The sequence below is a fragment of the Cnephaeus nilssonii genome, assembly GCF_951640355.1.
Source record: "Cnephaeus nilssonii genome assembly, chromosome: 13".
Taxonomy (NCBI): domain Eukaryota; kingdom Metazoa; phylum Chordata; class Mammalia; order Chiroptera; family Vespertilionidae; genus Cnephaeus; species Cnephaeus nilssonii.
The window spans coordinates 71674506-72251221 of NC_137084.1; the positions used below are offsets into that span (position 1 = coordinate 71674506).

General features: G+C 39.3%; 2 protein-coding genes and 1 pseudogene across 3 annotated transcripts; 2 read left to right on the forward strand and 1 right to left on the reverse strand.

Annotated features, from left to right (window-relative positions):
- The first annotated feature begins 17626 nt into the window (after window positions 1–17626).
- GUCY1A2 (guanylate cyclase 1 soluble subunit alpha 2) lies at window positions 17627–329068 on the forward strand. The gene is made up of 8 exons (XM_079787360.1): window positions 17627–18352; window positions 53805–53866; window positions 62322–62443; window positions 105189–105904; window positions 214651–215136; window positions 237207–237350; window positions 295769–295923; window positions 315222–329068. Exons 1-8 carry the CDS (start codon window positions 18053–18055, stop codon window positions 315427–315429), a joined length of 2193 nt encoding a protein of 730 aa, XP_079643486.1. The 5' UTR covers window positions 17627–18052; the 3' UTR covers window positions 315430–329068.
- LOC307109275 (heterogeneous nuclear ribonucleoprotein A1-like) lies at window positions 167933–168836 on the reverse strand (annotated as a pseudogene). The gene has a single exon. The product of its transcript is annotated as a heterogeneous nuclear ribonucleoprotein A1-like (transcript).
- A 103360-nt stretch (window positions 329069–432428) lies between the features above and the next one.
- LOC307110391 (small ribosomal subunit protein uS5-like) lies at window positions 432429–433286 on the forward strand (the record flags this gene model as incomplete). The annotated part of the gene is made up of 1 exon (XM_079789508.1): window positions 432429–433286. One exon carries the CDS (start codon window positions 432429–432431, stop codon window positions 433284–433286), a length of 858 nt encoding a protein of 285 aa, XP_079645634.1.
- Between the last annotated feature and the right edge of the window lie 143430 nt (window positions 433287–576716).

Consider the following 576716-nt stretch of genomic DNA (forward strand, 5'->3'; position numbering starts at 1 on the left):
CATAATGGTAGCATGTTTAAATTATGATAGTCCAGAACCTCTTCTTGACCTCAGTCTTATGGGATCTTAAAATGCAGGTCATGCTCTATTATAGTACTTAAAAATAGTTATCAAAGACAGTCCATCTTCAAGAGTACTCTCATATTAAATATGCCATTTCTGGATGGGATATTCTGGTTCGAGACCTTTTAATCATAGCTGGAAAGGGGGTTTTATTTAGATCTTCTGATAGTAATATGAACACAATGCCTAGTAAAAGGGGAAGGTAGAATTTGTTGCTACTATAGGTAACCAAAACAGTTTGGCAAACTTTTATTGGTCATAGATATGATGGAGTTAGTATATTTAGATCTTGGCATTAAAAAATCTTGCATCACTGCGGTTACATTTAAAATTCAGCATTTTAAAACTTGGCAGCCAACTTTATAAAAAATAAAATTTTATTTTAAAATAATAATTTTAGGTTTATAGAAAACTCATGAAGATAATAAAGAGATCCCATATACCCCTCATCCAGATTTCCCTAATGTTAATCAACTTATATAAACATGGTGCATTTGTTAAAACTAGAAAATTAACATTGGTAAATTACTACCAACTCCTGAGATCTGTAAGAATTTCTTAGTCTTTTCTTGTTTTTCATGATCTTGATAGTTTTGAAGAGTCCTGGTCAAATATTTTTTTAGAAAGTTCCTCAATTGGCATTGCCTAATGCTTTTCACATGATTAGATTGGGGTTATGATTTGGGAGAGTCCTTCTCATTCCATCATATTAGGGCGACACAATATCAACATGGCTTATCATTGGTGATGTTACCAAGTTTCTCCATTGTGAGGTTACTATTTTTCCTGTTCATACTTTATTCTTTGGAAGTGGGAGGTTAAGTCCTGTCCACACTTGGCATGTGTGTGCCTTGGCATGGGGAAGGAGAGACTGGAGATTAAGCTCCATCTCTTGGAGGGAGGAGTAACTACATATATTTTTGGAATTTTTCTGTAAGAATAACTTGCATCTTATGTATTTATTTATTTGCTAATTTATTTGTATCAGGTATGGGCTTATGGATATTTATTTTATACTTTGGGTTATAGTCTAATAATACATTATTTTTCTTCAAATTCTTCCAACTTTGGTCTTTGGGAGCTCTCAAAGGAGTTCCAGTGTCCTTTTGACATACATACCCCCTATTTATTTATTTTCATTTTTATGCTCCTTTACTTTCTAACACATCTAGAAGATGCTCTAGACTCATATTTTCTCTGTACCAGTCCTAGAGTCAGCCATTTATCCAAGAATTCCTAGTTCCTTTTATTGGAAAACTGTGTTTTGAAACCAAAATCTGAGTACTGAGTGTGCTTATTGTTGGGGTGTCATTGCCTCTAAGCTCTCTCTAAACACAGAGCTATGAAATATGTGTATGCATACCAAAGATATATAGATTCTATCATCTATTTATCTATCTATCTATCTATCTATCTATCTATCTATCTATCTATCTATCATCATGTATCATGTCTTATATTAAACATACCACAGGGATTATCCTACACTTTCCCCTTATTTATTTGTAATTTCTTTTTCTGAGAGTAAGAAACTTAAATCCTATTTATCTAGCATTTATTCACTTACTTTTTCAATCCTAGTAAGTATATAAAGTACTTCCAGAATTGTTAATGGATGCTCCTATGAAAAACAAATTCGCTAACTAGCACACTGTGTACATGTACATTTTTTGGTTTTTAGTCTTACAAGTTTCGTCAAAACACCATCTTTCTAAGTTAATTACGTAAATTCCTCTTTCCCTTTCCACCTTTAATGAGGTTACATCATACATTTATAATACAAATGAATTCATCTGCCAATCAACTTTGTATAAAAAGGTATATTTTTCTCTCTGTTGCTATTCCTTTGTTTAGCACTGTAAGGTGTGATGGTCTATGGATACTCTTTAAATTTCAAAGAAATTTTAGTAGTCAAAGCACAGTTTTCAGGGGTAGACTAGCTGGGTCTGAATTGAGGACTGACTCATATAGTATTTAAAATTCTCTATGAAATCTGAGTGTTTTTTAAATAGAACAGAATTTTTATAGTGGCTTAGGAAATAAATTGGCATGAAATATAGAGCATACCAATATTATGAAAGTCAAAAGATATGATGGAAAATATCTACTCCATGCCAGATATTTCTCCTATAATGCTTCTTTTGGTAGACACAGGTGCTAAAGACTTGACAAATCATTGATAGGCCATCGTGCTAATTTTTCAACTGGCAGAATTATGTTTTGATATTTATTTCTTAGGACAGAATTTATTATTCTTTATCTCTCCTTCTTTCAAGATTTTAATCTGAAAAAGTACTGCCATAAGTACTTCTATCACAAGTACTACTTTCACTAATTATTCAGGCTACTCCTGTAATTGTTTGCCACATTTTATCATTTTTACACTTCCATATTTAACTACAGTCATGGATTTCTTTTTTTTTAAAAAAAAATTTCTTTATTGATTAAGGTATCACATATTTGTCCTCTTATGGATTTCTTAATGATGGGATATATCCTGAGAAATATGTTGTTAGGTGATGGTCATTAAGTGACCATCATCGACTGCAAGTACACAAATGTAGCTTACACACCTAGGTTACATGGCACAGCCTATTGCTCTAGGCTACAAACCTGTGCAGTATGTTACTATATCGAATACTGTAAGTAATTATGTAAGTATTTGTGTATCTAAACATATCTAAATGTAGAACAAACAGAGTAAATACACAGTTTAAAAGATAAAAACGGGTACACCTGCTATAGGACACTTACCATGGGGCACTTAAGGACTGGAAGTTGCTTTGGGTGAGTCAGTGAGTGAGTGGTGAGTGAATGTGAGGCCTAGGACATTGCTGTACCCTACGTAAACGGGTCACACAAGGCCTCCCCCTGTTTCTGACAGTGTCAGAAATAGAACATTGAACTATCAATGATGCTCTACAAACGGGGATGTGGGCTGGATTGATTAGGAATAATCAAAGAGCAACTGGCTGAGTAAGGCACAGATCACCACAATAGTGACTGTCAGGAGGGAGTGAAAGGTGGCCTGAGGATCAGTAGAAATAAGAAACCACGATGCAGAGATAAAGGAACATAGGGGGTTGTCATGGCGATGTGGTTTTGGCTGTTGCATGTTGGGGCAGTGGTCAGGTTAAGGAACTTGGTGGTAGTCATAAAAAAAGAGGGTGTGTAACATGGAAGTGGTGTAGTACTCAGGAATATATATTGTTAATCCTCACCAGAGGAGATTTTTTTCCATTGACTTTTTAGAGAATGGAAGGGATGGGGAGAGACAGAGAGAGAGAAACATTGATGTGAGAGACACATCGACTGGTTGCTTCCCACAGGTGCCCCAATTGGGACCAGGGATTGAGCCTGCAACCGAGGTAGGTGCCCTTGACCGGAATGCAACCCATGACCCTTCGGTTCACAGGCCTACGCTCTAACCACTGAGATAAACTGGCTAGGGCAGGATTCAATTTTTTTACTTTGGAAGTTTGTTTTTGGTTTTATTGACTCTATATGGCACAAAGGGCTCTCTCTGGCATTGAATTGGTGGAAGAAATAAAACTTATCTGTGCTTTACAGCATTATAACTTGAAAATATTTCCAAAGTACAGGGTCAGGCTGGCTCCACACCATCACAGAAAGCTTTTATTAAAGTGGCAGTGGCACTTAATGCCCGTTATTGTAGCTCTTGTGGACCTGTGTCTTTGTACAGGATCTTAAGTCCTCAACAAAGAATTTACATAATGTAAATTCTAGACCATCAGCTAGATCTGGGAGGGCTCTAGTGCCCTCTAAGTATGTAATGCTAGAGATATCTCCTCTTTTAAACAGGCCACTGGCTGACTGAGTGGGAGGTGATCTGTCAAAATTAAGGTCTTATGAGTGAGAGGGACTCTATTGCCAAGCCCCAAAGATATTGCTGCTGTCAGAGGGAAAAAAATCCTCCTGAACCACGTATCCTTACATTTCTTAGTGGAAGTTCATCTTCATTATAATCTTATGGAACCATCGTCATATATGTGGTCTGTTGTTGACGAAAACATTATGTGGAACATGACTGAATTTTTCTTTACCTAATTAGTACTGATATTTTCAACACTTAAATATCACCAGCCATAGCTATTTTTCTACTTTTCTTTAACCATCATCCTAGCTGGTTAAATCAGATACAGTCACTTAATCCTTATTCAATACTGCCACTTCTTTTTTTCTTCTCCTTTCATAGTTAATTTTGGGTATCTGAGGGTTGTACTCCTTACCAATTATTTTTTAAAATTTTACTGCTATGAACTTAACGTCTTTTCTATACATCTCTCTATATTGTACGGCTTTGTTCTTCTTCCTCCCCCCCCCCCGTCTTCTACAGATTCTTATTGTGCACATGTTCAAATTCCTCTAGTCTCCTATAGTATTTGACTGGATAACCAGGCCTTTATTTGTTGATTATCACTTGTTGGAGTAGTTGGGGGATATGCATTTATTTTATCTTATCTCCATGTGGAAATAAGGGTAGAGAATAAAACAGTATATACCTGATATCTCCCACTCATTGCAAACTGACTTCCAGTTGTCACTAAAACTATTCTCTTTAAGTTTCCCAAAGATTTCTAATTGCAAATTCTAAGAATATTTTCCATTACAAATGGTTATTATTGAACTACTTTGCCATGTTTAAATATTGAGTCCTACATTCTGAAAATTCTTTGGCAAGACATTCTTTTAATTCTTCCTAGTCCTTGTCATTCCATTCTCTCTCCCATCTGAAAGGTGTCCTTCTTAGATGTTGGTGTTGCTCAAGTATTTTTGTTTGCTTTTATTTTGACTACTAGAAGCAGGGAGGGGGGGTGTCCCTTAGCCCAGCCTGCACCCTCTCCCCTCGAAGGATGTCCGACTGCCCATTTAGACCTGATCCCAGTAAGATCGGGCCTAAACAGGCAGTCCGACATCCCTCTCACAATCCAGGACTGCTGGCTCCCAACTGCTCGCCTGCCTGCCTTCCTGATTGCCCCTAACTGCTTCTGCCTGCCAGCCTGATCACCCCCTAATCACTCCCCTGCCAGCCTGATTGCCCCTAATTGCCCTTCCCTGCAGGCCTGGTCCCTCCCAACTGCCCTTCCCTGAAAGCCCGGTCACCCCCAACTTCCCTCCTCTGCCGGCCTTGTCACCCCTAACTGCCCTCCCCTGCAGGCTTGATTGCCTCCAACTACCCTCCCTTGCAGGCCTGATCCTTCCCATCTGCCCTCTACTGCTGGCCATCTTGTGGTGGCCATCTTGTGTCCACATGGGGCAGCCATCTTTGACCACATGGGGGCAGCCATCTTGTGTGTTGGAGTGATGGTCAATTTGCATATTACTCTTTTATTAGATAGGATATCCTCTCTATGTATGTTTCCTGTTGCTGATGTAATAAATTACTACAAACTTAGTGGCTTAAAACAACACAAATTCATCCTTTTAGGGTTTTGGAGGTCAGTTGTTGCAAGATCAGTTTCACTGGACTAACGTGTTGCAAGGGCTGGAGGTGATGGGGAGAGGATATGTTTCTGGTATCTTCCAGCTTTTAGTAACTACCTGTTCTCATGTGCTTGGTCTCCTTCTCCATCTTCAAACACATCACTCATATCTCTGATTCTGTCATCACTTTCTCCTGCAACTCTGATTCCTCCTGCATTCTCCTTATAAGGACCTTGTGGTTACAATATCGCGTTTCCTCAATAATCCAGCATAATCTCTGTATCTCAATTCTTTTAATTTAACCACATACATAAATACCTTTTTGCCACATAAAGTAACATTCATAAATTCCAGGCATTAGGATCTGGAGATCATTATTCAGCCTGTGACACTCTTGTGATACTCCTTCATTCTTAAGTTTTGTTGAAAACCTAAATGGTCATGATTTCTGTATCTGCATCTCCTACCCAGCTTTCTCTCTTGCATTCAATATCCATGTGTCTAATGCTTGCTAGACATTTTCATCTGGATCTATTTCAAATTCCATTATGCGGCATAGACCTTATTGTCTTCACCGTACCATTTTCTCTTCCTGTGCTCTCTATATCAGTTAATGGTTTCCATAACTGAAACATGGGGTCACTTTGAAAAACCTCACCCCTCTCTCAGTTCCTATACTAAATCAGTCATAATGTTCTGTTAATTAACTTCCATATATTTATCTAATCTGTGCCATCTAGTGCATCTTTATTTCTTTTGCCAAATGGGATGATAGTATTTAATTCTTGTGAACCTATTACGTCAACTTCACAGATGGAATCAAATCATAGGGAGCTGAGGATCATGTACAACATAGAGATGGTTGGGATTTAAACATTGGCTCTAGCTTCTTCTACTGCCCTAGCTAACATCCTTGTACCTTTTCTGGGTTCCTCAGACAGCCGCCTAACCATTTTCCTTGAGAAAGTTTTGGCTCTTCAAGACTACTCTTCATGTCGCAGTCACATAATCCTTCTGATATACACGGCTCTCTGTGATCTGAGACCTGTCTACCTCTTATTACCATATTCTGCTGAGCCCTGCTTTAACTTCACACTCCAGCAATTTTGAACTCATATTTCTTGGTGTACTTATGTTGTTTTTCAATTTTGTGCCTTTATTCCTCCTGACCCACTACCTAGAATACTCTGCCTTTAACTCCCCTGTCTTCAAAGAACTACTTATTCTTTTAAAACTCAGCTTAGACATCTTCACTTCCAACAAGGTATGTACACTTCATTTTTTAAAACTCTATTGTTGAATCCTGGAAAATAAAGACTGTTTTATCCTCTTGTCTCTTCACAATACATCGTACAATGCCAAACACAAAGTATTACTCAATAAATGCTTGTTGAATGAAAGAATACATTAATGTATATGTTGGTTTTATTATATTTTCAATAAAATCAGAAATATTCTTTGTGTCTTCTTCATGGGTCTTTAGACAATAATGATAGTAGAGGCAATTACCAGGCTGAAGAAAAGCAAACGAAGTTATTTTTTTTGTCAATCCTCACCTGAGGATATTTTTCCATTGATTTTTTTCCCTAGAGAAAGTGGAAGGGAGGAAGAGAGAGTGGGAGGGGTGGGGAGAGAAAGAAAGAGAGAGAGAGAGAGAGAGAGAGAGAGAGAGAGAGAGAGAGAGAGAGAAATGTGAGAAAGACACATTGATTAGTTGTCTCCGACATGCACTTTCCTATCAACTGAGGCTGGGGATCAAACCTGCAACCCAGGTACATGCTCTTGACCAGGAATTGAACCTGAGCCTTTTTGGAGCATGGGCCAATGCTCTAACCATTGAGGAACACTGTCCAGGGTCTAATTCTATTTTTTATATGGATTTCTGTTTTAATAAAAATTGCTTTATACAAAATGAAAAATAAAATAAATCATGAAATTAATGTTTAATACAAAAAAGAATGATTCCATTACCCTTAAGAAAGTATTTTCTATTTTTCCTTGTTCAAAATAAGTAAGTTAAAGGCATAATGAAGAAAACATGTAAAGGACCTTTATTCATACATAAATTCCTCATACAATTAGTGATAGAAGTAAAATTCCTCATACTATTAGTGATAGAAGTAAAATTCCTTCTTGTTTGTATATGTATCAAATCAGGCATGAAAGTACCAATAACTTGTTCCAACTTGTCAATTTACTCCACAGCTATATGTCTATTTTGTATCTCACAAACTGGGTACTAAAAACTTTGAATAAAAAGGATTGGTTTTCTTTGTGAAAAGAACATGCAGCTTTGTTTGGAACAGTGGATCTTGCCACAATCTAATATCAACTTGTTATTGATTGCTGTATTCCAGTGAATTTGAGTGACAATATAGCTTTGCCAATACTTGCCAAACATTTGCTCATGTTTACTTAATTCTCAAATGTATAAAGGATATCACAATCTATTTTATACATTTACATTAGTTTTTAGTGATTAATATTGACTTCTTTTTAAATCTGGCCAGATTTTATAGAAATTATGTTATGCCATTTGTATAATGAGAATAAGGTATTGTCATGGACAATAGTTTGGTAAAGGCCAAGGGAGGGGGAGAGGGAGGTGAGTGGAGGTGGGCAAGGGGGGGAGAAGGGGGACATTTGCAATTGTGTCAACATTAAATTTTTTTCATTAAAAAATAAGTAAATAAACTGCAATAATAAAGCTTTACAAATATAAAAAAAGACTAAAGTATTATTTTTTGCTAACGGAAAACTACCAACAAAAAGCAAACAGTAAAAAGCAAAGGTGTTCATTTTTGAAATAGGACACCATGTAGAGCAGGGAACAACTAAGGAAGAAATGCTGCTACAATAATCGGAAATCAAGGACACTGAGAATCTATGACCTCATCAGCCTGGCGACAATTAACTTTATTATGGTTCATTACATAATCTGAAAATACAAGCATAATGTAAACCACGAAAAATGAAGAAGTGACAAGAAGAACTATGGGTAGAGAATAAGTTGCACATTTTCCCTCAGTGGCTCTAATGCTATTTGAGTTTTAAAAGTACTGTAGTTATCTTGTTAAAAATTTTTGGAAGTAATCAATTATGGTATTTGAATTGGGCATTTGCATCTATACTCTAACCAAATTATTTAAACTACACTTTGAGGAATTTAAAATTGCAAGTGGTGTGGCTACTGCCTTATAAAAATGGACAGTAACTATGGGAAATTTGGGACATGACTCTTGATTTCAAAACCTCTTTTATTTGTTTTCTCCTACAAAAGTAGTGAGCACTCTCAGGTGTGGTGTCTCTGAACAAAGATGCCATTTGTTAAAATGCTTAGTAATATAGTCATCTGTGCTTTCCCTAAGATGCTCTTCTTCATATTGTGCAGAGTTGGTGACCTCATCTAGCCATTGCTTCAATATCATTCCCATCTGGTCATTTCAGATACTGCCTGTCCATTCCTGTTGGCTGGTCTTAGTTGTAGGATTGTATTTATTGCTGGCCATTTGAGTCATCTTTTCAAATCTCAGTATCCACACAGCCAGGTCTCTCTCTCTATTCTCCTTGCCTCCTGGACCCCCTGGACCTGGCTGCCAGTGCTTTCAAAGTATATAATTGTTCTGGCTCCCTAACTGACGAGAAATTCCTGAGAGCCAAGCATTCTAGTTTGTGTGGATGAACATTCTCTTTTGATTATTGAAAACAAAAGGTAGCAAGCTCAAACATTTTCTCTGGTAGAAAGGGGCAGTGTATTGGATTTAATGTCAGAGCATAACATATTTGGTATGAGTCAAGGTGGGATGATTTTTCTTGACCAACCTTGATTAAAATCCTCTTCACTGAGTCAATCAAGTCACAGTCTTAGGACACCAAATGAAGGATTTTGGGGCCTCTTTATCAAGTACAAGAACACAACTGGCCCTAACATAGAAGTGGCACTTACTAGATCTTTTTTTTTTTTTTGGTCCCATTAAAAAATGGTTTCTGTAGAGAGTAGTTTTTCTTTGTATTTATTTATTAATGACTGATGTGCTTTGAAAATTGGCCATGTTAGGCCATAAGAAGGTGAAATAAAGAGGCTGATGTACTTTATTGACTTGGATTATATTCTTGGATAATATCATAGGTAGATAATATATAGCAAGTATGTTCCAAATTTGAGTGATATAAAAATGGTGTGTGTGTGTGTGTGTGTGTCCGCACACGCGTGCTATTATGTGTAGTGGGGGAGATCATGAACAGGTTACATACCTAAATTTTCATGGTATGCAATTTATTTCCTAAACAACTGAGGCAGTTGGACCAGCTAGTTTATGTTCCTGGGACTAATGGACTGTTATTGGATGGGTAGCTTCTTTTGATCTGTACAACACTCTATTCGTGTCACTTCTCAGGTCAAAAGTTAAAATGATTTTTTTCCCAATGACTGCCAGAGAAAGTCCATAGTAAGGCCTTTTACAATCTGGTCTTTATTTTCTTATTCTGATTTCTCATTATTCCTCAGCACAATCACATTCTCTGATTCAGATTGGATGGCATTCCCAGTATATCCAAACACAGCATACTCTCTCCCTTCTCCATGCCCAGTTCATTCGTTTCCATCCATTCACATTTTACTCATTCTTCAAAGACCAATTCCAGTCCCATTTTCCTAATAAGGAGATATCTGAAGTTCATCTATTTTTTTCTTAAAATATTATAATACTTATTTTCCATATGACATCTGATCTGGTACTATTTTGTAATGCTATTAAATTTCTGATATTATTTAATTTCTCTTATGGTTATTAGAGTGTAACTTTTTCAAAGGCCAGGACCATATCTGATCTTTATAATATCCACTTGTGCTTGGTTTAACACCAACCTTTCAGTCACACACATACGTGTTGAGATGAATGGATATGGATGAATTAAATTAGCCACGATGAGTATGTGTAACTGGATCAATAAAAATCTATTTTTACTACCTAAGAAAAGAACTCAAATGATATTTTCTACAAATAGTGAGCTAGACTTTTCTTCCCTCCCCAAGGGATAGCCTTTCTTAGAGACAGCCTTCTAAAATAGAACTATGAAATGAGATTTTGCCGTGCTAAGAGCCCTACCTGTGATTAACTATGTGCCAATGGACCATGGACAGGTTCCTCAATCTTTGGATGCCTTTGCTTCTCTATCAACAAAATGCAATAAAGTGCCTTCTTTTCCCTGCTTGAAAGTAGAAATCATAGGTAATAATGAGTCCTACCCTTGCCTTTCTTGTTATTTTCAAACAAAGAATAGTTATCAAGGTTTCAGGGTCAGTTTAAAAAAACACACATACAAAAATCTTTTAAAAATATTTCAGGAGGTACTATTGTTCTGCTAAACAATCAGCATATACAACCTTTGGTAAAAAGATTATATGTATAAGAAAGGTCAAGAGCAAATATTTTGTGTCTTTCTAAGTTATTTTGTTTCTTATTATATATTCAAAGCTCAGTTGGTAGATAATTAATGAATTGAAACTTTATACATTTGTAAACCACAGAACAATGTACTACACATAAGTCACACTTAAGGTAATATTCTGTACACAAATTTATTCTAACAGAAAAATGACAGTAAGATGCATAATTTTCATTTTACATTTGTAAGCTCTTATTGTCTATTTGCTCATGTAGAGTCTGTAATCAAGATAAAGGACAAGCATTTCTGAGAACCTGGGGAGAGCCGAGCAACCAGAGTCACAGTTCCCCAAATAATGCACCAGCCGCCCTGGTGCTGGAGTGACTGCACAGGAGGGATGGCTTAGAAATCTGAGGGAAACGCAGCATTACTGAGCATCGGTGGAAAACTGAGCGAATTCTTAGCATTCTTAGCAGTTTATAGCTTTAACATTCGATTGTGCTACGTTTTCAATTACTTCATACATTTGTGAAGGTGGGTATTGGGAAGTTATTACAATAAAAAGCAAGAGCTACAGGAAAATCAACGTGGAACAGGAAATGAAGGTGGCATGTCTCATTTCATCCCAAGGTTTGTGAAGCCGTGCAGTACCCAAACTTATTTAGTTAAAATTACTAATTAAACAATTTCAATTATTTAAGAATTAAATAAAATGCCATTTTCCACTTTACATGTGTTTTCAATTGCTACTAAGTTGTTAGGATATAAATAAATGCATATTAAATTATGTGGGCGCAACTACCACATACATAGAATTGTTAGGTATTTCTTTGGGCTAAGGGTGCTATTAAAAATTAGTTAGAAAACCTGAAAACCAAGAAAGTTTGGGAATTTTCTTCTCTGAGGTAAAAGTGCAAAGACCTTATCGGATGGAGCAGACACATGGGCAGTTTACGTCTGCACAACCTGCAGGGAAACAGAGTCCCTGTTGGGAGCTGGGTGTAGAGGATTTGGGCTTTGGAAGGACTGTCCACATAGATACATGCTGCTCATTGGGAAACAGGGAATCCTCTACTTATGTGGCCCCAGTAAGATCCTGTGCAAATTATAGAGATGGAGCATTTTCCTCTCAGTTTGCTGTGGAGGTACAGATGCCTGTCCATTTTTGTATACCAAAAGAGGACTTTGTGATCACTTTGCTCACTGTAAAGAGAACTGAGAGAAATGGGTAAACATATTTTATCTTGAAGGTTTCACATCTTTTGGTGGAGAAATGTATCAGATTTATTTTAGCACACACTTGTGTTTTTAAGCTTGAACTAATCTATTTATTGCTGAAGTCACTCATTTCAATATCCACATTGAAAGTTTTTCCAGAAGTGATTACAGCATGAGTATAAATTGTAATTTGTTTTTTTTTAATTTCTTACACAGAAAATTTTTCCTATTAATTATTTTAAGAGATGTGAGTACATTGCCACTTAATCATTATTAGGAACATTTGGTTAATGTTTATTTTATATCTAGTGACAAGGGTACAATATTTTATTCTTAATGTTAATACTTTTAAGAATTCTAATATTTATGTTAAAATTGAATTTCAAAAATAGATTATTTTAAAATAACGATTAAATAATAGATTGCATATTGGTGACAAATTGAAAATATTTAAGTAAATGTCTATTAACATTAACAAGGTTACATCAAGATACTTATCGATAATTCATGCTTATTATTGTTCACTGTCAAGCTTAATAAGTTGCAGACAGGAGGATATAATTCTTTTCTATAATATAATAAAGCAGACAGAAGAATTAGGTTATGAAAAGACAGGGAGAGGCTGAACATCTAACCAAATACAATTGAGTTGAAATTTTTCTTTTTTATCCATTTAATTCTGTGGGCCATGTTCATGGTAGCTTCATCTAAGCAAAAGACTTTAGGCAGCTATGGAAGGGATTTGCAGGGGAATTGCATTCTCAGAAAGGACAGGGAGAAAAAAGAGAAGCTGACCTTGCAATGTGCAAGGGGAAATTTTTCTAGACACAAGCTATGTCTGAAAGAAAATGGATAACTCCCCAAATAGAAAACTTATAACATATTGGGATTGGTGAGATCCTAGAGATTTTACCCAACCCTTTTAAATGAGAGGTGGGGGGTCTGTGCCCCAAAGAGGTTAGTAACTTGCTTTTGATCTCGTGGCCAGTTATTAGCAGAGCATCTCCTACAAAGTAGAGCTTATGCACAGACCAGGTATCTTCCAATGCCATTGTGCTCCAGGGAATAATTCCAATATGTTAATCGTGTGTGTAATATTTATTGGCCATGCAATAAACAGCTGACGTTCATTAATCAGCTGTGTTTTTTTTCTCCGTGTTTTAAGGACATTTGAGGACAATTACAAGAGGCAGGCAGGAAGCATGTTTCAAAGGAGATAACATGGACTTAGGAGTCAGGCCTGGAATTCTGACTAATATTTATCAGCTTCATGACCTTGGGGAAGACATTTTAGAACTCGGTGCAAGACTTTTCGTATTTGCAAAATTGGAAGAATACGACCTATTGTGGCAATGTAAATATTAAATGAAGCAACAAGTAAACAGGCCCTCGTCCATACTAGATTCCTCAACAAATTTTACTTTTACTTAAATAGATTTGGGAAGGCAAAGGTTTGGAAATAAATTGGAAAGCAAAGGGTTTGGGTGGGATGAAGTATTTAGGAAAATTATTCAAGGCTACGGTGGACCACATGACAGAACATTGCTGTTATTAGACACAGAAAGACAATACTGTGCACAGAGAAAGGCACAGCAATCTTCCCATTTAATCTGCACCTAATTCCTGAAAAAGAATCCTAAACTTCAAAAAAGTGTGTAGAGAGCTAATGGTGCTGAAGATAAAAAGGTTGGGAACAGTAGGCGGCGTCGATTTACAGGGTCTCTCCTCAGAGGAGGATGGGTTTCTGCAGCGAGAAGCCACTTATGGCCACTTAGTCAGGTAAGGAAGAGAGCACTGTCCGCAAAGGCACCAAAAGATGCTGACTGCTCTCCCTCTTTCTTGCGTTCTTGGATATGGTGGCCTCCGCACAAGGCAGTCCTCCACTAATTCACAAGTATCTTTCTCCTACAAAGTCTACCAAGTGTTGCATTGACTTTATTGTTTTTCTCTATTTCCTCCTTGCCCCTCCCAACTCTTGTTTTGATTAACAAGTCCCCGATCCCTTCAGGATGGTTTTGTGATGAAATATAACCATCGAATGATGAGTTGTAATATCTTCCCTGTGCCCCTTTATACACGAACACAAGAGTTGATTCTTCTCATTTTGATATTTTCCGTAATATTAAGTTTTCCCTACAAAATTATGCAAGAATATAAAGCACAGTATAACTACCCTTATTTGTTCACAATCTCTCACTGAGAAAGTATGTTTGCCCTCTTTTAAATGGAGAATGTGAGGAGGTGGGAGGCATAGAAAGATCTCCAGGAAACATGGACATAGGATTAACCTGCAGGGGAGGAGTAGGTGTTATGTGTGTTAATTTCTAGGTTAGGGATCCAGAAAAACTTGCCCTAGTTAAGAGATCACCAGCTATTATATTTCTTTAGAAGAACTTGCTTTAATGTCACATGTTCAGCTCCTGTGAGTCTCCAGGTTTATGCAAAGGTTGACTAGGAGGAGCGTTCCTCAGTCTCATGACATCAGGCAGGAACTCCACTCTAGGGGACGCTTATCAGATGTCGCAGGTTTTCCTGCTGGAGACTTAGGTGGATGGAAACAAATTAGGAAAGAGTGTGGAGCTCTGCGTTGTAAAGAATGTGGGGAGTGAGGACTGCTTGTAGTTTTTACTTGAATTTGACAGAGGTGAATTTTCCTTAACGACTTCTCTGGTTAAGGAAACTTAACTACTTCTCTGGTGAATTTTCCTTAACTACTTCTCTGAAAATCAAATTAAACAAGGCAAAGTAAGTGGCAAGAGTTTATAAATAGCAATGCTGTATGCGAAGGTAAGGCACACACAACCACCGATGTTTTATGTTTAAAGGGGGAACACTCACCATCACCATCATTATTAAGGTGGAGACACTATTCTCTTAAGGAGTCCTCCCCAATGCTTGATCAATCTGAAGTGAGTTCTCAGGTGCTCCCCCCCCCCCAACTTCACAAGCAAACCAAGTACATTCCTGCACTTCCCTTCCCAACAGGGGCCCGGGCTTTAAGGGATTTATTGAAGCACAATACATAGAGCAGAAATGGACTTGTGGGCAGGCATAGGCAAGTTTCTTTTTCTTCCATCCCAGCAGAAACTTCATTTTCCTAAAGTGTTTGGATTCCTTTTACTAGCTCTAAGGCTTACACATTTTTAAAAAAAAAATGGAGAAGAGGTTATTCCTATCGTCTCCCTTTAAAAATGTTAATTCAAATATGGAACACAGCGCTCTTCCTATCAAGAGCCTTTGACCCCGGCTCCTGAACAAAAACGCAAAGGAGGCCCTGGCAACCCTGAATGCAGATGATAGACCGTCTCTCGCTAGGCCTCCGTTTATTTATAGTCTAAAAATCAGTGGGAAAATCAGGATCAAAGGCAGGCTAATTCGTACAGAAAACTCTAGGACCACTTCTCGTGGCTGGATTCTATAAAGAGTCTTTGATTCAATTGGTTCACACGAGGCAAAAACGTCCGGTGGGTTCAGAGTTCGTTCTGGCAATAAACCTCCAGAGTAAACAGGAAGGCTCTGGGGGCCTCTTGCAAATTTTAGGAACAAATTGTACTCATTACTCAGCACTCAGTCATTTTGACTTCGAGACAAGAGTCAGAATGATTAGTAAAAGTTGGGGTTTTAAGTTCAATGTAAAGGCTATTTACCATAACCACACAGAACAGTGTGTGTGTGTGTGTGTGTGTGTGTGTGTGTGTGTGTGTATTAGCAGTTTTTAAAAATATATATTTTATTGATTTCAGAGAGGAAGGGAGAGGGAGAGAGAGATAGAAACATCAATGATGAGTGAGAATCATTGATCGTCTGCCTTCTGCACACCCCCTATTGGGGATCGAGTCCACAACCTGGGCATGTGCCCTTGACTGAAATTGAACCTGGGACCCTTCAGTCCACAGGCCAACACTCTACCCACGGAGCCAAACCAGCTAGGGCTGTATTAGTAGTTTTATTAAAAGAATGTGAAGGGCCTAATGCTATTTAGTACCCTTAATAGAAGCTGTAAAGTTGTATGACTATAAAGCACTTGACAATTACATCATCATTACTAAGACAAGAACTAAGCACTCCAACTTATGCCATGATCAATACTGCACAGCAAGAATTTGAGACAGTTTTCCCAAAGTTGGAATTGTGTACTTTTCAAAAGAACCATCCTTTGTATTTCAGAAAAAAAGGTCAGTGAAACAAGAATTGATGACTGTTCTTTACGATAAAAAGTATAATTGTGTCTGATTTCCAGTGGAAACAAAACAAAACAAAGACGCTTTGGCCTTGGTGTCATCAGGGAGCTAAAGCCTGAGTCCTGAACTTTTCTTTCCCGGGAAGGGAAAGGTGGGGAGGGTGCTCATCTGATTTGTTGCGGAGGGAAGCACAGCCTAGGTCCCCTCTTCCAGGACAATCATATCCGCTCCCTCCCATCCTCCACCCCCCCCCCCCCCCATGTCAGAACAAATCTGAGGCTTTTCTGGAGCCAAAGCCAGCGCAGTGGGGCCGGGTGCTTGGGGCGGCTGCTGGTTTGCAATGAAGCAGCTCCACCACAAACTCTCAGCAAGAGCTGTGCTCGCGCTGTGACGCTTCTCTCCTTGGGCTGGGAAAGCCTTTCTCCCACTCCCCTTAGCTTTCCGGGCAGCGACTGCAGCCAAGTGCAAACAGATCGAGTATTTGGCACAAAGAGGAGGGGGGCATGGGGTCACTCGCCGGGTTCCCGCCAGCCCGGTCCTAGGTGGTGGAGTCTGCAGAACTGTCCCCCAGCCCGGGACGCAGCTCGCGCGGCCGCAGGTGGCACGCGGAGCTGTCCAGCACCAGCGGGGAGCCGGGAGCCGGGAGCCGGGAGCCGGGAGCCCCGCGCGCCCAGCGGGCCGACGCTCCGCAGCCGCGCTCTCGGCCGAGCGGACGCCGTCCTCCTTCCGCGCCGCCCGCTCTGGGTTCGCTCCGAGCCGCGCGGCCCCCGGGGCGGCGAACCCTGTCCCCACGAGCTGCTTCGGCAGAATAGGCGCCAACACGTGGCCCCTTCCCTTCTCCTTTGTAAGCGTCTCCTCTAAAATGGGTGGGCTGGCCCGCTCGGCCTTTCCCCCGGCGCAGAACTTCCTAAATGAAGTCCAAGGAAGGCGGGAAAGGACAAATATGGACCGTCACCCCCCACTTGGCGCGCTCAGGCTTTCCCTAGGAGGATCCCCTCCTCGCAGCGCCCGCCGGACCCGCCTGCGCCCCAGCCGCCCCCTCCGCGGGCGAGGGGTAGGCGTTTGGGGTGAGGGCCTGTGGTCTGATCTGAACTAGGGTGCACTCCTCGGAGGAGCAGGCGGTGGGAGCGGGGAGGGCGCACGGAGGACGGCCACCGAGTGTCCTTGTTGCTCCCCAAACGTGGCGACAGGCGAGGCAGAGACTCCCAATGAGTAGGATGGCGACACGTGATCCAGGCGGAGGGAGGCTTGGGGGGTGGCGGATCAAGAGAGACGGAGGGGGGCGGGCTGCAAGGAGAGAGGCGGGAGGAGCGGGGAAGGGGGGCGAGCCGGGCGCGCGGGCGGTGGCAGCCTCTGCCTCCGGGACGCACGGGCCGCAGCCCTCCCCGCGAGCCGCGCCGCGCGGCCACACACTCGGGGCTCCCCGCGAGCCGGAGCGCGGCGCACGGCGATGCGCCGAGGCGGGCGCTGAGGCGGCGCCGCGCGAGCTGCAGCCGAGGCGGCGGCGGCCCCCCCAGCCCAGCCCAGCCCGGCGCCGCCGCCGAGCCCGGGCCCCAGCGAGCGGCGGCGCCCAAGTTCCCGCCATGAGCTGCGGGCTCCGCGGGCTCCGCGGCTCCGGAGGCTCCCTCCCGGCGGAGCGCGATCGCGGCGCCCCGCGGCCCCGACGCGCCTAACGCCGCCGCTCGCCGGTCCCGCTCCCGCCGCCGCCGCCGCCCGCGTCCCGGCCGCCGCCTCGGCCCCGCAGCGCCGCTCGCAGCATGTCTCGAAGGAAGATTTCGTCCGAGTCCTTCAGCTCCCTGGGCTCCGACTACCTGGAGACCAGCCCCGAGGAGGAGGGCGAGTGCCCCCTGTCCAGGCTCTGCTGGAACGGCAGCCGGAGTCCGCCCGGCCAGCCCGAGGCCAGCGCGGCCGCCGCCGCCGCCGCCGCCGCCACGGCTGCCTCCACCGCCGCCTCCGCCGCCGCCGCCGCCGCCGCCGGGGCCAGGAGGGCGCAGCGCCGGAGGCGGGTCAACCTGGACTCGCTGGGCGAGAGCATCAGCCGCCTGACGGCGCCCTCGGTGAGCCGGGCGCGGGGCCGGGCGTCGGGAGGGGACGGGGATCGGGAAAGTTGGCGCCGGGCGAGTCGGGCGTGCACAGAGCCCGACCGCTGGGGGGCGGCCCGGCCTCACCCCGCCGGCCTGGGGTTCCTGTGGCCCCGGGGGAGACCCCGACCCCTGGGCCCGGGGGCAAGGGGCGTTAGAGCGCGCCAAAGGAGTAAGACCTTACTCTGGGGTCTCGGGGCCTGCCCACCCACCCCAGCCTCTCCTCCTGACGGCCCAGGGCTCCTTCGCACCCACCTGTTTTCTTCCTCCCAAACTTTCCCAGGCACCGTGTCCGCAGATCCCATTCCCATGCCCTTCATCTCTGTTGCCCCCAAGGGGCGCCTGCCCCTTCCGGGAAACTCTTCCTCTCCCTTTTCCCACACTCTTGTTCTCAGCGTGACCTCCTCTGACATCTCTGAATTCCACAGGCTGTCTGCATTCTGGGACGCATCCCTTTTCTCCAGTCTTCAGGCACTGGCTGTCAGATACTTGTTGAGTTGCCTTCTGATGAAACAAACAAACAAACAAACAAACAAACAAAAAGAACCCCCCAAACCCCCTCTAATTTCTTTCCCTCCACCCCATAGACTTTTTTACTTATTCACTGAGCGTGATTAGCTCAACTCTCTTCTCTGGGCAACTCTGGTGTCTGGTTTTCTAAAGCTCCCTGGTATTTCTTGCACCTGTACATCCAACCTTCCCTCTGTTTTCCCCTGACTTCTCCAGGGCTTTTCCACTCATTTTCTCGTACCTTCCTTATATGAAGACCTTCGTAAAGATCTGTTGAGTGAGCACATGCCTTCCTAGCCCTCGGAACTGGTGCTCATTCCGGGATGACTGTATCAGCCGTTCCAGGTGTGCCAGACTCCCCTGGTTCCAGGCATCCTTCCAGAGCACTTCTGCCCATTCCTGCTCAGCCGTTTCAGCCACCCTTGACTTGGTCCATTTGCAGGAGTGCCAGACCTGTGTTTTTAGTCTTTCTGCCTGTGCGACCTCTGCTTCGAAGGAATCCACACGGTTGCAGACAGAATGGGGAAAAGATGCCGTGTCCCAGCCCCGTCCACCTTTCATTCCCACCCTGACCTTGGGTGCAAGGACTTCCACTCCCCACAGCACTGTTACCTACTCTTCCTTGAGACTTCTACTTCTCTGAAGTCTCCAAAACGAAACTGAACTTTGATCTTGTTCGGCTACTCTTGAGTCTCCTTGTGAAAATCCTCTTGCAGCTGATGGTCGTCCTGCAAATATCCCGGTGGCCCTGGCATTAATGGGGCCTGATCTTTTCTTTGAACCGTGACACTCCTCTTCGGTTATCTTCCTTTTCTTGTATGTTTTGCCTTCAGTTTACCTTCCGTCACCTCTCCCATGTTACTCAGTCATAATTGATAACATAGGAAACAAAACTCAAAATGGGTTGGCTGCTGCTTGCTGCTCTTTACTGCAAAGAAATCTCCCAGAAAGTGTAATTTTAGGAACTATTTGATGTTGTTGAACCTAAGTCTTTATTAAAGGAGCCCAGTAATCTTGTGCATCCGTAGGTTTGTGTAAATATCTACAGCAACATTTATGCAATATACTAAATCTTTAGTACAACAGATCCATATCTGAATACGATGATTTTACTAAAGACAATGATTCATTTTGGGGGAGTTTTTTAAAAAAATAATCTTGGAGTTTTCTTTTTACGTAAGAATCAGAATTTACAAATATGTAAAAAAGCAATGGTGGTGTCCCTGGTAATGCTAATTTAACCTGCATGAGGAGTAGATAAAAGAAACAGAACCCAGGTGGTTACTACCGGAACAAGGGGGAGGAAATTTTTACCTTTATAAGTAAAAATTTGAACGACACTGGCTTTTTGCTGGATAAAAAGAATGCACCCTAGTAATGGGTTTTAGGATAAGAAAATTGAAAATTATTGTGGTGATCTAATAAATGCAACAGCTATATGTACTTGCCATGCTGTAAATCTTCTCCATTTTGAAAGCTGAGACCATACTGGTGAACATAGCGTAAACATTTTCAACATCATAGTTTCTGTATAAATAAATCCCATTGGCTGACCATGTTGCCAACAGACTTAGTCACACGAATAAAACAGAGGTTATATTTTAAAGCAGTAACTTGCTTCTGTGGTTGCCAACCCCCCACCCTGTTTTCTGTTATTTGGTGAGCTAGAACATTGCTTCAAAAAGTTCTAGTAGATTCATTCCCCTGCATTGTGAGGATTCTAAACTTCTTCGAAAATACTTGAGGAGACAGTTTATGTCCTGCCTTTTATTTCTGGTTGTTTTGATTGTTATGAGCTGTCTTGCATTTGTCACAATATACTTCAGGAAAAACTGTGTTTTCTATGGAAGCTCTCTTCTCCTTAGTGGCTTCATCATGGAATGCTGTCCACTGGAGACTTATTACTCATTCATAATAATTTGCAAGTAGGAAAATGGAGTGATTTTAATAAATACTAGCATATTGTCAAGTAATGAAACTAGTTGTTTGATCAATGGGATATTCAAAGTCTGGTTTTTGATATTTTGAAAGTCATTTTTATATACATTGATGTTGGATTTAAAGATTATAGCACATTATACCAGTTTAAGAATAAAAGTAAATTGGATTGATGAAATTTATAAAAATTTTGGAATTTGGGAGACCTGATTTTCATTCCTTGTGCCTTGGACAACGAAACATTTTTATAGCGCCGTCCATATCATTTTAACTCCAGGATCCTTCTCATTTGTAAGGTATTATACTTAGGGTCCCCCCTTATTCTGGGATTATACAGAGACATATAATATATTACCAAGCTTTTGATAAACTGCCATAATGACATATAAAAGAAAAATAAGCACACATTATGAGTTTTAAATTTTTGAGGGAAGTAGATTACTTTCTTAAGTAGGAGCATCAGAGCCACATTTATTCCACCCAGTTATTAAGCGATATTGGAGGACCTACTGTGTGGCAAGTATTGTGCAAAGCACGGGCAACACAATAGCCAGGAGAAAAAAAAAATTCCCAGCCTTTGACCTCATGCGACTTCTTTAATTGAAGCCTGTATTTTAATGAAACTGCATTGAGGGAAGTCACAAGAACTCCAGTTGTCCTGGGGACGTCCAGGGTAAGGTGTATTTATCATCCACCTTGGGTAGTTTTGTTTACTGTGAATCTGTGGGGTGCAGCCATAACCATAAACACAACCCTAAAGTCCCGACTGCAGGTGCATACATCACTTGCTCTGTTATTTATCTTGAGGTAATTTACTTGGGAACACATGTGGAGAAACAGCTGGGGGTTATACGTCACGGGTGGATTTCGTAACCCATTTATTTCGGTTTTATTCTTATAAACGGGAGTTGCGGAGAACCCTGTCACTCTGACTTCGGTTTTGGGGTTGCTAGTGTCCGCTTGTCAGTGACCATATTGAGACCAGCTGGAGGGCGAGGCTTCCCTAGTTCTCTTGTCGGAGGACGACTGGCTGTTACAACATGGCAGGTGGCTTTGAAGACTTCAGAAGCTACAGGGCAGAATGGCAGGAAGAAAAGTGACAGGGCTGGAAGGATGGCAACGAAGGGGAGGAAAGCTACTGACATAGAGAATAGTCCGAGGAAATGAGAGAACAGCGAGCAAAGAGAAAACTGAAGGGAAGTCGGTTCAAGTAGCAAAAAAGGAAAAATGGTTTCACTATTTTTGGAAAAGTATTATATTGATACGAGCCTATGAAAAAGTGAAAGGACATAAAATACATATTTAGCCTGATATTGAACACTATTAGCTTTCTGACATGTGTAAACTTAAAAAAGCCTTGAGAGTGTGGGTGTAACTAGCATGTAAATAATGAAAAATATATGAAATATATTTGTGAGGTGGGATGTTTGATAACTTTTATCTTAATTGAAGTTTTAAAATCTGTGCTCAATTTAGCTCACAAAGTTTGAGTAACAGATTCGTCACAATTGGAAAGTTAGAGAAAATGCATTCCAGTAGTTTAGTGTTCTCACGTTTGTAAAAAATGGACACTGTAATATGAAATCAGAATTTAATGACCATTTGTTGCTTTCCCTACTGCATCCCTGATCCTGGAGCATGAAAGTGGCAGAGGTGAAAGAACAAGGCTCAGAGTTTGTCAGGGGTTTGAATAACTCCCTGCCCAGCCCCTTTCTAAACGTGAGCCCCTGCGAAAACCAACTCTTATCTTCTTAGAGCCTTGGTTTCCTATTTTGTGAAATAGGAATAATAACAATCTTGTAGATTTGTTGTGAACGAGGAGCAACGTTCTTTTAAAACTCCTCGAACTCAATACGTGACAGTTTTGGGCCGAGATCCATTACTTTCAACCAAATTTGAATGCCTCCAAATGATCTAAAAATGTCTTCTCTCTCAATAATTTACTTGCTAGTAATATTTGAAAGAGTTCGTAGGTTAACTGATGTCATGTACCTAAGAAAGAACAAAACGTAACAAGAAGGAGTTTATTTTGTTGGCATTGCCCCGTCAATCCATTACAAAATTAGAACTGGAGTCCCGTTTGGCTCCCTGGCTATGACTCCTATGTGTATGTAATCATTGCAGATTTGAACATTTCTGTCAAACTGCGGAGTGCTTTGTGACAATATGAAAACCACTTTTACAAGTTTTTAAGAATACGTACAAAGACATACATATTTAGTAGAATGTAGGTTATTTCACAACAAATTATTTTTAAATTAGAAAAAAAAATAGGTGAAAGAGAAGTTGATTATTTCATTTGCCTGAGAATGTCAAATGTTCTCCATCCATTGCATTCAAACTAATTTGTACACGTGTTCAAAGGTTTAGGCAATAAGATGCAGTAATTACCCAGCTAATGGCATTTATGTTTTGTGTACAGTGATCTAGTCTTGTTTGGCTACCAGCTCAATTGTTGGATCTTCATTTTAAAGGTACATTTTGACAATGGGAACATAACATCCACGATTATTAGTTAGTTCATAATTGATCTACCTTGAAGGACTCTGAGCTGTGTGGGAAGTGTGTTCGAGTGCTATTATGTCTTTTCCCCTCAGTATCATCATTGCTCTTTTCATTCACCTTTGCTTTGTCCTGTTGTTTCTGTCATATGGAACTTAAGGTCAAATTTAAAAAATACATATTTTATTGAATATGATAGTAAAATAAATGCATTATTTCCATATGTATTCATTCTTCACCCATGAGCTAGGGAGAAGGTAGAATGATGCCTTTTGGAACTTCACATACCTCTAGAAAGAAAAAGAAAGTGAAGTGCATAGGCAGGGAAAATATTTGCAAGGCCTTTCTGGTGACTAGGTTTTCTTTGTAGGCCCTTGCTTGTTACATGAGCCAGTGATGTAGCTCAAACTTTAAAGTTCCTATTTTTAAGTCCCGACTCTAACCTCAACACTGTTGATGGTTATGTCATACTAGAGGCCTGGTGCATGAAATTTGTGCCTGGGTAGGGTCCCTAGGCCTGGCTGGCGATCAGGGCCTATTGGGGCCTTCCAGCTAGCGGCCGGGTCCTCCCTCCCCTAGCTGCCGGCCGGGGCCATCCTTCGTTCCGCGCTGCCCCCTGGTGGTCAGCGCCCGTCATAGCAAGCCGTTGAACTCCCAAGGGGACAATTTGCATATTAGGCTTATATATATATATAGATAATTTAGAATAGTACCTAATGGATAGTCAATAAAATGCTTAGAATAGATGAATGTATGTTTTTGTTGACTCATCTTAATTACATTTTTTCTTTTATGTGTGACTAGAGACCCGGTGCATGAAATTCATGCACTGGGGCGGGGGTGTCCCTCAGCCCAGCCTGCACCCTTTCCAATCTGGGACCCCTCGGGGGATGTCCAACTGCCAGTTTAGGCCCCGGCCCAAACCAGCAGTCAGACATCCCTCTTACAATCTGGGAATGCTGGCTCCCAACCATTTACCTGCCTGCCTGCCTGATTGCCCCTAACCACTTCTGCCTGCCAGCCTGATCATCCCCTAACCATTCCCATGCCAGCCCAATTGACGCCTAACTGCTCCCCTGCTGGCCCGATGGCCCTCAACTGCCCTCCCCTGCTGGCCTGATCACCCACAACTGCCCTCCCCTGCCGGCCATCTTGTGGCCATATGTGGGCAGCCATCTTGTGTGAGGGCATGATGGTCAATTTGCATATTACCTCTTTATTATATAGAATAAATTCTGCCTGACTGATATGGCTCGATGGTTGAGCATCGATCCATGAACCAAGAGATCACAGCTCGATTCCAGCCAAGGGCACATTCCCGGGTTGCGGGCTTGATCCCAGTGTGGGGCGTGCAGGAGGCAGCCGATCAATGATTCTCTCTCATCATTGATGTTTCTATCTCTCCCTTCCCCTTCCTCTCTGAAATCAATAAAAAATTATTTTTAAAAAAGAATTCTAAATTCTGACAAATAGAATGAAGGAGATACTGTGGGTACAATGACGGGATAAGTAGAAAGGGGAACCTCCTTAGAGACAGCGGCTTGGGAAGGCCTATCTGAGGAGGTGACATTTGGATTGAGGCCTCGAGGAAGAGAGAAGGGGTGGGCACTCCCGTGAAAGCTGTGCTATGCATCCATTTTGTAGTGTTTCAAAGAGGTGTGTGACCTGCCAAGACCACATGGCACATGAGTGATGGGGCGGGTGTTTAAAACAAGGTCTGCTTGTGGCTTACGTAGGCATCAGCCTTCCTCCAGTATGGTCTTGCAGCCGAGGCCAACACCAGTCACATACCGGCTGACTGGCATGTCCACACTGGCCTGCCTCTGCCCAGGGCTTGGGACACAGCGGGTGGCAGAGGTGTCTGGGCACGTGCTAGGTGAGAAGGCACCCAGCACCTGCCCCACCCAGGCTCAGGCCGTCCAAGGACCTGCCTGACCACACCTCCTCCTCTCCCTGTCCAGGACCTGCGGGCAGAGCTGGATTCAAACCTCCACAAAGCCACTGCCCAGCTGTGTGACCTTGGACTTCACTGAACCTTCTCCTCATTTGCCGGAGGAGGATGCTGGTGTATGGGAAAGAGCAGAGCTGGGATTGGAACCCACAGCCTCTTGGCTCGGAAGCTCTAGTCTTTTTTTTTTTTTTTTTTTAATTGATTTTTTACAGAGAGGAAGGGAGAGGGATAGAGAGTTAGAAACATCAATGAGAGAGAAACATTGATCAGCTGCCTCATGCACTCCTCCTACTGGGGATGTGCCTGCAACCAAGGTACATGCCCTTGAATGGAATCGAACCCGGGACTCTTCAGTCTGCAGGCCGACGCTCTATCCACTGAGCCAAACCGGTTAGGGCGGAAGCCCTAGTCTTTCCACCGTGCCAGGTGGCGTGGCTTCTTGCATTGGGCCTCCCGAGGGGCTAGTTCAGTGTTCTTGGTCCTGTCTGTGCATCCATATCAGCCGGGATCTTGACAAACTTGGGGACCCACCCACAGAGATTCAGGTTCAATTGACCTGAGGTGGGGCCCAGGCACCGATTGATTTTAGAAGCTCCCCAGTTAAAGTAAATAAGTAAAAACAAAAGCTCCCCAGTTGATTCGAATAGGCTGCCAGGGTCGAGAATCATGGATTCGCCCCCTTCGTTTTATAAATGAGGAAACTGATGGCCAGAAATTCTGAGCGACTATTCCCAGCCCCAAGATTCCCCAGCCACTTGCAGCTGCAGCCGTGGTCTCTAAACTCCCCCTTCTGAGGGAAAGAACTGTAGTGCGGACATACACTGAGTGGCCAGATTATTATGATCTCTGAATGCATAATAATCTGGCCACTCAGTGTATATATACAGAATATATATATTAGAGTTGGGTCCGGCCAGCCTGGCCAGGGAGAGGGGACATGGGCGGTTGGCCGACCTGCCTGCTGGTCGAACTCCTGGTCGAGGGACAATTTGCATATTAGCCTTTTATTATATAGGATTTTTTTGTGTGCTCTATTTGGTTCTATCAGGCAATATATTTAGATTTAATATCCACTCTATGAGAGATACATTCAAGTATGCCAACCTGTTTGAATGTTCTTACACCTGCCATTTAAAGCAAACCTTCAGAATGCAGCTGTGCTAACAAGCAGAAGGGGTAGTATCCTCCTCCTGGTTTTCGTTAGGTGGCCCATTTGTATTTTAAGAAGTTAGGTACATGAAATGATTCCTTCAGTCTCCTTCAGTCTCCAGTCTGCTTATAGTGTCTGCACAATTCTCTCTCAAATGAGAGGGAAATGTTTGTCAGCAAGTGGGCTACTGTTGCCAAAAATGCATTGCTTGGAAATGGAATGACAGTCTTGCTCCTCAAAACTCACTTCAGGACAGAATCTGAAGATCTAGCATTATGTGCTGTAAGCTCAGAGCACCTCATAACATTGCAAAGTCCCGCTTAGAGTGATTTAGGAAGTAGAGGAACTGCAAATATCTCAGAAGGCTGGAGATTTGTGGGGTTGTGGTGGGGAGTTGAGAAAGAGTGAACATTCTTATGAAAACAACAGTGAGAAAATCACTTCCTAATACAGGTTGGATTTGAGACTTATTAAACAGTTCTTCATTTAAGTAGTGGTTATCAAACTTCAGGGAACATAAAAACACCTGAAGAAAATGGTTAGAATCAGATTCCTGGGTCCCTTAGCAGGTCTGGTTTGATAGCTCTGGGGATGGGGAAAAGGAGGGACTTGGACTTTATATTTTAAACAAAACCCCACCTGATAGCTAGGACCCCACAGCTGTGCCTCAAGGACTGGATTCCACACCTTCAGGATCACTGATCTAGATTCCAGTCTGCAGTGAGCTCTGCAGACTGATTCTTTTAGAAAGAATGATCCTGGACGCAACTCCTTTGAGGTGACTATATCCAGGTGAATTTTTGTATTAATAGGGGCAGAATAAAAGTGGTGACTTGGAGCTACATCCTGTGGTTGTGTCCTTTGTGTTCAAAATAATCGTGTTGGTGGTGTGGCAGAGGTGTTTGGGGTGTCATGGTTTGTGCTTTTAATTATTTGTGGACTCTGTGGCTGTTTTTCCTGAAGATGCTTTGTTAGCTCCCCTCAGTTTACATTCAAGGTCACATGCCATTGCTTAGCGTGCTAGGGCCCCTTTCTTCAAATAAACTATTCGAAAATGTGGAGGAGGGCAGAGGAGAAGGGAGAAGGGTTATCTTGAGGATCCTGTGAAGGTACCACCAGCCTTTGTGTTTTTCAGAGTGTTACCCATACAACATTTCTCAAATGCTCCATCTACTGGTTCATTTCGAAGCAATGACTTGTTCACATGCCTATAAAAATGTCTTTAAAAGGTGAAGGGAGAAAGAAACAGATCTGGATGCCAGGAAAATATTTTTTTTCCTAGAAAGGAAGCACTAGGGGGTTCGGATATTAGGTGAATAGAACTATCTATCAAACCTTACTAAAATAAATACCAGCTGCTCATCGCTACATCCTTAGCCAGTTAGTCTTCCTCTCATTCAGTGGACAAGTTGAACTCTCCAAATAAATGGTGAGCTAACGTTTGAAGGGTTTGCGTTTGGAACCGGTCTATCAGGAGAGAAGGCCATCTGTATGGAAGTCCTTGAAGTCCGCTTGACTCCTTTTCTGTTCACTCTATATTTGCTATGTGTGACTCTGCTGTGCCCAATAGAGTAATTAAAAATGTCAAAAACATGCTTACATTCCTTGTTGCTTTATGCCTATGCTTCTTCATGCATGAAATCTCTAATTTAATATTGGGGAAGAATGGTTTTTCTGACTAGTTTTGTGCACAAAACACACACACACACACACACACACACACACACACACACACAAACACACACACATTCTGTTTTCTCTCCCTGCAGTTTCTCCTATAGAGTACTGTAATTGCTCACATGTCTGTGTTAGGACTTGTGTTGTACTGTGATTTTGGTTTATTCTGCCTCCTTAAGCCAGATTTATGCATGTCTATATCTAGTAGAAAGTCTGATTTATAAAGGTACTCAATACATGCTTGTTAGGAGAATGAATAAATGAGTGAAAAAAATCCTTGTGTAGTTTGTGATGTATTAGTAATGCTTTGTAGGCTATGATGATTTTGTGCTGACATATTTAGTTGGTTATTTTAACTGTTCTATTTGTAGCTTTTTCTTAGACACAAATAAGAGTAAATATAGTTGTAAAATTATTTTTTAGAATGCTTTAGGTTTTGAAAATCCTCTCATGTTAGGTATTTTTTAAAATATATTTTTATTGATTTCAGACAGTAAGGAAAGGGAGAGAGATAGAAACATCAATGATGAGAGAGAATCATTGATTGGCTGCCTCCTACATGCCCCCCACTGGGGATCAAGCTTGCTACCCAGGCATGTGCCCTTGACCGGAATCGAACCTGGGACCCTTCAGTCAGCAGGCGGATGCTCTATCCACTGTTCTAAACTGGCTAGGGCTCATGTTGGGTATTTTATTGGAGCTTCACAATAATCTCTAGATTTTATGCCAGTCATCTCTAACTTTGGTAACCATGATTATCTTAAAATGCTTGCAGTCATAGTAACTATTTGGGGAAGCATATGTGCTGACACAGTGCATTCTAGCTCTTAAAGATCAGATGTGTATCTCTGGAAGATATGGAGATGGTATCTATACCATGCTGTTTTGTTCATTATTATTTCAATGCATAAGAAATCTTTGTTATCAAACATCATATTAAATAAGAATCTCAACAAACCAGTGCATCCACATATTTATCCTATAGTAATCATTATAGACATAATAATGGTGTTGGAGGGATGGAGCCCTTGGGAACAGTGATAAAATTAGAAATTGTTGCTTTAAGAAATGGGGAGGAATAGTGACCAGGAACAGGTAGAAGTATTATTGGGTATTTTTTTGAGGGCCCAACTGAGGTTGGAGATAATGAATTTGTAGCCTAATCTGAGAGGATGAGTATGACTTGGAGAGGTATAAAGTGATGAAGGTATTCATTGTATATTAAAAGGCCTATCTGTCAACTTGAACTTCAGGTGTTTGGGGGGAAATCAGTTGGAGCAGTGGGTTCTGTCTTGGGAAATAATGAGAGTGAATGTCAAATGAAATAGACTGTAATATTCAAAGGCATTTCTAGCCTTCCTGTGTTGCACACAGATCTGATATTAAGCTTATTTAATGTGTATCTGGGTCTTATTCTTTCACTATTCAGTTAATGCTCCTAGAATAGCTAATTGATTCCCTAGGCCACCCCCTTCCGCCAATCCAGAATTGATAACTGATAACTAGTTTTTGAGAAACTCAATGCTAATTTCTTGATTAGTATTTGCATTATGTTTTCAAAGTTAGAACTAAGCCTTGAAAAATTAAGGCTATTCAGTTATATCATTCAATGCATTATTTATGGTCCTTAGTTATTACACAATGAGTTTCCTTGGCTCAGATTTGATAGTACATTGCTTCTTGAACATAAAGGAGCCTATGGGATTCGATAATAGGTGGCTACCAAAAATTTTCCTATTGTATTGGAGAGCACAGCTGATATTTTCTTATCCAAAAAGGTAAAAAGTCGTTCTGGTTCATCAGACATTCTGGCAAAGTATACTATCTCACATGTGCAGTATCAGTTTGTGAGCAGATGAAATCCAATAAAATACACTTAAGAGTTAAACACTTTTCATTTTGTGAATCAGTCTTTGATCATCCCAAAGTCTGCTGTGTGTGTCAGTGATGCAGTGTCATTATTGTGAGTCTTAGCTATCACTGGGCTATAGGTGTGTGGACATCCTGGTAAGTGGAGTGTCTTAGATAATCAAATGCTAGATAACGGGCATTTTTTTTTTTCTACATAGAAACACTGAGGAACTACATGGTTCTTGTGGTCTGAAAGAGTTAATGTGCATACTTGATTACCAATACTCTACCAGGGAGTCTCTTAGGCAGAGGGAGGCAAATTAGGAATGGATTTTAACAAAAAGCTTAAAAAAAACTTTTAAAGATCTGTGCATTATCTGGTTAATGTGATTGCCTTGTTTTCTTGAAAAATACCTGTTAGAATGTGTGTGTGCATGCGCAGGACGGGGGCAGGTGCTGCAGTTCAATAAGTGCTGCATTCTGATTTTTGTTTTAATTTGACTTTGGGGAAATAACTTTCCAGTCTTTGTTTCCCCGTCTCTGAAATCATATATAATCATACTAATCTCTCACTCCTGGGTAAATATGTAATAAAATGTGAACAGTGAATCGGAGATATTGTGTTTACCGTTATTAATTTCTTCATTGTGCTGCTATGCTGATTCCTTGAGGAGTAAGGTCTTGGTTAAGATTCCTTTCCTCTCTACATTCTGGGAGAATAACGGGTTTTGGAGTCAGACACTAACTCCTGTGTTATCTTGTGCATTCTTGGAAAAGCCTCTCTGAGGCTCAGTTTTTTATCTATACAATGAAGGTAATAATTTATTGAATCATGAAGATTAAAAGTATACTGCATAGCACAGTATTTGGAATACAGTAAACAATTAATTTTGATGCCTTTTTTTGACCCCTTATAAGTTATCCTACAGATCTGTATATTGGTTATCACATCTCCTGATACCTTGTTTTCTCCAGCCACAGTCTTGGGGGGAACCTCCAAATATTTCCTTTCTTTATAGTTCTTGTTTAGCATTCTTGTGCTTTTCATGGAAAATATTTTCAACATTTTTGGGTGTGCAACATTTTAGGATTATAAAATCTCCCAGAAATTTCTTCCCAGAAATCTTAAAAACAGATGTGATCTTACTGGTTACTTATTTATCCACTCAGTCACTCCTCACATGCATTTATTCGGACAGCATTTATTTAGCAAATGAGGATTTACTAATTCACTCAATATATACCCCATATGCATTAAACACACACATAAAGTGGACATTCAAACAAAAATTTGATATGGTCCTTTTGGTTTTAAGAAACGTGAAATCACATTTTAAAAATTACCAAATAATGTGTCGAACGGCTATATCAACCCTCCCTCTGTCTCTCCCCCTCGTCCTATCTTGACCTTTCCTTACTTGGCTTGATGTGGAGGACATGTGGACAAAGGAAGAGCCTGTATAGAAAAAGACGAGTTGAAACTGTAATGATGATGATGATGATGATGAGGAGGAGGAGGAGGAGGAGGAGGTGAAGGAGGCTAAGAGTGTTGATTTATCATGTACCATGTACCAGGCAGGGTACCAAGGGCTCTAGACATGGTAGTCCATTAAATACACACAACAGTAATGCAGGAGTGATGCCTTTCCATGGTCTATGGCAGGCGTCCTCAAACTACGGCCCGCGGGCCACATGCGGGTGTTTTTGCCGTTTTGTTTTTTTACTTCAAAATAAGATATGTGCAGTGTGCATAGGAATTTGTTCATAGTTTTTTTTTTAAACTATAGTCCGGCCCTCCAACGGTCTGAGGGACAGTGAACTGGCCCCCTGTTTAAAAAGTTTGAGGACCCCTGGTCTATGGTGTCAAAAGCCTGTCTTTCTGACCTCACCTCCTGACGCTCTAACCTCCGCTCACAGTTCTACAGTACACTTCTTGCTCACTCCAGGCAAGTGTTCTCTTGCCTCAGGACTTTTGTCCTATTCTCCGTGTCAGAAATGCTCCCTTGTTCCAGTTTTCCATATGATTGGCCCTTTTGTGGCATTCCGATTCCGCCTCACACATTAGCTCTCCCCCACCAATCCTTCCCTCTCATATCACTGTTAATTTCCATCATCGCACTCACCATCAGAAGCTATCCATTTGCTTGCTTGCTTATGTATTACCTGTCCTCCCTCACTGTGATTTAAGCTCTGCACGAGCAGGACCTTGTCTCGGTTGCTCACAGTGGTCTTTGCAGTGCCTAGACTAGTCCTGGTTCGAGGTAGGTTCTTAATACATCTTTATCGACTGAATGAATGAGAGTCATTTTGAGAGAAGTCTTAGCACTTGGAAAAGAGGATAATTTAAAAAACACACACACACACAGGGCGGGAGAAGGAAAAAACAACAACATGTTAGGCAAGTACTATGGGCCCAGCATTTAAGTGTTTTTATAATATGTGTCACTGGACTTTCAGAGTAACTTTACGAGAGCGTCAGAGAAGTTGAGTAACTTGCCTATGATCACAGCTAAAGGTTGATAGAGATAAGATTATCATCTTGGTCTGTGTAGCTCCAATCTCTGTATTCCTTCCAGTGGAATTACAGGTTTCAAACCCCTGTGAGTGTGGTGGACATGGACGTGCCTAGATGCCCCTTTGGGAATGAATGAGTTCTTCACCTATCTGCTGGGAGTACTACCGGCTGTCACCCTCAACTGTCAGTCTCTTACATGTGTTGCCTGGACTGAAGGGAGCTGCCTTGCTCAAGGTCGTGCCCCATTCCAGTGACGGATCAACATGGGGATCTGAAGGCTTGACCGTAAGCAATGGTTCAGCCAACTGTAAAGTAGAGTTCCATGTCGGGTCAACTGAGGCCCTCACTGAGGCTGCATCTCAGGCAACTTCTCCCTCTTTCTGGTTCTGCTGCTTCTGTACTCTCTCACGGGCATGCATCCCAAGCGCACCTCCTAATAAGCTTTCTGCATGCTGATCTTTTCAGTCTGCTTCCCAGGGAAACCAAGTTGCTGGAGAGATTTTGAGAACCATCATGACATTAAGAAAAGTGCAGAAGGCAGCACCCAGAAGGTGGCATTTGGAAGAAATATAATGATAACCTTGAACTTGGAGTTTTTGAACTTAGGTGCAAATGGTCAGCTCCAGACTTGGAGCTCTCTGAGGGCTTGGTATTACTGGGTTGCTGGCCTCAGCTCCGTGCCCGTCACATGGCAGGCAGACGCTCATTAAATAGACTGCTGAAAATTTGGGACTGGAGTTGGGGTAAGAGCTTGCGGAAGTAATAGCTAATAGCTTGAAAATTGACAAGCTCTCGGAGTGAAGGAGAGAAAACTAAGAACAACAGAGAATCGAGAAGCAGTGCACATAGAGACCCAGAAGAACGCAGGTACCGGGATGCTTTTTGGTTTGTTTGTGGGGGTGGGAGGTGGCTGGAGAGCAGCTGGGGGCAAGGCCTGTAGTGGTTGACATTTGGGAAGTAGTGACAAGTTAAGGATGGCACTCTCCAGCCCAGCATGAATGAGGCTGCTGGTGGCCTCAGAAAAGCAATGCCAATTCTGCATCTGAGATAGGAAACTACTTAACAAGGTTCCAAGAGGATGTCTGTGACGAGTAAACAAAGGATATGACGGGCATACATTTCTCATCCAAGGTGTTTGGCAATAAAAGTAAAGAGAGCTATTTGGCAGGGCTTCTGAGGCCACATCCAAAATTGTTTGAGGGTGAGAGAGGAATGAAAAGAGTTGGAGATGGATGAAATAGGTGGGTGCCGGGAAAGGCTGAGGGGACACAGAGGCATTCTTTCACCCCCTTTCTCTGTACCTGGGGGAATGCCCTAGGCCAGTGGTCGGCAAACTCATTAGTCAACCGAGCTGAATATCAACAGTACAATGATTGAAATTTCTTTTGAGAGCCAAATTTTTTAAACTTAAACTTCTTCAAAATAGACTCGCCCAGACCGTGGTATTTTGTGGAAGAGCCACACTCCAGGGGCCAAAGAGCCGCAGTTTGCCGACCACGGCCCTAGGGCATAATAGGAGTATAGGGCAAAGGCAGCTGCCAGAGTTAGGTTTTTATTTACACCGAATTGATTATAGTCTTGTCTCTATTTTATTACTGTAACTCAGTGATTGGTCAGTAATTTTGATATCTCATGGTTGTGAAATTTAAATTGCCACGTTACTCACCATTCTCTCGGTTTTCCTCTATGGTAGCTGCACTGATGGTGGGAGGTCAAATGAGACCAGAAATGTCATTCATTTATCCTGCAAACATTTTATGTTCCCATTACAAAATGCACATTTTTCATTTGTATATTCCCCTGCAGATAGCTGTTAGATTGTCTCATCAGTCTGAAAACTTCAGATTTCCTCTTACCCGTCTACAGACAGGACTTCATAAATTGAACACCCTGTGGAGGGAACTGTTTCTGATTTGTGCTTTGTATTAGCTTACTCTCTTTCAGCTGGCAAGGCAATTTGAGATGTCTATTTTAAAGCCACGACTCCTGGCCTTACACTCCCCGTGTCCGGATGACTTTGTTTAGTGTTAGAGCCCTTTTGCACCGATGGGAAGGTCACTAATGGAAGGCGCTCCCGGGGCACTGGGGGTCAGGGGGCGAGGGCTGTACTTTGTGGTTCTGCGGAACCTATTTCACACAGTTGAGAGGTGGTGTGGAAGGTAAAATGAGGCCAAGCAGGACACACACAATCAAATGCAGCTTCTTGGCCCCCTCCCTTTCCTTTTCCCGGTAAATTTTACTTAATTTCATTAAGCAAGGATTTATGTCTATTCTATTTCCTGCCACTGGCAAGTCTACCAGTGCCTGGCACATAATAGTTGATCAATAATTATTAAGTGAATAAATTTAGAGTGGATATAAAGATATTTATTCTAACTATACTATACAGATAGTGTAAGAAACAGATAAGGTGATACATACAATTGCACTTCAGAAAAATAAAAGCAACAGTAGTAACGAAAACAAAATAGACAAAACAGAATCTTCAGATGTAAACAACCCATTATGTCCTATTATTTTTATTCCTTCGTCATATACATACTATCCGCCCACTGTGCACGCCTGACTTTACTGTGTACTGAGCCATGATGCAAGGTCTATGGAGCAGAAAACGGCTGTTGTCATGGGCAGGATTTAAAAACCAAGTGCTGGATTTTCCTTAAGTACTCTTGTAAGCAGCTGCACCAGTTAATTTACATTACATACTAGGAGGAAATAAGTTTTTCCTACATGGTCTAACAATATTTTTTAAAAATCCAACATTAGTTCATGAAACAGATATTCGTTGCTGGCCTTTTCTGTGCCAGGAATTTGAGATGTCCCAGTTATATGGGGAACATATGTATAGTCCCTCCCCTCCCCCATTTTTTTCTTATGATTTCTGTTGCAAACATTTTGGGAATGATATTCCAGAAAGATTTTTATCTTGCTTCTCACCTCTTTCTTGTTAAAATCTTCCCAAGAGAAAGCAAGAACTTTTGGAAGAAAAATTCACATTTTCCCAATAGCCAATTAGTGAGAAGCCTGTAATAACTCAGTGTTTCTGTAGACTTCAACAAACAAAAAACATATCTGTAGAAACGCTGTTGTTCAAATTCTTGAGTCTATCTTCCAAATTCATTTTTCCTTGTGCGATTGGTTTAATTTGTGTATGAGAGATATCTTGATTTTTTAATGTTGTCTTACTAAATACTTAATTTCCAACTGAAGGTATTTATGTGTTTTTTTTTTCAAGAATGAAAGGATGCAGGGGTGCTTACAAATTGTGTTTTTATAGTACTTATAGACACAAACCTGACTTTATCTTAATAGCATTTTGAAATCTATCATTGATTATATAGGGCAGAAGATAAATGATTCTGCCATTGGATTCTCAATCTTAAAATGCCATCTAATAGAAACCTGGAGTAGGCATAATTACTCTCATTGTTTCTCTTTTTAAAATTTGCCACAAGTAATGAAATTGTGTTTTACCTCTTTATAAAGAAATCTGCCTCCAAAGGCATTTGTTGTAAGGAGCGATAATAAGATGATTGTATTGTAAGGGAACAAAGACTGAGGGGAAGAGTGAATTTTAGCTACAGACTATTGTAATTCCATTTGAAGCGTCAGACAGATGTGAGGGAATTTCTAGCACAGAGCCTAGAGAAGAGAATTTTATTGTTTCCTCCTGATAAAAGATCAATAAAGCTTTGTTGACCTGACAGTGTTTGTAACCTATAAAGACTCTCTTTGTGTGTGTGTGTGTGTGTGTTGTTAATTTATTGCCATTATAAATCCGTTTAAAAGAAAATCAGTCTTTCCTTTTGTTCCGAATTAAATTCTTTTTCCAAAAGTGTGCTTGTGAAGCACTGCCCTAACTTTTCTGCAGAAGGGGAGTGGAGGGGATTCGTCCCTAGCTTGCAAGAGGCTACCTAGTGAGCTCTGTAATGGGAGGCTGCTCCCTGGCTCTTTAAGCATTTGGGCAGTTCTCTTCTGATCCAGCTGCATGCTTGGGCTGGGAGTTGGGAAAGATGTAGGAAATAAAAGACTAAATTAAATTGTGAGTGTAATTTTTCACTATCGGCCTAGCATTCTTGACTATTGGGAACAGTCTAGGTCTCAACTATTAATATAGTTAATATAGACATTAAATTATTTTGATTGTAGCAATGGGTTATATGATCATGATGACGATAATTGTGGAAATCAACAATTCCATTGGACATGTAATTGGAAAAAACATGGCCGATGTTTTACTACAGTTTACCCCCAAAGAGATGTAACATTTTTCAAAGAATACATATGAGTAAGTCACTTTCAAATATGGGCCTGCAAAAAAGTTACCATAGTTAAGCTATAAAATGAGTCTGCAAATATAAATTTAAAAATAATACCAGACCAATAACTTTGGCCATTAGATAAGGGATTTAGCTATTTTATGTGATTTATAAATCAAATCAAGATATAACTGCCTGGAAACATTTAAAAAACTTAACAAAGTTTATTTTCCTCTTCCAGAGTAACTAATAGAAGCGAAAGCAAAGGCATATAAAACATTTTATACTAGTTGAAACTTTGATATGTTATGGGTTAAGGTTGAGAAAACATTGCAAAGTGGGGGCATTTACTTTTGGTAGTACCTATTTTCAGTCTCTCCCTCTCCCTCTCTTAATTCCTATATCAAAGCCTCTTGCCATAAAAATCTGCTGAGTCTCTCTCATCAGACAAATTTGGACTGTGTACATTTTAAATACCTTATCCTGTTAAATTATTCATTGGAAAATACCTCCCTTGATGTTAAGTAACTTTGCAGGAGTTGAAATAAGTTTTTTTTTGGAGAAGATTGGGGTATGGATGGGGTGGAGATAGCTCTCTTGGTGCTCCTAAAATCAAGCCTGGTGTCTGGCCTCACAAGGCTCCGACATACATGGATAGTTTATGGAAGTGGTGATGTCTGGGTGCTTCTCAGGCAGCCATCTGGAGCTCTCTGCAGCTATAATAAATTAGCTAATGTTCTTGGACTGTAGGAATAACATAGATGTATTGGGAGATATAAACAAAATAATATACAGCACCTTTGACTATGTGGCATTATATTTATTATTAATTTTTTATCATAAACTATTTTCTGTGGTTCTACAGAACTGTTATTACGTCCTTAGGGTTCATCCTATATAATAATACCCTAACATGCAAATCGACCGAACAGCCGAAAGACCAGTCGCTAGAATACGCACTGACCACCAGGGGGCAGACCTTAATGCAGGAGCTGCCCCATGGTGGTCAATGCACTCCCACAGGGGGAGCGCCACTCAGCCAGAAGCTGGGCTCATGGCTGGTAAGTGCAGAGCCTCTCCCACCTCCACATAAGTGCTAAGGAGCAGCGAGTAGGCAGGTGGTAAGGAGCAAGGGGTCCAGAACTGCAAGGGGGTGCAGGCTGGGCTGAGGAAACCACCACCTCTCCCCCGCCCCCATCCAGTGCATGAATTTCATGCATCGGGCCTTTAGTTTTAAATAAGGCTCATAGGACTAAATGAGACTGATGTCCTTATGTTTTATAATGTTTGCAGATTCTAGAGATTTTGCTACTTATATGCATAATTCAGGAATTAATATGCGTTGTGCCACTTTTGGGTGCCCCTGTACTAGGTTTGCCTGGGAAATCCTAGTTAAGTGCCCTTATATATGCAAGAAAATGAAAATGCCTTTTAAAAATGGAAAAAAGATACTTGTTCCTAAGTCTCATGTCATTAAAATTCCCTGTTGTTTGGTGTGAATAGGTGTATCTGATTTCTGAGGGTCAACAGTTAACTGATAGTTATAAAACAGAGCAAGAAACTTAACACTGTGTAGTATTCGAGGTAGAATTTGAGAAAAATATATACTGTGCCAGAAATGTCCCCTCCTCTGTAGCAGCTGTTCCCAGTATCACTTCTTCCTCATGTCCTTTCACGTCCACTTTCCCCAGCCTCTAACTTTCCATTAGGCAACGAGACAAACAAATGGCCAAGAAATACTACAGAGGTAAACATTTGGTTCTGACGTGAGCAAGTTTTGATGTCTTTTGTCATATTTCTAATATGAACTCCACAACGATTCACATTGTAATGACCATTTCTTAAATGATGGATGGCTTATTTTGAGTAGTTTTTAGTGCAAGCAGATTTGAAGAGTATTTTGAAAAACGAGGGTCTTTCACCAACTATATTGTTTTTAACACTTGACAACATAAGGCATTTTTCTTCTTAACTTTCCTCACTTCAAGGCTGTGAAAAAAAGGATGTGCTGACCAGAAAAGCCACAGGCATTGAATGGTACCTGCTTGGAGTTTACCAAGCATGTTTTAAATACACATTATCCCACCCGGATTCACCCAGGAAATGCATGCTGTGGGCAGGAAAAGGATTAATTATAAACTCAACTCAAAGATAAAGAAACAAAAGCTCAGCGAGGAATGGTAACTTGCCCAAAGTCAAGAAGCTAGTAGCCATCTACATTTTGGAGCCTCGTTCTCCTGGTTCAGGTCCTAAGTTCTTTCTACTCTGACGTATCTCTCGACATGTCCATGAATTGTTGCATCCCAATATACAACATTGCTCAGGGTAGGTTCCCTATTACGCTTCCCCTGTGTTTCCATACTTTGTGACTTGCTAAGGGGTGGTAGCAATATCCTGTTGGTTTTTTTTATTTTTCTTGTTTTAAAAATTTTATCTTTATCGTAAAAAGTTTTACAGATGTTACCTTCTCCTCCCCCGTAAACCCCCTCCATCCCTCCTCCTGGTTTTCTTGAATTTTACCTCTTCTCACCAACTGTTTAGTTCCTGACTGTGCTATAAGTCCACACAACACAGACCTGTGTTAGGAATGACCAAGGTCTCTTTCTCCATCGGGCTCTGCCTCTGGGCTGACCTAGTTCGCCTTTCCACTCTCATGTTTCTATGCTCCAGGCTCCCATGATGGAGGTAGCTATGGCCAGATTGACACAAGCCATCATCACTGCCAACATCTGAGCTTATGCTGCAGCGTCTGGGAAGAGCAATGATGTTACTTGTACATAGTTTGCTTTCCGAATATGAAAGAAGTCATGATTATCATAGAATCAGTTACATGCATAAGGGTGTACAGTTCTCTTCATAGATTGTACTAGTATATAATTGTGCACACCCGTTCATACACATACCTAACATAAATTATTTAGTATTAGAAGAAATGAGGAAGTAATATAATAGTTATTGTTTAATGGATTAATACCTAGTTTAAGAGATGTGCTCAGAGTTAAGTGACAGAAAAGGTACGACTTTCCATGTCATGTAGCACTAGTAGTTTTCAGTGTAGGCAGATTTGAAGAGTATTTTGAAAAACCAGGGGCTGTCACCAACTGTATTGTTTTTGTGCTGAAAGAAGTGTGATTATCTGTACCTCAGCTCAGGAGAGGCGTGCAGCGTAAACACTGATGACGTGCAGTCGTTATCTGCCGAACATCTGCCTGGTAAGCACCTTTCATATTCGTTTGGATGATCCGATTGTAGTCAACACTCGATCTGATTATACTTAGACCCTCGTCGAGTTTTATCTTCTTTTTTTTTTTAAATTAACTTTTTAAAAATATATATATTTTATTGATTTTTCACAGAGAGAAAGGGAGAGGGATAGAGAGCTAGAAACATCGATGAGAGAGATACATCGACCAGCTGCCTCCTGCACACCCCCCACCGGGGATGTGCCCGCAACCAATGTACATGCCCTTGACCAGAATCGAACCTGGGATCTTTCAGTCCACAGACCGACGCTCTATACACTGAGCCAAACCGGTTTCGGCAGAGTTTTATCTTCTAAGAGAGGTTGAAACAGAGCTGGGCAGTATCTGAGACCCTTTAACTCCGAGTATTTGTGCTGGTCAAGGTCCTGAGGTTATCCGACTCTCAGTGACCCACTGGCTAAACACAGTGCCCACGGTTCTTTGGTTGGCATCTGATGACAATTTACTTATTTACATTGAGCAATAACTGTGAAATGAGGCTTATTACTCAAAGTCTGCACAGTTAGCACTTTCCTACCTGTTCAGCCTGCATGAGGAACCAAGTCATAATCAAAAGTTTGCTTTAATCCAGTTAAAGACAAAGCAAAGTGACTTTCATCCCAAATTCTTCAGTGCAGGGGAGGCCTTTCGCATGAGAGTTGGCACTCCACGTCTGTTTATAAGGCTCCCTTTTTAGTAGAGATGGTTGAAGAATTTTCCTTACTTTAGGAATAATCTTTCTCAATGTGACAGAGGGCCAGTATCCACCTGAACAGTACTAGATGTGATGTTTCCTAAACAATTCCCCTTCCTTCTCTTTCCTATGGGTGCTCTCTCTAACTGCACCCCCCACCCCTTTATCTCTTTTACGCTTGTTCCTTCTATTGCCCAGTGGCCACTTTGCTCAGAGCTGTATACCCCAGCTGGTGACTGGAGGTCATTCTCTATCACCCAGTTACAAATTATTGTTTAAGCAGCGTGTTTAGGGTTGACAAAACATTTCCCTGTTTTATGTGTTAATTGTATATTTTAACTGTCAGGCAGAAATATGACTTCCTTTATTTCTGGGCTCTGGTTAGGAAACACTTCACTGTTGCTCCCAACTACTGGAAACAGCAGGGGATTCTTTGGAAATGCTGGCGTGGAGGCTGCAAAGGTGTTTTAAAAGGCTAGAGATTATTTCTGACATGAAGGCTGTTGCTATCCTGTGTGGTTTTCCAGAGTCGAAAAGACACTAATTAGCTTTGCAGCATCTCATTGGCATCTTTGGGCTGTGAGGCAAGCCTGGCAACAGTCCTAAATGTTAGACATGGTCAGTTTAGTTCAATTTAACAATTTTTTGACTACCTCCTCATCAAGAGATTTCATTCCCCCCCCCCCCCCCCCCCGCCATAGGATTATCACATGACACATATTTGTATAATACTTTATAGTTTTATTTCATTTTGACCTTATAACAACCCTGATAAATAGTATGCTAGCAATTTATCGATTTTATCAGAAAAGAAATTGAGGTTCAGAAAAATAAGTGACTGCATCCAAAATCACACAATCTAGCCAAGATGGCTTCTTTTCAGCTGTAACCTTTTCTGCCTCTGTGGAGATAGAACAATGCATTTCTGTTCAGAGGAGCAGATTAAAAGCTTGGCCCTAGGAGGCCCTCAGACGTAGATAAGATACATCCATAGACTCGGACGCTTACCACGGAAGTGACTTTGGGCAAGTGTTTTAACTTCCCTGGGTTTCGTTTTCACATTTATAAAATTTGGGTAACACCTTCCTCTCTCATGGATATTTATGAAGATTAAGTGAGTTGCTGCACGTAACATGTTAGGCACAACTTAACATTGTTGACTGCTGCTACAGTGTTTAGTCCAGGAAGCTTACCTTATTTCACTCTGCCTACGGAGTCAGCCACACGCCACCTGTGAGGTTCTGTTTGGTTTAAGGGTTCAGGACTGGAGCCACGTCCCTTCAAATGTTTGACGTACAACATGACTCATTTTCCTGACACGGTGTCTAGAAGTGATACCACCTTGTCTCATAGGCAGTATTTGTAGTCAGACAACCTTGTGGCCAAGATGACCAGTGGAGCTGGTTTCTCCTGAAGTTCTCCTATTAAGAAGTTAATGATCATACTAGAGCTATTTAAACAGCAATGACAACATTGATAAATTGGGGAAAACAATTTTACAACATCATTTTCATATTTGTTAAAAAAAACAACACAACACAAAAGGAAGTAAGAGATTTCAGGTAGATAGCTGGAAGAATTTCCTAATAGTCACCAAAGTGCAGTGTTACCAACGTGGGCAGCAGAGATCGAAGTGTTGTTGGCGGTTCTTCCAGCTGAGGCAGACCACTTTGACCTTTCTGAATCTTGGCTTTTTCCTCTGTAAAATGTGGATTTGTGGGTAATGATACTTGAGACTCATGATGTTCATGAATATCTAATAAGTAAAGGGAAAGAGAGTGATTTGTAAACTCTGGATGTTTTACAAACTGAAAGTGGTGTTATTGTTTTCTGGAGTTCACTGAAAACATCAGGTATTCTTGGATGACTTATGTGAGCTCTTGCCTGAAGGTAGGTAAAGGATTAATAAATAATTAACTCTTGGATCTATTTCAGTTGAAGGAATGCATGTTTTCAGTTTAAATTAGTATTGATGGTATTAAATCTTAAATCAAATTCAATGGCTGTTTTTAGAAAGACATTAAAATAAAATTAGAAAGAAGAAAATACTTGGAAAGAAAACACATACTTTGTATAGAAATACTTAGTTACCATAGTGATTATACATTAAGTACATTCACTTACGATAAATAATTACAATGATAATAACCGTTGTGCTTTGCTAAATAGAACATACTTCTAATAAGACCAAGGTTATCAGTTTGAATTCCTCTTATGGGTCAATTAGCATGATGTCAGCCTTCCCCTAAGCTCTCATGAGGTCACTTAGATGTATACCCATGTTCATAAAGAGGAGATTAGATTGAAATTATGCAGATGTTCAACCAGTATGGTAGAAGAATTCTGTATTGTAATGCCTCTCTAGCTTTTATTTTTTTTTCTTGTAACACAGTTACTATTTTTGCCTTTCATAATTCATTACCTGGACTATTGATAGTGGCAGAAAAACGGCACCAGATGTTAACTTCAGTTCAGCAATCTTGGTACTTGAGTTCTGGCTAAGAAAGAATTCAGAGCCAAGACTCAAACTATAAGAGAAGGTTCATCTAGAAAGTCCCAGAGGTAGAAGAAGTGAGCCATAGAAGAAATGGGCTAAGAAACAAGTTACAGAGGCAAAAGAAGGGCATAGGAGAGAGAGTGAGAGGTATGTGCCTTGAAAGAGGAAAGATGGAGGAAAGGTTCTGGAAAGAGAAAGAGAAAGAGCATGCCCTGGGATGGGGAAAGGCTCAGACCTGCTCCAGAGAGAGACCAGCTGGGTCCTCCGTCCTGAGGGCTTTTATTTGAGGTCTCAGGGGGAGGATCTCAATAGAGTATTCATCAGCTTTCCAGGTGTGTCTCCTCAGGGTAATGGTCTCTATTGATCGGTTGGAATCATGGTAAGGGGTCATCAGTCAGTGCAGCTGGTCCTGATGTCAGCCATGGCATCCCTCTGTCCTGTTCTGCTGCTTTTCAGGTCCTGGAGCTGAAACACAGCTGAGACCTAGATGTCATGGCCAAGGCTTTCAGTTTTGCCTGTTGCTAGGCACCTGGGGCTCTCCACCCTGGTAACCCTTCGCACTGGCCCCTCCTCCCTAGTCTCAGGCCCATCTAACTGCCTACTACACTACCAGTTTTGTTTGGCAGAGTACTAGTGTCCATCCCTTGAAATGGCCTTCCAAGTTTCCTGAAAGGTGGTTTAATTACCAGTCTGTTCTGAGTGCTGAACTTTGCAATGCTTTACTTCAAAACAACCCTGAGAATACAAACTTCTTATGAGTATTTTTTAGATGGGAAAATGGAGGCATTCCTCCTCCCCGCCCCTCCTCCGCCCCCCTCAAATGTTCCTTACTCCCAGGTGAAGAGATTTGGGCTAATTTTATAAAAAGGTCAATAACACAGCTGGGTTTGAAATACAGAGGTCCTGACTCAAAGTTCTATATTTAATTTGCAGTCTGTTTTTTTTTTTTCTTCTTCTTCTTTTGGTTTATATGTAGTAAGTTTGTCCAGAGGCTGGGAAAATGAATGAACATATCTGGATATTTACCAAGATTAATGATTATTATAATTACATCTCTTTCAGAAGCAATTAATTTGGTTGTTTGAAGTGACTTATCATCTTTACTAGTTTTATTAATAATACCAATCATGTAATTTGATCCATTGGTGTCTAAGAGCTAGCCACAAAGACAGGGTGTCTGCCATTATAATTTTGATGACTTTAAATGATGGAATTTGGCATATCATGTTCTCATAAAAAAATGCTTTTATGTGGTGGAGAATGTGGAGATCTTTATCTTGAGGATTGAGGATGATGAGAAGGGTTCCTTGCCCTCCAATTTATCTCTCACAGAAAAGCCTATTTACCTAAATTCCACCATCAGTGGTTCAGACCATCTTACATAATGTAGAGAAGCTCATTCACACCATCATCTACCCTAAGGAGTGAGGATCGAGGGCTTGAGGAAATGGAGGCATGATTGCTCCTGAGTGTCATCTGAGTTCAGTGTACTAAGGGGATTTGAAATTTTGTTGAGGGGAATATTGAAAGAGAATATACAATAATGATTTGGGAGTTCACATGTGGCAGCGGGGATTCGACCTATCAGAATGCACCTTTAAATACACTTGCCGCTTAGAGGGTGGGAGAGAGGTGAGCCACAGGATGGGAGGAAGCTTCGAAAGGGAAGGTGGATACACATACAAGATAAGATTTACCCTACGGTTTTCTTAAGGTCATATGATTTGCCTATGTGCTCTTTGTTTTACAGGTTTGGTTTAAAGAACATTAAGTGTGTTCTCAAAAATAAACCCAGTTTGAATCCATGTGATTTTGTACTTTTATGTTGACACTAAAAAATGCTTTCTTATGGAAGACACATAATGTTTATGTGAATATCAAAAGAGTTAATATATGTAGCTAGAGGCCTAGTGCACGAAATTCGTGCACGGGGAAGGAGGTGGTGTATGTGTCCCTCAGCCCAGCCTGCACCCTCTCCAATCTGCAACCTCTCATGGAATGACTGACTGCCCATTTAAACGGGCAGTCTGACATCCCTCTCACAATCCAGGACTGCTGGCTCCAAACCACTCGCCTGCCTGCCTGCCTGATTGCCCCTAACCACTTCTGCCTGCCTGCCTGATCACCCCATAACCACTCCTCTGCCAGCCTGATCGATGACTAACTGCTCCCCTGCCAACCCGATTGCCCCTAATTGCCCTCCCCTGCCGGCCAGGTCACCCCTAACTGCCCTCCCCTGCCAGCCCGGTCACCCCCAACTGCCCTCCCCTGCAGGCCTGGTCCCCCCACAACTGCCTTCCCCTGCAGGCCTGGTCCCCCCCAACTGCCCTCCCCTGCAGGCCTGGTTGCCCCTAACTGCCCTTCCCTGCTAGCCCGGTCACCCCTAACTGCTCTCCCCTGCAGGCCTGGTCCCTCCCAACTGCTCTCCCCTGCTGGCCTGATTGCCCACAACTGCCCTCCCCTGCCAGCCATCTTGTGGAGGCCATCTTGTGTCCACATGGGGGTGGCCATCTTTGACCACATGGGGGCGGCCATCTTGTGTGTTGGAGTGACAGTCAATTTGCATATTACCCTTTTATTAGATAGGATGATTAGATAGAATGGGCATAAAGCACCGCCCCCTATCGAGTTAAGTACAACAATCACACTGGCTACTCTATTGTTATATACATGTCAGCACAAAATTGAATGCTGATGTCAGTGCACCAGAGTGAAGTAATTGGACATTTAAAAAATCCTATATACATACCACAAGCAACATAATTATTTGTTTATCAATAAATTCATATTGATTATAAGCCATTAGTGACAGTTAATAAATGGAACTGTGTTGAATTTAGCAGTTATGTGTGTACATCTCTCAGAAGCTTACCTCTCTTTCCTTTTTTTTTTTTAATTTTAGAGAGAGGGAGGGAGGGAGAGAGAGAGAGAAACATCGAATTTGCCCCAAACTCAGTACCAAAACTGAAACCTCTGATTGGGAAGCGAAACTGCCACATTTTGGTGTACAGGATGATATACCCCTGCCAGTGCAGAAGCTTTCTTCTCTTGATATTTGGATAAACTACTCTCATTAAGGCTGACTTATTCAGGGATGGTTTATGGAGTATTTCTCTTGATCATCATGTTTATAGTACCTAAAACCTGATATACATGAGAAGCAATCCGGACCCCCAGACTAGTTGAATTGGAAAACTTGGGAGTGGTGCTCAGGTATTGGTATGTTTCATAAGCTCCCCTGGTGACTTTATTTTTTATTTATTTATTTTTTAATATATTTTTATTGATTTTTCTACAGAGAGGAAGGGAGAGGGATAGAGAGTTAGAAACATCGATCAGCCGCCTCCTGCACACCCACTAACCGGGGATGTGCCCGCAACCAAGGCACATGCCCTTGACCGGAATCGAACCCGGGGCCCCTCAGTCCGCAGGCCAACGCTCCATCCACTGAGCCAAACCGGTCAGGGCCCCTGGTGACTTTAATGTGCAGAGAAATTGAATACCATTGGCTTAGGACATTAGTAATTAAATATATATCCATATCATTTAGTTTCTGACACTGAAATATAATTTTCTCATATTTAAGTAAATATAATAACATGGCTATTTATAGCTATTTCTTTAAAGGTACACCTATTGTTTCCATTAATTCCGTAGCTTATAAATATATGTTATAAAGCAGAAATGAATTTGTTTTTATTTTTTAAAATACATTTTTATTGATTTCAGAGATAAAGGGAGAGGGAGAGAGAGATAGAAACATCAATGATGAGAATCATTGATTGGCTGCTTCCTGCATGCTCCCCACTGGGGATCGAGCCCATAACCTGGGCATGTTCCCCTACTGGGAATCGAACTGAGAACTCTTAGTTCATGGGAGGATGCTCAATCCACTGAGCCACCACAGCTAGGCAATTTGTTTTTAAATTACCTGTGGGATTTTTGTTTGCTTATTTTTGGCAAGATGAAGTGTTGTGTTTATAAAAATGAATATGGAGACACAGAATATTAAAGGTGACAGGGACCCTCAATGCATCTAGTGGGAAGAAGACACACTTAAAGCCGTTTCAGATTTGCAGTTACTTAATCACTTACTAGTTGTGTGATCTTGGGGTATTCACTTAACCCAGTGGTCGGCAAACTGTGGCTCGCGAGCCACATGCGGCTCTTTGGCCCCTTGAGTGTGGCTCTTCTACAAAATACCACATGCGGGCGCACACGTACAGTGCGATTGAAACTGCGCAGAAGTCGGTTTTCGGCTCTCAAAAGAAATTTCAGTCGTTGTACTGTTGATATTTGGCTCTGTTGACTAATGAGTTTGCCGACCACCGACTTAACCAGTAGGAGCCTCACCTTCTTCATGTCTGTAAAATTTTGCTGAACGTGTACTTAGTACGATGACAACTGTGTTTCATGCTGTGTGCATACAACACACACACACACACACACACACACACACTCACACTCACATCTTGTCTCCCTGCCTCCTGCTCGATGGGTCCCCACACCATCTGGTGCAGATATCCAGAGCAGGGCCTGACTGTGTGGGAGCCTCTGCCTGAGCTGCAGGGCCAGCTGCTGGGAACTGCTTCCTCCCACTCCTCAGGGATCACTTCTCTGGCTCTGTTGGGACTGCTTCATGGCTGGCTGTTTGGATCCCATGACCTTTCCTGAGCATAACATTTAGTCTGTGGGGGTCAGTTACTGCTGGCCAACTAGTGTGAAGCTGTTGATGAGACCGGAAATGGAGATGGCTTCTTGTTGCCACAGTATGGAAGCTTTGGGGTTCCTTCGTTTTGAGCCCCAGACAATATGTGTGCAGGACGCAGATGGCTGCGTTCTCTTTCTAACTGTCTTCCTACCCCTTGCTGTTTTGTGTTGAGTGAGAGGCCACTATCTAAATCCTAGTTTGGGGGAAGCAGAGAAAAGTCACAGATCTGCTGGGTTTTCTTTTTCATAAGAACAATGGCTTTTGTCTCCCACTCTTGTTTCTCTGCTCTTCCAGCACATGGCCTTAAAATTATGAGGTCACACTGCTCTCTGGTCGCACATTCTTTGTGTTCCAGGAAGGGGGTTCATGGGTGGTTTCTTTATTAGTTGTACAGCATAAGGCCTGGGGTCCTGATCTTAGCTGTGGTGCTTCAGTGTTCTTCCCATTTATAGGCTTGGTTTTATGTCTATCCTCAATCTTAATTTTGAGAATTCTGCTTTTGTCACCCTCTCTCTGGCCTGATCTGAAAGTTTCACTGAAAATATTTTAAATTTGGCTGCCACTTTTCTATTCTTTCCCATTGTCTATTGGAATTGGCACCATTTTCTCATTGCTTGCAGGAATGGTGGGTCTGTTGGTTTTTTTAGGTGATGAGTATCTTGAAACATTACTTGTGGGGAGAGTGACGTCCATTGGATTATGAGACTTTCAGAGCAGGAGCCATGTTTTCTAGCCGATTACGGTGACAACCAGTATTTATTATGTACCCACTGTGCACCAGAGGCTTTGCTTTACGTATTTCAATTAATTCCCATACAAATAATGTATACATAAAAAAAATCAAATTTCAGAGAGCTTAAATAAATTGCCCTAGCTATTGAGTCACAGAGCTGGATTTTGAACTCAATTTGACCCTAAATTCTCTTTTCAAAATCATCTTTCTAAACTCCTTCTTGAAGAAAAGGAAAGGTACAGATGAGAAAAAAAGAATCTCACCCTTTAGAAAGTTGGATGGGACTGTGGAATAGAGAACAGGTATGGAGTTGCATTCTTAAGGAAAAGAATACTAGAAGGTCTGTAGATTTTCATAGCCCTTGATTTTCCCATTAAGCTACACTGATTTACATCACTGGCATACATAGACTCTTTTTTTTTTAAATTTAATAAATCTTTATTGTTCAGATTATTACAATTGTTCCTCTTTTCTCCCCCATAGCTCCCCTCCACTGGGTTCTCACCCCACCCTCTTCCCTTACTCCACCCCACTGTCCTCATCCATAGGTGTATGATTTTTGTCCAGTCTCTTCCCGCACCCCCCACATCCCTTTCCCCCCGAGAATTGTCAGTCCACTCCCTTTCTATGCCCTTGATTCTATTATATTCACCAGTTTATTCTGTTCATCAGATTTTTTTATTCACTTGATTTTTAGATTAACTTGTTGATAGATATGTATTTGTTGTTCATAATTTTTATCTTTACCTTTTTCTTCTTCTTCTTCTTTTTAAAGAATACCTTTCAGCATTTCATATAATACTGGTTTGGCGGTGATGAACTCCTTTAGCTTTTTCTTATCTGTGAAGCTCTTTATCTGACCTTCAATTCTGAATGATAGCTTTGCTGGGTAGAGTAATCTTGGTTGTAGGTTCTTGCTATTCATCACTTTGATTATTTCTTGCCACTTCCGCCTGACCTGCATAGTTTCTGTTGAGAAATCAGCTGACAGTCGTATGGGTGCTCCCTTACTGTTTTTCTCTTGCTGCTTTTAATATTCTCTCTTTGTCTTTTGCTCTTGGCATTTTAATTATGATGTGTCTTGGTGTGGTCCTCTTTGGATTCCTTTTGTTTGGGGTTCTCTGCATTTTCTGGACTTGTAAGTCTATTTCTTTCACTAGGTGGGGGTTGTTTTCAGTCATTATTTCTTCAAATAGGTTTTCAGTATCTTGCTTTCTCTCTTCTTCTGGCACCCCCATAATTCTGATGTTGGTACGCTTGAAGTTGTCCCAGAGGCTCCTTACACTATCTTTTTATTTTTGGATTCTTTTTTCTTTTTTCTTTTTCGGTTGAGTGTTTTTTGCTTCTTTGTAATTCAAATCTTTGACTTGATTCTTGCAATCCTCTAGTTTGCTGTTAGATCTCTGTATAATATTTTTTATTTCAGTCAGTGTATGCTTAATTTTTAGTTGGTCCTTTTTCATATCCTCGAGGGTCTCGCTAAATTTATCGGCCTTTTCTAGAAAATTCTTGAAAAACCTTATAACCGTGGTTTTGAACTCTATATCCAGTTGTTTGCTTTCCTCCATTTCTTTCATTTGTGATCTGTTTCTTTGTCTCCTCATTTTGGCTGCTTCCCTGAGTTGATAGAGTGGCTTTGTGTGCTAGGTGTCCTATAAGGCTTAGTGGCTTAGCCTCCCCAGTTACCTGAGGTGGACACTCTTGGTGCACCCCTTTGTCGGCTGTGTGCACAGTCTTGTTGTAGTTAAGCCTTGTTTGTTGTTGGTATCACTGGGAGGAATTGACCTCCAGACCATTTGGCTGTGAGGATCAGCTGTGTCTATGCTGGGAGAACTTCTGTGCTGGAGACACCCTGATGAGACAAGACTTGCAAAAGCCTCTGTGCTCAGCTTGGATGGGGCGGAGTCTCAGGGCAGAGCAGACAGCATTGGTTTCCCTTCAGCCCTGCCCTAATAGGCCCCTGGGTCTCAGTGTCCCTCAGTAATCACTGCAAGCACCTCTGAGAGAAGCTGCCCTCGAGTTCCACTCACTGCCAGACAATCCAGTTTCTCCCCGAATGAGTCTGGGTCCCCAGAGTCTTGCCCGGAACTGGAGTTCAGTGCAGTCAGGAGCTTTTGTCTCCCTCCCGCTTGAGAAAGTCAGCCGAGTACTCAGTTGCCCATCCTCTCCGTGCGCCTTGGTACCTCTGCCTTCTGCAGTTCCTCTGAGTCTCAGTGTGCTTTTCTCTTTCCTGACAGTCCAGTTTCACCCCGTATGAGTCTGGGTCCCCAGAGTCTCGCCTGGAACTACAGTTCAGTGCAGTTGGGAGCTTTTGTCTCCCTCCCGCTTGAGAAAGCCAGCTGCACACTCAGTTGCCAGGCCTCTCTGCACGCGCATCTCAGTACCTCTGCCTCCTTGCAGCTCCTCTTAGTCTCAGTGTGCTTTTCTCTTTCCTTCTCGTTGTAGAATTTCCACTCAGCCAGCCTTCCTGTGGTTCTGGATGATGTCCGTTTTGTCTTTTAGTTGTAGTTTTGAAATTGTTGTGCGAGGCAGCAGTTTAGGTGTTTACCTATGCCACCATCTTGGTTTCTCCACCGACTCTTTTTAAAAAATATATATATTTCTTTATTTACTTCAGAGAGGAAGGAAGAGTGAGAGAAATATAGAAACATCAATGATAAGAGAGAATCATTGATCGGCTGCCTCGTGCATGCCCCCTACTGGGGATTGAGCGCCCAACCTGGGCATGTGCCTTTGACTGGAATAGAACCTGGGACCCTTCGGTCCACAGGCTGACACTCTATCCACGGAGCCAAACATACATAGACTCTTAATAAATGGACCCTCTGACTGTCAAGGCAGAAGTCAGCCTATGGAAGGCCCACATGTGGGTCTTCACGTCATGCTTTTTTATTTAGATCAGAGAGACCCTGAGCTTATGTGAGGATGTCTGTCTCTCAATGATAACACCATGGGTTGAGCAATCAGGCAAACTCTGGAGAAGATTTCAGTGAATCCTCCGAGATTAGACACTCAGAGGAATCAGGTTTGTGCTGAAGTCATCCTAGCCTTGCTAAAGATCAGGGGCTACTCTGCAGTCGGCCTCCATGCTTGTAGCTTAGACCATCAGAGTGTGTCCACTGGCCTGGCAAGCAACAGGAAGCCCATAAACGCTCTAGCAAGTTGAAGCTCCATTCAGTGTGCTCAGAGAACGTTTTCCTTTTAATGTATTTAGGAACTATAAGTTTAACTCCTGCTGGGGAGTAAAAAGTAATTGCTTCACATAAGGAAAAAAAGTCAGCTCTTTAAAAGGCTTAACTCCTTTCACAAACATGCGCTTTTTAAAACTTGGGAAATTCCTGGTACTGGGACAAAAAAAAATGTCCTTTAGTAAAAATGAGGTCATTCTGGTCTTATCTGGCCCTGTGCACTCTCTGGTTCCTGCTTTCTGTTCCATGTTTTGGGACCAGAGGTTATTGGGAGGATAAATCCCCCTGTGGATATTAACTGCTTTTAGGGCATGTTGCCAAGAAAAAGTTATCTTAGCTCAGAAACTGCCAAACCAGTGCAAGAGGCCCAGCTCCCAGGGGTACTGAGCCAGTGACTGATAATGACTTGGCGAAGGTTGGCTGTGGGGTAGATTTTTAAAGCACGCTTTTCCTGTGCTCCAGGATTGCTGTGTCTGCTTCATCCTCCTTAGATTTCTCAGCAGCTCCATTGCTTCTTGGTTCAGGAATGATTTTTCTTTCCTAGACACATTTTATTTACTCTGCTTTGATTCTGTCCCGATGAGTAGAAACATCTGTGCCAGTCTGAGGCCTCATGTTCATCTTTTTTAACCTACTGTAAATGAAAAACAGCTGTTTAAAGAAGTTGCCCTGTATCTCTTTCTCTGAACACTCAGAGTCTGATTCCTCCTAAAATTAATTTCTGAATTGGCTTGGCAGGGGTGAAGATCGTGTGTGAGGCCTCTGATTTGCTCAGGGTAAGGGTTCTCCTAAGTGACAGCATAGAACATCTCAGTGGATGCTCTTGATTTAATTGAAGTTCATTTTTTTCCTAGCTTTCACACAGCCATTCCCTATGAAGGAGGATGTTGATGCTTGGAAGAGTGTTAGCGAGATAATTATATCTATCCTGGATGTTTTCACAACAAGGTGACCACGGAAGGGGTTCAAGTGGACCTTGACAACAACCTTCGAAGTCTCCTCTGAATTAAGGGTCATTGAGATGGCCACTTTGAAAGATTAGGGATGGGAAATAAGTTGATATTTCTGAACTGCTTCTTACCAGCACAGTGCTAGGTCCTTTCTGAGGTTACGCTTTTAGACTTGTCTAGGTTCTTGTAGTTTAGTTAGTGGGAGCCCACGAGGTCATCTAACTACCTTGCTGTCTCAACACCTTGAAGAGTCTGTGTCAGAGTCATGATATTCCCCTAAAATTCATCCATCGCTATAATCGATCATTATTTTGATAAACATTTGATAGCTTGTTTCTGCTTGATTGACTGCAACATTTTATTATTTTAAAATTTACTGTCTCGATACTGAAAATTTGGTTTTTATCTTAATTTCTTAATAAAAATCTATGTTCTAGGATCTTAGTGTCACTTTTATGGCTCCATGGGTCTGAAATTCCAAGTTTAGGCTCTGTTGCCTAAATAAGTCTAAGAATCATTTTTTGATCGGGGGCTTAAGAAACTCTATTTTCATCAGGCATGGAGAAGAGAGGATTATAAAATTTGGTCATGAGCTGTTTAGGTATTTGCTTCAGACCCCATTTCTTGCCCTGAGCACTTGTGGTCCCTCTAGGAGGCTCCAGAACCCATGCTTGGAATCTCTTGGATGGCAAGGAAGTCAGGCTTGCCCTGTGCATGACCCATGAATCTTCAGTACATCCCCTCCCACTGCCCCTGGGGCCCAGGTTTATTATAGGCAGCCAACGAGTGTTTTATTGATCTTAATAGCTGGTACAAAATAATTGGGAAAAATATGGCCAGGAAATGCTATTGTATTTGAAATTGGGAAATTCTGGGTAATTACAGAGTGCCTCATATTAGTTCCTGTGGGGAAAATACATGGCAAAAGGCATCATGGGTTAATATTATAAAGAAAAACCTCTTATGAGATAAATCAGAAGCTACATATCTGCCTATGATGCTCAGAATGGGAATGGCACTGATTTGCTGGTAATTTATTATTATTATTATTATTCTGTAGCCTCAGACGATTCAGCAAACTCTCAAGAGGACATTGCAGTATTATGAGCACCAAGTTATTGGGTAAGTAAAAATGGATGTTGGTCATTGCTGGGGCAAATTAAAGATAATTACTCAAACATAGCTGTTGAGCATGTAGTTTTCTGCCATCAGGTCAGCCTTATTTCATAGGGGTGTGCTCTCAGCGTGGAGGGTGGCTCATGCGGGGACTCTGGAATGACTGACTGCCTTAGGCTTACTTGTGTTTAATCCTTTTAAGTAAAATTCCCTTTGGTATTACTTTTTATTTTTTCTTCTTGTGCTTTTCTTCTTCTTTTTTTTGTTTTTATCTCATTTTCATCCATTTCATTTCATCTCATAATTTTGCCTTAGTAATGTGCTAAGATTTAATGGTACCAACTGAGATGCTTTAATCCTTCAGTAAAGTTTACTCAAAATCATTACAAGTTTAATACAGTTCAGTGAGAGGTATTATTTTAGCTAGAGTCACATGCCACATTTTTCTTTTTTATGCCCCATTTGTTGACATCATTGTGATATGGTGTAAAGTAAGACTTGAGGTCAAAAAACATTTTGGGGACGCATAGAACTTTTAAGTAACTATCTCTTTTGTAGAGGGTGATGATGATAATAATAACCAAAGCAAGGATTAGATGTCATTATTACATGAGATAATTTCAATGAAAGTATTTTGTAAATAGAAAGCTCCAAATGAATGAAAGGTATACCCTTTTTCCCCCTTCCTCTTATCCCCCTTCTTTGAAAAAAATTTTATCTTTATTGTTGAACGTATTACAAATGTCCCCTTTTTTCCCCCCATTAACTCCCTTCACCCTGCCTCCCACTCCCAGGCCTTCACCACACTCTTGTTTGTGTCCATGGGTTATACATATATGCATATAAGTTCTTTGGTTAATCACCACCCCTCCTCAATCTATTCCATGCTTCTCTGTCTCTGGATCTATTTTGTTCATCAATTTATTTTGTTCATTAGACTCCACATATGACCTTTGATTGGCTGTTGCAGAAAGCAATTGGCAAATACAAAATCCTAGATTTACTTTCCGATGCAATCTAGCTATTTAAATTAAATTCATTGGCATTAGGAAGACATATTTTTAATTCACCTTGTTAATATTCTCTATGTGCTACCATGATTTTTCTTTGTAAGTTTTTAAGAACTTTTGAGGAATTAAGATTCAAATCCTGATACCTCTTGACATGCTTTTGGAATCATTGAACATTTATGGTTACTAGTCATTGTCATGAGTCTCAAGGATATATATTTTTTTCTATTAAGGTGTTATATAATTTTTTTATAAAACAAAAGTGAAGAAAACTTAGTAGAAAAATAACAGTACCTAGTATGATGCCATATACTTGAAGTGCGTGATGATTATGTTGTCATTTCAAAGGGAATTGCTTTGAAACTTTGTCATATCAATCCTCAAGAGTGCCTCGCTAGGAAAAACACATTATTTAAACTCACAAGATGGCTTTTAGTTTGAGGCCATTAGGGATTTTAAATGGTTTAACCTAATGGAGATAAAGAATGTAAGAACGTCAAATTAATCTCTCTCCACACATTCTAAATAAAACTTAATTATTCTCATTGGATATGCTGCTTTCTAAGTATGGTGTTGGATTAAATTTGCCAGTATTCTTAGATCAGTTCCTGGTATATGGTAAGTACTACATATTTGCTCTTAGGTTTATTATCATCATTATTATTAATATTTTATGACAATATTAGTAATCAAATGCAAATTATTTTATGGAGTTATGAATGCCCTTTCTAATGTGAAATCCAATAATAACTGATGAAATAGTCCCATTTGTGAACTAAATTATGTCTTCTAGGCAAATTGGAATGGGAATCTTGTAAATTTGATCAAATAGATAACTAGACTATATTACCATGATCAGCCAAAAATTTATATTTTGTTTTTAAGATGGAGTTGTCTTTTATCTAAGTTACTGCCTCAACTCTCCCTTCTCTCCATCTGTGTAGAAATAGCCTGTGGTGGTTCTTTGTTTGTTGCCTAAATGGGCCTTTCTAGTTCTGTTTAATGCAGACACAGTATAATGAAAACAGACAGGGAATGTGACTCCAATATAAAGAGGTGTCCTGAAGTCCGACTGGTTCCAAATAGACCTGTTAGCATACTTCTTACTTGGGTGTTGGCTGCCTTCTGAGGACTTGACGTACCTTTGCTCACTGCCTGTATTTGTACTCATGCCAATGAAGACAAAAAGGACGAGTTGGCAGAATAGTGTTATATTTGCTTTTCTTGACTTTCTCCTTCCTTTCCTTCAGTCGCGGCTTCCATGTCCAAAGCCCTCCTTTGCCTTTTAGACTTCTTCTTTCCGCTTCCTTTCTCTTTTCAGTACTGAGAAAGGAGGGCATCTGTTACCACTAGCATTTGGATTTACATGTGTTCACACCAAGGTGTTGTTCCTCTTAAGAAAATACAAATGAAGGCTTTTTATCTCTAACTGTAAAAAGGAATGTTTTTTTAATTTTTCTTTTCTTTTTTAGTGAAAGGGATTTCAGGTAGCAAGTGCTGGCAAGTATTATTTTACATATTCCTGGGGAGGTTAGGGTGGGGAATAGATGCTTTTCCTAATCCCTGAAAGGGGGCTTTGCCTAAGGCTTGTCTTGAGGTAATTCAGCTTATAGGTGCCTTGGGGGTTGAGACGATGAATCCAGAGGGATTGCAGGGAGTAGGAGCTAGCCCTTCTCAGTTTCTTAATCCAGCCTCTAACCACTGACCTTCCCACCCTCCCTTTCCTCTCCTTTAAAGCTCTGCCCTTGGATCTGCTTTATTTATTAGAGCTCCAGGATTGCATGATTCTGCCTCTTGATGAATTCATATGCCAGTAGCCCATAGACATCCTCAGAGGCATTTTTAGTCTCCAAGACCTAGACTTGAATGCAGGGAGCAGCTGTTCAAAGGATCACACAGATGGAGGGTTGGGAGGGAGTAGAGGATGGAGGCAGTAAGAGAACCTCTCTGCAGCTCAGCAACTTTATCTTTAAACGTTTGTGCTGCTCCTTAACTTACCCATTCACTTGTTCATTTATTTATTCATAGACATCATTCAAGTTGGAAAATGAGCATTAAAATAATTTATTCATGCAATGTGATAAATCTCTTCCTCTCCATTGTCACCATCCTCTCTCACTGATGGTTCCCATCTAGTTTTTTGGTATCTACTCCTGTCCCTTAACACTATATTCTCACCACAGCCAAATGATTAAAAAATTAGGTCATACCATTTACTTTAGCCCAGTGGTTCTCAAGTGCTAACGGGTATCAGAATCACCTGTCAGACTTGCTGAAACTCAGATTGCTGGGCCCCGTCTCCACAGTTCCTGATCAGGTTGTCTGGGAGAGGCTCAAGAATTGGCATGCTTAAAATTTTTTTTTTTGAAATATAATTCAGATTTATTAATCACTTGTGTCTGAATAAAACATAAACACATACAAACACCCTACTTTGTTTTTGTCACACTGCCTTGTTTTTATTGTATTCACAGCATCAATTCATATATTTTTTTAGGTGAGATACTAATATGGAGGTCTTATTTATTATAACTCAGCCAAAGGAGTTGGCATGTCTAAATTCCCAGATTATGCTGATCCTGCAGGTCCAGGGATCACACTTTGAAATCCCGGCTTTGAACCATATCAAGACTGATCGGATAAAATCTGAATTCTTCCTGTGACCTGTCCTCTGTGAACCTCTCTGATTTCATCCCCTTCCACTCCCCCTATTTCACTCCACTCCAGCATTCCAACCACCTGTTGGTATCTCAACTATACCAAGCTCGCTCAACCTCCAGGCCTTTGCATGCACTGTTTCATTTTCCTGTAATGCTTTGTTCCCAGATGTTTGTGTAGATTATTCTTTTTATACATTTAGGTGTCTGTTTAAATATAATATCTTCCGAAGGACCTTCCCTGACCACCCAATCTAAAGTGGCCCTCCATCCCCTACCTCAGCCTCCAACTCTGATCATTCTTTATTGTTTTACTCTTCATTATTCCTTTTCATAGTGCTTATCATTAGCTTATATGATCTCACTTATTTTATTATTTGGTTATTTATCTTTTATATTTCTGTACCTTTGTAAATGCTTGGTACATAGCAGGGACTAACCATTTTGGGGGGGACAGTGAGGAAGTGTGAATAAATGAATAACTTGCACCCTAGGGGTATATACACAGATGTGTATATAATGGATAAAAGAGTGAATTATGCTTGGGAAGGGGGTGTAAAATGAAGGGTAGGAATAATCTCCAGGGCCCAATAGAATTCTAAAATTATAGTGCTAGTACCCAGGACCCTTTTCTTTATAGCTAAACTAGAGGTCCGGTGCACAAAATTCGTGCATAGGGGGGCAGGAGGGGAGTCCCTCAGCCCGGCCTGCACCCTCTTGCAATCCAGGACTGCTGGCTCCTAACTGCTCACCTGCCTGCTTTCCTGATCACCCCTAACCACTCTGCCTGCCTGCCTGCCTGATCGCCCCTAACCGCTCACCTGCCTGCCTAATCACCCCTACTACCTCTGCCTGCCTGCCTGATCACCCTTAACCACTTGCCTGCCTGCCTTATTGCCCCTAACCACTCGCCTGCCTGCCTGATGGCTCCTAACCGCCTCTGCCTGCCTGCTTGATCACCCCTAACTGCTTGCCTGCCTGCCTGATCGCCCCTAACCACCTCTGCCTTGGCCCCCCGCTGCTGCAGCTTCGTCTGGAAGGACATCCAGAATGACATCCGGAAGGACTTTTGGCTATCTGGTCTAATAAGCATATTACACTTTTATTATTATAGATTACATTGATTTATTTGCATAGTTTTCCATTAACGCTTAATGTTCTGCCACTGTGTGTCAAATTGATTTTATGATACCTTTTGATTACTGTATGAATTCTACACAAGCATGCTCACTTGGATAGCTTCTTGCTTGTGTAGCATAGTTGTCTTCTCCTCCCTCAACCTAGAATGAGAAAAGGGAGCATTGAGTGTACATGCTTGTGCTGCTTTAACTCAAGCCTCTAGGGAATGGACTAGGTTTTTGGGCAGTGTTGGGTGGAAAGACTACTGAGAAGAAAAAGGGGTAAGTAGGGGAGATACCAGGGTTCCCCTGGGAACAAAAAGGAAGTCAGGATGGAGGAAAATCTGCTTTACGATGACATTTGTGTCTGATGTCATTCTTGATGCTGTCTTCTGCCCTTCCTCCTCTCTGTGCATCCTTGTTGTGTAGTATAGAGCAGGGACTGAGAAAATGTGCTTCGGAAGCAGACATACCAGATACATTAGACTTAAAAGTCAGATTCTACCTTTGATCCTGGACGGATTACTTAACCACTCTGAGCCTCGATTTTCTTATTTTTAAAAGGGTAATAATTGCAGGGTTGGGGTAAAGTTTGAATAAAATATTAATGATAATAATGTGTTAAGTCATATAATCATATAAAGTAGTACAGTGCCTGGTACACAAGGATCATCAGTACATTTGTTGAATTATTACCACCATTAGTACCTGACTCCTATGCACCTCAATGTTCATGGATTGTCTTTCCCTTGGCCCTCCCGCTACATCCTTTCCCTGTCCTCCTTGAGCCTTCAAAGTTTGAAATCAGTTGTTTAGCATCAGGAGCTAAATATAAGCATGCCCCCTTCATGTTCTAGTTACCACTTTCTTCTTACAGAGTTTGGATTTTTTTTTTTAACCTAAATTTCTGCCTCTGGAATGCCTAACCCAACTACTGTCACTCATGTTTATACTGCATTACTTCTACTGGTCTGTAGCTCACAAAAGTGGGTTACTATGACAGTGTAGACAAAGCAGAGATTTCTTTAACACTATGATTGAAAAACACATAATAATCAATCTTTTGGAGTTTTTATGTTCATTCATTATATATTTTAACATGAAAGTATAAAGAAATATGCATTTAGAATGATGTCATTAACTTTCTTTTTTTTTGCCAGAATTAGCATCGTTGTGCTAATACCCTGGGTAGGACTGCTGCCAACCTCATATTGGCCCGGAATGCCATTTCCTATAGCCATCTAAAATTAAATTCTATTACTCCAGTCATCACTGTGGGCCCTGTGTTTGTTTTATACAGCCAACCTTCTGTTCTCTTTTTCTTTTGACAATTGGATGGGGATTAAGCTAGAATAATTTCAATAGAACATTAGAAGTAAAATTAGGAGTGGGTGAACTCTGATTATTCTGGAAACAAACTTCAATGGTATTACTTAGGTTTCCATGGTCAGATTTTTGTGGTTGTAGATTTTTTAAATCTAAAACACGATCTAGTGTTTTTATGTATTTACAAAAAATAACTATCTTATGGAATAAAAACAAGAAGTTAGATGAAAACTAATATCTATTGATTGCTCCCTGCGTGTGAGGCAATACATGGGGCACTTTACATCTGTTATTTTATTTAGTCCTAACTACCTATTTCATAGAATCATTGTACAGATGAATAAATCGGGGCTGTGACAAAAATATTTGAAAATGGTGGCACTTGATTTAAAAATTATACTTTCTTTGTCTCTGTTTAACACCCATGTTCCCCTTTCCACCTTTTATTGACTGAGTACTGCCTTCTAGAAACTATAGAAAGCATTTTGCCTGTTTTTTTGGAGTCAGATCTCAGTAAGGTGTACAACCATTAAACCATTTTACCTTTTCTCTCCAATCACGCCGAACATGTTAGCATGAGTCCCCTTCAATATTAGCTTGGGCACATCACTGTTTTCCAAGTACATTCAGGGAGTATAAAGTCCACTTCAGACCAATGAAATCTTTAATCTCATGTCCCATCTCACTCCTATATCCCTCTGTGCCTGGGCCAGGCTTGGCCTGAGGAACTCCCAAAGCAGTGATGTGGCTATTCACTCCGACACTCCAGGCCACCCCTTTCTAGGTCCCGTTCTCTTCCGATGGGTGGTGTCAGGCGAGAATGGACAGGAAAACCTCACTGGTTGTTGCAATAGTCCCTGCTTGGCTGTGATGTCCTCAGTGAGGTGCATGGATGGGCCCCGCTGTGCTTCAGAGGCCCCTGCCCTGGACCTGAGGCCTGCACGCCTCACTCAGTCTTGCTAGTGGGATTCCTGCCCCGGCCTGGAAAACAGTGGATGGAACATCAGGCTTGCCTCTCTTTGTGGCATCTCCTGAATCCATGGAAAGCTTTTTTTTTTTTTTTTTTGCCTTGCTGAATGGTAGGACTACAGGCTGTTCCCAGTTTGGCTCTCTTTCTTTTCCCTGTTGTAACTCTCTCCGGAAACTTCTTTCTCTACTCAGTGTGGCACAAAGGGATGGTCCAGAATTCCTCAGCAGATGTCCACTGAGGAGTGAGACATCCAAGCCCCAAACTCTCTCAGCAGCTGGGCTTTCGCAGGGAGCACCCCCCTGCTCTCCTTTCCTCATGGGGAGGAGGGGAAAACCATTAACAGGGCTCTCTTCCTAGGTCAGTGGCTCTTCTGAGGATTTCCTTTCCGTGTTTGCATATCTCTCCGCTCCTGTCAGATGGTGGTGGGTGACAGTGGCAGTGGCTCTTCAGTCATTTGGGAGGTTCTGGAACGTCTGGTCTTCTTGGCTTCTCTTTTGGAATGTGGGAGCTTTGGTGCCTTAGCTCTAAGTCAGAGCAGCTGGAGAAGTTCCAGTCAACATCTGGTTACAGCATTCTGCCATTCCGTCCGCACAGGAACCCTAGGGAGGAAAGTTAGACTAACAGAGATGAGGTTACTTGCCCCCAATCTCACAGACAGAAAATGGTAAAAGGGCACAAGACGTACGCAGTTTCAGTTATAAAATAAGTCACAGGGCTGCAATGTGCCGCATAGGGAATCTAGTCAATAACGGCGAAACAACCTTGGATGATGACAGATGGTGACCACTTTGTTACGTATATTAATGTTGAATAACCCTGTTGTATACCTGAAACTAATATAATATCACGTATTGGTTTTGTTAGTCCAAAAAGAAAATGGTGAGGCCGTGATTGAAATTCTGCCAGCCTCCAATTTGTTTGCTTATTATCCAAGCACCACGCTGTCTTCCTGACTGTCTGTGATAGAGGTTAAGACGTATTTGCTTTCAACACAGTTGGTGCCAATGCACCAAATTGGTGGTGTTAATTCTTTCTCTAGGCAAGTTCTGTATAGAAACGATTACCAGCAGCTATGAAACACTCACATAAGGAAACATTAGTTACATAAAGCTCATCTACCTTCTGGTTTTCCTCATTTATTATTTTTTTCCAAACATAGCTTCCTTATTACTGATTGTCTCCAGTTCCAGGTCCACTCTGCTAATGCTGATGTTAATGGTGGGTAATGTCATAAACTATGTCTTAAAGGTTCAGTTATTTTAAAACGTGATTATGCTGAGAGCATAGACCACGTGCATTGGTGCGTATGTATATGAGTGCATTCGCAGATGCAGATGCTTTGACATTTTTCTCCATATGCTGATTTTGTTTTCTTCTTAGTTACAGGGATGCAGAAAAGAATTTCCACAATATCTCTAACAGATGCTCCTATGCGGACCATTCCAGCAAAGAGGAAATCGAGGACATCTCGGGAATTCTTCAGTGCACTGCTAATATGCTCGGTATATTAACTATGTGTTTATATGGTTAAGAGAGAATGAATGAGGAGAACAGGAAAAGTAAAGGTGTAAATGTTTTATTTGCTACTAATGAAAAGTTCGGTAGGTTGAGGCTATGGCAGATTGAGACCTTGTCGTCAAGTGATTTAATTTCAATACTCCTGAAGATGCTTAAGTAGAAATTATATGTGGTATTTGCCTGGAGATAGAAAAACATTATAATAAAAATACATTCCAGGGAAACTTCTCTAAGTATGTTTACCCTCAGCTAAAATGGAGGCTCTTTCTGTCCTCTCAAAGCCCAGATGCTATTATTTCTGTTATGATTGCTCCATTGTTTCTGGGAGGCTCTGGTTGTGGCTGGAGGATAGGACATAGGTGCTCACAGTGGACTCAGAGGCAGTGAGGCAGGTCATCTCCTGAGGGCTGTGTGCCTTGTGTGGTAGTGTGTGTGTCCATCTTAAAGATACTAGTATTTATGACCGAGGCGCTATTTTTGGGTGCTCCCCAAATGACTAAGCAGTGCTGCTGTAAACTGTACTTAATCATGCACTCAGCATCAAGGTACCATAACGAACCATACTGTCACACTGTAATATGTGATATTCTTGGTGTGGGAGACCTATGTTGTATTATATGCAAAGTAGTTACCACAGCAGGAATACATCTTGCCCTAATGTCTTACAGAGGTTTTTTTAGTGAACAATAACCTCTTTCAAATCTTTTTGAATCCTCCTTTTTCCTTATGACTGAGAGGAATCCATGCAGTGGTGGCAGGGACAAGAAATCTTAGGGACTGACTCCAGGGGGAGCTCAGAATCACATTTCCCTCAGAGTCAGGAGATGGAGATTGGGGCAAAATTGTTTGCCCAATTTTTCTCTCCCTTTGGAGTAAGTGCTTTCCCTGGAGACTTCTGAGTCCCTTTCACAAACAGATCCCGGGTGACGTCACCCCAGATTTTTCTAAACATATCTGACTCCTAGAGGTAGATATGGCTTTTACACTCAAGCTGGGACTCCAGAATCCATGACTACATTTTCATCCTAGGTAACTTTGTAAACACAAAATATTACACTAAGAACATGGAGATTTTGTGAGGGGAGGCATATAGATGTGTATGCGGTTTGTCTGTAATAGCTCAATCTTAGTACAACTGTGGGAATGTTGTACCCCAAGTAAATCCTATTGTTGGAGCAGATGAAGGATGAGGATAAAGGAGGAGGGAGATGGGCATTAACCAGGAGCTGTTCACAGTTTTCTGATTTTGTATTTTCAAGGACTCTCCCATCATTAACATCTTTTTCTCTGGACACATTATGATTTTCAAGGGGTGGGTGAGATGATGCCCCACTAAGAAGGATGTATCAGAATCTTGGCTGAGGGATGATTAGTATTTTTTTAAAATATACTTTTATTGATTTCAGAGAGGAAGGGAGATGGAGAGATAGAAACATCAATGATGAGAGAGAATCATGGATCGGCTGCCTCCTGCACGTCCCCCAAATTGAGCCCGCAACCCAGGCATGTGCCCTTGACCGGAATCAAACCTGGGACCCTTCTGTCTGCAGGCAGATGCTCTATCCACTGAGCTAAACCAGCCAGGGCATAGTATTTTGGAAAGTTGCTCTTATCCATTTATAAACATTTCACATCTCATTTCCTTTTGCTCCCTACCTTGAGAATCAGTGGTTTAGAGAGAGTATGAGTTGTTCAAGATAATAAATATATAAGGAGTACTAATGGCATCTGAACCATGACTTGCAAGCAAGTGTGCACAAGTCCACAGAGAAACTCTAGGTCAGACAATTTGGCGTGGTAACCACCAGGTGACACTGTGGCCCAGAGCAGCTTAGTTGCCCTTCAACAGTAGCCATGAGGTGCAGGGTGAATAGTGAGTAGAAAGAACAACAGGTCGTGGGCTACCTGATGATATTAGGGAATGAGTAGATTTAAGCTAGGTACTTATAATTTAGAAGATGACTGTATATCAGGTTTGGGATTTCTGTAAATACTACATTTGTTCTAGAAAAGTAACACTTTCCCCCTCTACTTTCCCCCCACTTTCCCCCTCTAATCATGGGTTGTTCCTAAAATATAAAAGGTGCGATCTTGTAAAATTTAAATTTCTGAAGAGAAAAACTAAATGCCTGCCATGTCTTGACCAGATGCTGGCCTGGATCTAACAGGTAATTATGGGCCTATGAGGTAGCTGTTCTCTTTTGAATAATGTCCTTTCATAACTCTTGAAATATTGACTCTCTGAGGACAAAGATAACAGCTTTACTGGTCATATTCAATGAAAGCTTTGTGTTTTCCTCCCCATTTTGAAAAAAAAATGATTTGAGAGAGAGAAACAAAATATAAATATACTAGAGGCCCGGTGCACGAAATCATGCCCTGGAGGGGTCCCTTGGCCTGGCCGGCGATTGGGGCCCATCAGGGCATCTTGCCCAGTCCTGATCGGGGCCGGCCAGCGGGGGGCAGGGGGTGGCCATGGGAGGTTGGCCGGCCAGCCAGGGGGAGGGGCCATGGAGGTTGGCCGTGGGAGTGCACTGACCACCAGGGGGCTGATCCTACATTGTGCGTCTGCCCCTGGTGGTCAGTGTGCATCATAGCAACCAGTCTACTGGTTGAGTGGTCACTTAGGCTTTTATACATATAGATTATTTTGTTGTTCCACTTTGTTTATGCAGTCATTGGTTGCTTCTTATATGTGTCTGGGGATTGAACCCATAATTTAGCATATTGGGACAATGCTCTTACCAGCTGAGCCACCCAGCCAGGGCTCAATGAGACTTTTGTTTTTAACAAGTCATTGAACTATGATTTATTTTGGTTTGCTTAGATTTTATCTTTTTAAAAAATTACATTTAAATTCTCTTGTGTAATCATTTATGAGCATGCAAGAGTTGATTAACTCACTGGACAGAAAACCGCTACACAAGAAAGGAAATTGGTTTTTTTGAGGGTGGGAGTTTGGTATGGAGAAATAGTTTTAACCAGTTTAGGACAAATTTTGATGCTTGGAAACCTTCTTTGTGGATGCCAGCGGGCAGTTTTCCAACCCTATGATTTATATTCATTACCTTTGGGGAAAGTGGTTAGAACATTGGTGGGATTGGGAAATACATACTTTTCTCACCTTAACCTAGAAATGGTAGAGACTAGAAATGTGTTTGCTCACTCATTTCTATGTTATTTATATTTTACCTAATAAGGAAAAAGGCTTTAAAGTCATAGGTCAGAAAATATGATCAGAGTAGCAAATTTTACTCTTTTCAGAGGGTCCATCTCTATCGATTTACTATACTCCTGTAGATAGTTTGATTATTAATTGGCTCTTCAGGTTGGACTTTGAATCTAGTGGTTGGCATGGAATAAGAAAGAGGCGCCTGAAGAGAGGGAGTGAGCTTGCTACAGAAGGCCAGTGAGGCCTCTGTCCTGTGTTTGCTCAGTCCCGGCTTCCCCAGGACTCCCCGAAAAAGCGCATGCACATTACAGAGCAGTTCATGCCTGCTGCTAATGGGAAAGGACTTTTTCCAATCAGCAAGATTTTCACCATTTATTTCTCTTTTGTTGGCTTAGAAACCGGTTGTTGCTATTTCTGTCTCATCATTTACAAATTAGGGATATTAAGTACAGACTGCTCCCTGTCATCTATTTGCCTCATTTTGGTGCTCTGGCAGTCGCTGGGATAATGCAGTGTAGCAGTCTAATGAAGCTTTAAACTCTGGGAAAAGGCTGTACAAAGAACGATGGTTGTGAACCATGCCCTCCCTGATAAAGGCTTTTAGTGTTAAATTGATTGCTTTATTTGGTATATGTCTCTTGCATACCAAAATGATCTTCTAATTCTGGTTGTCTGAAAAATGTAAACCTTTCCCAGCCATAATCCACAAAGCCCATTTTTAGCTCCAGTTAAGTAGTAAAAATGTATGTACGTGCCTGTGAGTCGCAGCATTGAGCATTTTCTTGGGAAATGTAATGGTCGAGTGGTACCATGAAGCCTCTATGATAAAGCATGAAAGTGTCTATACCACGTGGTGCCACCTGGTCCTGTGGTGTGGACTTAGGTAATATGGTGGGGACAGAGCTAAGGGAGAAGGATGATAAAATGCACAGCTCCCTTTGCCATAATGTGATTTAAAATGATCAGGGGTGATGACTATTTCCGTTGTAATGCCATTAAAGGGGTGGTGGGTGTTTTGGTATATATGAGTTGGAGGAGATGGTGTAGGAAAAGGCATTCCACACTAGGATAGAAATGAGAGCTCTAGGTAATTTATTTGCTGATGACATGTAGCAAATTAAGGTTTGATATTTTAATAGGTATCAGTTATTTACTAAGTATTAACAAAGCATAGCCTTATACTGCCCTTGTTAAGTGTGTTTTCTCTCAAAATAATCAGGAAGGACGTGGATTGTGAGGGAGTGTTCATTCAAGTTGTCTGTTTCACAGGTCTTCTGTTAGAGTGGGGCTTTGTTGTCTCCAAAGACTTAGCATGTGTCAAGTCACAATCCAAGTAATGTTGTCAGGGGATTATTTGTTGGGAAGGCGAGGAGGAGGAGGAGGAGGAGGAGGAGATGACCATTGGGGCTTCTACCTCATAGTATTTTCCTGGCCTCAAGGACTCTGAAATACTATGAAATCGGAGCTCTCCACAAAGTACCACAGATTCTAGAACCATGAGCTGGTATGGAGCTTTACATTGATTGTTTTTTATAAGCAATAGTTTGTTGCTTACATGTTAACTTGTAGGTACTTTTTGGTTTTATTGTGATTTTGAATGTGCATCTAGAGCCTTTTAATTGGCCATAACACTGAAGCCTTACTTAGGGTTAAGATTACCTTGGGGTTTTCTTAGAATAACTCTTCATCATATAATTTTTTAGTAAGCTGGAATACGTTTAAAATACTTAGCATAGTTGATGTAATAACCATTTACTGGCTTTACAGATGAATTAAGATCGATAGCAATAAATAAATTCTGCTAGTATAGTTTTTGTTACTACAAGTTGGTAAGTGGTCATTTCTGCTTTCATTAAAAGTAGATAGGGTCCATAGTTTAATGAGATGAACTGGAGTTCAGGCGGTTGGAAGGCCCCTGATTTAGTAACCGATTTAATGACGGTGTTACAATACAGTGGTTTGGAGCCAAAAGGAGCCAGACTACTTGTGCTGAAAGCACAGCTCCACCGCTTATTAATTGTGTGAGCTGGAATGGGTTATGCAACCTTTCACATTTCATATTCCTAACCTGTGAAATGGGGATAATATAATTCCATACCTCCTAAAGTTGTTCGGAACATTAAATAATTTATATAAAGTATTTATATATAACGAAGCCTGATACATGACAATATTTCATAAGTGTTTGCTCTTATTATTGAATATTCACAGAAGAATGTTTACAGTATACCTGGGAGGTCAATATTGCTCAGTTTTTTTAGGTGAGGAAACTGATGCCGAGAGCCAGGAACTTGTTAAGTTCCTTTGTCAGTGATGACAAGCCGCAAAAAGCAGGAATTAAGCCCACGTCAGTCTGATACCAAACCCTGCCTTCTTTAAAATTTTTTTTTATTTTTTTATTGAGCACTACCCGATTCGTCTCAGTGGATAGAGAATCGGCCTTGGGACTGAAGGGTTAGAGTCCATTCAAGGGCATGTACCTCAGTGGCAGGCTAGATCCCTGCTGGATTGGGGTGCATGCAGGAGGAGGCAGCCAACCGATGTGTCTCTCTCACATCAATGTTTCTCTCTCTCTGTCTCTCCCCCTCTCTTAATCCCCTCTAAAAAATCAATGGAAAAGTATCCTCAGGTGAGGATTTAAAATAAGAAAAAATTTAAAAAAGTAAAAATTTTTAATTGATTGATTTTAGAGAGAAGATTGTTCCACTTATTTATGTATTCATTGATTCTTATATTTTCCCTGACTGGGGATCAAACCCACAACCTTGGCATGAAGGGATGACGCTTTAACCAATTGAACTACCTGGCCAGGGTAAACCCAGATTATTTTCACTACTTCATGCTACCTTCCAGAGTTGTTGGAATGTGATTGACTTTACATGACCACTCTAAAGCTAACTATACAAGTCTCTATTTCTCTCAATTATGATAATTGTCATGATATTGCATTTTACGTAGCTCATTACTATTTCAAATATAACTGGGAAACTTTTTGTATGTGAACTGTAGTAACAAAAATGTTTAAGACTGTATCTCATTGGTATTGAGAGTACAATTTCATTGTAATTTGGATCATTTTCAGTTTAGAGACAAGGGGCTTGTAGGAGGCACCCAATGGATGTTGCACTCACACATCAATGTTTCTCTCTCTCTCTCTTCCTCTTTCTTTCTTTAAAAAACCAATAAACAAACAAAACAAAAAAAAAGGAAAGAAAGAAAAAGAAAAGAAATGATCGAAGCGTATTCCAAAATGGCTGTACCATTCTCTTCTTCCTCTCCAGAAATTGGTACCATCAGATTTTGGATTTTAGTCATTCTAATAAATGCGTGTTTTCCCTTTTAATAAACAAAAATAGCACCTGCTATCACCTTAAAATTTCGATATATGCAAACTATAAGAATATTGTTTTTCTGTTTTCCATTCTGGGTGATTTTTCAAAATTTTATGACTGAATTTATACACTGCTTAAAAATTCATGGTCAGATTTTTAGCATAAATGATTCATGGTACTGATAAGTAGAATCTTTCTCTTTGATTTGGTAAAAAAATAAGTTCCCAGAATGGAGTTAGTCAGCATTAGACAGTGGGAAATAAAATCTCTTAGGAATATGGGTATCACTTCAAAGCGATATGACTTGTAATCCTATTTGTTGAAGATGTTTAAAGCATAAGACACCGTGAGCAGTCTTTGCTAATATCATTATTCTCTCCTAGCCCTCAGCTTGCCATGGTTTAATTTCTTTCAACACTATTGGTGGCCAGTAAGCCAACTCACTTAATGAAAACTCTCATAACAGGTTTCTCAAGGCTCTTAAAAATCTATTATTGCTCTTTTATCAGGAGATCATATCACTTCTTTTTAGTATCAGCAGAATTCCAGGGAAAATTATGTCTGACTTAGAAAAGAAGAAATGGAAGCACAGATAGGTCAAGCTGTCTGTGTCGGGTCACACCATTAGATGGTGGGGAAGGCAGGCAGACTGAATCTGACGGAAGGGTCTGCTGCATGACTCATTGAACCCTCGACCACTATTACTAAAGAACAGTTATTATCTTGTCTTTTTCTCTGAGTGAGAAAGAAGTTTATTCTTTCCTTACTATGTGAAATGATTGTGGGTCCATGTAATTTCACATGTCAAACTCATAGGTTGTTTCTGTTGCCATCTCATAAAATAAATTCATAGTGATTTGGCACATTTGCTTTTTAACTTAAATACTTTTTTTTGGTTTTTGAATCTTTTAGCTCAAGTGAACATACCACCTTTCTTCTCCCCTCACTTTTTTCTTTATATTTGATGACTGTTATTCATTAAATTAATCATTTCTTGCCTGTGGGTTTAATTTTTTTTGCTGCATAACTCTAATTTTGACTCAACTATACATTTTAATAATGTGCTATTTATAAGTCCTGCACATTAATGAAAATTTTAAGTAAGGTTACAGTTAAGTTCAAACATCCTAGGTTTTATGCTAGATGAGTTGTCATTCTTATTAGCCTTGAGTTCAGATGTCCAGTCAATTTAAAGTGTTTTTGACAGCATTTCTATCACAGTCTATTTAATTAATTTGGTGAGTAGAAATTTATGTTTTCCAATAAAGATGCTTTTCAACTTAAGGCTTTTATATATGGTACATTCCCTTTATTATCTCATTGGCAGTCTGTTTTTAAAAAGTAAATATATTGATCTTTTTTGATTTGTTTTTCATGAACCCCATATGAAATATTCCCATATGTTTTCTTTTCTATGCAGAGAGCTATGGACGGTTATGTATTGTGTATGATTTTTCTAGGTGTTTCAGAATTCTCCTTTCCTATTTTTATTACCAATAATAGTAGGTAGTTAGGTGTTCAGATATTGTATAATTGAGGCCAAATTTCTGATTGATTTCTGGCCTAACAACAGATAATGCCCACTTTTTTTTCCCCCTGTATTTCTACCAAGTCTGGTCTTAACTTTAAGATGAGAGATAGTAATTTTCTTGTGTGAAGAAAGAAGATGTAGATTTCAAAATACTCATCAGAATTTTTCCCTGTGATATCTGTGATTTTTATTGTATCTGTGTGGGCAGCTTGCACATTGCTGTCCACCACTGTTATGGTGCAGGTGGATGGCAGACAGAGAATGGTTGGGCCTAGAAGGATCAGGCTTCCCTTTCATAGAGAAGGGGAGTCAGAAGACCCAGCTGTGAGTCCCCACAGAAGAGGTAAATCATGCATGGTATGAGGGACAATTGCATTTGAAGTTAGGGGAGTGTTGGTAACAGATATGAAAAGAAACCCGTGGGACATATGTAGTAGTCATTTGAGGAAAAAACAAGATGTGAATTTCATAAGCAAGGATGCTGAAGTAATTTCTGACTCATACATACTGGCCAGGATTGAATCTTGTTCAGAGCTAGACAAAGAAAAGGAGAGGAAAAGCCAACTCTGAAAACATCAATTTTTATTTTAACATGGATGAATTTATGCTTTTGCTCTTCTAGAGAGATTTGTTTTGCATTATTGATTTGAATCTTAATCCCAGAAGAAATGATCTCTACTCCAGACCATAGAACAGTGGATTCCACTAGTGATTGTATAGTAGGATTGTTTAGAGACATTAAAACAAACAAACAAACCCACCAAAAAACAAAAAACCTAGGCCTGTAGACGCTACACTGAGTGGCCAGATTATTATGATCTCTGAACGTATAATAATCTGGCCACTCAGTGTATATATGTGTGTGTGTGTGTGTGTGTGTGTGTGTGTGTGTGTGTGTGTGTATGGCCCGGTGCAGGAATTCGTGCATGGGTGGGGTCGGGTCCGGCCAGCCTGGCCAGGGGGAGGGGACATGAGCAGTTGGCTGGCCTGCCTGCTGGTCGAACTCCTGGTCGAGGGGACCATTTGCGTATTAGCGTTTTATTATATAGGATATACACTGAGTGGCCAGATTATTATGCATTCAGAGATCATAATAATCTGGCCACTCAGTGTATATCTAGATATATGTCTAGATTGAGTAGCAGGAATTTTTGTTTTTAAGAATAAGCTTTCCAAATAATTGTGATATGACTTGTACATCCATGACCTGCCACCTAAACTCCTGCTAAAGAAGTTCTAGTTTAATTCCTAGGGAATTCGGTACCAAGTTACATTTATTGGAACTTGAGGTTCTAGAGCCTGAATTATTTGTCTTATTTCTCAGGAGGGTTGCTGCCTGTACATTACTCAGTTTTTATTTTTTTTTACTTATTCCACTTCTGTTCAGGACTTTTAGTTCTGCATCTGAATTCTAAACAGGAAGTGGGGCCCTGCTTCCATTCAAAGTCCTTTATCTTCCTGACACAGGCTAACACCTCCTGCTAGATACCCTGTGCTCTAGTCATGCTTTTTTTTTTTTTTCCTTTTTGGCCTTTCTTTATGTCTTTACTAAATCTTGATGCTGAGGACTCATGATTTAGACTGCCACCTTCTAAACCATACATTTATGATACCTTTTTTTCCTTTTTTCTGATTTTTCTCCTGTCTCTGCATAAGTGGGCATATCTAGTTCTGGGATGATCCCTCCCTTTTTCCATCCTATGTCATTAACTTTCACTGATTTGTGGTAGATTGTTCAACGAATGTTAGAAATAGTGAGTCACATGTAGTTTTAGTCCAATGCAGGCTTTTTTTCCTCTCCACTGTTAGGCCCAGAAATCCTATTAATCACCAGAGGACAAATTTAGCCTGGGGGTGGGGAGGGTAAAGTGAGCCTTAGAGTGAGTTTGCAGCTGCTGTGGGGAAGGGAAGTTTATACTTGCCTGTGAGCTTTCATAAAGCAGAGTTGTCGTAGGGTCTTTACAGAGGAAGTCAAGAGGGATTTCAGCCGACAACAGGCAGAGCAGTGGTAAATGATCCGCATTCTCATGAGTTACTGCACTGAGTGGTTAGTGCCCAGGAACATTTTGACTGAAAGCACCCCAGATTACCATCATTTTTCCATTTTTCATTCTGTTTCTCCAGATTTCATGTATTTCCTACAATATTCTGACACCTCTTTCACCTCTTCATTCACTTCTAGTACTTCGGACTGTTTTTCATTTACTTCTTTTTTTTTTGGTTTGTTTTCATACCTTTTATTTTTCATTATTTTGTTTCTCAATCCTGCATATGAATAAAAAGGAACAATGCAGACCTGCCAAACATTTAGAGGTTCACTTCTCTTAATTTGTCGTTATTTGCTTTCGTGCCATATTTGAGCTTAATTTTTTAGGTGGCAGGTTCAGTAATCAAGAGATTCTAACATGTTGCAAATCTTGAAAACTTCCTTAGTTCAAAGTTCTAAATGATTATTGGGGCTTTAGCTGGGCTAAATTTTATTGTTGAATTACTATAGGGAAAGGTTTATTAGTCCAGAGATGTGTGTAGAGAATGTTTGCCTTATCAAAGAAACACTTTTCAAGTATTTTATTCCATAAATACAAATATTTTTTAAGTATCTACTTTTTTAGGTACTGTTCTAGGGGTCAGCAGAGAGAAAAGCAGACAGAAAGTGGGAAGGCAGACAACAAAAAATCCACAGAGATAACAAAAATGTTAGCGTCAGAGTGATATGTACTATGAGGAAATGGAATGGAATGGAATACAAAAGAAAGTGGGAAGGGCTTAAATAATTATGTTAATGACTCATTTTTAATTCATTTAAGCAATTCTAATAGGATTTCTGCATGTATAGTGCTTACATTGTTTCAACGGTATTTCTGGATTCAAAACTTTAGGGATGAACTCTTTTTTACATGGCGTTCACCCGATATGGAGGAGGTTGATGAAAGTTCTGGTTTTCCCACGGATGTTTAAGGAGCAGTTGCCTTAAGAAGGAGGCAGTGATGGTGGGGTTGGACAAAGTCCTATTGTGTCAGTCCATTTCACAAATGTTTGTGGAGTACCCTGCGTGTACCAGGCCTGTGCTGGCGCCAGAGATTTGACAGTGGGTATGGCAGACGTGATCTCTGCTCTTCTGTCACTGTCAGCCTGGAAGCTCATGGGAAGGTCACAGGGCATGAGGAAGAGAACTTCTCTACCTAGCGGACAGAAGGGAAGGCTGCTTGTGTATGGCCACTGAAGACGGCCATCCTAAGAGGAGTGGGAGCACCACCCCTCATAAACCGAGAAGTTGGGGATTCAGACCTCTTTTATGCAGTGAGCGGGAAAAGAGCCTATCATAAGAAATATCTGCAAATCAAATGCATACGTAAGCTTTCTCTCTGTCTCCATATACACATACTACATATACATCTATATACATAAGTACATCAGTAGACACATATATACATATACACGGTGGGCAAAAGTAGGTTTACAGTAGTGAGTACATGAAACAGAGCTTATTCTTGTATTTTATGATCATAACCTGCATGCCTTTTTCCATGCGAACAACTGTAAACCTACTTTTGCTCACCCCTGTACACATACACATCTAGATATATAAAGAATACAGTGCTTTACTATTTATAAAAAGAAAACTTTCACATATATTATCTTGTACCTTTTTAAACTCTGTAGTTAACTGTTATTATCTCACTGTACAGATGAAACAATTAAGGCCCAAAGTGTGAGTTATTCAAGATCACTTTAGCTAATACATGATTGAGGATGGATTTGATTTTAGCTTTTCCAACTATAGAAAAGGAGGATAGTTCTTTTTACCATGTCGTATTTTTCTGTTTCTGAAAATAAATGGTAATTGTAACACATCTTCCATCCTTGTTTCTTAAAAAAAGTGTGTGTGTGTATGGTACCTGGTGGTTAGGGGCCATGTTTAATCCTTTGTAAACACAGCCACAAGGCGGAATTTCTGGAAGGGTAGGTACCCAAGAAAAATTGTTTGAAATACAAGAAACAGAACTATTCTAGAGGAAGGAAAACAAAAGACACAAGACAAACAAAGTGGATGACCCTTATTGGATCCTGGGCTATTGGGACAATCAGCAAAAGTTGAATGTAAACTGTGGGTTAGATAACAGCATCGTAATAATGTTAAATTTCCTCATCTTTATAATTGTACTGTGGGAATGTCAGGGAGCATTCTTATCCTCTGCAGGAACACACTGAAGCATTTAGGAGTAAAGGGGCGTGATTTCTACTATGCCCTCTCAAATTCTGTGTGTGTGTGCTTGTATGTGTGTGTGTGGGAGAGAGAGAAAGATTATTTGATTTTTATTTAATAAATATTTTTATTAATTTTTAGAGAGAGAAGAAGGGAGATGGAGAGAGAGAAACATCCTTGTGAGAGCAAAATATCCATCCACTGCCTCCTGCATGCCCCCTACCAGGCACTGAGCTTGCAACCTGAGCGTTTGCCCTGACCAGGAATCAAACTGGCAATCTTTCAGTGCCCAGGAAGACTCCCAACCAACTGAGGCACACTGGCCAGGGCGAGAGAGAGAGAGAGAGAGTATGTGTTTTTAAGTACTATTACTGCAACTTTCTTCTAAGTGTGAAGTTATTTCAAAGTAAAACATTTCTAAAAGTTGCTGAATAAAATTATATACTTAAGAAAGATCATAAATCCAAAGTGAATTTCTATTTCTACTTGGTTTTAGCCACATTAAAAAAAATCAAAACTAAACTAACAAACATAAATGAGTTTAAGAGCTTGTAGTCTATTTTTATACTTGTGTGTCTTTTGCTTTTTCTAATATAGTCCATGAGGGCACCAAATTCTATATAATCAGTGTTGATTGGAGTCCATATATGGAGTTTATTTTCCTCAAGTTTTGTGGTCTTACTTCTAATCTGATTTAGGGATATGTGCCTTGAAGATGAAATTAGAATAGTGTCTGTGAGCATAGTCCCGCCATGCTTTTCTAATATCACAGGGCATTGATATCTGAATAGACGACTAGTTCCCCTATGTTCCGGGTCACTTTACTCTTTCGCACATGAAAAAATGTTGTTCAAGAATGAGAGCACACATTTCAAGACAATAAAAAAGTAAAACAGCTTCCTGCTCTTATTGCTTAAGTTACCTATTTTCTTAATCCTATAGTGAGTGACATCTACACTACAACATCTTCCTTTCTTCTTGTAATCCTTTTATGTTATGGTGTTTCTGTATTTCCCAAATACTTTTCCTGAAATCAAAAGCCTCATCAATCACTGACATCATCTCTTCTGCCTGCTCTGATTTTTTTATTGCTTCCCTGACATTTTAAATACCCAGGGTAAATTATTTTTCACAGTCTGTCATCAGTCATTAGGTGATATTGCAGTGTGCTGTAAGAGTGTTTCTATATTTAGTAGCCGTGCTTTCTGCATCTCTGTATAGCAGTGTGTGCAGGTAGTTACATGGAATCTTCACCTGAAGCAGGGCACTACACCAAGTAGCTGTTTAATTTGTAAATTGAGCTAATGGGAGTTTAAAGTGAACCGTTCAGAAGATGATGGAAAACCATGTGACTGTAACTCTATTTCTTAAAATTATTACTACTGCCCAGATTTATAATTAATAATAGGTCAGAGCATCAAGCACATGCTAGATAATTCATGTCCCCTCTTGTTGGAACAGACAAAGTATCATTTAAGAAATGATCTTAATTTTAGACACACATTATCACATTCTTAAAACCTTAATTGTTGTATAGAAATAATGGGTTTTAAGTGAATTATCCTCAAATTTCAAACTTCAGTTTAGGATCATAAGCAAACATAAGAGGCAGTTAAATGTCATCTCAGGTTCGCTCTTTCAGGTCTTGTTAACTTCGCTGTCCCACCCCCTCAACCCCTGCAAACTCTGACATACACACTTTAATGCTGTCATGGGCCTCAGGATCCTGGTCATTTTGGGGAAAAAATCTTTAAAGGAAGGGATGAATCTAGTTGCTAATGGGAGGCAAAAATCCGAGTAATGATGGTATTCACAAACCAAGGTCTCTGCTTTTGCGATGTTTAAATGTTAGACAAATATGATGTTCTTATGGGATGTGATAAATCTTGGCTTTACCACTTAGGAGCTTGACTGTATTGGCTCATTCTTATCTTATTTATGTGAAGTCTTTGGCTAGATCTGATTAGTGAAACTGGGATGTTAGTAGTAAGCTTTACTGGAGTACATGATCTGAAGACAGCAGAATTCAAGTTTATTGACTCATCCTATATAATAAAAGGTTAATATGCAAATCGACTGAATGGTAGAACAACCGGTTGCTATGACATGCACTGACCACCAGGGGGACACTCAACGCAGGAGCTGCCTCCAGCCCACAGGCCCCAGGCCAGCCAAGGCTGGTGCCAGCGGGGGCCCCGATCACCCCTCCGGTCACCCCATAGACCAGCCCTGATTGCTGACCAAGCCTAGGGACCCTACTCATATATGAATTTTGTGCACCGAGCCTCTAGTTGTTTATAAAGAAGATTGCTCACACTGTGAGATTTGCACTTAGAACAAGGTTACTTACCATAGTCACAGGCTAAAAAAATAATCTCAAATGTCTATTTGCCTTCTAGGGCACCAGGCCAGCCGTTTCACTGTTAGTGGGATAGAAAAAACAAACTATGTTGACCTTTGACATCCTCCTGGAAGCTAGAAAGGAAATAGCAGCAATGTTCTGGCAAGGCTTGGGAATGGGCTGAGAAAAGCCAGCATTTAAAAAAAAAAAGTTAATTCGGACTCTTTTCTGGTCCACACCAAAGAAGTACTTTAAAAAGAATGTGGCATCTTTCATATTGTGTGAGTAACATCTTTTTCCTGTCAAGGACTGGAATTGGTTGACCTTTTGGGTAATGCATTATTGTTTGCTTTCAAATATTAAGAAAGATCTACCATATAACCTTTTGTTTTCTTTAGGAGTCAAAGAGTGGTGGGAAAGTGATAAAAGTTTATGGGAAAAGGAAGAGCTTCAAATTCAGACAGTTAAGTTTTAAATCTCTTTTAGGTCAGGTAGCCCTAAGCTTGCCTATTAAGATATGTACAAGAATGAAGTATTTGGTGCGGCTTCTTTTCTCCTGCGTCTGCACTCTTTCCTCCCTCTCCTCTCTAAGAGGCATGTCCTCCTCTTTGTTGCCTCTGCTTATGCCTGCCCAGTGGGGGTGCTCTGTTTTGGGGATCCCAGTGGAAGAAATGTAAGCGACAGGGCACAAGTTGGAATGAGCAATGTTTGCTCACAAGGCATGATTGAGACCAGCCTGATTTGAGAAATGATTCTTTAAAAAAAATAATTTTTAATTGATTTTAGAGAGAGATGAAGGGAGAGAAGAGAAACATCGATGTGAGAAATATCGATTGGTTGCCTCCTGTATGCACCCTGACCAGGGATTGAACCTACAACCTGCATTTGTGCCCTGACTGGGAATGGAACTGGCGACCTTTTGGTGCACGGGACAATACTCCAACCCACTGAACCACACTGGCCAGGGCCTTGAGAAATGATTCCTGCTGTGTCATTTTAAGAGAGGAGAACGGGAAAATACTCTTATTCCTGGATCTGCCACTGCTTTTCACTAGATGTACCACATCCAACTTAACGCCCTCCTTCCTCTTCTGCCCCAAATGTAAAGATGTGGATTTTCACTAATACCTTTTAGTCCTGGCACCCTCTCCGTAAATTTGTGGTGTGTGTTTTGGTATGATAACAACAAACTTTATTTATTCTGCTCTAGTTGATTCTGAGTGCTTTTATTAGCTATAACTTAATTTTATTCATCTGTAAGTCTTCCTCGTTAATCCCTCTGCTGGCTTCTACATACAAGAGGACCTGACACATGGTCACATGTGCTATCACTGGCGCCGTCACTTTGCTTTGGAGTGGGAACAATTTAAGAATTTAATGCCAAGGGCTTCTCACTATCCAGTCCATATTTTCTACATTATCTAACTTTCTACATTAACGAACACCCTTGAGTTTAAGTTAGAATTTAAAGCAACCTTAATATTCATTTATTCATTCATACATATACTCAACAAATATTTCTTTTACAAAGGGTCCTGACATTATGTAGGTTCTGAGTTTTTCAGCCACATATTAGTAGAATTATTTATAAAGTTAATTATAGACTATTCTGTTCTCTCCGGGCCTCTCAAACATCCTAATCTGAGTCTTGAGTCAAAGATACCATAATACATAAAATAATCTGTCCCAATTCCTTAGTATCCTGATAGTGTATCTTACTATTGGACCTATGTTTACAATAATCTATACAGCCTTAGTAGACTAAGGACCTTCATAGCTTTATCTTAGTAATGGCCCATACTTCAAATTTTTTTAAAAAGGAATAATTCAAAACAGGAAGAAGAAACATCAAATAATGGCTTGGTGTTTACTGAGTGCTCTTTATACTGCCAAAACATTGGCAACAACCAACAGTCCAACTATAAGGAAATGGTCAATTAAGACATGATAAATCTGCTTACAAGAACATTAAGCAGCTGTTTCAATGAGGAAATATTTATGATGTTGTCATAGCTCTGGTTCCCCAGGAAACACTCTGAGATTGAGATCTGTGCTCAGGAATGCTATTGGACAGTGTCCTCATGACCAATGACCCAACGAGGCGAACCCGTTAACTTTGAAGGCTTGAGACAGATCCTTTGTGGTTTGTAGCTCCACCTCTTGAGTTATCCTTTTCCACAAAAGGTAGCATGTGTTCACAGTTTAATTGTTTTACCAGACTGTTTCCCCTTGAGGATGTGAAGAAAGTAGAATGGGAGAGGGAGAAGTTGGACTGCTGTGCCACGCAGTCACAACAGTCTCAGCCGGTCTTCAGAATCGCCCCCACCAAGGCAAGGAAGCCTCATCTTTGTATTACAGCTCACCACCTCCCAATCTCACCATCTTTGGGTGAGGGAGGGAGGCTGCCTGGGGGAGGGGACAGGACATCGGGCCAGGCAGCTCTCTTCAGCTGAAGGCAATTTCCAGAGCAAGATGCAGCCTAGAGCTGACATCTTCATACACTCCCAGCATACACTAGAGATGAAATACTACACGAAAGCAAAAAGCCAACACAAAGTGTTTTTGTGTATATGACTGCATTATGAACCAACTGTGTAAAACGTGTGAGATTTACAAAAGCTAGGAGACACAAAAATAATGACAATACAGCCCCGGTCGGTGTGCTTAATGGTTAGAGTATCGGTCCACACACTGAGGGTCTTGGGTTCAATTTCTGGTCAAGGCCATATACCTCAATTGCAGATTTGCTTCCCATCCCTGTTTGGGATGTGTTAGGGAGGCAACCAGTCAATGTGTCTGTCTCACATGGATGTATCTCTCTTTCTCTCTCCCTCTCTTCCCCCTCTCTCTGAAAAGCAATGGAAAAAATATCCTCAGGTGAGGATTAACAATGACAACAACAACAGAAAATTAACAACAAAAAAATGGACACAATTGTTTTACAAAAGTGAAAGAATTCATAAGAACATAACCCTTTTACCAAATAAACCAGGAAGCCAGTGTCCCTTGCAATAATGGGAGAACTCAGGTGTATAGTGTCTCCTTCTCTCCCAATTTTAAAATGTTACTATTTTATTAATTCTTGCATGTCTTAGGCTTTCTCTTGTGTCCTATATGCATAATATGTCGGGGTTTGGTATGACAGACATAGCCTATGAGATATTAACACATGCAAATAGTGGCTGTACCTGAGATGCTAGCTTCAGCAATTCCTAGAATGGCCTCACCATGAAGCAAGAGGCAGGTGGTTATGCGTTCAATTCCTACATGTGCCATTGATACTTTTTTTCACAGTATTAAATTGCTTCCCTACCCAGCTTAACATAATTATCTATCTATCTATCTATCTATCTATCTATCTATCTATCTATCATCGACATACCTACCTATCTATCATCTATCTAATGTAGATATCTATGATCAGAGGAGCTTGGTGTGAAAAATGTGAATGAGCATGATAAATAAATAGGAGACTAGAAAATAGGATCTTGAAGTGTACTCTCTAGTGATGGGAATAAATACCGACATCTATTTTCCCAAGTTAGAACACATACACACAAGAGACTGAACCCCGGGCATAACCACATCTCACATGATCTCCTCTTAGCTGAAACAGATCTCCTAGAGCTCTACTGCTTTCTTGTTTCCTTCCAAATCACAATTTGTCCTAAATCACACGCACTGGCTGTCTACTTTCTAATGTACCCATGCTTTTTTTATATCTCTATAAAATTGTTCTTTAGAGCTGCCTTTAATGCATTTTGAATTAGTTCTTTGAAAATGTAAGATGAGAAGACAAAGGAGAACATGGAGCTATTTCCAGGAACTTTAAAGAATGTCCTGTGAGGAGAGCAGGTAGATTTGTTCAAATCACCATGGAGCATATAATACAATGAGCTGACTAAAGTTGTAGGAATAGGGCTTGCCTTGATGGAAGGGGGGAGGAACCATGTGATCACTAGAGGTGTCAGTATTGGAAGAGCCTCATCTCAGGTGGTGTGTAAGCGGGGCATGGATGACTGCCGATGAGGCCACTCTGGTTTCAGGGAAGTGGAGCTGAGTTACCAGTGAAGTTCCAGTGTGCTTGTGGACTTCATGTCTTGACATGTGAGATGCATTTCTCTCTTAAATAAACATGCAGTCACGTGCTGTCATCCTCCAGAAGTATGAAAGTATTCAGACGGATGCTTGTGAATGTTGTAAATGCCATCAGATGCTACTGAAATACCTACATCATGGACGCATGATGCTGCACTAATTTCTGTCACACATGAAGTCTGACGCTATTTGACTAATGAAACACATACAGGGGTGGGCAAAAGTAGGTTTACAGTTGTTTGTATGAAAAAAGACATGATTATTACAATAGCTTTATTAACTCAAAGGAGTGTCACAATGGCACGGTGGTACTCACTACTGTAAACCTACTTTTACCTACACCTATATTTTAGGTCTTTGGCCAAGTATTTATTACCTAATGCAATAAGAAAGTTTTACAAAATTTCAGATTTTCATCATTTTAATTTCTTTGCCACAACACAATTTTTATTCCAAAATGTAATCCTCTGTACAAATTGGATAGAGGCATAGCTCCCAAGACTGGGTTGGAGCAGTTGAGGAGTGGGAATCACAATTTAGCCACTATAAAAAGCGCAACAATTAAAGAGTCATTATCAGTGATTAACAGCTTTGAGTAAACCCTGAGGGTTCATCCCTGTGGAAATTATGCTCTCCTGCAGCCACTCTTGTGGCCTCCAATTTGAATAGGACTGGTCATCGACAGCAGAAGCCAGAATTCATTTGTTTATTTGCGTAGTAATTCCCTTCCCTCCCCGCTTATCTATCAGGTAAAAGACTGACAAAAGGTGCCTGTAAGAGAAACGCTGAGCCTACATCTCTGTAGGGGGACAGAAAGCCCGTGAGCCACGGCCATAGTTTCACACTGTGGCAGATTGCATTTCAGAGGCAGGGGCCAGGTGTGGGCACGGCTGAGGCGGGTGCACCTGCAGCCCCTCTTTGTAATTAGCTCCTATCTGTGCGTTCTTTGGGCTGTTGGCTTAGTGTCTTCCATAGCAACTTGCCAGGGTGCTGGGGAAGGAAGGCTGGGCAGTGTGATCAGCTCTTAGTCACCTGACGGGTAGCCAGCTTCTGACAGCAAGCACAGCTCAGAGCCCTGATCAAGCTGCCTGATTATACGTGTGCTGCTTGAGCCTGTCCATTGTTTTCCTGTTATTCCCTTTTTTAAATTGAATTTATTGGAGTGACATTGGTTAATAAAATTATATAGGTTTCAGTTGTATAATGCTATAATACACTGTCTGTATATTGTATTGTGTGTTCACCACCCTAAGTCAACTCTTCTTCCATCACCATTTACCCCCCTATACCCTTTTCTACCACCCTACCCCCCTTCCCCTCTGGTTATCACATTGTCTGAGGTTTTTTCTTTTTTGCTTAATCCCTTTATCTTTTTAAAAAAATGTATTTTTATTGATTTCAGAGAGGAGGGGAGAGGGAGAGAGAGGAAAAAAACAAACATCAATGATGAGAGAGAATCATGGATCAGCTGCCTCCTGCGTGTCCCACACTGGGGATGAAGCCTGAAACCCGTGCATGTGCCCTGACCGGAAATCAAACCGAACCATGGTCTCCTGGTTCATAGGTTGATGCTCAACCCCTGAGCCACGCTGGCCTGGCAATCCCTTTACCTTTTTAACCCAGCCCATACCACACTCCTTTCTTACAGCTGTCAGTCTGTCCTCTACCTCTGAGTCTGTTTCTATTTTGTTTGTTGGTTTATTTTGTTCATTAGATTTCACATATGAATAAAATCATATGTTACTTGTCTTTCTCTGACTGGCTTATTTCACTAGCATACTGCTCTCTAGGTCCATCCAGCTGTTACAAAGGGTGAGGTTACGGCTGAGTAATATCCCATTGTGTAAATGTACCACAGCTTTTTAAAAAATATATATGTATTCTTATTGATTTCAGAGAGAAAGGGAGAGAGAGATAGAAACATCAATGATGAAAGAGAATCATTGGTTGGTTGCCTCCTGCACGCCCCTCCTGGGGGTTGAGCCTGTAACCCAGCATGTGCCCTTGACCAGAATCGAACCTGGGACCCTTCAGTTCGCAGGCCGATGCTCTATCCACTGAGCCAAACCAGCTAGGCTGTACCACAGCTTTTTTATCCACTCATCTACTGATGGCACTTGGGTTGTTTCCCAATCTTGGCTATTGTAAATAACTCTGCTATGAACATAGGGGTACACATATTCTTTCGAATTAGTGTTTCAGGTTTCTTTGGATATCCCATGACGTGGAATCACTGTGTCACAAGGCAGTTAAATTTTTAATTTGTTGAGGCAACTCCATACTGCTTTTAATAGTGGGTGTACCAATCTGTATTCCCACCAACGGTGCACTAGGGTTCCCTTTTCTCCACATCCTCACCAACACTTTGTTGATTTATTGTTGATAGCCATTCTGAGGGTGTGAGGTGATATCTAATTGTGGTTTTATTTTGCATTTATCTGATGATTAGTGGACATTGAGCATCTTTTAATATGTATACTATTGGCCACTGAATGTCCTGTTTAGAGAAGTGTCTGTTCAGGTTCTTTGCCCATTTCTAAAATTGAGTTGTTTGTGTTTTGGTATTGACTTGTACAAGTTTTTGTTTTTAATAAATTTTGAATATTAACCCCTTATTAGATGTGTCAGTGATTATGTTCTCCCATTCAGTGGGTTGACTTTTCATTTTGTTGATGGTTTCCTTTGCTGTGCAAAAACTTTTTAGTTTGATGTAGTCCCATTTGTTTATTTTTTCTTTTGTTTCCCTTGTCCGAGGAGATATGTCAGAAATAATATTGCTATGAGAAATGTCTGAGATTTTACTGCCTATGTTTTCTTATAGTATTTTTATGGTTTTGAGTCTAACATTTAAGTCTCTAATCCATTTTGAGTTTATTTTTATGTATGGTATAAGCAGGTGGCCTAGATTCACTTTTTTTTTTGCATGAATTGTTCAAGTTTTCCAACAACGTTTATTGAAGAGACTATCTTGACTCCATTGTATGCTCTTGCCTCCTTTGTTAGATATTAATTGACCATAAAGGTGTGGGCTTATTTATGGGCTCTCTATTCTGTTCCATGATCTATGTCTGTTTTTATGCCACTATCATGATGACTGTGGCCTGTGATACAGTTTGATATCAGGTAATGTGATTTCTTAAGATTGCTGTGGATATTTGGAGTCTTTTGTGGTTCAATATAAATTGTTGAAATATTTGTTCTATTTCTGTGAAATAGGATATTGATATCTTGATAGGAATTGCATTGAATCTATAGATTGCTTTGGGTAGTATGGACATTTGAAGTATGTTAACACATTACCCACCAGTAGTTTTATTGCTAGCTTTACACAGTGGTCAGATAAGTTTCTATTCACTGAGTACAAAAAATGTTTTACAAAGTATCATACGTTAAAAAGATATTAGCTTGTAAGAACATGTAATAAATAACTTCATAATGCAATGGGTATTTAATTTCAAGGCATGCCTTTAACATTTATGTAAAACACTGTGTAATATGAAAACACGAGAATGCTTGTGACCCGCCTGCAATGTGTTAATTCTTCCTATCCATGAACATGGTATAGGCTTCCACTTATTTGTATTTTCTCCAGTTTCTTTCTTCAGCGTCTTATAATTTTTCAAGTATAGGTCTTTTACATCTTTGGTTAAATTTATTCCTAGGAGTTTTATTTTTTATATAATCATAAATGGGATTATTTTCTTAGTTTCCCTTTCTGATAGTGTATAAAAATGCAACTGATTTCTGAGTATTTATTTTGTATCCTGCTACTTTACTGAATTCATTTATCAGTTTTAGTAGTTTTTTGATGGAATCTTTAGGGTTCTCAAGTCTCTTTATTTCTTAGTTCTCACATCTGGCTATTTGTTGGCAAAGAAACAAGAATTCATCAAGTACTTAGCATTCACACCTACTAAATGTTATTTAGCACAATTTTCTCTGCATATATAAAAAGGCCTACCAGCAAATACTGAAGTGTACAAAAAGCAGCAATGGAAAACCTACACATATACGTACTATGTGAGTATATATATCTACATATTATATAATATACTAGAGACCCGGTGCACAAAATTCATGCACGGTGGGGGGCGGTGTCCCTCAGCCCAGCCTGCACCCTCTCCAATCTGGGACCCCTCGAGGGATGTCTGACTGCCCGTTTAGGCCCGATCCTACCAGGATCGGGCCTAAACGGGCAGTCGGACATCGCTTTCACAATCCAGGACTGCTGGCTCCCAACTGCTCACCTGCGTGCCTTCCTGATTGTCCTTAACCACTTCTGCCTGCCAGCCTGATCACCCCCTAACCACACCCCTATCAGCCTGATTGATGCCTAACTGCTCCCCTGCCAGCCTGTTTGCCCCTAACTGCCCTCCCCTGCAGTCCTGGTCACCCCTAACTGCCCTCCCCTGCAGGCCTGGTCACCCCCACTGCTCTCCCCTGCAGGCTTGGGTCCCCTCCAACTGCCCTTCCCTACAGGCTTGATTGCCCCCAACTGCCCTCCCTTGCAGGCCTGGTCCCTCCCAACTGCCCTCCCCTGCTGGCCTGATCGCCCACAACTGCCTTCCCTTGCAGGCCTGGTTTCTCCCCTGCTGGCCATCTTGTGGTGGCCATCTTATGTCCACATGGGGGCAGCCATCCTGTGTGTTGGAGTGAAAGTCAGTTTGGATATCACTCTTTTATTAGATAGGATAAAGGCCTAGTGCATGGGTGGGGCTGGCTGGTTTGCCCTGAAGGGTGTCCCTGATCAGGGTGGGGGTTCCATTGGGGCGTGGGGTGGCCTGGGCGAGGGGCCTGTGGTGGTTTGCAGGCTGGCCACGCCCCCTGGTGACCCAAGTGGAGGCCCTGGTATCTGGGATTTATTTATCTTCTATAATTGAAACTTTGTAGCCTTGAGCAGAGGCTAAGGCAGACCAGGGTGGGTGGAAAGTTTGGCTTCCTCTATTGCCGGGGAAACCCAAGCCTCCTGCTCACTCTGTGGCCACAGCTATTTTTGTTGGGATTTATTTATCTTCTTTAATTGAAACTTTGTAGCCTTGAGTGGAGTCCACAGCCTGCCAGGGTGTGCAGGAAGCTTGGCTTTCTCCATTGCCGGGGAAACCCAAGCCTTCTGCTCGTTCCGTGGCCGCAGCCATCTTAGTTGTGTTAATTTACATACTCGCTCCTGATTGGCTGATGGGCCTGGCTTGTGGGTGTAGCGGAGTGATGGTTAATTTGCATATTACTCTTTTATTAGATAGGATATCATATGATATATATATATATATATATATATATATATATATATATATACACACACGTATATATATATAATACATGGACATATGTTCAGACACACAGCTGTATTTATTTGTTCATTCATTAATTGATTTATTATTTTATCTATTCATTCAAAAAATTCACTGTGCCAGGTATTAGGGTGACAATTGTGGTCTTCATTTAGCTTCTCAAGTGTACCATGTTAATCTCTCTTTCAAGACCTTTGCATAATGTTCCTTTGGTCTGGAATGGTTTTCTTTCCTCTCCTGTCTCCTTGCTGCCTAGTTGACTTTTACCTATATTTCAGATATGTCACTTTTTAAAAGGACACCCTTTGATATAGTAGGTTACATTAGACCCCTATTACATGCTCTCATAGCATCCTCCACTGTATCATCACACTTGCCATGATGTGTTTTCGGACCAGTTGTGGGATTATGTGCACACTTACTGGATTTTCTATCTTTCACCTATCTCAGCACTGAGACTGATGCAGAGCAAGTGTTCTCATATTTTTTAAAATAAAAAAATGACTAAGTGGTGAACTTCTGTCTTCAAAGAGGCTGTGTCTGTTTGAGTGGGTGAGGAAGCCAGCGGCTATTGTCTGATAAATGCTAAGGTGGAAGTAATCACAAAATGCTTTGAAAGCCAAAAGAGCAGAGGCATCTATCTCAGTCTTGGAGTGTCAAGGAATGATCTGCATGAGTCTAAGCAGATAACTAGCTAAGTGGGGTAGGTGGGAGAACAGAATTCCATTAAAAACACACACACAACAGCAAAACTAGTATGTACAGAAGCCTGTAAGTGAAAGAGGTAGTTGAGCATGTTCAGAAAACTCCAAGTGGTTCATCATGGCTTGTGCAGAGATTTGAAGTGGGGAGACTGGGAGAGATGAGATGGGCCCACAAGCAAATGGTGTATCAAGCTCTGCTGAGCTTGGGCTTTTTTTTTTAGGGCAATGGATACTCATTAGAGGGCATTAAGCAGAGGAATTTATATGATAGGATTTAAGATTTTGAATGGGTGTGTAGAGAATGTTTTGCAGAGAGATTGGAAAGAAGATTAATTAGTTAGGAGGCTTTTGAAATAATTCTAGACTATTGATCATAATGGCCTAAAACAACAAAGTGGTATATGGTATAGAGAGAATAGCAGAATGTCACTGGAGTGCATCACACACACACATTTTTACTAAAATAAAATTATATTTTGTATATTGTTCTGACAGTTTTAACTTAGTTATATATCATAAAAAAGCAAATATATCTTTATGTCTTTTATTTGCCAGTTTTGGTTCAGGCATACATATACTCTCCTAGATTTTTCTAAACTATTTATTGTTCAGTTTTTGTTTTTTTTTTGTTTTTTACATTTTAAGCTTTTAATTGATCTGGAATTTTGTTGTTGTTGTGAGATAGGATTTAATTTTATTGTTTTCCAGATGGTTAGTTAGTGCCAGTTATTAAATAAACCATTCTTCCTCCATTGAATTAAAATACAAATTTGTGATATATTAAAACTTATATGCACAAATTTACTTGTTCTCTACTATGACTCAATAATCTTTGTTCATATGGAAATAAAATTTTAACTATATTGTGTTATATTTATTGTAATATCTGGTTCCTCCCTAGTAGTCTTCCTAATCAAACATTTGGGGATATTATTCTTACATGCAAATTTAAAATTACTGTACCGATAAGACTTGTTGAGACTATTAATTTTGGTAGAACTGATATTTTTACTAGAGGCCTGGTGCACAAAATTCCTGCACTGGGCAGGGGGGGGGTCCCTCAGCCTGGCCTGCACCCTCTGGCAGCCCGGGAGCCCTCAGGGGATGTCCACCTGCCAGCTTAGGCCAACTTCCTGGGGGATCGGGCCTAAGCTAGCACTCAGACAGCCCTCTCACAGTCTGGGGCTCTGGCAGTCTGGGGCCCCTCGCTCCTTACTGCCCACCTGCAGCGGAGGAGGGAGAGGCTCCTGCCACTGCCACTGCGCTTGCCAGCCATGAGCCCAGCTTCTGGCTAAGAAAGTGGGGGAGAGGAGTGCCGCTCAACCAGAAGCTGGGCTCACTGCTCCTTAGCCCTGGCCCTGCCCCCCTGCCCACTGGTCTTTCCTATCAGGGCCAGGCCAGCTGTGGGAGGGGCTGTGGGAGGTTGTGTTGCTGTGGTTGCACGCCCCGTCCAGCCTCTGTGGAGGCATTAGGACCACCCTGCCCCCTCTCCCGCTGCCTCTGTGGAAGGGGCAGTGCTGAAACCATGCCTGCGCTGCGCCTTTCCCTCCGATTCTGAGGAGGGAGCAGCCCTGGGACTGGGACCCGACCTGCGCCGCCTCCTCTTCTGCAGCCTCTGCGGATTGGGGGGCGCCGTGACCGCCATGGCTGGCCTGGCAGTGCAGGCTCACTGGCCCTGCCCTCTGCTCACTGGTCGTTCCTAAGGTCATTCTGCCATCTGTTCTAATGAGCATATTATCTCTTTATTATATAGGACTAGAAGCCCGGTGCACGAAATTCGTGCACGGCGGGGGGTTGTCCCTCAACCCAGCCTGTACCCTCTCCAATCTGGGACTCCTGGAGGGATATCCGACTGCCCGTTTAGGCCCGATCCCACCAGGATCGGGCCTAAACGGGCAGTCGGACATCCCTCTCACAATCCAGGACTGCTGGCTCCCAACTGCTTGCCTGCCTGCCTTCCTGATTGCCCCTAACCGCTTCTGCCTTCCAGCCTGATCACCCCCTAACCACTCCGCTGCCAGCCTGGTTGATGCTTAACTGCTCCCCTGCCAGCCTGTTTGCCCCCAACTTCCCTCCTCTGCCAGCCTGGTCACCCCTAACTGCCCTCCCCTGCAGGGTTGATCACCTCCAATTGCCCTCCCTTGCAAGCCTGGTCCCTCTCAACTGCCCTCCCTTGCAGGCCGGGTGCCTCCCAACTGCCCTCCCCTGCTGGCCATCTTGTAGTGGCCATCTTGTGTCCACATGGGGGCAGGATCTTTGACCACATGGGGGCAGCTATATTGTGTGTTGCAGTGATGATCAATCTGTATATTACTCTTTTATTAGATAAGATAGAGGCCTGGTGCACGGGTGGGGGCCAGCTGGTTTGCCCTGAAGGGTGTCCTGGATCAGGGTGGGGTTCTCTTGGGGCGTGGGGTGGCCTGAGCGAGGGGCCTGTGGTGGTTTGCAGGCCGGCCATGCCCCCTGGCAACCTAAGCGGAGGCCCTGGTATCTGGGATTTATTTTCCTTCTACAATTGAAACTTTGTAGCCTGGAGCAGAGCCAAGCCTGCTGTTCCCTCTGGGGCGGCAGCCATCTCTGTGGCAGTTAATTCACCTTCTACAGTTGAAACTTTGTTGCCTTAAGCGGGTGGGCCCGGCCAGGGTGTGCTTTAAAGCTTTGCTTCCCCTGTTGCCGCCGGCAACCCTGGCCTGCTCTCTCAAGCTCCATTCTGTTGCCATTTGTTTGAATTTGTTTACCTTCTATAATTGAAACTTTGTAGCTTGAGTGGAGGCTTAGGCCTGCAACGGCTATGGAAAGCTTGGCTTGCTCTGTTACCTGGGAAACCTTGCTCTCTGTGGCTGTAGCCATCTTGGTTTGGGTTAATTTGCATACTCGCCCTGATTGGCTGGTGGGCGTGGCTTGGCTGGTGGGCGTGGCTTATGTAGCGGAGTGATGGTTAATTTGCATATTACCATTTTATTAGAGAAGATTATATAGGACTAGAGGCCCAGTGCATGATTGAATCATGCACGTGTAGGGTCCCCTTTACGCTTTCGCTTTGGATTGTGGGGGAGCTGGGTGCCTGTCCGCTGGTGAACCAGGCCTTTCAGAAGCCTCCAGCTCGGCGGACAGGCACCCAGCTACCCTGCTTTTGATGGTCCGCGGCGGGACGTGAGCTCGCTGCCCCAGAGACCCCTTCTGTTCCGCAGCACAGCCATGGCGCAGATGCTGAGCTCACGCCGCCATTGGCGACGTGAGCACAGCGTCCTGCTGGCCCAATCAGCTACCCCGGCCACCCCGAGTCCCGCCCCCTGCATCTCCCTCTGGCCCAATCGTGGGCATAGCGGAGTGATGGTAATTTACATATTACCATTTTATTAGGTAGGATGATATAAGGTCTTTGCATCTTAAAATATGGAATTCTGTATATGGAATATTTTAAGATGCAATAAAATATGGAAATGTGTTCACTCTTCGTTTTCTGTGTTATGGTTTAATGGTTTTCTTAATTTATTATGTCTTACTTATTAAGTGTTTTGCTATGATTTTAAAGCTTTTGTTGCTATGTTGAATAGAATATTTCCCCATTTCTATCTCTCGACCTTTACTGCTAATATACAGAAAAGCTATTGAATCTACCTATATTTACCGGTTAATAATGCATTTTTTTCAATAGTTGGAGTTACACATATGTTGATATATATGTGATTTGGTATGTATGTTATTTTGTTGTATTGACAGCAAGCTTCAAAACTTCGTATGTCAAATTTGCTGAAGGTGTTAATATCATAGATATTTTTATGCTTAAAAATGTTGAATTTCGTGCCAAAAAAGAGCATTTGCAGGAAGTTTTAATCCATTACTTTATTTTGAAGAAAAGCGCTGCTGAAAGTTATTGTATACTTCAGGAAGCTTATGGTGAGCATGCTCCATCTCAAGATACTTGTGAATGCTGGTTTAAAAGTGATGATTTTGATGTGAAAGTCAAAGAAAGTTCCAGGTCAACTGAAAAAGTTTGAAGACCAATAATTACAAGTGTTATTGGATGAAGATGCGTGTCAAACTAAAAAACAACTTGCAGTAAGACTAAACGTTGCTCAGCAAACAATTTCCGATCATTTACAAGCAGTGGGAAAGATTTTAAAAGAAGGAAAATGGGTGCCACATCAACTGAGCGAAATACAAATGGAAAACCAAAAAGTCATCAGTAAAATGTTGCTTCAATGGCATGAAAGGAAGTCTTTTTTTAAAAAAACAATATATATTTCTTTATTGATTTCAGAGAGGGAGGGAGAAGGAGAGAGAGAGATAGAAACATCAATGATGAGAGAGAATCATCAATCAGCTGCCTCCTGCATGCCCCCTACTGGGGACCGAGCCCGCAACCCAGGCATGTGCCCTTGGCAGGAATCGAACCTGGGACCCTTCAGTCCGCAGGCTGACGCTCTATCCAAGGAAGTCTTTTTTTGCATGGAATTGTGACTGGCAATGAAAAGTGGATTTATTTTGAGAATCCCAAACGTACAAAATCATGGATTGATCCAGGTCAACCATCAACATTGACTGCAAGGCCAAATCGCTTTGGAAAGAAGACAATGCTCTGCATTTGGTGGGATCAGGAAGGTGTGGTGTACTATGAGCTTGTAAAACCAGGTGAAACCGTTAATGCTGATAGCTACGGAAAACAATAATCAATTTGAACCATGCTTTGATCATAAAATCACCAGAATGGGCCAAAAGACATGGCAAAGTAATTTTGCTTCATGATAACGCATCATCACACACTTCAAAACCAATTAAGGACACGTTAAAAGATCTTGCCTGGGAAGTATTAACCCACCCGCTGTATTCACCAGACCTTGCTCCTTCAGATTACCACTTGTTCTGATTGATGGCACACGCACTTTCTGAGCAGCACTTCAAAACATATGAAGAAGTGGAAAATTGGGTCTCTGAATGGTTTGCCTCAAAACAAGAAAAGTTCTGTTGGGACGGTATCCACAAATTACCTGAAAGATGGGGGAAATGTGTGGCTAGCGATGGACATTACTTTGAATATAGCACTTTTGATGTTTCTCTTGAAATTGCCATGTTTTCTTTGATTACAAAATCCTCATTATTAACCGGTACACCTAGTCATTCTTGGGTGAAAAAAGTATCCCACAGTACTCAGGGCTTGGCTTCATCTCCATTATGCCATGTTTCTCACTATTGAAATTTATATCCTACGTATATTTTAAAGCATACCTTAGCATATCTTCAAAATATACAGACTATAAACTTAAGCATTACAAATATTTTTGTGCCTGAAGCACTTAACTATGCTTTTAATAATACCTATTCCTTTGGGTATTCAAAAATTAATCTTAGATATATTAGAGAGTTTTTCCTATTACTATGCTTAGCAAATTCTTTGTTAGATCAAAACTATTAAAATCCTATCTTTTTGGTATCTGAATATGTATCTGTTATCTTAAGTATCCAATCAAATTTTAAAAACTATGAAGGACAATCAATTGTAGTTCACCTATATTTAGAAATAGGTATATGACATATGCCGTCTTCTTTTTTGGAGCTGGACAGCAATGCCACAAATACAGCCATAGGACGGGAATTCTATAGTAGAAAATCCCTGTTCAACTCTTCATAGATTAAGAGCAAAATTGATGAGGATTTTAATTTTCACTATTATCCTGAAACTACTACTTATTGAACTATAAAGTATTCTGAAACTACAAGGTTTTACCTCACCTCTCCAAGATTCAAATGAGACTATATTGACACATCAGATTCAGAACAGCTTCCTTTAAAATTACAATTTGTTAGTGGAATTTCTTTTTAACCTGTTCCCTTTGTATTTTATATAAATATATAATTATATAATATACTAGAAGCCTGGTGCACGAAATTCGTGCACGGCGGGGGGTTGTCCCTCAGCCCAGCCTGTACCCTCTCCAATCTGGGACTCCTGAAGGGATGTCCGACTGCCCGTTTAAATGGGCAGTCGGACATCCCTTTCACAATCCAGGTCTGCTGGCTCCCAACTGCTTGCCTGCCTGCCTTCCTGATTGCCCCTAACCGCTTCTGCCTGCCAGCCTGATCACCCCCTAACCACTCCGCTGTCAGCCTGGTTGATGCTTAACTGCTCCCCTGCCAGCCTGTTTGCCCCCAACTTCCCTCCTCTGCCAGCCTGGTCACCCCTAACTGCCCTCCCCTGCAGGGTTGATCGCCCCCAACTGCCCTCCCTTGCAGGCCTGGTCCCTCTCAACTGCCCTCCCTTGCAGGCCGAGTGCCTCCAAACTGCCCTCTCCTGCTGGCCATCTTGTGTCCACATGGGGGCAGGTTCTTTGACCACATGGGGGCAGCTATATTGTGTGTTGCAGTGATGATCAATCTGTATATTACTCTTTTATTAGATAGGATAGAGGCCTGGTGCACGGGTGGGGGCCAGCTGGTTTGCCCTGAAGGGTGTCCCAGATAAGGGTGGGGGTTCCCTTGGGGTGTGGGGCGGCCTGAGCGAGGGGCCTGTGGTGGTTTTCAGGCCGGCCATGCCTCCTGGCAACCCAAGGGGAGGCCCTGGTATCTGGAATTTATTTTCCTTCTACAATTGAAACTTTGTAGCCTGGGGCGGCAGCCATTTCTGGGGCGGCAGCCATTTCTGTGGCAGTTAATTCACCTTCTACAATTGAAACTTTGTAGCCTTAAGCGGGTGAGCCCGGCCAGGGTGTGCGGAAAGCTTTGCTTCCCCTGTTGCCGCCAGCAACCCTGGCCTGCTCTCTCAAGCTCCATTCTGCCGCCATTTGTTTGAATTTGTTTACCTTCTATAATTGAAATTTTGTAGCTTGAGTGGAGGCTTAGGCCTGCAACGGCTAGCCATCTTGGATTGGGGTTAATTTGCATACTCTCCCTGATTGGCTGGTGGGCGTGGCTTGGCTGGTGGGCGTGGCTTATGTAGCGGAGTGATGGTTAATTTGCATATTACCATTTTATTAGAGAGGTTAATATTTATTTATTCTTAAATCTCCTCTGGGAGGCAGAGACCAACTTCATACATTTCTTTGTAGATTGGCATAACACTAGAATAATATATATCAAAGGTAGTTGGCAAATGCCTAAAATATTTCTCGACAAATCCTGTATGCTGTCACTTATATGTGGAATCTGAAAACAAACAAACTCAGAAACAGAGAGTCGAGTAGTGGTTATCAAGGGCTGGGTAGCTGGGGGATATTGGGATATGTTGGTCGAAGGGTATAAACTTCTAGTCAGAAGATGAGTAAGTTCTGGGGATCTAAGGCAGGGCACTGTGATTATAGTTAGCAATAATGTATCAGACACTTGCAAGTTAAGAGAGTATATCTTAAATGTTCTCACCACAAAAACGAGATGGTAATTATGTGATGCGAGGAAGGTGTTTGCTAACACAGTGGTGATATCATTTTGCAATATATGAATATCACATTAACACATTGTACACCTTAAAGTCACACAGTGTTATATGTCAATCATATCTTCATAAAGGTGGAAAAAATAATTGTTTCTCTAACAAGATAACCATCTCCTTAAAATATTGAAATCTCTTCACAGGTTGAACTTGAGATATAGTTACATTACTTAGATATTAGATTGATGATGCTTAAGTAATTAATAAGAAATAATTATGAAGTGTCTACATCTCACAGAAGTGAGCTCCTTGGTTGAAGTTTAAGCAACTTGAAGGTACAGCTCTTTCTTTGCTATTTTCCCACGTTAGTGGAGTCTGATGCCCTTGTTGGATGATAAGTATGATCTCTGGACCAAAAAAAGACACTAATTTGCCTCTTTTATTAATAGATCTCCCCAGTTAGCACTGTCTCTTTGGTGCCATATCTCTCTATATTGACTTAGTTTTCAATGAAGTCAGTATTTCCATTTCCAAACACAGGTCAGATTTGTTACAAGTAATTTTAGCCTTCCCATAATGTTATGGATTCAGCTAAAAAAATTAGTATTTCAGTTTCTTTACTTTGCCATCTTGCTCCTCAAACCATTATACTACCCTCACCCCTCCACTAAAATTGCTCTGTCAAAGATCCCCAAAGTTCTGACAAATTCGATTTCCAGTTTTTTTGTTCTTATCTTATTTGATCTTGCTGTGGCATTTGATAACTGTCCCCTGCTTTTCATAAATACTTTCTGTTGACTTCAGTAGTACTTTAACTTTATATCCAGCCAATACTTATTGGCCACATATTAACTGTCACACAGAAAGCCAGGCATTGATGATATTACAATAAGCAAGACATACATTTTTCATCCCATGCAGATGTTTTACTCTTTTGATACTGTGCTTATCACACAAGATTTCATATTAGCCAGACTTCACTTTGAGACAGTATTATGCTACCTATGTTTGTGCAAACTTGGTCAAATTTCTTAACATTTCTCACTGTAAAATGAGGACAATTAAAACTATCTACTTGATAGGAATTTAAAACTATTAAATAAAGTGATCTATGGAAAATTTGGCACGTTGCTTGGGTACTTGTTTTTCCATTTTTACTGGGACAGCCTAGTTCAGTCTGTATAATCTTCTTTTAAGACATTGTAACATTCCTTTGGCTGCTGTCTTTGACTCTGGTCTTGGCAGCTGAGTCCATCTTTTCCATTGCTCATTAATTAACAACTCATTCTCCTCCACCCCAATACCCCACTCTCCCACCCCACCTCCATCCCTGCTCCCCAGCCATTATCCACTTACTACATGCCCTTACCTGACCATGCCAGGCTCTTCCACCTTTCTGGTTAATCCAAATTTCATTATTGTCTACTAAAGGCCCAGTGCATGACTTCGTGCATGGGTGGGGTCCCTCAGCCTGGCTAGCCCGGCAGGGCCGGCCACGGGGAGGGACCACGGGAGGTTAGCTGGCGGGTGGGGGGAGGGGAGGGGAGGGACCGAGGGAGGTTGGCCAGCTGCGGGGAGGGACCATGGGAGGTTGGCAGCAGGCTCTGATTGGGTGACCGGGGCCTGCCTGCTGCGGGGAGGGACCGCAGGAGGTTGACTGGCTGCTGGCTGTGGCAGGTTGGCTGTGGGAGTGCACTAACCACCAGGGGGAAGCTCCTGCATTGAGTGTCTGCCCCCTGGTGGTCAGTGTGCGTCATAGCGACGGGTCATTCCGGTCGTTCGGTTGTAACAGTCTTTTAGGCTTTTATATATATAGATCTGCATGTTCCTTTCTTGATGGCCTTTGAACAACCACTTTTTCTTCAAGTTTCCCCTCAAACATTATCTCCCTGAGGAAAGAGTCAGATACTCTTTTTATTTAAACTCCTTACTGGAAGACATGTTTTTTATTGACGAGAGAGAGAGAGAGAGAGAGAGAGAGAGAGAGAGAGAGGCAGGCATTGATGTGAGAGAGAAACATCTATCAGTTGCCACCCATAAATGCCCTGTGACTAGGGATTGAACCCGCAACCTGGGTATGTGCCTTGATGGATTGAACCTGCCATCTTTCTGTGTACGGGATGATGCTCCAAACAACTGAACAACACTGGCCAGGGCCAGACATTCTTTTTGATATCACTCCATAGGTACTCAAGTATGACACTGCTATAGCCCACTCACACTGTAATTTAATTATCTGTAGGGGCCCATGTGAGAAAAGAATGCACATAATATCTTGGTATCCTTAGATGTGGCACAACTGTAGCTTTAAAGACTTGATTTTAGTTATTCAACAAATACTTGGATGAATGTTTAGTTTCTATGAATGAAGTCTTAGTCTCCATCTGCCAGGCATTATGCTGGTGACAGGTATGCAGACATCAATGGGATAAGGTCCTTGACCTCAAAAAGTGTGCAGTGGGAAGTCAGATGGATAGCAGATGAGGGACAAATTTTCATGTCATGAATGAACAGACTGTTTCATTTACAGTTGAAGGATATCAGAAGTTAGGCTATTCATTTTTTTTAAAGAGGTAGATTAACAGTAACTTAAAATTCTGACTTCTAACTTGTTAATAAAAGCAGTTTTGTTATAAGTTTGCCTCTTGAGGAAGTGTTTTCTTACAGACCTAAATGTCAAGCTGTCATAGTGTCTTGTGAAAGGGGAGGTGAGCACTGTCTATATGTTTCCAGTGACTTACTGTAAGTAGGGGTTTACATCAGTCGTAGGTGGAACCTTGGGAGTGAGACCTGCACTGGTTGTCTGAGCTGAACTACTTTCTCTGTACTTTCTACAGTTTGAGATAAAATGGAAGTCTTGGCTACCAGTTCATAACATCTATGCAAAAGTTGAAGGATTTTCCCCTAGTTTTAATTTTTCAAATTCTAAGAATTTTTCCTTTTCTGATCTTGTACAGTTTAATAATTGTAAGAACAAAAAAATTATTAGTTAACTGAATATTGTGGTTTATATAGAATTACCATGTATAGCATTTGAGTGTAATATTAAAAATAATTCAGTTTTTCTTTACCGATACAAGTCACTTTTACATTCTAGTAGGCCTTGGTGTTATTTGAGAACTAGCAATTCTTGTACCTTAAAGTCTAGAAATGCTTTTTAAGGCAGCAGGATTTTTAATTGAGAGTGCTGGATTCACAGTGTAATTTTTGTTGCCTCAATCAATTAGGTGGGTTGATTTATTATTTTTTTGGAAGATTTTTTGGGATTTTGTTATTGGAAGTAAAACGTAAGCACATAAACTTATTGTATTATATTTGTACCTGTGTTCTTTACTTAGTAACTGTGAGGGCATTTTTAATGTTATGAAAAATGCAAGTTAGAAGAAATTATATTTTTCTTTTCTGTGTATTCAGACCCTAAGCCCTTAAGATACAACTCTTCAAAACGTAGAAGCAATCCATGGACTATTTCCTGTGGCACATGGAATTTTGTAATTCAGCAAATATAGTCAGGTTGTAAGAACTTTTATTTATTCTGAGTTTAGTTTTTTTTAAAATTTATTTTATTGTTATTTTATTGAAGATTTCCCCCTTTCTCTCCCTTTTGTTCCCCTCTACCCTTCCCCCACCTCATTCCAGGCCTTTCCTTGTCTAGTGTCTGTGTCTATGGGCTATGACTAATTTATACTTCTAAATCTCTTCTCCTTTTTCAACCATCCACCCCAACACCTCTCCTATATGTCAGCCATCAAAATGTTCTCTATATCTATGAGTCTGTTTCTGTTCTGCTTGTTTGCTTATTATTTGATTTTTAGATTCGTATGTATTTATTGCCTTTTTATTCTTCTTATTCTTTTTAAAAAATTATTTTTAAAGTATATTTTTATTGATTTCAGAGAGGAAGGGAGAGGGAGAGAGAGATAGAAACATCAATGATGAGAAAGCATCATTGATTGGCTGCCTCCTGCATCCCCCCTACTGGGGATCAAGCCCACAACCCACGCATGTACCCTGACCAGGAATTGAACCGTGACCTTCTGGTTCATAGGTCAATGCTCAATCACTGAGCCATGCCAGCTGGGCTATTCTTCTTATTCTTGATCTTATTTTTTTCTTCTTCTTCTTCTTAAAGAACACTATTTAATATTTCATGCAATACTGGTTTGGTGGTGATGAACTCTTAACTTTTTCTTGTCTTGGACGTTCTATATCTGACCTTCAGTTCTAAATGATAGCTTTGCTGAGTAGAATAATCTTAGTTGTAGGCCTGTGCTTTTCATCACTTTGAATATTTCTTGCCACTCTCTTCTGGCCTGCAAAATTTCTGTTGAGAAATCAACTGACAGTCATATGGTGCTCCTTTGTAGGTAACTAATTGCTTTACTCTTACCGCTTTTAAGATTCTCTCTTTGTCTTTAACCTTTGGCATTTTAATTATGATGTATTTTGGTGTAGGACTCTTTGGGTTTGTCTTGTTTGGGATTCTCTGTGATTTCTGGACTTGTATGTCTATTTCTTTCACCAGGTAATGGAAGTTTTCTGTCATTGGTTTTTCAAATGGGTGTTCAGTTTCTTGCTCTTTCTTCTCCTTCTGACATTTCCATGATGCGAATGTTGGTTCACTTGAAGTTGACCCAGAGGCTCCTTACATTATCTTTATATTTTTGGGTTCTTTTTGCTATTCTGATTGGGTGTTTCCTGTCTCCTTATATTCCAAAGTTTTGATTTGATTCTCAATGTACTGTACTGTTAGATCCCTGTAAATTATTCTTTATTTCAGTTAGTGTATTCTTCATTTCTGACTGGTCCTTTATATGTTGTTGGTATTTTAAGTTCCTTGAAGTTCTCAGTAAGTTCCTTGAGCATCCGTATAACCATTGTTTTAAACTCTGTATCTGGTAGTTTTCTTGCTTCCATTTCATGTATTTCTTTTTCTAGAGATTTCTTATATCCTCTTATTTTTGACATGTTTCTTTGTCTCTGCATTTGGCTGTTTCCCTGTGTTTGCTTCTATGTATTAGGTAGCTCTTCTATATCTCCTGGACTTGGTAGAGTGGCCTTGTGTAGTAGGTGTCTTATAGGGCCCAGTGGCTCAACCTCCTCCGTCACCTAGTTGGGCACTCCAGGTACTCTTCTTTGTGAGCTGTGTGCACTGTCCTATTGTAGTTGACGCCTGTTTGATATTGGCATCAGTGGGAGGGATGATTGTGGGGATTGGCTGAGACTACAGCAGAAGAGCTGCTGTGCAGGAGCTGATCTTATGGAGCAGGACTTGCTTCGGTGGGGCTTTGGTGTTCACTGAGTTTGCCCCTTGAGTGTGTCACTAGTGGAGGTTGTGGCCACCAGGTGCCTTGATTCTGGAGCCTTCCTTTTCCCTGCCCAGGGCTACCAGCATAAGGTACAAAGCAATATGCAGATGGCTGCTACTTATATTGGGTATGGAGGTTCCCAGGAGAGGCCAAGCTATGAATCAAGGTGGACTGCCACTAGTGCTGGGGCTAGAGCATGCTAAGACCAGATGCTGCTTGTTTGAGAGATTTTAGAAAAGTACAAAGCATGAGACAAGAGAGACCAGTTGTATAGAAGAGCTACTGGAAATGGCTTGGATGAGCCTGCAAGTAGGGAGGAGTGGGGTCTCAGGAAATCACCCAGGTGGGGCAAAAGTGTCAGTCAGGTTGATTGATATTCAGATATAGTGCCCTACCTGCCAGCACTGTGGTAGGGATGGCTCTGCAAAGAAACAATGGCCTCTGCCAGCACTTCTCTCTGGGAGAAAGCTTCCTCTCCAGCTCTCACCCTGATTTCAAGCAAGTTAGTTCTTCCCCAAATATACCAGGTTCCTTTCAAGCTGTTGCCCCAGCACTGGAGATCAGACAGAGTATGTCTGAGTAAGGTCCTTTAAGAGGGAGCTGCCTGAGGCCTGCAGCCTCTGTGTCACTCAACCACAATCCCTGCTGGTTTTTACAGCCAGAAGTAGTGGGGACGTCTCTTCCCTGTACTGGACCCCTTGGCTGGTTAGCTTGGTGTGGGGCTGTGACCCCTCACTCCTTAGGGAAACCCCACAGCCATGATATCCCTCTCAATTTAAACTACTACATGTGGGTGTGGGAACAACTGGTTCGAGATTCCCCCCTGTGTCTCTGCCCCTTCTAACAGTCTTAATGTGCTTCTTTTTTAATTCCCCAGTTGTAGGGCTTCCATTCAGCTAAATTTCAGGTAGTTCTGAATGATAGTTGTTCTGTATATTTTAGTTGTAATTTTGATGTGGTTGTGGGAAGTGGTGATTACTGTGTTTAACTACACTGCCATCTTGACCAGAACTCGTGATTTTCTTTTTAATTTTTAAAAATTGATTTGAGAGAGAGAAAGAGAGAGAGAGAGAGATATGTGAGAGGGAAACAAACATAGATTGGCTACCTCCTGCATGCACCCCGACCAGGGACTGAACCTGCAACCTGGGTATGTGCCCTGACCTGGAATAGAACGGCGATATTCAACCACTGAACCACACTGGCTGGGCCATAATTAAAATTTTTAATAGTGACAAAGAACATTATTGTTGAAGGGACATAAATTTAATTGGTATTAGAATTTTTAGTGATGGTGATGTAAAGATTTGGCATAGGAAGAAGTTTTAGTGAAGGAATTTTCAGGCAGATAGTAATCAAATCAGGAGAGTGTGGTTTTATAAGCCAATAGAGAAGGGAGATTTATGAGGAAGAGATGATCAGTAGAATAAAATTAAAGGAAAAACAACAAGGTTAAATAAGAAAGGACAAAACAGTATGTACTAGTTTAAGTAATTATAAAGGCAGTTTCAATGGAGCAGTTGGATCAGGAGCCAAACTCATCTGTCTTGTTTTCTCCCACACTGGCAAACTGGACAGATAAATATTATTCTTATCAATTTTGGCTGGTATTATTGTTGGTGAATGCAACATATGTTGAAGGGCAATCTTGTAAAGTGACAATATTACATGAGTGGTGACTGATGTTTTTATTTTAATAGGTGACTTTCTCAGCTAGCTTTGAATATCAATTCTATGAAACTAAAATTAATGTGAAATGCTTCTTAATAAAGGAACTCTTTTTCACTTAGATTTTTTACTTCTTTTAATTTCATATTTATTGTAAGAACTTCTTTGTAAAACTGGCCACTTAGCTTGTCTACCACAGTTTTAGACTCTATAGAAAGCTCTCAAAAAATATTTGATGTTTTTTTTTTACTCTATTTGTTAACTGTGTTATTCCCTCACTCCTTAAAACATAGTAGGTGGGGACAAAAAAACAAGCCATAGACAACCCATTCTGCTCTGCACTCTAGCAGGGCACTACTAAAGTCCTGCCTAATTTCCAGGACCTTTTTATACAATGGAGTAGACTAGGCAAGGGGATATTAATACACTAGAGGACCAGTGCATGAAGTTCATGCACAGGTGGGGTCCCTAGGCCTGGCTGGTGATCAGGGCCGATTGGGGCCTTCTGGCTGCCGGCTGGGGCCTTCCTTCTGGTTGTCGGTCGGGATCTTCCCTCCCGCAGCCCCTCCCCCTGACCAGCCCTGCCTTCCTGCCAGCAACCTGCTGCTGGCCGGGCTTTCCTTCCAGCCTCAAGCTGCCAGTCTGGGCCTTCCTGCTGGCTGCTGGCTGGGGCCTGCTGGATGGGGAGAGGGATCGTGGCAGGTTGGCTGGCTGCAGGAGGTTGGCTGTGGGAGTGCATTGACCACAAGGGGACAGCTCTTACATTGAGCATCTGCCCCCCTGGTGGTCAGTGTGCATCATAGCAACCAGTCCTTCTGGTTGTTCTGGTCTTTCCGGTGTTCTGGTCATGTAGGCTTTTATATAGTACTAGAGGCCTGATGCGTGAAGATTCGTGCAAGAATGGGCCTTCCTTCCCTTGGCTGCCGGCACCGCCTTCGCTCTGGCCAGAGCCGCCTTTCCGCCTTCCCACGCTGCCCAGAGGCCCAGAGCGGCTGGGGTGGTGCAGAACACCTGCGTTGTCGCCATGGTGATGACGCAAGCATCCCGCCCCGCCCCCGGCTGCTCAGCGCCTATGTATGCAAATTAAGCTGCCATCTTTGTTGGGTTAAGTTGCATACTCACTCCTGATTGGCTGGTGGGCCTTGCAAAGGTACAGTCAATTAGCATGTTACTCTTTTATTAGTGTAGACTAGGAGCCCAGCGTGCGATTCGAAATCGTGTGGCGCCACCCACCCTCGAGTCGCCAGTCCGGCCCTGCCTCCCTCCCCAGGCCCCGCAGCAGCCACAGCCACTGCCGGTTGGGCCCTGCCTCGCTCTCCGGGCCACACAACAGCTGTGGCCACTGCCAGTCTGGCCCTGCCTCCCTCCCCAGGCCCCGCAGCAGCCACAGCCACTGCTGGTTGGGCCCTGCCTCACTCTCCGGGCCACGCAACAGCTGTGGCCACTGCCGGTCTGGCCCTGCCTCCTTCTCAGGCCCTTGAAGCAGCCACGACCACTGCTGATCAGGCCCTCCCCCAGCACAGGCGCGGAGGCCCATGCCGCCCTACCCCTGATGCTGCGCACACAACCTCCTCCTGTCCGGTTGACCCGATACAGTGTCCCAGTTAGTTAACATATTTCTCTATTATTTATATAGATATAGATAAACTACATGTATTGATTTTAGCTGTTGGGAAGGGGAAAAATCCTCTATGCTTCTAGGTTCTTCTGGCTGGTCGAAGAATTAAATTGGTATGAGACAGATTTACAGAAGAAGAACAAATTTAATTACGTATGTACTGGGGCTCCATAGGAACATGGGGCCCACAGGTGGTCAGCAACTGGGGCATATAAGCTATTATGAACTAAGAAGAGGGGTAGGAGTCTGCTACTTCAGAGGGGAGGAAGGCAGTTCCCATGGAGACGGATAAACATCTGTTTACTGGGCCATGAGTAGACAATGGGATACAGAGAGGACTTTGGTCTCTAAGCCCTATCACACCTAACATATTCTTTGTAATATCTCTGGTGAAAGCTCTTTCAAGACTAGGCTGTTTATCTAAATTCTCTTAGGCAATTAAGGGGGAGGTAAAAAGCCCTTCCTGAGTCTTTTGTTTCTTAAAAAGAATCAGCCCAAAATAAACTCATGACAAACATATTTTGGGGTGCTAAATTCTTGTTTCCCAACACAGCCAAAGTCAAAGGAGAAGCCATAGAGTGAGTCTAATAGAAGCTTTCTTCTTGTAAAAAAACTATTTTTATTGATTTTTAGATACAGAGAAAGGGAGAGGGAGAGAGAAAGAGAAACATCAATGTGAGTGCAACATCGATTTGCTACCTTCTGCCCTCCCCCTACCGGGGATCGAGCCCACCACGGGGCCATCTGGCCCAACTAGGAATTGAACCAGCAACCTTTTGATGCACAAGGCCCAACCAACTGAGCCACACTGGCTAGGGCAAAGCTTTCTTTAGCATACAGATTCAACTCTTTTATATGTACTCCTCTTTGGACCATAAATTCCCTCCTTATTTTTCCTCAGATCATCCTGAAGGGTGAATCTACTTGATCACATGTGCCTGTTTCTAATTCCTACATAATACATTTGTGTGTGTATGTGCATATGAATTTTTTATTATAATTGCATTACTATAAGGTAGAGTTCTTTTTGCCATAGCATCTAGGAATAAATATGGACTTAGAAAACTTAACAAAGACCTTTAACTCTATCTGCTCAGATTCCTACTCCACTCTTGGCTGTTCTTACCTTTGTTACAGGTGAAAGAATGCAAACCATTCCACAGTTCTGCCATTTTAAATTTCTTGTTTTTGTCTCTCCCTGGGGACCTCTAGGACGTCCCCTGAGATGGCTAACTTAAGTCGTCTGTTTTCCCTAGATAACCTGACACATTTCCTCATATACCCACAGGTGCCCTTTCTGGTTGATATTTACCACTTAACAGATGAATTTTGATACGTAAGATGGCATATTGGATGGACATAATATAGAGACAATCTCGTAGTTATCCCCATAAAGATCCTTTAACAATGAGGGAAATCATTAAGGAAAAGGCATTATTTTGTGCTCATTACAGCAAATGGTGTTGAAAAGAAAAGGGTGTTGAAAAGAAAAGTTAGATTAGCAGCAAAATTAAAAAGTTATTGCTCCATGTGTTGGGGGAGGGAGAAATGGATAGGTGAAACAGAGAGAATTTTTAAGGTAGTGAAACTACTCTGGATGAGACTTTAATGGTGGACACATGTCATTACACATTTGTCATAACCCAAGGAATACAATACCAAGAGAGACCCCTAATGTAAACTCTGGACTTTGGGTGATAATGTTATGTCAGTGTAGGTTCATTGATTGTAATGAATGTACTGCTGCAGTGCACTATGTTGATAGTGGCGGGGGGCTTGTGTGTAGAGGGGGTGAGGGGTGTATAGAAAATATCTTTACGTTCTGCTCAATTTTGCTTTGGATTTAAAACTACTCTAAAAAATAAAGTATTTTTAAAAAACAAACAAAATAGTTTATGCTCATTAACATTTTAGAACCATCCAGAAGATGAAGTGTACTTTCTCTGACTCAAGATGAATGAGTTAACTTACTTGGGAGATTTGTGTACCTCTCATGTTTCACTCCCTAGCTATGTCATTTGATAAGTATTTAAAAGCTTTAAATTTAGTTGTTTATATTATCCTTCACTAACATTTGTTTCCCATTTACCTCTAGGATTGAAGTTCGAGGAAATTCAAGAAAGATTTGGTGAGGAGTTCTTTAATATATGCTTTGATGAGAACGAGAGAGTCCTTCGAGCGGTAGGTGGCACGTTGCAGGACTTTTTTAATGGCTTCGATGCTTTGTTGGAACACATTAGAACTTCTTTTGGAAAACAGGCCACTCTGGAGTCACCATCATTCCTATGCAAAGAGCTCCCTGAAGGTACTCTCATGCTCCACTACTTCCACCCTCACCAGATTGTGGGCTTTGCGATGCTGGGGATGATTAAGGCCGCAGGAAAGAAGATCTACCAGCTGGATGTGGAAGTGGAACAGGTTGCAAATGAGTTATGCTCTGATGGCTCAAACCCAGGCAACTGCAGCTGCCTCACTTTTCTTATCAAAGAATGTGAAAGCACCAATATCTCGAAGAACCTTGCACAGGGAACCTCCCAAGTTCCCGAGGACCTCAGAATTAGCATCAACACCTTCTGCAGAGCCTTTCCTTTCCACTTGATGTTTGACCCCCACATGTCAGTCCTTCAGCTGGGGGAAGGCCTGAGGAAGCAGCTTCGATGTGACACTCACAAAGTGCTCAGTTTTGAGGACTGCTTCGAGATCGTTTCTCCGAAGGTTACTGCCACCTTCGAAAGGGTCCTGCTGCGACTGTCCACCCCATTTGTGATTAGGACCAAGCCTGAGGCCTCTGGCACGGAAAATAAAGACAAGGTAAGTGGCCATGGACTTGAGATGGGTGATGGGGACTAGAAGAGTGCGTAATTATTTCAGTAAATTACATGCCGGCTGTACTTGTAATTATTTAGGCAAGAGAGCTTAAAGTGCCATTTAGAAAATTACTGGTCCCTGGATGTATGTAATAAGATTTGGCCCTATTCCCAGCCATTTTGCATAGTGTTTGCCTCTTCCATTAATTTATTTCAGCATATAAAAATAAGACATTTATTAATATGAGCCATAGTAATTATAAAAATGATAGGGTTCATTCAAAATCTGGTATTGTAGACCCATGAATATTTCCACTGATTGAAGACAAATTATGAGAGAAAAGGTAACCCTGGTTTCAGCATGGTGGGTCTTGCTTGCCTTATCCTTAAATAAATATAGGTCAGGAATTAGCTACACTTTGAATATGTTCTGTTCTAAATTTCATAATCTCGGTACATCTGTTTTACATTCTAGTTTTGTCTTAACATGTAGAATTTTTCTAAAAGTTGGAAATGAAGCAACTATCTCAGAGTTTCAATTAAATTTTAATGTTGAAATAAAAGACTCATTTCCTTGGAACAGTGGACCCAGGAATGTTTATTGTAAATTTTTTGAAACCCTTTTGGAAACATCTGGAATATAAATTATAAATAAATATGAAAGGATAACAGAAGTATATCTTAAGTAGTTGAGTTTAGACAAATATATTCCCTCAGGTAAATATTTTTTTTTTTTTAGAAAAAAGTCAACATTAAAATAAATAATAAAATAAACATTAAAATAAATAATAAATAATAAAGAAAAATCAGCTATGACTATTTTAAATTTGGTAATATACTTTCAGTAATTAAAAGGAAAACTAATGCTAATCATCAGAATAGACATTTGAATGTACACTTAGTTTTCAATAGAGATTATTTTCAATATTTTGTATCAAGGTAAATAAAGATGCGTTAGGCTTGCTTCCAAGCATTTTGGAAAAGCTGTTGGCTTTCAGAAATGAATTGGTTGCTCTGGGCCAAAAGAAGAGTTGCAGAAACAATTAAAAACCCAGTGAATGAATAATCTACACATATTCTAGAGTGCCTGCAATAAAAAAAGGCAGAGTCAGGTATTTTTGAGGATTTTAATCAACGTTAGTTTTATAATTGATTCATTTTTATAATTTTGAAAATCAATGGAAAAATTTTAAACAAAATATCAGAGAAAGATGGAAGGATGCACATCCATTTAGTATAACTGAATCAGGTGATGTAGGAAAAATCATCCAGTTGTATTTTCATCATATAAGTTCAGAGACTAGAAAACATCTAAGGAGAGCCTGAAGATTCCATTTTAGTACATTTTTGGATATTTTAGTCTGAATGAACTATATTATTCATATTTGATTACACATGATGTTTTAAATAATATTTTTCACATGTGCAATATATATATATTCAATAATTGCTATCCATTTTGAATCTCTTTAGATTGGAAGACAGTTGTTAAATGTGTATTTTTGTCCCTATTTGTAGTTGCGTTAAAACCGGAATTATTGTAGCTTTTGTACCATAGGGAATATTAAAGCTGTTGCTTCTGTCTTAAAGAAGTACAATATTTGGCTAGGAGGATTTGTAGCATATTTGGTCTTTAGAATGGAAGTTAATATTTTTGAAATGTGCCTACAGTAGAATGTATTATTAGCAATGTTAATTGCTTTATATTTTTTGGTAGACTTGAGAAAAATGAACTCAATTTAAAGTTACTGCTTCAGATTCCCCCCCGCCATTCATAATTCATCTGGCTGGTATTTCTATTTAATTTGTATACCAGGGTAAGAAATAGACATAGTGAAATGATGACTCAAATGTCAAGGCCCCCTGCCAGTTCCAATAATAAGGGACTGTGCTTATTGAGAAGATGCAATTATAATTTAAACATGTTAGTGGCGGTTTAAAAATAAAGCGATAGGCAGGATTTTCAGTTAGAATAAGAATAACAGTCTGGCTATCCTACCTTTGCATTTCTGCTTCTTACCTGGGTTTACCAGGATGGATCATTTGTGAGGCTATCGTTGGCCCAAACGGAAACCATAGTTAATAAAGTTGTGACATGGAGTCTGAACTAGATAGATAGCATTTTTAAATTATTATGTTGCCAAATTCCAAATTTGTAGTTACTTAAAACATGGAAAGAAGGAAGAAAAACCAGGGTTAAAAATTATGGTTCTGTTGATAAATTTGACCTTGATTCATTATTTCCCCCATAATAGTTCCATGTTGTCTCGTGTTTCTAATTCTTTAGTGGGCTTTGATAAGAAAGTGCTTTTAAAAAATAATTTAGGATTTATTTCTTTCTCTAACAGTGAAGGCTTTCATAGTAATTTGAATATTTTGACTATTCATTTTAATACCTATGAGCCACCACCCCTGTTGTCAAAAAACAACAACAAAACAAACCTACAAAAACATGAAGCCAAATGGCAGTAAATTATTTGCAAATTGAACTATAGTGCTTTAGCTAAACCATGATCTTTGTCATTTTGTGTTGTTAGTCAGTGGTTAATTGCATGGCGAGGGGTGGAGCGTGCTTGTGAGCAATTTGATGAGATACTGATGAAACAGAAAATCAGCATTGTAGTTTTAAAGAGTTATAAAGACATAAGGATTGTTTACCAAGAATGTCACCGACAGGCAACTGATGGCAGTAATTGTGGCCAGGTTTTAATTAAACAGAATTTTGAGGTAAAATGAACTTTTCCAGATGGCTTGTAAAAGCTCTGATTTCCATTTTATTTTGGTTCCCTCTACATCTTCTCTAAGTGATCATCCATGCTTCACATATTCTTCTTTCTCAATTTTATTGTTTCCCATATGGCATTCCTATGTTTTTGTTTTTCTTTAAGCTCAACTTCCTTTTTTCATCATCTTCTCTTATCAGATGTCAGGCATTAAATATGAATTAGTTGGTTAATTGTTTTATTATTTAAAAATTTCTTGTTGCTAAGTTTCACCCGAGGATATTTTTTCCATTGATTTTTAGAGAGAGAAGAAGGCGAGAGGAAGAGAAAGAAAAGAAACATTAATGTGAGATAAACGCATCAATTGGTTTCCTCCTGAACCTGCATGATTAGGGCCTGGGTCCAACCTGCAACCCAAGTATGTGCCTTTGACCAGGAATTGAACCACTGGTCCTTCAGTGTGTAGGCCCACACTCTAACCACTGAGAGAAACCAGCCAGGGAAGTTCATTATTTTAAAAAACAGATTCAGCATTGGGAATTAAGACTGAATTGGGAATCCATGTTATTGTGCTGTCTATCTTTCAGGTCATTCTAATCTATTATTGTTCTTAGAATTTGGAAGTTTATCCCATAGGTCTATTGAGGCATTGTGGTAGTTTAAGAAGAAATTTTTTGCAGTCCAATATGCAGTTTAGGTATTAACATTCGGTCACATAAACTAACTCATTGACTCCAAAGCAGTTTTTTTTTGTATGTAAGAGACTGCATTTGTAGTAGGACTGTTACAAATTAGAGGAATGGCCCATAGTCTCCTTCTCTGCATTGTGGAGTCGTGATGTGTGGGGCAAGTGTCCACAGACTGAGAGAGAGGTATCTCTGACAATCATGATTTTTAGTAAGTCTCGTAATCTCTGAGCCTCAAATTGATTCATTTGGAAATTAAGGAACCTAGACTAATCATTAATATTTTTACTCGTTAGAAGTCATTCTTAGCAATATATAAATTTATATGAATTCAATTGATCATGAAGCTTTCTATCATTCCTGTAATTCAACAAAGTCAGATGCATTTTTAGAGAGGCAGAGGGGAATCTGACTTTTCAACCATTCTGTTATCAAGGCCAAGTTAAAATAATTCTCTGGCAGCTTACGCTGTCAAATAACTCAGAAAGTTATTTGTGAGGATTAAATGACACACTCCATGTAAAGTTCTTATTAAATCTTCAGCGCTAGGTTAAGTGTTAAATAAATGTTCATTATTTTCACTTCTACCATGACTAGTATTATTGTTTCTTTCTACTTGTATCATTCCTCCTATCCAGTTTCTGCTTCATTTCTTGCCACTGGAGGTGGTCAGCATGTTTAATAATTTTAGAGAAATAGCAAGCATACCTAACATCTTCACAATATATGACTTGGGCCCTGCTGCTTGTCTTTTTTAAAAATTGATTTGAGAGAGAGAGGAAGAGAAAGGAAGAGAGAGAGAGAGAGAGAGAGAGAGAGAGAGAGAGAGAGAGAGAGAAAGAGATCCATTAGTTGTTGTTCCACTTACATATGCATTCGTTAGTTGCTTCTTTTATGTGCTCTGACTGGGGAATCACACCTGCAACCTTGGCATCTGGGGAGGATGCTCTAATCAACTGAGCAGCCGGCTAGGGCTTGTCTTCTTGATAGACTGGAAGACCCCCTTGTGACCTAAGCTGCAGGAACTCTGGATCTGCTTTCTATGTAGACTATCGTTGCTTTAAAATTCCTAGTCTCCTTTTCAGTTTGGAACCAAGTTTCTATCACCTGTGTCTACTAACCTCTTTCATGCTCCTTTGTTGCAGCACTTGGCCTTGCCAGTGGCTTTTAAAATAAAATGGACTTGTTATCTTAGGCACAATCTGAAACAGCGATGGATTTTGAGAAACAATAAGAATGTGAGCTCTTTTGACGTTTTTTTCTTAGTAGCAACGCTTCAAAGAACTTTAATAACACTGCGGAAGGAGTCCGGCACTTGAAGTACACCACCTCTAGGACAGAGCAATGACATCGTTACCCACCTTCCTGTAGTTCTCAGGTTTGGAACTGAAGAAGAGTATCACAACACATTTCTTTTTCAATCCCCAGAAATATCCTCATATTTGTTTTATTAATTAGAAGCTGTGAAACAAATGCTGAGAAATAATTCTCAAAGAATAAGGGAAGAATTAACCTCTGATATCTGTGGTCAAATCAGTTTTCAAAATGCTTTTTAATCTTTTCCAGATGCATGCCCCATGCTTTCTGACATGATGATTGAAAAGTTTAAAATATACTTATTCATCTTACCATGCCGTAATGACACTGTTGAAAGACAAGTTTCATCGGGCTGTCAAGAATAGATTCTTTGACTTCAGCTTTAATTTAACTTGGGGAAATGTGAGCTTTTCTTCTCTGTTTGGATCATAATATTCTTTAGAAAATTTCAAATATTGAACAACATTTTTAGTGATGGACAACATGACAGAACTCTTTTTAAAACTGGCATTATAGAACATAGACATAACATCATTAAAATTATCTGGAATTTTTTTGCTCTTGCAATTATAAATGGGATCTGTTAATTTTTGTGTTGTTCATTTTCCTCTAGAACTTTCCCCTGACCATAAACTGCCTTTTTTAAAGTATGCTAGACAAATTGAGGTTCTGATGCAGTTATTACTGTGGTTCATCCCGGCTCTCTCTCGATTTTTTTATGCCTATAATGTTAGCATTATTGTGTAATGCTATGTTACTATACAGTTACTGTATTATCTATGTCAGAGGAGAGATAGATGATTATATAGGGAATTACAAATTTCTTAGAATGATCCTTATTGTAGGAATCCCTTTCCACGTCCCGCGGGGTCCAGGGTTCCAGTTCAGGGTTCGAGTTCTGGAGAAGGGCCGCACACAAATGAAAGGAGACTTGAAGAAATTCAATTTGGCGAAATGGGGGGCCAGGCGGTAGTCCACCTCTAGTGGGAGAACTACTGACTGCTCTGGCCCTGCCATCCCTTTTAATGAGGTTTTGGGGAAAACATCTTAGGCAAAAATAACAGAAACTTACATGTAGCCCTTAGGCAGGAAATAACAGAAACTTACATGGGACAAACAAAGGTGGAGGCTGCTTCAGCTAACAATGTAAACAACTAAAGGGTGAGTGGTTAGAGCAATTAAGGTTGTTGACCAGCCTTCCTGGCTTCCTGTCAACATCTCTCTTTTAGTGAAACTGATTTGTTTCCAGCACTTATGCTTAAAGTGCACATTTTGCCATGTTTTTATTTTTGTTAGCAGGAAATATTGCAGCCCTGAATTTAGTAGGGAGAAGACTAGATATCATTTAGTTACCAGAGGCTTGGTGCATGAAATTTGTGCACTCAGGGCAGGGGGGCGGGTGTTCCTCAGCCCAGCCTGCTCCCTCTTGCAGTCCAGGAGCCCTCAGGGGATGTCCGACTGATGGCTTAGGCCCACTCCCACCTAAGCCATCAGTCGGACATCTTTAGTGCTGCTGCAGAGGTGGGAGAGGCTCCCTCCACCGCCGCTGTGCTCGCCAGCCGTGAGCCCGGCTTCTGGTTGAGCGGCGCTCCCCCTGTGGGAGTGTACTGACCACCAGGGGGCAGCTCCTGCATTGACATATGCCCCCTGGTGGTCAGTGCACATCATAGCGACCGGTCGTTCTGCCATTTGGTCGATTTGCATATTAGCCTTTTATTATATAGGATCATGTTGTAGGTTCTGCTGCGGGTGGAAATTAGCCCCTTAGTTAAAAATTATTTACAATCTTCCTTTAATTCTTCCCTTTCAACTTAGAATCATTTAGGTGGTAACTTAAGTATCAATAAATTAAAAAGCAAAAACTTGTTAATGGTATTCTCTTCATTCACATTAACATTTTTGTAAGTATTAAGTGAAATAATTTTTAATAAATGTATATAACTGGGCAACTATCACAACAATGCAATTTTAGAACACCTTATTGTCACCCAAAGGCTTCTGTACCTATTTGCAGTTAATCCCTGCTTCTACTCCCAACCCCAGACAACCATTGTCCTACTGTCATTTTATAGATTTGCCTTTTCTAGACATTTCCTATAAATGAATTCATATAATATTTATGCTGATAATTCAGTTTTTTGATTACTGTATCAAAGTTAAACTTTGCAATTGGATGTGTTAAGTGCTTCAAGTTTGTTCTTTTTCAAAATTTGTTTTAACTATTCTAGGTTCTTTACATTTCCACATGAATATTATTATTTTTAAAATAATTTCTTTATTGACTAAGGTGTTACATATGTGTCCATTACCCTCCCAACCCTCCCTACTCATGCCCTCACCCCCCTGTACATTTCCACATAAATATTTTAATCAATTTGCCAATTTCTGAAAAAGCTTCCAGAATTTTGATAGGGATTGTGCTAAATCTATAGATCAATTTAGAAAGAATAGGCATTTTAACAATAATGAGTCTTTCATTCCATGAATATATTTCTCTCAATTCATTTAGATCTTCTTTAATTTTTGTCAAAAATGTTTTACAGTTTTCAATGTTAGAGGCCTTGCATTTTTTGTTAAATCTATTTTTGGTTTTGTTTGTTAATCCTTACACAAGGACATTTTTCCCCAATTATATATATATATAATTGTTGTAATAATTATATATATAATATATATAATTTCAATTATATTATATATGGGTTTTTAAAAAGGAATTAGGAAAATAAAGAACAATATATTAAAGTGTATGCATACATTCTCTTATATTTATCCACATGTTAGCCATTACCAGTGTTTTTATTTCTTCCCATGTATTCATGTATTTCTTTCAACCTGAGGGAGTTCCTTTAGTATGCTTAGTACAGTACACTTACTAGTCAAAAGTTCTATTACTCTGTTCATCTGGGAATGGTTTTATTTCATCTTAATTTTCTATGGTTTTTCTAGATATAGAATTCTTGTTGACAGTAGTCCCCCCCACCCCCAGCAATTTGAATATATAATTTGCTCTTTTTGGCCTCTAATATTTATAATGAGAAGTTAGTTATTAATTGTATTGTTATTTCTCCTTATTTCTATGAAGGACATAGAACATGTGACTGTAATAGAGAGTGATTGGTCTCAGGGGTTGAAGAGATTGATTGGGCAGAGAATACCTCAATGAAAAAAAAAAGGCATGTGATCTTTTCAAAACATATGTAAGGCTTATGTATTTCTCTCATATCCTAATGCTGAAAGGATTCCTTAAGTGGTTGCTCCATGATGCCATGTGACACATTTTGTGTCCTTGCACACCAGTTTAATTTCTTCTTTTTTCTTCATTTTTTACTTAGTGTTGACACTATTACAGATGTCTCCATCTCCCCATTTCCCTCTCCACCCAGCTTCTGCCTCCCCTTCCCTCTTCCTTTTTTAAAATAGAACTATATCTTTTTGTAGCCACTGAAAATTTTATTAATATATTTTATATTTTTTCAATCTGTTATTATATTCCTTTTGATTTTTTATCATAAAATAATTTTTATTTTTTTGTAAAGTGTAGAAAAGAAGAAAAACATCTATTTTTATTATTAATAACCCTGAAATGTCTACTGATGACATTTTGGTGTACTTATTTTTACTTTTTACCCCAAATCTCATTAGTCATGTAATTGTAAAAAATTACATTTTTAAAACTCTTTGTTTTTCCAAAAAAGTAATATGTGCCAATTTAGTGTTTAACATTTTTTTCCCCAGATTTATTTTAGTAGTGCATTTAGCTATTTTTGGTGTAGTATTTTCTCTGATTACTCATTAGCAGTCCACCGTATTTTGGCACATCTAGTACCCCAACCTTCGTTACTTCCTATACAGTAGTTTTTTATTCTCTTCAATTTATTCTCCTGTAAAAATATTTATGAAGAAATTTCTGTTCAAAAACTTCTGATGTAAATCTAGACGTTATCAGTCAATACTGTTTACATGTTTCCTATCTCCTCTTAATGCTGAACTTTATGTTTTGTATTGGTAGCTTAGATTGAAATTACTGATGTATTTCTGAGTATATATTTTTCTATGTGGTCATATGGTAACCCAGCAATTGCAGCTGAACCACAAGGCCCATATGTACCTTTAGACTTCCTTTTTTTCTCTGAGCAACAATAATACTCTGGGCCAATCGAGCCCTCCAAGAACATTAGAAAAACATTGACATGTCAGTGTTATGACAACACTGCAAGATGCATCACCTAAGAGTACATGCAGCAGTTATCTTAGCAACTGTAACCCTATATTCATGTGAGGTCTGCAGATATTACTGCTACTCTGTTTTCAGTGTGTTGGGAAGATGGCTTAGGTGGTCATAGTAACTGCCTCTGACTTCCTGAAGTATATTCAGGACAGAAAAAGGTATCAGAGGCATGGCAACATAACACAATAGGTTCCTTTTTCTCCTTTTATCAAATTATGTGTTGACTCGTCAAAGATTCTGACATTTGGTATGTGGGTACCAGAATTGAGGTCACAATTCTTGCTTGCAATAGCAATTTTAAAATCATAAATTAAGCGTTCCTTTTGAAGTGGGGTTTGTGATGGTGCCTGTTATGATTCTGATTGAAACAAGTAGCTTCACATGTGTCTTGGTTTGGCATCTCTTCTGAACAAGCACAGCAGTGTTGGCTGGCAGTGTTGTGTGTGATTAAGAATATATCTCTGGAGCAGAACTTCCCAAGTTCAAAGTCTCTGTCATTTGCTAGCTGAGTGACTTGGAGCAATTTAAAAAAGTTGTTTTTCTTACCAACCTGATGGCCAGTGGGCTTCTCCTGTCCTCTCTCATTTTCTTGGCACAAATAACTGTCACATTTTTCTGACTTCCACAAATGTCTACTACTTCTTTCAGCTTTACCACCAAACTTATCTGACATTCTGTGGGCTGTTTCCTTTATCTTTAATCTTTAGTTTTGATTAAGCCCTAATCCCTTTGTTATATTTTAATATCAATTATTCTTAATGTGGTTTAATATTTAAAAAGCATTTCTATGTACATGTGCACGCACACACACAAACACATAGGGTTTGCAAAAGTAGGTTTATAATTGTTCATATGGAAAATAATATAATAATAAATAATACAAGAATAAACTCTTATGTTTCATGTACTCACAACTGTAAACTTATTTTTGCCTACTCTGTATATATGCATATGTATTAATATATACACACACAGATCTTTCAATATTCCAGGTACTGTTTTAAGTACCTTGCATGAAAATATTTATAAAAATGGAAACTGCCATCAATTATTTGAATAGTAATAAAATAGAAGAGGGATATTATTTATTCTAGTTTGTTTCAGAAGGCAAAAATCATATCAAAGAGTAGATTTATAAGGAAGTAAGTAGATTTGGTTTAGAATTAAGAGGAACTTTCCAAATATTTGATATACGGAAAATTAAGAGTTGCCTTTTGAGTTAGTGAGCTATACAATACTTGGGGTTCAAAAAATATTGAATGAAAGCCTCTTAGAGATATTCTATTGAAGATTCATAGAGGGAATCCAAATATCTTTAAAAGTAAATAATGTGATCATATTATTTTTGTAATACTATTTTTAAGGAGTAAGTAGTATTCATAAACTTTTTATGCTATTATGAGGAAAAATGTCTATACCATTTTATTTTCACAAGGAATATAATTTAATATAAAATACTAATGAATTTGTGGAATAGAGATTTATAAAAGCTATAATTCTATTTAGGAATTCTTCTTCTACAACTTAGTGCATGCTACCTTTCAAAATTCAACTCAATAAAGTATATTTTCTTATTATTTAACTAGAGGCCTGGTGCACAGATTCATGCACTGATGGGTCCCTTGGCTTGGCCTGCGGTGATTGGGTCAAACCGGCTCTCTGACATCCCCCGAGGGGTCCCGGATTGCAAGAGGGTGCAGGCCAGGCTGAGGGACCCTACCGGTGCACTACTGGGCCTGGAGAGGGACTGTGGGAGGGCTCCAGGGTGTGTCGCCTGTCTCTCCCAGTCCTGATTGGGCTAATTGGGCCTTCTCGCCCAGTTCCAATTGGGGCCGATTGAGACCAGCTGGCCAGCCCAGGAGGGACTGTGGGAGGTTGGCTGGCCGGGGAAGGATCCGGGAAAGCTCCAGGGCATGTCTCACTTAGTCCCGATCAGCTGGACTCCCAGCAGCAAGCTAACCTACCAGTCAGAGCTTCTGCCCCCTGGTGGTCAGTGCATGTCATAATGACTGGTTGAATGAACAGTTGGACACTTAGCATATTAGGCTTTTATTATATAGGATTCTTTATTGTTTAAAGTATTACATATGTCTTCTTTTTCCCCCATTGATCTCTCCCCTGTTGTTCCTACCCCCACACACATACCTTCACACCTGTACTGTCTGTGTCCATGGGTTATGCTTATATGCAAGCATACAAGTTCTTTGGTTGATCTCTTCCCCTCCTACTTCCCCCCACCCCCGGCTTCTCTTTGAGATTAGAAGGTCTGTTTGATGCTTCTATGTCTCTGAATCCACTTTAGTTCACCAGTTTATGTTCATTATATTCCACAAATGAGTGAGATCGTGTGATATTTATTGTTCTCTGACAGGCTTATTTTGCTTAGCATAATGCTCTTCAGGTCCATCCATGCTGTTGCAAATAGTAAGAGTTCCTTCTTTTTTACAGCAGCATAGTATTCCGTTGTGTAGTGTACCACAGTTTTTTAATCCACTCATCTGCTGATGGGCATTTAGGCTGTTTCCAAATCTTAGCTAGACTGTTTCCAAATCTTAGCTATGGTGAATTGTGCTGCTATGAAAATAGGGGTGCATATATCCTTTCTGATTGGTTTTTCTTGTTTCTTGGGATATATTCCTAGAAGTGGAATTACTGGTCAAATGGGAGTTCCATTTTTAATTTTTTGAGAAAACGCCATACTGTTTTCCACAGTGGCTGAACCAGTCTGCATTCCCACCAGCAGTGCACAAAGGTTCCTCTATCTCCACATCCTTGCCAGCACTTGTGGTTTGTTGATTTGTTGATGATAGCCATTCTGAATGGTGTGAGATGGTACCTCATTGTCGTTTTGATTTGCATCTCTCAGATGATTAGTGACTTTGAGCATATTTTCATATGTCTCTTGGCCTTCTGTGTGTCCTCTTTTGAAAGGGGTCTATTTGGTTCTTTTGCCCATTTTTTGATTGGATTGTTTATCTTCCTTTTGTTAAGTTGTATGAGTTCCCTATAAATTTGGAGATGAGGCCCTCATCGGATATAACATTGGCAAATATGTTCTTCCTTGCAGTGGGCTCTCTTGTTGTTTTGTTGATGGTTTCTTTTGCTGTGCAGAAGCTTTTTATTTTGATGTACTGTAATCCCATTTATTTATTTTCTCCTTAGTTTCCATTGTCCTAGGAGCTGTATCAGTAAAGATATTGCTACGACATACGTCTGTGACTATTTGGGGTCTTTTCTTATTTCATACTAGAATCCCAGTGCACGAAATTCGTGCACGGCGGGGGGTTGTCCCTCAGCCCAGCCTGTACCCTCTCCAATCTGGGACTCCTGGAGGGATGTCCGACTGCCCGTTTAGGCCCGATCCCAGTGGGCAGTTGGATCCCTAAACGGGCAGTCAGACATCCCTCTCACAATCCAGGACTGCTGGCTCCCAACTGCTTGCCTGCCTGCCTTCCTGATTGCCCCTAACCGCTTCTGCCTGCCAGCCTGATCACCCCCTAACCACTCCGCTGCCAGCCTGGTTGATGCTTAACTGCTCCCCTGCCAGCCTGTTTGCCCCCAACTTCCCTCCTCTGCCGGCCTGGTCACCCCTAACTGCCCTCTCCTGCAGGGTTGATCACCTCCAACTGCCCTCCCTTGCAAGCCTGGTCCCTCTCAACTGCCCTCTCCTGCTGGCCGTCTTGTGGTGGGCATCTTGTGTCCACATGGGGGCAGGATCTTTAACCACATGGGGGCAGCTATATTGTGTGTTGCAGTGATGACCAATCTGTATCTTACTCTTTTATTAGATAGGATAGAGGCCTGGTGCACGGGTGGGGGCCAGCTGGTTTGCCCTGAAGGGTGTCCCGGATCAGGGTGGGGTTCCCTTGGGGTGTGGGGCGGCCTGAGCGAGGGGCCTGTGGTGGTTTGCAGGCCGGCCACGCGCCCTGGCAATGCAAGCGGAGGCCCTGGTATCTGGAATTTATTTTCCTTCTACAATTGAAACTTTGTAGCCTGGAGCAGAGCCAAGCCTGCTGCTCCCTCTGGGGCGGCAGCCATCTCTGTGGCAGTTAATTCACCTTCTACTATTGAAACTTTGTAGCCTTAAGCGGGTGAGCCCGGCCAGGGTATGTGGAAAGCTTTGCTTCCCCTGTTGCCGCCGGCAACCCTGGCCTGCTCTCTCAAGCTCCATTCTGCCACCATTTGTTTGAATTTGTTTACCTTCTATAATTGAAACTTTGTAGCTTGAGTGGAGGCTTAGGCCTGCAACGGCTATGGAAAGCTTGGCTTGCTCTGTTACCTGGGAAACCTTACTCACTGTGGCTGTAGCCATCTTGGATTGGGGTTAATTTGCATACTCGCCCTGATTGGCTGGTGGGCGTGGCTTGGCTGGTGGGCGTGGCCTATGTAGCAGAGTGATGGCTAATTTGCATATTACCATTTTATTAGAGAGGATTAATTTTTGGAGAGTTTTTTCTAGGTCTGTGAAATATGCCATTGGTATTTTAATGAGGATTGATTTGAATTTATAGATTGCTTTGGGTAGTATGAACATTTTAATGATGTTGATTCTACCAATCCATGAGCATGGTATATTCTTCCATTTGTTTATGTCTTCCTCTATCTCTTTTTTCAACATCCTGTAGCTTTCTGAGTACAGGTCTTTTACTTAACTCCTTAGTTAAGTTTATTCCTGGGTATCTTAATTTTTTTGTTGCAGTGGTAAATGGGATTTTTGTTGTTGTTGTTGTTTCTCTTTCTGTGAGTTCATTGTGGGTATATAAAAAAAGCCATAGGTTTCTGGGTGTTAATTTTATATCCTGCTACATTGCCAAATTCATTTATTAAGTCTAATAGTTTTTTGATGGAGTCTTTAGGGTTTTCTATGTACAATATCACGTCATCTGGGAATAATGACAGTTTTACTTCTTCTTTTACAATGTGGATGCCTTTTATTTCTTCTTTTTGTCTGATCTCTATGGCTGTCACTTTCAGTACTATATCGAACAGGAGTGGTGAGAGTGGGCATCCCTGTCTTATTCCTGTTGTTAGGGGAATTGGTTTTAGTTTTGCCCATTGAATGTGATGTTGGCTGTAGGTTTGTCATATAAGGCTTTTATTATGTTGAGGTATGATCCTCCTACTTCCACTTTGCTGAGAGTTTTTATCAAGAAATGGTGTTGAATTTTGTCAAGTGATTTTTCTGCATCAGTTGATATGATGTGATTTTTGTCTCTCAATTTGCTTATGTGATGTATCACGTTTATTGATTTGAGGATATCGTAGCAGCCTTGGGTCCCCGGAATAAATTCCACTTGGTCATGGTGTTTGATCTTTCTAATATAATGCTGGATCCAACCCTGAAACTTAAAGAATTAGAAATAGAGCAACAAGAAGAGCCTAGAGTAAGCAGAAGGAAGGAAATAATAAAGATCAGAGTGGAAATAAATGACATGGAGACCATAGAAACAGTACAAAAGATCAACAAAACCAAGAGGTGGTTCTTTGAAGGGATAAACAAGATTGATGAACCCTAGCTATGCTCACCAAGAAACAAAGAGAGAACCCAAATAAACAAAATCAGAAATGAAATAGGTGAAGTAACAACCAACCCCACAGACATATAAAGGATTGTAAAAGAAATACTACAAATAACTACTCCAACAAACTGGACAACCTAGACAAATGGACATATTCCTAGAAAAATACAATCTTCCAAAACTCAACCAGGAAGCATAAAATACCTGAATAGGCTGATAACTACCAATGAAATCGGAGCAGTGATCAAAAAACTTCCAGCAAACAAAAGCCTTGGTCCGAACAGCTTCACAGTGGAGTTTTGCCAAACATTCAAAGAACTAAAACCTATCCTCCTCAGACTATTCAAAAAAAATTCAAGAGGAAGGAGCACTTCCAAGCTCTTTCTATGAAGCCAGCATTACCCTAATCCCAAAACCAGATAAAGACATTACAAAGAAAGAGAATTACAGGCCAATATCTCTGATGAGGATAGATGCTAAAATCCTCATCAAAATTCAACTCAATAAAGTATCTTTGAGATGTTACCCATATTTTTGGATTTTCCAAATGTAGCAGCCAATTTTCATTCCTCATAATACAATGAAAACTTGATTTCTGTGATCTTTTGTGAATAAACATAGTAAAATTTTCTTTAAAATATCTGCAATTTAGAGGAGTGAGTGTTTTATAAGAAAGTTATTTATTTATCCTTTTCAGCATTTATGAAATTGGACCTTTAGGAAATCCTGAAATTGTAAGCAAGTCATTACTATATGAGTTTTTGATGAGTTTTATTCTGGGTTACATTAATAATTGAAAATATAAAGCCAATGTTCACATTTCTAGTATATAGTTGATTAAAACTCTGATCTCTTAGTAGATAGATCTGTTTTTACCATAGTTGAAAAATATGATCAGAACCCTTGATCATGTTTAATAGTATTTTCTTATTTTGTGATGGAATGAGTAGAGTTTGCCACATTTTATTTTTCTGAAAAGAATCAAATTATTTATGTTTGAATAACTTAGTAGTTTTGGTTTATTTTCACTTTAACTAGAGCCAGTGTGTGTTTTTCATGAAGATTCAGGGGAGTCAAGAATCTATCTTATTGTGGGAGAAAGTAAAGGAAAAAAGTTGATCCCCAACTCTTTCTCTTTGAAGGAGAGGTCAAGAACTGTATTACTATCAGGACAGACTTATCTGTGGTGCTGTTGATGGTTAATATTGAGAATGATTTGGTAACATGTATGACTCCTTAAAAGGATTGAGACTTCAAATTCACACATCTTAAAATTATGAGTGAATGACTCTCTGTTGACCATTCAAAATCCTTCCTTCAGAATCCTTCCACTTTAGGAAAGATATGAGGGAAATCTATCTTCATCGACATATATGAAAAACTTATACTATGATTTACAGTTCCTTGAATTTCCATATTTTCTAATTTGGGTGCAATTTCTAACTTGGATGTTCCTATGAATATAATAAAAAGTATAGCTTTAATACTAGAATTTTAATTAATAAGTGTTGAAAAGACGTTCTAAATTGAAAGGATTCTGTGGTACTTTGAGGCATTTCCTTGGTAGGTTATAAATTCTTCTAATCTTAATATCTTTATGAGACTAGTTATGACAACTTATTTTCAGTGGTTTAATTACCATTCTACTCTGTTCTGTGGCTTTAGGGACTTTTTCCATATTGCAAGTTGTTTATTGTGTTAAATAATATACGTATTATTTTACATCATGTTTAGATTCTATATAACTCAAAAGGATCTAAATTTTTGTGAAGTTATAGTCCTTATTCTCCAACAATTTACAGAAAGAAATAATGTATAATAAATTTTTTACAGGTTCTGTTTTCAGTTTCTCTATAATCCTTTGGATTTGATGGGACTATGTATTTCATAGATTTGACATGTCAGTTTGCCAGTTTTTCTATTTGTAAGTAGACACTTTTTTTAAACTTTTATTTTATTGTGGCAATAACAACCTAATATCTACCTTCTAACAGATTTTTAGGCATACAATGCAATATCTTTAACTGTAGACACAATATAGTACATGGATTTCTGGAACTTCACTACTGAAGCTTTATTCCTATAGATAGAACATTTCAACTTGAATCCACACTACTAAATCACAGAAGAGAATGAATAATTTGGTCTTTATATGAGAAAAACGACTCCAATTTTCTATCCCTGATAAGGGATCATTGGACACTCTAAAAATGTGTTTGATTTTCTTGCATGGTTTCCTTAGCTTTAGTCAGACATTTTTTAAAAGAGAACCACTGTTCTATAGTGTGACTTTGTAAGCATTGCCAATATTCCATATACTAAAAAACAAGTCCCCACAATATTTCATGAATAGTACCTCTTTGTACTCTCTGAATGACTATGGCATGTTTACGGGGATGTGACTCTGCATAACTTTCTGGGCCTTCAGAAGAAGTTCTGGGAGTTCACTTGGTCTCGTCACATGCATGACCCAGCCTCTGTGTCTTGTTTTATCCTTAATTTTTCAGTCAGATATGGCAAATTTTCTTTATTACTCTACCCTCAGCATTTTACCATTGCACTCAGGAAATGTTTGCTAAGGAAATCACTGAGTGATTTGTAATTCATTCTATTTTGTTGTTAAGGTCTGAGGTACATGTGACAGCACTTCGTAAAGTATTGTTTAATTATGATGTATTACTAGATATATAAAATTAATTTTCATTAACCCAGGGTTATATTTAAACTTTCTCTGTTAATATAAAATAATTTTGTTGCTTAGACAGCACTTCTCTGTCATTACAATTTGCCTGGCATAAATAAAATCCTAATGAAGTAATTTTCTGATAATGGGTCCTCATTTATGATTATTAGTTCGATTACAATCATTGCCCATTACATAAGTAATTCATTCATATTATAATTTCCCTTCATTTTCTAGCATGTTTCTACAATGGGTATTTCGCATTTTGACTTCCAAACCTTTGTTTCCCTTCTTCCTTTGCCATTACATACATCTATTCAGTCATGGTTCAGTTCAAGACCATGTATTGACCATGTTTCATTACAAGCATATTGAAAGTACACATATGAATATAAGACACTTTCAACCTTCAAGGAATCTCTTATCACTCACTATATTGTGTATGTTTCTTTACTTGTTTGCTTAGCTACTGTTTATCAAGTGCTTAGTATGAGCAAGGCGTTGTACTAAATTCTTTATACAGTCTCATTTCGTTATTCCAACAGCCTTGTGTGGTCAAATGACTAGTCCCATTTTACAGATAAGAAGATTGAAATATGAGTACTGTTTTGTGGGACCATCAAAGAGTGAATCATTGGTTCTTTGTAGTGGGAATTGGAGAAGGAAATTGGAAATAGGAGAACTACATGTTCATATTGGTCAAGGAAGAGCCCTAAAAGATTTATTTAAAGCATAGTCTTAATAAAAAGGGGGCAGTTTTCCACCAGAATTGTTTTAGTCTTTTAGTCATCTCTGAAGCCCTTTTTGGGTCACATTTTGTCTTTTTCACATTTCTGGCATGGATCCCTGGGAATATGAGGACAGGACATCTTAGAATGTTCCAGTTGGCTGGAAGTGTGGAAACAGCTGATAGATTTTTCTGGTCACGTCCAGTAGGAGCAGAAATCATGCTTCATGTTCTGGTCTTGGAACATTTCAGGATATGGGAAATTGAGTCCTGTAAACATGGAAATAATGATGAGAAATCCAGAAACAAGATGTAAAAATAGGTGACTTCCATGCCCTGCTTCTTGCCTTTCCCAGGGTGTCACATAATTACATTGCATCACACGTAGACTAAGGCAGAGTGCATAACCTTAAAGGCTTATACTTTTCATTGGTTGTACAACATATTGCATATATGCATTGATTATAAAATGTGAAAAGAAAAATCTAAACTAGGCTCATCCTAGGATTCTAAATAGGATAAACATTTCAGAGAAAGCAGAGGTTCCATAGCTTTTTTTTTAAAAAAAAAAATCTTTATTGTTGTAAGTATTCAATATGTCCCCCTTTTTCCCCCATTGATCCCTGCTAACCCACCTCCACCCCCCACCCCAGGCCTTCACCACCCTATTGTCTGTGTCCATGGATTATGCGTCTATGCATATAAGTTCTTTGGTTCCATTGCTTTTTGTTACTAGAATTGCATTGCTCTCAGGAGTTAATGAAGCACTGAAGTACCATTATTTGAGAGTAATTGCAACAAGGACAGTCTGAATGAGGGAAACTCATGAAACAGATTTTTAAAAATAAATATAATTTTTTTACAGTCAACTTTATTCATTATTGTGAAAAAAACACACAATAACTTCTACTCACTTGAGTTGTTAACAAAGTGTTAACCAGAAACAGCTTACAGGACTTGCTTTAATGACTATACAAGAGTCATGTGAAATTATATGATCCAAATGGCAAACAACTGGCAATATTTAAACCATTAAACATGGTTCAGTGTCTTTTAATAAATTAAAATTGTCCTGAAAGAGCAATCTTATTTACACTTCTAATGAGGGCTAATAGATTTATACTTCACTCACACTGATATATTATAAATTTTGTTTGGTGGAATGTGATTTAATGACTTTTTCACTTATTCCCAGTGAAAAAAATATAGCTATTCCTCTGCCTTTCTGCATGCTAATTAATTTTGCTCTAGCCTAATTCTGGGTTGATCTGTCTTGTGTGTCTCCTCTAGTCCTGGGTAACTGTGGACAATCTGACCTATTCTCAAATTATCTGTTGGAAGAGCATGAAAGCAGCTGTTTGTAAATCTAAATTTGCTTTTGGAGACAAGGAATTGCTAGTGTCTCAATTGCTCATGTGACGTGGTTTTCAGAGATTGCACCATACAGTTTGCCCTCCAGGGGACAGGCTCTCACTTGTTGCTAGGTCCTGAAGTGAATGCCATAATCTAGATGTGGTCTGGCCAGGAAGGATTGGGGAGTGCTTGATGCAAAGTGCGTTTTTTTGAAACATTGTACATTGGGTTCATGTTGAATTTGGAGTCAGTTATCAGGCCCAGATCACTTTGAAGTAAACTGTTTTAAATCAGTTCTTCTGTTTGCCTTTGAATTTTGTCTTTGTGTAAATTATTTATCACTGTTAAATCTCATCAATTGAGTTTTAGCTTATTGCTCCAATTATTCAAATATTTTTGAAGTCTGATTCTTTAGTGTATTAGCTATTCCTTCTGTAAGAATGATTTAGAATGTCTTAAAAAATGGAAGGGATATGGAGGAAAATACAGTAGGGATATCTTAACAAAAAACACATGATATGATGCTAATGTGAATACTTTAACAATGATGGTTGGTATTTTTATAGTACTTTCCATTTTCACTGTGATAAGAATCTTCACTTATATTTACATATGCTTTCAGAGGTAATTATTAACAATAATGCATCATAATTGCAATACTTCTGCTAAAGCACATAAAATAACATTACTAAATATTTTTTATTTTTCTACTGGGATAACCTATTTTCTCTATTTCAAGTATAAGTATTTTAAAGTGAATTCAGTAAATCCATTTATGTGATTGTTATCATGATTGACAGGTTAAAGCTCTTTTTTTATAATTATATTAGTGATCAGCTTCACAAGTGTTTTTAGTTCTCTTCAGAAAAGGCCCATAAAATTATGACTACTAAACAATAAATGAGTCCTTTTCTTTATATTCTCTGGTTACATACTCTTTGGTTATTACTTAAATATGTTTTTATTAATTTTATAGAGAGAGGAAGGGGAGAGGGAGGGAGGAAGAAAAAGAGGGAAGGAGGGAGAGAGAGAGACAGAGAGAGAGATTGAGAGAGAGATAGAGAGAGGGAGGTCTAAGAGAGAAACATGGATCTGCTGCCTCCTGAATGCACCCCAACCAGGGATGGCACCCGCAACCTGGGTATGTGCCCTGACCACAAATCAAACTGATGACCTTTTGGTGCATGGGATGATGCCCAACCAACTAAGCCACACTGACCAGGGTGATTTTTATTATTTTTAAATCTAGAAGTTAGTGTCTGGGCCTTTGATGTTTGTTTCTATTGTCTATTACATTTCAAGAAAAGATACAAACAAGGAAACTACATTGGATCATGCTGTACCTCACTCACCTATATAATGATGAATTTCTAATTATTTTCCAATATTCAGTAGTACCCACTGCCTATGAAGCTTCTGACTTTTTCAAGCAAAACCGAACAACTGCCCATCTTTAAATCCCCTCAGTGTTCTGCCTCAATTTCTAACAGAGTCCCTGTCATACTTGATTATACTCCTTAAATTTTCTTTTTACACAACAGAGTATAAACATTATTGCATCTATTTTTGTATAATTTGTCCAGTGTCATTTCACTAAGTGATGAGCCACATCATAGTTCTCTTTTAAATGCCTGTACAAAGGCAAATATCAGGTGTGGAATAAACACCCAATAAATTTTATCAAATGAAAATGAATGAGCGAATGAAATCTGCCCCTAATCCTTTTCCGGCTCATTGGTTGCTCAGAGCCCTGCTGACATTGACTTGCTCCTGATCTACAATTTCCCCACTTTTCACCCCCTTTAATTCAGTGTACCTAGTTTTCCAATAGAAGTAAAATTTAATCCCAGCCTTTACTTATGAATGAAAATAAATAGATGGCTAAAATAAATCTTGGGCTAATAAAACTGTTTTGGTCAAGAAAAAAAGATTTATCTTGAATGGTTTACTTTTGTTTTAAACTGGTATTACTGGGTCAAGAAAAGCAGGCTAAAAGGTGTTTGAGGACCAATGTTTATAAGCATTGAGTTATTCCTTCAAGCCATTGCCCTAAATAAATAAGTGCATAGCTGACTAGAAATGGCAGTCCTACTTCTTGTCTCACCTTTATTAAATTGTTATTTTTTAATATGATAGTTTTTGACCTTTAGAATAACTAAGAGTCTTAAATTTTTAAAAAATAAGTGTGCTGCACGTTTGTTGTTCTAAGAACGGTGTTCAGGAGGAAATAGAGACTTGTCAGTTAGAAGTCAGCAGAAGAGGAGCCCGGCCAGCTGGCAGGACAGAAGGGATGAGGAAGCACGGGGCCAGCTTTCTGAGGTACCCATTTGCCTGGTAGTCCCCACCGGCACTTGGCTGTGAGAAATGATCACTAACATGTGCATGTAGGCGCAGCGAGCCTGACAGAAAGCTGGTATCCACACAAGTTCAGCTGTCCTGTGGTGAACAGGTGCAACTAACAAGCAATTTTCAGGGACCCACAGACTGAGTTTAGCCTGAGGCACTGTGGGAATGCTCACTAAGGAAGGTTTATGAATGACCAGCCCAAGATAATGGCCATTCATGTGCTTGAATAAACATTGTAATGAGAGGCAGGTAAGTGGAAGGGTGTGGCATAAATTAAAAGGAAAGGAATGGAAGGGAATGCAATCTTATTAAAGGATTTCCCCACCCCCACCGAGTCTTAATTCATTCAACATGTACTAAGTATGTCCTATGGGTCAAGAGATGGTAGCTATACAAATTGTGACTCATTTAATTCTTACAACAATGCTATGAGGTTTTGAAATTTTTTCTTGACAAATAAGGAAATTGGAGCTCAACTGACTAAAGTAATGTTTCTAAGACAGTAAACTATAGAGACAGTTCTTATGACCTTAGTACTGGATTCCTCACTCAAAGAATCTTGGAAGGATTTACAAGCACTAATATTTGTAAGGGATTCTTTTCCAAATTCTCAAAGGAAGAGGTACTAACAAAGGCATTTGATTTCTTTTTGTACATGGAGGTAGCCAAGTACAGCCCTGGCTTGGAAGATTAAGAAGTGCATGTTCCTAGTGAGATCCATCAACACCTTGATTGCTGATTATTTCTAATAATTCAAGGGAACCAAATAATGATTATAGAGAGTAGGATCCCAAATACATTGAAAACTGCTTGTGCCAACCGAAGGTCAATCCCTGTCTAAGAAAAAGGAAGAAATGTGAGAAGACTCAGGTATAATCCATGGTGATGAATACCAGGATTGTGTTCTAGGCCAGTGGTCGGCAAACTCATTAGTCAACAGAGCCAAATATCAACAGTACAACGATTGAAATTTCTTTTGAGAGCCAAATTTTTTAAACTTAAACTTCTTCTAACGCCACTTCTTCAAAATAGACTTGCCCAGGCCGTGGTATTTTTGTGGAAGAGCCACACTCAAGGGGCCAAAGAGACGCATGTGGCTCGCGAGCCGCAGTTTGCTGACCACGGTTCTAGGCAATGTAGGTGTCAGGGAATGCTATTCTAGGAAGAAACAGAGTACAGCTCACAAAGATGCCAAGGAACCTGCTTAGTAGCCTACTCAGTGACCTAACCAAAAAGTCTTTTTAAAAAATATATTTTTATTGATTTCAGAGAGGAAGGAAGAGGGAGAGACAGAAACATCAATGATGAGAGAGAATCGTTGACCGATCGGCTGCCTTCTGCATGCCCCACAGTGGGAATCGAGCCTGAAACCCATGCATGTGCCCTGACTGGGAATTGAACCGTGAACTCCTGGCTCATAGGTTGACACTCAACTACTGAGCTATGCTGGCCAGGCTAACCAAAATTTAAGGTGGCAATTAAAATGCAGCTTAGACAAGTTTGGAAAACAAGATGTCAGAAGGCATAAAAAGAAAATGCCTTTGTATAGTAACTAATATAAAAAATGCAGCTCAGAAGAGTTAAAAACAAATGTTATAGCCTCTGATCAATATATACTGATACACTTTTATGGGTAATAAATTGAAATAGAAAGTTTAGTATATTTTAGTCCCATGGGTAGCATCACTAATACTTGCAGCATTGTGACTCAGTGGAAAAGTATACTTTGTTTTAGAAAACAGATCTGAGAGAAACCAAAGATTAGCAAAGAAGTAAATCCCTATGTAAAACAATCAATCGAAACATGAAGGCATTACACGTACAGTTTAAAAGAGAGATAAATTAAGGTGATGGTTTCATGGGAGTATAATACCCTAAACAAAAGATGTCCAGAAGATGTGACAGATGCTTTCCAAACAGAAATTGTTCAACACAAAGCTAAGATATACCAGGGTGGGCAAAAGTGAGTTTACAGTCACTTGCATGGAAAATAATATGATAATTAAGAAATAATAATACAAGAATAAACTTTTGCATACTCACAACTGTAAACCTACTTTTGCCCACCCTGTATGTAGTGACCTCAGTTTTTCAGATGTCAGTGGACGGTCTGTTGGCAGTTTACTGAAAGCAGAACACGTGACAGGCATATTTTACTTGCTTTGATGAAAATTTAATCTTTAAAAACATATATAGAATTATGAAAAATGATAAATGACTTCTCTGGACATAGTTCTTTCTAGCAAGGATGGTTGGTGGTGGAAATAAAAGTGATAGCAATCTTGAGAGAACATGATCAAATCCTAGAATTCATAATAGCCAAGAAAGGGAACACTGGGTAGAGTTAGATAATTACCCTGAATTTAGAAAAGTAGAAACCAGAAGTTCTAGAAAAGATGAAAGTATGATTTCATAGAATAAGATTCTACTAGTAAAATACGATGAAATGGATTCTCTCTCTCTCTCTCTCTCTCTCTCTCTCTCTCTCTCTCTCTCTCCCACACACTCCATTATTTAAGGAAGACTTCACTTAAAGGAAACACTAAGTAGTAAATAAAAAAGAAACAGTAATCAAAAGTCATTTGAAAAGTCCATATCTATTATTTTATAGCAATTCATTTTTCATTCATTAATTTTTCCTGTATTCATTCATTCATAAATTATAGATCACTAATATATTCCAGGCATATAACAATTTAGATGTTTGTATCTTAAAAGTATTTGTAAAATAATAGATTGTGAATTGCTTATAATCTGTTCCTTCTAGCTTCTCCAAATGGTTGTTAATTTGGAATTCAAAGAGTCAGTATAAGACATATAAAAATTTAGTAAATCTTAACAATTATTCACACATTGTCTTTAAACTGAAGAATTGTTTTAGAACTTTCATTTCTTTTTTTTGGGGGGGGGGCAGTTGCATATTTTTTATTTTTTAATTTTTTTTCTTTATTGATTAAGGTATTACATATGTGTCCTTATCATTTTCATTTCTTTTACTTGTGTGAGATTTGCCCTTTGCCTACAAGTGGGAAATAACTGGATTAAATTTATAACATTTTCCCCAGCTTGAAAACATATTGTATGGTTTTAGTATTAATTTTAGGCCAGAATGGCCCAAATCTTCTTTTCTCTCTCTCTTTTTTTAAAGTTTAAATTCTTTATTGTTTAAAGTATTACCCGAGTCTCCTTTTTCCTCTATTGACCTCTCCCTGGCCACTCCCACCCCCCAGCACATGCCCTTACCCCCCTACTGTCTGTGTCCATTGATTATGCTAATATGGTCCTTCGGCTAATCTTGTACCCCCTCACCCCCGCTTTCCCTCATAGATTGGACAGTCTTTTCAGTGCTTCTTTGTCTCTGATTCTATTTTTGTTCATTAGTTTATGTTGTTCATTATATTCCACAAATGACTGAGATCATGTGATATTTATCTTTCTCTGACTGGCTTATTTTGCTTAGCATAATGCTCTCCAGTTCCATCCATGCTGCTGCAAAAGGTAAGAATTCCTTCTTTTTTATAGCAGCATAGTATTCCATTGTGTAGATGTACCACAGTTTTCTAATCCACTCATCTGCTGATAGACAATTAGGCTATTTCCAAATCTTAGCTATTGTAAATTCTCTGCTATGAACATAGGGGTGCATATATCCTTTCTGATTGGTATTTCTGATTTCTTGGGATATAGTCCTAGAAGTGGGATCACTGGGTCAAATGGAAATTCCATTTTTAACTTTTTGAGGAAACTCCATACTGTTTTCCAATGTGGCTGCACCGGTCTGCATTCCCACTAGCAGTGCAGGAGGGTTCCTTTTTCTCTGCATCCTCGCCAGCATTTGTGATTTGTTGATTTGTTGATGATAGCCATTCTGACAAGTGTGAGGTGGTACCTCATTGTTGTTTTGATTTGCATCTCTTGAATGATTAGTGACTTTGAGCATGTTTTCATATGTCTCTTGGCCTTCTGTATGTCCTCTTTTGAAAACTATCTATTTAGGTCCTTTGCCCATTTTTTGTTTGGATTGTTTTTATTCTTTTTGTTAAGTTGTAGGAGTTCCCTATAAATTTTGAAGATTAGGCCCTTATCGGATATAACATTGGCAAATATGTTCTCCCATGCAGTGGGCTCTCTTGTTATTTTGTTGATGGTTTCTTTTGCTGTGCAGAAGCTTTTTATTTTGATGTAGTCCCATTTGTTTATTTTCTCCTTAGTTTCCATTGTCCTAGGAGCTGAATCTGTAAAGATATTGCTATGACATATGTCTGATCTGAGGAACAGATTTTTCCTAAACACAAATACCATTTGAAGTTTGATTTTGATCTTTTTATTAAATAATCTTTTATAAAGGGATATTTTATACAAACAAAATAACAATCTATCCCAGTGATGGGCAACCTTTTGAGCTTGGTGTGTCAAACTTCGCCAAAAAACTGAGCATAACTCGGGTAGTGTGTCACTTTGAGGAAAAACATTATTTCGCAAATGTTTCATCCTCAGGAGCAGCAAATGTTTCATCCTCAGGAGCAGCAAATGTTTCATCCTCGGCATGCGGCTGCCTCAGCGGCCGCGTGTCATCAGAAATGGCTACGCGTGTCAGTGCTGACACGCGTGTTATAGGTTCACCATCACTGATCTATCCTAATATATAAAAACCCTGGGTCATAACGACCGGTCACAACCAAGGCTCGACCAACTGGAAGTCAGTCCTGCAGTCAGCACTGGGTTTCCACTGCAGGCGAGGTGCCCCAGCACCGACTGCTGAGGGGGCTGCGAATCAGGGCCAGAGAGAGGCCTGAAGAGAGAAGCAGGGACTGATCCGTTGCCTCTGTGGCAGCTTTTCATCAGCACTTGCCTCTCTCTTTCTCTCCCAGTCTGGCCAGCAGCCACGCCTCCATTTCTCTCCAGGCCTCCACTGGGGCTGATCAGGCCCTGTTGATAGGCCCAGAGACACTGACTGGCATAGGAACTGACCAATCAGAACAGAATCTGGGTGCTATGAGGAGCAAATGGCTGCCTAGGAGGCAGAGCTTTTGATGTTGATTGACATAGGAACTGACCAATCAGAACCAAATGTCGGTGCTGTGAAGAACCAATGGCTGTCTAGGAGGCAGAGCTTTTGACGCTGACTGGCATAGGAACCGACCAATCAGAACCAAAAGTGGGTGCTGCGAAGAAACAATGGCTGTCTATAAGGAGGAGCTTTTGTTGCTGACTGTCATAGGAACTGACCAATCAGAGCCAAATGTGGGTGCTGTGAAGAACCAATGGCTGTCTAGGAGGCAGAGCTTTTGACACTGACTGGCATAGAAACTGACCAATCAGAACCAAATTGACCAGCAGAGGCGGGCATTGGGGGGCGAGATCAGGCCAGCAGGGGAGGGCAGTTGGGGGTGAGATCAGGCCGGCAGGGGAGGGCAGTTAGGGATGATCAGGCAGGCAGAGGCAGTTGGAGGCGAGATCAGGCTGACAGGGGAGGACCATTGGGGGTGAGATCAGACCAGCAGGGGAGGGCAGTTGGGGGCAACCAGGTCGGCAGGGGAGAGCAGTGGGGGCAAAATCGGGCTGGCAGGGGAGGGCTTTTGGGGGCAAGATCAGGCCATCATGGGAGGGCAGTTGGGAGCAACCAGGCCTGCAGGGGAGGGCAGTTGGGGGTGAGATCAGGCCGGCAGGAGAGGGCAGTTAGGGGTGATCAGAAAGGCAGACAGGTGAGCAGTTAGGAGCCAGCGGTCCCAGATTGTGAGAGGGATGTTCAATTGAAGAGGGTGAAGGCTAGGCTTAGGGGAAGCCCCCCTGATGAATTTCATGCATCGGGCCACTAGTATATTATATAAATACAAGCCATGAAGCATTAGGTTAAAATAATAACCTTTGAATCTACTCTGTAATGCAACAATCTAAACATTTTCCGTTTTCTCTTGGGCAACTCCCAGAATCTACTCTACTGTCTTGCCTCTCCTTCTGATTCTGTACTACTCCCCCCACTAAGAAATGATCATTCTGGGTTAGGTGTTACCACTCAGAATGTTGTTGTTGTTTGTTTTTACTGATATAATATACATAGCTGTAAATGTATATTATTTACTTTTACTTGTTTCTGAGTTTAGGAATGAACTAATTTATCTAGTATTCTCTAAGCAGGAGCATGAATGACATTTCAAAATCACTTCCATGAAAACAATGGTGAATAATTGAGAGCCTGCGCTATGATTCAGGCGCAGGACTGCCCGCTTTGATTTACACACATTGAACACAACAGCCGAATAAGACAGGTGTTGTCATCTCCATGTTAACAGTGAGGATTAGAGAAAGTAAATTATACCAATTATTTACATATGTAGACTGGTAAATTCTCAACAAAGAAACTTTTAATGTTTGTTTTTTGCTAGACAAGTATTTCTTCCTGTATAACTAAATGGATAATAAACAGGATTGATGTAACAGCTGTTGTCATTTATGATTTGCAAAGACATCACAATGTTTCCTTTTTGTTCTTGCATAAGCTTTTACTTTACCCAGGATTAACATTAAGCCAGCAAATATGCAGAGTTCTGGCCACATTCTCAAAAGTTTTTTGTCTCTCACTGATAAATTATCGATTATGTAAACATGGTACTTTTCATTCTGCTATGACTTAATCTTAGTGGTTGCCTTAGATTTGCAATATCGCTTTGTATTCAATCCAGGTCCACTTATGGTTACACTGCTTTGTGGGTAGTGCAGATACCTTATACCCGCGTGTATCCAATTAGGCATCAGTCAGACTAGCAGGGGAGTGGTTAGGGGGTGATCAGGCTGGCAGGCAGAAGCGGTTAGGGGCAATCAGGAAGGCAGGCAGGCGAGCAGTTGGGAGCCAGCAGTCCTGGATTGTGAGAGGGATGTCCGACTGCCTGTTCGGGCCGGATCCTACTGGGATCAGGCCTAATCGGGCAGTTAGACATCCCTCGAGGGGTCTCAGATTGGAGAGGGTGCAGGTTGGGCTGAGGGACACACACCCCCGTGTATGAATTTCGTGCACCGGACCTCTAGTTTAAGAATAAGTGGAATAAGCTTTAATATCTTAATTTAAATAATTTTGAGATGAAGGAAGTCATGCCCATAAATTTACATAGCACATTAAGTTTACACCTGTCTGTTGGATTTATATTTTAAACAGTTTTACTTTGTGGTGTGTGTGTGTGTGTGTGTGTGTGTGTGTGTGTGTGTGTGTGTGTGTGTTTTGTGGGTTAGACAAATCATATTGAAACATTTGGGTACTTTTAGGTATGTTTTTATTAAAAATCTATCTCACTACATAAGCAAAACATCAATTTGCATTTGTAACTGTGTATAGAATGCTAACATGATTTCCTAGGTTTGGCAAATCTCTCCAGAAAGTGTTTGCCAAATGCAAATAGACTGTGTCTACATGATGTGAAAATATGTGGTTGTTATGAGAAATTCGTGGTAGAAATCAGTGTAGGTTGGAGGCAGGCAGATCACACTCCTAGTTGGTTTGAACAACTGCTCAGCTGGATGTTCTAATGCTATGTAGACATAACATTAGTCTAACAGAGAAACAACAGGTATTATTAAAGGTATAGTCAACAATTTTCTTTTTGTATATTGTGCTTTTTCTTTCCTGGGTTGTTATTTTATCTACATTGTTTTAATATCCTAGAGAAATCACTTAGTCTATCCACTGGTTGGACTGTGCTGAGTTACTTCCCAAGCCTTCATTATGATTAAATATAGAGAATCACAGACTCAAAGTTGACCCCACTGCAGTTGAAGAGGAAAATTTAGTTCGTGAGTGGAAAATACTCTAGATTAGAAATTTACACTCTTCTCTGTCTTTCAAAGCTATTTATGTGGTTTGGGAGAGAATATTTTTTTAAACACAGAGAATATCTGAGTCAGAGAGAAAAACTTCGGTTTAAATTGAATTTTGCCCTTTTCTCCACAGATATATTTCAAAAAGCTGGGAAGAGTCATGAACCATTAACAAATATTTTAAAGTATTTTTTTAAGTATTCTAAGTTGTGTGGGAATTGTTTTGAGAACATTTAAACTGTTTTTGAGGATGGATTTGCAGTGAGAGCTTATTTTTAAAAAAGGTGGGAATTGATGTGGAATTTATATATGAATTTATAAGAACCTGTGAGTTAATTTGAGCTATAACCTGTGTGTGTGTTTTGTGGGTTAGACAAATTGTATTGGAACATTTGGGTACTTTTAGGTATGTTTTTATTAAAAAACTATCTCACTACATAAGCAAAACATCAATTTGCATTTGTAATTGTGTATAGAATGCTAACATGGTTTCCTAGGTTAGGCAAATCCCTCCACAAAGTGTTTTCCATATGCAAACAGAGTAGTATTCACTTTTATTTTTCCCCCATCAGCTAGTTGCTGGGGGATTAAATAAACAAGATAGGCAAGTGACTATGAAATACAAATTTACTGCAGTTTTGGATTTCTACTCAGATTAATTCTTAACAATTAACATATCAGTTCTTTTATTTTATTATTTATTATATTTTTGCTTTTAAAAAAATAAATCTTTATTGTTCAGATTATTACAATTGTTGTTCTTTCCCCCATACCTCCCCTCCATCAGGTTCCCACCCCACCCTCTGCCCTTACTCCCTCCCCCTCTGTCCTCATTTATAGGTGTACGATTTTTGTCCAGTCTCTTCCTGCACCCCCACACCCCTTTCCCCCTGAGAATTGTCAGTCCACTCCCTTTCTATGCCCCTGATTCTATTATACTCACCAGTTTATTCTGTTCATCAGATTTTTTTATTCACTTGATTTTTAGATTCATTTGTTGATAGATATGTATTTGTTGTTCATAATTTTTATCTTTACCTTTTTCTTCTTCTTCCTCTTCTTAAAGAATACCTTTCAGCATTTCATATAATACTGGTTTGGCGGTGATGAACTCCTTTAGCTTTTTCTTATCTGTGAAGCTCTTTATCTGACTTTCAATTCTGAATGATAGCTTTGCTGGGTAGAGTAATCTTTGTTGTAGGTTCTTGCTATTCATTACTTTGAATATTTCTTGCCACTCCCGTCTGGCCTGCATAGTTTCTGTTGAGAAATCAGATGACAGTTGTATGGGTGCTCCCTTGTAGGTAACTAACTGTTTTTCTCTTGCTGCTTTTAATATTCTCCCTTTGTCTTTTGCTCTTGGCATTTTAATTATTATGTGTCTTGGTGTGGTCCTCTTTGGATTCCTCTTGTTTGGGGTTCTCTGCACTTCCTGGACTTGTAAGTCTATTTCTTTCACCAGGTGGGGAAAGATTTTGGTCATTATTTCTTCAAATAGGTTTTCAGTATCTTGCTCTCTCTCTTCTTATGGCACCCCCATAATTCTGATGTTGGTACGCTTGAAGTTGTCCCAGAGGCTCCTTACACTATCTTCAACTTTTTGGATTCTTTTTTCTTTTTGTTTTTCTGGTTGGGTGTTTTTGCTTCTTTGTATTTCAAATCTTTGACTTGATTCTTGCAATCCTCTTGTCCGCTGTTGGATCTGTGTATATTATTTTTTATTTCAGTTAGTGTATGTTTAATTTCTAGTTGGCCCTTTTTCATTTCCTCGAGGGTCTCGCTAAATTTATCGGCCTTTTCTAGAAAATTCTTGAAAAACCTTATAACTGTGGTTTTGAACTCTATATCCAGTCATTTGCTTTCCTCCATTTCTTTCATTTGTGATCTGTTTCTTTGTCTCCACATTTTGGCTGCTTCACTGAGTTGATAGAGTGGCTTTGTGTGCTAGGTGTCCTATAGAGCCCAGTGGCTCAGCCTCCACAGTTACCTGAGGTGGACACTTTTGGTGCACCCCTTTGTGGGCTGTGTGCACAGTCTTGTTGTAGTTAAGCCTTGATTGTTGTTGGTATCACTGGGGGGAATGGATCTCCAGGCCAATTGCCTGTGAGGATCAGCTGTGTCTACTATGGGAGAACTTCTGTGCTGGGCGGAGCCTTGGGCCTTCTTTTGGATGTTCTGGGTCTCACTGACTCAGCTGCAGTTTGTTAGGTAAGTTTAAAATTCAAAGGACCAGGCCTTTCATATGCAAAAGCCTCTGCGCTCAGCTTGGATGGGGCTGAGTCCCAGGGCAGAGCAATCAGCAATGGCTTCATGGGGTGGGATCTTAGGGTGGAGCAAACAGTGATGGCTTCCCATCAGCCTTGCTCTAAGAGGCCCCTGGTTCTCAGTGTCCTGCAGTAATTGCTGCAAGCACCTTTGAGAGAAAGCCACCCTTGAGTTTCGCCTGCTGCCAGACAGTCCAGTTTCTCCCCATATGAGTCTGGGTCCCCAGAGTCTCATCCAGAACTGGAGTTCAGAGCAGTCGGGAGCTTTTGTCTCCCTCCCGATTGAAAAAGCCAGTCGCGTACTCAGTTGCCGGTCTTCTCTGCGTGCGCGCCTCCGTACCTCTGCCTTCCGCAGCTCCTGTAAGTCTCAGTGTCCTTTTCTCTTTCCTTCTAGTTGTAGAATTTCCACTCAGCCAGCCTTTCTGTGGTTCTGGATGATGACCGTTTTGTCTTTTAGTTGTAGTTTTGAAATTGTTGTGCGAGGCAGCAGTTCAGGTGTTTACCCATGCTGATATCCTGGTTTCTCTCCAACATATCAGTTCTTTTAAATAATTTATCTAGATTTAATAATGAGAGCAACCAGTCTAATGCAAGTGATTAATTGAAGTACCAGAATAGTAAAATATTTGGTTATTTTGTCATCCAAAACAATGGAAATGACTGTGTGACTTAAAATTTTATTTTACAAACCTCTAAATTCTCAAGCTAATTTTATGTATTTCATTGTGCATAGCTTTCAATAGCTTGCTTTAAAATGAACACTTAAAAAATATTTTCAAAGCATAGGTCAAGTTTGCACAAAAAAAAATAAGGTCTTTTCTTCTAAATGATGAACTAAAATATTAGATGCTGTCCACACAACTTGGTATCATGTGTAAAATGCTTAGGCCTATGTCCCTTGGGACTTTCAAATTTTAATTTACATGCAAAACCAATATGTGGACATTGAAGGGATGGCTATCAAATCTGAGGATTGTTTAAATCCTGTGCTGCTTCTGTTTATTGTATACTAGAGGCCCGGTGCACGAAATTCATGCACGGAGGGGGGTTGTTCCTCAGCCCAGCCTGTTCCCTCTCCAATATGGGACCCCTCAAGGGATGTCCGACTGCCCGTTTAGGCCCGATCCCGGTGGGCAGTCGGATCCCTAAACAGGCAGTTGGACATCCCTCTCACAATCCAGGACTGCTGGCTCCCACTGCTTGCCTGCCTGCCTTCCTGATGGCCCCTAACCGCTTCTGCCTGCCAGCCTGATCACCCCCTAACCACTCTGCTGCCAGCCTGTTTGCCCCCAACTTCCCTCCTCTGCCAGCCTGGTCACCCCTAACTGCCCTCTCCTACAGGGTTGATCACCTCCAACTGCCCTCCCTTGCAGGCTTGGTCCCTCTCAACTGCCCTCCCTTGCAGGCCGGGTGCCTCTCAAATGCCCTCTCCTGCTGGCCATTTTGTGGTGGCCATCTTGTGTCCACATGGGGGCAGGATCTTTGACCACATGGGGGCAGCTATATTGTGTGTTGCAGTGATGATCAATCTGCATAGTACTCTTTTATTAAATAGTATAGAGGCTTGGTACAGGGGTGGGAGCCAGCTGGTTTGCCCTGAAGGGCGTCCCGGATCAGGTGAGGGTTCCCTTGGGGTGTGGGGCGGCCTGAGTGAGGGGCCTGTGGTGGTTTGCAGGCCGGCCACGCCCCCTGGCAACCCAAGCGGAGGCCCTGGTATCTGGAATTTATTTTCCTTCTACAATTGAAACTTTGTAGCCTGGAGCGGAGCCAAGCCTGGGGCTCCCTCCAAGGCCCGCAGCCATTTGTGTTGGGGTTATAATTGAAATTTTGTTGCCTTAAGCGGGTGGGCCCGGCCAGGTTGTGCGGAAAGCTTTGCTTCCCCTGTTGCCGGCGGCAACCCTGGCCTGCTCTCTCAAGCTCCATTCTGCTGCCATTTGTTTGAATTTGTTTACCTTCTATAATTGAAACTTTGTAGCTTGAGTGGAGGCTTAGGCCTGGCAAGGGCAGGCGGAAAGCTTGGCTTCCTCTGTTACCTAGGAAACCTTGCTCTCTGTGGCTGTAGCCATCTTGGTTTGGGTTAATTTGCCTACTCGCTCTGATTGGATGGTGGGCATGGCTTGTGGGCGTGGCTTGTGGGTGTGTCGGGGTATGGTCAATTTGCATATTTGTCTATTATTAGATAGGATTTCTTTACCAATTGTTGTCTTCTCAGAGATGGAAGAGGATGAAGAAGGACCTTCAGTACAATGTTATGACTGATGGCTAGTGTTTGGAGGAGTTTAAACAAAGTGGTTAAAACAGGGTTTATCATCAGTGGCTTTCAGAAAGCTTGTTTCCAATTTTCCTGGATAGTAAAATATTTGCTTTTACTTTGGGCTTGGTTGTCTTGTGTTCAGTAGAAGTGGCCCTTGTGAGAACTTAAAACATTTTTAATGCATTTTCTCTTTAGTACATATATTGAGGTTAGCCCTGGGTAAACATTTTTAAAATTGTGCAGTTTGTATTCAGCATGTTATCCACTTTCCTTGAGTGTTCGTTTTTCCTCTTCAAGTGCCTTTTTTTCCCCTTTATTCCTTCCCTCCTACCTCCATTCTCCCTTCCCTCCCCCCCTTTCTTCTTTCTTTTAACAAATACTTATTGAGCTTTACCTATGTGCCAGGCATCTATGTCTGTATATGTCCTAATGGTAGATGTCATGGAGGAAACTTCAGTGTTCATAACCGACCGAGGACACAATTAGATGACTTTCTCTGTACTCATCAGATATCCAGGTGACTGGCTTTGGTGCAAGTCCTCTTCCCTTGGAGTCAGTACATTAGTTAAGGAAATTCTGCCATAAAGTATCACCAATATGTAATAGCTCAAGGAAAGTTAAAGTCTTCCTCAGTTAGCAATTACTGTCAAATGTTCCACATCAAGAGGAGGGAGCTCTGCTCTACCTAGTCATTGAGAGTCCTGGCTGATATCCAGCTTATCTGCTCTTCCAATTCAGCCTACATTCTATATAATAAAAGCCTAATATGCTAAGTGTCCAGTCGACCAGTTGGCCATTCAACCAATCTAAGTGTAATATGCTAATGATATGCTAAGGCAACTCAACCACTCGCTATGACGTGCACTGACCACCAAGGGGCAGACAGTTGACCAGTCGACCAGTCACTATGATGTGCACTGACCACCAGGGGGCAGACGCTCTGACCGGTAGGTTAGCTTGCTGCTGGCTGATGGGGACTGAGCGAGATGGGCCATTCATGCCCTGGAGACCTCCCACTGTCCCTCCCCAGCTGGCCAACCTCCTATGTCCCTCACTGGCCCTGATCATGCACCAATGGGGTCCCTCAGCTTGGCCTGCACCCTCTCACAATCCGGGACCCCTCGGGGGATGTTAGAGAGCCAGTTTTGGCCTGATCCCACAGGCCAGGCCAAGGGACCCCACTGGTGCACAAATTCGTGCACTGGGCCTCTAGTAAGGGGATAAAGGCGTGGGCTGTTCTGAGGAACTAGGAGCAGTATACCTAATTTCTATTCACATTTTGTAGTCACACTAACTGCAAGGGAAACTAAGAAATGGAATCTAGTCCTGTGCTAGGAAATAAGTGGGAATTGATTTAAAAAAAAAATAATTTGTTAAATTGGGCTGACGTTGGTCAACATGAACATATAGGTTTCATGTGTGGATTTCTGTATTATAAGATCTCTATATTGCACCCGTGTGCCCACCACCCAAAGTCAGATACTCTCCTGTCACCTCATATTAGGACCCCCTTCTTAAACCCTTTTCCCTTTAGCAATCATCACTCTGGTGTTTGTGTTCATAAGTTTCAGTTTTATATCCCACATCTGAATGAAATCATATTGTTCTTAGCTTTTTCTGTCTGATTTATTTCACTTAGCATAATGTTCTCAAGGTCCACCCATGTCGTTGCAAATGATTTTTATCTACAATTAATGGTCATGAATTCACAGTAACGGATGGCCATCTTCAGCCAGAACTAACCAGTAGCTTTCCCAAAGATGTACCCTGTTATAATTAGTTTTCAATTTAAAAACCTTAAAATAATTTATGACCTTTTTTGTTTCTGTTTACAAAAAGTTCTCCTTGCTCTTTGTAGGAGACTTAATATATATATAAATATAATTATATATAATATTTAATAAAATAGTATATACTTGAACTATTTAGAATCACATAGCCCACAGGAAGTTATAATGATGCTGTATTTGTTTCTAGCCTTTTATATGTATTTAAAAATATAATTGGGGTTATTCTACATGTAGTTTCAAATTATACTTTAAATTTAAAATTAATATTTGAATGTTTTCTCATGCCACTAAAACTATTTCAAAACATCAAGTTATGTCTCTGTAGATTTTTATAATAATAATGTACCATAATTTATTTACTCATTCTTATATTGATGGAATTGGGGCTGTTTCCATTTTTTTTTTAATTATAAGTATGATTTTGGTGAATAACTTTTAAACTTAAATTCATGCCTGCATTTCTCATTATTACCTTGATAGACTTGATGACTCAAAAGGTATGAATATATTTTAGGTTATTCATACATATTGATTGTATTTTCAAAGAATTTTTACCAGTTTACTTTCCCAATAGCAGGAATAACAGTGCCCTCATGATGCATGCAATTACCAGATGACCCAGGGAAATGAGAACTCCTGTTCTTATAAAAACCTATACAGGGATTTTCATGGAAGCTTAATTTATAATAGCTAAAAACTGGAAACAACCTAGATGTGTTTTAATGGGTGGAAAGTGAAACAGCCTGTAATATCTCCTTATCCAGAGCACTACTCAGCAATAAAAAGGACAGAGCTATTGATACATGTCGAACTTGAATGAATCTCCAGAGAATTATGCTGAGTGATAAAAGACAATAAAAAATTACAAAATGCTATATGATTCCATTTATATATACTTTTGAAATGAGAGCAAAATCAATGGGTTGGTAGTTGCCCTGAGTTAAGGATGGGGGCGGGGCGGGCAGGGACTTGAGTATGGACATAAAGGGTCAACACAGGAATCCTTGTGGGGATGGAGCCACCCTGCATCTTGTGTGGTGGATACACACACCTGCACATGTGATAAAACTGCGTAGAACACACACACAATTTAGTATAAGTGGGAAATTCAGAACAAGATTGGTGGTGGATTATGTTAACATCAGTATTTAGTTTATGTAATTGTACTATGTTTTGTCAAGATGTTATCATAGGGAAACTGGGGAAAAGGCATAATGAGATTTCTATTTCTTACAACTGCATGTTATTCTGCAATCATCTCAAAAGAAAATGTTTTATTAAAAAAGAATAATGCATGGAATTTATCATGTAACATTAGTTAGTACTTTCCACATAAAAAAAATTCTGTTATTTGATGGCTTTTCTGTTATTGTCATTAGGAAATTGTCCCTTTCTTAACTCTCTACTATTCCTACACATTTAAAATATAGCTGAGACCTTTCTCTGTTTCTTTGTCCTAATTTTCTTCTTTTATTTTTTATTAATTTTACAGTACAGTAGCAATTCCTAAAATAATGTCTTCATCCTCTTGTACTTTTGTTTGAAAATATGATTACAAATCTTTCACTGGCGTGTCTTAAGGTGGCTCTGACCCAGTCTTAATTTAAATATTTTTAGATACAAAGTAGCTGCCGAATTACTCTTATGGGGCAGCATTGGTTGTCTCCGTGCGTAATGAACTGGGTGCACCTGTTTATATGCTCTCGGTCAATAAGTAATGCTGTTAGAAATATTCTTTTATCAAAAAGAATATTATTTTGTTCACTTTTTTACTTTTAAAATGTTCTCTAAATAAGATATTACGTTAATGACATTTTTTGCATCCTCACTTTATAACACTTTACTGTCCTCGTTCTGGGCCAAGCGCTTTTCTTTCTTTATTCATTTGGTTATTTACCGTTTATCCTTTATCACTGTTGCCCACTCCCGTACTCTACATACCATGGTCAGTGTTCTATTTTATATATGCGTGTGTCCTTGTAAAATCCTGGAGGGCTTTTTTCTGTGTTTCCCATTTACATAAATATTATTGTGCTCTGTATTTTGTATCTGTTTAAATATAGTTATTTGTGGATAAATTTGAGTATTAGTTTGTTGAATTCTTTAAAATATTCAGCTAGAATATTGGTTAGGATTCCACTGAATTTTTAAATTAATTTGAGAACAATTGAGCCTCTTCAGTGCTTAGTGCATGCCTCGGAAAGGCCTAAGTGATGGAGATTACACCTGATAGTGTCTGTGTTTCCTCCTGAGAGTTTCACAAGGAAGCCCTAGTATCATTTGCCTAATGTCTCTTTGATGATGCTCTTAGTGTCCAAACTCGAATAATTTTCACCGCATTTTCAGGACAAATTGTTGGCTATGACCTAACACTTAGATGGTTATTATAATATTAACACTAAGGTTACTGTTTTAATGCTTGTAAATGTTCCCTTATTATTGTATTGTATAATTTTCAGTTATAGCATTGTGTCAGAAGGATTTGAAACCCTATATATATCTTTTTGAAATCGTGTGGATAAACTTATTTGCATAAAGATCACTATACCTGTGTCTTAGCTATAGCTAAAATAGTCCCAGGCAGATGGGCTTGGCTTATTTGGAATTCTTTTCTGCCAGTGATATATGCTAGACTTCAGTTTCTGGGTGCTATGGACAGAATTATGCCCCCTCCCCCCATATTCATATGTTGAAGACCTAACCCCCATGTGATAGTAGTGGAGACAACATTTTAGGAGGTGGTTAAGTTTAAATGAAGTCATGGGGGTGAAGTCTTGATCCTATAGAACTGGTGCACTTAAACAAGACACCGGACACCAGAGCTCTGTCTCTGTGGGTGAGCACAGAGAGGAGGGGCCCTCTGCTAGACATTCAGGGGGTGTTGCCAGAAACCGAACATTGTCACTTGGTAGTTAAATGTGAAAAAGGAATCCGGAAGGCTGGTCAACCTTAATCGCTCTGAATGGTCGGAGCTATTCACTCATTGTTTAGTTGAGACATTGGTAGTTAAAGCAACTTTCACCTGTTAATCATATGTAAATTTTTGCTGATTGTCTATTATTGGAATTTCCTGCCTAAAGGATATGGGTGTATCTCAGAACCCCAATAAAAGGGATGGCAAAGGCCAGGCAGGAGTAGTCCTCCCCCTAGAGGTGGATTCCCGCCTGGTCCCCCATTTACCCAAATTATCTTTTTTCCAGTCTCTTTTCATTTTGATTGCAGCCTTCTCCAGAAACCGGACCTGAACGGGAACCCTGAAACACGTGGGATGTGATAAGGGATCCCACAAGGTGTCTCCATAGCCTGGCCTTGCTAGCTCCCTGATCCCGGACTTCTAGTCTCCAGAACTACGAGAATGTCTGTCTGTGGTATTTTGTTATGGCAGCTTGAGCTAATACACCAAGTCTGACATCAGAGCGATTGCCAAGTTCATTAATGTGTATCAGAGAATTATGAGTCAGCTTTCTATTAGAAGTCATTTTATAAGTTTTGTTTTAGGTGTTTAGGCATTAATCAAGTAATGAGCCTTGGGCTGTATCTTTCCAAGTTTGCTGACTCCTGTTGAGCTACATGAAATGGCAACTGCTGTTTCTAGCCATCTCAGTGCCTGACATCATGGTTGCGTTTTATGCACCATTTCCTGTCTTTTCTGACACTCAGGATATGAAATTATTTTGCTGTCTAATTCAGTTAGGTCACCTTGACACTTAGGAAGCTGGGCTTCTGAAATGTAAAATAGTATTGTCATCCAAACGGCAAATTGGAGTTCTTCTTCTGGGTTCTTGTCCTATGAAGTTTGAAGAATAAAATTTGCGGACTAGAAGATTTTAAGCAAAAGCATGGAAATTTATTACAAGCATATACAAACTCCCACCTAGGGAGGGGTACCCAAATGGGTAACCAGTGAGTCTCTTTCTCCAAGGGTTTATAAATGCTGGCAGCTTCGTTGTCTGCACATGCTACTTTCTAATTGGACCCTTCCTCATTTTATGTCCCCTCGTTTTTTTTCCTCATTGGCCGATTTCCCCCTTCCCTGCCAGGTATTAGTTTCAAAGTTTCAAAGGTCACCCCTGTGTCCCCCCTATGTTCTCCCCCTTCTCTTGTAGCATTCTGCTGCTCTTGTAAGATAAACATTCTGGTGGTTTGTAGCTGGCTCCGCCTGTCACGTAGGCATTCCTTTGCCATGGAACCTACCCTAACTGTCTCCCTTATTTCTAAATCCTCTCAGTATTGCCTGTACATCTTAATATGTTTATTTTTTTCTGAATAGGGCCAGTTCAAGAATCAAAACCACCTAGGGAATTGTAAAATTTCACTTATATTATTATATTTTCTTTTTTAAAAAAAACTTTTATTGTTGAGAGTATTACAGATGTCCCTCACTTTTCTTTTTTCCCTTCTCCACCTGGTTCCTGCCCCACCCACACCCAGGCCTTCACCATCCTTTTGTCTGAGTCCATGGGCAATGCATATATGTATTTAAGCTCTTTGGTTAATCATTTATATTATTTTTTATAGCATGCATTTTTTTCCCCCCTCGGGGAGATATGTCATAGCAATTCATTGTTTTCTCAGATCTACTTATATGAACTTATTATCAATTATTACACATTGTAAATATTGAGTCAACATAATGGAATATTGAGACAACATTGTAGGAACACAAACACTGCCATTGTCATTGGAGAAAGGAAAGCAATGAAAACTTAATGTGATAAACACTTTCAGGATATCCTACCTAATAATAGACAAACATGTAAATTGACCGTACCTTCGATACACCCACAGCCAATCAGAGTGAGTATGCAAATTAACCCAACTAAGATGGCGGCTAATTTGAATATGCAGGAGGGGCTGGCTGCACCTGACACCGCCATCTGGGACCAGGCGGGCCTGGCGGGCAGCGCCTGACTCCTCCCGTGGTGTCCAGTCCAGCATCGGGGATGGGCAGGCCAGGCGAACATCGTCTGCAGGGTCTAGCTGACAGGTAAGCGGGCGGGGGCGGGGCGAGGGGTGGAGCGCCTGACACCGCCCGGGGTCCAGGCCGCCATTGGTAACCGGGCAGGCCTGCTGGGTAGTGCCTGACTCCTCCCGTGGGTCCAGGCCACCATCGACCAGGCAGGTCAGGTGGGCAGCGCCTGACTCCACCAGCCAGGCCGCAGTTGGGGACCAGGCAGGCTGGGTGGGCAGCGCCTGATATGGTCTGCAGGGTCAAGCTGATAGGTAAGCGGGAGGGGGCGGGGGAGCGCCTGACTCCACCCACGCTGTCCAGGCCTCCAGCCTGATGCCACCCGCAATGTCCATGCCACCATCAGGGACCAGGCAGGCTGGGTGGGCAGCGCCTGACATGGTCTGCAGGGTCGAGCTGATAGGTAAGTGGGAGTGGGCGGGTGGGGGGGGGTGCCTGACTCCGCCCGCGGTGTCCAGACCTCCCATCAGGGACCAGGCAGGCCTGGCGGGCAGCGCCTGATGCAGCCTGTGGGGTCCAGGCTGCCATTGGAAACAGGGCAGGCCTGGTGAGCAGTGTCTGACGCCACTCGCAGTGTCCAGTCCACCATGGAGGACCGGGAAGGCCAGGCGGGCAAAGCCTGATGTCACCTGCTGAGTTGAGGCCGTGATAGGTAACTGGGCAAGGGGGGGCGGGGCAGCGCCTGACACCACCCACGGTGTCCATGCAGCCATCCGGACCCTGGGTAGGCTGGGGTGGCCAGGGTCTCTGGGATCACTGTCTGCCCCCGGGCCGCCTGTGGACACCGGTGGAGCAGGCCGGGGTTGAACATTTTAATGAAAATGGGATGCCTGTGCACCAGCCCACTGTGCCCAGTCCCTGGCGAGGAGAGGGCAGTGGGCAGTTAGCAGGCACCAGGGCTTGGAATGGACTGGGAGCAACCTGCAGGCATGCTACCAGGAAGAGGTGCTGAACCATGATGACGCAGAGGGCTGGCTGATAGAGGCGGCTCTTGCTGGCACTGAGCTTGAAAAGCGCATCAACAGCCTGATTGACTAAATCGCCTTTCTGAAGAAGGTGCATGAAGAGGAGATCGCTGAGCTGCAGGTGCAGATCCAGTATGCTCAGATCTCCGTGGAGATGGACATGTTCTCCAAGTCCGACCGCTCTGCTGCGCTCAAGGACATCTGCGCCCAGTAGGAGAAGCTGGCTGCCAAGGACATGAAGAATGCAGAAGAATGGTATAAGAACTGCTTCACCATGCTGACCGAGAGCACTGCCAAGAACACCTACGAGGTGTTCACCAAGGAGGAGGTGTCTGAAAGCCGCTGCCTGCTCAAGCCCAAGACCCTGGAGATCAAAGCATGCTGGGGTATGAACTAAGCTCTGGGAAAGCAGCTGCGAGAGTTGGAGGATAAGCAGAACTCTGATGTTAGTGCTATGCAGGACACAATCAACAAATTAGAAAATGAGTTGAGAACTATAGAGAGTGAAATGGCATGATATTTAAAAGAATACCAGGACCTCCTCAATGTGAAGATGGCTTTGGACATTGACATTGCAGCTTACAGGAAACTCTTGGAAGGTGAGGAGACCCAGCTCAGTTTCACCAGTGTGGAAAGCATAGCCAGCGGCAACTCCCAGAGTTCCCAGGTCTTTGGTCGATCTGCCTAAGGTGGTTTACAGACTAGCTCCTACTTGATGTCCACTCACTCCTTCCCTTCTTAATACACCAGCCACGTCCAGGAGGAGCAGATCGAGGTGGAGACCATTAAGGCTGCAAAAGCCGAGGAAGCTAAGGATGAGCACCCCTCTGAAGGAGAAGCTGAAGAGGAGGAGAAGGAAAAGAAAGTGGCTGATGAAGAGGAAGGAGAGGAAGAGGAAGAAGGTGCCAAGGAGGAATTTGAGGATGCAAAGGAGGAAGAAGAAGGAGGTGAAGGTGAAGGAGAAGATGCCCAAGAAGCTGAGGATGAGAAGAAAGATGAAGGTGCTGGGGAGGAGCAAGCAACCAAGAAAAGATTGAGCCCCCCTTTCCTCACTTATTTCAGGATAATCCTCCTGAAACCAAGTCAACCCCATCACCAGCCAAGCAGTTGAGTTCCTGATACTATATGAATTAAGAAGTCAATATATGTAACATTCTGAGGTGACTCAGGTTGGACATTAAATGTTGTGCTATGACTTTTCTTCTTATGCAGAGTATCTGTTTGCTTGCAGAGTGGCTTCCTGGCTTGCTGCCAGCCTGTGCATGGTCCATGCTTATGAGTTCAGGATCCATGACAATGTGAATAATTCGGATGTTTACAATAAAAACACATGAATACATGAATTCACTGATGTTAATGTTAAACTTCATGGAAAAAATAGTCCTTTGAGTCTTTGGTGATTAGAAATTAAAGACCTCAAATCATGTGAGATAAACAGTAAATAAAGTTACACTGAATGACCAAAAAAAAAAAAATAATAATACATTAGGGGCCAGGAAACGTTCAAAGAACTGGGGAACCATTCCCAAATCAGGAAGGGAAGTCACAGGGTGTATATTATTGCTACGAATACAGTATTTCCTACTACTTACAACATATACAGTGTAATGTATTAGATGCCTTCCTATCACATGAAGTATGTATTCTCATAGAGTAATACTGGTACATGTGTTATAGTTATGGCAGTATGTCATATCCTATCTATATTAATAAAAGGATAATACGCTAATTAGACCATGAGACCTTCCAGAAGTCCTTCCAGACAAAGCCATGGTGGCGGGGTCGAGGCAGAGGCAGTTAGGGGTGATCAGGCCAGGAGGGGAGGGCAGTTGGGGGTGATCAGGCTGGCAGGCAGAGTGGTTAGGGGTGATCAAGCAGGCAGGGAGGAGAGCAGTTAGAAGCCCGCAGTCTTGGATTGCGAGGGGGTTGTCCAACTGCCAGTCTAGGCCCGATCCCACAGAGGTCTCAGATTGGAGAGGATGCAGGCCGGGCTGAGAGACACCTCCCCTCCCATCCCTCCCGTGCACGAATTTCATGCACTGGGCCACTAGTTATTTATAACGGACAAGATACAGGTAAAGTCCTGCAGAGCTCAAATGCATTGCAGAAAATTGGCCACTGCTTTGCTCTGAGGATGTGTAGGTCACTTGCAGAATAGTTTAGTTAGCTTTTTATTTTTTCACAAGCCTTTTAACTTCAGTAGCTCAGACTTGTGTCTGCTATCAAATAAGTTTGGTTGCTTAGAAATAATCTGAGGTTAAGTTATGATAGCTATCAGAGACATAATAGTTTTCTTTTTGTGTGAAAAAGAATAATCCTGGTTACTTCTATTTCCTTTAGTCAGCCATAGTTTGTGATATAAAAAAGGGCTTAGAGGCTGGATTAGAAAATGTTTCTTAACCTATAGCAAAATGTCCCATATTAGCTATGTCATCTTTATATTATTTTCTGGGACTTATGGGCTATTATGTTGTGAGTATTCTTACAAGAAGGCTTGTAAACAATTGTAGACATTTTTACACAATTGTAACCATGCTGCAGTTTGATGGTAAATCAGAAGACAGGTAATATATTTCACAGAAAGCCCTTGGTCATTTTTTAGTACCTTCTTGTCCTTGGCAATTTCTTTGTCTCCTTTGCTCTTTACATAACAATAGGCACTCAGCATTTTTATTTAAAAAAATCCTATTCCCATTTATTGTTGGTAGGAATACAAAATGGTACCACCTCTTTGGAAGACAGCTGGGTTGTTACTTACAAAATTAAACGTAACATTACCATATATGGCTGATACAGCAGTCAGGTTCATTGATACTTATTTACCCAAAGGATTTGAAAACTTATGTCCACACAAAAGCAGCTTTATTTATAAATGCCAAATTTTGGAAACAACCGAGATGTTCTCCTGTAGATGAATGGATAAATAAACTGGTACATTCAGATAGTGGAATACTATTCAGTGGTAAAGAGAAATTAGTTATCAACCCATGACATGGAGGAACCTTAACAGTATATTATTAAATGAAAGAATCCAAAGTGAAATGACTGCATACTGTGTCATTCCAAATATATATATACTAGCGTTCCCGTTGCAGGAAAAATCCTGCAATAGAGTTTCCTGCTGCACTCTACCCCACCCTGCCTGCTCTCCTCCCTTGTCCCCCGCCCCGCGATCTCCGCCAGCCCCCGTGCTTTTCTAACTTCTCCGCCAGCCCGCTCTCCTTCCTTCTTCCCTGGCCCTGCCTCCGCTCCTCCCTTCTCCCTCGGCCCGCCTTCTCTGCCAGCCCGCCTGCTCAACTTCCTTCTCCCCCGGCCCCGCCTCCGCTCCTCCCTTCTCCCCCCCCCCCCCCCCCGCTTGCTTGCTTCTCTGCAGCTTTGCTCCCTTCTGCAGCTCTTGGCTTCTTTCTAGGCTGTCGCGATATGCAAATTATCCGCCATCTTTGTTTTGATAATTTGCATATTCGTCCTGATTGGTTGGTGGGCATGTCTTGGCTGGTGGGCGTGGCTTGGGCGTAGCGAAGGTGCGGTCAATTTGCATATTTGTCTATTATTAGATTAGCTATTGGAAAAGGCCAAACTAAAGAGATAGTACAAAGATCAGTGTTTGACAGGGGTTAAGGAGGAGGGTGGGAGGGATGAGTAGGTGGAACACAGAGGATTTTTAGGGCAGTGAAAATACTCTGTGTGATACTATAAAGGTGGATACATGTCATTAGGCATTTGTCAACACTTATGGAATGTACAACATCATGGGTTAACAATAATGTAAATATGGACTTTAGGTAATTATGATGTGCCAATGTAAGTTCATCAGTTTTAACAAATGTACCATCTTGATGGGGATGTTAAGAAGGAGGGAAGCTATGTATATGCGGAAGTATGGGGTATATAGGAAATATCTGTACCTTCCACTTGATTTTTCTGTGAACCTACAACTGCTCAAAATATAAATCATAATAAAAAATCATGAATCTCCATTTGACTGGTATTAGCAATTTCAAACCAGATAGATAAGTCATGAAAACCTGGCTTGCCTTTCTGGGGTTCGGTGCAGAGTCCTCCAGGGCCTGAGAACCACGATGGCTTAAAATGAACCCTGACCAAAGATTCATGGCTTTGTCTGAAAGAGAAGTTTGGTTTTGATTTAGTCTAAATTGACTGTGGGAAAGTTATAGAAGGAAATCTTTCTTTGGTGTGGTAAACTGAAATTTACTGGCCTTCAAGGAAAATTCTGTAAGTTACTGGTGCCTTGCTCTTATGTTTTGGTGCAATATAATGCCATAATAGGTAATGTAAAGCTGAATGTAATACAAAGGAATTTCATATCATTTTTTCCCCTAGAGAGTTCAGATAGGGTCAAAATTAGATTGAATCAAGCTAGAGAGGCAATGCCATTGAACAGAGAACATTTGATATGGCCAGACAGCATTAAAGAACTAATAAAATGAAATTGGCTAGATGTAGAAAGACTTAGAAATTGGTAATGAAAATTTTTTTATAATTCAGTGGCTATAATAAGTGTTAAATAATATTTATTCAGCGCTCTCCTGTGTTTGGGTCCTTGGTTGCATCTATTTAATATTATACAAATTTATTTTTTATCCTCTGGAATTTATACTTAAAAAAATTAGAATTTGAGGACAGAGTAAGTCATTGGACACATGCTTGAAGTTGGGTTAGAGTTTTTATATCTGAACTACCCGTGCAAGACATAGCTGCATATTCAAGATACATGTAAATGCTTTCACAATTATAATGGAAAACTGGTGCTGCTGGCCACCTGGTACAGTTTGGGGCCACTACTGTAACTCCATGTTTAGGCACCAGCAGTTTTATCCACCATTGATTTTGTAGTATCTGTGAAAATGTCAACACAGTGAAAAAGCAAATAATATCTTGGATTATTTTGAAAGCAGTTTTTACTTATGGATCCCCTGAGATGACTTGTAAAACTCCTGGAGGTCTGAGGACCACATTTAAAAGTACGAAAGTTCTAGTCTAAGATTTCCAAGGAGAAGAGAGGCCATGTTCTTTCTTCTTAGCTCTTCCTTCTGTTTGATCTTGAAAGTGCAACTCTTTTCTTTGAAACGTTTCTAAATCCCGTAGCACTGGGAATACTTATATTCTTTAATTAAAATTTCCAGTTTTCTCCTTTAGAAGAATTACAGTAACTTTTGGGAGAATATTACTTGTACAGTGTCTTTGTTTTTTAAAAATTTTTTAATTGATTTCAGAAAGGAAGGAGAGAGAGAGAGAGAGAGAGAGAGAGAGAGAGAGAGAGAGAGAGAGAGAGAGAAGTCAGTTATGAGGGAGAATTATTGATTGGCTGCCTTCTGCATGCCCCCTACTAGGGATCAAGCCCGCAACCCAGGCATGTGCTCGGACTGGGAATCGAACCATGACCCCCTGTTTCACAGGTTCACACTCAACCACTGAGCCACGCCGGTCAGGCCTTGCACAGTGTTTTAAGGGTAAGAATACAATGATTTATTTTTTAACTGATGAAAAGTTTTGTACATTTTCTTAAAATGTACTAACATTTATATAGATATCTGTGAGAGAATGCAGAAAAACTGGAGATATAGATATTTTCAAACGTTATTTTAAAAAAAAGCATATTCTAGGATTACTAAAGATCTTCTGATTTACTGTAGAGATTATGTGCTTATTGCAATATAAATATTTTCTTCTTAGGGCTTTTGCTAAATTGAGCCATGAAATTATGGCTAATAGATGAATAATTATTTTTATTTAAAAAATTGTAGTAGTTACAAGATATCATACATTGACTACATATATCATAGGTTCAGGACATCAAACCCCTGAATTACTAATATGCAAAATTTGGTACATGATTACTCTTTATCCGTCAGATTATCAAAAGGTTTTCCTAGAAATACTCATTCACAGTTATTCTGTACTTAAGGAAATTGATACAATTATTTTATTGCAATTATATAGAAAGGGATCTAATTCTTATCTTTGCTCCCTCTGACTTCTTTCAGGATTTTTTTCTTTATCTTTGTTTTTCTATAGTTTGAATATTATACAATTAGGTGTAGTTTTATTTTATTTTTAAAAATTAATTCTGCTTTGTGTTCTCTGAGCTTCTTGGATTTGTGGTTTGGTGTACATTTTCAGCCATTATTATTTCAAATCTTTCTTCTGTTCCTTTTTCTCTTCTTCTGGCATTCCTGTTTCACGTATGTTATGTCTTTTGTAACTGTCTCTCAGTTCTTGGATAATCTGGGTTTTTGTTTCTTGGTGTTTTTTTCCCCCCTTTGCTTTTTTATTATTGGAAATTTCTTTTGAGCTATCCTCAAGCATAGATATTCTTTCCTCAGTTTTGTCCAGTCTATTAATAAGCCCAACAAAGGCATTCTTACAGTGTTGTTGATCTATTTTGTTTTGTTTTTTCCTTCACCCTGATCATCTTGTTTTCAATAAACCTTAAAAAAATTGGTTGTTCTAATGTAGGGAATGGACCAAAGTGGGAGGATGTATTGAGATGCCTAATTGGAAAGGAAATCAATAGCTTTCCAGTGATCAAAGAGAATATAACTAATGACCTTTCCTAACTATCTTTATGGGACAAGCAAACGATTGCTGTAACTATGCTACCCAGTGGTGACCAGAAATAAATTAGATATTTACTAAACCATCATACTTATTGTGATACAAACACCTTTTGGCTATAAAAGTACAGCCCTTAAAGGAAAGCAAAAGGTAATGGAAATAAAAACAATTGTTCTTTTCCAACTTTCTGCAGTTAACATGTGATGAATTTCTCTTTCAAAGCCTGTGAAATAAAAATAGGTTACTCACTCAGAATCAGTTTTTAAAAATATGTAGTTTTATTGATTTGGAGAGGAAGGAAGAAGAGAGGGAGAGAGAAACATCAATAATGAGAGAGAATCATTGATTGGCTGCCTCCTGCATGCCCCACACTGGGGATCCAGCCTGCAACCCTAGCATGTGCCTTGACCAGGAATCAAACCATGACCTCCTGGTTCATAGGTTGACACTCAACCACAGAGCCACAATGGTCGCGCTCAGAATCAGTTTTAGTTTTCGGCATCTTTAAAATACTTTTTCAGACAACTTACCCTAAGAGCATTCATTACTTTTTCCTTCAAAGAGAGACCTTGTCAGGCACCTTTTAAGCAGTTTATCTAGAATCATTGTGGCAATAACCCTCAGTGACTGATAGAGCCAGTTAGGACTCCGGCTCTACTGGCCAAAGAAGATGACCTTATACATTGCAGTGGTTGACAATCTCCACTGGAATTTATAATAATCCTCTATAATAAAAGGGTAATATGCAAATTGACTCTAATGGCAGATCCACCAGGAATGACTGGTTGCTATGATGCACACTGACCACCAGGGGCAGACGCTCAATGTAGGAGCTGCCCCCTGGTGGTCAGTGCGCTTCCACAGGGGGAGCTTAGCTCAGCCAGAAGCAGGCTGATGGCTGGCCAGCACATGGCTGGCAGGAGCCTTTCCCACCTCCACAGCACACTAAGGATGTCCGACTAATGGCTTAGGCCCCTAGGGAGTGGGCCTAAGTTGTTAGTCAGACATCCCTTGAGGGCTCCTGGGCTGCCAGAGGGCTGTCAGTTGGACATCCCCTGAGGGATCCCAGACTGTGAGAGGGCGCAGGCCGGGCTGAGGGACCACCCCCCCCCCCACACACACAGAATGCACAAATTTTCATGCACCGGGCCTCTAGTAAAATAATAATATGCTAATTAGACTGGATGTCCTTCCTTCTGGATAAAGCCACGGCGGGGGCCACGACAGAGGTGGCAGAGCCTCCCTCTCTCTCCCGCCATGTCCACGGCGGAGGCAGGGGATGGGGCCAAGGCTCTTGCATGAATTTTGTGCAACAGGCCTCTAGTAAGGGAATATAAAGCTGGAATTACTTTTAGCTTGAGAAACCTAATTCTGTAGCTTTTACCAAATGTTAATATTTTAGAATATCTTAGAGAGGAGAAATGGCCTACTTAATTTTTGACATCTGCCACTTAATCAAAATGTACTCATTGCTGTTATAGGCACCTTTTTTTTCTCAAAGTAGCACCCAGCATTGCAGGCAAATAATTAATTTGAACTAGGAGGAATGCTTGGGTATGTGTGACATAACCATAAAAATGAGGGGAATGAGGGAATTAATGGTGCAAGTGAGACTAATTGAAATGATTCACATGAGGTCCAAGTTGGGTATGAGAAGAAGTGAAGTATGAAGTCAAGGGACTGGACACTTAAGTGTAGGTTTAGTAGCTGAGAGGCCTGGGAAAAGTTTTATGAATAAATTTCAGATTTTGAGATTTAAGGTATTTTTGTCTCTGGATGACACTGTTTAAACTGAGGCCGTGTAAATGGAGAGAGGAAGGTCAATGAAATAAATGAAGTCTAGGAACAATGACAACAGGGTGCTGGATGGGTCTTCCAGTTGAAGAGTGAGTAGAGCAGACTCCCAATAATTCATCAATTACTGAACATTCGTACATGGCATGGAGGGTGAAAGAAATTGAAAAACGTCTTATTTATGCTTGTTCTCTAGGACCGTGGGTAAGACTAAAGATTAATTATACATACTTGATGGTTATAATAGAGATCCGTAGTGCCTGCCACTCAGTAGATACTCACATTTTTGTTGAAAGAATAAATACATGTACAAAATCCTAAGGGAGCATGAAGGAGCTAACCAAACAAGGGCAACAGGGGAATGAGCATGGAGGCGTGTCATGGAAGTAAGATTTGAACTAAATTTTGAAGGATAGTTAGCCATCAGCAAGGTAGGTTTTAGGGCCTGGGGTGAGGCATGCCAAGCAGAAGAGAAAGATGCCTGTCTGAGCAAGGCTGAGAGCTGAAGTGAATCTGGAGGACAGAATGCATGCAGAAAAGGACTAAAGGAACTCCCTTAGGGAGGATGCGATGGATCAGATTTAGAGTTAAAATTTCTAATGCCTATTTTATTGGCATTATGGAGATTATAATGGAAAGGGTAATACTATAGACCTTTAGGGGCATTTCATGTTTGAAGTGTCTGTTCTACCAGGCAATTGAATGGCCCTAGTCCTGTTTTTGTTTCATATCAGATTAAGTGTGTACACATATGTGTACATTATGTACAAATATTTGCATATATTTATGCTTGTATTTATAAATAATTGTACATATAAATATAGATAACATAAGCACACATGGTACATAGTATATAGTCTATAGTATATAGATAGGATGAGGTTGTGAATAACTAAAGACTCCAAGTAAGAGGTTTTTAAATTTTTTCATTTATTTTTATTATTTACCTTCCATGTGAAAAAATTGTGTAGGCCACCTAGAGTTGATATTTGTGTGTCAGGAACCAAGATACCTCTTATCTTTTTGCTCCATCTTTCCCATCATCTAGGCGCTCCTTCATGGTCCAGGACATCTGCTTACATCCCAGCAGCATATACACATCCCAGCTCACAGGGAGGAGAAAGGGATGGAAAAATCAGATACTTGTTATTTAAGAACACTTTTCTCTAGGGACACATTTAACATGATATTTCAAGTTATATCCTATTGAACAGAGCCTCAGTTGGCTGCAAGAGAGGCTATAAAATATTATCTGCTCTAGACAGAAATATGCCCAGTTAACCATGACGACTCTTATCAGGAGGAGTCAGCTTGAGAACTAACAGTGCTTGCCACATGCCTGTAGTTAGCCCCCTCTGTCTAGAGAATATGTGGTATGTGTGTGTATGAAGTTGGCATGCTCTTAGAAATTCTTTCATTTGAAACACACAATCAGTACACATTTGTGGGCAACAATAACATTTTATAAGTATGAGCATGTTTCAAAATGATTATGTTTATGTAGTTGGCTTAGTGTATACTACATGTGAGGATTATAATGAGTTGCAAATATATAGAGGTTTAATTTTTTTACAAAGTACATTCACACCACCCACGTCAATCTTGTATAATCTACATAGCATTTATAAGATATATAGGATAAAGGTACTATCCCCATTTCATTTCTGGAAAAATGGAATTATATGGTTTGATATCAAAACTGGGATTAGTATTTATTGACCCATACTATTAGGCTATTAATAGAAGGGAGTAATTGCATGGATTTTTGAGAACAGAGGATAATTAGAAATAATTTATATTTTAGTTTGAATGAATGTATCCTAGTGGACATGACATTCTTTTCATTTGAAAATGTAGCATTCAAGAATCCATTTTTTCCTCTCACTCACCTGAGCAGTGATATCTTGGCCATGGTCAGAGCCTTCCATTTTCCCATTGCTGTGACTGTTTTCTTCTCCCAACAGATACATCGATTGTTTGGTGTTGCTCAGTAACATAAGTACTATAGATAAACTTACCCATCACTTCCAACTGCAACACACAAAAGTGATCCACATATTAATTGCTTTTTTGACATATTCCCTGTATAAAATAATAAGTTTACCATAAACACAAAATGAAGCAAATGCTTTCAACAACTGACTCACATCGTGGTGTTTGAGCTAATGTCATATATTGCTCTGGAGGACAGTGTCTACAATGTCTTCTCCTTTGGTCCTTCTGAAGAACACAAAGTATGTTTCAGTCTATTATCTGTGGAAGCAAACTTTCTGAAGATATCAATAATGTAGTGAAGGCCCAAGCTAGGGTGGGGACTGGGAAAAGGGGGTGAAAGGTGGGTATGAGGGACATCTATAATACTGTCAACAGTAAAAAATAAATTTAAAATTTAAAAATAGCAAAGGAGAAGAAAGCTGTTGAGTCACTGACTGGGCCAGGAGTTGAACCTCCTCTTTTTGAATTTTTGGTTAAAAACTCAGATGACATTGTTTAAATTTTAAACTCTTATCTGGTAAGAACTAAACTGATTACTAATCAAGGACTAAAACAAGATCATCTGGCATGGAGTTTATTGAATTTTAATGAAGTTATGTGTTGTAGGAACTAGCAATATAGCTTTTCATGAACATTAATAATCTCCCCTTCTCTGTTCAGTAACATTAACTATTATTAAATTCTCTCTACATCCTGAAGCACATTCTCTCATTGGTTTCTGTAACTTTACTGTCTTCTCCCCTCTCCCCCAAAGATTTGTCTGTTCCTTCTTGGTTTAATTGGTTCACCTTTACCCACCCAGTCATTGGATGGTAATGCAGGCACAGATCAGAATGAATTTAAATTGTTAGATAGTGTCACTTTAATCCCCTTCAATAATTCACTTTCTCTGGGTACCTTTAATATCCTATCTAATAAAATAGTAATATGCAAATCATCACCCTGCTACACTCTCAAGCCACGCCCACCAACCACGCCCACCAGCCAATCAGAAAGTGAATATGCAAATACACCTAACCAAGGTGGCTGCAGCCTCGGAGAGCGGCAGTTGTTGGAACTGGGATATTGGAGCCGAAGATCAGAGGGGAAGATTGGAGGCAGCGGGGGTCCCCCACAGGTGATCAGAACCAGCTGGGGTCCCCTGCAGGCGATCAGAGCCAGCTGGGGGTCCCTGCCCAAGGCCCGAGTCTCAGCCAGAGGCTTGCGGCATTGGCTGGGGGCGGAGCTGGGCCATTGGAACCAGCTGGGGTCCCCTGCGGTGATTGGAGCCCGCTGGGGGTCCCTGACCAGGGCCCAAGCCTCAGCCAGAGGCTTGCAGCCTTGGCTGGGGGTGGAGCCCCGAGATGGGAGACAGCTGGGGGTCCCTGCCCAGGGCCTGAGCCTCAAACAGAGGCTTGCAGCATTGGCTGGGGGCAGAGTGGGATGATCAGAGCCAGCTGGGGGGATCCCTGCCCAGAGCCCAAGCCTCTGCCAGAGGCTTTAGGCCTTGGCTGGGGGTGGAGCCCGAGAGCGGAGCCAGCTGGGGGTCCCTGCCCAGGGCCCAAGCCTCAGCCAGAGGCTTGCAGCCTTGGCCGTGGGTGGAGCCGGGCGATTGTACCAGCTGTGGGTCCCTGCGGGTGATCGGAACCAGCTGGGGGTCCCTGCCCAGGGCCCAAACCTCAAACAGAGGCTTGAGGCGTTGGCTGGGGGTGGAGCCAGCTGGGGGACCCTGCCCAGGGCCCTAGCCTCAAACAGAGGCTTGAGGCCTTGGCCAGGGGCGGAGCCTGGCGATCGAGCCAGCTGGGGGTCCCCTGCCAAGGGCTGGAGGCTTTAGGCCTTGGCAGGGGCGGAGCCGGAGATGAGAGGAGATAGGTGTGAACTACAGAGGAAATACCTTTTCTGACCGCTCATTGGCTAAGCTCCCTGTATGCCACTGGTAATATTCTTAGTAACTTGGGTATAAGAATCCAAAAAGGTGATCTAGGGCTTTTCCACCACACTCCTGGGGAAAAAAACGAAGGTCCGCTGCTGGAGGGCTAAGAAATGTCATAACCTGCCCTACAAGGTTTGGCTCAGTGGATAATGCCTAGGTTTGCCAACCGCAGAGTCCAGGTTAGATTCTGATCAAGGGCATGTACCTAAGTTGCAGGCTCCTCCCTGGCTGGGGCCCAGGTCAGGGCTCATAAAGGAGGCAAGCAATCTAAGTATTCCTCTCACTTTGATGTTTCTCTCTGTCTTTCCCTTTCTCTTTCACATTCTCTAAAAGTCAATGGAAACATATACTCAGGTGAGGATTAAAAAAAAAAAAGAAAGAAAGAAATGTCATATTCTATATGAAAGACACATCTTGAAAATGCCTAAAGAAAGTTGTCATTTTTTCTTGGTGAAGGGACTGGAGTCCGTGTTGATGAAAACACCTTGGTGGCTGCGGTGACTTGCAGTGGCTCCAGCAGCGGGGTGATGGGGCTGGTGCCTTTCCCTGATCAGCCTGGTTGTCTCTCACAAAGGGAGGCCAGACTGTGGCTTAGGCCCGCTCGTCAGTAGGACATCCCCTGAGGGCTCAGTATGTGAGAGGGGGCAGGCTGGGCTGAGGAGATGCCCCCCCCAGTGCATGAATTTCGTGCACTGGGCCCCTAGTATAATATGAAAGGCAAATATCATTTTTTTCTTTATCCAAATACAGAAAAGATGACAAAAATATTGAAAAGCCTGTCAGTTAAACTAAATGATGACCCTCAGCTATTGAGTTTTCATGCATTTCTCTGATGAGAATTTGAACGATTGAATGTAGAATTGTGGGACTTTTGGCATGGATCAGTTTTATAGTTTGTGGGTCAGAATGAATAAAATATTAATATCACATAACATCTAATTTAATTACATTCTTAATATATTTTTTTAGCAAGCATATATTGTTTTTTCCTCTAGCAACAAATTTTATTCTTTTGGGGTAAATTTCAGTGGCAAAAATGGATATTTTTGATGTGTAATTTTCTGTGAAATGACAGTGGGAAATTGTAGATATCATGAAATGAGAATGAACATTCACGCTCAGCCCTAGGTCCAGATAGTTTCTTTTGTGGATTAAATTTATAGAGTCCTATAGAAATACTTTGTATCTGTTTTCACTAGGTATTTTAAATCTTATAACACATTTTATCTTAACCTACCCACTGGGAAGCACTGATTTAGTAATTATTCAAACAGTTATTTCTCTTCCTCCCCAACCCCACCTCATTTTAATCCATTTGTTATAAAATGACTGTTCATTCTTACAAGAACACTTAGGAAACTAGAATTATTGGGGGGAAAGTACAAAGTTAGCAGTCATCTGAATAATTTGATTCATGCAAAATTCCATTTTGAACAATAAAAATCCTATCCCACTCACTACATCTCCAGGAATTATGTAATAACCTTGAGTAAATGCTTTGGCCACTTGGAGGACACTGATACATTATTAACCTCCCACCTCCAGATATTATATACTGAAATGGAGTGTAGATAGCTGAGTCCTTTTTTATTTTCTTTTGGCAAAACATCAACTATTACATATATGAGAAAAGAAGAAATAAGGAAGGAAGGAAAGAAGGGAAGGAGGCAGGGAGGGAGGGTGGGAGGGAGGCAGGGAGGCCGGAAGGCAGGGAGGGAGGGAGATGAAGGTGCTTAGCAAAAGCTTTCCATGGGGAAAGTGAGCAGTCATGCCAGAGCCTTGCCACAGACAGAGCAGGCCAAGTCTGGGATGTTATCAAGGAGCTCCTGATGGCTGCTCTTCTCATATATTGTGATAGTTTGGATGATTCTTTATTCATTTTCACATAAGTTATCTATATATATAAAAGGCTAAGTTGACTCGCACATGTGCAAGACACATAAAGCTGGCGCCTGCCGAAACCGGTTTGGCTCAGTGGATAGAGCGTGGGTCTGCGGACTGAAAGGTCCCAGGTTCGATTCCGGTCAAGGGCATGTACATTGGTTGCGGGCACATCCCCAGTAGGGGGTGTGCAGGAGGCAGCTGGTCGATGTTTCTCTCTCATCGATGTTTCTAGCTCTCTATCCCTCTCCCTTCCTCTCTGTAAAAAATCAATAAAATATAAAAAAAACAAAACACAAAAAACTGGCGCCAATTGCACTTGTGTGTTTCGATCTGTCATTGTCAATCATGAATCTTGTTGACACTTCTATTATAGAGAAAGGGCGAATAGCAATATTAAAATATTTCTTCTAATTAATTTCCTTTCAAATGCACGAATCCATGCACTGGGACACTAGTATAACAATAAATAACATAACCCCATAAGTGATTAATATTCCAAAAATCCTATAAAACAAAATATGTGTTCATGCAAAGAATATTTAAATCAATAACTTGATATTTCAGAAATTATTCTGAACAATTCTGTAAAATTGATTGCCATTTTATGTGCTTTAGAGCTTTTCTTGTTTATTTCTTTTTTTTTTTTTTTTTTTTTCTATTTCTGAAAGTAGTGTAGATTATCTCTGAAGAGAGAGGAAGAATATAGTCTGGGAGAGAAGACCTATGTGGCTGCAACCATATTGGCAATATTTTACTTCTTTAGATGGATGATGGGTAAATGGATATTTATAGTCTTACTCCTTTTTTAAAAAATATATTTTTATTGATTTCAGAGAGGAATGGAGAGGAAGAGAGAGATAGAAACATCAATGATGAGAGAATCATTGATTGGTCACCTCCTGCACGCTGCCTACTGGGGATGGAGCCCCACAACCCAGGCATGTGCCCGACTGGGAATCCAACCATGACCTTCTGGTTCACAGGTCAATGCTCAACCACTGAGCCACACCAGAATAGGAAGAGGAAATATTTATTCCTTTTGATTCAATAAATTTTTAATAAGAATACAACATTATAAAGCAGACTTAATAATCCCGTGCTTTGTGAACCTGAGCAAGTAAGTTGTATAATTGTTCTGGATCTTAGTGGACATTATGTAAAAAAATTAACATGATAATTCGTGTAGTCAGCAATAGATTGATGTATGGCCTGCTTTTGAGGACTACTTCAGCTTTATGACCATTAATTAGATCATTTATAATTCATCCTTTTAACCTTTATGAAGTAGCGAATGTTTACATGCATATGTCACTGCTTTAAATTTATACAAAGTTAAGTTTATTGTAAGATTTCTAACATTTAAAAGGGAGGTGCATTTTCTAGAATCAAGAGTAATAGGAAGTGAAAGTATTAGTTATTTATTGTCTGAACACAATCTGAAACAGTGGACAATTAGATTAATTCATGGAAAATAGAATCACAGAATGATAGAGCTGGAAGGAACCTCAGAGATTATCTAATTTGCGTCTTCAATTATAAATGGGGGAATGATCACAGTCCACAGAGGCCTTACACAACTAGTTAATGGAAGAGCTGGTACTAAAACTAAGACTTCAGAGCCTTTCTCACCCTTTCCTTTCCTCTGATTTGGCATTTCCCAAAGTCGTTCTAAAATTCTTCCAATGAGTGTAAGGAAAGAAACGACTAACAAACAATAACAACAAAAGTAAGATTTTGTGGGAAAGTAACTTTTTGTATTCTAAATCCTCCTTGTGGATTCACAACACACTCTAGTGTAGTATGGGCTCTGAGAAGACTTGCAGTGAAGTAATCTATAACTGTTTAATCCACTCTTTCCAAAAATGTTTGACAACTGAGTCCCTATTAAATGAAATAGTATGCTTTGAAGAAGAAAGTTTGAATAATACTATGAAATATCATATCACTTTTCTATTTTCATGCAATCTAGTTGAATAATAGATGCATTTTTAAAATTTGGTTAATTGATATGGCAGCATTGAGATCCACCTTAACATAAAGACAGTTTCTCAATAAAGGGGGTCAGTGTTCCATAAGTGCTTTTAAAACTTTCATTCATCGCTCAAGGGAGGGACTAAGGAGAGAGAATAGGGTCCTCTCCAGGGAAAACTGGAACATGCTAATGAAGATGGTAGTTAGGAATTCTAATGTAAACACAGGTGTTAGGCTACGGCAGAGGAAACAGAATTGAGAGAAGAGAGAGAGAAGAGGGATCAGAGCCATTTCAGAATGACAGGTTGTTTTAGACCTATCCTTGTCTCACTGAGGCAATCCTCAAGCCAAGTGAAACCATGAGATAGTTTCCTGAGGAAGATGATCAGTGTGAGGGAAGGAGAAAGAAGGAATGACATCAAGCATAGACATGCTAAAGATAAGCCGGGCAACATGCCACTTTCTCCATGAGATATTTCTGAATCTCCCAACAAAATAAACTCTTCCATATCTAAACTCCTAAAACCTCTTCTTCTTTTACTCTGTAATTTTACATAGCCTCCTTTAGAGTTTCCTTCAGTTAGTTGAGTATATGTTTTATCACTCCCAAGATGTTGTTCTAGAGGACAAGGTCTGTAGTTGTTCCCTTTGCTGAGTTCCATGGTGCTGGCAGATTACTTTGTATGAATCATTCCTCAATGAATGCTTGCTTGATGAATACAAATATGACAAAATCAACAAGCATGCATTGTATACCTAGTGCACAACTACAGTTGAGAACGTGAAGCACTAGCCCTGATGATCCTTCTCTCAAGAAGGTTAGAGTTTACTCAAGGCAACACACTAAAAAGGAAAGACCATTCTGTATTAAAACCTTGATATCAGACATTTCCATTAAAGGGACAGGTCAGAGAAAGCTTCAAAGACAATATAGCGTTGAAAATTATTATTTATTGAAGGTGGTGTTGGTTGGGTGCATTACTTTCTGACTGCCATTTTAACAAATTATCGTAAGTTTAGTCTTAAAAGAATACAAAGTTATCACCTTACAGTTCTGGAGATCGGAAGTCTGAAATGAGTGTTATGGAGCTAAAATGAAAGTATTGGTAGAGCTGCATTCCTCCGGGAAGTTCCAGGAGTGATTGATTCCGTTTCCTTGCCTTTTCTAACTCCCAGAGACTGCTTGCATTCCTTGGCTTGTGGCCTTTTGCTGCATCTTCCGTGTGCACACTACAACCCCTGCTTCCATCTTGAGATCCTCCTGACTTCCTTTTATAAGGACCCTGTGATTATATTGGGCCCAACGATCATCTAGAATAATATCCCCATCTTAAACTCCTTAACTCTATCTGCAAAGTCCTTTTTGCTACGTAAGGTAATATGTTGACCGTTTCTGGGGATTAGGACATGGAAATCTTTGTTAGGGTCCTTATTCTTTCTACCACAGTGGGGAATCAGCAAGAGCTAAGTTCTGGAGGTAGAAGAAAGCGTGCAGGGGATAAACTGAACAATAAAAAGATCAAAAGAAAATGTAGAGTGCATGTTAAGGAGTGGGGCAAATGGAATTGCTAGTTAGGCAGGTATGAGTTACAGAGGGCTTTACGGTTTAGGATAGGAGATTTAGATTTAATGCAGTTAATACTAGAGAACCATTCCAAGTTTTTAAGAAGTGGCTAGGTTGTGAAATATTATTTATAAGAGATTAGTCGTGCAGGATTTGTAGGAGAGCCTGGTAGAAATTTTGAAGGCAAAGTTTGAAGAAAGTTTAAATGCATAATTGGATATGTTGTTTTGCATAGTTTGTTTGTTTGTTAGATATAGAGATACTTAATACACTTCTATAGATCTTTTTGATTAAATAATTTATTTAGAGTGACAATTATTAATATCTCACAAATCAGTAATTTGATATCTCTGTTTGGATCCAAGTCTTGGTTGTCTTTCATGACCATGGTAATCTCTGAAGCAAGGCTCTGACCTGGCTGTCACTCAGTGTTTCTTCCTTGCTTTCTCATCATCTCTCATTCTGCCTTAAGAACTGTATTCCATGGCTATCCTGAAGGGGCTCTTCTTTTTCTCTGGAGAAATCTCCTTTGAATGTTAATGACTTTTTTTTTTAACTGTTTTAAACTTTCTTCATTAATTCTTATCTTTGTGATATTGATGCCTTCTTCCTAGGTGGAAGGCACTCATATGAGATTGAATATATACTTTTAATACATCTTAACTGTGGCTTCTCTTGCTTTTACCTGGAAAGGGTCAACAGTTAATTGGGTAAGAAGGAGTTACCTTTTCTAATTGTAATAGAATGTCTTTGGTGGTGGTTTTGGATTGTTACTAGGCCATGAAGTCTTAATTAGATATAAAGTCAGTGTGAGGTGCAATATGTGCCCTGGCATCAGAAGGGAAAGGGCTGTGTGTATGATAGATATTTATTGTTTTTGCTTATCTAGCATCCATCCTTTGTTTCTGCTGGTAATAGCCCCTTCCATCCTTCCCCTATTACAATCCATGAGTTTGTCCTTCCTCTAACCCCACTCTTATGGCCAATTAGTGTCAGAGTAATGAGTTATATAGTTGGCTTTTCACCTTGCTTGAGTCCATGCAGGTTAGGCCTGGGACTTTTGCTGGAACTACGGGCATGAGACGCCGACTACCAGGGTGGTGAAGCTGGTAGGATCTAAGTCTGAGACACTTGAAAGTTGGCATTAGAGAAAATTTCTGTTGTAATGAAGCCAATGCAGAGGAAAGCAAAGCTATTAAAACTAAGAGTGTCTTAATCCTGGTTAGGTTATTTGAACCTTAAATTCAACTATGGCTGAAGCTGAAAAGTTTCCTAGCATTTTGGTTTATAAGGCAGTATATATTTTTCATTATTTGTGCTGATTTTAGTTGTGCATCTATCAATTTCAATCAAGAGTCCACTCTAATGTCATACACACATAACACCCAGAATCTCACTTGGGCTCCATGGTCTCTTCAAAGTCCTTCTCTTCAAAGTCTCTTCAAATGTTGATCTTCTCATTCAGTTTCCTCACCTTGTACTCTCAGCATGTGTGAGCTGGACATTGGACTTCCTGATCATTTGCAGGGGCATAAAACTCTCTGAAAATGTGATATTTTTAGTATTAGAACCAATAAATGTATTTTGGAAAGTAGAATTTCATTGTCTTAATGAAGGTTGAAACCTGGTTGATGAATTCTTTCTCATATTTTTCCTGTTTATATAATTAGAGGAATGGGCACGTGGTTGACTCCAATTTATCTATTGCCATTATGGATCACACCCATATTTCAGTAGTGATGTAAATCCTGGGGTAGTTATAAAGAATACAGAGACAGTTTTGCTATAAGACACTTAAAAGATTTTTTTGACACATGATATCCAGTAAATTATAGGTACCAGACCCAATTCTTATCCAGTCTCTGCTTAGAAAGAAACTTTAACAAAAAATTTAAAAACCCTAACTGATGTGGCTCAGTGGTTAGAGCATTGGCCTGCGGACTCAAGGGTCCCAGGTTCGATTCCGGTCAAGGGCATGTATCTTGGTTGTGGGCACATCCCCAGTAGGGGGTGTGCAGGAGGCAGCTGATCAATGTTTCTCTCTCATTGATGTTTCTAACTCTCTTTCCCTCTTCCTTCCTCTCTGTAAAAAATCAATAAAATATATTTTAAAAAATTTTAGAGATCAAATATTACAATATTCTGCCAAGTTTTATTTCTTTTATTTTTTTTTTAATTTTTAAAAGATGGATAGAGTGTCGGCTTGTGGATTGAAGGGTCACGGGTTTGATTCTGGTCAAGGGCATATGCCAGGGTTGCGGGCTTGATCCCCAGTAGGGGGAGTGCAGGAGGCACCTAATCAATGATTCACTCTCTTCATTGATGTTTCCATCTGTCTCTTCCTCTCCCTTCCTCTCTGAAATCAATAAAAAAAATATTTTAAAAAATACACTTATTCAGCACCATGATCACAGTATTACATCTAGCAATCAAGAACATCAGTGCAAAAAAATAAAATAAAAATCTACATTACTAGTAAAACCCTTCGTTGGAATGCCTTGCACTTTCCAGAGAAGAGAAACGGAAATAACCGGTGGTACAATTGGTCCCAAATACAGTCCCGGAGGATTTCGCCCATTCACGGGTGTTGTCTAACACGTCTTCTTTGTAGCAGCAAGGCCCTGCCGCCACTGTGCTTGGCTGAGTTCACAAATCTGTTGCAATCTGTAGCTTCCCTGTCACTTCTCTGGCTTTCCTCTCCTGCTAGGCTTTGTTTCTGGGCAGTAATTTAAACCTTCTGCCACTGCCATAGCTACTGCTGCTGGAACCGCCACAGCCACCTTGGTTTTGTGATTTGGCAAAGTATTGGCCTCCATCACCGTAGAGGCCAGAGCTTCTGCCTCCAAAGTTTCCTCCTTTCATGGGTCCAAAATTTGAAGATTAATAGTTTTAATTGCCAAAATAATTGGAGGTTCTACCACCTCGAAAGTTGCTTTTATCATTACCAAATCCATTACAGCCATCCAATCGCCAACATATCTACCGCCACCATGGCTGCCACCAAAGCCATCTCAACCACCGAAGTTTCCTCCGTGACCAAAGTTGTCATTCCTACAAAAACCACCTCCATGACCACCTCGTTTCCAGAATCACTTTGACCTCTTTGGCTAGGTGAAGCACTAGCCATGTCTTGCTTAGATAGGCCTCTCCTCACTTCACAGTTGTGGCCATTCACAGTATGGAATTTCTGAATAACAATCTTGTCTACAGAGTCATGGTCATCAGAGGTTACAAAAGCAAAGCCTCTGTTTTACTACTGCCTCCATCAGCCATGCTTTCAATCACTTCCATTTTCCCATACTGTTCCAAATAATCTCTTAGGTGACGTTCTTCAGTGTTTTCTTTAATACCGCCGACAAGTATCCTTTTCACAGTTAAATGGGCACCAGGTCTTTGAGAATCTTCTCTTAAGACAGCCTTTTCTGGTTCTATCCACTTCATGCGTCCCTGCATTCATGGCTGTATCCATGAGGATAAAATAAATGCCCTCCTCAGTGGCATCGGGACTAACCCAAAGCCTCTGGAGTGCTTGGTGTTTGGATTTCTCATCAGGAGAGCCTGAGAGAACCCATTGATCAACATAGCTCTTCAGACTCTCCTCACTCATTTTAAAGCTCAAACTTCCCATAAAGAGCTTCCACAGCTGTTTGGGCTCTTTGGAACTCTTAGAGATGATGATTGTGGGAGGAGAGATTCCAATGATCCATGGCCTCCACCAGCAGAAAGGTCTGATTTCAAGTTTTCTTTCTTTTAATAGTTTTCCATTCTCATCATCCCATACAACAAAGAGGCAGAGGGAGTAATCTCGTTATTAACTCTTAGTAAGAGCCAAGTTTCTTTTGGTTTGCTGAAAATTTTATGCCAATAATAGCTTCAATCCTTAAATTTTTAACACAGATGACACTGAAGAAATATTTAAGAAGTAACACTACCTCCTTTGAAGATCTTTAGCAATACAATAAACAGAGGGAGGGAAGATTAAATTTTTTTTAAATAGTTTTATTGATTTCAGAAAGGAAGGGAGAGGGGGAGAGAGATAGAAATGTCAATGATGAGAGAGACTCATTGATTGGTTGCCTTCTGATCGAGCCCACAACCCAGGCATGTGCCCTGACTGAGAATCGAACCCAGGACCTTTGGTCCATGGGATGACGCTCAATCCACTGAGCCACGACAGCTGGGAAAATTTTTCTTTTTGGATAGATAATTAGAATACCTTTTAATTAACATCAGGCCTCGTATGTTTGATGATTTTATTCCTCAACACTTATACCTGCTATTTCTGTATTAATTGGTTTTATATTTAATTTTACTGTATGCACAAAGGCTACAGTCTATTAGATTTCAAAGAGCTATTAAAGGTTAGCCAACACAATATCCTACTCAGTAGAGGAACGTACTCTACAAAATTTTTTTCAGCAAATATTTTTGAACACCTGTTAATTAGCAGACATCTTGCCATGTATCAGGGAAGGTTAAAATCAAGATACCCCTTCTCCCTCCCTGGAAGCTCACTCTCGAATGTGGGAGGAAGATAATGAACAGTTCACTGCTGTACCTTGTAGTAGAGGATAAAATAAATGTCTATGTTTGAGGTAAAGGAGGACTGGAGTAGGAGAGCTCACACAGGTGGCAGCAGCTGGAAAGGTCATTTTGAGGAGTAATATTTGAGCCAAGCTTTGAACATGAAGCTTAGACAATAAAGAACATGCCAGATGAAACTGCACCATTGGTAAAGACTACTAATACAGGCTATGTGTGTATGTGTCCATCTGAGGACCTGAGACTTAAATTGGTCTTCTGGACAGCATGATCACCTCGAGTTCACAAAGCAGCAATTAACATTGTGAAGAGTGCTTATTGCCAAATATTGTTGCCTATATATTTTGCTGAGATTTGCCTCCAAATTTTTAAACTACATTACTTAAAATTAGTCTAATTGTTCTTTCACATGACCATGTTTCAGATATTTAAAGGTATTTCTTTTTTACCTTCTCATCTCCAAACTTAAAAGTTCCAGTCATTTAACCTATTCATCCTGCTCTTCTTGCAACATTCCAGCCTCAGAATTGGGCTAGTCCAGTGAATAAGTAGCCTACCCTGTGTGGAGCAATGTTCTGACCTTCTTCTGGATTCTATGAGAGGTCTAGCTGCCACTTATGATTGCATTGACATTTTTTTAATTTTTTCTCACTGTTAATTAACCTTGTGTTATTGGCATATATTGACTTTAAACCCATACGTTGCTTTTATATGATCTATTACTGGGTGATCCTGCCCAGTCTTGTTATTGTGCCCATGACTTTTTAAACCTAGGAACAAGATTTTACATACATCTCTGTTCAATTTAATTAATTTAAATTTAATATAGGTCTAGCATCATTATCTGTATAGATGCTTAAATATCCATACTGCTTTTCTACAATGTCAACCCCTTATGTTTTTATATGATTAATTATTTTTTATTGGGATGACACTGGTTAATAAAATATAGGTTTCAGGTGTACAATTCTAAAATACATAATCTGTGTATTGTATTGGGTGTTTACCACTCTAAGTCAGGTCTCCTTCCATCACCATTTATTCCCCCCATAGGCTCTTCTACCTCCCTCTCCCCCTCTTCCCTCTGGCAATCACTCTACTGTTATCTGTGTCCATGAGTCTTCCTTCCTCCCTCCCTTCCTCTCTCTCTCAGCCCCCAACTAACCCATTATGTTTTCAATCATGTGCAAGTTAGATAACCATACTTTAATATAAACTTGTGCTGAAATATAGAATTTCATAGTATGTTTATAGCATCCTACAGCAGAGCACCATAGACCACCCATCGAAGTGGATAATATCCGAATATTCAATTGCTATGCTTTGGGATTTGGCTAATCATTCCTGAATTCACCTAAACCAGCAAATATTTTCCGATGCTCCCAATTCATAATGACTGTGTTAAATGCCTTTCTAAATCAAGTCCACTATGTCTTTGACATTATCCAGATCAAACAGTGTAACAACCTTAATGCAAATGGAAATGGTGTTTGTTTGGCATCTTCTTTTCTTAGTGAATCTTTGTCCCAGAAGTCTCCATTTTGTTTTCTATGTGAATGTGACCTTATTTGGAAATAGCACTTTGGAGATGCAGTCAAGTTAAGATGAGGTGGTTAGGGTGAGCCCTAATCCAATTGACTGGTGTCCTTGTAAGAGGAAAAGAAGAACAGGTACAGACGCACAGGAAGAGTGACCTATGATGACGGAGGCAGAGACTTAGTGATGTGGGATGCCAGCAACAACAGAAGATAAAAGAAAGACAGGGGACAGCTTCTCCCCTGAGCCTTTGGAGAGAGCATGGCCCTGTTAGCACCTTGATTTAGGGCTTTAAGCCTACAAAACTGTAAGAGAATACATTTCTATTGTTTTAAGCCACCAGTTTGTGATACTTTGTTGCAGCAGCTCTAGAAATTAATACATCTAGATGTGTTAATATCCAGAATTCACTTGGACTCTTTTTTGAAAGTAGACCAGCATGTACTCAGCTTAATTCTTCTGATAATGTTTTGGTTCTTTACGATTCTACAAAGATTATTTTTTTCTTTATTGATTAAGGTATTACATATGTGTCCTTATACCCCTATTGCTTCCCCCCCACACACTCATGCCCTCACCCCCTTGTGTCTGTGTCCATTGGTTAGGCTTATATGCATGCATACAAGTCCTTTGGTTGATCTCTCCCCCTTACCCCACCCTACCCTACCTCCCTTCTGAAGTTTGATGGTCTGATCGATGCTTCTCTGTCTCTGGATCTGTTTTTGTTCATCAGTTTATGTTGTTTGTTATTTCCACAAATGAGTGAGATCATGTGATATTTATTTTTCTCTGACTAGCTTATTTTGCTTAGCATAATGCTCTCCAGTTCCATCCATGCTGCTGCAAATGGTAAGAATTCCTTCTTTTTTATAGCAGCATAGTATTCCATTGTGTAGATGTACCACAGTTTTTTAATCCACTCATCTGCTGATGGGCACTTAGGCTGTTTCCAAATCTTAGCTATTGTAAATTGTGCTGCTATTAACATAGGGGTGAATATATCCTTTTTGATCGGTGTTTCTAGTTTCTTGGGATATATTCCTAGAAGTGGGATGACTGGATCAAATGGGAATTCCATTTTTAGTTTTTTGAGGAAATGCCATACTGTTCTCCACAGTGGCTGCACCAGTCTGCATTTCCACCAGCAGTGAACGAGGGTTCCCTTTTCTCTGCATCTTCTCTAGCACTTGTGGTTTGTTGATTTGTTGATGATAGCCATTCTGACAGGTGTGAGATCATACCTCATTGTCATTTTGATTTGCATCTCTCGGATGATTAGTGACATTGAGAATGTTTTCATATGTCTCTTGGCCTTCCTTATGACCTCTTTCAAAAAGTATCTATTTAGGTCCATTGCCCATTTTTTTATTGGGTTGTTTATCTTCCTTTTATTAAGTTGTATGAGTTTCCTGTAAATGTTGGAGATTAAACCCTTATTGGTGATAACATTAGCAAATATGTTCTCCCATGCAGTAGGCTCTCTTGTTGTTTTGTTGATGGTTTCTTTTGCTGTGCAGAAGCTTTTTATTTTGATGTAGTCCCATTTGTTTATTTTCTCTATAGTTTCCATTGCCGTAAGAGCTGTATTGGTGAATATATTGCTTCGGCATATGCCTGAGATTTTGCTGCTTGTGGAATCCTCTAGTATTTTTATGGTTTCCCATCTTATGTTTAAGTCCTGTATCCATTTTGAGTTGATTTTTGTGTATGGTGTAAGTTGGTGGTCTAGTTTCATTTTTTTGAGTGTATCTGTCCAATCTTCCCAACACCATTTATTGAAGAGACTGTCTTGATTCCATTGTATGTTCATGCCTCCTTTGTCAAATATTAATTGAGCATAGTGATTTGTGTTAATTTCTGGGTTCTTTGTTCTGTTCCATTGGTCTATATGTCTGTTCTTGTGCCAGTACCAGGCTGTTTTGAGAACAGTGGCTTTGTAATACAGCTTGAAATCTGGTATTGAGATCCCTCCTACTTTGTTCTTCTTTCTCAGGATTGCTTCAGCTACTCAGGGTCTATAAAGATTATTGAGGGTGGATTAATAATGACATTTTCAAGATATTTCAATGCTGTAGGATACAATTCCTCTGGGTTTACATGACTTTTTGTCCTTAGATATTCTTTATCTCACTATTCACTCATTTAAATCTGTTTGTTGATTGCTCACTATGTATCACGGACTAAGCTAGTGGAAATATAGACATAATCTTTGGATGCAAAGAGTTTACGGATACCTCAATTTCTTCATCAGTAAGTGGGGATAATGGTGGTGGTGTGCGAATTCAGTGATACAGTATGTAAAGCATTTAGCATAGCTCTTGTTACATCATGGAAGATAGCTGCTGTAGCATTATAGTAATGTAATGATATGACTAATAATAAATAGGAAGGATGTAACTATAATAAGGAAAATAAAAGGAGAGTTTATGGATAAATGAGAGTGATAAGCCAGGTAAAATATCAATACAATACAGAACATTGAAAGAAGGATACCTTTAGTCCTAGGAGAACGGAAGAAGAATGGGCTTACTTGGAAATGCTTATCATAGCACCAAATTTAAGTCTGGATACAATTGGATGTGTAGCAGTAGCCTAAGCCAAAACCAAAAATTAATTTATTAATTAAAAACAAGCCAGAAGAATGAGGGAGCATCAAATGACATGGAGCTGTGAGAGAACAAGAAGCTTTCTGGGAATTTAGATAGTAGATGTGTTAAGAATGCAGAGTCAATGTCAGGAAAGAGAGAGCGAGCTGGGGATGCTGGCCAGAGCTAGTTCATGATAGATCTGGAATGTTTTCCTGAAATTTATAGGCACCCATTAAAATGACTGTCAACCCCTTCAAACTTGAGTAGTAAAACAAACTCAAAGGAAAAGAAACAATAGCAACAGCAAAACCAAAACAAGTTGTTGATCACAGGGTTGACTTAAATTATTTTATTTTAACCTTAGTTAGTTATGTGCAAACATAAAAATGTCTAGAATTATCATGTATAAATGATGTAATAAAAATATATTAAAAATTAAATGGCAAAATTCCATAAAACTGATCAAGTTCAATTTTAAAATATGAAAATAATGTTTTTCTGAAGCTAAATTGCACCTGTTATACTACAAGTTTATTTTTTAAATTTTCAAATTGGTGCTTTATTTCTTCTTAGTAATATCTCTTATCTTGTCCATGCACCACTGATAAAAATAACATGCCAGTCGAACCCTTGGATAAAAATAAGCAACTTCTTTGAGATTTTCCAATCTATCAGAAACCATTAGCTTATTTAATAAAATTTCATGAAAATCTGAAATATACTTCTTTGGCATTTAACTATTTGTAATCAGATAAGAAGGAATAAAAAGTATCATGCAAAGCTTGTCTATTTAACAAGAATATTTAGAAAAATCTAATAATTCAACAAAAGTCATAGTTGTTTTTTTCCAATTAAATTATTTAAAAACAGTGACCAAACTAATAGATTAACTTTATTAGCTATACTATAGGTTTTACTACCATGTATCTGGTGCCAATTCTGGTGCAGGTTTTTTCTGTTTGAACCACTGTAAAACTTTCACCATGTATCTTATAACACGATGTATTTGTGGATAGACTTCATTTGGAAAAAAATAGTGCATTAGAGTGTTTTACAACAAGACATCCTGTCTTCACACCACAGTGTGGAATGATAGAAAATAAGACTGAGGTTGTGACAGCAGGCTAATTCATATGTGTATGCTTCATTAATTTGCCCGTATAGTGTTTACCACATAGTATCCTTTGGATGATGTTTCAGAAATAAATCACACATTATTATCGAAAACCAACTAACATAAACATAGATGTAATTGCCTATTTCTGAGAATCGGCAGATATTTTAGCTTCTTAAAGGAATAGCCCAGTAGCAGTAGCCCCTTTTGAAAATTAACTAAGTAATTTATTTGGGGGAACTCAGTATTAGTTATATGTTGAGGTGCATGGGGCGTAGTTTAAAGAAAGCTTTGTTAACATTTAAACTCAAGGGAAGGCAGTATTTATGGCTTAAGGAAATTTAGAGGGTAGATATGATCTGTGCTATCTTTGAAAATGAATTTCATGTATTGAAAAAGGTTTTACTCCTACCAAGTAGTAGCAACTTAATTGATTGCTGGGGGTTGTTACTGAAAGATAAGATTCTTGTTATCTGCATTTCAGAAAAGACTCCCCTGTGTTCTTCCATAGAGAAATAGATAGCAATTCTAAACCACTGAAGTGCATACCACTGATACTATGCATTTTAATTGAGTGATTTGGCTCTTCACCTTAGTAATCATAAAGACTTGGAGCCCCATGGATACTCCCGATTCTGCAAATAAAGAGAAAAATGTCATTATTACCCCAGGCCAAGTAAAAGAAAAGGTACAGCTGTGCTAACACAACCTAGCAGGACCAACTGCAGAATGACGTTGGAAACTGGTAATTTTCAGTCACTCATCCACATTCTCTTTCTGTATATAGCTGGGCATGGAAAATTGCATTTTTTTCTCCAAATTCTTGTCAACTCATCAAAATTTGTCTTTAGTTAAATAGTAACAGTGATTTCCACATTCTCTGAAGCCCTATATTAAAAACATTAAACGACAAGGATGATTCCTTAGGGAATTTTCTTTGATTGAATTTTTTTCTGATAGGAGAAATACCCTTTCATCCTTTCTCTCTTCTCTCTCTCTCTCTCTCCTCTCTCTCTCTCTCTCTCTCTCTCTCTCTCTCTCTCTCTCTCTCTCTCTCTCTTCCTTCTTTCCTTTCATTTTAGAGCTCAAAGTTGAATTAGAGATAATCCAATTCAGCTTTTTAGTTGGAGGCCCAGATAGGGTCACCAGGTCAACAGTGCCAGAGGCAGAACTACACCCTAGATTTTCCTGATCCAGGCCTTTTGGCACCACACAAACTACCTCCTTATACGTGCTAATAAGAGTACAAACAAATGCTGTAAGCCTTGAGCCATAGATGCTGAGCATTTGCTGTGTATAGGTGCTATAATCAGTGTGGTGGAGGAAACCAACGTGAATGAGACAAAGGTTATTGCTCATGTAGTTTGCTTTCTACCAAGGGAAATAAGTAATATTTGTGTGATAATCACCTTAAGAGTTGTTTTTGTTTTTTTTTTTTTAATCGTAGGTAAAAAGAATCAAGTTTAGGGTTATATTTTACTTCCCTCTCTTTTCTTCTTGTTACATAGCTCTTTAACTATAAATTTGTCTTTGAGGCCCAGGCAGGGACCGCGGGCCGACATAGTCAGGGTCAGCCACATCCTCCTCAGTCCCTGGTCACACATAATTCACCAATGCCCCAATGTTGGGGAAATCCCCTACCCAGTGGTCGGCAAACTCATTAGTCAACAGAGCCTTTTTATCAACAGTACAACGATTGAAATTTCTTTTGAGAGCCAAATTTTTTAAACTTAAACTTCTTCTAACGCCACTTCTTCAAAATAGACTCGCTCAGGCCGTGGTATTTTGTGGAAGAGCCACACTCAAGGGGCCAAAGAGCCGCATGTGGCTCGCAAGCTGCAGTTTGCCGACCACGGCCCTAGCCCCTTAGTTTACAGAATATAGTATTTTCAAAAGAATTCTCTAGAAATCTAAAAAAGAAAGAGAGAGAAGCATAGAAACAAAGAACAGTTTATACTGATCAAGTTTCTTTAATCAGTATAATGTTTCTGAAAGTGCGGCCAGAGAACTGTTTGATCAGAGGAGTATACAAAGCCCCTTCCATGCCTGCCTTCTCTCACGCCAAACCCTCAGGAAGTTACCCAGAGAATTTCGACCTCTGTTCCTTTCCTTATCCCAAATTTTGGTCAAGGAAAGAATTGGAACAGAATTTCCAGTCACTCTAGCAAAACTGTAGACTATAAAACTGTAGGCATTAACTTCCTAAGGGAGAAAGCAATCATTACCTTTTTCTGGGTATTTCCAGTGACACCGACAAAAGTCTTAGCTATTTTCTTCATGCCTTCAGTGAGGTACTGCTTCCTCCAGTTTTCACAGTAGAAAAGGCTATTTCTTCACCAAGATTTACATGAAATTCAAGAGCTGTTCCGAGGGAAGGGAGATGAATCTATTTGAGACCTGGCTAAACAATAACTACGATAATGATTACAACAATAACAATATCAGCTACCACTTAGTCTCCTTGCTTGTAGCAGAAACTAATGTACTACCTTTATTCTCTATGCTTTATTTAATGCTTATAACAATTACATGAAAATAGTATTATTTTCATTTTACAAATGAGATGCTAAGTAATTTGTCTGAGGTCAGTAAGTAGCAGATATGTGATTCCAACACACATTTCTGACCTCAAGCCACGCCATACATACTTTCCACTATTAACAATGCCTCTTTTGAAAAAGGGATGGGTTGTGTGGGGCGACCGATGCTCGCTCTGTCTTGCTTTCTCAGTGCACTTAAGGACATCTGTGCACATTATCACAACAGCTTGCTTCCTTTCAGGAGGAAGAAAAGGCCAAGTGCGTAATTCCTCAATTTTAGTTTATTCTGTCTTTAAGCACAAATTTGTCTCCAGTGCTTAATGAGGAGGAAACCCAAAGAACATACTTAACACTTGCTTTTATAAATTTTCTTCTTTTCATTGTTAGTTTGTCAGTTTTATTTTACAGAAAATTTGGAATAAAAAAAAAATCTTCCCTGTACACTACAAATGGTGATTTTGACTATATGCAAATTAGACTTCAATTTTAAAAAGTAGGATAAAAGCTAATTTTAGATGATGATAAGCGTTGTTAAGAGACTAAAACAGGAAAATGAGATAGAGCAAAGAAAACGTGTTTTTTTTTAACTGCAGTGATTTTCTCATATTTGATTTTGAGCATTTCATTTTTAATAGCTTGTTTGTTTAAGAAAAATGCAATTACCAAATTTTAATCTTGACTATGCAACATATAAAAGGAAACTCCAATTTTAAATCCTGTCCTTCCACACACTTCTCTGCCTTCAGAGTCAGGGAGGTGAAAGCATGCCCGATCTTGCTAACGATAGCTATGACCACTCTGGATGACAGAGCCCAAACTTATATCTGAAGTTTGGTGCTTTGGGGAGGGAATTGTTCTAGGATTGAGAATTGATGGGCTTATTGCTGACAAATGGCAAGTGTATGGGGAAGCAAAAGCTCCTACCAACAAAGAGACACCTATTCACATCAATATAGGGAAAAAAGGACACTGCTTAATTACTGAGTGAACACTACAGAAGAGTCCATGCGTGTAGGTAGCCCTCAAAACCAGGAAGTCAGGCCCTAACCAGTTTGGCTCAGCGGATAGAGCGTCGGCCTGCGGACTCAAGAGTCCCAGGTTCGATTCCAGTCAAGGGCACCTTGGTTGCGGGCCCATCCCCAGTAGGAGGTGTGCAGGAGGCAGCTGATTGATGTTTCTCTCTCATCGATGTTTCTAACTCTCTCTCCTTCTCTCTTCCTCCCTGTAAAAAATCAATAAAAATATTTTTTAAAAAACCAAAAAAAACAGACAAACCAGGAAGTCAGGATGACATCTCATCTCACACAAGTTACACAGCTAAGTAGAGGAAAATACAATAAAACTCCTATTTCCTCTGTTACATCTCAAGATAGGTTCCTAGGTTAACTCTAGAGGCATGTGTTTATGTTTCAAGGGGTGATGAGGTCCACACACCTGGAGAAATCTTTTCATGTAAGACGAGACTGGGCTTTGCTCCTCCTTGCAGAGGTCCACTTTCATTAGAGGAAGGACTCAAGTCCAGATTTCCCCCCGCAAATCGACCCTTTCAAGAGGGAAAGAGAAGGCAGCTGCTTCCTTTCCCTTCATAAGCAAAGCAAATTCTTCTTCATCTCCCTCTCCTCTTCCTCCTCTTCCTCTTCCCTCTCTCCTTTCTTCCCCTCCTACTTCTCTTCTCTTTCTTCTCCTTAAATCTGTCTTTATAGTAGGAAGGGTGGCGCTTTCCTTTTCTGATCTGTGATCTATCCCTTGGACTGGGGTCAAGCTGAAATGAGGGACGGCATAGATATTTTGAAGCTATTCATGATGGCATTATACATCCAGTGACAGCAACAGAAGATTTTAATTTTTGTGGGTAAATTCAACCATTATAACAGTCAGTGAAAGTATAGACAATACTTTCTCGACTCAGCCAAGTATGAGAAAGGGCAATAACCTCTGAGATGCCCAAATAGAAGTCACAGAATCCATATCTCCCACGAACTCTGTATAGTCTCTTCATGCATACTTTCTCCATCCATGGCAGATTAGAGATAATGTGGGAAAGTGTGCAAAATGGGGAGAGTTGTTTCTAATAACAGCAAGTGTAACAAGCCTGATGTCTATGGAGCTATACAGGAAACAACCTGTAATATAGAAGGTAGGAACTCCAAGGAGTATGAACATCAAAATATGTACTTTATAGAGATATATAAAGTGCTGAGGTAGCTGTCTTCTATTTTTCTCTAAAAGCATTATTGTATTACATGGCAGTACAAAAGTCAGTGTTTATAATATTACATCAAGTTTTGAGAAACTTTTAGGATCAGGGTGATCTGCATAAAACAGCAGAGCAGTGTATGTGCATATGATAAGCTCATTTTAACCCACAATGTTAAAATTGAAGCATATTTTGGTATTTAAAGACATGAACTTAAGTAATTCACAAAATCTAGACATGTTGGATAGTAATAATAGCTTCTTTTATTAAAAGCTATTTTGAGCACTTTACATGCATTAGCACAGCTATTTTCAATCAGTGTGCTGCAAGAATTTTCACAACATGCAATACCTAACTATTAGTCGGGGCACTGACCTCTTTTCCCTTAGATTGTCTAATAAAAAAAATGACAACAGCCAACACAACAATAGCCATCTGGTGTGAGTGGATAAAAATTATACCTATTTTTTTGTCAGATAAGCAAAAGATATAGTATATTTTTGGTGTGCTGCAGAATTTTAGTAATTAGCATATGTGTGTTATGAGAGGAAAAAGGTTGAAAATCGCTGCATTAGCACATTATTTGTATAGCTTATGTATCCTGAATCAGATTAAACTCTTCCCATCTGAGCTAGATTATATTACTCTCTACCTAGTTTTATTTTAATATCGTTATTTTTCAGTTAATCTTATTTTATTTTTAAAATGCAGGTCCAAATTTTTTGACCATGCCTTTTTCATAATAGATGCTTTGTACACTTTATGGATTTAATGATTAATTAAATTCATTAAAAATTTTATTGGCATTATGTTTTATCTTGTAATTTATTTTTTAATGGGGGAGGGATAGATATGTATGAGATTCAGTACAACAGTTATATAAATTAAGTAAGCATGGATGGCTAGCTCAAGTTAAATATGGGACAATGTCTATTATCTATTGGTGATAAATTGCTATTTTTTAGGGAAGTTTAAATATTCCTATTTTTAAAAAGCTTTAAAATAAGACTTAATTTAGATTTATTTACTTATTTTTCCCTGTAGATCAATAGTGACTGACTCACTTTGGTGTTTTTTGGTTTGTTTCTTTTTAAGTTTTATTTTTCAATTACAGTTTTGCATTGACTATTGTATTGAATTCAGTATTATTTTGTACTAGAAGCCCAATGCATACAATTCGTGCAAGGGACTCGGCCCTCACAGCCGAAACGGCTTGCCTTGGCCCTTGCAGTCCTGGCTTCATCCAGAAGGTCATCCAGAAGGACGTCCGGAAGGTCATTCGGCTGTCTGGTCTAATTAGCATATTACGCTTTTATTATAATAGATTAGTTTGAGGTATACAGCATAGACGTGAGACATCATATACTTTACAAAGTGTCCCCCTGTATTTACAGTACCCACGTGGCCCCCACATAGTTCTTAATTTGGATTTAAAGCTGCCAATTCAGAACAACCGTGGTTCACAATTAGGTGTCTGATAATTTAATTTTCGATGTAAACACATTTACAGTTACTGCAATCTTACCTTTTATTATAATCTGAATTAGTTAAATAATTTTACATAATGTCAGTAGTAAAGTATTATGACAATAAAGTACAGTCCCTAAAAATTATGACAGAAGGAGGCCAGCACTAATTGTAATATAGACTTTTTAGATTTCCTAATTTACTTATGCTTATATGTGGTGAAAAAGTCCTCCACTGAGTGGCTGTGGTTTCAATAGATCATTTTTAAATGAGCTGTTTGCAATGTACATGGCAATTATCTATGCAGATGACAGGTTTCTTTACAAAAGACTATTCTGTAAGTAAAAGGGCCTGGGATGTCTGCATTTAAATGTTAACCTCAAGAAGTGTGTGTGTGGACTTTGCACAATGATTTTGCTAGCTTTTTCCTAGATCTAGGACTATAATAACATTGGATACCAATGACCATTGGCTGAGGAATGGTCCCAACAGCCTGCATTTCATCTTTGTCTTATAAATTCTAGTGCTTCTGGTCTTCAGTCTTTAGGGGACCAGTCATCATAGACATTTAGAACTCATTCTAAGTTCAGACAGGTTTAGGTTTAAATTCTGGCTCTACTTCTTAAACATGTGTGTCCTTACTAGTAGATATGTTTCTTAATCTCCTTTACTTTCAGTTTTCTAATTTATATGACAAAGATGATGATAATGGTACTTATTTTATAGGGTTGTCTACAGGATTAACTGGAATAACTCACTGGAGTTGTGCTTAGAATATACTACGTATGTGATAATTGTCACCATTATAGTGCCCTGAGTCCTTTACTATAGAATTCTGCCAAATCGTTTCAACTTCACAAATTGCTTCTCACACAAAATGATCTTAATCTGTTTTTTGTGTCCTTCCAAATAACATTATTCATTTCTTCAATATAGCTGATAGAAATCGGGTAGATCTTAGAAGGAAAGCATTTTAATTTTATTAAGTTTTACTGAGCTGTGAGTCACTGGTAGCCATAGCCCTTCAAGCATTATTAGGTTTTTTAAGAAGATATTTATTATTTTCTTCAATGTAATCCCTAATTGTTGAAGATGTAGGCAAGTAAATAAATTGAAATACAGGTTATAGGCAATGTAGGGAAAAGGTACTTTTGTGGCACACTGTCATTCAGGTTTATTGGCATTTCTCAGAGGCTTATCTTGGCTTCAACAAGGAGAAGTTTCATTTTCTGTCACAGTTTTTTTTTCTTCTTTTCTTTCTTCCCTTTCTAAAGCATGCATTCTCTAAAAAGTATGAACTCTTTGGCAAAGGCAGTAAGTCCCACGATAGGAGGGAAGGATTTGGGAAAGGATGGGGTTATGTTGGAGGTTGGGAGAGTAAGGTATGAGAAGCCGTGGTGGCTAATCTTATGTAATTCTCAAGGTAGGAGAAATAAGTACATTAATTCACTGAACACTAGGTTTGGACATTTAGGTAGATGTGTAGCAGTTCCTTTAACGAATTTTATAGGTAGTAAGTAGTCAATTTTAGGAGAAGCACACCCATTATTTGGAGATGGGCTTGTTTTCTTCGCCGTGGAAAGCACTGTGGGGATTAGTCTTCACTGTTTAGTTTAAGTGAATAGAATGTCCAGATGATGACTGATTTTCTCATAAAGAATTTAATTGGTAAGTAGGGGAATTGGCAGAGCTCTGACTTCTACTTTTGTTAGTAGAGGGTTTATAAGAAAGAGTAATGGGAAGAAAAAGGAGCTGGGTAACACATTGCCGCAGGTACTCATTTTAGTACAGTGTGCACAGCACTGCAGTTGCCAGGATACTTGCCCCAGAGACATAGCTGAAGGTGCCAGGCATGCTTCTTAGGTACTTAATGGCAATTTGGACTACCTGCAGGCACAATTTTACATAGTGGGGCCAAGAAATACTAAACATAATAGGGCAGAGTAGAATGGCATTTTCTGGTTATAAAAAGCTTTTACATTCATTATTTCACTTATTCTTAAAAAGTAATCCTTGAAAATAGACAGAATGGATGGTTTTACCTCTAAATTACAGGCATAAAAATGAGATTATCAAAAGTTATATAGCTTCTTAATAGTAGAATCAGGAGAAAAACACATAGGTTTTCTCTATTTTCTGTGTTTCTTTCCATCATATTACATTTATACAAAGATGATAAGATAAATTCATCAGACTTCACTGGTGAATTCTACCAATCATTTAAAGAAGAATTCATACCAGCCTTCATAAGCTCTTCAGAAAAATAGAAGAGGAAGGAAAACTTCTGAAATATTCTATGAGGCCTGTATTACTACCTTGGTAACAAAACCAGACAAAAACATCACAAGAAAATAAAACCACAGACCCGTGTTCCTTATAAATATAAATACCAAATCCTTAACAAAATACTAGTAAACTGAGTGCAGCAACATATAAAAATATTTATACAACATGACCAAGTAAAATTTATCTCAGGAATGTAAGATTTGTTTAACATCTGAAAATCAATCAGTGTAGTGCACCTTATTAAAGAAATAAAACACAAAAACCTCATTATCATCTTTATAAATGCAGAAAAATCATTTGACAGACCAACATCCTTTCATGATAAAAACAGTAAGCTAGAGAAGCAAACTTCTTTAACCCACTAAAAGCAATCTTGCATAAAACCACAGTTAACATCAAAACTAATGGTAAACGAATGCATGCTTCCCTCTTAATTTCAGGAACAATACACATGTCTACTGTCACTTTTTTCAACATTATACTTGAGGTTCTAATCAGGAAAATGATATAAGAAAATGATAAAAAGGCATTCAAATTGGAAAATAAAAAATATAACTCTCTGTATTCTCAAATAATATGATGTTCTCCAGAGAAAAACACTAAAAATTCCACAAAAAATATTACAACTAATGAATGTTATAAACGTTGTAAGATATAAGATCAACATGCAAAAATCAATTGCATTTCTCTACATTATCAATGAACAATCCAAAAATTAAATTAAGAAGATAATTCCACTAACAGCATCAAAATAAGTAATTTTTTTAGGAAAGAAATAGAACTAAAGAAATGCAATATTTGCACACAGAAACTATAAAATATTTTGAAATAAATTAAGGTCTAAATCACAAAAAGACATTAATAATTTGAAAAACTCAATATTGCTAAAATGGCAATACTACCCAAAGTGATATACAAATTCAATGTAAGCCCTATACAAATTTCAGTGTTATTTTATTTTAAAGGAATTAGCAAGTTTATCATAAAGATATGGGAATGCAAGGGACTCAAAGACCCAAAACACTCTTAAAATGTGAAGGACTCACACCTCCTGATTTCAAAACATTTTCCAATGTTACAATAATCAAGACAGTGTGGTTCTGGCATAAGGATAGGCATATAGACCTATGGAATAAAATTGAGGGTCCAGAAATAACCCTTACATTGATGGTCAATTGTTTTGACAAAGGTCCTGAGATAATTCAATAAGGAGAGGATAGTCTTTTTTTAACAAGTAGTGTTTGAACAACTGGAGAATAAGTTTTAGATTCCCACCTCACACTATATAAACAATTTTTTCCCCCAAAATGGATCTTGGACCTAAATGTAAGAGCAATAAAGCTCTTAAAGATTGAAGAGAGAAAATGGCAACTGAATAGGCAGACTTGTCATGTACCTCCTCCCAGGACCAGATTGGAAATACAACTAAATTGGAGAACACTCACCTGGAATTACCAACTGAGGTCCAGCTGAGGATAAGACATATCAAGGACGGCCAGAAAACACCTGGAGACCACACCTCCATAACAGCTTGGCTTGCATGATGTGGTCAGGGTGAACCACATAGCCAGCCTGAGAGGAGATTCAGTCCATGAACAAGACGATAACACTCAAGACCCAACTACAACAGGAGAACCGAAATAACTCAAGCAAGAGACTTTCCTAGAGCACCCAGCTTAGGAGATTTAAGAGCCTGCACCATTGGGTCCCACAAAACACCTACTATGTAAGATTACCCCACAAAGCCTGGGAGTCATAGCAGTTTGATCTAATACATAGAAACAAATAAAAAGGGACAGTGAAAATGGGGAGACAAGGAACCCCCAAATGAAAGAAAAGAAAGAATTGCCAGAAAAGGAACTAAATGAAATGGAGGCAAGCGATTTGTCAGATAAAGAATTCAGAGTAATGGTAATAAGGATGCTCAAACAATTCAGTGAGAACTATAAGCAACTTCATGAAAACTACAACTTTCTGAGAATTATAAGGAACTTAATGAGAATTATAAGTGATTAAATGAGGAATGGCATAGCTGATATAAAGAATACCATAGAAGGATTCTACAGTGGACAGGAAGAAGCTGAGGAGCGAATCAGTGAGTTAGAAGATAAGGTAGGAAAAAACACCCATTCAGAGGAAAAAAATGGCAAAAAAAAAGTTAAAATTAAAAAGCAGGAAGTGAGTTTAAGGGAGCTTTGGGATAATAATATGAAAGGAAACAACAATCACATGAGAGTGGTACCAGAAGGAGAAGAATCCTAGCAAGGAATAGAGAACCTGTTAGAAGAAATAAAGGCAGAAAGTTTCCCTAATCTTTTGAAGCGAAAAAGTCACTCAAGTTCAGGAAACACAGAGAGTGCCAGCCAAGATGAACCCTAAAGGACCCACACCTAGGCACATAATAATTAAAAAGGCAAACATTAAAGACAAAGAAAGAATCTTAAAGGCTACAAGAGAGAGACAGAAAATTACCTACAAGGGAGCTCCCATTAGACTGTCAGATGATTTCTCAATAGAAACACTTCAGACCAGAAGGGAGTGGCAGAAGTACACAAAGTAATGAAAACCAAGGGACTGAACCCAAGACTACTTTATCCAGCAAGGCTGTCATTCAAAATTGAAGGTGAAATAAAGAGCTATGCAGACCCAAAAAAAAAAATTTAAAAAAATGTGAAAAGAGTTTATTACCACCAAACCAACACTGCAAGGAATGCTACTTCATAACTGTAATTTATGCTACTTTCATTGAAGTAGCAATGAAAATAATTTTATGGTTGGGGGTCACCACAACATGAGGAACTGTATTAAAGGGTTGCGGCATTAGAAAGGTTGAGAACCACTGTCTTAGAGAGTCATGATATATATTTTTTAGAATGTTAAAGGCTCTGAGGAATCCTGTTTCCTTTTTCAACCGAGTGTCTCCCAAAATGATTGTTAACTTATATTCATTTTGGAAACACTTTCCATCACCATTTATTCCCTCTGTGCCTTCTTCCACCTTCCCCAACCACCCTCCCTCCACCGCAATCACCCCACTGTTGTTCGTGACTTCTCTCTTTTGGTCAATCCCTCCAGCCCCCCAAATACCCCTCACCCTACCAGAACTGTCTGCTCTCTGTCTATGAGTCTATCTCTAATTTGCTTGGTAGTTCAATTTGTTCACTAAATTCCACATATTTGTGAAACATGGTGCTTATCTTTCTCTGACTGGCTTATTTCACTTAGCAGAATGTTCTCCAGGTCCATCCATGCTGTCACAAAGGGTAATTTCCGCCCTTTTTACAGCAGAGTAGTATTCCATTGTGTAAATGTATCACGGCATTTTTATGCACTTATCTATTGTGGACACTTGGGCTGCCTCCAAACTTTGGCTGTTGTAAATAACACTACAGTGAACATAGGGGTGCATATATTCTTTTGAATTAGTGTTTTGGGTTTCTTCAGATAAATTCTGAGAAGTGGAATCACTGGGTCGTAAGGCAGCTCCATTTTAAATTTTTAAAAAATTCTTTATTATTGAACGTGTTACATATGTCCCTATTCCCCATGTCTTCTCCCAGCCTGTCCCTGCCCCCCAGCCCTGATCTTCACCTCCCCCCCCCATTGTCTGTGTCCATTGGTTATGCTTATATGCATACAAGTTCTTTGGTTGATCTTTTCCCCCCAAGTGCTTTTCCTCCCCCACCCTCCCCTGCCTTACCTCTGAGATTTGAGGGTCTATTAGATTCTTCTATGTCTCTGGATCGATTTTTATTCATCAGTTTATGTTGCTCATTATATTCCATGAATGAGTGAGATCATGTGATACTTAGCCTTCTCTGACTGGCTTATTTTGCTTAGCATAGTGCTCTCCATTTCCATCCATGCTGTTGCAAATGGTAAGAGTTCTTTCTTTTTTATAGCAGTGTAGTATTCCATTGTGTAGTGTATCACAGTTTTTTAATCCACTCATCTGCTGATGGGCACTTAAGCTGTTTCAAAATCTTAGCTATGGTAAATTGTGCTGCTATGAACATAGGGGTGCATATATCCTATCTGATTGGTGTTTCTGATTTCTTGGGATATATTCCTAGGAGTGGGATTACTGGGTAAAATGGGAGTTCCATTTTTAAATTTTTGAGGAAATTCCATACTGTTTTTCGGAATGGCTGCACCAGTCTACATTCCCATTAGCAGTGTACTAGGGTTCCCTTTTCTCCACATCCTCACCAACACTTGTTGTTTGTTGAGTTGTACACTTTTAGGAGGTAAATTTTATGATATGTGAATATTTTTCATAAATCTGTTAAAAACAAAGACAGTGGAGATTCCTCACCTGTACTAGTATATCATGTCCTCCTGACTATGACTTTTCCCCCCTAAATTTTCTCCAATGTTATATACCTAGTTGAGGTTGATTACTAGTTCTGCTTTTATTGGAATTATCTGGTAGATTTGGCTTACATCAAGTACTTCTTAAAAGAAAGGCTTAAATAGGGGCCACCTTTTCCTTATTATCATTTGAAACATAGTTGCAGATATTTGGCCAAAGTTTTAAAATGCAGTTTTGGAGCTGGGGGAGAGATGATTTACATTTTGTGGCCCATGTTTTTCTACTTTATCCTTCAGAATGCACTCAATCAAATAAATTTACCATAATAGCTCTTTACCAACTTGCAAATATAACAACTGAAACCATGAACCACTAATTCTACCTCCTTTGAACTGCTGTAATGCTTCTTTTTCTAGAATTTACGTAAATTAGCATATGTGCGCTTGTATAGACTTAAATATACATATGTATATTTACCTATTTTATATATGTATTATATGTGTCCTGTATAGTCAACTAAATTTGTAAATTATAAGTCTCTAGAAGACTTTTAAAAGTTTTTAAATGACCTCAAACAGTTCTATGAAGGTTTCTGTTGGATAGTTTATATGCCAGTCTCCACATCATGGAGAGGAGTCGAGTATTAACCCCGGTGAGTGGTCTTTAAGTCAGAAAGTTACAGAATGGGTTAAGATTAAGAATGCTCTGTACTCTCTACAAAGCTCATCATTTACTAGCTACCTTTTGTCCAAAAAAATGGTAGCTCTTTGTAAAATACATTTGGCCTAGAAGACTTTGACTTCCTGGAATTCTAAATAAAGTTCAAAATATAACTTTTTCTCCTATAAATTTTTAAAAGTGAGAAATAAATGCCCAAAATACTTCATATTAGACAAGTAAACCATATATGGTATAATATAGCAATAAGATGGTGTTTTCAATAAACATTTAAATAAGCATCTTTCATAGTAGGTCCTTGACAGGCAACACATTTTTTTTCACTAATGGTAATGTTATAAAAGCATTTTTGAAGATTATTTTGGAATCTCTGTGAAAGCTAGTGTACAAATTACACGAATAAACAACCTTAGTAGCTTTTAATCATATCTGGTTTGTAACCAAAATTATATTACTCAAGTTAGTCAACCGTGTTATTATTCTAGGCTTAGCTCAGCATCACTATGTTGCTTCCAAAATTATATCCACTCTCCCAAAAGGAAGCCATGCTGCCATTAACAATTTTTTTAAAATGGGTTTTAAACTTTGCAATAAAACAAATGTGTATCTTGGTTCACTGCCAGGTACATGGTGAGCATTCAATTAAATGTTGCTTAAATGAGTGAGTGAATGAATGAAAGGATATCATGTTTGTGTTGCTTTGTACTACTTTGAAGAGAACAATACTCATTTAACAGTATCTGTATGTTTCTCAAAAATCAACTATTTCATATTCATATAAATATACTGATTCTCTACTTGCTGTTTAAACTCATTTTTCTCTGCTTATGAAATGGCCTTTGACCTACTTATATTGGCATACATTCTATCCATTTACATACCTCTGCGTAATCATGAAAATAAAATCTAATCAATAACTAAAAGAAAACTTGTTCCAGATTCCTCACCAGCCTTTCCTGTTATGACTTGTATAGCTCTGTGATGTCTTCAGCCCATTTCTAAATGCCTGCTTAATAAACATCATTGAACCTACAGATTTTGCCACAGTTCCTGTACTCTATTGGCAGTGGCTGTTGTTCTGGCAATTAGATTAGAGCCGACCTTCATACAAGCTGAGTTAAAGATACTGCTGGAAGTCTGTAACTTTGTCGAGTCACTTATCATATTCTTGCTTACCCCATTTAATAAATCTGTGGCATGTCTCGTTTTCAATAAATGTTTATTTCTTATAGTGTTTTTCAAAACTTGTTATTTATTGTTTATTCCATTCTTCCTTTAGCCTCTTATTTCATGAAAAATAGAAACATTTGCTTGAAATAGAAAAAAATACAGTGGATTTTCAAAAAATTTTAGGGCTCTTCCTTTACAAATTTTAATTAACAGGTCATCTTTCTTTGTACCACTGAAATTTACTAAGGGCATCTGGGATGAAACATCGGCTCCTCATAAAGCCTCCACTGATGGGACATCCTCAGTGAGCTCTCTTTCCTTTGGGTCCTCAGAGCTCTCTTAGCTTTGTTTATTTTGCCTTGTATTGTAGTTAAGTGTGTTCAGGTCTTAGTTGTCCTAAATAATAAAAACATACACACTGACTACTGTTGATTAAGCATTTTCTTTGGGCTAGGCACTTTATATAAGATCTTATTTATTTCTTACAACTAAGTTGTGGTCAGGGTGCTATGATCATCTTCATTTTATCTCAATCTGTATATGTATATGAATATATATATATATATATATATATATATATATATATATATATATATATTATATATTTAATTATTTATACCATAATGAAAAGTCAAGTAAATTACTCTGGGCAAAATAACCTTGGATCGTATTTTTCCCCCTAAGAACTTTTTCCCCCCTGGCATCTAATGCTCTTATATGGATGTTTGAAACTAGCCTAGTTTTGATCCCTTGAAGGGACTTGCTTCATTACTGTATTACTACTTGAGTACCTGCTGAGTTTTTTCCTTTAATCTTGAAGTTTATTAACCGTTTCCCTTGATATATTGTGTGCCATTTCTATCTGAAGATTGAATTCTCTCCTTATTTCACAGGAAGTTTCATATATATATACTCACCTGGGGATATTTTCCCATTGATTTTTAGAAAGAGTGGAAGGGAGGGGAAGAGACACAGGGAGAGAAACATCACTGTGAGAGAGACACATTGATTGGTTGCCTTCCACTACCAGGAGTGGGGGATGGAACCTGCAACTGAGGTATATGCCCTTGACGGGGGAACGAACTGAAGATTCTTCAGTCCTCGGGCAGACGCTCTAACCACTGAGAAAAACGGAAAAAACAACAACCCAAAAAACAAAAACAGCCAGGGCTAAAAGGCTATACTTGATAATGCCCTACAGCTTATCATTTGCAGCACAACAAGCCCTTTCACTCCAGGCCTGTTAGGCCCATTTGTATAAGGAAATTACACCTTTTGCTGGGTGGCAAGATATTAAACAAAACATGATTTATTGAAAATAAGTTTTGATATAACAGTGATATTGGAAAAGAGCAAAAACATTCAAACTTGTTTTCATGTTCTGTTTTAACCACAGGTTAAAAAGTGAATTTCAAATTTATAAACACTGCTTATGAGACACAAGAAACATAACGTAAATATTTTGAAGGAATAGCAATTAAGAGCTGTGACTCACAGATAGCTACCAGATGAAAAGCATAAAACCAACTGCGTCAGGGCTTTGGATCAGAATGAGGTTTCAATTTTGATATCCACTGAGCATAACTAAACTGAAGATGAATATGAGTAAATACTGACAATCCAAACTATTGCATTTTGTCTGGTAATAAATGTTTCTTGGGTTTTGTACATTCTCCTAATGTAAAAATACATATACTATGTGAAAAGATGGGAAGAAACCCTTTCCACATGTTTTTTGTTCCTGTATTACATTTTCAGAAAAGCATAAGTTTTAGAGAATCAGATAAGCAGAATGACAGACAAAATGGAGTCCTGAGGCTAAAATACTTATGGCCACAAATTCCAGAATATAGAAAAAAAGTTGTCAGTCAAATTTTAAAAATAATACTGTTTTTTCCTTTGCATTTGAAAACATTACCCAGAACATCATCTGTCTTTATAAGATGATGGTTACTTTAAGAGTGCCCTCCAACAAGATTATAGAAGGTGATCCCATGTTACACCCCATGCCCTGAAAAAGTTCTAGATATCCTAAGATCTGGGTCCTAAAGTGCTGGCTTTCAAGAACCTATATAAAAATTAATAGCCCGGCCAGTGTGCTCAGTGGTTGAGTGTCAACCTATGAACCAGGAGGTTTCGGCTCTATTCCCGGTCAGAGCATATGCCCAGGTTGTGGGCTCCATCCCCAGTGTGGGGCATGCAGGAGGCATCCAATCAATGATTCTCTGTCATCATTGATGTTTCTCTCTCTCTCTCCCTCTCCTTTCCTCTCTGAAATCAATAAAAATACATATATTAAATATATTTTTTTCATAAATTTCAAAGTAATGTTCAAAATGGAGCTAGGAAGAAGAGAAGGGGGAAAAAATCAGAGGCAATAAAGATATAAGAAAACGGGTAATGGTGTCAGGAGACCAGAGTTTAGTTGCGTCTCTGTCACCAACTGGCTATGACTTTGGATAAATCATCTTATCTACTGACTCACCTGAGAAGTAAGAATTAGGCTAGTATTTTAGTAGTTTATAAATCTTTAAGGAAATAGAACTATTCTCCCCCTGGAATTAAATCTTACTTGGAACCATAATATGTCAAACATGAATATAATGATTCAGGGGAGAAGTCCTTTCTCTCAGCCTTCCCCATACTTCTGAGACCAACTGAGAGGCATTGCCATTGTCACCCCAAGGATTTAATACTAAAAGTGTGGTTTAGTACCAGAAGCATCAGCTGGTTAGAGGTGCAGAATCTCAGAAGCTAGTTAGAAATGGAGAATTACAAGCTTCAGCAGGACCTACTGAGTCAAAATCTGCATTCTTGTAAATCCCCCACTGATGTGTTTCCCAGAAAAGTTTGAGAAGCCTTACTCTAGAGATTCATGAAACTCCACTTGAAAACTCACTCCTGGACACATCCCAGTGACCAATTCTAAGCTGAAGAACAAGAGGTCGTGACAGCAATTCCATTTTTTAGAGTCTTGGAATCAACACAAGGGTTGCCCGGCCGGCATGGCTCAGTGGTTGAGCATCAACCTATGAACCAGGAGGTCACAGTTCAATTCCTGGTCAGGGCACATATATTTAAGAATGCAAGGTTTTATTTATTTATTTTATTTTATTTCAGACAGTGCTGTGCTCTGTCTTCCACATTACTCCAAGAGGGGACTACATGATGATATTTATGTACATTAGTGTATCAGTCAAGGGCTTGGCAGGAACTTGACAGCATACTCAACAGAACTAATTGAAGGGACTTTTTGATAGAAGGGGTATTTACAGAGTTCTGGGTAGGGTTAAGGGAAACAACAAGGGATGGTGAAGCCCTGGGGGACCAGCAATGGTGGAGACCATGAACACTCCTAAACTTTATGGAGCCAGGGAAGGACTGGTAGCTTGGGAGAGTTTAACTGTGAGGGCCCACTTCGGGAGCTCTGGCCTTGGTTGGAAGGATACAACCACAGCAAACCACAGATCAGTACGATGCAAACCAGAAGAATAAATAAGCCACACTTTCTCTTCTTTACACTTTGATCACCTGCCAGTGTCTACCAGTGGCCAAACCCAACAGGAAACCAGAATGCAAGGGAGCCAGTTAATGTAGCCCATACATCCTCCTGAGGCACAGAGCATGGTACAGAGGCTTAGAAAGCGATTCTGGGGAGCAAATTTAGACTATCTTACAGTAAATAAAATGGTTGGGTTTGCAAATAGGATAATAGGTAATAAAGTAAAATTTTAATGGAAATGTTTGTTTGTTTTGTTTGTTTGTATATATGTTTATATATCATATATATATATATGTATGTTAACTATCAATAAGAATTTTCTAAAAAACAGTGAGATGTAGTAGAATGGGTACTTTGGAGAGATATTTTTATACTTCTGCTGTGAAAAGTTTTAGACAAGAAAATGATGGTAATTTGCCTTTATTTAACATACATACTATTTGGTAGACACTATTAAGAACACTCAGGTATACAGCATGCTCCTCATCTTCAGGTAGCTATGGTATAGATTAAAAGTAAAAATATAAAACACATTTAAACTATACATATGGAATGAAAAGATGTGTTTAGGGGTATTCATTTGGCAAATATTAAGTACCTGCTGTATATAAGTAAATATCTTTGAGACTAGAATTCATAAAAGTGATGGTCCCATATCAAAATGATATGGTCCCTGTCAAGATAGAATTTATCATTTTGTTGGGAAGATAGATTTTAGTAACAGTTCAAGGCTAGTGAAAAAAAATAGGTTATTTGGGAATTTATAATAGACTAGAGGCCCAATGCATGAAGATTCGTGCAAGAATGGGCCTTCCTTCCCCAGGCTGCTGGCACCGCCTTCGTTCCAGCCCGGAACTGCCTTTCCACCTTCCCACGCTGCCCAGAGGCCTGGAGCCACTGGGACGGTGCTGAGTGCCTGTGTCGTCACCATGGCGACAACACAAGCGTCCCGCCCCCATCTGCTTGGCTCCTGTGTATGTGAATTAACCCGATATCTTTGTTGGGTTAATTTGCATACTCACTCCTGATTGGCTGGTGGGTGTCGTGAAGGTACGGTCCATTTGCAGCTTTCTCTTTTATTAGGGTAGATTTGGGAATCAAATCTATTCCTTAGCTTAGTTGGAATTCGGAATCAAAAGAAGCCTCCTTGAGGCATTTGAGATCTGAAATATAAATGGGAAGTGGACCAGGTAATGGAGGGAGGGGAGTGGTGGTGAAGGGCACTGGGGAGCAGTGTGAGCACCTACACTGGAGAGGAAGTGGTGTGGAGTACTGCAGCAGGAAGTCCCAGGGAGAGAAGAGATCATGCCATATGTAACAAACTGAAAAGATTGTTATAGCCAAAGCGGAAAGCAAAGGAAGCATGGTGTTTTGTCTTTATCTTTAAAGCCGTGTGAATAATGACATATTTTTAAAAATTAATGAATTACTTGATTAAATGGAAAATTATGAGTATAAAATATTGGACTTCTTATTATTATCACTTTAAAGCTTTAATGTATTGTCTACTTCTGAAGTTTTTCTGAGAAATAATCACAGGAAGGCATTTTTATGAGACTTTTCCCAGTTTTAAGTTTTTCCTCTAATATAATAAAAGAGCTCAATTGATCTGAATTTTCTGTCATGTTTTGCTGTACATCAACATAATGACATCTTTTTTAAAGAAAATCTATATCTTTATTAGTAATATTACAAAGATAAACCATGTTTAATTGATAGCTGCCAAAGGTAGGACGAAAAATGTGTCAGAATAATGTTGACAGCTAGGAAGTAAATTTCATACCTACCTGTGTGTGTGTGTGTGTGTGTGTGTGTGTGTGTGTGTGTGTGTGTATTATGTTTATGGCTGAAAATTCTTCAATCTCTTTATGTGTAATAGCATTTACCTTCAGGTTCCTTCATGTACTATCTCTGCCTACTTATACCTCTATAACAATGCAGTCATCTTGCCTACTGGAACGGGTAACTCATGAACAATATGTATTTCTCTGAATGCTAGCCAAGTGAAAAAGATATATAGAGTCTCTCTTGAGCTAGAACCATCTATGAAGACACTATCCTATCTAATAAAGATGGAATATGCTAATTGACCCTCATGCCATCGCAAAGAGGGTGATGCCCACAGCCAATAAGGTGGGAATAAGCTACATTGACTGCCCCGCCCTCAAAGATGGCGACACCCAGAGCCAATAAGGAGGAAATATACTAATTGACTGCCCTGCCCTCAAAGATGGTGGTGCCCACAGCCAATAAGGAGGGAATATGCTAACTGAATGCCCCTCCCTCAAAGATGGCAGCCCACAGCCACAAGATGGCGGCAACCAGTCTCCTCAGCCCCGCGGGGGCAGCAGGCATGCGGCAAGGCTGGGCCCGGCCTTGCCACATGCCTGCATCCAGAGTCCCCCAATCCCCTCAGCCCCCAGCTGCCCAGGGCTGGCCTGAGGTGCAGGTAAGCCTTGAATGGCAGCTGCCCAGCCGACGCCCAAGGCATAGGCAAGCCTCAGCTGTTGGCTGCTCAGCCACCCAGGTCTGGTGCGAGGTGCAGGCAAGCCTCAGATGGTGGCTGCCCAGCCGCCCAGGGCCATCCAAGGCTCAGGTAACCAGGGTCGGCCGAAGCTTGCGCTGCCAGCAGTGGCAGCAGCAGAGGTGTGATGAGGGCGTCGCCTTCCCCTGATCACCGGGTCTCCTCCTGCCCCTGAGGGCTCCCGGACTTTGAGAAGGGACAGGCTGGGCTGAGGGACACCCTGCTTTCAGTGCATGAATTTTCATGCACTGGGCCTCTAGTTATTTCATAAGATCTAGTTATTGTAGAAATTTATAGTAAGAACACACTCAGAAGTGTTTGGGAGCCTGCCAATCACGTTTCTCTACAGCACTATTTGTCCATATGTATTCTTTTACCACTACAATATTCTTGAAGGATATTGACACAGAAAAATGAATACTACCATCAACAACACTTTATTTCTTCCTGTACCAGTATTGATATTATTGGTGTAGATGAGAGGTTATACATTATTTCTCAGATGTGAATTTATTCACAGATGGACATGATTGAAGAAATGATTTCCTAACCATCTTATGAAGTCCCATTTCAGGCAGTATGGATTCTGTGGCTCATTTTAAATGACTCTAAAGTTCTTCAAATCATGAAAAGGACAGGAAAATTTGTATATAATAGGCTCTGATCTTACCAGATGTGGAATTTCCCTGATGCACAGTCTTTAATAGATTAGGTCCTAAATAGTCTCTAGTTGTTTAAAAAGATGGAATCTTGATGTCCATTAGTTATTAATTAAATATAGATATCCTACCTAATAAAATGGTAATATGTAAATTATCATCACTCCACTACGCCCACAATTGGGCCAGCGGGAGGCGCAGGGGGCGGGACTTGGGGTGGCCGGGGTAGCCGATTGGGCCAGCGTCTGCGCCATGGCTGTGCTGTGGAACAGAAGGGGCCTCTGGGGCAGCAAGCTCACGTCCCGCCGCGGACCATCAAAAGCGGGGGAGCTGGGTGCCTGTCTGCTCTGGCACCAGGCCTTTCAGAAGCCTCCACCGAGCCGGAGGCTTCTGCAAGGCCTGGTGCACCAGCGGACAGGCACCCAGCTCCCCCGCGATCGAAAGTGAAAGCGTGTAGGGGACCCTACACGTGCATGATTCAATCATGCACTGGGCCTCTAGTAAATATATAATTATGAATGTATATACATAATTTATATAGATTGCAAGTGATTGATGTCTCTCACATTTTTCCTGAAATTTTCCTTGTTTCAGAAGTGTTTTCCATTTCATCTGTTCATTCATGCATTTATTAATTCCACAAATATTTATTGAGCTCCTACTGTATGTAAGGTCCTATTCTAAGGCTCTATTTTTCTCTTTTAGTTTAAATAGTATTTTAAAAAATTTTAAGTTACAGTTGATGTACAACATTATATTAGTTTCAGGTGTACAATATCGTGATTAGACATTTTTATAACTTGCAAAGTGATCACCCTGATAAATTTAGTACCCATCTGACACCATACATAATTATTACATTATTACTGACTATAGTCCCTATATTCCCATTTTACATCACCGTGACTATCCTGTAACTACCAATTTGTACTTCTTAATCTGTTCACCCTTTTCACCCATCCCTCAGTTCCCTCCCCTCTGGCGACTATAAAAATGTTCTCTGTATCTATGAATCTTTCTGTTCTGCTTGTTTGTTTATATTAGCATAGAATATGTGCTCAGAGTAGAGTGGTGCGGTTTTGGCAGGGACATAAACGTGTGGAATAAGGCTGGATCTTGAGGAGGCTTGGAATGGAGAATTGACTGCATGTTCTACCAAAGAAAAATGACGGAAACTGTTATTCACCAGAAATAATCACGACACTCTTCTCAGGAAGAAACCAGTGACGCTCTGGGGGTTATTGCTTTATTTACTATTTATTTTATAAGTGAAGAATTGAAATCTAGCAGTTACTGGAAATGTACGTGTCCTAACTTTTCCCTATACTATTTTCATTCATAATAATTTACCCTTTTTTAACCTCTATAAGGTTTATAAGCCTTTTTTAATAACAGCATTGTTTCTTAATCTCATCCAGTTAAAAAATCATCTGGAATGCTTATCAAAAAATAGCATATTACAATTGTTATTACTCTTTCATGTAGTATTAAATAGATAATATTTGTTCATATTTATCTATATTTTTCTCTGGTCATCATTTTTTTTTTTCATTCTAGACTATCCTTTTGGGTTCATTTTCCTTCTTTCTTCAATAATACATTTTTAAAGTTGTTTTTGTGTTAGTTTGTGTTAGTAAACTCTCTTGGTTTGTGTTTATCTCATAATTTTTTCAAAATATAGCTTGTCTGAGAGCACCATTCTAGAATGACAGTTATTACCTCTCAGCCTATTGAAAACACCATTTTATTGTCTCTGGCTTCCATTATGGCTCTCTGCTATCAATGTATCTTTGTACGTGATCTTTCTCTCTGTCTACTCTTATGATCTTTGTCAAAGCTGGGTATTCTGCAGATTCACTACAAATATCTAGGTCTGGATTTCCTTTTATTTCTTGGTGAAAATTGTGTTTGATAGTGGAAATTCATATTTTCTGTTATTTCAGGAAGATTCATAATCATTAGCGCTTGAAATATTACTTATTTTTCATTTTTATTGAATTTACTTGGGTGACACTGGTTAACAAAAGTATACAGGTTTCAGGTGTCCACTCAAACAATACCTCATCTGTACACTATATTATGTGTTCACCACCCCAATAGATATTACTTTTCCTCCACTTTTTTTACATTCTCTCCTTCAGATCCTCTGTTTAGACTTAGGTTAGATTTTCACATTCTTCCTTATATATTACTTGACCTCTCTAACATATTTTTCACTTCTTTATCTCTCTGTGTGACATTTTACAGTGTTTTCAGGTCTAGTTTCTAGTTCTAGTTCACTATTTTTCTTTGGTGACATCTAATATTCTGTTCAACCCATCTCATCTTTCATTTTGTTTAAATTTTAACTATTACATTTTTAACTTAAAAAACTTCTATTTTTCCTCTTTTTTAAACTTCCTGAGTCAGTTTTGATTGTACCTATTATATACATGGTTGTGGTGCCACCGTTTATTTCTGTAAATATCCCATCCGTATTTTGTATATCAAATCTGAAACTCCAATATCTGATGTCCTTGGTGGTCTAAATCTATTTTTTTAAAATTTCTTCTGATTCTCATTCCTGGTGGCTAGTTTTTCTGTAAATTTTGTGATTGTTATATATATTCAACATTATTTTATTTTGAGGAAATCTTGGAGCCTAAATTAAATATATATTCCATAGGAGAGAATGATCATGTGTTTCCATGGGGATCCTGGCAGTATTGCAGACCTGGGACCACTTTACCCTTTCCAGATTCTTAGGTATAATGCAAGCATCCGAGGTTCAGCTCCCTCTCCTTACTGCTAATGTAAGGTTAAGTCTCCAGTCCTCAGTGCTGATATTGGCATTTACCCTCAAGTGACACCATCTTAAGTTTGCACATACAGCTCACATCAAACATTGTAGCTCAATATATTTGCTTTTATTTTTGCTTAGACCCCTTGAATATTTTTCTCACCTGTTTCCAACCCAGCAGTGCTATATAATTATGTTTTATGTAGGATATACATTTTTATTTTATTTTGAAGAGATTCTTTTAGAGTCTCTAAATTGACCTACTATTAGAAGCTGAATATAGATCATTGTTTATAGCACAATAGCAATCTGGGAATTATGAAAATAATTTCATCAGTATAAGTCACTATAGATAAGACAAATCAGAATATTTTAGAAAAACAAAAATGAATTGGTATTTGATTTGTCCATATTAGTTATCTGTACTGATAACTTGCTACTTCGTGCTTTTTTTTTTTTTTTACCAGCTTTTAATTATTTATTTAATATATTCTTATTGATTTCAGAGAGGAAAGGAAAGTGAGTGAGAGATAGAAACATCAATGATCTACTTTGTGCTGTTTGGATACAACCTAAACTATTGTATTAATAAACTATATAAAATATTCCCGTTTTATAAAAGAAGTAACTGGGCCACTACAAGATTACTACCTTTTAGCTTTTCTTAAAATTTCTATTTTCTTATTCTAATACTAGAGGCCCGGTGCATAAAATTTGTGCATGGGGCGGGGGGGAGGGTCCCCTTAGCCAACCTGCACCCTCTCCAATCCAGGACCCCTCAGGGGATGTCCGACTGCCGGTATAGGCCTGACCTCAGGGATCGGGCCTACACCGGCAGTCAGACATCCCTCTCACAATCTTGCACCACTGGCTCCTAACCGCTCACCTGCCTGCCTGCCTGATCACCCCTCACTCCCCCCCTGCTGCCCTGGTTGCCCCTAACTTTCCCCCTGCTGGCCTGATCACCCCTAACTGCCTCTGCCTGCCGGCCTGATTGCCCCCAACTGCCCCCCCCCCCCACTGGCCTGGTTGCTCCCAACTGGCCCCCCCTGCCAGCCTGGTTGCCCCACGCAGCCTGCTGTTCAGTTGTTTGGTCGCCCCTCACTAACCCCCCTGCCAGCCAGGTCGCCCCATGCAGCCTGCTGTTCAGTTGTTTGGTCGCCCCTCACTGCTCCCCCTGCCGGCCTGGTTGCCCCACACAGCCTGCTGCTCAGTCGTTTGGTCATCCCTCACTAACCCCCCTGCTGGCCTTGTCGCCCCACGCAGCCTGTTTGGTCGTCCGTTTGGTTGCGATGGTCGCTTAGGCTTTTATATAGATAGATGTTTTAGTATGTTCAAAGGAAAAGGGAGAGTTGGTTCATTAAGAAATCAGAGAACTGCCAAAACCGGTTTGGCTCAGTGGATAGAGCATCGGCCTGCGGACTCAAGGGTCCCGGGTTTGATTCTGGTCAAGGGCATGTACCTTGGTTGCGGGCACATCCCCAGTAGGGGGTGTGCAAGAGGCAGCTGATCGATGTTTCTCTCTCATCGATGTTTCTAACTCTCTATCCCTCTCTCTTCCTCTCTGTAAAAAATCAATAAAATATAATAATAATAATAATAATAATAATAATAAAGAAATCAGAGAACTAAAGTAAGATGAAAGATGTCATTTGTCAATTCTTTCTTTAGTTAATAATATTTATATACTTATGCATGAATACCTTTATATATATTTACTTAATCATCCAATTAATATTTATAGAGTGTCTGCTATATGGAAAGTACTATTTCACATGGTAGAAAACACAGCAAGGAACAAATAGAAATCTCTACACTTATTGATCTTGTGTCCTAATATCAAGATAGACATAAACAAGGAAAAGTAGTAAAATTGTATGGTAATGCTAGGGACAAAAATAAACCTTAGAAGAGGAATAAAGTATGATGGGGCTACAATATTAGATGGGTAGATAGATTTACTGCTTCTGAGCACTTTATTAATGAACCTTGGAATCAGAACTGACATGTCACAGGTAAAACACTGCCATAATCAGGGGAACATACTGTTTAGGAAAGTTCGTATTATGGGTTGAATTGTGTCATCCAAAAAGGTGGTATTGTTGGAGTCCCAGTATTTTAGAATGTGACCTTATTTGGAAATAGTGTCTTTACAGAAGTAATTAAGGTAAACTGAGGCCATTAGGGTCCTTTTAATCCAACATCACTAGTGTCCTTATTTTAAAAAAAAGGAAAAATTTGACACAGAAACAAACTTGCACTCAGGGAGAACCCCATATGAAGATTGGCTTGTGCTTCAGAAGCCAAGGAGCAACCAGAAGCTTGCAGAGGCATTGAGAGGGAGCATGGTCGCACCAACACTTTTATCTCGGACTTCTGCCTTCCAGAACTATGACACAGTAAATTTCTGTTGTTCAAGTCCCTCAGTTTGTGGTACTTTGTTATGGTAGCCCTAGCAAACTAATACAGCCATAATTTATTGTAATTAAATCTTAAAAATATTCAGAACAATAGTAGATGATGAGCTAAAGGGCTCTGATGAGCTAAAGGGCTCTGAAACTACTTACAACCCCCTGTAAGCCAGACAGTTTTTAGTTAATAAATATATATTTACTGTATACCAGTAAGTACACTGTAAATATTAACAAATATGTATCGAGATAGCAATCCCACCAGGTAGGTTCATTTGTTATCTCATTTAAAAATGTGGAGTCCATGTTTGGTCTTACCATCTACTTCTACTTCCCAAGAGAAGGAAAACAGTCAAACATTAAATGACAGTGCTGAGATTCTTGGGTTTCATATAGGAGATTTCCCATAACATGTGTGTACATACACAATTTTTAAAAGCCCCTTTGTTGGTGATAGTGAAAAAAGGACATGCCCATGTTCCAGTCCCACCTCCATGTTTCCTCAGCCATATACCTTTTAACTGAAAAATTAACTTTTTTCAGTTTCCATTCTTAAACTTGCTCATACTAACTGGGTTATTGTAAAATTAAACCAGAGAATAGATATAAACATAAACATAAAAAGGAGTAAAGTTTTTAATCCATAGTTTGCCCTGAGGATTTTCATTTTTAGAGGGAATATTTCTTCAATATCCCCCAAATAATGTATTAATTTATACACAGTTTGTGAACATTTAGATCTAAAAAGGCATTTAAATGATTTGTTGCACTATACTTGAAAGGCTTTGGCATCATCTTACTGGAATGAAAAATTCACATGTAATCTAGTTTCAAGGAGATTAAAAAAAATTGATATTAAGTTATAATTCATGATGATTTGTGTTGGATAAGCATAAAACTAACCATATATCAGTAAATCAAGGGAAACTTTGGATTCAGGCTTATAGATTGAGCTATGTATCAATCTCAGGTCTCTTCCTTTCATTCACCGATGACATAGAATTTTAAAATGGGAATGATAATAATTAGAATGACAGTGAATGCAGTCAGATTGGATGGGAAAGAATTGTTATGAATTCTTTTCAATGGGATCCTAGCATAGAGGAGGTGTTGGTCTAGACCATTTTTCAAGTGTGTGATGGAGATGGGGGATAATGATCTTTTACCAAGACCTGATGTGTTTAGTGAAGGTAAGTAATGCTAGTTGCTGTAACAAACAATCTTTAAATCTCATTTCCTTAACACAGTAAAGATTTGTTCCTTGTTTACATCACAGGTTTGAGGGAGGTTAGATGTCTTTTCTGAGCACCCCTGGTGCAAAAGAGACTTCAGACAGTAGACTATTTCTGATGTCCCCTTATTTGACATATGACCTCCATGGTTGCAGAGCATAGAGAGAAAGGACTGGAGAATTACATGGCCTAAGCTCACATTTCAATGTTCAGAACTCAGTCACATGTCCTTGACCTGACTTGACCCTGGTTAATCCCCTTTTGCTCTCTGCAGTAATCAGACTGGACCTCCTTCAGTGCCCTAAATGTGCTATGCTCTCTTTTCTCTCTGGGCCTTTGAGTTTTCCTTCACTTATCTTGGAACACTTCCCTTGCCATATCCCAATAACTCCTGTTCTTTTCACTCTCCTGGACATACTCTTTCAGTTGAATGATATTACCTTTACCTCCAAGGCATACTCTTTCAGTTGAATGATATTACCTTTACCTCGGCAATGAATTCTTACACATTGTTCATGTTGATGGGAATGTTTACAAAGACAAATTTTGATGGTGTGTGCCAAAGCAAAATCAACTTTCGTCGTGATATTTTAATTATTGTAGCATTTTGTATGGTTTATGAAACTTAAAAAATTGATGGAGCATAACTCATTTAAGTAAAAGTTTATAAGTTCTTTCCAGTTTTTCACTGTTTCTGAAAATGCTATAGTGAATTAAGGAATGTATTTTAACCTGTATTTCATGCCTATTCAATATAGTTTAATGAAATGTATTATAATCATAATTTCTTCAACATAATTACATTATTATCACTTCCTATTTGTGGTACCTAGCACCAGCTAAATCATTGTTATCATTGTCATAATCTATATATATAAAAGGCTAATATGCTAAGTGTCCCTCTGCCCATCCAACTGGTCGCTATGATGTGCACTGACCACCATGATGCACACTGGCCATTTACAGAGAAACGGCACCGCGGACCTGGTGCCCACAAAGTAATACTCAGCTTCCCCCAAGTGAGACACAGGCCCTGCCACCACCCCACAGTGACAGCCCATCTAATTGCAGCCAATGCTGCCAAGACCCCATGGTGCAAAATGTGACCCACAGCACAGCCCAGCCCGGAAATGGTCACTGTGGGCACCAGGTATTGATGTCACGTAGCAACACCCGACTTCTTCTCCCTAGTGACTAGCCTCCTTGGAGTTTCTTCAACCCAGGAACACAACTTACTTTATAGCCAGGTGCAAACATTTACACTTTAACCAAATGTCTGTGAAGCGTTTTCCCATGCCTCATCTCATTTGATCCTCACAGAAGTCCTGGAGTAGGTAGATAGGAGACTCAGTGGAATCCCGTTTTCTTTTTGTTAGCCAGGAAATGGAGATTTAGAAAGCTTAAAAACTTGACCCAAATTAAAAAAAGTAAGAAATGGTGGACCTTGAAAATGACTTCAGGTTTTCTCACTGCACAGAATATAGTCAAACACTGCAGCAGTCAAATATTTTACCCTTTGTTCTCCCTGAATGATCTACAATAATAATCTGCTTCATGTTGATATTTACTGCTGTGTTGCTGACAATTACCTGAAAGAGAAGTTGGGGTGCTTCACTGGGCCGCAAAAAGTTTAGCTAAATCAGAAAGCATGTCTAATTAAGAAAGCTTATTCTATATATATAAAAGGCTAAGTTGACTTGCGCATGTGCAATACATATAAAGCTCTCTCTGGCGCCAATCACATGCATATGGTTCAATCTGTCATTGTCGATCGTGATTTTGGTTGACACTTCTATTATAGAGAAAGGGTGACTAGCAATATTAAAATATTTCTTCTAATTGATTTTCTTTCAATGTGCATGAATTCATGCGCCAGGCCACTAGTGTTTAATAACAGCAATAACTGATTATTGAGAGTATTCATATGTGGATACTAGCCTAGACTTTTTGTATGTCTTATCTCGTTTAAACATTATCCTAGTGCTATTCCATTAGATCTATCAGTGTCCTAACCTTACAGATGAGGCTGCTAAGACCCTGAGAGGCCATGTGATCTGCCTCTGGTTACTCTGCCAGCCAAGGGGTGGAACTAGACTTTAAACTGAGGTCATTTTTCGTTCCTAAGCTCTCACTAATTTAACGCCCCACACCAAGTATGGAGAGAACACTGGATCAGGCCTCTGAACTGTGTGATCTCTGGCAACTGGTCTTAGCTTCCCCAATTACAGTGACCTTGATTGTATGCTCCTTATGACATCAGGAAGACAAAACGCAATATTGCAACACTGGCAAGGCTCTGAAAATTCTACTTGCTGAGCAAATCCAAGGGGTAATTAAGAGATATTGGATCTCACGTAGGTTTTATTTGTCAAACAGACCTTTGGCAAACATTAAGGATACTCACAGAAACTCAAAGCTCTGAATTGGATAACAAAGTAAACACAATTCCTCCCAATAAAATGCAGCAGTGTGCCAATGGTTCACCTTTAATTAATATATTTATAGGCTATTTGATCAACTTGTTCATGTCCTAGCTCCAAGCCATCACTGAACTTCACATTCTACTCTTTATTCTATTCAAACCTCATTTTCTGACAATGAACCATCTACAGTGGGGCTGTGTAGGTCGAGAGATCTGGCTCAGGTCCTTGCCCTTTTACCAATTTCCCTTATGACAAGTTGTTTTCCCAATGCCTCATTTTCTTCATTTACATTTATGAGATGGGTGGATTGGACAAAATTATGTTGGAGACAGTAGTTCCCAAGTCCAGCCAATTCTCAGAATCACATGTAGGTCTTAGTAAAAAGTCTGTTTATGAGCTCAGCAACAGGAGGTTCTGATTCCAGAGATTTGAGGTAGGTTCAGAATCCTCAGTGAGGTTATCTAACAGTTATTGAAAGCTAATTTTTAACAGTGTGCTCAACATGGTATACAGGCCTGTTTATATTTAAACTAGGGACCCGTTGCAGGAATATTTCCTGCAAGACTTCTGGCCGGCTTCCCTTCTGCCCCCCCACCTCTCCCGTTGCGGCGGGCGGGGCGGGGCGGGGCGGGGCAGGGCGGGGCGGCCGAACGGGCGGGGCACCTCCCGACCGTCCCGCCCACCCAACCCAGCCCACCTCACCCCGCACTCCCCGACTTGCCACGCACGCTGCCGCTGCCTCCTCGGCCCCTCGCGCTGCTGCTGCGTGCCCCACCCGCCCACCCGCCCCACCACACGCCACCCACCTCGCCACGCCCTGCCCGCAGCCACCACCGCCTCCAAGGCCACCACGGCCTCACACACCGCCCGCCATGCCCTGCCTGCCGCCTCCACTGCGTGCCCTGCCCACCGCAGCCGCCACCACCACTGTGGCCGCGTCGCCACTGCTCACACTGCCCGCCACCATCTCAGAGGCAACCATGGCCGCGTGCTCCACAGCTGCGCCGCTATGCTTTCTGCTTTCTTCACTCCTCCCTCCCTCAGCATATGCAAATTAACCGCCATCTTGTTCGCTCTGATTGGCTGTGGGCATAGCGAAGGTACGGTCAATTTGCATATTACTGTTTTATTATATAGGATCATTACAACTGTTTGAGATGAATACTATTACCATTTCCATTACAATATATTCCAAGTTTTTAACACCTGCTCATTCCTTATAGTCTCTTGTTGCTTGTTTGTCTTTATGACTGGTAAGTACAGGGGCGGGGAAAAGTATGTTTACAGTTGTTCATATGGAAAATAATCCAATGATTAATAAATAATAGTACAAGAATGAATTCTCTTTTGCGTGCTCACAAGTCTAAACCTACCATTGCCCAGTATGTAGCTACTCTAGATTCTAAACCTGATAATCCCCATGTCTACAGTTTTTGGAAAATCTAAACCTTGTGTTTATTGTTTCTTTGTTTGTATCCATTGCTTGATCTTAATCATATTGAGAGTCTTGAGAGCTGAAGATGGAAAAGTTTTATTTTGTTTATTCTTTAAAATATTTTTTTGTTGTTTTGATTGCAGAGAGGAAGGGAGAGGACATGAGAGATAGAAACATCAGTAATGAGAGAGAATCATCGATCAGCTGCCTCCTGCACGCCCCACACGGGGGATTGAGCCCGAAACCTGGGCATGTGCCCTGACTGGGAATTGAACCATAACCTCCTGGTTCATAGGTTGATGCTCAACAACTGAGCCATGCTGGCCAGGCTGAAGTTGGGAAAGTTTTAGATGCCAGTGACCAAGGCCCACTCCAGCCTTATTTGAGGGGGGCGTGTCAGCTCAAGACTCTCTGATGAGACTCCTTACTCTTACACACGTCCCGTGTCTCAGAATCCCGACAGCAGTGTTCTGTCCACATGGCCCTCAAGGCGGCCTGACTTCCCTCTGCCCTGCCAGGGCTCCAGACGAAGGGTGGCTTTTGGTGTTTTTGTTTGCTCTGATTTGGTCATTCCTTTTTCTGGGGTGTGCATGTGGAGGTATCCTTGGAAACCTTTCCTACCTCTTTAAGGGATAACCAGTGCCTCAAAAGTTTTTTTTTTTTTTTTTTAAATCAGAATCTATTTGTTATGCAGCAGCAGGGTCCGTCAGCTCTTCATAACCTATCCATTTAAAAATAATATGTAAATATTAGAATCTAATCTTCTGTTAGAATATAATATTCATGAGGGAAGAGACCATGACAGTCCTAAACTCTATCTTTTGTACTGAGTAAAGTTCCTACACATAATATTTTCTCAAACCTTCTATGTGACATTGTTAAAAACAAAAACATATCTGTGCGACTCAAATACTCCTCCATTTCTTACCCATAATCAAATGAAAAAGAATACCTAGACTAAATGATGGATTGTATATTGGAGCCAAAATTTTACTTGGAGAGCGGTGCTGTCCAATACATTAGCCAGAAGCTATATGTGGCTATATTCATTTTAATTTAAATTAATGAAAATAAAATAAAATTTAGTCCTTCAGTCACACTAATGATACCTTCATCACCACAGAAAAAAAGTTTATTGAGTGACAATCCTATGTATGAGAATTCAGTCGTCTACCTAAAAACCAGGTTTTTCAGCTCTCTGAATTGCTTTAGTTGTGGTATGTGCCCTGGACTAAGCAACTACTTTATTATTTCATTAGAAAATTTTCATTTCTTCTGCACTCCAATATCCTTAACTCTATTTATCCAACAGCCTGCATCCCCTCTCTATAGCAACAGGCTTTGCCAACTGGGGTTTAAGCATAAACTCTCGTTATTTCTTTTAAATATTTAATGCAATTCAGTCAAAATGAAAAAAACACACACTAGTTTTATAATTAAGCAATATATTAAATAGCCACCCCAAATCTTCTGCCCTATCCCTGATTCACAAGAATAAAATGAGGTATGGGAGAACAAATATTTCAACATAATTGCACATATACACAGCACACACATGTATAAATAGTACATCATTAGATAATTGAAGGTGGTTTTTGTCTTTAAGGCCGTATCACAACATTATCATGTTCAACTGGCTGGTTCAGAGCGCCCAATGCTTTTCACTCATCCAAATACTGGTAACTCTCTGTTACTATGAGGGGCTTCATTCAGCCTGATAGAACCATGTGTTAGTGCTTTGTCTAGAATTAATTTTGTAATATTCCCTTGAAGAGAAGGTACAGTGTTCTGTCTTTGCAGAATGTTTTAGTGGTAGTTCCAGGAATTTATTATACCTTTGGAAGTGAAGTTTTATAAAATGGATATATAGGAATACAACCACACTTTCCCGTGGGATGTGTGAGCGACAGTGTGGTGGCAAAGGCCAATTGCTGTGTTAAAGAAGGATGGCTTTCAATGCTATGCTTGAATGGGTGTGACGTTTTGACGGTGTGAATGTGATGAACAACAAAGTCATGTTCACCCTTTGGGCAAAGGCAGTCTGTGTATGCAAAGTGTTAAAAATTGCATATCCATTTAATATTTCTTGTGTAGTGTGAAGTTTAATGCTTGATTAAAAAAATGAATAAGGAATCTAAAAGCGAAACATAAGCATTTCATTTGGTCCCCTTTGCACAATAGAATGCCAAAACATTTGCCGATACACTTCTTTTAACTCTAAAGCATAAACCTATTTCCTTTAAAATATTACCTGAATCCTGCTGTGATTTAGAAAGAAAAGTGGCATCTATCTAATCATGCAACATAAAATTGACTTGGTTATGTAGTTTACTGGCTTATCTGTCAAAACAGAATTCAAATGTATTTCAGGATTAATTTCTGAGATTTAAAGAATAGCAAGGAAACGGTTCTTATTGTAGCTAGCTAGTTATTAACATTATAAAGGAAAGAAAGCAAAAGGAAGTCGGACACTGTAAGCATGGTCACCTGGGAAACTTCACCAGAAAGCTACAGCTTCACAGGGCATTCCTCCCCAAAGGGGTTAACACCCCTCTGCTTCCCCACCCCGTACTGGGTTGTTGGGGGTGAAGGGGGAGGTAGGCACATGCCCAGTAGAAGTCAATGTGGTGCAGGGGAGTGTGCTTCCTGTCAGTCTAGCCTGGGAAACAATGGATTGGCTTGGGCTGGACCCCATCAGAGACATGCAGAATCTTGAAAAGTTAATTGGTTAGTTTGCAGAAGCTCCTGGTTAAAATCCGCAGAAAGAGTTCCTCTCTCTTGTTGTCTGTTGCTCTCTCTTGCTTAGTAACCGGCACTTGCGCCTGTGTCCTGCATTCTCTCTCCATAGCCACATGGCCCTAACAGCATGGCCCGTGGCAGGATGTTGGGCTGGACTGGACTTGAATGTGAAGCAGAAGCTATGGTCAGGGGCCTTAATTCTGGTCTTGTTGAAGACTGGATGTCTTTCATGGTGGGACGGACAGAAATAGGACCTTGGAGAGAAACCCCCTTAATTGACACCATCAATAAAGCTTTCCATGAAATCCCATCTTCCCATGGGGGCCTCAGGAAATTCATTTCCTTGCGGCACCCCAAGAACTCCACTTCCACCTATAACAAAACTAAGTACAAACACAAGGGCAAATAAAGCAGGCACGGAAAGATAAAACTCTGAAGTGTTATGTTTTTGAGTTTTTTGCTGATGTTAGCAATAAACAATGTGAATTTTAATGTATCTTATCTCGACAAAGGCATGTTGCAACCTATAGAATAAAAGGTGATACAGTTAGCCTCAGATGTTAATATCCCTCCAGCTACATATGCACTTGACTATTGAATTTACTTTTCAATTCAGTAAAAAAGTAGCAGGTCTGTAAGTTCCTGTACATATACAGTGCTTAGCATAGTACTGGCAGGTTGTATATATTAAGTAAATGTTTATAAAACAGATGAATAAATGAGTGAATGCTTTAATTTTCTTTTGAAGCATTTTTGCATTGCTCTTTAAATAAGAGTATCTAATGAAAGATTTTTTCTAGAGTAAAAATATTTTTGCAGATTAAAAAAACCTGTGGCTATTATAAATGTAGATATTAGGTTGAAATGTTAAAATACTAATAGACCTTTTGGAGAATATTGATTTTGTTTTAAAATACCTTATTTATTTATTTATTTTTTGGATAATTCTAAGCATCAAAACAAACAATTGAATGATAAAAATAAATAAGCAAGCAAGAAAAAGAAACCCTTCTAAAGCAATTTTTTCACTCTGCATAATTCCCTAAAAGTACAGGTAAAATTGTGCCTATGTCAATATAATATTTCTTCCTATTGCTAACTAGTTCTCTACATTTGGCTTAACTATTCACCCTTTAAACCACATCTTGTTTCTAATTTTTACTATTATGAATATGTCCTGTGGTTATTGATTTCTAGTTTTATTCCATGTAGTCAGAGAACATATTCTGTATAGTTTTTTTAAATTTGTTGTGATGTTTGTTTTTTAATGTGGCCCAGGATATGGTATACTAAGATAAAAGAGCCAATTTTTTCAGTCTCTTGAAAAAATGTTATATTCTGCTACTTTGGGGTGGATCATCTTATATATGTCAATTAGATCCTATTTGTTTATTTTATTGTTCCAATCTGTATTAGTTTCCTGTGGCTGCTGTTAAAAATTAACACAAAGTTTGTAGTGTAAAATAAGAAGTAATGCATTGTTTCACAGTTCTGTAGGTTAGAATCTGAAATCAAAGTGTGGATAGAGCCCTGGTCTCTCTGGAGAATTTGGAGAAGAATCTGTTCCTTGACTTTCTAGCTTCTGGTGACTACTGGCATGCCATTGTTACATCAATCCAACCAATCAATGTCTCTGTCTTCACATCCTCTACTCGTGTGTGTGTGTGTGTGTGTGTGTGTGTGTGATTTCTCTCTGCTTCTTTTTTATAAGTATATTTATGGTGAAGATCAGATGGTGTTATAATTTTTGTTTCAATCACCACATATGATTTAGACACCTCATGAGGAGAAGGACAATCTATTACATTTACCTGTATTTCTAGTATTTCTGTTCTTTTTTCCTTCCTGATGTTCTAAATTTCTTTTCCTCGTTTTCTTTCCGTTTAAAGATCTTTCTTCAGCATTCTTCTGTCATCCATAGTTTCAGATGAGAAATCTACTGTCATTCAAATTAGTGCTCCCTATCCTATATAATAAAGGGCTAATATGCAAATTGACCAAATGGTGGAAGGACTGGTCACTATGATGCTCACTGACCATCAGGAGGCAGATGCTCAACGCAAGAGCTGCCCCCTGGTGGTCAGTGCACTCCCACAGGGGGAGCGCCGCTCAGCCAGAAGCTGGGCTCACAGCTGGCGAGCGCAGCAGCAGTGGCGGAAGTCTCTTTCACCTCCGCAGCAGTGCTGAGGACCTCTCGGGGGGTGTGTGCCTGTCAGCTTAGGCCCGCTCTCGTCTAAGCCAGCAGACAGACATCCCCCGAGGGGTCCCGGATTGCGAGAGGGTGCAGGCCGGGCTGAGGAACCCTCCCACCCCAGTGCACGAATGTCATGCACCAGGCCTCTAGTAAGTAATATGCCATTTCTCTGGCTGCCTTGAAAATATTTTCTTTGAATTTAGATTTTGGAAGTTTAATTATTTTGTGGCTTGAAGTGAATTTCTTTGAGTTTACCCTATTTGAGGTTCATATAGCTTATTGAGTCTATGTGTTTATATCTTTCATCAAATGTCTGCCATTTGCAGCCATTATTTCTTCAAATGCTTTTTCAACCCTACTCTTTCTTCTCTCCTTCTGAGACTCCTATGCTATAAATGGTAGTTCTTTTTGTTATTGCCCTGCAGTTTATTGTCTGTCCATTGAGATTGAGTAAATTGTATTGAACTATCCTCAAATTCAGTGTCATCTCTATTTTTGAGACTACCCAGTAGGTTTTCTATTGTAGTTGTATTTTTCAGTTTTATAAGTTCAATTTGGTTACTTTAATATCTTCTTACTTTCTGATTTTCTCACTTTTCATTATTTTCAAAAGAATTTGTAATTGCTTGTCAAAACATTTTATGATGGCTTCTTTAAAATTCTTGACACATAATTTTAATATTAGATTCATTTCAGTATTGTCATCAATTGATTGCCTTCTCTTATTGAAGATATGATTTTCCTGAGTCTTTTTTATGGTGTTTGGTTTTCTATTATATCCTGGACAGTTTGGCTATTATGTTATAAGACACTAGATCCTATTTAAATTTTTTATTTTTACAGACAACCACACTGTTTAGGTTTGGCACACAGGTCCTGTCCTACTTTTGTAGGCTGTAGTTGCAATGACAGTGTAATTTTCAGAGCGTATATGGTGCTATTTTCATCTGCGTGGTTTATTTCATGTTCTGGGGCTCCCACTGGTCCTTGTTAATGCTGCTTCAGGGGGCAGATCAAGCTCCCTGAGATAACACTTATTTATTACATATAGCAAATGCCATCTAATATTACTTATGCATATATCATATACTAATTCCATACTAAATAACAAAAAAGCAGAAAGGACCATTTGTGATGGGAAATATGCAGGTTGATACACAGGAAGAAAAGTGAAGGAAAAGAAAAAGGGGGAACTAAAGAGGAAAACCAGTGATGAGAGAGACTAAATGAAGCGAGGATTCTGAAAAAAAGTGTAAGTCCAAAGAACAAAGGGGAGAAGGAAGGAGAAAGCAAGATGGAGAAGGAAGTGATTAGAAGAAAATATGAGGAAGGAAGGGGCAACAGACCCCAATAGAAGTCTAAATCTTTGAACATCAGAGGTTTGCTTTTACCTTAATTCTTAATAAAATATTAATATATAAATATTTTACTATAAAGTTGTATATTTGTATATCTTTTTTATTATGTCTTTAGTATTCCAACAATGGAAAATTATATATAATTAATAGCACCTCCTCCCTCCAAAAGCAAATCAGGCATATATAAAACAATCTGGAAATACTTTTCAGAACAATTCTTTTTTTTGTATTCAAACCATAGTGTGCAGTCTTTTCAAAAATTCGCCTTGAATTGAAAGTGTCCTGTTTATACTATTCTCTGTGCTGTATAGATTTGGCTCCCTCCCTACCCCCATATTCTGCTATCTTTGAAAACAGAACTTTATTTAATCTTTTTATGGTTATCATCCAGAGCTGTACTAGTAAATAGAGAACAATAAATATTTCAATGAATAAACAAGAGTATTATGTATAAAACAATGAAACACCAAACACTAGAAGAAACTGCATAAGACAAAGTGAACATTTAATCCCATAGAAATTATAACATCAAGCAAGAATTCAATTTTATTTCCTTATATAGATTAGGTCTTGGTGATTGGTACAGGGGGAACAAAGTAAACCATTTTTGCAGACTTTGAAATCCAGATCTCTATAGTTTTACCCCATATGGCTTCTTTGCCTCTTGTTTCAGCAACTAGCCTAAGTTCTTTATGCTATGAATAATAAAGAAAAATAAATTTATTGAGTATATTCATGGTAGTGGAAAATGATGTGGGTGTAACTGATAATACACTCTTGGTTGGTCAACTCAGGCTGTTCTTCCCAGGTAACTGCAACCACCTTCCTGTCCAGGTGTTCTGAGATACCTTATTTTAACCCAAGCAGCTATATGTAGATAGCCAGATTGTAAGTCCATATTCCTTTCCTATGGTGCTTATTGTCTCTGAGTGGGCACCAAGCTAAGATGGCATAAGCCTATGTTCATTAAGTTTTCCATTAAGCATCAACTCCCCAAATTCATCAAAAAGCACAGGAAGAAGGGATAGATTTAAATTACTAGACCTTCAGATGCTTTATATTAAATGAATTTCTTTAGTTCTGTCTTGGTTTAGGAGGTTTATTTTTAGCTTATATTGAACATGCTGGTTGAATTAATATCTGACAGTTACTTTCTAATAATGTTAGCTTAGTTACATCTAGTTTAAATTTTTATTTTTAAGACTAAATGAATTGTCCATTAATATAGTCAATGCAAAGACTACTATATATTCAAAGGACTATAGCTGGTGGAAACATGACTTACATAAGGCCAAACAATTATTTTGATTTATTTTAATCTCCTGGACTTATTCTCTGAGTGTTCTTTTAATAACAATTAAATGTAGTTATTCTGTTATCATTAAGAAGATTGAAAGGTTTTGAACTGGCTCATGAACCAGTTTCATTATGTACCTGGGTTTAATTTCATTTTGAATGACACTGTTTTCCTATTTCATTTCTCCTTGACCTCAGATTTCATTTTATCATTGTCTTTAGAATGTGGATGGCCAAGTAGAAGACAATAACAAATGTTTCGATTCAGAACCATAAATTTTACACTGGCTGTAAATATTATATAAATTTGCTTGAATGAATGCAGAAAGTCAGTATGGCTAATAAAGCATTTCTTGCTTTTGCTCTTCAGATAATAATTGCATTTTTGTGAATCTGCTATGTGAAAAACACTGATTAATATTCCATGTTAATTTTGCAGGTGATGGAAGTCAAAGGACAAATGATCCACGTCCCAGAATCAAATTCCATTTTATTTTTGGGCTCTCCATGTGTGGACAAGTTGGATGAACTCATGGGCCGGGGACTGCATCTCTCAGACATCCCCATCCATGATGCCACCCGAGATGTCATTTTGGTTGGTGAGCAGGCTAAGGCCCAAGATGGCTTGAAGAAGAGGATGGATAAATTAAAGGCAACTTTAGAAAGAACTCACCAGGCCCTGGAAGAAGAGAAAAAGAAAACAGTGGATCTTCTATACTCTATTTTCCCCGGTGATGTAGCCCAGCAACTGTGGCAAGGGCAGCAAGTGCAGGCCAGAAAGTTTGATGACGTCACCATGCTCTTTTCGGACATCGTTGGCTTCACGGCCATCTGCGCTCAGTGCACCCCCATGCAAGTGATCAGCATGCTGAATGAGCTCTACACCAGATTCGATCACCAGTGTGGATTTTTGGATATTTATAAGGTAAAGGGGTTTAATTATTTATATATAAATACCTTTTAATAAGAAATTGTGATCTTAATTCAATTGTAAGGATATACACTGAGTGGTCAGATTATTGTGATCTCTGAACGCATAATAATCTGGCCACTCAGTGTATATCCTATATAATAAGAGGCTAATATGCAAATTATCCCCTCGACCAGGAGTTCGACCAGCAGGCAGGCCGGCCAACCGCCCATGTCCCCTCCCCCTGGCCAGGCTGACTGGACCCCACCCATGCACGAATTCATGCACTGGGCCTCTAATACACACACACACACACACACACACACACACACACACACACGCACAGACACACACACTGAGTGGCCAGATTATTATGTGTTCAGAGATCATAATAATCTGGCCACTCAGTGTACTTTTCTTTTTGTACTTAAACTTGATAATAAATGATTGATATCTCTGATTTAGACATCTGTGTACAGGATACAGGTATTTCTGCTCTATTAGTAAACTTCTATTATGAGTCAATTTGCAGTATTGATATACTACAGATAACTGAATCACGGTATTGCTCAGTAAGGAAAAATTCTGTATAGCTAATCCTTTACATTCACTATTTAAAAATATTAAACTTGCTGAATACTAGACAACTTTTAACCACACAATGTTTTTCTTGGGGAATGGGAATCCAATGTAAAGTAAGAACTTTATGTTGACAGTTAAAATGAAGCAATAAGCTATGCTAAAATATACATTGCATTATCAGTTAAATCATGGTTAATCAATATGTTGCATTGCATTGTCAATTATGTGAGATCCCTCTAATTCTGAAAAGCACATGTAAATATTTTAGCTATTGCCCAAATGACCAATGGCTTTTAGTGGAAGAGAAGAAAAATAGTGGAAGAGCTTTGAAAATGAGTACTAATCACCATTGGGGCATCTGCTTTGATTAACTCCTTATAATTATTACAATCATAGCAATAATTTGTGTGATTCAGCCCCGGATCTACCTAATATTATTTTGGCATAGGATAAAACAAAGCATGGCTTTATTATGTGAGACAGAAAGTACGTTTAGTATAAACAAAGAGCAGTGAACTATATTTTCCTCTTTACTAATCCATCTAGATAGCTATTTCTTTTTATAGTAAGTTCTGCAAATAAGCATATTTGGAAAAAAAAACTGTCTGTTTGCATTGCTTTCATTAAAGCATATCTCCTTGAGAGAAAGGTGTTCTCTAGCCATTATCCTATATAATAAAAGGGTAATATGCAAATTGTCCCCCTTGACTGGAAGTTCGACCAGAGTTCAACCAGGGGGTGGGGGTAGCCCACCAACCACCCAGGGATCCTCCCCCAGGCCAGCCCGACCCCATTGGCCCCAATCAGGACAGGCAGGCCGGACCCCATCTGTGCACAAATTCATGCACCGGGCCTCTAGTGTATAATATATAGCCAATGCTAACTCTTTCAGTGAGTCTCTTTTGAGGGGTAAATATTCCTGTGAAGTGTATATGAGGGATTTGTTTTGTTATACAGAATAAGAGTACTTATAAGTTATTTTAAACTTTCTTGTAATTTATTGGTATACAGTTTATGGTAGCGGTAGCCAAATGTCTGATTCGACACCAGAGACTGCGATGAGTATGTCATGTCATTCCCAGCCATGTGTAAACGATGAGCAGGTCAGCCTGACTCTGCCAGCACTTTTCGTCCTCCAGCCTTGGGCACTAGTGCACTAATCTCTGCAGCCACCAGTCTCCTCCCTCTGCACCACTGACTTGCTGTGTTAGCTTCCTGCAGCTGAAGTCATCATATGTTATTTTGGTTGCAATTTCATGCAACTAAATGAAAGTGATAAACAGGTAAATAGATTCTCCTTTGGAAAAGCATGGGAATCCCTAATCTAAATATAAGTATCAGTTAGGTTTTGATCTTGACATGGGATGTCTTCTGAGGGTAACAGTTTTCAAGTTTTAAGAATATATATATTTTAAAATATATTTTTATTGACTTTCAGAGAGGAAGGGAGAGTGAGAGAGAGAGAGAAACATCAATGATGGGAGAGAACCATTGACTGGCTGCCTCCTGCATGCCCCCTACTGGGGATCAAGCCCACAACCCAGGCATGTGCCCTTGACTGGAATCGAACCTCAGACGCTCTATCCACTGAGCCAAACCAGCTAGAGCTAAGAATATTTTTAATTGGATTTTTTTAGACATCACATATCTCTTCTTTGGAGATAAGCTAGAATACCTCCCAGAAAAAGAAAATCTAAGGGAATATCCTGTATGAACCTCAAATTTTCCTATATGTTATTAAATCGTGGACAGTTCCATATAGTGATAAATAATTATCAGCAAGTGTTAACTTACATAATGGATCTGCTATTTCTCTGATACTCAAGACTGTGCTTTCTATCTGTCATATATGTATATATTGAAAAAGAAACTAAATAATTCTGGTTCACAAATTCACTTAAACAGAACTTGCTTATGAAATTTTAGCAATAAATTATAAATACGATTCCACGGTGAGGTGTGTTTAACATATCTTTGATGTCGGTATGTACATGTATCTTGGACAAGATGTATAAGGCAGCTTTGATGTTTGCTCAGGGTTATGGGGGTTAAGTTTAGGGGACCCAGACTAGGAAACACTAGATTATGTGCCAAAGCCAGAGCAATGATGGTATGGTCAGAGAGGGAAAGACAAAACAAAAAAAGAGAGAGAGAGGAAATTATTTTGGTATAGGATAAAACAAAGCATATTACGAGAACCATATGAGGAGGAATGCACATTAGAAATCGTGTATCTGACTTGCCTAATTTTAAATTTCTAATCATCATGATCATTTGAAGTAATTTTCTAGGAAATTTAAACAGTGCTACTTCCATGAACTATCTGCTAAAGTTTTAATTATTATTGGAAAAAACTGTCAAAGGCAATAGAATATTTTAAGGACCATAAATATGCTGATTTTATAAAATGAAATAGAGTTTTGTAGAATTTTTGAAAAATAATCATACCACAGAGAAAAAGGACAATACAGCCCAGTTTTGTTTTATGTTAGAAAAGTTAAAAAGTTAAAAATCTGAATGCCAAGAAAAAAGAGCCAGAGACAGTGCCCCACAAGGGGCATTCAGAGTCTGCTATGCACAGTGACCCCAATTTCAAAATTTGTGGTTATGCCTTTTTTGATCATCTTATTTTCCATGTTTCCTAGCACTAGGGAGATGATGCAGTGATGAATTATAATTCTAGTAGAATTCAGCTAAATTAAGCTATAATAAAAAGCTTCTGCTAAAATAATCAAAACCTTATATAAAGCAGGAGATTTAGGAAGAAGCTATAGACTTTGTACATATTTCCAGTGTTGAGAAAATTAAAGTCTTTACAATGCTTGGCTGCCAAGCTGTTACAGGTGTATGAATCGTAATTAAAGCTAGGTAACCTGAAGGAAGCATGGATTATAAGTTTGATCCTCTTATAATTAGAAAAATATTTAGTAAAAAGTCAACCTAAATAGTACAATAGGTAATATTTCGCTTCTCAGGTTTTATAGGGTATGGAGAATGAACAAGATAAGGAACTAGTAACTCTTAACTTTTTAAATCAATGGCATATATCTCTATATATAAAAGCCTAAGCGACCGTCCACCCATTCTACCATTAGCCTGATAGCTATGCCCACAATGACCACCAGGGGCAGACACTTTGACCAGTAGAGGAGGGAGCCCGATTCCTCATGGAATCGGCTGTGGATTAGGTTGCTGCTGGGGTACTGTTGGCCCTGAATCTGCTTCACCTGCACCCCGGACCCAGAGAGGAGGGAGCCCGATTCTGGGGTGTGTCACCCAAGAACTGCCCTCTCATAATCCAGGACCCCTTAGGGGATGTCGGAGAGCTGGTTTTGGCCTGATCCCCACAGGGCAGGCTGAGGTACCCCACTGGTGCACGAATCCCTGCACCGAGCCTCTGGTATTATGATAATTGTATTGGCTACTGAAGCAACCTAATGTGGGTTTTGCCTGGATGTACATGTTTGCCTCTAGAGAGCCCTTTAGTTAGAAATAAGGGAGAGGAAGGAGAAGGTTGAGTCCTTTTTCATTCTCCTCTCATTCCATCCAGCCAAGGCTATGGTATCCCAGGGCTACATTAACTACACTCCTTAGAGTTCTCATCTTTTCACCTTTACCCACTCTTTTTACTTTTCTCTAGTTCTATTACCTATGAAGCCCCGATTCCAAATCAGCACCTGTATTTAGTAGTAAATGTCCATCTTAGCTGCCATCATTGTTTCTCAGGCAGTTGCATCTGGGCAAACTAGAATATGTGTTATGTGATCATTTTGTCTTTTTGTATGTACATAACTATAGGCTCCCTAGTGCTTATTAGAAAGAATAAAGCGTGCTCTTATTTAATGTCCCACGACTAATATGTGGAGTTGTTACATTACCTTCATTTTCAGAAAGAGAAACTAAGTTCTAGAAAGGTTAAATAATCCAATTAATAGAGCTGATAAGCACTAGTCAGTATTACTCAGTGGTTAGAGTGTCTGCCCATGCATCGAAGGATTGAGGGTTGGATTCTGGGGCCCTGGTCAGGGTGTATGCAGGCGATAACCAATAAATGTGTCTCTCTCACTTTGATGTTTTTTTTTCTTTCTCTCTCTCCCTCTCCCTCCCTTCCACTCTCTAAAAAAGAAAATAAATAAAATAAATGGGAAAAATATACTTGGTGAGGATAAACATTTATATGTATATATATGTTTTTGATCAGAATTTGAACTGAAGCTTGTCTGATTCTAGAGCCTACAGTATTTCCACAAGTCTAGGCTGTGGTCTAGACAAAGATGAAATACTAAAAGCAAAAAATAGAACCTGTTTCAGGACTAGGTTACATGATCAATAACTACAGTTATATTGTCGAGTGATAAGAAAAGCTCTAAGACCACCTTACCAAAGCCACTCCCTCCCTTTCCAGTAGCAAGTAGCTCAGAGTTTCGAGAAGCTGCATCTTAAAAGTTGGGCATTCTCCCATCTGCCATCCTCGCTGTGTGTCAGAAACCAGCCAGCATCTTCTCCCTCACGGAGAAATAGCATATTAAGAAGGGGACAGAGGGATCAACGATCTGGAGTGCAGACAATAGGGATATAAGTTTAAAATAATGAATCTTTTTTTAAAATCATCTTTCTCCGGCGACTCTGAAAATGGTAGTAATACAATACTTTCTTCTGTTGGGGTAGGGGGGCATCCCCTCATCAAAACCCGAACTGGGTTTGGATATGTTGGTGGAGTTAAACATCGAGTATGGTTTTCAGGCCTGGGTTGGGGAGAAGGAATAAAACAAGATGGAGCAACCAGGAAATGCCAGGAGCAGAATTCAGTTAGATCAGGGAATCTGATGTGAAAAACCTAAAAAGCTACAACACCAATGTCATACTGGCCAGGGAATGCAAGTATTCTGAGTCCAGGCAGGAAGCTAAGTCCAGCAGAGGAGGAAGGGGCGGAAATCCAGGTCAGTTAGGAGACACAAGACCTTGGGGCTGGGCACAGGGGACTGGAATGGAAACCAGGCAGTGTGTCCTGGGAGAAGTAAGAAGATGGCATTAGGACACACTGTGACCCCAAACCAGAGGCTTTTCCCTGGCCAGGAGCAGACGTAGAGTCAGAGAGGACCCCCTCTCTAGAGTCAAAGGGGAACCAACTTCGGCAACTTCATTGAAAGACAGAGATGTCCTTTGAGACCTTAAATGCCCAAACAGGAACTAGACCCACAGAGATGCTAGAATTAGCAGGTTATTTCTATCCATTCTTGAAAATGGATAAAATATATTGGGGACACTCATGGCATTAATACAATTTGGAAATTGCTGGATACCTTGAGCTCTGTAAATCTTCAAAGACCAATGGAAATCCTCTATTGACTTTATAAGCGCCAACCCTCCATAGATACAATAGCAATAAAAAGGGCTCGTAAAGCCATTAAGATCATGTATGTTTCATTTAATTGACATGTGTATATTGTTCTGCTTTAGTCTCTCTTTAGTCTATTAACTATAGATTCCTATTAACTGTAAGTCCTTGGCTACTTTGTGGTGTGTGTGTGTGGGGGGGGGGAAGTCTGTGCATTCTAAAAATAAACACAGACTGCAGAAGTAAACAGGATAGATATCCATGATAGAAAGGTGTATGTAGAAGGTGATCAGTATTCACTTTTCAGTGGGCATGTTCTTATTATCCCAGGGAAGCGGAGAGCCAGGCGAGCCCTGGGGATTTATATGTCTTGGTGCCGATCCCCAAGGCTTTGCACCGATGCGCTAGCAGTTTGTAAATTGGAGAAGGAGCTATGTCAGGTTTGAATCCCCATCTTAAACCTCCTTGGTAAGGGCTGAAAGCAGACGTTGCTCACATCAAGTTACAAGGCTGCGGAACTCTGCCTCAGGAATTTTGATGTGTCTTCCCATTTGACAGTCTGGAGCTCCTGCAGCGGCTGCTCCCTGCACCTTCAGCCAGGCTTCAGAAAATGAAGCAGAATCTCAGGGATATAGCTCCAGTGTGACCTGGATTTTGGCGGGTTGGGGTGGGGTGGGGGAGGTGAAGTTCTTTCTTTTCCCCTTATTTTGTTTTATGATAAAAAAGCCTTTTAAGTACTTAGGTACTTAGGTTATTCTTGGCATTTTATAAATATGTATATAACACGTTACTCCATTTCCCAGCACTAAATGCCAGGTCCATTTGGTAAAGAATGAATGTTTCATTCTCCACCCCCTCCCCAAGATTTGTATATCTTCTGCTTTTGAAATGAAAAGCTACTGAAGATTTATTTATATTAGTTTTTTTAGTGGATTCCAGCAACATCAATGCCATTTACTTTTGCTGCTCTTTCATTGGAAATGAAGTAACAGTATCTTCCTAGTAAGTCTAGAAAGGAGGAATTTCTGAAGTAAAAAAACAACACACCATTCTATTCATTTATTCACTCAATCAGTAAAGATTTTTGAGTCGCTCACTTAATAACAGGGCCTGAGTCCCACAGAAGCCTATACAATGCTATGGAAATGAGTATGTATTTTTAGCACACTTTTAATGAGCAGAAAAGAACTAATTTATATGCTTTAGAAGGTAGGGTGAAAGTCACAGATAAGCATTCTGTTCTGATATCTTTTCTACTGGTGGGATTATATTGTCAAATTTTAGAATGCCCTAAAAATTACCTGACAAAGGTTTTGCTTCATTTATATGTTTGCCTTTGGCAAGCACTTAGGCTGGAGATAAAGGGCAAACAAGGGGAAGGCTGGATCCCTTATCCTGTTGCTCTCAATCCGTTCAGCTAGAGCTGCTGAATCCCAGCGCTGGCTTCAGAACACTACCTGGAGTTTTCATCTTTCCAGCTTTAACCACTTGTTTAACCTCTCTGCTTCAGTTTTGCCATCTGTCAATAGACTAATTTTATCGCCCACATAGTTAACAGTTTTTTGAGCTTTTAAACGAAATTTATGTAAAATGCTTATTACGATATTATATCCCTGGCAGTAAATGTAAATGTTAGCTATCATCCTTCAAATAGGTGTTTCTGGGTATGTGTGGTGAGTGTGTTTCATATGCATATGCTTGTGTGTGCATGTGTTTGTGTGTACATAAAGATTATATAGCTCGTGCTTTTTGCATAAAGATAAAATCCCTATTTGCTTGAGTTAATCCTTTCAGGTTATTAGAACTACATTGTATGCCAGAGGAAGACTGAAGGAAGGGTAGGGAGAGAGGTGAGAGTAGGGGGAGAGACATAGATCCCTGAAATACAGTATTTGTATGATTTTTACTGGGTCCTCATGGACCTTATTTCTTGAAGATGGGTCCACAGTTCATCTGCACGACTTAGTTTTATCTAAATAACCTGCGTCACAATATGAAATTCATGAAGACTAAAAAGTGTTGCTTTAAGTCACATCGACTTGTGCCATGTCTTGACCAACATTATGAAACTGAACCTAAAATGTTTATCTTTTTATATTCTAATATGACATCCAGGATTATTATTTTTTCTACATTCAGAGAACATTTCCTTTTACTCTTGTGGCAAATTCTGAAACAGTTAAAAGGCTAAAATAATTTGGATTGCCAAGCAGAAATCTAAATTGATAAAAAGTGTCTTGCTGAATTTATCTAAGTGTTTTGGGGTTGTTGTTTATATCCCTGTTGATTTTTAATTTTCTAGAGAGTTGGCGGTTACTAAGATATTGATGTGTTTGGCTTGTATAATACCAAGTGTTATGGACTGAATGTGTGTGTCCTCGAAACATTTAATTATTGAAGCTTATCTCCCAGTGTGATGGTGTTTGGAGGTGGAGCCTTTGGAGGGTAAATAGGTTCAGGTGAGATTATAAGGAAGGGGGCGCCATGATGGCATCCGTGTCCTTACAAGAAAAGTAAGAGTTCAAAATTTTCCCTGCCATGTGAGGACACAGGTGGCCATCTGCAAGGGGCCCTCACCAGCGAATGGAACCAAATTGGCCTGTACCTTGATCTAGGATTTCCCAGCTTCCAAAATTGTCAGAAAGAAATTTCTGTTTTTAAGCCACTGGTCTATGGTATTTTGTTATATCAGCCTGTATGCAATCAGACACCAGGGAAATGTGTATCAGTTCTGAAAACAGTCCGGAAATTTATGATGCACGTCTCTAGCAAGTTTTCTTAGTGTATGAGGTTCATGCTGCTTGAATTTCCGATGTCTCTGAGGGTGAATTTTACACCATGATGCCTTATGCAGTTTATGTCATTACAGAATGTCTAACTTTTGTGGGTCCATAAACTGTAAGGAAGTTCTGAGCTAAGCCGTTTGTCAGTAACACCTTTTCCAGAATAGTATGACAAACTAGCTTTTATTTGTGTTCGTTTTGCAAGTTTTACCACATAGTTAATTACTTCAATATGTTTATTTTAAAAATCCACTTAAAATACCAACTTTTCTTCATAAATAATAATTGTCATTAAGTAACAATTTATTTTACCCTGAGGTCATTTAGCAGAGGATTTCTGGCATGGCTCTGAATGGGAATACGTCAGTTATGTTCCCATCAGGGTTTATCATGCCTGAATATTGTGTGAGTTTACGAAAATAGAAATTGATCTAGAGGAGAGACTTCTCACTTACACTTACCTGATTTGTATAGATAGGATAGCATCAATGCCATCAGCAAATCGTATTGAATTTGATAGTTTCTATTCCCTTTCTCACTAAACCTTTAATGAATGCTGTGCTGTAGGAGAAACATTGTACACAGTCCTCCCTCTGTTTACCAATTAACAACAGAGATTGAAAGAGTACAAATTCTTTAATGAAAAATGGAACTAAAGGAATGGAATTCACATTTACTCAATACAAACTGTGTTCCAGACACAGTGTAAGATGCCTTAATTGTGATATTTATTTACCAGGAGAGCTCTGAGGGATGATGGGTGCTGTTATGTCCTTTTTGAACATCGGTGTAGTAAGTGGCAGAGATATTACTGGAATTTAGTTCCGATTCAGCTAAAAGCTTGTATTTTAGAAAACAATGGTAGAAATAATTTATGAATCAGATAGCTAGTGTTCCTAATTAGTTAGAGGCAGAACTAGGACCAAAGATTGTTTAGCATTTATGTATGTATACTTCATAAATTGGTATCCTGCATCCTGTAACTTGGACAATCACCAGGCAAATTTTATACCTTTAAAATGAGAACAACAGTATGCCACAGGATTGTTCACAGGGTGAAGAAAGCTAACAGCAAAAGACCTTTATTATGAACAAGAGGCCCTTGACATAATAGTTGGAGGGTGAGTTTGAATTTTTAAATTGCAATTTGAATTTTAGCCTAGAGTTAGGAATATAACTAGTCTCCTTTTTAAAGACATTCAACAATTCTGCACTACTTATTAGTATGTGTGGCCTTCATAAAGATTTGTTCTCTCTGGCTCCAGGAGAATAAAGAGGATATTTATGCAGAAGTTAGAAATTTCAGCCCAGTGGAAGATCCTTATGAAAATCAGTGTCCCAACAATGAAATGCATTGGCTGCAGCTGCATGATCTGGTCATTGAAGTGATTAAAACACAAGCTACAATCTTTTGATGGGACTGACAGGAGAAGTTCTCAGGAGGTCATTTCATTCTATGAGATTCTAGATTCTAGATACTCAATGTTGGAGCTGTATTCAGTTGGCTAGGAAAATGTCCCCAAAGTGCAAATGAGTCCTGCTCACTCCCTATTAATAGGTTATTTGTGTTTGGTAAATTTGAAATGATTTGGGTATATACTTAATAAACATTTTTAAAGTGGAAGAAATGATCATGTAACTTTATCTTAAATTTGAGTATTTGGTGGTGAATGTTTATACATTTTGATGCATTTTTCAAGCTTTGAACTGTTAACATGGCTTTGAATAAGTTGTAAAACTAAGAAATCACTGAAGCAAAATTCTTCTTAGACTGTTGATCCAGGTGTGTGTGGGGGGTGAGTGTGTATGTGCCTATGTGTTGAAATCTATGAAAGCTAACTATTAAAATTATGCTGTCCTTAAAATAATGTAAAGGAATATTCTAAAATGTATTCTTGTGATTTTCAAAGTTTGATATTGTACAGATTTTTTTTCCTGTTGTCATAAAAATAAGACTGTAGGCCTCTCCCTTTTCCACTTATTACTAGTGTCACAGCCTTATAAACTGTAGGGCCTGTTTCAGACCTCTGATGAAAGAAGGTCCTTTGACCCTTAGGAAGAAGCCAGACGAGGACTGTTGAAGTTGCTTATGACAGTGCAATCAGTGACAGTGAAATATAGGGGGAAGGGTATTAGATATTAAGGCTGAAGTGCTAATTTTTATTCTGTCCTTTTTACTTAAGTCACAAGACCCATCTGTGCCCAGCTTCTACTTCTGTCAACTGAAAACAATGGTATTGGTCTCACATTTTTGTTGCAGGTGACACATCTGGAGTCATTTATATGAGAGAAGACTAAGGCTAGAGAGAGTGTCTTGAGGAATTTGCTGTGAAGGGAGGGAAGGAGATTGTCTTAGTCCGTTCAGGCTTCTAAAACAAAAAGACCATAGAGTAGGTGGCTTATAAACAACAGAAACTTATTTAACACAGTTCTGGAGGCTGGGAAGTCCAAAATCAAGGTGTTGGCAGATTAGGTGTCTAGTGAGGGCCGACTTCCTGCTTTATTGATGGCTGTCTTCTTGCAGTGTCCTCATGTGGCAGAAGGGACAAGGAGCTCTCTGGGGTCTCTTTTAGAAGGACTAATCTCATTCATGAGGGTGGAGCCCTTGCAAAGGTCCCTAATCGCCTCCCCAAAGTCCTACAACCAAATATCACATTGGGGATTAGATTGCAACACTCAATCTATAGTAGGGCTAATATTTGTTGAGTGCCTAATATGTGCCAGAGACCATGTTAAATTCTTTATATGTTTATTGATTTATTTTACATTTAACAAATAACTACTTATTATTGTCTGTGTTCTAAGTACTAAATTAGGCATAAGGGCAAAATGGTAGATAAGACAGTCATGTTTCATATTGTTAGTTGCTTGTAACTGAGCATTTGGGGATAGCCATTAAATAATTAAATAATACATAGTTAATGGTTAATTAAAATTATAATTATTACTAGATGGTTATAAAATTATCTCTTTAATCTTTTCAGCAACTTTGCAAAATAGATATTATCTCCCATTCACAGAAGAACAAAATGAGATTTTAAAAGGTTAAACAGCTTGTTTGAGCTCACAGCGCTGATAGGTAGTGGAGTTAGCATTGCTCAGCCCTTTTCTATTCCATAAGGCTTCTCTGGGAGGTCTCACAACTAAAGAAACTGAAGACATTAAGATTAGCACAAGATAAATGTTACAGAGGTAATTAGGAGCTAAAATCTACACATGTTTTAGCCATTTCAAGGGTTTTGGTGTTAATCATAGGAGTGATCCAGCAATTGTGAAGTCATTAAAGAATTTTGAATGGCAGTGTGACGCAAGTAGATTTGCTTTATAAAAATCACTTTGAAATAGGGTGGGGTATAGGTTTGGATAGTTATTAGACAAAAGTAGAACATAAAGATAGTTTTGACATAATTTAAATACATACCTTACCGGGGCTGGCAAGATACAAGAGGCTTGAGTCAATATTGGAACCCTGAATAAACTGGTCAATTTTGTCTACTTAGTGGAAATACTTCCATGCCACTGTTTATGTAAATGAACCGATCACTGGAATATGTTCTTATTTGGGCATTATGTAGGCTTAACCTGAGTTGATAGAATAGACATATTTTGGAGTCATTTAACAATGACTAATTTTTAAAGGTAATTTATACATGATCTCTATTGACCTAGCTCTTGACAGAGATGTTTATAATATGATTTGATTCAGTCATAATTCTTGAAGTGTCTACTATACAAGCACTATGCTAGTCCCTGTGGGACTTAAAAAAGATAACTAGGATATTGTCCTTGCCTTCAAAGTTAAATGACTTAGCCATCTAGACAGGATGATCATTTTTAAAAAAGTATAAACACAATGACTGCAGTAGAAGAGGTGTAGAAGCCAAGTTTTATTGGGGTTCTAAAAGAAGCAAAGATGATATCCTGCTGAAGGATTGGGGATACTTTCAGAAAAGAAATGACTTGAAAGATGGATGTGGAAACGTGACAAATTTGGCTCATGGAACAGAAGTTGGGGAAGGCTTGTTTTCTAAACTGTAATTAATTTGGATAAAAGAAAGTAATTCCATAGATACCTGAGACTATTGGGATTTATGGACGTTAGATTATGTTAATTTCAAAAGTGAATTTTTAATATTTCCACCTGATTTACTAACTGGGCTATACTATCTACTTTAAGAAAAATGACTTTATTTTTTCCTAATACAGTGTTATGTTTACAATAAAATTGAGAGAAAGGTACAGAGATTTCCCATATACATTCTGCCCCCATAGTCTTCTGAATTATCAGCATCACTCACCAGAATGGTACATTTTTTACCAAAGATGAAGCTACTTTGACACAACACCCGGAATTCATAGTTTATCTTGGGGCTCACTCTCATATTTCACAGTCTGTGGGTTAAGACAAATGTAAAATGGCATATATCCATCATTATAATATCATACAGAGTATTTTCACTGCCCTAAAAGTTATCTCTGCTCCACCTGTTCATCCCATCCCCTCAATCACAGGCAACCACTGGTCTACTTGCTGTTCTCACAGTGTTACTTTTCCCAGGATTTTATATAGCTGGAATCACACAGCATGTAGCCTTTTCATATTTGCTTCTTTCACTTAGTAATATGCATTTAAGTCTCTGTGTCTTGATATGTCTCTATGGCTTGATAGTTCATTTCTCTTTAGTGCCAAATAATATTTTGTGCCTGGATGTACCACAATTTATTTATCCATTCATGTACTGAAAAGTCATCTTGATTGCTTCCAAGTTTTGGCAATTTTATACAAAGCTGCTATAAACATCTGTGTGTAGGTTTTTGTGTGGACATAGGTTTTCAACACCTTTAGGTAAACACCAAGGAGCATGATTGGAATATGTTCTGACATATTCCAGAACTGGATCATATGGTAAGGATATGTTTAGTTGGATCATATGGTAAGGATATATTTAGTTGTGTAAGAAACCACCAAAATGTCTTCCAAATAGACTCTACCTTTTTGCATTTCCAGCAGCAATGAATGAGAGTTCCTGTTGCTTCACATCTTTATTAGCATTCAGTGTTGTCAGTGTTCTGGATTTTGGCCATTTTAATAGATGCATAGTGGTGTATCTCAGTGTTGTTTTAATATGTGTTTCCCTGATGACATATGATGTGCAGATCTTTTCATATTAATTTTTTCCATCTCTATACCTTCTTTGGTGTCGTGTCTGTTAAGGTCTTTGTATCATTTTAAAAAATCAGATTTTTTTAAATTGTTGAATTTTAAAAGTTCTTTTAAATATTTTGTATAATGGTCCTTTGTCAAATGTGTCTTTTCCAAATATGTTTTCCCAATCTCTGGCTTGTCTTCTCCTTCTCTTGATATTGTCTTTCATAGTACAGAAGTTTTTAATTTTAATAAAGTTTAGCTTACTAGATTTTTCTTTTATAGATTGTGTTTTTGTTATTGTATCTAAAAATGCATCATAATACCCAAGGTGATCAAGGCTTTCTTTTATGTTATCTTCTAGGAGTTATATAGTTTTCCATTTTATATTTAGGTCTGTGATCATGTTGAGTTCATTTTTGTGAAGGGTGGGTGGAGGGTCTGTGTCTAGATCCTCTTTTTTTTTTTTGCATGTGGATATCCAGTTGTTCCAGCATCATTTGTTGTAGAGACTATCTTTGCTCCATATGTTGCTTTTCCACCTTTTTCAAAGATCAGTTGACTCTATTATGGGGGTCTATTTATGGGATCTCTATTCTGTTCCTCTGATGAATTTGCTTATTCTTCCACCAATACCACACTGTCTTGATTACTATAGCTATATAATAAGTCTTGAAACTTCACCGTTTTGGCAACTAATATTGTTTAGAATTCATTATATTTTTACTAAAAATTATAACAGAAATTCACCATATTCTGGGAAAATGTTTAAAATTCTGGTAAATCAGGAATCCCCGGAAATTTTGTTCTTGAAAATAATAGACTCAATACTTATTTTTATAAAGAGTGAACGGATTGATTTCGAGTAGTAACTTTGACTATAAATGCGGGGGTGGGGAGTATAGAAAGTTTGTAAAGAACATTGAGTTATTCATTGTGATTGGGGCATGGACTAAATTAAAGTGATAGTGGTGAATAAAAGTGGGCATTGGAGTCATGTTAGTGAAGATCTTAGAAGACAGTTTACTGTATAGTAGAAAGAACTGTTCAGTCTCCCACATCTAACTTGAGAATTTAGAAAGGAATTTTGACTGGGTATTTTAATATATTTTTCTTTGCTAATATGCCTCAGTATTCAATAATCTTCATGATAAACAACCTGGAGCCTGGCAACAGTATTTTCTTCATGACTGAGATTCCTGGGCAGGACTGAAATGTACTTTGATAGATATACTGAGAGTTTTATCAGGAAAAGAGCTTTCTTCGATAGGCCGTCATTTGGATTCTATTTTCCCTCATTTGGGAATAGTTCCCAGGCCAAATCACTGTTCTATTTATATCCATGACCTCCTTTTCGATGCTGTATCAGCTGAGCACTACAGAGACTTCCTTAAAAGAAGTAGTATTTGGGTCACAAACATCAACTAAAGTGAGTGTAATTAGATAGATTTTATTTTTAAAGAATGAAGATTTTTTTTTAAGCTTTATTAGTAAATTTTTAAAGTTTCCATTTGAATTGCTAAACCAGTATGCACAATTCACTTGGATGTATTTAATTAAACTCAACAAACTTTCTTTGGATCATTGAATATCTACTGTGCTAGGTGATTCTCAGCATTTGGGGTGTATGTGTGGGGGCTAGAAGTTGTAAAGAGCGGGGAGTGTAGTGTGAAAAGAGGGTGAAAGAGAGAGGAGTGTATGGGATAGAAGTATATGGCTGGAGATAAGGATAGAAGTGCTTTTCTCTTTTCTGAAAGCTCATTGGCTCTTAAAAGAAGTGACTATCTAGATGAATGTTGTAATATTTTTAACTCACATCATATACCATGAGTCTTCACATTTTGAGAATCATAATATACACCATAAAATACACGTGAAAATGCATATGGCTGGGAGTTTGATTTAGGTGGGGCAATTTACCAAGTACTTTTGGGTGATTCTTACGCAGGTGGTCCTGAGTGTTGCATTTGAAAAGCTTTCTGAGAGGACAATTCCTGGGAAATAATTTCATAGTTTCCCAAAAATGTAGAAATTTGATATAATTTAAAACAATTGATAAAACTCTTACTTGGTATTCTGACCCTATGCCTCCTTCTGTGAGGTGCTAGGAGACAAATGAAGACATTCGTCATCTTTAGGCTTCATCTGTCTGCCTACATCTTATTCCAACTCCTCTCCTGTCCCCTTCCTCTCTCCCTCCATCCCTCTCCCTCTCTTTTTGTTTCTGAAGACATTAGAAGCAAAAACGGAAGCATAACAAGTAGAAAAGCAGACTTTGTAATTTGCTTCTCCTCTTGGTAATATCCAGAGGGAGAGAGAGTTTGTCCAGTAAGGTAGATTGACAAAGTTTTCTGACCCTCAGCTCTTATTACCTTTACCTAAGCTGTCTTTCACAAATCATAGAAAGTTCAAAGGAAGACAGACTAAGGGTTGTAGAACTGAAGGACTGAGGTATCATGAGTCCCAAGGCACAGGAGTGATTAATTGCCTTATTGCATGCAGTGTTCTTTTAGGCTGTTCCAATCCTTGCTTCAATACCACAGTCTCCCTACAACACACTCTTCTGTCCCCATTGTGCCCAAATTTCCAAGAAACCTCTTAGATATTTCTTGAACATTAGCCTGGAAGGAAGGACAAAGAATGTTACAGGAATGATATATTTTTAGTGCTAAAATAAATTATTTTACATGATCAATCTAAAACTAAAGTCAATATGAACATAGGGGTGCATATATTCTTTCTAATGAGTGTTTCTGATTTCTTGGGATATATTCCTACAAGTGGGACCACTAGGTCAAATGCTAGTTCCATTTTTAATTTTTTTAAGGAAACTCCAAACTGTTTTCCACAGAGGCTGCACAGTCTGCATTCCCACCAGCAATGTACCAAGGTTCCCTTTTATCCACATCCTCATCAACAGTAATCATTGTTGATTTATTGATAATGAGCATTTTGACCTTATGTATGTCCACCCTGGAGAACTGTTTATTTGGACCCTTTGCCCATTGTTTAATTGGATTGTTTATCTTTCTTTTGTTAAGTTGTATGAGTTCCCTATAAATTTTGGAGGTTAACCCCTTATTGGATGTATCAGTGGCAAATATGTTCTCCCATGCTGTGGGCTCTCTTGTTATTTTGCTGATGGTTTCTTCTGCTGTGCAGAAGCTTTTTATTTTGATGTAGTCCCATTTGTTTATTTTCTCCTTAGTTTCCATTGTCCTAGGAGATGTATCTATAAACATATTGCTACAAGAAATGCCTGAGATTTTACTGCTAATGGTTTCTTCTAGGATTTTCATGGTTTCACATCTTACATTTAAATTTTTTATCTATTTTGAGTTTGTTTTTGTATATGGTGTAATTTGGTGGTCTAGTTTCATTTTTTTGCATGTATCTGTTCAATTATCCCAACACCATTTATTGAAGGGACTGTCTTGACTCCATGGTATGCTCTTGCCTCCTTTGTCAAATATTAATTGAGCATAATGGCTTGGGTCGATTTCTGAGTTCTCTGTTCTGTTCCATTGGTCTATATGTCTGTTCTTGTGCCAGTACCAGGCTGTTCTGAGTACAGTGGCTTTGTAATGTAGCTTGACATCTGGTATTGTGATCCTTCCAACTTTGTTCTTCTTTCTCAGGATTGCTGTGGCTATTCGGGGTCTTTTTTGATTCCATATAAATTTTTGGAGTATTGTTCTAGGTATGTGAAATATGCCATTGGTATGTTAATAGGGCAATTTATAATAGCTAAGATTTGGAAACAGCCTAAGTGCTCATCAGCAGATGAGTAGATGAAAAAACTGGTACATCTGTACAATGGAATACTATGCAGCTGTAAAAAAGAAAGAACTCTTACCATTTGTAAAGCATGGATGGTCCAGAGAGCATTATGCTAAGCGAAATAAGCCAGTCAGAGAAAAATAAGTGTCACATGATGTCACTCATATGTGGAATCTAATGAACAACATAAACTGATGAACATAAATAGATCCTGAGATATAGAAACATCAAACAGACAGTCAAACCTCAGAGGGAAGGCATAGAAATATCAAAATATCAAACAGACAGTCAAAGCTCAGAGGCAAGGCAGGAGAAGGTGGGAAGGGAGGAGGGAAGAGATCAACCAATGAACTCATATGCTTATACGGCATGACCCATGGACACAGACAATAGAGTGGTGAAGGCCTGGGGTGGGGTGGAGTGGTGAGGTCAATGGGGGGAAAAGGGGACATATGTAATACTGTCAACAATAAAGATATAAATAAATAAATAAATAAATAAATAAATAAATAAATAAATAAAACTAAAGTAAATAAACAGAGTGAATGCATAAGAAGTTTATTTCTGCCCTAACCAGTTTTGCTCAGTGGATAGAGCATTGGCCTGCAGACTGAAAGGTCCCAGGTTCGATTCCGGTCAAGGGCATGTACCTTGGTTGCAGGCACATCCCCAGTAGGAGGTGTGCAGGAGGCAGCTGATTGATGTTTCTCTATCATCGCTTCCTCTCTATAAAAAAAAAATCAATAAAATATATTTTTAAAAATTTTAAAAATTTTATTTCTGAAATGAGAGAATTTTGACAATAAGGGATTGAGAAGAAGATATATTGAGATAGGCCACTTCTTTAAAGTTTGATAAAGGCAGCTATAAAAATAATTGTGGGCCAACATTTGTCCATAATATTTTTAGTATTTAAACCTCCTCTTCTAAGTTCAGGAAAGAATATAAAGTTTGCATACATTTTCATAGCACTGTCTTTTCCATCTCCATGCGTAGTTTAGCCATTCTTATTTTCATTCTTATTTAAGAGCAGGTTGGAGATGCTGAAAATAAAGGAAATGCACTATTTTAGGTGATCCGTTGTATTTAAACTTTTATTTAAAAAACACTGAAGCAATTATAAAGGAATTAAAAACATAGTCAACTTTTTGGCAGCTTTTTTGTAGTATGTTCACAATGTCCATTTGTTTTACTTTGGTTTAACTCAAGGAAACATCCTGAAGATCAATTGTAATCGATGCATAATGCTTTCATTTCTGCAGCTCCACATGAGGCAAAAATCAACTAATGATTTTGAATAGAAGCCACTAGAATTATCACATATACTTAATTCTGCTGAACATGTATAGACCCGACAGTGATGCTTTTTTAGAGAAGAGAAAAGAACGGACTTTTAATGGAAAGCTGCATTACTAAGGTGGTAGTATTTCAGCCAAGATTTTCAGGTTAAGATGCTGAATGTATCTGCAAGGAAAGAAAAACATCACACAAGATATACTGCCTGTACTTTACAGACACCTGGGTATATGAAAACTTTTAAACTATTCCCTATTCACTCATTATTCGCTAGTGCTGTTTGCCAAATGTTACTGGCTCTTCCATGGGCACAAGATTGGTAGCATTTTCCCATCCTCTTTATGTCAAGCATAGAGCCATGTGACTTTCTTCGGTGAATAAATCTTGAGAAGAAGCTATATATGTCACATCTGGGCACAGCTTTAAAAGCTAGTGTATAATTTGTCAGAGCTTCCTTTCCTCTGTCAGGACAACTCGCTCCAGGTGAGGAGGTTCTGTTAGCCTTGTCCCCTGAGTGAAGAGACATGGCGAGGTGTTTCTCTCCTCTGCCCCAAGCTTTTAACCCCCATGAATATGTAGCATGAGTCAGAAACAAACCCTTGTTATTTTAGGGCATTCAGGTTTGGAGGTTATTTTGTTAATGCAGCACAGTCTAGCCTAGCATGGTGGAAACATCTTTTAGATTTTTTAAATTTTTATTTTGGGTGCTTATGAATAATTGTGAGAATGTTACATTTTACTAAGGGCCATTCTTTTTTGTGTCTATTTATGGACTCTTTCTTGATCCTGTTATTTCTGATCCCTATTCTGACTTCAAATATTTGGAAGATAAATACTATAAAATCTTACACGATACGTATGAGTTTTAATGTGAATTTGTTATATTGATGTTGTGCTCATATTTATCTTCTACTTGATTAGATTTATGTTTTGTACCAATTAGTAACATATTGGTTCATCTTATCTGCCCTATTATGTTACATACTCCTATGGGGAAAGTGCAACATATAACTAATCTTTATTCCTTTAGTACAATTTCTGGAAATGCACATTTAGTGGTACTCAATAAACGTTTGCTGAAAAGACAATGGAGATGATGGTACTGCGGAAGATTATGACAGAAGGGATTTCAAGAAGAGATCATGCTCCAGGAACACACATGCTCAGAGTGACTCTGACACAATTCAGTTTATACAAATAAATTTACTATGTGTTCTAATATCTGCAAATCAGAAGTTAGTTTCAAAGTACATGGTTAACAGTGTTCTGGATTTTAAAATAGTGTAGAAATACAAAAGGATGAGATAAATGTGAGAATTAGCAAAGGATTTTGTGTTTCTAAGGAAGAAATAATAAATGGCCACATATTTACATTTATTATTTGCTGGATGTCTTTCTCAGTGGAAATTCTTTGGGGCAGTGGTCGGCAAACTGTGGCTCGTGAACAACATGCGGCTCGCAAGCTGCGGTTTGCCGCTCTGTTGACTAATGAGTTTGCCGACCACTGACCTAGACTCTCAATTCCAATAATTACAGGTTGTTGTTGGTCCTTGTGATTAAGCCCCTATCCCAGTGGTCGGCAAACTCATTAGTCAACAGAGCGGCAAACCGTGGCTCATGAGTGGCTCGCGAGCCGCAATTTGCCGACCACTATTTTGGGGGGAGTATACTAGTCTTTGGAATAAAACCTTTGCCATCTCACATTGCATTGTCTTTCTGTTCATATATGATATCATTTCCATTTTTTCTGGCATCAGAAAACATCTTGAAGTGAAAATTTTGAACTTCATGATAGGTCTGAGGGTATTAGAATCATTTTTTATGTGTGTTTCCTGATAAGATTCTGATAAGCAAGTGATAATTTTGGCTTCTTAGGCTTCTTAAGTTATCTCATCATATTGTCTAAATTAATGGTCACGGAATTTAATGCAGTACAGTACATCTCTTAATACATCTATAGTATTGGCATACATTCATGTGAAATTTAATTATGGCTATTAAATCTTAACTAATAGAATATCTTATAATTCTTGGTATATTTAGGATAAAAGCATGTCTGGTCATTTAAAGGCATTATTTCCCTACACTGATGTATATGATGTTCATGAAAAAAAAAAAGTGAAATGAGAAAACAATTAGAATGTCTGTTGTTATAATCATGGTAAACATGGTAGATTAATTTATTCATTTGGTGGATATTTGTTAAATATCTACATTTTAACACCATAATAAGCCCTGTGAATACAAAGATAAAACAAAACAAAACAGATGTCCCATTTTTAAAGAGCTCACATCATAACCAGGAGTATATATTGATTATACATAGATAGATATTGATTATAGCCTATGATTAAAACTATAGCAAAGTGGTGTGGAAAGTGCTGAAACAGAATAGAAGAAAGGATTTGTTCTACTAGGAACTAATAGAGGGCCATGGAGGGTTTCAGAGAAAATATAATATTGGAATTGAGCACTTTATACAATATTTCATCTCTTTTCTCTAATTAAAATATTAGAACACTTGAGGATTTTACCATATTTACTTTGGATAACTAGTGAACTTTCCTCTGAAAATAAGCTGTGCCTACTTTTTATGCCTCTTCTATGCTTTGGAAATTTGGGGATTTTTAACCTGGGGTCAATACTTAAAATAATGAACAAAAGCAATGGCAATTCAGAATGGATGCTGACAACAGAATTAGAACAGGGTCAGAAAGACTCTCACAGTGCCTGTTAACGCTTTACTGATGGGACTATGCATGGGATTGTGCACAGTAATTACTCATCTCAAATATAGCCACCATTGAAGGTTTGAGGAAGATGAGAGGGCGGCTTTGGAAAAGGTCATTATTTGGAAACTGTCTGGGTAAAATACCAACGATTCTTTTTCCGCAGAGAATATTGTTTTATGTCCCAGTTGTTCTCCATTTCAGGGATCATCCATGGTGATAATGGTGATGAGCAGCCCTGGTGTGAGATGCCAGCATTTGACTGAGGCTGTTTGCAAACTCTGCTCTGATTATTCTCAGTGGTCTAATTGCTTAATTTGTCGGTGTTTTGCTGACATGTTTTTCAGCAACATTTGTGATTGCAGATAACCGATCATTTCTATTCCGGCCGTTTATCACATGTTTGCAATTGATTTGTCTGATTGCTGCAGGTGGAAACAATAGGTGACGCATACTGTGTCGCCGCAGGACTGCATAGAAAAAGCCTCTGCCACGCGAAGCCCATTGCGCTCATGGCCCTGAAGATGATGGAGCTTTCGGAGGAGGTGCTGACCCCTGACGGGAGGCCCATTCAGGTAGCTCTCTCCACAGGATGCTTTGAGTAGTAGTGCGTGCTTAACTGAAGGGAGCGAGACATTCCCTCTGCATCCCACATTCTGTAACGTAGATCTCGGTAAGTCGCATGCTCAAGGAAGATGAGGAACAGCTAGAGTTGACTCATAGAGCCAGGACCAGGACAAATGGAATGCGGTCTAAAACAGGAAAAGGTATGTGGAAGGCAGTTACCGATGGAGGGAAAAAGGAGCTAAAGGATTAGACAGACCAAGGGGGAGAACTTGTTTTCAGTGACCAGGTTGCCAAATCCAAGCACGGATGATGGTCAGAATCAGAGTCAGAGAAATCATCCAAAAAATGTAAGAAAATGGACCTGGACAACTTCCTGTGAATAGTGTACAGGTATCCCTCAGGCAGCCTCGGGCCTCGGGGTTCCTTCTGCAATTTTGATGTGACGGAGCTTGAAGGCTGGAGCCCAGGAACTGAGGAAACGTTAGAAATGGAAAATGTAACCTTTGGAGAGTTGTGCTCCTTTTGGTTCCGATAGCTCCCTGCAGTCTGGTAACTGCCTGTGAGAATGGGTTAGGTCACATAGCAGTCGTTTTGCCAGAATTTGGTGGATCCCAGATGTGTTGTTGTTCTGAACCCTTATAAACCAGAAATCTTGCATTTGGTAACCTTGAATTTAAGGCAGCCCCTTTATAACAGCTCACTAACTATGAGTTTTAAAAATTAGAGAAAATAAAGTCTTAAAATATGAGTACATTTCTAGTTCTGGCATTATGACAAAGTAATGAGTGTCCCTTCTGATTGAATTATTAAAATGCAGGGTTAATAGTTTTTTTAAATGCTGTTTAAAGATTACTAAGCACAACACTGACGTTATGGAAAAGAGAAATGTGCCAATCACACGTGGCTACAGATTGAACAAAATTTAAGTGGTGAACTTAATTGAAGTGCTCTGTCATTAGCAGTGACAGTAGGAAATACTATTTCCTCCCTGGAGGAAGACAACTTCAATCTCATCTTCAAAGAATTTCCATAGATAACGTGCTCTAGAAAATCAGTGACTGATATTCAAAACAAAATAAAATAAAACAAACAAGCAAAAACACACATATTCACTCTGGAAAACAAAGCACTATAAATAAGATGAGAAAAACAGAACTGGTGTGTTGTCAGATATAAGTTTCAGGCAGGATAAAAATTACAATATTTAATATAATAAAAGAAATAAAAGTGAAGTTTTAAAATGTGAGGCGGAAACAGTGGATTTGAAAAAGAACCAGAGAACTTGTATGGAGTCAACATAATGTTTTTTTTTAAAAGCTCAGTGGATGAATTTAAAAGCAGATTAGACATAGCTGAAGCAAAAATTAGTACACTTAAAGTTAGAACTGAAGAAATTTTCCATATTAAGTTCTGAGACTTAAAAATGGTAAAATATGAATCAGAGAATATAAAATGTAAAATATGAAGGAGTTGTGGAGGAGAGAGTGAGAAGATGTAATATATATTCAATTGAGGTTCCAAATAGACTTAATAGAGGCAATGCAAAAAGGAAAAATGTTTGGAACTATATTCACCAATTCTCAGATACAGTAATTCTAAAGAATTCTACAAAAGATAAATCAGGAACCCAAAAACTAAACATCTCTTAATGAGACTTCAGTACATCAGAGAAAAAGAGGATTTGATAAATGACAATGGTGACATTTATCAAAGGATGGGCTATTCAATAAATGGTTTGGGGTAATTGGTTATCCATGTAAAAAAAATACTAAAATTGAATAGCAAGTTCATGAATCTGCACATAAAGCAATTCTAGATGGGTTAAATGTCAAAGATAACACTATAATATTAAAAGCATAATATGCTCGTTATACTAGACAGCTGAACAACCTTCTGGACAACCTTCCGGACGAAGCCAGGCCTGTGAGGGCCAAGCCCCTTGCACGAATTTCGTGCATCGGGCCTCTAGTAAAACTATAAATTTATAATTTAGATTTTTTTACTTGGAGAGTAAAATTTTTGCAAATAGTAAATTTTTTTTGCTACTAGTGTGGCACAACTTCGAAAGTCTGACAGTGCCACTGTTGGTGAGGCTATGGAGCTGAAGCAAACCTCACACACAGCTGGTGGGAGTATAAGTGGTATAATGTCCTTGGCATTAACCAGTCAGGTTTACTTTGTGCCTTTTCTACAACCCAGAAATCGCTCTCCTAGACATTTGCCCCAGGAAAGTATTCGTGCATGTGTAGCAGAAGTTACACACAAGATTATTTACAGCAATACTTTTCATAATAATCTCAAACTGGAAATAACTGAAATATCCACTTAATAGATGGATACACTTATGCCTTGGGATACTATACAGTTGGGGAAATTAATTACTTCAGCTATTAACATCAACATGGATGAATGTCAAAAGCATAATATTGATCAAAAGAAGCAAGTCATAGAGGAATGCTGTAGTTTTATTGCAATTAATTAAATTTCAAAACTGGGAAAATTTGAAAACCTATGCTGTTTAGAAATACCTGCATTGATGGAAAAAGTGTAAAGGAAAGAAAGGGAATGATAAATACAAAATTCATGATGGTGCTTAATTCAAAGGGAAAGAAAGTGATGACAAGAGGGAGGAGGCAATAGGGAAAGTGGACATAAGGGTTATGGTGTGAAATTATTCCTTTTATTACTACTCTTTAGTGTGCACATATATGTTTACACTTGATCATTTTAAAAGTGTGAAGAGAAAACTCCTACCAGTGGTGAAAACAGAAAATCATGGAGCATTAAAAAAACAACAACAACTAGTTCAAGTCAGGACATAATTATCTAATCAAGTATAGGATGGCACTTCTATCACTGTCAGGAGAAACAGGCAAACGCAAGGAAGATGTCTCAGATCAGCTGCAAACTGCAAATAGACACATTCCGCATTGCATTTGTGCCAGCTCTTCAATTTTCAAGACTACCAGCCGGGCAGTGGGATGGTTTTTCTATGTTGGATTTTCTTTTGCAGGAGGTATGTTTGCATTGATTCATCCTTGTCAAAGCAAATTTAAGTGACCAAAGAACACAACCAGGGAGTTGTGTTTTACAGCGTGCGCATCTATATTGTTATTTGTGGGAGACACCGATGGCTCTATCTCATGACAGGAGAGGAAATGTCCATAAAGATTTAATAAGAATGCAGAAAAGGAATCCAAACTAACAAAACCACCTTAATAAATTTAGCTTAATAAATTTATTATCAAAATAAATGCATTTTTATTTTATATTATTTCATGGTTTGGGATTGTTTCCTTTTGGTACATTAATTTGATTTTGAATTGGCTTCTAACTTGGTGCCATGGGAACATTTCTAACCTTATTGAAATAATCATTCATTAAAAATATTTGGGTGTTACATTAGAATTGATATGTGATCAGTTGACTGTTTACTTCAAAATGTCCAAGTTTTTAGGCTATTTAAAATTTAAGCCATTTGAGTTGTAATACTTGCTCAAAAGAAAACTCCCCAAACCTCGTGAATTTTGAAAAATAGATTGATAATTTTTATATGCCTTATACATTTTTGAGAGGCACCTGCCATGATGGGAAATAAGAAACTGAATTATTTATTATAATTGCTTGCAAATGATTGATAATATCCTTGAATCATTAACTATAAAATTGACTGGGTTAATTTTTCAACTAAATACACACACACACACACACACACACACACACACACACAGAAGATAGCATTTCATTTCTTCACTTCAAGCCTATTATCTTTATAAGAACTCTAATGAAACTCAAGATATTCTAGACTGAATCTATAAAGCATAATACGCAAATATGGTCTGTTTATATAATAAATTCTAAAAATTCAGCTCAAAGTGACTTTAATTAAAGTTGCTTTTAAAAACAGTGACTAAGAATTTTTTTTTACTTTCTCAATATGATGTTTATTCTAATGCTGCAATCTGTCTATTCCTATTATATTTTAAGATATAAGAAAACCAGATTTCCAATATCTTAAAATATACACAACTGAAGAGAAGCAAAATCAGCTTCACATTCTCTCCCTTTTGTTTGCACTAGCTCTATGGTGATTTCACTAGAAAATTATCTAAGTTCATGCTGTTCATTAATTTGTGAACCTAATCTTATCAAAGTATTTTGAATAGAGTTTTTAGTGTGTAAGACTAACTTTTACTAATAATTTAACCACTCTGATTAAAATGACAAAACATTTATCACTGTGCTTTTTTGTATTAAAAAAGGTAGTAAGGAAAGGGAAGCTGATTTGAGGGCTGACTAGACTATGTGATTAAACATATAGTAGAAAGACAAGTAGCATTTTCATGATTTAAAGCTTTTGAAAACTGTTAGTATCCAGACATCTAAGTTTTATGTCTAGATTTCAGTTTTTAAAAAAATATTTTTATTGAATTTCATCACATAAGTATACAAATGCAAATTTTCTTCATTAGTTCAGAGATCAGTGCATTTTATATAATGAGACAATTATAGAGATTGTGAAATGGAGTTTAAAATAACATTGTATAGTCATGTTGTAATACTAATGTGTTTAGCAATCTCAATTGCAAATCAGTGAAATGCTATGAATTTCTTTTAACTGCTTAGTTCAAAGGCAAGACTATTAATGTACAATACACATTAAATTCTAGCTTCATAATGCTTCAATTAAGTCTTCTAATAAGCTTACAGGATTTTTGAAATTATGAAATAAATATTTTCCAGTTAATTTAAAAGTAGTTGTTATTTATAAAGCAAACCTAATGCTATTATTTTAATATTTGAAGGGATTTACTCTTTGCAAATATAGTAATATTTAGTTAACATCATGAGAGTAGAGCCAAAGACTGTATTTAGAAAAAAAAGAAAAACTCTTTGATAACTTGGATTAATTCCCTGTGATTCTTGATAATTTTTTATATATAAAATTCTAATTAATACTTTTCATCTTGAAGTGTGTATACTAATTTGAAAGGTTCTACCTGTAGAATCTATATCTAAGATGATAAACCTAAGTAGTCAGAAAGAACTGCATAAGCATTATATGAACTCACTATCAAGATACTGAGCCCACTTATCCTTGCTTCTCATGTTTATCCAATAAACACATTTTAATTTACTTTTTAAAAGAATTTTATTTATATATTTGAGAGAGAGAGGGAGAGAAATAATTGTTCCACTTACCTATGCATCCACTGGTTGCTTCTTGTATGTTCTCTGACCGGGGATTGAACCTGCAACTTTGGCACATTGGGACGCAGCTCTATCCAACTGAGTACCCACCCAGGTTCCATTTTAATTTACTTTTAACCTCCTAGATAATGCACATACTGGCATTTTATTAAATCATTGTTTTATTGTAGCAATAATATCCAAAAATATTACATAATGTTACTGCTAAAATTTATGCCTAAATCTATTTACTAGTAGATCTATTATAATAGTGAATCTATTTGGGCGTAGAAATAGGTTTATGTTTTATAAAAAATAATATGTTTAAAGTATGTTTCACTGACAGTTTATCAGTAGATAAGGTTACAACAGATTCTCTTTTGTATTTTGCTTGTGTTTAATTATCAGAGCTTAGTTTACATATTCTCTTCAGCTCTACCTTCTAACTCACAAATACTCTCCTCAATCAGTTATGAAAATCATCTATTAAACCAATATATTTAATACTTAATGTTGCTTATAGCAATTTATAGTTTTTTAAGTTTTCATTTAACTGACAAATTTTATATTGTTTTTATTTCCATAAATATATCAGCCGTAGTTAATTTAAACTCTTAGTTTGTTAAATCCATTCTTTAGATCCCATGTGGTCTATTACATAGTTTGTTTATTCACTTAATTTTTAGTCATGTTTGACTCATGTGTGCCTAATTATTTTATGTTTTGAATGCTAGAGATTATGTATCAAAAATTATAGAAATAATTTGTGACCCAGAATGATGTTACTCTCCTGTAGGAAATTTTGCATGTGCTTCTGGTTGGGAATTGCTAAGAGCTCAATCAATCAACACTGGGTTTAGGTCTGTGAGGGGAAATGTACTTCTGATTCACCTTACGTTGATGGTATTGCCCTTATACCTGTGTTGTTGCCTTTCAGGGTCTCCTCTCAAAGTATGTAGGGTTAGCTAAGACTGCTAATGTTTGTCCCTGTAGTCCTGTGATGTTGTCAAAAGTATAAAATTAAAAAGGAACTTCCATTTGACCCAGTAATCCAGCTTCCAGGAATATATCCTAAGAAACCTGAAACACCAATCAGAAAGAATATATATACCCTTATATTCATAGCAGTGCAATTTATAATAGTGAAGATCTGGAAACAGCCCAACTGCCCATCAGTAGATAAGTGGATTAAAAAAAAGCTGTGGTACATTTATACCATGGAATACTATCTAAAATAAAAAAAAGTGTAATATGCTAATTAGACTGGACAGTCAAATGACCTTCCGGACATCATTCTGGACATCCTTCTGAATGAAGCTGTGGCGATGGGGGCCGAGGCAGTCAGTTAGGGGTGATCAAGCAAGCAAGTGAGTGGTTAGGGGCGATCAGGCAGGCAGGCGAGCGGTTAGGGGCAATCAGACAGGCAGGCAGAGTGGTTAGAGGTGATCAGGAGGCAGGCAAGTGGTTAGGGGCAATCAGGCAGGCAGGCAAGCGGTTAGGAGCCAGCGGTCCCAGATTGCGAGAGGGATGCCCGACTGCCAGTTTAGGCCCGATCTAAACTGGCAGTCGGACATCCCCCAAGGGGTTCCGGATTGTGAGAGGGTGCAGGCCAGGCTGAGGACTCCCCCACTGCATGAATTTCATAAACTGGGCCTCTAGTCCTATATAATAAAGCCCTAATATGCAAATTGACCAAACTGTGGAACAACCAGTCACTATGATGTGCACTGACCACTAGGAGGCAGACACTCAATGCAGGAGCTGGCCCCTGGTGGTCAGTGCGCTCCTACAGGGGGAGTGCCTTCAGCCAGAAGCTGGGCTCTTGGCTGGTGGGCGCAGCAGCAGTGGCGGGAGCCTCTCCCACCTCCACTGCAGGTAAGGAGCGAGGGGTCCCAGGCTGTGAGAGGGATGTCTGACTGAGGGGATTGGGCCTAAGCTGGCAGGTGGACATCCCCTGAGGGGTTCTGGACTGCGAGAGGGCCACCCAGTGCACTGAGCCTCTAGTGCAGCTATAAAAAAAGAAGGATCTCTCACCCTTTGAGACAACATGGAGGGACCTGGAGAATTTTATGTTAAGTGAATGAGTCAGTCAGAAAAAGACACTATCACATGATCTCACTTATATGTAGAATCTAATAAACAAAATAAACTGATGAACAAAATAAATCCAGAGACATAGAAGCATGGATCCCGACTGTGGAATCTCAGAGGGAAGGCAGGTGGGAAGAGATCAACCAAAGACCTTGTATGCATTTATGCATAACCCATGTAGTGAAGGCCTGGGAGGGCTAGAAGGGGTTAATGGGGGGAAAGGGGGACATGTGTAATACTGTCAACAATAAAGATTTTTTAAAAAAACTACAGCTCATTTTCTCACCCTCTCAGTCACTTCTGAGGTCAGAAGATGCCCACAGCGGAAAACCATGCTCAGACTATTGCCCACCTGTCCTCGGGTCCATCTTTGCCCAGGTCTTGCTACAATACATTTTCATTGCTTTGTGAGCCCACTTGCAGAGGGTTGTTCAAATTATATCATCTGCTTTGACTAGAAATGGCAGTTTAAAGTGATGTATATTTTTTATATGTGTTTTTTCTTACCAACAATGAGTCACCCTTACTAATCTACATTTATGCCTATTTTCAACCCAAGTCACAGATGAAATTATCTTTAAATGGAGAAGACAGGAACATTTAACTGTGTTTAAACTAGCTACTGCAGAACAATACATACCTTCAGTGGAAGCACTTAAAGGTGTGCCAGGCAGTCACGATTCCCAGTTCTTTCCACTCTTTCAAGTCTCGCAATGATTCCAGGAGAGAAGTATTGCCATTAGTTCCACTTTATAAGTGAACAAAGTAAAAGCAAATAGCCAGAGCTCCTAATTACCAGACACTACAGACATTAAGTAAAAGCATGCTAAATAAATTTTATAATGTTGAACTTTCTCTAGTGCTTTTAGTAATTAATTGCCTAACAAGTTAGACTTCATAGCTTTAGTCTTCAAGAATATTTAAATTTATATTATATGTTCCATTTAAGAGAATGGAAATAAGCAATCTATTTTAGAGATATTCCACCCAAAATGATTAATTTTTTAAATTAGAAATGACGAGAGATAGGTTCAGTTATGTATGTGGGAGGGTAGTGAGTTTTATCCCATCACTATTTTGACAATTTAGATCACCAGGTGGAGTTGCAGGCATCTGTTAGCCGTCATATTCCATTGCTTTTTCCCTGTTTATTTTCCCTCTTTTTCATTTGTTATTGTAGATTGTAAGGCAGAGCTACATATTTTAAAATGACATTACTTTTTTCCATAGGGCATTCTTTGATTTTAAAGATTGTGTCTTAAATCCTAGATGTTTTTATGTATTGAGTGAAATATTTGTGTTAACGATAGAATTGCTGTCCTGGATTGATGCTATAGGCCAGTGATGGGCAACCTTTTGAGCTTGGTGTGTCAAACTTCACCAAAAAACTGAGCATAACTCGGGTAGTGTGTCACTTTGAGGAAAAAACATTATTTCGCGATATTTATAGTTTAAATAACATAAATGTATAATTGTTATATATAATTGTATTTAATAAACCAAAAACTAAATATTTAACTTACCGCTTAGTGACTTCTTTGTTCATCAGTCAGTCGGTTTCTTTTGTTGGTCTTGATATTATTTAGCTTGTGTGGGGTGCCATGAACTAAGATAAGTGAGGGGGAGGGGGAATTCTTTAACTAACCTGCCTATTAGTGACTTTTTTGTTGCTGAATTTCATTGGCTAAATCTTCAATTGAAGGTTGGTATTTTATACACTTCATGCCCAAGCAAGCGCTACTAACTTCATCTGTCAATCTGTTTCTTTTGTTGGTTTTGATATTATTTAACACTGAGAATAAGGCCTCACAAAAGTATGTAGAGGGAAAAATTGTGAGTAAAGCCATTGCTATATTTTTCAGGGTGCTAAAAGTGTCTGGTAGTCGGTTCCAGGCACTCCAAATTTCCTGTTCATGGTGGCACTCCTCTTGACTCTCCAAGCGGCACCTTTCCAGACTCTCAAGCTTTGACCTCAAGTCGACAAACACCTGAGCCCAGATACTGTCTTGAAATTCTGCAAGTTGCATCTCCAAATCATCAATTTGCATCCATTGGAAACCATTTAATTCCAAACTACTGTAGACTACTACATCAGGATACTTAATTATTTTCATGGTCTGTTCTAGACTTCTAAATTGACTAAATCTATCACTAAACTGGTCAAGTAACGAGTCTAAAACTTGCTGGTACTTCATATGCAAGAGTTCCATTTCATTTTGTACAGCTGCATTGGCCTTCTCAAAATACTTTGTTACTTGAGGAAAATACTTATAAGTTTTAGTTTCTACATCTCGCTTGAAAATTTTAACTTTACTTTCAAAAGCTTTTATGTATCCAAACATAACGTCAATACTTTTGCCAAAACCTTGTAACTTTAAGTTCAGTTCATTAATATGAACAGAGAGATCTGTAAAAAACATCAGGGTGTTGACCCACTTATCATCATTAAGCTGAGGAAAGTTTCCCAGATCCTTATCGTCAAGAAATACCTTAATTTCTTCAAAGCACTCCACAAAGCGCTCAAGAACTTTGCCTCGGCTCAGCCATCTTACATTATTGTACATCAGCAGTCCACTGTAGGTGGCATCAACCTCCAGTAAAAGTGCCGAAAATTCTCGCTTGTGAAGGGGGCGAGCAGCTATTAAATTAACTATTTTTGTAACAACTGACATTAAGTCGTTTAAGTCGGTGAATCCTGCCTTGGCACATAAAGCCTCCTGATGGATAATACAATGAAAAGGCACAATCGGATGTCCAATAGCTTCTGTAAACAATTTGACAAATCCGACTTTTCCCCCACCATATTTGGTGCCCCATCTGTCGTTACTGACACAACTTTAGAGATATCAATGCTTAGGTCACAGAATGTTTGTATAACAACCTTACATATTTCGCTTCCTGATTTACTTGTTGACACTGATACTAACTTTATCAACTCTTCTCTCATTGTGAGACCATCAGAATATTGACCAATAATGGCCAACTGAGCATGTGATGTGACATCAGTAGTTTCATCAAGAGAGATCGAAAAATATTTACACTTCCTTATGTCTCTCTTTAATTGATGTACGTTTGTGTTCAGTCTCATTATTCGGTCTTTTATGATATTTCTACTGAGTGGTAACTCAGATATTCTCTTAATAATTGCATCTTTATTCTGCATATCGTGAAATAGAACTGGTGCACATCTTAGGAGAGTTTCTTTAATAAATTCTCCCTCACTGAGCGCTTTTCTATGCTGAGCTATAGAGTGAGCAATGCTCAAACTTGCAGATGTTAAATTTGTAGAGCCTTTCATAAATTTAAGGATGGAATTAGATTGGCTCTTATAAAGGTGTAGCTGCCTGGAAATGTATTCCTTCCTTTCATCCTCACTTTTTTCCAAGAGCTGGGAATGATTATTTTCAAAAAGTCTATTTATATTCCACGTTTTGCTTACTACCGTTTCAGTACATAGAACGCAAAATGATCTGCCATTTTTTTCTATAAAGCCATACATCTCGGTCCATGTCTCTTGAAAGGGTCGGCCACTGCTATTACCACTTCCTTTACTTAACCTTAGTTTTTTATTTTTTGGGTTCTCCATCAGGGGGGCAGTGACAGAAGATAGAATTATAGATAGCTTGTTAGGCCTGCAGGCAATTAGGGGTTAACTAGCCTAACTAACCACAAAATGGTGCATATAACTGTCTTTTAGGAAAGGGCAGGGTTAATAAGCAGAAATGGGGGTTAATAAGGATGCACAACAGTAATAGTGGTGAAATGGAGTCTGCACTATGGAGCAAGATGGTGTTCCTTTTGTGAATTAAAATGGTGCCGCTATTTCTAATGGCGGGAAACAGCACCCATAGCACGCCACAAACCGTCGCCTCTCCCACCCTCCCCCTCACTTATCTCAGTAATGATGGATTAGAAATCCATGACACCCCAGAACAGTAGATAATGGTTGCTGTGGTTAACTGTTATTTGGTTACTGGTAATGGCAGGGCCCCCAGAGTGCGTCCCCCGCTGCGTTCCGCTGCTCCCTGCTCTGCTGGGGGAAGTGAGGGCAAAGATCCCGGCTTAACCGGAAGTCCCAGAACTAGAGGCTCAGTGCCGGACTTCTGTTGTTTTGGCCTACAGACCTCGGGCACAGAGTGTCTAATAGGGGAGGATGAAACATTTGCGACTAGAGTCTTGAAGTTAGAGTCTAACTCCAATACTCTAGTCGCAAGTGTTTCATCCTCTGGAGCAGCAAATGTTTCATCCTCAGAATGCGGCTGCCTCAGCAGCTGCATGTCATCAGAAATGGCTTCGCGTGTCAGTGCTGACACGCATGTCATAGGTTCGCAATCACTGCCCTAGGGACTTTGCATTCCATCTTTCCAGGCAGCCTGGAGTGATAGGCCTCCTTTAAGAAAACTAGTTCAAAAGCTGAGAAAACTTTGGCACAAAAAGAGGAAATATGAGCTAGGACTCTAGCGGCCAAGGACTAGAATGGCCCCACGGCACTCACATAGTTCATGTATGAGGAGCCAAGAATTCCTGAGTCCTAGGGCTGGATGTGGGCCACCTCTCCTATGGCTCCATGTGTGGTATTCATCTAACCAGAACCTTGGCTGAGGTCTAGGAAACACCCCGTAATGAGACTGGACCTGGGAAGAACGCAACCTTGCATGGCCTTTGAGCAGGAAGAAGGGGCCCTGCTACCTCCTGAGGAAGAAGAGATTTCGGAGGTAAAGCAGGTAAAGAAATCCAGGAGATATGATGAACAGAGGAAGCATGAAGGAGCAGTTCCTAGGACTTGTCTGGATCCATTGAAAGGGCCAAGGAGCTCAGTCCACATTCAGGAAGAGCCAGGCACAGAAAAGCAAAAAAATCCTTATTACTCCTGAGAACAAGTAGTAAAATTACTGATTGCCCAAACTAAGCAAATTTACAAGGTCAAGAAAAACATAAAAAAGCTGTATGCTCATTTGGGCACATCACAAGCATATAACTGATGTAGCATATTGAAAACTACGATAGCCCGTTTCTTTTTTTTTTTAAGCTTGGCTTTTGGTTTGACAGTTTTACATTCAATGTCTTATCTGTGAGTATGCATTTACCTTGCTGAAAGGGATCATTATGCTAAGAAATGACCTATTCTATTGGTATTGTTTATTAAGTAACTACTAATACCACTTTTTATAAATGGATACAATTAAGTCATAGACTGGCAGCTTTTGCTGAAATTCTCCTTTCTCCTTTCTGAGCTTATTCTAATCTCTGACTGGAACTTGTGGACAGCTGTCTAGAATTGATGAGATGACCCCCTTTGGGTCCCAATCAGCTCAGCAGGAGAGACTGTCATGCTTAGGAGCGGAGTGTCACGGATGTAGGTAAAAGTAACAAACTAAAGTGCAGTCGAGGGAAAAGCTCACAGGCTAATCCCTCTAAAGATTGCCTTTACACAGAGCTGAGACTTTAGGAGGGAAATGTTAAAGGAAAGTAATTACTAGAATAATAACGTATACATGTGGTTAAAACGCTCAATGTACTAAAAGTAGGGAGCTTTCTTCGAAGATTAGTTTGAAAAATAATGTGCCTGAGGCTCCCCCTAAGTGTCCCCAAGCCTGACTGCTCCCTCTCTGCCTTCATAAAGGGTAAATTTTGCCCCCAAATATTACCTCACCCTTTGTACTCACGCAGGATGTCTTCCATTCAGAGGTTTCAGTGTCTTCACAAATATAAATCAGTAAGTCTCAGCATCACTTCTGTCCACAGAGATGGTTCATTTAAGTAACACAGAAATTCACCTAAATGGTCTACTCAGGGTCACCTGACAAGTCCTTTGTGTAATCTGGTATTGGATATTAAAAGTGAAAAAATACCTTGCAGCCTCAATACAGTTCCACTCTTATTGCATTCTTAGCAAGTACCACTGGAAGGACGAATCATCTTCCTTCATCTTTACAAGGCTCCTACCACTTGGCCTTCCTCAGTCTCACCAAGAGACCAAATTCCTGGGAACCCAGACTTCAGCCCTCCTCGTTCCTATCTTATCTGCCCCCAAACCTAAGTGAGGACAGAACATGACTATTTTTTAAGATGTTTTAGTAATCACTGATTAAATAAATAGTTGGTCATATTTTCTTTTGTTCCCCAAACTCATTATTAATCCATTGAACAAATATTGATTAAATACTTACGGTGTTGCCTGCCGCTCACTGTGCTAGACACAGGGAACGCTACAGTCATGCTCCTTCCTTCATAGGAAGGACAGACGGTAAACAAGAATCAGCCACACTGTGGTCAGTGCTATGAAGATGACAAATGTGATGGGCTGGGTGAGGCAGGTAGGAATGGAAGCTCACTAAGCAGGTGATATTTGAACTCAGACCTGAAGCATGAGAATAAGTCAGACTTTCCTTCCTTCCTTCCAGATTTTCATTTCTAATAAAGTAAACATCAACTTTTAATATTCTATATTTTAATATTCTATATTCTATATTTGGTAGTCATTTATTTATTTATTTTACCAGAGTATAAGGATCATGGGACCAAAAGGTGAGAAAACTACTGTGGTTCATTTCCAACCATGATCAGTTCATTTCTTGCTCTGACCTCATAAGGTGCCATTGTGATCTGATTGCAAACCTATATAAGGTGCTGGCTGAGCCCAGGAAGCTGATTGGGTAGTGAGTGGTTGGTTTTTCGTGGATTAGTGGATTGATTATTTGTTGCTTTTTACCTCTTCCTTCTCCTTCTCATTCTCCTCTTCCCTTCATCATCACCCTCCTCCCCTTCCTCCTCCTTCTCCTCCTCCTCCTCCCCTCCTCCCACTGATTCCCTTCAGTGGGAACAAATAGCAAATACTATTTTTTTTATAACACCATGGCTGACTTCTTTGAAGACACCTCTGCCAATGTGGAGTGGCACATTGGCAGCTATAGAATCCTCAATGGCATCGGGAAGGGCTCCTTTGGCGAGGTTAGACTGGCCCGGCACATCATGACCAGCACGGAGGTGGCCGTGAAGATTGTGAACTATGAAGACTACGCAGATGTAGCCGAAGAGATTTATTCACTCCAAGAACTGAATCACCCAAACATAACGACACTCTTTGAAGTGATTAATACCCACCAGCAAGTCTACATGTTCATGGAGTACGCGCCTGAGGGCACGCTACATGAGTATATAAGAAAGTGGGGTCCTTTCTCCGAGAAGAAAGCGCGAGCCCCATTTCGCCAGATCCTGTCAGCAGTCCATTACTGCCATCAGAAAAACATTGTCCACCGGGACATAAAACCCGAGAACATCCTTCTGGACATGGGGCTGAATATAAAACTGGCTGACTTCGGACTGAGCGAAGTGTTTATGGAGGACAAACTAACCACCGTCTGCGGCACTAACCCCTACATGGCCCCAGAATTGTTCCGGCTCGAACCGTACGAGGGCCCGAAGGTGGACGTCTGGAGCGTGGGGATCGTGCTGTACAAGATGCTGACCGGCGTGCTTCCGTTTGTGGGCAAAAACTTAGAAGAACTCACGGAGTACATCTTGAGCGGGGTCTTTTTCATTCCTTATTCTCTATCAGTACCGTGCCACAAACTATTACAAAAGATGATAAACATTGACGCCAGCCGAAGACCCACCCTGGGAATCATCATGCAAGATCGTTGGGTCAATACGGGGCAGTCAGCCATCATGACACCCTACATTGAACCACCCGGTACTGACTTAGACCCCCAGGTAACACAGATCATGAGGACCCTGGGCTATCAGAAGGAGGAAATAGAAGAATCCCTGACGGGGAGAAAATTCAATAACATCATGGGCACGTATCGAATTTTAAATATGAAAATGAACATCGGTGCCCGGAAGATAAAGGTAAGGCCCTGCTCCTCCTCTGACCCCAACATGAGACTTTCTAGAGCCCAGGGGATGTGGGCATCAGGGAAGAAGGGCAGAGGCCCTGTGACTCCACCACCGAGCCCAGAATCCAATGTGCCCACTCCCCCAGGCAGCCTTGAATGGAACAGCTCCACGTCCTCATGCAGCATTCGGGGCAAGACCACCACGCCCGCAGGAAGCATGCCAGGCACGACCACCACGCCCGCAGGAAGCATGCCAGGCACGACCACCACGCCCGCAGGAAGCATGCCAGGCACGACCACCACGCCCTCGGAAAGCATGCCAGGCACGACCACCACGCCCACAGGAAGCATGCCAGGCACGACCACCACGCCAGCAGGAAGCATGCCAGGCACGACCACCACGCCCGCAGGAAGCATGCCAGGCACGACCACCACGCCCTCGGAAAGCATGCCAGGCACGACCACCACGCCCGCAGGAAGCATGCCAGGCACGACCACCACGCCCGCAGGAAGCATGCCAGGCACGACCACCACGCCCGCAGGAAGCATGCCAGGCACGACCACCACGCCCGCAGGAAGCATGCCAGGCACGACCACCACGCCCTCGGAAAGCATGCCAGGCACGACCACCACGCCCGCAGGAAGCATGCCAGGCACGACCTCTCCCGCAGGAAGCATGAGAGGCAAAACCACCACGCCCTCAAGAAGCACCAGTTCCCCAGGGAGCCTGGAATGGACCACCGACACTCCACCAATTAGAGTGGAGGTGAGGAAGATCATCGTCCAACCAGGCAGCGCGCACCTGGAGAAGACCAGCCAGACAGGAAGCGCGCACCTGGGGAGCTCCGGCCAGCTGGGCAGTGCACACGGTGAGAGGACCTGCCAGACAGGAAGCGCGCAAGTGGTGAGGACCGGCCAGCCGGGCAGTGCACACGGTGAGAGGACCAGCCAGCGAGGAAGCACATGCCGGGAGACGACCAGCCAGCCGGGCAGCAGGGAATTAAGGAGTCAGGTACTCCATTGTAACAATAAGATTTTCCCTGCCACCCAGAGCAGCAGCAGCCCCAGAAGCTGTGGGGGACCCCCAGAGGGGAGAAACACTGACAATTGTCAAGCTGGGCCATCTTATGAGGGGACCTCTTCCTCTGGCCAGAGACAGGGCCGGAAAGGGGTGGCAAGAAGGATCTTTGGATTTTTTTTAAAATTCCTGTGTTGCACAGCAGGACCTAGAAAACGACAAATAAAAATAACACAGGTGGCACCTATGTGATATTCATGAGTGGACAATGCTTGGCCAAACCCAGGCAGAATGTAACAGAGGAGGACAGTTCACCGGCCCAGAGTGAAAGGGTAAAACAGTTCAGTTGAGGAGAGAAGGAGAGGACAGTTAAGCAGGCCAGAGCACAAGGGGACTAGAGTTCACAGTTCACCTGGCCAGAATGCGAGGGGGACAGTTTACCACACTTGACTCAACCAGAGGATGAGGAGAAGACAATTCACCACCTATCACCTGAACAGATCATGAAGAGAAGATAGTCCACTCGCTAAGAGAATGAGGGGGACAGTTAACCACAGCTCACTCGGCCAGGGCATGAGTACAAGACCCTTCACTCTGCCAGAGCATGAGGGGGACAGTTCACCACAGTGCACTTTGCCAGAGCACAAGCGGACGAGAGTCCACTTGGCCAGAACATTGGGAACAGTTCACTCGGCCAGAGCATGTGGTGAAGACAGTTGACTCCGCCAGAATGCTGGGAAAAGGTCACTCAGAAAGAGCGCAAGAAGAGGGCAGTTCACCATGGTTCACTTGGCCAGAGCACAAGCAGAAGACAGTTCACTTGGCCTGAAGACTGGGATCAGTTCACTCAGCCACAGCACGAGGAGAGAACAGTTCACCACAGTTCACTCGGCCAGAGCACAAGCAGAAGAGTGTTCACTGGGCCAGAACACTGGGAACGGTTAACTCGGCCTGAGCATGAGGTGAAGACGGTTCACTCAGTCAGAGTGCTGGGAGCAGTTCAGTCGGACAGAACACAAGCGGAATACAGACCACTTGGCCAGAACACTGGGAACAGTTCACTCATCCAGAGAATGAGGCGAAGACAGTACATTTAGCAGAGCACTGGAAACAGTTCACTCGGCCAGAGCACAAGGCGAAGACTGAGCACAAGGTGAAGAACTGGGAAAAGAGCAAAAGGCGAAGACCGAGCACAAGGCGAAGAACTGGGAACAGTTCACTCATCCAGAGAATGAGGCGAAGACAGTACATTTAGCAGAGCACTGAGCACAAGGCGAAGACAGTACACTTGGTAAGAGTTTTGGGAACAGTTTACTGGGCCAGAGAATGAGGGGAGGACAGTTCAGCACAGTTCACTTGGCCAGAGCACAAGCAGAATATAGAGGTGAAGACTGTTCACTTGGCCAGAGTGCTGGGAACAGTTCATCCAGCCAGAGTGTGAGGCAAAGACAGTTCACTCGGCCAGAGCACGAGGGGCAGACAGTTCACCACAGTTCACCTGGCCAAAGCATGAAGGGAAGACAGAGGCTCATGACTGGGGTGATAAGTAAGCACACTGGAGAACCGGAGGTTCAGACCTCACTTTCTATCAGGAGTACAAGTGGGTGAGTGGGGTTAAGGAGCCTGGTTATAGAATGGAGTCTCATTTGAAATGAGACTTGCTAAGGTGAGAGGAGCAGTTGTATCTCCTAAGAGTTGAAGAGAACGTATAAGTAGATTTTAAAAAAAAGTGTGAACAAAAAGCCACAAGAAAGGAAATTCTGCCATTTGCAAAGTTTGGGGTAGTCCTTGAGGACATTATGCTAAGTGACATAAGCCAGACAGAGGAAGCCAAAACTGCATAGATTCCATACTTGTGTGTGAATTCTAAAAAAAAAAAGCCAAACTCACAGAGTAGAAAAGTGGCTACCAGGGGCAGGGAGTTGGGAAATAGGGAGAGGTTGGTAAAGGGTACAAACTTTCAGCTATAAGATGAATAAGATCTGAGGATCTAATATAACACATGGCAACTATACTTGATAACAGTTTTATTGTATAATTGAAATTTGTTAAAATTTATTGTTCTCAATAAACAAATAAGTTGATGATGTGTTAACTAAACGGGGAAATCCTCTCACAACAAATACATATCAAATCATTATGATGTATACTTTAAATATCATAATTTTATATGTTTATTATAACTCACTAAGGCTGGGAAAAACCCACTCACCCACAAAAGACATGAACAAAAGCATATCACATCAAGAAAGTCAGAAGGTGTTTGGTTGGTAGACCAGTTGGCTGTAACACAGCAGCAGTGTATAAAGCGTAGTAGGATGAGGCTCTGAATTTAAGCATAGCATGAACTCAAGAACACGCCACTAAGGAGATTAGGTAGGTAAAGTGGTGAAAGTGAAAGCTCTTTTACCATGCTGACTAAACAGAGCTCAATCATAGTAAATAGGTAGTAGATGAAAAGAACTTGCCACAATGCCTGTCACTGAGCCAATGCTCAAGGTGAGTCAAAGTCATCAGTAGTTACTGGGCTGAACTTTGTAGGATGAATGAACTGCACATCTGTAGCCACCTCACACTGAATATATCGAACATTGACTCTTCATTCCTTACTCTGCTCCAAGGTCCCCAGCCCAGAAAGCCACACCACCATGCAACTTGTCCAAGTCCCGAACCCCTCTTCACACTCTTATAACCAGCCAAGACCTACTGTTCCTGCTTCCAAAATGGGTTTTCAACCATTCCGCTTCCTTCGTCTTTACTGCCATCCTCCTGCATCTTACCTAGACTTATGCGATGGTTTCCTATTCATGTTTCCATCTTTGCTAGCCCACAATCTATTTTCAACTCATAGTGATCTTCTAAAAATGTAGCCTCACCCTCTGTTTCTTAAAATATCTTATTCGCTTCCCACTGATTTCACCCACTTTTTCTCCGTGGCGTCCAGTACTCCGTCTTCCTACATTCCATTTTCCCTTTGCTGGCCAACGTTCTAGACATGATGCTCTTCCCTATCTGGGGCCCACGACATGTTCTACTTCCTCTGCCTCAAATGGTAGCCTACTCACGGTCCCCCTGCCATGCTGCCAGGCTCTTTCTCATTCTCTAGTAGCAGCTTTGACCTCACCCTCTCAGACACTTTCCATGAGCATCTACTCTAAGCAGATTCCTTCTTTGCCTACACTCCCCCTTTATGGGTTATTTTGTCCATTACACTTCCTTTGCCTTCACAGTAAGTAGCTATATTTGAAATTGTATTTATAATCTTGTATTGGCTTAATGCCTATGTTCCCAGGTGTAGATCTTACACAAATAAGAATCTTTCATTATCTCCTGAGTGGAAATGCAGAGGTAGGTGGGATTTAGGTTGGGCCACATGTTCTCCTTACCATCAAGAGGAATGCCTTAGGGTGGTCACCTTGACCCTGAGCTTATGACCAATAAACAGGATGTGGTTGGACTAATGGGAAATACAACCCTAGGATTGAGGTTACCTCCTGGAATTGCATTCACTGCTACACAATGAAGAGTGGGGTAAACATTGGGCCGTCAACCCTGTTACCCACTTACATCTCTACATTCAGTGAGAGGAGGGATCTCTCTGCTTAATTCATTCTTGTGTACTTGGCTCCTAGCACAGCACCCCTCAGGTAGTAGGAGCTCAGTGAGTATTTGTTGAATAAAGAATTGGAGAAAAGAGTCTAGGAACCAGCTGGAGGTCACTGATTTAGTGGAGGATATAGACAGCTTACAAACCAGTCCCCCAAAAGGAAAGGGATGCTGCTTACTAAAAAGCTTTGGACTTGGCCATTCACCAGATGTGAAATGAGAGAGGGAGATGAAGTCCAAGACAGGCCTGGCCAAAGTGGCTCAGTGGTTGAGCATTGACCCATGAACTGGGAGGTCACAGTTCAATTCTCGGTCAAGGCACATGCCTGGGGTTTGGGCTTGATTCCCAGTAGGGGATGTGCAGGAGGCAGCTGGTTGATGATTCTTTCTCATCATTGATATTTCTCTCTCTCTCTCTCCCTCTCCCTTTTTTTTTAATTTATTGATTAAGACAGTGATGGGCAACCTTTTGAGCTTGGTGTGTCAAACTGCACCAAAAAACTGAGCATAACTCGGGTAGTGTGTCACTTTGAGGAAAAAACATTATTTCGCGATATTTGTAGTTTAAATAACATAAATGTATTATTGTTATATATAATCCTATTTAATAAACCAAAAACTAAATATTTAACTTACCTGCTTAGTGACTTTTTTGTTCATCTGTCAGTCGGTTTCTTTTGTTAGTCTTGATATTATTTAGCTTGTGTGGGGTGCCGTGAACTAAGATAAGTGAAGAGGAGGGGGAATTCTTTAACTAACCTGCCTATTAGTGACTTTTTTGTTGCTGAATTTCATTGGCTAAATCTTCAATTGAAGGTTGGTATTTTGTACACGTCATGCCCAAGCAAGCGCTACTAACTTCATCTGTCAATCTGTTTCTTTTGTTGGTTTTGATATTATTTAACGCTGAGAATAAGGCCTCACAAAAGTATGTAGAGGGAAAAATTGTGAGTAAAGCCATTGCTATATTTTTCAGGGTGCTAACAGTGTCTGGTAGTCGGTTCCAGGCACTCCAAATTTCCTGTTCATAGTGGCACTCCTCTTGATTCTCCAAGCGGCACCTTTCCAGATTCTTAAGCTTTGACCTCAAGTCGACAAACACCTGAGCCCAGATACTGTCTTGAAATTCTGCAAGTTGCATCTCCAAATCATCAATTTGCATCCATTGGAAACCATTTAATTCCAAACTACTGTAGACTACTACATCAGGATACTTAATTATTTTCATGGTCTGTTCTAGACTTCTAAATTGACTAAATCTATCACTAAACTGGTCAAGTAACGAGTCTAAAACATGCTGGTACTTCATATGCAAGAGTTCCATTTCATTTTGTACAGCTGCACTGGCCTTCTCAAAATACTTTGTTACTCGAGGAAAATACTTATAAGTTTTAGTTTCTACATCTCGCTTGAAAATTTTAACTTTACTTTCAAAAGCTTTTATGTATCCAAACATAACGTCAATACTTTTGCGAAAACCTTGTAACTTTAAGTTCAGTTCATTAATATGAACAGAGAGATCTGTAAAAAACATCAGGGTGTTGACCTACTTATCATCATTAAGCTGAGGAAAGTTTCCCAGATCCTTATCGTCAAGAAATACCTTAATTTCTTCATAGCACTCCACAGAGCGCTCAAGAACTTTGCCTCGGCTCAGCCATCTTACATTATTGTACATCAGCAGTCCACTGTAGGTGGCATCAACCTCCACTAAAAGTGCCGAAAATTCTCGCTTGTGAAGGGGGCGAGCAGCTATTAAATTAACTATTTTTGTAACAACTGACATTAAGTCGTTTAAGTCGGTGAATCCTGCCTTGGCACATAAAGCCTCCTGATGGATAATACAATGAAAAGGCACAATCGGATGTCCAATAGCTTCTGTAAACAATTTGACAAATCCGACTTTTCCCCCACCATATTTAGTGCCCCATCTGTCGTCACTGACACAACTTTAGAGATATCAATGCTTAGGTCACGAAATGTTTGTATAACAACCTTACATATTTCGCTTCCTGATTTACTTGTTGACACTGATACTAACTTTATCAACTCTTCTCTCATTGTGAGACCATCAGAATATCGACCAATAATGGCCAATTGAGCATGTGATGTGACATCAGTAGTTTCATCAAGAGAGATCGAAAAATATTTACACTTCCTTATGTCTCTCTTTAATTGATGTTGTACGTTTGTGTTCAGTCTCATTATTCGGTCTTTTATGATATTTCTACTGAGTGGTAACTCAGATATTCTCTTAATAATTGCATCTTTATTCTGCATATCATGAAATAGAACTGGTGCACATCTTAGGAGAGTTTCTTTAATAAATTCTCCCTCACTGAGCGCTTTTCTATGCTGAGCTATAGAGTGAGCAATGCTCAGACTTGCAGATGTTAAATTTGTAGAGCCTTTCATAAATTTAAGGATGGAATTAGATTGGCTCTTATAAAGGTGTAGCTGCCTGGAAATGTATTCCTTCCTTTCATCCTCACTTTTTTCCAAGAGCTGGGAATGATTAGTTTCAAAAAGTCTATTTATATTCCACGTTCTGCTTACTACCGTTTCAGTACATAGAACGCAAAATGATCTGCCATTTTTTTTCTATAAAGCCATACATCTCGGTCCATGTCTCTTGAAAGGGTCCGCCACTGCTACTACCACTTCCTTTACTTAACCTTAGTTTTTTTTTATTTTTTGGGTTCTCCATCAGGGGGGCAGTGACAGAAGATAGAATTATAGATAGCTTGTTAGGCCTGCAGGCAATTAGGGGTTAACTAGCCTAACTAACCACAAAATGGTGCATATAACTGTCTTTTAGGAAAGGGCAGGGTTAATAAGCAGAAATAGGGGTTAATAAGGATGCACAACAGTAATAGTGGTGAAATGGAGTCTGCCCTATGGAGCAAGATGGTGTTCCTCATGTGAATTAAAATGGCTGCCGCTATTTCTAATGGCGGGGAAACGGCACTCATAGCACGCCACACACCCTCGCCTCTCCCAGCCTCCCCCTCACTTATCTCAGTAATGATGGATTAGAAATCCATGACACCCCAGAACAGTAGATAATGGTTGCTGTGGTTAATTGCTATTTGGTTACTGGTAATTGCAGGGCCCCCAGAGATGCGTCCCCCGCTGCGTCCCGCTGCTCCCTGCTCTCCCGGGGGAAGTGAGGGCAAAGATCCCGGCTTAACCGGAAGTCCCAGAACTAGACGCTCTGTGCCGGACTTCTGTTGTTTTGGCCTACAGACCTCCGGTACAGAGTGTCTAATAAGGGAGGATGAAACATTTGTGACTAGAGTCTAACTCCAAGACTCTAGTCGCAAATGTTTCATCCTCTGGAACAGCAAATGTTTCATCCTCGGCATGCGGCTGCCTCAGCGGCCGCGTGTCATCAGAAATGGCTTCGCGTGTCAGTGCTGACACGCGTTGCATAGGTTCGCCATCACTGCTATAGGCCAAGCTTTAATAAACAGAGCACCCTGTAAGATGTCAGCCTAATGATGTAATACACAAAATTATACAGTAATGAGTATATAAATGAGATAGAATTCCATTGCTAATTTATTTTCACTTTTATCTTTTATCATGGTTAATCCTAATATAGTCACAAACTTTTAATTGTACATTCAGTCTATCAAAAATCATTTATCAGACACACATTTCAAAAAGTGCTGGCCTTGCTGAAAAGTTTTATATTTGTCACACAGATTTTCCATGCAGTTCCTCATGAATGTATTTGCATAATTTTACTACATGAAAAAAATAGTAATAATACATCAGTGAAAGGAAACATAAAAATCACTAGGGGGTAAATACCCTTAAGGAGATTATAATGTATTTCATTTATTTAGCTTATCTCCAGAGAGTGCCCCCACCAGGGTATTTTACAATGTCCTAACAAAGGGCTAAACATTATATTTATTAGTAAAGGCATTCATTTTCATTTGATTCTGTGTGGTGTGCTTTAGAAGTGTGAGGCTCCAAGTAGTTAGGAAGCTCATATTTTTATTTACCTGAATTTTAGTAAAGAATCAGAATCTCTGCCTTGCCATTTCTCACTCATAAAGAGACTTGATTTCCCAAACCCATCTTGGGGATAGGTCAGCCCATTATTTTTTTGAGTAAGGTCCCCTTTTCTGGCATTATTGAAGAAGAGAGCTCTTATCTTTTATTGCAAGTTTGATTTAATCTCTTTTGTCTCTAATTGTCATATGCACATATGTCAACATTAGCAGCTTGAATCTGACAATACCAAAAATGATGCAAAATTACACTAAGTAAATTGACCCCTGAAAATTAGCACACAAAAGATAATCAACCAACCATAACTACAGCGTATATTTTGTATTCTTTTTCTACAGATTGGAAGGGAGGAAGGAAAGGAGAGAGAGAGGTTGGGGGTGGGGACTAAAGTGAGAGACACATTGATGGTTGTTTCCCCTCATGTGCCCCAACTGGGGCGGGGATCAAACCTGCAACCCAGGTATACATATAACCTTGACCTGGAGTTGAACCCATGACCCTTTGGTGCTTAGGCCAATATTATATACACTAAGCAACACTGGCCAGGGCTGTTGTGTATTTTTAAAAATATTTTTTATTGATTCCAGAGAAGTAGGGAGAGGGAGAGAGGGATAGAAACATCAATGTTGAGAGAGAATCATTGATCAGCTGCCTCCTGTACACCTTCTACTGGGGATGGAGCCCACAACCCGGGCATGTGCCCTGACCAGTAATTGAACTATGACCTCCTGGTTCATAGGTTGAAGCTTAACCATTTAGTCACACTGGCTGGGCTATTGTATATTATTAAAGTCCTTTTTTTTTTCTCTGAATATACAAACACATCGTAATGCAAAAGTAGATTTTTTAAATAATTAAATGGACTTCATTCAATGAAGCGAAGTTAGGAGATACCAAGTACCAATTATATACATGTGTCTTAAATACATCAGAGAGACTTGGCAAGCCCTAGGAAGCATTTTTCATTGTTATTAATTCAATTTGATTTTGTATTTTTTTGTCCCTACAATTAAATTTTTGAGTCATTGAAAGGCAACTCTTTAATCATCTGAGTTGCAAATATGGTATGAACAATTGAATGTCACAAGTGATTTTAAAAATCTGTTAAGCATTGTGTTGATGTCATGTCAGCCATATGGTAATTGTCTGGGTCACTACTATAATATTCCTTATTTGGAGTGTGGTTTCCTAGCAACTCATGCTTTTTCCTAATGGCTGAATTGATTTCTGCACATTTGTAATGCTTCCTACTATATCAGAAATTGTCACCTTATGTGCCAATGTTACAAGATCAAATTTACATATAGATTCAATTTTAAGAAATTATTTTGCTTTATAACTTGCCCTTTCTGTGTTTGTTAAAAGGTTAAACCAACCATAAAAATATAAATTAATAAAACTTCATTAATTCATGCCTCACTCTTTGAGGAAATATAATTTTGACAGTGATGTCCAAAATACATGCATATAGTTCCCAGTGGGAGACATGTTGAAGTTGAAGAAACAGAGTTATTTTGATGGTCAAATGATCATACAATCAGCAGCTTGTTAGGAACATAGGCTCAGACTATGCACTGAACGTTTCAAAGGATGAAAGGCTTTTACTTTGAAGGCAGTTTGTTGTTCCAACTGAGAGGAAGCCTGCTTTTGCATGATCCTGGCTGGAAACTTGCTAGGAGTGACTTTCACCCCTTTGTTCAACAGATGATTTGGGGATACTTACTGTTTTCTAGACAGTGGGTTCGGCCCTGGCGATATAAGGTAAACAAATGTAATATGGCCCTGACCCTCCCAGAAATTACATTTTATGGAATCAACACCTATCAATCACTGACATGGTTAGCAAGTGGAAATAGACACTTGGATTTCTCTCAGTAATGTTTCTGTTTTAATAGTGACAGATTTTTTTTAGGTTTTTGGAAACACTTGGATGAGACTTGAAATGCTATGGGGTTATTATTAAGTAAAATAAGGGTGACTTGAACACAAGCATTGAGATACCATAACAGTTGATTTGGTAGCATAAATGACTATTGAGTGACTAGTGGGTGGGTTGCATATACAGTGTGGATATGCTGGACAAAGAGATGATTCACATCCCAGGTGGGATGGAGTATGACAACATAAGATTTCATTATGCTGGTCAGAACAGCTTGCAATTTAAAACTTATGAACTGTTTATTTTTGGAATTTTAAATTTAATGTTTTCAGTGGATTGCGGATAATTGAAACCTGGGAAAGTGAAACCACAGATGGGGTGAGGACTAATGTATGCATTGCATGTTATTATATGTCTTAAAATAACATGGATCATGAATCAGTTGTTATCCTTATTTACAAATGATAAAACCAAGACTCAGAAGGTTAAGAGACTTATTGTCAAATAAAGGTAAATAGGTAAATAAGACTAAGAGTAGATTCAGAATTGGAATTCAAATCAAAGTCCATGCTCTTAACCATTACTTTATACTATCTCCTACAATATAATTACAACATATGATTCCTAATCTTATGACTAAGGTAATAACTTTAATCTTACTTGAAAAAAAATACTGCTCTTCTCTCTTTTTTAAGAAAGCGGTGTTCATTTAATAAATAAATAAATAAATAAATAACCAAATTCCATCAGAAAAAAAAAAAGGAAGGGATGCTTAGATGGAATAGCAGTGCAATGATTGAAAGGTATCCTAACTTGAGGCAAACTCTATTGACTCTACTGTGCATGTGTTGCTGGAGGATTGGGTGGGTAGAATTCCTCCATCTCTAGTGGGAGTGAGATTCGCGCGATAGTTTTAGAAAGGCATTTTCTAAACCTTGCACAGGAGAGTGAGTGGATTTTATTTGTGTAGAGTTACAGCTCTTGGTTTTCAAAGTCTTGTTGCCTTTATTTTTCTCTCTCCTGGCTTTATTGAGATATAATTGACAAACAACATTTTATATATTTAAAGTGTTCAAAAGAATGGTGTTTTTTTTTTAATGTTTCTGTTGGGAGAAGTATTCTTTAAAAATAATTCTTTATTGTTGAATGTATTACATATTTTCCCCCATTGACCTCTTAACCAGTCCTGGAAAATGTGCAGCTGGGGGCTCAGTAGAGCTAAAAGCAGGGCCAGTGTCCAGAGCTTCTGTTCCGTGGTGGAGCTGGGTCCTATGTGGCATTACGCTAGTGAAAGCCCATTAGTCCGTTGTGTGGGGTCCACGTGGCTGTGGGCCATGTGGACGGGTGCAGAGCATGGGAGCTCCTCAAGCCAGGAGTCAGGCAACAGCAGTAAGAAAGAGAGAGAGAACTTCCTTTGTTTAGGAGTTAAGTATTTTAGGTTTAATGCCCTTGCAATGGCCATGTCTATTCTGGCCACTGACTCGCTCCCAGGTGTGACTGACAGTATCTTTCCATGTCACACAGACCTTACTCGGCATGTGTCTGTTGTCTAGTCCCTTCCCCCATTGATCTGTGGGGAGCAGACTTGGAGAATGTTATCTGATGCTTTCTAGCAAAACTGTATAAATGTCATGCCTATATTACCTAGTCTCCCCTTTGCTCCTTTCCTGTTAAATAAGAACCAGGTTATTATAATGGTATCAGATGTTGAAATAATGAGGATAATTTTGTCTGCATTCAAGATTAGAAGCCCCAAATTGGTAATTTTATAAAACTTCAAAATCTATAAAGAAAAAATTTAGTTGGGAATACTATTAAAATATAACTTTCTATAAAATCAGCTTCTTATAAGAGTCGGAATCTCTGTCTTCTCCAGGAAAACAGAGATTTAAAACCATCACTGAGAATTTAAAAGAAACACTGCTCTTTAGGATATATTATTTTCCAGATGGTATCAGTTGATCCTTTTGCATATTAGGCTATCCAAGATCACTTTTATATTTGTAATAACCAAAGCACTGATTGGAAGTGAAAAATATAGTAAAATGGTTTGATCACTCAGCCAGCAAACATTTACTGAATTTCTCTCATGTGCAAAACTACATAATTGAGTTACAGACTAACTGCAGGAGTGCCAAATACTAATCTGCTTTTTTCTTGGTTCTCATTAAGTCAAAATTCTCTCTACACAAACCCCAACACATCTGGTCACTTAAATCCATTCAGTTCGAAATTCAATCAGCCGCCCAGATTTTCAGGCTCCAGGATTCCATTCAACCTGTTTGTCTTGATTATTAGTTTATCTGAAAGCTTTATCAAGTAGTCAATAGCCTATGCTCGATTATTTCAGTGTGCTTGGCAGCTTACCCAAGAACAGGCACAGGCATGGAGGACAGAAAACACAGGGCACCTTCCTCACCAGGCTTCAGCCCCAGACCTGAGCGTTGTTCTCTGCCTCCTCTCTGTTTACCTTCCACCCTCAGGTTCCCCTTCTCTCAGTTTCAGAAAAGTGCTTGCCATTTTTCTATGGGCTACATAAGAATTAATTACTCCAAAAATACCATGAATAATGCACTAGTTAATTTAGGAGAAGGGCTTTTATTTTTACTTTTAACTCGGAAGTTTTAGATAGGTTTAAATTTTCCATATGTGCACAAATTACTGTCTGTATTCATTTTTACTATGAGCTGGTGTTATACAGACCGCGCCATCATGGAGGACTATTTTTTCCCTTCTTTATCTGTATCTGTCCTTTAAAAAACTCATAAATATAGTTTAAAAATAAAGTAAGCACAAGCTTTCTCCTATGTATTCTATTTATGAGGCATGATCAGCAGGCAGTGACTAAAACTGAACAAGGAAAAAAAAATTCTCAGCTAAAAATTGGTGGGAGCATCAACTTTTTTGGACACAATTGTGCTGACAAGCATTTGGCCAGGAATATTAGGGCGGTTAGAAATAATGGTCACAAAAGAAAACTGTACTGGCAGATATTAATATGAACAAATGTCTGATTAATTAGTCACAAGTCATCACTGTAAGTTTTAAATGGGAAGGAACCAGTGCCAATTAAAACACGTTCAGAGGAACAACTGGATACAAAATATCAGAATTAGTTTAACTGCATTATATAGAAAATAGATCAAGGAATTGAATTTACTTAATGACCTTTAGTCCAGAAAGTAATTTCTTTATGATAATTCCTCAGCATTGATAGAGTATTCCATTTAGTTCTTATGGCATTGATAGTTATTATATCTTTGCATTATATTGCTTTTTCTCTCTGATCCTTAGCTGAGCAAGTCAAAGTCCTTTTATATTTGCAAAGTTTTTGCCATGTAATTTACCTGGTACACTGACTTTTGGTGTTTGTATAAATTTATAGTAGTCTCCATTCTTTTAATCTTATTTTCTCATGTTCCTCTTTCTGTACATTTTCGTATTCAGAATCTTCTTTTTGAAACATACTAAATGTATCCCATGCTCATATTTTACCTTTACTAGTCAAAATAGAAATTAGTAATTTGCTACCAAAAGTATAATGAAATAAAGTGGAACAGCTTCATTGTATAATGAGGCTATATTACAGTGTGATGTCTTACTCCATGCAATGGAGTATCCTGTGCTATATTGAAACCAGTTTTCACTATCTAGCTATGTTAGTATTGCAAACTATATCCAAACATCATTATCTATAATTTTTCTTTTCTCTTATTTTTTTAACTCTAATTTGTGAAAATTCTCATCTTATGATTTAAAAAGGCATGCCCAGGAAAGCAAAAGTCATACCATATTTTAAAAATATAGACTTTTTCAGAAGTCTCAGCAAAATATATCAGCCATAAATATTATGGCATAGATTACCTTTTATGTTTGGTGTTTTAAGGACTGTTTATGCCTTCAAAAATTTGCTCTAAAATGATTAATCCTTATTCAAGAAGGAAAAGTTATTAGTGTGTTTATTAGTGTGTTCAAGTAGATTAGTATTTTAATTCAAAAAATGTCTCAGGAAGACATGTTTCTATCCAGCTTTATGGCATTGTTATGGCTAGTTAATGCCAGATTCTAGAGCCAAATTTATTTGTCTGAAGACTGATGTCTTATGATTTGCTGTGCTGTCTGGTAACACAATTATGATTTTAAATTAAGCTTTCAGCTTTACTGAACTGGGGCTAAAATGCCCTTCCTTTTTTTCTTATATTCTAATTTAGCCACCACTAACCAGAGATAAATTACAGAAGGGTAATTATATAGGACCTTAGGAAATGCAGTTATGAGTAAGTAACAATTGGTAATTTTAATATTAAAAAAATTTAGAGGACAATTCTCTCATCCCACATACAATAAAAACAAGTATAAAAATATATGTAACTATTTAGCAATGAAATATCAACATTTGAAACTTAACCAAGGAAGCTAGTGAAGAAGATAAGGCCAACCAAAAGGAGAAATAATTTTGAAATCATTTCTGTTTTTTCCAGCAACTGTTCATTGTGCTAGAAGAAATATCATTTGGGAAGGGTGTTTCTGAGGTAATAACATGAAAGAAGTAGGAAACACTGCACGAATCTGTGGCAGAAGTCTAATTATTTTGACCTCTTGCGTGTCATTTCTCTATTAACAGAGTATTACTGTTTTTACTGTTTCCTCTGAAGTATTTCAAAGACTATTAATTGTATTTTCCCTGTTCCTAAGTCATCCTTCTGCTGAAACCCCTCGATGATGATTTTGAGACAACTATTCACTAGAATTCGGTCAAAGTTCACAAGTAAATTTCTTCTTCTAACCTTCAAGCATTTCCCACTGTTAAAATGGGTCAGTTGTTAGCTTGAGAAGAGGAAACATCAATATGTAAATGAGTACCCTTTTGAATCCCTAAGCCTTTTGCATCTCATCTCTAACAAAGTATTTCTTTTTGAAAATAATAGAGTGTTTTGATATGTTTTCAGGAATGAACATTTTTATTATTATTTCTTATTGCTGCCATCTTCAAACATATCAAAGAAATTAGAGTAATTATTTTTACACCTTACCCAGATTTGAAATTATAGATACTATTAACTTATTAAGGAGCTATTCTAAGGAATAATTATGAATATTATAAAAATGTATGCTCATACATTTTTAATAAATGATAGTTCTATATTAGCATTGTTGTTACATCCCAATTCAGAAATTCACGCACAGCCACGCCCCAGAACTTAACAGCTTAGAACTGTCTCAACCCTAGAATCGAAACTCTTAATGCCCTTCCCTAATCACATCCTCTATTCTTCTGCCATTTCCTGTTCCACCTTTTTCACAATCACTGACCTCCAGGCCTTATCCATACTTAGGTTTTCAGTCTATTATTTATCTTTTGGCTGTTTGTCTTCTGTATCCATTTGCTATGGCCACCATAACAAAGTATTGCAAACTAGGTGACTTATGCCAATAGAAATGGGTTGTCTCACAGTTCTGGAGCTAGAAGCCTACGATCAAGACGTTGGCGGGTCCCCAAAGTCCTCTGAAGGCACAAGGGAAGGATCGCTCTCCTAGCTCTGGGCAATTACTTGGCAGTCTTCAGATGGAATTCTCCCTGCACACAAGTCTGTCTCTGTCCGAATTTCTCCTTTTTATATGGATAGCAGTCATATTGAATTAGGGGTTCACCCTACTGAAGTATGTCCTCATTTTAACCAGTTTCATCTGCAAAGAAACTATATCCAAACAGGATTACATTCTGAGGTCCTGAAGGTTAGAATTTGAGCATATGAATTTGGGCTGAGGGAGGACTCCATTCAATGCAGATAATACCTTATCTAGCCAGGATTCCATTGTCTCATCTCACTCAACATTGCTCCTAACAACCCTCTAGTTTTACTTGTCCTTATATTTCATCATACCAGAGTACCTAAATAGAAAATTCTTGGTCAGGAATTAATGAACATTATTGGAGAAAATGACATAATCATGGTAATTAAATACCCATTATAAATGCATACCCTTTTTAACTCAGTCGGTCCCTAAATTTTCAGGGATGTCATTTTACTATACCAGCTGCTCTAGCTGTATCAGTTGCAAATAAGTTTTACTGGCCTTAAATTGTCTCTTAACCTTACTACTTTAATCTCAATAGACCCTTTCTTTCCTAATTAAATGAAATTATAGAAAACATCAGTGTGAACATCCCAACTTTTCTTCCACACCCCTGTCCAACATAGCTCTTTTTTCTTTTTCTTTTTTCCTTTGACCTGTCATGATCCAAGTTTTGCCATCAGGCTCATTTTTCCATACTTGACGTTTTGTATAGCATACATAAGCCACTAAGAGAGTATTAACAGTTCTTTATTCATGTTCACCAATCATAAATAGTTGGACTATACAGAAAAACCCAAAGGACAGGTATAATTATTGTGATGACTAGTATCATTAACAGACAGGTAAAGGCAATCAAACAAAATAGATTCTGAGTTCAATATTAATCCGTAGGTATACAGGCCTTAATATAGTCCTTTCTCAAGTGTTTTTTTTAAATATTTATATTGATTTCAGAGAGGAAGGGAGAGGGAGAAAGAGATAGAAGAGATAGAAATATCAATGATGAGAGAGAATCATTGATTGGCTGCCTCCTGCACACCCCCAACTGGGGATCTATTCTACAACCCGGGCATGTGCCCTTGACCGGAATCGAACCTGGGACCCTTCAGTCCACAGTCCACAGTCCAACGCTCTATTCACTGAGCCAAACAAGCTAGGGCAAGTGTTTTTTGCTTTTTGTTTTTTTCTTTGCCTCTTTCATCTCTCCTCTCAACTGGCCCCCATGTGTCAACAAAATTTCCTCGAGTATTAACAAAAAATTGTCATCTTTTAAAACTTCCTTCTCTTCGTATGCTAAATTCTTCTTCTCTGTTTATGCCCAAACAGCCACTCTGTTGGCTCTCTATTGCCTGTAAAATAAGGTCTGAACAGTACCTTTAATCTGTCCCCAAGCTACCTTTTCAAGCTGACATCCAATTAAACAAATAACATTCCACCATAATATTATGGCATTAAACATACCAGACTAATTGCCATACTGTATAATGCTATCTCTTTACTTTAGCCATGTTATTATTGTTTTATTTGTCTTGGGTTTTTGTTTGTTTGTCCTCCTATTTTATTCATCCTTCCTTGCCAGCTCAATTCCTATTATGTTATCCCCAATACTCACATTCTTTTTAATGATAATTATTTGGTTTTTCTTTAGGAAATTTATAACTTTTGTCATACTCTGCTGTTGCAAATAAATTGTTTATGTATATCCTGTGTATTAGAACTTTCATCTCCAGGACTATGTCTTGTTGATCTTTATATATTATGTTTCCCTCTGTTGCTTGGGAAACCTTGCTCTCAGTGGCTGTAGCCATCTTGGTCCGGTTTATTTGCATACTCGCCCTGATTGGCTGGTGGGCGTGGCTTGGGCTGGTGGGCATGGCTTGGGTGTAGCGGAGGTATGGTCAATTTGCATATTTGTCTATTATTAGGTAGGATAGTGCAAGCAATTAATTAGTACTTGTTCAATTAAGTTAAAATGGATGCCTTAATGCAGAATATTCATTCTGACAAGTAGGGAAAGTGATGCCCTAATATATATATATATATATATATATATATATTTAGTTTACCACAAATTGCTTTTATATCTAAAATATTTATCAAGGAACTACTGTGTGCTTGATACCGGGGACTCGATAGGTGTATAAAACTGCAATTTAGTATATAATTTTATTCTATAAGTAAGCCCATTATGATGGTATTTAGGGAACATAATGTTATCTTTATATTTTAAATTCCAATGATAGAAGTTTACTCTTTAAAATGAATCAGAAAATTCTTGTGGGTATTGCAAATGATCTATTAATAACCATAGCTCAGGAACCTGGCTGGTAAAATAGTATCATTCCTGTCAGTAGTCAGACATATTGGAAACCACTCATGTCCGTTCCCAGGAAGGGAATCTCTAAGGGAATAGAGAAGTGATGTATCTAATGACTAGATGAATGACACTGACCGAAGAAGAATAAAACTTCAGAAGAGAGTCTTCACAAACTGCGCTTAATTAAACCGATCAGACCCAATTCTACTGTACATCCTTTACTGCCTACGCTGATGAGACTTCAGAAATTGAACATATTCATTCCTTTGACATGTACATTTTAATGTAGTGATTCTAGAGACAACTTCCAAAATTCACTGAGGTTACCAAAGATTGAATAATGAGCCCTTCCTCTCATTAACTATTATTAGAATTGTCATTATCAAGCCTTTGCTGTGAAAAGTACAAAATGCACTAATGATTGGGCTATTCAAATATTTTACATAGCAGCACTTTCCTATTAGGGTAGCATCCTTAAAGAGGAGACATGTGAATTAATATGCTGTGGCACATAGAGATAATTAACTAGGCATCTTTTCATTTCAGAGGAACTCACACGATTAAATTCCAGAGCTAAAAATTCATACTTAAAAGTTAAACTTCAGCAGAATAGCTAACTTTATTTTATAATTGTCAACTTGATTGACAAGTAGGACCTATCAGGTATGTTTCTATTCTTGTAATCCAGGGACACCTTAAAAAATATTTCCCAAAGGAAAAGAAAGAAATATATGGAGAAAAAATAAAAAGGGAAATTGCCTTTCTGGTTGAGAACATATTTAAGATAAAATATAGAAATTATTCTACTTCCACTATGATGCTAAAACTACTACATTAAAAAATGCCTTGTAGTGAAGGGTTTTGAAGTGATTGGTGTAAGTAAAATATTTCATTCTTATTTGGCAACTATTTATAATGCTGCTTAATTCATTTTATTCCTGGTAGAGTCTTACTGTATTTTTATGGAATTTGAATTGGTACTATATTTTCTAATTGCAGCAAGGGCCAGTCCTTCCTGTATAGGATTTAGAATTTTGGTTTTATGATAGCTTATTGAAATATTTAATATTGTATTATGTTGTTATTACTGGTACATTTAGTGCTGGATGTTTTCATGTGGCTGTGCTATGTTGGATATCATCTAAGTCACGTGAATAGATGAGGTTTCATCACCCACTTTCACGGCTGATACGTGTTTCTGAAGAACTGTGCTTTGGGGTCTGTGTTCCAGGTGGCATTTTACTCTCATGTCCTTCTGTTATGGTGTAAGACAGGGGGATTTCAATACCATATTTTTTAAAGTGGTATTTAATTAACATATTATAAAATTCACTTTTATAAAGTGTACAATTAAGTGGTTTTCAGTATATTTAATTATCACATTAAATTTGTTCAACCATCACTATTATCTAATTCCAGAACATTTTCATTACCTCAGAAAGAAACACTGTACTCATTAGCAGTCACTTCCCATTTCCCTCCTCTCCCCCTAGCTTCTGACAACTGCTAATCTTTCTGTCTCCATGGATTTACTTATTCTGGACATTTCATCACACACTGTGGCCTTTTGTGAGTTTTTTTTCACTTAGCATAATTTTTCAAGGTTCATCCATGTTGTAGCATGTGTCAGCATTCCATTCATTTTTATGGCTGAATAATGTTCCATTGTACATGGATAGACCGCATTTTGTTTGCCCATTCACCCATCGATTGACCTTATTGTGTGTGTGTGTTTTGGGTTTTTTTTGCTACAATAAATAATGCTGCTATGAAAATCCATGTACAAGCTTTTAAGTGAACACTTATTTTCAATTCTCTTGGGTATGTACCTAGGAATACAATTGCTAGCTCAAATGGTAAGTCTGTTTAACTTTTTGAAGATCTGCCAAATTGTTTCCCAAAGCAGCTGCACAATTTATATTCTGACCGGCAATGTTTGAGGGTTGCAATAGGTATACATCCTTATCAACAGTAGTTATTATTGTCCATATTTTTAAAAATTCATTATAGCTTGCATGGTATTTTTGCATATGGATTTTGAGGAGTTTTATGTTTATGTCATATACATTTCTCTTATTTGGTGAGTAATTATGAATCCTTTCATAAGATAGTGTTAGTGTAAAGTGATGTAATTAAAATATTATTAAATTTATTGGGGTAACATTAATAACATTATATAAATTTCAGGTGTACAACTTTGTAATATAATCTATTATGAGCTTACAACCTTATCTCCTTCTATCACCAAGTAGAAAAATTTTGAAAAGCATACTGTCAATAATTTAAGATTAATACTTTCATGATTCTCTTAAGAGTTATAGGTGAAACAAGGAGTACATTTCATTACCTTGAAATTGGACCTTCCCCACCTGCCCTATATATAAAGGCAGTTGGTTATGTAATTCCATTGTCCCAAGCTTTACTATATATATTTCTTATTTCTATTCATCCATGACAACTATAGGTAGAGTTTCCTAGAGTATTACCATAAAATTAAGCCGTGAATAAATATTTGATGCATGCAGTACATATTCCTTCCAGACACTCTAGCCTATATGGGTTTAAGGTTAACGTCCAAGGACATTAACTCTCTCCCTTCCAGGCTGCATTAATCCCAGAGGACTCTGCAGCATTAGAGAAACCTCTGATGTTCTTGAGGCAAGAGATTATCAATACAGAGTGAGTCTAAGGCCTTCTAGAACTACCCAAAGCAGATGTGGCTGAACTCAGAGGTGGGCCCAGAAGCTAAAGAGTGGGACACCAGGGGATAATGATAAGCCATGGTGCAGGTAATGTGATTTATCCCACAGCACAAATGAGAACCTGACACACAACTATTACCTAAAATAATGGATTTCAATTTTTCTTCTGAACAAAAGTAAGAAAAAATTAAAGTATGATTCTACTGGGCATACAGAGGCAAAAATTAATGAACTAATATTTACCCTTAATGCGTACAAAGCAACCTGATATTTTCTATTCTATACTATGCTATGTTATTCTTCTTAATTTAAAAAATGCTATTCATAATTTCCTAAATTATTTTCAAAACCTGGAGTTTGGAAAATCACTGGCTGAGAAGGTAATTAAACTAAGGAACCAAGAGGTTGAAAGATAGCATCTATAATAATAAAAGCGTAATATGCTAATTAAACCGGACAAAGCTGTGGCAGGTGGGGCCGAGGCAGAGACGGGAGGCGGCCACTGCAGCAGGGGTCTGCCCTTCTCCCCCAACCCCCGCAAGGCCCTTGCACGAATTTCGTGCATTGGGCCTCTAGTATTATACAATTGCGTACTCTCAAGGTCAGTTAAAAAAGAGTTGACTAAATTCTTAAGAAACCGTGTTCCATGGTTCTTAATTTCATCTGTCAGTATTTGAGTCTATAAATGGGTAAAAGCATCGAGATCCCTAGGAGTACGAACAGGGTGGGATACAGAAGGGCTGGATCAGGAGGTGCTGGGTCCTATTTTCCCCTCCGCTGCTTTGTCCCCTGTTGTCTCATTCTATGTACATATATGCAGAGACTTGGTGTGTACATTCTGCATAGGTACACGCATGTATCCACAGCCAAGTGGCATGTTGCTGCAGTTAGCGCTGGCTAGTATAATCTCAGGATCCTTTTGCATTTCATGTTTGTTTCGGGTTTATTGTTTTGACAGTTGTCATTTTTAAGCTTCTTTTCTCCTTTCACAGAGAAAAAGCTTTTAGTCTCCCAAGAGCAGAGCTCTATTATCATAATCACCTTTTAGAAAAGAGAAAATTACCTGTACTTTTTATGTTCTGAAGGTGTATCATAATAATTAAACCACCCACCTTGCCCTCAAAATCAGATGTGTGTGTTTTTAAGGAATACTTTGTTCTTTTTTACTTCTTCATTTTCTTTGGAGGAAATGAGAGCTTAAGAATTTAGGAAATCCCACCAACCATCTCTGAGCTTTGGCTGCCTCTTCCTGTCAGCTGTGAGGTTCAAGGGTGTCACTGCACAGGGTCGGACCCACAGGCAGTGCTGCTAGGACACAGTCTAACGGAAGGGCGTTGTTAAAACTACAGGGTAGGTGAACAGGTGAGGTGATGAGAACCCTCACGGCAGCTATACCCTTTCCACAAAGTCCTTCACACACGGGAACAGCACCTTCGCCGGTGTATACAGCCCCTTCGCTGGTGTATACAGCCCCTCCTGGGAGCCCTCACCCCACCCATATGCCTGTAAACCTGTCTCAGGTGATGTTCATGGGTGTCATATTAAATGAAAGGTTCGTGATGAAGTAACTGGGAAATGCTGCCTTCAACATGAGGATTCACAGAGCACATTAAAATTTTAGAGATTCTGAAAAGCCTCAAAGTTAAGACATTTGTTTAACTTTTATTAAACCAACTAGAGGCCCAGTGCAAGAAATTCGTGCACGGGTAGGGTCCCTAGTGGCTGCCAGCCGGGACCTCGCTTCCCCCGGCCACCTACCACTACCTCCACCAGCCAGAGCCTTCCTTCCTGCCGTTGGCCTGCCAGCCACGCCCCCTGGTCGAACTCCCGGTGGAGGGGACAATTTGCATATTAGGCTTTTATTATATAAGATACTTCTCAAATATGTTATTTCATAAAACATGTTTGGTGTCTTGAAATCCAGTGGTTATTCATACCTGTTAGCATGGAAAATGGGTTCTGACCAGTGTCGTTTGTTTCTCCTGGTGCCCTCCGTGTTTCTTTTCCGATGGTGCTTTTTCATCTTTCTACATTCCCTTGGAAAACTTTCTGATCCTTTCAAACAACAAACCTTCCTCTCCTGAATAATTTCTTTATCATATCACCGTCATCAACTTCAGCGACATTAGCTATAAACCACACAATCATAGCTATTTGTATATGCAAATTAAAAATCTCACAATATTGATTCATAATCCTTGTCCTTTGACTCCCTTGCATTTCAATGTGAGGTTTGGGGCTCCAGAGGAGTGAACTCTTTCTCTCCTTTCCCACCCCCCTTCAGCAGTTTTTGGATCAGTGTTAAAGCTGAATGGAGTTGCGTACTGAAAGGGAGAGGTGCTTCACTTCTAGGGAGAAGGCAAACAGAGAATTTAGGTAAATATAGATAAGCCTTTTGGTTATTGCCTTACTTCCCTGATTATAACCTGCATTCATTCATTCAAACATCACCATTATTTTAGTAGTAGAAATACTAGTAGTTGTTGAGTGTCTACCTCAGGCCAAGCATTATGTTAGAGATTATGTAATGTTAATGAAGTCTTCACAGCAACCCTATAAAGTATGCCATGCTTTCCTCGTTTTACAAATAAAATAGGCTCAGATGAATGAAGTGAGTTGCCCCAGTCACATGATAATGTATGGCAGAGCCAGAAATCAAACTGCTTTGTCTCCTGTTGTCTCATTCCATGTACATACATGCAGAGACTTAGTGTGTACATTCTGCATAGGTACATGCATGTATCCACAGCCAGTGGCATGTTGCTGCAGTTAGTGCTGGCTAGTATAAGCTCAGGATCCTTTTGCATTTCATGTTTGTTTCAGGTTTATTACAAAGCTTCTCCCCATAACCTACTGTTCCCCAATATTAATCATCTCTTAGGTGCCAGGCACTGATGTGCTCCCAGATTTCAGTGGCAAGACATCAGTGATTGTGAGGGGCTAACACTGCAAATATAGTTTATTCTGAGAGTAGCTGTGTTGCATATTAGGGCAGACATTACTTATGGCTAGTCATTCTTTATTGGATAGCTATTGTGTACAGATGGGCAAGTAGTTAAAGAGGAAGTATTCATTAGTGCTTATTGCTATGGAATAAACATGCTTAATGTTTATGCCATGTCATAAAAACATTTGAATATTAAAATATCAAACCACTGAAATATTGATATGTTCAACAAATGTTAATTGCAATTAAGATTTGATAGGATTTCATTGTTTAAAATGGGATGAAATTTAATGAGAGGTGTAATACATAATGATAAGATAAAATGGCTAATCAATATCTTATTATTTGAAGAAGGCAAGAATCTATTAAACAAAACATTTCTCAATTATTTTTGTGTGTATTTGTGTGTATAGTTAAGGGGTTTAGTAATACTCTTTTAAGTGAAGATGCCATTAAATAAAAATACAAGAGTTAACTAATTTTCAGTCTGAATACTGTATTGTAGTAACTGTTAGTCACACTTACTGTGGTCTATTTAGAAGGGGTAAATCTTTTTCAAATAGTCAACATTTTCTTGCCTTTTTTATGTACTCTGTTCACTCACAGTGAGTTTAACTTGTTTTTCTCACTCCTAAATCTAATACAATTTATTATTTTTCCTTATGATTAACAGCATTTTAAGTGATTTATACAAAACAGTTTGTACTCAGGAGCTTAAAAGCAACAACAAAGTATTTGATTAGACAACCTTTTTGGAAATGTCAAAGAGGAAGCATAATTTAAAACACAGCAGTTTAAGGACAATGTAAGTACCCACTGAAATATGGGTTTTGATGAATATATAATTTGCTGCTTTCCATGTACCATAGAATGAGTTCTGCCCCTACCTCCACCTGACCATTCTGGGATGGCAAATTACCATGTTTAAATGTTAGGGATACCCTAGAAGGCTCTGTTTTCATGCAATGATACAGGCTCGCAATTGCTCTTCAAGAGTCTCCTAAAACAAGCTCATTATATGACATGACAAGGAAACCTTCCATAAACTTGTCTTCCGAAAATGTAAGGGTGAGGAAAGTGTGTACAAGACAAATTCTTCAAGAAGAGAATTTAGATTCAGGGATTTAAATTCCTTCAAGAAGAAAGTTACATTCTTCAAGAAAGCAAAAGCTCTGATAATTGAAAAAAAACACACACATTCATTTTAAGCACACAGGAAGTCTCTGCTAAATGGAAGTTTCCAAAGGCTCTCACACACTCCTCAACTTCTTTGTCTTCAATGCCCTTTCAGTTCTGAGTGATAGCAAGCTGTATTTTCTTCACTTAATGCAGCAATGGATGGCAAGTAGGTATACTCATCACTTAATAATGATGTCTATGGTATACCTGTGGTTTTCTTGGCAGTTCATTTCTGACCTAATTTCTAATTTAGAACATGATTCATCTAAGATTGGGGTGGATTCTTAAACCAAGGACTTACGAAACAGGGAACCTTTTCGTTTTCAGAATATATTAAATTCTGGAATTTTTTATCCAACTTAGGGCATGTGCATAGATTTAATAAATCTGGATTAACATTTACTGAGTGCATCTAAGGTTTGAAACACTAGGAATTAGGTTCTCCATTCAAGATAATGGCTTATACCATATTATGTGAAGAACTAAAGGTTTAAAAAACAAATTTCTTTCCCTGACTTCAGTGAGCTCAAAAATTAGTGGGAGAGACAGACATATAAACACATAATTATATGTGAGGGAAAACTTAGTACATGGGTAACACATGGAAGATCAAGGAGGACCCAGTCCCAACCTGCTGTCAATAGGAGCACCAGTGCAGTCTGGATACAAGTAAATGGAGGGCAGCCAAGGGCATGAGGTGAGGCGTACGGGCCGAAACCACATTTGTGGAAGGCTCTGGAATCAGGTTAAGAGCATGACTTTTTTCCAGCAGGGAAAGGACAAATCTGGTTGATTTGTGGCTTATGAGTTTGAAAGGACAAGCTTGGAAGCAAAAAGATCAATTAGGAGATTGTTGTAGGAATCCTGTAAGAGATGGAGCAAGCCTGAACTAAGGCATCAGTATTAGAGGAGATGGAGAGGGGTTCAAAAATACATATGAACCTAAATTAACAGAAGTTATTATTGATTAGATGAGGTACATGAAGGAACATAAGACTGCTCCCAGGATCTTAGTGTGAGTGGTAGCAATTTAGCGGTGTGATACTATGAAATTATCGCTCTCCTCTGGTTTGGCTCAGTAGATAGAGCATTGGCCTGCAGTCTAAAGGGTCCCACGTTCGATTCCAGTCAAGGGCACATGCCTGGGTTGTGGATTCAATCCCTAATAGTGGGCGTGCAGGAGGCAGCTAATCAATGATTCTCTCTCATCATTAATGTTTGTATCTCTCTCTCCCTCTCCCTTCCTCTCTGTAATCAATAAAAATATATGTCAAAAAAAAAAAAAAAAACAAACCAGGGACCTATCAAATATCAAAGAACGTATTTATACTTTTATTTACTTTTCCTTATCAAAATTTAAAGAAAACTCTCAGACTAATAAATACCAAACAAAACCACAATTAGATCTTCATAAAAAGGGCATTTCTGAAGTTCAGAACATCTTAAATATTTCTTTACCTACTGAGAAGTCCATTTTGAAATTTCATGTGCCTGTTTTTTCCTACTTATTTGATTTTGTTAAATGTATTTTGATAACATCATGAATTGTGATAAAATAACTCAAATGGCACTCAGTTGAAAGACAGTAATTGCTAAGTAAGAAATGCTAAGCTGTAGTTGGGTCATTTCATTTTATCAAAGGATAAATTACTCTGAGAGAAGAAAATGAGCAGCCTTGTTACATATTCAAATGTCATAACTTTATTCAGCCTTGTCTCTTCAACTATATGCACTGTGTGGAAATGAATATTAATCAAATTCATGAAGCAATTATCTAGATTAAGAATTACTAGTAAAAGAAATCAGTGCCCTTGATTGTAACATTTTATTTAATGGTAAAATCTATCATAGTAAGGGTAATTGCTGGTGTCTGCAAAATGGAGAGGTTATATATATTTGTTGTCTCATCATTATCACTATCATACATTTTTGTCTAAATGCCAATATGTGGGTGATGATAGAAGAACCACACTTTTGTCAAAGGCATTACATTTCTTTCCTTCAGAAATTTGACATTGCTACAAATGTCAGAGTAATTTGACAATGCTACAAAACGTATCACCTTTTACTTTGGTCTTTTGAAACCTCCTATTTCCAATTAGTCTACTCATGGGCCATAGTTGAGTATTCGAAGCTCAGTTTCTATAAGTATTTTCTATTTCTCCTTCTTCCTTCTCCCGTGATGTACAATAGCATCACACCTTGCTGATCTTTTCATTGAAGTGACTTTTCACTCATTAAAAATGTGAGACCTCCCTCCTCATGTTCAAGCTCCAGTTGAAGTTCCCAAGCTGCACTGCCCACTGAGGTAGCCCTGAGCCACCATGGCTAGTGAACACTCTACATAGGGCCAATCCAAACTGAGATGTGCTGTAAATATACTTACACATCAGGTTTCCAACACTTTCTACAAAAAACAAGGCATAGAAAAGTCTCAACAATTTTCAAGTTAATTACAGTTTGAAATGGTAATATTTTGGATATAATAGGTTGAATAAAATGTTACTAAATTAATATCACCTGTTTCTTATTTTAATATGGCTACTGGAAATTTTTAAGTTTCAATGTGGCTCACATTTTTGTGGCCTGCATTGTATTTCTATTGGACAGAACTGCCGTAAAGACCACTAGAGTTAACGAAGGCGTACTTTCTGCCCTGAGGTCATGCAGCTCGACATGAAGGTAACTCTAATATAATGTGATAAGATCCACAGAGGGGTGTAAAGAGAAGAGTGAGTAATCATATCTGACAGAGCATCCTAGGGAGGATCATGGAAGAAAATATATCGGACCACCGTTGGAGGACGATGACAGGAGTATTAATATTTCAAGTACAGAAAGCAATGTAAGTAAAGGCCCGATGACAAGAAAGGCTGCTGAAATAGTCTCTTCAAATACTATTTAATAACATCACTGCCCTGTGGCCAACCATAGAAACTAAAAATCTCTCAGGAAAATATTGCAAACCCCTCCTAGCACCCGTGCCTACTTCCAGCAAGGAAGGCCCCTCTCAATGAGGAAGGATGGAGAGGCGTGCTACTTAATGACAGACAAGAGATGCTACCAGGGAACTTAGAGGACTAGCCTATGGGTGTGGCTCCTGAAGAAAAGGTCAGATGACACCAGGGGTAACTCCAAGATGAACTAGAAAGAGAAGAGTAGAATTCTAATAGCATGTCTTCTGAGAATTAGGATATCTTGTTCACTCTAAAGTGTCTGATGAGTAAGAAAAAGTGGACACAAAAAAAAAAAGGGAGAGGGGAATGAAGGAAGTGGAGGAGGGGGATGAGTCAGTTTCCAAAGGAGAAATTTTATATAGATAGAGGTAATCGCATAGGAAAGTAAGAGATGAGAGTTGTAGATGAGGCAGTGAAGTGTCTTGGGAGCATTTGAAATAGGGCTCTGGTATGTGTGGCTTTTTGATTGTGGGCAAGTTGCTCCACCTCCCTGAGTTCAAGTTTCCCGACGTATAAATATATATAACAAAAATAGACAACAAAGCTTTCCATGCAGAGTTGTGAGAATTAGAAATGATATAAATGCTCATGTCTAGCGCCCTGCAGTGTTCATTAAATGTTAGCTATTATGTTCGACCACTCTTGGTTAACTAATTTTGAATATTTATCTTCTTTTGGTTGATTCCCTGGAAGGAACTGGAGTGGTTTAGCATCTTAATCCATATCTCTCACTAATCATTTTTAAAGGGAAAGTAAAAAGACAATGCAAAGAGAATATTTATCTAATCAATTACAAAATATACTTTTTTTTCTCCTCCTATTTAATATCTGTGAACCTAGGATATGTCTTATAATTGGTGGTGTCATACAAAACAATCAGCCAGGCTGAGGTAGCTCCTTTGCCTGTGCACATGTGAAGCTATTATTTTTTGTGGCATGAGTACACAGATGCAATTCTAGGTATTTCATTCTGAAAATTGGCTAAGGATTATTTGAAGACCACGAGTCCTAGTGATTGTTTGCAAACATTATTTTGCGTGTCTTCTGTTAAAATGCAGAAGTTTCAGCATCAGAACTTGCTGAAGAGTGAAATTTCTTAAGATGTCACTGACTATGGAAAAACAATAACTCTAATTTCAAAAATGATTTAGAAGAGTCTGAAAATGAGGAACTTTTAGGAATAACTTCACGTAATTGTTTTGCTCATATTTTTCTTCTTTCTTTTAAGAGAAAAATACAGACTTTTTTTTTGTATGTCCATGAACTTTTTCTCTTTTTTTCGTAATCCTTTTACTACCCCCTATAGCTTCTCTCTTTCAACCCCTGAGAGCTGTCAGCCTATTCTTTACCTAGTGAACAAAATGAACTAACAAGCAAAATAGTGACAAGCTCATATTTTTCTTTTTCTGGATAGACAGAGTGAATATGATACAAAATCTATATCTAAATAAGTATAAAGAAATACTTTAGTAATTAAATATTAATTAAAGGAAATTCTAAGAGATTTGAAAGATTATGTTATGGTTTAATTGCTTATTTTTTTTTCCTTTCCTTTCCTTTCATGCATCTTGTAATTTATAGACCCTTAGGCTCTCTCTCTGAAATACAGTATTTTTTTTCACTTATTGAGGAAGAGAATAAATAAACGAAAAAACTCCAGAACAATGTCCTCAGTTTTACAGGATATTATTAGTATGTCCTAAGGCCATGGCAGGCCAAGGGCAAAGCCATGAGGTAATTGAAGTGTATCTTTAATTTTGGATTCTTTTGTCCACTCTTAAATGGAAAAGCAGGTCAGTGTAATAAAAGAGCAAAAGATTTGGAGTGCAAAGATTCAGGTTTTAGTTCTTGCTCCAATAATTGCTGTTTTGTGAAATGGTGTGGGTCCTGTCACCTCTCATGGCATAATAAATACCTGCTTTGTGTTCTTCAGAAGGTGGTTAGTTAAAAGCACATTTGAAAAGTTATATGCAGTCTTAAATGTGCCTTCTTTTTTTTTTCTACTGATTAAAAAGAACTCGGGTTTATTTGTCTAGACTCTAGAGAAAATAAGGTGAACCCACAGTCATATGCTATGACTGACAGTTACAGTCTACAGTCTACATATGGCCAAATAGTGCATTCACCAAGAGTTAGAGGAATACTCCTCCAGGAGGAGTTGGTGAAGGCATTCTTAGGAGAAGACTGATAATATTTCTAAGCTATATACCCTATTCCCCTCGGTAACCAAGTATGGGCATCCCATTGCCAAGCATCCTTCTTCCCCTGACCCAGCATCCTCACTCTGTCTTCTGGCTGTAATGACCAGGCTCCCTGTCCAAGCTACTCCTTCTGCCCCCACCAGTTCCCCTGCTGGTCCTCACCGCCCCTCCAGCCCACTTCATTGCCTCCCTCATTATGAATGTTCTGTATCTCCTGTCCCCGCAGAGCCAGTACTTCTGTAGCTTCAGTCACGTTTTTAGTCTTAAAGAAGTACTACTGGGAATGGGGAAATATTGCTCAAAGGATAAAACTTTCAGTTCTAAGATGAACTAGTTTGGGGATCTAATGTATGGCATTATGATTATAGCTAATGATACTCTGTCATATACTTGAAAGTTGCTAAGAGATTAGATCCTAAATGCTCTCATGACAAAAAAAGAATCGGTAACTAGGTGATGAGATGGAGATGGGAGCATACTATGGTGACAATCATTTTGCAATGAGTGTACGTCTTAAATTTATACAATGTTATTGTCAATTATATCTCAATAAAACTCAGTGAAACATAGAAATGGTGAGACTTAAGGTACAGTAGAAAGAGAATGGTGCTTTGGCCAGTGATTGGGGAGTTAACTTGCTGAGGAACAATTACTTATAGCCCTCAGTCGACATATCATACACATTCAATTCATTTATTTATACCTTGAATTAATTTTGCTTAAAGGTCTTGAAACATTTCTGTTAAATATAGTTAACTTATTCATGTTCCTTAAAATGATGGCTTTCATTTTTTTAGTACAACTCATATAAAATACATTTATGCCTTGACCCAGAGCACACATAAAAGTTTATATGTGTGTGTAAGGTACAGCTAATTAAAACAAAAGATTAAAACACTTAACCTAACAGATCACTGAAAGATTGCAACCAGCAGTTTAAAAACACTGATTTAGAAAACAAGTACTTTTCAAAAACTTGATCAGAAATATGTTTGGTAGCCTTTAAGTTAATTTTCTGGGAAATAAGTCAGAAAACATTAAGATAAAGTTTAACGGATAATCTTAGATTATAATTGTCTGTGGTTATTCCAAATCTGATTTTTCATTCATGTTATTTCCTTCCAAAGGACTAAATTTCTACACATGCTTTTGTAGCAGATAAATGAGAAAGGAAAGTAATGACTTTGTTTTTATAAAATCTAGACTATATTTTCTTCTAATCTTATTTCTACTATCTTTTGTCCTGTCTTGCGCTTCCTTATCATTTTATTAAGAAATGATTTCTGTATTCTTTGCATTGTTCGCAAATGAGTCAGTTGCTTTCCATTTCTTACTTCCTGGAGTGAGACAAATTGTCCATCCTAAAGACAGAGCTTGAAGAATTTCCTGCTCCCAATATTTTTTTCACTAAGTCTAAGCTCATTAAACATTTCATTGTTAGGAATAACATTTTTTTAAATTTTCCTTCAAGAAAATAATAATGCTGCTGCTTCTCCTCCTTCTCTTTCTCTCCTGTCTTCCTCCTTCCCCCCTCTTTCTTTTCCTTTTTCTTCGTCACATAAATATATTATTGGCAGTATAAAAGGCAACTATAATATTTGATATTTAAATATCTTATAAATATTCATTAAATATTCTATTTTATCATAGTGAACAAGTTAAGTAAAGTGGATGATGTGTTTCAAAACTAACTTTATCTACATAAAATTGATGAATGTGAATGTTAAAATATACCACCTTAATTAAAGAGAGTTGTTTAGCCACTTAAGGAGTCCTTTTTCTTATCAGTTTAGAATAGTATGCTTGGTTATGCCAATGTAGAAAAAAAGAATATAATTCTTCATTCATTCCATCCAATAAAAAAAGATAACTTCTGGGAATTAAAGGTATACATGGACAGCAGAAGGTTATAATCTAGAATGAAAAGCAGGTTTATTAAAAAAATAAAGTACAGTGTGATCAATGAACTGGTTGAAGTATATGGTGGAGTACAGTGGTAACTGAGAAAGAAAAAACAATGTCTTGAGAGAAGCGTTCAAAAAAAGAGCACATGGATCTTGAATGACATGTACAGGGGACATTTTTTCAAAGAAGAATAGTTGTGAGAAAGTCCCACGATATTTTCAGTCTTCCTGGCCTGTCACAATTAATTGTGGTGACCTTGGCATGGTATGACACCTTTTAAATTTAAAAAAGAGAGATTTTGTCATTTCCTCTGATGATTTTACAATAATATGTGGGCTTGTGTCATTGCAGAAAATTGTCTTTAATTAAATTTTACTGAACTTCTAAAGAGCAGGTTCCACTAAATGGCTGTAAATTTTTCCCTTTTGTTTTCTCAGCTAAGACCTTGTCCCTGTGACAAAAGTAAGACCTTTCTAAAAAATACCTCTCAGTTTGTTGGCAGAATTTCTCATTTGCAAAGTCACACACTTAGCCCATGTAAATGAAAAATTATTCAGTTGGTAATGCTTTTTATACAAACCAGTCAGGAACAATGCAAGGGTTTGAAATATAGCCCAAATCTGAAATTGCAAAGCTCAGGTCGGCAGTGTGTGGTGGCAGCAGTACAGAGCTGACCCCACCATTGCTTCATTTTCCTCACTTCGGGCACCACATCTAACTTCTCCGGTTTTAAAAAGAACAGAGGCATTTTTCAAAGTATAAATTTGTGGTGGTTTTTGATTATTGTTTATTTGCTTATTATGTTTCTCCATTAGAATGTAAACACCATAAAAGCAGAGACTTCATATATTGTATTTATTCCTATATTCTCAACACATAGAAAAGTGTGTAGCATATATTAAGACCTCAACAAGTATTTGTTGTGTAAATAATTAAGTGAAATAGATCAATATTGAATGAAGTAAGTCTTTTCCTCTAGCAATTATATTTTTTATAAATAGGGAGATGTTGTCACATCTTATTCTCAAGAGCAGTGGGAAAGGGAATAACATTTGTGATTGTTTTAACATTGCAATTGAATTTCAGATATCTGGTTTGTTCATTCATTAAACATTTATTGAACATCTACAAGTTCTCACACAAAGATAAATAGACACAGAGCCTCCTCTCATGGAATGTAGATTTAGATGTGGTAGTAAATGTATAAACAAGTAAGTGCCATAATATTTATTCTTGGTATTTATAAAATTTACAATCTCACTTTCAACTATTCACAAGTGAACTCAGAGTAGTTATAAGAATATAATAAGTAATATTTTTGCCTTTTGACATGCATTTAAGTCACTCATGCTATGAGGCTTGGACAGAGACTTGTCAGTGAGTTTATATGGCTCTTCACTATTTGAACATCCCCATGGCTTGTGTTATGGCTCATTCTTAGATAAACACTTTTTAGGAGAAATTACTTGTTGTGGCATTGTGAATTTAGGGTCCCAAAGGGTTTTTTTTTATTTACAAAGAGGAGTCCTCTTCATCTCTTCAGTAGAATTTCAAGAGTCTACTGTTATTTACACATACTAAAATAGAGGAATGTGCAAGAAACCAATGTAGCAGAGATGATGGGATGATGAACTGTGGCAGGTGAAGGGTCAGAGGAGGGAAGACTGTGTTAAGGGGAAATATGAAGTATGTATTGAAGGTTAATAGAGTAGAAATTTGTCAGAAGATTATGGTAAGGAGGACAATACACATAGAAGAAATAGCATGTACAAAATCCCAGAAGTGTGAAAATGTCCAGTGAATTTAGAAAACAACAAGGCATGTGGTGTTTTAAGAGCAGAAATTCATAGGAAGGAGGAGTGTTAGAGGAGATGGGACATTGGCAAGGATCCAGGCCATTAAGAATTATGAATTCCTTGCAAAGGAGTCTGGATGTTCAATAGGAAGTTAGGAGCCATTGAGAGATTCTAATTGGGGAGAGAAATCTATTCAGGTGAATGTCTTAGAATGTTTTAGACAGTACCATCTGGCAGCTATGTACTGGAAGATCAAGGAGGAACCAGAGGCAGGTAGACAAGTTAGATTAGTGTGATAGTCCAGGTGAGAGACTGAGAGCCCATGCCGAAGTACAGACAGTGGGGATGGAGAAGAGAGCCATTTAAAAAGAGACTTAGGAGATAGAATAAACAGGACACTTCCTCAGGGATTTCAGTGTTCAAAATCTAGTTTCTGAACACAAGCTGTTTTTCTTTTTAATAAATCTGAGATATTTTTCCATAAGTGTTTTATGGTTTTCTTCTTGTTGTTGAATTCTTCTTACATGACTGGGGCAAAGGAACAACTCAAAAATGTGACCTCTGTGCTGTGTTTTAATAGATTGAAAATGCTTCAGAGGCCTAAGAAATTAAGAATGTCTGTGGTTTCCTTCCAAGATCAAGAGGCCAAGTCATCTAACTGAGACACTCATGTCATCCAATCCATATTCTCATCTTGCAGATGTGGAAAAATGCCAGCAGCTGGATTCCGTTTGCTAGACTCAACGAGTCTGGTTCAGGGGACTCTGACAAGGGAAACTCGCAAGATGGACTGCGTCTTTCAGGACATCTCTTGAGTTTAGTTTCCCATTTCAGAATGGGCCCCTGACACTTTGCTCACCATAACGTGCATGTCCTTCTTGCCTGCTGTTTTCTTCCTCCAGATCTTTTGCAGGCTCTGCTAGGGGACTCACTTTTGTCCTAGAAGGGTTTGCTTCGTTGTTAAGGTCTCCTTATTTTCATTGCTTTAAACTTAATCACTTGACTTCTCAGGTAGCTCCTACTTTCTGGTTTTGTCCCTCCATTTTGATCTGCTCTTCAAACCTTTACCTGTCTGCTCTAACATTTCAGACCCTTGACCTGGCTTCAGATCCTTGGTTTTACTTGGGTTGTAAATGGTTTATTTACTTTCTTTTTTATCAAATTCATTGGGCTGACATTGGTCAACAAGATTATATAGGCTTTAAGTGTACAGGATATGTACACTGCATTGTGCTCCCACCACCAAAAGTCAAATCATCTTCCGTCACCATATATTTGGCCCCCTTTTCCTTTTACTACCCCTAACCCCTTCTCTCTGGTAACCACCGTATTGTTGTCTGTGTCTCTGAGTTTCAGTTTTATATCCCACATGAGTGAAATCATATGGTTCATAGATTTTTCTGACTGACTTATTTTGCTTAGCATAATATTCTCAAGGTCCATCCATGTTGTCTCAAATGGCAGTATTTCATCTTTCCTTATGGTTGAGTAGTATTACATTGTGTATATGTACCACATCTTTATCAAATCCTCTATCAAAGGACACTTTGGTTGTCTCCATGTCTTGGCCACTGTGAATAATGCTGCAATGAACATAGGGGTGCATATATCTTTGTGAATAAATGTTTTCAAGTTTTTCAGTAGATACCCAGAAGAGAGATTGTTGGGTCATATGGTAACTCTATTCTTAATTTTTTGAAGGGCTTCTATATTGTTTTCCATAGTGGGCTGTACCAGTTTACATTCCAACCAGCAATGAATGAGGGTTCTTTTTTCTCCACAAGCTGTCCAATACATGTTATTAATCATCTTGTTGGACCCCAAAGGAAAAGGAAGTAAAGGCAAAAATAAATGAATGGGACTATAGCAAGCTAAAAAGCTTCCTGCACAGCAAATGGAAATGACAACTAAACAAAAAGGCAACCAACAAAATGGGAGATGATACTTGCAAACAATAACTCTGACAAAGGGTTAATATCCAAAATATATAAAGCATTCATACATCTCAACACCAAACAAACAATCAAGTTTTTTAAAAATGGGCATAGGATCTCAACAGACACTTCTCCCAAGAAGACATACAAATGGCCAACAGTTACATGAAAAGATGCTCAGCTTCACTAGCTATTAGAGAAATGCAAATAAAAACTACAATGAGACACCAATTCATACCTGTTAGAATGATTATCAATCCTTTATATTTCCAAAATTACTCAACTCTTTTTATACCCCCTATGCCACAGCCATGGCTTTTAGAACCACTTAGAAGCTGATAGCTCCCAATGCAAGTTTAACTTACATTTAAATTTCCCACCCAAAATTAACTCACAGTCTCCCACATCTTCATCCCACCTGAAAGGAACTTATTTTTTCTTCTTTTGCCCTTATTTCAAACCATGACACGCATCACACTAATGCAGAGCTTTGGGAATCCTCCTTTATAACTCCTTTCTTTTATCCTTGACATCCGGGAAGTCACCAAGTCCTGTCAAATTACCACCTACATATCTCTCTAATAAGCCTTCTCCTTTCCATCAGCAGTGCCACTCAAATTTCACTAAGAAGTTTTTTGGGTTTTTTTTAGCTTATGTTTCTTGCTTAGCCATAAATCTAAAATCATTCTCCATGTACTAATATTCTGAATCAGAAATATAATTTGCCAATTATAATTGCTTAGCTTGTTTACCTAGTACATATGGTATATTTAAGTTTAGCTTGTTTACCTAATACATAGAGTATACTTGCCAATCACCTATGTGCATGTAAAAAGACCCAGGGTTATCACAATAAATAAGGTAGACATGACTGAGTCTCAAACTCCTAATGGCTTTCAAAATCACATCTAAAGTCCATATAATGGAAATCCCTGGTTGGCTCTTGTCAAACTACTGAAAAAGATTGGGAATTATACTGGGTGAGCTTTGTTTTCCTTTGGCTTTTGCCCCTGAAAGGACTCCACAGTGCATGTGTAGCTATATAAAAGGCAGGCAGAAATGATCTGGTGTAAGAAGCTAAGGGCCCAGTCTGCCATTGTGATAGTCACGGGAGAGCCAGGCACTGATCTAAAGGTGGAGATGTCTGTCACCAACTACCTTTTAAGCTCCTAAAATAAATTGACATCTTACCATTTCCAGTATTTGATTCAAAGTGCTCAGAAACACTTCTGAACTCCTTTCATTGAGAACATACTCTTTATTAATATCATGACAGAAAGTAGTTACAAATTGAAATGTGTTACTTTATACTAAAAAATAAAATCCTACCATGATTGGATTTTTGTTTTGATAATACTCTTACCTACTTGAAATATCTTAAAAATACATTTTTAAGATGGAAGTATTTGGTATAATTTTGGTAATTGTAGGATATATATGTCCTCCTACATACACCACTCAAATTGATAGCATAGTTAGACACACAGGTTGATATTGGCCACACTCTGCTGTGTCCCTGGCTCCTGGTGTACAGCTCTCACTGGCTGCTCATAGGTAGTTCCCTGAGTTCCCTGGGCAGGTGTTATTGCTTGCATACACTCCCTTAACCTGACCCAGCTTGTTTGTTTTGTTCATGTGTGTGTGTGTGTTTTTAATCCTTACCTGAAGATATTTTTTTCCATTGATATTTTTAAAGAGAGTAGACGGGAGGGAGGAGGGGGAGAAAGTGAGAGAGAAACATCAATGTGAGAGAGACACATGATTGGTTGCTTTCCCCTGTGGTCCCCAACTGGGTCCAGGGTTCGAAACAGTAGCTGAGACACGTTCCCTTGACCAGGAATTGAACCCATGACCCTTCTGTCTGAGGGCCGATGCTCTAACCACTGAAAAATTGGCCAGGGCTCATGTGTTTATTTTTAACTTGCTAGAGTGAAAGGCAATGGAGGCATAACTTAGGCAAGTTTCTGGTAAATTATCCTTTAGTTAAAATTATTTTTTTTAGAATATTATTTTTATGAAGAACAGTTGAAGAAAACAAAATATATTTAAAAATCTAATTCAGAAGGCATAGTAGTTTATATTCTGAGATTTTTTAAAGAGGTGGTTCACATTCATATTTCACTTCAGTATTTATTGGCTCACCATTGTGTTCAGGAAAGTTCTGGTAGGTGCTGGGGCTATAATAGTAACATAGATGCTATTCATGTTCTTCCAGAGTTGAGTACCAAGCAGAGGAGACAGATAATGGAAAAAAAATAATTAAAGTGTAGTAGCAATTAGGAGAAGGGAATTACAGTGAATACAATTCACACCAGGGGCACTAACTTCCTGATGAAAGACTTTCTGGAGAAAGGGACTTCTGAGTTGTCGTCTAAAAGGTGAGAAGCCATCAAGACAGATCAAGAAATGAGGAAAGCAGGGGGAACAACTTAGGCACAGGCATGGAGCAGAGATGGTGGGTCTACGGAAATGATGGCGATTACCCCAGAGAAGTGGTAGAGGCAGCCTAAGCAGGTACACAGCAACAGAAAGCCCCGGGGAATAAAGTAGATTGGTGTGTTTAGAGATCTGCAGGTGACTTGGTAACATAATAAAGTATATCAAAATAATGGTATATATTTTAATAGTTTTATGAAGTCATACATTTATAGACAAAGTAATCAGAAATTTATTTTTATTTTTTTTCAGAAATTTATTTTAAATAAAGAGATTGATTTGGTTAAAACTACACATTTCTTATTCTGAAATTCATGTGTCATGGGAATGGGGCCAAAACACAATAAATCAGGACACACTCATGGTTGTAGGAGTTCTGTGTGCTAAGAGATTCCTTAAAATTGACATTGTGTGGAACACACACAGAGAATTGGTCTTTGATGATTACTTTGTGTAGATTCTTCATTTATCAAATTCTCTTTTTGAAGAAGAAAGTTTCCTACTTTTTTATCTTTTGTTTGCTTGGATGGGATCAATGGCATGGTAATTACAAATAAATACTACAAAAACTTCAATCTCAAACTTCAAGTTCTTCTCAAAGTTTGGTTAAAACAGTGCCTTAGTTAAATCAGATGACTTATTCTAGTCCATGGATTCATTGATTTGTGAGAATCTATTATTCTTTTATTTTGTAATAGAGGACACCATCAAAATAAAAATGTCATGGCTGGACTGAAGCAGAAAGAGCAATTTTAAGTTTTGAGGAGTGGTTTTAGCCCCAGTGACTATGCTTTTTATTTTTATTTTTTTGAGCCATTAACTAATTTCATCTAAGTTTTAGTCAGATTTGGGAGGATCTAAATATCCAATGTTTTGTTGTTAATTTATGAATTATTAGACTAATGTGGCAAGCAGAAGTAGTAATGGGTATGAAACATTGATTCGAGGTATCTTTTTTCCAAGGTGCTATACATTCTTAGTTTGCAAACATTGATAAGGGACACAAACATGAATGAGTAGCCAATGACTTGAACGGTAAAAATATAGTGCTGCAAGTATTTAGAGGAAAAAAAGGTTGACATTTTTTTTCCTCAGCATAGAATTTCCTTTCATTCTTCTGATCAAGTCACATATTCATATATTTAATAAATTTTTAAGAATGTGTATTAAATGCAGAATTCAGTGGTAGATGTTGAAGATACAGAAATGATTTGAAACTGAAAGGGACATTAAAGTAATGGTTCTAAAATATTGGGTAATCCATTGGCTCATTTGCAAAGCTGATAAACACTGTGGATACAACATACACACAACAAGCTCAGGGGATCCATGAATGCTTTGAGGTCTACCATTTGTGAATCCTGTTTAATGATTTCTAAAATCCAGTTTTATTCATTTTTAAAAATTTGCCACCAAACTCAAGGTTTATTTAAACCTTATTATGAGGGTTAACTTTGTTTACACAATTTACCCTCTTCCAAATTAATATTGAGCCAGATCTTCCATACACACCTTGAACTGAGAATTATATTGCTGATATTGGGGAGCCAACCTGCTCAGTAAAATGAGCATGAGCGCCATCTAATGTCCAAATGGAACAAATGTTGGTAACAACAGTAATATACAACAGGATTTAGGATATGTACCAAAGGATTTAGGATTATTGCCCTTTGGTTGGTTGGTTCATTTCTTTCCAATATTCATGAATTATTATTTTTTTATTATCACTTTCAGTTCTTTTATTCCATATAACAAGCCCTTGAGTTAGTTTTTACTGTTGCAAATTAAAACTAAACATTTTGAGATAAGAAACATTTGTAAATTTGTCTTTTTGTTGATGGAGGAGCATATGATTTACATTTTAAAATAATTTTTATATTTTATAACAGTTTTGTATTTTCAGAATAATTGTGAAAATACTACAGAGTGTCCCCAAATACTCCACATTCATTTTTCCCTAAAAAGTGGTACTATTTTTATAACTAATGAACCATTATGGATATATTATTATGAATTAAAGTTTATATTTCCTTCAGGTGTTCTCAAATTTTTTCCTAATGTTCCTTTTTTAGGTTCCAAGATTCCATCTAGGAATCCACATTACCTTTAGTAATTGTCTCCTTATGCTTGGTTATGACAGTTTGATATACAATTGATTTGGTGTATATTTGAAGTTTCTTTTAGCTTTGTTACTTTTCAAAATAATTTAACATTTTTTCTCAAAAAGCACTTTTAAGTGGTTCTTTATAAACAAACTAGAGACCCAGTGCACAGATTCGTGCACTGGTGGGATCCCTCAGCCTGGCCTGTGCCCTGTCACAGGCCTGCAGGGATTGGGCCAAACCAGCAGTCGGACATCCCTCGAGGGATGTAGTAGTGCGCTAAGCAGTAGGCAGCCGGGGAGGAGCCCAAGCCTGGTCCAGTCAAGCAAAATAAATTTTTTTTCAAACATATAAAAACTGAAAGAATTCATTGCCAGTAGACTTACAGCTAAAAAAAGTTTGAGGAAGTACTTTAGGCAGAAGGAAAATTATACTAGATATAAATATGGATCTAAACAAAAGAATGAAGATTACCTTAAAGGGTAACTTCAATACTCACACCTTGGACTTCTGTTACTATCTATCTTACCACATCATGAGTTAGAACATGAGGATGCTCCTGACCCAGCTTCAAGTTTTCTAAAAAATATAAACAGGGGTGTCCCCCGGAAATCTATACACATGGATGATTATAAAGTCAGTGTTTATTAACATTGTTCATTTTCAAAATTTGAAAGAATCTACAAAAATGAATAATTATTCTTATCAATGCCTGTTTTAAACTGATGACCATTCTGGTCCAGGCACCTCTGATAATACAAAGCTATAGAATCACAAACATCAAGAATCATTTCCTTTGGTATTATTGTGCTCCTAATTCGTCAGCTATTGCCAGTTTTGTACCATAAACTTTATCTTTTATGTGTCGCCATAAAAATAAAATCTAGTGGTACTTTAGGATAAATTTTAGTCTGGCTTCACCCATTATTTCAAATCACTTAAACCTGAATTAAATTGTGTATACATTTTGAGGGGACACCCTATATATAACAAGATATGAAGAGGAACACAGTGATAAGAACTTGCTACCTGACTGACCAAGGGGAACAGAGCTAGCTGCCTGGCAATCTGGACCACTCACCTTAAATAAGTTTTCAGTAATGAAGTTACTAAGGGACTAATAAAAGTCTATAGTTTTCGGTGTCTATATTTTAGGTTTTAACTGATACTGCAGATTTGGTTATTTTGGTATAGATCAAGGGCATACAACTTTATTACTGAAACCGTATTTAAGTGTATATTAACTGCACCTTGAGGGCTCCTTCAAGGCATGGACCAGACTAATATTTATCAGATTCTCAGAGAATAAAATATACAACACTTATTTATACAGTAATTGATTAGTTGTTTTTAAAGCTGTTATATTGTACCTTTTACATTAAGATCTTTATTGTACTCAGGTTATTTTTCCACATGAAGACACAGTTGATACAGAATATCCTAATGGAAATGCCATATTTTTCTCACTAATTTGAAATGCCAACTGTGTCATATATCAATCACGTATATATGCATTGAAGGTTGGGGGAGCTATTTGTTTATTAGTCTATGTCTCTATGCATCAATATTATAAATATCTGTGTACTAATTAGATGTTTATACAAATACTTGATATCTCATAGGGCAAATATTTCAACTTTTTTTCTTAAGTATATCTTGGTTCCTCCTAATATATTGAATTTCTAAATAAATTTTAGAATAATTTTTTAAAGAGTAGATGACAAGGTTATTAGAAACTCAGCTAGATCACATTGGTTTTAACCTGTCTTATTATGGATTGATACATGCAGAAGTCTCCAGTCTGATGAGCAGGGTTAGTCTATAAGTAGCATTTTATCCTCACAGCCATAGCAGCAATAGCACACATGGTATGGAAAAGCTGACACTGCCTACCTAGTGGACATCTAGGGATCAGATCTCCTCCTCATTTCCCAGAGTTACTCACACTCCCCTACTTGGTCACCATTAGCTTTGGTTATTTGGGATAGATCGTGGGAATACAACTTCATCACTGAAACCTTATTAAAGTGTATATTAAGTATATATTGAGGACTCCTTCAAGGTGTGGACCAAACTAATATTTATCAGATTCTCAGAGAATAAAATATACAACACTTATTTTACTCTTCAGGGTTTCAGTTGACTTTTATTGACAGACACCAGGGTTTAATGCTCTATAACTCCATTTTAATACCATGTTGGGGAATTTAGGCATTTTATTCAACTTTCACCACTTACTATAGAGTGTCTATTTTGCTCTTGGTCCAGAACTAAGTGTTGAATATTCAGCAATAGGAAATACATATGGATTCTTCTCTCACGGGAAAAATCCAACATTGAAATAGAATAAACAGAAATATAAATATTTAATTTATAATTGAGTTTAAGGCTATGGAGGGGAAATAGGGTTTTATGTGAGAATAAATAACTGGAAGGAGAATAATACATTTTTCATGTATAGAGCATTTAATGTACAAATGAAACCTGATTTAACTTGTAACATAACTAGATTTATGTAGCAAATTAAATAAGTTTTAATAAGTCCACTTATTCATTTATTTCACAGCATCCATGTTTATCCAGATATTGGGCTCACAATAACAACCAAGGCCTTTGAGGAGTTCATTGTTTAACTGTGTGCACAATTAGCAGTACTTCTCATTAAAATAATTGCATACCAAATGAAAACATAATATATCCTTTTTCTTTTCTTTTTTTTTTTTAGATGAGGATAGGCATTCATTCAGGCTCTGTGCTGGCTGGAGTTGTTGGGGTAAGAATGCCACGATATTGCCTGTTTGGAAATAATGTCACTCTGGCAAGCAAATTCGAATCGGGAAGTCATCCTCGGCGCATCAATGTCAGCCCCACCACTTACCAGTAAGTGTTCTGGTTTCCTCCCCTGGTCTTTGACACTGCCTTGGGCTAACATCCTATCATTTGTAAGACCCTGTTCTTTTTCTTGGTTCTGTCATAATCCAAGATAATATCAGTGTATCTGCCCAGTCTGAAAGATAGCAATTGTGACACAAACTTTTCTTTGCACCCAGAGAGAGTTCATGGGAAACCTCACTTGAGTGAGAGGTAAATAAATTTGTCATTTCCCACCGTCTCTGTTCTTCTGAGGTATACCTGCTTAAAAGATATGAGAGCAGAGGTTAAGGGTTAAGGTTAAAGGCTAAGGTTATACTAGAAATTCTAATATTTTCAAAATGTTCCTCAATGTTTATGAAAATTAAAGGAATATGCTAGAGAAGGTGGCTTGTCTGTTTTTCTTTTGAATATGAATATAAACAAGGACTCTCTCCAGTGCAATATATACTGGGTACAGAGTAAAACTTCAGACTCCATTTCTCATAAAGGTCTTATTTCACAACTAGAGGCCCGGTGCATGAGATTCGTGCACGGAGGGGGGTTGTCCCTCAGCCCAGCCTGTACCCTCTTCAATCTGGGACCCCTTGAGGGATGTCCGACTGCCCAGTGGGATCAGGCCTAAACAGGCAGTCGGACATCCCTCTCACAATCCAGGAATGCTGGCTCCCAACTGCTTGCCTGCCTTCCTTCCTGATTGCCCCTAACCGCTTCTGCCTGCCAGCCTGATCACCCCCTAACCACTCTGCTGCCAGCCTGTTTGCCCCCAACTTCCCTCCTCTGCCGGCCTGGTCACCCCTAACTGCCCTCTCCTGCAGGGTTGATCACCTCCAAATGCCCCCCCTTGCAGGCCTGGTCCTTCTCAACTGCCCTCTCCTGCTGGCCATCTTGTGGTGGCCATCTTGTGTCCACATGGGGGCAGGATCTTTGACCACATGGGGGCAGCTATATTGTGTGTTGCAGTGATGATCAATCTGCATATTACTCTTTTATTAGATAGGATAAGAGGCCTGGTACAGGGGTGGGGGCCAGCTGGTTTGCCCTGAAGGGCGTCCCAGATCAGGTGGGGGTTCCCTTGGGGTGTGGGGCGGCCTGAGCGAGGGGCCTGTGGTGGTTTGCAGGCCGGCCACGCCCCCTGGCAACCCAAGCGGAGGCCCTGGTATCTGGAATTTATTTTCCTTCTACAATTGAAACTTTGTAGCCTGGAGCGGAGCCAAGCCTGGGGCTCCCTCCGAGGCCCACAGCCATTTGTGTTGGGGTTATAATTGAAACTTTGTTGCCTTAAGCGGGTGGGCTCGGCCAGGGTGTGTGGAAAGTTTTGCTTCCCCTGTTGCCGGTGGCAACCCTGGCCTGCTCTCTCAAGCTCCGTTCTGCCACCATTTCCGTTTGAATTTGTTTACCTTCTATAATTGAAACTTTGTAGCTTGAGTGGAGGCTTAGGCCTGGCAAGGGCAGGCGGAAAGCTTGGCTTCCTCTGTTACCTAGGAAACCTTGCTATCTGTGGCTGTAGCCATCTTGGTTTGGGTTAATTTGCATACTCGCTCTGATTGGATGGTGGGCGTGGCTTTGTGGGCGTGGCTTGTGGGGTGTCGGAGGTATGGTCAATTTGCATATTTGTCTATTATTAGATAGGATTCTACACTTTTTGACAGCTGCATTCATCCTTATTTTCTGCCTGGTAGATGTCATCTCAGCCACTAGATAGTAAGTTCCATATGGGCAGTGGCCACGTTTTTTTGGCTCATCATTATACACCCAGAATTTACCAATGTTTAGCACATCAGAAGCACTGTATAAATATTTATTGAACTAATGAATGAATGCATTAATAAGATGGACTTCTCTAGAATAACAAAGCAGTATGACTATCTCATCCCTGTTAGACTTTTACTTTCTGCTAGGCATTGTGTACAAGCTGTTTAAATAGTGCCATGATTTGGGTAACTTAGAAATTATTGTAAAACTGTAAAGTAGAAATAATGATCATTGCCTCTTTTAAAAAAAAAAAAATTGTATGGATTTTTTTGAGAGAGAGGAAGGGCGAGGAGAGAGAGAAACACAGATTAGTTGCCTCCTGCACCTCCACTCCCCACCCCACCTACTGGGATCAAGCCCACAACCCAGGCATGTGCTCTGACCGGGAATCAAACCTGCAACTTTGGGACGAAGCCCAACCAACCGAACCACACAGGCCAGGGTGATCATTGATACTTGTTATTAACATGGCTACAAAAAACAAACAAAAAAAAACCCTCAAGCAGAAAATCTGAATATATAGGTAACAAAATTTGATTCTAATTTAAAAGCAACAACAATGGAAACAAAGATAGACACATTGAGATGCCATTTAGGGATAGTTTCTCTGACTGGCACCAAATCATGTAATTCTTCCTAATGCTTTATAAACCAATTTTTACATTTAGTCTGTCCTCAACCCTTTTCCTTGCTTTTCCCTGTGTTTTTCCCTCCTTTTCTTTTTTCAAAAATACTATATTCCAAGCACTACGGTAGGCACTAATGTTATAATAATGAACCTCATAAGTTTGATCTCTGCCCTTGAGAAGGAGACCATGGACTAAATGTTGGATGTGCCCAAGTAAACAATTCATTAAGTAGAATGGGTTGGAGGTCAAGAAACGCTGATTAGAATATTAAAGTACGAGAAGGGGTGGACTAAAATGAGGAGGAAGAGATAAAGCTGGTAAGTCAACTTAAGGGGTTTCAACCTAACCCTAAGAGCAGCAGTGGACATTGGAGAGTTTTTGTGTGTTTTTGCGTTTTTTGCTCCAAAGTGACTTTTTATTTACTTATTTATTTCTTTTATTTTTTTCCATCACTATTTATCCTCACTATGCCCGCCTCCACTTCCACCCTGCATTTACCACACTGTTGACCAGGTCCATGACTTATCTTTTTTTCTTTTTTGCACAATCCCTACACACCCTCCCAATACCCTCTCCCTTCCACTCCCCTTTCCCCCACAGACACACCAGAGCTGTCTGCCTGCTCTCTATGAGTCTGTCTCTATTTTGCTTGGTAGTTAGTTTGTTCATTATATTCCACATATGAGTGAAATCATATGGTACTTGTCTTTCTCTGGCTGGCTTATTTCACTTAGCATAATGAAGAATTTTAAGCAAAGGAGTGACTTGACCAGATTTGTACTTTAAAAAGATCACTAAAGTTACAGAAAGAAGAACAGATTAGGAGGTGGGGATGAGTAGTAATCTAGTGATTGAGAGGAATAACCATATCCCCATTTCCTTAATTACTGAGATCTTAGAGTCCCAACATTTGCTTTCAACTTGTCTTGCTGTGTTTCAGAAGAGTGGTTGGATTCAATGACTTTGAACATCCACTTTTATCTGGAATGCCATTAAAAACACGCTGGCTCCTGGTTAAGTTTCTAGCAAATTAAATATGGCTACCAGTATGTGATTTTAGTAATTGGGTTTTCATATTCTGGATCTTTTTGTGCTTAAGTATTTTCTGTTTCTTCCATCTACCCAAGTCTATACAGTTCAGCTGTAAAATTGTTAGATTGCACATGGCACAGGTGATTTATGAACCTACACCAGGATGCTCACAGTGAAGTGCCACAATTGACTCCTGAGGGACAGTCTCTATCAGGAGACAAAATTACACTTTCTTAGTGCAGATAAGAATTTGGGAAATAAAACTGGAAATTTCAAGCTCTCATGAGCTTAAAACTTAGTTTTATTTCCTGAATTAAATTTGTAGAATATCCAATATAGTCTTGTCATCTTGAAATCTTCAGAGAGGTTTATACTGAATTCATTTTTAGTAAGACTATATGATTATAAATTTTGAGAGAGTGAATTATTTGGTTATTATGATAAATTGAAATAATTTTCTGAATAATTTATTTCAAATACATTTTGCCCAAAATATTTAAGTAGTTGGTTTAATATTTTATTATATTTGCTCTAGTTATTATTTAATAAAAATAAATAAAACATTTCCTTTGGATTTTCCTCCCTTTCATTGTGACAGATAGCCTAGTAAATTTGGTGTGTTTCAAAGTCTAGTGTTTTATACATGACCTTTCTCATATATATACATAGACAATAGAATTTTATTTTACCTGTTTTAATTTTGTAAGTGATATGTCACTGTATGAACCTTTCTCTAACTTTTTTAAATTTCATATTTTAAGATTTATTCATATGGAGACATGTACCTGTAGCTCAACATTTTAATTACTATACTATTCCAGTGTATGACTACACCATATTTTAATTTTACTCATCTATTCCTCTATTAATGAGCACAAGGTTTTTAAAAATATTTTTTAATTATTAAAAAGTATGTTCCCATGAACATTACTTACCTGTTATTATATAAGTTTGCTACTTTACTTTCAGATGATATCAATAATTGAGTTTCCTATAGGTCATTAGAATTGAAATGATGAGCTGTTGTTTATTTCAAAATTAATTTGGATATAAGGAATGAAGATTTTAAAATCAGGGCCATAACTTTTATATGAATGGCCTTCATTTTTCCAGTAATGAACAAGGACCATTTCCTCTTCACCTAGAGTACTTTATTGCTGGACAAAAAGAAATATTTAATGACTTTTGAATTTTCCGTGTTTGATGTTTTCATTTCTGTTCAATAAATGTGATGTTTCCACTCATCCAAATGTTAAAATAATGCACACATTACAAACAATTGTCTTTTAGCATCAAGCTACTGATCTGTGAAACTAAAATAATTGCTTATGTTAAGGACAGTTTCAGCAAATTTGGAAATGGCATGAATAATCGAATGATTTGCCTGAGCAAATCATTACTTGCATTTCCTTGTTATTACAAGCGAAAAATGTAGAAAGACTCTTTAATTACTATGATATGAAATTTTCCTTACACTTAAAGATTTTTGTTTCTCTCGTTTTATAGTTGATCTATTTCTGGACTCTTCAGAATACCTATTTTTCATTCACTGTGGAAGGCCCCTTCTGTTAAAACCAAGTTGCCTTCTGACCACTGCAATGTAAACCGCTCACCACATCAGAGGATGTACAATGGAGAAGGATGTGGTAGTCGATAAGAACACAGGCTCCAGAAGCGGAGTGCCTCGGTTGGAATCCAGGCTTTAGAACTTAGTGCCTGTGAAATTTAACAACTTAATTTAGTAGTAAATATGATGTTTACAAATCTCCTAGTACTTGGAACACAGTAGACATCCATTTATTGCATCATCCTGTTCTTTTCTATGAAGGAATAGACTATCTTATTCCTGCACTTGAGTCTCATATTAATGAGCTTAGCCATGTTGAATTATGTGTAACAGTGCATTACAGACCTCATCTGGCAATCCCAAAGGTGTGGGTTTGGTAATTTGGGCAAAGGCATTTGAGCTATGACTCAGTACCCAGCTAGTAATCGCCTTATTCCTATAAGTTTTTTTATTAGCTAAGGCATCTTACTGATGAGTAAGTCATAATTATGTGATAAAAACTAACTGCTTTCTTGGCAAATACTCAAATTTAAGTAGCAGGACATTATTGCATATATGTTAACTAGGTTAACATAAACATTGTGACTTAAATGACACAAATTTATTATCTTGCTGTTTTTTGGGGTAGCCGTCTGGTACAGGTGCCCCTGTGCCCAGCAGGGCTGCATTCTTTAACCTGTTTCCTTGCCTCTTCCGGCTTGTAGAGGCCACCTGCATTCCTTTCTCACAGTTTCCTTTCTGTGCACCTGAAACCTATATAATTTTACTAACCAATGTTACCCCAATAAATTAAATTTAAAAAGAAAGAAAAATAATAAAGCCAATAGTAAAGCATTTCTCTGACACTGCTCACATCTCTTTTTCTGACTCTTTTTCCTTCTTATCTGCTTTTAAATTCCCTGTGATTATTATGGATCCATTGGATAATCCAGGATAATTTCCCTCTTTTAAAGTCAGCTGCTTAGCAACCTAATTCATCTTTGCTAACAGGTTCCAGGGATTCTATTCTGCTTACAACAAGGGGAAATCTGAGGGGTAAGATCTGCCTGGAGCGGTGGTACAACCCTACTTATACTTTGCACTTAGCCACTCCCCTATCCTGCTCCACTGTATGTCCTCTGACAGGGCGAGCTGTTTATATTGCAGTGGTCAGAGGCAACTTGGTTTCAACAGAAGATGGGTTTTCCACAGTGAATGAAAAATGGGCATTCTGAAGAGTCCAGAAATAGATCAACTATAAAATGAGAAAAACAAAGCAAGCTTGTGAGTTTAACGTACTTTTTAATGTATCAATTATGTAAAAAGAAAAAATCTGAGAAAGAAAATAACTTTTGCAAGATGAATGCTCTAGCTTCTAGAGGATTTTTTCAGGAACTAAAGGTATAGATTCCTGAAAAGGGATACCTACTTCAGGACTGTCCTGGTCATTTCATGCTGCTCTGACAAAGTATGGACCACAGAAATCTTTGCTTACAGTTGTGGAGACTGGAAATCGGAGGTCATGGTGCCAGCAGGGTCAGGTCCTGTGGGGAGCCCTCTATGGCTTGCAGAGGATTGACTTCTCTTTGTATCCTCACTCAGAGGAGAGAGGGATAAGAAGCAAGCTCTCTAATGACTCTTATAAAAGAGCACTAATTCTATTCATGAGTGCCCCACCCTCATGGCTTCCTCTAATTGTAACTGGCACTCAAAGGCCCCACCTTCTAATACCATCACATTGGGGGGTAGGGTTTCAAGGATAAGTTTTGAGAGGATTACAAACATTAAGTCCATAACAATGACTAAATTACATTTCTATATTTAAGAGGTAGTAGAGCCTGCCAGTGTAGCTCAGTGGTTGAGCGTCGACCTGTGAACCAGGAGGTCACAGTTAGATTCCTGTTCAGGGCACATGCCCGGGTTGTGGGCTCCATCCCCAGTGTGGGGCGTGCAGAAGGCAGCCAATCTATGATTCTTGCTCATCATTGATGTTTCTATCTCTCCCTCTTCCTTCTCTCTGAAATCAATAAAAAGAATATATATTTTTAAAAGCTGTGAAGTCCTTGGCTTGAGGAAGAGATTTAGGAGCAGTCCTGAAAAACAAGGAATTTTTACAAAGCTGACTGCAGTCTCCTCACTTTGCAATCTGCCCTCAGATGTAGCTACCCCCCTATAATCTCTAAGAAAGCTGGGCATACAAGAAGTTTTAATAGTTAGCTTACAGCTATCTTTAGACAACAAGAACCAAGCTTAAAATTTCAAAACAATATTGTTTGTGCTTGAGTTTGGTATATAAATTCCTAGCCTAGGAATCAGGGAGAACTGAATCTCATCTTGATTCAGATATTAACTTGCTGTGAAATTTTTGGCAAACCAGTTAATGTTTCTGAGCTTGGTCTCCTCATATCTACAATGAGGAAGACCAAGATGATCTCTCAAATATCTTTTACCTCTAAAATGTCATGATAGCAAACGTTTAATGAATTACTTATTTTCTCTAAGCAATTTCTCCTTATTACATTTACCATATTTTTCGTGTATAAGATGCTATTTTTTTCTAAAATCTTTAGACTGAAAATCGAGGGGCATCTTATACACAGGAGTGAGCTGTGCAGGTGCGTAGCTGCCTATACCTTGTCCAACAGGCTTCCTTCAATCACAAGCTTTATTGTTACTGACGTCAGCTGATGTCGTAATTGGAAGTGGAGGTGGGGAGTGTGTAAATGCAACAAGGACCAGAGTGTTCTGAGCCCATAAAGATGTCAAAAAACAAAAAGATAAATACCAGCAAGTGATTGTCTTACTCTGCAAACTTCAAACTGAATGTAATCACCTATGCAAAAGAGCATGGAAATAGAGCTGCAGAGAGACAATTTGGACCTCCTCCCACTGAGTGTATGATCAGAAAGTGGAGAAAACAACCTGTGAACTGAAAGGTCCTGGGTTCAATTCCAGTCAAGGGCACATACCCAGGTTGTGGGCTCAGTCCCCAGTAGGGGACGTGCAGGACGCAGACAATCAATGATTCTCTCACATCATTGATGTTTCTATCTCTCTCTTCCTCTCCCTTCCTCTCTAAAACCAATAAAAAAATTATTTTTTTTTTAAAAGAAAGAGCAGTAAGGAGCAAGTGGGATCAGAGCAAGGGAGATTCTGTTCATCTGCTTGCAGGACATTCGATCCTTTCAAAACCTCCATGGAGACATTTAGTCCAACCACGTCATCTACCTACTCCATGTATAATTGCCAGAAAGGTTCATTGGCAAACCAGCCATGACACAATTATTGGACTAATAAAACATGATCATATTTTTAGTGTATTAATCCTGTAAAAGAAAAGTATCAATAGAGGTTATGGGCTATTTGAACCCAGGGACGTTTTCTAAGCCTGGGAGTTTTTGATAGGACCAAATTTCTGCTAATTTTCTTTCCCGACTCTGAATATATAAAAATGCCAGGTTTTACTTTTCATACTCAGGGTAATAAAGAGGAGGTATGTTCTTCCTAAAATATTTGCCTGGTGTCTCCATATTTCTAACCACATCAGTATCCGTAACTCTGAATCCAAATGTGGGTATCTATGACAAAGCTTCAAAAAAACAGAGGCTTCCAAGTTAAACAGAAAACTGTCTTGCTATTCAGGATTTTACTTTATAGGCAATATGGAGGAATGCATCTTCCTAGTATATTGTGATATGCATGGAATAATTGAAGAAAGGTGAAGTAACATGGGTATATTCTTTGCACGTAAAAGTTAGTTATTAATACTAGTTAAAAGCAATAGCTGGAAAATCTGCTTCTGTCCCTTTGTCAATATAATTATTATACACTAGAGGCCCAGTGCACAAATTCATGCACTGGTGGGGTCCCTCGGCCTGGCTGGCGATCAGGGCCGATCAGGGCAATCTTGCCCAGTCCTGATCTGGGCCAATGGGGGCCAGCCAGCTAGGGAGGGATCACGGGAGGGCTCCAGGGCATGTCCAGCCCATCTCACCCAGTCCCAATAGGCCAGATCCCAGTAGCAAGCTAACCTACTGGTTGGAGCGTCTGCCCCCTGGTGGTCAGTGCGCATCATAGCAACTGGTTAAGCAGTCAACCGAATTGTCAACCAATGGGTCGGACATTTAGCATATTAGGCTTTTATATATATATAGACTAGAGGCCCGTTGCACCAAGATTCATGCAATAGGCCTTCCTTCCCCTGGCTGCCAGCACCCAGGACCCGGGCCACAGCGGAGCCTTCAGTCTTCAGTCTTCAGTTTTCACTCAGGCAGAGCCTTCAGTCTTTGCTCTGTGCCTGCGTATGCAAATTAACCCGCCATCTTTGTTGTGTTTATTTGCATACTCACTCCTGATTGGCTGGTGGGTGTCGTGGAGGTATGGTCAGTTTGCATCTTTCTCTTTTATTAGTGTAGATGACTGAGATACTATATCGTAAATACTCCTCTTCCTATAAATACTTAATGTGGGAAAAGACATCCAACAAACTTCAGGAAATTTCTGTCTAGTAGTTCACCTCTTGCTTTCAGTCTTTTAAAAAATCAAAATGCTCATCTGCACTAGTGACTTGACTTGATATTTAAAAAAAAAATAGTATTTGGGCTGATTAAAAGGTGGTCCTGTTGGTCTTTTATGTGACTTTATTGATCTTCTTATGGTTTGTAGGAGCACCAAAGCAGTAAACACAATATTTTACAAAAGAAAAATAATCGGTAAAGACAAATGACTTAATAATTTTCTGAAAAGAAAAACTTGAGCTGTGCCTCAAGTTATATTTTCATTTTTCCAATTACAGACGGCAACATTAATATTATCCTTCTAACTGTGCCAATAAAAGTCCCATCCAGCAAAATTGAATGAGATATTTAACTCATTTAGACATTTTTATTTTGTCCTTTCTTTCTTTGTCTCCCTGCTGTATCAAATATCATTTTCCCCTAGAAAAATATAATTTTAAATATTGGAAATCATAAGCCTTCCTAATTTGAAAACATAAATTTGGCCTAGTATTTTGACCTTTAGAATATCCCCCCTCAGTCATTCCATGTATTTACTAGCACCTTTTAGATCATAATGGTAAAGTATTTGAGGATCAGAATACATTGTTGTGGTTATTTTTATAGTAAAAATTGTACATACTTACCCATTTTCTCAGTTCTATAGGACTTAAAGTAGTTGTCAGAATCAATGCAAAAATAAATGAAGAAATACTGGCACTTATTTAATAGCATTTTATTATTTCAGAGATTGGAAATGAAACAAAGTGTCTGACAATGGTGACTTTTTCTTCTTCATGGTTTGGTTGATTATTTGGCATAGGTTTGGTCCATATGATTAGGCCAGAGGTTGAATGTAGAGTATTTCTGGTTCTGTATTAGGGCACATTCCGTACTATGTACGAAGGCTGTTGTTTTTTTCCCATGACAGTAATGCTAGAAAGTTAATTACCTAATTTAGTTTTCATAATTTAAAGGCACTGATCTGATTCATATCAATAGATCTTACATGGGAAACATATATTAACTGCACACACAAAAAATGAATTTTTATTTTTATAAATAGCTCTTTTCTTGGCCATAAATATGTTTATAAATAATGCCAAGTTCAACTAAATTCCCCACATTATCTAAATTCCTGTAAAGTGAAAATTTACTAAGATCATTGAGGGTAATCTAAAGCAAGAGGGAAAACCAACCCACACTTTCCTTTCTCTTTCTCCTTTAAAATGACACCATTTCAAGTGACCTGGAGGTCAGTGTTTATTTTGCAACTAACAAATGATAAAAGACACTTTCTGAATTTTTTAGATGTTCAAATTTTAGCTAAAAAGGCCAAGTAGAAAAGTAACTTTTAGACATTTGTTGGCTATGGAACCAATTAAAGTAAAATTTGATTTACAAATTCAGGGTAGAATAAAGATAAACTAGTGTTGTTGAAGTGTTGGGGTATTGTGTAGCATTTAAGGAAGTCTTGGGGTTAGCATGTTCATGAATTTCCTGACACATGCTGTGTGCTTACTCACATGTGAACTCTATGGAAAGAAGTTTCCTCTGATGCTTTCAGTAGATTTCCAAAGTGACCCATAATTCAGAAAACATTACAAATTGCTACTGGCTAATTAAATAAATGAATGACCAATAAAAGACATCAAGAGACTGTAGTTCACACTACTGCTCTGCCACTAATTAGTTTATGACCCTAAATAAGTCACATGAGTAATCGCATCCTCTGTTTCCCAGGAGTTAGAAAACAATTGGGTCTAGATTACTTATAAAAAGTTTACCCTAAATCCTGGAGTAGAAAAAAGGACATTAATGGAAAAGCAATGAAATCTGAATGGAATCTGTAATTTACATAATAATAATATAATTTTATTAATTTCTTTAGTTTTGACAAGTATACCAGGTTATGTAGAAGGTTTATATGAGGGAAAACCAAGTTAAAAATTTAGGGGAACTCAGCAGTATCCTTGCAATGCTTCTGTAAATATGAAATTATTTCAAAATAAAATGTTTATTTAAAAGATTATTACAGCTCTAGCCAGTTTGGCTCAGTGGATAGAGTATCAACCTGCTGACCGAAGGTTCATGGGTTTTATTCCAGTGAAGAGCACTTACCTAGGTTGCAGGCTCAATCCCTGGCCCTGGTCAGAGTGTGTGCGGAAAGCAACCAATTGATGTGTGTCGCTCACATTGATGTTTCTCTCTCTCCATCTCTTCCTTTCCCTTCCTTTCCCTTCCACTCCCTCTAAAAATCAATGGAAAAATATCCTTGGGTGAGGATTAACAACACAAAAAGGTTATTGCAGTTCTAACATCAAGTGAGATTGAGAATTTATTTTCAGCTTAGACAACAGTGGGCCTTACATGCTATTGGAGACCCATTGAATGTTTCTGAGTCTGGAAACAACATGATGAAAGGAAAACATAATCGAGGTGATGTTCCACAGGGAGCAGAATAAGGAAAATTAGAGGAAATGGGACTGTTAGGAAGAGACAGTATTATTCCAGGCCTGAGGTATGGTCATGAACTAGAACTGTGGCAGTGGAAATAGAAAACCAATGAAGTATGAACACCTTTAAAGAAATAATTACAGCCCAGCCGGCGTGGCTCAGTGGTTGAGCATCGACCAGGAGGTCACAGTTCGATTCGCAGATAGGGCAGGTTGTGGGCTCCATCCCCACTGTGGAGCGTGCAGGAGAGAATCAATGATTCTCTCTCGTCATCCATGTTTCTATCTTTCCCTTTTCCTTCCTCTCTGACATCAATAAAATATATTTTCAAAAAGGAAATAATTTCGGGGCTGAGTGGGCAAAAACATGTATACATTCTACTTATTGTGTGGTCAGTGATGAGCCTTGAAACTGGAAAGCCATTTTTCTATTGTTACTCATTTTTTTAAAAAATAATTCCTTATGAACTTACCTTTTTCTTTCAAAATTCTTGCTTTGGGGTTAACATGTAATCAGACTTCTAAACCAATTTCTATTTCTTCCTTTTTCTCATTTATGTGTATTGCTTTTTAAAGGAATTAGAAAAAGTTTATATCATTATAATTGATATAAATTACATCATTTATATAATTATAATGACAACATATCATATATTATATTGGATTTGTTATTGTATTGTTACATTAAGTAAATAAGTATGTTTCAATTTCCCTCAAAACAAAGCAATGTACCATTCAGAAAAAAAGGTCATGAATTACATTATGAGAATGCTTTTTTTTTTTAAATCCTCCCCCAAGGATATGTTTTTATTTATTTTATGGAGAGAGAAAGAGAGAGAGAAACATTGAAGTGAGAGAAACACCGATTGGTTACCTCCCTTATGCACCTCTACCAGGGATCGAAACTCCAACCTAGGCATGTGCCCTGAGCAGGAATTGAACCTGCAACCTTGTGGTGTACAGGATGATGATCCAACCAACTGAGCCCCCCAGCCAGGACAGAGTACATTTCACTATCTAATAAAATAGAGTAATTTTGGAGAAGTCATTTTTCAACTAGAGCATTGAAAGTGGTCTCAATTGGAACTTTACATTCAGTCTTGGTTTCAGGTGTACAGCACAGTGGTTAGACATTTATATGACTTACTAAGTGATACCCTTGACAGAGACTGAATATTTTATCAGTCAGTTCCTCTCACTCTTCTTTTGTGTGTAATGCTCTGTGCACTTGGAGAAATTTCTGCTCTAAATGCTACGCTCTAGAATCATTTTCATCTCTGATTAAAGATTCTCATGCATTAGTCACCCACTACTGAATCAAAATTGCTCTATAACCAGCTTTTATGATATTCGCCAACAGAGCAGTGTTTTCTCTGGAGATCTTACTTGAGATGTTTTCAGATTTGCAAGTCTAAAACTAAAATAAATTCTAAACCCCAATAAATTTTAGAGCTGTAAATAATCTTTATAGTAAATTAGATCAAAATGTTAGGTGACTTTATCAGTGCCATTAGCTGATTTGCTATTATGCCACCTGTATAGGCTGGAAGGGTGACCCTAAAATGTAAGAGACCAGATTTACAGAGTTTACCCTCTAACCTCTTCACCTGTCTCATCCCAATTTACTAACTTACCATAGTTGTTCTCCACAAAAATTAGTATTTCTGAGAAACATCCTATCAAGGGAATTTATAATGAGTGTGTGCTGTAAACATTGTTCAAGAATAGATAAAAAGTGGGGTTTTTTTTAAGGGAAAAGAGTTTGCCTTTCGTTTTCTAGCCCCTAAATATTTCCTCAGGCTGATTTGCCTTCTTTGCACTGGAGTCATTACAACTCCCTGTGTTCTCAGCTAATTCTGCTGCTGTTGGTTCAGGAATACCTAAAATATAGAACGCAGAATTTCCTAAAATTGACTCTGGTCCTAATTTTATTTATTTATATTGAAATCAATGAAGGATCGTCCATTTCCAAAAATTAATGGGCTTCTTTCCTTCCTTTTTACTCCGCCCTTTGTCTTTTATACAGAAAGACCAGCACAATGATAAACTTGTTTTTAAGAAACAATTTTGGTTCGAGTAGTGAAAATACGTGAGGCATTATTTAATTTACAAGAACTGATTATAGGTATCTTTTATAATCTCTCATTTGTCATCTCTTTTTAAAGTTCTGGCTGTTGACATGTAAAAATTTTGAGTGAGTGTTTTAAATTTCAAATCTATTTGGTGTTTAGTCTGTTCAGTGGAGCTTTGAGGCTGTTAAAGGTCAAAATTGATAGTAGCCACAGAAACCAATGGCGTGAAATCATTTTTAGCTATTCAGCATTCCAAAATTCAAGAATTTAAGAGGCATTAGTTTTGGGACTGAAATGGGAAACGCAGGCCAGAATGTGCACTCCGGCAAGCCCCCCAGGCATTCAGACTATGGACTCCACAATAAGCATGCTTTGCCATTAATATTAACTCAGGGCGGTTGCAGAAAGAAATAAGCCAGGCTGTCACCTTAGTGCCTCAGAGGCATTTTGCCTTAAACTTTTCAGGATGCATATAGGGAAAGTATCTCTTTTTGAAAACTTATGTGTTAACTTGAATTTTCAAATTACCGACCAAGTGACAATCTTATAAAATTGCCACCAAATCTGCAACTTAAAATGTGGATAAATTTTGTAACCTTAAAATACATAAAAAATTGGTGAGATCCTTCTTCTCTTTTACTTCATAGTGAGCTCGATTCTTCCTTTTCTTATTTGGATGGGAGTTTTATTTCCAGGGAATGAGTCAATGAATTTCATGAGATTTTATGCTGCCTCCCTGACTCATAACTATCATTTCATGGGGCTTATCTTCAAACCACATCAGGTGTTGGAGCAGTGAAGCACATAGAGGAGAAATACAGAGCAGATTAGTTCTTCTCTCCACTCAGGTAGGAAGAAGAAGGTGCACAGAAAAAAAATGAGGGAATTACAGAACTTAGAAAACACAAGGAATCTTCATCTTTTAAATTTCTTCAGAGCTGTCCTCATTCTCCAACACTCAAAGACATAGTAGCTAATGCCATTATAGAGTCCAAATGCATTCCTTAGCAAAAAATGCATTCAGGTGAATAATTAGCAACAGACACTTCTAATTTACCACAGCAGATTGACTACCTGAATTTTTCATTAATCTCCTCTGAAACAATAGTAAACTGATAGTGAAGATAGAAAAGAAATGTAGCCCTCCTCCAGCATGTCCTTACAATGGTCAGGGGAAACCCACAATGCCACAAAATCATGCCACACATAAAACTTCCAAACAAATTTTAATGCCTCGCACTTAAATAGAGACTTTCAAATGTATTAGTCAGTTGTTGAGTGCCTTTAACATGAAAGAGGAAGATCAAAATAAAAAGGCAGACCACATCCCATCCCACCGAAAGACAACAACAAAAATTGGTTGTTGGAGGAAAAGGGAAAACGGGCGCTCAAGAGCCCAGGGAGCCAAAGCAGCTTCCTTTCTGCAGTGGTGAGGGAGCAGACCCACCAACCTCCATGGTACCCCGCCCCCCTCCCATGCTTGGGGGGACAATCATGGATCCAAAGCAGCAGTGAATTTTCATCTCGAAAATCAATTTGTAGAAAAACTCTGTTGTGAGGAGGAAGGGTGACAGGCAGGTAAACTAGGATTTGTGTGGCTTCCAAATACTCAACATGTGGCTGAAGCTCCCTGGTTGTCTGTCAACCAGCTGGGGATTAATTTAGATTCATGAAGAATGTAAGCTTTCATATCAGTCCTGAGTTGCTGAAGAAATGGATTGTTAGGCCGAGCTTGAAAGCCAGCCCAGGGATTTGGACTCACTCTATCATTTCAGAGGGGATCACAGGCTATGTGGTGACCCGGGTCTAAATCCCTGATCCCCGCATACACATTTGATCATTTATTCAGCACCTTGACTCATATCATCACCAGGCAAGCTGTGTGAAACACCTCCCCTGGCCTCCTGCACAGCCCACCGGTAACTCATTCAGATCGTCCTATTGGAAATAATCTGGATATCGCCCTTCAGTGTTCATAGCTATAAAGGCCACTAACCCCTGGATATCACAGGAGCTTGGACCAATTAATCCTTGCGTGCTATCCTTTTTATTATTGAAAGGTAATATTGTAGTTAGTTTATTGATATCAAAATATTTACTTGGAAAAGAATAAAATCTGAAAAAGCTTGTTGTCTCTGTGATTTGGGGTACAGTATATGTGAGATGTATTTAAATTGTGAGAAGATTGATTCATTATGAAGTGTTTCCTCCCAGCCAACGTGCAGTGAATTATTTACAGCTCCTGGCATCCAAAGCAGTGCCTGCACCCTTCTTTTAGTCATTTTCAAATATTTTCATAGCTGTAACCCAATTTATTTTTCAGTGTCAGAATATTCCAATTGTAGCAAAATATCAAGACCTTGGTGAAACAAACCAACCATGGAAGAGAGAAACTAGGGGGCTTAAAATATGAGGCGGGTGTGGGGGTTGGGAGGGGAATGATTATCTGGGAATTTATATGTATACTCGAGGCCTGATGCATGAAATTCATGCAAGAGTAGGCCTTCCTTCCCCTGGCTGCTGGCACCAGCTTCCCTCTGGCACCTGGGACCTGGGCTTCCCTCGCAGCCCTGGCTTCATCTGGAAGGTCATCCAGAAGGATGTCCAGTCTAATGAGCATATTATGCTTTTATTATTATAGATATGCATAACTCATGGACACAGGCAATAGAGTGATGAAGGCCTGGGAGGGGGGTACGGGGTGAAGGGGGTCGAAGGGATAAAACACACATATACAAAGGGGACATCTGTAGTACTTTCAACAATAAAGATAGAATAAAAATATATATTGGGAGCGAGGGATGTAGCTCTCTCCTATTTGTTGATTATGGGTCCTTAAGGAAACTTGTTGGAAAGATTGAGCTTATGATCTATTTTATACTCGGTGGAAGTGAACTTTGTTACTCTGTTTCTTGTCTTTTGTACTAAGATCCACAGCCATCATTACAGAACACTTAGAAAACACAAGGAATCTTCATCTTTTTTTCTACGGAATTTCCTCCTTTGAATTGTGTCATGTGGGGTACCATATGCTGTCTTGTATTGCTAATTTGTTTCTATCAGTATTTCTTGGCTTTTAAATTTTATATTAACTCACTCTTGGCATCCCCACTTACTCTTCTCTTTTCAGAGTACATTTTTAGCATGCAACAGGCACTCAACAAGTGTCTGTTGATTGATGGATATCACTGATTGACACCCACATGTTGCACATCGATAGATGTTCTATTTGAGCAAAACAAAATTATTGTGGAATTCATTGACAAATTAAACTATTGTTGAGGGAATCTGAACATATCTCTGAAGTGGTTGATGACACAGAATATGTAAAGAAAATCAACATCTGTTAAAACAAAAACAAAGCACCTAGTACTAAGGACTTCCGTACTGATTGCCATTAGGCCCCAGCTATATGTCAGGTTAGTTTTGTGGTGGAAAGCTATCTTAGTGTAGTCTTATTATTTTCTGTAGGGCTAAGCTTGACTAGGAATTAACAGATCTGGGTTCCAGTTCCAGTGTCACCACTGTCTTATTACTTCCATGAGCAAATCACTCTGATTTATTCTGGACTCAACCTTCACCCTCCATATATTTATCAGAGAAGAGCATGTCTGGCTTTGGCATAGAGCTATATTATGTGGATTTAATGACATTAGGCATTTGAAAGAATTTTGAAATGTTAGAATAAGCCTCATTTTCCTATATCCCAAGTTACTATTATCATCATATCCTATTTTTAAAGAAATGGTGAAATAGAACTGTTTTTTAAAATTATTTACAAAGCAAAATACTATAACTGTGGTTCATAAAAGTAAATATAGATTGTTCATATTATAAGAATTCTCAGTACCACCAACTGTTATTTTCAGAGAATATGTTTTGTCCATTAAGAAAGTTTGAGAATGAATGATTATTTGTTCTTTTTTTTAGTGAATAAATGATTATCATTGCTTGTGCAATGAACTTACATTTTCACACATCCTTTGTTCTCCTTCCTCTTATTGCCTCTTTTGACTTTGCCTTCTCTCTGTCACACTGGTTCCTTTCCTCAACCCCCCTCTTCCATTGTATAACTTGTTAACATTAACCTGTCCTAGGAGGATGCGTTGTTTTAGGAAAAAGGTAATGGGCTTGGCTCCACTATGCCTTCCAAATAAAGTCTAAACTTTTAGTTTAGGATTTCAAAGCGTTGTCTTAACTTACTGCTTCGGCTTTAGCTCTCATTCTGACCTTATTCTGTGATGGTATCAAATGGTTGGAAATGTGTTGATCCTGATCATGATTTTCTTGCTTCTAAACCTTCGATCTGTTGTACTCCACATGCACTTGTTAGAAGTCTTTGCATCTTTAAGTGCTGTCTCTCCTAGGAAGACTTTGTGGCTTCCGCTACAAATGTTTTTTCTCTTCTAGACTTCAGTACCTTTAAAATCTACTTTTCTTAGGGCATCTAGCCCATTCTCCTTTACATGACTTTTATATTAGTATGGTTTTGTGTGTTTATTCAGTAATTATTTTCTGCTTTTATTCCCTGTTTCTATCTCTGTTGATAAAGCTTTGAGCTTCTTTGGCTGTGTTCTACTTATCATTATATTCTGAAGTGTCTAGAAGATTTTTTCTTGGGCAATAAGAAGCAGCCCATAAGAGTTGTTGAATTCAATTGAAGTGCCGGGCCACATCTTTAGGCATGAGTATCAAACTGAACCTTTCATGGAACTGGAAAGAGTAAAACCAGTGTCAGTGTTCTAGCAAAGAGTCTCTAAGTGTGACTGGAAGGAAAGAAGTCAGCTGTTGGACAGATATGCTAGTGAGGTTAGAAATGTGTATTGCCAGGAATCAGCATATATCAGAGATACTTGGAATCATGAATATTGTTCTACAAAGTTAAACGTTTGGTTTACATGTCAGGACACAGGACACCCATTTAAAGCTTAGCAAGTGTCTATAAAACATAAAAGGAGTGCTGTAGAATCTGCCCAGATTTTAAAAACAGAGAGTGTAAATCCTTTGTGTTTGAATAAAAACATGTATTATGCAGTTTCCTCAGTTTGTTTAGGGGAGAAAAATCAAATTTGAACAGATATTTTCAAGTAGTACCAGGACCAGCTTTGTGTTTATTATTATTACGATAACTTGAAGGGATCTTTCCTGAGACATAGCATTTCCTAGTGTTAGGAATCCCGTGAAGGCCACATCCATACAAAGAATAGGGGCATTAGCAGGAGAACAGTTATTGATTGGATTCCTGAGTCTTTCACATGTCTGCCCATGCATGTACATTTCCCCTGCTTATCAGATTCACATTATCTATATTTTCTCCTTAGATTATTAAAACGGGAAGAAAGTTTCACATTCATTCCTCGGTCCCGTGAAGATCTCCCCGACAACTTTCCAAAGGAAATTCCTGGGATCTGCTATTTCCTGGAGGTAAGGACTGGTCCCAAGCAGCCAAAGCCTTCTCTCTCCTCATCGAGAATCAAAAAGGTTTCCTACAACATTGGCACCATGTTCCTCCGGGAGACAAGCCTCTGAGATGTGCGACAGATCAAAGACTCCTCCAAAAGCACAAGCCCGGAACACGGGGCACAGCGGGCGGGTGGAGAGGGGTTCTCTTTCACTGCTTCGTTGGGAACACACAGCGGAATCTCTGTGATGTCAGGCAATAATCCTCGAAAACGGCGGGTGATGACTGTCCATTTCAAAAAACTGGAGGGTGGGGGGAAACAAGGCGTGTCCATCCATGGGAGTGTTTTTGGTCACACATATATTTTAATTACAAGTATGGGCCCCCTTTCCAAACTAACCGATAAATAGAGTTCATGTTTGCTTGTTTGTCACACATACAGATATCTTTCCCTATATATTTGTATCACTTTTGACAGCCAGTTTTAGTATATATTCCTACATTTAGTGAGATGGTATGTGAAGGATATTTTCTAATTTTGTTTTTTCTGAATGGACATTTCATACACATATCATGGCAGCGTGGTAAGCTTCCCAGCAGGAAGAACTGTAACTCAGCAAAATATTTTAGGGATATTACCTATTTTTATACATATCTCTTCTAGATAATTACCTTTCACACAACATTATTAGATGTTCTAAATCTGTTACTGCATAGTTGGTATGTAATGTAACGCTAACCTATTCATTGAATATAGTTTTACTTACCTAGAGTCGTTAGTGCTTAGACTGAGAACACATATAACCAAGGGTTCCAGATGCTGAGAAAGAGTTGTACATCTGCTTAGTAAATATATCCTGTAGGTTTAATTAATGTAACATGGAACCCAGAGCAAATGGAATCTCCTAATAGTAGCTAAGATTAAAGAAAGATCCTCTTTGCCATCTTCTAACAAGTATCAGTCCAAATAAAATGCTCTCTTCATTGAACGCTTTTCAACTTAGCATTCACAGGTACAGGTAGTTATGATAAGGTACTGAACTGCGCTCTAAAAACAGCAGCCTACTAAGTGACATGCTCATACTCCCTCTCCCCCTTCATGATGGATGACTCCTAAGGCCACTCTCAGGAGTGAATTCCTAGATACTGCCATTAGTGAGAACACTTTTGCCAACAACTTTGTTTCTTCATGTATAATAAAATCAAGGGAAAATGCCTGTATTTAATGGCTTTAAGATTAAAAAAATATGTTCATCTTCAGTTGGATTGAGTTGGCTTCTAAATTCAGTGAATCACCTTCAAAACAGTGAAGCAGGTCTAACCTTCACTTAGTAATCACCATAGTTACCAATAGGCTTCCATCACAGGACCTGCTAAAATGAAGACCAGTTCCCAATAATTAGCATTGCATGAAAATATTATTACAGACTCACCAGAAATTAGGAGCACGGTGTGTCCAGAGATTTTCTATTTTGGATCAAATATAAAACCTAAGTTTCTATGGAGGTTAATGAGCTGTCAGTATTTTTTCCTTTAAAACCTTAGGGTGTCCATTTTCTTACTACAGTACATACACTCATTGTGTCTACTGAATACAATATGTTTCTTCTTCTGGTCGGTGACTTGGGCTGCATTATGATTTGCTTACGGCATAACTCAGCAAAGAAGCATATTAACTAGTGTCCAATGTAGTCTATGAGGCTGCTTTAGTGTTTTTAAGCTCTCTAAGTGGGTCGCTAGAAAGCATTTAGAAATATGCAAAGTATTTGTTATAAGGTGATCACTTGCATACTTGTTGAGCTCTGTCCTCGCCCTGGGGCTTATGAGGTCACGCGTGTATCACTCTTCCTGTGGGACGGGACCTGGACCAGCGCTCTCTGAATCCTGGCCTGGCCTTCTCTTCCCTGAGTCCAGGCCTCTGTTCTCCACCACTTGGGGCGAGAAGGCCCAGGTGTTTATGGGAGGCTGTGTAGGCTGAGGACAGGGTGCTCTCCTGGGAGGAATCACTCACAAAAGAATTCTTCAGGGCACTGGGAGATGAACGCACTTCCTTCACGGGGGACGGGGCCAGCTGTCCAGTCAGTGCACAGAACAGGCAGGGGCACCTCAGTCCTTGCTGGGGAATGGGAGCACCCTGGTCCTCGTGCTGAGAAGAGGACCCCTTAGCTATGTATGTTGGTGGGCTGCTCACAGCACAGGGGCATGCGGAGGGAACCCAGCTCACGGAATCATGTATGCTTATTCTGCACAGTAACTTAGAGCTTATCATGATATGGCAAATCAATGCATGTTTTGGCAGTAAGCAATGCATTCTGTTACCATTAGCCTGAAAGGGACTTCCATGAAGAATCCAGTCTATTTCCCTGCTTCTTGGAAAGGTTTGTCTAAGCAGCTCTTCTAAACATATGGCTATTCTCTCTAAACTATGATCACCTATGGGAAGCATATTTTAAAAGCATCGCTGGAAATCCACTCTATTATCTGGTAATGGAACTAGGGCCCCAAACCAAAATTGTAGATGCATTTAGTTTGTCAGAAGAATAACAAACTCTTTCTTAGTGTATATGATTTTACTTAGAGAAGTTGCTGTTTACATTGTCACAAATGTCACAATGAAGAATATGCCAAAAATCTATTAACTATCACAGACACAATGTAAGCTACAGTTTTCATACAATATAATCTATATATATATATCTTTCAAGCTATCGTCCCAAGCAATGGTCTAATCTGTTACCATTTTGCCAATTTAGTACAATTGGTCATTATAGTTACTGTACACTGTTGCTATGTGTGTGCAAGGGCTGTTTAAAATGGCTGTTCATGCTAGCTGTGGTCATAGAATTTAAAAGCTGTAGAAAAGCATCATACATTGTTCTAGATAATACACTCCACTTGCATTCTGTTAGGAATTGTGGCTGTAACAATGGGTGGTAGTTGGTATTTCATCTGCTTATATCTATACAGTTTTCTCACAAGTTACCACACACATCATGCATTTTAGCAAGGCAGACTAAAAGTAATTTACATGGATGTCCCACAGAAATCAAGTGGTATTAAATTGGGTAAATAGCTTTAACCCACTTTAAAAGGGGTTACTTTAAATATAATGTGGCACCTGTTTTAGTGTTCTTTCAAGTAATAAATTGGAAGAAGTCACTTTATGACTAGCCATCAGTGCCAAAGCTTTCATCAGCAAGAGTATCACTTTGATGGAGAGGATGTCATTGTTTGCAAATAAATCTGTTATCTAACAAAGTGAGAAACCTCCATAGGTACCCCAAACACACTGAGCAGTATGTGCTTTGTGACCCTCAAAAGGTAATATCAGCCATAATTAAAGAATAATACTCAAAGCCTGGAGAAATGCAGTGTCGTGTGGTGTGAAGAAGGACCCAACTGTTAAAATCTGCCTTGATATTCATCAGTTCTCTTATATGTTAAATTAGATGAGGTTTCCTTTGAGCACCTGACTAGATGCTGCCCAGTGAGATGTGACCTGCCCATGGCTGAGACTGGAGAGCAGGTTCATGGAGTCGGCACTTCAAATGTGACTCTCGTGGTCTCCCACTTGTTCCTGTGACAATGGTGTCAAGAACACAGTGTTTTATTATGAAAATGCAAAAGTGCGTGCCTCTCCAAGAAAAACAGACCAAAACCGAACAACAGCCTAAACAGTAGCACTCGTGTACAAGTGCAGAAGGCGTTTCATTTTGCAAATTCCTCCCAAGAGTTCCAGCAGTAAAACAAAATTAATCTGATGCATACAAAAGGCAAAGCCACAGAGAATTTGGAAAACCACCAGGCTCTGTGTTTTGTACGGAATCATATTGCTACCAATTGAAATAGGGTACTTGAGTTTGTGAGGTATCAAGAGAGGGGCACGAGATTATTGCCATCATTAAATATATTTCATGAAGGCTCCTTGGGTTCCTGACGCGCTGAGGGCACTGGGCAGAGAGTAAAACTCCGACATGTAGGTTTCTATCTTCTCACGCATGTTGAGCACTACACAGTCCATGCCCAGACCCTCTTTTACTCCACGCAGCACTGAAAACCAGCCCCACCCCTCACGCCTGGCCCCATCAAACACTTCTCTGTACCTCTGAGCCTAACGCGGCCACAGAAGGAGTTGCTGAGGCCTATTTCAGGCCCAGAGGAAGATTCACACCTCGTCAGGCCCAGGCAACCGGGCACTTCTGAAGGGAACTAACCACCCGCAGGGGTCTGGGGCATGCTGACAGCTGAGCTTCTCCCCCTGCTTTTTCTCCTCACTACAACCTGCTGAGCACTCACTGCAGCCACTGAATGTCCATTCGGAATGAATGATACATGCACAGCTTTGGGGGGCACCAGGTGCCTCTCAGCCAGCAATACCTGATGCTCAAGACCCACAGCAAAGTCCCATCTTAAACTGGGCATTTCTGTTATGAGAGTGCAGATCGTCAATACAAAAAGAATCATTTCAGAGGCTTTTACAAATATATCTTATTAGACACAGCCTGAAAAACATGATGCATGAGAGCCTGAATTGTTAAAGGGTAGCATATTCCATTCTGAATGATGATTCTTTATGGATAGCTCTGACACAAATATACTCAATCCACAGTTAGCTGATTTAGCACACACAGACATTGTGCCGAAATGATTGAATGGATTTTATTATTAAAAGTGTAAATGAACCCCAGCTGCGGACTCAATTTCAGGATCCTCATGGTGGTGACTGAAGAACAGACACTGATATTACATACAAATTATCATAAATTTTGTCAGAACACGTTGAGATAGTGTGCAAAATTCCTTCCTCACACTTGATCCAAACAATTGAAACCTGAGGATTATTGTGCTACCACTTTTCTGTTTCCTCCATCTAGTCTCTCCTTCCTTCTTCCTTTCATTGAAAGAAGTCATTTGTATACAGGGTGGGGCAAAAGTAGGTTACTGTTGTTCATATGAGAAATAATACAACGATTAATAAATAATAAATAATAATGCAAAAATAAATTCTGTGTTTTGTGTACCCAACACTGTAAACCTACTTTTGCCCCACCGTGTGTGTGTGTGTGTGTGTGTGTGTGTGTGTGTGTGTAGTGTAGCTATTTCAAGATTAAAAGGAGTAACATTTTTGGAGGTAGAGAAGTAAAATTTGTGTTTTTATTCCTAATATGTTGTGGCCGGAACACACAGTTTCATTCAGGTGTCTTGTTGCCACCCTTCCTTATTAAAAACAATGCTGTTTAATGGCCCAACTCATGAACTTGACAGTATCTGGCTGTCTTCAAAAGAATTACCTAGGAAGTGTTTAGGAATACAAAGTACTGGGCTTTGCCTTCAGAGATTTGGATTCAGTAGGTTTTAGGAATCTGTAGAAAGAAAACCACTCTAGGGAATGGTAATATGTAGCCAGATTTGGAGATCATTGAAGAATACTCAAATAACCCCAATCACTAGGAATAACTACAGATTGACTGACACAGCAATATATTATTTTGAAAGCTATATACTCGGAGCTTCATAGCATTGTTTGTTTCACAAGTTTTAATTTTAGCTGTGGTTTCAAATTTATTCTCTGCTTCTTAAGTACGAGTCTTCGAACTTATTAGAGACAGAAATCAACACTGATAAGCATGAGGGATGAATATTGCTCACTATAGGGCTATTAGGCATACTAGATATGGCACCATTTTCTTAATTACTGCCTGAACTGTGCAGTATATCACAACATTTGCTGATCCTCACCACCAATATTTATATCTAGCATGAACTTTTGGACAGAGAAACAAATGTCGAAGTAGCAGCCTTGTTTTTGAATGCTTTGATGTTTATGTTAAGAAAAGTCAACATAATACTTAATCTCACTCTGTACTTTTCACACTGAACTGTACATTCATCTAAAAATATTCCCTAGCAATACCTTATAACAACCTTTCAAGCAATAACTTAAGCCATGGTGTTGATGCCATAGGAAATGTGCAATTTTGTGCACTTCATAGAACATTTAGGGAAATAGAGACATGTTTTATATAAGCAATAACATAGCTGGTGTGAACTTTTAAAAGATATTCGCCATATTCTACTACAGCAAGATGGACAACAGGTGATGACACAGGTAAAAAGTATCTGAGAAATGCCGTGCTCAGTCTATCTCAGAAGACATTCAGTGTACACAGGCCATAAAGTAATTAATAGACTCCTGTCAGGTTATTTCTGTTGTATAATTTTTAAAATACCTATAATAATATTTCTCTCAAGAGATGTGTACATATGTAATGTTGCCCAGGTTTTCAGTCTTTGTAGTACATAATGGTAAGGAGCAGTTAAGAATGGATACATGAGTAAAAGTAGAACAAAAGTTGGTTGAGTTGATTGAGAATGTAGGCTTTGCAAAAATATAGATGGGTCTTGGGACAAGTTAATTAATCCAAATGTAAGTTTGATAGGGTCTTAGAAGATGAAAGATAAAAGATAAAAAGAGGTTATTACCACTGTTTTCTACGATGGCAAGTGTTCAGTAAGTATAACAGTATTTTGGCTTCAGAATATGGTTGAAAGTCATTTGTAGTATAATTACTAAACATCTTAAGATGATTATGTAGTTATATTGAAAATAACCTGCTCCTCTCAGCTATTTTGATGATGGTACGAAAGCTTTCAGTCCTTTTATAGTTAAATTACCTTTCCTTTATTTAGAATAATGTATGGGGATTATAGCTAAAAGCCACTGGTAAACTTGTTACACCAGGGATATTCTAAGCAACAGATTATTATTTAGCAAATAATTTAAGTTTAAATCCATTCTTAAGCCTCTACGACTATAGCTCCTATTATTGCCTCACTGAGTAAGCTCTCTTCTAATCACGAATATGAGCACAATTGGAATGGTGGGTGGGTTTGCTAGTATTTTAAATTCCTAATACCCATACCAAAACTTAAGTTAGCATCCTTTTGTCTACAGTGTAGAAAATTACCCTATAAAATCAATCAGGGCTGTTGACTCACTGAGACAGTTTTGAAAGTTGTATTTTTGTATATCATTCAATGCTTAACCCTTAAAAGCATGCTTTTGATTATTATAAATAATGACAAATTGTTCATTTGAAACTATTAAGGTACATTGAATTTATCCTCTCAGTTAATTCATCCAGTAACTAAGATCATTCTTAATATTAGACTTAAGCACTGTTGCTTATTATCTGAAAGCAGAAGACATAAGAAAAAAAAAAAGAAAAAAAGAAATGGCAAGCCTAAGTAATAACTTGTTTCTGATTCTTTTGATACATTTTTTAAAAAAGTAATCAGTTTCTATTCAGTCTTCTTCTGTGGCCTTTTCACTATTTGGAGATAAAGAAGGGATTCTACTAAATATATTTTTGCTGCAGTCTACTACATGTAATTAAATATAAGTTGGGCAATAATGTATTAATTGGGATAAAAATCAGAAGTGTACACAATGGCTTCTCACACCACCTTACTTTTTAAAGAGAATTTCTCCTTTTATGTTGTCTGGCAGCTAGTTATACATCAGACTCCGGACAGGGACAGATGGAAGGGCTGGGATGGGGAGGGGCTCTAGAAGAGATTGAGCAAAGAGATTTAATTGCATGAAGGTGTAGATAATCTCAAAGGAGAGGCGGTTTCCATAATAGACACGTGTGGCTTAATGAGAGCCAGATGATTTGTTGGACTTGGTGGTCATTCTCGTTTTAAAAAGCAAAGAGAAAACTGCACAGGCCGTTCTCAGTGTCCTTAGGGTCGTGTTAGCCTCGCAGCAGCTGCACGTGTCAGTGGAACTGGGACTCTGGACTCGAAGAGCTATGAATAGAAACTCTCTGAAGGTGGCAGATAGCACTACCACGTTGCCCTGATGAAGGTAAATGAAAGTGTCAGAGCATCTGGGCCGAAGGGACAGAGAAAGCCAGATACCAGCTCTGCCGTATGTCATGGGAAAGCTGTTAAAATTAGCACAAAGGAACAGACTATCGGTGTGCAACTGATAGGAAAACAAAACTCTCCTCTCCCCTCCCCCCTCACTCTATAGCATGCCTGGCTGAGCTAACATTCAGCGAGGAAAAGACAATTTGCTTTTATACATCCTTTTTAAAATCCTGAAATTATAAAAAAATAGCTTTCCCTAGTTTGAAAATGTAATCAGAAAGAATGAGAAATATTTGTTCTGTGTCCTAAAATCTATAAAATCCTTCCTTGGGCTAGACTACATTCCATGCCATTCTTCACAATGTTCTCAAATGGGGTTTTAGCTGCTAGCAAAACAAGAGCTCAGCTTCAGAGTAGGTGGGAACCTTTATGACCCGACAGCCTATCCATGGCATTCAGGGTGCTCCCGAGGGTGGGAGCCGGGGAGAGAGGCGCCCCTGGCATTTGATGGCGTGCTGTGGGAGAGATGAAGCTGACTCTGTCTTCCAGTATTAAAGTGCTTAGGTAACCTCTTATTGTCAAAGATGTTTCATGTACAAGCAATTGGTTAATTCAAGCAGAGTTTTATTAGAACATACATGTTAAAAGGATGAAATAAACATGAACAATTACCAGTTAGAAAAAATAATGTAGGATAAAGATTTGCTGTTTTAGAAGAGTAGACTTGCTTATATCCAAAAGTTGGAATGCTAGAGACTTGAAAGTTTTCTGACTATATCAAATTGTTCAACACTGAAAAAGGAAAATAATTTTGTTGATGTATCCCTTAAGGTTTTATTCCCTAAAGATAACATATAATTATAAATTACAATTAAATTATTTTTCCTCCATGTTCTTTGCTTTTGGAAAATAAAGGTGTAGATGATGTCATAAATAAGACAAACTTAAGAATTGTGGCATTGAGCCATGGTTTGCAAATTTGTTAACATTCTTCTACCTAAAATAATAAACTTTTATTTTATTTTTTAATATGTTTTTATTGATTTCAGAGAAAGGAGGAGAAATGGAGAGAGAGATCGAAACAACAGTGATGAGAGAGAACCATTGATAGGCTGCCTCCTGCACGCCCCACATTGGGGATCGAACCTGCACCTGAGCATGTGCCCTGACTGGGACTAGAACTGTGACCTCCTGGTTCATAGGTCGATGCTCAACCACTGAGCCACACTGGCTGGGTACAAACTGTTTTTAATAATGTAAGGGTTAAGGATAGCCATTAAATACTATATTTAGACTTGTTCACATTAGGATATAGAGCAAAGCATCTCAAACTTCTCAAAATAAAATCTAATTCAAAACTCTTTTAAGTTCAAGTCATTTGAACAACACATGTATGTTTATATCACCTCTAACAAGAAACAATGCATTCCCAACGCAATGAAACCTCAATTCCATTATTGCTTCCCCAAAAGCATGCCTTTATGATCAATATCACTAACTTTCATGGCTAGCAAGAGAGTATAGCGTTCTTTTGAGACTGGGGTGATCTGTATCAATATATTTGTGTATAGTCACTTAAAAGGCTTCCCTCTTTTTTTATAGCTTTTTTTTTTCAGTTCAAAGCATCATAGAAGCAAAATATTGGAGCAAGCAGATAGTTTTTTAATAACGTGAACCCCAGGCCCTATAAATTACCTTGTTGAAATCAAAACCTAACCTCGGCTTGGAGTCTCAAATAAATTGCTTTTGTATTATTTGACTATAATTTGTTATCAAGAAAGAGAGATTAATTCTTATGTAGATCTCACTTTAACCAAGAAGATCAAGGTAAACCAGATGACTCTATAATTATCTACAGTAATTCAGGTAGTTTTTTAAAAAAATTCTTTAATTTTTGCTTTTGTTGTGCAAAGATAATTATTAGTGGATGGCAGCTAAAATTATTATTCCTATCTTTTACATTTGTTTCAAGTGTGTCACCAGGCACTTGTCAAATCAGTTCTTTTCATTTATTATGTAACTCAATGACCTGGAATAATAGTTACCCATTGCTCTTTCTTTTGATCCTTAAAAACACTTCATTTTTCCTGTCTAAAAGAATTCTCCTGCTAACATGCAAATGAGCACCTGACTGTAGGAGGTATTCCATTTTGTGAGCATATGTGAAGTACTGTAGCTGAGTTCAACTGGACTGCAAAAAAGAGCCACCAAAGGGAAGATGAAAAAAAGACAGAAAAATCAAACTTTGCCTATAGCCAAACCTGCTGACCTAGAACAAAGCTGAAAATAGATGGCAAGGTCAATTGATTATAGTTGACCCTTGAACAATACAAGTTTGATCTGTGCAGATCCAATTATACATAGATTTTCTTCAATAGTTAGTCATTTAATCTCCAGATTGTGCATGTGTGGGTTTAACCAACTGCAGGTCGAAAACAGTATTTTCAGTCTGCAGTTGGGAATCTGAGGATCAGAGAGCCAATTGTGTGCAATGTTCTAGGCCATCCTCTATAATAAAAGCCTAATATGCAAATAGACCGAACAGTGGAACAACTGGTTGCTATGATGCGCACTGACCACCAGGGAGAAGATGCTCAATGCAGGAGCTGCCCCCTGGTAGTCAGTGTGCTCTTACAGGGGGAGCACCACTCAGCCAGAAGCCAGGCTCATAGCTGGCGAGCACAGCGGGGTGGCAGGAGCCTCTCCTGCCTCCATGGCAGCACTAAGGTCCCCTTGGGGGATGTCCGCCGAGGGGTCCTAGACTGTGATAGGGCTCAGGCTGGGCTGAGGGACACCCCCCAGTGCACAAATGTCATGCACCAGGCCTCTAGTTTTATATAAGAGACTTGAGAACCCATGGATTTTGGTATCTGCTGGAGTCCTAGAACCAGTCCTTCTCAAATGCCCAGGGACCACTGAGTTTTGGGGAATCAAAGTTAAATGTGAATGTTCAGCTGCATGGCAGTCCAGTAGCCCTAACCTCCCACATTGCTCAAGGGTCAACTCCATAGATATTTAAACACAGTATTCATAGTTAACAGAACATCATAAAATTCAGCATGTCAAACTGTGATGAAACAAATAAGAAACAAGAAATATGCTAATCAAAATGAAAGTTTTAAGAGACAAAAATAACTCCTTGCATTACATATGCCCACAAGTATAGAATTTATTTTCTGTTGGGAAAATTTGTCTTCAATCCATATTGGCTATATGATCTAATTAGACATTAGTATAGCCTTTATAACAATGAGAACCCATGCAAGAATCCAAATATCAAATGTGGCCATAACTTGAATATTAACAGAATTGAATATTATTTCCGAATAAGACAGCCGCTGAATGTGAAATGAGTGAGCTATATGTATAGATACTATGTGCAGCAAACTAATTAGGTCCTCAGCCTCTCTCTCTCTCTTTTTTTATTTTGTGTTTTTTCTTCCCTTCCTCCCTCCTCTAACCCCATGCCTTTGAGATTTTAACATATAGCTACTTATAACCATAATTTTGGCTTACTTGCCAGAATTAACAAATTCTCAAGTTCTTAAATACAAAAAGACATGAGTTAGATCATTTTATGATGCATCCAGGGGTCAATCATTTATAAATCTCAATTCAAAAAGAAAATTCAATAATTTCTAGCAGAGTTTGATTCATGAGGAAAAAAATAAAATATTTTATTAAAATAATAAAAATGAGGAAGACAGAGAGTATGTCCTTCCATTTTTACGTACCCTCTAAAAACATTACAATAATTTGAACAAGTCTTGAACAAGATTCAAAGAATCTTTAATCTCCAAAACTAAAAACTAGATTGATCTTATTCATGCTTTTATATTAGTGTACTAACATTACATTCAAACTACTTAACGTGTCTCCATGACATAAGTTTGTGTTCAGTAACAGAAAATCATACAGAAATAATACAGCCTTTTTCTCTCTAAGATATGCTTCACTAAGTCCAGTCCCTGTGAATTTGGCTCTTATTCTCCTTTGGACTTCTTTGTTACACACCTCAGGGTTCCTCTGCTCTAACACGTCAGGTAGTCAGACAAAGATAGGGATGTGAAAACTTCAGAAAATGTTTAACCTTCAAAAGGGAAGGATTTCTGTGTTAATCGATTTTTATGTATTTAACAATGATAATTTTAAATTGTGAAAAAACAAAAACAGTCAGCTACCATATAAATTGACTATTATGAAAATGCCAATTGCTTTCCTCCTGTGATTTTCATTAAGAAAGCTTTTGTCTTGAAATGATAGACAATCTATATACTTATTCAAATTATGAAATATGGCATTCAATAACGTTACCATTTTTATTTCTTGAGGGAAACATTTTAATAATGAATGTAAAAATAGAAGAAATGTGGCTGAGAAAAGCAGAACTTAAGATGAGTTTGAATAACTCTGATCCAAAGTCCCATTTCCCCCCCTCCATTTTGCTGCCGCCTGCTGAATTGATATGTAAAGCCCAGATTGGCAAAATTCACAAGCTACTAATTATTGTCACCTTTAAGAATCTGGAGATAAGCAGAAATTACTCTGTGTGGAAATTGAATCACATCACTATGGTTGGTTAAGCCTACTAGGGAAGTCAGGTTAGGTTCAAATAGAAAAAAGTGGTTCCTGGAGAGAAAGACTTCTGATTTTTTTAAGAGTTGGCTAGACAGATTATACCATTATTTAAAAAAAAATCTTTCTGAGAGTTTTGCCTTGGAAAAGCTCTAACGTTTTATAACAGCTGCCTGTAACTAACTACATTATAACATTGGTAATCAAGTGACAAAACTGTCTCGTTACGCTTTTAAAATGTACCGATTAAGTGCATTCCAGAAATAATACATATCTTTCTTCATTTCAAAGTCAACCTACCTGAATTCTGACTCTTCGACTGTGAGTAGCCATTTTACAAAACCAAAGGGTCTAATATCCCAAACAGTATTTTAGATTAAAAAACAAAACAATAAACCTTGCCTGCTCATTTCAATGCATAAGACGAACAGCCAATGCATTTCCGTCCAACATTCCAGCACCATATAATAATAAATAGGGTTCCCAACGCACTTATTAAAAATACATAGTTATAATGTGCTGGGCCATCTTTCACTTCCTCTGCATGGGGTAGGTTTTACTTAACCAGATACATGAATTATTTTAATATTTTGTCCAAGTCATTTGCTGTAATTTCACGGGTCTAAATTTTTGGTTTGGTTTGCGATGTAAATAATATTGTATATCTGCTATTTTGCTATCAGATTATACTTTGTAAATCATCTCTTTTAAAAATCTAGTTATCACAAACTTAAATTACAATGTCATCAAAATAACACTAGGTAAATATACTAATATATCTGTAGGGCATGGTTAAATGAAACATATTTTGAAATGTCAAGCTATTTTTCATTTTTAAAAGGATGAATGCATCTCTTAAGCCTGTACCATTAATTTTTAAAAAGTTTCATTTAGTGTTTCATATTATATTTTAAAGTACTTTTCTTTATTCAGTAGTACAGGTTTAAAGAAATGATAAAATGTGTCTCATTTCACTAGAATTTTAAGACACTTATAGGATTATAAACATCTGTAACTTCTTTGTTTTTCATGTTAACCACTTTTTACTTATTTGATTATGTTTATTTATAATTATGCTAAATCATGCACAATGTAAATAGCATGTTTCATTATGCAAAATGTCTTTGTATTTACACACTGCAGAACAAGGTAAATTTATATATGAAAATGAGTGGTAAAAACCTGGGTTTCTTATAAAACAAAGTAGAAATAACAGTTGTGTGTTATATTTACATAATTCATTATAAAGCTATCTGTTTAAGTCATACAATTATTTACTGTATAAATCCAAACTGTCACGTAAAATATTTAAACCAATAAATGATTCCAAAAAGAACGAGTCTATAGATTCTTTTTAGTATATTTTTTGACACTATGAATGACAACTAAGGGTATGACTGAATGGTAAGTGAAAAAATAGGAAACAAATAAATGAATGAGGATGAGGGGAGTATTCTCAATGCATTATTATGGTCGATGATGATACTTTTGACAAGATATTAAGCAAGGCCAATGTTTAATTATTTTTCTAACATGAAGTATCTACTTAATTATCTTACAAAATCAAACTGCACAGGTCATCCTTCTGTAGTTTTATTCACTCTGAATATATATCACACAGAAAAGGCATGAGTCGCCTGTCTATGGCCAGTTGCTTTCAGGAAAGGATAGGGAAAAATAGGGATCATTTTACTGTCATTATTTTTTTTAAATATATTTTATAGATTTCAGAGAAGAAGGAAGAAAGAGATAGAAACATCAATGATGAGAGAGAATCATTGATTGGCTGCCTCCTGCATGCTGCCTACTGGGGATCAAGCCTGCAACCTGGGCATGTGCTCTTGACTGGAATCAAACCTGGGACCCATCAGTGCCCAAGCTGATTCTCTATCCACTGAGCCAAACCAGCTAGGACATTTTACTGTCACTATTAAATGTCAGTTGAATGCCAACTGAGTGCTTGTAAGTGCCCCATCCAACAGTTAGTTTGGATGCAGCACATACCTATGAGGAGAAGACCAGTTTAATCTAACGTCCTTATATTTCAGCAGTGTATACAGTATTTACAAAATCAAGCCATCTTTATTTTCTCAGCCCTCTCCCCCAAAACCACTTGGTCTCAACCATACAAGTTTCTCTCCTAAGTAAGGTTCTTATTCTTGCCTTATTGCTTTTTCTTCATGGTTGTCTCTTGATTTATTGGCAGCTGTGGGAGGGAAGGCAGCACTCTTACTCTGATCTATGCCGTAGAACCAAGTCTCTGTTACACTGAGAAATCTTCATGGGTCTCAGTTGCTCGCTTCAGAATTCTTTTACTTTTTCAGGCTTATCTCCTTTTTGTGAAGTACAAAAGTCATTATTAGCATTATCCAAAATTTTGTGAGCAAACCACCCAGGTTTGTCTTAAACTCAGTTCTTTCTCTTAACACCTTGCCAATACGGCAAGAGGAAGCCAACATGCACTAGTGTTCTGGCTCTCACAACTACTTGCTCTAGAGGTGCAGACTCTGAGGGCAGGTACTCTGCCTTCCAAGTTATCCAAGGTCAACAGTTTTACCATTTTTCCCTCACCTAGTATATGCCCTCCTCTTTTCAACGTCACAGACCCCCATCTAGCCTGCAAGGTTTTATGTTCTGCACATTGGTAAGGACAGAAAAGGCTGCACTTACAAAAAAATCCAAGATCTCATGCCATCAATGTATATTTTTCACTACATATCAGGACAGAAATGTTCCGAGTTGGTGTAAATTTACTTCATGTTAGATTACTAAGAACCCAGTCTGATCGTGGCTCTGCCTAATAGGATTTTACAGGCCAGGCATAGGAACAATATATTCCTTTCATTCACATTCCCACCTCTAGACTCGGTCACATAGCTACACCTAACTGCAAGGGAAGATGGGAAATGCTCTCCAATTGTGTATCCCAGAAAATGTAAGGTTCTGATGAAGAGCTAACAACTTCTGCCATAATTATATTTTACTTCGAGATTTTTTATTATCTTATTCTAAATGCTTAAACTAAATATTCTAAACTAGCCCAGGCTTAAGCGTTGTCTCCCTATAGAAAACAGACCTGGAATCTCTTAGAAACCATGCTAATGATATTAGCTATGAGGTTGTCTTGCTTCTCTAATTCTCATGGACAGAGACATTCTAAAGAAATTAATGATTAGTATCTGAAAACAAATCCCCCAAATAAAATATCTCTACAAAGTTCCCAGATTCATGCTGAGAGAGCTCTACCAATCAGGAGGGAACTCCATTTAAAATGTCATCACTACCATCTACACTAATAAAAGAGTAAGATGCAAATTGACCATACCTTCGCAACACTCACCAACCAATCAGGAGTGAGTATGCAAATTAACCCAACAAAGATGGTGGGTTAATTTGCATACACAGGCGCCTGGTGGCCAGGGGCGGGGCGGGACACTTGCATCGTCGCCATGACGATGACACAGGCGTTCCGCACCGCCCCAGCCGCTTTGGGCCTCTGGGCAGCATGCGAAGGTGGAAAGGCGGCTCTGGGCCGGAGCAAAAAGGCGACTCTGGCTGGAGCGAAGGCATTGCTGGCAGCCAGGGGAAGGAAGACCCATTCTTGCAGGAATCTTCATGCATCGGTCCTCTAGTGATTCAATAAGAGAATTGAAGGTGACAGAAACTCCTCAGGAGACGAAGCCCATCCCATGTATGTGCCACACATGTGAAAAGGGGCTATCTTGTTGATTAGAAAATCTGGCATGTAAGAAGTGCCAAAATAGGGGTTCCTACGTTAATTTAAATAGAATTGCAGTGGCCAGAACAAGAGAAGCAAGAAATCCTTAATCATCCCAGTACTGAGCAGATTATGCAGTTTTGGATTTTCAGTTTGGGACTTCAAGCCTAAGACATTTTCCATTGTGAAGAGGCAATGTACATAAGATTTCAACATTCAAAGTTATATAGAAGCATGTCACCAAATTTTTATCTGAATTTACGCCTTTTAGTTGAAGGTTATGATTACAGAACCATATGTGCAACGAAGTAAGCAGAAGTTGTGATAGTTTAAGTGTGTGACATTGGAAATTATGTCAATCTGAGACTCATCCCAGTATATGATTTATTAGCTAGGAAGCTATCAGGAAACACACCTACTCCATTTGATAGCTGTGCTTTGCTCAGCTGAGATTTCCATTGGAGGAAAACTCTCTCATCTCTCTTGCTAAAACCCAACATGGGATACAGGCCTATTGTCTTTTTAAAACAAGATGAGGCTCTTTTAGAATTTATCAATTTTCTTATTTTAGCATGCAACTTATCTGTTGCTCTCACTTCAAAGAAGGTGATGGCTTTACATTTTCAAATGTTATTTGATAATGGATCTGTGACTAATCAGCCTTTGTTTCTCAATGCAGAATGCTTGAAGCGCCAACTTAAAGGTCACATGTTCTGTTGCCAAATTACAAATGAATGGCAAGGAATCTGCTAAATTTAAGTGAATTCTGAGAAAACCTCTTCAACACCATTAGTGCTTCAGGGGGCCTCAGTCTCAGGATTTCTCATGAAGTTTGTTGTTGTTGTAACAAACAAATGATTATGCAAGACTGTATCAATTACATCTCCTTCCAAAGGCTAAGTTTACATTGTTGGCTGTCTTTAACTTACAATCTTCAAGACTTATTTATGAGGTGTCTTCTGTGCAGCTAATTAGAGTTGGTTAGTAGGAAGTAACTGGGATTACATAGGTCAGAATACTGCTAAGCCCATGCTCCTATCCACTCTCCCACATGGGTATTTGGATCTTGATCAAAATTTAAGCATATTGTATTATTCTACACACCATATCACCATGTTCTTAACTCTAATATATTAATGCATTTCTGCTGGATGAAGGTTACATGTCTTCTTCCTCATTTATACTAAACTAGAGGCCTGGTGCATGAAATTCGTACATGGCGGGGGGGGGGTCCCTCAGCCTGGCCTCTCGCAATCCGGAACCCCTCTAAACCAGCAGTCGGACATCCATCTCACAATCTGGGACCTCTGGCTCCTAACCACTGGCCTGCCTGCCTGCCTGATCACCCCTAACCACTCTGTCTGCCTTCCTGATTGCCCCTTACCACTCGCCTGCCTGCCTGATCACCTCTAACCATTCTGCCTGCCTGCCTGATTGCCCCTAACCACCTCTGCCTCGGCCCCCGCCATTGCGGCTTCATCTGGAAGGACATCTGGAATAACATCTGGAAGGTCGTTTGGCTGTCTGGTCTAATTAGCATATTATGCTTTTATTATTATAGATATGTTATAGGGTATCCTAGCTAAGCTTAAGAAGAAACTGGATGAATGAGCTTAGCTTTCATTTGCATGAAATTTTTAAAAAATATATTTTATTGATTTTTTACAGAGAGGAAGGGAGATGGATAGAGAGCTAGAAACATCAATGAGAGAGAAACATCAATCAGCTGCCTCCTGCACACCCCCCACTGGGGATGTGCCCACAACCAAGGTACATGCCCTTGACTGGAATCGAACCCGGGACCCTTCAGTCTGCAGGCCGATGCTCTATCCACTGAGCCAAACTGGTCAGGGCCATTTGCATGAAGTTTTTATTGGTGGAAGTGAGGTGTCCACCGGTGGAAGTGTGGGAATCTCTCTCCCCACTAAGTGCTGGGGTTCAGATCCTTACAATATCTTGAGAAAAGGAATTTTCTAAGACTCACACAGGAAGGTGAGTGATTTTCATTTGCCTCCGTTTGCAAAGTCCCATTTCCCTTAAGGCAGTCCTGGAAGAGGTGCAGCTGGGGATTCAGCAAAGCTAGAAGCAAAGGCAGTGTCCAGAGCATCTGGTCCATGGTGGAGTTGATCCTGGTACCACGTTAGCCTAGTTGCAGTCCATTGTGTGGGGTCCACATGGCTGTGGGCTATGTGGATGAACGCAAGGGAGCGTGCCCCCTGCGACAAGAGAGCCAGGAGCCCAACACACAAGAGGGGGAACTTCTTTTTTTAGGAGTTTAAGTATCTCAATCTTCCCATGCTTGCAGTGGCCACGCCTACTCTGGCCAATGGCCTGTACCTAGGTGTGAATGACAGACATGCTATCCAGGCCTTAACTGGGCATGTGTCTATTCTTCCTTTGCCCAGCCCTTTCCCCCAGGATCTTCGGGGAACAGACCTGGAGAGTGTTCAGCTGCAGCTCCCTGGCACAAATGGCATGCCCATATTATCTGGCCTTCCCTTTGCTCCTTTCCAATTATTCATAACTAGTCAATTACGACAGTATCAAGATGGTTTACATAAGAAATGTATTCATATGCGAAAGAGAAGGAAGAGACGTAGGTGGACTCAAGGGCACAGACTAATGAAAATTGGGAAATGAGACAACAATATGGTATCTGTTCCCCAGCCTGGCCCTAGAAAATAAGTGTGAGATCTTATAGAAAGAAATGTGAAAAGCCAAAGCTAGAGCAGCTGCCCTGCTCAGACCCATGTGAGACCTGGACCACACGGAGTGCTGCTTCACAGCCTAGATGATACATCTGACATTTTGCCTATAAACTTTAGAGAGAGGATTGAAATTTAAAATGTCACTGAGTTTGTCGAGCTGAGGTCACATCAGATAAATCTGAGGCATCAGTGGAACAGATAACGTGTTTGCTGTCACCAAATCCTGAAGTGTCTGCTTTAGGAACTTCACCGTCACCAAAGGTTCCTGCCCTTACGGATACTGCAGGTGCAATTATCTCCTCTCCAGACAAACTTTCAGGAGCAGCGACCCCAGCGGAGCACTTTGTATAATAACTTTCCTTTGTTCATAAAAGAAAGAAAATTTGTCCTAAAGCCAAATCCATTCAATTTGAAAAACTGTTTTTAATTTGGAGATTAACAGAAAACCTAATATAACTGTATTGAAGGGTACTGTTGACAGTAGATTTTTTTTTCTTTTTATATATCGTACTTTTCAAGAACACCTGCCCCTTGCTCTAACTTACCCAGAGCATGTTTATTCATTCCTCAGAATGACTACTCTTACCTCTTCCTTGACATAATTCCCCCTACCTGCTCCCCAGGACCCTGCACTGCCCTGTGGGGTACTATTGGAGTAAGGTTATAGCAGCCTTGGGAAACTAAAAGAGAACACAACCATTATCCATTAATACCCGATAATTAAAAAGCAAGTTCTGTCTCTTTAGATGGGGATACTAGCGAGTATACTCGACCCAATGTTTTGTTTTGTTTTGGATTTTTTTAGGTAAGGAGGTCATGTTGGCTTGTGAAACTAAGGATTTGGGCTTCAGGTTGGTAAACACAAACTGTTTACCTGTGATTCCTCCCTCCTGTGTGTGTTGGCTTGCTTCCACACTGTCCTTCCTCGTGGACACGAAATGGCTTTGGCAGTACTTTTGTTTCGTCGTTAAAGAAGAGAAGCCCCTCTCTTTTCCTGTAGATAATGTTCCCTGTGGATGCAAAGCCTGAAACAAATCTAAAGTAATGACTTGGACCTGAGGAGCACTGTGCTTTAAACACACCTGGTTTAAAGAGGAAGCAAATTATACTGTTACCTCTGACAATAAGGAACATCTATGTTGTTTTTGACGACTATTATCCAATGGGAAAGGGCTGGAGTGGATTCAAGGAGATCTCCATAATGAGGCAAAATATTTCAGGGTTATTTAATCTCCTTGTGGGCCATCTACAATACGCAACCTATTTTACACGCATGGTGTCCCAGTGCAGCCAATTCAATGTACATATGGTCCCTCGCTTACAGTGGTTCTACTTAATGATTTTTGGAGCTTACAATGATGTGAAAGTGATGCATTCAGTGGAAATTGAACTTTGAATATTTTGAATTTTGATCTTTTCCCAGGCTAGCAGTATGTGGTAAGATAGTCTCTTGTGATGCTGGGCAGCAGCAGGGCGATGATTTTACCCAACTGCAGACTAATGTAAGTGTTCTGAGCACGTTTAAAGTAGGCTACACTAAGCTATGGTGTTTGGTAGGTTAGGACTTATTAAATGCATTTTTGACATGTGATATTTTCAATTTACGATGGGTTCATTGGGACATAACCCCTTGTAAGTCCAGGGGCATCTGTATTGAAGATATTTGCATTTCATTTTCGAAGTAGGAATCAATTGCAGGGTGAAATGTGGCATTGAGGCTGACATTTCAGGATGAAGGATCATTTCTGATGTCTTTTCAATCACATCATGCAGGTAGCCTTCTGTTCTGTGCATGCATAAAGTCAGCTCTCTCTGCAGATGAAATGTAAGGTGAGATTTAATGCCACTGCAAAATCATACCTCTCTGACATCATTAGCTGCATGGAGGTCAGGGACTTTGGGATAGAACCTACCAGGTGAAGAGATATTAAAATCTTAATTTAAACAGGTTTTTTTTTAAGGTTCTCTCTCTTCCTCCCCTTTGCTCCTCATCTTTCACCTGGAAAGAGTCCTGCGTGCTATCTCTGGAAGGAAGTTCATGTTCAATGGGAATACTGAGCTTGTGGGAATGAAGCTGTTCCCATATGGCTAGAAGGCTGATTTTTCTTCAGATCACAGGTGAAGCACTTCATTATCAAGATGCCTAATTAAGATCCTGTAACTGAGCATATTAGTGCTAATGTGAGAGAGTGACAAGTGATTTTAAATACCTGCTATTGCCTGAGTAACACTTGTAAATGTAGAACAAGCCTTTCAGTCAGTTCAGGGGGAAGGAAATCTTCCAAGAAACTGTGCTGTTCTCCCTGGCTATGTGCAATGAATCAACACACAGAGGTAGGAAAGCGTTAAATGGCCACCGAAGCCACACCCCCACACACCTCAAGACCAGATGACTCAAACCCACTGTACATAATCCCAGAGGCCCTACAAGCAGGTATCCAGCAGAAGCAACAAATTACCCCAAACTCACTGGCCCGTTCTTGTACATTTTTATACTCAGGAAGGATTTCTTGGGACAAGTCTAATTTTTTTTTCATCAAAGTAAATTCTTTTTTTAAGTTTCGCAGATGTAGAAGGGCTATGGTTATTAGTAAATCCAGAATATGTTCTAGGTGCCATTTTGTAGTCTTTATTTAGCTTGGTCCTCATAGCAACCTTACCAGGTAAGCATTGTTATCTGTCATTAAAATAAAAACAAACAGCAGATGAGCAACACTTCTAAAATAACCTCGTAAACGTTAGAGCTAACCATCAAATTCAGTGTTCTCAGTATTTCTCCAATGCTTAAAGGGGGACCTTGTCTTTCCTTTTGACACTTTTCTTCTTAAAATCAGGTCCAATTTTCTTCATTTTATATTACAGAGCCTACCGTCCAACACTTGAATGATATCTGTTAATTTTTTATTGTTCTTCTCCAGGATTTTCATATTCATTCAGTCATCAAATATTTACTGAATATAAGCTTTGTGCCTGGAACTATGCTGGTTCCTATAACCATCATGAAAAAGCAAAATATACATGTTTCATTTAGTAATGGAGCTGAATAAATTGTGTGTGTGGTGCGGGGGGGGGGGGGGCAAAGATTAATCAGAATTGCACAATAATGTAATTCAGAGCTGAGATCTGAAGAGTGAGTAGAATTCTACAAAAAAAAATATTAGGGGAAGGCCTCTATCTTCAGCACTGTGATAGAAGAGAAAACTGGAAAAATAAACCTTCTAAAAAAGAGCTAGAAATTAAGGATACAGTAGACATCTGAATGAAGCAAGTAGCATGAACTGGAAGGCAAAAGTAAAGGGAACATGTGAATGGGCCCTGACTGCAGAAGCCCTGTGTTGTGTGGGGAGAGGTGGTTAAGTCAGGAGGGTCTTATTAAACAGGGTTCTTTAACAGAGGGAACTTTTAAAAAATATAAACAGCCCTAGATGGTTTGGCTCGGTGAATAGAGCGTCGGCCTGTGGACTGAAGGGTCCTAGGTTCCATTAAGGTCAAGGGCACATGCCCGGGTTGCTGGCTCCATCCCCAGTGAGGAGGTGTGCATGGGAGGACAGGTCCCTGGGACCTGGGTCCTTCAGGACAAAGCCAGGATTCCCATGGGATGGCACTGTCCTAAAATGGCGGGCTAGCAACAACACAAACACAAGTAAACAAAAAGCCTGGCTCCACGCGCCGGTGCACTGAACAGTGGCCTTTCTCTGGAGGTGTGCGGCACACTCACCTTGTCCCTGTCACACACTAGCAGTTTCATTCTCTTCCTGTTCCTTTGAATTGACTGAGGTTGTTTTAGTCCCCTCCCCTCTTTTTCTCTCTTTCCATGCTTGGCAGTTTTACAACTTATTTCTGTTTCTGTTGAGCTTACTCTTACATTTTAACAGACATCATGTTCGCGTAGGCAGCTAGTTAGATATTTAACAATAGAGGAGAGAGTGAGTGGAACCAGTTATCTGATTAAGTAGGGAAAAAAACATCTTTACAAGGACCCCAGGGAGTAACGAACATTGTTCTGCCAAACCGAGCAGAACATCCCATTGGGCAGGAAGGATGGCTTTGGGGTCACCCTGGGAGTCTGCAGTGGGATTTATGGAGGTTGGAGGGAAGAAAACAGCGAGGGAGTGCCTGTTCCTAAGTCCATCCAAAGGAGGAGGCAGAACTATGAGGCACCCACAGGAGGAGCCAAAATGGTGATGATACAAGGGAGGTGGGGGGGGGGGGGCACAAGCGGGGAAAATCCAGGAAAGAGATTGCAAAGTTTGAGAGAAAGCCTGCTCTTTCCCAAACCCAGGGAAATTGAAGAACAAAGACCTCACTCAGGACAGTCTGCCCACTCTGCCTCTCTGAGGGTGTAGTCACTCTATAAATATTGCCACTATCTCTTAAAACTCCTGCTCTCTGAGTGTTCCTGAAATTCTTTTCCCAGGACACCACAGAAGAGCCTGTTTCCTCCAGTAACAATAACTGATGTAGAAAGTTTAATGTTTTTTTTTAATATATCTCCCCCATAAGGGAATTTTTTAAAATACTTTTTAAAAAATATATTTTTATTGATTTCAGAGAGGAAGGAAGAGGGAGAGAGAAATAGAAACATCAATGATGAGAGAGAATCATTGATCGGCTGCCTCCTGCACACCCCCTAGTGCCCTCCACTGGGGACCAAGCCTGCAACCTGGGCATGTGCCCTTGGCCAGAATAGAATCTGGGACCCTTCTAGTCCACAGGCCGACGCTCTATCCACCGAGCCAAACCGGCTAGGGCCATAGGGAATTTAAAAAATATATAAACAGCCCTAGCTGGTTTGGCTCAGTGAATAGAGCGTTGGCCTGCACACTGAAGGGTCCCAGGTTCCATTCTGGTCAAGGGCACATGCCCAGGTTGGAATATAAGGTTGATATTGAAATACCTTAGACCATAAGACATGTCTCAAGACATTTCAAAGGATTACCATCTTTCAGTTTAAAATATTAATTGCCCTTGTGTTTTGTCCTTTGACCCATAAATCATTAAATTTCATGATTTTTAATTGTAATGCTTTTTCAGTGATTCTTGCAACATTCATGTAGAAAAATTAAATAAAATCTCTAGCTCATATCATAACCAATATACATCCCAGATGGTGTAAAAATTTAAATATATAAGGCAAAACTATAAAACTTAAAAAAAAAACAGAGAAGAAAATATTTGTGATCATAGGTCAGGGAAAGCTTTCTTAATAAGACACAAAAAGTATCCTACATAATAAAATGGTAATATGTAAATTACCATCACTCCGCTACGCCCACGATTGGGCCAGCAGGAGGCGCAGGGGGCGGGACTCAGGGTGGCCGGGGTAGCTGATTGGGCCAGAAGGACGCTGAGCTCGCGGCGCCACTGGCGCCGCGAGCTCAGCATCTGTGTCATGGCTGCGCCGGAGGCTTTCGGAAGGCCTGGTGCACTGGCGGACAGCCGGCCAGCTCCCCCGCGATCAAAAGCCAAAGCGGGGGAGCTGGCCGGCTGTCTGCTCCGGCACAAGGCCTTTCGAAAGCCTCCGCCGTGCCGGAGGCTTTCGGAAGGCCTGGTGCACCGGCGGACAGCCAGCCCGCTGGTGCACCAGGTGCATGATTAAATCATGCACTGGGCCTCTAGTACCACATAAAGAAAAATGCTGGTACATTTATTTACATGAAATTCTGTTCATTTTAAGGACCAGAGAGCATTGCTCTCAATGGTCCCCTGAATCTATCTCTTGCTCCAATAGTTTTTGGACAGAACAGACCCAGGGATGTCCTTTTTTCCAGCCTCTGGCCACCATCCTACCTCTTTTCGCCACCTTCAGAACCATTCAGCTATCCTCAGTCTCCAAGACCAACCAACACCCTTTTTTAAGCTTAACTTCTTATTGCTGAACAAGCATGATCTTCCAAATTCATCAAAATTATTCCACAGAGGTGGAGGCCCCTGTCAACCACCTGGTCAACTTGCATCTGCAGGCTTCCTACACCAACCTTTCTCTGGGCTTCTATTTCCACCAATGGCATGGCTTTGGAGGGCATGAGCCTTCTTCTGAGAGTTGGCCAAGAAGTGTGAGGGCACCGAACCTCTTTTGAAGATGCAAAACCAGTGTGGTGGCTGCATTCATCTCCAGGATGTGCTGAAGCCTTCCCAAGATGAGTGGGCTAAAACTCAGGATGCCCTGAAAGATGCCATGGTCATGGGGAAGAACCTAAGCCAGGTTCCACCCACACAGGCCTTCATCTCTGCAACTTCTTGGAGAACCACTTTCTGGATGAGTAGGTGAACCTCATCAAGAAGATGAATAACCACCTGACTCACCTCCACAGGCTGGTCAGCCCTCAGGCTGTGAAAGACTCAAGCATGAGCAGCAGTTTTTGAAGCCCAGAGGCCTTTGAGGGACCCCTCTGAATCTACCTTGTGTCTGGCTTCTGTCTGAACCTCTCCCTGAAACCTCTAGGCATCTTTTCAATCACCCTGGAGCCCTCTCCTATGCCTTAAATTAAATGGAAACAATCATGCTTTCGCAGAATAAAAAGGAAAAAAAGAGAACCACAGAGAAAGTGGAAAAGCAAGCTCAAACTGGAAGAACATATTCTCACCACATGTAATCAAAACATCATTTATATCCAGAATATATCAAAGAGCTCCTACAAATAAGTGAGGAAATAGTAAAGTTCTTAAAAGGTCAATGAGCAAAAGGAAAATAAATTTCACGAAAGAGAGTACAATGGACTCAAACACAGGAAGAATGTTAAATCTCATAAACAATTAGAAATATGCAAATCAAAACAACCATGATACCATTTCCACCCTTCATATGGGTAAAAGTAAAAGTCAAACAATATCTAGTGATGACCAGAGTGTGTGGAGGAATGGAAATGTTCATCCACTTCTGATTGGATGTAAAACAGTAAAGCTATTTTGAAAACCAGTTTGGCATCACTTAGTAAAACTGAATATATACAATGTACCTATAACTTGTGACCTATTAATTCCACAATTGTGTGTATACCTGAGAGAATTTTTCCCATTTACAGCAGAAGTCAGGTTCAATAATATTTACAGAAGTCTTATTATAAAGTAAAATAATAATAATAGTAGTAACAATAATCATTGTAATAAAACAAATATCCAAATGTTCATCAACCATAGAAAGATTAAGTCAATTATGGTATATTCCTAAAATAAACTACAACAAAGTATATAAAATTAATGAAATAAAATAAAATGTAACAATGATAAATCTCTAAAACAAATTGACCAAAAGAAAGAAGTTCCAAAAATTTTATATAGTATTTCATTTAATTACAAAAAGTTCCAAAGAAGATAAATCTAAAAATGTATTATTTAGGGATAGACAAATAAGTAGTTAGGCATTAAAATGACAAAGGAAAGCATGGGAATAATTAACTCAAAAGAGGAAATACAACTGGCTCAGAAACATATGAAGGGCACTAAGTTCACCATGGCAATGCAAATTAAGACAACAATGATATCCCATTTCTAATCCAGATGCTGGCAAAAAATTTAAAGTGTCTCCAAACCAAGAATTGACAAGGCTAGAAGGCCAAGGTAAATTTTTAGATACCTACGTCCCCTAAATCCAGCAGTTCCAAACCTAGATTTATATTCAGGAGAAATTTATGGATATGGGCACAAGAAGACATGCACAAAAATCAAGTGTGATATAATCCTATTTAGTTGGAGCTAGAATTACATGTATCAACATGATTAAACCTCAAATTCAGAATAGGGACCACCTCTGGTGAGAGAAATAGCCAGGAATGTGCCCAAAGGTACACTCTATTTGTAAGGTTTAACCTTTTGCACTCAGATGTCGAGTGTGACTAGACACGGTTAGCATTAGAATAAAGGAATTGAGAAAAAAGCAAGTGAGTGCAAAGGGTTAATATTTTATTTCTGAAAAGGGAGTGATCTGAAGCAAATATGACAAAAATGATAGGATTTGTAGAGCTAAGTGGTGGAATGACACATGATGTCCATTATATTATCCTCTATATAGTTTTATATGCTTGAAATATATGTTAATAATAATGTATTAAGAGTAAAAATAAGAATAAAAAGAGTAGAATGCCATTTCTAGATATAGAAAGCAGCATATACTATTTTGGTATCCTGGTCTTACTTCTCTGCCTTGTGAAATATAACTCATTCTTAAAATTCACCTGAGGTACCTCCTCTGTGACTTATCTCCCAGGCCCATGTAAAAAAATACTAACTGTAGCTATACCTACATAGCATTTATCACACTGCACTATGATTGTATAACCTGTTTGCAAAATACACCGTTCACAGTAGCATAATTCACCATAGCTAAGATTTGGAAACAGCCTATGTGCCCATCAGCAGATGAGTGGATTACAAAACTGTGATACATCTACACAATGGAATACTACGCTGCTGTAAAAAAAAGAAGGAACCCTTACCATTTGCAACAGCATGGATGGACCTGGAGAGCATTATGTTAAGTGAAATAAGCCAGTTGGAGAAAGATAAACATCACATGATCTCACTCATTTGTGGAATATAATGAACAACATAAACTGATGAACAAAAATAGATCCAGAGACATCGAACATACCATCAAACCTTAAAGGGAAGGCTGAGGAGGGTGGGAGCCGGGATGGGTAAGAGATCAACCAACTGATATGTATGCATGCATATAGACATAACCAGTGGACACAAACAATGGGGGTGGGTGGGTATTGAGGGCCTACGCTGGGGGTGGGAGTGGGCGGGGAGAGGTCAATGGGGGAAAAAGGAGACATATGTAACACTTTCAACAATAAAGAATTTTTTAAAAAGAATCAAACAATGAATGCATTAAAAAATGCACAGTAGTTTCCAGCAGAGGCTGTGCCCTCGTTTTTATTTTTCTAGTATCTAACACCCACTGTTTAGCACAGAGCGTATAGTCAATTAACAATTGTTGATGAAGTTGAAAATAATTCCATCATAGCATAATGAAGAAATAATATAATTTTAGGACTTGGGTTCACCTTGAAATCCCAGGTCCATTTTCAAGTATTTTAGTCAAGCTGATTAATCTCTCTGGGTTCCATTTTTTTCAATCAAGATAGCATATTGATTGTCGACTTATACCCCAGGAAATTAAGGTAGCTAAAAACTTAGAGGTCATTTAATAAACCATACATACATTTTGTTGATTGGATGGTATAACTCTATTTAGAACAAAATAAATTCTATAATCTAAAACGTCTTGAACTATCCAAAGTGTTTTTATTGAAATGTTTCAACATAGTGCCAGGAAATAGTATACAGGGTGGGGCAAAAGTAGGTTTACAGTTGTTAATATGGAAAATAATAGAGTAATTAATAAATAATATAAGGATAAACTGTGTTTCACGCACTCACAATTATAAATCTACTTTTGTCCCACCCTGTATATAGAACCTAATATGAGTAGCACAGGGTGAGGGAGACAGCCCACTATTAATAAAAGCGAAAAAATGTTTGATATCAAAAGTCCCAAGAAGAGGTATAATAGAAAGTCAATGGTATGTGTCAACTTAGTTGCTTATAACTGATGTCTGTTGTGATTGAGTTGTGCCTGTGCCGCACCAACTGTTAAATATTTTGAGTATCACTCCTGCTTTGACATAGTGTGATTCAATCTTACATACTCCACTTAAAAATGGCCAGGTTACAGATTGGTCAAATGAAACATATTCACTCCTAAAACTTTATTTAAATTAATTCGGATTTTCCTTTTTAAGCTTTTTGGTGATACTAATATTTTTTTCATTTCTTGAAGTGCTTCAGGGCTATTTAATGAAGTTCAAATAATTGTATAATGTACTAGAGGCCTGGTACACGAAATCTGTGCACGGGAGGGGCTCCCTCAGCCAGGCCTGCACCCTCTCGCAATCCGGGACCCCTTAGGGGATGTCCGATTTCTGGTTTATAGGGCCTAAACCAGCAGTCGGACATCCCTCTTGCAATCCACAACCACTGGCTCCTAACCGCTTGCCTGCCTGCCTGCCTGCCTGATCTTCCCTAACCACTTGCCTATCTGCCTGATTGTCCCTAATCACTCTGCCTGCCTGCCTGATCTCCCCTAACTGCTCACCTGCCTGCCTGATTGCCCCTAACCACTTGCCTGCCTGCCTGATCACCCCTAACCACCTCTGCCTGCCTACCTGATCACCCCTAACCACACTGCCTGCCTGCCTGATCTCCCCTAACTACTTGCCTACCTGCCTGATCACTCCTAACAGCTCGCCTACCTGCCTGATCGCCCCTAACCACCTCTGCCTCAGCCCCTGCTGAGGCAGCTTGGTCTGGAAGCACATCCGGAATGACATCTGGAAGGTCGTTCAGCCGTCTGGTCTGATAATTTATCTATATTATCTATTGATAGATTATATATATCGATAGATAATATAGATATATAGACAGCTGAACCACCTTCCAGATGTCATTATAGATAATATTTTATCTATAATAATCTATAGTAATAAAAGCATATTATTATATTATGCTTTTATTATTATAGCTGTGTAACAAATGGAAGTAGAAACAAACAAAAAACCCAGTAAGATTTAATGTATTAGTTTTGCCTGAACTCATAAGGTTTTTTTGGTTGCTTTTTATTTATCTTTATTGTTGAAAGTATTTCAGAACCCCTTTTTCCCCTATTGACCCTCTCCCCCGAGCTCCGCCCCCTCCCCAGACCGTCACTGCACTATTGTCTGTGTCATATATGAACTCCTTAGTTTTTTAATTTAAATTTTCACAACTTCTTGGTAAGTATATATATATATATATATATATATATATATATATAGATACATGAAGGAAAGGCAAGGGGCTAGCTTTCTCTAACTAAATGACAGAAAGTTGAGAAACTGGAAGTGTGACTTTCCTTCTAAAATCCAGAAAAATAATGCTTTCCTGAAGAGCTAGTTTAAGACAGAATCTGACATTCCATAACTCAGATAAATTGTAGATCTTCAAAGGGAACCAAAAGGAACAAGAGCTTTCCAGAGAGATGTTCAAGAAAGAGGCTGGAAATGTAAAAAATGTATAAAGGAAGACGACTGCTCAAGGAAGTTTTTGAAAATTCCCTGTGATAAAGGGATCTCTAAGACTTTTTTGTTCAAAGCAAATGTTCTGGATTCAGGTAAAGGACTCCCTGTGAGTCCAAATCTCAACACCCACCCACCAGGACAGTGTGTGCAAGGAGAAATACATTTTGAGGAGTTTGGGTACAGTTTGTAAGCACCATTTAAACACAATATTTTTTAGGCTTTACTGAGTTCCAAAGTGCTGATATCAAAAGGAAATATTGAGTAGCTGGAGTTGGGTAAAAAGATAGTTTCCCTTCATCACTTCCCTTATCCAGCACTGGAATTTTTTTTTTTTCAGAAGGAATAGAAACATTTGCATGATAGAAAGGGCTAAAGAGAAAATGGAATATTTTCTTTTCCATGGAAGCTCTGGAAAGAGAGGTCAGGGTTAGCAATATCTAGGGAGGAGGGACTAACAGATTTGTTTTGAAACAATATTTGTATACAAGTACACTGTTTATGCATTGCTTTTATTGTAGATAGAGATCTACATCTTCTTTTAACACTATTATTATGTTCACCATCACTATCAATAAAACCATTTGAGGGAATTGTGGTATCGATGGAGATTATGGGAAGTACAAACCACCTACTCACATTGTCATGACCAGAGGATCCAAAAAGTCAAATTCATGTCTCAGAGTGTATTAACATTCTCAGGGGACAGGTTAAGGGAAGTTCAATTCTCCAATAATTTGGATACAGGATTCTCAGCTTCTTTCAATAGAAATGAAGAATAGCATGACATTTCATTTTGAAATTTCATTTCATTAGTTTTTTATGCGTGTCGAGTAATAAGAAGTAGCAACGAGATTGAATCTTTTTAATATTTATTTTAACCTTTTGCACTTGGATGTCGAGTGTGACTCGACACGGTTAGCATTAGAATAAAAGAATCGAGAAAAAAGCAAGCGAGTGCAAAGGGTTAAACTAGAGGCCTGGTGCATGAATTCGTGCATGGGTGGAGTCTGGCATGCTCGCCCAGATGGGGGTCCGTCGGGCAGGGCCAGCTGTTGGGTCTAATGCTGGAAGATATACCTTTCTCCCAGTTGGATCTAATTATACGTTAAGGATGACCAAAAGAAAAACCACAGCAGAACTGTTCTGCATTTCACATACCATGAGATGAAGTTGTTTATGTGTTGTTTGCAAACATATCAAGATGGATGATGGCCCTTTAATGATTTTTGCATTCTTCCCAGGGCTCTGCCCTCAGTTTCCCAATATGATCTTCACGTCTGTTTGTTTAAAAGTTTTTCTGGTTTTGAATGTGCCCACCCTTCACTGGTGCTCCTGGCAACCTGTGGGTCCTCTTCACCGCCCCTTTTAAAGAGAGATTGAAAGCTCACCCAATCTGCAAGGCATTGGAATTTCACAAAATCCCCACCCAGCCTCTCTACATTCCTCAGCAAAGGGCTGCCATCCCGTTAATGCTTAGGTTGCCTTTTTGGCTAACTTGGAAGGTCTCCTGGGGCTGCGGGCCATGGAGGGAGAATTCCACACCTTGGCTGCAGTGTTAGCAGAGCCCTCTGGAGACTCTGGTTGGGGACAAAGAGACTGATAATTATTTTCTTGTGCTTTCACTAAATGTACATGCAGCAGGGAGCCAGGCAGTGATTTAGGGGTGTTGGGGGCTGTTTGGGGGCAGGTCCAGCTGAGGCAATGGGCCTCGATTGTTCCACCATTTGGTCACTGGGCTTTTATTATATAGGATATCTCAGATATACAAAAAACAAAAACAAAAACAAAAAAACTCACAAAACATAGTATAATGACAACCCATTTAACTATCAACCAGATTCAACAAGTTTTGCCAAACTAGCTTCATCTATAATTTTGTTTTTTTACATATAATTTATACACAGTGAAATATGTAGGTCTTAAATTGTGCAATTCCAAGAAATTTGGTGAGTACATAAGCCCAGGTAATTCAGGTCTAGACATTTACTCCAGAGAACAGAAAATACGTGTCCACAGAAAGACTTGCCCAGAATGTTTACAACCATTTTATTCATAATAGCCAAAAACCTATTTAAAAAAGGATAGATGTATGTTTAAATGTAAAAATAGTTTTCCAAGTTGGTGTTAAACTATTACATCCTGCTAACAATGTATGAGTGTCCTGATTTCCCTGCACCCTCATCAACACTTGATGTTGTCAATTTTATTAATAGTAGCTATTTGAGTGGGTGTGCAGTGTTGTCTCACTGTGGTTTTAGTATGCATTTTCCTGATAACTAATTTTAGAAACTATTTCATGTGCTTATTGGCCTTTCCTTTGGGAAGTACTCTCGGGAGGGGAGGGGGGCGGGTTGGAGAGATTGAGAAGAAAAAAAACAGAAGGAGAATTCATGGCCATGGACAACAATGTGCTGTGGCGGGGAGGAAGGTGGAAGAAGGCATAGAAGGGATAAATGGTGATATAAAAAATAAAAGAAAATAGAATAGAATAAATAAATTTTTAAAATAATAATTGAGTTATCAGTTCTTTATGTATTGTGGATATAAGTTCATTGTCAAATATACATACTCATTTTTTCTCCCAATCAATGGATGGCTTACTCATTTTCTTGATGTGTCTATTCCTGAATATTCCTGTGCCCAAACATATGTTCCATGTATACTCAAAAGAAAAGTATACTCTCCATTATAGGTATTTCAGGTTTTATATTCCACTAAAAGAGCCACCTTAGGAGTTTTTTTAAAATTTTTTATACAAGTACTATTTTGCTATATATTTGAACTTTCTAAGATTGAGAAAAGTATGTTAAAGTGACCTATTTTAGATTTGTCTATTTTTTTCTTTTCTCTTTTATATCTCTTCATTAGGAATACTACTGCTTTGTTTTGAGGGCAATATCTCACATTAATAATTCTTACTTATTTTAATAAACCTAGCTCATAAATAAATTCTTATAGCTTTAATATAACAACCAGATCTAGAGATAATTCTTTATTTTTAAGACTTTTTATTGATTTTTAAAGAGAGAGGAAGGGAGAGGGAGAGAGAAACAGTGATGTAAGAGGAAACACAAACATGACTGGCTGCCTCTTGCATGCCCCCACTGGGGACAGAGCGCCCAACCCAGGCAGTGAAAGGATTGACACCCAACCAACAGAGCCACACTGGCCAGGGCTAAAGACAATCCTAATATATAAAAACCCTGGGTCGTAATGACCAGTAACAACCAGAGGCCGACCAACTGGAAGTCAGTGCTGGCCCCGTCCCCAAGCAAGCGGTAAGGGGCAATCAGGTAGACAGGCCAGTGGTTAGAGGAGATCAGATAGGTAGACGGCCCCTCACTGGGCTGGCCCCGTCCCCAAGCAAGTGGTTAGGGGCAATCAGGCAGGCAGGCAGAGTGGTTAGGGGTGATCAGGTAGGCAGACCAGCAGTTAGGCATGATCAGGTAGGCAGACCAGCAGTTAGGGGAGATCAGGTAAGCAGGCCAGTGGTTAGGGGTGATCAGGTAGGCAGACAAGCCATTAGGGGCAATCAGGTAGGCAGAAGGCCCCTTGCAGGGATGGCCCCACCCCCCAGCAAAGAAAGAGGGAGGCCCAGGCCAGCCAAGCCATTGCACCCCAGCCTGTCGCCTGCAGAGGGAGGCCACCGTTGGCAGGGGAGGGGTGGGGGCAGCACTGCACAGATGGCAAGCAATGGGGGTGGGGCCAGCTGCCTGCAGCCCGGGGAAGGAAAGCCCCGAAAGGCCCTGATCTCAGGCCAGGCCTAGGGACCCTACCCAAGGGGTCCCGGATTGTGAGAGGGTGCAGGCCGGGCTAAGGGACCACCCCCTCCCCCCCGAGTGCACGAATTTTCGTGCACCGGGCCTCTAGTTCTTTTTTTTTTTTTTTTTTAAATATATTTTATTGATTTTTTACAGAGAGGAAGAGAGAGGGATAGAGAGTTAGAAACATCGATGAGAGAGAAACACCGATCAGCTGCCTCTTGCACACCCCCTACTGGTGATGTGCCCGCAACCAAGGTACATGCCCTTGACCGGAATCGAACCTGGGACTCTTGAGTCCACAGGCCGACGCTCTATCCACTGAGCCAAACCGGTTTCGGCAGGCCTCTAGTTCTTAAATATTTTTCCTTGAAAGATTATTAACCTCCATATGGTTGTTAGTATACTTAAGACATTCCCTACACACTTCTTTCCAATACTGTGTTTATGCGTCACTAACACATAAAGTATATTATTTGAACCACATAATATACTTAAATGACAAAGTTGAGTTGAATGCATCTTCCAGGTCTCCCTTCCTATTTTATTGTACCAGGATTGCTTTTCTCATAAGTGTTCCCTAGCTCAGTGGTCGGCAAACTCATTAGTCAACAGAGCCAAATATCAACAGTACAACAATTGAAATTTCTTTTGAGAGCCAAATGTTTTAAACTTAAACTTCTTCTAACGCCACTTCTTCAAAATAGACTCACCCAGGCTGTGGTATTTTGTGGAAGAGCCACACTCAAGGGACCAAAGAGCCGCATGTGGCTCGCGAGCCGTGGTTTGCTGACCACTGCCCTAGCTGGTCTATATAGAAATCTCTAAGAAATCATTTTAGATCCCTGGTCTTATTTGGCCTATGTAATCTGTTTGGTGAATTAATTTGAATCATGTGTTTGCTATCTATTTCAGAATCTAGACCCTTCTTTATCATAATTTGGGATATTTATATAAATATTATTTTTAAAGAGGAAATAATGGATGTTGGTGGCTGGCTGCAATTAGCTGCATTTAAATTTTTTTTCCGAAATAACTTTTAATCATATTGGATTTAATAGGATATTTCTATAGCAAAAGGAATTGCAAGTGAGCTGTTCTTTCCATTCAAACCAGCCACTAAATGCATCTGTTACCTGAGTCCTTGTCATCTGGCACAGTGATGTTAAGTGGTTTGTCATCTGACACAGAGTAGCTTATGTGGGTGTTAAAGGGCATGTTTTGTAATCTTTGCAGAACTATTTTCCAAGCTGTTTTCTTATATTCTTGGCAAATGAAGGCTTTCTGGACTTCAGTATGGCAATGCATTTTTGGCCCCTGTTTTTGTGTAATAAAAATGAACATGAATTTCTGTAGCTCTGCTCACAAGCAAGTTCTTGGATAATTTGATATTCTCTCCATTTTGCCTTCAGAAATGACTATAAAATCCCAGTCTTGGATTGGGAGCAGGGTCTTGAGTAATTAATGGAAAGTGGCACTGCAGAGCTATAATCTATCAAACTAATCTCATTCCTACCTATTCTGCCCATCATTAAGAAGACATGTGAGATACAGAAGCAGGAATGGAAGCCAAAGCTTAATGCTGACCAGGGCAGATGGCCAACAGCAAACCTCACCTCAATGGCTCTATAATCCAAAATTCTAATACTGATGATTCATTTCTTTAGATTAAACCAGTCCTAGACATGAAAAACTAAAATATCAATTAGTGAAAATAAGCTATTTTCAAGAATCTTCACCTCTATTTTAGCAGATTTAAAAATATTTTCTCAAGTGTTTGTTATAAGGGGAGTATTGTCCTACCTAGCTTGCTATTGACATGAGAATCAGTTTAAATTTTGAACTCACATATTTGTATTTATACTTTATTGAACCTATTCCATAGTTTATTAGTAGCATTTATTTTAACCCTGAGGGGTTTATTGTGAATATAGATGTGATGGCTGATTTTTTTTTTATAAACTTGCCTGGGATACAGGGTGCCCAGATGTTGGATTAAACATTACTCTGAGTGTGTCTGTGAGAACGTTTTGGGGTAGGATTAACATTTGAATCAATAGACTGGATACACAGATTGCCCACACCAACATATACAACCATCATCCACTTTCTTGAAGGCCTAAATAGAACAAAAGGCTGAGCAAGAAAGAATGTGTGCTCTCTGCCTAATAGTTGAGCTAGGACATAGGCTCCCTCCAGCCTTCGGGCCAAGACTGGAACTCACACTGTCAGCTCTCCTGGTTTGGGGGCCTTTGTACTGTAGATCTTGGGACTTCTCAGCCTCCATAATCACATGAGTCAATTTCCTATAAAAATATTTCTTTCTCTCTTGATAGATTGATAACTACATAGAGAGATAAATAGACGATAGATGGATAGTCTATATATCTCCTCTGTTTCTCTGAAGAACCCTGACTAATACTGTAGACTAGCCCCAACTCTATATAACCCACAAGCGCTTGGCTGCACTTCCTGTTTGTGTGTGTGATTAAATATGGGAAGGGGGTGTAGAGTTAACAGGAACTTAAATAACTTTGGGCTATTAAACATTCTATTTGATTAATATCTATGACATTAAAGAAGACAACAGACTCAGAGTAAGGATACCATTTTATATCACAATCATGGGATAGTAAGTTTAAGAATAAATCAAGTTGGTGTTGAAGCACAAGAATTCACATGTACTTCCAGGCAGCCTAAGAAAGGCTCTGGGGCAGGCTATGCACCTGATGTGTTCACAGTGATCCTTTGATAGCATGGTCTTAGCATAAGTTCACAGTGATCCTTTGATAGCATGGTCTTAGCATAAAAACATTTTTAATGACAAAGTCATTGAAGATGCACTAAATTGTTCATTTGTCAATTTGCTCTTCTGTGGGGGAAAATGATATATAATATATGTTCATTATAACTATTATGGTCTACCCAAAGCATTTTCAGGTGTCTGAATGCTATTTTGGGAATAAGACACTGTTGCCAGTTTTCACAGAGAGTGCTCACTGCTTCTCATTTCCTCCACTACCTGGTTAGAAGGAACAAAGATTTTAGTCTATATTTGGAAATAACCTGCAATGGGGAGAATAAATGCTGGCTGGTGATGGCAGGAGCTGCACATCAATGTTACCTGGACATTTCCAGGCAGTGGGCAGCAGTAGGGCTGTGCATGTCTGTTAGAATAGCTCAGGTGCTGGCATAGACCTGGGAATCTCGGAAGGTGCAACTATCTGCACGCTGGGAGGAGGGACTGTGGGAACAGCAAAAACATCTGTGTCCTCATGAAAAACAATCATATGGCTTTTACTTGACAGGAAGTCATGAATTGAAGGCTGACTTATTTGGGTGAATGCTCTGGATTCTCCTTGGAGAGCAGTCAGCAAGGTATAAAAGTTTTGGAATCCATCTATAATAATAAAAGCATAATATGCTAATTAGAACAGATGTCCTTCCAGACGTCCTTCTGGACAACCTTCCAGATGAAGCCACGGTGGTAGAGGCCGAGGCAGAGGCCCCCGGCTGCCACTGCGGCTGCAGGGGCTGAGCCCCTTGCACGAATTTCGTGCATTGGGCCTCTAGTATAGAAATAATGACAGATTCCAAAGGAGCTATTCATCATGTAAATAGCTCATTTTAGAGCAAGGTTTCTCAACCTCAGCCTGGGCCCCATTAACAGTGCCAAATAGTTCTGCTTGTTGGGGCTATTCTGTGCATTATAGAGTGTTTAGTAGCATTCTTGGCCTCTATCTACTAGATGCCAATAGCACTCTGATGCCCAGTTGTAACAAAACAACAAAATTACCTGCAGGCATTGCCAAACATCCACGGGGGTGGGGGGAGGTGCAGGGAGGATTACTCCCAGTTGTGAACTGCTGTTTTATATAGAAAAGATTTCTTCCCTTGAATAGTTGTAATATTAAAGATTTTTCTCCCCTTTTTATTAAATTTATTGGGGTGACACTGGTGAATAAAATTTTTTTTAATATATATTTTATTGATTTTTTACAGAGAGGAAGGGAGAGGGATAGAGAGCTAGAAACATCGATGAGAGAGAAACATCGACCAGCTGCTTCCTGCACACCCCCCACCGGGGATGTGCCCACAACCAATGTACATGCCCTTGACCGGAATAGAACCTGGGACCCTCCAGTCCGCAGACCGACGCTCCATCCACTGAGCCAAACCGGTTTCAGCTGAATAAAATTTTATAGGTTTCAGATGCACAATTCCATAGCACATAATCTGTGCATCGTCTTGTGTATTCACCACCCCAAGTCAAGTCTCTATCCATTACCATTTACCGCCCTTATACCCTCCTCCCCCCATAATCACCACACTGTTGTCCCTGTCCATGAGTTTTTTTCTCTTTTTTGCTCAATCCCTCCAACCCCTGACAGCTGTCAGCCTGCTCTCCATTTACGAGTTTGTCTCTATTTTGTTTAGTTCATTTTGTTAGTTAAATTCCACATATGGTACATGTCTTCTTTGACTGGCTCATTTTACTTAGCATAATGCTCTCCAGGTCTATCCATTCTATCCCCCAAAGTAAGATTTCCTTCTTTTTTATGGCCAAGCAATATTTCATTTTGTAAATATACCACAGCATTTATAGCCACATTACTCTTATTTAACACTAGAGGCCCAGTGCACGAAATTCATGCACAGGGGAGGGCTGTGTCCCTCAGCCCAGCCTGCACCCTCTCCAATCTGGGACCCCTCAAGAGATGTCTGACTGCCTGTTTAGGCCCAATCCTACCCAGATCGTGCCTAAACGGGCAGTCGGACATCCCTCTCACAATACAGGACTGCTGGCTCTCAACTGCTCCCCTGCCTGCCTTCCTGATTGCCCCTAACCGCTTCTGCCTGCCAGCCGGATCACCCCATAACCACTCCCCTGCCAACCTGATTGATGCCTAACTGCTCCCTGCCAGCCTGTTTGCCCCCAACTGCCCTCCCTTGCAGGCCTGGGTCCCCCCCAACTGCCCTTCCCTGCAGGCCCAGTCACCCTCAACTGTCCTCCTCTGACAGCCTGGTCACCCCTAACTGCCCTCCCCTGCAGGCTTGATCACCCCCAACTGCCCTCCCTTGCAGGCCTGGTCCCTCCCAACTGCCCTCCCCTCCCCTGATGGCCATCCTGTGGTGGCCATCTTGTGTCCACATGGGGGCAGCCATCTTGTGTTTTGGAGTGATGGTCAATTTGCATATCACTCTTTTATTAGATAGGTTAGTACTGGAAGTCCTACCACACCAATCAAAGAAGAAGCAATGAAAGGTATCCAAAGTGTAAAGGAAGAAGTAAAACTGTCTTTATTTGCAGATGACATGATATTGTATATAGAGAACCCTAAAGATTCCACCAAAAAACTACTAGAATTGATAAATTAATTCAGTAAAGTAGCAAAATACAAAATAAATATCCAGAAATCAGTTGCATTTTTATATACCAATAAATGAACAATCAGAAAGGGAAAGTAAGAAAGCAATCCCATTCACAATTGCTTCATAAAGAATAAAAAACCTAGGAATAAATTTAACCAACCATATGAAAGACCTATATTCAGAAAATTATAAGATACTGAAGAAAGAAATCGAAGAAGATACAAATAAGTGGCAGTATGCACCATGTTTATGGATAGAAAAAAATTAAAGATCTTTCCGAATTGGCTTTTAAATGAGAATTTTTTGCATGTCAATGACCTAAGACATATACTTTTGCCTTTTTTTTTTTTTTAGAGAAAGTTACATTTAAAAAAGAAAAATTCTGTTTTATAATTTATATTTTCTTAAAAGTTAGCTTGACAATGGATTAAAACAAGGGTCAACAATTTATTTCTACAGAGCTGGAACTAAATATTTTAAGCTTTTGTGTAGTCTTTTTTTACAACTACTCACCCTGTTGTTACAGCATAAATGCAGCCATATCATAGATAATATGGAAAAGAATTGGCATGGCTGTATTCTAATAAGATTTGGTTTATTAATGTAAATTTTTATTGTGGTATAATTGACATAAAACATTATATAATAGAAATGTTCACCATAATAATACATTTGTCAGCATACTAGTTACAAGATTTTTTTCTAGTGATGTGTATTTTTAAGATTTACTCTTTTAGCAACTTTCAATACAACATTATTAGCTATCTTCACCATACTGTACATTCCATTCATGACATTTATTTTATAATCAAAACTTTGTACCTTTTGAGTCACTTTATCTATTTCACCCCACTCCCTGCTCTGGCAACCACCAGTTTGTTATTTGTATCTCTGTATCCATGAGCTTGTTTTTTTGAGGGAGGGAGAAGGTTGTTTGCTTTTTTATTTTTATATTTCACATAAAAGTGAGATAACTCAGTATTTGTCTTTCTCTGTCTGACTTAGTTTGCTTAGCATAATGCCCTCAATGTCTATCTATGTTGTTGCAAATGTGGCTATAAAAATAAAAGGCATCCAAACTGAAAAGGAAGAAATGAAACTGTCACTACTTGTAAATGACATATTATACATAGAAAACCCCAAAGACCACCAAAAAACTGTTAGAACAATAAATGAATTCCATAAAGTCGCAAGATAAACAATCAGTATACAAAAATCTGCTGCATTTATATATACTAATAATGAAATATCAGAAAGATAAATTAAGAAAACATTTCATTTAAAATTATACAAAAAACTCTAAGACCTTGATTTAAAAAACTGAAGAAGACAACAACAAATAAAAAGATATTCTGTGGTCATGGATTGGAAGAATATTATTAAAATATCCATACTACTCAAAGCAATCTCCAGTGTCAATGCAATCCCTATCAAAGAAATAGAACAAATAATCCTAAATTTTGTATGAAATATAGAACTTCTGAAGCATTATTTTTGACAGGCAGCTATTGTTACCACATTCACAATAGAGAACAAAGAGAAGAAGGGATTAAACACAAAAGAATTGCTCTCTAATTATAAAATACTAGAGGCCCGGTGCATGAAATTTGTGCACTCGGGGGGTCCCTCAGCCTGGCCCTGAGCTATCTCACAGTCCAGGAGCCCTTGGGGGATGTCCGACTGATGCGGGGAGTGGGCCTAAGCCAGCAGTCGGACATCCTTAGCACTGCATGGAGGAGGGAGAGGTTCCCACCACCACTGTTGCTCTCGCCAACCATGAGCCCAGCTTCTGGCTGAGCAGCGTTTCCCCTATGGGAGTGCACTGACCACTAGGGGGCAGCCCCATGTGTTGAGTGTTTCCCCCCCCCCCCTCCCCCCCCCCCCCGGTGATAAGTGCACATCATAGTGACCAGTGATTCTGCTGTTCGTTCGATTTGCATATTAGCCTTTTATTTATAGGAAGAAAGAGATTATTCATTAAGTCTCTACTTCATGACCTGCACTATGTGAAGTTTGTGTGTGCATTACTAATCTCAAATTACATGTAAAGGTACTGGTTCAGAAAATTTAGGCTACTTGAATAAGGTCACATCACTAATAAGTGACAAAATTCTGATTCAAGATCAGGTGTTCTGACCTAATTCTCATGCTCTTCTCTTCAATGCCTCATTCTGCTCTATCTTAGAGATTTCATTCTGTAGCATGAAATAATCTTTCTTTTACAAAATCTGCTGAAAATAGTCTCCTCAGTCTGGATTTCTGTGATCCAGTAGTGGTGCCATAAGGAGAGAATTTTATAGCAGATGTCAACAGTATCTATTAATGATATTTTATATTCATGTCCTTAAAGTTGCATTGATATTGAGAGAGATTATTGTAGAGTAGAAGTTAAAATAGGTATGCGAGATGTCCCAGTCAAGATGTCTGACTTGGTTTTTAATCATTAATTCTCTCAACAAATATTTATTAAGAACACACTTCCTGATTGGTGTGGTGCAGTTGGTTGATCATCATCCTGTGCATCAAAAGGTTGCTAGTTCAATTCCCAGACAGGGCATATGCACAGGTTGTGGGCTTAATCCCCAGTGGTGAGCATGCAGGAGGCAGCCCATGGATGTTTCACTTTGACATCAGTGTTTCTCTCTCTCCCTCTCCTTTCCTTTCTCTCTAGAATTCAATAAAAAATCTTTAAAAAAGAACATGCAGCATACATTGCCTTGTTCTGAGTATTGAGGGCACTGTGGTGAAGAAAGCAAATGAGATCACTGTTCTCACAGATTTATATGTCAGTGCAAGAGACAGCCAAGCAAATAAACAAAATTTACAAGCCAACAAGATCATATAAAGTGGTAATCAATCCTAATAAGAATATAATGTAGAGAAACAGAGGTTATATGTGTGAGGTGATAGTGGCAGTAAACATTAAATGCTTTCTCAGGGAAGGCCTTACAGGATATGGGGCATTTGGAGGGACATTTGGATGACCAGATGAAACAAGGCAGGACAATATCCTCCAAAAGAGTTCCCAGGTAGAAGGAGCAACAAGTCCAAATGTCTTGAGCTGAAGTCTTGCTGTTTGACAAGCTCCATCTATGTTTTTAGTCAGCTTGTTACTGTATAATCCTTAAATATAAATGGACAACCTAACATCACCTGTTATTTGAAGAAAGATTACAACATGAAAGAAAATTAATGGGGGGAGGGGAGAGAGAGATAGAGATAGAGATAGAGATAGAGAGAGAGAGAGAGAGAGAAACAATGACCATGAATAAAACAAGACTTAATTCAAGGTAATAGAGTGGAGCATCCCTTTAAATAACAGTGACTCAAATAAGTACCTTTAGACAGACTAAAGAAGATACTGCATCTATAAATCAATTACAAGATGGGAGCTAAAGGAATAATCAGAGAAAGAGGTCCTGAAAATTACTAAACAAGAGTGTGAATGTTGGGAAGACTTCACCAGGAAGCCATCTTTGGAGTTTGGACTAAAGCTTGGATTCTAGGATCTTGCCTTTAAAGTAGGTCCCAGTGTGGCTAAAGCTCTTTGGGTATGAGTCCTTTCAATGTGAAGACATGTGAACAAAGGGGTGTTAAATGTCCCCTTTCCCAACGACCACCCAACAGACAGCAGTGAGAGAGGGACAAGAGAACCACAATCGACACTTAGGTTCAAAGGAGGAAGAGAAACAGGAGACAAATAGCAGTCACTGTGTCCTAACAAATCCGAGCTGCAGCCAGGAGCATGTTGCCATTTCTGACAAAGAAACATACCTGTTCCCCGGAAGTCATTACCCATGCCTTTTGGCTCCCGGTCAAAGCATTTGGCTCCAGCCTCTGAGTCAGTCTTCATTTTCGTAAGGAGTAACCTATTTCATAGTTTTCTCAGACTGCTTCTTGTGATTTAGGGGCCCACAAGCCTTTTTATCATTTTGAATGTCCTCTCACCTTTTCAGTCCAAAATGGTATAATTTCTTTAAAAACATAGTCAGCTTTCTTGTGATTCCAAATATAAATTGTTCTATTAGACAAAAGCAAGACCCCATCTATCTCCTCAAAAAGGTCCCTATCCCCATTGGGTCAAGAGTCAGGTGCTATCCCTTGAAATTTAAAGCCCTTACTTCAAGCTGAAAGTGTCTATAAGGGACCAGCTGAGTTCTTTGAGAAGTTAACAATGAATCTTGATATCTTGATCCTAAAACTACATTTTACCTGAGAGACCCTGAATCTGATATTTCTTCTAAAGCCATTTCTTACTTTGAGAATCTTTTGCCAGGGACCCAGAAGGTCCTGACTTGGAAATGTTTTCTTTATCTGCTAGAAAACACAGAACAGTTACTCTTTTAGTTTATCTTTTCTTAAATATATATATATATATATATATTTAGTATATATATATATATATATATATATATATACATATACACACACACACACACACACACACACACACACACACACACACACTAAAGACCCTGTGCACGAATTTGTGCACAGGTGGGGTCCGGCCGGCCCACCCTGATCAGGGTCAATCAGGCCAGGCTGGTGGGGGGAGGGCCCATAGGTGGTTGGCTGGCTGGCCCTGCCCCCTGGTTGAACACCCAGTTGAGGGGACAATTTGCACATTAGCCTTTTATTATATAGGATTTTTATCTTAGTAAGTGCAGCTAAAGAAAAACATTTGTGCTTCTAACATTATGCTGAAAATTTCCTTAGCCAAATCCACAGTTTATTAGGTATATTTTCTATTTTCCATGATACTGCATATAGATGACAGTGTTGACAAACTATTTGTCCTCCCATTATGTGGGTCACAGTTACTGCAGCCTCCATTGAAAATTTCTCCCCTGTCCTTAGAGCCTCCTTTGACAGTAACCTTGAGGCCTTTTGGCCTCGGTTATAATGCCCTTTTCCAAAGTGAATGACACATGTTTAGGCTTTTGTTACAGCGGCACCCCACTTTTAATTTGTGTTTTGATTATGTATTGTTGTCCAAAAAACCATCCAAAAACTTAGTGGTTTATAATAGGATACTATTCTACCGTAAAAAGGAAGAAAATTGTACCCTTTTCGACAGCTGGATGGACCTAGAGAATATTATGCTAAGTGAAATAAGCCAGTGAGAGAAAGACAAGTACCATATGATTTTACTCATATGTGGAATCTAATGAACAAACTAACTAGCAAGCAAAATAGAGACAGACTCATAATTAGAGAACAGGAAGACAGCTCTGGAAGGGGAGGGGATGTTTGCGGGGGGTGGAGGGATTGAGCAAAAAAGAGAGAGAACTCAGAAATGGACAATAGTGTGTTTATTGCAGGGGGAAGGGTAGAGGTGGAAGAGGGCATAAGAGGGGATAAATGGTGATGGGAAAAATAAAATAAAATAAAACACAATGTACTAGTATTGTCTCTCATGGTCTGCGTGTTGACTAGACACAGTGGGTGGCTCTTGCTCTCGCTCCCTCAGGTGCTTACAGTCCAACGGCAGCTGGCACAGCTGGGATACCCGCATCTCCCTCTCCAGGCTGCCTCAGGGCCCCTCTTCTCCATGTGGCCTCTTCCTGCAGTTTCTCCTGCAGCGTAGCTGATTCTGCATTACATGGGGCTCAGAGTTCCCAAATACACAAAAGTGGAAACTGCTGAGCCTTCTTAAAGCTTAGGCTTAGACAACAAATGTCACCTTCACCACATTTATGGTTAAAATTAGTCGTAAGAGAACTCATATTCACTGCTGTTGGCAACTATATGAATGTGTGAATTCCTAGAGGCCTGGTTATTGGGGCATTTTTGGAGAACGGCTACTATAAGTATTTTTCTTCTGTATCCAGGTTATTTATTTAAGAGTATATTTGTAAGAGTCATTCATTTGGTTTCATGTGGTTGGAGTTCAGGGTCTCCATGATATCCCGTGTGTGAATATGCCAGGATTTACTGTTGCGATTATTTGGGTTGGTTCTAGTGTTTGTTATACATAATGATGCCATAAATCTTCTTGTGCCTGTCTTTTCAGTGCATGTGTTAACACATTTATTTTCTATGTATAACTAAGCATGGGCGTGCAGAGTCCAGGATATACTCACGCTTAACATTAGTAGATAATGCCAAGCAGTTTCCCAAAATAGTATTACTTTTTAAAAAATTCACTAGTCTGCTTGAAATGTTGCCTCCGTACAAATTACTCGGTACATAGCAGCAAGTTTATACGTTTAAATGAAAGCTTAATTATGTTTCTATTCTGCTTAAGACAATCAAATGATTCACACAGCACTTAGAATAAAGTCCATGCTTCCTACCCTTGTTTATAAAGCCCTCAGGATCTTGTTCTTCCTGACCTCCGCAACACAATTCATATCACTTTCCCCTGTCACTGGGCTGAACTACGCTGACCTTTCAATTTCATGAGGATGACAATCTCATACCCACGTTCTTCACTTTTATTGTTCTCTAACTCTGAAGTGATGTTCCTCCTCACATTTTATAAATTGTCCATTTTTAAATTCATGCAAGAATAATTTATTGAACAGCTATTATGTATCAGATATTGTTGTATATTATCATGATACATTAATGAACAAAACAGAGAAAAATCACTGTATCCTGTAGCTTAAATTCTAGAAGCTAAACAAAATAAATAAATAAGTAGATAAGATATAAAGAAATTATGTCATTTCTTAGAAAATGAAAAATTCTATGGGAAATAATAGTGTCATATAAAAAAAATAGAGTAGGAATAGAAAAACTGGCCAAAGGGAATGTTGTAATTTTGAGTAGCAAGTTCATGGTAAGCCTCTTTGAGAAAGTAACATTTGAACAAAGGCTTAAAGGAAGTGCAAGATACCTGGGAAATATCAAGTAGAGGTCAGAGACAGTACAAAGATGGAAGCCTGCTGTTCAGTGGAGGCAAAGGCCAGTGTTGCTAAGGCAGCATGACCTGGGGTGACTTCAGAGTTACGGGGGAGTAAGGAGTGGTCAGAAGAAGTTGAAAAGAAGACTGAAGAAATATGGGGTAAAATTTTAAAACTTTAGGAGTGTTATCGGGCTGTGGTATGGAGGCAAGAGTGGAAACAAGGAGGCCACTGCAGTAACACAGGAGGTGAGGTGACTCGCAGGAGCGTGGTAGCAGTGGGGCTGGTGGAAGTTGTCAGAAATTGTTGAATGTAGAGCCAAGATGTATGTGGTATGTGATAGAAAGAGAGATTTATAGGCTGAGTGTCTAATAAAATCCAGATGTCATTGATTGAGTGGGAAAGACTGCAATTGGAGAAGTTTTGGGGTCCAGGGGAATCAGGCTATCAATTGGTATATTTTAAACTAAAATTTGTTAGAAATAATAGGGGAGATACTGGATAGGCAATGGGATATATTCAGGAGAAAAATTTGTGAGATAGAAATCTGGGGGCTTATCACCATATAAATGTTACTTGAAGGCATGAGGCTAGATGAACTGCCTATGGGAATAAGTATAGATATAGTAGAAAGGAAGCCAAGGGTCTGACTTTGGACTCTGGCTCAGACATTTGTGTTACTTAACCTCTCTGTGCTTAAGTTTCTTTATCTGTATAATGAAGCACTAAGATATGGGAAAGACTAAATGAGTTAATGCAGCATATGTAAACAGGACATGACTAGCACCAAATAAGTGCCATATAAATATTACTTATTATTTACTAGAAGGTAAACCCCATGATATCAGAGATTTTCTTTCATTTTTGTTTATTGATATATTCCTACCACTTCAGATAGTTTATGGTCCATAGTTGATTCATAAATATTTGTTAAATGAATTTTTGGACCTGATTATAATAGTGGAATTCAGACAATTGGTGATACCAGGTGATGAGGAAAATAATTCCTTAAGTGTATTATTATTATTATTATTATGTCAAACGTCAAATCATTTGTTATGAGAATTTGAGTGGAATTCAAGACTTTCCTAAGAATAGTAGGTGAGAAATTGTCGGCATTTGAATCAGAATCAAGATGGAATGGCACTTCCCATGTCTCTGCCTCTATGTAGAGAGCCAACCTGCCTCCACAAAGGATCACAGCCATTACTCTGTTCATCTCACCTTTGCATCTGCTTTAGCAACCATCCATTTTTGGCAAGTTTGTTTGATATCAGGTAGTTAATTAATCTATACCATATTGGTATCTAAATCTTACTCTCTGTGCTTTAAAGAGCAAAATATTAAGGAGGCAAATAACTTTGAACTACACCTGGCATCACTTGAAGCAACCTGAACCTCTAATCACCGCAGGTGAGCAAGCTCAGCAGCTGTCCTTAAAGTAGTTAATGATCTGTAGAATGCATCTGGTAGTTTCCTGTGGTGTGCTGCTGTTTGGAGAAAAGATTTAAATGTTTGCCAAATAGAGCTTTGTTTCTGCACTAAAATTGGGACTTCGGTTGTGGGAATGACATCTCTGAGTGCCCTGAGTTGTAGGGAAAATACAAGCCAAAGAAGGAAGAGACCTACACCTGAGATCTGCCATTAGGAATCTACACCTGGATCTGCCATTAGAATTTTTGTCACGTTACTCTTCCTTTTTAGGACATTAGTTTCCTAGTCTATCAAATGAGGAGTGGGATAGCTCACCTATCAGGAGTTCTAGAGCTTTATGTCCAACTCTCCACTAGATATCTACACTTTCATGTCCAAATTGATCTCAAAATATAACAATTTCCAAATCAAACTCTTTTATATTTCCTTTCTTATAGTTATAGTTATAACTACATAGTTATAACTATACTTTATTTCTTATAGTCATAACTAAGTCCACCCAGTCATATAAGCCAATAATCTAAAAATCATACTCAACTGTCCTAACTTCTTCAGTCCAATCATCTAAATGTGATCACATTCTCTCAGAAATTTGTTTCCATTCTGTTATCTTCCTGCCATGGTCTAAATTTTTGTGTCTCCAAAATTTACACTATGAAACTTAATGCCCATTGTGATGGTTGTAGGAGGTGGGGCTTTTGAGAGGTGCTTAGATCAAGAGGGTGGAGCCATCCTGAATGGGATTAGTGCCCTTTTCAAAGAGACCACAGAGAGCCATCTGGCTCCTTTTACCAGGTGAGGTCACAGTGAGAAGGTGGCATCAATGAACCAGAAAGTGAACCCTCACCAGCTATTGAATCTTCTGGTGCCTTGATCTTGGACTTCCTAGCCTCTAGATCTCCTAGAAATAAATTTGTTGTTCAAGCCACCCAGTCTCTAGTATTCTGTAACAGGAGCGCAGACTGACTCAAGACACATTGTCTGCACTGGTATGTGTTAGTCAAGGACAAGACTATTTAAAAATATTTACTTTCTGTCCTGTACACATGTCAGGTAAAGGGCACAAAAGTTTTGACACCCTGAAGCTGCCTTTTGGGGATACTGATTTTAAAATGTCTATTGGGAAATAAGACTCAGAAAGAACCTTTGGCCTTCCCCTTTTCCTGTCCAGGATATTCAGACAGAAAAACCTTCAGGAAGGAAGTATTAGGATGTTCACTCAGCTTAATTTGAATTAAAAATGGTAAATACTAGAAAGAGGGCCGCAGTCAGGGGCCTGTTAGATACTCCCCACGTTCCACTGTTTCTGAGTTGCCTACTAAGAATTTTCCTGCCATGTACTAGTATGTTCTGCGCTTCCTCAGCTACCTATAAATCACCCATTCTCGCTTCTGAAATTTAATATCTCACCCCCTTTCTCTTTTGTCCAAATATATCATATATACCTAAAGTTGCCTCATTGTCTGCATTTTTATGCTTATGTGAGTTCCCCATGCACATGTATTAAAATTTCTATTTTCTTCTGTTAATCTGTCTCTGTTAATTTGATTATTAGCCCAGCTAGAAGAACATAGAAGGTGGGAGGGAAAGTATTAATTTTTTCTAGGCTTCACATAGGCATTGCCAATTCATTATGTGCACTTTCCTGCTCAGTCTTTCTGCAATCTCAGAATTCTCAATACATTTTAGACAGCCAATACTATGTTTTGTTATACATGCTTATTTTTAAATTATTGGACATTACAAAACATATCTGACAAACAACCAGTGTTCATTATATATAAGGAATTTCTGCAACTAACAATAGACAAAAATTCAATAGAAGCGAGTAAAAGGTTTGAAAAGACACTTCACAAAATCTGATATACAAATGACTGATAAGCATATGAAAAAATGATCAATATCATTACTTATCAATAAAGTGTAAATTAAAACCACAAATAGCTACAACTACAGGTCTATCAGAATGGCTAAAATATAAAAGGCTGACAACTGCAAAACTAGTGAGCACATGGAGTAACTGGAACCCTCATGCATTGTTTGGTGGAAGTGTTAACGGAAGGCAACCATTTGAAAAACTCTTTAGCAGTTTTTCATAAAACTGAAGCTATACCCACCCTATGTTCCTAAAATTCCACTCCTAGGTATTTACTCAAGAGTTCTCACAGCAGTTTTACTAATACTAACCATCCACTAGAAACAGCTCAGATGCTCATCAATAGGAAAATGGATAAACAAACTGTGATATATTTACTCATGCAGAGGAATACTGATGTACAATAAAAAGAAATGTGCTGGGATATACACAATGGCATGGGTGATCTCAACAAACAATTGTGCTGAGTGGGACAAAACTCACTTTTACATATATTGTAAAATTTTATTTATATGAAATTCCAGAATTGCCAAAACAAGTCTTTGGTCAAAAGAAAATCAAAATAGTATTTGCCTCTGGGAGTGGGCATGGGAATTGATGGGAAGTGGTATGAAATGATTTTTCTGAAGTAAGGGGAATGTTTTATATCTTGATGGAGGTTAAATATGTACAGGTATTTGTCAAATGTACATTTACAATTTGTACATTTTATTGTACATAAATGTTACCCGAGAAGGTAAAAAGTTGTCAAATATTGAACTATGGTGAATAATATCCATGATGACATATACAATGAGGAAGCAAATAATGTTTAAAATTTACTTTGAAATTAAAATATTAAATGAATTCATGGTTCAATAGAGGGTTGGTTAGATGGATGGATGGATGGATGGATGGATGGATGGATGGATTGTTTTCAGGGAAATTAAGGTATCCCTTTCCCCACTGAGTGCTGGAGGTAGGGTCCTTGCCATATCTTAAGAATAGAAATTTTCTGAGACTTACTTGGGAGGATGAGTGATTTTTATTTGCATGGAATTACATCCTTCAGTTTCCAAAGTCCCATTTCCCCAAGCCCAGTCATCAAAGAAGGAGAGTCAGCAGAGCTAGAAGCAAAGCCTATGTCCAGAGTTTTCCTTCCATATCGCAGGCATGTCCAGTTCAGCAACAGGCTAGCGGCAGTCCATTAGTCCATTGTGTGTGTGTGTGTGGGGGGGGTGCATATGGTTGTGGGCCATGTGGGTGAATGCAGGGGAACCAAGAGTGTGCCCCCTGCCACAAGAGTCCCAAAAGAGCCAAGAGCAATCAAGAGCACAAGAGAGGGAACTCCTTTGTTTAGGGAATTAAGTATCCCAAATTTTGTGCCCTTGTAGTGGCCACACCAATTCTGGCCAGTGACCTGTTCCCAGGTGTGACTGACTAGTTAGTGCCTTTACTAGTCACTCCAACTTTACTGGGCATGCGTCTATCTTCCCTTTGTTTGACCTCTGGGGAGTTTAACATTAATCTTATTTTAGTTTGCCAGAAAAATGAGGGATTGTTCTTGCAATTAATATAGCAAGCACAGATACCTAATTCCAGTGCAGATAAAACTATTCCTTTTTTTCATCTCATTCCCTTCCTTCATTACTTTCATAGATGTTCTCCATTTGTTTCAAGTGGTATCCACATTCAGGCGCAGCCGATTTGATTGTGACAGGAATGAATTCTTAGGTTTTATCATCTGGACAAGGCACAGAAAGGACCTGTCAGCTTGGTCCCTTTTCTCCTTCATTATGTCCATTTCTAATTGTGTTTCTGACCCATCCATCAAGTCACTGGAGAGGTTTGTCCAAAGGAAGAAGATAAGTGTAGAAGGAAGGGGAAGTTGTGAGGACATAGGAAAAGAAAGATAAGGGGCATTTAAAAGATAATTACATATATTTGTTATTGGGAGACAGAATAAATGTTGCTCTGTTAGTCTGCTTCCTGATTCCCCCATAATCATAGCAATTGCTAATGTGTATTAGTTGCTGTGTGTCAGATGCTGTGCCTGCCCTGTGTACCATGAAGCTCCCATACAAATCTCATCTTACCACTCTGTGAGCTGGTTAGTAATATTTTATCCCTCTTAAAGACTAGAATACTAAAAGCCAGAGGGATGATGTAATATTCCAGTTACCTAATTACTAAACAACTCCAACCTTATTCATCTGACTCCAAAGTCTATGGTCTTGCCAATACAAGGCTACCTCCTGTTTCTCATCTTCACATCACTTCATTCATTTCCTGAAGTTTCATAGATACTCTAGCTCAGTGGTCGGCAAACTGCGGCTCACGAGCCACATGTGGCTCTTTGGTCCCTTGAGTGTGGCTCTTCCACAAAATACCACGCGCAGGCGCACATGTACAGTGCAATTGAAACTTCGTGGCCCATGCGCAGAAGTCGTTTTCAGCTCTCAAAAGAAATTTCAATCGTACTGTTGATATTTGGCTCTGTTGACTAATGAGTTTGCCGACCACTGCTCTAGTTTTACTCACTGCCTCAGTCTAAACCCCTAGCACTGTCCTCATATTTTCTACCAAATAAAAAGTGAAGTTTTTCTCCTGGCCGAAGTGGCTCAGTGGCACATGCCCAGTTTTGGAGCTCAATTCAGAAGTCAGAGAGGAGAGAGGTGTGTGTGTGTGTGTGTGTGTGTGTGTGTGTGTGTGTGTGTGTGTGTGAAGTATTTTAAATATGTTGACTAGATCATTGGCTATATTTACCACACATTGTGTTCTATATTCTAACAATCAAAACTTCAGAAAAAAAATAATTAAATAGGTTCTAACTCTCAACACTCTAATGTTCCTATATTTAAATGATCACTTACACAGTATATTCCTGTTAGGATTTTCCTTACTTAAAAACTAGGACCCTTGTGATACAAGTTACGGGTGCAACTATGCCCCTATCTAGCAGACTAAGTGCCTCTATTCCCTTTTTACCATTTCTCTCTAAATGTGCTTCTGAACCATCTACTGGAGAAAATTGTTAGGGAGTGATTTCAGAAGAAACTGATCCTCATAGAAGTCAATAGGTGACAACATTATTTGGCCCTCTCAAGGTCTTGCATAGAGTGTTTTGGGTTACCTGTATAATCCAGACATTATTGAATATCAGTATGAGATATGTAAAAGGAGGAGGAAAAGGAAAGGGGTGGAAACTCACATCAGGTGAACAACCACCAGGTACTAATGTTTCTTAGACATGTTATTATTTAATGCCCAATACAATCTTAAGGGGCAAATATCATTTCCCAATTTATTGAAAAGTATTTCTTGACCATATATTATATATCAGGCACTGATCTATGTACTAGGGATAGAGCAATAAACAAAATAGATCCAGCTCTCATATTCTAGTGGGTGGGAGCATTTGATAAGAAAAACACATACCGGGATAGTGTTTTTTTAGAAAGCCAATTTCAAGCTCGTGTTCAAGGAGGACCTCGTCATGAGCTAATCTGGGGTCTGGATATTCTAGGTAGAGGGCAAAGAACCCAAGTTTCTTGCATTCTAGGACTGAAAGAGTATTCGGAGTATATGGAAGGAATTGTTGAATTCAGAGACTCATGAGAATATCAGGAGGGCCTTATAGACCAGTGCTTCTCAAACTGTAAAGTACATATGAATTACCTGGGGATCTTGTTAAAAAAAAAACACACAAAAAACAGTTAATTGTTTCAGGTCTGCACTAGGGCCTGTGATTATACTCCCAGGTGATCGGATGTTGCAGGACTTGATAAGGAAATAATATAAAATTACAAGTGTCATTGAAGCCACAGAAGGGTTTTAAGTGGGCAATAAAGTGATATGATTTACTTTTCACACAAAAAAAGTACTCTGGGTGATGGCTTTTACTAGGGTAAGATTAAAGCATGATACCAGATTTATTAAAACATGAGAAATCACATAAGAAACTGGTGTTGACAGACGTTCTATAATTTGCCAAGATCTTCTGTAGACTCATAAAACCTGTCCGGGCCTATTGGACCCAGTGTGTAGTCCTGTACCCCCAGGTCATTGTCTAGCTGAGAGAAAGCTTGCCTTTGACTGCGCTCCTGTGATAGAAGCAGCCTAAGGCAAAGAGGATGGATTCACTGGCTTTGCCATGCTTTTAAAATTGATCTGCCAAGCGGGTACTTTTCTTTGGATGCTGGGATAATTGTGTTCATTCTCTGATTGTGGTCAGAACATCTTATGTACCAGACACACTAGAGAAGAGGCCAGCTCCTTAACGTGGGAAGCTCACTCTTTTGATCTGTGTCTTGGTAGAGATGGATCATCTTCCAAGGAGGCCTTTGATAGCCAAGCTGTTTACTTCTCTACTGGCTTTAGCGCACAGCAGGACTGAACCTCAGACAGAACCCCAGGGCGCGTTCCAACTACCTGACAGCTGCAGCAGGTAGCAGAGACATTGCTGGAGCACGCTCTGAGCGGCTGGAACATTAGGGCAAAGAAACAGCAGCAGCTGCTCCATTGTGTGTGCTGTCAGAGAAATGAGTCCCACGTTTCCACTGCAGAAGAACCTCCCAGATGTTTCCTCTCCCGAACCGTCTGCTATGCATGCACCTTATCCAAGTTTTGCTCATGGACTGCAACAAATCTAGCCATTTATTCCATGATTTTTTCCTCAGAAAATGCCGGCTGTTCACATGTGAAGGAATCTGATAATCCCTTTCAGTGCTGCCCACACTGCTACTTTCTTTTTATCCTCCTTTTTAACTTTCTCACTGATGTTTTTCCTCGCCTCAAATAACTGATGTGCGGTGAAGGAGTATCATGGTTTTTATTCCATTTTGGGTTCCTCAAAAAGTTTTTCCACCTGGTTTGACAAGCAACGCTTGACATTTATGTAGCAATCACGCTGGAAGCACTGTGCTAAGTGCTCTGCAAATATTATCTTATTTAAACTTCTTAGGAGCTCAGAAAAGAAGGTTCTCTGTCTACTCTGTAGCTCAGGAAGCTAAGATTTTAATGGAGTTCAGTAAGCCGCCAGTTCTCATAGCTGGTGAGTGGAAGGGTGAGGATTTTAATCCAAGTCTATTACGGCTAGTGGTTTTCCACCTGTGGTTCCTGGATCTGCAGTATCAGCATCAACTAGGAACCTGTTAGAAATGCAAATGATTCCGTTCTACCTCAGACCTTCTGAGTCAGAAACTCTGGGGGTGGCTATCTGCTTTAGAAACCCCCCAGATGATTCTGATGCATGCTGAGATTGGACAACCACGGATCTAAACTAGGGTCTGCAATCGGAGGCCAGAGAGCCAAATCTCACCCACGATCTCTGCTGATAGGGCCCTGAGCTAAGAATGTTTTTTGTGCTTTTAATAAGTGGTCAAAAATAAAACAAAGGAGAATATGTGACAGAGAATGTGTGTAGCCAACAAAGCCTAACATATTTACCCCCTGGCCTTTTAGAGGAAAAGTTTGCTGACCCCTGACCTGGACTGCTTTTTAAGCGACTGTGATGACTGGACGTGCTCCTATCACGTATTCCCTTACTAATTAATAAGTAATCACTACTTTCCCACACTACCTCCCTCCGTTGCTTTCTCTCCATCCTAACTTTTTCACTCCAATATTTTTAACAAAGTATAGAAACTCTTTGCTAGACGTTGTTGATCTTTTCTGTTGGCGGATCTGTATGGGTTTATGTTTACAGGAGTGTTTGAGAGTGTGTTCACTTCCCCTGAGCACTTGGCTTTTCAGCACTCAACTCCCTAGCGGCTTTGTTATGAGGATCTTCTCTGTGTACATCAAAGCTGCCCGCGTGCTTATTAATATGCTTATGGCATGTATGTATTTTTTATGGAAATATTTACTCTTAGAAAGTAAATAAGTAGTTTTTGGTTATGCTAAGACACTTTTTCTTGAGGTACATTTTTTAAATCTCTAAAATAAGGATGCATTTGAAACTCTCGGGTGCCTACAGCCTACAGTGGTTTTGATGTGGCAGCGGTCATGCATCCTTCTCATTTCCTGCAAGCATGAACTGGGCCATCGCTATGCATACAAATCCCTTGTTGAGTTTCATTGATATTTAAAATGTATTAAACTGTGGCAGGGTGTTTCAGTATTAAAAAGAAAGCTTCTCTTTATTCAAAACAACACAGGAAAAGAAGAGGATGAAGCAAATACTCTTTGTTGGGAGAATGACCACAACCTCATATTTTCTTGCAAAACAACCAAGTGTTTTATAGGATCAAAGAAAAGAGGATATTTGTGAGTATATGAAACTGTTGCATTCTGTTTGTGAGAAATGTGCAGAAGAATTGCCTGACATATGCTAGGCAACATAAAGTCAGGAGAATTTACCAAGATCCATGGAATAGAGGAAAGCAATTTCCAAGCAATAAGAGGCTTGTGTGAACAATTCATGCATCATACAAAATTTTCTTTAATGCGTTGTGCCATATTTAATTTTGCAGAGTTTTTGTCTTTCTTAGTAGCTCATAAAATAGTAGTGGGTCTAGCAATTGATGTCTTAGAAATTTTAAGAAACCGAGTCTTACAAATGGTATTCATGAGTGTTGCCAAGTATTATGCAATTAAAATTTAATTAAAACAACCTGATCGGGGCTGTCTCCCCAGTCCCAATTGGAGCCCACCAGCCAGGGAGAGGGACTGCATGAGGTTGGCTGGCTGCGGAAGGTTGGCTGTGGGAGTGCACTGAGCATCAGGGGGAAGCTCCTGCATTGAGCGTCTGCCCCCTAGTGGTCAGTGCACATCATAGCTACCAGCCGGTCGTCCAGTGGTAATGCTTAGGCTTTTATATATATAGACTAGAGGCCCAGTGCACAAAATTCATGCACGGGGGAGTGTCCCTCAGGCCAGCCTGCACCCTCTCCAATCTGGGACCCCTGGCAGGCAGTCGGACATCCCTCTCACAATCCAGGACTGCTGGCTTCCAACTGCTCGCCTGCCTGCCTTCCTGATTGCCCCTAACCGCTTCTGCCTGCCAGCCTGATCACCCCCTAACCACTCCCCTGCCAGCCTGATTGATGCCTAACTGCTCCCCTGCCAGCGTGTTTGCCCCTAACTGCCCTCCCCTTTAGGCCTGGTCACCCCTAACTGCCATCCCCTACAGGCCTGGTCCCCCCCAACTGCTCTCCCCTGCAGGCCTGGGTCCCACCCAACTGCCCTTCCCTGCAGGCCCGGTCACCCCCAACTTCCCTCCTCTGCTGGCCTGGTCCCTCCCAAATGCCCTCCCCTGCTGGCCATCTTGTGCCGGCCATCTTGTGTCCACGTGGGGGCAGGATCTTTGACCACATAGGGGCAGCCATCTTGTATGTTGGAGTGATGGTCAATCTGCATATTACTCTTTTATTAGATAGGATAGAGGCCTGGTGCATGGGTGGGGGCCAGCTGGTTTGCCCTGAAGGGTGTCCCGGATCAGGATGGGGGTTCTCTTGGGGTGTGGGGCGGCCTGGGTGAAGGGCCTGTGGTGGTTTGCAGGCCGGCCACGCCCCCTGGCAACCCAAGCAGAGGCCCTGGTATCTGGGATTTATGTATCTTCTACAATTGAAACTTTGTAGCCTGGAGCGGAGCCAAGCCTCCTGCTCGCTCCGTGGCCAGCAGCCATTTCTTTTGGGGTTTGTGTATCTTCTACAATTGAAACTTTGTAGCCTGGAGTGAAGGCCTGAGCCAGCCAGGACTGCAGAAGCTTGCCTTCCAGAGGCAACCCTAGCCTCCTGCTCTTCCAGCTCCATGGCTGCCATCATTTCTGTTGGAATTTATTTACCTTCTATAATTGAAACTTTGTACCCTTGAGTGGAGGCCTGGGCCCACGAGGGTGTGTGGAAAGCTTGGCTTCCTCCATTGCCAGGGAAATCCAAGCCTCCCTCCTGCTCTCTGTGGCTGTAGCCCTCTTGGTTGGGTTTATTTGCATATTTGCTCCTGATTGGCTGGTGGGCGTGGCTTGTGGGTGTAGCAGAGTTAAGGTCAATTTGCATATTATTCTTTTATTAGGTAGGATGACCTGTGAAAACTGCTTAACATTAGGAAAAATTAAAAATAAAAACCAAATTAATGGTCAAAATCTAACAACTTTATTCATACTTAAGTGAAGTGTGCATTTTAAAAATTATATCAAATAATTTACTGTTTTTTGCAAAAAGAACAGTAACATTGAACCCACTCTTATGCCCTCTATCTGAATAAAGAGAAACAGAAGATTTATTTCCTATTTGACACCCCCCCCCCAAGTCATTATACAGCAAACTATACAGTGAACATGGAAGACCTGCTCAGTAATGATCTAATATTATATGAGTACTTCTAGGTTGAAAGAGATGCATCCCTACACTTGCAATTACAAAGACAAGTAGCACTTAGATTTTGAGAGTGGAAGATTGGCCCTGCCAAACCAGCAGCATCTCATGTTTAGCTCATTTCCCCTGAATTTCACTGAAGAGAGCACTCTGCAATGTTGTCCTGATGAAATCACAACCTGCAGTACTAGGGACGCAGAAAGAAGTAGGTGAATATGCCTTGAAGCATTGTTTGAATGGAGAAAAATACAGCATTTCAATGTTAGCGTCTTCCCTATGAAAATAATAGAGAAATAACAGTCTCTCCCTGATTCAGGCAATTCACTGTCTAACAAAAGCTTTGTGAGGGAGATCACTTTCTATACTTAGTTTCTTTAACAAAATCCTAAGATTGAACAAAACTGTGACTTTAAAGACATGCTGCATCCTGAAATATGGGCACAAATCCACTTTAGAATTAAGAAAAGCCTTGAAATAGTCTTTATATTCTTCATTGTCTGAAAGCAATAAATCAAAGATTTATCCAGTACTTTAAAAATATTATTTTAAAGTTTTCTTGGTTAGTTTTTACTGAGTGAGCTGAATGATCAGCTGGTCTGTTGGATTAAGAGTACCTTCATGGTAAAGTCTTGCCTGATCATTTATATGTGTCTATGTAGGACCTGGCTTAACCTACATAAAATGTTGATAGGAACACAGCGGGGAAGAAAGGATAAAAAGGAAGAAACAGAAGCAAAGAGAGAGGAAAAATAGAGAAGAAAAGAAAGAGGGGGAAAGGGAAAGTTAGGAAGAAAGGAAGAAAGGAAGGAAGGGGAAGGGAGAAAGGAGAGAAAACACTAAGATGGTTTGTGTTGTAAAAAATATTTAATATTTTTAAATATTAAATATATATTCTGACCTGTTGCTTGCAACTAGAGATTTACCATTCTCTAGTACACAAAACACTAAGATGGTTTGTGTTGTAAAAAATATTTAATATTTTGGTTGATTTTCCAAAATACATAGTTATATCTAATAAAAGAAGCAAAATTTCAATTAAAAAGAGCTGACTTTGGCTGTTTCAATTCATTGCAGATGAGAAATAGGTTTGCAGTGAACACATATAAGTGAGATCGTATGGTATTTGTCTTTGTCTGACTGGTGTATTTCACTTAGCCTAATAACCCCCAAACTGATAATCAAAATAGAATCAGAGGCATGGGTACATGGAACAGACTGACAGCTGCCTTAGGGAGGGGGGTTGAGGAGCTGGATGAAAGAAGGTGAAGGGATTAAGTAAAAACAAAACAAAACAAAAACCCCCACATATATACACAACACATAGACACAGACAACAGTGTGGTGATAACCAGAGATAAAGGTGGTAGGGGAGATAGAGGTGGACAAAGGGCGACAAATGGGGATGGAAAGAGACTGATTTGGGCAATGGGTGCACGACAAAATGCACAGACATTTTGTTGAGTTGTACATTTGAAAACTGTTCACTTTTGTGAACCAATGTCATCCCAATAAATTTCCCAATAAACTCAATATGAAAGAGTCCTTTGTCATAACTTTTATTTTGTTTTTTATTGATTTTAGAGAAGGAGGAAGGGAAAAAGAGAGACGTTGACATGAGAGAGATACATCCAGTGGTTACCTTCCACTCACTCCCCGACTGGGGATTGAACCTGACACCTGTGCCCTGACCTGGAATGGAGCCTACGACCTTCCAGGGCATGGGACAAGGGTCCAACCTACTGAGCCACACTAGCCAGGGCTGGCATGACTTTTAATTGGATGTTCTAACTTTCTATTCCAATCCTATGAGCATGGTAAGTGGACTCACATCTTTGATTGATAGAGTACATTAAATCCAAAGTGATACAACGGTTGAAGCTGGGCTTGTTTTTGCTCCTTGAGTAAGACAGGAACACATAAGGTGTGTGTTTTTCTTTATTTGGCTTGTGGGGAACCTGTGGGAAGCACAGAGCAGTAGTGCCAGGATTAAAGGGTTCTGGTTCTGAATGAGAGGGCTTGTTATTGGATGAGAGGCCAGCTCTCCAGGGACTGGACCCATCAATGAGATGAGGTATCCTGCACCTCTGCTCCCCTCTGTTAGTCTTGATAATTTAGCATTAATTGAACAGAAGGACTTTAGAGGATTTGGGGATAGTTTATTCATCATCACGGTTCTTTGAACTCTTTTGGTATGAAGTAAAATATGTTAATTTATTTATTTCTTATCTATTTCTGAAGTCAAACAAACACTTCAAGGCTAATAGTCACTTGTCATTTTAAATGTGTGGCAAATGGCATGTCATTTGGTGTGATTTGATGTATTTGAAAATGTTATCCGTTTTTGCTTACCTACAAAGTGCTCACTGAGTTCACCCAAAATCGAATTGGTAAAGACAAGGGAAAACATGAAGAATACAAAAGAGGTCATGTAAGGAGTATTGAGGAGTTTAACAAAATATTGTAAACACATTTTTATTTTCTTGAATAAAAAAAATGCATTTTAAAAATAATTACACAGAAATGTCCTATTAAGCTGATTAAAATTTCTAGTGGAACTGTTAGAACGTGAACATTGGGTAAGATGGGCCATCGGATAGTAATCTAAACATTAGACCTGCCCACTATTTGTCAATTCCTAAATGGATGCTCTCATCTCTTGTCCTTATTTAAAATGCCTCAGTATATATGACACTCTGAAGTACTGATCCTGTCCACACAATGCATTATATTGTCAGGTATCTTTAGATATCTGTAAGTATATTATAAATTCCAAAATATCAGGTTATTTTTCATCTTAAATCACTATGGTTCACAGAAATGATCATTTAAAAATAACATTTACAGAGTTTATCATGTGAAATTACATACATTATCACCCACTTTCATAATAACTCTGCAAAGAAAGTTTCTTTAGCCTCATTTTACTGACAATATACAGTTTTGGGTAAAGCGTGTGGGGTTTGTAGTGTCACAGAACTGGATTCATATCCTAGCTCTTCTCCCTACCTGTGAAATGCCTCCCTCGCTTTTCTCATGCATAAAATGGAATAACTAGTGCTTATTTCTGGGATGTATTATAAGAATGTAATTAGAAATGCACTGGCATATAGTAAGTGCTCAATGTGTCTTAACTTGGATAGAAGTGGTAAATAGAAATTCTAGGAATCAGATCTGGACCTATACAACTTCAAAATAAAAGTCACATTTTCTACTGTAGTATACTATTCTCAAATCACCACAGAGGGATATTTCAAATACATTCAAAGTGCGCAGTAAGTAATATATAAATTCTTCATGTTTTGAGTCTAGAGTCACAGAAAATAGATTTTATATATACAGTTAGTATGTTGTTATTTGATTTTTAAAAAACATGTCTTATAGACCAAAGATATACAGTTAGTATTTTGTTATTAGATTTTTAAAAAACATGTCTTATAGACCAAAGTATCACAGATGGCCTATCGTTTGTAATGTTTAATAAAACCTGGGATGGCCTTTAGCCAGGCACCTGAAAAAAGTTATATTGAGTTCATTTGAGAGCAAAACTTGTCAGATAAAATTATGAAGTGATAAATTATTAAAACAGTAATAATGGAATATAGCTGTTTTTAAGGTTCACACTTTTTGCATGACATTATGCTAAGTAATCACAACTGGACCTCCAAACAAAACTCAGAAGGTAGTTCATGCACTTCCCCAATTTGTGGGAGAGCTGAGGAGGCTTGAAAAAGCCCACGAACCTAGCTAAGTGGCAGAGCTAAGATCTGAGTCCAAATGAACCTGATACCTTTTTTTTTTTTTTCCGGTATTTCCAGACAACTTTTGCTCTGCTAAGGTATTTTAATATTCATCACAATGTCCCTTTTTAACAAGTTTAGCTAAGGAATATTTCATAGGTTGTTAAGTCAGGGTACTGAACAAAACCTACTTCTTAACCTTTAAATCAAGAGTGAGTTTACTGAGACTTTTGAATTAAGGCGCAAGAAGCCATTTAAGTGGAATAATAGCCCTGGATAGAACCAGACATGAATATGTTCAGATGTTCATTCCAAAAATTTCCTCAGGGGGAGAAGTTATAAACGATCTATAAGCTTTCAAAAGAGAACTGTCTTAGTGAAGCGCTATTTTACCTGAGCTGCTCTGGCTTCCCCCGCATCTGGGTCCTTTCCCCACATGCTCCAGGGTCCTTTCCCCAGATGCTCCAGGCTTCTTGGCTACACAGAGTGAAGCTGTGAAAGGCCCAGCCTGCACGGGCTGTGGAGGTTCTGGCTGCAGGTCAGTCTCTCCCCTCTGACTCCCTGGGGAGTGTTCGCCTCACTGGCTGAGGATGACTCAGCAACTTCCAGCCCACATGTGGGACAAAGGCAATGTAATCATCTCACCTGGTGTAGCTCACGCTACCTGACACCTGCGCTCCCCAGGCAATCAACCACCTTGCAGTCCTGTCATTTACTGTCACTGGTCAAAATGCCTGTCCTTCAACTCACCACACGCCGGGATAGAGTAAACAGTCACCTCATTATATTCAAAGTAAGAACTCTTTCCCGTCCTGTATGGCTGATCCTTTATGTACTATTTGATAATGTTGCCCACTCAACCTTGCCTGAAAGTTAGTCTCTATTTCTTCACCGTCCTCTGTAATGATAAAGCTCTTAGCACACTATGTAACATTCAACATGGTTTATTACATTTTAGATATGCTTATTATTACCTCCTTCATCAATTTCACCCATGGCCATGCCTCCTGCTTGTCTCCCATGTATTCAGCTAACTGGAATGGGTATAGAGGACCACTTGCAGATTCTCAAACATTCCATGATGTTTCATAGCTCTATTTCTCTATCCTTAGTATTTGGCTACCTAGCTCTATTGTTTTTTATCTCACAGGTTTAAAAACTTAATTCCTGCATAATCCCCATTTAAGTCATTTCTGACCATTCCATATAAAATTAGACACCCCCCTCTTTATATTTTTGCTTAACCATATGCATATTTTAGTTTTGGCACTTAGAGTGCTTTATTGCTCTTATTTTTATTCACCTCTTCCATAACTAGGCTATGAATTCATTAACTTCTCATGGACCAACTATAAACTGTACTTAGTGAAATTAAATCTCTCTCTCTGCCCTACCCCCAGCCCCAGTTCTACTCTCTGATGTAATCAGTAACAGACTAATGTGTATGCTACCAGCAATTTTCTATGTATATGCATTTATATTTATAATATTTAGGTTTCTATTTTTTAAATCTTGATTGTTGAAAGTATTACATACTTTTCCCCCCAGTGACCCCTTTTAGCCTCCCCCCCACCCAACCCTCCACCCCAGGCCTTCACCACCCTATTGTCTGTGTCCATGGGTTATACATATATGCATACAAGTTCTATTTGAAATAGTATACAAATTGGCCAAAAACTTACTTTTTAATATACTTAACAACATCATGGAACATTATCCAATATCAATACATTGCTTTAAATAACTCTATGATATTCTATTATGTGCATTAACCTGAAATCATTTAAACAGAGGGAATATATCTTATTTATTTTGTGTACTTTCCACTTAGGATGGTGCTTGGTATACAAAGCACACATAGCAAAAGAAACACATGGCTTTTCCACTTCCAAAAGAGGTGGGCTTTAGCTTGAACTAAGTCATAGCAATTTGCCACTGGTTCTTTCACACTCTATCTTCCAACTCCTACCTTTTTTCTGGAACATAGTTTTGGACTGAATAACTATGACTTCATCTGATTAAGCCTCTCTCTCTCTCTCTCTCTCTCTCTCTCTCTCTCTCTCTCTTTCTTTAAGAAGAGCACCATCTGGGCAAAAACAGAATGCATGATTCAGAAATTGATCTTCAAGATGACTTGGTTCCAATCCTAGGACCACTTCAGTGCTGTACCTCTGCAATTAGGATGTGTCAGGCAGCAGCCAGCAACATTGTTCTGATCCACATTTGTTCTATCAATTTGTGGCTCTAGTCAAGGAAAGGAAGATTTGATTAGTGGTTGTCTTAGCTCATTGTTGTTATAACAGACTACCACAGACTAGGTGGCTTAAACAATAGAAATTATTTTCTCACAGTTAGGGAGAGAGACAAACCATATTTAATGGCTCTGTGTTGGGTTAAGTGCCGCTTTTTGGTGATTCCATAGTACTTGTTGTTTACATGTTTTAAAGCATTTATTTAGCGCTGGCAGGTGTTTTCAGTGGTTAGAGTGTCGGCCCCAGTACTGAAGAGTCTCAAGTTCTATTTCCTGTCAGGGGCATGGTTGCAGGTTATATCCCTGGCTTCTTCTGTCAGGGCATGTGTGGGAGGCAACCAATCAATGTGTCTCTCTACACATCAATGTTTCTCTCTGTCTCCCTCCCTCCCTCCCTCCCTCCCACTCTCTCTAAAAAGCAATGGAAAAAATATCCTCAGGTAAGAATTAAATAAATAAATAAATAAATAAATAAATAAATAAATAAATAAAATAAAGCATTTATTTAATTATTCTTTAATAATAGTTTTAATTTTTCACTCTCCTTGACTGACTCCATGTTTCTTTGCCAAAATGAGGGTACCATAATGGTTTAGTCTTGAGCAAGTCTATATTCCTATGGTTCAGAGATTGGAAGACAATCATGTAGTGAGGGTGGGAGTAAGTGGGGAATAGCTCTGTCTCTGCTGTCAAGTACAGTAACCATCAGTCTCATGTAACTGTTACTAGAATAGGGTCCTGGTCCTTGGTGGGTCTGCTTAGGGCCTGCCTACTGGTAGTGTGTGGGTTCTTAACGTTGTGCAGGAAACATTTCACAACATGAATCCAGGTGACTATGAAGGAGTGTGTTTTAAAGCTGGGACAGTAAATCAAGAAAGGGCTTAGCATAGAAGCAGCAGCAGGAGAGCCTAGGCTGGGCTGCCTTAGCTCTCTGGGAAGTCAGAGAAAAGGGGTTTTTGGTAACAGGTTCAGGGGTTAGCCTTGGAGGAGCTGCTGCTGCCCATTGCTCCCCTAGTTGCAAGTCTCTTAGGGCCCTTTAGGGTTTAGGAGATGCATGCCTATGGGGGAAAAAGTGGGGAAAGGGAATGGTGAGGGAGAGGGGGTGCTCCCCAGAGGGAGAGCAGGTGATGTATCATTTATCTTGAGGCTTCTACCTCTTTCTTGCAGGAAGAAATCTTAGGGGAGATCTCAGGGGATGGTTTTAGCAGAACATTCATCAACTTTCTAGGTGTGCTCCTTCAGGGTCATGGTCTCCACTGATTGGTCAGTGTCAGGGCAGGGGGTCCTTAGTCATTGCAGCTGGTCCTGATGTTGCCCACTCGGTTTTCTGCTTTTCTGGACCTGGAGCTGAAATACAACTGAGGCCTAATGTTATTGCTTGGAAGGTGACTTTCTGTATCTGCTGACAATTGCTTTGCCAGTTTGCTCAGCTCTCTGTCTGTTTCCCTATCCCACTTGTCCTGGCTTTCTGGCCTGCCTCATCACTGTTGGGCACTTGAAATGTAGTTACTGCACCTGAGGGAATGAAGTTTTATTTTATTTAATTTTAATGTACTTCAACTTAAATTTAAAACTGAAGCAGTATAAAATATTTTCAATGAAACTCAATCTTATTTTTGCAGAACTCTACTTAAAATGTGAATATTTGGCATTTGCATGGAAATGTGCTGTAAGTGTAAAATACATACCAGATTCCCCAATTTGGGCTAAAAATACTATTAATAATGTAATTATATTAATAATTTTATATCTATTACATGTTGACGTGTTATTTTTGATACATTGGATTAAATAAAATATTATTAAAATTTCACCTTTAATTTTTTAAATGTGGCTACACTACCACACACCTTTTAGACTGGCAAACAAAGGAACAAAACTTGACCATACCAAGTGCTCAGAACAAAGCAAAACAACTGCAACTCTCATTGCACTGCTGGTGGGAATGTAACAGGTGCAGCCATTTTAGGAACTAGTTGGACAATTTCTTATGAAGTTAAATATGACACTTTCCTTATTGTCCACCAGTCCTGCCTCTTGGTATTTACCTAAGAAAACTAAAACCTTATGTGCACATCAAAAACAGTATGAGAATGGCTATAGCAACTGTATTCATAACCACTCGAGTGGAAATAATCCAAAGGCCCATCCGCAGGTGAATAACTAACTGTGATGTATTCATACAATGGAATAAAAAGGAATGAGCCACTGAAACTCATTACAACACTCATGAATCTCAGATGCAGGGCGCTCAATGAAAGTAGCCATCCTCAAAAGGCTATACACCGTGACTGACAGCAGCAGAGACTGGTCAGAACACCCACAGCTATGCCAGTAGATTCCTGGTTGCCTAGGGCTGGGGTAAGAAACTGGGGGAAACTTCTAACTCATATAAAGTTTCTTTTTGGGGATAATGAAAATGTTTTATAATTGATTGTGGTGATCATTGCACAACTCTGTTAATATACCAAAAATCATTGAATTGTACACTTTAAATTGGTGAATTGTATAATATGTCAATTAGATATCAATAAAGCTGATAAAACTGATTAATAAAATAGTGACTAAAAATGAATTATGTCTACTGGGTGGCTAGTAGAAAATTTAGCACTACAAAAGTAAAAAATAAAAAAGTACATATATGGTTGCATTATTTTTCTGTTACCTAACATTTACTTGGTGCTAGAGTGAAGGAGACACTGAGGGAAGAATGCAGTGGTACAGCCTGGCATTTGTTTCTGACTGTCTGGGAGGCCTTGATCACGTCACTTACTCTTCTTTCGTCAGCGCTCTTCCCCATACTTTAGAGAATGTGATTCCGCTAGAGCCCAGAATGCCACATGGAATAAGCAATTGAATGGCCAATATGCCAGTTATAAAGACTTTTTTCTCCTATTTGCAAATAAGAGTTAAATCACAAAACAATCATAATATTTTCAGTAAAATACAACTTTAGGCAGACTAACATTATTAATAGTGTTACAGAATCCTTAAAATTATTAATTTCTAAAATGAAGTGATACAGTTTTAAAAATCATATTTTTAATGATTTAGACTTCAGTGGATTTAATAACCCAAATTATATCACAAAACTGAGAAGGAAAATGAAGCCAGCTAAATAATTTCTTTAAGTCACTGTTGGATATAGTAATTGTAGCCTCCATTAATTCTGAATTTTCTCTATCCCAGGTAGATGTTTCACACTATTTAATTTAGTACTCACAGTAACCTTACAGGGAAAGGTGCTAGGCTTAGAGAACTAAATACGCTCAAGGATTCATAGCTCTTAGGTGGTGAAATAGGTCATTAAACACAAATCACTCATTGCACAGGACTTGAGCTCTTAATTCATTATGGGTGTAGGCCATAGGTGTCCTAAATGCCATAATGGAAAAACAGGTGGCCAGATGAGCTCCAAACACCCGGTAATGGAATATGATCCAGGAAATCAAATTGTCAACTTGGAGGTCAAGTATGCAGGAAGAATTCAGAAGAATTCACTGAAAATGGGCCAAGATCAGATGGGCCCTGGCTGGGTGACTCAGTAGGTTGGAGTGTCGTCCCCATGCACCAAAAGATTGTGGGTTCAATTCCTGGTCAGGGCACATACCTAGGTTGCAGGCTCCATCCCCATGAGGGCACATACAGGAAGCTTCCAATTGATGTTTCTCTCTCTCCTCCTTTTTCTCTCTCTGGAATCCATAGAAACATATACTCAGGTGAGGATTTAAAAAAAAAAAATCTGGAAGCAAGAGGTAAGCAGAGGACTAGAGAGGCAGGTAGCCTACTTCAGGGGTCTGGAAGTAAGTAACAAAGACCCAACCAAAGCATTCAGGATTCAGGGACACAAAAGCTACATCCTGAAAGGACTGTCAAGAGGATATAAAAGAATTCCATTTTCAGTAGACAACCCTTCCAAAACAATGAGGTGCGTTTTTGAAAACCTAACCCCAAAATAAATGTCAAAAACTATTTTGCCATAAGAGATGATAGTGAAAGACTTTATGATATAATTTCTAGGGTACTATGCATGTTCATTGCTAAAGGAGTAACTAATGTGACTCATTGTAGACCTGATCCAACCCAGGGGAGTCATTAACACACATTAGATTCAATTACCCTCCTATTAGTTTGCTTCCTGACACAGTTAAATCACACACACACACACACACACACACACACACACACACACACACTGAGTCTATGAAAGATACCTCTACTTCTTTACCTTTGATTCACTCAATATGGTTGTTAATATATCATTATACCAAAACTGTTCTTCCAATAGTTGCCAATGACTTTCCTATTAAGAAATATAATGGAGGCTTCTTCATTATCTTCCTCTTATTTAACCTTTCAACAATAGTCAACTGTATTCATATAATGAAAATGTTATTACTACCTAGTACTAGTACCTAGTACTCTTTTTCTTTAATACTTTCTTCTCTTTGCTTCCCTAACACCACAAAATTCTGATAACAAATCTGTTAGCTTTAGGACCACTCTTTCTAAATTTATTTGGCTAGCTACTCCTCCTGCACCAAACTCTATTTGTAGGGAGAACTCAATATTCGATTTTTGCCCTTTTATTTAGCTGTACATTTGTTTTAGATTATCTTATTTATACCTTTGACTTCAAATAACTTTTAAATGCTAATGATGTCTGGCTAGTGTGGCTCAATTGTTGATTGTTGACCTATGAACCAGAAGGTCATGGTTTGATTTCTGGTCAGGACACATGCCCAGGTTTTGGGCTTGATCTCCAGTAAGGGCTATGCAGGAAGCAACGGATCAATGATTCTCATCATTGATGTTTCTCTCTTTCTCTCCCTCTCTCTTTCTCTCTGAAAACAATAAAAATATTTTTTTAAAAATTAAATGCTAATGATGTCTATATTTTGTCCTGTGGCTTAGACCTCACTCTAAGCTCTAGACCCATTATACCAATTAGCTCACATGCATCTCAATCTACAGACATCCATCAAAGTCCTTTGTCTTAGCTTGGGCTGCTATAACAAAATACACAGAAATTTATTTCTCAGACTTTGGGAGGCTAGAAGTCTAAGATTAAGGTTCAGACAATTCGATTTCTAATGAAATCTCTTCCTGGGTTGCAAATGCCACCTTCTTATTGTGTCCTCACATAGCAAAGAGAAAGAGAATTTTGGTCTCTCTTCCTCTTCTTATAAGGGATCTAGTCCTGTCATATTAGAGTCCTCCCTTTTATAGCCTCATTTAACTTTTATCACATCCTCACAAGGCCTTATCTCTAAATACAGTCATTGAGATTTAGGGCTTCAACATATGAATTTGGGAAACACAATTTAGTTCATAGCACCCTATCCCTTCAATCTTTCCCCTCTCAACAAATGACATTACAATGCACCCAACTGCTTAAACCCAAGTCCTGGTGTTTCTCCTGTTAGACTAATAAACAATAGAGCTTGATGAAAGATTGGATACATCTTCTTGAGATGCATTGAATCAATCGACTTCCCTTATTTCCATTGCCTTCACTGCAATTTAAAACCACTTTACTGCACTTTCACTCTTGATCTTACTTAGTCCATTCCATCATTATTTTTAACATAAATGAGGTCTTCATTCCTGGCTCAGAATACATGAATTGTTTTCCATTGTACTTAGAATCAAGCTCTAAATAGTTAAGTTGGAGTTTGAGCCTAGGTTATTATGCACCTCAAACTTTCAGCTTCTGCATATTAAAGCCAAGAAAATATGTCATATAAGAAAAGGTTAATCTAATTTTTTAAATATATTTTATTGATTTTTTTACAGAGAGGAAGGGAGAGGAATAGAGAGTTAGAAACATCGATGAGAGAGAAACATCCATCAGCTGCCTCCTGCACACTCCCTACTGGGTATGTGCCCATAACCAAGGTACATGCCCTTGACCAGAATCGAACCTGGGACTCTTGAGTCTGCAGGCCGATGCTCTATCCACTGAGCCAAACCAGTTAGGGCTAATCTAATTTTTTAATTACATTGTTGACTTGACTTTCTCTCCCTTGAATTAATTAGGAAAAGTGGCTTGACTTCCTGGAAATGGATCAAATATGCCTTTTGTAAATCTCTAGTTGCAAGCAACAGGTCAGAATATATAATGTTTGCAAAAACATTATATATTGGTTGGGTTAATTTGGATACTTGCTCCTGATTGGCTGGTGGGCATGGCTTGTGGGTGTTGCAGAGGTATAGTCAATTTGCATGTTTCTCTTTTATTAGATAAGACTAGAGGCCCGGTGCACGAAATTCATGCACGGGGAGGAGAGGGGGGAATGTGTCCCTCAGCCCAGCCTGCACCCTCTCCAATCTGGGACTGCTGGCTCCCAACTGCTCGCCTGTCTGCCTTCCAGATTGCCCCTAACTGCTTCTGCCTGCCACCCTGATCACCCCCTAACCACTCCCATGCCAGCCTGATTGATGCCTAACTGCTCCCCTGCCAGCTTGATTGCCCCTAACTGCCCTCCCCTGCAGGCCTGGTCACCCCTAACTGCCCTCCCCTGCTGGCCATCTTGTGGTGACCATCTTGTGTCCACATGGGGGCAGCCATCTTTGACCACATGTGGACAGCCATCTTGTGTATTGGAGTGATGGTCAATTTGCATATTACTCTTTTATTAGATAGGATAGAGGCCTGGTGCATGGTTGGGGGACAGCTGGTTTGCCCTAAAGGGTTTCCTGGATCAGGGTAGGGGTTCCCTTGGGGCATGGGGCAGCCTGGGAGAGGGGCCTGTGGTGGTTTGCAGGCCAGCCATGCCCCCTGGTGACCCAAGCAGAGGCCCTGGTATCTGGGATTTATTTATCATCTATAGTTTCAATTATATGTAGCCTTGAGCGGAGGCCAGGGCAGGCCAGGGCAGGCAGGAAGCTTGGCTCCCTCCACTGCCAGGGGCAACCCAAGTCTACTGCTCTCTCTAGCTCTGTGGCTGCCCCCATTTTTGTTGGGATTTATTTATCTTCTATAATTGAAACTTTGTAGCCTTGAGCGGAGGCCAGGGCTAGCCAGGGCTGGCAGGAAGCTTGGCTTCCTCCATCGCCAGGGGCAACCCAAGCCTCCTGCTTGCTTCAGCTCCATGGCAGCCGCCATCTTTGTTGGGTTAATTTGCATACTCGCTCCTGATTGGCTGGTGGGCGTGGCTTGTGGGCATAGCGGAGGTAAGGTCAATTTACATGTTTGTCTTTTATTAGATAGGATATAAAAGCCTAAGTGACCATTACGACCAGTCAACCAAACGACTGGTTCACCAGTTGCTATGATGTTCACTGACCACCAGAGGGCAGACGCTCAATGCAGGAGCTGCCCCCTGGTGGTCAGTGCGCTCCTACAGCCAACCTCCTGTGGCCGGCCAACCTCCCGCAGTCCCTCCTCTGCTCGGTTAGCCCCAGTTGGACCCAGTTGGGACTGGCTGAGACAGCCCTGATCAGCCCTGATTCCTGGTCAGGCGAGGGACCCCACCCATGCACAATTTTGTGCACCGGGTCTCTAGTATATATAGAATAAACTTGCTTAATTAGAACTGCTTTCTGATTTAGCTAAACTTTTTTCAGCCCATTGAAGCACCCCAACTTCTCTTTCAGGTAATTGTCAGCAACACAGCAGTAAATATTAACACAAAGCAGATTATTATTGTAGATAATATTGTAGCAGTGTTTGACTATATTCTGCGCAGTGAGAAAACCTGAATTCATTTTCAAGGTCCACCATTTCTTACTTCTTTTCAGTCGGGTCAAGTTTCTAAACTTTCTAAATCTCCATTTTCTGGCTAATGAAAAGAAAATAGGATTCTACCGAGTCTCCTATCTACCTACTCCAGGACTTCTATGAGCATCAAATGAGATGAGGCACATGAAAATGCTTCACAAACATTTGGTTAAACTGTAAAATGTTTGCACCTGGCTATAAAGCAAGTCAGGTTAGTTGCTAGGGAGAGGAAGCTGGATGTTGCTATATGATGTCATTGCCCAGCACCCACAGTGACTATTTCTGGGCTGGGCTGGGCTGGGCTATGGGCTGCATTTTATGTCATGTGGTCTCGGCAATGTTGACTGTGATTTGGTGGGGTGTCACCCTGGGGTGGTGGCAGAGCCTGTGTCCCACTTGGGGAAAACCAAGTGTTGGTCTGTCGGTGCCAGGTACATGGTTCCATTTATTTTTAAATGGCCAGTGTGCATCATGGCAGCTCCTGCATTGAGCGTCTGCCCCTTGGTGGTCAGTGCACATCATAGTTACTGGTCGAATGGACAGACGGACAATTAGCCTTTTATATATATCGATTGTTTATCTATTTCCTATTGACCTGGAAGGTAAGGGAAGAAGAGCTAGAACTTTGGGCATTTATTACACACATCCATCAGATATAATAATTTTAATTAATTTGCATATACTCTTTATTTTAGGAGCACCCACTCAGGCCACTACTTTTTCTAGAATGTACCTCAACCATAGCCCCTTTTGTAGGAAGTGACTCCTCACCACTAGCTGTCTTGGCTAGGATTGAATGTAAACATAAGAACCAGTACATAGACTGGGTTGACCTAATAGCTTTTTCTCAAGAGAAGTTGCACTTAGAGACACTGGAGTTATTGTTTAGATAATAGTGGACAATTGAATTGAAATATCAGGGTAAGTAGACAAATGTGAAACTAAATAAGAGAAAACAAGTAAGAAGCAGAGATGAGGAAAAATCTGCTTTAGAAACACAGAGCATGTTTGTGTAACAGCAGACTTTTATTTTTTAATCCTCACCAGAGGATAATTTTTCCATTGATTTCTGAGAGAGTAGAAGGGAGGGTGGAGGAAGAGTGAGACAGAGAGAAACATATACATGAGAGAGACACATAGATTGGTTGCCTTCCACATGCCCCCCCCCACCCCCCTTACTGGGGTTGGGAATCCTGCAACAGAGGTACATGCCCTTGACTGGGAATGGAACCTGTGACCCTTCGATCCACAGGCTATAGCTCTAACCACTGAGCAAACTGGCTAGGGTACAACAAATTTTCTGTTCTATTGTCTGTCCCATTGTGGCTTGACTCTCATTTCTAATCCTTAAATGCCTATGAAGTTGCCTACCTTAGCTTAAAACTAACTTCCCCTTAACTCAAGTGGGTATAAATGGGCTTTTGTTCCTCATAACCAGATCCTAGGCCAATATACCCTATATAATAAAAGCCTAATACGCTAAGTGTCCAGTCCTCCAGTTGGCCATTCAACCAATCAAAGTATAATATGCTAATAATATGCTAAGGCCGCTCAACTGCTCGCTATGACTTGAATTGACCACCAGGGGCAGATACTCTGACCGGTATGTTAGCTTGCTGCTGGGGTCTGGCCCATTGGGATTGAGCGAGATGGGCCAGACATGCCCTGGAGCCATCCTGTGGTCCCTCCTTAGCTGTCCAATCTCCCGTGTCCCTCCCTGGCCCAGATCATGCACTGGTGGGGTCCCTCAGTCTGGCCTGCATCCTTTTGTAATCTGGGCTAAGGGAAGCTCCGCCATCGCCCGCCCCCCCTCCCCCACCCGCCACAGTACACAGATTTCATGCACCAGACCTCTAGTTATTTTATAAAATGTTCTATGGCTGAAGTTAACTACCTTTCCCCTCCTCAAGTCTGTCTGTATGTGCACACACAACTTGAAAATGTATACATGGACTCTTGAATCCTTAGCAGAAACCCTTCTACTAGCCAGTCCTTACACTTTTAAATTGACAATGACCATCAAAGAGAAGTTTCCAGGGTCAAGCATACTCTCGTCCTGTTTCTCCATTACAGATTTTCCATTTCAGGTACAAAGTTCTAGCAACATCCTCCAGAAACAGCCAGGAGGGAGTCATTGCATCTGGGACCTTCGGGTTCTGAATGTCAATTTTCTAGCTGTGTAAGTAGGGCCTTTGAAGCTCCATCCTAAAATGGCAGTGCTCTAAATAACACAGTTAAAACACATTGAGATGAATTCACCAGTCTGCACAAAAAATCTCCTGCTGACGTCAATGGGAGCTTCTTCTGAGGGCCTAAGAATTAGGTGAGTATTAATAAATGTTGCTGAGTTATTTCAATCTGATCTGAAAACTTTAGCTTTTTCCTTCTCCAGTGTGGGCTGGAAAAGAGGAGGATGTGACTATGTGAGAACACTTTGATGTTCCCAGTGTTTTACTTGCAAATTTTATTTAGGAAGTTCAAGTTAGAAGAAACTTAGCACAGGTTTTTATTCCTCTGTATGCTCTGACTCTCATCTCTCTTTCTAACCCCTTTCTAGAATTCTTGCACTTCTCCTGAAAGATTTCAGTTTTCACTGATTATCAGAAAAACTTCTGAAAATGACATTTTGATTTAAGAGCAGATGGCATTGCAGATGTTAAATATTAATCATTAAGTCTGAGGGTCTTGCTGTACTTGGCCTTTTTTTCATTGTTTCTCTTAAGAAGTCAGCTTGTTTTTGGCAGGGTGGGTGTAAGCACTCAAAGTGATTAATTTCAGTAGAACCATTAAATTAGGCAAAACCTTTTAGATGTGGAAAAAAGCAAAAAGCAAATGCTATGACTTTGGAAATGCATAATGTTTTTACAAACCATCCACATATGAATAGGCCATTCTACATTTACTCACTTGGAAATTCTTTTTGCAGAGAGTAAAGTTCATCACTGGAAAGACATATTTTTTCTAATGGTTCAGGTGTTTAACATTAGAAAGAATGCTAAAAGTAGACATGTACTCATAATTTATTGTCCAAACTAGGACACTTTGGAAATGAAAGGGTACTATTAAAAATTACACTGGGCCAACAGGTCTCAACCAGTAAGTCACAAATGAGGTCCCAGATGGCACCATTTTCTCCTAAAAGTTCAAAATCTTTGAAAATAGTTTTCCTCTAGTTTTCTAAACAAAATAATAGAAATATCCTCTACTTTAATTCACACAAATGAGTTTAATAAAATATCCCTTCATATAAACAAATTGAAATTCAATGTTTTCCATCTTTGAAATTAGTTTTGATTCTGTTTCATTTTTTTCTACAAGTTACCCAGCCTTCCTTATTATTGTGGTGTTTAATTATTTTTTATCATTAGATATGATAGAAACATACATAAAAGAAACGTTTAATGAAATTATTATGAAGAAAAAACAGATATAACAATCCTCCTGGTAAAGACACGAATCACTGTCATCCTAAAACCCCCACAAGCATTTCCCAATAAAAATGCTTTGTCACCCCCAAAGCAAATCAGTATGAAAACCACTTATTCAATTTTTTTAAAGTTTGAATCCTGAACTATGAATTCCTAAACCATAGTATTTTAGTCTTGTCAATATTATTTGAAACTTATATAAATGAAGTCATATTGCATGTGTATTTTGTTTGTATGAATCTGGTTTCTTCTGTTCCATAATACATTTTAAAGAATTATCCATATTGTTGTGTGTAGCTGTTACTTGTTCATTGTTATTGTAGTGTGTTATATCATTGTCTGAACATGCCACAAATTGATTTTTCATTCTATTGTTGGTAGATACTGGGTTGTTGTTTAGATTTTGGTCATTAAAAATAATATAGCCAAGAAACATTTTTATACATATCTCCTAATACATAAAACTACGAAATTTTGGTAAAAACCATACTGAGGAAATAGTTAGATAGTGTATACATAACTTTACCTTTAGCAGTTAATACTAAACAGTTTTCCAAAGTGATTCCACCCAATACTTCCCCACACTTGTAATATCAGCACCACCTAGGAACTTGTTAGATATACAAATTCTCAGGCCTCTTTGTAGACCAGCTGAGTCAGAAACTGAGGGTGGTGCCCAGCGATTTCTGTTCTGACTAATCCTCTATGCTGTTCTGATATAAACTCAAGAGCTGTAGTTCCTAAACTTCACTGCACAGTGGAATTATTCTGGAACTTTATACAAACAAACAAACAAACCCACCAATGCCTAGCTCCCTTCCTCCAGGTAATCTAATCTTACTTGAATGAGGTATGACCTGGACATTAGCACTGAGACAGTGGCTCTCAATCTCAGTTGTTAAATTAAACCATACTGAGATTTTAAAAAATATGATGATAAAAAAACCTCTGCCCCCAACAAAGATTTTGATATACTTGTCTTTGAGAAATGAAGAGTGTAAGCACTGAGCTTTGTTTGTTTTGTAGCACTTAAAATAGCTCTTTTGGTAGTTTTAATATGCAGCCAGGATACAGACCACACTTACAGGAGGATGATAGCATTATAAATGCCCCAGTCTTCTAATTTATCTCTCCTCTCTCCACTCCTTACCCATCACCCACTATCACTTTTTCCAGAAAAATTAAGCTCAATTAAGAAAAACAAAACAAAAGAAGTGATTTGATGCAACTAAATTACACAAATTTTTGAACAATGAATAGACTCTAGAGATAGAGTCCTAGAGTTATTTCTTATTTCATACTGAATTATCTAAAGTGAATCTCTAATTGGAAGAATAGAATTTCAAGTAGAATAAAAAACTGAAATAAAGAATGATTTGGAGCCGAAAAAGCTATTCTGCAGTTCTTAAACCTCATAATGCATAGTCCATTTGAGAATGTGATAACTTCCTTTTTTATTTTTAGTGTCCACTTCTAATTTATTTTTTAATCTATTGGAGATTATTTTATCTCTCGGTCATCCATTTCCCACTAAAAGATGTCCTTATTTCCCCTTAAAATGGCATTTGATGGAATATTTTTATAATGTTGTAAAGTACCTTGGGCATCTTAGAAAGAATCATGTAAATTCAGTCTATTTCAAGAAGATACAAGGGTACCAACCTTCTACCACTTAAATCCAAAGAAAAATTAGAAGTAAAATTAACCAGGCCAATTTTTTTTAGAAAAGCCAAAAATTTGTTTAGCATTTGACTTATTATTTAAGGTGGCTCCTAAATTCAAAATAATGTATCCTATTTATGACTACTCCATGATTCATATAATGCTTGAAGCTAATGATATAGAGAGTTCTATTTTCAGCATGTTTAACCCAACAACCTTCATGAGTTCTGTTACTGCACAGTAATTTTACAGTGTAGCAAACAGTGAAAAATGTATTCAATAATTTTCAAAAGCCTTTTTTTTTTCAGGCACCATAATGTAATCAGCACTTAATTACAGAATGGAGCACTCAAGATTCTCAGCCAAAATCATGTTTTTCATAGTTCTGGTGTGTCTGTTAGTGAGGACTGATCTACAGAAGTCGGAACACATTCTCCTCTCTGATTCCTGCTGCAAAGCTTTGGCAAGGGCCAGATTTCTTCTTGTTGTTGATACAAAACGTAGGAACACAACCAAATATTAGCAAATTGGATATAACAAACAATTATATACTCTGATTAAGTGGGATTTCTCCCAGGTATGCAAGGCTGGTTCAACATCAAATATCAATTAATGTAATCAATAGCATCAACAGACTAAAAAAGGAAAAAATCACATATCAATAGATGCAGAAAAGCATTTGACAAGATCCAACATCCATTCATGATAAAAACTCTGAGTACACTAAGAATAGAGAGGAACCTCCTCATCTTGGTAAAGAACGTCTGTAAAAAAAACTTACAGTTATTATCCATTTATATAAAAGCCTAAGTGACTGAACGATGGAATGACCAAAGGACTGGTTGACCAGTTGCTATGATGTGCACTGACCACCAGGAGACAGATGCTCAACGCACAGGATCGGGCTCCCTCCTGTCTGGATTGGGCCTGCAGGGAGCAGACTCCCTCCTGTCTGGATCAAGCCTGCGGGGATCGGGCCAAAACAGGTATTCAACATCCCCCCGAGGGGTCCTGGATTGCGAGAGGGCACAGGTCAGGCCAAGGGACCCCACCAGTGCACGAATCTATGCACCGGACCTCTAGTACTTAATAATGAGAAACTCAAGGCTTTCCTACTAAAATCAGGTACAGGCAGGGACATACCCTCTCCCCACTCCTTTTCAACACCATACTGGAATTTGTAGCTAATGCAATAAGACAAGAAAAGGAAATGAAGTTAGAAATATTGGAAAGGAAGAAACAAAACTGTCTCTATTCACACATGGCACAATCATTTATGTAGAAAATTAGAAAGAATAAATGAAAAACACTGGAAATAATAAACAATTATAGCAAGGTTGTATTATACAAGGTTAATATACAAAAGTCAATCACTTTCCTATATATCAGCAATGAACAAGTAGAATTTGAAATTAAAAACACGATACCATTTACATAAGCACTCCCCAAAAGAATTAAATGCCTAGGTGTAAATCTATCAAAATAGAAATAAGATTTATATGATGAGACAAACTAAAAAACTTTGATAAAAGAAATAAAAAAACAACAGATGAAAAAATAAAGAGAGACATTCCATGATCATGGATAGGAAGGCTCCATATTGTCAAGATGTCAGTTCTTCCCAAATTGATCTGTAGATTCAATGTAATACCAATCAAAATTTCAGTAAGTTATTTTGTGGATATTGACCATTTGATTTTGTTTATATGGGAAACCAAAGACCCCAAGTAGCCAAAACAATATTGAAGGAGAATATAAAATTTAGAGGACTCACCTGACCCGACTTCAAGATTTACTATAAAGTTGCAATAATCAAGAGAGTGTGATATTGGTGACAGAATAGACAAATAGATCAACAGAATAGAGAGCCCAGAAATACAGGGTGGGGCAAAAGTAGTTTTACAGTTGTATGTGAAAAAGTTTCTTTTTGAACTGTTATTTATTAATTATTATATTATTTTCCATACAAGTAACTGTAAACCTACTTTTGTCTAGCCCTGTATAGTTAATGGGTCTTTTACAAATGAGCAAAGGTAATACAATGCAGCAGAGACAATTTTTTTTAACAAGTGGTGTTAAAACAACCGGACATACACAGGCAAAAAATATAATCTGGACATAGACCTTACACTCTTCATAAAAAATATCTCACAATGGACCACAGACCTAAATGTAAAATGCAAACCTATAAAACTCCTAGAAGATAACAGAAGAACACCTCGATGATCTTGGGAATGATGATGAATTTTTAGATATAATACCAAAGGCATGATTAATTAAAAAATTTGTAATCTGTGATCTCACTCATTTTTGGAATATAATGAGCAGCATAAACTGATGAACAAAAATAGAACCAGAGATATAGAAGCATCAAACAGACTGTCCAACCTAAGAGGGAAGGCAGGGGTGAGGGGGTGAGAGGTCAACCAAAGGACTTGTATGAGTCTAACCAGTGGACACAGACAGTAGGGGGGTGAGGACATGTGCTGGGGGGTGGGGATGGGGGTGGCTGGGGATAGTTCAATGGGGGAAAAAGAGACTCATGTAATACTTTAAACAATAAAGAATTTAAATTTAAAAAGAGTTGGGGAGGGGCCTCAGAGACCACCTAAGGGGCAGAAGCCAGGTGTTTGCTCCTGTGCACGGACAAGTCCCGGCCACCTTGTGGCATGGGGTGGAGGAGGGGTGGTAGTGCAGCCTCTGCCGCCCAGAGAAAGCCATGTGCATTCGTGTCACATCACATGTTAGCTTGTCCATTCAGGTTTTTGATCCGCTTTGAGTTCATTTTTGTATATGGTGTAAGATAAGGGTTTAACTTTATTCTTTTGCATTGTTTGTAGTATCCACTTTTCCCATAACTATTTTTTGAAAAGACTGTTCTTTCCCATTGAATGGTCTTGGCGTCCTTGTTGAAAATCATTTGCCATATATGCAAGGGTTTATTTATAAGCTCCCAATTCTATTTAATTGGTCTCCATATTTGTTTTTATGCCACTACCCAGTGCATTGAAAACTGTAGCTTACTAGGAAATTTTGAAATCAGGAAGAGTGAGATCTCCAACTTTATTTTAATTATGTATGTATTTATTTAACTTAGATTGTTTTGGCTATTCAGGGTCCTTGCAACTCCATACAAATTTTAGGATGTAATTTTCTATTTCTTCAAAAAAAATAAAGTTACTAGGATCTTGCTAGGATTGCTTTGAATCTGTAGATCATTCTTAATATTGACATTTTAACAATATTAGGTCTTCCAATCCACAAACATGAGATGTCTTTCTCATGTATTTGTGTCTTCTTTCATTTCTTTCAGCAATATTTCAATATTTGTAGTTTTCAGTGTGTAATGTGTTGCCTCTTTGGCTAAGTTTATTATTAAGTATTTTATTATTCTTAATGTTATTATAAGTGGAATTGTTTTCTTTTTGGATTGTTAATTATGAGTGTATAGAAACACAACTAATTTTTGTGCATTGATTCTGTGTCCTGCAACTTTGCTCAATTTATTAGTTTGAAGTTTTCCAATAGTTTTTTTTTGTGTGTGACTCTTTAGGTTTGTCTATATGTAATATCAAGTCATCTTCAAATAGAATAACTTTACTTCTTCCTTCCCAACTTAAATACCTCCTACTTATTTTCCTTCTTCAATTGATCTGGCTAGAACTTGCAACATGAATTAAGTGTCAAAATAGGCATCCTTGTCTTGTTCTTGCATGATGTTAGATGAATAGCATCAGAAAATGTAGAAGACGAAAATAAATTTAACAAAACATGTGTCCAACCTCAACATGACAAGATACAAAACACTGCTGAGGGAAATTAAAGAAGGTCTAAATACATGTGGCGCTATCACATGGTCATGGATAAAAGAGAATTAAAACTTTGGTATTTCAAGTTTACCCAAATGAAAATATTTTTTAAAATATTGACCTGTAGTTAATAATATACATACAAAGTGTTTCAGAATTGTATAGTAATGTCTGCAATTTACTTTGGAATGCATGAAAAATCCAATCTATATGTATAAAGAAGTAATATGCAAATTGTCCAGGAAGCCGTAACACTCAGGAAGAGGCTGTGCTCGCAGGTGGGCAGGAGGGGACTGCGTGTGAGGTGAGGCAAGCCAAGGATGCTGCAGCAGCTTGAGCAGGCCCGGAGCGGAGACAGGGGCCTGCCAGCCGTGGCTTGCCAGCAGTCCCGCCTCTGCACGTGAGCTGCAGAGGAAACACCTCTTCTGACAGCTCATTGGCTAAGCTCCTGGTACGCCACTCGCAGTGTTCTTGGTAACTTGGGTAATAAGAATCCAAGAAGGTGATCTAGGCTTTTTCCACCTCATTCCTGGAGGAAAAAAGGTCTGCTGCTAGAGGGGCTAAGAAATGTCATATCCTGCCCTAGCCAGTTTGGCTCAGTGGCTAGAGCCTTGGCCTGCGGACAGCAGGGTCAGGGTTTGATTCTGTACCTAGGTTGCAGGCTCCTCCCTGGCCAGGGCCCAGGTCAGGGCTCATGCAGGAGGCAACCAATCAGAGTGTCCCTCTCACATTGATATTTCTCTCTGTCTTTCTCTCTCTCTTCCATGCTCTCTAAAAATCAGTGGGAAAATATCCTCAGGTTAGGATAAAAAAAAAAAGAAAGAAAGAAATGTCATATCCTATGAAAGAGACATCTTGAAAATGCCTAAATAAAGTTGTCATTTGCTCGTGGTGAAGGGACTGGAGTCTGTGCTGATGAAAACACCTTGGCGGCTGTGGCGGCCGGCAGTGGCAGCAGCAGCGGGGTGATGGGGGTGGCTCCTTCCCCTGATCAGCCCGGTTGCCTCCTGCAGAGGGAGGTCAGATTGCGGGGAGCGGGCCTAAGCTGTCAGTAGGACATCCCCTGAGGTCTCCAGGACTGTGAGAGGGGGCAGGCTGGGCTGAAGGACCCTCAACCCCCGTGCATGAATTTTGTAATTCATGCCTCTAGTGGATATATAAAAGGATGAATAGGTAAGTGATAAAAGAATTACTGTTAAATGGTAATGGTAGAATCTAAGTTTTTATAATAAAATATTACATATGCATAAACATGTAAATTAATTTATGTTTGCATATGCATAGAACACCTTTGAAAGAATATCTGAGGAGCCCGTAGCTGTGTTTGCCTCCCAGAGGTGTACTGTATATCTAAACACCAGGTGGCACAGAGAGGCTTCCTTTTAACTGTATACCTTCTTGTACTTCTGAATAGACGCCCCATACTTGTATGATATATGTAAAATGAAAGAAAGAACATCACTAAGACCTCTGCTCTGCAACACATCTATACTAATAAAAGGGTAATATGCTAATTAGACCAGGCATCTTCCAGATGTCCTTCTGGGCATCCTTCTAGACAAAGCCACAGTGGCGGGAGCCTAGGCAGAGGTGGTTATGGGGTGATAAGGCCGAAAGGGGAGCAGTTAGGAGTGATCAGGCAGGCAGGCAGACAGGCAGGTTATTGGTTAGGAGCCAGCGGTCCTGGCTTTGAGAAGGTGCATGCCAGACTGAGGGTCCCCCCAACCCCCCAGTGCACAAAATTGTCCTATATAATAAAAGGCTAATATGCAAATTTTCCCCTCCACCAGGAGCTCAACCAGGGGGCAGGGCCAGCCCGCCAATGATCCATGGTCCCTCCCCCCCTGCCGGCCTGGCCCCATCAGCCTCGATTAGGGCGGGCTGGCTGGACGCCCCCCCCCCCCATGCACGAATTCACACACCAGGCCTCTAGTGCTCAATAAATTACTATTGCCCTGGCCAGTGTGGCTCAGTAGTAAGAGCATCATCCTAAGTTCCATGGGTTTGATTCCTGATCAAGAGCATGTACCTAGGTTGCAGGTTCAATGCCCAGGCAAGTGGGAGAGGCAACCAATCAATGTGTTTCTTTCATATCCATGTTTCTCTCTCTTTCTCTCTTTTTCTCTCTTCCTCCCTTCTTCCCTCTCCCTCCTTTCCTGCCTCTCTCTCTAAAAATAAATGGAAAAAATATCGTCAGGTGAGGATTAACAAAATAAAAATAAAAACATAAATAAATAAATCACTATTAGTTTACCCTACTTTACTTTTATAATACATGAAATTATGCTATATATTTATTTGTCCAGTTTTCACAATAAAATGTAAGCTTCATGATAGCAGGGACTTTGTCTTGCTCACCACTGTGTCTTTGATCCCTAGCACAGGGCAGGGAGGTTCTCCATTAAAACAAACAAGTAAACAAACAAAACCACAAAAACCTGACCACGCAAAAGAGTCTCCAGAGGGCAGGCAGAGGGGAGAATTCAGCTCCTCAGTGGCCAGGCTGGGCAGGGGCGTTCCAGGGTCTGGCCATCTGGATGAGGGCTGAAACAGGACAGAGAGTTAGGGAGGAGGAATGTTAGGGGAGATGGAAAACAGGTGGCTTTCCTGTTTCTAAAGCTGGAACTCAGTTTTCATTTCCTTTTGACATTGATGTGTCTACATTAGGGCACATGTTGGGCATAGCCTGGGATCCTGAATATCCTACTGAGGGATCTGAGCTCTCCCTCTGAGCACAGATCACCATGGACACTCATTATCACATGCTAACTGTCTGGTTGGTGATGAAGCTACATTTCAAATCCGAACAGGGAGGGTATTCCCTTAGGAGGCCTATTTTGGCCCCCATTTGAAATAGTCAATCGTTTCTCTCCTCAAAATAGTGCATTTCCTGAGGGCCACTTTCCAGTTAAATAAAGCCCAAATCCCAAATTCTCTTGCTTTTTATTTTCAGCCTTGCCAGCCCCACACTGCCCTCATATCCTGGGACTACCTCAAGCAGCTGCACAGCTCATGGGTAGGAAGACTCCTGCTCTCTCGCCGGCTAAGCTTGAGGGCAAAGTTTTGATTTCTTTGACAGCTTGGGTTTATTTTTAGAGATATTGAGATGACTCACCTCTCCTGACATTTGTTTCTATAAAAACTAACTTTAAAATGTCACACTTCCAACTCTGTACAAAGAGCGAGAGAAAAGCTGCAAAAGCAATTGAATCCAAAGAGGACTCCACTTGAGGGTTCCTTTCATCCCCCCTTGTCTGTCCTCCCTCCTTTTCCCTCCAAGATTGATATGCGCTCTCTGGCCACCCCCCACAGAGCCACATCCTGCAGATGTTTGTGGGCCTGAGTGACCTGATGACAGACATCTGGGGGCAGGAGGCCAGTCACCATGCCAAAATAAGATGAGCTGTTTGCATCGCTGCTTCTGCACATGAATTACTGCTTACAATATTATTAACAGTTAAAGTATGCACATGGTTCATAGAATACCAAAGAGATATTAAAATAATTGTTGGAAGAATGTACAACACAGAAAATATTTATGATATAAAATTCAGTACATTGTCCTTTCCTTTTATTTTATTTAATTTTCTCAAAGAAAGTTGACAGATTTGAAACAAAGACGATAACAAAGAATATGAGGCAACTGATAAGTTTGTCATAATAGATTTCAATGTGAAGTGGAAAATATAAAGGCAGGCTCCAAAATGAATAAATGAGAGGGATAGATAGAGACGTATAAAAATGCAAACTTCTGTGAAATGCAGTTTATTGCAAAGCTGTGATTGTAAGGATTTTCTTCTCTGTCAATAATTTCTAATGTCTTTTGTTACTTTTAAAATTAAAAAGAAAAGCCTAATAAACTTGAAAAATACCATTTATCAATGTCTCTAAATGAATGTGTGTGTACTTAAAATGTATTTGCCTTTGAAGTTTGCAAATTCCTAGATTGGTAACGTAAAAGGATACAAGGCAGCCAGTAACCAAATGGTATAAACAGAAACACACGGTGACTCAGTGATCCCAAAAGGATACCATAGGATCCAGTTGGGAGTCGGGAGAATGGGTTCTGGTTGACAGACAGATGCAGAAAGTCTAAAACTATTGAGAAAGGTTTTCTCATATATCCAAATTATTTATAGAATCTGAGAATAACTCAACTAGAGATCTGATCTGGCTTACTTATATTAGAACAATGTCTACACCACAGAGAAAACTTGCTGGGTTAAAGCTGACTGATTGTAATATTAATATTCATGTCCCTCTTGTCTCACTGAATTATTGAACCAATACAAACCAGTAGAGCTCTGGGACCTACTAACCAGTCAATACATTTGAAATATTTACCATCCACTTAATTACTAAGTGCCCATATCTGAGCTAAGTTCCATAGGAAAAACAAAACAGATATAATAAAATGTGCCAGTCCTTCAAAGTTTAAAAGATGTGATGCTATTACACAGGCAAAAGGAGCTTAAATAAGAGAAAACAAGATGGAACTTTAGAAAACCCTAGATGACAGAAGGACTTTGGATAAATCTTGCTTGAATGATGAATGAAAGAAGAAGGAAGATTATTAGAAATGAGAAAATCAGTCTGCTTGTTACAGATGGAAAATTGAAAGAAAATGCATTTCAGGGTACTTTAATGTTTCTAAAGATATTTACAGATTCTCAATAAATACTGCACTATAAATGAGTGAATGGATGGATGAATGAATGAGTATATGGGAGAGTAAATTAATGAACAATAAGTTCATTTTGAAATGAATTGTGTGGATTTTATACGATGGTGAGGTTAGAAGCTTGTGTGCATTCTGCTCCCGACATCACCCACTCCCAACAGGGTCATGCCATGAGTATTAAGGTCTATGACTCTTTACCTACCCTTAAGATTGGGAATTCTCAACTCCCTGTTTCCAACATCTGATTCAAAAAGTCATTTTTTAAATCTTTTCTTTGTTATTTATTTTAATTGCCTCTTTACCTTTCTATTCTTGTCTGTCTCTGTTTGGTTTGCTGATTCATTTCCGGTTTGTGCCCAGCCTGGAGGAACTTGCTCTGGAAACCGCTTTCAGTAATTCCCCCATTGCTTACCATGCTGCAAAAATGGGGCAGGGACAATGCCACCATAGTCTGGCACTTAGGCTTCCAGACCCCAGGCCTTAGGGTCTTACCTGAAAAAAAGTTTCCTGATATTGTGGTCAGTATGCTATAAAAAAAGGCTGGATTGCAGTTAGGTTGATCCCTTTAATTACAGATTCTATATAATTCAGTGGTGAGCAAGATGGAAACAGTTTCTGCCCTCATGGCACTTACATTCCAATAAAGGAGAAGTGGAACATGATAATAAGTTTGCAGTTAAATAAAATACATCATTAAAAGACGTTAGGCTCAACCATGATATACTATTTATACATTTACAGATTACTCTTGCTATTATGTGTGGGAAATGACTTGGAAGAGTTAGGAGAGGATAGTAGGTGGTCAGTTAAGTGACATGATAGTAGACCAAAAGGGAAAAGATGGTAGTTGGGAAAGATACAGTGGAGAGAGAGAGAGAGAAATAGGTGCATTCAATATGCATTTGGAAGGTAATTTGACAGGACTTGTTAATGCAATGGATTTGTGTGACAGAAGGCAAGGTTGATGATTCACCCCGGAAAATCTTGAGAATCAGTGAAGTCCCAGAGCACTACTGGTTTTTATTGGTTCAATAATTCAGTGAGGCAAAAGGGACATGAATATTAATATTACAGTCAGCTTCAACCCAGCAAGTCTTTCCGTGTAGTCGTTGCCCTAATATAAGTAAGCCAGATCTCACATCTCAGTTTGGTGAGACTTAGACTTTTGTCCAAAGCTGTGAGCATTCAGTGCCCAGATTCCAGACCATATGTTGGCTGGGATACAGCTCACTCAGAAGCAGTTCTTCTAGCTGTAGCGGTGGCCAGCTTCCAAACACAGATGAGACAACTATAAACCACAGGAAGCAGGTGGTGTTTCCCTGAAAAGTGATTTTTGAGGAAAGCACATGGCAATTCCTACCCCTTAAATTGCTTCTTCTAGTGATTTAAAAACAGAAGTAAACAATTATAAGAAGCCACTTGGAAAGGTAGGACAACTGCTCTCTGTCCTGGTCCATGAAAGTATTTTGGCAACCTGGTTGACTTACCTGCCAAGGCTATTATCTATCTCCAGGCCATCATTTCTGCTGAGAGATATTACCAAATTTACAGATGTCAGTATGCCAGCTTCCATATTGGGTCTTTATACCTCTGGACTCTGATAGGATACAACAAAATTCCTTTGTGTGCATTAAGGATGCTGCATTGTTTGATAAAGCCCCCAACTGTTTACAAGCTGAGGAAAGTTCTCTTTCAGTAATTGGTGTATAAATTAAAAATGACTTGGTCTATGCCTTCAAAGCCGTAAATGATTTCTTCACTTGTCTCCCCAGAAGTTCCAAAGAATACAGAGGAGCATAGAGAATATTTACTCTCCTCAAACTCTAGGGCCTCACTGTACAAGTAGACTGCTTCTTTTTGAAATTATTTTGATAATGCTCAAGAAAGAAGGTCAGAAGGAGAGGCAGTGCCCTAGCCAGTTTGGCTCAATGGATAGAGCGTCGGCTTGGTGACTGGAGGGTCCCAGATTCGATTCCAGTCAAGGGCATATGCCCGAGTTGGGAGCTTGATCCCTACACGTGGAGTGTGCAGGAGGCTGCGGATCAATGATTCTCCTCATCATTGATGTTTCTCTCTCTCTCTCTCTCTCTCTCTCTCTCTCTCTCTCTCTCTCTCTCTCGCTTCCTCTCTGAAATCAATAAAAATATACTAAAAAAAGAAAAAGAAGCAATAATACAAATATTATGGCAGATCAAAGGGAGAAGAGGTTACTTTAAGGCTCAAGAATTACAGTATAAAAATAATACTCCCATTTCAGAGTATCTACTATGCACTACTTAGCATCCATTTTTCTTCTTAAAAATTCACCACAGCCCTATAAAATAATTCTTCCCACTTTATGAAAACAGTAGTCTAAGACTCAATCACCCTATGGATCCAAGGATTGAAGAAAGATATTCTGGTTGAGTTAAATGAATGAGAAATGTATGTATGAAAATAATAATTTGCAATAAATATTGGGGCTAGACATGGATTATTCTTTTGGACCCCTATGTGATCCTAAGGCATTGTCTGAGTGAAAGCAGACTTCCTGAGATTTCATGCCTTTCTGAAGGAACTGTGCCATTGAGATCTCTATCACTCAGTTGGTTGAGATAATATGAACCTAACAACGTGCCTTATTTTAATTTTCACTTTTAATTTTAAAATTACAAGTGATGTGCAATATTATATTAGTTTCAGGTGTATAACCCTATAATTAGACATTCTGACTTACACAGTGATCACCCTGATGAATCTAGTACCCATCTGACAGTGTATATAGTTATTACAATATTATTGATTATAGTTCCAATGCTGTACTTTACACCCCCGTGACTATTCTGTAACTACATTTGTACTTCTGAATACCTTCACCTTTTTCACACATCCCCCCAACCCCTCTTTCATCTGATAACCTTCAAAATGTTCTCTGTATCTGTAGGTATGTTTCAGTTCTGCTTTTTTTTTTTTTAGATTCCACATATTAGCTTGACTACTGTAAATAATGCTGCAATAAACATATGGATGTATATGCTATTTCAATGTAATGTTTTGGGTTTCTTTGGATACATACCCAGAGGTGAAGTTCCTGGGTCTTTCTTTGTCTCTTGTTATAGTCTTTGTTTTAAAGTCTATTTTGTTTGGTGTAGCTATTGCTACCCCAGCTTTTGTTTTGTTTTGTCTACATTTTCATGAAATATCTCTTTCCATCCCTTTAACATACAATCTGAAGTGAGTCTATATTAGGCAGCATATATAATGGTCTTGTTTTGTGATCCAATCAGTCACCACACATCTTTTGATTGGAGCCTTTAATCTATTTACTTTTAAAGTACTAGTAATTATTGATAGGTATGTATTTATTGCCATTTTCTTATTCACATTCTTTATTTCTTTTTCTTCTTAAAGAAGACCTTTTAACATTTCTTGTAATGTTGAATTGGTGGTGTTGACCTTCTTTAGCTTTTTCTTGTCTGGGAAGCTTTTTATCTGTCCTTTGATTCTAAAGGATAGCTTTGCTAGGTAGAGTATATATGGTTGTAGGTTATTGCTTTTCATCACTTTGAATATTTTATGCCAAACCCTTCTGGCCTGCGGAGTTTCTGTTGAGAAATCAGCTGACAGTCTTATAAGAGCTTCCTTGTATATAACTAACTGCTTTTCTCTTGCTGCTTTTAAGATTCTCTCTTAGATCCTGGCCAGGTGGCTCAGTTGGTTGGAGCATCATCCCATACACCAACAGGTTGTGGGTTCCATTCCTGGTTAGGGCACATACCTAGATTGAAGGTTCAATTCCTGGCTGGGGCACATATGGGAGGCAACCAATTGATGTTTCTCTCACATCACTCTTTCTCTCTTTCTCTCTCTCTCCCTTCCTCTCTCTAAAATCAATAAACGTATCCGCAAGTGAGGATTTAAAAAGGCTTCCTCTTTGTCTGTAAACTTTGCCATTTTAATTATGATGGTGTGGGCTGATTTGGATTATCTTGTTTGGGACTCTGCACTTCTTGGACTTGTATGTCAATTTTATTCACCGGGTTAGGCAAGTTTTCCATCATTATTTTTTTCAAATAGGTTTTTAATTTCTTGCTCTCTCTCTTCTCCCCATGATGTAAATGCTGGTATGCTTGAAGTTGTTCCAGAGGCTCCTTACACTATACTCATTTAATAATTGTTTTTCTTTCTGCTCTTCTGATTGGGTGTTTTATGCTTTCTTGTCTTCCAAATTGCTGATTTGATTATTTGCTTCATTTACTCTACTATTGATTTCCCGTAATTCATTCTTTATTTCAGTTAGTATATCCTCCATTTCTGACTGGTTCTTTTTTATGGTTTCCACGTCCTTTTTATGCTGTTGAAGGTCTCACTAAGTTCCTTGAGCATCCTTGTAATCATTGTTTTAACTCTGTACCTGGAAGTTTGTTTGCTTCCATTTCGTTTAGTTCTTTTTCTGGACTTTTATCCTTCTTTCATTTGGGACCTGTTTGTCTCTTCATTTTGGTTGATTCCCTCTGTTTGTTTCTATGCGTTATGTAGAGCTGCTCTATTTCCTGGTCCTGGTAGTAGGGGTCATGTAGGGCCTAGTGGCACAGTCTCTGGTCACCCCAGCTTTAGATGAACTCCCTGTGTGGTTTGTGTGCATCCTCCTGTTGTGGTTGAGCCTTGATTCCTATTGGCATGTCACTGGGAGGGTTTGACTGAAAATTCCAAAATTCATAAAGACCTTGTATAAGTCAGTAGAAAAGCACAGTCAAATCAATTGAAAGATTGGCAAAAACTAAAACCAACAACAAAGTAACAAATGTACCTTTAAATAACTCATAGTTCAATGAGGAAATCACAATGAAGATTAAAAAAATATTTGGAGCTGAGTTATAATGAAAATTACATGTCTGAAAATGCATGATATATAGCCAAATACATGGCTAGAGAGAAATTTATAGACTTAACTATGTATATTGCAAATTACAATCAATTATCTAAACATACATATCAAGAAGTTAGGACAGGAACATAAACTTAACTCAAAGAAAATTGGAGAAAAATAATACAGAATATAATGTAGGAATTAAAAATAATTCTATAAAGATAAAGTGGAAAATGTTATGACTATACATGAATTGAAGGACAAAAATCCTACAAAAATGAAACTTACCAAATCTGTCCTTAAAAGAAAAAGATGATAAAACACGATGAAGAGAACCAAGATGGCGGCATAGGGTAAACACCTAACTGTTGCCTACCACAACAATTTTGAAACAGCAACTGGAAAACAGAGCGCACACCGTCCAGAACCACCGGAAAGCTGGCAGAGTGGAAAACCTGCAACTGGAGAGGAGAGGAGAGGGGGACGCTGAGCCTCAGGAGCTGTGGAGGTGCGGAGATCCGTGAGCGCAGAAAGGGCGGGCGGCTGAGTACGCGGCAGGCTTGCTTGCAGCGCGCAGAGAGGGAGGGCCGCAGACGCTGCGTGGCTAGCTTTCTCGTTTGGGAGAAAAACAGAACCTCCGGTCTGCACTGAAATCCAGACCCAGCTGGGGAGAAACTGGTCTGTTAGGCAGCGGGAGAGGCTCGAAAGCTGCCTTCTCTCAGAGGCGCGAAGCCATTAATTCGGGCACGGAGAAACCGCCCCTCTTAGGGCGGAGCAGACGGGAAACCAAAGCTTGTCTGCGCCACCCTGAGACTCCGCCCCATCCAAGCTGAGCACAGAAGCTCTCCCAGCGGAGACACTGCTGATCCTCACAGCCAACTGGCTTGGAGATCAATTCCCACCAGTGATACCAACAATCCCAAACACTCTGAACTCCAGTTTCTGGGGACACGCGGGGGACCCAGATGCCTACGGGACTCTCAGCCATCGGTTGGAGAGTGAGAGTGACTTTTCTGTCGGTGTGGACGACACCAGATTTCAACCACTCTCATAAGGTACACATTCAAGAGGCAGACTCAGTGAGCACCAAAGCCCTACTGTGTCTCCAGCACAGCAATTCTTCCGTTATAGACACAGCAGGCCCTCACAACCAATTGGACCGGAGATCAATTCCTCCCAGTGTACCAACAGCAATCAGGGCTTTTAACTACACCAAGACTTTCCACTCAGCCCACAAAGGGCGACCACCTAGGTGATTGGGGAAGCTGAGCTACTGGCCCCTATAGGTCACCGACCACACAAAGCCACTCCATCAACACAGGGAGGCAGCAAAATGTGGAGACATCGAAGTATGTCACAAGTAGGAGAGATAGATGAAAGCCAACTAATGGACGACACAGTGTTCAGAACCATATTTATAAGGTTACTCAAGAATCTTCTAAAAACCGCTGATAAACTTGAAGAGACCTTCAAGGACCTAAATGAGAATACCAAAAAAAAAATGGAAAAGGACCAGTCAGAAATTATGCATACACTGTCTGAAATAAAGAATATACAGAGTAGACCACCGCACCCGAAGAGTCAAACCAAAGATCTGGAATATGAGGAAGAAAAAAACACCCAACCAGAGAGGCAGAAAGAAAGAAGAATCCAAAAGTGTGAGGATAGCATAAGGAGCCTCCGGGATGGCTTTAAGCGTACCAATATCCGAATTTTTGGGGTGCCAGAAGAGAGAGAGCAAGATACTGAAAACCTATTTGAAGAAATAATGACAGAAAACTTCCCCCACCTGGTGAAAGAAATGGACTTGCAGGTTCAGGAAGCGCACAGAACCCCAGGCAAGAGGAATCCAAAGAGGACCACACCAAGACACGTCATAATTAAAATGCCAAGGGCAAAAGACAAAGAGAGAATCTTACAAGCAGCAAGAGAAAAACAGTTAGTTACCTACAGGGAGCACCCATACGACTGTCAGCTGATTTCTCAACAGAAACTATGCAGGCCAGACGGGAATGGCAAGAAATATTCAAAGTGATGAATAGCAAGAATCTACAACCAAGACTACTCTACCCAGCAAAGTTATCATTCAGAGTTGAAGGGCAGATAAAGAGCTTCACAGATAAGAAAAAGCTGAAGGAGTTCATCACCACCAAACCAGTATTATATGAAATGCTGAAAGGTATTCTTTAAAAAGAGGAAGAAGAAGAAGAAAGTAAAGATAAAAATTATGAACAACAAATACATGTCTATCAACAAGTGATGCTAAAAATCAAGTGAATTCAAAATCTAAGGAACAGAATAAACTGGTGAACATAGTAGAATCAGAGGCATAGAATGGGAGTGGATTGATAATTCCCAGGGGGAAAGGGGTGTCTGTGTGGGGGTTATGGGAAGAGACTGGACAAAAATCATACACCTATGGATAAGGACAATGGGGGGAGGGAACCGGGTGATGGGGAGATATGGGGGGAAAAAAGGAGAAACAATTGTAATAATCTGAACAATAAAGATTTATTTAAAAAAATAAAAAAGAAAAAAAAAAGAAAAAGACAATCAGATTCAAACTAGTCTTTATCTATGAAATAAAGTGTATTCATTATTTAAAACTTCCCACAAAAGAACACATGCCCAGGTGTTTTCTGCCAAATGTTTAAGATCTCTAACAAAAAGTAAAATAAACGATGACAACAGTCTTACAAAACTTTTTTTTTTTTCTAGAGAGTAATAGGAATGGAATTCTTACCAAGATATTTTATGAGATTCTTGTAATTTTGCTATCAAAACCTAATGAGTACATTACAAAAATGAACAATATAATAGAGTCAATATGATCTCTTTCAAAATAGCAGGTGTGTATGTGTGTATGAATTTGCAAGCTATTTATAAAATGTACCTATATGTAAACTAAAATTTCAATAGCAACTAAGACAATTTTGAAATGAAAATGAACACAAACAGAAGACACACTATGTTATATTATAAAGACATTATGAACTACAGTGTCATATGCCATTTTTTAAGGATACACAGATAGACTAATGACTTAGAATAGAGAGTTTAGAAACAGGACCATACATATATGGATATTTGAATTATGAAAAAGTAAGTACTTTAAATACTCTAAGGTTATAAGAGAAAATTGTTTAGTAAAATAATACTGGAATAATTAGTTATCTATGATGTGGGTATGTGTGGAAACCTGACTTCTAGCTCATATATTCCAGATGAAGTTAGATCTAAACATGGATAGAAAAACTGGATAGTAAAACAGAAAATATAATTTTATATTTCTTATTTTTAAGCTTGACACAAAAAGCATTAATTTCACTATGTCAAAGTGGAAATATTACCATCAATAAAAAGATTCCATTAAGAGAATGAAAAGGAAAACTTACTAATTAGAACGCACTCTCAATACTTACATCTGACTCAGGCTTATTTCCAAAATTCATAAAGAACTTGTATAAGTCAGTAGAAAAGCACAGTCAAATCAATTGAAAGATTGGCAAAAACTAAAACCAACAACAACAACAAATTCTTGATGGGGAGCTTTAAAAGGATAACATTCCAATAACCAATGGGCTTTGAAAAGATGCTTAATCTCCTTGCTCATCAGAGAGAGAAATTAAAACCATAATGAGAATCCATTCACCAGAATGGTGAAAATAAAAAAGATTGGCAATGTCAAATGTTTATGAGAATGTGGAGTAAATCAATTCTTATGCATTGCTGATAAGAATATAAATTGCTACAGCATTTTGAAAAATTCTTTAGCAGTATTTACTAAAGTTGATATACACCTGTTCTTTGACACAGATATTTCAGTCCTAAACATATCCAATGAAAATGCATATTATAAACTAGAGGCCCAGTGCATGAAAATTCATGCATTGGAGAGGGGGCGGGGTTCCTCAGCCCAGCCTGCCCCCTCTCACAGTCCGGGAGCCCTCAGGGGCAGGAGGTGATCCAGCGATCAGGGAAAGGCGACACCCCATCACACCTCTGCTGCTGCCACTGCTGGCAGCGCAAGCCTCAGCCAGCCCTGGCTACCTGAGCCTTGGGTAGCCCTGGGTGGCTGGGCAGCCGCCATCCGAGGCTTGCTGCATGCCTGTTGCCCTGGCAGGGCTGAGGAGACTGGGTGCCGCCATCTTGTGGCCATGGGTGCTGCCATCTTTGAGGGAGTGGCAGTCAATTAGCATATTCCCTCCTTATTGGCTGTGGGCACCGCCATCTTTGAGGGCAGGGCAGAAATTAGCATATTCCCGTCTTATTGACTATGGACACCACCATCTTTGTGACAGCCTGAGGGTCAATTAGCATATTCCCTCTTTATTAGATAAGATATGCATTTGTAATAGCCCTGAACAAGATAAATTCAAAAGTCTATGAACAGTACATGGAAAATGAAATTGTGGTCTATTATAGGGTATATTATACAACAATGATAATGAATAAACTCTAGTTTAATGCAACAATGTGGATAGTTCCTCATATCATAATATTGAACAAAAGATACCAGACATAAAAGAATATATTGTATAGTGAATTAATCCATTTATAAAATATTCAGAAACATTTTATCCCATATTAATCCATGAAGTTGCAAGAAGTAAGTAATCTATGGAGACAATAATTAAGGATGCTAATGCAGTATCTTAGCCAGAAAAACTATAATGGTCTCTTTTTAGAGTGAGAGCAACTGCAAAAAAAAGAGGACTAGTACTTAGGACAAGCAAAACCTTCATGAAAATTAAACAATTTTTAGGTTTGCTTGAATTTTTTCTGCAGTTCTTAATTTATCAGCACATTGTTCAAATATTCAATGATAAACAGCTCTTTCAAAAAAAAAGACCTTGTCTGGCCAGAGTGGCCCAGTTGGTTGAGTGTAGTCTCTGGGCACTGAGAGGTTGCTGGTTTGATCCCAGATTGAAAAACTCACAAGTGTTATCCCTTAAATTTGGATTAACAGTGTTTTCAGCGCAACTAGGTTAAATATCTTTTTATGTTGTTCATAACAAGAGGGTTAATTGATGAAATTCAGTTAAAGAATATTGAGAGGATATAGTGATTGCATGGGGCAGTGAAAAAGGCAAGTACTGGGAGTTAAAACCCTAAGGCAAGTGTCACCGGTGATGGTAACATTCACTGTGCTTGCAGTATTTCTGGGGACACACCTGAAAGATTTTGCCATTCCTTGGCAGGTAATTTTGCCAGCATGACAATTTACAATAATTATGTGTTCTCTTCTCTCTCTCTCTTTCTCTCTCTTTTAGTTATTATTGATTTCAGAGAGGAAGGGAGAGAGAGATAGAAACATTAATGATAACAGAGAAGCAGTGATTGGCTGACTCCTGCACGCCCCCCACTGGGGATCCTCCAGCATGTGCCCTGACCAGGAATCCAACCATGACCTCCTGGTTCATAGGTTGATGCTCAACCACTGAGCCACATCAGCTGGGCTATGTGTTCTCTTAATAGCTATTTCCTTTTTGGGTTTTAATTTCTCTTATACAATGTTTGACCTACCTTTTCCTGTTAGTATGTTGCTTTTAATGGCAGAGAAAAGAGAAGTAAAACAAAGGTTATATCACTCTGCTTACTCTGTCATTTGTTAAAATTTTACCTTTTTTCAAGCAATGCCTCTACCCTGTATTCATGTTTCATTGATATGAATGGAGCTGTGAGAATGAGTGTGAATCTTACATTCACATTTTACATATCAGCTTATTTCAGTGTCTGGTGCAGAGGTCCACACTTAGGAGGCATTTGATAAAATAAAATATTTGTCAGAATGAGGAAAAAAAAAGAATAAATAAATGGATGGATTTCAGGTGTTAGTACTCATATTATATTCTTACAAGTTTGTGTCACTTCACTGCACTTAGCCAACTCTAACCCAATCTTCTGCAGATGGTCTATTAAAATTTGAGCACTTTAGCTGCTTACTACTCAACAAGCAAGAATTCTTTCATTCATTTCTTCTTTTCAAAAAGATTATCAATGTGAAACTGTTTATACAAATATTGTTTTTAGACAATGTTCATCTACTGAGATACTTTCTATATTTGAACCTTTGCACATAGAATCTAATATCTTTTTTTTAAGTTGCTTATGTAAAGTGAGATAAGTGGTTTAACAAATTAGGGTCAGAGGTCAATCATGTGTCACTAAAGAGCCCCGTGGATCAGTAATTCCCAGTCCTAACATTTAATCAAAATCACCAGTTACACTTTTTAGCAGTTCTTGGATCTTACTTTGAGAGAGTTGCTTTCAGCAATCTGGCCTGGGAGCTTGGCACATGCATTTTTTCCAAGTGGTTGAGATGTACATATTTGAGCATGAGCAGAGCTTCACCAACTTTACCTGCATATGCCTTACCCAAGGATCCTGTTAAAAGTATAAATTCTGATTTAGGCGGTCTGTGATAGACCCAAGATTCTAAATATCTAAAAAGCTTCTGGGTGATAAAGCTACTGTTTCACACTTTGAGAGCAAGGATCTAAATTAAATATGCATCATTTTGTCGGTTTGATTTGGGGGGAAGTGACTTGACTATTGTTACTACAGAATGAACTGCTATTTAAAATTTACATTTAAGAGTACCTAGGACTCCAAGACCATGTAGCAGTAATTGAAGGCAAAACATTTGAGCAAATAAGTATTTTTCAGTTTTTTTCTTGAAAATTTTTTTTTCTTCAAGAAATATACCAAAAGATGTATGAATGGATAATTAAACATAACTATGTCAAACTAATGTATTCAATAATTATGAAAGTAAATAAATATTTATGAAATGTTTCAAGGTCCTTTCTTTGTTCAGAGATAACCCTATGGTCTCAGTGGTTTTAGGGAGGTAATTTAGTTTTTCTTTTACAAAATTAGTCTGGCTTATTGCATGCAATTCATTAATATGCAATGACTAGTAAGCAATCTTTTGAGAGCACTAAAACTTTTTTTAAGGGAGAAAAAGAGAGAAATTATTATAAGCTGCCAAAATTAACACAGCATCTCAGAATTTAAATAGCACCAAAATATTATGAGAAAAGAAATTTGTAATTATTTACTAATTGTCTCAATTGGAGGCATAATTAAATGTGATTACTGGAAGTAATCTGTGGGAGATATGTTCTAAGACCCGCAGTGGATTCCTGAAACCTTGCATAGTACTGAACCCTCTATAGTCTATGTTTTTCCCTATACATTCTATGTCTGTGATAAAGTTTAATTTATAAATAGCACAGTAAGAAATTAACAATCCTATATAATAAAAGTGTAATATGCTAAATGTCCGACCAATTGGTCAACTGTTCGGTCGACCGCTGGACCAGTCTCTATGATGCACACCGACCACCAGGGGGCAGACGCTCTGACCGGTAGGTTAGCTTGCTGCTGGGACTGGGCGAGAGGGCCAGACATGCCCTGGAGCCCACCGGCCAGCCAACCTCTCATGGTCCCTCCCGGCCGGCTGGCCCACCATTGGCCCGATTGGCCCCAATTGCCAGCCAGGCCGAGGGACCCCACCATTACACAAATCCGTGCACTGATCCTCTAGTGAATAATAATAAAATAGAAGAATGTAATAAATTTTATGTGAATGTAGTCTCTCTTTCTCAAAATATCTTATTGTACTCACCTTTTCATCTATAAAAAAGCCCTTTAGCCTGGCTGGGTGTGGCTCAGTGGTTGAGTGTTGACCCAGGAACCAAGAGGTACCAGGTTCAATTCCCAGTCAGGGCACATGTCAGGGCAGTGGGCTTGATCCCTGGAGGGGTGCGTGCAGGAGGCAGCTGATTAATGATTTTGTCTCATCATTGATGTTTCTATCACTATCCCTATCCCTTCCTCTCTCTGAAATATTTAAAAAATAAAATAAAACACCTTATAACTTCTCTGTGGCATATCTGAATGGGCAGGATCACTGTTCTACTCTTTTTTTAAAAAAATGTTTTTTTATTGATTTTTAGAGATAGAGAAGCATTGATGTGAGAGTGAAACATGGATCAGCTGCTTCCTGCACATACCCCACCAGGGATCGAGCCCTCATCTGGGCATGTGCCCTGACAGGAATCAAACCTGCAACTTTTTGGTGCATGGAAGGACACCCAACCAAATGAATCACACTGGCCAATGCAGTATCACTACTCTTGTACTTGGTGGTTATTATTAAGTAACATAAGGGTGACTTGAGCACAAGCACTGTGATACCATGACAGTTGGTCTGGTAACCAAGACAGCTACTAAGTGACTAAATGGTGGGTAGCTTACACAGTGTGGATACACTGCAGAAACAGATGGCTCATGTCCTGTCAGGAGAGGTAAATAGCGTATCCTGGATATGTTCAAGCATATCAGCACGACAGCACCCACCACAGAAGTGAAGTTTCAAACTCACTACTTTACTCTCCTGCTTAAAGATATGTTAATGACTTTCAAGTCTGAGTGGGAAAACCCTCAAACTCCTTGATTTGACATAGAGGGACTTTTACTATTTGGTTCTCACTCCTCTAGTTTCAGTTTCCTACCATCAATTTCCTCTCTGGATGTCTTTTAACAGTCTCAGGATTGATCATTCTAGTAAATTCTCTGTTCCCTCTCCCTAAATATCTTTTCCTTATTTCTAACTGGTGCACTCCTGCTCCCCACTCAAGCTTAAGTGCAAAGCCTTTCTCTAATCTACTCTTTGATTTATAGTCAGAGCTGGACTAACTGTCTAGTAAGACATAAAAATAATATACAGATTTATTATTAGAATTAACTGCTGGTTTTAGCAAGGTTACTGGATATCAGGTTAATGTTTTTAAAACCAATTAAAAGAAATACTAGCAAAATTAAATAGAATGAAAAATGTTAAAAGATGCCATTTATAATATCAAATATCTATATAATAAAAACCCAGTGGTCGTAATGCCATAACAACCAAACAACCAGTCACCAAGAGGTGCATGAAGCACCTCTCGGTCCCTCCCCCAAGGCCTCCGAGCCGCTCGCCATGAGGGAGGGAGTGTCGGGGGGGTGGGACTGGGGACTGTTGAGCGGCGGTGGCCAGGGGGAGTTTTGTAGAGCAGTCCAAGGGTGGGGGGAGCCTCACAGAGCAGTCAAGGGGCAGCGGCCACAAGCATCACAGAGCGTCCCGGGGTGGGGAGCTTCACGTAGTGTCACAGGGCGGCAGACGCCATGTGCCAGAGGCCAGGTTAGGACTAGGGACCCTACTTGAGCACGATTTGGTGCACTGGGCCTCTAGTCTAAGGATAAATAAATTCCATGCAAGATCTCTACATAGGAAACTTCAAAAGAGGGTGAGAGAAAATAAGGACAAAAGAAACCACCTTCCCAGCTGTGTAAATTAACTGATTTTCTCTCCTACTGAAAAGAGCCAGAAAAGTTGAAAGAATATATGTGGAATTAAAAAAATATATTTTATAGAAACAGAATAGAATGGTAACTATCATGGGGTGAGTCTGGCAGGGAGAGAAATTAGAAGATGTAGGTCAGTTATAAAAAGAATAAGTTCTGAAGATCTCATACACAGCATGGAGACTGTAGCTAATAATCCAGTTTTGTATATTTGAAAGTTCTGAGAGTAGATCATAAATATTCTCACCACACACACAAAAAAAGTAGTTAACTATGTGAGGTTATTGATGATCATGATCTTGGTTTTGGAAATCATTTATTTACATATAAATTTTAATATATATAGTTACATATATCTTAAAGGCATAAAAGGATCACATTGTACACTTTAAATATATAAAATTATATCTGTAAATTATTCCTTAATAAAGTTGGTGGAAAAGGAAAATTGAGAAAAAATATATAAAACAAATATTGGGCACCAGGCAGTACAGGATTTTGATCCTTGAGAGAAATGAAACTAATAAGAGAATTTGTTATGGTGTATAGTTCCAAAATAAATTATGCACATATCAAGCTGCTTACCTACATTCTTACAACAGTTAGATAGTAAAATAATTTATTTTCTAAAAACACTATTTATTATAAGAAGTAAAATGGGAACATTGATAGTATCTTCAAAAGTTAAACACATATAGCCCATAAGAGAACAATTCCACTCTGGCATATATACAACATAATTATATATGTGTGCATGTTCACCAAAAGACACGGACTAGAATGTCAAAAGCAGTACAGTAGCCCCAAACTGGAAATATACAATTTCCCACTAATAGTAGAATGGATAAATGAATTGTTAAGTACTGGATAGCAACGAAAATACACAGTCTATAGCTACAATCAACAACATGGATGCATCTCATAAATATAGTGTTGAACAAGAAATGTCTGACACCGAACTAGTGAATATGATTTGATTCCATTATATGAAGTGAAAAAAAAATAGGCAAAAGTAATCAGGAGGAAGTTTGAATAGTTGTTATTCTAGACAACGGATAGAGTGGAAGAGAACACAAAGGGACTCCTTAATGCTTGAAATGTTTTGCTTTTGGGTCTGGACAATGTTTACATCAGTGTATTCCATTTGTGAAAATTGAGCTGTACATTTATAACATATGACATTTCCTATATTTCAATTTTACTTCAACGATATTTTTAAAAAACACATGAGGAGTTCTCCACATAGTTTTCTGGTTAAAATTTGCTGTAGTCAATTAAATGACAATTTTAAAAATTAAACTAAAATCTCTCAAACTTTTCAAAAGATGAAATTAACAACACACTCCAAAGGCTGACAAGGATTTTCTACCCAGAAGAACAAAAGAAATAATTTGGCACATGTCATCAATTCATTAAAATTTTTCACCTTTATATTCCTTTATCATTCAGTTAAAGTCTTAACCTAGAGATGACTGGATTGGATTGAGCTCATACTACATTTTTTTAAAAAAAAATTTATGAGTTCAGTGTATATATAGCATATGGTAACGTGTACAGAAAATCTCTTAGCTTTGCAATAAATTTTAAAAATGCTCTAAAAAATAAAGTTTAAGAAAAAAACATGGGAGGGGGGATGGAATGTTAAGGCTGAGTGTGTGATTTTAAAATATAAAAAACGAAGGCTTTCCTGAGGTATCACTGTGCAAAAAGCAAAGGAGGCGAGGAAGTGAGCTTAGACGACATGTTACAGAAGTGTGCTCTGGTAGTGAGGATCATGAGGGTAAAAGCTCGGAGACAGGGCTATGTCTGGTATCCTACAGAATTAGCCAACAGGTCAGTGATGCTGAATAGAATAACTGAAGGAGAAGGTTTTCTAAAATAAGATTTCAGAGCTAAGAAGAAGGGGAGTGGGAGAGGCAATGTTATAGGCCTTGAGAGTATAGTGAAGACTTTGGCTTTTTCTCTAAATGAGCTGAGAAACTATTGGATGATTCTGAGCAAAGAAGTGATATAATCTGCAAGATATAGTTAAAAGTCTGGATGCTGTGCTGGGAATAGACTGGATTGGAATAAGGGCGGAACCAGGGAGACCAATTAGGAGGCTAGTGCAGAAATCCAGGTAAAAGATTGATAGATGATGGTGGATTGATGTAGGAGGCTAGCAGAGTGGTAACAATGAAGGGAATGTGAGATGGATAAGTAATTGATATTTGGGAGATATATGATTTTTTTTATCAACATATTTACCATATTTGGTAATCTTCATTCGTGTAGATAAAAAAATTCTATCTGGCAGAATTTTTCTTCAGCCTGAATAACTCCCTTTAATCTTTCTTGTAGTTACAGTCTACTAGCGATGACTCTTCTCAGGGCTTGTTTGTTTGAAAAAGTCTTTCCCATTTGTTTATAAAAGGTATTTTTGCATTGTAAACCTTCTGGTTTGCCTGGGTTCTCACATCAAGTCTACAGTTTTTCTTAACTTTGTTCTTTTATGTGCATTCTGCCTCTTTTTTTCTAAGCTCCTTTATACTTTTATCTTTACCACTAGTTTTCAGCAATTTGATTATGATGCTCCTTGGTGTGGTTTCAATATGATGCTAGAGATTTTCTGAAGTTCTTGGATTTATAGTTTTCATTGAATTTAGAAAAAAAAGTTGTTTATTTTCCAATTTTTTCTGTTCTTTCACCTTTCAAAGACACAAAATACTCATATATTAGATGGCAAAAATCAATGCTGATCTGTTAATTTTTGTTCTAAATTTTCCTCTCCTCTTTGTGGTTTATTTTGGTAGTTATTGGTATATGTTCAAGTTCACAGATCTTTTCTTTTGCAATATCTAATCTGTTATAAATTTCTTATTTTCAGATACCATTCTATGACCTAATACATTTCCTTATTGTAATTGTTACTACTTAGAACCAAAATTATTCTGGTTATTTTTATTTTTCTCATTTATTGGTTTTCATTGATAACAACAAATATTTATTAAATATAAAATGCACAAGCGTCTCAGCCAGGTGCTGTTGATACAGGAATAAATAAACCAAGTTCAAAGAGCTGCTACTGTCTCAGTGTCTTTTTTTTTTTTCTCCACAAGCTTTTTTTCTGTTTTCTTCTCTTCTTCTGACAGTTTTCTCTGCTGCTTGTGGTTTCAGACCCTATATATATAGCATGTTGGCTCACATATGACATTGGCTCACTTTCTTCTCTCTGGTCTACTTTAATCTCAACATAAAGTGGCCTATCAGAGCAGCAGAAATCACACATGTACCCATCATGAGTATAGTCTTTCTGTTCACATCACACATGTACGCCCTCATGAGTATAGTCTGTTATCTCACTGATTCAGTTCTGTCTGTTGACAGGTTCACTGTGGATCAAGTCAGCTATAGCTGGCATGAGAGAGGGAATTAGATGTTGTAGGAGCTATAGCAGGGCAGGTTAAATGTAAAAGAAAAGTCTGGCATACCTGGCAAAATGTGATACACTGCATCCCCCGTGCTCAAACCTGTCTCCTCTTTTCTGGATTATCGGAAAGAACCTGATTTAGATTCAGATGTCAGTTCTGCTACTTATTTCCATGGTAACCTTGACGAATTTATCTGAGCTTCTGCTTCCTCATATATAAAATGTGGATAATGTACCATGCAGGGTTATTGTGAGGATTGAATAACATAAAGATCATAAAGTGCCTTGCATAGGGACTGGTCCATGCTGGACACCCCTAAATATTAAATTCCTCTTTTTTTGTTTTTATAAATTTCCACATAAATGTAAATCTGCTGGGACTCTTTCCCAATACCATATAGAATTGTAAGTTGCTCCCTCTGTTGTGCTATTATAACACTTTTTATTATTTATCTTAATGCATTGAATTAATTTATTAAATATAAATCTATTAAATCATTATGATTTCTCCCCACCCATAGTGAAAGCTACTTGTGGTCAGAGAACTTTTCCTACTTATTCTTGTATTTGCACTGCTAACACATTGCTTAGCATATAGTAGAAATTCAATACATTTTAAAGAAATAAATGGACGAATGGATGAAAATGAAGGAATAAATGAGTGACGGTAGGAGGGAGCCAGTCACTCTGTAAAGTAATGCCAATGGTCACAAATGAAGTTAACAATTCTATTCAACCTTCTCTTAAATACAGCCACTTGGAGGACCAGGCTAGAGTCCTAGCCTGCTTCACAACAGAACAGTTTCTGTGTACCAATGGCACCTCTTTCTTTTTAAAATATTTTTTTCCCAAGTGAAAACCCAGGAGAACAGACTGGAAGTAAAACTCCTTAGGCCATGGAGAAAAAAATGGAAATTCGGCTTCATGAACTAAGCCCCATTTCAACTTTAGATAAAACACATAGTTAGACTTTCTACACTCATGAGGAAGGAAATTTTTAAAACCTAGAGGCTTTAAAAGTATGAACATATTTTTTATATCTTAAAAATCTTTTAATCCTCTAAAGGTTTTAGTGGGATCTTTTTGGTATTTGTTATATTTCTATTCTATTTAAATCTGCTAGTGTCCTACTTCAGGCTAAAGTGAAATAAATCAATGAATTTTCATGGCTGAATATCCTAAAGTGAAGAACACTCATCACCTTAAACCAGGATTTCTCAAATAGCACTATCGGTATTTTGATCATTATTGTAGGATATTTAGTAGCATCCATGCCCTCTACTCACTAAATGCCCTACTCAGTAGTAGCATTCCCTGCCATGAATTGTGACAGCCATAAATATCTCCAGGCATTGCCAAGTGTCTTCTGGAAGGCAAAATCCCTTCAGTTAAAAACCAGTCACTGCATTAAACATTTGACAGACAATTATTTAGAGCACTTAATCTTTCTTTTTCTCAGTCTGCCAAGTCATAGTTTTTTGTATACCAAAAAAGTCTGAGATGGCCTCTAGTTATTCATCATTTCCCAGGGAGATTGTACCTCCACCTATTCAGACCAATAGTAATTTAATATAATACTGGCAAGATATTTAAGTCACTAAGGATTTTGATAGAAGTAATGTGTGAGAATGTGATGGGGAGGGAGCATGTAGCTAAAACTTAAAAGGAATAAGAGGAAGTTACACAGGGCCAGTAGATCACTAAAACAAGGAAGGTTGATGGGTGGAAGTGTTTCATGACGTGAGCTTTAAAGCTTGAATGTTGTAAGAAAAAGTGCAGAATAATGATGTGGATGAGGCAGTAAGGAGCTCCCACTTCCAGGTCTGGAGGTAAGAGGGGTGTAGGAGAGAAAATATCTGTCCTCAGAGAAGAGACAGGTTTCAGTTATAGAATGATAATGAAGAAGGTGTGGAGGACATGGGAAATTTTTCTGATGACTTATTCTGAGGTCCAGGGAGTACAGTGAAAGGCATTCAGAGGATCAATAAATGTGGAAGATGGTGTCACAAAAGAATGTTCAGAGCCATATGGGAATTAAGTCTGGAGGATGGTGGCTGATTGGGAAATCTTGGCCTTCTTGTGACCATATATGTAAATGGGAACAAAAGATATGGTGAGTCCTTGATGGTCACAAGGCAAGTAGATATAAGGATCTGGCCAGAAGTACACTAAGTTCTGGGGATCTCTTTTAACTATAACTGATAAAAGAAGCATGGGGCTAGGGAAGAGGTAGTTTTGGGATGTCTACTGGTGTCATCCACATTAATTTCATTCCTTTGACCAATAACATTGCTCTCCACACACCTCAGGTACTTCCTTCCATGGGCAACCCTCTTGCTATGTCATTACCAGAATTTGAAACCTTTCTATAGGTTCAATTTCAAGCACCAGGCTCTTTAACCACCCCTTCCTTTGTAGCTCACACTCTCCAATTTTCCAAATTCAAACAATTCTTCAACCCAACAAAGAAGCTAAAATCCACTTGTCCTATCACTTTGCATTGTTCCTTACACCATCAAGCCCACCTCTTCCCCCTATTTTGCTAAAATGCCATTGTTGGTCAACATAATCACTCTTTGTTATATCCTCTATTTCTTTGTCCTTTTTTCATTTTGTTGCATCCACTTTTGTAAACAAAAACAAAAGTTGAATTCAAATAATAACTTATTTCATTGCTGTATACTATATTTCTCTTATCCATTTATCCTCCCACTTTTTTAGATGACAATTTCATATTCTTGTCTCTCAAATTTCAATGTCTCTTCCCCGTTGTCAGGCTCAGCTGATGGGCTTCCTTTCAATTTCACTGTGAAAGTAGTAGAAATAATCAGGAAAAATCTCCACACATTTTCACCATCCCTCCTCCCCTGCTTGCATCTGTTTCCCCTTCTCTCTGTATGAAAATAATTTCAGTGACCCTAATAAACACCACACCCTACAGTTCAACTCTAGATCACACCCACTTTTCTCTACTCAAGGATATGCTGCAGCAATTCTTTTATGTATCATTAATTTTTTTCCATCTCTAGTGGATATTTCTTAGCCATCAGACATGCTCTAACCACTTGCATCTTCAAAAACAAACTCCTTTTTTACTTCAGTTCCCCATTCAGCTACTCCAGTTCTTACAGTCCCTCTATAGCAAAAATCCTTGGAAAACTTTTTCTATACTTGCTGTTTCTAATTTTTCTATTCTCATTTTATGTTAAATTCATTCTAATTTGGCTTTCTCTTATAACACACCACTAAAACTTTCTTTTCTTAAGAAAGTAACTAAGACCTCTAGAGTGATAAATCTGAGTGTATTCTCATTGCTCATTGTACTTGGCTTGACTGTAGCATTTGACATGTTAATTATTTTCTATTTCTAAAACACGTGTTTCAATTGTCTGCCAGAACCCTCTGCTGGTTTTCTTTCTACCTCTTAAGCTATTCCTTCATAATGGTCTCTTTTACTGGTTCTTTCTAATTCATCAACTTGTTAGTGTCAGCATGTGCAAGGGCTTAATATTTGGACTTTCCCTCTTTTCTATGTGTACCCATTTCCTTGGTGACCTCACTCAGAATCGTTACCTGAAATACAACCTATGTGCTGATGATCTTAAAATTTACATCTATAGTCTGTATGTCTGTATTACTCCCCTCAACTCTAGACTCGTGTACCCATCTGTCTACTCAACATCAACCACTGATGTCTCAAATAAAACATGATCAAAATTGATTTATTGATTTGTTTTTCTATCTCAGCAAATGACAACTTTATTTTTCCAATCACGCAGGAGTCATCCTTTAATCCTCACTTTCTTTCATGCCTATCATCAGCATATCCAGAATCCTACCAATTTCTCACTATCACCACCAGTAACATTTTAATACAGACCATTATAATCTCTGACTAAATATTTCAGTAGTACCCTAACTGGTCTCATTTATTTTATCCTCAAATCCCTGTAGTTTATTCTCAATATAACATCCAGTGAGCCTGTTCAAACCAATCTTGGTCAGTTCAGGCTACTATAATAAAATTTCCACAGACTGGGTGGCCTAAACAACAACAATTATTTCTCACAGTTCTGAAAAAATCAAAGATCTGGTGTTGGGTGAGAAATCACTTCCTGGTTTATAGATGGCTGCCTCCTAGTTGTGTCTTCTTATGGCTAAGAGTAGAAAGAAAGAAAAAAAAGCCCTCATGTCTCTTCTTATAAGGGCAATAATCCCATCATGAGGGCTCTACCCTCATGGCTTGATTATCTCCCAAAGGCCCCATCTCCAAATACCATCGCAATGGGGATGAAAGTTTCAACGTATGAATTTGGGGGGAACACAAACATTCAGTCCATAGCAAAATCTACATCAGATCATGTCACTTCTCTGCTGAATTCCCCTCCCCAAAACACATTTCAAACTGACTATAGGCAAAAGCCTAAATTTTTGCCAAGGCCTGAAAATCTTATACAATCTGCTTCCTCCCTTAACTCACTCACTTCTTTATTCTTATCCACTACTTCTTTATTCTCATCCTCTATGGTACCCATCTCCAACTACACAGGCGCCCTGCTGTCTTTCAAACATGCTAAGCAAGCACCTATGAACTTACTGTTTCCTCTGAAGGTTCATCAGAGGGAACATTTCCCCAGAAAGCTATATGACTGAATTTCCTCATCTTCTTTTAGCTGTTAACATCACCTAAGACTATCTCTGACCACACTAACTCAAATTATCCCCACCTAAAAACAATCCTTGTTTTTGTTCCTGCTTTAATTTTTCATTATCACTTATCATAATGTAACATTCTATAAATTCATTTGACTAATTTTTTTCCCTTCTAGAAATCTAAATGAAGAATACATGTCTTTTAAAAAATATATTTTATTGATTTTTACAGAGAGGAAGGGAGAGGGATAGAGAGAAACATCAATGATAGAGAAACACTGATCAGCTGCTTCCTGCATGCCCCCTATTGGGGATTGAACCCTTGACCAAAATCGAACCCGGGCCGATGCTCTATCCCCTGAGCTAAACTGGCTAGGGCTAATACATGTCTTTAATGCACATTTTATTTAGGTTTAATATTTTCATCAGTAATAAAAAGTGGCTCAAAAAAGAAACCTAGCATTGCTGGAAAAAAATAATAATAATTTTAAAAAAGCACCACTGCTCTTGTCAATGATTAGTTACCAGTTCTACCTAAAATACCATTCTGCATGTCATCATTTGCAGAAGGATTCTTTCATAAGCGATTTATACTGCCATTTTCCTACTAGTATAGAAAAGTTAAATGCAGGAAGAAATCATAAAGAAAGAGAAGTTTGGAAATGTACACTAATAACAAAAGATATTATCAACTGAAGTTTTAAATAAAGCAAAGTAATAGAAATAAACAAAAAAGAGGGGAGATATGCTTTATGTAAGCCTTGTAAAAATAAAACAAGTTGTAGATTTTTAGAAACTATAGAGACAATATGGCCTTGAAACTGTAGAGACAATATCATTAAGGCCATTAATCATTGCCTTAATTATTTAATAGGAATAGAAAATAAATGATAGCTGGGCACAAACAACTAATGGGAAGAATTACCAATTCAGCAGTAGACTCTCTTTATATACATAAATATATAAAATGTATACTTATAATCCTCTTTAACTAATATAAAAATGTGATATTTTAATGTTTTAAATATATCTTCTTATTCTTCATATTATAAATTATACTCTAGCTATCAGAAGATAGATAGTAGAAGAGGTCAGAAAATAATAAAAATAAGAAGAAGAAGAAGGAGGAGGAGGAGGAGGAGGAGGAGGAGGAGGCAGGGAAAGGAGAAGGAGAAGGAGAAGGAGGAGAAGAAGAAGAAAATGAGTAGTGTAGAAAAAGTAGTGATTTAGAGACTAAGCCTTCTGAGCCTTAGAATTGAGCCTAAAATGTTGGGGACTGAGTAGAAACTGGTAATGTAACTGGAGAAGATAAACCAGAATAAGAAGAGGCCTGTAGAGTTGTATTTTGGCAGCCAAAGAAGGCTGTTAGTTAAGTTTATATTTAAGTATAGTTGGTATATAATCTTATATTGGTTATATTAGCTTCAGGAACACAATATAGTGATTTGACATTTCTATACCTTACAATATGATCACCCCACTAGTTCTAGTAATGATCTGTCATTGTGTAAACTTATGACTATATTATTGCCTATATTCCCTTTCCCTTTTTCACCCATTCCATCACTCCTTCTCTTCTGGTGACTATCCCTTTGACCTCTGTTTCTATGAGTCTGTTTTTGTTTTGTTTTTGTATTCCACATATAAGTGAAACCATATGATATTTGTCTTTCTCTGTCTGACTTATTTCATCCAGCATAATATCTTCTAGATTCATCCATGTTGTCACAAATTACAAGATTTTATTCTTTTTAATTTCTGTATACTATTACATTTCTTATTAATTCATCTATTGATGGGCACCTAAGTTGCTTCTATATCTTGGCTATTGTAAATAATGCTGCAATGAACATAGGGCTGCATATATCTTTTTGAATTAGTGTTTTCATTTTCAATAAAGGCTTTTTTATTTGCTTTTTATTGATGAGATTAGTTATTAACTGTGTGAAATATTGTTGTTAGTACATGGAAGATGAGAGCTGAGAACTTAGATTTAGCAAAATGACATTTTTGTGATTTTGATTTTGACAAAGCTGTAAAGGTTAAAAGCCAAAATAGAGTAGAACTCAAGAGTTTATCAAAGAGAGATATTGGAAAAAGTAAGAAGTCTGAATATGTGAAGAAAGAAAGAAATGAAGTTGTAGAAGAAAAGGAGTTATTGTCAGTTTTTTATAGGAATATTAAAAGCAGGTTTGTAATCTGGTAAAATAGGAATGAAAAATTATTGATGCAGGAAGTTAAAAGGAAAATATCTGGGGCAATATTCATAAATAGAAAAGATATGATCTATTGCACAAACAGAAGAGTTTAGATAGAAATAGGTTAGTAGATGTAATGATAGGAATTTATAGAAGTTTTCTTAATGGTGTTCTTGATTTCCCTCCAAAAAGATATGACTTGTCTTATCTTGAAAAACAAGAGTTCTATAACTTTAGATGATGCATCCTGTCATATTTACGGGCATTTATATGTGACTTTGTATTTTCCATATTAATATGGAAGTTCCTTGCACATGGGAACCTTCTTTAATTAATTCCTTTTTCTCTATATATATATAATTACTAGGATCATAGAACTTAAAACATAGAATGTAATATTTTGCAATACACTGAATGTGTGATTCCATTACAAAATATAAGAAATATAATCACATCTTTCTAAATCTCTGATATATAGAAAATGGGGGCCCTATCTTTGGGTAGGGAACATCAAACATTGCTCTGTAAAAGACTGTTACTTAAGGAGATGGCAGAGGAGACAAACTAAACTACTCAGCTAGCTGACCTAAAATAGAACTAAATTTAAGGGGATGCGCTAGTCAAATTTCAAAAGCAGTGACTTTGCTTCTGACCAAGATAGAGTAACTAGGACTGATTTACCTTTCCATCTGAAATGAGTAAATGAACTAAACAAGCTCTGTGAAATAATGGCTTTCAACACATTGGACATCAGGCAACAAAGGCAATTATCCTCTAGAGAGGAGAAACAAATGAGATGAATCCCACAATTGCCTCAGCTTAATGTTTTGAAAGCGTTTTAGGCCTGAATGCAGGGAGTGCTGGAAGGAGGACCAAGGTATTTGGGGCAGAATGCCAGAGTCGGAACAGAGCTGGTGCACAGGGCAGACTGCGGGGAATGAGGAAGCTGTGCAGAGAGATCACTCCAGAGAGAGACACAGGTTCCTCCTAGTGAGCTCAGTTGAGAACATGTAAGTACAACCTTGTGAGGAAACTTTAAGGCCAGGGAAAGAACTATCTGGTGAAATTAATAGAAAAGGACATTTAAGTGTTCTATATGTTCAAGAAGCTAGAGGAAAGGTTGACTATGTTGTATAGGGAAATATACTATATTGTAAAAGGATGCAAGTCAAACTTTTAGAGATAAAAACTATAATGTCAAAGATAAAAAATACACTGGAGCCCTGGTCAGTGTTTCTCAGTGGTTAGAGTGTTGGTCCGTGTGCCAAAGGGTCACGGGTTCCATTCCTAGTCAAGGGCACATTCCTGGGTTGCAGTTTCAATCCCTGGCCCTTGTCAAGTGTGTGCAGGAGGCAACCAATCGATGTGTCTCTCTGACACGGATTTCTCTCTTTCTCTGCTCCCTCCCTCTTTTCCTTCCACTCTCTCTAAAAATCAATGGAAAAATATCCTCTGGTGAGGATTAACAAAAATTAAAATATAATGGAGGATATTAACTGGTTGGATTTTGTAGGAGAGCTGAGCAGTGGACTTGAACAAAGAGCAATAGAATATATCCAAAATGAAACACACAGAGAATAAAGACTGAAGATAAATGAAAATGAATTAGTGAGTTGTAGGGCAAGTTCAAGAAGCCTACTACATATATAATTGGAATTCTCAAAGGGTGGATGGAGAAAGGTAAAATTTCTAAGTATTTAAATAAGGCTGAAAATTTTTCCAAATTTGAAAAAAATTTGAAACCCATAGACCCTCCATGAAGCATAAGCCCCCAGCTCAAGAAACATAAAGAAAAGCACATCAAGACATTTCAAAATCGAATTGCTTAACACTAGGCATAAAGAGGAAATCTTAAATGCTACCCAAGAAAAGAAGAGAGGAAAAAATATAAAGATGTTAGCAGATTCTTTATAAGAAACAATGCAAACTAGAAGGCAATGGACACATATTTTTATGTTAAAAGGTAAAAATTAAATGTCTACTTAGAATTTCCTACTCAGTAAAAATTTCCTTTGAAAATAAAAGTGAAATAAAGACAGTTTTCAAACATAGAAAAGCTAAATAAATTCACCACAGCAGACCTCCACTACACAAAATGTTAAGGGAAAAGTCCTTGAAGAAGAAAAATGATACTTAACAAAACCTGGATCTACACAAAGGAATGAAAAACACAGGAACTACATGGATAAATGTAAAGAACCACTTTAAATTTGACAAGTTAGATGAAAATGGCACAATCAGTATGCATTTTGTAACAAAAACATTAATTGAAATATAAAGGATGAATCAAATGGGAGCAAGGCTGGAGGTAGGGAGATAATGAGGAAGCTACTGTAGTAATTCAGAAAGGAATCAGTACCATATAAAATCAGGCATTGTCCATGAAAACCAGAAAAGGTGACTTTCAGATTTCAGTTTAGTTCAACTCAATTTGATTAAAATTGATATGACTGGAATCTATCCCCCCACTTCCACACCAGACTGGGGGGAAAAATAGTACCTGGTCTGGGGACATAATTTGGATTTTACAAATGGCAATGCTAAACCCATGACAAGAACTATTTATACCTAAGGGCTATATCTTTAAAGGGCATGTGGCTCATGGGTAAGCTTTTTTATTGTTTCTAGTATGTCTAACAATTCATATTTTGGACCAAGATGCTACTGAAGAAAAAGAACCACCACCGCTTTGCATAATAATATTAAGGAACAATTTGCAATGTGTGGAAGCTGAGTTGTGGTTATGAAACAGAGACATGTTTCTTTTCCTCCATAAGTTATGAAATGGTGGAGTCTTCATGATCATCCTTGGGAAGTGGTGTGTATGTGTGTGTACATTGGCCTGTGTGTGCGATCCAACAATTTTCCTCACACTTGGAGAAATGTACTGCTATACCGGTGTACTTTACCATCAACTTCCCGAAAGATTGGTGGAATTTTACAAAATAGATGTTAGAGTGAAAGTTAGCGAGCCATTGCATTCTGTCCTGTCATTTCCTTTCGTTTCTTCTCCCTTCACCTGTTCAATAAGTTTGATGTAACTTATTTTGGGGGGTAGTAGGTTGGAAAAGTGATGGGTGAGTTGAAAGGAGATTTTAGGATTGCTTATATTAACTGCTGGTCCACAGCCCGCAGCAAAGGGACAGGGGTGGCCCTGGCATAGTGCACAGGATTGGGAAACGTGAAGAAACATAGTCTAGAGTACACTGAACCCTTGCACACATGCCTGGTTTCAACAATCATCAATGTTTTGCCAAAGTTGTCTCACCTACATCCCTCTGGTTTGGCTGGAGTCAAGTAAAACAATTTTCAGACAGTCCCTTTTCACTCCTAAATACCTCAGCCCATTTCCAAAAAAAAAAAAAAAAAAAAAAAAAAATGGGTAGGAGGGATTTCTTATATTATCCCACGTCATTGTCTCACCTCTCCACTTATCAACAATCCTTTCATATCATCTAGTGCTCAATTTATATTAATTTTTACCCAACTATTTCCCAAAATGCCTTTTTCAGGTAATTTATTTGAATTACACTTTTTAAAAAGTCTCTCTTAAATCTCATTTAATCTGTTTAGTCTCTCTTAAATCTCTTTTAAAACTATTTTGACTATAGCTATTTTATTTTATTTAAAATCTTTATTGTTGAAACTATTACAATGTCCCCTCTTTCCCTCCATTGACCTCAACACTAACATGTTGTTGAAGGACCTGCAGCCGGGCTCATGTTCTGGATTTGGATCGGTACTTCCCATGGTATCACTGGACTTGTTTTCCACAACTTGTATTGTCTGTGAAATGGAGATAAGATTTAAAGTCTAGAGTATGTATATATAGAAAAAGTACATCACCTACAGTGCTGAATTCTCCATACGCCCTCCCGTCATGAGGCACATCATGTTGATCCTAACTATTGGTTTGCTAAAATTGATCAGTGAAGTCAGTGACAGCCTGTTCTCTTGTCAGTTTCCCCAGCAGACAGTGATCTGACGTACCCTTGCCTGGAATTGCATCAGCTTATGCCTGTTCTCCTGGCATCTTATTAACAGTGTAACTTTCACTCACAAAGTATCTCTGTTTAGATGATGCATTACCCATGAATCTCACACTTAATAATTTTATCATCTATTGATGACAATCACTGACACACTTATTTCTTTAGGGTGGCATAATGCTTTTCTAACTATCACTTTTCCTACATTTATTAACTGGAATACTTCTATATTAAACTCTTTCCCACACCCATAGAACCTATAGGATACCCTGAAATACAATTTGCTTCACAATGACAAGGAAAATGCTTAAATTTTTCCCTTCAGTTTTCAATTTACAGAATACTGAATTGGTGCCCAAGTAATCCCTAATAGAAGTCCAGTGTCCAATGAGTTTTGGTTCGTTTCTCTCTTTAAAATATCATTATGAATGCGTGGGTGTTTGTTTATATTAAATGTGTTTTAATCAATCACAGTTATTATTCTTTTTGATGTGCAAATTGTCCCATCTTTGGACAGTGAAAGTTCATTCAAGTAGGCTCATGTTTCATTTTGACAGTACCCCATTTCCCTCTCATGGGTTTCTTATTTTCTGGTGCACAATGTTCCAGGATTATCTGCTATATTTCTTCTGGTAGATATGAAATCAAGTATTTCATAGGAACAGTGATTAAGTGGTAATTTAGAAGAGAGCTTCAGGCAACTTCTCCCCTAATTTTCCCAAAATATTAACAGAAAATAGCCCAAAGCTCTCCAGCATTGCAAGCTTAGAAAATTTCTGCTTAATTCAATTGGATATAAAGAGCATGCACCAATGTTTTGATTCTCTAATTGACTTAATAATAACTTTCCCCTAAAATATGGTTTTGATGTTTCCCTGGCTGAATAACTTAATAGGGGATTTAATCTTTGCTTTGATGAGATGAGAAAATGTGTATAGTCATTTCCCTTCCTTGTGAATTTTGTAATGTTTACAAATATTTACAAAGAAGCTACCAGTTCATACAGATGCCAGAGGTCTTAGTTTACTTGGGAAAACACACAACTGCCTTTGATGATCTCAAAAACATTACAATGACAAGAACTTCACCCACCACAGTTTTCTGTCTGAGAGTGAGTCCAAAACCTCAGAAAAAAAAATTTCAAAAATTATTGCTTTTTAACATTTAGAAAAACAAGGAAATAGTTCTTTCAGTTGTAAAGTTTCAGTACTAATTATCTACTTTTACAGATTCTAAGGCCTTTGTATTATGGTGGGAAAAATCTGTTCAGTAACAAGGAATGGGGTCAGCTTGTTCAGAGTTAAAACATACTCTCTGTTTGCCACTTGGATGTGAGATTATGAATCCTGGATTCCTCAGTTCAGGTATGACGTGTTCACTAACAGATATCTAGATGGCTCTAGGAACTGGCATAGGAGGATTTGAATCACTGGCAGAGATTATTAACAGTCTGAAGGTCCAAGTTGTTTTATACTCATTCTTTGCTGTTCTTCTTACCATTTTCTCAGCATCATGAACAAAATAACTAATTCAAGTCATTAAAAAATAAAAACTATAGTTTATAATAAAAAAACATGATTGATTTCATGACTCAGTATATTCAGTTATCCATCCCAAATCAGAGAGAATACCATCCATTCAAGTGTTTTCTCTCACCCACTCACTCAGATATCCTGTATCCAATTAAAAATATTTATAACTTTAGCAAGTTGCACCAGGTGGTATAATTGTCATTCAGAATAGAAAACCTTGAAGTACTCATAGATATGTGTGGGACAGGCTTATAAATAAGTACAGCATAATGTAGCTCTATTTTTAATTTTTAAGGAACCTCCATATTGCTTTCCATAGTGGCTGCATCAATTTACAATCGCACCAACAGTGCACAAGGATTCCCTTTTTTCTGCACCCTTCTACACTTGTTTGCTGATTTATTGATGATAGCCATTCTGACAGGGATGAGGTGATAACTCACTGTGGTTATAATTTGAACTCCTCTGATGATTAATGACATTGAACATCTTTTCATATGTCTATTGGCCATCTATATGTCCTCTTTGGAGAAGTGTCCATTCAGGTCCTCTGCCCATTTTTTAATTAGATTGCCTTGTTTTAGTGTTGAATTTTATGGGTTCTTTATATATTTTGGATATTAACCCCCTTTTCGATGGGTTGTCTTTTAATTTTGTTGATGATTTCCTTTGCTGTGCAAAAACTTTTGTTTGATGTGGTCCCGTTTGTTTATTTTTTCTTTGTTTCTCTTGCTTGAGGAGATATATTCAAAAATATTCCTAAGAGCAGTGTAAACAGTTTTAGGAGTTTTATGATTTCAGGGCTTACATTTAAATCTTTAATCCATTTTGTGTTTATTTTTGTATTTTGTATAAGAAGATGGTCTAGTTTCATTTTTATTTCATGTATCTGTCTAATTTTCCCAAGACTATTTATTGAATAAACGATTTTACCCCATTGTATGTTCTTGTCTTCTTTGTCAAATATTAATTGACCATATAGGTATGGGTTTATTTCTGGGCTCTCTATTATGTTCTATTTACCTATGTGTCTGTTTTTATGCCAGTGCCATGATGTTTTGAGCACTATAGCCTTGTAGTATAGTTTGATATCAGGTAGTGTACTACCCCAACTTTGTTCTTCCTTTTCAAGATTGTTGTGGCTATTCAGGGTCTTTTGTGGTTTCATATAAAATTTAATATTATTTGTTCTGGTTATTTGAAAAATACCACTGGTATTTTGATTGGGATTGCATTGAATCTGTAGATTGCTTTGGGTAGTATGGACATTTTAACTATTAATTCTTTCTATTAATGAGCACATTATATGATTCCATTTATTTCTATCTTCTTAATATCTTTCTTTAATGTTTTTTAAATTTTTGAGTACAGTATTTTAGGTCCCTGGTTAACTTTATTGCTAGGTATTTTCTTTGTTTTATATAATTTTAAATGGGATTGTTTTCTTAATTTCTCTTTCTGATAGTTTGTTATTGGTGTATAAAAATGCAAACAATATCTGAATATTAATTTTGTATCCTGCTCCTTTACTGAACTCATTTATTAGTTCTAATAGCTTTTTGGGGGAATCTTTGGTGTTCTCTATAAAATGTATCATGTCATCAGCAAATAATGACAGTTTTACTTCTTTCTTTTCAATTTGTATACCTTTTATTTCTTCTTCTTATATGATTGCTATGGCTAAGACTTCCAATACTATATTGAATAAAAGTGTTAAAAGATTAAAAATAGAACTGCCTTATGGCCAACCATTTCCACTTTTGGGTATTTATCCAAAGAAATGAAAAACACCAATTAAAAAATATATGTATCCCTATGATCAGGGCAGCATCATTTATAATAGCCAAGATATAAAAGCAACCTGAGTGGCCATCAATAGATGATTGGATAAGAAAGATGTGTTAAGCAGATACAATGGAATATTACTTGGCCATTTGCAAACATATTGATGGACCTAAAGTGTATTATGTTAAGTGAAATAACTCAGGCAGATAAAAACAAATCCTACCTAATAAAATGGTAATATGTAAATTACCATCACTCCGCTACGCCCACGATTGGGCCAGAGGGAGGCGCAGGGGGCGGGACTCGGGGTGGCCGGGGTAGCCGATTGGGCCGGCAGGATGCTGAGCTCGCGTAGCCACTGGCTGTGCTGTGGAACAGAAGGGGCCTCTGGGGCAGTGAGCTCATGTCAAAAGCAGGAGAGCTGGGTGCCTGTCTGCTCCGGCACTGCCGGAGGCTTCTGAAAGGCCTGGTGCACCAGCGGACAGGCACCCAGCTCCACCGCGATCAAAAATGAAAGCGTGGCTTCTTTTCCGACGAAACACCAAATGGCGGATGACGCCGGTGCTGCGGGAGGGCCCGGAGGCCCCGGCGGCTTCCGTGGAGGATTTGGCATCAGCATCCGGGGCCGGGGTTGCGGCCGGGGTCGGGGCAGGGGCCGAGGCCGCGGAGCTCGTGGAGGCAAGGCCGAGGATAAGGAGTGGATCCCTGTCACCAAGCTGGGCCGCCTGGTCAAGGACATGAAGATCAAATCCCTAGAGGAAATCTATCTATTCTCCTTGCCCATCAAGGAATCTGAGATCATTGACTTTTTCTTGGGGGCATCCCTCAAGGATGAGGTGTTAAAGATCATGCCTGTGCAAAAGCAGACACGTGCTGGCCAGAGGACCCGGTTCAAGGCATTTGTCGCCATTTGGGACTACAATGGACATGTTGGTCTGGGTGTTAAGTGCTCAAAGGAAGTAGCCACTGCCATCCATGGAGCCATCATCCTGGCCAAGCTCTCTATTGTGCCCGTGCGGCGAGGCTACTGGGGAAACAAGATCGGCAAGCCCCACACGGTTCCCTGCAAGGTGACTGGCCGCTGTGGCTCTGTACTGGTGCGCCTCATCCCCGCCCCCAGGGGCACGGGCATTGTCTCGGCCCCTGTGCCTAAGAAGTTGCTGGTGATGGCCGGTATTGACGACTGCTACACCTCGGCCAGGGGCTGCACTGCCACTCTGGGCAACTTCGCCAAGGCCACCTTTGATGCCATCTCTAAGACCTACAACTATCTCACCCCGGATCTCTGGAAAGAGACTGTGTTCACCAAGTCTCCCTACCAGGAATTCACTGACCATCTTGTAAAGACCCACAGCAGAGTTTCTGTGCAGAAGACCCAGGCTCCAGCTGTGGCCACCACATAATTTTATACAAGAAAAATAAAGTGATGATTTAAGCCTGCAAAAAAAAAAAAAAAAAAAAAAGTGAAAGCATGTAGGGGACCCTACACGTGCATGATTCAATCATCCACTGGGCCTCTAGTATAATATAATTACACTTATATGTGGAATCTAAAGAACAAAATAGACAAACAAACAAACAAAAACAGACTTAAAAATATAGAGAACAAACTGATTGTTGCCAGATGGGAAAAGGGTAGGAGGGCTAGATAAAAAAGGTGCAGGGATTAAGAAGTACAAATTGGCAGTGACAAAACAGTCACCAGAATGTAAGTATAGTAAGAAAATATAGTCAGTGATATTGTAATAACTATGTATGGTGCCAGGTGGGCACTAGGCTTCATAAGTCATATAAACGTTTGACCACTATGCTGTACATATGAAACTAATACAATACTGCATATAAACTAGAATAAATATATATTTTTTAAATTATAGCATAATTCACATAGCATCAATATTGTAAAGTATCATGGTAGTGTTCTGCTTAGGAAAGCTGAGGAAGGCTTCATAGAGCTGGCTGCAAAGGATAAGTAGAAGCCACCAGATAAAAGGGGGCTAAACATTTAGGCAGCAGTGAAGCAGGAATTTGGGGGGAACATAGGCAGGCTTAGGGATTTTTTAGAATTGGGGTCCATGGGAAAAGAGTGGGGCTGCAGACTGGGAGAAGGTACATTTCCATAGCACAAGGAAGCCAGGTGCAGTTACATCTCCATCGGACAAAGAAACAGCAACAGGTACATTTCCATAAGACAAGGGAACTGGAAGTAGCCAAGAAAGGTCTATATTTACCAAATAAAGAGAAGGAAGCCTTTCATTCAGAAGGAGAGGAAGAAAGCCCAAAGGGAATAGGAAACAATGAGGAAGGAGGGGGTGGGGGGGAGGGGGTGGGGGACCTCACATGTCCCATGTGAGGGTTGACCTTTGAGCCCAGGAGTTACTATAGTAACCAGTCTAGGGGAATATTGACCAATCAGAGGAGATATCAAGGCACCAGGATCTGCAGCCTTTATAAGCCAGAGGGGAAAAGGAACTCAGTGGGACTCTTCCTTCTCTCCATGTGGGAGTCTGTACTTGTTCTTCAATAAATCTCCACCTTTGCTATACCACTTTTCTGTCCCCGGATTCATTCTTTGATTCCGGCGGACAAAGAATCCGGGTTCCAGTCCAAAAATTCGGTATCAGCAGGAACAGCAAGTATTAAGGTATTTATGTAGCAGGCCACTAAGTATGTGCTTAATGTTCCCCCAGAAAACCTTAATTTTATTTCAAATATTTGAAACTGTGTTCTGACAAGTCTCAATTCGTTTCCTGATTTAATAAAAAAGAAACAACACAGTAATTTATGGTTAACTAAATAAGAGAGAGAAGTAAATGTGTTTGCCCTTTCATACATTTTTTTTATTTAAAAATTGCCCAGCCCTAACTGGTTTGGCTCAGTGGATAGAGCGTCGGCCTGCGGACTGAAAGGTCCCAGGTTTGATTCCGGTCAAGGGCATGTACCTTGGTTGCGGGCACATCCCCAATAGGAGGTGTATATGAGGCAGCTGATCAATGTTCCACTCCCATCGATGTTTCTAACTCTCCATCCCTCTCTCTTCCTCTCTGTAGAAAATCAATAAAATATATTTTAAAAATAATTAAATAAATAAAATAAAAAATGCCTAGATCTGTTCATTAAAACAAGTAAACTTGGTGTTATTAAGGAACATTTTGTTATAGAAAGAATGAACATATGCAATTTAATACTTCTTCCACTAAGTACTTATTTTAAATAATAATTCTAGTTCGGCTTTCCTTGGTAAACAATGAAGGCATTATTTGCTCCTGAAACCCGGCTCCTTCTTTCCCAACACTTTCCTGAAGATTCTCTCACCTCTGCATCAAGTGAGGAAAACAAACTAACAAACTCCATGACCGGGGATCCCTGCTTGCTGAAGCTCACAAGCCATCCTGTCTTTTTATGCAAAGAAAACTGAGATATAACTTCATTTTTCTCTTTTTGTTAAGTTTAAAATTTATATGGGTTTTGGACTGATCCAGGATTAAATTATGTTTATGTGCTCCAATATCTTAAAATAAGTATATAAACTCTCTTAGTTTTTTAAATTATAAAATAGAGATTTTTTTTTTCCTGTTGAAAAGGAATTTTGGGGGGTGAAAAAGGCAGGTTTTGGGAAATTTTAGAAATTAAGGGGACCATGGGGGAAGCACAGGGCTGCAGAGCAGCAGAAGGCACATTTCCATAGAATGGGGGAGCTGGGGACAGCAAAAGGTCTATATTTACAAAATAAAGGGAAGGAAGTCCTTCATCCAGAAGGAGAAGAAGAAAGCCCAAAGGGAATAGGAAAACAATAAGGAAGGAGCGGGGAGAACCTCATATGTCCCATGTGAGGTTCAACCTTTGAGCCCAGGAGTTACTATAGTAACCAGTCCAAGGGAATAGTGACCAATCAGAGAGGATATCAAGGCACCAGGATCTGTAGCCTTTATAAGCCACAGGGAAAAGGAACTCAGTGGGACCCTTTTCCCCTCCCCACGTGGGAGTCCGTTCTGTGGGACTGTTTCCCTCTCCCCACACGGGAGTCTATACTTGTTCTTCAATAAATCTCCACCTTTGTTATACTACTTTCTGTCTGTGGATTCATTCTTGGACTCTGGCGGACAAAGAATCCGGGTTCCAGTCCAAAAATTCTGTTTCACTATGGAGCTGGCAAGTCATAAATATCTTCATAAAGCTTGGTGCCTCCCCCTTCTTTTACCTTTTTATAGAACTAGAAATCTGGGTTTAGTGGTTTCTGTAGCAACCAGTATTTTTTGACCAGTTGCTTTCAAATTAAAATTAATGCTAAAAACTGTTTCTTGAAAGCATCATTATTTTTCCCAGAATGTCATTTAAAATAAATATTTCACTACACACGATAATCTAATTTAAGCATGCATGCTTGGTCTTAAGACACAAACTTGCACTATGGGGACTCTGGTGTTAATATTAAAAATAGAAGTTCAAAAAATATATTTACTTGTAGGATGAAGTTTGAATGTTTTTATATTACATAAAGGGAAGATGGGGGGAGCCTAACTCTCATTCAAACCAGTTCCTTAAGTTTTTGATTATTTCTTCTGTGAATTAGGATATATATACATTTACTTTATTAATGTAAAATTCTATAAGTATCAGGATTTTTGGTATAGGTAAGTTAAAAGAATATGAGGTATGGAGTCAAAGCCCTGTGATTTGATACTATTTCCTATGCTTACTAATTTATTACCCATTTCTTCATCTTTTAAAATTGAGGAATACAGTTATTTTTTATAATGGGCATTTCCATTTATTTGTTTCTTTGTTTGTTTACTTATGTATACGAATGTCTAACCCTCTCTGTCCTATTTTTGGATACTCCTTTGTGGCAGGAAGTGCCTCAATCTCCCTGCCTTTGAGAATGGAGACTTGATAGTGACCTGGGCTTAGCTAACCAACAATTGTCCTTGCAAATGACTCTGTATCTTGGTCAAAGAACTCAAAAGGCAAAGATTTCATTACAATTTATTCACAGTGACATTGTCCTGGAGCAGAATGTCCCTACTGCTTGGCATCTGGGCACCCATCCTTTTGTTCACTATTTTCAAAACTAACTTTCTGGTCTCCAATAATAAGAACTTTTTGTGTCACCCTGCAATAGATTCCTGCTCTTCTAAGACAATTGGTATCAATTCTTGGGTTTTTTTTTGTTTGTTTGTTTGTTTTTTTAATAAGCCAAAAAAACACACCTACTGTAGTAGATTGGGGGAAAAAAGATGGGGGGGAGGGTCTTTGCAGATAAGTTAGGCATCTTGAGATGAGAGTTCACAAGTATCTTTATAATAGAGAGGCAGAAAAAGTTACACACAGGGGAGATGGCTATGTGAAGATGAAGACAAAATTTGGAATGATGCAGCCATAAGACAAGGAATGGAGAAGCTAAAAGAGATCAAGAGTGGAATCCCCCTTGGAGTTTCTGAGGGAGTGTGACCCTACCACAATGTTTATATTGGATTTCTTACCTACAGAACTATAAGTGACATAATTTGTTTTAAGCTTAAATTTCCAATTTTGATATTATATAACTGTAGACAGAAGGACTAATATCCAAATCGAGATCTTTTTGGCTCCAAAGATAAAAGTTCTTTCCACTCTAGATGTTGGTCCTTCAGTCTAGCAATGATGGTGGACTCTGGAAGTTTGGAAAGAAATAGGTGATTAAATAAAAGGATTGATCTGAGAAGGCAGGATTTTCTAAATCTCACTGACATTTTTGATAAAGCATGGCAGATTGAGCATGCTTGTTTATTTTGTCCTTTTCCCCAAATCTCATTATAATGGTAATAAACTAATATAAAAATTATAAAGTCTACAGACCAAGGAGGAAATAACAGGTTAAAAGCTTTGGAGTATGGAAAGCATATTTATGAATAGTAACTCATTTTGGCAAACAACGTAAAAACTAAGTGTTTGGGGATGAGGTGCAGACTGGGGTGAGGAAGGTAGGATAAGGTGAAAGAATGGAGCCCAAAGTACTACATGTATAATGTATAAGTATTAGCTCATTAATTGAAAAAATATACCATATGAACAATAGGGGAAATTAGATGTGAGGTATTTGAGAACTCTCTGTACTCTCTTTACCATTTTTCTATAAACCTAAACTATTCTAAAATGTAAAAGTTCATTTAAGAAAAACAAATTAAAAAAGGAAAAAGTCTCCAGAGAGTGAATAAATGCTGGAAGGACTGGTAGTAGTGTTCAAAGAAGTCAGGAGTTTAGAGCTGGTGTATTGTTTGGGGATGCCATGCCAAAGATAAGATCTAGGGAGGGGTGCTTTATGTGGACGTCACTTTGGACCAGAAAGATGAAAAACTAAGCAGCAAATAAAAATAAAAACATGCTCATGGAACTGAGCCGCCCACAATGGTACCAGAGAAAGGTGGGAAAGATCTCGGGGCATGCTTGTTTCACCGGTTTCAGAGAAGGTTTTTGCCTGCAGCACACGAAAGTCCAAGAAGGTGAGCTCTTGCCCTGAATGAAATGCTAATTCCCAATTAAAACTCATCCATAAGTATGAATGGACCCTTTTTTAAGAAACTTCAGTCAGCTTTCAAAGGAGTGGAAAAGGTCTAGTTTCACCAGAGTGAGAGATGATAAAAAAGAGCAGTGCGGTTAGCTGTTTTTCTCCATATGGATGCTTACACAGGGGCATATGTCAGTGTCTGATATTCAATCAGCCTTCTGCAGAATGCCAACAAATTCAAGCTCTAGTGGTCTATAGAAAATACCTTTCTTTTTTTTGTAATTGTTTAGAGAAGGAGAGTCACAGCAGTTTAAAAGTCCTTTGAAACAGTTCTAACTTTGGAGCTTGGAGGAGTAACACTGAGTTGCAGAAAAAAAAGTTCCAGGTTAAGTTTATGCCAGCAAGTTCAACTATTATTTTGTGTTTTCGATACTTTTCAATCACTTTTTAATAGCGTCTCAATTTTAAAGCACTTTACAGTTTCCATGGGTTTAGTAGGTAACACTTATTTGAGGTAGGAAGAATAGATACTATTATCCAAATTGTACTAAGGTGCAAACAGTAGAGGGGAGGAATTAAAACACTTTTTCAAAGTCCACACACCTAGTAAGGGGCAGATTCTGATTTTGAATGTCTATGATTTATTTTTACTAGGTTACTGGTTTATTATAAAAGAATGTAACTCAGGAACAGCCAGATGGAACAGATCCAGGCAAGGCATGCGGAAGGGGGCGGGGGGAGTTTACATGTCCTCTCTGAGCACCCCACTCTCCCTAAGTCTCCACGTGCTCACCAACCCGAAGCTCTCTGAAACCTGCCCCATAGGGTTCTTATGGAGGCTTCATTAGGGAGGTATGACTGATTAACTCACTGGCCATTGGCGAGTGATTCAACCTCAGGCCGCTCTCCCTTCCCTGGAGGCCAGGGGTGGGACTGAAAGTACAAAACCGTTCATCACATCACATCACATCACATTCCTGTTTTAATCCAACATTTCCTCTCCATTGTACCATAGAACCCCTCATTGGGGCTCACTCAGAAATCTTTACCTTATTAAGTGCACATTTACTGTGTCTTTATGAATTTCTATTTTTCATGGAAAATAATTGATAATGGAATTTTTGGAATGGAACCCGGATTCTTTGTCCACTGGAGTAGAAGAATGAATCCACGGACAGAAGATGGTGTAGCAAAGGTGGAGATTTATTGAAGAACAAGTACAGACTCCCACCTGGGGAGGGAGAAAGAGTCCCACAGAATGGACTCCCAAGTAGGGAGGGGGAAAGGGTCCCACTGAGTTCCTTTTCCCTGTGGCTTATAAAGGCTGCAGATCCTGGTGCCCTGATATCCCCTCTGATTGGTCACTATTCCCTTGGACTGGTTACTATAGTAACTCCTGGGCTCAAAGGTTGAACCTCACATGGGACATGTGAGGTTCTACCCCATCCTTCCTTATTGTTTTTCTATTCCCTTTGGGCTTTCTTCTTCTCCTTCTGGATGAAGGGCTTCCTTCTCTTTATTTTGTAAATATAAAATTTTTGCTGTTTCCAGCTCCCCCATTCTATGGAAATGTACCTTCTGCTGCTCTGAAGCCCTGTGCTTCCTCCATGGTCCCCTTAATTTCCAAAATTTCTAAAATTTCCTAAACCTGTCCTATTTTACCCCTAACATTCCTGTTTCATAATAAAACAAAATTTAATAAAATATTTAAAAACGTTTATATGACTTTCATTTAAAAATCAATGTCATGCCCTAGCCAGTTTTGCCCAATGGATAGAGCGTCGGCCTGCAGACTGAAGGGTCCCAGGTTCGATTCTGGCCAAGGGCACATGCCTGGGTTGCGGGCTCGATCCCCAGTAGGGAGCGTGCAGGAGGCAGCCAATCAATGATTCTCTCTCATCATTGATGTTTCTACTCTCTCTCCCTCTTCCTTCCTCTCTAAAATCAATAAAGAAATGTATTTTTAAAAATAAAAGTAAAAATCAATGTCACTAGCCTATATATTCAATGAGTGGTGCTCTTGCTTTCCAGGTTCCTGCCCTGGGCTGGGAGCTGTTGGAGTGCCTGAAGAGAAACTTTAATTTTATCTCAGAGAGGCTTAAAAATAACTGAAGGGCGTTCCCATCCATTTCAGAGAGGCTCAGTCTCTTTCTAGACCTCCCACTTTTCTTCCTCATCCGAATACAGTTGGAAAATCTGCGATTCCTCTAGATCAGTGATTTTCTACTGGAGTGTGGCAAAAAATTTTTAAGACATGCAATACCTGACCTCTTTTCCCACATACTATAAATAAATAAATAAGACAACAGCCAACACAACAATAGCCGTCTGGTGTGAATGAATCAAAATTATACCTAGTTTTGGTCAGATAAGCAAAAAATACATATTTTGGTGTGCCTTAGAATTTTAGTAATTGGTTTATGTGTGCCATGAGATGAAAAAGGTTAAAAATCACTGTCTGGATCTATCTTCCCTTTATAGGTTTATGCTTTTCTGTGAACCTTCTAAAATTTGTTCCTGTTGTTTTGGGTATCTGTTTGAAATCCTAACACAAGATTAACCCGGAAGAGTGTTCAAGTTCAGACACTTGGGCCAGCCATCTGCTTTGGCATTCTGGGAATGGGATAAAAGGTCTGTTTTGAGAATGTCTCCTGCCCTGGCCTGTGTGGCTCAGTTGATTGGCCCCGTCCTGTGCTCTGAAAGGTCATCAGTGATTCCCGGTCAGGGCACATGCTAGGGTTTCTGATTTGATCCCTAGTAGGGGGCATGCAGGAGGCATCCCATTGCTGTTTCTCTCTGATGGATGTTTCTCTCTCAAATCAATGAAAACATTATATTTAAGTAAAGAAAATGTTTCCTGAAAGGATTCTTGTACAATAAGTATTTTAACAGTCTGCCACAGTTTTCTTTTTCTTGACTATTAAAATTAAAGAATGACATGGCTCCCCTCCCTGAAGTATGGTAGCAACCATACTGAGGTAAAAACTGCTGTTTGAATTTTAACCCTGCTATTCTGGCTTCTGCACGCACTTGCTTGCTTGGACAATAGGGTGGTTACCTCAGCTTCCAGACTGAGACCTGGAGACTCACAGAGGTAATTTTCCTGTGCCTGTGGACCAGAATCACAGGAGATTGATTCCCACTGACTCAGTAGCTCCAGGAGTAGAAACTGTAGATAACCTTTAGAGATTACTGACTCGGCTTGGTTCTGCTTCTGTAAAAACCTGCTTTCCCAAGATAGGGCCACATTCCAATAATGTCCAGCAGGGGCTGGGAACCCCCCTGCAGGCTGTTCCCAGAATTTAGAATTTAGAACAAAGGAAAATTTTTGTGGTTTGGACCTTTAAAAGGACTGCCTACACCTGGGACGGCGCGGTCGTGAGGGTGGACTCCACCTGCGTGTGGTGCCCTCGCGGCCGTCCTGGCCAGTTCAATAAATCCTTGCCTGCTTTTTTAATCAATCAGCAGCCTCCGGTGGTCTTATTTTTGACTCCAGGGTTCGACCCCACAACACTCCCCATTGCCTTTACATATTACTAACTGGTTCTTTGCTTATCCAAGAGGAGACTAGAACAGCATGTTTCTGTATTTATCCCACAAACCTCAGAAAACTGAACGTATCAATAAATCAAGGCCAACAGCAACAACAACAAAAAATAGACTACTCTCCACAGAATAGTATTTCTAGTAAATACATATTGATGAGTAATGCTTTCACCATTGTTCTCTCTAGCTTCTTTGAGATGTTTTTAGAAAAGCATTACCCTTATTGTCTCTCCAATCAGGCAATGGAACAACCTTTCTGGATCTTTTTGTTTTTGTTTTGTTTTGTTTTGTTTGTTTTGTTAATGCTCCCCTGAGGATATTGATTTTTAGGAGAGAGGGGAAGGGAGGCAGAGAGGAGAAAGAAAGAGAGACAGAGAGAGACATTGATGTACTCACATTGATTGATTGCCTCCCTCAAGTGAGATTGAACCTGCAAGCCTGGTAGGTACCGTTGATGGGAATCAAACTTGAGACCCTTTGGTGCATGGAAAATGCCCACTGAAAAATACAGGCCAGGGCGCTTTCTGGATCCTTTTATTTTACTGTTTCTACTCTCTGGTTTATGGGTCTAAAAAAAAAAAAAAACCCCGGGTCTTTTACAGTGTTACAGAATTTACCAGGCGACTGAAAAATACACAGGAGTACTTGGAGATATAGGAAAAACCATTTATTTTCAGATGTTTCTCGCATGTACTAGTACAGTGACTCAGGGGAGACTGTTTCTCTCCAAATTCTGAGCAAGCCAATATGGAGGAAGCTTTCTCTTTATACCCTTTGGTTTCTTTGTCCCCCAAATAAGGATCAGACTTCTGGACCTTTCCCGGGCTTTGCAAAAAGCACCGTGTGTTGGGATAAGGGCCGTGAGACCACACCTAAAGGCCTGGCCTGGTGCCAGCACTGATAATCCCCTCCAGGGGTTGTGTATTGTTCATGGTTTATGGCCTCTGTAAAATGGGAGTATTTAGGTAAACAGGTCTTGCAAGACCAGATAATTAAGGAAGGGGCAGTGACTAGGCCTTAGGCTTACAGGAATGTGCATTAGGGATACAGAGTCAGGATACTAGCACCCCTCCCCCCCAATTTCTTATTTTCCTCATCAACAGTATTAACTAATTTAATCTTTAAAAAATATAGGGTATCCCCCCAAAAAGTATACACACTCATTTCTGTAGATTCTTTTAAATTTTGAAAATGAACTGTATATTAATAAACACTGACTTTATAAGCTCAAAGTATCCATACATTTTTTGGGGGGATGCAATGTATATAATGATGTAAAAGAGAATTAACTCCAATTTGTACATGAGGACAGAGTCTCAGAGATTGTTACAAAACTGGTTTAAATTGAGGCCTTTGTTATTCCAAAAGACCATGATCTTCCCACCATGCTACATTGCCTATAAGCTAAAGCAAGTTAAATAAAATTATATTTTAATTCCCTTTTTTGCTTCCAAGATGAATTGTTTTATTTTAAATATACATCAAAGTTTATATATATGTATATTTATATACATTTATGTGTATAAATTATGGAAATTTTATTATGTATATACATACTGTAAAACTTCCATGATTCATTAGAATCTTCCAGCTAAAAACAAGCAGACTTTGAAAAAAGCAGCATGCAAATAAAGGCTATTATTAACAAACTTCCAAAAATAAGTGAATTCTCTATATATTTCCTCTGCATTTTAGTCACCCACAGTTTAACTATTGCTACACAGCCACACGAGTATATCAGCCAATGTGACACCTCACTATTTGTGTTAACAGTCCAGATGAATGGCGGATGGACCTCAATGTAGCTAAAAAAAGGTATCCTTGGAAATTTCAAGGTCCTGCTTTCTCTAGTAGGCTCTGAGGTTCTAGCATTTAGAAAATACCACATTCTAACATTCCAGGAAATTAGTTGTTCACAGGGAAGAGGACCTAAATAATTATCAGTTTTCTAAAATCGTGAGGGCCTATTTCTCTGGCTTTGTTCTTTTTTAAAAGAGCAGCAATGACCCCATTAAAAATATTCATTGCTTAGAAATATACCAAACACTCATTGATTTAGTCAATGCGTTATCATTCTGATGGGTTATATGTTTTCCAAACTATTCATGCATCTAGTTCTCTTTCTGCCTGATTCTCTCTGCCTCTGGTTCATTACCCACTTCATTAAAATTTCTATCAAGGAGAGGACACCTAATTCAATCCTGTCACTTATTTAACTGCTCTTGCAGAGCCTGCATGTGTTGGCAAATTGAAAGCAATGGCTAAGGTGTGGGTTGAGCCTAGTCTCTATTTTCATTATACGCTAAGGAGCAGCAAATGCTCTTTGAGTGAACATTGTGTTCAAGGTGGTCTGTTAAGGAAAACTGAATTTCCAGTTTGCTCACTCCATAAGGGGCTTGTGATAAAGGACAGAGGAGGCTGGGTTTTATACACAGGATGATCAAACTGGGACAGTTATAACAAATAGGCTCATACATATGCATCTGACCATGAGTTCTGCATGCAAATAAATACTGTCAGACTTCATGTACATGCATAAGGATGGATGTACTGAAAAGAATAACTTTGGTACTAGCAGTGCAGATAAAGTGAGATGTTGCTTATCAAAGCAAAGATCAGAAGAGGAAGATTTAAGGAATAAGGAAGAGGGGATGGTACACGGATTGAAAATTGCAGCCAGTCAACAATTGCCATAAATGAGTTCATGGAGTCAATGAAGAGACCCCAGCAAAAGTGGTTAGTTATACATCCCTTTGGCTGATTTCACCCACTATGCCCACATGGCCTTCTTCTCTTCAGGGGAGTTAAACATGGATCTAATGGTGTCTAGGAGCAAAGATAACTAAATGTAATCACCACAATAGATGAGCACTCTTTTTTTATATTCCAAAAATATAGTATCTGAAATTAGCAAGGCATCTAGAGATTATCTGTTCCAAAATCTTATAAATTAAAAAACCAATGTTGTGGGTGATGATGAAACTTGCTGAGCCTACCCTCTGAGTTCTCATTTCCTTATGTCACTCTTCACCAGAGCACTTAAACACTTTGGCAATTGTGATTGCAGAACCCTTTCAGTAACCTTCGAACTATCACCAAAGATGACATAGGCGTCAGAGACTGGAATTGATTATTTTTCGACAATGAATTTGATGTTGATCAATGCATAATCAGTTTTAAAAGTAATTACCCAAGATAATAGGATCAAAGATGAATTCATTTAAATGTAATTCATTCAAATTACCCCCCCCAACTTTTATTATGGAAATAAAAAGCCTATCACAACACAGGATACAAATCCTTTATTAGATATATAGTTTGCAAGTATTTTCTCTCAATCTGTGGCTTGTAATTAATTCTCTTGACTCTTCTTTTTTTTTAATGTATTTTGATTTTTTACAGAGTGGAAGGGAGAGGGATAGAGAGTTAGAAACATATATGAGAGAAAAACATTGATCAGCTGCCTCCTGCACATCTCCTACTGGGGATGTGCCCGCAACCAAGATACATGCCCTTGATCAGAATCGAACCTGGGACCCTTCAGTCTATAGGCCAATGCTCTATCCACTGAGCCAAACCAGTTAGGGCTCTTGACTGTTCTTTGTAAGATCAGGAGTTCTTTATTTTGATGAAGTTCAATTTATTAATTGTTTTCTACATGGATTGTCCTTTTGTGTTGTATCTAAAGAATCTTTTCCTAACTCAGAATTTTAAGTATTTTCTCTCATGTTTTCTTCTAGAAGTTTTATAATTTCAGATTTCACATTAAAGTTTATAATCCACTGAGTTAATTTTTAGATATAATATAAGGTATATATTGAGATTAATTGTTTCATTATATATGTTATATAGTCTGCCCTACAAAATATCTTAAACTGGTGACTTAAATAACAGAAATTGATTTTCTCACAGTTCTGGAAGCTAGAAAACCAAGATAAGTTTCCAGCTGATCCGTTTCTGGTGAGAGCTCCCCTCCTGGCTTGCAGGCAGCTGCCTTTGAGCTCTCTGATGCCTCTTATTTCCTTATGACCTAATTTAACCTTAATTACCTTTATATAGGCCCTATCCCCCAGACATATGGGGGTTAAGGCTTCAACATATAAATTGTGGGGGAGGGGTTACATTTAGTCCATAATATATGTTTTAATACATATTTTGTTGGAGAGTGGGAATTTTTGAGCATTCCAGAGAGACCGTGGATTATGCCCCAGATAGAGTTGTCAGTGCTGACACCAGGCCAGGCCTTGAGATAGGGTCTCATGGGCCCTTCCCAGCACGTAGGCCTTTTTTCATAGAACACTGTCAGCTTTTTGAAGAATAGGATGACCCTGTGAATAACATTGCATAATCCTGACGTTACTTAGGAAAAATTGTTTTGTCTTGGGTTACTTTTTCTGCAAAAACAGGATGTGGTTAATGTACTTAAAAGTGGTCCTACACAAAGGGTTGCTGCTCTCTGGTCTCCCTGCGTGGAGAAAGGCAGAGCAGTCGCCGGCTGACCGGCCGGCTAATAAAGGCTCCCTAAATTTTAATTTGGTCTGGGCTCCAGTGTCATTCACTTGCATCCACCCCACAACAATTTCCTGCCTTTCTATTCTATTTCATTGATCTTCTTTCTAATTTGATGTCAACACTGTCTTGATTATAGTATCTTTATACTAAAGTTTGAACCTGGTTAGTGTAAGTTCTCCAACTTTGTCCTTTTTTTCCAAAATTGTTTGCATTTTTTTTATGAATCAATTTAAAAGTTTCTACAAAAATTCTGTAACTGGAAAAGCAAGGGGTCTGGGCTGCCTGTCACTACTTGAGCCAATTAAGCAGAGACAGGATTGAATTATATATGAGCATTTATTCCAATAATGTCAGCAGTGTGGGAGAGCAACAGGTCATCCACAAAAATCTGCTCTTCCTCTCCCCATAAGCCAGTTGCTTATTGTTAGTTCTGATCAAATAATTGAATTGATACCTCCTCCTCTGGGAACTAACCTTTAGGCCACTTCACAAGGGACATTCCACTTCTTAGACCACATTCCACTTGCTAAGACCATTATCTCTCCCCTTTGAACTTTCCCAGAATCCGGACCTGCACAGAGAATTATCCACCCAGAGAAAGCCCACCTAGAGTCCTTTAAAAACCTCTGACTCCCCATCTTTGGGGGTTGGGGCCATTTTGGGGGTCAGCCCATCTGGTTTTCCAGATGACCTAATAAATGCATAATTCTTTACCCCTTTTGGCCTCGTGCGTTCCTCCTTTGGCAACCCTAACACTTATATTGGGTAGAAGGACAAATATTACATGGGAAGGTAGGAATTACAGGCATGGGAAAGTAGGCACAGGATAATCATTACAGGTTACAAGTCATGCTAGCTGAGGGATTAGTGTGGGGGTGCATCACAGAGGGCAGTGCCTCTGGGCACCCTGGAACCTGATTACAGGCAATAGGGGCTGGGGATTGTAAAGAGTGGGTGCCTTCGGGACTAGATTGTTTCAGCCACGAGGTTATGTAAATCTTTCCATAATGATAGGCAGTTCTCGGGAAAGAAGGATGGACTGCATTCTGATAGTAGCTCCCATGTCCCAGAGCAAGGCATACAACTCTCAGCCAGGTGAGAATATGCTTTCTCTAATCAGAACAGAACCATCATAGTTAATAGAGCATGATTAATATTTTCTTATAATTACAGTTTCCAATATTATATTTATTCCCCTAACAGTTCTGCTGTAATTTTTATTAGAATTGCATTAGATCTATAGATAAATTTGGTAGAATTGACATTTAACAATATTACGTTTTTTCAATCCATGACCACCGTTTTCCTTAATTTCTATCAGCAATATTTTACAGTTTTCAGGTCTTGTGCATCTTTTGTCAGATATAGGTGCAATAATTTTTTATCTCGATGTGAGATTATTAAATTGTTAGTTCATAGATAAACAATTGACTTTTTGGATTGACTTTGTTGGTAAACTCACTTATTAGTTCCAAAGGCTTTTGCTGTAGATTCCATGGAATTTTCTATATAAATAATCAAGTCATTTTTAAATACACACAATTTTACATCTTATTTTTAAATCTGGATGCATTGTATTATTTTTCTTACCTTATTGCATTTGTTAGAACTTCCAGAACAAATATTAAAATGCATTCATGAGACTAGGTATTCATTCCTGATTTTAGGTAGAAGGAAAAGTTAGTCCTACAACATTAAATATTATGTTAGCTTAGATTTGTCATAAAAATTATCTTTTCCTGGCTGGTGGGTCCCAGTTGGTTGAGCATCATCCAGTGAACTGAGGTTGGATTCCAGGTGATGGCACATGCTTGATCCCCTGTTGGGAGGCAGCTGATTGATGTTTCTCTCTTACATGGGTGTTTTTCTCTCTCTCTTTCTTAAATTTAAAAACAAACACACACATTTTAATAAATAAATAAATATTCTCTTGTGTTCCTTTCACACTAACATATTTTATCATAAATATTTTGTCTTCATAAATAGATGGCAAATATCAAATGTTGTCAAATACTTTCTCTGAATCTATTGCGATGAGCATTTTTTTTCTTTTTTATTGTTATTGCAGTGAATTAAATTGGTTTGCAAATGTTAAACGAACCTTGAATTTTGCGGATACAACTTGGATTGGAACTTACACCAATGGCTCTCCTGGTTCCCAGACCTTTGGGCTCAGACTGGGACTATACCACCTGTTCTCCTGGGTCTGGATTTCCCAGCTTCCATAATTGCATGAGCCAATCACACACACACACACACACACACACACACACACACACACACACACACACACCACATCACCACATACCCTGACTAATACACTGCTATATGTTTTCTATTTGTATTTATTCATTTTCTTCTTTTTTTCTACATTCTTTTGATTGACCAATTATGACAATTTTCTTTTATGTCCTTTTTAGTGTATCTGATTCACTGTGTGTAATTATAGTGGTTGTTTTAAGATTAAAGTACATATCTTTAGCTTAGCTTACTAGTAAAAGATTGGAAATTGTTTGCTGAGCAACTTTTATTCTTTCTGCAAGTTGTTTTTGAGTTTGACATGCATCTTCATCCCATAATGCTTGTAATTGTTGGTCTTCAAACTTTTTCAGTTGACCTGGACATTCTTTGTCTTTCACATCGAAATCATCACTTTTAAAGCGTTTAAACCAGCGTTCACAAGTATCTTGAGATGGAGCATGTTCACCATAAGCTTCCCAAAATACATGATAACTTTTTCTTCAAAATAAAGTAATGAATTAAAACTTTCCACAAATGCTTTTTTTTGGCGCAAAATTCAACATTTTTAAGTGTAAAAATATCTAAGATGTTAACACCTTCAGAAAATTTGACATATGAAGTTTTGAAGCTTGTTGTCAATACAACAAAATAGCATACATATCAAATTGCATATATATCAACATATGTGTAACTCCATCTATTGAAAAAAAATCCGCATTATTAACCGGTACACCTAGTATATGTAACAGTAACAACATTTTCATACTTCAGTTGTATAAAATTACAAAATGTATTCTTCAGCAGCAGAAGCAGCATCCAATTTTTTTAAAAAGGAGATGAAATGAAGTATTTGGAGAATTATGTCATGCCTGTGGACAAGCCTTGTTTGAATGTGTTTGGAGTCATGAGGGAACATCCTGAAATGGAGAAGGGAACCATCTGAAAATGAAGTAGAAGCACACACTTTATTTATAATAAAGTAATTTTGATCTTAACAGCATAATGTTTATATTCAAGAGCATCCTCAATTGGTTATTGACAGCCAAAAGTAAATACAAAGTACATTCAATAGGTCAAAGAAGTAAGCATAGTCTGCACAGATTAAGATGCTTTTAAAAAATAATTTCTTAAACTTTAAGCAAATTAGAATAATAAAATAATTTAAATTTATTATTAAATAATGGAAATTATGGAGCATTTATATCCTAAGTATTTACATAAATTTTAGTCTCAGAACATTTCTAGATTAGGAAACTGAACTTCAGATGAGCAAAACTATATTCCAAAGATCCAAATAGCTAATAGTGGCAAATCTATGATTTCCCTGACCAGCCAATGCACCATTTAGAAAATAAATTAATTACTATTTTTCTTTTTAAATGTATTTTGATTGATTTTAGAAAAAGGAAGGGAGAGAGAGAAATAGAAATATCAATGAGAGAGAAACATCAACCAGCTGCCTCCTGCACGCCCCCTACTGGGGATCAAGCCTGCAACCAGGGAATGTGCCCTGACTGGGAATTGAACTTTGACCTCCTGGTTCATGGGCTGATTGCTCAACCACTGAGCCATACCAGCCAGCAAGATAAATGAATTAATCATCTCTTGATGAATGTTGTAAAACCTCTGTAGAAAAGAACAGGACACACAAAAGTGAGAATCTGAAGCCAAGAAAAACGTTGCCAGTAGTGTGTTGAACTGTACATGCTGAATCAGTACATGGCCAATTCTGATTCAGCAATGTTGAGACAAGGACTATGTCACCCACAAGTTGAATCTTATGTTCATTTGCTGTATTTTTGCCTCTGTAGTTTCAAAGAATCTTTGACTGTGATGAAAATTATGTAGAAAGAAAGAACACCTCACTAACTAGAGAAAACCTGTTGTGTTAAAGCTACCTTTTCCTCACAGCACAAATAACTTGCAGAAAAGCAGAATATCTGATGGGAACTGGCTGCTTGTTTACTAGTCTTTAGGAAGAGAACATTGGTTTTAAACTTCACTACTTCCTTTCAGATCTTCCGTACATAAGTTCTGAATTCACCTGCATAATCCTATTTTTTTTATCATAGACATCATTTTGTGTGTGTGTGGCTTTAGAAAACAAATTTTGTAATGGAGGTGAAAGTGAAAAATTATCTGTCACTTCCTAGTCTGAAACGAGGACAAAGAATTATTCTCAGAAATGCCAATACAGAATTGAGTGCATTGTACTGTGTGAATTGCACCTTTTAAGCTTTTAAATGATGTGACATTTTATTTCACGCCAATCCAGAAGTGACCACAAAATAAATGAGCTTTTCGATTTTGCAGCATTTTATCATTCCAATATACAAGTTCTCAGAATTATTTATAACTGAAGAATCTAAAGGTAAATTTATAGAATTCATCTCTGGGTTTCTATGTCTTGTTATCTGTGCAACTCTTTCTTCAAATGTTTTCTTCAATTCATGAGAAAGTCAATATATAAAGCCATGAAAAGATGTGCTCCCCTGAATGAAGGGGATGTGGGAGATGAAAGTGGAAGAATCCTCTTGAGCGTCCTCTAGCCAATGCCGTGGTCTCTGAGAGAACTCAGCAGAGCTCCTAGCTGTCAAAGAGCACAACTTACAAAATTCTCGACCTCAGAAAGTAAGATAGAAGGGAATCCATAGGGCATTCCAGGAAGCTTCTTCACAGATTTACAACACTCTCTATGACTTCCTTGATATGTGGTCAACGAAATGTCTGTTCAAATTTATCTAATAATAGAGTAATATGCAAATCATCACTCTGCTACACTCACAAGCCACGCCCACCAGCCACGCCCACCATCCAATCTGAGTGAGTATGCAATTAAACTGAAAACATGGCGGCAGCCCCGCCCCCCAGCCTCTCCAGGTCTCTGGGAGTTGGAGAAGTCAGGCGCCAGCGCCTGAGGCTGGCTGCAGCCACAGAGACCAAGAAGCCGCCCGTCCCATGATCCCAGGCTGCAGCCAGCCTCAGGTCCGCCTGCCCAACGTCCTGGGGAGACGGAGAAACTGGGCCCCAGCGCCTGAGGCTGGCTGCAGCCACGGAGACCAAGAAGCCACCTGCCCCATGATCCCAGGCCTCAGCCAGCCTCAGAAGCCTCAGGTCCGCCCGCCCCATGTCCTGGGGAGACGGAGAAACCCGGCCCCAGCACCTGAGGCTGGCTGCAGCCACGGAGACCAAGAAGCTGCCTGCCCCATGATCTCGGGCCTCAGCCAGCTGGAGAAGCGGTTCACCCCACGTCCTGGGGGAGACAAGAAACCAGGTGCCAGTGCCTGAGGCTGGCTGCAGCCCGGGAGATGAAGAAGCCGCCTGCCCTGTGATCCCAAGCCGCAGCCAGCTGGAGAAGCCGCCCTCCCCACGTCCTGGGGGAGACAAGAAACCGGGTGCCAGTACCTGAGGGTGGATGCGATCTGGGAGATGAAGAAGCCACTTGCCCTATGATCCCAGGCTACAGCCAGCTGGAGAAGCTGCCCACCCCATGTCCACCCGCCCCACGTCCTGGGAGAGATGGAGAAACCGGGCACCAGTACCTGAGGCTGGCTGCAGCCCGGGAGATGGAGAAGCCGCCCACCCTGCGGTCCTGGGCACCAGTACCTGTGGCTGGCTGTGGCCTGGGAGACAGAGAAGCCACCCACCCTGCGGTCCTGGGCCCCAGTACCTGTGGCTGGCTGTGGCCTGGAAGACAGAGCAGCCGCCCACCCTGCAGTCCCGGGCACCAGCACCTGCAGCTGGCTGTGGCCTGGGAGACAGAGAAGCCACCCACCCTGCGGTCCTGGGCACCAGCACCTACGGCTGGCTGTGGCCTGGGAGACAGAGAAGCCACCCACCCTGCGGACCTGGGCACCAGTAACTGTGGCTGGCTGTGGCCTGGGAGACAGAGAAGCCACTCACCCTGTGGTCCAGGTGCCAGCACCTGCAGCTGGCTACAGCATGGTAGATGGAGAATCCGCCCACCCTGCAGTCCCGGGCACCAGCACCTGTGGCTGGCTGTGGCCTGGGAGACAAAGAAGCCGCCCACCCTGCGGTCCTGGGCGCCAGCACTTGCAGCTGCAGCACAGGCGAAGCCCCCTGTCCACCATCCCCTAAGGCTGCAGCCAGCCTGGGCGCCTATGGCTGACCAGAGGGAGGGAAGCCCGGATCCTGGGTGCCTGTGGTCAGCTGGAGGAGGGAATCCTGGGTACCAGGTGTGGGCCGAGGCAGAGGTAGTTAGGGGCAATCAAGCCAGCAGGGGAGCAGTTAGGGACAATCAGGCTGGTAGGCAGAAGCAGTTAGGGGCAATCAGGCAGGCAGGTAAGCGGTTAGGAGCCAGCAGTTCTGAATTGTGAGAGGGATGTCCAACTGCTGGTTATCCCATGAGGGGTCCCAGATTGGAGAGGGTGCAGGCCAGGCTGAGGGACACACTCCCCGCTGCCCCCCAGTGCACGAATTTCGTGCACCGGGCCTCTAGTATTTCCATAATAGTTTCCACCTAACTCTTTACATTTGTGTCCAAATCTGCTGGTCTATATTTGCTTATACTGAACAGAAGCTGCTAGATCTATCTTATGTCACACACTAAGTCTATTTCTTTTTTCACAGGTCTTCTTGATATTATGCTTTTCTTAAGTAATCCTTTAGCAAAAGCAAATGTCATTAATTGTTTCAGTCATTCCAAAAAGATATTTACTTGTATAAACAACTCTCCATCTTAGCAATTCTTCTCCAGAATTGTTTCTGCTGTCTATGCTATTTTTGGAGCTAGACTTCCTAGAATAGACATGAAGCTCAGATATGATCTGACCAGTGTAAAATACACTAGGACATTAGGACATTAATTTCCTTAGGAATGCTGTTTCTCTATAAATTGTGTTCAAGGTTGGATTACTCCTTTAGGAATACATGGAACAGAGTGGTGAATCTCAGAGGGAAGGGGGAAGAGGGTGGGAAGAGATTAACCAAAGAATTTATATGCATACTAGAGGCCCAGTGTGCATGAAATCATGCATGGTTAGGGTCCCTAGGCCATCTTCTGCCCACTTGCCATTCCCCGTCACCACCCCCTGGTTCACTGTGGTTCCCCAATCGCAGCATGGCTCCAGTTCCCTGGAGCCTGTGGGTGGGGAGAGGGACCAAGAGGTCACTGTTCTGCTCTGTCTCCCCACTTTCCCCGCTGCCACTCACCTCACTTTGCGGTGGTTCCCGTTTGCCAAGGTGCAATCAGAGCCTGAGGGCCAGGGGAGGGACCAAGAGGTCAACTGTTCTGCCTGGCTCACCAGTCCCACCACACTGCCACTCACCTCGGTTCACCATGGTTCCTGATCACAGCATGGCTCCAGTTCCCTGGAGCCTGAGGCCAGAGGGAGGGACCAAGAGGTGGCCATTCTGCCCACTTGCCAGTCCTGTCCCACTGCTCCATTTGCTGTGGTTCCCCTTTCACCATGCTGCGATTGGAGACTGTGGGTAGGGGGGAAGGGACCAAGAGGTGCTCAATGCACCTCATGGTGACCGGTCGTTTGGTCATCCTGGTCGTCACAGCACTGGCTTTTTATATATATAGATATGCATAACCCATGGTTCCAGACAATAGTACAGTAGGTCTGGGTGGGACATAGTGCAGGGTGTAGGAGGTCAATGAAGGGAGAAGGGGGAATCTGTAAAACTTTCAACAATAAAGACAAAATTTTTAAAAAAGAATATATACAAAATGAGATTTGAGAATAAGAACTACAAAAGGAATTATTCAAGATCACTGTTAAAATAAATATTCCTAGTTTATGGTTGTTGTTGTTTTTTATAATTTTAAGGCTTACATTTTTATTGCACTTTTCTTTACTCATTTTGGTTCATCTGGAAGTTTTGATACTAATTCTCCTAGTTATCTTTTATAGTTCACCACCTACTCAGGCGATAACAGCCCTCTATGTCACCATGCAGCTCATTTGATTAAAATAGCAGAGGGCTCTGGTTCTCATCAAGATGGAGTAAAAAGGAACAGACTTACTTACCTTTCAGCACAAAACTACTTAAAAACTGGGCAAAATATATAAAATAATGGCACTCAAGACACTGGACTTCAGGTAACAGAGGATTATGAAATCTGTGACATGAAAACAAAAACAGTGAGCCCTACAGTTGCCTGAGCTTACTTCTTACTTACTTCAGGCCACAGAGCAGAGAGGGAAGCAAAGGCGGAAGCCACTTTCCATGAATTGAAGATCTGGGTGCCCAGGAGAGCTAAGACAGCTAGAATTCATGGTGCAATGTCCCAAAGAGGAGAGAGCTACAGAGAAAAATAATAAAACAACCCTGGAGGTCTGGAGATAGTTCCCTTTGAGTATTCAGTTGAGTGCCATTCAGTGCATACATTTAAGAAAATTAATCAATGCAGGGAAGGAACCACTAGAAAGAATGCTAAGGAACAGTACCTTGAAGCCTGCACAAGGCTGGAAATAGTGCATGGTCTGAAAAACCAGATTAGAATACTTTATAATTCACAGTGCATGAATTAAAAGACAAAGAAAGATTGTATTAGGATTGAGGAAAAATTAATCTTGTGTAAGCACAGGTCTTGTCCCAGCTAACAAAGGACAAAAGCAAGGCTTAAGAGGATCAAATGGTTTCCAATTTATTTGACCATGTCTTAGATTAAAGCTCAAGAATATTTATAGAAATATAAAAAAATATCTAGCACTGAACAAAGGTCAAATTCACAATGTTTGACATTGGATCAAAAAATAACAGGCTTGCAAAGAAGCAGGAAAATACAGCCTATATGAGAAAAAAAATAATCAATTAAAATCTACTCAGAAATGACTCAGTTGATAGTATGCAAGAACATTAAATGTTTTTATGACTATATTTCAATGTTCAAGAAGCTAGAGGAATGATTTAACATGATAGTATTGGCATGGAAATTAGAAATAGATGAAAAATACATTGAATAATATTAATATCACATTAGGCATTGCAGAAGAATATGTAGCAATATAAATTTTTCAGATGGAAACACACATACAGTATTTAAGGAGGGAGTGTCAGAAAAAATACTTTGAAAAAAGAATGCCTGAAAATATTCTAAATTTGTTTAAAACAATAAATGTACAGATTTAAGAAGCTCAACAAAACCCAATGACAGACAAAATAAAAACTAATGAAAATCAGTAATAAACAAAGAATCTTAAAAGTAGTAAGATAAAAAGAAGATTTTATACTTAGAGAAACCAAGATAAGGATGACAGATTTCTGGCAACAAAGAATGCACCCTAATAGAGAGTGGGGCAATGCCATTAAAGTTCCGAAATTAAAAAAACAACAACTATCAACTGAAAATTAAAAATGAAGGTGAAATAAAACCTTTCAGACATCAAGTAGTTAAAAGAATTCATCACCAGCAAATCTGAATTTCAATGAATGTTAAAGAAAGTCTTTCAAGAAAAGAAATAATATTAGAAAGAAATCAGTTTTATACAAAGAAACATAGACCATTAGGAATGATAATTTCTGGGTAAATACATAGTCTATTTTTAATTATTTAAATTTTTAAAAGAAAATCAACTTTTAAAATAAAATAATAACAGTAATAGAATATTAGCATGTTTATAATTATATAGAAGTATAATTATGAAGAAGTATGACAACACAACAAAATCTAGGAGACGATATTGAAAAACTGTTGCTTTAAGGATCTCAAATTATATGTGAAGTAGTGTACTATCTACTAGTATTAAGTGCCTGTTGATATTGTCCAACATTAGAATAATGTAGTATTGTTTTATAATATTATCTTTCCAGAACTATTGAGAAACAGAGAATTTCTGAGAATTGATATAAATTACATCTTGGAAGATACTTTGAATTACTGAAAAAAGCATATACACAAAAGTAAACCAGGCCCCTTACTTTAAAATAAAGTTGTGCACAGTTACAAGGAAAAGCTGTGCTCTGTGTCTCTCTAAGGATATGAAAAAATCTGGGAACTTCAACTGTCAAAGTGTCAAGTTCAGTGACAGAGGCAAGAGATGACATTAAAGAGTTTGGCAGGGACCAACTAGTCAATGTAGTGTCTTGAACTCTACATTACAAGGTTTAAATTTTATACCAAAGGAAATGAGAACCATTAAATATTTTCCAGAGGGCTGAAATCTGATCAGATTTCCATTTGTAAAAGTTTACCTTGGCAGTACAACAGAAGATAAATTAGAAGACAAAACAGTTAAGCCACGACAATAATTAAGGAATGGCACTAATAGGATGGCAGAGTAGGTAAAGGTTGTGCTGACCTCATCTCACAATCACATCAAAATTGCAACTAATCTGTGACACAACCATCACTGAGAACCACCTGAAGTCGATCTGAATAAAATTTTTATAATTAAGGATATACAGAAGAAGCCACGTGGAGAAACAGGCTGGTTCCACACCCACAAGCAGTGCTTAAAAATAACTGGTTTGCCTCAGTGGATAGAGCATCAGCCTATAGACTGAAAAGTCCTGGGTTCGATAACAGTCAAGGGCACGCACCTCGGTTGCAGGCTCAATCCCAGGTCCCAGCAGGGCTGGTGTGGGAGGCAACTGCTCAATGTGTCTCTCTCACATTGATATTTCTCTCTGTGTGTCTCTCCCCTTCCCTTCCACTCTCTGAAAAATCAATAGAAAAAATATCCTCAGATGAGGACTAACTAACAAAAAAAACAAAACAAAACAATTGGGAAAGATATCTTGGCTGAGGGACGAGGGGGTTCCAGTCCACAACATGCCCCCCAGCCCAGGGTTCCAGTGCAGGGAAGAGAAGTCCCCATAACTTCTGTCTATGGAAGCCAGCGGGGATTGTGGCTGAGAGAGAGAGAGGTCTTCTGGAGTCCAGGATGTTCCTTGTAAAGGACCCACACACAAACCTACTCACTCACTCTGCGCTCCCATGCTGGGGCAGCATCTTGAAAAGCACCAGGGTTATACCAGGAGAAACTCAATTGTCTGGGCTTCAGGGCGAAAGCTATCTGAGCCACTTTCTCCCAGACAGAAGTGCTGGCAGAAGCCATTGTTCCTTTGTGGAGCCCTCCCACCGCTCAGCATTAGGCAGACTGCTACACTTCCCGGTTTTGGCAGAGTGACTGTATGCAGGCACAGGTAGGTGCCATCTCTGAATCTCCATCAACCTGGCTAACACAAAAACAAAACCCCAAACACCAAAATCTTTCACTCAAGGCCCACAAAGAAAATCAATAAGAATTGAAAGCTTTACTAGACTTCTAAGAACATAATCTTGGTACAGAACAATTAGTTTTGTACCCCAGATATGCTATTCATGTGTAAACTTAAGAAAATTAGTTAGCCTTCTTGTAGCTGAGTTTTCTAATCTGTAAAATAGATATAAAATAGGTATCTTCTCAATAGAGTTGCTGTGAGTATTAAGTGAGTTGGCACGAGTAAAATACTTAAAATGGTGCCTTGCTCATAGTAGGTGCTATATAAATGTTAGTGTATTGTTATTTGATTTTTGAGGAAATGCACTCTGGTGTGTTATTGTGTGTGTGTGTGTGTGTGTGTGTGTGTGTGTGTGTGTGTGTGTGTTAAAATATAACAATAAAAACTTAAAATCAGTTCATTTAGAATCCTCACAGAAAAAAGCAAGAATAAAATTGCAAAACAAAACCAGAAAATAATTATTATAACTAATTCAAATGAAGGAAGAAAATGAGAAAAAAAGAAGAAAGAACAGATTGGAAAATGGAAAACAAATATTGAGAAGATAGATTTAAATCTAACAATATTAATAATCACATAAAATACAAATGATCTAAAACCCCCAATAAAAAACAGATATTGTCTAACATATTTTTTAAAGGCTCAGTCTCATGCTTACAAGAGACCTACTGAAAATATAAAGACACAAATAGGCTACAAGTAAAAGGAAGGGAAAAGATATATCAAATGTAGGAGGTTGAATTGTGGAACCCAAAAAGATATGCCCATCTGTTACTTCAGAATGTGACCTTATTTGGAATAAAGGTCTTTGCAGATATAATTAAAGATATTGAGATAAGATCATCCAAGGTTAGAGTGATACCTAAATCCAATACATCATTATAAGAGAGGAGAAGAGGAAATAGAGACACACAGAAGGAAAAGCCATGTGAAGATGGAGTTAGAGATTGGAGTTAGGAGTTCACAAGTCAAGAAATACTAAAAATTGTCAGCAGCCACCATTAGCTAGTAGAGAGACATGGAATGGATTCTTCCTCAGAGACAGAACCATTCTGCTGACAACTTGATTTTGGATTTATGAGCCCAGAACCCTTAACGAGTAAATTTCTATTGTTTTAGGGCATCCAGTTTGTGGTAATTTGTTACAGACTCCCTAGAAAACTAAATTGTACAAATCAAGACAAAGTTGGTGTGGTTACATATTATAAGCCAAAGTAGATTTTAGAGCAAAGAATATGATCAGAGTTAAAGGAGTATATTTCATAAAAATAAAGGGGTTGATTCATCAGGAGGACATAACAATCTTATACATTCATGTTCCTAATAACACAACTCCAAAAGACATGAAACAAAACTGATAGGAAGAACAAGTAAATCAACAATAAGAGTCAAGAATTTCAATATTCCTCTCTCATAACTTCACAGAGAAAGAGAATATCATAAGCATACAGGGACTTGAAAAACACAATCACCAAGTTGACTTAAATGACATTTATAGGGCACTTCATCCAACAAACTCAGAACATCTACCAAGGTAAGTCATATTCTGGGTTAAAAATGAATTAGAATATGCCCCATTGGCATGGCTCAGTGGTTGAGCATTGACCAATGAACCAGGAGGTCATGGTTTGATTCCTGGTCAGGGCACATGCCTAGTGGGGGGCATGCAGGAGGCAGCCTATCAATGATTCTCTGTCATCATTGGTATTTCTCTCTCTCTCTCCCTCTCCCTTCCTCTCAGAAATCGAAAGGATTAGAATAAAAGAAAGTATGTTCTTTGACTACAATAGAATTCAATAAGAATATGTATAACAAAAAGATGAAAGATCCTTGGAAAATTTTAAGATAATTAGAAAGTAAATAATACAATCTCCCCGCCCCCTAAAAAAACAAACAAACAAACAAACAAAAACCCTAAACCAAACAAAAGAATTCACAGGCCAGAAAAATAATAAGTAGTTTGAACTGAATGAAGATGGAAATACCCATACATATTGGGAAAGAAGACAGGTCTAAATTAAGCATGTCATACTCAAAGGCTAACATGGGCCAAATAAACAAGGTTTATGTGGGCCGCAAAAAAACAAAAGCTTCAATTTTCATAGAAACGTAGGTTTATTTCAATAGAGACATGCTGAATACAAAGAGCTGAAATAAATGAGTAATCGTTAACATAAAATAATAGAATATTTTAATAAAATTAATATTTTTTCTTGAACATTAACTTACCAGACACTGAGTAACCAACCGCACAAATTAATAAAGGTGATGCAAATAAACCTACTTTTCTTCTTCTCGGAAAGCAAAATATTTCCTGTTGCGCACACCAAACAAGTCAGTCCAAGACTAATGACGTGGCCATCGGCTGCTGAAATATTCGCTGCTAGTATTAGTGGAGAGAAATGGTGCGCCTGCGCATAAAGCCCGTATGGGAAATGAATGCAACACGATTATAGTAATTAGTCGTTAGGGAACATTGTAGTTTGTTATAATAATTATGTATAACAGGATAGTGTAAAAATTAAGTTATGAAATTTTTATTAAAACATTTCTTACATACCATTATATTGTCTGGGCCGCAAAAATATTTGTTGTGGGCAGCATGTGGCCCATGGGCCGCGAGTTTGACATGCTTAGTCTAAATCAATAACCTCAATTTTCTTCCTCAAGAAACCAGAAAAGTCAAATAAAAATCAAAGTAAGTAAGAGAAAGAAAACAATAAAGATCAAAGTAGAGATCAATGAAACAGAAAAACAGAGGAGAAAATCAAGGAAAACAAAGCTGTTTCTTGAGAATATTAATAAAATTGATAAACAGGCTATACAGATGAGGAAAAAGGAGAAAAGATATGTTAACAGTATCAGGAAGAGAATGGGACATTACAAATGTAGAAGGGATATAAAGAATATTATGAATAACTTCATGTCAATAATTTCAACAAATTTAAGTGAAATGGACAAATTCCTGCAAGAAACAAACTACCGGAGATCTTTCAAAAAGAAATAACCTTGCCTGGCCAGCATGGCTCAGTAACTGAGAATCAACCTATGAACCAGGAGGTCACGGTTCCATTCCCAGTCAGGGCATATGCCCAGGTTGCTGGCTCAATCTCCAGTACAGGGCGTGCAGGAGGCAGCTGATCAATGATTCTCTCTCTCTATCTCCCTTCCTCTCTGAAATCAATGAAAATATATTTTTAAAATAAATAAGAAATAACCTGAATGATTCTGTACCTATTAAAGAAATTGACATTATAGGTAAAACCTTCCCACAGAGAAAACTTCGGGTTGAGATGGCTTCCCTAGTCAATTCTAGCAGACATTTAAGAAATAAATAATACTAATTATCAATAAAATAGTAGAAACCCCTGTATCTGACATAGAAGATTTACCTAGAATATAGAGAGAGTTCTCACAAGTCAATTAAAATACTAACAATCCAATATAAAGGATGCAAAAGATTTGGGCAGACATTTCACTAGTGAAATTATACAAATGGTCAATAAGCACACACACACAAAATGCTCAACATGGAAATGAACATCAGCATTGCATTGAGGTACCTTTTTAACCCACGGAAATGATTAAAATGAAAGACTAACAATTCCAGAAGCTGGCAGGGATTTAGAACAACAGGAATTCTCATACATTGCTGGAGAGAGTGTAAATGGTACAGGAACTTGGGAAAATTGTTTAGCAGTTCTTTACAAAAATAAAAATTATACTTAGTATGCAACCCAGCAATTCTACATCTTGAAATTAATACAAGAGAAATGAAAACATTCATCCATAAAAATACTGATACATGACCATTCAGAGCAGTTTTAATCATAATAGCCTCAAACTGGGGGGGAAGTTCCAATAATATATTCATATAATATATTGTACATATTCAAATGTATATTTATTTTAAAACTACTATATGGCAATGAAAATGAGCAAAACTGCTATATACAATATGAATAAATCTCAGACATTATAATGAGAGAAAGAAGTCATTTTTTGACATTTGAGGTATACATGTCTAATTCATTATAGTATAAATTAGATCAGTTATAGCAGAGAGTGGGCAGTGTGTCATCACAAGAGAATAATGGAACTTTCTGAGGAGATGTAAATAGTCTATAATTATGTAGATTAAGAAGATGGATATAAGTGACTATATGCAGTTATCAAAAATCATTGACCTGTGCATTTAAAGGATGTGATTATGTGGTATCCTATCTAATAAAAGAGAAACGTGCAAATTGACAGTACCTCCGCTACGCCCACCAGCCACGCCCACCAGCCAATCAGGAGTGAGTCAAGTCCTCACCCACCACCTGCATGCACTTTGAAAACGTAGGAGACCTAGATCCGGCCGGCCCCACCCGCATTGGGTGAAACCCAGACCCAACTGGCCCCACCCCCATCAAGCCCCTCCAGGCGGGGGGCACAGCCTCAGGTCCCCCAACCCAGTGTTGGGTGGGGGGTGCACAGTCTCAGGACCCCACCAGGCAAGGGGCGTGGCCTGAGGTCCCCTGTCAAGCCCCGCCGTGCGGGGGGTGCAGCCTGAGGTCTCCCAGCCTGGCATTGGGGGGAGGGCCATTGCCTGAGGTCCCTCGTAAAGCCATACTAGGTGGGGGGCACAGCCTGAGGTCTCCCAGCCTGGTGCTGGGGCAGGAGGCACGACCTTAGGTCCTCTGTCAAGCCCTGCCAGGCGAGAGGTTCGGACTGAGGTCCCTCACACCGGCAGGCGCCATGCAGCCTCGTTTGGTCGTGACATTATGGCGTCCCGGCTAATTTGCATATTCCTCTATTATTAGATAGGTAACAAATCCTCCATTGATGGATTTTGAAATAATTTTTAAAAATATTTACCCAAGGAAATTTTTATGGATTTGAGAGAGGGAGAGAGAGAGAAACATCGATTATTGCTTGTCTCCTGTATGCCCTGACCAGGGATCGAACCTGCAACCTGGGTCTGTGCCCTGACTGGGAGTCACCTTTTGGTGCATGGGATTATGCTCCAACCAACTGAGCCACATCAGTGAGGGCTGAAATAATTGTGTGTTCTTTTTCTACATCAAACAATATTTAACATACACCATTTTATGCATGTTTCTCTAGGGGGTTCCAAAAAGTGGAGTTGACTATTCCTAGGTTATGAATGTAATTTTCCAGACTGGCTGTGCCAGATTGCATACCTATTAGAAATATGTAATATCTGTATCTCACTTCCTGTCAATACTGATTTTGTGACTTTTAACTTTTTATCCAAAAGTCAAAAAATAACTCATTTTAATTTCAACTTACATTTGCTCATTTCTAGAAAATTACAGTATGTTTGTATATCATAGATTCTGAGATATTACCCACATTTGCAATTATCTCTTCATATACCAACTTCATGCTCTTCCAGGTTATTTGGTAGCTTAATAAGAGAACAATCAATAATAACCTGGGATCAAAATGATCAAGCCTATTTGCAAACAAAGGAACCTATCAGAACCTTTCCCCATTGTTTCAACATAATAAAAACTAGAGGCCCAGTGCATGATTGAATCATGCACGTCAGGGTCCCGATGGACTCACCATCATGTATCCCAGCAGGCCAGGCGGCACCTCCACCTCCTCGCCCCTCAGACTGCGGCCCCGAAACAACACTTCGAGTCCATCGGGACCCTGACGGATGGCCGGGGTGAAAAAGCGCCCCACAGGGGCGGCCGGTTAACCCGGACTTCACAGGGCAGGAGGTGCAGCGTGTGCGCAGAGCGACGGGGTGTAGGTGGATGCGGTGCTTCTCCATGTCTTCCTCGTCGCTGCTCTCCATCCTCTGCCGGGTTTCCGTGGCTCGCTGACTGAGGCCAGAGCTCGCTCCCCCACTTTTGATGGTCCGGGCCGCTGAGGGGGTCTCCCCTGCTGTTGAGAGGCGCAGGGGGTGGGACCCCCTCAGTGGCCCGGATCTGGCCGTTGAGAGGCACAGGGGGCGGGAGTCCCGCCCCCTGTGCCTCTCAACAGCAGCGTAGCCCCGCTCAGTGGCAGCGGATCCGTGCCTCTCAATGGCCGGATAGGCCACCCTGAGTCCCGCCCCCCAGCCTCCGCCGCCCAATCGTGGGCGTAGCGGAGTGATGGTAATTTACATGGTACGCTATTATTAGATAGGATATCTGATTATTCATATCTTTATTCTATATCATTACTTCAATATTGTTGCTCCCTTCAATTCTGATCAAACTGATATTAAAATAATCAATCAAAGTAAGGAATTTATAAACTTTAGGATTTAGTAGAATGAGAAAATGCTGTTCTCCACTTTATCTCCTTTCCCCTTTGCAAATACATTTATCAGATTGGAGATCTGAAATTTCATGGTCTATTTAACTCAGTGTTGCTGTTTGTGAGTCCACAGGGCTCGGTAGCATCACTGTACATTCCAGGCACATCCACATGACCTACTTAACGAATGCCCTGAATGTTCTGAGTACATTTATGCTGATGATATGCTGTGTTCAGGCTGGAGCACAGGATGAGGCCCAAGAAGGGCTCATTTTCCCTCTTGGCTACCGATTTACTATGTAAACTTTAATATTATATTTAGTATCTTAAACCTTAACTGCTCCCATGCAAAAACAAGGCTAATAGTGTATTTGATTGTAAAGTACTTCAGCAACATTGTCAGTAAAGCACTGTGAATGTACATATTTAGTATTTATGAGGTCTATAAGATATTTAATGGCAACTGTTTTGTTATGCTACAAAAACTATTTCCATAAAAATGGATCAACCAATATACTGAACTTGTTAAAATACATAGAAAGCCCACTGAAAATATTAGAAACAAATATTCTCACCTTAATGATTATCATCATTATTTTTAACCTATTATTCTTAGATCATGTCTGTTTCATGTCACCAGTTTGTTTTTTTTATCTAGCATCTATTCAGATGATTGTTCACCTCTAATTAATATTGAGCATGAGGTAAAAAAGATACCATTAAAATGCCAGTTAAACTATTTTAACAAATGCAACAGATATATTCTTATGCATTTAGTTGCTAATATTAATGGATTAATTTAACCATTGTGAAATCAATGTATTGTCAGCAATCAACTAGTATAACTGATAATAGCAACCACTACGGCAGAACAACCAGAACGACCAGTCGCTAAGATGTGCATTGACCACCAGGGGGCAGATGCTTAACACAGGAGCTGCCCCCTGGTGGTCAGTGCGCTCCCACAGGGGGGTGCTGCTCAGCCAGAAGCCGGGATCACAGCTGGCAAGCGTAGCAGCGGTGGCTGGAGCCTCTCCCCGCTCCGCGACAGTGCTAAGGAGCAGCGAGCAGAGTGGTAAGGAGCAGCGAGTAGATGGCGGTAAGGAGCGAGGGGTCCTGGCCTGCGAGAGGGATGTCCAACTGCTGGCTTAGGCCCAATCTGGGAGCAGGCCTAAGCTGTAAGGTGGACATCCCCCAGGGGGTCCTGGACTGCAAGAGGGCATAGGCCGGGCTGAGGGGACCCCCCCCCCCCCCCCAGTGCACGAATTTCATGTACTGGGCTTCTAGTCTGTATAAATTTGTATATATATGGTGATAGTCAAAGTTATGTCCTCCTGTCTAAACAGATTGCCTTAGCAAGGAACACCAAATATTCCATAAATATAGTCCTCTGTTATTTATCTCAGCTCATAATGACTGGTAACACAATTGACTAGTAGCACTAAGCAATGTTGGCTTTATTCAATAAAAGTTAAGTAATAGTTTGATTAACTTGTACCTTTCTCTAGGGAATTAGAGATGTCTGTAGAAAGGAAATTTACAGAGCCTATTATGGAGACTTTTATCATTATGGCCTGGGTTAAAGAGTAAACGCCCCTCGTCCTCTTCATATATATAAAATGGTAGAAAAAATAAATTTTATTTTATAAAATACATAAGCATAATTAAAACTAAGTGCCAGAATTTAAGAAGTAACTCGTAAGAGTGCAAAGATTAACCAAACCAGATAGACTTTGAATTAGTAGTTCTGATGACCACAGGGAAAAATTGTCATGTGGATAAATTTCAAAGGCTTATGACCAAAATATGGTCTGGAAATACCAGTATAGAAGCCTGGGAATAGTTGTCCCATCCATGAATAAAGGCTTGGAAACCTCAGCTCTCCAGTCTGAGGATATGGCAGAAAGCTAAGCTGCTTGGCTTTGGCTCTGGTGGCAACAGAAATGACAGTTTACTCAGAACACAATTTTAGAACCATACATCTTCATTAAAATGTGAGAAATGCTGGAATCTAAAGCAAAGAAATTAACACAAAACCCATGGAACTACATGATAATAGAGCCACTCAAAAGAGACTTTGAGATAAGTATTTCAGACTGTTCAAAAAGATAAGACAATAATAGAATGAATGAAGCAAAAAATGGCAGATTTGAAGCACAATGAAATGAAAGACTAGAAATGCAAAATGTAACATGAATACAACTGAAGAGAGAATTATTGATTGAAAAATACAGTCGATCTTAGTACATCCCCAGAAAGCAGCATAGAGAGATGTTCTTCTTTTTTATTTTGTCGATAATATGCAAGAGTCATTATGAGGCATGGAGAGTAGAAGGAGAATAGCCAAGCTACATCTAGTAATGTTTCAGAAGAAAAGGCAATATTCAAAAGATTAACCATGGGCAAATTTAAAGAAGGATTGAATCATGGAAGAAGATGCTAAGATGGAATCATTGGAAGAAGATGTAAGCGGAAAAAGAAATAAACGCAAAGTCATATGCAATAATTCCCTAACTTAAAAGAGTAGAACAAAACAAATAAACAAACCAAAACCAAAAAAATCTTTTTTAAAATGCCAGAGTAAAGAAGACAAGGGAATGACTGTAAGAAATTTGGCATATTTTTCATGCAAAATAATAAAGTGCAGAAAATGATGTAGTAATATCTTCAAAATGTCCCCAAAATTGTAATTCTATACCCAGCTAAATTATTGATAAGTGGATGTAAAGAGGACAACAAAGATGTTTTCCAAGTAAATAAAAATGAAAGCTTTTATGGTTGACCAGCCATCACAAGAACTCAAGAATGTGCTTCATTAAGAAAAAGTGAACTCAAAGAAAAGTGGATTTCAAGAACAATTAATAAGATACTTTAAGGACATATATTTTTCTCTTAAAATGTCATTAATTTATCTCTTTAAAGTGAGATATAAAGTATTTTTTTAAATTTTTATTCTATATATCTTATAATTTTTACTCTGAAGATATAGTGTTTTTTTTAATATTGAATGCAATCTAATTGAAGAATAAAAAGACATTCTATGACATGGGGGGAGGGTAAAAATGAAAAGGAAAACAAAGGTACATAAAGTAATAACTACATACTTAACAAATTTCTATGTCGCCTAAAATCTAAAAAAAAAAAAAAAAGACTATTTTTAATGAATACATTGTAAATCAATGCTATAATACGTAAAATAAAAATATATGGGAGCCCTGGAGGAGGCCTCGCAACGGCACGTCCAGGGCTTCGGTGTTAAGGTCTCCAGCTTTCCATCTCCTGGTTCCAGGCCCACAGCAACAAGGACAGCAGCCAACATGCTGCTTACAGTTCTCGCCACCACCCGCGAGGTCACCTTGGACGCGAGCGTTCTCACTCCGTCGCGCTGGCAGGGAGTGTCCACGGCCACGGCCACGGCCAGGAGGCACCTCTGAGCCTCTCTGAAGACGGCGGTGTTCAGGTGGTCTGTTCGGCAGCCCATGCATGTCTCCGGGAGGAAGATATAGTTTTATAGTAAGGAAAATAGCAAACATTCCTTTAGCAAACTTGCGAGTTTATCACTGTTAATTTTCAGACTCATGCCCACAGACCCAACACCTTGGATATTCTATTTGTTCTCTGAGATGTGTCGATCCAGAACCACTGGAGCCACTTAGGGGATAAAATCAAAATTGTCATGTGGATACATTTCAAGAGAGTTGACATGAAAGTAATAAGATCACTACGACTCCAGAGAAGTTATTCTAATATCAAAGGATAGAGGTCGCTCTACAGTAAAAGGTAAAATACTTGGATTGAGAATACCCTTGAGAGACTTGGAGTAAATGGAGTCAATATGTAAGAAAATGCCCTGCTTATACTCTGGGATGTTTACAGAGTAAGGATTAATAATTGGCGAAGTAAAATGTTCACAGGATCCTGGGGGGTACTGAGTAATCCCTGGATCAGAGCCCATTAAGAAGTCAACCAGGACTTTTAACACTAGAGCAATAGCCCTATCCTGATACTTCCCATAGTTTGGGTGGAAGTGCAAATCCACGCAGACAACTTCACACCTACTGGATCCTGGTTTCAGGTTATCCGTCAAGGAGCGTTGCAAGAAAGTACTACAGAGAACACAGTTAGGGCACCTGTTGTATCTGCTTTCATGACAATCAAGAATGAACAGGCTTTTCACTTGGCTTAAGTGACAGTCATAGCCATCCACGGGAGTTACCTTTATTAAATATGGAATGTAAGGATGGACATTATTATTTATGTTCTGTTCTCTCCAAATTTTTGGCAGATAATCATAGACACCATAGGGTATCTTAAACAAATAGATGGAGATGTATTATAAAGATAGTTGTAAAAAGCAAGGGCAAATTCGTAGATAAGAATTAATCAAGCTTCATGTAACAGGTTTCACTGGGGATGCTCTTGGGCACAGAAGCAGCAACCACGGAGTCAGTTCCCTGTTGCCTATAATCTTCTAGGTCAGTGCAGAAATACAGAGGAAACTCAACAGACAAACTGGAAGGAAGGGACTAGAGTCCTTGACTGTATTTTTTATCCTGCCAGCTCAGTATCCATGTTGGGGTAAGCATTGGCCTCTCCTCTAGTGTGACCACAGAATGGGAGGGTCCATGCCTTTTTGTTGAAGTCAGATAATATGTCAATTTAGCAGCTAGTGTTGTTTTTACAAGTGGCGATGACTGGAACCCACCAGCCACTTTCCTAGTGACCTGGGTCTGGGTCCAAGCCTTGTTCTTGACTAGGGTTAATTGCTTTAAGCTCTAGGCCATAATGGGTTTCCATGGAGGTCTGTGAGAAGCCAACTCCTTTTCTGAATCCAGGCTGAAAGCAATCACTCAAGTTAACCCTTACCTCTCAAAAAATACAATATACAGTTGACCCTGGAACAACATAGAAGTTAGGGGCACTGGCACGATGCACAGTTGTAAAGTCCAAGTATAACTTTTTTGACTCCCCCAGAACTTAACTAAAGTGGGCCCTTGTATCTCTGAGGTTTGCACCTGCAGATCAAAAACAGTAGATGCAGAGGGCCAACTGTACTAAAAACCTACTGTTACCATTAACATACAGTCAATGGACACGCATTTTGTATATGTATTATATACTGCATTCTTACAGTGAAATAAGCTAGAGAAAATGTTACTAAGAAAATCATAAGGAAAAGACATTTACTATAAGAATATTTATAGAAAAATCTGTGTATAAATGGAACTGTGCAGCTCAAACCCATGTTGCTCAAAGGTCAACTGTATATCTCACAGAGACATTTGCATCTCTTGGATGATTAGAGAGAATATCCAGGCACGACAGTGGTCTAAAGCCAAGAACAGAAAACTGCTGGAAACCAAAGCAGCTGTGTTACCTTCCTCTCTGGCTCTTCCTCTTGCTATCTCTCTCTCTCTCCCCTGCTTCCTTATGTACATCTGCTCTTCTCACTCTGAATACTAGCTTCCTTTGTTTCTCCCTGCACAAGGTAGATGATGATACCACCTGTGTTTGAATTTGTATGTTCTCAGTTTCAGCAGCAAATTCAATCCAAGTCCAAATTTCTTAAAGAAAGAATATCATTGACTTTGAGTCAAGTGTTCATCCCTGCGCAATAAACTATGGCCCAGGGAGGCAGGGTAACATACTACATGCATATCTTCCGGGACTGGAAAAGGGAGTCGTGTTCAGAGAAAGAACGTGGCTGGAGAGACAGCTGGAGAGACACTGCCATGTGTCGTATCTCAATGAATTTTAATGTTTTGACCCAAGCCAGAGACATGAGCATCGTTTCTATTTCTCTTTTATCATCATTCCCTCCATATAAACAATCACTAAATTCTTTCAATTCTGTAATCTTTAATATTTTCCAACTTTTATACTGTAAGAAAAATCAAACAAAAATAAGTTGGAATCCATTACAGAAGGCCTTTGCTTCAATGGGGCATGTCTTCTCTTCCTCTGCAGGCCAGAGCTCCTCTCAGTATAACTGCTGAGGAAGCAAAGCTCTGCTCTCTGAGTCAACTTTCCTTATAAAAAGTTTTCCGTGTGTCTTTAGCCACAGAACTCCCTGTTCTAGATTTTTGTGGCATTCTAGCCCCTGACACACAGACACATGGTATAATAAACATAACTAGGCACAAAATTAGTCTTAACTTTAAGAACTTTGTGACTTGGAAAATTCACATACACTCTCTGAGCCAGCTTCTTCACTCAAATTCTACCTTTTTCTAAATCGTTCAAGAAAGTAAGCTTTGAAAATGTCACTTCTCTGTTAAGTATCTATCCATAACTTGAATGGTTGAAACATGACAAAAATGTGAACAAATTAGCTCATGGAATTTTGGAAGGGTTAAACAACCGAAACAGCTGCTAGTTCACATCACACAGCTTCCACTGGAGAGAGGAACTGACTATTTCAATTCAAAAGCTTCCGTGTGGGTCAGGGGCCGGCTCTGGGCCAACAGAGGGCAAGGTAGCTGAAGCAGATCTTGTAAAAACTTAGCAGGTTCAGAAATACTTATGTAGACCACGGGGCCACTTCAGAGAGATGGAGCATGCACTTTGGGGCAGACAACTTATAAGTTATACTGTGCTCTTCAATATAATTATTCTAGGTTTCCAATCATAAGGGCCACAAAGATAGAAACCAAATCTACTTAACTCACAGTTCAGCCCTGGAGAAAGGGAAATAGCACTACAATTGATTGCTTATGCTCTGTACTTTCATACATATTTCAAAGATATTATACATTTGACACTCACAATACTATGAGGAAGATATGATCATTTCCTCTCTCTCTTTCTAAATAAGGAAACTGAAAATCATAAAAGCAAAATATGGTCACATCATTTAGAATTTGGATTCAAGTTAGTCTCATTTCAAAGCCCATTCTCTGTTTACTATACTATGCTTCTTATCAGGCTCCAGGAATTCCTGGACATTCAAATGCGGTTTGTTTGTTTTTTTGCATGTGGGTGAAGATGATATTGACATTTTTCTCCTTTTTGTCCTTAGGATATAAAACAAAACATAATTTAGAAGCATTGCTGGTCGAGTTACCCAGACAGTCACATGTGGTAGCAGACAGCTGGAGCAGGTGTTTATGCCTATGGGGATGAGGTCTTTCAAGGCCCAGGTTGCAGAATTTGCAGAGAAGGAGCTCAGTAAATATTTGTTGACTGACTATTGAGTAATCTATCAACCACTAGCACCTTCTGTTCTATAGTCATGTATATGACCCTTCACTGACAGTCCTAAGAATAACAAAGGGCACTAGCCCATATGAAATTTATTCAAGCCTCTTTGAGCTAAGAATACTCTAATGCAATATCCCACTTTATCAATGTTACTATTTTTTATGTTAAGGCACTATGATAAAATAAAATCCAGTGATGATAAACAGCTCATGAAAACTACAATGAAACTAAAAACATATTTATATTTTAAAACCTATCTATGAATAGACAGTGATATTGTTTACTAAATGACTGGTAAATTTACTTCTGTACTTACAGATTACTTCTGACATGTAATTTGGAAAACAACAATCAGTACTAATGATCTAATAAAAATGTGAACAATGAGTAGAGAATCATAATTTATCATAATAATGCTTCCCTAGAGTGTTTTACTTTGAAAATGATTCACACTATGTACAATATTTTTTCCACAGGCATCTGTACATTCAATTTAACCACAATCCCTTTGCTTAGATGAAAATTTTACTGAATTATTTCCCACTCAATGACTTTGTTCAACAAACCGTTATTGAGTGACCTACAAGGTACTGAGCACTGAAAGTTATAAAAACCATGCTTTAACTGTGATTTCAGGGTGTGTGTGTGTGTGTGTTTAATTCAAAATCCATTTTTCCTATAATAATGAGATCCAGGTGACTATTAAAATATAGGTCTAATTGACATTTAATATTCACCATTTTTTAGTGTATGACTACATAAGTTTTGACAATAGTCCTATAAGAGCTACCATCACCTCCACCCAGTGACCTCCTACCCCCAGTCCCAGCTTTCAGCACACTGTTGTCTGTGTCTATTGACTATGCATATATGCTCTTTGGCTAATCTCTTTACCTTCTTTCCCTCAGTTTCCCAACCCCCACCCCTCTAAGATCAACAATAAAAATAAAATAAATAAAAATAAAAGAGGCTAGAAGAAAGAGAAAAAAATAAATAAAAATCAAAGATTAAAAGACAAAACAAAACACTACCACCAAAATCAAAGTACTAAACATTTCCATTAATCTAAAATCCCTTTATGTCTCTACCCTATTTCTGAAAATCACCTTTCAGGGTTTTTTTGTTTGTTTGTTTCTATAGATATATCTATTTCACAGTGTAGTATAAATGGGATTTATATTTTAGTATGTAACCTTTTGAGTGAGGCTAATTTCATTTGGTTTAAAGCTTTTGAGTTTCATTCACATTGTTATATGTTATCAGTAATTCATTCCTTTTATTGCTGAGTAGTATTCCATTGTACTATTGTTTCCTTATCTATTCACTAGATAAACATTTGGATTTTCACTTTTGGGCAATTATGAATAAAGCTTCTATGAATATTTCCATACAAATTTTTGTATGAACATATGTTATCATTTCACTTGAGCAAATACCCAGAAGTGGGATTGCTGGGTCTTATGCAAATATATTTTAATTTTATAAGAAATTGCTACTCTGATTTTCAAAGTTGCTGTACCATTTTGCACCTTGAACCAATGTGTGAGAGTTTATGTTACTCTATAACCTCAACAGATTTTTTTAAAAGCCATTCCAAGCTTATCTAAGTTCTAAGTGGTATTTTATTATGGTTTTAACTTGCATTTCTTGATGTCTAATGATAGTGAGATTCTTTTCATATGACTGCTTGTCATTTCTATATCTATTTTGGTGAAGATTTTGCATTTAGGTATGTGTTTGATTTTGACTTAATTTTTGTATATGATGTGAGTTACAGATTGAGGTTAATTTTTTATATACATGTCCCAGTGTCAGTTGTTGAAAAGATTATTTTTATGCATTGATTTAAATTGATAATTTTATGAAAATCGATTGGCCATATATGTGTGGATCTATTTTTAGACTTTGTATTACTTTCCATTCATGCATGTGTCTTTCCCTTTGCTAACTCTGTCCTGATTACCATAGCTTAATCTCAAGGCTTGCAATTATTAGTGTGAATTCCTCAACATTCTTCTTTTTAAAAAAATTATTTGGGTACTCTAGATTCCTTTACTAAATACAAATGTCAGAAGCAGCTTGTTGATTTCTACTAAAAATTCTGCTGGGATTATTATTGGGATAGCATTGAATCTATAGATCAGTCTGGAAAGAATTGATATCTTAACAATATTGAGTCTTACAATCCATAAACACTTACATTTCTCCATTTACTTAGTTCTTAGACTTCTTTTATTCATGTTTCAAAGTTGTTAACATACAGATCTTTCTCATATAAATACTTGTGTACAGATTTCCATTTCTGGGAAGGAGATAGATGCACTTTTTTCCTGTTCATTTCACTGAGCACAATTGAACAGGTTGGACATTACATAGAAAATAAACACAGAAGGACTCTGAAAGATGGAGAAAATAATGCAGATAAGCTAGGGAACTTGGGACCCATAGAACAACATGGTGGTGAGTTTCTTGGTTTTTCTTTTTATCTTACAAATCCCAGACTTAGAGCTTAAGAAGCCAGCAAACCAAAAAGAGTAATGGGCATACCAAAAAAAAAAAAAGGAAAAAAAATACACACAAAAAAAGCTTGCTTTCTATAGCTAAAGGACCAGGAAGGAGGGAAAGAGGCAGCATAGCAAGATAAAGAGAGATAGCACTGAACTCCAGCCAAACACCAGTGGGGAGGGGAGTGGGCACTGTAACCCTGAGGAAATCAGGGAAAAGGAAACAGAAAAGCCTCTCGCAAGACTAACAGGAAAAAAGAGAAAAGACACAGCTTACCAACAACAGGAATAAGAAAGAGGATATCTATATAGATTTTGCAAACATCCATATTACATTAAGGAAATATAAGAAACAACTCTATGCACACACATTTTATAACTGAGATGAAATGGATGCATTTCTTGAAAAGGTCAAAATACAGAATATAAAAATATATTTTGAATAACCATATAATTATTAAAGAAATGTAATTTGTTATTTAAAAACCCTTTACAACATCTCCAGGCTAAAATGGTTTCATTGGAGAAATCTACCAAACACTTAAAGAATTAACATCAATTCTACACAATCTCTTCAAGCAACTGGAGGAAGAAATTAAACTTCCCAATTCTTTTTATGAATCTAGAATTACCCCGAGACTAGAACCAGACAAGCACACTATAGGAAAGGAAAACTACAGACCAATAATCCTCATAAACATAGATATAAATATTCTTAACAACATATATTAACTAATGGAATTTTGCAATATATAAAAAGAATTACAGGCAATAACCACGCTGGATTTATTCCAGAGATGCAAAGCTTATTCAATATTTGAAAATAAATTAGTCCAGCCAACCATATTTACAGGCTAAAAAAGAAAAATCACATGATCATGTTAATTAATGCAAACACATATACACAAGTATACACAAAGCATTTGAAAAAAATTCAACAATGTTTATGATGAAATCTCTGAGAAAACTAGAAACAGGAGAAATCCAACTTAATTTTAAAAAGCAAATCTAACATCATATTTAAAGGTGAAAGATTGAAAGCTCTCTTGCTAAGAGTAAAAGAACACAGAATGGGCCCTGGCTGGTGTTGCTAAATGGTTAGAGAATCAGCCCAAGCACCGAGGGTCACAGGTTCGATTCCTGGTCAAGGGCATCTACCTGGGTTGCAGGTTCAATCTCTTGCCCCGGTCCAGGTACCTTTGGGAGGCAACCAATCAGGTGGGGATTAACAAAACACACACACACACACACACACACACACACACACACACACAGAAAGGATGTCCCCTCACTACTACTTTCAACATAGTCTGAAGTTCCAGCCTGCCCAATGAGCTAGACAAAGGAAATCAAGTACATTCAAATCGAAAAGGAAGGAATAAAAACAATTCCTATGCATGTATGATGATTCTCTATATAGATATTAAAATAATATTTACAGATTTTAAATTTTATTGGAAGAGTTTACTAATTTAGCATTAAGCGAAATGAGAAGAATATGACATTTATAATGTGTGTATGTATACACACAAGTGTGAGCTTACCTTTGTTAAAATATATTAAAGCACTAAAAAATACATGTTAAAAATATGTAATTGCCTTATATTGTAGGGATTATTTGGTAATTTTTTTTTTTACTTCTTGACATTTTCTAGTACTTTCTAATGTTTTTACAACTAGAAATAAGTTCTACTAAAATGCATGAATATTCTGGTCATTGTTTTCTATTTTCTTTTCCTACATTTTTCTATTGTATCCTCTTCAAATCATGAAGAGGATCTTTATCACAGCAGTGCTCCACAGTACCTGGATAAGACCAATTTAGAAATAGTGTCTAGTCACCCAGAAACACTTAATACAGAAAACATGTTCTGGGACTCAGTCACTTTAGTATGTCCTCGGGAAATAAAAATAAATAAGACATGGAAACTGCTCTTAAGGAGTTCACTGTGTATTAGGGAAATAAATTCTCTGTTACAAGCCAGACTGTAATTTAGTTTTAGAGTAATAAAGGTTTAAACAAAGTGCTAAGGAAAGCTGTGGAGAAAAACTAACTGCAAAGACTGGAGAGTTCAAAAAAGAGAAGCTGTGAAAGCAACACTATTATACATAAACAGCAGGTGAAGATCGGAGGGTAGTGATGAGTATAAAGATGATGTCTAACAGTAAGTACTGATTGTGACCCATATATAGAGTGTCCCCCCAAAAAAAAATGTATACACACGTTGAATAATTATAAAAGCAGTGTTTATGAAAATACATTTCATTTTCAAAATTTGGGACACCCGTATGTATTTTTTAAAACATACATTATCTCACTTAATTTCCACAATGGCTTTATGGAGTAGAACCCATTATTATTTCACTTTTACAGATGAGGAAACTGAAGTTTAGAAACACCCAGCACGCTGTTCTAGGTTATATAGCTTGCACATACATGGGCAGAGAATCAGATCGAATTTAAGTAATTTTAAGACTGATAATCATTATATGGCGTGAGTGCAAATGTATTGAAGAATAATTGGAGAAACCACCATCGTGGCCCTGGGAGCTTAACTGGGCTCAATTTTTAAAGACAGAGCCTAGAAGCCATTTGTACACAGGGGCCTCTCAAGCCAACTGCACTTCAGGGCGAAGCCTGTGCACTGATCTGCACTGTGTTCCTGTCATCTGAGCAAGCCCTTTATAAAGGAGTTCTTGGAATCCTCTTTCAATCCATAGGACTGAGATTTCCCCCATCTGATTGGATCCCTGAAGCTATATTCCCACAGCATCTTCACCAAACAATTAGATAAGCTCCGTTCTGACCAATCAGGACAGTGCCTTTTGGACCAATGAAACTGGAGTACTCATTTGCATGAGGATGGACCAATCAGGGACCAGGGGCGGGGACTCCTGTCTCTATGATCCAGTTCCCCTTTCTCTTTCCAACCAAGACTGAAGACTGTTTCACCTGCTGAAACTGAAGGGCCAATGAAACACCAAAGATGTCTGGCCCAGATGGGAGCTGCCCAGCAGAGGAGTACCGCAGAACAGAGAAGGGCAGAGCAGAGCTGCTAAACTGGAAGGTCCTTGCCGCAGGGCCATCTAACAGCCCCTTGAGCTGATGCCCTGAATAAAGCTTCCAGGCTTCACCACATTTCAAATTGGGGATTCCTGTTGGCATTGACCTGACACCAATGACAATCAGTTGACATTACTTAACCTATGGAGCAGTTAGATCCACAGATTAAGCATAAGTAAAGTAGAACCCCCATAGGATAGGACAACCCATGAAAACCCAGCTGTGGTCATTTCACTTGCTAATTTACTTGTCTCCCTGCACCCAAATACTTGGAGTACAGGAGAGTCGAGGTGTAGCATACAGCAGGGATTATACTATTTCAAGCTCAACATTTTTAAGTGGTTCTTCTATGTGGGTTCACAGATTCTACTGCCGCCCTCCAAGTTAAGACTCTCCACTAAAATAAAACTCATTCTGAAATTTTGAGAATCTTCAGTAATCAGCTCAAGCATTTACAAGTTGATGCTAATCCAGAGTGCCTAGTTCTGTGTTTTCTCCAAAATGAGTGATCAATTAATGCTGAAAAATGTTGAGTGCTTCAACATGATTGATAATTTGCTCATGAATGAACTGATAATTAGATACCAAGTTCAAGGGCTTTACCTCCAGGGTGTTAAATATTTAAACAGATTAATTTGACATGCCTCCTTTTTTGGGGGAACCACAACAAAGATATATGTTTTATAGAGAAATGCTAGATCAGAAGTCTGTTGAGCTAAGCCACTCCTAAAACCTAGTCCTCACTTAATTCTGTTTGCTGTCAGTATAGCTCCCAAACTGATGTGTGAAATTCATGAGGGAAGCTTATGGCTCTGTTATGCTCTGTGCACTTGCTGCCTGTGTGTAGGAAACCTGGGCTCTTTGCTCTTTTCAATTTTTATATATTCTCACTCTTGCTTCCCCCTGGCTGTCAACAGTAGGATCACTGACAGATTTATTCTAGCATACTTTCATTTGATCTTCAGGGGGGAAAAAATGACCCTATAACTTTCTGAACTTCAAGTCCAGTAGGAAATGGTTCATCTCTCCATCACTCCCCACTCTGTCAATTATGCCCTTTCCTGCTGGAGGGGGTGATGACACATCAATATTATACACAGCTGTTCCCAATTTCAATCTTGTTATAAATAGGCTAGTGCTGTGTTAAATTAGACAGATTTTTAAAAATATTTGCCAGCAAAAGAGTAAACAGAAATAAGCAGAGCTTAGAAAATATGAAATGAAAGGGAAACACAAAAGGCCTTTTGTTTCACTTGAATTGAATGGAGGAGGCTTTGTCCGGCTCCTGGGAGGAGTTCACAGCCAGCCCTGCCTCTCCTCCCAGATGAGCCGCCCACACATCGGCTTCATCCTTAGGGCAGGAGCCCGGGCTCTGGCGACAACCAGCTCTGCTGTTAACCTAGTGATTCTCAACCTGCTTTAAGATTACTGGGAGCTTTAAAAAAATACCCAGGCATCCATTCTGGGCCTCTCTGCGCCTCCATTCCGAAGCTGTCATGAACAAAATAGAAAGATTAAACAGGTATCACAGATTCAATGAACCACGGGTTCCTGTAAGTAAGCAGAATTTTCCAAAACCTCAAAAAAATACTTTTTTATTCATTTGTCCTTAAGCATGCAGCCTTCTTGGGCTACCTTTTCGTTTTTTAACATTAGAGAAATGTGAATACATCACAAGAAATTCAGTCTTTCAAACTCTAGTTTAAGCAAGATTACCAGGCAGGCATTCTGACGCTTGGCCTCAATGATAGAAATGCAATGGGAAATAGAATTACTGTAAACTGGAGAGTACAAGGTATAAACTTTACGCTGTACTGCAATATGCTATGCTGCACTCTGTTAAATACTGAAGCTGAACTCCAACTCATCATTTTTCTGCAGGAAACCTTGGTCAGATCTCACAATTTTCTAAAAGAAGCTAGAAATTCAAGATACATGTAAAGTACCGTAATTTTAAAATGTTGGCAATTAATTGACAAAATTAAAGCATTATGTGGGTACCCGACTGGAGTGGCTCAGTGGTTGAACCAAGAGGTCACCGGTTCAATTCCCAGTCAGGGCACATACCAGGGTTGTGGGTTCCATCCCTGGAGGGGGGTATGCAGGAGGCAGCCGAGCTATGTTGATATTTCTATCTCATCAATGTTTCTATCTCTCTCTCCCCCCGTCTTGATCCCCAGGGGTAGGATATGCAGGAGTCAGCCAATCAATGATTCTCATCATTGATGTTTCTATCTCTCACTCCTTCTTCCTTTCTCTCTGAAATCAATAAATATATATATATTTTAAAAGTGTAGCTTTTCTATATTGGTTTTTTTGAAGAAGAAGCCACAGCACAAACTTTCATATGCATCAGGTTTCTTTCCTTCCTAAACCCAATAGGATACTTAAGAATAGATCCAAGAAAAATAGTGAAGCCACTCTGGAGCTTTCTTCTACTTCCTGGTTGAGAATTTGGACTAATTTAAAGTCTGAAGCAACAGGAACAATAGTATTTATTGACCCCGAATCTTAGAATGAAAGGGACAGCCTCCACCAAGAGTGGGCAGGGGAGACTCAGACTGCGTGATCTCACTCACACCCCTCACTAAACCAAGTACCTACATTTCAATCCACCCTCCGCCCCCCTGACATCATTCTCATCCATCTCTTGCCTAGGTTCCTTATTCAACCTCTTAACTTACATCCTTGGTACCCCTTTTCCTATATGCACTGCTATGGTCAAAGTAACCCTTCTAAAATAATCTCATTTTACTGCCAGGCTTTGAAATCCTTCAAGATCCCTCTATCAACCTCACAATAAAGTTTAAACTCCATCAATTCCTGACTCCAGCCTAGCTTCTCCACCTCACCCCCCCCCCCCCCCCATCTTACACACTGAACTTCATACATATCTACAATTTCTGTTTTCCTCAAAATCCCTATGATCTCTTCTCTTCACTCCTGGACTTTAAAAAGCCCATCCCCCCTAAAAGCAAGCTTTCCTCTACCCTTTAACCTCATCATTCCTATTTCTATTTCAGGTTTTATATTATCTATATTATCTATATTTCCTTCAGGAAACAATGTTTTTGCTCATCCTTCCTGTAGTACCTGCCACTAACCCTGACATATCACTTATATGCTACCACTATTTCCAAATCATCTTCTCCACTAGTTTGTAATCTATGTAGACACATACTATGTCTCTTATTCACCCAGTGTCTACCCTAGAGCCTGGAAGATAGAAAAATTTGATACATGTTGTGGAATAAATATATAATATTGACTTTCTCAGTGGCAGGACCATATGAGAATATGGAACTTGTGTATGGTGTTATGTCCTCTGTTCACAGGCTTTTGTCTACAAGTTATGGAACTTATTATCTATGTTATATTCTAAAAACAATTCCTTTTATGGATAGAGAGCTTTACAGTCTTTCAAGTGCTTTCCATGTCATGATTTCTCACAGAAACTCTGAGAGCAAGTTAGGGCAGTTGCTCTTACCCCAACACAATAATTCACAAAATTGAGGCTCAAAGAGGCCTCTTGTGAAGGGAATACGAGCTGTGGAGCAAGGCCTGAAACTCAGATCTTTCATTTCTAAGACCACTTTCTTCCTCACAGCAGCAATCCATGGAATTTTCCCTGCTCATTATTTTTGTTTGTTTCTTTGTTTGTTTGGGGGATATGTACATCTGCACCAGTAGCAGCTCATCTCCCTTCTCAATTATGTCTGACTTAAGTGGAACTAAATTGAGTGTTCAGAGAGCACATATCAAATCAGAGCCAAGCAAGGCAATCAAGACATGTTCTTAGTGACAACAGGAGGTGCTCTGGAATCTAAGGCTAGCAAAGGGAATCTACAAGGGAGCTAGTCACATGCAGAAAATTTAGCCTCCTCCCCATAAAGAGTCTCTGTGTATCCACAAACTACCTTTCCTCCAGGATTTTATAGACAATGCAGTTTTATAAACACACACTAAAGGTAAACATTTGCATGTTTACCTAAGGCTCTCATTCATTCATTCATTTGACTAATATGCATGTAAACACTCTTGTATTTGAACTGGGGACATAAATACATGAATGAGGCAAATCCTGCTTTACAGAGGTCATATTCTAGTGGGAAGATGGACTACAGATAGAATGAATAATTAGAGATGGCGATACCTGCGAGGAGGTAAATCAAGGTGGGGGGGGTGCAGGATAGGGTCAGTACGTTCTTCAGATGGAAGGCTTCTCTGAAGGGGTGACATTTAGGCTGAAACCTGGCAGGTGAGCAGGAACTGGGTGAGAAAGATGACAGGCAGAACATTCCAGACAGATGGAAGAGCAAGTGAAGGGCGGTGAAGCAGGCACCTGGGCCTTTCTTTGTACATCACAGTGCTGGTTTAGGTCCTCAAGGAAGGTGCCAGAGAAAGACCTTTTCCCCTTCCAGTCTGGACTAAGGTGACCAGATTTTAACATTGGTGAAGCGGGACACCATTGACGGGGGGGGGGGGGGGGGGGGGGGGGAGGTTCCTTGATTAAAAATTTGGTCTAGCCGAAACCAGTTTGGCTCAGTGGATAGAGCATCGGCCTGCGGACTGAAGGGTCTCAGGTTCGATTCAGGTGAAGGGCATGTATGTTGGTTGTGGGCACATCCCCAGTAGGGGGTGTGCAGGAGGCGGCTGATTGATGTTTCTCTCTCATCGATGTTTCTAGCTCTCTATCCCTCTCCCTTCCTCTCTGTAAAAAATCAATAAAAATATTTTTAAAAAAATTTGGTCTATATGGAGCAACAAAAATTTTCATAGAACGCAAAAATAATATTGTAATATATTTTTTAAAATTCCAACATAAGTACAATTTACAAATATAATAAATAAAAAATTATGTATAGTATTATTTTATTCTTTGGCATATTTCTCATTTGAGTGAATTTTTTTTAGTAGATTGCTGTCGTTGTTTAAAAGGTCATGAATTTGCCGTAACATAAGTCGTAAGTGTCACTTTCAAGGCTGGCGCTAGACTTTTTGCCGCCACTATAAAATATAAATAATACGAGTACTGTCTGCTAAATTCAAGAAAATTTATGTATTTATGAAAAAATAAATTACTTACCTAAATTATCTGAATAGCTGATTTGTAATGACATCACTTGTTTAACTAGCTTACTAGCACGCAGTATGATGTGTATTGTCTGAGAGACAGTTACAAACTGTTTTCGTCGTTGCCAATCCCAAAAAATGCCATTGTTCATTAAGTCCAAACAATGGTGGTCGAATTCTAACAACTGATCAACAATGCGAACTTTGATAAGCAGTTCTCGATAATCAGTTCTCAACAATTAGTTGTTATTATTAAAGTTTAACATTATAAAATTAACGAAAATAATATAAAACTCATATCCTGGCTAAATAGCCACTTGGCCGCCGAAAACCGTATATTCCCTTCCCGTTCTCCCGCCGTTCCCTAGCTTGTCGTGCATTCTTTCCAAAAATCGGGACTTTTTTAAAACGCCGCGGGACGCGGGACAAATTGTTAAAAATCGGGGCTGTCCCACCAAAAGCGGGACGTCTGGTCACCTTAGTCTAGACCCAACTTATTTCTGAGGCTTTGAGGAACAGTGAGTCCATTGATCACTTCCTGTGCTTTGTTCCCTGGTTCATTTTCCTATGGGCTTCCGCATTGTGTTCCTTGGGAGGGTACCCAATGCTCCTAAAGCTTTTTACTGCTCTCAAAGGAGCTCTTCCACATACCTACACAGCATGCAGCTGTTTGAAATTACATAGACGTGAGCAATAAAATGCACAGGCATGCCTGAAAAACTCGGATGCACACTGAATTCCATCCCAACACTTTAAGAAAACATGCCATTTAGGAGACTGAAATAAAAAGTAAACTATCATCTATACGCAGGCTGCATCTAGTTAGTTAAGTTTTCATGTGCTAGGCTCCTTTAAGAACAGTAAAATGCTTGAGGAGCACAAGACATCCTGGAAGAGAGTTGCCTTGCGGAAGGGTCAGCTTCCTGGGTCCCGGAGGATTACAGGAACTGAGAAGTTCACACATATAATTTCCTCACAGGTAAGTTTAGATAACAAAGAGATTAGATTTTCTGCTTCCTATGTGAAGTCAAAAGAATGCCAATATTTCAAATTTAATTTTTTAAAGTTTCAAAATCATGCTTCACCAGATGCCATTATCTGATTTATTCACTCAAGTGGACTCAATTTCTAAATAATATGAAAATAGACTACAACCAGGAAGTACAAGTCTCAGTGTTGTACTTGGTTACAAAAAAAAAAAGGTTACCACTTCAGACTCTTGCTTCCTGAAGAGGCCCATTCTGGTTAGTCTCATTATTACAAATCAGAGCCATTTATAACACTTTAGCCTTGCCTGGCTAGGAAGGCCATTCTAATGGCTGTGTAGACAAACTCTTAGGAGAGTCAGTGATCCATCACTCCCCTACCGAGTTTAATCATATTCACTTCAGGAAGCGATTTGCCTCAGGACAGTTTGTGGTACTGCTATAATTTATCATATGAGGCAAAGTGCCCATTCATACACTGCCAGGAAAGCCTCCTGGGAAAAAAAAAAGTGGTAAATATATTGTTTCCAAACCTAAATAAAAAATTTCATCATTTAAACATGTCAAGTCTTCATAATATACAGGACAAAGCAAAAAATATATACATAGCAATACCCTAGACAGAAAGCATAAATTTGGAAGTGCATTTAAGATATTATAGAAAACACTTAAGTCTGTTTACTTCATCCTATACAATCTTGCAAATTAGATATTGCTATTCTCCTCTTACAGGCAGAAAAACAGACTACAGAGACTCAAGTATAGTGTCAAGGATATACTCAGGGAAGAAGCCTGTACTTGTCCCCATTACTCTGAACAGCTTGTCATGCAAATAGGGAAGAAAATACAAAAAAAGTTACAAGACAAATATAAAAATCAGGTATCAATAAGTGTAGGAATAATATCGAGAACCCTCATCTGCTTCTCCCTGTTCCAGAGTGATGGATTTTGATAGTTTTTGTTCTCAGGGAAACCCCAACTGTTGACAGGCACATAAAAAAGTCCCTTGGTAAATGTCAGGACTGGCAATATTTTTTTCCCCCACAGAAGATATACCTGCTGCTAGGCCGATGCCAAGAGGAACCAGGCCAAATGAAATTAAAAAGCAAAATTGATAAATGTATTGTTTCTTCTGCGAACAGAAGGGCTGAGACCAAAGTGATGTTGGCCAGCAAGAGCAGGGAGGTGGGGTATTTATATGTTTCTTATGTGGGTCGAGGTTAGCAGTTAAGCCTGCTGCAGGCGCAAACGTTTGCAGGAATCTGGGTCCAGAGCTGCTCTTCTTGGCCGCTTAGCTGTCTCTTGTGACACCTGAAATGACAATAACAGGAAAATCGCAGAGAGGGCAGGAGCCCCAAGCGGGGCACAATGGGAAAGTACTGAGTGCAGGGGAGAAACTGCGCCCGGGGAACGGTACCGGATGCGCCTAACAGCTGCCCACTGGAGACCCTACCTCCTGGTGGGCACAGGGTTCTGACAAGGCATTTTATTTGTCTAGTGTTATCCAGCATCCAGCTTAACATTGTAACTGAACCATTTCCTATGTCTCGTGGTTCTGTGGGTTGCCTAGGCTAAGCTGGATAGTTCTTCTCCTCCACGTGACTTCAGCAATGTGCTGAGTCATCCTAGGTTACGCCGGAATGTCGAGTGGACTGGCAGGAGGCCCTGGCTCTCAGGTGGGAGTTCATCTGGGGATGTCAACTGGGCTAACACGGCTTCTCCATGGGGCCTGGGCTTCCCACAGAATGGAAGCTGGGCTCTAAGAGGGATCATCCAGATAACAAGCCCTTCAAAAAAGCTTCCAGCTTCTCAGGCCTGGGCTTGGAGGTCCCAGTATGCCGCTTCCCTGCTTTCTGTTGACTAGTCCAGATTTAGGGAGAAGAAAGAAGCTCTTCCTCTGAATGTGACCTTCAGTATGAACACACCGAGGGGAAAAATGGCTGGAGGTCATCTTTGGAGTGAAGCTCCCATAAAAGGTCAGACCTTTGATAGGTAGAGAACCTGTAGGAATGCCCCCAAAACCTTCCCATTAAGGGACACCTGGTTAATATCATGTTTTGGATGTAAAAGTCTCTAACTGATCTAGAGCCAAGAATTATTATAAGCAGGTAAATATTATGGGAGATTTTTTTAGGAGATAACATGTTGAGTCTAATCTGACTGCAATGGTATCTACAGATTGAACAACCAAGTAATACTTATCTTACCTAATAATAGACAAACATGTAAATTGACCGTACCTTCGCTACTCCCACAGCCAATCAGAGTGAGTATGCAAATTAACCCAACAAAGATGGAGGGTAATTTGCATACATAGACGCCCAGCGGCCTCCATCCAGGAACAACCTTGGCACCCAGATGACTCCAAGGTAGGACCCACTTGGGCCCTGAGCAGCCTGGGAAGGGCCTGAGCCAGGGGGCTTCTGGGCAGGGCCAAGCCTATGATTGGAGCCAAGGGGGCAGTGGCAGAGCTGGCACAGCCATCGGAGGGAGCTGGGCAGGGGTGGATCCAGCAATCGGAGGGAGCTGGGGGGCCCAGGCCCCAGGCCCCATGATGGGAGGGAGCAGGAGCAAGTGATGGGAGCGAAAGGGAGCCAGCAATTGGAGCGAGCGGGAGCCAGCCATCGGAGCGAGTGGGAGCCAGCCATCTGAGGGAGCAGAGTCAGCGATTGGATCGAGCGGAGCCAGCGATCCGAGGGAGAGGGAGCCAGTGATCGGAGGAAGCAGAGCCAGCAATCAGAGCGAGCGGGAACCAGCCATCCGAGCGAGAGGGAGCCAGCGATCTGAGTGAGAGGGAGCCAGCCATTGGAAGAGAGGGAGCCAGTGATTGGTGGGAGCTGGGGGGCCCCATAGGCTTTAGGCCTGGGCAGGGGCGGAACCAGCAATTGGAGGGAGCTGGAGGGCACCGGCCCAGGCCCAGAGGCTTTAGGCCTGGGCAGGGGCAGAGCTGGAGATTGGTGTGAACTGAGTTTCTAACCCACTTGATCTATGTACCTTTTCTGACTGCTCATTGGCTATGCTCCCTCTATGCCACTGGTAATATTCTTAGTAACTTGGGTAATAAGAATCCAAAAAGGTGATCTAGGGTTTTTCCACCACACTCCTGGAGAAAAAAATGAAGGTCCGCTGCTGGAAGGCTAAGAAATGTCTAGCCGGACTGGCTCAGTGAATAGTGCGTTGTCCTGCGGACAGCACGGTCTGGGTTCAATTCTGATCAAGGGCATGTACCTAAGTTGCAGGTTCCTCCCTGGCCAGGGCCCAGGTCAGGGCTCATGCAAGAGGCAACCAATCAAAGTGTCCCTCTGACATTGATGTTTCTCTCTGTCTCTTCCTTTCTCTTCCAGATTTCTAAAAATCAATGGAAACATATCCTCAGGTGAGGATTAAAAAAAGAAAGAAAGAAATGTCATATCCTATGAAAGACACATCTTTAAAATGCCTAAAGAAAGTTGTCATTTTTTCATAGTGAAGGGACTGGAGTCCGTGTTGATGAAAACACCTTGGTGGTTGTGGTGACTGGCAGTGGCTGCAGCAGCAGGGTGATGGGGCTGGCGCCTTCCCCTGATCAGCCCAGTTGCCTCCCATAAAGGGAGCAGGCCTAAGCCATCAGTATGACATCCCCTGAGGGCTCCTAATATGTGAGAGGGGGCAGGCTGGGCTGAGGACACCCCCCCCCGTGCACGAATTTCGTGCACCAGGCCCCTAGTGCTTTTATAATACAAGAAATCCACGGTGTGATCTGTAATAGTGATATTTTCCCAAGTCAATGTTTTAATCATAGAGAAAGCAGCAAATCTGTGTGTCTGAGTTTTATTGTAAAGATAAGCTTGTAGTAAATCAAACGAACTATGTTTTAAGGTTTGTTCTAAGGTTGATTCTTATAAATCTCTATGAATTAATCTGCATCACAGTTTTAGTGGTAACCAAACAACACATTTGTGACAGATGGTGGACCAGATGACTGAATATGCATTACTGCTTGTTCCTTGCCAAACAACTTTTAAATACACAGCCTACTGAGCGATTGAAAATGACTTGTGGATTAATAGTGTACATTATATTTATAGTAACATAAAACTAAAAAGTATCTATAGATGTCAAAAGAGTATCTTCTGACCACCTTGTGGGTGTGACTGCTGTATAGACACCAGTTGTGGGGATAGAAGCAGAAAGCTAGACTGTTCCAGGTGGGTCCTCTGACCAGTAGCCATGCAAGGCTTGGAGGCTCCAGAGCCTCGCCCCACAGGGACCTGAGCAGGTGCGTGAAGCCAGCTCTGGAGATGGGGAATCTTTTAACTGAGCCAATTGGCTCCTTGGAATCCTGTTTGTCAGCCAAGAATGGTGCTCTAAGGCAGCCATCCAATTGTCGCCATTCAAGGGCTTATTTGAGAATTAGAAAGAGCATCCTATATAATAAAGAGCTAATATGCTAATTAGACCTGACAGTGGAACGACCTTCTGGAATGACCAGTGGGTGGGGGCTGCGGGGCCATGGGGCAGCCAGGGCCTGGAGGTAACTGGGGCTGCGAGGGCCAAGTCCCTTGCACGAATTTCATGCATCGGGCCTCTAGTCTTTAACAATTGTGAACATTTCTTGATGGGTTTAAAAGAGTTGCTCAGGTTTGGATTTTGCTTGTTTTTCACAAAAATGGTCATGTGAGCTGTAAGGTAAAAGTTCAGGCTCCTAGGCCAAATGGTGGGAAGACTGGAGTTTTCTCCTCAAGGACTCACATTGTCCCAAAGCAATAGATCTGACCCTGGCCATGCTGGGAAAGGTAGACAGTGGAGCTATACGCCTTTCTGGAATTGACACAATTCACGGCACACCTGTACTGGACATGAAGCCCTGTGTCGCTGATTGTCACTCACCACAAAATTTGATTGAGCCTTTAGAGGAGTGTCATTTACAGAACAATCGATATAAACCCAAAGGCGTTTATATGATGAACCATGGCCCTGCAGTCACACTAAGGAGAAGTCTAAATGTCCTGAAGACAGAACTTCAGGAGGAAACGACATGCAACACAATGACAACCCAAACCCACTGAGCTCGCCTAAGCACAGAGAAAGCAGCAGGCTTGGGTCTAGAACCCAGAGTGGCCAGAGACTGGGTGTGGCAGAGCCTGGGAGGAGCCTGGAGAAGAGCTTTGCAGAGGAGAACACAGACAAGAGGCCCCGGAGAGGGCAGGACGCGGTGGCCCCACCGGCAGCAGGCGGCGTGCGCCAGGCCCCCTTCATGGCCCTCTTTGAGACGGCCTGTTTGACTTTGGTGTTCACCGGTGGATTTTTCCTACAAGCTCATGGTGTGCCTCCTTTGCAGAGAGAAGCAACACTTTGTGGTCTCACTGCTTTAATTGATTTGAGTTGTTCATATGTTTATTTGAAAAGCATATTACCTTATAATAGACAAATATGCAAATTGACCGCACCTTCGCTACGCCCAAGCCACACCCACCAACCAAGTCACGCCCACCAACCACGCCCACCAGGAAACTGTTGCAGGGACGTTGGGGTGTGGCAGAGCCCAAGGCCGGGAAAGCCTTGGGTGGAGGCTTTCCTGGCCTTGGGCACCAGCGGGGAGACTGCACGGATCGCAGGCAATGACCAGGGAGTCGGCTCCTACGATCCATAGCAGGGATGCTGGGTGCCGCCGAGCCCAAGGCCGGGAAAGCCTCGGGTGGAGGCTTTCCCGGCCTTGGGCACCAGCGGGGAGCCTGCACGGATTGCAGGAAACCACTGGGGGTCAGCTCCTGCGATCCTTAGCAGGGATGTTGGGTGCGGCCGTGCCCAAGGCCACCGCCCGGGGCCAAGCCCCGACCCTGAAAGAAGGCAGAAGGCGGTGGCCACAGCCAAGGCCTGGGTCCCCAGTGCGGGCAGAAAACTGGTGCAGGCAGCCAGGTGAATGAAGGTCTATTGCACAAATCTTCGTGCAAACGGGCTACTAGTGTATTTTAATAAAATGAGAGGACGTTTTTAAATTAAAAAAAAAAAAGAGTATCTTCTGTGGGAAAACCATGTTGGATGACAATGCAGTATATTGTATGTCCTCGTAACAATTCCATACGGTTATTTAGAAGTCAGGATCTGATGTCCTGTGCACCTAAGGGTTGCCAGTTCAATTCCTGGTCAAGGCATATACCTGGGTGAGAGGATCGATCCCTGGTCAGGGCCCGATCTCTCTCTCTCTCTCTTTCTCCCTCTCTCTCTCTCAGCATGTCCTCAGGTGAGGATTAAAAAAAGAGTCACGACCTGAGGCTGCAGTGAGCACAGTGTTAGCATTCTTATAAGATGAGACAGAGCTGGAATACTAAGCAGGTGTGAGGCAGGCATGGGTTCAGAAACAGTTATAAGAGCATAGAATGGTGGTGTAGGGGAGGACAAAAAATGCATAAAATTACCCATGGTGGCATGGTCAGTATTGTCAAGCAGATTCTATTTCAAATCTTTAAGAACCAGATGTTCTGCACAGAGAAAATGTAAGAAGTATCTTATTGTTTATTATAGTACAAATAGTGGCCTGGTGCATGAAATTTGTGCACGGGGCGGGGTGTCTCTCAGCCCGGACTGCACCCTCTCCAGTCTGGGACATCCCTCACCTAACCACTTACCTGTCTGCCTGCCTGATTGCCCCTAACCACTCTGGCTGCCAGCCTGCTCGCCCCCAATGGCCCCTCCACCGGCCTGCTAGCCTTCTTGCCCCCAGCTGCCCCCCCGCCGACCTGCTTGCCCCCAACTTCCCCCCCTGCTGGCCTGATCACCCCAACTGCCCTCCCCTCCTGGCCTGATCACCCCTAACCACCTTTGCCTTGGCCCTGCTACCGAGGCTTTGTCTGGAAGGATGACCGGGAAGGTCTCTCAGAAGGTCTCCCAGTCTAATTAGCATATTACCCTTTTATTAGTATAGATAGAGGCCTGGTGCATGGGTGGGGGCCAGCTGGTCTGCCCTGAAGGGGGTCCCGAATCAGGACAGGTGTCCCCTTGGGGGGCGGGGCTGGCCTGGGTGAGAGGCCTGGGGTGGTTTGCAGGCTGGCCATGCCTCCATTGGGATGGGGGTCCCTGCTGGGGGGCATGGCCATCCTGGGGGAGGGGCTAAGGGCCGTTTGCAGGCTGGCCACACCCCCATGGGGTGAGGGTCCCAGCTGGGGAGCATGGCTGGCCTGGGTGTGGAGCTGAGGGCCGTTTGGGGGCGGTATGCAGGCCGGCCAAGCCCCTGGCTTTGTCTGGAAGGACGTCCAGGTCTCTGGAAGGTCTTCTGGTCTAATTAGCATATTACTCTTTTATCAGTATAGATTCGTTTTTTTAAACAGCTATAAACACAACAAAATTGAGATTGCGTTTGGAATTATTACTGTTTTGTTAATATCAGGTAGGATTTATAAAACAGATAAAAAGCTTCAAGACAAAGGACCCACTGCACGTTCTCTCTCAGGCATGCCTGTGCCTTTCTGCTCCTCCTTTCTTTAGGCATGTATCTTTGCTTTCTTTCTCCTAAGCTCTAGAGGTTCACAGAAGACTTGTAACCAGGGGAGCTGGGGCAGCAGCAGCTCGTTCTGGCTAACCCCCTCAACCTATCCCCAAAGGCCCTCTTTTTGGCTCTAACTTTTTTCCTGAGCCCATGCAGCCCAGCTGGCTCACTTCTTCTACCTCTATGACTTTCCTTCTAAGGGCCAAGGCAGCTGTGCCTAGGCTGGACTCTCCTCACATTTCCAAAGGGTCAAGGCAGCTCCACTTTGGCTCATTCCTGTTGCTCTGATCTTGCCTCTTCTATCTTAAGTCCTTCCTTTATTTCACTATCTCCAGTTTAATAAACTTACTCTCAAAATAACCTGGACTTGTATTTTGAAATCTTTCCTGCACAAAGTCAAGAACCCACACATTCCAGATCATACTGTGGCCCACCCACCTTAGTCCTGGTCTCTTTCCTGAGATATCACTATCTGATATGTTCTTTTTATTTGTTTATTTGTTATTTTCTTCCACTAAATGCAAATGTCAAGCAAATTGTGTCTTATTTGTTTTTTTCACTGCTTTCTCTTAATTCCTAGACCAGGACCTGGAACAAAGTCAGCATTCAGTAAATATTTTTGTCTTTATCTTGTATATAAAATATTATCTTGTATATAAAATATTCCCATTTTTCTATTAAATATTGTGTGCATTTTTCCATGTAGCCACACAAACTTTATAATGATCACTATAAATGACTGCTTAGTATTCTTTCTGCGTGCCATAAGCACTGCTATTTATGAACATATAATTTATTTTCATTTTGTATATTATTATGCTAAAATTTATAATAGACATAATTTAGTATCTCTTTGCATATGATTTTGTCCTCTTTTTCACTGTTTTTTTAAGAATAAATGAGATGACTAAGTAATGGATTTAACATTTTTATGATCCTTGATTCATAACAACCAATTTTAAAAAGAAAGAGTTGTATCAATTTAACTGACAAAACATGATGCAAATTTCTTTCCCCCAAAGCATTCATAACTAGATGGTTTTCTTTCTTCAATGTTTATCTTCTCAACTAGAAGCCCAGTGCATGATTGAATCATGCACGTGTAGGGTCCCCTACACGCTTTCACTTTCGATCACGGGGAGCTGGGTGCCTGTCCGCTGTTGCACCAGGCGCCGGAGGCTTCTGAAAGGCCTGCAGCTTGAGTGGAAAGGCACCCAGCTCCCACGCTTTCCTTTCAATTGCTGGTGCACCAGGCCTTTTAGAAGCCTCCGGTGTGGCGGAGGCTTCTGAAAGGCCTGGTGCCTGAGCGGATAGGCACCCAGCTCCCCCCTTTTGCTTTTGATTGCGGGGGAGCTGAGTGCCTGTCCGCTCAGGCACTCAGCTCCCCCGCTTTTGATGGTCCATGCGGCGGGACGTCAGCTCGCTGCCCCAGAGGCCCCTTCTGTGCCGCAGCACAGACATGGTGCAGACGCTGAGCTCGGGCCACTGCTGGCGACGCAGCTCAGCATCCCGCCGGCCCAATCAGCTATCCCGGCCACCCCAAGTCCCGCCCCCCCACGCCTCCTGGCCAATCATGGGCATAGCGAAGGTACGGTCAATTTGCATATTTGTCTATTATTAGGTAGGATTATCTCTGTGAATGAGGGCAGAGAAATATCTACTTCGTTCCTCTGTGTGGTAGGCGATAGTGGAGCCACATCAAGTGTTGAGAAGGTCCTACTTAAGATAGGACCTTCATTACTCAACTACCATTAGGCCTGCACATTGAATACAAGAAGATTTAGAACTTTTAAGGGGTAGCAGGGAAAGATCATATGGAGACATATTCCCATGGGTACAAAATAACTACCAGGTGATAGGAAATGATAGGTGGCAGCTACAGAGATAACTTCCTGTCCTGAACTGCCCATATAGCTGCATAACTTGGAGAAAATTTCCAAGCCTTGTAAAAGCTTTTTTGAGAGATACAAAAATAGCTGATACCACTTTTTTCATCCTATACCCAATACATTTTCTTAATCTTGAATAATATTCCAAGAGGACACCTTACCAGGCCTCCCAGTTAAGAGTTAAGCAAATAAAATGTGAGTATTTGCATTTAGCATAGGGCTTAGGGCTTAAAGTCATCCTGTGAATTTAAGTTACCTTTCCCCTGAGGGCCAAGAATGGCTTCTTATTGATTGGTTTGTTTGTCCTGGGTGCAATAGGGGGTAGAAAGGCATAATTATCTCCATTTTTCATGTTTGTTGAAATGAACTTAGAGAGCCAAAAATGCTAGCTAGTATTTAGATCCTTCTATTCTTGACTTTCAGTCCAGGATGTATTTTATTCCACTTCATTTAAATTTTATTATTAGATCATTAGTCCTTAAATTTTCCTATTTCTAAACCTCATCACTCTTGTTTAATTGTCTTCTCTTGGAGCAAAACAGTGACTACACAGTAATTTGTAATATTTGGCATTTTGAACAGTGCTATATATTGAATAAGCTATAAGTTTCTTCAATCATATATAAAATAACTACTTTATTTAATCCACATGTAGCTAATTTTTCAGCATAACAATTAGATACAGTTTTGCTTGAGTTCCATGAATTTATACTCTTGATGTCTTTTTATTGATTTTCTTTTGTTATCTAATAATATGTCTAATTTTATAACTTAATGTTGATTAGCCAATGGAAAAATACATCTTTCCAATCTGCTGAAAGCTAAAGTCTGAATATTTCTTTATTTTTCCCCCCTAAGTGTGGATTATTCATCTGTCTCTCTTTTAGGCCATGTAGTAACTAGTTAGACAGGATTTAGTATCAGCTATTAGAGATTTATAAAACCCTAAAGGTCTTATCTGTATCCTTGATTGTTCTTAAAATTATAAACTATCAAATGGAAATATCATCTTTAATTCCTGTTCCCTTTTGTTTGCTTATTTTACCAACAGATACTTACATTGATAAAGGATACTAATGCTGTAAAACACTGAAAATATTAAAATTTAAACATTAGCTTATTATATCTTGAGCTTTTCCTGCTATTTAAGTTACAATTATGGGTTCTAATAAAATTTATTTCAGGCATGTCACAGCATAATAAAATATTTCCGGTACTATATGGTAGCTAGGATTATCTGGCTGAAGATTAGTTTGACAGAGCAAAGCCAGCTAGTCAAAAAGGAATGCTTTTGCTTGTAGTTGTTTTTATTAATTTTCAAAATATTCACTTCTCTTCCTTTCTCCTTTACTTCCTCCCATACTTACCTTGCACCTTTGGAGAGCTTTATACATTTACTGGCTAAATGATTTTTGGTGATTAAGTGACTTTCTACTCATAAGATGAGTTAGGAAAGAACTCATTGTTTCCACATGAAAAAATATCCATTTAGTTTTCAGAGTCTAAATTGACTCTCAATTCTAAGGAAGCAGCTCACTCTTCCCGAACCATACATTTGAGTCATGGACAAATAGTGTTCAGAACCCATGAAATCCACAGCTAAATGAGTAAGAACAGACCTGAAGACAATGAGAAAGGGCTGAAAGCAGTTGGACTTTCCATCCTTTTCCTGATTTCTCTCTTGCTGAAGGTGCTCTGGCCAATCTGAGGGATGGCATTGGGTGTCCAGAAAATAAAGCAGGAGAAAATGTAAAATTGTTCCTCCTCTTGATTTAATGTGAAGTTGATGTAAGTGTAAATAGTAGTGAATAGCCATTTATAACACCATTGAGCTAGACTATTCTATATTTTCAAGCAACTACAGAATAAGTTCTATAAATGTAGTGAAAGGAAATATTTGTAGCATAAAATGTGACTATTCTTTATAAGCTCTCATTCCTAGTTATTGGCATTTCATATCACCTCTGCAAACACATATGGGGGATAATTTTAGTTTTGGAGTTTGTTAGGCCACCTGTTCTGTGCTTATAGAACCATTTACTTCTCCTTCACTGCATTCATCAACACTGCAGTCCCTTGATCGATGGCTTACTGCCTTTCTAGGCTCTGAGGTCTTTGGGCAGCGGAGATAAGCTTTGGTGCGTTCACTGCGGTGTCTCCAGTTCTGAGCACCAGTAAGCCAGTCATAAACATTTTTTACAGGTAAACAGAAGAATAAATGAGTAAACACACAGTTGAAAGGTCAGCCCACATCTCAAAGATTTTCAGAGAACACATGAAATCCACTACAAATGTTCTAACACAATTAGGGATGAAGATACAGGCACACACACAACCATCTGTCCTCTTCAAGCTCAAATATGTTATCTTTTTTGTTGCTGTTGTTAATATTTTTTCCATTGATTCTTTTTCAGAGAGAATGGAAGAGAGGTAGAAAGGGAGGGAGAAAGAAAAGGAGAGAAAGAGATTGATGTGAGAGAGACATACTAATGGGTGTCTCTCCCACGCTCCCTGATCAGGGCTGGGATGGAACCTGCAACCCAGGTGTGTGCCCTTGACCAGGAATCAAACCCTTCAGTGCTCATGGCAATGCTCTAACCATTTAGCAACACCAACCAGGGCTGAAATATGTTATCTTTAATCAAAACAAATATTTGTCCTCAAAAGCTTATTTCCGTGTGTGTGTGTGTGTGTGTGTGTGTGTGTGTGTTAACGCAGGTGTATCTACAACACTGTTTTATACACAATTTCCTAAGTCTGTAACAATTTATTCAGGCATTTCAACAAGAGAGCAACAGGATAAATTTTAGAGAAGAGCCTTGCTTTTGCTCTCTTTTTCCCCCTCATAATATTATACAACTCATATTTTGTTAATTGCAAACATTTTCCCATCTATATCGATCCTGGATTCATATGTTTACTAGGTTTGAAAAATTAAAAATGTGTTTCTACACTGCTGGTTGCAATATAAATTAAGCACCAGCTGGGCTTGTGAGTCAGTGGTTAAGCATTATTGCAGCCTTACATCATGGCATAATTCCAGTTGTAAGATTAAGTACATATTATAAATACTCAGCATAAGCTGAAGGTTTTCTCTGAGCAGTTTCAGAAATGAGGAAGAAAAGTTTAAGCAAAAATAAAGTGGAAGGAGTCCATCGTTAGCTGACCACCCCTGGCGTCTTAATGCTCCTGTTTGTAACAGGCTGTTCCTTTTACAAAGAGTGTTGGAAACACACTGGGTGCAAAATGAGAACCTTCATTTGAGTCAGTGCAGTCTGGGAAGGATGATGGGAAGCAACATTTACTTTTATTTTTTTAAATATATATTTTATTGATTTTTTACAGAGAGGAAGGGAGAGGGATAGAGAATTAGAAACATCGATGAGAGAGAAACATCTATCAGCTGCCTCTTGCACACCACCTACTGGGGATGTGCCCACAACCAAGGTATGTACATGCCCATGACCAGAATCGAACCTGGGACCTTTCAGCCAAACCAGTTAGGGTGGGAAGCAACATTTAAAGATGGATGAGCTGATTGGAAGTCCCATATCTGCTAGTTTGCTTATTTCATGAGCCTGAATAACTGTTAAAAACCTTTGAGCCCTAAGTACCTTTGAGCCTAATTTAGTCCATTCTTTTGTCAGAGCCTGAGCTCTGTGACTGGCTAGGTGACCTTGAGCAAATTACTTAGCCCTCTGTGACTGTTTCCTTATCTATAAAATGGGGATCCTTAGACTTCCCACCTCAGAGTGCAGTTGCGAAGATTGAATGAAATATGTGTACAGCACTTGGAACACAGACTAGATGCAATTAATATCCCACAAATAGCCGTTACTATCATTTTTATTATATATTCTCTGTGAACGTTCTATTTGTACATGGGTTCAAAGTATACCAAAACCTGGTGATTTCATTTACTTATGCAAGAAGAATTTGGTCCACTATTCCCCCTCATCCCTATTCCATCTGCTCTAAACGTTCATGTTCAGAACCGTGGGCCACTATATTAGTCTGTGAGGGTACCCAAAGTACCACAGATTGGGTACTTTGTTATGACTTCAACAACAGAAATTTATGTTATCACAATTCTGTGGTCTAAAAGTCCAAGACCAAGTTGTCAGCAAGGTTGGCTTTTTCAAAGGCTTCTCTCCCTGGCTTTCAGATGTCTGTCTTCCAGGATCTTCCATGGTCTTACCTCTAGGCATGTCTGTGTCCTAAACTCCTCTTCTTATAAGGACACCAGTCATATGAGATTAGGGTTCACCCTAAAGACCTCATTTCACCTAATTATCTCCTTTAATACCTTAACTCCTGATGTGGTTACATTCTGAGGTACTGGGGATTCAGACTGCAATATGTGAATTTGAGGGGACACAATTCAGCCCCTAATAATCACTAAATTCAGCTGAGCTATTAGTCCCTGGTCTCTGGTTCAAGTCAGCCCTGATAAGCTTCGAGTGCTTTCCCTGTTATTTGTCTCTTGGAAGGGGACTGAAGTGAGGATGCATCAGTCACTAAGGAGAGCACAGGGCCCCAGCCTTCAAAGAATCCTTTCCTGCAAGCAATTTCAAACTCATAAAGCTAAGTGTGGAGGAAATGAAATGGAGAAATTAAGTTCACTTTGTCTCAACCAATAGAAGCTGCATTTCTGTCCCAAACCATCCACCCCTTAAAGGTCAACTTCCAAACAAGTTTTCAGAGACCAAGAACCAGGCTCCAGTGTGCCCTTGTCCGAAGCCCGCCTGGAATTTCACATTCCCCCAAGCCCTCTAAGGGCAAGTCCACCAGTAAATGACAAATCTGGAAACAACCTAAGTGTCTATTAATGGGTGAATGGATAAATATATATATAATGAAATATCATTCAGCCATAAAAAATATAGATGGACCTCAAGGACATTATGCCAAAGGAAATAATTCAAGCAAAGAAAAATAAGCACCATATGATCTCTTTTTTTTTGTGGAAATTAAAAAAACTAACTAAGCTCATAGATACGAAGAACAGATTGGTTGTGGCCAGAGGTAGGGCTTGAGAGTGGGAGAAATGGGTGTGAAGCATCCATCTTATACAAAAACTGCTGTTTGAAATGTTAACCCTCCTATTTGGCTTCTGTAAATGCTTGCTTGCTTAAATAATAAGGAAAATAAGACTATTCCCACTTCAGAGAGGCCATTAAACCTTCCCTGAACAAAATTATCAGTGCTGGCACCAGGCCAGGCCTTTGGTTGAGGTCTCAAGGCCCCAGCACATAGGGGCTCTTTAAGAACTTGCAAAAGGGTCCAGAAGCACCCCATATTTGGGAGACAAAGAAGGTGAAAACATATAAATAGGGAAAGTTCCTCCATGTTGGGGCCCAGAATTTGAGAGGTATTTTCCTCTGGACCCGCGTCCAATAAATGTAACTCCAAACTCTCCGAGCATTGCTTGATTTATTCCGGTTCTCTGTAACAGGCGAACTGTTTTTGTTGTTGTTTTAAAGAAATTGAATTTTTTTAAAAATGACAAATCCAACTAATTACACGTAGATATCAAGGACGAGGCCTTTCTCTCCGGAGCTTGGTTCTGAGATTCAGCGGAGCCCAGCAGAGGTGGTTCTCCCACAACTGCTCCTTCTTTCTCAGATGTGCTCTTGGCCTCCCCCTGTCTTGCTACTGCCACCCCTTCCTTGCTGTTGATTGAGGGTTCGTGGTCCCCACCTCTGAGCTTCTGGGGTCCTGCTCCTCACTCCCATCAGGAAGGTGCTGAACCCCTTATCAGGGTTCCTTGTGCTTTGCTCTCAGGAGAGGAAAGGTCATCCCTGAGGTTACACCCGGAAGCTCACCCCAGTGGAGCTTGCTTCCCTCTTTCCCTCACGACATAGGAGGTCTGAGCTCAGCCACCCCTGTGGAAATCTGCTTAGTAGTAGCTAGCTCAGCATTAGGCAAGAACATGCATTATGCAGATATAATTCGTCTACATTTCCTTTCTGGGAATGAGTGAAATATAGTTGAATGAAAGCTTTATAAGCCTTGGAATTCAAAGAACTGAGTAAATTCTGGTGGTTCCATTTCATTTATTTTTTGAATAAATCACTGGCAAGAGTCTGCTATATGCTCTACAGCTGTGCTATTAAGTAACATGAATACCCTGTACCTGAGTTTTCCATCCACAAAATAAGAACATATATACTACTGATACAGACTTTTTGGACTGGAACCGGATTCTTTGTCTGCCGGAATCGAAGAATGAATCCAGGGACAGAAAATGGTATAGCAAAGGTGGAGATTTATTGAAGAACTAGAGGCCTGGTGCACGAAATTCATGCATGGGGGTGAGGGGGATAGAGTAATCTGTCCCTCAGCCCAGCCTGCACCCTCTCCAATCTGGGACCCCTCAAGGGATGTCTGACTGCGCATTTAGGATCGGGCCTAAATGGGCAGTCGGACATCCCTCTCACAATCCAGGAGTGCTGGCTCCCAATCATTCGTCTGCCTGCCTACCTGAATGCCCCAACCACTTCTGCCTGCCAGCCTGGTCACCCCCAACTTCCCTCCCCTGCAGGCCTTGTCCCTCCCAACTGCCCTCCCCTGCAGACCTGGTCGCCCTAACTGCTCTCCCCTGCCAACCTGGTCCCCCCTAACTGCCCTCCCCTGCTGGCCTGGTCACCCCCAACTTCCCTCCCCTGCCGGCCCGGTCGCCCCTAACTGCCCTCCCCTGCCGGCCTCATCATCCCTAACTGCTCTCCTCTGCTGGCCTGGTCGCCCCCAACTGCCCTCCCTGCTGGCCTGATCACCCACAACTGTCCTCCCCTGCTGGCCATCTTGTGATGGCCATCTTGTGTTCACATGGGGCAGCCATCTTTGACTACATGGGGGCAGCCATCTTGTGTGTTGGAGTGATGGTCAATTTGCATATTACCTCTTTATTATATAGGACAAGTACAGACTTCCACGTAGGGAGAGGGAAGAGTCCCACAGAACTGACTCCCACGTAGGGAGGGGGAAAAGAGTCCCACTGGGTTCCCTTTCCCCTATGGCTTATAAAGGCTGCAGATCCTGGTGCCTTGATATCCCCTCTGATTGGTCACTATTCCCTTGGACTGGTTACTATAGTAACTCCTGGGCTCAAAGGTTGAACCTCACATGGGACATGTGAGGTTCTCCCCACTCCTTCCTTATTGTTTTCCTATTCCCTTTGACTTTCTTCTTCTCCTTCTGAATGAAGGGCTTCCTTCCCTTTATTTTGTAAATATAGACCTTTTGCTGTTCCAGCTCCCTCATTCTATGGAAATGTACCTTCTGCTGCTCTGCAGCCCTGTGCTTCCTCCATGGCCTCCTTAATTTCCAAAATTTCTAATATTTCCTAAACCTGTCCTATTTTACCCCCAAAATTCTTGTTTTACTACCTCTTATAAGAATTGAATGGCAAAGGAATGGAAAGGCTTGGCTTTTACAGTAGATTCTCAATAAATGGTTATTGTTTCTATTATTTTCAGGTTAATGAAGAGTATCGATAGAGCAATAATACTGGACATGACATCTTATCAGCCCTGGTCCTAATCCCACTTCAGTGAGAGCTCCTTTTCAAAGGTTTCCTCAACACACAGGTTTTGACTGTACACTCTGCCCCAGGCACAGAAGCAGGCCCAAGGGATAAAACAGTGAACAAAAAAGGCATAGTCCCCGAAAGCAAGAGTCTTCTAGTGATGTGGGAGAGATAGGCATTGAACACATGATTTCAGATGTGCTACATGCTGTGAATAGTATGAAATACTTGGGGGTCTCTACCAATGGGACCTGACTACTGAATAACTGAGGAGCCATTGTTAGGTGCACCTTTGGCTAATAGAATTCGTTAAGAAAAGATTTATAGTCTCCAAGCTATACTAATACTGGTATGAGAAGCCCAACTAAGCTAACAGCCTTTCTGAATATTCCCACGACTTGGGTACATTCTGTCCAAAGTGACACTGATAAGAAAGGCATGATCTGTCACTCCCGGGAATATGTGTTGTTGTTTCATGAGATTTGGCTTCCAGAAAAGAAATGAGAAAAAACTGACATGGCCTTTTGTTACGAGAACATTCTTTCCAGGCCCATTCCTGGCATTATAATTTCATTTCAGCAAAAGCTTCTGAGTGCATGCCACTTTGACCCCGCCGCGGTGAAGACGGTAGATTGAAAAACTGGCTGCGGTTTTCAATACGAGCAATGAAAACAAGTGAGAAAGCTTTGAGACCTCTGCTCCCAGTCCTTCCCATGACCCTTGTCTACAGTGCAGGTTGGATTTCTTTCCTTTCCTTTCCTTGTTTTGTTTTTATTTATTTTTGTTTGCTTTTGTCTCTCTCTCCTTTTTTGTAGCTGCTTTAGTACTGTTGGAAGGAAGTGAGAAGTCAAACTCTCTGACCTCAGAAAAGGGGTTGCAGAGACAGAGTCAATAGGTCTGCAGGGCCCTGACTTCATACTCTCTAGAAAACCCATTGCAAACGTTCACTGACCAGGATGGGGCAATAGACATGCACTCTGGGGACAGTTTTCTCCAGTCATCCAATTAGGGACCCAGATCTCTCCATAGAGAAAGGGGAAACAACCAGCACTGGCAATTGTAGCTGTGAAATAGGTCCTGTTTATTATAGGTGATGAGAAAACTGGAATGTAACGCTCATGAGCCAAATGAAAATCATAAGTACATAAAGGGGCTTACACATTAACTATGGTTTTTTAGTGACTGCTTATATGGTTTAAGGTCCTCCTAGATCTGTAGGCAGCAAAGTTTCTAGAGGTGTCAAAGAGGGTTATTTTTGCCCACTATATAAGAAACAGTAGATCTCCTAGTCAACCAAGGTAGGAAGGAGTTCAAGAATAGCTAAAAACAATTTTAGTAAAACAGCATATGAACATTTTGAGAAAACAACAACTTTCCTTTTTATTATAAAATTAATCTATTTGAAAATATTTTGTAAATATATTTAAGAAAATTTGTAAATATACTGAAGAATATATTTTCCTTTTTATTGAATTTATTGGGGTGACACTAGTTAATAAAATTATACAAGTTTCGGGTGCCCAATTTTACAACACATCATCTCTATAAAGAATATTTTTAAAATACACATATACAATAAGAAAAACAATTTTATGGGTATAGAAAAATCTCATGCATTTATATGCATCTCCAGCATGATTTTTATGATTGTATAATTTTCCTTTGTATGGAAGTATCATAATTTAATTAACCAACTTCTACTGATAGACATTCAATTTAATTTTTTGCCATTAAAATTAATGCTGCAATATCTACCACTTCAGTGAATGCCCTTTAGCTGTATTATTGCACAGTTATGATTATTTCTTGTGATACCTTTCTAAAAATAAATTTTCTTGGTCAAAAAATATACACATATGAATGGTTCTTAGATAATTACTGCCAAATTTCCCTTCATAAGAGGTACTTAGTGTTCCTCTGACCAGCACAGACTATGAGAATCACATTTCCTAAGGATATCTTCTAAATAAAAATATACTCATTTCCATTTTATTTATTATGCACAAATACAAACTAACTCTGGTTCATTGTTCCCTTGCGTTTTCTCCTATGCTCTCCCCTCCCAGAGCTGTTTGAAATTCTTCCCACCTAATTCTCTGTGTGTGGTCTAATGGAATTGGCCCTTCTCTCTGCAGACACTCTATTATCAGAGAGGAATGCAATGCTTCATCTGACCCTGACATGACAGCTCTGAGGTCTAGCAAAACACTTCTCTTATCTTGCTTATCATATCTGAAGGTCAGAGGTAGGGCTGCAAAACCAAGTCTATTTTTAACACTGAAAGCCAAATAGTCCATGCTCAACTGAAACATCACAACCCCTCATTGTTTTGCCTTACTAACTGCATTTCTGGGAACCCTTGATATATTCTATCCTTCTTTAAGTCCTCTATAATGACCTGACACTATGTGATAAGGCAAAGATTAATTTTGCTTTCCTCTTGTGAAAAAGAACACAACTTCCCTATTTGAAAGGCATCCATTTTAGGAGCTGGGAACTGTGGTACCTCTCAGCAACAGCCCTCTTTGAACCTGAACCAATTAGCAGAAAGTAATTCCGATGTCATGGTCTGCTGTCCTCCACCCCAGCAATAAACACACAACTGTAGGTGACATAGATCTAGACCTGCATTGTCCATTACAGTAGCCAATAGCCACAAGTGGCTATTTGAGTTCATATTAGTTAATATTAAATAAAATGGAAAATTCAATCCCTCAGTTGCATTAACTATATATTCAAGTGATCAATAGGTAAATGTAGATAGTGGTACTCTATTGAGTAGTACAAATTATAGAACATTTTCATGTCAAAAAAATTCTATTAGATACCTTTCATCTAGACAATTGTTTTCGGTAATCTTCAGAAAAGAGCTGACTTCAGTGAAGAAATTTGATTATAACAACATATTGGAATAAAATGCAGGAAATACATCCACCTCATCAGTGGCATACCCACCCTAGGCCTATTTTTCTAACACTGATTCTGTCTCCACTACTTCCGGCATCCTTACACTGAACCAACAATCTAGGAGAAGCCTCTGGAAAGGCTACCTCCTGGCCTCAATTAAATCACTTATTCAAAACTTATTTATTGAGTACTTACTATGTGCCCGCACTGCCCTCAGCACTGAGGGTACAATAGTGCTTCCAACACACAAGAGTATCTGCCTTTATGGGGCCATTCATTTTAGTAAACTAGTGAGCACTGTGATCTGTGATTTTATAGTTTTCTTAAATACAGCAAGCCTCTTTGAAGCTTCTAGTGTATAATTTGTTTTCACTTTAGACTTCCAACTATTCTCCATTTCACATTCACTCAGCTTGGATAACCTTGAACCTTTCATTCATGCAATTCTTTTGTTTTCATTTAATACTTGTCTCAAAATGCTATTTTCAACAGAGAACTATCCTTAAATAGCTTAAGAGAATCAGATTATCACTCCCGGAAAACAAGGAAGAAATGAAACTTTCCATAAAATTTACATTAAATGAAATATGAATTGACTTTTCTTTCTTTAATTTAAATCATTTTTTTATTTTTCAATTACAGTTGACATACAATATTATGTTAGTTCCAGGTATACAACCCAGTGAGTAGATATTACATAACTTACTAAATGATCATCCCAATAAATCTTGTACCCATCTGACACCATACATAGTTATTAGAATATTACTGAGTCTATTCCCTATGCTATACTTTACATCCCCATAATTATTTTATAACAACCAATTTGTATTCTTAATCCTTTTACCTTTTTCACATATCCCTCAACCCCCTTCCATTTGGCAACTATCAAAATGTTCTCTGTATCTATGAGTCTGTTTCTGTTCTGCTTCTTCATGTACTAGTATTTTGTTTTTTATATTTAATCATTGATAGATGTGTATTTATTGTCATTTTATTGTTCGTATTTTTAACCTTTTTCTCCTTCTCCTCCTTCTCCTTTTCCTCCCTTCTTCCTTCTTCCTTCTTCCTTCTTCCTTTTTCTTCTTCTTCAGGAAAATCTTTCAACATTTCATGTAATACTGCTTTGGTGGTGATTAACTCCTTTAGCTTTTTCTTGTCTGGGAAGCTCTTTATATGTCCTTCAAGTCTAAATGATAGCTTTGCTGGGTAGGGTAATCTTGGTTGTAGGTCCTTGGTTTTCATCACTTCGAATATTTCTTGTACTCCCTTCTGGAATGCAAAGTTTCTGTAGAGAAATCAGCTGACAGTCTTATGGGTTTTCCCTTGTAGGTAACCAATTGCTTCTATGTTGCTGCTTAAAAGGTTCTCTCTTTGTCTTTAACCTTCTGCATTTTTAAAAAATATATTTTATTGATTTTTTGCAGAGAGGAAGGGAGAGGGATAGAGAGTTAGAAACATCGATGAGAGAGAAACATCGATCAGCTGCCTCCTGCACACCTCCCACTGGGGATGTGCCCACAACCAAGGTACATGTCCTTGACTGAAATCGAACCTGGGACCTTTCAGTCTGCAGGCTGATGCTCCATCCACTGAGCCAAACCGGTTAAGGCTAACATTTTGCATTTTAAGTATGATGTGTCCTGGTGTGGGTCTCTTTGAGTTCTTCTTGTTTGGGAATCTCTGCACTTCTTTAACTTGTATGTCAATTTCCTTCACCAAATTAGGGAAGTTTTTCATCATTACTTTTTCAAACTGATTTTCAATTCTCTCTCTCTCTCTCTCTCTCTCTCTCTCTCTCTCTCTCTCTCTTCTCCTTCTGGCACCCCCATGATGTGAACATTGGTATGCTTGAAGTTGTCTCAGAGACTTCTTATGTTATCCCCATTTTTAAAATTCTTTTTGTTTTGTTTTGCTGTTCTGATAGGGTGTTTTTATTTTCTTATATTCCAAATTGCTGATATGATTCGCAGCTTTAGCTATTCTACTGTTGATTCCCTGTATATTATGCTTCATTTCAGTTAGTGTATCCTTCATTTCTGACTAGTGCTTTTTTTATGGTGTTCCTATATTATTTTATGCTGTTGAAGTTCTCATTAAGTTCATTGAGCATCCATATAAGCAGTGTTTTAAACTGCATTTAGTAGATTGCTTGTCTCCATTTTATTTAATTCTTTTCATGGAGCTTTCTTCTGTTCTTTCATTTAGAACATGTTTCTTTGTCTCCTCATCTTGGCAGCCTCCCTGTGTTTGTTTATACATATTAGGCAGAGCTGCTACATCTCCCAGGCTTGGTAGAGTGGCCCAATGTAGTAAGTGTTCTGTAGGGTCCAGTGCACAGCCTCCCTTATCACCCAAGATGGACACTCCAAGTGTACCCCCCAGTGTGTATACCCTCCTGTTGTAGTTGAGCCTTGATTGCTATTGGCATATCAATGGGAGGGATTTATATTTAGGCCAATAGGCTTTACACACTGGCTCTGATCACTGTGAAGTATCAGCTGTGCAGGCCCCTGCCCCATAGGGCAAGGCTTACTTCAGTGGGGCTCTGATGTCTGCTGAGCCTGCCTTTGAGTGTCGCTTATGGAGGTAGCTGGGTGGTGGTTCATGTGGTCTGAAGCAGTCCACGTGGTGCACTGGCTCTGGGACTTCCTGGGAGGTGCAAGCTTAGGTCAGCTGCCACCTATGTTCTGCCTGGGGCCACCTGTTATGAATTACTAAACAATCAGCAGTGGGGTATTTGTTCTGGGCTTAGAGGTGTCCAGACAAAGCCAAGCTGTGAACCAAGACTAGCTGCTGCTAATGCTGAGTCTGGGACCACTTATTGTGAGGTATAGAGTACACTGAGGCAACATGCTGCTTGATTGAGAGATTTTAGGAAAGTCTGAAGCATGAGTGAAGATAGGCCGTTTATATGGAAAAGCCACTGGAAACAACTTGGGTGGGCTTGATGAAAGCTGGGTGGGGCAAACAGTGATAGCCAGGTTGACAAAGTCTCAAATATGGTGCCTGCCTGCCAGCTCTATGGGTGAAGAGCTCAGAAAAGGAACAATGGCCTCTGCCAGCACTTTTGTCTGGTAGAAAACTGCCCCCAGCCCTTGTCTTGATACCAGATAATTTAGTTCCTCCCTGTGTGTACCTGATTCCTTTAAGCTTCTGCCCCAGCGCTGGAGATCAGAGGGAGTGATTTCAAGTAAATCCATGTGCTGGCCATTTAAGAGGAACTTCCTGGGACTCCAACAGCCTTCCATCTCACTCAGTCACTATTCCCACTGGTTTATACAGCCAGAAGTTATGGGGACTTCTCCTCCTGGCATTGGGACCCTGGGCTGGGGGAGCTGGTGTGGGGCTGGGACCTCTCACTTCTCAGAGGTACTTCTTCAGCTGACATATTCCTCCTGATTTTTACCCTCCACATGTGGGCATAGGACCTGCCCATTCTGCATTTCTGTCCCTCCTACCAGTCTTAATGTGGTTTCTTTAGATCAATCCCTAGTAGTAGGATTTCTATTCAGTTAGATTTCAAGTGATGATTATTCTCTGGTTTAGTTATAATTCTGATGCGGTTGTGGGAAGATGGGAGTACCTCATTTATCTATGCCACTATCTTGACCAGAAGTCTGTAGATACTTTACATTTATTTCAAACTTAATTTATGATGACCAGACTATATTTTTATAGTCAATCTTGCTAGAGATGTGATGTACATGTACCAAATACTTCAAAGGCAAGCTTCTGAAAAAATCTTCAGTAGTATTTTTTGCTTTATCCAAGTATATAAAATATTGCTTACTCAATAGGAATCATTAATTAAGTAGATGGAAACATAATGGCATGGGAAAATGATTTCATATGGTATTTTTAGCATTTACTCAAAGAAAACTCTTATGGAACAACACCTTTTATTTTTCCTGTGGATAGGTGAAAATGAACTTATTTCAGATGCTACTGTGATTCTGGATCTGGTGAGTTGATGGGGTCAGAAGGAAATGGTTTGTGTTGGTTCTTTTCCCTCCTGAGAGACATTCATTTTAAAGGGATGAACAAATGAGGAAATCTGTTAAAATTAATAATGTTAAATCATTCTGAGAACATTAAAGGGAAAGGCCCAAGTGAGGCTGAAGTATTTAATAATGCAAAAAACATTCCAAATTACTTGAAGCATCCTGATTAATTGAAGTTGATGACTAGCTGCCAGTTCTCTGAGAAGAAATAGTATGATTTTTTGTTATATGGCCCAAATGAAAAATGTTAAACCCAAAATTGCCATGCTGTTAAGGTGTTGAAGGTCAATATTTACAGCTGCACACACATACATTTATAATTTCTTATTAATTTTTTGTTTAATTATGTATTCATCATTAATATTGAAAGTATTGTAGGCAGTGGTTCAGGTGAAATCTCTTTCTCAGATCTACATATACTGGTCAAATAGTCGTTGTGAGGATCTTTATTTCTTTTTATTTTTAAGATTATTTAAATTGATTTTTTTTTAAAAGACAGAGAAAATTAAAGGGAAAGAGAGAGAAAGGGAAACATTGATGTGAGAGTGAAACATCCATTGGTTGCCTCCTGCATGGCCCCTACTGGGGATTGAGCCCATAATCTGGGCATGGGCCCTGACAGGGAATCAAACTGGCACCTTTTGGTGTACAGGATGATGCCCAAACAATTGAGCTGCACTGGCCAGGGCAGGATCTTTATTTCTTTAAGGATTTGAGATGACCTTTTGTTGCTGAAATGAGTAGGCAACTGCACATCACTAATGAAGACACCTGTGTTACTTGCAAGTGTTACTACTGTGTTAGTATGCAATGATACAATATTTTCATTCTGCTAATGCTTTTTAATTTGTTCATTACATTTTTATTCAGCAATTATTTATTGAGTGTCCACTTTTAATGCAGGAAATGAAATTTCTATTTGTCTTTCAAAGAAAGAGAAGTAGTGATGATACCATTCATAACTTTAAAAAATATCACTGACTGGTTATTCATTGGTACCCGATGCTCTATGGGACATTAAGTTAGGTGAATTTCCTATGGTCTTTATAATGTCAGAGTTTATCAAATGAATATAACAAGTGTTCATCTTGTCTATAGGCAAAACATAATTCACTCTCAAGAGAGTCATGAATTCAAAGAGGGTTATATATAATATAGCTAATTATTTTATTGGTTTTTGAAATTGTGAACTCTTTTTTAGATATTTCCATTTCATAAATGTTGTTGTCCAATGACATTAAAGAAAAAATATCAGTTTAAGATCAGAAATGTACCAGTAAATGTTGTTGTCCAATGACATTAAAGAAAAAATATTAGTTTAAGATCAGAAATGTACCAAGACTTTGCTTGAGAATGATATGTGCATAATTACCAAGGATGCAGTGAAAATCTCTTATTGCTCAGATTCGCTCTCACTTCCTTCCCAACATACTTTGTCCATACTTATAATTGATTCATATTGATCTAAATAAAATTATTTCTGATCTGCTCTTAATAGGCTGAAATAGTTTAGAAAATGCAGAGGAGAAAGCCCGAGTTACTCTTTGCTTCATCACATAAAAGCTTCCATTCAGTTTTATTTCAATCATAATATGTAGTGCTTAGGATAAACACAGCTGTGTGTATGTTTGTCAAAGATAATTTATAAAATACAGTTTATCCCTAATCTAACTGAATAAAATATTAATGTACGTCATAATGATGGAACTTTAAATACACACAGACACCTTCCTAGAAATATGACAATCAAATCTACCATTCATGGCTACACTATTTTCATGAAAACAAGGTACTTCTTCTAAGGCAGGCCAAGGATAAGAACACCACAGTGTTTATGACTATGGTATTCACTGGTGAGTCCTGCTGAGCCTGGCTCTTCAAGATGCAATGACTTGAACTTAGAAAACCTACACCTATGCATGAATAATAATTAATTGAGGAGCTACTTTATGCTCCTTATAAATATAATTCCTGACCTCAAACAATTCAACATCCCTTCTCTTTTGTCACTGATTACTTTCTTCACATGGGGATAAAGCTATATCAAAATAGAAGAATTTTAAAACAATTAAAATTAACATTTGAATAACTTTATAAATTGATTTCATATGTGTTCTTTTTAACTTTAGTGTGACTCAATGAGATAATCTATATTAATAATTACATTTCTGCAAGAAAGGAAGAGAGTAGTTTAAGACTCCATATTCAACCCAGCTGGTGTTGCTCAGTGGTTGAGCATTGACCCATGAACTAAGAGGTCACAGGTTCGATTCTCAGTCAGGGAACATGCCTGGGTTGGGGGCTTGGTTCTCAGTAGGGGCATGCAGGAGGCAGCCAATTGATGATGTTTCTCTGTCATCAATATTTCTATCTCTCTATCCCTCTCCCTTCCTCTCTCTCTAAAAAAATCAATAAAAACATATATTAAAAAATAGAAAGACTACATACTCAGTTAGTGACAAATCAGGGTTTCAATACATGGACTCCAAGGATCCCTCTAGCATCTATTTAGTTAGGCACATTATTTTTTTCAGTAAAACTTTGTATGAAAAAAACATCAAAAGTGTATCAGTTGTCTGAGTATATTCTTAATAAGCATGAAGAATCCTGACCGTGCCCAATTCAAGCACAATTTTCCTTTTGTTCTCCCAAAATAATAAGACACAGGTGGGCATGTGTAGTTTCCTTGAGGCCAGCCTGCTGCCATCTTAGTTATAAAACAAAGGGAATCATGGCAATATTGCCTTGGCAGCAGGATGTGAATAGGTGGGCTTGGACTACTTCTATATCTCCCGTGTTTTAGTGACAAAACAAACAGGATGTGGATGAGTGTGCACAACTCAAAGCCAGCCTTCTCTGAGAGGTTATTGTTAAAGCAAAAGAAAGCATGGAAGAATAAAAATCACTAATTCTCACAAACCCAGTTATGCTGAATTCACAGTCATTGCATCAGGGGAAAAAAGGCAAGTTAACCCAGTAATATTGCTGATTGCTCAATTATGGGGGCTCGAAAGGTTCAGTCAAATGTGTAATAATGTCCAAAAGCTAATGCCAAAATTGTGGAACAAATAAAATGTAATATCCTGAAACTGACAAGATCTAAGGTGATTATACTTTAGAAAAATAAAAATATAGTGATTCCTTTTGATTTATAAATTATAGCTAAGATTGGTCTTGGAATGAAAGAAATCTGAATTTAATTTCAACCTTTGCCACTTAACTAGCTGTGTGACATTGGTAAGGTATGTCATAGCTCTCTAAGCCACCGTAGAATGAATATAAGAATACCCTGCAGAATCGTGGTGAAGATTACATGCAATCATGAATGTATCATGGTTCTCCATAAGGTATACATATTTTGCTCTCCATAGGATATTTGGCAATACTATATAGTTTAGTCACATTCAATTACTTATTAAATATCTACTATTGGCAATACAATATAAGGGAAATACAAATACTGAATTTTAAGTTCTTGATATGATTATTGTCTTGGAAAATACTAAATAAATTAGTCTAATTAGTAGTTCATGGAAAAAGTGTATGATTAAGAAACAAAAAGTGACAATTAACTTCAGAATGGCAGTGACCTTAGTGAACTCCTCTCTGAAAAACAATAAAACTATGACCAAAACAGAAAACAACCAATTCAGAATGTGGGCAATAAACCAGAGTCACAAAGTAAATTGAGAATCATTTAGCAAAGAGAACTATTAAACCACAATAAGACAGCACAATCTGTAACATTTTACCTTGAGGCTATCTCTCTCTCCTATCCCTTGCCAGCTGAGAAACTCAATAGCAAACAGCCAGCAGAATTGCAGACAACAGAGAGATCTGATTGCTTTTTTGAGCTCCATCAAAATATGTTCAAACTTGTTCCATGGAAAATGGATATTCTCAGGGAGTTATGGCTATTTGATTTGACTCAGAGGGAAACAGGGGGGAAGTGGAAACTTTGAAAGCTCCTATATCTTCCTGGGAATCTAAAAGTCTGAGACTGTGCAAGGCTCTGTGCATACCCAGAAAAGACCAGAGAAAGAAAAATTATTAGTCACTCATCTCTTCCTGACCTTGAGGCCATGATTAAGTAGGAAGTGAAAGCTAAAGGTGTCAGGTAAACTGATATACTGTAAAAAAAATAAAATAAATGGAAGATTTACTGGAAAGGCATTTATGGAAATCTGACCAATCACTGACTGACCACTAAATTATACTGATCAAGGGAACAACTTGGTGGAGGAGATTCTCCACTTCTTAAACTTCTTTCAACAAAAATTTGTGAAACATGTAAACAAATGCTAATGGATGCCACATACACAGGGAAAATAATATCCAACAAAAGATGTTCCAAAAAAATCCCACTGAGTATGGATTTAGTAGACAAAGACTTAAAATCAGCTATTATAAATATGTTCACAGAACTTAAGAAAGCCACATCTAAAAAAATTAAAGGAAAATATGGAAATCTTTCATTAAATACAGAATATGAATAAAGACAAAAGAATTATTTAAAAGAACTAAGGAAAAAATTATGAAGCTGGTAAGTACAAACTGAAATAAAAATTCAATAGAAGGCTCAACAAAAGATTTTAGTTGGTGAAAGAAAGATTCAGCAAATTTGAAAATAGGGCAATAGAGATTATGCAGTCTAAAGAGCATAAATAAAAATAAAATAAATGGAAAAATAAGAGTTCAGAGGCCTGTGCAACACCATCAAGTGTATCAACATATGCATATTGGGAGTTCCAGAATGAGAAGAGAAAGGAAAAAGGGAAAACAGTGCAATATATTTTCAAAGTGTTGAAAGAAAGACTATCAGCCAACAATTCTATATACAGACAAACTCTCCCTCAAAAGTGAAGAAAAATTAGACATTACCAGATAAACAAAAACAGAGAGACTTATAGCAGAACTGATCAACATGAAATACTAAAAGAATTTCTGGATAAAATAAAAGGATACTAAATGGTAACTTTAAACCACATGAAGACATAAGAACACTAATAAAGTTAACTATATGAATATTATGAAAGACAATATAAATGTACTTTTGTTTGTAACTCTTTTCTATTTTAAAAGACAACTGCATAAAGCAAAAATTACACTAGCACATTTGTATTGATGAGTTTATAACATAAATATATAGTTCATATGATGATATTAATATAAAGGATGGGTGAGAGAATTGAGTTATATTAGAGCAATTAAGCTAATAATATTCTCAAATATATTATTTTAATTAAGATGTTAATTGTAACTTCAGGGCAACTACTAAAAAAATAACTCAACAAACATATTAAAAGAAACAAAAAAGGAAATTAAAAAGGTACACTAGATAATATCTATTTAACATATGAAAGACACTAATTGAAAAACAGAGGAAGAGAAAAAACATAGATCTATATAAAACACATAGCAAAATTATATATGTAAATCTTACTTTATTAGTAATTATACTAAATGTAAATGGATTAAACTGCCCAATCAAAAGGCAGAGATGGGAAGAATGTATTTTAAAATATGTTCCAACTCTATATTGTCTACAAAAGACATACTTTAGAGTCAAAGACAGAAATCAATTAAAAGCAAAAGAATGGCCCTAACTGGTTTGGCTCAGTGGATAGAGCGTCGGCCTGCGGACTGAAGGGTCCCAGGTTTGATTCTGGTCAAGGGCATGTACCTTGGTTGCAGGCATAACCCCAGTAGGAGGTGTGCATGAGGCAGCTGATTGATGTTTCTCTCTCATTGGTGTTTCTAACTCTCTATCCCTCTCCCTTCCTCTCTGTAAAAAAATCAATAAAATATATATATTTTTTAAAAAGCAAAAGGATGGAAAATGATGTATACCATACAAGCAATAACAAAAAGATAACAAAAAGATAGTTGAGGTGATAATAATGTCAGACAAATTGATTTATGATAAAAATTATTGCTAGAGACAAAGAAAATTTGGAAAATTCACAAATACATGAAAAATAAACAATAACTCTTAATTAATCAAAATGTCAAAGAAGATATAAAAATAGAAATTAGAATATTCATTGACACAAATTAAAACAAAAACAGAATGTACCAAAACATAGGACACAGCAAAAGAATAAAGTATAATGAATTAAATTTAACAGAAGAAGTGTAAGATTTTACATTAAAAACTATAAATATTGTTGAAAGAAATTTAAGAAGTGGAGAACCTCAGAGGGAAAGTGGAGGTGGGTTGGTGGGTGGAAAGAGATAAACCAAATAATGTGTATGCATATATGCATAACCCATGGACACAGACAATATAGTGGTAAAGGCCAGGGCAGGAGATGGGGTCAGGCTAGAAGGGACCAATGGGGGACAAAAGGGGACATATGTAATACTTTCAACAATAAAGATTTCATTAAAAAAAGAAGAAGAAGAAGAAGTAAGTGGATAACATCCCAGGTTTATGGATCAGAAGACTTATTGTTGAAGTTACAATATTCTCCAAATTGATCTAGATTCACTGGAAATCTAAATCTCTATCAAAATCAACTGGTAATTTTTGTTTTTTTTCAGAAATGGACAAGCTGATTTTAGAGTTCATATGGAAATGCAAGTGATCTAGAACAGCTAATATGGGCTTAAAATTAAGAAACAAAGTTGAAGGACTGACACATCCCAATTTCAAAACTTACCACAAATCTACAGTAATTATGAGAGCGTGTCACTGGCATAAGGATAGACACATAGATCAATGAAACATATTGAGAGTCCAGAAATAAACACTCATGTTTATAGGCTATTGATTTTGACAATGATTCAAAGAAAATTAAATGGGAAAGAGTAACCTTTTTCAACAAGTGTTTTCGGAGAAATGGATATCCACATGGGAAATAATGAATTTGGGCTGCTACATCACAACACATGAAAAAATTTTAACTCAAATGGGTCATAGGATCTAAAGCTATGAAACTCCTAGAAGAAAATAAAGAAATAAACCTTCATAACCTTGGGTTAAGCAATGGTTTCTTCGAAATGACAACAAAAGCACAAGCAACAAAAGAAAAAAATATATACATATATAAATTGACTTCACTAAAATTAAAAACTTGTACATAAAAAGACATCATCAAGAAAGTGAAAAAGATAACTGAGAGAAAGGAAAAGAATATTTGAAAATCTTGTATCTGCCAAGGGACCTGCATCCAGCATGTATAAAGAACTCTCTAAAATCAACAATATAAAAACAACCCAAAGGATAAACAGTAAGAGGATTTAAATAGGCATATCTCTAAACATGATGTACATATGGCCAACAAACAAATGAAAAAAATGTTCAACATTATTAATCACTAGCAAAATTCAAATAATCACAACCAAAGCGAGATACTACTTCACTTCCACCAGTGTGGCTAAAATAAAAAGTCAGACAGTAACAATTGTCGGTGAAGAGGTATAAAAATTGGAATATTCCTACATTGCTAGTGAAAATGTAAAATAGTGCAGCCACTTTGGAAGAGTTTGGCAGTTCCTCAGAAATGAAAAACTAATTACCATATGGCCCAGTAATTCCATTCCTTCGTATCTAACCATGAAAACGCATGTCTACACAAAAATTTGTACATGAGCGTTCATAGAAACATTATTCATAATAGAAAAATTAAGAAACAACTTAAATTTCTACCAACTGATGAATAGATAAACAAAACGTGATGTATTCACTGGAATGTTGTTAGGCAATAAAAATGAATAAAGTACTGATACATACTACACAACATGAATGAACCTTGAAAGTGTAATAAGTGAAAGAAGACAATCTCAAAAGATTACTTATTATATGTTTCTAAGTATGGTAAATGTCCAGAGTAAACAACCCCAGACACAGAAAATAGATTTGTAGTTTCCATGGACTAGGAGTGTTGAAGGACAGGGAATGACTACTAATATGCACAGGGTTTGTTGTTGGGGTCATGAAGATGTTCCAAAATTAGATAGTGGTGATAATTCCACAACACTACACATACTAAAAACCACTGAACTGAGTACTTTAAGTGCGTGAATTTTATGGTCTGTGAAATATATCTCATAAAGCTGTAATAAGGAATAAAGATGTGGAAAAAGTACTATAAAGATTTAGAGAATCAAAGAAACCGGGAAAGAGTGAGAGAAGTATAATACATGTGAGGCCTTGAAATGCGTGTATGAGGTGTGCATCAGGCAACTGAGTGTTTGTGGCTTACATCCATCTGCCTATTTGAAATGCCTGCCATTTCCTTTCCACACCTGGGCCTTGAACAGAACTGCCTGCCTGAACTGTTTGTTCTTTCATATTTCACAGATGAGCTATCACTGCGGAAAACATGCCCATTGAAAAGGCTAGATCCTCGATAAGACAAATACTAAGCTGAGGAATCAAGAATAAACTCAAGTAGCTAGAGTAGAAACCGAGGGCTCTGATTTTGCCAGTGCATGCAACTAAAAGAATTAAAGGTAGGAGTTTGAGGCACCATTCATTCATTCATTCATTCATTCGTTTTCTTTCTTTTCAGTGCCCCCTATATCAAAGTCTGGATAAAAGAATAGGTAGGTTAGACCTCAATCTTAGATCTTAATTTACTCATAAACCTGTAGGAGTTTATTAACCACGACTGCTGATAAAACTAGAAATACTCAATTCAAAGGATCTTAAGCGAAAGGAAAGGTATGACGCGGGAAACGGGAGGCACCAGATAACTGACTTCAGACAACTTCATTCCAGGAGCTCAACAGTGTCATCAGGACTCAGTCTCCCTTTCCTCTCTCGGTTTCTGCTTCTCTTTGTTGCTGTTCTTAGATTGGCCTTGCTCGGTGTCTGCCAAATGGCCGCCAGCAGCTCCATGCTCATGTATTTTCAGCTATTTCCTGTCCCTTGCAAAGTGCATTAACTGATCCCAGAGAAGATTACAGTGAGCCTGCGTCGTGGGCTTTTCCTCCTTTTGCTGTTGGTGGTGGCCGCCCTGTGAGTGGAGAGGTGTTGGGGGGACTGGACACCATGACTGGCGGTCCCAGCACACTGGGCAAGCAAAGACCATAACCGCCACTCTCTACTTCACAGACAGTGTGCAATCCATACAACTTAACAAAAACAGCAACATTTGTTAAATGCCGCACAAATGGTGTAAATAAATATTAGTGGGGTTCAGAGGAGTAGAAATCTCTTCTGACTGAAGATGATCACCAAATCCTCATGAAAAGGTAGGAGTTAGATTTAAAACTAAAATGAATTCCATATAAGCTTTCAGTGGGTGGGAAAGGGGTGAAGGGGATTCCACACTGAGAGAAGAACAAGGCAAAGTCTTGCTGTTAACAGCGTATTTTCCAGAGTGTGGGAAAGGGCAGGGCAGACTGGGTATAGTCAGAGTACCTGGTGGAATTAAAATGGAGATGGGATTGCTGGGAAGGCGAAGAGGGGAGAGGGGAGAGCAATGCCCACTCCTGCCCTCCTGGGACCTTCCTTCTTTTCTCTAATAAGAAGAAATCTATGTGACTTTCAAATTATTTTATTTTATTTTTTTCTCCTCTTTCCAACCTGGTAAACATAAGCAAATGGAATAATAAATGTCTGAGTGGGCAAAGCAATGGAATTTCTGCAGGAAACTTGCTATGTATGACTGCCTTTAGGAGCAGTTGAACTTGCTCTCTACGAATGAGGCATACACTTAACCTAAACAGGCAATCAATGTTCCACAGCAAGTAACCAAAGCCATCCAGGGCTCTTAGATACCAGGAAATTGTCACAGGGAATTAATTTAAAGTTCTTAAACACTCATTATAATTTCATTGATTTTCTTTCTACAGGGTGACATGAGCATGCCAGGCCTCTGACTATCACCTCTGCCTGCGAAAGATGACTTGCTGTGTTCATTTTAAGGACAATGGCAAAGCTGAGGTTCCTGCTCCAGGAGATCCCCTCTGCCCTATCTCATTCTCTTTCTCCTGAAAATGTATATCTTTATTTAAAATGATTTTTTCCTTTAATCATTGCACACTAGTTCATATTTCCTGATTTTTTTTATTACTTTAACAAAGAAAGGGAGAATTTCTGGATTTAAATCTTAACTCAGCCATTTAACAGTTTTGGCCTTGGGCAACTTAACATTTTCATTTCTCTGTTTCCTTTTATTAAAATGAGGCTAATAATAGCGCCTGTCACATAGGGTTGTTAGGAATACTCAATGAGTTGATATAGGTAAGGTCTTTAAAACAGGACTGATAATAAGCACAAAAACTTAAATATGTTATTTAGCAAGAACACATTTTTGTCCCCTCTGAGTGCCACACTAAGCCTTGTGGCTTGCAGGAACTCAAACTGCACCGGAATGAGATGATCCCTCAATGAGAGGCCTGCACCACTGGCTCTGTGGCCCCCACCCCACCCTTTCCGTGAGGATGCCCACAGCAATTGGAGGAAAGTCCCAGAACCAGGAGGACTAAGGCACAAAAAGGCTCAGGTTGCAAACTTTACCCAGCCTCCCGCACGGGCTTCCCATGTTCTTTCCCCACCTTTTCCAGCTGCCCCCACCCCCACCCCCCTTTTTTTTTTCAAACCCTTTATTGCTAGATGATTTGATAGGTAGGCTGAGCACATGCTTAGCACACCAGCAGAACTGCAGCACCAATAAAGAGGAGAGAAAAATCAGAAAAGGTGCAGAAATCTGAGCCTACTTTAGTCTTCACATTTATGTCTTGTATTATTTCAAGACAAATTATATTGTGCAAAATTGGGATTCTCGCCCTTCCCTGCCCCCAATTAAACAGGTTGGGGTGAGAGAGGTACACCATCATCTTTTCAGCACTTAGTGCCTTTAAGGCTAATCCTTTCCCTCTCAGCAGATGGCTGTCCATTTTACTGCAAAGAAACAATGGAGAACGTCAGTCCCAAAGTCACTGTACTTCCCAGACCCTAATCCGCACTCACATTCCTGCTTCAGCTCCTCATCCTGGTTCCAGAGCAAAGGAGGGCCAGGCCCGCCCTGGGCTTTATCTAACACCACTCCCATGGCGCTTCTCCTCTCTGCTCCTCCTTACCAGATGCTCCTCAGCTTATACAATAGGCTCAGCTCTCTCCTATTTTTGAAAACCTGCCACATCCCTCCAGAGGTCTCACAGTCTCCTTCCTCTGTTGTGCAGCGATTGAAAGCAATCGTCTTCTCCTCTGTGCCGCCTTCTCTTGCTCACCCTCCTTCCTCCCCACAGCTATGAGAACCTGGCTGTTGCTCTGAACATTCCGTTGAAACTGCTCTGGCTGGAGGTCAGCAGCAGCTACCTGACCGGTCTCCTGGGGCTTTGAAGTCTGTCCCTTGCTGACCCCTCTGAGCCATCTCATACCCGCCTCCATCGCTTTATCTTTCGACCGCATTGCTCCCTTGGCTTTCATACCAACTCTCTCTTTTTATATTTTGTCACGGTCTACCTAGCTTTACTTCTCTTCTTTGCATTCTATTTTCTTCTTCCTGCCTTTGATGCTCTCCCCTAATTTTTCCCGAGTCTTCTATTTGTCTGACTCTTTTACTTTTCCTGGGTAGTGTTGTCCACTCTCCTGGCTTCAGTGAGCACCAATAATAAGCTAATGGTTCCTGAGTTTTAGTCTCTGAGTTCCAGACCTAGGTCCCTAATGCCTGCTGAAGGGCTTTCTGGGTGGCTCTAAGGAATTTCAGAGTTTAAACTCACCATAACTGGCAGATAACTCACCTTCTGCGAATCTTATATTTTTATATTTCCTTATTCCGGTAACAGCACTCAATCCTCCCTGTATTTTATACATATACTAGAGGTCCGGTGCACAAAATTCGTACACTTGGCAGGGGGAGTTCCTCAGCCCAGCCTGCCCCCTCTTACAGACCAGGAGACCTCAAGGGATGTCCTACTGACGCCTCTGTGGGAGGCGACCGGACTGATCAGGGGAAGGCACCACCCCCATCATCCCTCTGCTGCTGCCACTGCTGGCCGCCGCAGCCGCCAAGGTGTTTTCATCAGTACGGACTTCAGTCCCTTCACCATGAGAAAATGACAACTTTCTTTAGGCATTTTCAAGATGTCTCTTTCATAGGATATGACATTTTTTTTTTTTTATCCTCACCTGAGGATATTTTTCCATTGATTTTTAGAGAGCATGGAAGAGAGAGGGAAAGACAGAGAGAAACATCAATGTGAGAGGCACACTTCGATTGGTTGCCTCCTGCATGAGCCCTGACCTGGGCCCCAGCCAGGGAGGAGCCTGTAACCTAGGTACATGCCCTTGATCAGAATTGAACCCGGACCCTGCAGTCTGCAGGCCAAGGCTCTATCCACTGAGCCAAACCGGCCAGAGCAGGATATGACATTTCTTAGCTCCTCCAGCAGTGGACCTTCATTTTTTCCTCCAGGAGTGAGGTGGAAAACCCTAAATCACCTTCTTGGATTCTTATTAAGCAAGCAAGTGGCGTACTGCAAGTTTAGCCAATGAGCGGTCAGAAAAGGTGTTTCCTCTGCAGCTCCTGAGTAGAGCCAGGACTGCTGGCATACTGTGGCCACGGGGCTGCTGGGGGCCGGGCCGCCCTGCAGGTTTGTGTCTCCACTCCAACCTCCCTGCGTATTGTTCTCTCCAGCTTTGGGGCTGAGCATGGGCCGCCCTGTCTGTTGTTCTCTCAGGTGCTGGGCCCACGCCTGGCCCCTCCTCTTGAGCTGGTCGTGATACAGAGAGAGAGAGAGAGAGAGAGAGAGAGAGAGAGAGAGAGAGGGAGAGGTTTAGTTAGTTGTTTTAAATATATATTGTTATTTATTTCAGAGAGGAAGGGAGTGGGAGGGAAAGATAGAAACATCAATAATGAGAGATAATCATTGATTGGCTGCCTCCTTCACACCCCCTACTAGGGATTGAGCCTGCAAGCCCGGCATGTGCCCTTGACCAGAATTGAACCTGGGACCCTTCAGTCCGCAGGCAACACTCTATCCATTAAGCCAAACCAGCTAGGTCTGTATTATATTTTATCCTTCTCTTTCAACAATACCTGTAGAAGCTAATCAGTACTGTTGGCATTTCACTTTGAGATTGAAACATAAACTAAAATTAAGATGCATTATTTAAAACTTTCCCAAATGAAGTTAGTGTAGTAAATTAGTATTAATAACTGTCAAAGAATGTTGTTTGTAAGTTTGTAGGCAAACTCTCTCTCTATATATATATGTATATGGAGATATACACACATCCGTGTGTGTGTGTGTGTGTGTGTGTAATTATTCCTGCTCTCCCTTTCTGCCATGCAGCAGCTTCAACACCATTTTCCTGAACTATTATATCAACCTTCGGTTTCAGTGTGAGACTGGCAACCATTAGCAGTAAAATTCCCTGGAAGTTCTTATTCCAGGCCCTACCCTAGTCCTGCTAAATCAGAAATCTTTGAGCATAGGACCTGACAATTGGTATTTTTAAACAAGATCCCCAGATAATTCTTATGGACTGCAAAGTCTGACAACTACTTCTTCTACTGGTCATGTTGTCAATCATTCCTCCTCCCTTCCATTCTCCATATGGTTGCCATGGTGATCTCTAATAAACAAAAACCAGATCCTAACCCTGTATTATTTAAAATCCTCAATTCTTGCCCATCACTCTTGAACATGACAGTCAAGGCCCTTCAAACTATAGCAGCCTACTCTTTCAGCACTCCTGTAACTACCTCATTGGCTTCTTAAGCTAAGGTCATACCTGATCTTGTGATTTCCTGAAATGTTGTTATACTTCTGTGCCTTTAAATATATTATTTTCTCTACTTGAAATGCCAATAACATTTTATTTTATTTTCAGGTCCTTCTATGATAACTGTCCTTACCACCATATTTATCTGGCTTCTTTTTTAGGATGTGATCTTATCTAAAGAATAAAATCTGTGCCACCCATATTTGTAGCCTATTTGTCATTTAAAAATATGATACGAATGTTTCATACACAAGAATAAACTCCAAATAAATAAGAGGTCTAAATGCAACAAATAAAACTATATAGGTACCAGGGGGGAAAAAAACTTTAAAACTGGGTGTATATATGGGTATGGTGATGTCTTTATAACTTGATTAAAAATCTAGATAAAAACTAAAAAATATTGGTAAATTCTACCACATAGAAATGATTATTATTGTAGAAAACAAAATATAAGTAGGAGAATATTTGCAATTTTTGTTAACAGTTTGACTAATTTATTTAATACTTAAAGACATCTTAAAATCAATGGAAAAAACCCAACCTTCATTAAAAATATGTACAGAAAAATATATTAAAACTAGAGGCCTGATCCACGAAGATTCGTGCAAGAATGGGCGTTCCTTCCCCTGGCTGCCGGCACCACCTTCGCTCTGGCAGGAGACGCCTTTCTGCCTTCCCATGCTGCCCAAAGGCCCGGAGCAGCTGGGGTGGTGCGGAAGGCTGGGCGCCTGCATATGCAAATTAACCCACCAATGAGTGGTCAGAAAAGGTGTTTCTTTGTTGGGTTAATTTGCATACTCACTCGTGATTGGTTGATGGGTGTCACGAAGGTACAGTCAATTAGCATGTTACTCTTTTATTAGTGTAGATAGGTATTAAATATACTGAACATCAGTTAAGAGAAATGTGAATTAAAAGTGCACTGGTATATAATTTCTCACATATCTGATTTGCTAAAATAGATGATATACTATTGTTGAGGTTGTGGGATTGTAGGAAAATAGTGCTTTCATTACTGCCATTGAGCATAAAATGTTAGAAATGTTCTGTAGAGGCATTTGGAAAGATCTAACAAAACAATATAAGCATTTACCATTTAACTCAGCATTCTTACTTCTAAGTAAACCTGCACAAACACAAAACATGTCACAAGGTTATTCAGGTGACATTACATATTACAGTAAAATATGAGAAATAAACTAATGTTCATTAACAGGAGACTGGTTATATATTTGTGGCACATTTACACAGCTGGGTGCTCTGTGGTAGTAAAGAAAAATGAGGAATATCTCTATGAATTATGGAATGATCTCTAAGGTATGTTGTTAATGAATAAAACATGGTTCAAAAGAGTTTTTCTGGCATGCTAACTTTTGGGTAAGACAGGAGAAATAAAAATATGTGCTTATTTTTGCAAATGAAATGGAAATGGAATATATGGGGTAGGGATGGAAGTAGTATTTCTCTTTTATTTAGTGATTTATACTTTTGAACAAGGACAATGAGTTACATGTTCACAAAACCAATCATAATAGAGAAGCAAACACTAAAATTGAATACAGCTGACCCTAATTGCACATTTGTTAACAACTATAGTTTATTGTGTGGTTTTGTTATCCACAGGGAGAAAACAATTAATGCAAGTAATGTGAGCACAGTACCAAAACTTAACTCCTTAGTTGCATTTATTCTGAGGTAAGAAAAGTGATGCAAAAATATTGCAAATTTTATTTACTAAATTTGTTATAGCTGATGATGTTGTTGGCATTGAAATATGGAACTATTTGAATTTATTTTATCCTTCTTGTAAGGTAGAGCGTATGAGTAAATATATTGGTATTGCTGGGAACCAGGGCTTCCAGCAATAGAAGGGAGATACAAATATGGAATAAAAGAAATTGAGAAGGAATCTTGTGACTAGATTTGAATTTGATATATAAGTTCTTAATTTCTTTATTTTAAAGTTTACATACATTAAAATGCACTCTGTTCATAAAGGATTTTTAGGGCAATGAAACTATTCTGTATGATACTAGAATGGTGTATAAATCTCATTTACATTTTCAACTCATAGAATGTGCAACCCCAAGCATGAATCCTTGGGTGATTATGATGTGTCAACATAGGTTCATTGATCAGAACAAATATACCATCTGGTGGGGCTGTTGATAATTAGGGAGGCTATGCACATAGAGGGACATGGGTAAATGGGAACTCTTTGTACTTCTTGTTTGCTTTCACTGAGAACCTAAAACTGCTCTAAAAAATTAAAATCTAGTAGAAATACTCTCTTTTTGGTACATAGATCTATGAGTTTTGACAAATCCAAAGAGTTATGTAACCACCATAAAAATCAAGATACATGCTGAAACCGGTTTGGCTCAGTGGATAGAGCTTCGGCCTTTGGACTGAAAGGTCCCAGGTTCGATTCCGGTCAAGGGCATGTACCTTGGTTGCGGGCGCATCCCCAGTAGGGGGTGTGTAGGAGGCAGCTGATTGATGTTTCTAACTCTCTATCCCTCTCCCTTCCTCTCTGTAAAAAATCAATAAAATATATTTTAAATAATAATAATAATAATAATAATCAAGATACAGTTCTTTCATTCCCCTCTCCCCCCCCCCAAATTCCCTGTTGCTTTTCCTTTTTAGTCACTCCCTCCCTGTCCTTAAACTCTAGTAACGACAATGAATACATATGTTTTTACAGTATATATTCTCTAGCCCTATTCACTGAAATGGCCTAGTAATGATAAGCATACCCAGAGGCAGATCCTGGTTTCCATTTGTCATTCCCTACCAAAAGGAACCAAGCCTCTTGGAAAAATGATTGGTCTGGATCAGAGAAAGCAAAGATAAGCCTATAACATATTCCTATGCCAGAGAGCAAGGAAGTGCTCAACAACTAATGAAGTCATCTCAGAACAACATGGGAGCTTGTCTGAAGGGACTTCCACTAGCATCTGATGGGATAATTTGAGGATTAAAAGAATAATAAAAATTATTCCTAAAAAAAGAACTCATGAATCCAGATTAACACATACACACACAACATTACTTGAAAAGCTGCTGGGGAGTAGGTTAACACAACCTCAAAATATTGTCAAGTCGATGGCTTGCTACTTACAGAAGAAAAGCATATCTTTAAAATGAAGACATTTCTCACTTGCCACCATCACCAAATGGTAAAGCTGAGCATCACCAATAGTGAGGCAACCTGGCATTCCCTCTCTGTAGTCACTTAGTGCACCAGCAGCAGGAGGATACAACGTTACGTAAGTATTTTTTCCAACAACTTTTAACCTGGAGCTAAGCAGGTTGAAGCAATCAGATTAATTCAAATGTGGAACATTCTGTAAAACAATTGGTCTGGACTAAAAAGGTCTTCAATATCATTAAAATTAAATCAACAAAACTATAAATATTTTGTGCCCTGAGAAAATGTAAATATGGATTGTATAGTAGATAAATATTGATTTGTTTGTTATGGTAATAATAATGTTCCTGTTCTATCAAAGAATGTTTTATTCTTAGGATATGTTTGCTGACCTATTTAGGGATAAAATCCCATATCAGATTCTTACTTTCAAATAATATTTTTAAAAAGTGTGTGTGTTGTATGTGTGTGTACATAGATTCTAGTGTGAATGGGTTCACACTGGCCAAGTTTTATTTTCAGCATAAAAAATAATAAAAGTAATTCAGAAAGAAAATATGAAAACCAATGTGGCAAAATGTTCATGATGATGCTAGGTGAGAAGTATATGAGTATGCATTGTCATATTTAAGTTTTCTTTAAATTCAAAAATTTTTGAAATAGAAATATATTAGAATGAAAAATAATAATAGAAGTATAAATGAAATATGGATAGTGAATTCCACAGGAGTAATATTTTAGTTACTAAATGATATTTTCTGATCCTTTTAAAAACTTCTTAGATTTAGTTTTGTGGTGGCCAAATGTAGTAGACATCTGATAACTAAAATTCACATCTCTGTTTAATACATACTGTTAAATATAATTCACCATATTGTTTTATCTTTATGTCTAATCACTTAGAAGTAGACTAGCTACTTTCCTATAATAAAAACTCTTATAAAATTAAAATTTTATGAAATATAGGAATAGGAAAATAATTCCTCACATTCCAAAATATTTGATAAAGCATTGCTTTAGATAGTGATTTCCTTTAGTGCTCTTATGATTTAACACATCAATGGATAAAACAAGGTTAAAACTAACCAATTATTAAGTCTGTGTGTATTCAAAATTATGATTTTTGGGTGATATTGTCTAATATACTCAGTGGGATTGGTTATTTTTACTTACTAAATAGTTCACCAAATTATTCCTTAATATTTATGTTTTAACCCAGATTTCTTGTACAAAATACATCTATTCTTAGCCTATTTCAAAAGCCAGACTTTTTTTTTTTTTTAATTGATTTCAGAGAGGAAGGGAGAGGGGAAGAGAGATAGAAACATAAATGATGAGGTGTCCACAACTGGGCATGTGCCCTGACCAGGAATCACACCAGGTTCATAGGTCAATGCTCAACCACTGAGCGACACTGGTCAGGCCAAAAGCCAGACTATTTTATTGATCCCTATTCTATATCAGAATTGAAAGGATGGTGGAAATAGGGAGGTGGAAAAAAATTTTTTCCAACTCTACAGAAATTGTGAAGGTGATATTCCTTAGTCTTGGTGTCAGTCAGCAGCATTCATGTTCATTCAATCCATCATTGATATTTAATGTGATTTTTTGGATGGTTGTCTATGTAGCTAAACTCAGGGTCACTGAAAACACAGTCTCTGCCTTTACTGTTTTGTAAGAAATGTACCTTTCTAATTTTAAAGTTCCACTTTCTGACTTATGATCTGCTTTCTCCTCCGCTGCGGTGAATGATTGCTTTCCTTCCTGGTGCAATCTGCATAAAGCTGTTAACCATCACAGGGACGTTTACTGTTTCCAATGTGCTCATAGATCAAATCAACAGCACATATTTTACATTCACTCCCTTCAACTTTCCCTTTCTCCTTCCACGGCACTGCTATTTACATACCACCTAATCTTTGAAAAGCTCAAGAGCTTTATACATTTCAGGTAATGGGAATGTCAGCGGGCAGCTAGGTGGTAGGGCATACCTGACGAGGCTGTTTAATATAGGTTTGTTTCTTGGTTTATTTAGTTGTCTCTAACCCCAAACAGCAAAGTCTTATGGGGGAAATGGACAATTAATAAAAAGACAAATACATTTGGCTTATTAGAAAAATAAAGTCTGAAATCTTAAATTCTAGAAGCTAAAGCCATACATAAAATTAGTGCATCTTATCATATCAAACAATATTACTTCTATATGACTTGAATTGGAAGTTTCTAGTATCTTGGTTTTTCTCCATTTGTGAAAAAAGAAATTCATTCAGATACTTTACAAAGAGGGAACCTTCTATCAACTTCTGGAATGGAAACCCAGTGAGATTAAAGCTGAAGCATTTTCCCAGAACAATGTCCATATCATGCCTCAATTCCCTTCTGCCTGACTTGTATTTTCATCTTATCTTTATTGTTCTTCAATTGATTCTTTAGAAATGACCCACAAAACCACTTGTACTGAAAATACTTTCAAATTGCTCAAACAATTTGGAAGCACTTCAGTTACAATCTCTAAATAAATAACTTTCACAAATAATCATAATTGGGAGTTTGAGAGTTTGATTCCTAAGTTTTACCAATGGTTGATCCTGTTTGACTTTTCTCACAAAGTATTCCTTTATTGCATAGAAACTCTTTCTTGAGTAAGTAAATTGAACCATTTTTCTTCAAAATCAAAAACTTGTGTTTCCTAATCTGATTTATGAAAAATATTTCCTCCTTCAAAAATTTTAAAAATTAATTCCCTTCTCAACTCACTTTACTTGCATCTAAAACAAACTTTTAGCGGCAAGCACTATACATAGTATTATTTTCAGTTCTTATTTACTTACTCAACAGAGTTAAATATTTGTGAATCTAATTAAAAGTCAACACTCAATAGGTATCCTGTTTATATATTTCATTGAGAATGTCACATGACATGCCTCATAATTCTGTACATTTAATTTCCATGTAGGATAAAGTAATATTCCTTGTTTTCATAGTGATAACAAGTATTATACCCTTTGCAATACTACAGAAAGTCTGTAGGAGGGACATACTTTTCATTCCACTAGTATATACATATGTAAATCATTAAAATATTAATAATAAAGCAGCCCAAATTATACTTAATTGGCCACTAAAATGTTAAAGTTTATTTAAATCATACTGATAAAGACATTTACTAAGCAATGGTAAATGTTAATTATCAAAGATTTTATATTGTATAGCAGAGTAAATTCCTTGGGTGAATATCACACAGAATGGTAAAACTCTTGGACATTCTGGAATAGGTGTTTATGAAGTATTATTAGAGATGTCTGAAAGAATCAAAGCAGGCTTATATGATGATAGGTAGCTAATAGCAGGCTCAAATATGTTTTGATTAAATTTGATGGACTCTATTTGTATTTTAGGGTTTAATGCTTGATATTTTGGTGAGTTAATTTTGTGTTACTTCTTTGTTCTCCAGCATACAGACAGAATATCATCTATTAGTTCAACGGATGCATTAACATGCATTAAAAGGTACCAAATTATATGCATCTTATTCATCTCTGCCAAAAGGACTGACAAAACAGAAAGAGAACAAAACACACAAAATAGAGACAGGAAAGAGCATGAAATCTTCAGCAGAGCAGAAAAGTTTAAATGGAAACGAGACAGCATGTTCTATTTTAGAGAGGACAGAAACTCAACTCTGACTACCTTAAGGGAAAAAAAGGTATTTTCAACTTACCTTACTGGGATATTTAAGAGGTGTCAGGAGTTCCTCACACAGCTAGCTCTTGGATTCAAAAGACACCATGAGATCTATTTCTTCAGCCCAATCTAGTCTCTGTTGGCCTCATGTCTAAGCAAGAGTTCTCCCTGAGCCGAAAAGGTATCTCAGGGCGGTCCCAGGTTAATGTAGTTACTAGCACTTACACTCTCAGATGAATCAGGATGCTTTCCCCCACCCCTGTGTGTTCAGATCAATACTACCAAAAGGACGCTGATTGGCCCTGCTTGGGTCATGTGTCCATCGTTGTCCAATCACTGTGATAGGAGAATGAGGTACTTTGTCCAAGCTTTATAACATGTTTGTACAGTGATTTGTGTAGTAAAGAAGGGAAAGAGATGTTGAGTAGGTAAAAATAAATATATAGGTAAGAGGTAAGCAGATAGGTAGATGGGTAGTTAGGTAGGTAGGTAGATAGATGATTGATAGGTAATAGCTCAGCATACAGATAGGTGATTGATTGATAGATATAAATAGGTTGATAGATAAATGATAATAGATAGATTATAGATAGACTAGAGGCCCAATGCACGAAATTCATGCAAGAGTAGGCCTTCGCAGCTGTGGTGGCTGCCTGGATCCCTCTCTCATAGCCACGGTGGCGTCCTCGATCCCATGGCTGCAGCCCTATTATTTATCTGTAATAATAAAAGCATAATTAGCATATTATGCTTTTATTATTACAGATAAGAGAGAAAAAATTCACATCAGTAAAACCAGGTGTCTTGATTTGAACTATACAGTCTGGTATTAAAGCTACATATCTATGACAATTTATTCTTTTGATATTTTCCCATTCTGGTTTGCTTGTATATTTTTTATTTGTTTATGTGTATATTTTTAAAACTAGTGCTGCATAGTGGTTGAAGCACAGGCTTCAGAGTCAGACTAAAATGTTTTTGAGTCCTCTACCAAGAACCAGCTATGTGACTTAGGGCAAGTTAGCCACTCTCCGCTGCAATTTTTGTCATATGTAAAGTGGGGATGATCATATTTACTTCACAAATGATTTATAAAGATTAAGTGGAATAATACTTTTAAAATGCTTAGCAGAGTACTTGGCATACAGAAATAAGTCATTAAATACATGTTATTATCATCAGTACTATGACTACTGTTACTATCATCTGATTTCTGTATACATATTCTTGATCACCCGCTAAGTCTATGTGAGGCATCACTAACCCATTCCTGCTGTTTAGACATTAAAGCAAGGGCATTGCTGGCATATACATCAGTGATGTTATCATTATGCATCAGAGAGCCCTGGACACCCATGACATACTTTCCAAGTCTACCAGCCAGGCAGAAGCACCCAAGCAGTCATGCTGTGTATTTTCATTAATGATGCACACCAAATTTGTAGCAATGCTTGCCTTTGTCCACACACATCTCTGTCTAGCAGCAGTGTTTTCAAATAGGGAATAGGCAAAGTTTTAACAATGAGGGGATGCCTGTTGTGAATAAATACAGCCTTTTCTAATTTAATTACATTATTAAAGTTCTTTAAAAAAAGATAAAGGTTATAAAGTTTTTTCAGTGTGAAAGCTATGCTTGCATTGGGAAAGTGCTACTTCCACTAGCATTGAATGTGTTATTGTAAGAAGAGTTTTGTTTTGGAAAACATACCATTTTACATTGTGATGGCTTTGCCCACCTAGTTTTGAGACAGCCTTTCCTTTAGGTGAAAAAAAAAAATCCAATATGTTCACTGTAAAGATAAAATAAGGGGTTTCTTCTATATTGCCTTACTAGGGGCCCAGTGCACAAATTCGTGCACCTTGAAAGGAACTGTGGGCAGCAAGGCTGCTGTGGGCACAGGGGCGGGTCTTGGCCCATCCTGTACGCCTCCACCCAGCCCCTCCCACCATGGCCCCTGGACCCCTGTCTGTCAGCAGTCCCGCTCCAGCTGCTCCCATGAGCTGACAGTGCCAGCCCTGCTCAAACCAAGCGGAGGATGTTTTTCCCACATAGAGATCTGCCTTGCCTCAGGGGAAGACAGTCGATGTAACCTATTGGAAAACACCTTGCCCTAAGGCCACTTAAGAGATTAAAAGTAACAATTAGCCTCCAGGCAGAAGCAACTGCCCCACCCTCTTGAAAAAAACTCTCACCACACCTGAGGATGATTGCCTGGGGGCAATTCAAATGGGAATCTTCTTAGTGTGTAGACAGAGGCTATCTCTACAGGCTTTGAGTCTTGCCTGATCCAATTAGTCAGAAACAGCCTTTAACACTGTCCTGCACTAGAGATTGAGAGGTATAGAGGATCTACCTAAAACATAGTCACAAACCCAAACAGACAACCAAAATGAGGAAACAAAGAAACAACTCATAAATGAAAGAACTATCGAATTCTCCAGAAAAAGAGATAAATGAGGCAGAGATAAGAAATTTATCTGAAACAGAGTTCAGAATAATGATGTTAAAAATGCTCAACAGTATAAAAAAAAGATATAGTAACTATGAAAAAAGAACAGTCTGAGATAAAGAATGACATAACACAAATAAAAAACACATTGGAAGGAATACACAGCAGATTAGGGGAAGCTGGAAATCAAATCAGTGAATTAGAAAACAGAATTGAAAATATCACTCAATTATAGAATAATTTAAAAAAATTAAAAAACAGGAGGACACCTTAAAGGAGCTGTGGGACAATGTGAAATGTAACAATATTAGAATAGTAGGTGTGCCAGAAGAGGTATAAATACAGAAGGTGTTTGAAGAAATAATGGTAGAAAATCTCCCTAACCTGGTAAAGGAAAATGTCACACAAGTTCAGGAGGCAGAGAGAACCCCAAACAAGAAGAACCCAAACAGACCCATGCCCAGACACATCATAATTAAAATGCCAAAAATTAAAGTCCAAGAGAGCATCTTAAAGGCAGCAAGAGAAAACTGTTACCTACAAAGGAGTTCCTATATGGGTGATACCTAATTTCTCGTCAGAAACTCCAGAAGCCAGAAGGGAATGGCATGAAATACTCAAGGTACACATTTATTGTTTGTTTTTTGGTGACTATCATTCATGGTAGTTGATTTGCTTGTGTGTATGGGACATTTGATTTCTGGATATGGAAATCTGAAAGATTAAAATTATGATGCTTCTTTCAGTGGGGATTTACTTATGTTTCCTTTCAAAGCTGGTTTTGCTACAGACTGGGACTATTTTATTATCCTTCCAAGTCCATTTTAAGAGGCTCAGCTTTGGTTCCCCCATTTTGTAGCTAATCCAAAGTGTTTTGTCTCCTGATTACAGTGTTTGCCTTCAGAGAAAACCCAATTTAGATTTAATTGGTTACATTAAAAACTCCAAAATAATCTCTTAGATGGCTGTTATGTTAGCTTTCCTTATAGATATTTTATTACATAATAGCTTGAATAACAGATAAATAACTAGGCGTTCATATGAGCATTCAAGTAACAAAGTAAATTTTCTCCCCCTGCTAGGTAAATGAAAGTTAGCTAATCTGGTTGTGAACTGAAGGTATCATGTACATTGCAGTCATGTTTTCTGTTGCATGTTTAATCAAAGATTAGTCCATAAAATAGGCTAACACTGAAAATAAAATCATAACACTGACCTCAGAGAAATAGAATTTAGATTAATTTTCAAATTAGCTAGATGTCTCTAAGAAAAGACTATAAATTTAGGTAACAGAAGCTTTTCAAAAAGCTAGTGGTGGTTTCTCTTTTTTTTGGCATTCTTTGACCTTGTGTGTTCAGTGAGCTAAGAAGGGAATGATTTCTGTACAATAGTATAAAAGTCGCCTTATAATAAAAGCAAATTGGACTCATTTAAGCTATTAGCCATAATCATGATTTTCATGTGTGCCATACTTTTCATGTTATTTTATTAATTAATAGTAAGATTAATGATGATAAAGTTACCATGTATTATTCATCTGCAGTTTCATTTAATTTTCACAGTACTATAAAGTAGGTACTATAAAAATCTCCAGTCTACAAATGAGGAAAGAGGGACAGAGAATGGTAAAGATAGGAAGTGGTGAGAAAGAAGAGGGAAAAGAACTTTCCCTTAAGAGCATTTTTAAATCAGCCTCATCACAGTACTATAGGCATATTGGTTATATCTCCAATTCCTAGTCCATTTCCCTAGAATCTTGGCAATGTTGTTAGATAATTTGATTGGATGTGCAAATAGATTTATTATCAAATAATTCAGAGCTGAGTGAGGTTTTGAGTTTATTGCATTAAAAAATTAAGTTTACCGAACATTTAACAGGTTGAAGTAACAGAATAAACCTAACATGTTAAAACTTAAAGGGGTGAGAAAATCCATAGTATTTTGGTTAAGAAAAAGAATTATCAAAATGAGGAATAGTAGATATGTGTTTAACAACAATATGCCTAATTTTAAAAAATTTAACTTACTTTAAGATAGATAGCAATAAAAGCAAGAAAGGGAAAACCTGATTGAACATTTGAAATGACATTTTAGAAAAACTTAGTGAAGGAGGAGAAGATACAAGCATGGAAGTCAGTGTGGAATGAACTGGAGAACTATAGAAGGACTTACAATTCCAATGGGTGTGAAGATAGACACTTCACATGTCAGTAAAAGCATCTTGGTGCATTGACTTTATACTTGTAGTTATGGATCTAGGAGGAACATGATAGGTTGGAAAGACAAAATAGAAGAATAAATTGGTTTGACAAATGACTGAATTTGAGAGATGAACAAAATGTCAAGTACATCAGTACTCTGGTCTTGGTGATCCTGGGTTCCCAATTGCCCTACTCTTCTGAGATCATCCTTTTAGTTAATAGCCAAATAAAATATCTGAAGTTTCCATGGTGCCTAACTGCAGAAAACCCAGTCTCTTCTCACTTGTCACATCTGGATCAGGACTGCTGCTTATAATAGTCCTGTGGACAGCTCCTACCTAATTGTCAGAAGCAGTATTGCAATGTGGTTCTGAGCATGGACTGGGGAGTCAGACCAACTAATAAGTATTAGACTTCCTAACTGAATGCTATTCACAGAGTTAATCTCTCTATGCCCTACTTTCCTCAACGACAAAATGATAATAACTATTGTAGCTACCTTACTGGGCTGTTCATTCATTCAATCTGAAAATATTCATCAATCACACAACAAAGTGATCACTATATCAAACTCCCAAATACCTTGTCTTCTGGGGGGAAATGGTTAAATTAATATCAATATCTCCTCCTGAAGAAGACATCCTCTTATTGCAGAGAAATTTTGCTCTTCTTTATAATAATTTTAGACTTGAATTGGCAAAAACAGAAAACTTATTTTAATGTGTTTTTTTAAAAAATAAAAATGCAGACTCCTCCCCACATTCACCCCCACCTACACAAACACAAAATATCTGTCACAATTTCAAGACTGTGGCAATGCTAACTAGAAGCCTTTCTTAAAGCATGATGTTCCCCATTACATTATTATAATTGGAGTAAGAACTCGAAGAATGGGAAGGTGTGTGTGTGTGTGTGTGTGTGTGCTAGATATGTGAAAAATGAGTAGTTTGGGGCATGCTGAATTTCAAGTGCCAGCAGTATTACTTTATAAAATTGTTTAGAAGGCGTTTAGTTGGAAATGTATGTGTTTTTTATGTTTCAAGTTGCCCCATAAACTATACTGTAAATTGAGCTTGAGATACTAAGCACTTAATAAGTGAACAACACGTGCTAGAGTAGTGTTTTGAAATGATGAACCCTGTGTTTCACGTGACTGAGCATTGTTTGGGAAAAACAAGCATCACTGTGTAGAGTTAATCCAAGGGGATTCTTTTCGCTCCTCAGTTCAGAAATCCTCAATAGTTCCCAGTTGTCTACAAAACACTCTGAATTCATAATCCAGCATTCAAGACCCTCAGTGCTCCAGCACTTCTTTCCTTATCTAACATTTACTTCCTTACATATTCTAAAGTCCAGGTGGTCGGAAATCCCATTCCTCTATGTTCATGTTTTCATTCAAGTTCTTTCCCAAGTCTAGAAAGACTGACCTTCCCCAAACTCCAAACAAGCAGTTCCTCTCCCACACCAAAGGCCGTATTTTCCACAAAGATTTTTTTTTTGCTTATTGAAAATAAACTGGCTTACCCATCTCTTCTCTGAATCGCCATAGAGCTGGTACCTAAATATGGCACGATCCCATCTTTTTGTGGGCCACCAATATTGCTGACACAAATCTGTCATGATCACAAATAGCTTACACACTCTCCAAGAATAAGAAATCATTTCTGACTTATCATAGTTCTTGGCATAGGGCACATATTCAATAAATGAATGTTATTAACCAGAACTTTGCATATTGTTCAGAACAAATAAAATGAGTGCATTCAAAACTGATTTCTTAAACTCACGCCTAGGTTTACCAGGATTATTATCAAAGTATTTTATATTAATAATGCTTATACCAAGGCATTTTTTAGAAAAATAACAGTATATACCATTTCATTTAGAACTGACCTTATACTAATTTTTTTTCAGTGTCTCAAATATTTCTCAAGGCAGAGGCTACTGTGGCCAATGCACTGAGGTCAGTCAAGAGGAAAACAAGAATCAGAAAGAACTTCAAGCCACCACAAACCCTATGGGAGTCTCTAACAGACTGCATTTTTAAAAGAATCAATTTTGAAACATAAAGTTGTATACCTTTTCTTATTTGAATGCTTTCAGTCTCGAATGTCTGCAGGCTTTAGTAGAAGTGCTCCAAAAGGAGTAACACCATGTCTGGAGTTTTCAGGGGTCTTATTTCCAGTGCTCCATGTCCAGGAGCATTGGCTTCTGCCAGTTCGCACCTGTCTCTTCCTGGAAATTGCCATCACCCAAAGGGAGCTGTGTAGCCTCTGATCACACCCCATCCCCAGGGACAGTGCAGTGCACATCCAATAACTGGTGGAAATGGAGGTACCAAGTCCTATTTGGAAAAACTCCCAGTTCCAGAGCTCCTTGTGAAACTAACCTCTATTGTCATTGCACCAGAAATCAATTTCTCCCTCAATCCCTCGTAGATTTTGCTCTTAAGAACACGTTTGAGTATACCACTTGCATGCTCGTCTCCATCAGAGGTTTATTTCCAGAGAACCCAGTCTCAGACAGTGAAAGAAAAACATGATTAGGTAGACAGTATGTCAATACACTTCGGATGATCTGAGTTTTCACATTGCTTTTCCACATACAATACTTTTAAGTCCATTACTTTTAAGATAAATACCAGAATGAGATCACTCTGTAAATGCTCACTAAGGGATTCTCATGCATGGTTTTAATTTCCAATTCCCGACTCTTATACTACATAAGCAAAAGCTTCATAAACGTTCATCAGTCAAATAAATACACAAGCAAAACAATCCAACAGATGGAGTGGCATCAAATCAAAATGTGAAAAAAACTGATATAGTGAGATTGAATTTCTCTCCCAGATATTCCCACATGAAAAGAAATGTAAGCAGTTTATTTTTATACAAAAAAAAAATCAATAAAACGAGCATAAAAATTATTTCTCTAAGAAGCAAAGTTATCATGAAATGTGAAGGGGACTTAAAGAATGAGTCATTTCCTTATTTCCCACATTCCTTCCTGTACTGCTCCAGGCTGGCTTCTGCTCAGTAACAGCCACTAACCAGTGTGCTTCCCATTGCTGAGCTTATTTACATTTTCTGTGCTATTCTCCTCAATTTTGTTTCATTTAATTTTTTAAATGCACCAAACTATAAACAATTTGTATATATTGGAAAAATATAAAAGACAAGGAGATTTTAGGAAATTGTATAAAAACTCTTTTAGCAATACCAGACATCACCATTGTGCCAATAAAAAAAATTTTAAAAAGATAATTTTCAGTGACTCTAAGGCATTTGGAGATATATAAGAAATAATTATAATGTTATGTATGTATTATATGTATTTTAATAACCATAGGCTTATCAATAAAAGCACAAGTAAAAACACAGTAGAAAAACAAAATTTATTATCCTACTGAAATGTTGCTGCAAACGGTCCTGCCTGTAGCAGGTGAGCACTGATGTCCGGATGCAGATCATTTCTGGCAGATCAAAGGGAAGCTGACATAAGGAGGCACGATTTGTGAAGAAGAGCCTCTCTCTATGCAAATGCATTGACACGCGGCTTGTAGTTCCCATGCCATTGATGACATTTTATGTCAACCTCAGAGATACTGACTGCTCTGCTGCCGCGTAGAGAGCATGGTCATGTATATTTCAGCACATCCCCCATTCTGTTATGTTAAAATATGTAAAAAATCCATGTGAGAAGAGTAACAGAGAAGAAAAGACAATACTATGCCATCTTGGGTTTAACTTTAAAAATGGAAATTCATTGATTAAAACAATAGTGCAAGTCTCTGAATATGTAGATCATCTTCTTATTATAGCCCGTGCTGAGGACAAACCAGTTATTCTTGCTCAATCTGAAATGAATCTAGATGTATGACATGTAGGCAGCTACAATTCAAATACTTCACACTGCAAACATTACTCTAGTAGCATGTCACACACACACACACACACACACACACACACACACACATACACACACCACAACCAAGAGAGAATTTAGGGTTACACCACCCAGCACCAGCAGGCTGAGTTAGGTGATACCAGGAAGAGAATGTTTTGCAAATGATGGAGATGTGGGTGGTAATATGGTATGTTGCATTAATTCCCACTAAATAATAACCTTTTAAATTTTTGAATTGGGAAAAGTGAGGTAAGAGAGGTTAATTCCCTACATGACATAATGAACCTCCCAATGGTGTAATGGAGATAGAATTGCTAAAATCTGTGCTGTTAAAAAATCACCACTGCATGGCTCTGCAATAATGAATTATTTAGGAGTGAGACTCCAGATCTGGCCCTTTGAATTCTCTATCATTCAGTTCTAGGAGCTTCCATAGTTCTATAAACCTGGATCTCTTGGCTTGACAATTAACTTTGAGAGGACAACATTGATAAATATGGTGCTGATTTTTACTTAGGATTTAACACTTTGGCACTTTGCCAGAAGATTCATGTGATCCAAGTGTTGGTAAGCATTGAGTGGGGCTGTAATGTAAAACAGAACAACTCTAAAAGTCTGAGAATCCACCCCGGTCTCTCCACCCTCACACTCTTTTCCACCCTGACCTCTTGACTGGTTTAACAGCTTGCTGACTGGTCTGCCTGCCTCTATTCACTACACTCTACCTCCCAATTTATTCCGCACATTTTCACAGCCTTAAACACTTTACACCAGAATTTCCAATTTGTACATTTATTCCTTTTCCTGGGAAACGACTTATTGAGTGAAGAAATTATACTTTACCTACCCATATTTCTATGTCCAATTGCCAGATGCATGAAAAGGCATAGTTCCTTGGATTTTCCAGCAAGAACTGGGGAGTGAGGACCTGGATGAAGTGCTGGAGAGGGAGCCAGCTGGGAAGGACAGAAAAGGAACAAGGTCAGCATTCCACTGATTGGGGATGAGGTTCCCAAACCTTACCTCTTGCATCTCAGAGCCTAGCACAGAGTGGATATTAAAAGAATGATGTTAACTTAATGAATAAGCAGAGGAGTAGTTACCAACAGAAGCTTTCCTCTTCTAAGACTAGAGTATCTATTTTCTGAACTGCTTGGACAGTAAATATGTCGGTTCCAATAGTAAGTGAGAAGTTACGTTGCTTCCTTTTCTTAGAGCTCATTCCATCTTTAGACCCCGGGCACTCAGTGTCTTCAAATGGCTCTCTGGGCGTGTAAGCCCCTACCAGCCTCTTGTCCATTCCAAGCATACATAGATATATATTTATCCTGTTTGCCATTCATTTAACAAAAGTTAATATATTTGCTGATTTGATGCAAAGTGAAAGTGGATGATAATTAACCAGGTTTATCTGCTTCTCCCCCAATAGAATTTGCATTTTAGAAGGTGATTCAGCTCCTTATCACAACATGGCCCTGAGAACTTGGTTTCCTGCCTCATCTGGTGGTGGTGTTAGGTGACACCAAAGGTGCCTTTTGTCGCCCATTCCATCCAACATCTAAAAGTTGACCTAATTTCTCAATCAAGAAAAATCACATTCATTCTTGTTACCTTCTAACAAGATTCATTGTGTAAAACTGTATATAACTCACCTCTCACCAGCCAATGAAAGAGATTCCCTTTAAAGGCCCAAGGGATTCCCCATGAAGTGATATCACATAGCAATTCATTAAGCTTTTTCTTTCCCCTTCAATTTTTGTGTAATTATTTAAAGATGGGAAAGGCTTACTTTTCCTGTAACAAGATAAATATTATATACTAGGAACTTGATGTTATTCTTCTATTATCCACTTGTATCACAGGGCTGGGTACATGATAGATTATGAAATAAAATAGTTCAGTAATCTGTGCCCTGCAGAGCTGGGGGAATTAGGAATACCTAGAACATTAGGATCTGATCTTACTCAACACACTTAATAGACTGAATTCCAGATTGCCCGGCTACCTTGATTGATGCAAGTATCTGGAAATGGATTTTTAAATTTCTCTGTGCAGTAGAGGTGAAATGAAAGTTCAGGTGCAAACTTAAATGTCTTTAATATAATAGCAGTCATTAAATATTTAAGTTTGAATTAAGTTAATATTTGTGTAGTGATAACTAAGCTGTTGGAACTCGGAAAATGAGCCCTGATTTCTCTCTCAGCTCAATCTTGTCTCTGGATTCACTGCTTGAGAACTCAGAGACCAAAGAAGGATCTTAAAGCATGCCTCAATTCTCCAGACAAACTCTTTCTTTTATAAATTAGATACATGAATTTGGAGAATTTAATATGTGACTAACTCTTCCACTTACATGTTACCAATAAGGAATTGGACACTGAGGTTCAGGGAGTAAAATGGAAGAACACACGGTGATAACCTCCAGGAGTGAAGGCATCTCTCACCCTCAAAGCTATGGGGTCTTCTGTCCAGATCTGCTAAAGGGCAAGCCTATTGTCAAAGGGCTGCTCCCACATGCACAGTGCTTCTCATATCTTTGCACCTTGGCTTCTATTCTTTCTTCTTTGTGGAATGCTGTCCTGGAATGTTCTTTCCTCCTTTATTCCCCTGAACAACCCCCACTCAGCCTTCAAAACTCAGTTATGATTTTTGATGGGGATTGCATTAAATCTGTATATTGCTTTGGGTAATATGAACATTTTAATTATGTTGCTTCTTCCAATCCATGAACATGGAATATCTTTCCATTTCATTGTCTCTTTTTCAATCTCTTTTAATGTTTGTAGTTTTTCATATGTAGGTCCTTCACATCCTTTGTTAAATTTATTCCTAGGTATTATTCCTAGGTAATATTCTTTTGGTTGCAGGGGCAAAAGGAATTGTTTTCTGAAGTTTCATTGTTAGTATACAGGAAAGCAGTAGGTTTTTATACATTGATATTGTCTCCTGCAACTTTACTGTATTTATTTTCTAATAGTTTTTTGGTGGTAACCCCAATGTCATTTTTAAAGAAACAGATAAAAAAATCATCAGAATTGTATGGAACCACAAAAGACTCCAAATACGCAAAGCAATCATGAGGAAAATAAGAACAAAGCTGGAGGTATCAAACTACCTGACTTCAAATTATAGTACAGAGCAACAATAATCAAAACAGCATGATATTGGTAGAACAAACACACACCAAAGCCTCCCAAAAAACCACAATATATGGGCAAATAATTTTTGACAAAGGAGCCAAAAACACACAATGGAGAGAGAAAAAGCCTCTTCAATAAATGGTGCTGGGAGAATTGGGAAGGCACACGCAAAAGAATGAAATTAGATTACAATTTGTCCCCTTTTACAAAATTTAATTCAAAATGGAGCAAAGAACTAAATATGAGATCTGAAACAATAAGGTACATATAATAAAACATAAGTACTAAACTTATGGACCTTGGTCATAGAAAACATTTTATGAATTTGACACCAAGGGCAAGGGAAGTAAAAGCTAAAATAAATTAATGGGACTATATCAAACTAGAAAGCTTCTGCACAGCAAAAGCAACGAAGAACAAAACAAAAAGGCAACCAACTGAATGGGAGATGATATTTGCAAACAACTCCAACAAGGGGTTAATATCCAAAATACATAAAGATCTATACAACACAACACCAAACAAACAAACCAATTAATAAATGGGCAGAGGCCCTGAACAAACACCTTTCCCGAGAAGGCATACAAATGACCATCAGCTATATGAAAAGATGTTCAATTCATTAACTATTTGATAAATGCAAATCAAAATTACAATGAGATACCACTTCACACCTGTTAGAATGGCTATTATACAAGTGTTTGGAGAGATTGTGGAGAAAAGGAACCCTCATTCATTGCTAGTGGGAATGTAAACTGGTACAACTACTATGAAAAAAATATGGTAGTTCCTCAAAAACTAAAATTACAGTTACCATATGATCCAGCAATCCCTCTCCTGGGTATCTAACTGAAAAATTTGAAAACACTTATTTGCAAAGATATATGCACCCCTATATTTATTGCAGCATTATTCATGGTGGCCAAGGCATGGAGACAACCAGTGTTCTTCAATAGATGATTGGATACAGAAGATATGGTACATATATACTATGGAATACTACTCCGCCATAAGAGAAAAATGAAATACTACCATTTGCAACTACATGAATGGACCTTGCAAATATTATGTTAGGCAAAAAGTCAATCAGAGAAAACTAAGAACCATATTATTTCATTCATATGTGGGATGTAAAACTGAAATTCATAGACACAGATAACAGAATCGTGGTTACCATAGGAAAAGAAGTGTGGGGGAGGGGGAATAGGAGAGTGGAAAGGAGGCCAAATACTATATGGTGACAGAAGACACACAATGCAATATACAGATCATGTATCTTAGAAATATACACTTGAAACCTATATGACCCTATTAACCAATGTCATCTAATAAACTTAATTTTAAAATTTAAATCAAATAAAATAAAGGGGGAAAAAGACTCAGCTAGGATCTTACTGTCTTCAAGAATATCTTTCTGTTCCCTCCTCCAGAACAGAAAAATATCTTGTTTATTCTGGGGTATTTAAGAGAATAAAAGACTGACTTAATATGTAGCAGTGCTATTTTGCTGTTATCTATTTGTATAAGTTTCTCTATGATTTTTTTTTTTTTTTTTGAGCCAGGGACTCTTTCAGATTCGTCACCTAACACAGTGCCTGGCACATAGCAGGTGCTCAGTAAATGATTGCTAAACTGGACAATGCAAAATTTCCCATTTACTTGTAATGCCTTTTCTTCCTCACTGTTTTTCTCCTTGTTAGGGTCTCTTTATTTAGGGTCCAGTAACTGGGTGTGAGCCCTGACTGCTATGAATGCATCAAGACCCCCAGCAGACATTGCCCTGACCTCCTGTTCCTGCTTATCTTCTTATGCACATTTTCATCTCAACAATAATAAGAAACTTAATGCTCTCCTTGATCACAGCCTTGATTTTGCATATGACCCAAATTCACACAAGGTCACCCAACCAGTTAGTGGCTCTACTGAACAGAGAGCCCAGTTCTACTGTTTTCATCCCAGTCTTTGCAAATTCTCCACGTTGCTTTTTCTTTGTCCCATTTCCTCAATACTGGCTGGATTATTTGATAGGATCTTAATCCACGCAATGAGCTGGACTACTCCAAAAGAAATACTGCTTCACTGATGGTAGAAATATCAGGAATCATCGCAAAAATATATAAAGGTACTGATAGATGATGAGTAATCCTCAGACCACATCAAGTCATCAAACTCCTACTTTATGCATAACATCATCCTGTGTTTACTGAGACCTTGGTGAGGATGGATGGCAAATATATTTTGTGCTTCACTGGGGAGGTTAAGATTGGGAACAACAGATTTTAAAATGGAGAGAAAGTGACTTGTGAAAATATCCTAAAGTGCCAAAGGAGATCTTCAATAAAAAAAAAAAAATCCTGAGAACAACTTCTGAAGAGGTTAGTGTTTAGACTCAACAATTTGCCAGAAATGCTGGCCAAGCCTAGGATGACAGAGGAGAAGAATTTTAACAAGAAAACTGGTTGTTTGTCCTATGAACACCAGGGAACCCAAGATATAATGCCTGAAGCTGCAAGTGCTGACATTGTAGTTTTAAAAATTTATCTTGGTATTGGTTGGATCGGTTTATAAAGAATACAGCCAAGAGATTTTCTCTAACAAGGCTCACTAAGAGAAAGAATTCCTCCAAGAGTTCTTTTTATTTTCTTGGCAGAATTTCATTCTGGATCCATTTTTTCATTAACAGAATGGCTATTGCCCAGAGAATGCCACTGGGGGGCTGGATTCCATGCTGTGCTTCATAAGCCTGTCTGCTTCACCCTCAGAATCAGACGAGGTGCAAAGCTATGACACTGGCAAGACTTACGCCAGCTGTGCTGCCGTTGTGTTCCCATGTTCACAGAAATACCCACTAACCTATGGAACATAGTTTATGATAAACAACTTGCATATACATGCAAACTGTCCACAAGAAGAGAATCATTTTCCCTGGTCTTGAGAATCTGTGTTAAGGGCAAAAATTATGGATGCTGTTGTACATTGGTAAAAAGGGCCTGTAGATTCTCTATAGGCCCTTTTCCCAATGAGTAGAGTATCTTTCCTCAGTCCTCAAGTCTGGGCAGCCTCGTGACTTTCTTTGACTAATGGAGTGCATGGGGAGCAACACAGTAGGACTTCCAAGCCTGGGCTTCAAGAGACTTAGCTGCTGCTTCTGTTTTGCTGGGAGCTCTTCTACTACTATGTGAACAGGCCCATGCTGGCCTGGTGGTTCATGAAAAACCACATGGAAAGTGGCCACAGCCATCCAGCCATTCCAGCTGTTCTATCCAACTGGGCTGGGAGAATTCAGAAGCATAGTGCTTAATACGTGCTTGTTACTTTAAGCCACCAAATTTTGAGCAGGTTTATTATCAGCAAAAACTGTATGACCACAGATGCCTTACTTTGAACTTGTTGGTTGGTTTCTGGATGAGAGCCAAATCCACCCTGATGTATATGTGTACTAAATAACTTCTATCTAGTCGGCACTTTTATTTATTTGTTTGTGATTTCCTTATATCTACAATATGGAAAAAAATACCACCCTGATGTATATGTGTACTAAATAACTTCTATCTAGTCGGCACTTTTATTTATTTGTTTGTGATTTCCTTATATCTACAACAGGCCATATAAGCACTCCCAGCAGCAATGGGTTCCCTAAGAAAACACATGTACTTGAGAAATGATAGCTTGGAAAGAGATAGCTCATCACATAGATGACTTGTCATTCAGTTCTTGGCCTCAGTAGTTACCTGCTGACACTCCTGGTTCAGAGAAATTAATCTTTTCTGTAAAACACATCATGATACCTAGCATGTAGGGTGATTGCTGGTTAGGTTTCCTAGAGACTGAGGGATGTCCTGGGATGCTTTTGTTCACTTTATTTGGATATATTAGACTCTCACAAAATGGGTCCTGAAAATGTTATTTAGTGTCCCCCAAACTGATCAGATAACTGTATGTCAAAAAAGGAAAATTAACCCCTTCCAGACTGATTCATAAGGTCCATATGGAATTCCAGAGACACCTGTGTTCACCGAAATCTCCAGTGACATGCTGAGAAAACCCCTGAGACTACAGGGTAAGGGTGGGTGGAGGTTGAGATGCTGTGAGTATTTCAGAGGTCTGGTGAGTGGGATAGGAATGTGTGTTGCAGGAGAAGGTGGATAGGGGAAGAATAGAAACTATTCATACACTTGAAAATGACAAATTTCTCATTCTCTGTAATTGTAATAAAATAAATACTGATCACAGGATGAAAATCATTAATTTTTCCGAAGAATTAAATCTAAGTGTTATGTGAAAAACAACTACTATAAATAAAATAACAAATCAGTCACTAGCAAGCTGCACATGATTCCATGGTCAATTACTTGTATAGCTTGATTTGAAATAGTAGTATACATTTTTAAAAAACTGTTCATGGCCCTAACCAGTTTGGCTCAGTGGATAGAGCATTGGCCTGCGGACTGAAGGGTCCCAGGTTCGATTCTGGTCAAGGGCATGTACCTTGGTTGCGGGCACATCCCAAGTAGGAGGTATGCAGGAGGCAGCTGATCGATGTTTCTCTCTCATTGATGTTTCTAACTCTCTATCCCTCTCCCTTCCTCTCTGTAAAAAATCAATAAAATATTTAAAAAAACTGTTCATGGTATTTATTACATTTGCTCTTTCCTCAGATATTGAGTCAATTAAAAAATAATAGCATTGGTAATTTATGTATAACAATTTCATTTACTACAGGATTTATAATTTTTTCCTCAATACATATAAGCAACAAGTAGTATTTATGTTGTGCATGTGATAGATTGTTGATGATTTACTAAAATGTATATATAGTTGGCTGTTGTTAAGAGATTCACAAGACATATAAAAATATGATCCTTTATATCCTAGGCAATAAGACAACCAGCAACATTAGTGATGTGCCACATGATTGCACTCAATTTCATCACAGGTAAAATAAATTTGGAGGTTTGAAAATGTAGAGGCCATATCTAACATCTAAACAACATACGTGGACAATAAACTGCTATTAGAAAATGCAACAAATCATTGAAGGTATAAAACAACAACAAAAACAGATACTGGCAAATTCAATTCAATTCAATTCTGAATTCCTAGCACATTCCATTCTCTTCAGGTAACATGATAAAGCATGGATAATAATTACCTAGATGTGTATTTATCTGAAAAATGGGTCAGACAAAGGTGAAACACAGAAATATACAATTCTGTTGCCATTCTAAAAAAAAAACACAACAAACTATACTAACATTAAAGAATCTGGTGAAAGACAGTGAAAATTTGTGGCTTTATGCCTTTTTTTCTGTAAAATACTAACATCACTTACTTACAATTCCATAAGTTATTTACCAATTTCTGCACATATTACATTGAAAAAAGATAAAAATATAGCAGCTAAAGGAGCGATCTCTAACAGTTCCACATGGCGCCTGTGGGTGGAGCCAACCTGGGTTTTTAGTAACTGGTCGGGAGGCTGCCGGCCTTCAGCATTGCCAGTCTCTTTGGAGCAGATGACTCTCTCCTTCACACCAGTGCCCTCTGCTACTTTTCTATTAAAAGCAGCCTTCAGGAAAGAATCAGACACTGATTTGTACTAAAAAATTAATAACGAAGGACAGCTTCAACTGGTTTTACATTTTGTAGAACTCAAGCCATTAAGCTTAGAGGTTATTATTATCAGGCATCAGAAACCTATAGCACTTTTTCAAATAAAGCTGACCTCTAAGGGTTTATTTTAGTCCTCATTACATGATAACAATGCCCAGTGTAGTTTTTAATACAAGAACTAGTCCACATGCTCAGTGCATATGAGAGACTAGAAAACAGAAAGAAAAAAGGAAAATAATGAGGATTTAACAGGAATTAGGCATTGAAATTAAGTCACATTCAATTTTCCCACTTGATGTTATTTTCTTATTATCCATGCAAATATATTTAGGGGCAAACTTTTGCTGTTGGAAAACATTTCTGTTTCCAAAGGGGTGGAGAAAGAAAAGATTCAGGAACTGCAGCTGCAGTGAAACTTCTGTGGCAAATCTGCTCTGAATAGAAAAATGTGTTCAGTACGTTTCCCCCAGCATTACATCGGAGGACTATTAAGGTAGATCCACTGTGTCCCATTTTACAGATAAGAAAACCAAGAGTAGTTGAATAGTTTGCTCATCAAAGTGAACATAGAGAAACTATATCTATCTTTAAAAGGCTTCAAAGCTGCATTCTTTCCATTCTACTAAGCTAGGTAGAATTTTACATTTATTTGCTCAAATATTTTCAAAGCTATCCTATATAGGAATGACTATATGATTATATATCTAAAGGTAGAGCTTGCTGTGCCTTCAGGAAACCTGTACACATGAACCTTCAGACCTTGAAACCTAAAACAACTTTAAATATGCAGCCCAATTAAGATTATTCCTAATCTATAATAATAAAAGCATAATATGCTAATTAGACTGTACAGCCGAACAACCTTCCGGATGTCATTCTGGATGTCCTTCCAGGCAAAGCTGCGGTGGCAGGGGCCGAGGCAGAGACGGTTAGGGGCAATCAGGTAGGCAGGCGAAATGGTTACGGATGATCAGGCAGGCAGGTAGAGGTGGTTAGGGGCGATCAGGCAAGCAGACAGAGTTGCTTAGGGGTGATCAGGCAGGCAGGTGAGTGGTTAGGGGCAATCAGGCAGGCAGGCAGGCAGGTGAGCGGTTAGGAGCCAGCGGTCGCAGATTGGGAGAGGGTGCAGGCTGAGCTGAGGGAACCTCCAACCCCCTTACCCCCTTGCACGAATTTTGTCACCAGCCTCTAGTTAAATATAAGGAGCCATTACTCAGATTGTTTCTCAACCTGTCTATATGTGGTATTGTCATAATGACTCAAAGATGACTCTTGCTGCAGTGGTCTCAGCTATGTGACAGGCAATTTAGCAGGTCTTATTTTTACTTAGTGAATGCATTTCTGCACTTCAAATATGGTGCCACACATGCCTGCTTTCAATTTATGCCTCGTCTATTCTTTATGAGTTCTGGGCCTTCGATCTTTCTTCAATAGCTGTTATGGTTGCAATACAGCTCCACATAGTCCTACAAGGTCATTTTGACAAGATGGATGCAGGTTCATGCAGTGAGTGGCCAGTTAAACTATTATTGTTCTTTTTGTGCCATATAATATAATGAGAGCACTGAGAATGTTGTCTGGTTCTATTAATATGATTTTGAACTTTTCCTTTCTCTATGTATACGATCTCCCATGCTGCTAAACTGGCCACAGCCTGGAAAATCCAAAGACCTGCACTGTAGTAAAACCCCTATAAATATTGAGTTATATAGTCTTGTGCAAAGAAACAGTGATATTTTTATTCATTCATTCATTTTTTTTTAATAAAAAACTCAACAAGTATTTATTTTCTAGACACTGTAGCAGCTCCTGAGGATTTATCAGAGAATAAGACACTGCCTCCGCTCCGGAAAAATACACAGTGTAGAAAGTGATACAGACAAATAAACAAATGTAAATCACAATTCAAAAATGTGCTAAAATAGTAGAAAGCACAGAGACTATGAGGATTCTTAGGATTTAGTACAATCTTATGTAGTTAGGGGGAAATTCTTTTTATTGAACCACAGTATAGCTAAGATGAGCTGGGAGGGAAGCACAGGACTCTCACAGAGTCTAGCACCTAATGTTGAGGAATTTGGACTTTATCCAGTGGGAAATGGGGAGCTATTAAAGATTTTTAATCAGAAGAGTGGCATGATCAGATATGCCTCTTTACAAAGTCACCCCAGCTCTATTAAGGAGAATATATGTATAGCCAATCTTTGGAGACAAAATGCCTTTGAATAAAATTCTCCTAGATAAGTGGGGAGGTAAAAAGATCCATCGCAACCAGGGAAACTGAGGTAAGGTCAAAGGGACAGGTGCCTAACAATGGTCTGAGGTCTGGGCTGAGATAAGGAAAAGATCATGATTCTGGATCTCCCCCGGTCTGGCCACAGGGAAGCTTTGTCAGGCAATATTAGGACCATTCCCAGAGAGGCATCAAGTGTCCAGGCATAAATTTAAGAGAAAAGATTGCCTCAGTTTTCACATTAACTATAGCCAAAGGTGTGAAAGTGTAATAGAAGTTAAGAAAGGAGACAAGAGCCCTGGCCGGTTTGGCTCAGTGAATAGAGCGTTGGCCTGCAGACTGAAGGTCCCGGGTTCAATTCTGGCCAAAGGCATGTACCTCAGTTGCGGGCACATCCCCAATAGGGGGTGTGCAGGAGGCAGCTGATTGATGTTTCTCTCTCATCGATGTTTCTAACTCTCTTTCCCTCTTCCTTCCTCTCTGTAAAAAATCAATAAAACATATTTTTTTAAAAAAGAAAGAAGACAAGAAAAAGCTAAAAGAAAGAAGACAAGAAAAAGCTAAAGGAAGTTCATCATCACCAAACCAGTATTACAAGAAATGTTAAAGGATCTTCTTTAAAAATAAGAAAAAAATATGAATAATAAAATGGCAATAAAGACATATCTATCAACAATTAATTTAAATGCAAATGGATTAAATGCCCCAATCAAAAGACACAGGGTACCTGAGTGGATAAGAAAATATGACCCATATATCTGCTGTCTACAAGAGACCCACCTCAGAACAAAGGTGAAGGGATGGAAAAAGGTTTTTCAGGCGAATGGAAATGAAAAAAAGCTGGGGTAGCAATACTTATATCTGACAAATTAGACCTCAAAGTGAAGGCCATAACAAGAGATAAGGAAGGCCACTTCGTAATACTAAAGGGAGCAATTCAACAAGAAGATATAACTCTAGTAAACATATATGCACCCAATACAGGAGCACCCAAATACATTAAAAAAAAAATCTTCTGGAGGATATCAAGGGAGAGATTGATAGCAATACAGTCATAGTAGGGGACTTTAATACCCCACTAACATCACTGGACAAATCCTCTAAACAAAAACTCAGCAAAGAAACATCAATCTTAAATGACTCACTAGATCAGATGGAATTAAGTATAGCCACTTTGGAATAAAGTTTTTATAATGTTAAACATACACTTACTCTATGACCCAGCAATCATTCATATAGGTATTTACCCAAATGAATTGAAAACTCATGTTCATAGAAAAATAAAATGAAACTTGCATTCAAATATTTATAGCAGCTTTTTTTCATGAAAAAACAATCTAGAAATTGTTCAATAGGGAATTAGTAGACAAATTATGGTAAGCCACACAATGAAATACTATTCATCAGTAAAAAGGACCAAGCTATTGTTTCACAAAACAAGATGGATAGATCATAAATGCATTTTTCTAAATGAAAGAGGCTAGATCCAAAGGTTATATATTGTATAATTCCACTTATATGCCATAACTAAAAAGGCAAACTATAGGGATGGAAAATCAATCAATCGTTGTCAGGGTTTGGAGGAGGAAATGAGTAATAGACAACTATCGGGGAATTTTTACAGTGATGGAACAGCTCTGTATGGTACTGGGTTGATGTATGTATGACTTTATGAATTTGTCACACACCTAGAAAAATACATTTAAAAGAGTGAGCTTTGCTTTATGCAAATTTTTAAAAATCAGTCAAGAAGGAAGGGGATCCCAAGGTGAAATGCAAAGAGTGAGAAATTAATTTAACTTATTACAAAAGCATGATTCAACCTCATTGCTGAGACTGGAAATAAAAGATTTAATCTAAGAAAATTTGGAAATGGTATTTTGACTAGAAATTGTGCTGTTTCTAGTCAAAAGAACTATACATAAACACTGTCCTCTATTTCATAATGTGTTGTTTTTTTTTCTCACAGAGGTCTGGGTTATCAATTCTGAAATTACTTTTAGTGTGTATTAGGACTAAAGAAGTAAACAAACAAATTGTAGGTAATGGGAGCAAGATTTCTCATTGTTAGAGAAAGGAGTTACAAACAAGCAAGGGGAGAAGTCTAGAACACACCGGGTAGTACTAAATCAGAGTAGGCGAGATAAATAGAAATGCATGTTTAGTTTAGTATATATACAAAGAGTCAGATGAAGAAATTATTATAAGTGTGTGTACACACACAGGTTACTTACTGTACATACATGTGTATCACAGATCTGTCCATTGAGAGCTTAGAAGCAGTTTCTAGATCTTGGTTTCTAAATACCATTCTCCAGTAAATGCAAGTCCTTGGAGAAATGGCTGATTCTAATTCTGGGATAGGGAAAATACAAGGTACATCTGAAGTATCCTGTCATGCCCTAAAGTAAGGAATTGCTTAAAATAACAATGTAGCTATGTCTAAAGGACACAAGAAAAAATCTGAAAGAACCAAAATTAAAACAACTCAAACATAAAATAAATGATGTAGTATTAGATCAGAGGCAAAATAATGCCCGCCCAAAGATGTCCATATCCTAATCCTCAGAACCTTGGAATATATTACATAACATGGCAAAGGAAATTAAGATTGCAGACAGAATTAAGGTTACTAATCAGCTGACCTCAGACAGACACATTATCATGGATTTATGGATAGGCCCCATGTAATCACAAACATCCTTATAAGTGGAAAGGGAAGCAGAAGAGTCAGTGTCTGAGTATTCCAGTGTGATAAAGACTTAACTGGACATTGCTGCCTTAGAGATGGAAGAGGGCCAGCAACCACGGACTGCAGATGGTCTCTAGAAGCTACAAAAGGCAAGAATGGATCCTCCACTACAGATTTCAAAATGAATGGCTACCTGCCAACACATTGACTCTAACCCAGTGAAACCCATTTCAAAGATAATAGAATTGTGTTGTTTTAAGTTACTAAGCGTTTGGTAATATATATATTCCTAATATGCAAATTGTCCCCTTGGGAGTTAGATTGGTAGAGCGGGAGTTCAATCACTCGCTATGACGTGCTATGACCACCAGGGGGCAGCACAGAACATGGTAGGCGACCAGTGGTGGCGATAGGGTGCTGAGGGAGGGAGGAAAGGAGGAGGCGAGGAGGTGGGGACACCTAGAGACCCTACCCATGCATGAAATTCGTGCACCAGACCTCTAGTTTATTACAGTAGCAATAGGAAACTAATATAAACCCCCAAAATAAAATAAACAGTATGAGTCCATACCGATATATATTATTAAATAAGCAAATGGAGGGAAAAGGGATAAATCTTCCTTACAGAAAATTTCAAAGTAATATGTGTAGATATTTCTCCCCTCAAGGTGGTGGAGCTTAATTTTTCTACCCTTGAGTATGGGTTACACTTAGTGACTTGCTTTCAAAGAATAGAGTATAGAAAAGGGAAAATGTTTAATTTTTAAATATGTTCACATAAAAAGTTGTATATAAATGATTTATTCATTTTAGTCAAAACGTGATAACAACCCAAATGGCCATCAATACATGAACAGACAAACAAAATATGGTAGATTCAAACAACTGAATATCACTCAGCAATTAAAATAAACACATCACTGATATATACCACAATATGGATGAATCTCAAAAACATTATGCTGAGCAAAGAAAGCTAAACACAAATAAATGCACACTATTTGTAGATTTGTATGAAATCTACCCAAATAAGAAATGCTAAGCAAATTTATGGTGGAAGAAAGTAGGGCAGTGGTTATCTGGGGGGGCAGTGGGAGTGGATTGTCTACAAAGGGGTCAAGTGGAACTTTTGGGGGTGATGGTTACACAATTTATACATATTTGAAAAACATTGTACTGTGGTCCTAAAACGGGCATTTTTAAATGTAAATTATGCCTCAAAGTTTATTATAAAAAAATAAGACATTTTAAAATGTCCTTAGCTGTTGGGTGTGGCTCAGTGGTTGAGCATCGACCCAGGAAACAAGAGGTCACAGGTTTGATTCCCAGTTGGGACACATGCCTGGATTGCGGGCTCGATCCCCAGTGTGGGGCATGCAGGAGGCAGCTGATCAAAGATTCTCTCCTTCCCTCTCCCTTCCTCTCTCTGAAATCAATTTTAAAAAATTAAAAAATTTCCTTTAGCTTCTCCAAACAAAATGTTTTATTACACTAAATAAGAAAACTTCAGTGTATAACCCCCAAATAGAAAGTATAATTTTGTCCATTTAGTTGTACTATTCATAAAGTATACAGCCATTTGTATATTAGCTTGGTTGTCCTCATAGCATACTTTCCTGAATATTAATTTAGAGTCTATGATAAGCATCTTTTTAGGTACTGTTTAGAAGAGGCATTGCAGCCATGGAAACCCAACTGCTAGCGTGGGCCACTATCGAAGGGTCTGATAGGACCTATTTCAGTTCGGTGATTACATGACATTTGGTGTAGCCTGCTTAGTGCCCCTTCAAGTAAAGGTATAAAATTCTCAATCTCATTTCCGCCTGACACTCCCTACAAAAATGCAGGTGAGAGGTGATCTGACCTAACATTCCAAATGATGGGCCATAAACTCCAAATGATGGAGCTCCTTTGCAGGAACATTTATCTGAGGTTGGTTTCTCCATTCCAAGGGGTCATAAGCCTTACTCGAAGAAAGACATATAAAAGATTTTATAAGCTCAAAATTGCCTAGACTGCTCCCATCTATCATGGAAGGAGGTGAAGAGGACTCTCATACTCTTGTTTCCAGATCCCAGCTCTATTTCCATCACTGGAATGCTTAGTTTAACATTGGTCTTTGAAGAAAAAAGTGAGCTAAACATGACATATCTGTGAAGTGGGGCTCTCTCTCAGAATTAAAACAATGCTGAGAATTGGGAGGTGCAATCTATAAGGAAACTGTAGGATGGAATAGCTTTTCAAATTATCCTCCTTTAAGACACCACACCTCTAGCAATGAATTAGGGAGGTAATATACTTAATGTTAAACTCATAATTTACTTTTAATTATATTTTCATACCATAATTGTTATCATTATTCCTCCATAGCAGGCACTATTTCCATTATAAACAATGAGAAAGAGGGTGAAAAATGAGATTTTCTTTGAGTATGCAACAAAAGAAAGGATATTAATCAATCTTTATCCTCCAACCTTTTCATGTTTTTCTTACTTTCTCTGTTCTCATCAAAGTTGTGTTTGTATCTAACTGTCAGATCTAAATAATAAAGTGTGGATGGGTTGGTGGAAACTTATTTTATTGTGAATCTGTGTGGTTATTGCACTTTAAATTCTGTTGAAACAAGAGAGATTATAAATTATTAAAACAAATATTTTACTATATGCAAATAATAAGATAATGTTAATTTTCTAGAATTTTTCAGAAACTACAAATTTGTTCATGCATAAAATTTGATTATTTTAGTTACTCCTCAAACATACTTGATGAGTTAGAGAAAACTGTCAACCCCATTTCATAAAAGAGAAATTGGGGTATAATAGGTTATAGCCTCCCTCAGTACACAATAGTAAATGTCATTGGCAGCATTGGGACTATAAATCATATTTTGATTCCTAATCTAGTCTGATGGTTAATTTTATGTCTCAACTTGACTAAGCTACAGGGTATAAGATATTTGGCTTAAAAAAAAAAAAAAGGTATTTGGCTAAACATTATTCCAGGTGTGTCTGCGAGGGTGTTTCTGGGTGAGGTTAACAACTGAGTCCGTGGGCCGAGGAAAGCAGAGTGCCCTCCCAATGTGAATGGGCCTCCTCTAACGCCCTGGAGGCCAGGATAACATGGCGAGTAAGAAAGGATTCTTTCTCTCCGCCTGGCTGTCTTCTACCTTTGGACTCAGACTTGGATGGAACTTACACCACCAGCTCTCCTGGCTCTCTGACCTCAGATTGGAACCGTATTATTGGCTCTCCTGAGTCTCCAGCTTTCTGACTGCAGAACTCGGACTTCTCAGTCCCCCTAATTGGTTAAACCAATAATCTCTCTCTCTCTCTCTCTCTCTCTCTCTCTCTCATCTGTTCCTCTGGAGAATTCAAAGTGATACATTTAGTATTTCCATAATAGTAGAGGCTCTTGAAGTTCATGCACGGCAGAATCACCCAGAATTCTGACTTTTAACAAGATTCCCAGACAACTATGGGGCATACCAAAGTTTGAGAATCATAATATATTACTTTATAATCCGATGCCCTTCGGACACAGAGATCTGGAAAAATTCAAGAACACTTGACATCACCTCTGTATTACACTGGCTAACGTTTTGTGATCGTTAAGTGCCAGACTACACTGAGTGGCCAGATTATTATGATCTCTGAACATGTAATAATCTGGCCACTCAGTGTATATCCTATATAATAAAAGGCTAATATGCAAATTGTCCCCTCGATCAGGAGTTCGATCAGCAGGCAGGCTGGCCAACTGCTCATGTCCCTTCCCCCTTGCCAGGCTGGCCGGACCCCACCCATGCACGAATTCATGCACTGGGCCTCTGATATATATATATATACACACACACACACACACATACTGAGTGGTTCAGAGATCATAATAATCTGGCCACTTAGTGTATATTTAGAGTGCTTTACTTATATTAACTTATTTACTCCTCACAACATCCCAGATGCAGGGACTATTATTCTCCAGTTTATCAGTGAAGACCTGGGGCACAGAGAGGTTAAATGAAATGGCCTAACTAACCTGTCCAAGGCCATGCAGCCAACAGGTGACTGAGTCAGGGCTGGTACATCAGAAGACCACACCCTTAGCCACTCTGCCCTCCTGTCTCTCCACTGAGCATTGATATCATAGGAAATTATGAATGTTGACTTATTTTGACAACAATCTGGCATGGCACTTAGAAATATATCCTCTTAACCCCAATATCTTTAAGGTTTGATATGCTTTCTCTTACCATATTCAACTCTCCTCAGAGTGAAATTTACACTCTGTGTTCTTTATTGCCTGTAGATAAACTCACTTAATCCATCCTCATTCTGAATCATTATTAATATGGCTTCATAAAATAAGGGAGGAGGAAATAGCTATCAGTTTTCTGAGTGCTTACTATGGGCTAAGCCTTTGGTAAGTACTTTTCCAGCGTTTTGTCACTGAAGCCTTTCTCCTGTGGCTTACTCCTTGAGTGTTTCCTGTCGGACTCACCGGGTTCTGACCCTCACAGTGCATCAGTCACCTGGGAGCTTTCGAAACATACAAACACCAGGTCCAAGCCCCAGAGATCCTGCTGAATATGTCTGGACTAAGGTGGGGCTTAAAACTCCTAGTTGGTCCCAGGGTGCTGCTAGAGTTGAAAACCTCTAGGCGCTAGATGCTTTACATGTGTGTGCCAGTGGGCTTGGTATTCTTTCCCTCGCTGTGTGAGAGAACTGGTTCAGAAAGGTTAAATACGAGTAACTTGGCATAGTGACTAAGGGGCAAGCTGGGGATTTGACCCTGCGTCCTGTTGACTTAAAAGTCTGTTGCCATAAACAGCACGCTATTCCATTCAGGAGTAATCCCATTTGCGGAATTTAATTAGGGCTGGCCTGGCTGGCCTGCATTTCCACTCCCCCTGCAGGCTTCCGCTTTCCAGTGGACTCACTTAAAAGCTTATGCCATGCCACATTACTTGGGCTTTACTGGCTCCACAGTGAAGTCAGGACATCTTTCCAGATGGCAGCCAAGCTCCTGTCTAGAGCGAAGCACAGCTAGCCCGGGGGAAGGCTGCTTTATGCCTACACAGCCTATCCCTGGCATGTGAACAGTGCGCCTCATGCTCAGAGTAAATTAGTTTAGTCAGTTTCCAGTCGCTGACCCAAGGGGGGACGTTTGGATCTAGGCAGCTGGCCAGAATGCAGCTGCCCCGAAGTATTTCCATAAAGCACCACGCTGCGAACATTACACCGCCGGGGCTTTTGAGCTCAGATTTTTGAGCTCAGATTTTTAAAATTTTTAAAATATTTCACTCGGAGGTAATTTTTGCCGTGAAAAATAAAGCTCTTTCCATTGGACTCTGCTTTGGCCACTGTGGGCTTAACCTCTTCTCTGGGAGCCAGAGAGAGATGAGAAGGTCCTCGGTCTCTGGACCTCGCTTAATAACCACCCTTCACATTTGCATTTATACTCACTCCAGTCATCCTATACACAAGCCGCAGGAGCTCACAGGATACTATGAGAAGCTAAATTTCTATGCTCTGTGTTTCAAATGAAGCTCGCGACCCTCCCAAAAGTACATCAGTGCCCAGAGGGGAGGGTGTGCGGGCAACGCACACATGTCCCCTCCACAAAGCGAGGGTGTGTCCTAGTCACTCTGCTGTTGGCACAGAGCGAGTCAGAGGCGGCCTGTCGTGTTCACAACAGGCTGCGCCACTCCACCGCGGAGCCCCCGGAGGGAATTCAGAGCAGTGCCCATGCTTTTGGCTTCTCATAGGAAAGGGCAGACTGTCTTTTTCTAGGAGAGATGCTCATTTAAAAGAACTAGAAGGACTTGTATGCATGCATATAAGCACAACCAATGGACACAAGACACTCGCGGGGGCGGGTGGGATGAAAGCATGCGACAGGGGGTAGGGGAGGCTGGGGGAAGGTCAATGGGGGAAAAAAAGGAGATATATGTACTACTATTTGTAATACTTTAAACAATAAAAAAATAAATAAAATAAATAAATAAAAGAACTAGAACTGCAAGATAATCCTGGGAGCTTAGCATCCACATGGACAAAGGACCCCTCGGAGGGAGAGCTTGGGGAGGCTGAAGTGACAATGCGTGGCAACAGTAGCTTTGGTTTCTAATTTTAATTTGTGTCGAAAGCTGAGATTTCTTTGAACATATTTTACCATATATTGCCATGCAACACCCTTTAAAGGAAAAATAAATCAATTTGAAGGTGAGAAAATAAATCTTACTTATTCAATATTAGCAAGTGCAACTCTAAGAGGAGAAAATAGCAACTGTGTGGCAGGGCCTTCTAAAGTCTTCTGAACAAATGAGGAGATATATTTGGAGGCAGAACATTAGTATTAATGAATTCTGTCTTAAAACTTCTTCTAAAATAGATATTGTGATAGGTATTTTTATTGTGAAAATTGCCTAAAAATCTGAGGTTGACATAGCAACATGACAAGAATTGGTAAAACCTAATCATTTTTTTAACTTTGTGAGGGTTTTCCCTTTCTAATTTTTATTCATTTAAGCCTTTTCATTATTTTACATTTTATAAGTAAATAATTTGTATGTAAAGAAATTGATTTGTAATTAATCTGAGGTTCATATTTAAAAGGCAATTTTATGACAAAATCCAATCTGAATTATATTCAGTTTCAGAATCAGGGTTATGGAATACTTGCCTTTTTCAACTGTTAGAGGAGAACGTAATGGAGGCAGGACAGAGAGAAGCAGTCAGGATTCAAATAAGCATGAATCTCTTCCCAAGCCAAACAATAGGCCAGAAACAACCTCTGCCTTGTTGTCTGGTTTGGTTTTCGATTCCTGATTAAGCAGGAGTCACAAGGATCCTATGGGATGATTGAATGGACATGTCATTGACTTGGATTGCTATTGGATTCTGTTTTACCAGGATTTTCTTGTTCCATTGTTAGAATATCCATGACACTTCTCCTCACATGGGTGTGGATAAAATCAGTGATTTCTGGTTTTTGTCAAGTTCTGTGCTGACTCAAGATACTGGTTGTTTCCTTCAAAACCACGTAACAATGTCTTTTCAACTAACTTAACATTTCCATCCTGCGTGACTCATTTAAGGAAGAAATTAACATCCCAATGCAAAGTGAACCACGGGAGGAGGACTGTCTCGGAAAAAGAGAAGGTTGGCAAAGTTATTCTGTAGCTTTCAAGTACGAGTACTGAATCCTCATTAAAACACACACATCAAGCCCTGACCGGTTTGGCTCAGTGGATAGAGAGCATCGGCCTGCGGACTGAAGGGTCCCGGGTTCGATTCCAGTCAAGGGCATGTACCTTGGTTGCAGGCACATGCCCAGTGGGGGGGGGGGGGGTGCAGGAGGCAGCTGATCGATGTTTCTCTCTCATCGATGTTTCTAGCTCTCTGTCCCTCTCCTTTCCTCTCTGTAAAAAATCAATAAAATATATATTTTTAAAAACACACACACATCAATATCAGTCATATCATTAATAGTCAAAACACTGGCTCGGAAGTAAACTGCTATAGGGAAAACTGAAGCTGGCATGCTGCTATAAGGGCTTACTCGTTCACATGATCTTTTCTCTGGGAAGATGTTTCTCTCTTGATTTTTCACCCTCTGCTCTCCCATTGTCCTCTATGAATCAGGCGACAAGCTCAGAGCACAGTGACCTGCCCAGTGACTAAGTCCACGTCAGGGTCTTGGCTTTGCTGCCTTTTCCCCTCTGTTTCTTACCCACATCACATCCACACAAAATAAGGCCTTCCTGCCTCCATTCCGTGGTCACCTCCCTCGGCACTGAGGACGGCAGGGCCTCCGCGGACAGCACTTCCCCGAGGACGTGGGCCAGCCTTTGCCACAGGCTGCTTCCTCTATTGCAGCGCATCTCAATACAGAGGCGGCTTTGCCCGCCAGGAGACACCAGCCAATTTCTGAAAGCAATTTTCGTTGTGATAAGTAGGGGAGTCTGTGTTGCAAACAGTCACAGATGCTGCTGGGCATCTAGTGAGTGGGCCAGTGATGCTGTTAACATCCTGCAAAACACAGGTCAGATCCCGACAAGAGTTATCAGTTAAAAATGTCAATAGTGCTGAGGCCAAAAAACTTGCTGTAAAATGAGAGGGAATGTCATCCCTGCAAGCATTGTAGCACTTTTATTTGGTTTCCCAGAGACAGTCTGACTCTGTAAGTTTCCTCACAGCCTTTTTTGTTTTGTTTTGTTTTGTTTTTTTACACACACACTATTTTGGACAAAATCTCTAGAGACTGAGATCTAGAATATTTATATCACCAAGTGTCTAACCAAACAGGCCTTTCCTAATGGCCTCCTAGTGCCCCAGGACGGAGCTCAAACCTCTACTTTATGAAACATTGAGGTAAGTTCCTTGTGTGTCCAATAGATTAAAAACAGTCTTTGTTTCGCTGCTAGTTCGTGCTTGATCTCTGTGTATGATTCTAAACCCCCTTGTTCCAGGGCTCAGTCTGTGGTCCAAAAGGCTTCTTCAACATTTCTTCCAGCCAACAGTTAAGATTCTCATAAAAACAGAGCACTCGGTGTCCTCTTGTAACATTGCAGGGCTGCTAACGTGGAATAGAAGTTAGGCTCTCCTGGATTACTTGCCATGTAAGTAGTGTCCATCAAGCAATGCTCTGCAGTCATTCTCAAGAAACACGCACACTAAAATGATGTTTTGTGTGCAGTGCACCAGAGTAAACAGACTCTGAAAATTCCAGCAAAGCCTAGGGGTGGGATCATGGTCTCATGGGAATTTGTAATCCTCATGTGATAAGCATGGACAGAGGGGAAACATCATATATCTCATGCCCCGTCTCCCCTTACTGGAATTCGAGAGCGAAGGAGAGTGAGATGATGGGGTAAGCAAGTTGCTATGCTCTTCTCTTGGGAGTTTCTGTCATGCAATAAAAGGCCCAAGGTGGGTTTTGCTCTTACTGTGACACAAGATGTTCCATTGACTCTACGTGATAAATGTTTAAAACACTATAATTCCTCTATGAAGGTAAGTAATCCTCAGACAGGAACTTGAAGAACTTATATTAGAGGCATGGGAGTATATTTTAGGATATCAAATATGGGAGCTAACAATATAAAAAACGTGCAATTCTATCTCAAATTATATCAAATGGGTATAGATATTGATATTGGTATTGATATTTCAAAGTATGTGGGGAATGAAGATGGAGATGGAATGAGGATGACCTGGCGGGGGCGGGGTGGGGGGAACCAGGAAGAGCAAGGTTGAGAAGGCACTCAAATTCTCAGGAGGTCTGCTGACCCATGAGAGCTGGGCAGAGCAAAGGGGGTCAGAGCTTCCCTCTCCCAGAGGCTTCCAGTGAAAGACTGCTGGGCTCGCCAACCTCCAACTCTTCACTTCATGATCCATTCTGCCCACTTAAAAAATTTCACCTCAAATGCCCGAGATTCCCTAAGTAAAGGGTTAAGCCTTTAATTTCCTAATTAGTTATTTTTAAGGAAGAGAGAGGAGAGAGAGAGAGAGAGAGAGAGAGAGAGAGAGAGAGAGAGAGAGAGAGAGATGCTTGGCTTTCAAAGCACAAGTGGAAATAATCTTCAGTTAAACGTAATTAGCCAATCAACTAGAAGAAATGTCTGATTATAATAACACCTTCCAGTTGTAGTGTTTTGTACTTCATAAAGCAATCTCATTATCTCTTTCAATTATCTAAATATCCCTGTGAGAAAATCAATTATTTTCCTAGCTTACAGAATAGGAAACTGAGGCTCACAGTGATTACGTGATTAAAAACTAATTGAAACTGAGCCAGAACAAAAGCACCCTCCTCTTTTATATCTGATAGTGATAAGCGAAATCTTTCCCACTCTCTATTAAACTGTTAGAACTGTGAACATAATATCTATTTATCAAGTATTATTGTCTATTGTGTGCCAAACACAAGAGAAACAACAGCAAACTACCTTCCTAGAGCTTGGAGTCCATTGGGAGATACAGGCACATGAGCATTCAATTTTCATATAGTGTAGTAAGGGCACTCATATGGGATGTCCAGGGAATTATCATATCACATAGGAGAGGCACCTATTCCAGACCTTGTGGGGAGAGGGTGTTTCAGGGAAAGCTTCCTGCAGGAAATGATGTCTAAGGGTAGAACTGAAGGATTCGTGGGAGGTTACCAGGTGAACAGGTAGGGAGAGGCATTCCAGGCAGAGAGATCAGTGTGCCAAAGCCTCGTAGAAAAAGTTGGTGCAGCCCTAACCGGTTTGGCTCAGTGGATAGAGCATTGGCCTGCGGACTGAAGGGTCCCAGGTTCGATTCCGATAAAGGGCATGTACCTTGGTTTTGGGCACATACCCAGTAGGGGGTGCTTCTCTCTCATCACTATTTCTCACTCTCTATCCCTCTCCCTTCCTCTCTGTAAAAAAAAATCAATAAAAAATATATTTTTTTAAAAAGTTGGTGCAGAACTTGCAATACAGAGAGTTCGACAGGAACGGAGCAAAAGCATGAGACCATGGAGTGGAGTTGAATCTGAGAGAGAATCCTTGACGAGATGGTGCCAGGGCTTATAAACTATTTTTGAAGTATCTGAAATTTACTTTAGGGGCCTTATAGAACCTTTGAAAAGTTTTAAGTAGTGGGGAGAAATAATTAGATTTACATGTAAGAAAGATTATCTGGTATGCCCTGTAGCAAATGGATTATATTTACAGAAATCTCTAGAAACAAAACATATTGGAATGAACTGTACCTGAACTCTGCGTAAATTGGCAGAATTGGCAAAAGACTGGTTTAGCTCAGTCTTCATGGACGGTCTGAAGATTGATCCAGACCGTGGACAGACTGCGTTACTGAAGTCACTATCAGATATATTCCTTCTCTCTCTGCAGGGACAAGTGGCAGCTGGAGCTCTGCTACAATAGTTTGAAGAGGATTGGGAGGAGAATGTTCTTTCTCCACTGAGTGTTCTCAGCTCTTGTCAGATATTAGTTGATTGTATATGCAGGAGTTTATTTCTTGACTCTTTATTCTGTTCCACTGGTCTATTGCAGTGTTATTCACAATAACTAAAATATGGAAACAAGTAAGTGTCTGTCAATGGATGAATGGATAAAGAAGATGCAGAATATATAATTGAAATACTAGAGGCCCAGTGCACGAATTCGTGCAGGGGTGGGATCCAGCCGGCCTGGCCCTAATTGGGGCCAATCACCTGCGGCCCACCCCCGATTGGTGTGGTGGAAGCCCACTGGGGGTGGGGCTAACTGGGGGGAGTAGCTGCGGGAGGTTGGCCAGCTGGCCCCGCTCCCTATTGGGGTGGGGGGGAACGATCAGGGGCTGGGCCGACCCGGGGGAGGGGCTGTGGGCCGATTGGGGGTGGGGGAGTAGGAGAGGCCGATCAGGGGCGGGAAAGCTGGGGGAAGTAGCCATAGGAGGTTGGCTGCTGGCTCCACCCCTGATCAGGCCAGTTAGCTGGCCGCAATGGATGTCATAGTGACCGGTCGTTCTGGTCGTTATGGCATTCAGGTTGCTGGCTTTTTATATATATAGATTATTCAGCCAGGGGAAAGAGGGAAATTCTGTCCTTTGTGACAATAAGGATAAAACTTGAGGGCTTTATACTAAGTGAAATAAGTCAGAAAAAACAAAATGCTGTATTATCTCACTTATCTGTGGGATCTAAAACAGTCAAATTCATAGAAATAAAGAGTAAAATGGTGGCTACCAGGGGCTGGGGGTGGGAAAATTGGGGAGATATTGATCAAAGGGTCCAAACTTCCAGTGAGAAGTAAATAAGTTTTTGGGATGTAATGCACAGTATTGTGATTACGGTTAAACAATATCATGTTATGTAGTTGAAAATTGTTAACAGAGTAAATCTTTAATGTTTTCACCACAAAAATAATGAAATGGTAGTTATGTGATGTGATGGAGGTGTTAGTTAAAGCTATGGTAGTAACTATATTGCAATACATGGTGTCAAATCAACACCTTTTACACCTTGAACTTATATAATGTTATGGTCCATTATAGTTCAAAGATAGGGGGAAAAGGAAAGAGAAGTCAACATGGCAAGTCGCAGACTATAAAGAGAAAATCAACAATTTTCTAGCTGTTAGACTCAAAGTCTCCATTGTGTTTCATCTCAGGGGAGTGATAAGAACTAGGTTTAAAGGGAATCCTGGGATGCAGGAGGACACAGTGGTCAGAGGTGGTCGGAGAGTCAGAGGCTAAGAGGCAGCAGAGGGTAATGAGGATGCAAGAGGGAAAAAAAATGGAAGCAGGAGGCTAATTCTCAGTAGTGACCAAAGATTAAAAGGCATAGACGGGGATAGCTGCCCTGAGAATCCGACTGGAAATCAGGTGCTCGGCACTATCAGAGGGGCTGCGCGTCAGCACATTGAGGCCAAGCTGGTAACAGAGCATTGTTTACGTCGCAGATGTGTTAAGAACTAGATAGCTACTGTGGAGTTGTTAGAAGAAAAAGGGAAATGTAATGTGTAATATGTAACATGTAATGTGTAACATGTAATGTGTAATATTGAGGGGGTTATTTCCACTTAACACAACTGTTACACAGGACTTTGAACTAAATGCCTCTTATTTCTTGAAATAAATGTTTCCAAAGGAAGCAATCATTTAAAAATATATATGGTAAAGTGAAAATATGGAACAAAATCTGCAAATATTTTAAAGATCCAAAATCATGCACCCTATAAGCTTTGCTCTCAATATAACGAGGTATAAATTAATAATAAAAATAAAATGTTAAGACTTCACAATTTGGAAATTTTAAAACGCACAACCAAATGACTCAAAGGCCAAAAATAAATCATAAAGGAAATTACAAAATACTTAGAACTGAGAAATACTGAAAAACTTGATAGCAAAACTTTTAACTGTAGCTTAAGCAACATTAAAGGAAACTTACAACCTTGTATGCTTATATTATGAAGGAAGAACAGTAAGCTGGTTTACATTTTGAGAAGTTATGAAAGTATCAGCTACAAGAAGACAGTAATAATGAAATAAAGATGAAAATGGCAATAATTAATTTTTAAAAAACTACACCACACTAGAGTATCAAGAAACCAAAGATGAAATATTCATAATACTGACAAAGAAAAAGAGAGAGAAATAGAAAGAGAAGTGACACATATAAAGAATAGCAAAAGTAAAAAAGATTTAAAAGGGATTTATAAAATAAGTTAATACTATAAAAATTTTATGCCATAAATTAGAATACTTAGATAAAACAGACATATTTTTAGAAAATATAAACTTTTAAAGCTGACTCAATATTAAATAGAAAATGAATGGAAATGAATTGTTATATGGCACTAAAGAAAACCAGTCATTTAAAAACTGTCCAAAAGCATTTACCACAGAGTTATACCAACATTTCAAAGTAAATCCTACTTACACAAACTCTTTGCGAGACAAGAACATAGAAATGTATATTCTATACACTTTTTATAAGTTTGGTATAACGTACAGGCAATATAAAAAAGAAAACTTATAGACCATCTCACTCATGTATATAAATGCAACAATCCCCACAAAATATTAGCAAACTAAATTTGGAACTGTATTCAAAGTCATAATGCATCATGATTAATTTGAGTTCATTTCAGGAATACAAGATTGGTGTGATGCCAGAAATTATACTAATTAATTTAACTACATTAACAGATTAAATAAGAGAATCATATGTAACCAGATGGTGTGTTTCCTAAGTGGAAAGTGCAATTTCTATGCCACTTTAAAATACCAATTTTTGCTTTGGACTTGCTTATGCATTTGCCCTTCCCAAAGCTGGAAGGGGGGGGGCATGGTGGTAACCCTAAGGAGGGGAACCCACTTACTAGAAGAAACATGGTTTTAGAATGATCTCCTAGACTGGAGCTGTAATGCTATATTTTTAGCAACTTTGTTTGAGGGACTTAAAATATGCTCTAATGAACACAGAGAGACAAGAGAAAATTTATGAGAAATGGGTACAATCTGACTGGCACACGCTTTTCCCATTGCATTCGGTGGTATGGAGGAAGAGTAGGGGGAAGGAAATAAGTTTTGGAAGCAAGCACACACATGCTTGAGTCCAAGGACTACCACATGCTAATGGTCTGACTGTGGACACGCTGACCTCTCTGAGCCTGTTTTCCCAGCAACAACATGGTAACTGTCTCTTTCATTTGGAGAAAGAGACATTTTTAAAAACCAACAACAAAGAGGAGAAAGATGCTGCTCTTGGGGGTACAGCTAGAAAAGGAGTTATGGAGCACTAATTTTTTTCTAAAGAGTGGCCAGATAAAATACAAGGTACCCAATTAAATTTGAGTTTCCGATAAACAATGAATAATTTTTAGGTAAGTATGTCATAAATGTTGCATGGGACAGACTTATACTAAAAAGTATGTGTTGTTGTTCTAAAACTTAAATTTAAATATTCATCATAATCTTGTTTTGTTGGATTTTGCTAAATATGGCAACCTTATCTGAAGGAGAGAAGAAAGTAGATTCCCTAGAACTGGCTTGAGTCATAACTGATGTAGTAAGGAATAGATGTAGTGAGATACAGTAAGAGGTAGACTTAGATGGGTGATATAGATAGATGTGGTAAGAAGTGAGCCATTCCCAGCACAGGACCTGGGAGATCACTATAATCCACGGAGAAGAAAGGGCTCAGTGTCAGAAGCACACAGGTTTGGTAACAGTGATGCACAGATTTGCAGCCAGAAAGCTAGCACATAGTCTTAGGGAAAATGGAAAACTGGATATTTGGGAGACATTTCCAAATCCCTCCACCAGCTTCAGAACATCCTCCCCATTTGACAGATGAAGAGGATGGATGAGGAGGAAAGAGTAAAATGTTTTATTTGTTATCGTCAAGCGTCTCACCTAAGTACTTCTGCTATAGGCTGAAGCTGAAGGGAGGAGGTGGGGAGAGAACATTTCCGGCAGCAACATGGAGATAATAATATCCCTCTCTTAAGGTTGTTGGGAGAATTACGGTAAGGTGAACCATGTAAAGCCTTAGCGTTCTGTCAGACCCACAGGAAAGACTCAGGCGGTAATGTTGGTTCTGTTCATCTCCTCTGTTCCCTGTTCTCCTTACCCGTCCTTCCTGAGGCTCACAGCGCCCTGAAGTTGTCCTGGCTTCTGATTTCAACTTCGCCTCCTAAAGTCCGACTCACAGGCAGTGGCTCGGATTCTCTCCCCTGTGCACCTGAAGCAGTACTACCTCGTCCTTGCATTTGGCGGACCTTTAGTTAAATCTCATTGCATATCATGTGCTTTCCTGTAGATGTGATCATGCAGCGAGTAAGCCAAATAGGCCATTACGTTAGAAGAGTGTGGCCCTGCAACTGCCCAGTAAAGAATAATCTGAAGACCAGGTGAACACGCAGATTTTTGAGTCATAGCCTCCAAATTGATTCCAAAGGACAAGGGATGACTAATCTCCATTTTACAAATTACTCACATTATTATTCTTATGTTCTTCCAACTTTGGGAATTGCTGACCTAATGTCCTCTTATGCAGGTGCTGATCATGATATCATTATATTACTTAACCCAAATGAAATTACAAATGGTGGTACATCAGACAGCAGTGATAAGCTGATTGGGAGAGATTTCAAGAGGAGTCCACGGAGAGCCCTCAACGCTGCATCACAGAACCAGATGCCAACTCTGCCGATGGTTAGAACAGGGAGCATGGGGAGTCACAGACCTAAAGCAACGTCTCCCACTTTCTGCTCTAAGACCTCTTTATACTCAAAAAAATGTATTGCAGGCCCAAAAGCTTTCGTTTATGTGATACACAATATTAGATATTAAAACTGAGACATTTTTAAAATTTACTTAAAACTAACAATAATAAGCACATTTAATGTGTTCATAAAAATGACATATTTTTATGAGAAAGTAACTAAATTTACCAAAGCAAAAAATATATATATATTTTTTGAGAAGGAAGACATTGTTTTACATTTTTGCAAATTATAAACGCCTTCATAGAAAGCAGCCAAATTCTCATATCTGTTTCTGCCTTCAATCTGCTACCATAACACATTAGAAAACTCCATTGCACACTCATGAGAAAATGAGAAGGGAAAGGGGGAAATAATATCTTAGTATTTTTAGTAGTTTTGACCTTGTGAGATCCCTGAAAGGGTTCAGGATTCCTCAGGGTCCTGGGACCACATTTTAAGAATCACTTATCTAAAAGATAGGAAATGCTTATGGATACCCCCCTATCCCATCCCCCACCTCCACCTAAGGGACTTACTGTTTGGGAGTAAAGAGGGGGATGGGAGAATGACTTTGACAAAAACCCCACCATTTCACATTTTCTCCATCGCTTATCTTGGTTGTGAGTCTCTGCCAACGCTTAATGACCCCGGGTTTTCCTCAAGCACAGTTAGCTTACTGGAGCTTCCAAGGTATGACTGTAAGCTGGAATTAGCATCCTGTCCTACACTCTGCTCTTAAGCATATCTCAAGCTAAGGTCACAATAAAGGAGAAGCTAATCTGCCCAGTGCACTTAGAAGCTCCCTCACCCACCCAGAGTGGCCACAGACACCCTGCACAGTGGAACCTCACTCTCTCTACCACCCACTCTCCAAAACCCACATGCTCTGTCTCCAACCACAGTCCAGTTTCTCTGCTGTTCCCTCTTCTCCTTCAGACCAATGTCTTGTTCAATCTAGTTGTTTAGTTCTAGATTTTACTTACTTATACTCTGGCACCAAATTTAGCTCCCCACTTATGCCATTTCCTAGAAGTAGTTACCAACCCAAAGTTTCAAAAGCCCAGCTCACGTCAGGGTCCTGCTCTTCTCCTCTTCACCTATCTGAGGAATCTATCCTATATAATAAAGAGCTAATATGCAAATAGTCATCACACCCTCATCCCATCACGCCCTCATGTGTCACGCTGTAACGGCTCAGAAACTCAACACTGGGGAGAGAGGAATGGGGACTAGCCAGGCACAAATGAGCCTGTGAGAGAGGAATGGGGACCAGCCACGCTGCAGCCCGGGAGAGGGACAAGCCACCCAACCCGCGGTCCCAGGTGCCTGTAGCTGCAGCCTGGGCGAAGCCGCCTGCCCACAGTCCCCTACAACTGTGGCCTGCCCGGGCGAAGCCAGCCCGGGTCCTGGGTGCCTGCGACCAGCCAGAGGGAGGGAAGCCCAGGTCCTGGGTTCCTGCGACCGGCCAGAGGAGGGAATCCTGGGTCCCAGATGCAGGGTGAGGCAGAGTCGGTTAGGAGCGATCAGGCCAGCAGGGGAGCACTTAGGGGTGACCAGGCAGGTAGGCAGGTGAGCAGTTAGGAGCCAGTGGTCCCAGATTGCAAGAGGCAGTTGGACATCCCCCAAGAGGTCCCAGATTGGAGAGGGTACAGGCCGGGCTGAGGGACGCCCCCTCCCCATGCACGAATTTCATGCACTGGGCCTCTAGTGTGTATATAAAAAAGCCTAAGCGACTGTTACAGAGGAACGACCAGAATGACCAGTTGCTATGACGCGCACTGACCACCAGGGGGCAGACGCTCAACGCAGGAGCTGCCCCCTGGTGGTCAGTTGCTCCCACAGTGGGAGCGCCGCTCAGCCAGAAGCTGGGCTCATGGCTGGTGAGTGCTGCAGAGGTGGCGGGAGCCAAGGAGTGAGGAGCCAAGTGGTAAGGAGCAAGCAGGCAGGCAGTAAGGAGCTGCAAGCTAAGTGGTAAGGAGCGAGCAGGCAGGCGGTTAAGAACAAGCAGGCAGGCAGTTAGGAGCGAGGGGTCCCAGATTGTGAGAGGGATGTCCGACTGCTGGTTTAGGCTCAATCCCAGGGGTTGGACATTCCTTGAGGGGTCCCGGACTGCAAGAGAGCATAGGCTGGGCTAAGGGAACCCTCCCTCCCAGTGCATGAATTTTGTGCACCGGGCCTCTAGTTTAAATATAATGGTCATGAATATAGGGGACTCTGAGTTTCAGGTAGCCTATCAGAAAACCATTTCACCCTGAAAAAATAAGGTGATGGAGTCCTGTTTTTAAACATTCGTAACTTTTACAAAGTATTTCTCTATTTGAAAAATAGGCTTTCACATAACTACTTTTTTTTTAAGTGTGCTCATTTCTTCTCTTTAAGCATAAGGTAGTTTTTGATGGATTGAACAGCCTCTTTCTAATTGGCTGAAACTCTACTTTTTTATAATTGTATGTGAACAAGTGAGTGATGACTGACTGCTCAAGTAATCTGACTGTGGCAGCATACCTTGACCTTGACAGTATAAGAAAGCTGCTTTAGAATCTCAGAGGGTCAGATGGAATGAACCGATATGAGGAAGACAAGGTGAAACAATTGCTGTCAAGGCTGATTTTAATTAGACTGCACAAGTTAGGGAAGACAATGTTCTGATTAATGGGAAGTATTATGGCACTGTGGCATCACTGTCATATGTTTAACCAGTCATGACAGGTAGTTATTATATTTAAGTTTCAAATTTCTTCAATTCCTGTTATTGCTAAATCAGACCTTAATGAAGTCTCTTGGGATGGGTTAGACAAGTGCGTTACAAAGAAATATTCGTCAAAATGAAAGAAGTGAAACAGCTGTAGTCTTTGCCTTCACCTAAAAAATAGCAAAACAATAAAAAGAGCCATTCGATCACCTTCCCTTACCTGCTCTTAGATCCCCCTGGGCCATGGTACTTAAGGAACTTGGAGGACAAAAAGGGAGCCCCTGGAGGTGGCCGCTGGGTAACTTGGGAAGATCTTGAACAGATTCCTAAACAAAATGGTGACATAGGGGCCCCAAGTAAGTGATCAGAAGAGCCACCAATGTCCCAAGGGAAGCCATCTCACAAGGGAGTCTTTCTCCTGTAACTGACATCATGGGGCACAGGTAAGTTACAGATTTGTTTACTTCAGCAAACCGGGAATCACTTGGAGTCCAACAGTCAATGTGGCAATTAGACTTTAGTTGGATTTATACGATAAAAAAAAACCCTCCAGAGACAGGTTAGCAATCCACCTCAAACTACCAGAGCATATTCAAACTTGATAGTAATTGCTTCTAAGTGAGCTGTGATATGAGGCTAATTGAAAATACTGGTAAATTTAGAAGTGGTAGAAAGACATGGGATTTTCATTCACTGTAATGACTTGGGACCTCATGGTGTAAGCCCTTTTTTCCCTGCTAAACGGGAAATCACAAAACGATGCCCCTTGTGCTAAAGCCAAGGACATCAAACCTTGAGTTATTACCTGACCTAACTGCTGCTTCAACCTTTCCCGGAAGCATAATCTGAATCAACGATTCTGGAATTTTCTGGTCAAAAGTAATGAAGTAACCTGTCATATGTACCCTTACCATTCCCCATAGAAAGAAGAGGCAATCTGTATGATAAAAACCCTTGTTGTTCCCTTGCCCCCCCCCCAAAGAATAATAGTCTCCTTGCCCAATCTTTCTTCCTATAAAACTGTCCATATTGAAAAACTTCTCAGAATCTCAGAATACCCTTTTAGTTGCTATGCAGGATGCTGCCTGACTCATGAATCACTTAATAAAGCCAATTAGATCTTCCAACTTACTCAGCTAAATTTTGTTCTTTAACATCCCTGTGAATTTATTTTCATAGATCAGCAGGTAAGTCCCTCTATGAATAAGTAACTTAGCTGATCAAATAACGGTTGCTCTGTATTTCTCCCCACACATCCAAGCAAAGGCAAAGCGTATCAAAGGATCTTGTTGGGAGGAGACAGTTGCCATATGTGCACAACGCCAGCTGTCTGGGAAGGGTATCCCTGTGAGCCACTGAATGGGAATGTGGTGGCAGGGGGAGGACAGGGAAATAGAGATAAAAGGAAGTGGAAAGGCAGATTCATAGAGCCCAGGTCTTCAAAAGGAATTCATATCAGGAACAGGAAGGAAAATCAATATTAGGAAAGACACTCATATGTACTGGTGTTACTACTGCAATAACCTGGTTATTAATTAACTGGGGAGGAGCAAAAGGAAGGCCAAATAGACACATGCCCAGTAAAGCCTGGGTGACATAGGGAAGGTACTTGTCTGTCAGTCACACCTGGGAACAGGTCACTGGTCAGAGTAGGCGTGGCCACTGCAAGCACAGAAAGATTTGAGATACTTAAGCTCCTAAACAAAGGAGTTCTCTCTTTTTGCTCTCTTGGGGCTCTTGTTGCAGGGGCAAACTCTTTTGGCTCACCTGCATTTGCTCACAAGGCCCATAGCCATGGGGACCGCCCCCCCTCCCCCCCCCCACACACACACACTGGACTAATGGACTATGACTAGCCTAATCCTGTGTAGGACCCAGCTCCACCATAGAATGGAAATGTGGAATAATGGCTTTGCTTTAGGTCTGCTGAATTCCAAGCTGCACCTCTTCCAAGACTGGTTTAAGGGAAATGGGACTTTGGAAACCCAGGAATATAATTCTATGCAAATAAAACTTCCTGCCACATCTCATCCTCCTGTGGAGGCCTCCAGAAATGCTTATTCACATAGTACCCCAAGCACCCCACTCCCACTAGCAACAGAGAAAGGCATTTCTCCAATAACGGTGGGACCAGACCAGAGGGGTCAAGTTAGAAGGTCACGAGAAGGTTTTGAAGTTCTGAAAGAGGTAATTTGCCGGAGAAGGATTGAGGACCCAGAGAAAGGTGCCCCAGGTTGGGGATGATTAAGACAGAAACTGTAGGATGATTATATGATTGTAGCCACTTGTTTTCTCTCCAACCCAGACTTATTTTATAACATAGTACTGCTTAATTTCCACCTAACAAAGAATGGTTTTAAAATATATAAAAAAGATCTCATGAGAAATATCAATCTTAGAAAAACAGGAGACAGATTTTATCCTAAAAGTATAAAGTCTATTTTAGGAACCACTAAGAGTGGACAGATAAGAAAATGAGAACCCTCCCCATTCAGATCCACAGAGACACATGGTGAATATTGGGCTCAAAGAACATTGACCATGCTATTTTTTCTAAGAGAAGGCCTCGCCCTCTGTTAAATGAAGGGATGGAGGGGCAAAAGGAGCTAGCTGCACAGCACAGAGGGAGGGCTGTAAGAAATTCTTGCGGATAGGGTTTCATAAACACAACTTTCTAAAACTTTATCTTTACTCTCCTCTCCTTATTCTGCTCAGATTATTTTGTTAGATGTCTTAACACTTTTGTGGTGTTTTTTAGCATTAGATCCATTTGCTGTCTAGCATTCTCTACATTCAAAGACCCATGGGGCCCTGCAGAGCAAGTAAGAGAGAAATTGGTTTCATTACTTTTTTCTCGCCCATCCTGTAAATCACCAGGGTAGGTAATTGCAGTAATTTCCAGCTTAGCATGTGCCTTCTTCCCATGTAATAGGATTAAAACTCAGCCTGTCATGGTGTCCTGTTATGGTTTATAGATTGAATTTATCCCTTCACTATCGGTATTTGATTAAAACTATTTCCATTTCAGTTATAACTAGATCTGTTTTCCTTTGCTATCTCACAAGGTTGCAGCACAACCCTTTTTTATTGTATGAGAAGTACAGGTTTATTTCTGGAATGTACTGTGCAGTAGAACTCACCATATTTCCAAGTGTTATATATTTCTAACACTTTTTAAATTAGATCTCTTTCTTGTTTTTATGATGAATACTGAGAATGATTTTCAGAAAGAAAACATAAATGAGAAAAGGATTTATTTGTTCTCTTTAAATGACTTGAAAAGTTTTTAAATTATGTCAAAAAATTCTCCTTTCCTGCTGTTTGGTATCAATCAACCTAAAAAACAATATTGTGATTCACAAACAGGAATTTTCACATTGATCCCTGAGTGCAGGTAAGCGAATTTACTTGTTAGTATGTTATATTCCATCCTTAAACATATATATATACTAGAGGCCCAGTGCATGGATTTGTGCACCGGTGGGGTCCCTCGGCCTGGCCTGCAAGGATAGGGCTGAAATCAGCTCTCTGACATCCCCTGAGATATCCAGGATTGCAAGAGGGCAGTTCTCGGGTGATGCACCCCGGAATCCGGCTCCCTCCTCTCTGGTTATGGGTGTGTCACCTGAGAACCACAGCTGCCAAGTCACTGCAGCTTGGTAGCTCCTGCGTTGAGCATCTGCCCCCTGGTGGTTATGTCTCATCATAGCTACCGGTCAGATAGTCCAACAGTTGGATGGTTGCTTAGGCTTTTATATATAGAGATTTTGGAATACTTAAATATATTATATTCTGGAATAGCCAAAACACATATATATAAATCAAAGTGAAGAAAAAAAAATTTGAGATCATTGGACTCTCTTTTAAAAATCAGGAATCTACCGAAACCGGTTTGGCTCAGTGGATAGAGCGTCGGTCTGCGGACTGAAAGGTCCCAGGTTCGATTCCGGTCAAGGGCATGTACATTGGTTGTGGGCACATCCCTGGTAGGGGGTGTGCAGGAGGCAGCTGATCGATGTTTCTCTCTCATCGATGTTTCTAGCTCTCTATCCCTCTCCCTTCCTCTCTGTAAAAAAATCAATAAAATATATTTAAAAATCAGGAATCTGTCTCATTTGGCAATACTGCTAAACGTGGATACCATTACTTCCAAAGAAAGATCATGACTAAGCAGGAAGGGAGAGATTCTCAGCAATAGGCAGAGTAACAGGACTGAACGGAACCCTGTTTCCCTCCTTCATTTTTCCCTGACTCATTCTCACCTCATAAAATGTTTTTGAAATATACTCTGGGTTCAAAAGTGTATCTCTCATGCTTACTATGCCTATTGTAAGGGCCCAAGTCTTTGTTTTGAAACATCTCCCTTCAAATAGCACCACCTCCTCTAAACAGCTCAGCAAGCCTATCTGATGGCAAAAGTCAAATTCCCTTCATCTCTCTGGTCCACCCTACCCCATCCTGATGTGCTCTTACCCTGGAAGTACTTAAAACAAGGCTGTAGAAATGCAAGTGCTCTGGAAAGAGAAACATGTATGACAATTCTTAAATATTTAAGTTACATAGGAAGACACTAAACTTTACAATATTTCTGATAGCCCTAAAACTCACCAAAAAGTAGAAAAACTAGAAGAGAAAGCATAGAGGTGTGCCCTCACCTTGCTCACAAAAAGACTAGGTGGAGCCTTCACATCAATGTGAGAGGGACACATCAATTGGTTGCCTCCTGCACACAGAGTCAGGGCCAGGGATTGAGCCTTTGACTGGAATCAAACCTGGGACCCTTCAGTCCAAAGGCCAACATGCTATCCACTGAGCAAAACCAGCTAGGGCTATATAAATGGGTTGTACACCTTAAACTAAAATAACATTGTAGATTAACTATAATTTAGAAATTAGAAAGTATTTTAAAAAAATAAAATAAAAAATAAAAAAGGTGATATAGAAAAGGAATGAAAATAACACCTAAAAAAGCAAAACAGATACATAAAGAAGAGGTAAATATGCAGGAAATTTACACAGACACAGCTAACAGAAATAAAAATTCCAGTATATGACTAATGGCAATTTCAGAGGAATAGGACAGAGAAACAAGGGAGAAGCAATTTTTATAAAATTAACAATTATTAATATTTTTATTCTTTATAAAGCCTCAGATACACAAAGCACAAAATGTGCCAAAAAATTAATAGAATCAATCTATACTTAGACCCACTGTACCAATAATGCATGACACCATTGACATAAAGACTATAAAAATAACCAGAGAGAAATGTCAGATCACTTGCAAAGAAAAAGTAATAAACTGATCACATTAGTCTCTTAAGCGCAATAATAGAAGCCAAATGGCCTATGAATGTATTCAAATTCTTCAGAGAATACAATTATTAAACTGGTTTAAAAACAGGAAAACTAGCTCTAGCCTGTTGCTCAGTGGTTAGAGCATCAGCCTGAGGACTGAAGGGTTGCTGGTTTGATTCTGGTCAAGGGCACGTACCTCGGTTGCAGGCTCTATTCCTGGTCCCAGTTGGGATGCGTGCAGGAGGCAACTATTCAATGTGTCTCTCATAATGACATTCCTCTCTCTCTTTCCCTGCCTCCCTTCTGCTCTCTCTGAAAAGCAATGGAAAAAAATATATATCTTTGGGTGAGGATTAAAAACAACAATTTAAAAAACCAGCAACACTATAACACGTCAAAAAAATGACCAGAAATGAACACATTTTTAAATTTTAAAAAATACTGACAGTTTCACTAATTGTTTTTTAGTAAACCTAGAAAGAATATTTTTCAAGGGAAAGGAAACTGAATCTGGAAGTAAGACTTGAAGATCAAACAGAATGATAAACTAAGAAACAGGTAAGTATTTGGAAATATCCAAACAAGCATTGACTATATAAAATAAAAATTATTATAGGGTGATGTTTAAGGCATTAAAACATGAAATTACAATTCTGGTATTAAAATTCTGGAGAACCTATGATCATCTCAATAGATTCAGAAAAGCAAGTGCTAAAATTTAATACTGTTCATGACAACAATTCTCAGTAAACTGAGACTAGATGGGAATTCTGTTAATCTGATAAAATGTTGTTTTTAATATCTTCATTTATTAATATGATACAGAATACAACCACAGTATCTAGAGCAGAGAAAATGATCTACATATAACAAATAACTGGGCCAGTTCCTATTTGCTCCAATTCTTATCCTTAAGGTGAGGCAATGAGAACCTGATGATAAATCCTACATATAATGGGGTCTAATACAGACAAAGAATCCCAGGAATATAGACTTGGGCACTTATACAGAAGAGAGACAGACATCTCCTCACCCCTTCTGAAAGAATGGGAGAAAATCTCTGCTCCTTGGCCAGAATCCTAGGTCCTCATTCTTATCCTTTTGAATGAAAATAAATCTCTTCATCCATTTATCTGCTGATAGACACTTGGGATGTTTCCAAACCTTAGCTATTGTAAATAAGTTTGCTATGAATATAAGGGTGCATATATTCTTTCTGATTGGTGTTTTGGGATTCTTAGGATGTATTTCTAGAAGTGGAATCACTGGGTCAAATGATAGTTACATTTTTAATTTTTTTGAGAAAACCACACTGTTTTCCATCTTAGATGCACCAGTCTGCATTCCCACCAGGAATGCACTAGGATTCCTTTTTCTCCACATCCTCACCAGCACTTGTTGTTTGTTGATTTATTAATTGTAGGCATTCTGGAAGGTGTGAGGTGGTGTCATTGTTGTTTTAATTTGCATCTCTTTGATAATTAGTGAAATTGAGCATTTTTTTTTTCATATGTCTCCTGTGGTACATTTACACAATGGAATACTATGCAGCTATAAAAAGAAGGACCTCTTAACCTTTGAGATAGCATGGAGGGACCTGGAGAGCATTATGCTAAGAGAAGTAAGCTAGTCAGAGAAAGATAACTATCACATGATCTCACTCATATGTGGAACCTAATGAACAAAATAAACTGATGAACAAAGTAGATCCAGAGACACAGAAGCATAGAACAGACTGACAAATTTCAGAGGAAAAGGGCAGGGAATAGGAAGAGGTAAACCAAAGAACTTATGTGCACATGTGCATAACCCATGGACACAGACAATAGTGTGTTAGGCCTGGGGTGGGGGGGGTGCAGGGTGGAGGGGATCAAAGGGAGGACAAAGGTAACACGTTGAACAATAAAGATCAATTTAAAATAAAATAAAATAATAGAATACAAAACAACAACAAAGAAAATAAATATCTTCAGAAGAGAGAAGACGAATGACATCAGCTTTACTACTAAAAGGATGTCTCCATGGTCCTGAATCTAAATCACCCCCTTGAAAACTAAACACAACACCCTGGAGTTGATTGGAGTGTCAATGTTGCAGCTTTTATCTCCCATCAGGGCACCAGGACACATACAAGAATCAACCAATGAATGCATGAGTGGGTGGAACAATAAATCAATCTCTCTCTCTCCCAAATCAATAAATAAAAAATAAAAAGGAAACAAAAAGTAAGCCCGTGAGAGGTAAATTTCTCAAGATAGTCTCTCACTATCAAATCAGTCATAAATTAACTTTTTTAGTGCAGGGCCTAAGTTTCAGTATAATTTTCTCAGAAAACCCTAACTATGTGGAAACACAAAAAATACTTTCAATATTTCCACAATCAAAAATGCATAACAAGAATTATGTTCAATGGTAAAACTTTTAAGTGTTCTATGTAAAGTCATGAAAAATAAAATGATATGCACTATCACTAACTACATCTATTCACCTTTGTACTATCCAATGCAGGAATAAAATAAAATAAATAATTTTAAGATGAGAAATAAAATATAAGTTCTTATTATCCAAAAATAGCATGACTATCTACATATAAAATTCAAGAAGCTCTTAAATATTATTAGAAATGTAAGAATTAAGTAAGGATGCTGGACAATAATATGGATTTACAAACTCAACTAAATTCTTACATGCCACAAACAAATACACATAATGTAAATTTATAAAGATATAATGATGAGGAGAACCAAGATAGCGGCATAGGTAAATGCTGGTACTGGCCACCTCACAGAACCATATCAAAATTAAAACTAAAATACAGAACAACATCATTCAGAACTTCCTGAAGGCTGGCTGAATGGAAGTCCTACAACTAGAGCAGTAAAGAAGAAAGCACACAGAGACTGCCAGGACTGACAGAGGCACAGAAAGGGGCTGGTCCAACACCCACGTGTGGTGATTTTTTCAATCAGAAGGGATATTTTGACTGCAGAGGCCTCCCATGAGGAGCAAGGAGTCTCAGCCAAACACCAGACCCCCAACCCAGGGTTCCAGAGCTGGGAAGAAAAGTCGCCATAACTTTGGGCTGTAAAAACCAGCAGGGATTCGCAAGATGGCAGCTGGCAGGACGGTGGTGAGGGAGAGGGTGTGAGTGAATGAGGGAATGAAAGGGGTGAGTGTGGATGTGTGTGGTGTGTGCGTGTGTGAGTGAGGCACAGTTAGATCCTGCAGGAGTATTACGGGCTGGCAGACCAGGATTTCCTAAAGTGGGAGCCTCTGCCACTGCTGTGGGAACTCACTGGGCTGCAAGGCTTGGGCACAGAGCCCATGTCATCTTGAAAGGGAGAGCAGCCTCCACTAGGAACCCAGCCTCACTACCACCCAGACTGGCTTTGGACACTGCCCAGGACACTGAAGCTATTACAGCCAAAGTCATACTGCCTCACCCACAGACCTGCAGACCCCAGGATGTCCACCTCCAA

What these genes read in the sequence shown, in the direction of transcription:
- GUCY1A2 (XM_079787360.1), top strand. Translation starts at nt 18,053, where the DNA reads ATGTCTCGAAGGAAGATTTCGTCCGAGTCCTTCAGCTCCCTGGGCTCC. An exon ending in GCACGGAAAATAAAGACAAG is followed by an intron (nt 105,905 to 214,650) that starts GTAAGTGGCCAT and finishes TTAATTTTGCAG; the next exon opens with GTGATGGAAGTCAAAGGACA. An exon ending in GATTTTTGGATATTTATAAG is followed by an intron (nt 215,137 to 237,206) that starts GTAAAGGGGTTT and finishes TGATTGCTGCAG; the next exon opens with GTGGAAACAATAGGTGACGC.